This window comes from Podarcis erhardii (assembly GCF_964252035.2).
Source record: "Podarcis erhardii genome assembly, chromosome: 18".
Taxonomy (NCBI): Eukaryota; Metazoa; Chordata; class Lepidosauria; order Squamata; family Lacertidae; genus Podarcis; species Podarcis erhardii.
Window position 1 is genome coordinate 9,134,220 of NC_138516.1, and position 512,852 is coordinate 9,647,071.

Consider the following 512,852-nt stretch of genomic DNA (forward strand, 5'->3'; position numbering starts at 1 on the left):
CTGTCCGCAGATACTTCTGGGTCACGTGGCCAGCGTGACGAAGCTGCTCTGGCGAGCCACCACCAGCGCAGCACACGGAAACGCCATTTACCTTCCCGCTATAAAGCGGTTCCTATTTATCTACTTGCACTTAGGGGTGCTTTCGAACTGCTAGGTGGGCAGGAGCTGGGACCGAAAGACGGGAGCTCACCCCGTCATTGCGGGGATTCGAACTGCCGACCATACGATCGGCAAGTCCTAGGCACTGAGGTTTTACTCACAGAGCCACCCGCGTCCCATAGAGGGTGCGGGTTACTCCCATAGAGACTCCTTAAGTAAAGGTAAAGGGACCCCTGACCATTAGGTCCAGCTGTGACCGATTCTGGGGTTGCAGCGCTCATCTCGCTTTACTGGCCGAGGGAGCCGGCGTACAGCTTCCGGGTCATGTGGCCAGCAGGACTAAGCCGCTTCTGGAAAACCAGAGCAGCGCACGGAAACGCCGTTTACCTTCCCACCAAAGCAGGACCTATATATCTACTTGCACTTTGATGTGCTTTCGAACTGCTAGGTTGGCAGGAGCACGGACCGAGCAATGGGAGCTCACCCCATCATTCTGGGGATTCAAACCGCCGACCTTCTGATCAGCAAGCCCTAGGCTCTGTGGTTTAACCCACAGCACCACCCGCGTCCCAGACTCCTTACACTGCGTTTAGAACCAGAATTGCTTTTGCGTAGAAACTGTTTCTCAGGCAGCTAGTCCTGGCCTTTATAACCCTGGACCTTCTTCCAGAAGGCAGAAGCTGAAAGAAATCATTTCCGGGGTGCGTACTATCCTGCGCTATCTCTGCCGCTTTCTTCTGGCACCTGGAAGCGTAGATTTGATCCAAGGTGGGAAGAGTGCACCCAATTATTCTCTCTGCAGTCTTTACAACCCTGGATAGCATTGTTTTTTCCCCCCTGGCCGTGCAGCTCCCAAACCACACACACAGACCATAAGTTAATACACTCTCCACAGTACAATGGTAAAATGCCATCAACAGGTCCTTTGAGAGATTGTTTTTTTGGAGGATTCTCAGAAAATATAACCTCTGCTGTGCTCTCTTCATCGGGTCTTTGCTGTTTTCTCCCCAGATTAGGTCATCTCTCAACTCCATTCCCAGAAATCAAAACACCTGTGTTTATTCCTGAGAGTTGCAGGCATGCGTGAACGCTGTTTTTTAATTGTCTGAACCAGGGATAGGGGAACCTGTGGCCCACCAAGACGGTCCAATTTGGGAGATGTTTCACCCCCCCCCCCCAAATTCAGCCACTCGCTGATTTGAGGGCAAAGTTATATTCTGCATTCGCTGTGGAAATGGAAGGGACTTTCTGTGTGGGTGCTTGCAGCTGTTTGAGGGCGCAGCCTTGGTATTTGGGATACTCACTTAGCAAACTCAGCTAGTTTTAAAAAGAGAAAGAAAATACGCTTTCTTACAGGTTTCACCATGACATGAAGGCAAAAGATCCAGATTAGCAGTACACACAAACGCCAGTTCTGTGAAACCGGTTTACCACTAGGGAAATCAAACATCAAATCAATCGAATCTGCAACTTGTATATCGGAAACGCTCTAGGAACTCGATTTTTGAAACTTGTCCGCTAGATCTCACATTAACTGAATAATTCCCCTTGTCTCTGACTTTTTCATGAACAGATCATGCCTTCATCCTTCCTTGCTCTTTAAATATTGCAAGTGTGTTTTGCCAGAATTAAGAGTGTTTTAGGATAGGCACCCCCAACCTTGGCCCTCCAAATGTTTTGTGACTACAACTCCCATCATCCCTAGCTAACAGGACCAGTGGTCAGAGATGATAGGAGTTGTAGTCCCAAAACATCTGGAGGCCGAGGTTGGGCTGCCTGTTTTAGGAGGTTCGGAGGGCCTTCAGAATCCTGCTTTTATTACTCCTAAATGTACCTCCTAATGTCTTTATAATCCTGTGCCTTCAAGCTTTGCAGGGAGAATAAGGAGAAGATATTCATAGGAGTTTGCATTTAGGTGGGTCCCAATTTTGCTTGCAGGAAGAAATTTGGTTTATTGGGGGGTTAAGCCATACTGGGGAAGGAAAGGCCGATTGGGAGGTGGCCAAAGTCTTGGAGCCTCAGCTTCAGGATCTGTCCTTCCAGTGAGCACTCAGGGCTGATTTCCTTCAGAATGGAGAGGTTTGATCTTCTTGCAGTCCATGGGACTCTCAAGAGTCTCCTCCAGCACCACAATTCAAAAGCATCCATTCTTCGGCGATCAGCCTTCTTGATGGTCCAGCTCTCACTTCCATACATCACTACTGGGGAAACCAGAGCTTGAACTATACGGACCTTTGTTGGCAAGGTGATGTCTCTGCTTTTTAAGATGTTGTCATTGTGGGGGACACGCACAATCCTTTAATTTCTCTCTCCACTCTTCCCTCCCCCACAAAAATATTTTTTTCCAGGATGCTGTCCTCAGCGTGTGCTACCGGGGCTGCCGGCTGTTTTCCATCTGTCATTTTGTGGACGCCACGGCTGAGCTGAACGCAACGAGAGTCGAGTGCGAATCGGGTGAGCCCGCGCCCCTCCTCTTTACAAACAACACCCCCCCCCCGCCCCCTGTCCAAACCTCGCTCGGTTACATTATCCAGAACTTTCCACTTAAACGGCTGTCATCTTCTTGCAGTCCATGGGACTCTCAAGACTCTCCTCCAGCACCAGAATTCAAAAGCATCCATTCTTCGGCGATCAGCCTTCTTGATGGTCCAGCTCTCACTTCCACACATCACTCCTGGGAAAACCAGAGCTTGAACTAGCTTGAGAGTCCCATGGACTGCAAGAAGATCCAACCTCTCCATTCTGAAGGAAATCAGCCCTGAGTCCTCACTGGAAGGACAGATCCTGAAGCTGAGGCTCCAAGACTTTGGCCACCTCCTGAGAAGAGAAGACTCCCTGGAAAAGACCCTGATGTTGGGAAAGATGGAGGGCACAAGGAGAAGGGGAGGACAGAGGACAAGATGGTGGGACAGTGTTCTTGAAGAGGCCAAGATGAGTTGGACCAAACTGGGGGAGGCAGTGGAAGACAGGAGTGCCTGGCATGCTCTGGTCCAGGGGGTCACCAAGAGGCGGACACGACGAAACAACTAAACAACAACAACATAAACGTAATCGCCTCCCTGCGCACTGAAACCCCAACTCCTGCCTTCCTCCTCCAGCATGGGTAGCTCAGTCGGCAGAGCCTGGGACTCTGAATCTCAGGGTTTCGGGTTTGAGTCCCACATGGCGTGGGAAAAAAAAAATCCTGCATTGCAGGGGGTCAGGATGGATGACCCTTGGGGGTCTCATCCTCTACACCTCGACGGAGGACGAGATGGTGGGACAGTGTTCTTGAAGCTACAAACATGAGTTAGACCAAACTGGGGGAGGCAGTGGAAGACAGGAGGGCCTGGCGTGCTCTGGTCCAGGGGGGCACCAAGAGGCGGACACCACTAAACAACAACAATTGTTTTGGGCTGAAGTCTTGGCCCTGCTGGCCGCGTGAAGCTTCTTCTTCCTTCCCAAACGAATCCCGGAAGTCCGTCCCCGCGTGCGAGTCTACAAGAAAAGTCTATGTTCTTCTCTTCCCTCCCCCTCTCTCTCTCCCTAGGCGCCCGCAAGCGGATGGCCATCTCGTGACCGGCCGCGGTGGCCGACGGGAGTTGCAGTCCGGCCTCCCGCGACGGCCTATGAGGGGAGCCTCCTCGAGGACTACGAGTCCCAGGGGCCACCGCGCGGAAGCGGAGGGCGGGGAAAAGAGCGAAGGGCGGTGTTGGGCGACCGGCCGCGGTGGCCGACGGGAGTTGCAGTCCCGCCTACCGCGACGGCCTATGAGGGGAGCCTCCTCGCGGACTACGACTCCCAGAGGCCACCGCGGGGAACCTGAGAAAAGAGCGAAGGGCGGTGTTGGGCGACCGGCCGCGGTGGCCGACGGGAGTTGCAGTCCGGCCTCCCTTGACGCCCTATGAGGGGAGCCTCTTCGCGGACTACGACTCCCAGAGGCCACCGCGTGGCACCGGAGGGCCGGTTTGGGGGGGAAGAAAAGAGCGACGGGCGGCGTTGGCGGCGGCGGCTGATGGTGGCGGAGGCGGCGGCGGAGGTAACGGACCCGGAGCCGCGGCTCCCGCTTCCCAAAACGCCCTCAGGCCCGGCGAGGCCGCTGATTGGCTGGCTGGGGGGCGGGGGCGGGGCTTGCACCAGGAGCCCGGGCAAAGGGCGCGTGTTGCACGACGGCGCGTGTGCAAGGCCATTGCTGGGCCGGTACTGCAATTCCTCTTCGCAGCAATCATTGCATTTGCTTCAGTTGGTTTTGCAAAGTGGTGCATTGAGTTTGCTGTGCAACAGTTGGTTTTGGGTATATACTGTAAATAATATTGTTGTTGTCATTATTATTACTCTTGTTGTTGTCATTTTCATTGTTACCGTTCTTAGTTGGTTTGGTAGCGGTGCATTTGCTATGCAACAGTTGGTTTTGCTATGTTTTTATAATATGTTTTAACAAATATTTATTATCCTTATCATTGTAACTGTTATTATATTAGTACACGGCCCTGAGAGAAGCTCCTAGAATAGTGCATTTAGATTGGTTAGATTTGACTTGCAGCAATAATTGCATTTGCTTCAGTTGCTTTTGCAAAGTGGTGCATTGAGTTTGCGGTGCAACAGTTGTTTTGGGTCTGTAAATAATATTTATTATGGTTGTTGTCATTATTATTCCTATTGTTGTTGTCATTTTCATTGTTACCGTTCTTAGTTGGTTTGGTATCAGTGCATTTGCTATGCAACAGTCGGTTTTTATGCTTTTATAATATAATATGTATATATGGGGGGGCGGTATGCTTCCTCAAGGACCCTCCAGAGAGTCAAAAGGGGAAAGGAATAAACACGCACAAACAAAATATAAACTGTAGAATGCACGGGGGGAGAGGTTTTTGCCTCGTTCATTTTGCAGGTGGAAGGCTTGAATCGAGAATCCTGGGAACTGTAGTTTGAAGGTGCTGGGACTTGTAGCTCTGGGAGGTCAGCACCCTTGAGCTACAGTTCCCACGGGGAGCCACGACGTTTGGAGTGGTATAAAGAGTCCTTGTCTTATCGGAACGGTAGTTTTCCGAGGGCACAGACCTCCCAGAGCTACAGTTCCTTCCCTGCACCCTTGAACTACAGTTCCCACGGTAGTTCACGGGAGCTGAATCCTGGTAATTGTCGCTTGTAAAGGAAGCTGTGAGTCCTGGCACCCTTAAGCTGCAGTTCTGTTTATAAGAGTCATTTAAACTGCAATTAATCCAGAAGGCAGCAGCTAGACTGGGGACTGGGAGTGGCCGCCGGGACCACATAACACCGGTCCTGAGAGATCTGCATTGGCTCCCAGTACGTTTCCGAGCACAATTCAAAGTGTTGGTGCTGACCTTGAAAGCCCTAAATGGTCCAGTATACCTGAAGGAGCGTCTCCACCCCCGTTGTCCAGCCCGGACACCGGGGTCCATCTCCAAGGGCCTTCTGGCGGTTCCCTCCCTGCGAGAAGTGAGGTTACAGGGAACCAGGCAGAGGGCCTTCTCGGTGGTGGCGCCCTCCCTGTGGAATGCCCTCCCGTCAGATGTCAAGGAAATAAGCAGCTATCTTCTTTTTAAAAGACATCTGAAGGCAGCCCGGTTTAGGGAAGTTTTTAATATTTAATGCTGTATTGTTTTTGACACTTGATTGGAAGCCCCCCCCAGAGTGGCTGGGGAAACTCAGCCAGAAGGGCGGGGTATAAATAATAAAGTATTATATTATTATTATTATTATTATTATTATTATTATTATTATTAAGACACACGGCATGGGGTGGACCAATTTAAGAAGTCGGCCTAGCCTGCCTAAATCAATTTAAAATATAGCAAAAATAAAGTAGTCCTTTTAAAACAGATTTAACTGAAACGGCATTCCCTGATCATGCCGTTTTCTGGGAACGTGACCTTGGCTTTCGCAACCTCAGCAAGGGATGTTTTTCATTCATCTGAGATGGCAGGAAACTAGGATATCTCGCATAGACATTTCCTTTCCCTTTTTAAGCAGAAAAACAGTTGGTATGGGAAGACTATGCTTGGCAGCTAAATCGGCGAGTGGTTTACGCAGGGGTACAGGCCAGCGTCAGTGCGGGGCTGCCTTGGGATCATTGTGGACCCCCAGAAGTCTCCAGGTCTACCCTTCTTTTAAATCAGAACCAGTGAAGGCGGTGAAGGTCCTGTGTGAGTGTCTGGAGGCAGTTGGAGGATGGATGGCAGCCAACAGATTGAGGTTGAATCCTGACAAGACAGAAGTCCTGTTTTGAGGGGACAGGGGGCCGGCGGGTGTGGAGGTCTCCCTGGTCCTGAATGGGGTCACTGTGCCCCCGAAGGACCAGGGGCGCAGCCTGGGGGTCATTTTGGACTCACAGCTGTCCATGGAGGTGCAGGTCAGCTCTGTGTCGAGGGCAGCTCCCTCTGGTCCACAGGATGAGACCCTCCCTGCCCACAGACTGTCTGGCCAGAGTGGTGCATGCTCTGGTTATCTCCCGCTTGGACTACTGCAATGCGCTCTCCGTGGGGCTGCCTTTGAAGGTGACCAAGAAACTACAACTAATCCAGAATGCGGCAGCCAGACTGGGGACTGGGAGCGGCTGCCGAGACCACATAACACTGGTTCTGAAAGACCTACATTGGCTCCCAGGACGTTTCTGAGCACAATTCAAAGTGTTGGTGCTGACCTTTAAGGCCCTAAACGGCCTCGGTCCAGTATCCCTGAAGGAGCGTCTTTACCCCCATCGTTCTGCCCGGACACTGAGGTCCAGCGCCGAGGGCCTTCTGGCGGTTCCCTCACTGCGAGAAGCGACTTTACAGGGAACCAGGCAGAGGGCCTTCTCGGTGGTGGCACCCGCCCTGTGGAACGCCCTCCCATCAGATGTCAAAGAGAACAACAACTACTAGACTTTTAGAAGACATCTGAAGGCAGCCCTGTTTAGGGAAGCTTTTAATGTTTGATGTATTACAGTATTTTAATATTTTGTTGGAAGCTGCCCAGAGTGGCTGGGGAAGCCCAGCCAGATGGATGGGGTATAAAAAAATAATAATATTAATATTAATATTAATAATAATAATAATAATAATAATAATAATAATAAAATAATAATAATTATCTGAAATGTCCAGCCCACCGAATTCGTAGTGCAATAGCTGTGCAGCTGTCTTAAAGCAGCCTTCTCCTGTGTAGGGATCCCCAGAAGTTGGGGGTTGGCAAATTTGAGATACACTCCCTTACCGCATGGAAAAGATAGGGGGATCAATTGGTTTGGGAGAGCCATTCATTCCTAAGAGAAGGAAATACGACTTTGTAGATGAGAAACCTGTGTTGTCGTCATTCGTCCGTCCCTCCCATTGGAGGAATGCCTCTGTTTGAAATAATAGAATATTCTCTGTGGTTTGGGGTTTTTATGCTAGGATTCAGCCCTCCCACCCTCTAGCAGAGCTGCTCCTGTTTGCTTGGCAAAAAAATTAAAAATTAAAAAATGGCTGCTTCTGAGCAGAGATGGAGACATACACAAGCCTCTTTGTATTATTCTCCCTGGGTGCTTTTTGGAAAAAGGCGCTCAGGACAAAGGGGTCTTCTGTCTGCCCGGATGAAAGGAGGAGGCTGTGGCTGGCTTCCGCGGAGTGTGGCCGCGTTAACCCGCTGCGTATCGGAGCTTAAAGGAAAAGGGACCCCTGACCATTAGGTCCAGTCGTACAGCTTCCGGGTCATGCGGCCAGCAGGACTAAGCCGCTTCTGGCGAGCCAGAGCAGCGCACGGAAATGCCGTTTCCCTTCCCGCCGGAGCGGTACCTGTTTATCTCCTTGCACTGGTGTGCTTTTGAACTGCTAGGTTGGCAGGAGCAGGGACTGAGCAACGGGAGCTCACCCCGTTGCGGGGATTCGAACTGCTGACCTTCTGATCGGCAAGTCCTAGGCTCTGTGGTTTAACCCACAGCGCCACCCGTGTCCCATGTATCGGAGTTTACGGGTGGGCAAATTGGGGGGGGGACCCCAAGTGCTGCTGCCGCACCAATTTCTGTTCACATCCTGAAGCAAAGTTCTTAACCTGAAGCACTATTTCTGGGTTAGCGGAGTCTGTAACCTGAAGCGCAGGCAACCTCAAGCGTATGTAACCTGAGGTACCACTGTATTCGGTTCGGGGGTCAATGAAACACTGCTTTGCTGTTTTGCTTCTTTGCCGAGTTAACTTACTTTCCGTTTAGGGGGGCGTCCTCTGCCCCAAAGAAACGAGAAATGTTCTGCTGAGGCTCAGAATTGTTGTCTTTTCTCTCGTAGGGTCGACTCTGACTTGAAAACCGCCCCGTTGGAAACACCCGAAAAACAAAATGGCAGGTAACGAGATTCATGGGAACGGTTTTGAGCCTTCCGCCCTACCGGTCTGAAAAACAGTGTTTGATTTCAGGGGGTTGGAGTATATTATTCTTGCAACTCTGTGATTTTCAGGCCACTTCTGACACCCGTTGCGCTCCTGTGTGTTTTGAGAATTGTGCAAAAAGGCCTGCTGTTCACTGGGCTGAAATGTACACGTCTCCTACAGAATACAGTGGTGCCTTGGTTCTCAAACTTGATCCGTTAACGGACGTCCGTTCCAAAACCAAAGCGTTCCAAAACCAAGACGGGCTTTCCCATAGAAGGCCATGCAAAACGGATTGATCCGTCCCAGACTTTTAAAAACAACCCCTAAAACAGCCATTTAACATGAATTTTACCATCTAACGAGACCATTGATCCATAAAATGAAAGCAATCATCAATGTACTGTACTGTAAAATAAATAAGGCAGGATTGTAGATGATAAAAATAAAAATTATTATTATTTTCTTCCCTGCACTGATGATAGTCGTTGTTTAGATGGGAGGCTTTTATCCATTTCTGCACTCACATAATCAATCAATCAGTAGCTGAACTGGGTTCCACACAGTTGCAGAAACAAATTAACGAAAAAAAGCCTCAGAAACAAAAACGCAAAATAAATAGCAAAAACAAAACAGCCAAACTTAATCCGTTCCGGAAGTCTGTTCGACTTCCTAAACGTTTGACAACCGAGGCGCAAAAAAAGGCTGGCTGCAAGTTCAATTGGAAAAATGGAAAAACTCGCAGCGGAAGCCGTTCAGAAATGGAAGCAATTGCTCCGGGTTTTGGGTGTTTGAAAACCAAAACGTTGGGCTCCTGAAACGCTTGAGAAACCGGGGTACCTCTATACATAGTTTGTAATGGACAGCAGCAGTTTTCTGATGTCTCTCTGCTCTGGGTGAGTTGGCAAGTGCCAGAGTCCGGCTGCTAGCACTTAACGGGAATCACTAGCGAGGGCATGGATTTATAATAGTTGCCACTGGAGCTTACTGATATCTCTGACAGATGATAAGATAATAGGTAAAGGGACCCCTGACCATTAGGTCCAGTCGTGGCCGACTCTGGGGTTGCGGCGCTCATGTCGCTTTACTGGCCGAGGGAGCCGGCGTACAGCTTCCGGGTCATGTGGCCAGCAGGACTAAGCCGCTCCTGGCGAACCAGAGCAGCGCACGGAAACGCCGTTTACCTTCCCTCCGGAGCGGTACCTGTTTATCTACTTGCACTGGTGTGCTTTCGAACTGCTAGGTTGGCAGGAGCAGGGACCGAGCAACGGGAGCTCACCCCGTCATTGCGGGGATTCGAACCGCCGACCTTCTGATCGGCAAGTCCTAGGCTCTGTGGTTTAACCCACAGCGGCACCCACGTCCCTGTGAGGCTATAGACTCTCATTAATAATGCCTCTCATTTGGGGGGGGGGGCTGGGGCTGGAAGAGAGCTCAGCTTTTCCTTTCCTGCAGCTTCCTGCAACCTCACGGCGGAGGTTGTTAGTCTGATAAAATAGACTGGAAAGAGAAGCTGCTGAATTGCAACTTATTACCAAACTTAAAACCATGGAGAGACCTGGTCTGAACAAAGACCTTGGATTCTTATCTCATTATACATGACAAAGCCATTTTTCACCTTCTCACCCCTTGCTTTTTCCTGTAAGACCTATTGCAGTCGTCAAGAGTCGTCAACAGGCTCATCACAGCCATCTGCCAATCACCCATTCCCACCACCCTCCTGAGTAATACCCCTCCCCACCTTCCCACTATATAGAAGGGTCTGTTGACTTCTGTTTCAGTGTATCTGAAGAAGTGTGCATGCACACGGAAGCTCATACCTAGAACTAACTTAGTTGGTCTTTCAGGTGCTACTGGAAGGAATTTTTTGTTTAGCGCATAGAACGCTTTGAGAAGAGCTCTAATAAAGCATTGAAAGCTAGAATGGGGAGGCGCATAAGCTGGTGCCAAGAAATAAATTGGGAGCGTAAATCTTGCCTTCAGTTAGGGATTAGCCAGATTCACCATGTCTCCTCCATCTTGACTGGAACCGGTTCCGTAATGGAAAGCTTTTCCTATTTGTTGTGTTTTGGGGCATTTTTGAGCTGCTGGCTTAACCTTCCGGCGGCGAAAGCGCTGTTTCGCAAACCCCAAAACCTCTTTCCCCCACTTTGGTTTTTCTCGTTCTTTTCCCAGAGAAAGTCAACAACTTCCCTCCCCTTCCCAAATTCATCCCGCTGAAACCGTGCTTCTACCAGAACTTTGCCGACGAGATTCCCATTGATCATCAGACGCTGGTGAGACGGATCTATCACTTATGGATCTGTAAGTTTCACACCCGGGGGGGGCGGGAAATGACATTCAGGGTGGATAAAAATCAATGATTATTTTTTTTTAAGTAAATAAAAAAAATGGGATTTTTAAAGAATTTAAATCGGGGTTTTTAAAATGAAATGCTATTGAAGGGAAAATATTTCTAAAGGTAGTTTTCGATTAAAGTTACATGGCTTTTGTCTTCTGGGTTTCTGGGGGTTTTCCTGTTAATAATAATTTATAATAATAATAATTTATTATTTATACCCCGCCCATCTGGCTGAGTTTTCCCAGCCGCTCTGGGTGGCTTCTAATCAAGTGTTAAAAACAATACAGCATCAAATATTAAAAACTTCCCTAAACAGGGCAGCCTTAAGATGTCTTTTAAAGAGAAGATAGCTGCTTATTTCCTTCACATCTGAAGGGGAGGGGCGCCACCACCAAGAAGGCCGTCTGTTGTTATTCTGTCTCTCGCAGCTGCAATAAACCTGCCGTTAAAATTAGGGACTGGTCATTTCTTCGTCAGAGGGCAAACGGGCAAATTTAGCAGGGGATCAAATACTTTCCCGCCCCCCTCACTGTATTTTAAAAAAATGCGAAGTCAGAGAGAAAATCAGGAAACTCATTAGTCGAGGTTGACAGAAGCCCTAGGCTGTGATAGCCAAAGGTTTGTTATGTTGTATAAGATGGGGTGTTATGTTTGGAAAACATGTGCAAAAACCTATAAAAATTATAGATATACAGTGGTACCTCGGGTTAAGTACTTAATTCGTTCCGGAGGTCCGTTCTTAACCTGAAACTGTTCTTAACCTGAAGCACCACTTGAGCTCATGGGGCCTCCCGCTGCTGCCACTGCACGATTTCTGTTCTCATCCTGAAGCAAAGTTCTTAACCTGAAGCACTATTTCTGGGTTAGCGGAGTCTGTAACCTGAAGCGTATGTAACCCGAGCTACCACCGTATATAAAATAGAAAAAGGAATTTGCAGCTGTGTCCCGTAAGGGGATCGAACCCGCAACCGTGGCGTTAAATCAGCACCACGCCCTACCCAACTGAGCTATCCAAACCCGTTTCTGTTGCCTTAAGACATTTCTTTTCTTTCCATTTTTCTCTCTCTCTCCCATCTTCCACAGTCTATTGCATCACCTTGGGTGTCAATCTTATCGCCTGCCTGGCCTGGTGGATCGCCGGCGGTTCCGGGGCCAACTTCGGCTTGGCGCTCCTCTGGCTCCTCGCTTTCAGCCCCTGTGGTTACGTCTGCTGGTTCCGGCCGGTCTACAAAGCCTTTCGGTAAACGGCCTGCCCACCTGCATTTATCCCCCCCAAAAAATCTCCAGGACTGATGTTGCTAAGAGCCCTGTGGACGGGCTCCTTTTCCTTGTTTTTTTTAAAAAACCTCTCTGCAAGGAGAAATCTAGTCCATCAAGAAACTGGCACCCCAAGTGCTACCTTTCTCCTTGCGGTGTTCAGAAGCGGCATCTTGCCTTATGAAACCACAATAAAACACCGAACTTTAAATAATAATATTTATGATTCTTTTATATTATTTATACCCCGCCCATCCGGCTAGGATGTAGCCCTTCTGAACTGCCGGAGAGAACGTTTACCGTATTTTTCGCTCTATACGACGCACCAGACCACAAGACGCACCTAGTTTTTGGAGGAGGAAAACGAGAAAAAAAATATTCTGAATCTCAGCAGCCAGAACAGCAAGCGGGATCACTGCGCAGCAAAAGCAGCAATCCCTCTTGCTGTTCTGGCTTCTGGGATAGCTGCGCAGCCTGCATTCGCTCCATAAGACGCACACACATTTCCCCTTACTTTTTAGGAAGGAAAAAGTGAGTCTTATAGAGCAAAAAATACGGTAATTTTTAAATTTCTGTCTATTTGCATTTCTATTGCATTTCAAAATTCTTACATATTTTTTTGGGGGGGGGACGTAGGACTTCCCTTCCTCTCTTTCCTCTTATTTTCCCCTTCCCAAACCTTTCTCTTCTCTCCTGATTTCTTAATTCTAACTTAAAACACCGCTGAACTAAACTCGCAGCCTAATAAACCGATTATTAGCTGGCTTCCGTTCTTATTTTTTGTTATATCCAACAAATTGTGAAGTCACAATAAAACATCAAGTTTTTAACAACAACAACAGCAGCAGCAAATTTTTATTATTTATACCCCACCCAACAACAACAAATTTTATTTTTTATACCCCACCCATCTGGCTGGGCTTCCCCCGCCACTCTGGGCTGGGGACTATTAAAACAGACTATTAAAAATACTATAAAACCTCCCACATTAAAAACTTCTCTAAACAGGGCTGCCTTCAGATGTCTTCTAAAAGTCCAATCGTTATCTCCTTGACATCTGGCGGGAAGGCGTTCCACAGGACGGGTGCCACCACCGAGAAGGCCCTCTCTCTCTCTCTGCAGTGTTTTCATCCGTTTGAGGACTCCTGGCCTCCGCTGAATCCTCTCTCTTTCCCATTTCCTCCCACAGGTCAGACAGCTCTTTTAACTTCATGGCTTTCTTCTTTGTCTTCGGAGCCCAGTTCGTCCTGACCGTCATTCAAGCCGTCGGCATCGGCGGCTGGGGAGCGTGGTAAGTTTATTCGTTTCTGAAAAGATTGAGGCTACGCAGCCATACTTTGGAAGTCGGGCGGGCGAGTTCCCGGATATTTTGGCGCCCAGACGTCACAAACCCGGAAGTTTGCGAACCATTTTTGGGAGCCGAACGTCCGGTGCGGCTTCCGATTGGCTGCTGGAGCTTCCTGCAACCAATCGGAAGCCCCGCGGGATGTTTCGGTTCCAAAGAACGTTCACAAACTGGAACACTTACTTCCGGTTTGCGCTGTTCGGGAGCCAAAATGTCCGAGTACAGTGGTGCCTCGCAAGACGAAATTAATCCGTCCCGCGAGTCTCTTCGTCTAGCGGTTTTTTCGTCTTGCGAAGCAAGCCCATTGACGGCTTAGCGGATTAGCGCTATTAGCGTCTTAGCGGATAAGCAGATAAGCGGCTTAGCGCCTTAGAAAAAGGGGGGGGGAGGAAAAAAACCCCGCAGGAACTCGCAATACATTTTCGTCTTGCGAAGCAAGCCCATAGGGAAATTTGTTTTGCGAAGCACCTCCAAAACGGAAAACCCTTTTGACTAGCGGGTTTTCCGTCTTGCGAGGCATTCGTCTTGCGGGACACCACTGTACCAAGGCGTTCGGAATCCAAGGTACTCAAATCTTCAGAACCCAACTCCTGTGTGCTCTGGTTCTCACAAGATCTCCCAGGGCCGCACGAATCCCTGCGAGATCTCTCACAGGAGCACCCCAGACCCGTCGAGAGAAAGAGGGCCTCGATTCCCCAAGAAAGGTCCTCTCTTCGCGTCACGTGGAAATTGTGGGATTCCGGCTGGCCGGACTTGGACAGTGCCCAGTTGAAAATCAATGTGTTTGCAAGTGGACATTTCCTGATCGATCTTCATATGTGCGGTGGAAACATAATAATAGTAATAATAATAATAATAATAATAATAATAATATATTTATACCCCACCCATCTGGCTGAGATTCCCCAGGCACTCTGGGCAGATCCCAATCAAGTGTTAAAAACAATACAGCATTAAAGATTAAAAACTTTCCTAAACAGGGCTGCCTTCAGGTGTCTTTTACAAATAAGATAGCTGCTTATTTCCTTGACATCTGAGGGGAGGGCATTCCACAGGGCAGGCGCCACCACCGAGAAGGCCCTCTGCCTGGTTCCCTGTAGCCTCACTTCTCGCAGGGAGGGAACCGCCAGAAGGCCCTTGGGAGATGACCCAGGTGTCCGGGCTGAACGATGGGGGTGGAGACGCTCCTTCAGGTCTACTGGGCCATTTAGGGCTTTCAAGGTCAGCACCAACACTTTGAATTGTGCTCGGAAACATACTGGGAGCCAATGCAGATCTCTCAGGACCGGTGTTATGTGGTCCCGGCGGCCCCTCCCAGTCCCAGTCTGGCTGCCACATTCTGGAACATCTTAAGGAGCTGTCCTTCTGGGTTAGGCGAGAGAGTCCCATAGATCAGCTCACTCTCTGTGTCGTCGTCTTAACACATCACAAATAATACTCCCTCCAAGACGAGAAAGAATATCTCACGGCTTACGATGGGCCTCTAGCCTGGAGCAAGCCTTGTTGAGCCTGACAGGGGCTGTAGGACAGACAGACGGACGCCCAAGCAGGTTTGGGCAAGGATAGGATTTGCGCCACTTAGTGATTTGCAAATGGCACCAGTTTGATGTCCTAAGACTCCCGCTCTTCTTGCTGAAAATTAGAGCCAGGAAGCTTTTATGAGAAGGTCTGCCCCGTTTTTCGCATCATTTTCGGGAGCCTCCGCTCATGCAAATGGTTGTGAGAGGAGGAGAAAGAAGCCTTTGATTACTATTATTTTATTTTTTTGTTATGTGCCCAAGAATGGCGTTGCCCGTTCTCGATCTCTGCCATTCCTTTGAGGCCGCAGCGGTGAGGGAGAACTTAAGATACGTTGTGGGGGAAGTGCGAAAAACGGAGGAAGTCCCCGCAGGCGGAAAACCAGAATCTCTCTCTGTGCTCAATTTCTGCATGCAGGGATTTGTTTCGGGGCAACCAGGGGAAACACTGAATTGTTGACTCCAGCGGCAAAAGAGGGTGCTTTTCTTGGAGATCTCGATCGGTTGAGGGCTTTGGAACGTTTTGGGGCTTTGTGTGATTTTTTTGATGCTTCCCTGTTACTCAATCCCATCCCAAACGCCAACCTTCCTGAGCTAGACCCCACCTTTGGCCTTGCCCCAGGGAACTGCTGAAAAGCAGAGCCAGGAAGCTTTTATGAGAAAGTCTGTGCCAGAATGCAAGCTTCCCCATTCAGCAATGACCGGGTGCCATTTTCTTCTCTTCCAGCGGTTGGCTTGCGGCCGTGACGTTCTTTGGCACGAGCGTCGGCGCTGCCGTGATCATGCTTATCCCGGCGATCATGTTCACGTTTTCGGCACTGGTCATGCTGGTCTGCCTTCTGCGGGTAAGCGGGGTTTCGTTTAAATTTCTATTACGGAAACGGTCGTTTTTCTCCTTCCAATAAAGCACAGCAGAAAAGTTTCCCAAATGTAAACAGTTAACTTGTTAAACCTCACAATCATTTCATTACGTATTTCTGGTAAAGGGACCCCTGACCGTTAGGTCCAGTCGTGGCCGACTCTGGGGTTGCGGCGCTCATCTCGCTTTACTGGCCGAGGGAGCCGGCGTACAGCTTCCGGGTCATGTGGCCAGCAGGACTAAGCCGCTTCTGGCGAACCAGAGCAGCGCACGGAAACACCGTTTACCTTCCCGCTGGAGCGGTACCTATTTATCTACTTGCACTTGGACGTGCTTTCGAACTGCTAGGTTGGCAGGAGCAGGGACCGAGCAACGGGAGCTCACCCCGTCATTGCGGGGATTCGAACCGCCGACCTTCTGATCGGCAAGCCCTTGGCTCCGTGGTTTAACCCACAGTGCCACCCGCGTCCCACGTATTTCTAGTAATACCACCAAATCAGCAATTTTTTATAGAGTTGTGAAAACTGCTCTGAAAGTATATCATTCCAAAAATGAAACCTTCACCTGGTTGTAAATGTGAAGATTTATACCAGCAAGGACGAGTCTTTCTGTAAAAATATATATGATTTAATTCAAGTCTTACCGACTAGAGTCTGACTGCGGTTGGGGCATGCTTAAAAGGGTGTGTGTGCCAGAGCTGTCAACTTTCCCCTTTTCTTGTGAGGAATCCTATTCGGAATAAGGGTAAAGGTAAAGAGACCCCTGACCATTAGGTCCAATGGTGGCAGACTCTGGGGTTGTGGCACTCATCTCGCTTTACTGGCTGAGGGAGCCAGCGTACAGCTTCCGGGTCATGTGGCCAGCAGGACTAAGCCGCTTCTGGCGAACCAGAGCAGCGCACGGAAACGCCGTTTACCTTCCCGCCGGAGTGGTACCTATTTATCTACTTGCACTTTGACGTGCTTTTGAACTGCTAGGTTGGCAGGAGCAGGGACCGAGAAACAGGAGCTCACCCCGTCATTGCAGGGATTTGAACCGCCGACCTTCTGATCGGCAAGCCCTAGGCTCTGTGGTTTAACCCACAGCACCACTATTTCCCTTAAAAAAGGGAAAACGTTGACAGCTATGGTGTGTGCTTGCGCGTGCCCTATTTTTAACTGGTAGCGGGGAATATTCCATAGTTCTCGGCACTTCCCGGAAGCGCTATCCGCGGGGTTTTGAGTGCGAGGTGCTCCCGTTTTGACCCGCCTTTTAAACTCCCCTCCCTCTCCGAAACCAGGTCCACCGGCTTTACCGCGGCGGCGGCGGAAGCTTCCAGAAAGCTCAGGACGAGTGGCAGACGGGGTCGTGGCGGGACCCCCCGAGCCGGGAAGCTCAGTTCAGCAACTTCTCTGGGAACAGTCTCCCTGAGTACCCGACCGTCCCCAACTACCCTCCCGGAGGCAGGTGGCCGTGAGTTCGAAACCAGCTTCCGTCAGACTTGCGCCCGGATGGTTTGTTTTTTCGGATCGCTGTGCAAATTTTTATTTTTGCAGATTTTTTAAAAATTCTGGGTGGAAGACTAACACGCTTGACGTTCATCTTCTTTTCCCTGGTTTTTTCCCCCTGTCTCTCTCCCTTTTTGGTTCAAATCATCTGAATGTTCTCCTTGCAATTTTGGCGACCGCAGAAGAACTTGGAGGAGTTTGCTGGTTTGCAACTGCAGGAAGCGTGGCTGTTGCCAACGTCTGACTAGTTTCCCTTGAGGGATGTGAGCTGCCATTTCTATTCCTCTATTCTCCCTGTGTCCATTCTCACTTTTTTGCCAATGGATGAATGACACAGGCCCAGGGGAAAAAAAGTCACATCCTTAAACCTTCCTAAAATCTGCCTTCGTGGTCATGCAAATAGTTGTGAGAGGAGGAGAAAGAAGCCTTTGATGATTATTGTTTTATTTTTTTGTTACGTGCCCAAGAACGGCGTTGCCCGTTCTCGATCTCTGCCATTCCTTTGAGGCCGCAGCGGTGAGCGAGAACTCCAGATACGTTGTGGGGGAAGCGCGAAAAACGGAGGAAGTCCCCGCAGGCGGAAAACCAGAATCTCTCTCTGTGCTCAATTTCTGCATGCAGGGATTTGTTTCGGGGTGCCCGAGTTAAATGCTGAAATGTTGACTCCAGGGGGGAAAGAGGGTGCTTTAGTTTTGATTGGTTGAGGACTTCGCGGCTGTGTGTGTTTTTTCGATGCTTCCCTGCTACTCGTTCCCGTCCCAAACGCCAATTTACCTGAGCTAGACGAGGAAGACCTTGCGTTTGGCCTGGGAACCCCAAAACGATAGTGGGCTTCTCTCTTCGGTACTGGCGGATCGCATCCCAGCAGATTTCAACCCAGCAAAGCTTCGCCTTCCGAGTTTCAGCTTCAGAGCTGAATCGGGCCCATGGCCGCCAACTGTGACCCCCTAGACACCCACGCTATAAGCAGGTGAGCTGGGCCCGCCCCACAAATCCTGAACAGCACTTACTCTTCTTCCACCCAAATATCACAGCAGCCTTGATCCCCACAGGACTGGGTGATGGAGCCTATGGGGGGGGGGGCCTTCTCCTGCCTTTACTCCCTCTTGGAAACCCACCCGGCTTTTGGCTTCGACTCCCAGCATAACCCAGATAGAACTGGACCCCTCGGTCGAAAATTTCATTTTGGAACCAGCAAACGCTGTATGTCACCCCAGAATTTTGCTTTCCTTTATTCCCCCGTCCGCACTGTCCATTAAAAACGCCATGGGACCGCTTCAAACCTCCATGCCTTTCCCCCTCCACCCCCGCCAAAGAATCCCGGGAGTTATAGTTTGCGGAGGGCGCCGGGGGTTGATTGCAGGCGCCTTGCGTTCTCTTTGTGGAGCTACAGTTTGCCAGTTAGCGCCTCTTGGAGGTGGGTTTTGGGAACGGTAGTTGGGTGCGGGGGGGTACAGGAACCCCCGAACAATTCCCGGCGCCCTTCGCGAACTATAACTCCCAGGATTACTTTCGGGGAAGCCACGAACTGTTTATGAATTGGCATTGTCGTGCTTTAAGTGTGCGGTGCACGCATGCTGTTTTTATTTTTTGCAAACAGTTGCATTGTGTTGTTGTTTTTTTTTGGGGGGGGGCTCATCTTCACCTCCCCAGGCCTTGCCAGAATCAAAACGCGCCCGTTCGTTTCCTTGTCTTGCCTTAGCTATTCTGCACCCCCCCCTTGAGGAGCGGAATTAGGATGCATTAACCAGGAACTTTCCTGGGGGGTACGTGGGTTTCTCAAAACACCCAGAGCGATTGGGGGGGGGTGTGGCTGGGTGGAAACTACGAATGTGAAAACTATTTTTACGGGATGGAGCAGGAACTGCGGCAGGGCTAAAAAGCAGGGTGGTCTTTTAGGCCCCCTAAACATTCAAAGCGGTATCGTGGCCCCTTTAAGCAGTCCTGGCTTCTCCTAAAAACTCCCGGGAACTGTAGTTTTCCCAGGGGCGCCCAGCGTGCTCAGGAGACCCCGATTCCCTCCAGTCCCCAGCGAGTTCCCTAGGCAAGATAATTAAACCGCCCAGCGAGTGGACTAGGGCTTGCCTAACAACACCCTGGGGAGAACTATAATTCCCAAGATGCCTTGGTTTCGGGGGGGGGGGACTGTTTAGAGCAGTTTGAGACTGCCTTAAAGTTCCAGTGCAGACTTTAGCGTTGGGGTCAGTGGTCTTTTAACGACATGTGCCTTACCGGATTGCAAAAAAATTCCCTTCGTAACTTGATTTTGCTCTTATTTTCCTTGCTACGGGGTGTGTGGTTTTGTTTACACCTGAGGAGGGGGGCGTTCCTCCCCTTCTTACTCGAAAGGACCAACCGCGAAATCTTGCACCGGGCAACCCGAAAATCGCGGGGGTCCGAAAACCTCCTTACGGGGTGGCGACCCTCAACTCAAGAGTCCGCAAACCCAGCCTGTTTTGCACTGGGGGCAAGGAACCTGGCTGCCCCCCTCCCCACCCCAGATAAGGATGGGATCCATTTTTGACCGTGGGGCCAGGGCGGCAGTCGTCGCCCCCCCAACATCGCCTCTCTCCTAAATAGAGACGTTCCTACATATCTTGCCAACAGAGCCATTCCTCTCGCATACTACAAAATGCTTTTGGGGGATGTGGAGAGCCCCCCAGATTCAGACCCCTTAAGGTGTGTCGTCCGTCCGTCCCCCTACCTGCATTCCAAGCCCGGCCACACTTTCCTCAAATCAGCCTTTCTCAACATCCCCAGGTGTTGAACTACAACTCCCATCACCCCTAGCTAGCAAGGCCAGCGCTCAGGGACGATGGGAGTTGTAGTCCAACAACATCTGGGGTCCCACAGCTTGAGAACCGCTCGGACGTCACCTGCAATACCCTAAAGCTGGCACCCCCAACCTGCGGCCCTCCAGATGTTTTGGGCAACATCAGAACCGCTGCCTTAAATCAACACCTGCAATTATTACGATTATTTTGCAGCTCCACTCCTCCAAAAAATGCCAAAGGCCGGCCGTTTCGAACCCCCCTGGCAGGAACAGTACTATGTTGCTTTCTCCTGAACCCCTTTCTCATATAGGGTGTTATTGGGGGGGGGTCGAAAGAGCATCCGGGTATTTATAAGACGCCTGTGGAATTGGCGGGGCCCCACCTCCCTGAGTTGGCAGCAAAGTGTCTGGATCGTGGCCCTTCGGAGCCCCCCCAGTCAGGGAGGGGGGAGCGATTTGCAAATAGGGGTGCTGAGCGACCTATGAGCTGTAAGCAGCGGGTTCGAATCCTGCTTGGTTGCAGAATTATGTTTTTAAAAACCCCACATCGCTTTCCCATCTCACGGCTCCAGTGTAAAGCCAAGTTTCTGGACTCCCCTGTTTCATTTTGGGGGAGATGTGTCCCCCCATTTATACGAAACAAACCTAGCAAACTCCTTAGAAGGAGAGACTTGGATTTTTTTTGGGGGGGGGGGTCCGCGTTCCGCACACCAAGGGTGTTGTGGTTGTGTGTGTGGTTTCTTACGTTAACAAGCCAAGGCGGCAAACGTTCGCCAAATACTTCCTAGAAATCTAGGAGGAAGACCTACAAAACTGGCCTGTGTTTTCTTCGTTCCTGCACCCTTTTCTCTTGACCCCAGGGAATCCTGGGAATTGTAGTCTATTTGATGCCATGCCCCCCACGTTCAAGATCTCTGTCTCTCCCCCAAAACGAAAAAAAAAAAACCCTTGCTTTTTCCTAGCATCGCAGATCCACCTTCGGAGCCACATGCGATCTGTTTTTCTTAAATCTCAAAAACTGGATCTCCACGCAGAGTGTACAGTCTTAATATAACCTACCGATAACTCTCTTTTTGTTGTTGTTTAATAAACAGGAAAATATGTTTGTAACACCATGTTTACACAAGGGAACTAACCGATGCCTTTCTTTGGAGGGGCGGGTAAGTGAGGGTGGGTTTTCAACTCTGCCAACTCTATCCGTCACGTTGATTTTTTATTTTGCATCGCGGAATGATCTCGTGGGACGATTTTTGGTGACTTTAAAAATAAAAACGGAATTAAAAGTTTGCCTACTGGAAAGGAAGAGCCTCTGTGTGTTTTGTGCGATGATTAAATGGACGGGAAATTCAGGGAGGGTCCTGCAGCAGGATCAGGCCCAAGGGGGCTCATCTGGTTCAGCATCCTCACAATGGGCAACGAAGATGACCGTACGCTTCCCGCAGACTGTCTGGCCAGAGTGGTGCATGCTCTGGTTATCTCCTGCTTGGACTACTGCCATGCGCTCTACGTGGGGCTACCTTTGAAGGTGACCCGGAAACTACAACTAATCCAGAATGCGGCAGCCAGACTGGGGACTGGGAGCGGCCGCCGAGACCACATAACACCAGTCCTGAAAGACCTACACTGGCTCCCAGGATGTTTCTGAGCACAATTCAAAGTGTTGATGCTGACCTTGAAAGGTAGCCCCACGGAGAGCACATGACAGTAGTCCAAGCGGGAGATAACCAATTCTGAGCACAATTGAAAATGTTCGGGCTGACCTTTAAAGCCCTAAACGGCCTCGGTCCTGTATCCCTGAAGGAGCGTCTCCACCCCCATCGTTCTGCCCGGACACTGAGGTTCAGCTCCGAGGGCCTTCTGGCGGTTCCCTCCCTGCGAGAAGTGAGGTTACAGGGAACCAGCCGGAGGGCCTTTTCGGTGGTGGCGCCCGCCCTGTGGAACGCCCTCATGTCAGATGTCAAAGAGAACAACAACTATCTGACTTTTAGAAGACATCTGAAGGCGGCCCTGTTTAGGGAAGCTTTTCATGTTTGATGCATTACTGTATTTTAATATTTTGTTGGAAGCCCAGAGTTGGGGAAGCCCAGCCAGATGGGTGGGGTATAAATAATAAATTATTATTATTATTACCAGAGCATGCACCACTCTGGAGAGACAGTCTGCGGGCAGCGAGGGTCTCATCCTGCATCCCAGATGGAGCTGCCCTGGACACAGAATTGACCTACACCTCCATGGACAGCTGTGAGTCCAAAATAACTCCCAGGCTGTGCACCTGTTCCTTTGGGGGCACAGTGACCCCAGCCCTCCTTGAGCATCTTGGTTGCCCTCCTCTACACGTTCCAGCTTGCAGATATCCTTCTTAAATTGTGGTGCCCAGAACTGGACACAGTATTCCAGGCGTGGTCTGACCCAGGCCGAGAATCAATTGGGACTATGACTTCCCTAGAATAGGGTTACCAGACGTTCCTGGGGACAGTCCCCGGATTTGCAAATCTGTCCCTGGACAAATTCCATCCCCGGAATGTCCCCAGATTTGCAAATCTGTCCCCGGGAAACATGGGAGCCTCAGCAGCCCGGAGCCAGCCTGGTAGCGCAGTTGGCTATGGCTGGCTTCAGGAGCTGCTCACTGCCATGACGCCCGTCATTTTTCCTCGCCGGAAGTCCCCATGCGATGTGTCTTGTGCGATCTCCTGCCCCCTTCTCCCTTTGTTTTGACTGATCGGGAGAGTCGCGGGTGGGCAGCCGTTGCCGAGTTTTTTGTTTCACAGGGTGCGAAAGAAGGGCTTTGCACCTTTATACAATATGCATGTGTGCTTGGGCCCAGCGTCTTTTGCCTCGCCGTTCCCACTACTGACTCCCTGTTGCTACTCAGCTTCAGAAAAAGGAAAAAAAGTCCCCGGATTCATTGAAAAAAATCTGGTAACCATAGCCTAGGATGTTGTTGTTGTTTAGTCGTGTCCGCCTCTTCGTGACCCCCTGGACCAGAGCACGCCAGGCCCTCCTGTCTTCCACTGCCTCCCGCAGTTGGGTCAAACTTCAAGAACACTGTCCCACCAACTTGTCCTCCGTCCTCCCCTTCTCCTTGCGCCCTCCATCTTTCCCAACATCAGGGTCTTTTCCAGGGAGTCTTCTCTTCTCATGAGGTGGCCAAAGTCTTGGAGCCTCAGCTTCAGGATCTGTCCTTCCAGTGATCACTCAGGGCTGATTTCCTTAAGGATGGAGAGGTTGGATCTTCTTGCAGTCCATGGGACTCTCAAGAGTCTCCTCCAGCACCAGAATTCAAAAGCATCCATTCTTCGGCGATCAGCCTTCTTTATGGTCCAGCTCTCACTTCCATACATCACTACTGGGAAAACCAGAGCTTGAACTATACAAACTATATGGACCTTTGTTGGCAAGGTGATGTCTCTGCTTTTTAAGACGCTGTCCAGGTTTGTCATTGCTTTCCTCCCAAGAAGCAGGCATCTTTTAATTTCGTGGCTGCTGTCACCATCTGCAGTGATCATGGAGCCCAAGAAAGTCAAATCTCTCATAGCCTAGAATAGTGGGAGGGAAAGATCAACATTTTGATCTGCAGAACATTTAAGTCTTCTGCCCTGCTCTCGTTTCCAAAAACACCCCTATCCTAGAATGCTGCGTTCCTAATCACCGACACATTTTTCTAACACGGCTCCACGCAGGCCTTCCGAAGCTCTGCTGCAAAACTTCTCTTTCCAGGCCACAGAGAGATAAAACTTTTTATCTCTCTCTTTCCAGGCCCGGAGAGCAAAAAAGGAGCGTTGTCCTGGGCTGACCTGCTGAGATTCAGCTGGACACAGCTGGCCCAAAAGATCTCGTTTCCTCCATGCCTCCCTGGCTGCCAGCAGCTGCTGCCTGCATTTTGCAGCAGGGTGGCAGACGAAAACAGCGGCTTTCTCCAACCGAAGTGAGAAACTTCCTTTCCGTTCGCCGCGCCATGAGAGAAGCCGTCTCCTTGCCACCAAACGTTCCCCCCCCAATACACACACACACACAAAGAGGCCAGAGAGACAGCTGTGAACTCTACGAAGCGATGTTTTCCCCGACCCTGTGCTTGGGGGCTCTGGCTTTCCCCATCAGTTGTCAGGAGGAAAGCAAGCAGAATTTGTGCGCCTATTTGCAGACCGGCAGCTTTAAAAAACCAGGGAGCCTGCTTCGTTCTTCCAAAGCATCTTTATTCATACGCAAACATATGCAGGTTTGAAACGGGTGCGTCGGTCCGGTAGAATTTGTGCAATTCGACAACCAAGGTTATTTTCTTTGGGCCAGCAGCTTTGTATTTGCAAGACTGCGCCCTACCCCGAAGATAAAGGGGAACCTTTAGAAATTCAGATGTTTCTGGGGTACCGTCCTCCGTCGTCGGGTTGTTCTAGCTAGGAGTGATTGGAGCTGAAGACCCAACAGAAATCCTGTTGTTCCCTATACTCTATACTGTTGTTCCCTATACCCCATCCTCTCTCCCCAAAAATACCCCACAGCTTTGGGCTGGTGGGTTGTTTCTAACAAACAAAAACTGCACTTCCCCTTTCGGATTAGAAAGGAGCTGGGGCAGGCCAGCCAGGCTGGCAGGGTAACAGATAACTAAATTATTATCCTTATTATTACGTGTCCCAACTTCTTTCGTTGGACCCCAACCTGATTTTTGTTATCATTATCAAACAGGGGGAAAACAACTTAAGAACAAACCATTCCTCTTGCAACACTTCCAGGACAGATGAAAAGGTTTATTAAGAGATATATAAGATTAAGATAGACAGGTGCGGGGGCTTAGCTCAGATCCACTGGGGTCTTGCTATTTTTCGATGCCCCAAAAATGGACGGCGGTGAGCGGAGGAGACTGGGAGGTTTGGGGGAAAACAGCTTTATTCAGTTGAGAAGATTGTACAAATGGCAGCTCAGCTTTTTTTTACACACAGGGTGACCCGTTGCAGAAGCTCGAATGGAAACTGATAGCAAAACGACCCAAAATTATATATCCGCCCCCTGGCTGACTGCCTTCCACACCTGATATTTTGGGACGTGTTTTTTTAAAGAGTCTCATCGCTTCAGAAGTTACGGACGGCAAGGGCCACCTGACGAGGGCGGGAGAAAGAGACCGAAGGAGGCAGGAAATAAGTTAAACCTCTGTACAAGAGAAACAAGCATTAGGTGAAATGTACAAGCGATCAAAGCTGGCGTGTGGCCCCCCCCCTTAAGTGCCAGGGGGTCACGAGTTGCGTGCCGGGAGGGGCGTAGGAGATGGGGACCCCCCCCCGGCGGACATCAGTGCAAAACGGAACAAAAACCGGGCACCACCAAAAACGACACAGGTTCCAAATGGTATGAAGGGGACGTTCGCACACAGGCTTTGTTGGGAGATGTCGGGACCTGAACTCGGGACCTCCTGGACTATGAGTCGCTGAGAGGTTCTGGTCCTCTCTTGTTCCGAACTCGAGCAGGGACGCTGCCTTAATACTGAGCCGAATCGCCTCCCGAGTTCGGCATCGTCTACGCTGCCTCGCAGCGAGTTCCAGGCAGGGATGTGTGTGCTAGCCCCCCATGTCAGAGACACATCGATTCGAACCCAGGACCGAAGCAGGCCAAACTCTGCCTACTCCCCAGAGAACAGCGAGTTGATTTCAAATCTACGCGGTGGTTTTCGAAAACCACGACCACCTGCCCCTTCCCAACCCGCAAGACGTCACTGCTAAAAAATAGGGGGCCCTGCCTTCGCCTCTGCCAGTAAGGTACCGAGTTCAAGAAACCTGGGCGAGACAGCAGGTGATGTCGGAAAGGGTGGTGTTGCGGTGAAGGGCTTGATGGAAAACAGAAGGAAATCTAGGGTGTTGGAGGGGGTACAAGGGGAGGTTGGTGGTGGAGGGGTTCAAGGTGGAATATGGGGCAGGGGGCGTTCTTAGAGGGCGGTCTTGTCTAAATCCACTTTGACGGGCAGGAGCGCTGCTTCCTCGTTCTCCGCCGGGCAGATGGCGACGGCGATTACGGGCCGGAGGGAATATGGAAGGGAACTATCCAAGTCTTCCAGGTTTTCTTTGTCCCCGTTGATGCTCAGGGGCTGAGGGGAAAGAGGAGAGAAAGAAGATTTGCCCGTTTGTTTTCCTTCAAAATAACATTTTGCTAACGCCACGGGGAGTTCGACTCGGAGCAAAACCAACTTCACCTTGAGGGCCGGTTCTTAACCATGATTATTTCGTTTTAGTTATCGTATTTTATAAAATGCACACACCGCTGGGTCGTTGAAAAAGTACCGTTGCAGCGGTCCCTTGGTTCTCAAACGCCTCGGGACTCAAACAACTTGGAACCCAAACACTACAAACCCGGAAGGAAGTGTTCCGGTTTGCGAACCTTTTTCAGAAGCCGAACGTGCTCTGTTTTGAGTGTTACGCTTCCGATTTGAGTGTTGCTCTGAGGTCTGTCTGTTTTTGCTATTTATTTTGGGTTTTTGTTTTTGTGGCTCTTTTTGTTTTGTTTTTGTGACCGTGTGGAACCCAGTTCAGCTACTGATGACTGGAGTGTGTGACTGCAGTACATTGTTTATTGCTTTCATTTTTATGGATCAATGGTCTCATTAGATACCAAAATTCATGTTCAATTGCTGTTTTAGGGGTCTAGGTAAAGGTAAAGGGACCCCTGACCATTAGGACCAGTTGTGGCCGACTCTGGGGTTGCGGCGCTCATCTCGCTTTACTGGCCGAGGGAGCCGGCATACAGCTTCCGGGTCATGTGGCCAGCAGGACTAATCCGCTTCTGGCGAACCAGAGCAGCGCACGGAAACGCCGTTTACCTTCCCGCCGGAGCGGTACCTATTGATCTACTTGCACTTTGACGTCCTTCTGAACTGCCAGGTTGGCAGGAGCAGGGACCGAGCAACGGGAGCTCACCCCGTCATCGCGGGGATTCGAACCGCCGACCTTCCGATCGGCAAGCCCAAGAGGCTCCGTGGTTTAGACCACAGTGCCACCTGCGTCCTAAAGTCTGGAACGGATCAATCCATTTTGCATGACTTTCTATGGGAAAGCGAGCCTTGGTTTTGGAACGCTTTGGTTTTGGAACGGAGTTCCAGAACGGATTAAGTTTGAGAACCAAGGGACCACTGTGTGTGTGTGTGTGTATATAATATTGCAAATGGGAGAAGAGAAAAGGCTCGCTGCCATCTCCCCCTTTGCCCCCAACCATAGCTGTCAACGTTTCCCTTTTTTAAAGGGAAATTCCCTTATTCCGCATAGGATTCCTCGCAAGAAAAGGGGAAAGTTGACAGCTACAATGATTATTATTATTGTCTTAGTGTTCAATTTGCCAAATTGATTGTTCAGAGACCCTACTGGGAGCTGTACGCTGGAGACACATGTTCAGAGCTGGGAGGGGGGACCCCGCAAGGGCCATCTAGCAGCTAAAGCATCCCGGCCTTTCTTTTAAAACCTGCGCCGCCTTCCGGCTCTGACTTTCAGAAACCTCTCCAAGGGGCTCAAGGCAGCTTCTCCCCCAAAAAATTCGTTCACTCCCCTCAACAACAACAACCCTGTGAGGTAGGTTAGTCTGAGAGGCTGTGAGATCACCCGGTGAGCTTTGTGGCGGAGATTCGAACCTGGGTTGCGTGGGCGTTAGTCTAATACTATAATAACCTCCTCCCTAAAAAACCTTGAGCTGAACCCCCCAAAAACAGGGGTAGATCACTGGCAGTTTTTAATTCTGAAACTAGATCGCAGTCTCTTGAAGAGTTCGCCAGCCCTGGTGTATCGCCTTATTCTGCCTAGAGGGCCGGACTGGACGAAGTGAAGGGCCGCAGGGGCCGACCAAAGCTGATGACCTTTTTTTAGGATTGAAGTTGTCGAGGGGCTGTCAGCTTTATGGCGGAGTGGGAGGGATTCAAATCCAGGTCTCGCGGGCGTTAGTTTGATACTACAGTAACCATTGGGCAACATTGCCTAATAATAATGATTATGATGATAATGATCATTTATTATATATACCCCGCCCATCTGGCTGGGTTTCCCCAGCCACTCTGGGTGGCTTCCAACTGAATATTAAAAACAATGCAGAGTCAGACATTAAAAACTTCCCTAAAGCGGGCTGCCTTCACATCTTATTGCCTTGACATCTGCTGGGAGGGCGTTCCCCAGGGCGGGCGCCACTACCGAGAAGGCCCTCTGCCTGGTTTCCTGTAACCTCGCTTCTCGCAATGAGGGAACTGGCAGAAGGCCCTCGGAGCTGGACCCCGGTGTCCGGGCTGAACGATGGGGGTGGAGACGCTCCTTCAGGTCTACTGGGCCATTTAGGGCTTTAAAGGTCAGCACCAACACTTTGAATTGTGCTCGGAAACATACTGGGAGCCAATGCAAATCTCTCAGGACTGGTGTTATGTGGTCTCGGCGGCCGCTCCCAGTCCCCAGTCTGGCTGCCGCATTCTGGATTAATTGCAGTTTCCGGGTCACCTTCAAAGGCAGCCCCATGTAGAGCGCATTGCAGTAGTCCAAGCGGGAGATAACCAGAGCATGCACCACTCTGGCCAGACAGTCCACAGGCAGGGAGGGTCTCATCCTGTGTACCAGATGGAGCTGCCCTGGACACAGAATTGACCTGTGCCTCCATGGACAGCTGTGAGTGCCTAGGGAAGAATCTGGATGCAATGTGGGGCTGTGCCCCCAAGACTTACCTGTGACTTGATGTGCTGATCGGGAGCGGTCACCAAGCTCGCGCAACTGAGCCACAGCATCACCATGATGGAGAGGAAGAGACAAGCGGCCAAGATCCATCGCGGCAGCCCCGAACGTCTGTAACACCCAGAGGCCCCCCGCCAGAGAGAGACGACGAGATTATGGCCGGCCATGGAGGGGGCGGACGCTTCGAACTGGCTGGTGGGGGGAGAGGGAAACGGGGAGGGGGGCCGGCGGCGGCGGGGGGAAAGGGTGGGGGGAAAGGACCGTCAACAACGTGGAAGAGGGGAACAGGTGAGTCTGGCCAGGTGAGCATCCATTCCGTGGGAGCTCCGCCCCTCTGCCCCGCCCACTTTCCCAGCTGGCCCCGCCTCCTCGCCTCTGGCCCCGCCCCTCAAAGGTTTGCTTACAATACAATTTCCAATGAAATACGGAAAAAGAACCCTTTTTGTGTAGGCAACAACAGCGGCTAGGATTTTAAAAGCTGGAAATTGGGAAGGCGATAGAATTCCCACAAAGAAGAAAAAAAATGATTGGCAAGCAAATATTTAGAACTTGCGAAAACGACTGGGAGAATAAGGGAAATCAAACCAGAAGGTTAGTAAAGATTGGATAATATTCAAAGAATATCTTAAAAAGTATTGCGGCCGTGCAATGCTCCTGACAGATTTAGAAGTGTAAGGAAATTATAAAAATGAAAATTTCTTTTGACAAGTAGCGGGAAAGAATAATAATAATGAAGTGCGTATAGGATAAAGGTAAAGGTAAAGGGACCCCTGACCATTAGGTCCAGTCGTGGCCGACTATGGGGTTGCGGGGCTCATCTCGCTTTACTGGCCGAGGGAGCCGGCATACAGCTTCTGGGTCACGTGGCCAGCAGGACTAAGCCGCTTCTGGCGAACCAGAGCAGCGCACGGAAACGCCGCTTACCTTCCCGCCAGAGTGGTACCTATTTATCTACTTGCACTCTGATGTGCTTTTGAACTGCTAGGTTGGCAAGAGCAGGGACCGAGCAACGGGAGCTCACCCCGTCATTGCGGGGATTCGAACCGCCGACCTTCTGATCAGCAAGTCCTAGGCTCTGGGGTTTAACCCACAGCGCCACCCACATCCCTAAAGGTCGTGGCCGACTCTGGGGTTGCGGCACTCATCTTGCTTGGCCGAGGGAGCCGGCGTACAGCTTCCGGGTCATGTGGCCAGCAGGACTAAGCCGCTTCTGGCGAACCAGAGCAGCGCACGGAAACGCCGTTTACCTTCCCGCCGGAGCGGTACCTATTTATGTACTTGCACTTTGACGTGCTTTCGAACTGCTAGGCTGGCAGGAGCTGGTAGGGTGCAAAAAGCGCAATGAGGCGAGTCGGGAATTAAAGTATGTGTAGATTATGTTGTTAGTTAGTGCCTATGGTTTGTTTATGTTGTTTGCTGGTGGTGATAAAGTGGGGGGGGCAAAGATGGGAAGGTTTTCCCCCCACACACCTCCTTTTCGCCCAACCGCTTTGCAGAACTTCAGGCGCCAGCCACAGACCTTGCCTCCATGAGGAGTAGGAACTTGACTTTCCAAACAAAAAATCAAATACGAAAATATTTCGTGGATATTGGCGTCCTTTCCCCCCCACGTATCCTGGACCCATGACAGCCTCTGTCTGCACATTTATCCTCAATCCCACTCCCCACCCTATTCCCTTCCCTGTACCCCAAATATCGCCTCCCCACCCCATTTCTTTACTTGGACATGCAGCCCAGGAAGTCATGTTCTGGGGGCGCCTGGGTCTCTGTCGGGGGCGACGATTTCGCTCTGGCTTTCGGCTCCTCCACGGGGGGTTTCTCCCGAAGGCCTGAAGGGGTGAGGAAAGCGTGCGGGGAGGGGAATAGGGGGCAGAAAAGGAGACCCATAAGTGGAGGGCGCCGGGAAAATAATGCAAACCACCGACGCCAACTCAGAAAGTTTGCAATAAACCCAGGAGCGGTTTTGCAGTGTCCCCGAATTCCCCCGGCGTCCTGGGTTTTGCAAGGATGTTAAAAATCGTTTCCAAGCAGGCGTGCCGTCATCCGAAGGCTCCAGCTGATGGAAATTGCCATGCGATAAATCACTGCGACCCCTAAACTGCAGAGCCCCTTCTCCACAGAGATGCATCGAGCATCCTTCTGACACATGACATGCGTCTTTTCAGCACGTGCCATATTTCTGTGATCGTGAGTTGTTTAAAACTGCTTTCCGTCTTGCCTTTTAAGCGTTGCATCCCGCCCTGGGACCTTGGGCTTGAAGGGCAGGCGATTAAATAATAACAAATAAATACGTTTTTCTTTATACCCCGCCCTTCCCGGTTCAAAAAACCGGGCTCAGGGCAGCCAACAACAAATTTAAAACACTTAATGCAACAAAAACCAGCATGAAATACGATATAAAACGTGACTAAGAATAAATCCAGAATTCAAAAATCAATTCGGGGGGGGGGGGGGGAATCCATCCAATAGACATTAGATGATCACCAGGGCTAGCTGGCTAAATTAGTCCTACCAGCGAGGAGACCAGGGGAGAGTTAGCTGTGGGATCCCAGGGCGGGAAATCTTCATAAAAAGAGGAGGGGAGGGAAGGATCAGGCTAAGTTCAAATTGAAAGCCAGGCGGAATAGCTCTGTCTTACAGGCCCTGCGGAAGGAGGTTAAATCCTGCAGGGCTCTGGTCTCGTGGGACAGAGCATTGCACCAGGTCGGAGCCATCACTGAGAAGGCCCTGGCTTCCTTAGGGCCTGGGACCTCTAAACTATGATTATCCATGGACCTTAAGGTCCTCTGTGGGGCAGACCAGGAGAGGCTATTAATAATACTAGCAAAATCAATATTCTCTTTTACCTGTGTGGGGCTTCAAAGTGTTGGAGGTCGATGGAGCCCATGCCTTCTCCAAAACCTCCGATTTAGGCGCCTGGACCTCTGGAACCGGATACTCGATCTCTGGTTGAGACTGAGGACAAAAAGAAGGACAGTCTTTAGAATTGCAGAATTGGCCGGGGCCCCTAGAGGCATCTGGATACATATGAAACCTTCGAAATGCACAGGGATCGCTTCTGCAGAGCGTGTTTTCCGTACATTGCTGTTTGCCTCCTAAGACTGGGAATACGCAGGAGAAATGATTTTTGTTTTTATATATATATATACATTTATACTTTTCCCAGCCGTGATGTATGGAAGTGAGAGCTGGACCATAAAGAAGGCTGATTGCCAAAGAATGGATGCTCTTGAATTCTGGTGCTGGAGGAGACTCTTGAGAGTCCCATGGGCTGCAAGAAGATCAAACCTCTCCATTCTGAAGGAAATCAGCCCTGAGTGCTCACTGGAAGGACAGATCCTGAAGCTGAGGCTCCAAGACTTTGGCCACCTCATGAGAAGAGAAGACTCCCTGGAAAAGACCCTGATGTTGGAGAAGATGGGGGGCACAAGGAGAAGGGGACGACAGTGGACAAGATGGTGGGACAGTGTTCTCGAAGCTACCGGCATGAGTTTGACCAAACTGCGGGAGGCAGTGGAAGACAGGAGTGCCTGGCGTGCTCTGGTCCAGGGGGTCACGAAGAGGCGGATACGACTAAACGACTCAACAACAACAACAACAACAACAAATAAATTTTTACTAGTTTCTTAAACGTATTTCCAACAATCATATAGCTTCTTATCTTATACAATATTTTAGACTTCCGTCAACACCTCTTATGATTTCCCATTCTTTATCGCTTATTCTGAATTTCTCAATTTCTCTGTTGCTCTTAATTATCATTAACTAATAATTCTCCTCATAGTCTTTCTTGCAATGTTTCAAATAGCCCCCCTTACAGAACTTCTTGCAGTCCTACTAGCGTAATCTGTTCATTACAATCGCTTTTCAAATAGTTCGTCTATTTACTCCAGGAGAAATGATTTTATGAGGAGATACGGAAGGTGTCTGTAGAATTAGTACTGTTAAAACGGAAAAGGGGTCAAGCCATCGCAAGAGGTGTTGAAATTTCGGGGGAATGGATAGTTACAACGGAATGGTCTTGTGGGTGCCATTTCAATTCTTATTTATGCATGATTATCACTTTGTGATAATCTTGGGAGAAGAGCAATGACAAACCTAGACAGCATCTTAAAAAGCAGAGACACCAGCTTGCCGACAAAGGTCCGTATAGTTAAAGCTCTGGTTTCCCCAGTAGTGATGTATGGAAGTGAGAGCTGGACCATAAAGAAGGTCGATCGCCGAAGAATGGATGCTTTTGAATTCTGGTGCTGGAGGAGACTCTTGAGAGTCCCATGGACTGCAAGAAGATCAAACCTCTCCATTCTGAAGGAAATCAGCCCTGAGTGCTCACTGGAAGGACAGATCCTGAAGCTGAGGCTCCAAGACTTTGGCCACCTCATGAGAAGAGAAGACTCCCTGGAAAAGACCCTGATGTTGGTAAAGATGGAGGGCGCAAGGAGAAGGGGACGACGGAGGACGAGATGGTGGGACAGTGTTCTCAAATATGAATTTAACCAAACTGCAGGAGGCAGTGGAAGACAGGAGTGCCTGGCATGCTCTGGTCCAGGGGGTCACGAAGAGGCGGGCATGACTAAACGACTCAACAACAACAGCATCACTTTGTGAAAAATAATAATAATAAAGAACCCGTCCTCTGTTTTGCTCAAGTCTCTCCCCCCCGACCGCTCCCTGGTTTTCCCACCCGCCCCCCAACCCTGCCAGCAACACCCACCTGAAAAACGACAACTTTCCCGTCGTCAGCCTGAAGGTAGAAGGTCCACGTGGAGGAAATGAAACTCTGCGCCGAGCTGACAATATCATTGCAGAAGCTGGAGACCAGGTCGAAGACGGAGAACGAGGCGGGCTTTGGGTCCAGGACCTGTGTGAAGATAGGCATGAGCCAATCTGAAAACTCCCCAAACCCTGAAAGGTAGGTTTCTTACAGGTGCGCAATGGAGATGATGCCTTGCCCAGACCGAGTATATGGGGAAATAAGATTGATTCATTCGTTCAGTTATAGGTGTTAAGACCATCAGTGTCCTCACCGCGAAAGAACCAGCCAGGTTGCAAGAACTGCAACTAAGTGAGAGGGTCCTTATGGGTGGGACTGTCCTCAACCCCCTCACCTATCTGCAAGGTTAATAATAATAATAATAATAATAATAATAATAGTAATAATTTTATTTATACCCCGCCCACCTGGCTGGGTTTCCCCAGCCACTCTGGACAGCTCCCAGCAGACTATTAAAAGCACAACAGAACATCAAACACTAAAAGCTTCCCTAAACAGGGCTGTCTCCAGATGTCTTCTAAAAGTCAGATAGTTGTTTATTTCCTTGACATCTGACGGGAGGGCGTTCCACAGGGCGGGCGCCACCACCGAGAAGGCCCTCTGCCTGGTTTCCTGCAACCTCACTTCTCGCAGGGAGGGAACCGCCAGAAGGCCCTCGGAGCTGGACCTCCGTGTCCGGGCTGGACGATGGGGGTGGAGACGCTCCTTCAGGTATACTTGGGCCGTTTAGGGCTTGAAAAGTCAGCACCAACACTTTGAATTGTGCTCGGAAACGTCCTGTGAGCCAATGAAGGTCTTTCAGGACCGGTGTTATGTGGTCTCGGCGGCCGCTCCCAGTCCCCAGTCTAGCTGCCGCATTCTGGATTAGTTGTAGTTTCCGGGTCACCTTCGAAGGTAGTCCCACGTAGAGCGCATTGCAGTAGTCCAAGCGGGAGATAACCAGAGCATGCACCACTCTGGCCAGACAGTCTGTGGGCAGGGAGGGTCTCATCCTGCGTACCAGATGGAGCTGCCCTGGACACAGAATTGACCTGCGCCTCTATGGACAGCGATGAGTCCAAAATGACCCCCAGGCTGAGCACCTGGTCCTTTGGGGGCACAGTCACCCCATTCAGGACCAGGGAGTCCCCCACACTTGCCCGCCCCCTCTCCCCCGATAACAGTACTTTTCTCTTGCCAGGATTCAGAAAGGCAATCCCTGCAGCCCAAGTTGTGATCCAAAAGCCTGCGCCGACACACATTTGCAGTCGCACATTCTGCCCGCAGAAACAGGTGGCAGGATGAGTTATTTGGGCACAGGACGTTTTCTGCCCACGGCTTGGCTTTGGAGGAAATGTCTGGAGGCGCCAGCCTCCTAAGCTGTTTTTAAGCCTAAAGAATGGCTCTCTAATCCCCCAACACACATAGATTTCCCCCCTGACACTTTGATCGGTCTCACAAAACTGGCAAAAGCAGCGACGCCATCCCTCTAGGCTGAGATTTTGACACCAAACCCACACATTTGCCAGTTTAGTAGTAATCGGGACGCCGTGTTTTCGAAGAGAGAGGTTTGGGATTCCAGCACCCCTTTTAGGCTTGTTTGCGGTTTAATTTATTTATCTGATTTAAGTTTATTTATGCTTTTCAAATTTATACATTTCACCGATTTTGAAATCATTTCAACATTTCGAAACTTGACTTCCTTCCCCCCTCTTTCTGCCGTTCCTTATTTTTAACATCTTCTGCGTGTCCCAATTAACTTAATTTGCTCATTTATTCATCTGCTTTAAATATATACTCTTATAAAACTGCAATAGCAGTTCTTATCTGTTTACAATTTATCTGCAAATTATGCAGGGTCTCTGCACATTCGTTGTTAGAAAAAGGCTTAGGACAGGGCTTAGGTTTGATGAGGCCCTCAGCTACTGAAGGTAATGGGGCCCTTTATATGTCCAGCCGTCCTTTGTCAACAACAAATTGTCGCTGTTTTTTGTGTTGAATATATGCCATATGGCAATTTATGGACCTAATAGGTATCTCAAGCCATTTGCACATGTTCTCATGCAACCAGTCCATGCAGAATGTAGGCACCCTATATATAAAGGTAAAGGGACCCCTGACCATTAGGTCCAGTCGTGGCCGACTCTGGGGTTGCAGTGCTCATCTCGCTCCACTGGCCGAGGGAGCCGGCGTACAGCTTCCAGGTCATGCGGCCAGCAGGACTAAGCCGCTTCTGGTGAACCAGAGCAGCGCACAGTTTACCTTCCCGCTGGAGCGGTACCTATTTATCTACTTGCACTTTGAGGTGCCTTCAAAGTGCTAGGTTGGCAGGAGCAGGGACCGAGCAACGGGAGCTCACCCCGTCATTGCGGGGATTCAAACCGCCAACCTTCTGATTGGCAAGTTCTAGGCTCTGTGGTTTAACCCACAGCGCCACCTGCGTCACCCTATATATAGAAAGGAGCAAACCAGGGATATCTTAGGGAGCAGGTGGGGCCCATGACTTACATCTGTGATGGCCAAACGTGGCCCTCCAGCTGTTTTGGGACTACAACTCCCATCATCCCTAGCTAACAGGACCAGTGGTCAGGGGTGATGGGAATTATAGTCCCCAAACACCACTGACTTACACCATAGGAGCCTACACAACTCAAAACACTGTTGCTGTATGTAGGTTTTATTTTGTTTTTTATCTTATATTTTGGAAATGCACATCCAGTTTTTCCCCCTTTAATTTTTTTGGGGCCCCCAAGAGAGTGGGGCCCTAAGCAACAGCTTGTTTAGTTTATACGTAAATCCAGCGCTGGTTTAGGAGAAAAATTACCTTCTCTCCCCGGCTGTCTGTCTCCGGCAGCTGAGTCCTGCATCCCGTCACACAGCCGAACTGTTCATCGCCGCCAGCGTAAGCTTCCATACAGGCTAAATTTTTGAGGTGGGTGGGGAGGAAGAGATTGGGGGGAAAGAGAGGTTACCCGCCGCGTCTCTGCGTGAGTCTGCGCTCTTTCCGATGGGGCGAGGCATACTGTCGCATCTCTGCACTTGGCCGCGAGTTTGGGGGGAATCTCCCAGCAGGAACAACCTGCCTCCAAAAGGAGGGTACACCTCGACTCCCTGAACGAGTCCCTGCTCTGGTTTTGCTACCTCCCAACCGAAAGACTTTACTGCCTTCAAAAAGACAGAGTCTATTGCAGAGTTAATCACACCCTACGAGGGGAGGGATTCCCCCCCTTTTTTCGTGCCTGTCCCCACCTGCAATTTTCCATTATCCTTCCCCTCCGCTCGGCTGTCTGTGGGAATCGGTTGCAGAATATAGGCAGTGGGGAGATGACAGCCGTTTAAGTAGAAAGGAAGTTCTGGATAATGTAACCGAGCGAGGTTTGGACGGGGGGCGGGGGGGTGTTGTTTGTAAAGAGGAGGGGCGCGGGCTCACCCGATTCGCACTCGACTCTCGTTGCGTTCAGATCGGCTGTGGCGTCCACAAAATGACAGATGGAAAACAGCCGGCAGCCCCGGTAGCAGGCGCTGAGGACGGCATCCTGGAAAAAAATATTTTTGTGGGGGAGCGAAGAGTGGAGAGAGAAATTAAAGGATTGTGCATGTCCAGCACAATGACAACATCTTAAAAAGCAGAGACATCACCTTGCCAACAAAGGTCCGTATAGTTCAAGCTCTGGTTTTCCCAGGAGTGATGTATGGAAGTGAGAGCTGGACCATCAAGAAGGCTGATCGCCGAAGAATGGATGCTTTTGAATTCTGGTGCTGGAGGAGACTCTTGAGAGTCCCATGGACTGCAGGAAGATCAAACCTCTCCATTCTGAAGGAAATCAGCCCTGAGTGCTCACTGGAAGGACAGATCCTGAAGCTGAGGCTCCAAGACTTTGGCCACCTCAGGAGAAGAGAAGACTCCCTGGAAAAGACCCTGATGTTGGGAAAGATGGAGGGCACAAGGAGAAAGGGACGACGGAGGACGAGATGGTGGGACAGTGTTCTCGAAGCTACCAGCATGAGTTTGACTAAACTGCGGGAGGCAGTGGAAGACAGGAGGGCCTGGCGTGCTCTGGTCCAGGGGGTCACGAAGAGGCGGACACCACTAAACGACTCAACAACAACAACAACAATGTCCCGCCGCTGTCACAGAATCATAGTTCCCTCCCGGTCCCATTTCCTTCGATTTCACCCTATACAAAGCCCGGTCCCGACGTTCGGTCTCTTGGTCACGTCTAGGCGTGACCAAAGGACAGGAGCCAGAGGTTTAGGGCTATGCAGGCGGAGAGCAGGAAAACGAAAAAGGTAGTTTTGAGCGGGGAGATGTTCGTTCGGCCCCCGCCAACCGGAGCCTAGAATACGGGGAAAGCCTGACAATATATGTGTCTACCTGCAAGGGGCGTTGTACGGGTGCGTGGCTGAGATATATTTTTAAAATATCAAATGAAATATTTTCAAGGCCCCTGTCTCTCTTGTATATATGTTTGCTGCTAAGGGCAATAAAAACCATTCGTTGAAAAATGGGTGGCGATGAACTGTTTTGGAAGGAACTGTTCTTAATCGCCTGGTCGGAAACGTTTTCAGCCGATGTTTAAAAGTTGGAAAACGCCGCAGAAAATCTAGTGTCCCGGTCAGGTAATCTGTTCTGCCTGGGTCAGAACCAACTTGGGAGTCCTGTGTTCTGGGAAGCACAATTTAAGAAGGGTATCGACAAGGATATTCTTGGGGTGACCAAGATGGTCAAAGAGTCTGGAAACCGAACCTGATGAGGAACGGTTGAAGGAGCGGGGTATGTTTAACCTGGAGAAGAGGAGATAGGAGAGCCTTATTCCAAATATCTGAAGGGCTGTCACAGGGGAGAGGGAGCAAACTCGTTTTCTCCTGAGCACGACTCAAGAGTTTTATATGAGTTTTATTTATTTATTAATGTTCTTATGTTACATCGGTAAACATTATCATATTGCATCACAAGGCTTATTATAATATAATTTTCAGCATGTATACAAAGTTTATAGACCTAAAGAAAAGAAGCAAGGACAAAACACTATTCCAAAATCATATATGTACCAACACTTTGGACTTCCTGTCTATCCCGTTGTATATTCCTTTTTTTATTGTAGATTTCGTTACATTTTATCTATCTATATCTATCTATCTATCTATCATCTATCTATCTATCATCATCATCTATCTATAATCTATCATCTATCTATCTATCTATCATCTATCTATCTATCTATCTATCTATCTATCTATCTATCCATCTATCATCTATTATCTATCTATCTAAGGGTCTGGTGTCTTCTGTTTCAGGCTATCTGAAGAAGTGTCCATGCACACAAAAGCTTAGTTAGTCTCTAAGGTGCAACTGGACAATTTATTTAATTTATTTCAATAGGGACAGATTTAAGGTAAAGGTAAAGGGACCCTGACCATTAGGTCCAGTCATGACCGACTCTGGGGTTGCGGCGCTCATCTCGCTTTATTGGCCGAGGGAGCTGGCGTACAGCTTCCGGGTCATGCGGCCAGCAGGACTAAGCCGCTTCTGGCGAACCAGAGCAGCGCACGGAAACGCCATATCCCTTCCCGCCGGAGTGGGACCTATTTATCTACTTGCACTTTGATGTGCTTTCGAACTGCTGGGTTGGCAGGAGCAGGGACAGAGCAACGGGAGCTCATGCTGTCATTGCGGGGATTCGAACCGCCGACCTTCTGATCAGCAAGTCCTAGGCTCTGTGGTTTAACTCACAGCGCCAAATGCTTGCATATAAATAACATAAGTAAATAAAAATATATATATTTTATATCCATGCACATCGCTTAATGCAGGCAACCCTGAGATACAAAAACTCAGGTACCCCTCCTGGTTAATGTCTCGCTTGTCAAATTGCTCTTACCTAATGTTCAACCCAGGGACGGGGGTGGCGCTGTGGGTTAAACCACAGAGCCTAGGACTTGCCAATCAGAAGAACGGTGGTTCGAATCCCCGCAATGACAGCATGAGCTCCCGTTGCTCGGTCCCTGCTCCTGCCCACCTAGCAGTTCGAAAGCACGTCAAAGTGCAAGTAGATAAATAGGTACCGCTCCAGCGGGAAGGTAAACAGCGTTTCCGTGCGCTGCTCTGGTTCGCCAGAAGCGGCTTAGTCCTGCTGGCCACATGACCCGGAAGCTGTACGCCGGCTCCCTCGGCCAGTAAAGCGAGATGAGCGCCGCAACCCCAGAGTCGGCCACGACTGGACCAAATGGTCAGGGGTCCCTTTACTTTTACCTTAATGTTCAACCCAAATCTACCCTCCCTTGTTAACCTAAGCGTACTGTCCATCTCTGCACTAACTTTGAGGTTTTGGGGGGGGGGGTGTTTGCAAACTGCCCTGAGGTTTTTCCCGTTTGCCTTCCTTTTTACAATCCAGCGGTGCAAAGATTTTACGAAACAGATAAATAGATGCCTTTCGACAGCAGGTTGGGAAACCGGCCGAAGTCTTCTTTAATGAATAGAAAATTCAGTTTGAAAACAGAAAAATGAAATAAAAGCAAGCCTAAAGAGGACATTTTTAAAATTAATCTGACGGGGAGAGAGAGAGAAATATTGTTGTTATTTTTAATTCGCCTTCTTGTGGGATCAGAGGGAGGGTTTAAAAAGTCTTCGCTGCATCACCTTTGCGATCGTCCCAGGAACATTTGACTGACAGGAAGAGCATGAGAGCAGCCTCTTTGACCCAATTCTGCAACACAATTCACGCCCCTCCGTTGGCTCCGGATCAGCACCAAGGGGAGAGGGGGGCGGCTGCACAGAACCTCCATGGCCAGGAACAGTCTATCGGGAAATTGCCAGCAGCAGGGGCACACACACACACACACACACACACACCAATCCTCCACACTGACCTCCAAACCAGAGGCCGTATTTAAATGGGCCAAGAAATTTTAAATGCCTTAAAGAATTTAAGGATTTTAAAATAATCATAGCATAGCTTTCATCATCGGCCTGTTTATTTTAATCGCGTCCCCTTCTCTCAGTGCATCCCCTACTCCTTTTGAAGCACTGCACAAAATTAATTGTGTATGTCGCAAACACGGCTTATGCCCCTCTCCAAATAAAAATGGAATGCAGAAGAACAAAAGATGTTTTGGGAGATGAAATCCCCTGCACAGTTCGGGTTGTCTGCAGCTAAATGCTACGCAGCGCGGACCCATTAACGGAACGGCACACAAGTCGTCTCCTTTTGTTCCAGTGGGTCTACTCTGAGTATTTGAGCCCCCAAAGGCAGAGGCCGAGAGCCCCACAAAAATTGGAAACAAGTATAGGTTGCGTGTCTGCGAAAGAGAGATGGGCGGATTTTAGCTTGGGGGGGGGGCTATAGACAAAAATAAAAATCAGAGCGAGGCTTCTTTATCCAAAGCGGTTTTCTGCCGAAGGACGAGCGGGAGGGGGCAGTGATGGATTGGTACCTGCAGAAAGCAGATCCCACATGCAGAAAAAATAAATAAATTAAAGGACCTTGCACCTAAATAAAGCAATACACCAGATATGCCCCCCCAAATCAAAACGGATCATTTTAAAATGGCATATTTCATTTTTATTTAAAAATTATTCCCCCTCCTGTTTTTTTTCTTCCCTTAAACCTTTTCCGTCTCTCTTTCCTTCCAGCCTGGAAAAGATGGATGCTTGTATTCTTCCCAGTTTCGGGGGCCACGAGGAGTGGGGGGGGGAGAGAGAGACAGGCATCAAAGGCTATTTATCTGCGTTATTTTTGATTCTCCTCGGATATTTCTCTGTGCGTTTTAACCGAAAACAAGACCCTGGAAGAAAAGGCCACCTTGGAAAGAGCAGAAACCCTAGAGGCTAAAAGACCAAATTTATTCCTGCTTTTAAATACAATAATCGCTTTTAACTGAGCACGAATCTTGGGTTGCTTCGAGGAGCAAATCTACCCCTGCTTTTCAATGCGATCGCTTTTAATGGCGCACGAATTTCGGGTGCTCAAAGGGGCAAAATCTACGCCTGCTTTTAAATAGAATCGCTTTTAATCGCGCGCACATCTCGGGTGCTGAAGGAGCAGATCTTTTTGCTGCTTTTAAATACAATATTCACTTTTAGCCGTGCACGGATCTTGCGCGTTTGAGGCGTGCGCGTCCGGCGGTGCCATTTCTCTGAATGGCTTGCCTGCAACGCCATCCCCGACTCCGAGTAGACCCATTGGAACCACGGGGCGAGCTTGAACCTGGGTTTTTCCTCTCTCCCTCGCTCTCCCTTTGGGGGCAAGGGGTCTACTCGGAGTAGGAGCCTGCGCCGCGCGCCCCTGGGTGGGTTACCTTGGCGCCGGGGGTCTGGAGACGGAGGCTGGGCGCGCAGCGCGCTTGGCAAGCGGAGATATCGCCCAGCTGAGCCGAGAAAGGGTCGCCGTCTCCCGGCGGAGAAGACGACGAAGGAGGCGGCGGAGGAGAAGAAGAAGGGGATGATGATGATGATGAAGGAGGAGGAGAAGAAGAAGCGCCGCCGAGGGCAGCCAGCCCGGCCCGCGGGAGCAGCAGGAAAAGGAGCAGCGCTGCGCCTTCGGCCATCCTGCGCGCCTGCGATGGAGAAGAAGATGGAGAGGCCCGAGGAAGAAGAAGAGGACCAGGAGGAGGAGGAGGAGGAGGAAGGCTGCCGAGGGAGCCCGGAGCGCGCGCAGGAGGAGGAGAAGAGTCGGGGGCGCGCCGGGCGAGCAGCGGAGCAGCCTGGGAGAGAGGAGGGGGGAAGGAGGGAAGAGGTGCCGGGGCGCAAGGGAGGGAGTGGGGAATAGGTGCCGGGGCTCAGGGAAAGGAGGAAGAAATAGGTGCTGGGGCTTGAGGAAAGAGGATATAGGTGCCGGGGCTCAAGGGAGGGAGGGAGGAGGAAATAGGTGCCGGGGCCCAGGGAAAGGAGGAAGAAATAGGTGCTGGGGCTTGAGGAAAGAGGATATAGGTGCCGGGGCTCAAGGGAGGGAGGGAGGAGGAAATAGGTGCTGGGGCACAAGGGAGGGAGGAGGAAATAGGTGCCAGGGCTCAAGGGAGGGAGAAGTAGGTGCCGGGGCTGAAAGGAATGCGGGAGGGAAGAGGAAATAGGTGCTGGAGGTCAAGGGAGGAAGGAAGGAGGGAGTGAGCGAGGAGGAAATAGGTGCCGGGGCTTGAGGAAAGAGGAAATAGGTGCTGGGGCTCAAGGGAGGGAGGAGGAGGGAGGAGGAAATAGGTGCTGGGGCTTGGGGAAAGAGGAAATAGGTGCTGGGGCTCAAGGGAGGGAGGAAGAAATAGGTGCTGGGGCTTGGGGAAAGAGGAAATAGGTGCTGGGGCTCAAGGGAGGGAGGGAGGAGGAAATAGGTGCCGGGGCTCAAGGGAGGGAGGAGGAGGGAGGAGGAAATAGGTGCTGGGGCTTGGGGAAAGAGGAAATAGGTGCCGGGGCTCGAGGGAGGAAGGGAGGAGGAAATAGGTGCTGGGGTTCAAGGGAGGGAGGAGGAGGGAGGTGCCAGGGCTCAAGGGAGGGAGGAGGAAATAGGTGCCAGGGCTTGAGGAAAGAGGAAATAAGTGCCGGGGCTCGAGGGAGGGAGAAGTAGATGTAGGAGACACTCCACACAGCCCCCCCCCCAATATACAACGGGGCAGGTTCCCCTCTCTTCCTCCAGAAGTCCAACACCATCTCCTTTGTCTTACTAATATTTAGGTGCAAGTTATTCTCTAATGCATTCGGGACGCAGGTGGCGCTGTGGGTTAAACCACAGAGCCTAGGACTTGCTGTTCAGAAGGTCAGCAGTTCAAATCCCCTCAACAGGGTGAGCTCCCATTGCTCGGTCCCTGCTCCTGCCCACCTAGCAGTTCGAAAGCACGTCCAAGTGCAAGTAGATAAATAGGTACCGCTCCAGCGGGAAGGTAAACAGCGTTTCCATGCGCTGCTCTGGTTCGCCAGAAGCGGCTTAATCCTGCTGGCCACATGACCCGGAAGCTGGACGCCGGCTCCCTCGGCCAGTAAAGCGAGATGAGCGCCGCAACCCCAGAGTCGGCCACGACTGGACCTAAGGGTCAGGGGTCCCTTTACCTATTCTCTAATGCAGGAATATGTGGCTGTGCCATACGGGAATCGAACCTGCAATCTTGGCGCAGTCGGCACCAAGCTCTAACCAATGGAGCTGTTTGGAAATAAACAAGAACGCAAAAACATTGGCTCAGAGGCAGAGCTTCTGCCTCGCAGAAGGGGTTTTCTTTGTTCTCTGGTTTAATATAGGAATACATGTGGATTTTAACGATTCATTAGACGCCACCTCTGATGTTTTATGGCCAACCCAAGATGGGGATGCAAGGAAAGGTGCCAAACATGCCTCAGGGCGTCGCAACATATGCATCTAAAATTCTAAATCCATCCTTTGCATATTGGGGATGCGTGGTGGAGAATTTTGTGGCACCGAGAGAGGAAAGTAATTTTTAAGCTTCTAGGTTCTGCATGCATGCGTTAACCTCAAGCATCGGTTTAAAAGTCTGTCTTAGGATGGGACATTAACCCCCATTTTCTGCCCCACACAAGAGGGAGAATACCTTCCTCTTTTTAAGAAATCACATTTCTATTTTTTTTTTTTTAAATAAATAAATGCAAGAGACAAGGCATGCCAGTTTTGCAGAGGGCCTTCTCGGTGGTGGCACCCTCCCTGTGGAACGCCCTCCCACCAGATGTCAAAGAAAACAAGAACTACCAGACTTTTAGAAGGCATCTGAAGGCAGCCCTGTTTAGGGAAGCTTTTAATGTTGGATGTTCTGTTGTGCTTTTAATATTCTGTTGGGAGTTGTCCAGAGCGGCTGGGGAAGCCCAGCCAGATGGGCAGGGTATAAATAAATAAAATTATTATTATTATTATTATTATTATTATTATTAACCTTGCAGATAGGTGAGGGGATGGAGGAAAGGCCCACCCATTAGGACTCTCTCACTTAGTTGCAGCTCTTGCAACCCGGCTGGTTCTTTCCGGGTGCTGATGACGAGCCTTGTCCGTATTCCTAAAGTCTTTGGGGCATTTGGCCTGAGCCAGCCTCCAGACTCTTCCGATGGTCTTAACCCCTCTAAGTGAACGAATGAATCGATCTTTATTTGCATCAGCCATAGCAATAAAACAACAATACGATATACAAAGAATAAAAATAAAAAGTCGATTATATACAATACATGTTAGGGTTTTGATTCAGTAGTCAAACAATGGATCTTATTCTGATTGCTCATCTAAAAACCTTGCCACCTTTGCTGTCACCTGCTCATCTTGATCTGCCCGGAGAGAGGACACTGGGGCAGTGGCTAGGCAACCCGGGAAAGGACAATAAAAGAGGGGTGATAATCTCATTCCTCAAGTCTTTATAAAGAGGGCAAGCCAGAAGGGCATGTGCCACCGATTCGGGACTGCCGTCTCCACAGGGACATAAGCGTTTTTTGTGGGGAATCTGTTGGAATTGTCCCTCAAATCCAGCCGAGGGCAAGACATTCAATCTTGTGAGAGTAAAAGCATGTCTATATTTTAGAATTGCTAGGTTATGCAGAAAAGCAATGACAAACCTAGGCAGCATCTTAAAAAGCAGAGACATCACCTTGCCAACAAAGGTCCGTATAGTTCAAGCTATGGTTTTCCCAGTAGTGATGTATGGAAGTGAGAGCTGGACCATCAAGAAGGCCGATCGCCGAAGAATGGATGCTTTTGAATTGTGGTGCTGGAGGAGACTCTTCAGAGTCCCATGGACTGCAAGAAGATCCAACCTCTCCATTCGGAAGGAAATCAGCCCTGAGTGCTCACTGGAAGGACAGATCCTGAAGCTGAGGCTCCAATACTTTGGCCATCTCATGAGAAGAGAAGACTCCCTGGAAAAGACCCTGATGTTGGGAAAGATGGAGGGCGCAAGGAGAAAGGGACGACGGAGGACGAGATGGTGGGACAGTGTTCTCGAAGGGACCAGCATGAGTTTGACCAAACTGCGGGAGGCAGTGGAAGACAGGAGTGCCTGGCGTGTTCTGGTCCAGGGGTTCACAAAGAGGCGGACACGACTAAACAACTAAACATCAACAACAGGTTATGCAGATAGGGTGCTGGAGAGTCTATGATTTCTATGATTTGAAAGCGTCGAAACGGGAAGGTGGAAAATAGTTGTACCACAGGCAAAATTTCTTTATTGTGGCCAAGTCGTTCTGACGCTCGGTACCATTTTGGCGCTGACAAATGAGACGGTCTGCTTTACTAGAGTACAAAGTGATGTCATGCAGATGGCAGGTGCCCCGTCGCTTCAACACCCCGGGCAATGATGTCACCGTGCCCGGCTCCCCCATTTTTCACCAGGCCCGTGGTGACAGCTCGGCCGCCCTCATCCGTCTTCCGAGGTGGCGAAAGGCCCGTCCGGGAACGCTATGGCATCATGGCCAAGGAATGTGGCTCGGATCCTGTTCCCCGATCGCGAACATCTGTTTGGCTGGCCAACGGTCCGTGCGAGACGAGGGCAGAAAGCAGCGGGCGCCTTGGCATCAAGCTCCGAATTCTCAGCGGGTGCCCAGCTTGCCAAAACACCAACCGGTGGGGGTCCAGGCTGGCCTCCCATACTTTTTTGACCACCCTGTTGTTGGGGGGGGGAGCTTCTCCCCCTACCCCACCCCACTGCCTCCATTCCTGGGTCCATCACTCGCTTCCCAAGGAAAGAGGGAGCCGTTAATTTGTAATCACGATCAAAGACGTTTTTCAATCGCCTCGTATTTCCCCTCTAGAGCATCTGAGCACTCTTAGATGTGCCATTGGCGTGTAGGGAATCTGTGCCTTGCGTTTCTAGGGTGTATGGGGAAATTATTTATTGAATTTATACAGAGCTTTCCCCCCCCCCCAGGGGTACACATACCCCAAAACATTTTGCGAATCTTTGTCCTTTTGTCCGTTTACTGTCTTTATTTCCCCCGATTCGAACTACAGTGGTACCTCGGGTTAAGTACTTACTTCGTTCTGGAGGTCCGTTCTTCGCCTGAAACTGTTCTTAACCTGAAGAACCGCTTTAGCTAATGGGGCCTCCCGCTGCTGCCGCGCCGCCGGAGCACGATTTCTGTTCTCATCCTGAAGCAAAGTTCTTAACCTGAGGTATTATTTCTGGGTCAGCGGAGTCTGTAACCTGAAGCGTCTGTAACCCGAGGTACCACTGTATAAAACGGTGATTTTCTTGAGTCAAAATGAGACTACAGTGGTACCTCTGGTTACGAATGGGATCCATTCCAGAGCCCCGTTCGCATCCAGAAGCGAACGCAACCCACGTCCACGATTCACCGCTTCTGCGCATGTGCATGACACCATTTTGACCATCTGCGCATGTGCGAGCGGTGAAACCCAGAAGGAACGCACTCCTTTACTTCCGGGTCACTGCAGCGCTCAACCTGAAAATACTTATCCCGAAGCTACTTCAACCCGAGGTATGACTGTGGCCCTAAACATTTTTTTTTTAAAAAAAGCACTGAATTTATATATTTGTTTGGTGTTACCTCTTAACCCATTTGTTAGCTGAGCCATTTCAACATAGTCTAATAATTTATTTTGCCATTCTGTTAACCTTGGTATCGTTTCCCCTTTCCAATTGGATGCTATCGATAGATGGGGAGCCGCTGTTGCATATAAAAAGATTTCTCTTATATTTTTCGGAATGTCTCTACCTAAGATTCCTAACAGAAAGGCTTCTGGTTTCTTTAAAAATCAGGCACCAATTCTTGATACCTACTGAGACGCAGGGAACTCGGACATGTGTCAAGTAGGATAATTTTATTCCCCAAAAAAGCTCAACAACTTTGTGCGAAAAGTTCAACAACTTATCCGGATTTTTGTGAATATGGCAACCCCTAGTTGGGCTACAAGAAGATCAAACGTATCCATTCTTAATGAAATCAGCCCTGAGTGCTCACTGGAAGGACAGATCGTGAAGCTGAGGCTCCAAGACTTTGGCCACCTCAGGAGAAGAGAAGACTCCCTGGAAAAGACCCTGATGCTGGGAAAGATGGAGGGCACAAGGGGACAACAGAGGATGAGATGGTGGGACAGTGTTCTCAAAGCTACAAACATGAGTTTGACCCAACTGTGGGAGGCAGTGGAAGACAGGAGGGCCTGGCGTGCTCTGGTCCAGGGGGTCACCAAGAGGCGGACACGACTAAACGACTAAACAATAACAACAAGTTGGGCTATTTATCTAGTACTCTGCTGGAAAGGAGGGGACATTCAGTGGCGTAGCGTGGGGGGTGTAGGGGGGCCGGCCGCACCGGGCGCAACATCTGGGGGTTAGGGTTAGGGGGCACAAATCCACGGGTTAGGGGGCGCAAATTACTTGCCTTACCCCGGGTGCTGACAACCCACGCTACGCCACTGGGGACATTTTGAAAAACGTAACTTGATAAAATCAGAGCTCGACTCTGTCCCCCGCAAACCCGAAATTTGGCATGTTCCCGCTCTTCTGATCCATCCTAGCTTATGGAACTTTTGAAGACGCCCCCCCTGCCCCTTTTAACAGGGCACCCCCTGTCTCAGAAAAATCGTTAACCTTAATTGAGCACCTTAACTGAACCGGGTGTGCTGACAGCAGCTGGACACGCCATACGGGGAGAGGAAGTCAGGAGGGGGGAAATGTGATTTAGGAGCCCGGCCTGTGATGTCAAAGTTGTTCCACGTTTTCATAAGTTTAATAATAATAATAATAATAATAATAATGGCTTTCTGCGTGAGCCATCGCTTATGTATTTTGCGTTTTTATATTGTCGTCATATTCGGCTGGGCTGGATGAATCCCAAGCCAGAATTAAGATCGCCGGAAGAAATATCAACAACCTCAGATATGCAGATGACACAACCTTGATGGCAGAAAGTGAAGAGGAATTAAAGAACCTTTTAATGAGGGTGAAAGAAGAGAGCGCAAAATATGGTCTGAAGCTCAACATCAAAAAAACAAAGATCATGGCCACTGGTCCCATCACCTCCTGGCAAATAGAAGGGGGAAAATGGAGGCAGTGAGAGATTTTACTTTCTTGGGCTCCATGATCAATGCAGATGGTGACAGCAGTCATGAAATTAAAAGACGCCTGCTTCTTGGGAGAAAAACAATGACAAACCCAGACAGCATCTTAAAAAGTAGAGACATCACCTTGCCAACAAAGGTCCGTATAGTTCAAGCTATGGTTTTCCCAGTAGTGATGTATGGAAGTGAGAGCTGGACCATAAAGAAAGCTGATCGCCGAAGAATTGATGCTTTTGAATTATGGTGCTGGAGGAGACTCTTGAGAGTCCCATGGACTGCAAGAAGATCCAACCTCTCCATTCGGAAGGAAATCAGCCCTGAGTGCTCACTGGAAGGACAGATCCTGAAGCTGAGGCTCCAAGACTTTGGCCACCTCAGGAGAAGAGAAGACTCCCTGGAAAAGACCCTGATGTTGGGAAAGATGGAGGGCACAAGGAGAAGGGGATGACGGAGGACGAGATGGTGGGACAGTGTTCTCAAAGCCACAAACATGAGTCTGACCAAACTGCGGGAGGCAGTGGAGGACAGGAGGGCCTGGCGTGCTCTGGTCCAGGGGGTCACGAAGAGGCAGACACAACTAAATGACTAAACAACAACATTATTCGGTGAATTGAGACCTAGCAGGTTTGGGGTGGTATACGATTTTAATAAATCATCATCATCATTGATCTTGGGAGTTAAAAAATTATTGGTTAGGCTTGCCCAAGATTCAGACAGAGCTGTGACAGGTAGGCTCTTTAATTCTCAAGGTTGTGGGTTTGAGAAAATGATTTCTGCATTGCAAGGGGTTGCAGAGTAGATTATCTTTAATGGTTCCTTCCAAACTCAACAGTTCTCTCCCATCTCCTCCGAGTGTCCTGTTTTTCCAGGGACAGTCCCGGAATTACAGAAGCCGGTTTCTCTTCTGCCATCGAATGGTGGATGAGTTTCACGAAATAAGTCAGAGCCGCACCTGATATTCAGTACCGGATTTACATATAAGCAAAACAAGCTATAGCTTAGGGCCCCACTCTCTTGGGGGCATCCAAAAAAATTTAAAGGGGAAAAAACTGGATGTACATTTCCAAAATATAAGATGAAAAACAAATAAAATAAAACCGACATACAACAACCATGTTTTGTGTTGTGTAGGCTCCTAGGATGTAAGTCATGGGCCCCGCCTGCTCCCTAAAATATCCCTGGTTTGCTCCTTTCTATATATAGGGTGCCTACATTCTTCATGGACTGGTTGCACGGCAACATGCGCAAATGGCTTGAGATACCTATGAGGTCCATAAATGACCATATAGGACATATTCAACACACAAATAACAGCGACAATTTTTTGTTGTCAAAGAGCAGCTGGGCATATAAAGGGTCCCATTACCTTCAGTAGTTTAGGGCCTCATCAAACCTAAATCTGATGCAAGTACAGTGGTACCTCGAGTTAAGTACTTAATTCGTTCCGGAGGTCCGTTCTTAACCTGAAACTGTTCTTAACCTGAAGCGCCACTTTAGCTAATGGGGCCTCCTGCTGCCGCCGTGCCGCTGGAGCCCGATTTCTGTTCTTATCCTGAAGCAAAGTTCTTAACCTGAAGCACAGTTTCTGGGTTAGCGGAGTGTGCAACCTGGAGCGTATGTAACCCGAGGTACCACTGTATCGGTAATATCCATGGCAACACGACGACCAAGCACAACAATGCAATATCCATATAAACTCTTTATATAATCTATACGGAACACTGAACAATATGAAATATATGAAATACGCCCTCTCTGCAAAACCAAACAAACAGAAATCTTACGAATCTCTGAAAGTCACAAAACGTGCACTCTTGATGGATTCTCTTGAAAACATAGAACCAAATAAACAAGAGATTGTTCAATGTTCCGTATAGATTAGTTTATATGGATATTGCATTGTTGTGCTTGGTTGTCGTGTTGCCTTGGATATTACCGATAATGGTTTGCAACACAGGGGTTTAATTGTTTGGGATATTTGCTGCAAGGCGCTCCCTATTGGGAACTGTAGCGCCATGATAGGAAAACTACAGTTCCCAAGGTTCTTTGGGGGAAGATCTGCAAAGTTCTGCAGCCCCCCCCCCGCAAGACACAGATGCACCCTTGACCCCAGAAGGTGTGTGATTTATGACTCCGGTTCCGCAACACATGTGAACGGGAGAACAAGACCATCTCTCTTCCCACCTGCGCCAATTGGCCGACCATGCCCAGGAGAAAGGCCTCTGGTTTTTACAAGAAAGTATATTTAAATACCTTTTTCATTTCATTATAGATCATCTCCCAGAAAGCCTTAATCCTCGGGCACGTCCACCAAAGGTGAAAGAATGTACCTTCATTTTCTTTACATTTCCAACATTTATTATCGGGCAAATGATATATTTTTGCAAGCTTGACTGGTGTCATGTACCACCTGTATATCATTTTCATAATATTCTCCCTTAAGGCATTGCATGCCGTAAATTTCATACCTGTGGTCCATAACTGTTCCCAGTCAGCAAACATAATATTGTGTCCAACATCTTGTGCCCATTTTATCATAGCAGATTTCACCATTTCATCCTGAGTATTCCATTTCAACAGCAAGTTATACATTCTTGATAGTGTCTTAGTATTGGAATCTAACAATTCTGTTTCTAATTTTGATTTTTCCACCTGGATAGATTGTTCAGTGTTCCGTATAGATTATATAAAGAGTTTATATGGATATTGCATTGTTGTGCTTGGTCGTCGTGTGTTGCCTTGGATATTACCGATAATGGTTTGCAACACAGGGGTTTAATTGTTTGGGATATTTGCTGCAAGGCGCTCCCTATTGGGAACTGTAGCGCCATGACAGGAAAACTACAGTTCCCAAGGTTCTTTGGGGGAAGCGGCACACACTTTCCCAATGTGCTTCAGATGTCTGGTGTGAGCCTCGTTTTTCACCGGGATCTGCAAAGTTCTGCAGCAGCCCCCCCCCCCCGCAAGACACAGATGCACCCTTGACCCCAGAAGGTGTGTGATTTATGACTCCGGTTCCGCAACACATGTGAACAGGAGAACAAGACCATCTCTCTTCCCACCTGCGCCAGCCCGCCTCCCCCCCCCCCCGTGCAGCGTCCGACCCCCTCCAAACCAGCTTTCCCTTTCATCTCCACCCCAACCCCCGCTGCGGATACCACCCTTTCTCCACCAAACCTCATTAACGTAATTTATTGCCTTGCGCAAACCCCTCTTCCCCCGCGGCTTAATGGGGAACACATGGGAGGGGTTAAGAAAATTGGAGCTGGCACAATGGCCCGAGGAGAAGGAAGGGGGCGCGATGTGGTTTTGCAATTCTCGTGGGTTCCAGTTCTGAATAAGTCTTCTTTTTTGGGGGGGGGGCACAGCTGCACTTTTGCAAAGTTCGCTCCATAATAATAATAATAATAATAATAATAATAATAATAATAATTTATTATTTGTACCCCGCCCATCTGGCTGGGTCTCCCCAACCACTCTGTGCGGCTTCCACAAAGACAAAAAATACACTAAGATGTCACACATTAAAAACTTCCCTGAACAGGGCTGCCTTAAGATGTCTTCCGAATGTCAGGTAGTTGTTTATATCTTTGACATCTGATGGGAGCACGTTCCACAGGGCGGGTGCCACCACTGAGAAGGCCCTGTGCCTGGTTCCCTGTAGCTTTGCTTCTCGCAGGGAGGGAACCGCCAGAAGGCCCTTGGCGCTGGACCTCAGTGTCCGGGCTGGACGCTGGGGGTGGAGACGCTCTTTCATGGATACTGGGTATATTGGATGAATTTTTGCATCCAATTCTGCTCTGTTTCGGACACGAAATGCGAAGCGTTAAGTCGTGCGACAAAGTGCGGCTACATGAGGCCCAAGGTGACCCCGTCGTATGTCCGGCGTCCTGTTCTCGCAGTGGCCGACCTGGAAAGCCCGCAAGCGTTGTCCTGAGTGCGAGAGGCGCTCTGCGGCTTCCAGCAATTGGTACTTAGGAGCGTTGCTGCCACAGACTGCCTCCTGGCTAGCCGCAGATTCACTTAGGAAGAACCAGACGCACAAATATAAGATGGCGGACACCTGGCTTACTAGCCATGACATGAGAAAAGGATCTAGGGGTCTTGTGGTGGACCAAAAGGAGAATATGAGCCCGCAGTGTGATGCAGCAGCAAAAAAGGCGAATGCTATTATAGCTGCATCCATGAAAGGGTTTGTTAGGCGATATAGGCCTTTGGTTTGCCAGATTTTTACCTGGAGGTTTTGTGCTGCGTGATGGAATAGTGGGAATTAGTGGGGATGGGGTTGGGGACAGTTTGTCTATTTCTGTTTCCCGTGCTTTCAGCATGTTCCGTGTGTATCTGGCGAGTGTTGTGGGAATTTTCCTTAAGTTTGGAAGTGATGGGTATGCTGTGGTGCAGGTATTTTCAATTGTGACGCTCTCCAAATGTACCCACTGTTTTTTCCCGTCTTCCAGTATATATGGGATTAAAGGTAAAAGGTAAAGGGACCCCTGACCATTAGGTCCAGTCGTGGCTGACTCTGGGGTTGCGGTGCTCATCTCGCTTTACTGGCCGTGGGAGCTGGCGTACAGCTTCCAGGTTATGTGGCCAGCAGGACTAAGCCGCTTCTGGCGAACCAGAGCAGCGCACGGAAACGCCGTTTACCTTCCTGCCAGAGCGGGACCTATTTATCTACTTGCACTTTGACGTGCTTTTGAACTGCTAGGTGGGCAGGAGCATGGACCGAGCATCGGCAAGCCCAAGGCTCTGTGGTTTAACCCACAGCGCCACCCCCTATATATGGGATTACGTGACGTATTTGGTTGGCACTCTAATATGCTTCTATGTTGGGGATTCCCCATCCTCCCTCTGAGGAGGGGAGGGGTGGATATTTGGGGCCTATTCCTGGTTTTTTGTGTGAGAAGATAAATAAGTGTAGTTTTTTCTGCCATTTTCGGAGTTGGGTTGGGGAGATCCAGATTGGAATAGGCAGGTTAGTTTTGGGAGGGTGACCATTTTGATCATGGGCTTGCATCCACAGAAGTCCTCTGTCCAGTTCTGGGCACCACAATTTAAGAAGGAGGTTGACAAGTTGGAAGGTGGGCAGAGGAGGGCGAGTGAGATGGTCAAGGGTCTGGAAACCGAGCCTGATGAGGAACGGTCGAAGGAGCTGGGTACGTTTAGCCTGGGAAAGAGGAGACTGAGAGAACAGCCATCTTCCAATATATCAAGGGCCGTCCTATGGAAGCTCGTTTTCTCCTGCTCTGGAAGGCAGGATTCGAACCCGTAGCTTCAAGCGATGAGAAAGGAAATTCCGAAATTCAGGAAGGACTTTCTGGCAGTAAGTGCTGTCTGACCGTGGGATAGGAAGGCAGCAGATGGGGTATAAATATCTCCTCCTCCTTCTTCTTCCTCCTCTATATTTTCATCCTCTAGTGCCACCAGAGAAACCGACGAACATCTCCTGCTGGTTCAAAAATCTAAAGGACTTCACCTGCAGGTGGACCCCTGGGACAGAGGGAGAGAGACTTACCTGCACAACAATTATACCCTGAAGTGACATAGGCTATGAGATTAACCCCACTCAATGGACCAGAATGTGGTCTAAACCCCCCTTTAAATCCATATCAACGAAAAGAAAAGAACTCACACTGAAACTCACCTACAGGTGGTACCTAACACCAAGGAAACTAGCGCTAATACACCCAGGAACCTCACCAAAATGCTGGAGAGGGTGCACCTCCACAGGCACATACCTCCACATGTGGTGGGAGTGTCCCAAAATCCAACTATTCTGGACAACAGCCATACAAGAAATATGTAAAATAACAAAGCAAGTATTAGACTTCACCCCAGAATTGGCCCTACTAAACATCTTCCAAGACAACAATGCCCATTTACTCCACAAAGAACTCATAACCCACCTACTTTCAGCAGCCAGAAACACCATAACCAGACACTGGAGAGACCTGTCAGGAGTAAGCATGGACCAATGGTACCAAATAGTATGGGAAACAGCCCTACTAGAAAAATTAACTAACAAACTGAAACTGACACGGGGACAAACAGAAGAAGACACCTTCACCCCGGTATGGCTCCCCTTTATCACATACACAGCCCAACAGGACAATGACAATAATCCACCAACAGCATACAAATCAATATGGCTAACTTGATCCAAAACACCCACCCACCTCACTCACACACGAAAACAAAGATCACCACAGCCAATCACAAACAAACAATCACATCCTAGGCCAACCCCAACCTCTCTCACCACCAAAGGAACACAAGTGAACAACACAAGCACGCTGACACCAAACTACATACATTAAGCATAATAGAAACACCGCTACCCGACCCCCATCCATCTCCCCTCCTTCCACCCTCCTTTCTTCTTCTTCTTCTTTTTTTTTTTCTTCTCCCCCTAATGCCTCAACAAATGAAATGGATTTGTAAAAATGTTATACGGGGAAAAAAAAATACACGAGGCATTACACTTACACTGTAAAACAAGAAAACCCTTAATAAAATATATTTTAAAAAAAAAAAAAATTATACCCTGAAGTACGAATTGAGGTAAGGCCCTGGGACAAAGAGGGGGCAGATGCTTGATGTTTTATTCTGTTTTTAGTGTTCTGTTGGGAGCCGCCCAGAGCGGCTGGGGAAACCCAGCCAGATGGGCGGGGTATAAATATTATTATTATTATTATTATTATTATTATTATTATTATTATTATTATTATTGATTTTGATGATTAAAGAGCACAACTCTGTCCATTTTCCACCCGGACTTAAAAAGCAGGGCGGTTTTAGATGCTTGCAGGTCAGTTGGCAACCTTTAACGCCGCCCTGGCCATTTGTGTGTTTGGGACGATCGGTGAAGATGAGAGGAATTGGGATTTATGCGCCCTGGCAGCAAAACCGCTCTGTGCACCTGCTCACAATATGCACAGCTCACAGGACTGGGCTGCCAGCCTCCTCAACTCCAAAACTAGTAAATCTGCCCGGGTTTTAATAAGAAAAACCTTCCCGTCTCTTTGCAAGAGGCTAATATTTACGGTCTGTTCGCCTCGCGGCCTCCCCTCTTTCTCCAGGCAAGATGGCTGGGTTTTGCGGCTTTCTTTTCCAGAAATTAAATATTATTATCTTATTCTCACGAATAGGGCAGGGTTCAATTTTGGGTAGCGCCAGGGGAGACCTGACTCGAAGCCATTTATTCCAGAACCTTGAGGACCAGAATCTTAGTTTATTTTTAAAGGACGAACCTTTGCTGGAGCATCTGCAGAGGAAGATCTCGAGGTACGAAGACTCGCCATCTGAATGCCCCAAAAGCAGCTGCCAGCCAATACTGAATTGCGATTCCTGCATTGGGGGGGGGGTTGGGATGGATGACCGCCCCCCCCCGGTGTCCCAACTCTATGATTTCCAGGTAGGGCTAGGAATGTCCCCTGCCTGAAACCATAGAGACCCACTGCTGCTGCCAGCCAGGGAAGGAAGTATTGAGCCAGGCTGGCAGAAATTTTGCAGCGAAGTGAGATGATGTTTGCTGTTTGAACAAGCATCCGTTCTTGATAACTTTGAGTTGAGGTTAGGCAACGTTTTGTCAATAAAAAGGTTGCCCCACACCTTTCGGCGGCGCAGCGCTGTCAATTTCCTTATTACTACAAGTTTGGGGGGTTTTTTTGTTAGTCTGTGTTTGTGTGTGTAAGAGAGAGAGGCCGGTTTTATTACCTAAGAGCATTAAAAACCCGTTTTAATTGCACAACGGGGATTTGGCCAGGATGTGAACTGGCAATTGTGTCCCGAAAGGCTCCTTTGGGGACGGAGAGACGCTCCGAGGAGGAAAGACGGCAGGCGTTTGGGACTTCCCCGTTGAAAGGGAAGGCGAATGAGAAGTTTGTGGAAATTATGCAAAACCCTGGAGGAAAACAGAGAGAGGAAAGTTTCCCCTCCCAGTCTCATTACGATAGAAGGCATGGAAATCTGAGGCAGCTGAACGCTGGGAGACTCAAGATGAAAAGCCTGTCTCATATTTCCATGGAACTTCCAGAGCCACAGGCAGTCTATCTTGATTCCTCCGTTCTCTCTGGGCATCTAGTTATCTCCCGCTTGGACTACTGCCACGCGCTCTCCGTGGGGCTCCCCTTGAAGGTAACTCGGAAACTGCAATTAATCCAGAATGCGGCAGCTAGACTGGTGACTGGGGGCAGCCGCCAAGACCACATAACACCGGTCCTGAAAGACCTACATTGGCTCCCAGTATGTTTCCAAGCACAATCCAAAGTGTTGGTGCTGACCTCTATGGCCCTAAATGGCCCAGTATCCCTGAAGGAGCATCTCCACCCATATCGTCCAGCCCGGACACCTGGGTCCATCTCCCGAGGGCCTTCTGGTGGGTCCCTCCCTGCCAGAAGCGAGGTTACAGGAAACCAGGCAGAGGGCCTTCTCGGTGGTGGCACCCGCCCTGTGGAACACACTCTCACCAGATGTCAAGGCAATAAACAACTGAAGGCAGCCCTGTTTAGGGAAGTTTTTAGTGTCTGACACTGTGTGGTTTTTAATATTTGGTTGGAAGCCGCCCAGAGTGGCTGGGGAAACCAAGCCAGATGGGTGGGGTATAAATAAATTAATAATAATAATAATAATAATAATAATAATAATTAGAACAGGATGTCCTGCTAGGTGGGCCACAGGCCCTGATCCAGCAAGGCTCTTCGACACAGAAGGTAAAAAGGGGGATTCAGAAGAAAAAGAAGGAGGTCAGTTTCTGTACAGCCCCCAAACCAAACCCTGTTCTTCCACTCTGGCCCCTGTCCAGACTCACCTGCTTGCCAAATGCAAAATCTAGTTCGTCTGGAAGGGATGAAGAGACAGACCGCTCGGGCTTGCAGGGAAACGCAAACACAACAGCTCCTTTGGAGGGATAAAGCAATTTTCCACATCGCCCCCGCACTGTGCGCTAGCAAACAAAACAAAAACCTCTCCCGTCTCTCTCTTTCTCTATGCCAAGCGCCACTTCCTTGAAGGCCTCCTGTCAAGACCCGGGAAGACCAGTTTTATTTTATTTCGCTCCGTCATCGCTTATCTTCTCTCCCAAAATAAGTATGACCACAATAGGGACACTCCTGGTTTTACAAAAGCCGTCCCGGTTTCTGACTTGATTTCGGAACGTCCCGCTTTTCCTTAGGATGTCCCTATTTTCATGGGAGAAACGTTGGAGGGGACGGAATAGGACGTCCCTATTTTTAGGGGAGAAACGTTGGAGGGGATGGAATAGGACGTCCCTATTTCAGGGGAGAAACGTTGGAGGGGATGGAATAGGACGTCCCTATTTTCATGGGAGAAACGTTGGAGGGGACGGAATAGGACGTCCCTATTTTCAGGGGAGAAACGTTGGAGGGGATGGAATAGGACGTCCCTATTTCAGGGGAGAAACGTTGGAGGGGATGGAATAGGATGTCCCTATTTTCATGGGAGAAACGTTGGAGGGGATGGAATAGGACGTCCCTGTTTTCAGGGGAGAAACGTTGGAGGGGATGGAATAGGACGTCCCTATTTTCAGGGGAGAAACATTGGAGGGGATGGAATAGGACGTCCCTATTTTCAGGGGAGAAACATTGGAGGGGATGGAATAGGACGTCCCTATTTTCATGGGAGAAACGTTGGAGGGGATGGAATAGGACGTCCCTCTTTTCAGGGGAGAAACGTTGGAGGGGATGGAATAGGACGTCCTTATTTTCCTCCTGTTTCTCCACTGTTTCTCGGTTTGTTGGAATTATTTCATATTTCATAAGATGCTGAGCCTTTGCCTCGGACTGGCGTATGTCTTACTACGGACCTGTTTGGATGCATCAGTCAATGTCTGTTTCGAAGGACGTTCTGTAGGTAAAGTTTTGAATAATATCTAATGGGTCCGGACGATGGAGCCGGTTTTTATGCATCCCTTGCAATATTAATAACCGCGAGAGACACAGCATAAAAGGAATGTGGTTTGGGAGGGAAGAGGAAACAAGAAAGCTCAGGCACTTCAGAGATAGACTGCTTCTGAACTTGGAGGCTGCATTTAGCATCCTGGCCGACGGAGATGAAGAGAGAGACTCCTTGAATTTTGTCTCACCTGTGGCGGATCTGTGCCCACCAGGCCCCACCCACCCCAAAGCCCCACCCCTAAGTGCCTAGCTCCACCCCTTGACCCTTCCAGGCACTGCCCCTTTCACTCCCCTTGCATTGTGGGGGGAAATGGGGTTTTCCGCTGCGTTCCAAAAAGAGAAAAGTTCTTTTTCATCCCCTGTTTGGAGAGAAAGGAGTTAAAAGGGGGAAAGGAGGTTAATAAATGAGCTATTAATCTGGCAGTGGTAGTGAGCAAAGATTTCAAGTGGGAAACACGCTAAGTCTGCAGGATTCTTCGCATTTCTGCCTCTTTTATTTGCCCCAGAAGTCCTTTAAGAAAAGGAAAGATGTAGCAAACATCTTGGCTGAGTTGTCACGCCACAAAGTCAGATGTTTCTTTCTAATAGCCAAGAGTTTTGCGAGGGCCACGATTCCTGGCACACGCTTACCCAGGAGCGGGGTGTCTCATTGAACAGAGCGGGTCTTACTCCCGAGTAAACATCGCAACCGTCAAATGAGAAATGCATGTTTGCGCTCTGTGGAGCAAAGCGCCGCACACATTTCCCACCCCATCCCGGAGAACCAGTTTGATAAGGGCGCTGGGAGTTGTAGCGCGGCAACTACAACTCCCAGAGTTCGTGGGTGTGGGGGCTTTCGATGTATGTTGTGCACGCAGCCAGGGCACAATTGGGGCAGACCCACACTACACAAAAATACACCCCCACGGAGAATTCTGGGAACTGTAGTTTAAGGGTGCAGAGGGAACTTCAGTTCCAGGAACTTTTTGAGGGGGAAGTCATGTGCATTGCATAGGCTTTAAATGTACAGTGATTTTATTCAGAGAGTTGGATGGGGACCTGTGAGTAATCTAGTCCAGCCCCCTTTGCCCCAGCCACAGCAGACTCGTGGCCCCCAGAAGGCTTCACACAAAGGAAAATGGCCCTTGCGTTTTAACACCCCCCCCTTCCCATAGTAAGAAGCCAATTAAACCTTGGGCAGTGATGGACTCTCCTCTGAAGAAGGTATTTCAACAGTTGGCCTACCTGTCAGGGATGTTGTGCACCCCACAAACAGGGTGTGTGTGTGGACCAAATGACCTAGGCGGTCTCTTCCAACTCCACAACGTGTCGAGCGGTGCCTGTGGAACTCCCCGCCACAAGATGCCCACCCGGGGCTCGCTCGCACGCTCCGCCACTGAGCTACGGCCAGCTCCCTGAAAGAGACGAAGCAAGTTTCTAGTCCTCACAGTTCTGTACAAACGGCCTGCGCCATCACGAACCTGGAAAGCTGACATATATATACCATAATAATAATAATATTATAAAAATTTATTGTTTATACCCCACCCTTCTGGCTGGGTTTCCCCAGCCGCTTCCAGCAAAATATTAAAATACAATAATGCCTCAAATATTGGACTGGACTGTGGGGGCGGGGGGGAGTTCGATGGGGCAAATCTTAATACTTGGTGCACTAAAATGTGGCCTATTGCTGCGCTGGAGGGGGGGAAACCAACAAGTAATAAGTTGAGAGTCAGTAGAGGGCCAGAAAGGATTATTTCATATTCCTCAGGGTCCCTTCCAGCTCCTAAATTCTGTGATTCTACTTGCTTGGCCTGACTTTAAAAGGGCTTGTGCAGAGTTTCTCCAGCCTTGGGCCTAGAAAGCAGTTTTGCCTTCGCCCTGGAAAAAATCCGCTCTTTTGCGATAAATCGGAACCAACAGCCGTCCGCAGAAAACCTGGCTGCTGTTTACTCCGATCCAGTGCTGAACCGCAGCCCTTTATTTTGTTTGCCAGCAAGGAGGAACATGGACCCCTCTTGGCTGATATATTGACTCTGAATCCTAGAATCATAGCTATGGGTGGGACACCCAGGGGTTCTGTAGTCCAACCCCTGCAATGCAGGAATCTTTTTTGCCCCACGTGGGACTCGAATCCACAGCCCTAAGATCAAGAGCTTCGTGCTCTTCCCGACTGAGCTATCCTGCTGCCCCACACATGACACAAGAGTGTCCACGTTGTGTATCACCTTCCCTTGTTTAACCGTTGCGTTATAAATCGTTCCAGTCGCTACTTTACACGCCTACCTGTGGTTTATTTATTTTTGGTTCGGCTTCTGTTTGACGGCGATCCTCAGTTGCGTACGGACTGTGCAAATTGTCACGAGAGATCCTTGTAATAATAATAATAATAATAATAATAATAATAATAATAATAATAATAATAAATTTTATTTATACCCTGCCCTCCCCAGCCAAGACCGGGCTCAGGGCGGCTAACACCCAAATATAAAAAAACAATTGATTAAAATACAGCTTTTAAAAAAACAAGATTAAAATACAACATTAAAACATTAAAATGCAGCCTCATTTCAGTGGAACTCAATCAAAAACTTTTGGGGGGATAAAAACGTCAGGTCTTCACCAAGGCTAACTTGTATATGATTTTTTTTAAAAGAAATAACCAGAAGCAAAAGTTCTAGTCCTCATGGGAACAGCGGAGTTTCTGTCTCCTCCTAGATGCTGGAGATTCGAACTCAGGACCTCTGGCAAGCAAACCTGGGGGGGTGGACAGAGAATGCCAATCCCAGCGACCCCGAATAAAAATTCTTAATTAAATCTCAGTTACGCTAACCAAAACCTGGGGAAGAGGTGGAGTCTTCCGTGCCCCAAAAGGGGATTTCTTTAATTTTTATTTTAGAAGCAGGGTGGTGGTGGTTCCTCTTTTGAGGCCTGGCTAAAGAGAGTAACTCCATTGGGAGGTTTTCCTCCTCGTCCGAGATTTCTCCCGCTTGGTGTGGGATGGGTGATTCATCCGGCGAAAGGTCGAGAGAAGAGAAAATAGCCACTAAAACACATTCCCGGCAGCTGGGTGACTCAGTGGGTGTGTGATGCACAAAACCGGCCCCCCAGGATAAACCGTGCACAAGCGGTTTTTGCAAAAAAGGGGGGGAGACTGTCATTGCCTGACCTTACAAACAATTGTCTGCCCGCCTCGCACCAAATTTTACTCCCTTTTCTTCCTGGAAATTTGCTCATTGTGGTTCAAGCCATTTTTCTCGCATTGTGTTCCTTGAAGACTGCAAATCCAGCTTTCTGGCCTGGCTGTGTTTCCTCAGCAAAGGGGTGTGTGTATGCAGAACTCTGCTTGTGCTCAGAGGCACCCCGGAAAGTGAAGCTGGGGAAGGGTTGTCGCTCAGACTTTTGGCCTGTGGAGGATTCCAGGTTTAAGGGGACGAGAGAGACAGAGACCCTGGTCTGGAAGTTTGAGACAGGTGGACCGATGATCTTATTCGGTGCAAGGCAAGATTTCTAGTTAATTCAGTCCTTCATTCAGAATCATGAGGACTTTTGTTGTTGTTTAGTCGTTTAGTCGTGTCCGCCTCTTCGTGACCCCCTGGACCAGAGCACGCCAGGCACTCCTGTCTTCCACTGCCTCCCGCAGTTTGGTCAGGCTCATGCTGGTAGCTTCGAGAACACTGTCCCACCATCTCATCCTCTGTCGTCCCCTTCTCCTTGTGCCCTCCATCTTTCCCAACATCAGGGTCTTTTCCAGGGAGTCTTCTCTTCTCATGACGTGGGCAAAGTCTTGGAGCCTCAGCTTCAGGATCTGTCCTTCCAGTGAGCACTCAGGGCTGATTTCCTTCCGAATGGAGAGGTTTGATCTTCTTGCTGTCCATGGGACTCTCAAGAGTCTCCTCCAGCACCAGAATTCAAAAGCATCCATTCTTCAGTTATCAGCCTTCTTGATGGTCCAGCTCTCACTTCCATACATCACCGCTGGGAAAACCATAGCTTTAACTATATGAACTTTCGTTGGCAAGGTGATGGCTCAGCTTTTTAAGATGCTGTCTAGGTTTGTCATCGCTCTTCTCCCAAGAAGCAGGCGTCTTTTAATTCCGTGACTGCTGTCACCATCCGCAGTGATCCACAGGGTGGGCGCTACCACCAAGAAGGCCCTCTGCCTGGTTCCCTGTAACTTGGCTTCTCGCAGGGAGGGAACAGCCAGAAGGTCCTCGGAGCTGGACCTCAGTGTCCAGGCAGAACGATGGGGGTGGAGACGCTCCTTCAGGTATACTGGGCCGTTTAAGCTTTCAAGGTCAGCACCAACACTTTGAATTGTGCTCGGAAACGTCCTGGGAGCCAATGTAGGTTTTTCAGGACCGGTGTTATGTGGTCTCGGCGGCCGCTCCCAGTCACCAGTCCGGCTGCTGCATGTTCTCACAGTGGCCAACTGGTTGCCACAACGGGGAAACTAAAAGCAGAATTTGAAACAAGAGCAACTCTCCCCGCCTGCAGTTTCTAGCAACTGAGATCTGGAAGCAGAGTAAAGGTAAAGGTAAAGGGACCCCTGACCGTTAGGTCCAGTCGTGGCCGACTCTGGGGTTGCGGCGCTCATCTCGCTTTACTGGCCGAGGGAGCCGGCGTACAGCCTCTGGGTCATGTGGCCAGCAGGACTAAGCCGCTTCTGGCGAACCAGAGCAGCGCACGGAAACGCCGTTTACCTTCCCGCCGGAGCGGTACCTATTTATCTACTTGCACTTGGACGTGCTTTCAAACTGCTAGGTTGGCAGGAGCAGGGACCGAGCAACGGGAGCTCACCCCGTCATCGTGGGGATTCGAACCGCCGACCTTCTGATCGACAAGTCTTAGGCTCTGTGGTTTAACCCACAGCGCCACCCGCGTCCCTGGAAGCAGAGTAGCTTTCTTTAAAAGAAAACAAAAAACCACCGTTCGAAAATATATATGGAATTTGCCCTTAGCTCATCAGCGCCATCTAGTGTCACATTTGTATAATACATTTACAACACACTTAAAACGTTATATAGGAAATTCCTTGCAGTCCAGTTAAGTTCCTTGGCCCAAACAGGGGGCGTTTACCAGGCCTCATAGCAATGTGGAGTTTGAAGGGACCCCGTGGTTCATCTAGCCCAACCCCCGGCAATGCAGGAATCATAGGACTTGAACCCACGACCCTAAGTGTCTCATGCTCTACCGACTCAATGACAGATCTCTGTGTGTGATTCTAAAAGCCAACTTTATCTGCATATTATTATTATTTTTGCAGGTGCTCACCGATGGACAGGTTTCCTGAGGTTAGCAACTGATATGTGGAGGCAGAAAGGTTTTCAGGGAAGGAGGGAAACCGAAGCAATTTGCAAGCTTTTAACTTACTCAGAACTCTGCGTCCAGCCCTGTGTTACTCAAAAGCTGACAAAGTTGAATCGGCCCCAATTATAGATAGATGGGTAAAGAGAGAGAGATGGAGAAAGAGAAGCCCCCCCATTCCAGGAACCTCTGGGGTGGGGGTAGATTTCAAGTTCCACACAGAATTGTCCTGAATGTCCTGAATGGGGGGGGGACCCCACCCATTTCACCCTGAGAAACTCTTTTTCTTTACCTTTCCATTTTGGGGGTGCTGTTGACAGACAGGTCCCTCAGCTTAGTTATATGGAAGCAGAATCAGGGGTTTGGGTGAGGGGTTTGGCGGAAAAGAGGAAGGAAGCCAAACCACTTTGCAAGCTTTTAATGTCACACAGAACTCTTCAGCAACGCCTGCGGCGGAGCCCTGCGCAACCCTAAAGCCTGCACAGCTGAGTCAGAAAAAAAAGAAAAATCAAGTTTAGACATACCCCCAAAAAACACACGCGCGCGCACGTTTTCGCCCTGCGCTGGAAAGCTTATTCGAACTGCATTGGCACGCGAATAAACCCAGGCGTCCGGTTCCTCTGTCTTGCTGAGGTCAGAGAGGGTTTCAGGGGGTTGCAAGACTGGACTGCGCCCCCCCGACCCGTCCCGTATTACTCACCTCAGCCATTGCGCGGAGAACACAACGGGGGTGTTTGCGCATGAGAGAGAGAGAGAGAGAAAGACCATTTTTCCCTTCCGAGATTTCTTCCCCAGCTCCCAAGAAAGAAATAATTTTCCTTACAAAAGAAAGCAGTCGTCAATAGATGAGCCAAAAGGATTGGGGCGGGGCGGGGGGAGTTGAGTAGGTATTTATTGCCCTGAGTCAGAAATGATCCTTTCAGCTTGCTGATTAAGCAACAGACGGGATTAAAAAAAAAAAGGTGGTTTTTTTGCGGGAGGAGAGAAATGGAAAGGGGTTTTGGGTGGGGAGATTTTGAGAAAGAGACGCCCCTCTTGCAAAAGGATGGGACGCGTCGCCAGGAGGGTCTCTCGCCTTGCAGGTCCATTTCAGAAAAGGACTTGCTAATTTCAACTTCATTGACTCTCACCGCCACCCAAAAAAAAAATATAAAAAGGCCAGAGGGGCGGGGATGGGCGGGGTGTAAAAAGCGCATTAAGGAACTTGTCAAGTTGAACTGTTCAGACTTGCTTAGGAAATCTCTTGTTTGTCTCTCCATAATTTTCTCCTTTTTTTTTTTTTTTTTTGGAGGAACGGAGGAGAAAAAAGGCTTTGGGGGCAGAAAAATAAACCCCTTATCAATCTAGCTGCGCTTTTTTGTCAAAGAAGCAACTCTCAGGGAAGAATAAGAGAAGGGACTGGTTCTCTTCCTCCCCATTTTTATTTTATATATATGTTCTGCATCATGAACAAAGTATTTGTTCTGTGCCTGTGGATTCTCCTCCGCGTGGATTCCCTGATGTGTGAGTACAGCCCTCCGGAATCTCTCCTGCGTAATTTCTAATCTATCTATCTGTTCGTTTATTTTATTTCTGGTGGGCAGATGGGCGCCTGGCGCAGCCGGAATTGCAATAGATTGGGGAATTAAGACTTGGGCGCCCGCAGGCGACGGTGATGGGCGCGTTTGTTTTCCTTTTCTTTGCGGAGCGGGGGCACAGGAAACCGTGGCGATTTAAATACTTTTTAAAAAGCAGTCTCTTCCACTTAAGAAACAAATAGATGCCCAAAGGTCTTCTTTGGGAATGTGTGTCCTTATTTTTATTTCAGAGGGACACTGCGTTGTCCAGCTTGGGAAGGAGAAAAAAAGGCTAATAACAGCCCTTATAATACCTGTTTTTAACAAGAAAATTGATTATTATTTTTAGTTGTGGGGGGCTGGAGGGATGAATCTTAGCCGTGCCAGACAAAAAGTCCTATAAATAAGGGATTGGAAGGGAAAGCGCCACCGGGAGTTTCGAAGCGCAGTGATTTTCTCTCTGCGTGTGAACAAAACACACACCCAGAGAGAGCGCAATTTTTGAAGATCGTCTCCCTCTCTCTCCTTTAAAACGCCTCTAGGGATTAATTCTTTCCCCACCCCGGCTCCGAATCTCCCTCCCTCTCTCCTTCCTCCTCCTGCTCCTTCTTCACTCCCTCTCTCAAAAGTTATAAACCACCTTTCAGGGTAACTGCGCGTGGCAAACTTAGGCGTGCGTTTTTGAAGTTGGGTGGGCATTGATTTAGGAAAAGAGGGGGGGGGGTGTTGCAATGTGGGGAGGGGGGGGGTCCGCCAAATCCAGGACCACCTTCCCCATCTCTTCCGCAAGCCCCCTCAGTGCTTGAATCTGATCTTTACCTCCAAAGACTTCATATCTCCGCTGTTCCAGCAAGAGTTTGCTGTCTGGCTTGGTTTATTTTTTTTTTATTTATTTACTAGCTTGGAATCCTTCCCCCCCCCCCACGCTCCCCCCCTTCCCCCCAAAAATGCATTAAAAAATAAATAAATCTAAGCATGCCAGTGGTTGGAAAAACCGGTAGGGAGGGGGGCATATTGAAAGACACCCCTCCCTCTCCTTTGCGTCTTTGTCCTAGTTAGGAAATTCACTTGCGTTAAGAGGAAAAGAAAGTGAGGTGTTCCTTAATTTAGCTGTGCAGGCTGTGGGTGGCCAAGGTAGTCCAGGGGGGTTGTGTGTGTTGGTTTTTGTGTGTGTGTGTGTGTGTGTGTGTGTGTGTATACACACACAAAATTGTTTTATTTATTATTTTTAATCCTTGGGAGAGGAGGTGGAGGGAGAAAGGATAGCACCAAAAATTGTGTGTGTCTGTGTAAAAGTCAGACAGCAAAGGGAGCTGAGTTGGATATCCTGTTAAGCCTCCCCCCTTTTTAAATCAGGTGAATAAAATTGTCTGTTTTTCACACACCCACGGCCAGAAAGTGTCAGGATAGAGACCCCCAAACCTCAGAATCAAACCTGTTACATGTTCCGAACAAAGACCTCAGTCCTCATGTATTGGAGGTAGATTTCTCCCTGGTTTTTTGGGGTTGGGGCATAGAGTATCTAAAAACCTGAAACCCAACCTCGCCTCGTTACAACCCAGAAATATTGAATATTCTTCTTTTTTCCTTAAACCTGCTGTTTTTAAGCAATCGCCTTTCACTTTGCAATTCATTTTTCCTCTCCCCCTTTTCGGTAAGAATCAAACTCCTTCGTGCAACCTTCCTATATATAGTTTCTGCCAGTCATAAAACCCCTGCAAAAGGCACGTCCCAATACCTGTTTTTTATTCCTGTATAAGCGTGTGTAAAAAAATCCATATAATAGTACCCCCCCCCCAAAAAAACACAATATTTTTTCGGGGAGGGGAGCAGGATCTTGGAACGGAAGGTGGAAAATTGGCACCCACTTTTGCAGCCGAATCAAAATGGTTAATCAGTCCTACCGATGGAGGACTGCAGTCCATCAGAAGAGAACAATTCCCTCTCCAAAACCCAGAACTTCCCAAAGCGATAATGACTAATGCACATTAAATCCTGGGCCAGTCTTACCCTGCCATTTACCGTACACCCTCCAGAAGCCTTAGAGCATAAGAGTAAAAATCTACGCACCCGCCAAAGAATTCAAAACCCCAGAGAATCCCACAGGACTTATCTCTTGCTTGCTGTATCTCTCATATAACCCCCAGACAGATCTCTAGGGGCAGCAAACGGCTGCTTCGCTCTTGATTTATTGTTTCTTACCTGAAACACTTTTATTTTCAGTGTTGTTTTCTTACAGAGAGACCTTTCGTCAAACCTCACAGATCCCTGGGGCCAAACTTTGTAGCAAAAAATGTCCTGTTTAAAAATATATATTCCGCCCCTAATAAGAATAAGAATAAGAATAATAATAGCAATTCACACACCTCACCTTTCTGTAGGGCAATTCCCCACAGAGAGAGGGCAATTCTTTGCTTCCAGAATAATAATATAATTTTCCTGTAATGCTAGAGGATCAGTCTTCTTACTGCATAGCAGAGGATCCACTGGATCCCCTAGGTTCAAAATAGTGGAGAATCTCCGTCTGCTCTTTGCTGTCCATGAAACATATATATTTATTGTTTGTTTGTTTGTTTGTTTGTTTGTTTGTTGGGGGGGTCATTGGCGTACGTACGCAATGATTTACTGTAGTATATATATCTATTTTTCCCTAAGAGAAGGCCAGGTCTCTGCCTCACATTGAGTGGAGTTTATGATCGCGGGAAACAATAGAGGAAAATGGAAGTTTGAGAATGAAAACAAAGAATGCCTGTGTAAACCTTGCAAGGTTGGAAATGGCGAGATATCCCCAAAACAAGGGCAAATCTGTCCCATATCCTCACACACACAAAAACCACCCTGCTCCTTTGTCTTAAGAACAACGAGAAATCTTGATCAAAGTAAATTCTCTACATATTCTTCCTTCTCTTTAATCCCAATAATTAATGTTAGAAAGTCGTGAGGGTGGCCTTCTCTCATCCTCCAACTGTGGCCTGTTGCCAAATCACTCAGGTCTTTGCCAGAAATCTCTCCAAACAGGGGAGGAAATTTGCTTTAAAAGCCTTAAAAGCTTTATTTTAATTCTTTCTCCCACTGTTTTTTTTTTTTAAAAAAGGCCTTAGTTGCCTGGATGGCCGTATTAAGTTTCTGCAAGGACTTTTCCCGGCTGTCGAAATTTGGCGTTTCGGTCCTCCGAATTTTCTCCAGGAGAAAGGAGAAAGTGGATTTTCCACACACACACACACCAGACCCTCGAGGGTTGTAAACGCAAAATTTAGCTTTCGTTCTTGGAACGGATCTCGTCCGTCCCGCTCCGAAAAGACAGGAGGTGATTCTCTTTGGTGGTTCAGGGAAACACAAAAATGCTCAGGAAGTTTATATTTCCTCTTCATGGTGAGAGATTTGTCCAAGGAGGTGGTGGGGTTTTACCGCCACCACCCCAGGAAAAAAAGTGTGCGATGGGCCAGCTCAGGCCAATAAAAACTCCTTGTCGCTGGTGGGACAGTCGCAATACAAATACACGCAGCTGAGAAGCTTGTTTGGGGGAAAAACACAGTTTCTGCACAAGTACAAAGCGAGAATCTGGAGTGAAACCGAACGCTGTGACAGTGCCGGCTCAGAGCTACACCTGTGTCCGTCCGCAGCTGAGCCCCACTCTGGGGGATTTTGGCAAAAGGCTCCCTTCCTTGACCCCCACTGGGTGGTTGGGGGGAGGACACCTGCTTGGCATGTAGAAGGCCTGAGGTTCGATCTCTGGCGTCTTGAGGTTGGGCTGGGAAAGGCCTCCGTTCGAAAGCATTTATTCCCTTGAGGACGGGAGACTTGGTTCCTTTTAAATGAAGGGCAAGAGGGAGGACAGTTGCTTGGCATGCGGAAGGCTCGTGGTTCAATCCCTGGCGACTTCAGGTAGGGCTGGGAAAGGCCTCCGTTCGAAAGCGTTTATTCCCTTGAGGACGGGAGACTCTGTTCCTTTAAAATGAAGGGCAAGAGGGAGGACACCTGCTTGGCATGCAGAAGGCTCTGGGTTCAGTCTCCGGGTCTTTTTTGCACGATGGAAGAGCATCACTCTGCCTGCACCCCTGGACAGATGCTACCAGCCAGTGCAGGCAATACTGAGCTGCAGGTCCGTCTTGGTACTGTATTTGTTGTTGTTTAGTCGTTTAGTCCTGTCCGCCTCTTCGTGACCCCCTGGACCAGAGCACGCCAGGCCCTCCTGTCTTCCACTACCTCCCACACTTTGGTCAAACTCATGTTGGCCTCTTCGAGAACACTGTCCCACCATCTCGTCCTCTGTCGTCCCTTTCTCCTTGCGCCCTCCATCTTTCCCAACATCAGGGTCTTTTCCAGGGAGTCTTCTCTTCTCATGAGGTGGCCAAAGTCTTGGCGCCTCAGCTTCAGAATCTGTTCTTCCATTGAGCACTCAGGGCTGATTTCCTTCCGAATGGAGAGGTTGGATCTTCTTGCAGTCCGTGGGACTCTCAAGAGTCTCCTCCAGCACCACAATTCAAAAGCATCAATTCTTCGGTGATCGGCCTTCTTGATGGTCCAGCTCTCACTTCCATACATCACTACTGGGAAAACCAGAGCTTGAACTATACAGAACTTTGTTGGCAAGGTGATGTCTCTGCTTTTTAAGATGCTGTCTAGGTATGTTCCTGTTTATCCAGAACCACCAGGACTAGAAACCTTATTTTTAAGGCCTTGAAGCAGGTGGAGGAAGGCCTCTTTTGCCGTTTCAATCCCTGTCGTCTCCAGATTCTTAGCTGAAAGAGCTGGAAAAGACAGGACCTTTTCTGTGGTGGCTCCCCATTTGTGGAATGTATCCAGGATGTCTTTTGTGGGGGCTTTTATTGTAATTTTAGTTGGTGAGATCTGTGGATGAAGAGCGGTATACAGATAATAATAGTAATAATAGTAATAATAACAACAACCCCTATGAAAAATCAATAATTTATGGCTTCCAGAAAGCTGAAATAACAACAAATTAAGAAACAGATTAAAACTTGCATCAAATTTAATCAATCGATCCATCAATCAGTAATAATAATAATAACCCCTATGGAAAATCAATAATTTATATCTTCTGGAAAGGAAACTAGGAAACAGATTTAAAAGTGCATCAAGTATAATAATAATAATAATAATAATAATAATAATAATAATGTCTTTTCTCCAGGCCAGGACAATAAAATTACCACAAAGAAAAAGTAAGACGGTTGATATAACAAGAGGCTAGCAAACAATGGAAATGTTTCAAGTGGGGCTGCGTCAAAAACAGCACAGAGATGAAGCCTGTTACCATGAGGCAGGAAGTTCCAGAGGTTAATTTGGGTCTCCGCTCCCAAATTGCAAAATGCAGAACGTCTCTCTCTCCCCGAGGCTATAATCTCGATGTCTTCGGCCGGCCTTCCACCTCCTGACTTCAATTAGCGAGACGTCCAAACGAGCTTCTGTTGGGATTAGGTTTCTGCGACGCTGCCGTTTTGCCAGGCGGGAAATGGAGACGTCTAACGTTCGGGAGGGGAAAAAAAACCCCCAATAGTGACCCCTTGCCCCCTTAAAACCCACATTCTAGGAATTGACTGCCAAACACCTGGAAATCCTCTGACTTAACCGAAATCATGAAGGCCGGATTAACTCGGCGGCCAAACCTGTGTCGAGTCGGGTATGGCAGACCTTGTCAGGCTGTCGTGCGATCCCTGGGGTCAGATGCGCGGAACTGCAATTTGAGAGCGGAGACCTTTCTCGTGTTTCTCGAGAGCCAAGTCTCGGAAGGAGACCTTATTCCTTTTTTTTTTTTACGGAATCATAAATCGTAGCATTGGAAGGGACCCCGAGGGTCCTCCAGTCTGACCCCACGGCAAGGCATGAATCTTTCGCCCAACGGGGGTCTCAGTGTCGTATTTACAAGTTACAGTGGTACCATGAGTTACATACGCTTCAGGTTACATACGCTTCAGGTTACAGACTCTGCTAACCCAGAAATAGTGCTTCAGCTTAAGAACTTTGGCTCTGGAATGGATCCCGTTCGTAACCAGAGGTACCACTGTAGTCTCATTTTGACTCAAGAAAACCACCGTTTTATACAGTGGTACCTCGGGTTACAGACACTTCAGGTTACAGACTCCGCTAACCCAGAAATAATACCTCAGGTTAAGAACTTTGCTTCAGGATGAGAACAGAAATCGTGCTCTGGCGGCATGGCAAGCAGCAGGAGGCCCCATTAGCTAAAGTGGTGCTTCAGGCTAAGAACAGTTTCAGATTAAGAACGGACCTCCGGAACGAATTAAGTACTTAACCCAAGGTACCATTGTATAGCTTAGGGCCCCACTCTCTTGGGCACCCCAAAAAAAAATTTAAAGGGGAAAAAAAACCCTGGATGTACATTTCCAAAATATAGGATAAAAAAACAAAATGAAATAAAACCTACATACAGCAACAGTGTTTTGTGTTGTGTCGGCTCCTCTTAGGTGCAAATGGCTTTAGATACCTATCAGGTCAGGCATAGGCAAACTCAGCCCTCCAGATGTTTTGGGACTACAAATCCTATCATCCCTGACCACTGGTCCTGTTAGCTAGGGATGATGGGAGTTGTAGTCCCAAAACATCTGGAGGGGGGAGTTTGCCTATGCCTGTATGAGGTCCATCAATTACCATATATCATATATTCAACACAACAAACAGCAGCAATTTGTTGTTGACAAAGGACAGCTGGACATATTCCTTTAATTTGGGCGGGGGTTAGGGTTAAAAGGGTAAAGGGACCCCTGACCATTAGGCCCAGTCGTGGCCGACTCTGGGGTTGCGGTGCTCATCTCGCTTTATTGGCCGAGGGAGCCGGCGTACAGCTTCCAGGTCATGTGGCCAGCAGGACTAAGCTGCTTCTGGCAAACATGGGGGGTGTCTTATACACGGAAAAATATGGTGAAGTAAAGGGACCCCTGACCATTAGGTCCAGTTGTGAACAACTCTGGGGTTGCAGCGCTCATCTCGCTTTACTGGCCGAGGGAGCCGGCGTCCAGCTTCCGGGTCATGTGGCCAGTATGACTAAGCCGCTTCTGGCCAACCAGAGCAGCGCACGGAAACGCCGTTTACCTTCCCGCCGGAGCGGTACCTATTTACCTACTTGCACTTTGACGTGCTTTCGAACTGCTAGGTTGGCAGGAGCAGGGACCGAGCAATCGGAGCTCACCCCGTCGTCGCGGGGATTCGAACCGCCGACCTTCTGATCTGCAAGTCCTAGGCTCTGTGGTTTAACCCACAGCGGTTAGGGTTAGTCAAATCAGCTGAACTGGGTTCCGCCCAGTCACAAAAACAAACGAACCGAAAAAGCCTCCGAAATAAAAACACAAAATGAATAGCAAAACCCAAAGGGCCAAATACAGTGGTACCTTGGTTCTCCAACTTAAACCGTTCCGGAAGTCCATTTGACTTCTGAAATGTTCGGAAACTGAGGCACGGCTTCTGATTGGCGCAGGCGCCCCGGAAACAATAGCCGACAACCGCATCGGATGTTTGGCTTCTGAAAAACGTTCGAAAACCAGAACACTCACTTCCGGGTTTTCGGCGTTTGGTAACCAAGGTGTTTGAGAACCAAGGCGTTTGAGGACCAAGGCATTTGAGGACCAAGGTACCACTGTACTTTGCAGGGTGTGCATGCGATTTTAAATCAATAAGTTTGCCAGATCAGTACTTGAAATGCACTCTTAAAAAATGCAAGCAGTCCGTTCATTCTCTTGGCTAGCACAATAAAATTACTTGGATTGGACTGGCAAAACGGCTGCAATCTGTCTTCCTTCCTTCCACCCGCCAAGCTCATAGATAATAAAATAAGAATATTTTCCCCGAAACATGTATTTGCTGGTTCAGAATCCGGCTGCTTCCCCCCTTTTAAAGGACTAGTCCGGCGCAATAAAAGCCGAAATAATAAAAGGGATGTCCGTCATGTTTTATAGAACTATAAATGTCCCGGGATTAGCCGACGTTTCCCTTCAAATAAACGCAGGGTTAAATATATGTGGCGAGGAAAGCTTTTGGAACTTGGGAGATTTTATAGATGCGTATAGTTTTAAGCCCATCAGTGTTCTAAAAGACTGGTTTTGGGGGATGTTATTTTTGCCTGTAAGCCGCCTTGAATCCCATCAGGAAAATAGTGAGGAATAATAATAATAATAATAATAATAATAATAATAATAATAATATTCTCTGCTGTTGCTTCTGGTGCAGCTTCCGAGAAATTTTATGTTTGAAAAATGACATTAACTCTCCTCGTTTCCTGTTCTTAATGCTTGCAATTTTTTAACGTTGCGAATTCTCGGTCCCTCAATCCAGCCCAGTTATACTCAGAGTTAGGGTTGCCGTATTTCAGGAAGTTAAAATCCAGACACAAAAGTTATTGACCTTTTTTTTTTTTTGGCAGGGGTGGTGGTGGTCAAAGTTCTTGAGTCCGTCCCCCCCAAAAAAAATACACCCAGTTTTTGAGCAATTTTAAATGGCTGGTGGAAATTTCGCACGGATGTGACTTTCGGTTGCTGAATCCCGGGAAATTCTGGACGTATGGCTTGAGATTGTGGATTGCAGGGGCCAGAACAGGGGCAGCCACACTAATAATAATAATAATAATAATAATAATAATAATAATAATAATATAGCCTGCCTTTTGTCCAGGTCAGGGCTCAATCTGCGGCTTGCAGATAAAATACAAAAACACAGATAAAACAGAAAAAGCTGCTTTATCCTTGTTGGGAACGTGGGCAGGGCCTTATTGGTGGTGGCCCCTCCCAGGCAACTTTGGAACTCCCTGCTTAGGGAAGCGAAGCTGGCTCCTTCCTTGCTGTCCTTTTGCTGGCCAATGAAGACTTTCTTCTTCCAACCTACTGCTTTTAAGGAAATAAAAACGCGGCGATGTTTTTACTGCCGCCGTTATCTGCATTTTCAATACATATTTTTTTGCGATATTGCTCGGATTCCGTTATCGTTTGATTACTTGCCAACGGCGATCTCGCATACATTTTTAGCTTTTCGTGTTTTATCTGTGCCATGTTGCTTTGTGCAAGCGGCCTTTGGCTGCTGGGTCTGGGGGGAAAGGCGGAATAGGAATAATAATAATAATAATAATAATAATAATAATAATAATAATACAAGGAGGGATAGAGGAGGGAAAGTTTGCAGTTTCAATCGCTGCAATTCTGGTCTCCTCCAGCTGTTTTAAAAAAGTACCAATAATAAAAGAGAGAGAGAGAGAGAGAGAGATGGAGGTGCCGTAAAAGCCAGCCATTCGAAAAAAAGAAAAAGCAAATAAATGTCTCTGACACCTTGGAAATCTGGTTTCACTTCCCGGCATAACTTAACACCTGATCAGTAGGAGAAAATAAATAAAAATAGAAGGAGAAAGTGATAAAATCCGTCACAGGTATAGTGGGACTGAAACTCCCCATAATCTCTCCAGCACAGCTCCAAGATTTTCCTCTCCCAGTGTGAAAATTTCACACCTTTCCCTTTTAAAACACATGTTTTTGGGGGGTTCTTGCATCTGGGGGGAAGGAAGGAAGGAGGACTATGGGAGGAAAACAGCAAGCGTCCTCCGGATCACTGGGTTTTTTTTTGGTTTTCGCTAGCATTTAGAACGACGGGTGGAAAATTTGGGGTCCACCATCTCCGCTGCCCTTGAAATCCCTCCGGAAAACAGATCCTGGAAAGATTTTGGCCTGCGTCGCAGATTTGTGTAGACTCCTCCGCTGTTTTCCTGCCCCATCCCTCCCCTTCTTCGTCGGGGACGGACGGACCTCACATCCCTTGGTAATTGCTGTGTTTTAGGGACGTCCTGTACTCTGTTCTTGTTGTTTATTCGTTTAGTCGTGTCCGCCTCTTTGTGACCCCCTGGACCAGAGCACGCCAGGCACTCCTGTCTTCCACTGCCTCCCGCAGTTTGGTCAAACTCATGCTGGTAGCTTCGAGAACACTGTCCCACCATCTCGTCCTCTGTCGTCCCCTTCTCCTTGCGCCCTCCATCTTTCCCAGCATCAGGGTCTTTTCCAGGGAGTCTTCTCTTCTCATGAGGTGGCCAAAGTCTTGGAGCCTCAGCTTCAGGATCTGTCCTTCCAGTGAGCACTCAGGGCTGATTTCCTTCCGAATGGAGAGGTTGGATCTTCTTGCAGTCCATGGGACTCTCAAGAGTCTCCTCCAGCACCAGAATTCAAAAGCATCCATTCTTCGGCGATCAGCCTTCTTTATGGTCCAGCTCTCACTTCCATACATCACTACTGGGAAAACCAGAGCTTGAACTATACAGACCTTTGTTGGCAAGGGGATGTCTCTCCTGAAGGAGCGTCTCCATCCCCATTGTCCAGCCCGGACACCAGGGTCCATCTCCCAGGGGCCTTCTGGCGGTTCCCTCCCTGCAGGAAGTGAGGTTGCAGGGAACCAGGCAGAGGGCCATCTCGGTGGTGGCGCCCTCTCTGTGGAACGCCCTCCCGTCAGATGTCAAGGAAATAAACAACTATCTGACTTTTAGAAGACATCTGAAGGCAGCCCTGTTTAGGGAAGTTTTTAATGTTTGGTGTTTTGTTGTTGTTTAGTCATTTAGTTGTGTCTGCCTCTTCGTGACCCCCCTGGACCAGAGCAGGCCAGGCCCTCCTGTCTTCCACTGCCTCCCACAGTTTGGTCAAACTCATGCTGGTAGCTTCCAGAACACTGTCCCACCATCTCGTCCTCCGTCGTCCCCTTCTCCTTGTGCCCTCCATCTTTCCCAACATCAGGGTCTTTTCCAGGGAGTCTTCTCTTCTCCTGAGGTGGCCAAAGTCTTGGAGCCTCAGCTTCAGGATCTGTCCTTCCAGTGATCACTCAGGGCTGATTTCCTTCAGGATGGAGAAGTTGGATCTTCTTGCAGTCCATGGGACTCTCAAGAGTCTCCTCCAGCACCAGAATTCAAAAGCATCCATTCTTCGGCGATCAGCCTTCTTTATGGTCCAGCTCTCACTTCCACACATTCTGTTGGGAGCCGCCCAGAGTGGCTGGGGAAACCAGCCTACATAATAGACAATGACGATTACTACTATTACTACATAGAATCATAGAATCCTAGAGTTGGAAGAGACCACAAGGGCCATCGAGTCCAACCCCCTGCCAAGCAGGAAACACCATCAGAGCACTCCTGACATATGGTTGTCAAGCCTCTGCTTAAAGACCTCCAAAGAAGGAGACTCCACCACACTCCTTGGCAGCAAATTCCACTGTCGAACAGCTCTTACTGTCAGGAAGTTCTTCCTAATGTTTAGGTGGAATCTTCTTTCTTGATTATTATAATTATAAAATTGCTTCTTGATTATTAAAATTATTTCTTTATTACTATCATTATTATTATAAAATTGCAGAGTTAGGCGTGACCCCAGGGTCATCTAGCCCAGTCCCCAATAATAATGATTATTCTCTCAAAGATGTCCCACAAGGCAACAGAGGTTTAGGACCAGAGTTTTCCTTTTCTTGGGTGATCTCCCTTCCCACCTGCCCCTCACTTGTAGAAACCACCTTTTTGACCATTGGACCTACTCTTGCTCTCATCCTCTCTGTCCGCCATAGCCTGTCTTCGCAAGCCCCAACTCACGGGTAGGCAAACTAAGGCCCGGGGGTTGGATCCGGCCCAATCGCCTTCTCAATCCGGCCCGCGGACGGTCCAGGAATCAGCGTTTTTATATGTTTAGAATGTGCCCTTTTATTTAAAATGCATCTCTGGGTTATTTGTGGGGCATAGGAATTCATTCATTTATTTTTTTCCCCAAAATATATTCCGGCCCCGCACAAGGTCTGAGGGACAGTGGACCGGCCCCCTGCTGAAAAAGTTTGCAGACCCCTGCCCTAACTCACTGAGGATTTGAGACCCATCGGCTTGCCTTCACCTGGTTTAGCCAGCCAGTTGAAGCCGTTTCCCGGGATCGTGGCCGCCATCTCATGCCGGCAGCTTCTAGAAACCACAGGTCAGATCTGAGTGCAGGATGAGGGGCCAAAATTGACCCCAGAAGGAGCACAGTGTGCCCCCACCAGAGGGTATTAGCCTCCCCTAACACCCCGGCTAGGCTTGCCATATTTTAAATAATAAAGAGGACACAATGGCCAAGTTTTAACACGGGATTGCTATGATGACTCTTGTTTTACCCATGAAAAAGAGGACATATCGGGCTGGGGGGGAACTGGCAACCCCATAAGGACTAGAATCTTGCTTTGTTTTTAAGGAAACAATAGCCACTCTGTATGGGCAGAGCTTTTGCTCCATATGCGAAAAGCCCTGGCTTCAGAACCCGCCGTCCCCAGACAGGGATGGCTAGAGGCTCCCTGCCTGAAACCTTCGTGGGTCTGCTGCCAGCCTGTGCGGACAATACTAAACTGGATGGGACAATCGGAACAACTAAGGAGGAGGCTTTCCCCCTCTTCTGCTACGGACACTAAGCAGAATTCGTCTTGGCTCTCTGCAGACGGAACCAATTACCTCAATGTTTGGTTGCCCTTTCGCTGAGTGGGTCCAGATGTTGCGGGCTGTATTCCCACCAAAGGATCAATTAGCCTTGCAAAGGATCAGGGCATGGGGGGGTTGGGGGGGAGTGGAATCGGCGCTTTCCCTCCAGATGTTGTCGGACTCCGAGCGGCGGTGGAAGCTGGCATCCCGCAAGATCGAAAGAAACCTCAGTATGTTTACATCCTGGCGTTTCCTCCAAAGGAGCTCGAGGTGGGCTGTGATATGCTCTTCCCCCCCTTTAAACCCCCCCCCAACAATGCTGCGAGGTATGTTGGGCTGAGAGGCAGTGACCGGCCACTGAAGCCACCCACGTGATCTAGATTCGAACTCGTGTCTCTCCCAGGTCCTAGTCTGAGACGGCAACACCTTTCGCCCTCCAGATGTTGATGGCTACAACTTGCACCCCACACTTGCCGGGTCATAGCCTAGGAACATCGCGAGGGCCACAGGTTCCCCACTTTTAATCTGGGGGGGCATCTTCAGTTGAAGATGCAGAGGGTTGGACTGGATGACCCTGGGTGTCCCTTCTGAATCTACAATTCGATGATACCACGATCTCATTTTTGAGCATCTAAGTATTAAGATTGCCAGAAGAAATATCAACAACCTCAGATATGCAGATGACACAACTTTGAGGGCAGAAAGTGAGGAGGAATTGAAGAACCTCTTAATGAGGGTGAAAGAGGTGAGCGCAAAATATGGTCTGAAGCTCAAAATCAAAAGTACAAAGATCATGGCCACTGGGCCCATCACCTCCTGGCAAATAGAAGGGGAAGAAATAGAGGCAGTGAGAGATTTTACTTTCTTGGGCTCCATGATCACTGCAGATGGTGACAGCAGCCACGGAATTAAAAGGCGCCTGCTTCTTGGGAGAAAAGCAATGACAAACCTAGACAGCATCTTAAATAGTAGAGACGTCACCTTGCCAACAAAGGTCCGCATAGTTAAAGCTCTGGTTTTCCCAGTAGTGATGTATGGAAGTGAGAGCTGGACCATCAAGAAGGCTGATTGCTGAAGAATGGATGCTTTTGAATTCTGGTGCTGGAGGAGACTCTGGAGAGTCCCATGGACTGCAAGAAGATGAAAACTCTCCATTCGGAAGGAAATCAGCCCTGAGTGCTCCCTGGAAGGACAGATCCTGAAGCTGAGGCTCCAATCCTTTGGTCACCTCAGGAGAAGAGAAGACTCCCTGGAAAAGACCCTGATGTTGGGAAAGCCCGTTTAAAGAAGGCTTGGAAATGTTGATTGAATATATGGTTGAAAATTGTGTTCATTGAGCATTAAGATAAACTCAGCAGCGTAAATAAGTCTTGATGGATTACTGAATGGTTTCGTTCATGTAAAATATGCGGCGATGGATGATATGCAGATGAAGAAGGGAAGCCATTGATTTAAGGTTGTTTAAATAAATATTTTGAAATGTAAATTATAAAACCATATATATATATATAAAGAAGAAAAGGCACACTAGCCTGGGAACTTCCTCTCTGCCCAGAACATTGGAGGCTATACACCACACCCCCTCTACAGTATTTATAGGAACTCAAACACTGAGATCCTGCTCTGTTCCAGTAACAAGAAGCCGAAAGCACCAGCCTGAAGATGACGAGTGAGACCTCGTCGAAACGTCGCCTAGACACCCCAACTTTTACACGGGAAGACACCCGAGGACACCAAAACCTGCATATATATATATATATATATATATGTAATGAAATGATTTTAGAATGTTGTATTATTTTATTGTTAGCCGCCCTGAGCCCGGCTTTGGCTGGGTAGGGCAGGATATAAATAAAATTTATTATTATTATTATTATTACTGCTAATATTTGTTTATTTATTCTTATTAATCCAAACCGTACATTTAAAGCACATTTAAAGTGCATATAATAAACGTAATAAAAGAGGAGGAGTATTAATTCATTTATTCGGTAGAGCACGAGACTCTTCATCTCAGGGGTCGTGGGTTCAAATCCCAGGTTGGGTAAAAGATTCCTGCATTTCTGGGGGGTTTGGCTGGATGACCCCCAGGGTCTCTTTTAGCTCCAGAATAACTCACCCTTCGCCAGCAGGTCCCAAGGTGGGTTGTAATACAGGTGAAACTCGATAAAGTAGAATATCGTGGAAAATTTCATATGTTTCAGGAATTCAACTTGAAGGGTAAAACTAATATATGAGATCGACTCGTGACATGCAAAGCGCGATGTGCTTCTACTTCTCAGAGGTCCAATCTTGCTCGATTTGCAATCCTTGTTTTGCTGATTTCCTTGAATATTCTAATTTTCTGAGATGGGTAATTTGGGGTTTTCACCAGCTGCACGCCATGATCATGGCAATGATAACAAATCAAGGCTTGACAAATCTCGCTTTGCACGTCACGAGTCGATCTCATCTATTAGTTTCACCTTTCCAGTTGAATTCCTGATATCAAGAAACTTTCCCACGGTATTCTAATTTTTTGAGTTTCACCTGTATTTTAAAATTTCAATACCAGCAGTTTTGGGTTTTTTTAATTGTTTACAGCCAATGGCCATGGCAAGAGCCATATAAGTACATATAAGAGCATATAAGTACAAATCGCCAAGCTACAGAAGGGGAGGCTTTGCATACACCAGACCAAGACAAATTTACAATGTCCAGAATTTCAAAAAACATCCCTTCTGGTCAGCATAATTCTGGAGTTTGGCACTTGTATTCCCCACAAAGGTTGCCCCGATCTTCCTTGCACCTAGTGCAAATATAACCTCTGCGTTTGTCGACATCTGCCAGAGCGGCAGATGTTAAAAAAACATCTGGTTGACCTTCCGAAATCCAGAATTAAAGAACAAATTGCAGTCGCAGGAATAGGGCGTCTCCTGAGCTTTCGGTCAAGAGATCTTGTCTTTGTAAACCGCTCCGAGGTTCTCGTTTCGTTCTGGCAATCCGGCGAGGAACAAATCTCATGAAAGAGATACGTACGGTAGAATAGCGATGGAAACAATCTGCAAAGCGAGGGAGGCCCCGTACGTCCGAGAACGTCCTGGGATATGGCTCGGGAGCCGAGCAATAATAATAATTTATTATTTATACCCTGCCCATCTGGCTGGATTTCCCCAGCCACCTTGGGCGGCTCCCAGCAGAATATTAAAAACACGATAAAAGATCAAACATTAAACGCTTCCCTAAACAGGGCTGCCTTCAGATGTCTTCTAAAAGTCAGCTAGTTGTTTATTTCCTTGACATTGGATGGGAGGGTGTTCCACAGGGCGGGCGCCACCACCGAGAAGGCCCTCTGCCTGGTTCCCTGTAACCTCACTTCTCGCAGGGAGGGAACCGCCAGAAGGCCCTTAGGAGAGGGACCCAGGTGTCCGGGCTGGACGATGGGGGTGGAGATGCTCCTTCAGGTCTACTGGGCCGTTTAGGGCTTTCAAGGTCAACACCAATACTTTGAATTGTGCTCAGAAACGTCCTGGGAGCCAATGCAGGTCTTTGAAGACTGGTGTTATGTGGTCTTGGCAGCCGCTCCCAGTCCCCAGTCTGGCTGCTGCGTTCTGGATTAGTTGCAGTTTCCGTGTCACCTTCAAAGGTAGCCCCACGTAGAGCGCATGGCAGGAGTCCAAGCGGGAGATGATCAGAGCATGCACCACTCTGGCCAGACAATCTGTGGGCAGGGAGGGTCTCATCCTGCACACCAGATGGAGCTGCCCTGGACACAGAATTGACCTGCGCCTCCATGGACAGCTGTGAGTCCAAAATGACCCCCAGGCTGCGCACCTGGTCCTGATCTTCCTTGCCCATTATTCTTTCTCTCTCTCTTCGCTCCTCTCCCTTGCAGACCCGGCCGTCATCCTCCCCCAAGACCCAACTCTCCGCATCGGCTCCTCGCTCACGGCCAACTGTTCTGTTGCCGCCGACTCGAGTCTGCGAGCCGAAGACCTTTACTGGACTCTGAATGGCCGGCGCCTCCCGTCGCAGACGTACAAGGTCCTCAGCGCCAACACACTGGGCGTCACGATCTCTAACCTGAACGGATCGCAGCAGCAGTCGGGGGACAACCTCGTCTGCCACAGCAAGGAAGGCGGAGGCATTTTGGCCGGATCCTGTCTCTACGTAGGATGTACGTCTGGGGAAAAAAATCTCCCCCCCCCGGCAACAAAATTTTGTAGTATAGCCAGCCAGCCGGCCCTGCCCATTTCCAGGCAACTCCATTCCGTTCCACCGTCCGGTAGGATCTTCAATGGCCGAGTCTGTGACCCTCTGCTTGCAAATGTGTGTGGGGGGGTGGGGGACCCCTAACATTTCCTTGTGTTTCTGCAAAATTTGGGGCGCCCTAGTCTTCCTTTTGCATCAGCCAGACAAAGGTCTCTCTGTTTGACCCTTGCCGCTCTCCGTAGGCCCCACCCCTCACCAAATTTGCACCACGCTTTGCGTGAGCGTGTAACTCTGACCACGTTGGAGAAGTGTGAGAGAGGAGGAGCTTGTAGAAAGTAGCCTGTTGCGTCAAGGTAAGATTCGCACCCGGCGCCCTGCCTTCTTTCGCCTCTGGCCCCCAGCACTACTCTGCCCAGAATGGAATGTGGACCTCAGGTTGTTAAACATCCCCCCCCAACAGCCGTGTATTGTTGGCAGTGGCGTAGCATGGGGGGTGCAGGGGGGGCCGGCCGCACCGGGCGCAACATCTGGGTGGGGCATGCTCGCCGCCTCCGGAGTCGCCGAAGAGCCTCGGGCGCAGGCTGTAGCAGAGCCCCATGTCTCGCGGAACCGACGAGCTGTGCGCGCGTCCGGGCTGAAGGCGTCCGGCAGGCAGCGGCTCTCAGTGCTCGCCGCAGTCCCCGCGCGCCAGGCAGCCCCTCCTCACAGCCCGCTGCAGCTGCTGGGCCATGTTGCATTTTCCTCGCCTCTCTGCCCTCCTCCTCCTCCGGGCAAGCGGCGTCATTTGGGCGGCAGCGCCAGTGGCAACTCGCCTCAGATCACCTGACATGGACCCCCCGCCGCCGCCGTGGCTACCTTACCGTAAATACCCCAGCCCAGGCAGCAGCAAGAAGAAGCTGGCAGCGGTGGCAGGTTAGGGGTTAGGGGCGCAAATTACTTGCCTTGCCCCGGGTGCTGACAACCCACGCTACGCCGCTGATTGTTGGCGAAACAATGCCTCCGATATCAACAGATGCTCTCCTCTCAGTCTCCTCTTTTGCAGGCTAAACATACCCAGCTCCTTCAAGCGTTCCTCATCAGGCTTGGTTTCCAGACCCTTGACCATCTCTGTCTCCCTCCTCTGCCCACCTTCCAGCTTGTCAACATCCGCCTTAAATTGTGGCGCCCAGAACTGGACACAGTATTCCAGGCGTGATCTGAACCAAGCAGAATAAATTGGGACTATGATTTCCCTTGATCCGGACACTAGACTTCTGTGGATGCAGCTTAGAATAGCATTCGCCTTTTTTGCTGCTGCATCACTTCAGTGTACCTGAAGGAGCGTCTCCACCCCCATCGTTCTGCCCGGACGCTGAGGTCCAGCGCCGAGGGCCTTCTGGCGGTTCCCTCATTGCGAGAAGCAAAGCTACAGGGAACCAGGCAGAGGGCCTTCTCGGTAGTGGCGCCCGCCCTGTGTCAAAGCGATAAATAACTCCCTGACATTCAGAAGACATCTTAAGGCAGCCCTGTTCAGGGAAGTTTTTAATCGGTGATATTTTAGTGTATTTTTGGTTTCTATGGAAGCCGCCTTGCTCGGCATAGTTCATAGCTTCTCTGAGAGATTTTGCTTTCTTGGGCTCCATGATTACTGCAGATGGTGACAGCAGCCACGAAATTGAAAGACGCCTGCTTCTTGGGAGGAAAGCAATGACAAACCTAGACAGCATCTTAAAAAGTAGAGACATCACCTTGCCAACAAAGGTCCGTATAATTTAAGCTCTGGTTTTCTCAGTAGTGATGCAAGGAAGTGAGAGCTGGACCATAAAGAAGGCAGATCGCCGAAGAATGGATGCTTTTGAATTCTGGTGCTGGAGGAGACTCTTGAGAGTCCCATGGACTGCAAGAAGAACAAACCGATCCATTCTTAAGGAAATCAGCCCTGAGTGCTCACTGGAAGGACAGATCCTGAAGCTGAGGCTCCAAGACTTTGGCCACCTCATGAGAAGAGAAGACTCCCTGGAAAAGACCCTGATGTTGGGAAAGATGGAGGGCACAAGGAGAAGGGGAGGACAGAGGACAAGATGGTTGGATAGTGTCTTCGAAGCTACAAACATGAGTCTGACCGAACTGCGGGAGGCAGTGGAAGACAGGAGGGCCTGGTGTGCTCTGGTCCAGGCGGTCTCGAAGAGTCGGACACGACTAAACGACTAAACAACAACAACAATGGAAGCCGCCCAGAGTGGCTAGGGAAACCCAGCCAGATGGGCGGGGTACAAATAAATTATTATTATTATTATTATTACTGTGAGCTCACGTTCAGCTCGTGGTCCACTAAGACCCCCATATCCTTTCCCCATGTACTGCTAGTAAGCCAGATGTCCGTGCCCTCCATCTTTATATCTGTGCATTTGGTTGTTCGTGCCTAACCGCAGAACCTGACGTTTGTCCCTGCTGAAATTCATTTAGTTCTCCAGTCTCCATTTTGAATCCCAATTCCGCCTTCTGCCGCATTTGGAGGAAACAACCACCTCCAGATCCAACCTCTCCCATTGCCAGACCCATCAGCCCCCTTTTCCCACGCTAACATGCCCTGGCCATTTCTTCCCAGGCCTTTGGGTAATAAAAACGCTTTCTGGTCTCCGGAGTTTCGTAGCAAGGCCTGCCATCGTTAGCCAACAAGGGCTCTTTCCCCGGGAAAAAGCTATTTTGGCGGGGCGCTGCCAAATTGCAGTTGTCCAAATCAATATTCGTAAGATTTTTATCGCGAGCTATTTTTATTATCCTCCTCTCGGAAAGATGGGAACCTCCAGCTGGGAAAAGGGAAAGATTTTGCTCCAACACCCACCCTGCCGCAGCGACGCACAAACACCCCGGTCCAAATTGTTGCTACCCAGAGGACAAGCTTTAAACATTGCCCTGTGCCAAGCAAGAGAAGAGTTTCTGTCCCCCCCCCAAAAAAAGGGGTTTTCTTTTTCATTAGCTGAGCATGTTTGTTTCCTTGTTAACATCACATTCTGATGACTTGTATCTCCCTGGTGCTGAATGGGGTGACTGTTCCCCCGAAGGACCAGGTGTGCAGCCTGAGGGTCATTTTGGACTCACAGCTGTCCATGGAGGTGCAGGACAATTCTGTGTCCAGGGCAGCTCCATCTGGGACGCAGGATGAGACCCTACCTGCCCACAGCCTGTCTGGCAAGAGTGGTGCATGCTCTGGTTATCTCCCGCTTGGACTACTGCAATGCGCTCTATGTGGAGCTACCTTTGAAGGTGACTCGGAAACTGCAACTAATCCAGAACATGGCAGCTAGATTGGGGACTGGGAGTGGCTGCCGAGACCACATAACACCAGTCCTGAAAGACCTACATTGGCTCACAGGACGTTTCCGAGCACAATTCAAAGTGTTGGTGCTGACCTTGAAAGCCCTAAATGGCCCAGTATCCCTGAAGGAGCGTCTCCACCCCCATCGTCCGGCCTGAACACCTGGGTCCATCTCCTGAAGTCCTTCTGGCGGTTCCCTCCCTGTGAGAAGTGAGGTTACAGGGAACCAGGCACAGGGCCTTCTCAGTAGTGGCACCTGCCCTGTGGAAAGCCCTCCCGTCAGATGCCAAGGAAATAAACAACTACCTGACTTTTAGAAGACATCTGAAGGCAGCCCTGTTTAGGGAAGTGTTTGATGTTTTATCGTGATTTTAACATTCTATTGGGAGCCATCCAGAGTAGCTGGGGAAACCCAGCCAGATGGGCGGGGTATAAATACATAATCATCATCATCATTCTATATTTTCATCTTCTAGTGCCGCCAGAGAAACCGACGAACATCTCCTGCTGGTCCAAAAATCTAAAGGACCTCACCTGCAGGTGGACCCCTGGGACAGAGGGAGAAACCTTCCTGCATACCAATTACACCCTAAAGTACAAATTGAGGTAAGGTCCTGGGACAAGGAGGGGGCTTAGCGTCTCCTCCCCCATCGTTCTGCCCGGACACTGAGGTCCAGCTCCGAGGGCCTTCTGGCGGTTCCCTCCCTGCGAGAAGCAAAGCTACAGGGAACCAGGCGTAGGGCCTTCTCGCTGGTGGCGCCCGCCCTGTGGAACGCCCTCCCACCAGATGTCAAGGAAATAAACAGCTATCTGACTTTTAGAAGACATCTGAAGGCAGCCCTGGTGCTGATCTTGAGAGCCCTAAATGGCCGTGTATCCCTGAAGGAGCGTCTCCACCCCCATCATCCAGCCTGGATACTGAGGTCCACCTCTGAGGGCCTTCTGGCGGTTCCCTCACTGCAAGAAGCCAAGCTACAGGGAACCAGGCAGAGGGCCTTCTCAGTGGTGGCACCCGCCCTGTGGAACGCCCTCCCACCAGATGTCAAAGCGATAAACAACTACCTGACATTCGGAAGACATCTTAAGGCAGCCCTGTTCAGGGAAGTTTTTAATATGTGACATTTTAGTGTATTTTTCATCTTTGTTGGAAGCCGCCCAGAGTGGCTGGGGAAACCCAGCCAGATGGGCGGGGTACAAATAATAAATTATTATTATTATTATTATTATTATTATTATTATTATTATTAGCCTGGCAGAGGATTGGAAGGTCTCTTTAAGCCCGACAGGGTGTAGATGCCTCCCAGGTGAGACAAAATCCAAGCATTAGTTAGATCAGTCGCGTCGCTCTATCCATGTCTATTGGCCAGGATGCCAAATGCAGCCTCCAGGTTCAGATAGCAGTCTATCTCTGAATTGCCTGAGCTTTCCTATTTCCTCTTCCCTCCCAAACCGTGTTCTTTTCATGCTGTGTCCATTGCAGGTATTAATATTTTGCAGCTTGAAGCGACTGGATGCATATAAAAATGGACTTGATGCTAAATGCAGCCTCCGGGATCAGAGGCAGTCTATTTCTGAAGTGCCCGAGCTTATTTCCTCTTTTTAATGTTGTAAAGGTAAAGGGACCCCTGACCATTAGGTCCAGTCGTGGCCAACTCTGGGGTTGCGGCGCTCATCTCGCTTTACTGGCCGAGGGAGCCGGCGTACAGCTTCCGGGTCATGTGGCCAGCATGACCAAGCCGCTCCTGGCGAACCAGATCAGCGCACGGAAACGCCATTTACCTTCCCGCCGGAGCGGTACCTATTGATCTACTTGCGCTTTGACATGCTTTCGAACTGCTAGGTTGGCAGGAGCAGGGACCGAGCAACGGGAGCTCACCCCGTCATTGCGGGGATTCGAACCGCTGACCTTCTGATCGGCAAGTCCTAGGCTCTGTGGTTTAACCCACAGCGCCACCCGCGCCACATTTAATGTTGTTGTTGTACTTGGCTGCTATTTCCGTATCACATCCCATGACGACAGTATCCTGGCGCTTGCATTCTAGGTGGTACGGGCGAGACAACGTCTGCCGGGAATATCACACGGCCGGGCCCTACACCTGCCACATCCCAAAGGATTTGGCCCTCTTCACGCCCTACGAGATTTGGGTCGTAGCCACCAACCGGCTGGGGGAATCTACGTCCGACGTGGTCATGCTGGACATCGTGGATGTAGGTAAGGAAGTCCTATGAGCTCTTTCATCCAGAGATGGTGTTTCTGTTGTTGGTTATGGGCTGTTCGTCCCCAGAAAACCGTCTTAGTGAGTTTCTGCACGTAAAAAATGTGTGATTTCCCCTATCAGGAACAGGCAGCTCTGTATACAGTGGTTCCCCGGGTTACACACGCTTCAAGTTACATACGCTTCAGGTTACAGACTCCGCTAACCCAGAAATAGTGCTTCAGCTTAAGTACTTTCCTTCAGGATGAGAACAGAAATTGTGCTCTGGCGGTGCGGCGGCAGCAGGAGGCCCCATTAGCTAAAGTGGTGCTTCAGGTTAAGAACTGTTTCAGGTTAAGAACGGACCTCCGGAACGAAATAAGTACCGTATTTTTCGCTCTATAAGATGCACCAGACCACAAGACGCACCTAGTTTTTGGAGGAGGAAAACAAGGAAAAAAATATTCTGAATCTCAGAAGCCAGAACAGCAAGAGGGATCGCTGCACAGCGAAAGCAGCGATCCCTCTTGCTGTTCTGGCTTCTGGGATAGCTGCGCAGCCTGCATTCGCTCCATAAGACGCACACACATTTCCCCTTACTTTTTAGGAGGGGAAAAGTGAGTGTTATAGAGCGATATATATATATATATATATATATATATATATATATATATATATAGCTAGTGGAGGTGAATCAGAGCAGATCTTTTCTTTCTTTTTTAAAGTTTTTTTTTAAAGGTAAGATAAAACATTTTTGCAGAAATATGCAAGTTCTGTTGCTGGCGATCAGAAATCTCTTGCAAGTCCTCCGCTGGTTCAAATTTCATAACCGGGATATCAGGTTATGGGGGGGGGGGTTGGAGACAGCAGGCGGTTGAAGGGGACCCCTGGAGGAAATCTAGTCCAAACCTCTGCAATGCTGGATCACAGCTGGAGAGTCCCTGAACTGTCTGTCCGAAAATCTCCAAGGAACGAAAGTTCCACCGCTTTCTACAATCGTCAAACAAGCTCTTACGGTCAGAAATTTCCTTCTAAAATTCAGGCCGAATCTCCTTTCATGACATTTAAACCCCTCAATTCTGGTCCTACATCTGAAGAAGTATCGGGAAGTTTTTTTTTATGTTTGGACTTTATTTTATTTTTTAATATTTTGCTGGAAGCTGCCCGGTGCCAGTGGGGAAACCCGGCCAGATGGGGGCTGGGTATAAAGAATTAAAAATAATTAAAATAATTAGAACAACAACAACCGTCTGGAGCGGCTGGAGACAAGCTTTCAGATATCTGAAGATGACTCCCATACAGTGGTGCCTCGCAAGACAAAAAAAATCTGTTCCGCGAGTCTCTTCGTCAACGTTTTTTTTCGTCTTGCGAAGCACCCCTATTAGCGGCTTAGCGGATTAGCGCTATTAGCGGCTATTAGCAGCTAAGCGGCTATTAGCGGCTTAGAAAAAGGCAGGGGAAGCAAAAAAACTCGCAAGACTCGCAAGACGTTTTCGTCTTGCGAAGCAAGCCCATAGGGAAATTCGTCTTGCGAAGCGCCTCAAAATACGCAAAACCCTTTCGTCTAGCAGGTTTTTCGTCTTGCGAGGCATTCGTCTTGCGGGCACCACTGTATTGTGTCTCAGCCTCCACCTTCTCCATGTGGAAATCATACGCCGATAATCCCGGCTAAACGCCGCCGGAGGCAAAATGTTATTTCAACGCCTGGCTTTCCCGTCGATTCCCGAGCCCGTAAAACTCACTTTTGCCGCTTTCCGCGGTGTGGTGATGTCACCACTAGGCACCTGTGACATCACGCAGAGGGGAGGCGATGACCTCATTAGCAGAGCCAGGAAACGCAGGGGGGGAGAAACTGGGATTGTCTCGGGCATCCCGGAGAGGCGAAAACAGGAAATATATTGTATGTGAGCGGAATTGGTCTCTTAATTTAATTAGGAGCTCTCTCTCCTGCATCTCGCTCTCCCTTTCTGGCTCCTTCCAGACATCTGCTTCTCCTTAACCCTTTCCCTTTGTGCCTGGACCCCCGCCGAGGTCAAATCCTGCACGTGCGATCGCCGTGCCCCATAGGCGGGGGAGATGTGTAGGTCCCAAGTCTGCGAGAAGCAAGGTTAACTCCCTTAAAAGGCAAAAAGAAGCCTGTTCTGGAGATATCTCGGTTTCATCTGCAACAATTATACGATACGATATCTTTATTGTCATTGCCCATACAGAACAACGAAAGTGAAAAGAACAAACGAAATCGAACTATTATTTTTTTGGGGGGGGAGAATTTGCATTCTTTAGAAAATAAAGGAAATATTTACACGGTGGAACGGAACCATCTGAGCACTTTTTGTGCAATGGAAACTTAACAGTAACTCAGCGAGAGGAACGGTTCGGTCCAAGAATACAGCGGTCCCTTGGTTCTCAAACTTAATCCGTTCCGGAAGTCCGTTCCCAAACCAAAGCGTTCCAAAACCAAGACCCATAGAAAGTAATGCAGAACGGGTTAATCCGTTCCAGACTTTTAAAAACAACCCCTAAAACAGCAATTTAACGTGATTTTTTTGAAATGTACATTCAGGTTTTTTTCCCTTTAAATTTTTCTGGGGGCCCCCAAGAGAGTGGGCCCCTAATCTATAGCTTGTTTAGCTTATACATAAATCTGGGACTGCCTGTTGCTCTCCCCCCACAGTCACGACCGACCCGCCCTCGGATGTCCACGTCAACCGCGTCGGCGACCTTGAGGACCAGCTAAGTGTCCGCTGGAGTGCCCCTCCGGCCCTGAAGGACTTCCTCTTCCAAGCCAAGTACCAGATTCAGTACCGTGTAGAGGACAGCACCGAGTGGAAGGTGAGGGTCTCACCCACCGGCGGGGGCCTGGCGCTCGTGGAAACTCCTTGGGGGGGCGATGGGAGGGGCATTCGAATGGGGGGGGCAGAGCCAGAGGCAGTGATGTGCAGAGAGAAGAGCCAATGGCGGGCATTGCCAGCTAAACCCAAAATGTTTGGGGGCAAAAGCACACTCTCCAAGCGCCCCAAATTTCCAGGGACATCCCTGATTTAGAGAAGCTGCCCTGGTTTCTGATTTTATCCCGGAACGTCCCGCTTTTCCTTAGGAAGTCCAGTTTCAGGGGAGAAACGTTGGAGGGGATGGAATAGGACGTCCCTATTTTCAGGGGAGAAACGTTGGAGGGGATGGAATAGGACGTCCCTATTTTCAGGGGAGAAATTTTGAAGGGGGTGGAATAGGACGTCCCTATTTTCAGGGGAGAAACTTTGAAGGGGATGGAATAGGATGTCCCTATTTTCAGGGGAGAAACGTTGGAGGGGATGGAATAGGACGTCCCTATTTTCAGGGGACAAATGTTGGAGGGGATGGAATAGGACGTCCCTATTTTCAGGGGACAAATGTTGGAGGGGGTGGAATAGGACGTCCCTATTTTCAGGGGAGAAATGTTGGAGGGGATGGAATAGGACGTCCCTTTTTTTCAGGGGAGAAGCGTTGGAGGGGATGGAATAGGACGTCCCTATTTTCAAGGGAGAAATGTTGGAGGGGATGGAATAGGACGTCCCTATTTTCAGGGGACAAATGTTGGAGGGGGTGGAATAGGACGTCCCTATTTTCAAGGGAGAAATGTTGGAGGGGATGGAATAGGACGCCCCTATTTTCAGAGGAGAAACGTTGGAGGGGCTGGGCATGCCTGCTTCACCTACACCTCAACCCCCGACATTTCCAGGTAAATCTGGCCATGTCTCCGTCCTGGGAAAAAGGCCCCCTTTCCCACGCCTCTTTCTCCCCCGCCGCAGGTGGTCGACAACGTGGGCAACCAAACCTCGTGCCGGCTCGCGGGTCTGAGGCCCGGCACGGTCTACTTTGTCCAGGTGCGCTGCAACCCCTTTGGCATCTATGGTTCCAAGAAGGCCGGTATCTGGAGCGAATGGAGCAACCCTACGGCCGCCTCGACCCCTCGCAACGGTGCGTGGCCCCCGTCCCTCGCCCCGGAGGCCCCGGAGATTTGGGGCTCGCAGCTGCATCCGCGATCCCCTCGCTCGGGGGTCCCTCCCCAGCCGCGGCCGCCTCTTCCCCCCTCCCCAGAAACCCGAGCAGGCGTCCGGAGAACCGGACCTGTGCCAAACTCAGGCTTTAGGGATGGGGAGAACTCGTCTCTGGAGAAATCCCAGCCTCCTCGTATGCCCAGCACCTGGATATTTTGTCCTGGGGCCAGACTGGAGGTCTTGTTCTTATTTCCCAGCTCGGAAGTCATCCCCAAAAGCTCACACCCTTCACTGGCCAGACTTTCGCAAATGATGTCATTCTCCTTTTCCTGGTTACTGGATGGGACACCTGATTTTCGCTTCAAGGCAGGGAAAGCGAAAGGTCCAGGAAAGGGCAGTCAAAATGATCAAGGGGGAAGGAGCAGTTTCCCCTACAAGGAAAAGTGTCTGGCTTTTTCTGTTCAGAGTAGCCGTTCCCAGACTTTCTAAGGGCCTCATCACACCTAAATCCGGCCCCGGACATGGGTCTCGAACCCATAAACCCTGACATTTGGAGTATCACGTTCTCCCGACTTGAGCTATGCCTGCAAGTTCCTTCCTGACTTCCTCACCTATCTCCCCTCCCTCTCCTTTTTAAAATACATTTTTTTTGTTTTTTTAACGTATCATTTCCAACAATCATATAACGTAACTTCTTGTCTTATACAATATTTTAGACTTCCGTCAACGCCTCTGATGATTTTTCGTTCTTCATCACTTACCGTATTTTTTGCTCTATAAGACTCACTTTTTCCCTCCTAAAAAGTAAGGGGAAATATGTGTGCATCTTATGGAGCGAATGCAGGCTGCGCAGCTATCCCAGAAGCCAGAACAGCAAGAGGGATTGCTGCTTTCGCTGCGCAGCGATCCCTCTTGCTGTTCTGGCTTCTGAGATTCAGAATATTCTTTTTTTCTTGTTTTCCTCCTCCAAAAACTAGGTGCGTCTTGTGGTCTGGTGCGTCTTATAGAACGAAAAATACGGTGTTCTGCATTTCTTAATTTCTCTATTACTCTTGATTATCATTAACTAACAGTTTTTCTGAGTCTTTCTTGCAATATTTCAAATAGTCCTCCTTACAAAACTTCTAGCGTGATCCGTTCATTACCATTACTTTTCAAACAGTTCATATATTTACTCCAGTCTTCTAAGAATCTCTGGTCCTGCAGATTTTGAATCCTTCCTGTTAATTTATCAATCAATCAATCAATCAATCAATCAATCAATCAATCAATCTTTATTACGGTCCAGAGACCCAGCAAATCGTTACAAAGCAACGCACAATTCAGACAAGCCCACCTCCAGGTTAAACAAACATTTTGTTCAAAAGATAGGGATCATTGGTTCTTGCAACCACCGATAAAAACTTTGCCACTGCTAATGTTCTAGCGTTTGTCCGGTCTTCCAATAGGAACCTGACATAGTGAGCCTCTGATTTTCCCGGGAAATGTATCAGCAAGGGTAGTATCAGTTCAGCCCTGCCTTGCTCATATTTTGCACAGTGCAGCAAAATATGTTTTATGGAATCGATGTCTTGAGCACACGAGCAAAGTCTGTCCTGGTTGGGAACTCCTCTCAACAATGCAGAAGGAAAGATGTTTAGTCTGGCTTTGGTGAATAACCTTCGATAATTTGGTAAAGGTAAAGGGACCCCTGAGCATTAGGTCCAGTTGTGGCCGACTCTGGGGTTGCGGCGCTCATTTCGCTTTACTGGCCAAGGGAGCCGGCGTACAGCTTCCGGGTCATGTGGCCAGCAGGACTAAGCCGCTTCTGGCGAACCAGAGCAGCGCACGGAAACACCATTTACCTTCCCGACGGAGCAGTACTTATTTATCTACTTGCGCTGGTGTGCTTTCGAACTGCTAGGTGGGCAGGAGCAGGGACTGAGCAATGGGAGCTCACCCCGTCATTGCAGGGATTCAAACCGCCGACCTTCTGATCGGCAAGTCCTGGGCTCAGTGGTTTAACCCACAGCGCCACCCGCATCCCGATAATTTGGTACTGTCAGGGTTTTAATGTAAGGTGTTAACTTAAAGACATGCCCATATTGTACTCCTACTGCCAGTGGACTACAGACTGTGTGTGATCGAGAGTGCAAGTCACTGTGTGCCTTATCCCATAATCTTTGCTTTAAACGGCTAAGGGAGCTGGGCATGTTTAGCCTGGAGAAGAGGAGGCTAAGGGGTGATATGATAGCCATGTTCAAATCTATAAAAGGATGTCACATAGAGGAGGGAGAAAGGTTGTTTTCTGCTGCTCCAGAGAAGCAGACACGGAGCAATGGATCCAAACTACAAGGAAGAAGATTCCACCTAAACATTAGGAAGAACTTCCTGACAGTAAGAGCTGTTCGACAGTGGAATTTGCTGCCAAGGAGTGTGGTGGAGTCTCCTTCTTTGGAGGTCTTTAAGCAGAGGCTTGACAACCATATGTCAGGAGTGCTCTGATGGTGTTTCCTGCTTGGCAGGGGGTTGGACTCAATGGCCCTTGTGGTCTCTTCCAACTCTATGATTCTATGATTTTATGATTCTATGTCTTTAAGGCGCCTTCATAACCCAGGTAATAAAGTTAATTTATCTAATTCTCTCCCCTCCCTCTCCCAACCTTCTCAGGACGGGCGCCGGGGGTCTGCGAGCCCAAAAGCGGGGAGCACAACAACACTTTGCGCCGGGAGCTGAAGCAGTTTTTCGGCTGGATGCGCAAACACGGAAGCTGCGCTAGCCTGAGTATCAAAATGTACGATCAGTGGCGGGTCTCGCTCCAGAAGTCGCACAAAACACGGAACCAGGTAGGTAAGGAAAACAACCCCCCATCCGTCCATCTCCCCTGTCACCCCCTGAGTTGTCCTTGCAGCAAGGAGAAAGGATCCGTGCGGCGAATTTGGCGCTGTTAAAAAGAAACGAAAGCGGCCGATCGCCTATGGCGAGTCGGCTCGTGCTGATGGCGAACAAGCAAAGAGGAAGACAAAACTCCTCGATGACCTGCCTTTTGCAAGTAGGAATAAAGAGGGCATGACGGAGACCAGGAAGAATGAAGATATAATGTTTTGGGCTAGGGACAAAGGTGAGAGCTGTTTCCTAGTTCTGCTGGATCTCTCAGCGGCGTTTGATACCATCGACCATAACATCCTTCTGGACCGTCTTGAGGGGCTGGGAGCTGGGGGCACTGTCATACAGTGGTTCTGCTCCTTCCTCCTGGGCCGTGTTCAGAGAGTGGTGGTGGGGGATGAGTGTTCAGACCCCTGGGCTCTCACTTGTGGGGTGCCTCAGGGTTCTGTCCTCTCCCCCATGCAGCCGCTGGGAGAGATCATCAGGAGGTTTGGGCTGGGTGTTCATCAGTATGCGGATGATACCCAGCTCTACCTCTCTTTTAAATCAGAACCAGTGAAGGCGGTGAAGGTCCTGTGTGAGTGTCTGGAGGCGGTTGGAGGGTGGATGGCGGCTAACAGATTGAGGTTGAATCCTGACAAGACAGAAGGACTGTTTTTGGGGGACAGGAGGCAGGCAGGTGTGGAGGACTCCCTGGTCCTGAATGGGGTAACTGTGCCCCTGAAGGACCAGGTGCGCAGCCTGGGAGTCATTTTGGACTCACAGCTGTCCATGGAGGCACAGGTCAAATCTGTGTCCAGGGCAGCTCCATCTGGTATGTAGGCTGAGACCCTATCTGCCTGCGGACTGCCTCGTCAGAGTGGTGCATGCTCTGGTTATCTCCCGCTTGGACTACTGCAATGCGCTCTACGTGGGGCTACCTTTGAAGGTGACTCGGAAACTGCAACTAATCCAGAATGCGGCAGCTAGACTGGTGACTGGGGGCGGCCGCCGAGACCATATAACGCTGGTCTTGAAAGACCTACATTGGCTCTCAGTACATTTCTGAGCACAATTCAAAGTGTTGGTGCTAACCTTGAAAGCCCTAAACGGCCCAGTATACCTGAAGGAGCGTCTCCACCCCCATTGTTCTGCCCGGACACTGAGGTCCAGCGCTGAGGGCCTTCTGGCGGTTCCCTCATTGCGAGAAGCAAAGCTACAGGGAACCAGGCAGAGGGCCTTCTCGGTGGTGGTGCCGGCCCTGTGGAACGCCCTTCCAGCAGATGTCAAAGAGATAAACAACTACCTGACATTCAGAAGACATCTTAAGGCAGCCTTGTTCAGGGAAGTTTTTAACGTGTGATATTTTACTGTATTTTTGGTTTCTATGGAAGCCGCCCAGAGTGGCTGGGGAGGCCCAGCCAGATGGGCGGGGTATAAATAATAAATAATAAATAATAAATAATAAATAATAAATAATAAATAATAAATAATAAATAATAAATAATAAATAATAAATAATAAATAATAAATAATAAATAATAAATAATAAATAATAAATAATAAATAATAAATAAGTTGTTGTTGTTGTTGTTGTTGTTGTTATTATTATTATTTGTAAGGGCAAAAAGAAACAATACGGGCAAACTAAATAAACAGAAATAGAAAATGAACGTCACAAGCAGGAACAATAAAGGATATAGAACTTTGCTTGCAGGAATACAAATTATTAAATGTGTTAATATGAATGGAAGTTAAAAAGATTGTAGCTGTTGTATAAGGGATTATGATGAAAGCTGAAATGTAATTGCATTTCAGTAAGACTATGGATGCGGATGGCGCTGTGGGTTAAACCACAGAGCCTAGGACTTGCTGATCAGAAGGTCGGCCGTTCGAATCCCCGCAATGACGGGGTGAGCTCCCATTGCTCGGTCCCTGCTCCTGCCAACCTAGCAGTTCGAAAGCACGTCAAAGTGCAAGTAGATCAATAGGTACCACTCTGGTGGGAAGGTAAACGGCATTTCCATGCGCTGCTCTGGTTCGCCAGAAGCGGCTTAGTCCTGCTGGCCACATGACCCGGAAGCTGTACGTCGGCTCCCTCGGCCAGTAAAGCGAGATGAGCGCTGCAACCCCAGAGTCGGTCACGACTGGACCTAATGGTCAGGGGTCCCTTTCCTTTTACCTTATGGAAGCAGAATTAAATGAAATTATCTTCCCTTGAAATCTGGCACGCAGAGGGCCATCTAAAATGTGTAATTGGCTTTTTAATTGATTGATACTTGAATTGGAATGGTAATTTGGTATTGATACATTGTGGCATGTATTGGATTTTTTGTAACTGAAAATTAATAAAAAAAATCATTTAAAAAATTAATACTGATAATACTAATGTTATTATTATTAAGTTGCTCCATCCACTCTGGGCAGCTTCCAGGAAATTACAAAAACAAAGTAAGACATCAAACATGAAAATCTGGCTTCAGATTCCTTCTAAAAGTCAGATAGTTGTTTCTCTCCTTTATCATGTTTTTAAATGTTGGAATCCTCCTTGAATCCTCCCATCTTAAGACATAATAACGTCGGCGGTCACACCCCTGGGATGGCTCCATCGATAGAGCACGAGACAATTAACCCCTGGGTCGTGGGTTCAAGTCCCGCTGCAGGGGGTTGGACTAAATGACCCTCACCTCCCAACGCTGAAATTCTACGGTTCTGCAATGTTGATGCAGCTCACCAAGGAACGAGGTTGGCAGAGGCGAACCTTGCAGTAACCTGACGTTTCACGCTCTCTCTCTCTCTTTCCTTCTTTTTTTTTTTTTTAAAAAAAAAATTTATTAAGGGTTTAAAGATTACAAAAAGAAAGGAAAAAAATTAAAGAAATCAACATAATAAAATACAAAAACAGAAACAAAAACACTACATAAAACATTGAATTAACAAAACAAAACAAAAACAATTAAAAACACTTCCAATATTTTCAATCTTAACTTTCATTCACTTGTTTCATTGACTTCCTCACGCCTCCCTTTTTTGTATTCCACTTCAATTAACTGTTTCAGCAATTCCTTTCCATCTTCATCTAATTTCTGTCCTGTAAATTTAATCTTAACATATTCTAACCTTGTTTTTCCCCTTTAATACATTAACAGTCTATCTGTACCTAGTTCCTTATAACATTCCTGCCAAAGCCATATAACTTCATTCCACCATTTTTTCTATAGCTCATTAATTTTACAATATTCCTGTAGATAATCTTTAAATTTTTTCCAATCTTCTTCCACCGACTCTTCTCCCTGGTCTCAGATTCTGCCAGTCATTTCCGCCAATCCCATATAGTCCATCAACTTCATCTGCCATTCTTCCCGGGTGGGTAAATCTTGTGTCTTCTCTCTCTTTCCTTCTCAGGTCCTCTCCGGCGATAAGTCCTAGCAGCGTCGGAAAAGGGCCCAAGACGAATAAAGGCAGGTGGGGCGGCTGGTTCTCCTGGGTGGCAAGCCGAGGAATCGGGCAGCGTCTCCAGAAGGGGGCGTGGAAGAACCGCGTGGAGCCGCGTCGCACCCGAACCCGCCACCAACCGGCAAACCACCCCTAGGCTCCTTTTCGAAGATCTGGAAAAAGGGAGAGTCGCAAATGTCCCCAGCTTTCCCCCTATATATATATATGCTGCTGGGAGGTTTTAGGTACCACTGAAATTTGGGGACTGGTATGGCAAAGGAGCCCTTTCTCCGAGTTGGGAGGCGGGGATAAAAGCCAACCCAGAAAAAAAGGGGCCCCTTGGATTTCGTTTTATTCTGCAAACTTCTTCTCCAAATAAATGTTACGACGTGTGTGTTGTGTGTTTGTCTCTCAGCCGAGTTTCCAAGTTGTTTCGGTGTGTCTTATGGTCTTCTTTTCCCAAACCCCATAATCTACGCAGGCTCCGTCGGAGCCCAAAGCACCCCTTCCTTACCGAGGGGGTTTTACCAAGACCACAGGAATCTGGGCATAAGAAATCGTCTAGCTAGTGAGACCAGGAATGTCTCTAAACTATAGAGCCCAGGCTCCGGATGAGGCCAAAGCGCAGGTCCAGAGAGAGGGGGCACCATATGGGTCACTTGGCCCAGACCTCTGATTCCAAAGTGGGGCTCGGTCAGCATATTCACAATCGCAGGGGAGTGCAAAGGGCAGATTCCGTGTTATTTGTCAGCATAACTTTTGTGGAAACCATTTACCGTATTTTTCACTCTATAAGACGCGCTTTCCCCCTCCTATAACGGGGAAATGTGTGTGCATCTTATGGAGCGAATGCAGGCTGTGCCGCTTTCGCTGAAGCCAGGAGAGCAAGAGGGATCGGTGCGCACGAAGGATCGGTGCCCGAAGCCTCCTGAGCGCAGCAGGAGTGCTCCCCTCTCTCCCCTGTGCAGCTTGCCCTCCCTGCACAGCGCCCCTTCAGCGATGCGGGAGGAGAAATGGACCCCTGACTTCGTGACTCCTTGCTTCTTGATCCTCGGACCCCTGACTTCGTGACTCCTTGTTTCTTGACCCTCGGATCCCTGACTTCATGACTCCTTGCTTCTTAACCCTCGGATCCCTGACTTCGTGACTCCTTGTTTCTTGATCCTCGGACCCCTGACTTCCTGACTCCTTGTTTCTTGATCCTCGGACCCCTGACTTCGTGACTCCTTGCTTCTTGATCCTCGGACCCCTGACTTCGTGACTCCTTGCTTCTTGACCCTCAGACCCCTGACTTCGTGACTCCTTGCTTCTTGATCCTCGGACCCCTGACTTCGTGACTCCTTGCTCCTTGACCCTCGGACCCCTGACTTCGTGACTCCTTGCTTCCTGACTCTCGGACTCTTGGCTTCCTGACTCCTGGCTTCTGGACTCCCGTTCCTGCTCCCACCCCACCATCTTGCCCCCGCTCCTGACGTCCCCTGCCAGGACTTTGATAGCCCATGAACCGGACCGTGCCAGTACCCTCTCCGTGAGGCTGTGCGGCCCAGAATCTCCCAGACCTGGCTTGCGCCCCGGGGATGTCACTTCCGTGCCGCTAACACAGCCGTTTTGGCTTCACCCCCGGAAGCACACTCCATTGCCTCTCGAGACGCAAATAAACCTCTAACAACGGGGGCAAGCAAATGGCCGGCAAATTTCGTCCTCCCACCTCGTCCGTCCGCCCACGCCCTACCCAACCATCGCACAACCCGACGGAACGGATTTGGGTTTGGAGAAAAAGGAGTCCCACAGACACTCAAGTAAACAAGAAGCTGGCTTTTATTGACTCCAAATGAACGATGAAAATGTTCCCACCCCCCTGCCCCACATCTCCAGCTCCAGCCAACCCCCCCAGTCTAGGGAGAAGTCTTTATTGGGCTCATTCGGCGTGGGTCTGGAGCCTTTCGTGCCGGGCGGAGGGCCAAAGCACGTCCGGACGAGCCCCTCGCGTCGGGGCCTGCGTGCGAGGCAGGTCAGAACCCAGACCGGGTAAGGAAGTGGGCAGGGGGGCTGGGGGGAGAGAGAGTGATCCGAACGTTGCTGGCTTGCAGGGGGTGTTCCTCTCCCCCCCTCCGCCGAAAAACCTCCTTCCTCCTCCTCCTGTGGGACGTCCCGTCAAGAGCTTTCTTCAGAATCGTACTTGAAATCTTGGAGAATTTCGCTGATTGCCTCGATGGTTTGAATTAGCCTGTTTCGGGCGGATGGAAACGATAAATAAAGGAGCATATGGAGGCGATTAGGCACACTCTTGGCTCGGGCCGCCCGGCCCTGCCTGCCTCCCTCCCCGGCCCTCGCTGCTTGTTTATGAAATGCAGCGATCCAATGGCCCGTGGGAAGCCAAAAATCCCGAGAGCCAAAGCAGAGCAATTGGGGGGGGGGGACCTCTCCAAAGACCCCTCTTCTGCAAAAATAAACAGGGTTTTTTTTTCCGGGTGCTGAATCTGCACACCAACCCGCACCCCGAAAAAACTATCCTGTAAAGGGAGAGCGGTTCTGCCCCTCCACCCAAGGCATTGTGGGAGATTGCGACCAAGGGGGATTGTGGGAGATTGCAACCAAGGGGGATTGTGGGAGATTGCAACCAGGGGGGATTGTGGGAGATTGCGACCAAGGGGGATTGTGGGAGATTGCGACCAGGGGGGATTGTGGGAGATTGCAACCAGGGGGGATTGTGGGAGATTGTGACCAAGGGGGATTGTGGGAGGTTGCAAGCAAGGGGGGTTGTGGGAGGTTGCAAGCAAGGGGATTGTGGGAGATTGCAACCAGGGGGGATTGTGGGAGAGGGGGGATTGTGGGAGATTGCAACCGAGAGGGATTGTGGGAGACTGTAAGGGGGATTGTGGGAGATTGCAACCAGGGGGGATTGTGGGAGACTGCAACCAGGGGGGATTGTGGGAGACTGCAAGCAAGGGGGATTGTGGGAGACTGCAAGCAAGGGGGATTGTGGGATTCTGCAGCCAGGAGGGATTGTGGGAGATCAGGTCCCGTCGGGCCAAAAAGAGCACCCCGAGGTGTGGAAATGTTCCCCTTTTCTCAGAGAGATTTGTTGCGGCAGAAAAGACACAGGCACTATATTAGAGCAGGGAGGCGTGAGTTTATCGGGTAGGATACTATTTTGCAGTGAATTGTATTATTGGAAGGGACCCCGAGGGTTATCCAGCCCACCCCTCTGCAATGTGGGAACCTTTTGCCCAGCATGGGACTCGAACCCACGACCTTTGAAATTAAACAGCCTTACGCTCTACCGACTGAGCTGTCCACATAAACAGATTTAAGCCTGCTTTTTCTCAAGGTTACGTTTTTGTGAGAAATGAACTGGGATTGCCAACGGACTGAAGTTGGGCGGGTGGAAATTAAATCTAATCGTTTCCCCAGAGTGACTTGGGCAGGAAAGGGAGCCAGTTTGTTGTCTGAGCCATTTTAAAAAAATAAATGGCAATTTTAGGTGAGTTTCATGCAGGTTAGGGTCAAATCTGAAACTAGCGAGAACAAGCCCACCCATCTTCCGACAAATCAACACAGATTTCTGAACTTCTGTCGGAGATCTATTTGACAAAATATACAGGATCTGGGCCAAAAAACACAACAACCTGCTCTTCCCTCCACAGATATGGCAGTGGGCCCACGGGGAGGGGGGGGAGTTTAACCCCCCCCAGACAACGACTCTCTCCCAACTGCGTCCCCCTTTTACTTTCTCCCCAAAATGTTAATTTCTACTTTTGTAGCACGAAATTAAAAGACACCTGCTTCTTGGGAGAAAAGCAATGACAAACCTAGACAGCATCTTAAAAAGCAGAGACATCACCTTGCCAGGTCCGTATAGTTCAAGTTCTGGTTTTCCCAGTAGTGATGTATGGAAGTGAGAGCTGGACCATAAAGAAGGCTGATCGCCGAAGAATGGATGCTTTTGAATTCTGGTGCTGGAGGAGACTCTTGAGAGTCCCATGGACAGCAAGAAGAGCAAACCTCTCCATTCTGAAGGAAATCAGCCCTGAGTGCTCACTGGAAGGACAGGTCCTGAAGCTGAGGCTCCAAGACTTTGGCCACCTCATGAGAAGAGAAGACTCCCTGGAAAAGACCCTGATGCTGGGAAAGATGGAGGGCGCAAGGAGAAGGGGACGACAGAGGACAAGATGGTGGGACAGTGTTCTCGAAGGTGCCAACATAAGTTTGACCAAACTGCGGGAGGCAGTGGAAGACAGGAGGGCCTGGCGTGCTCTGGTCCAGGGGGTCACGAAGAGGCGGACACGACTAAACGACTCAACAACAACAAGCCTGAAACCAACAGGACTCCCCTCTTAAAACAAGGACCGAGAGGCGTCTCTGCATGCAGACACTTTGAGAGTTACGGCCGAGTTTTGGGAAATAAAAATAAACGCATTTGATTTTTTCTGGTTGGAGAGCCTTTATGCAATCCGGGGGGAGGGGGGGTTGTTTAAAAGCAAAAGCGTCACACCCCTCTTTCCGATTTGCAACCACAGGGGTCCCCCTCACTTACCTCTGCTTGAGTTCCCGGACCTCTTGCGGATGGGCTTCTACGCCGGGGTGGTCCTGAGCGTTCTGTTTGGCGAGTTGCAGCTGCGCCGTCTGGGAAGGGGGGGAGAAACGAGGTGGTGAGACCCTCTTGGAGGAGATGAAAGGGGGCGCAGAAATCACCAGCCCCCCCTCTCCCCAGTTTGCTGGGACAACAGTTTGCAAGAGGGGCAGTGCTGTGCAGTGGTTAGAGATCCGGACCCGAAAGGCAGGAGGAGACCTCGGTTTGAATCGAACCTCCGGCTGGTCACTAACCAACCTTGTAGGTCTGTTTTGAGGATTACCGTATTTTTCGCTCTATAAGACGCACCAGACCACAAGACGCACCTAGTTTTTGGAGGAGGAAAACAAGAAAAAAAATATTCTGCATCTCAGAAGCCAGAACAGCAAGAGGGATCTCTGCGCAGTGAAAGCAGCAATCCCTCTTGCTGTTCTGGCTTCTGGGATAGCTGCGCAGCCTGCATTCGCTCCCTAAGACGCACACACATTTCCCCTTACTTTTTAGGAAGGAAAAAGTGAGTCTTATAGAGCAAAAAATACGGTAAATGGAAGGCAGAGAGGGAAAGAGGGAATTAGCCCCTGAGAGCAAAGGCAGACTATAAATGCAATAATATTGATTTATAAATAATATTTTTTAAAAAATGTTTCATTATAGAACGAAATAAGCCAGTATTTCAGGATTTACCTTACAAAATGTTTTTGCTAAAGCTTTCTTTCCCCCCCTTTTATATTTTTATTAGTTTTGTTAACATATCATTTCCAACAACCACATACGTAACTTATACGCTATTTTAGACTTCCGTCAACACCTCTGACGATTTCCCGTCTTTTATCACTTTCTCTCCCTCCCCCCGTTTTTGCTATCAATAATATTCATTCGTTCGTTTGAAGAGAGATCAGGTCGGTTCACAAAGGCGAAAACGACGGCAAGCGGTTTAAGCGAAAACATCGAAACGATAAACGAGGCTTTTCTTGCGCAAGGGGCATTCTGACTTTTAGCGAGCTGGGTAGCTCAGCCGGTTACAGCGTGGTAAGAATTAAAGACTTGTAGAGCTGGAAAGGGACCTCCAGAGTCATCTAGTCGGACCCCCTGCAATGAAGGAAACCTTAGCCGAAGCATCTGTTGCAGATGGGAGACCATGCCAGGGTGGCGGGTTCGAATCCCGTAAGGATTCAGGCTGCATATTGAGCTAGGCCACTTCCAACACAAGCCCCTCAAAAAACCCCAACGCTCTCACCTGATATTCCAGACACCACCGATCCCGATTACAAGATCGAAACACGATCGAAACACTCTTCCGGCACAAAACCGGAAGGGGGATCAGTTTTGCACCTGTAAAATGGGCGCAAAGTTGAGGCCTGCCACCGTGCGCCCCTTCTCTCTCTCACCAGCTCGAGCTTCTCCTTCTCCTTCTCCTGGAGGCGCCCCAGGTGCTGGGCGAGGTCAGGCCGCCCACGGGGTCCCTCCAGCTGCTCCTTGATCTGTAGGATCTCCCGTGAGATCCCGCTGAAGGCCTGGGTGATCTCGTGCACCAGCTGACGGTAGCGGGCAAAGTCGTAGTCGGGGCCGCTTCGGAGATACGCCCGGTGGCCCCTGGCGGGAAAGAGGGGAGAGAAAAAGGCTCAGAGAAGCAGCGGTGTACCCATTGCCTGGACTTGAAGACTGAGGTCTGGGCCGGAACTCAGAAGTGGGGTTTCTGCTCTGAATGCAGAACATCCCGGCTTTGTGCCACCCGGGGACAGAATCGCAGAATTGGAACGGACCCCAATGGCCTCTTTTAAATCAGAACCAGTGAAGGTCCTGTGTGAGTGTCTGGAGGCGGTTGGAGGATGGATGGCGGCTAACAGATCGAGGTTGAATCCTGACAAGACAGAAGGACTGTTTTGGGGGGACAGGAGGCGGGCAGGTGTGGGGGACTCCCTGGTCCTGAATGGGGTCACTGTGCCCCCGAAGGACCAGGAGCACAGCCTGGGGGTCATTCTGGACTCACAGATGTCCATGGAGGTACAGGTCAATTCTGCGTCCAGGGCAGCTCCATCTGGTGCGCAGGATGAGACCCTCCTTGCCCGCAGACTGTCTGGCCAGAGTGGTGGATGCTTTGGTTATCTCCCGCTTGGAATACTGCCATGCGCTCTACGTGGGGCTGCCTTTGAAGATGACCCGGAAACTACAACTAATCCAGAATGCGGCAGCTAGACTAGTGACTGGGAGCAGCCGCCGAGACCACATAACACCAGTCCTGAAAGACCTACATTGGCTCCCAGGACGTTTCTGAGCACAATTCAAAGTGTTGGTGCTGACCTTGAAAGCCCTAAATGGCCCAGTATACCTGAAGGAGCATCTCCACCCCCATCATCCAGCCTAGACACCTGGGTCCATCTCTCGAGGGCCTTCTGGCGGTTCCCTCACTGCGAGAAGCCAAGTTACAGGGAACCAGGCAGAGGACCTTCTCGGTGGTGGCGCCCTCCCTGTGGAATGCCCTCCCGCCAGATGTCAAGGAAATAAGCAACTATCTGACTTTTAGAAGACATCTGAAGGCAGCCCCGTACAGGGATTTAAACAAAAACAAAAACCTTGCATTGCAGAGGGTTGGCCTAGATGCCTTTGGGGCTATCTCCGAAATCTTAAAGGTAAAGATAAGGTAAAGGGACCCCTGACCATTAGGTCCAGTCGTGGCCGACTCTGGGGTTGTGGTGCTCATCTCGCTTTACTGGCCGAGGGAGCCGGCGTCCAGCTTCCGGGTCATGCGGCCAGCAGGACTAAGCCGCTCCTGGCTAACCAGAGCAGCGCACGGAAACGCTGTTTACCTTCCCACCAGAGCGGTCCCTATTTATCTACTTGCACTTTGACGTGCTTTCGAACTGCTAGGTGGGCAGGAGCCGGGACCGAGCAATGGGATCTCACCCCGGCATTGCGGGGATTCAAACCGCCGACCTTCTGATCAGCAAGTCCTAGGCTCTGTGGTTTAACCCACAGCGCCACCCGCGTCCCTCTCTAAATCTTACGATTCTACAAAAAGCCCCCATCCCTTTTGGCGTGACCTCGCTGGGCTGGGTTTGCAAGGGACATGGGTGAATTAGGAACCGTCCCGCACACACCAGCCTGCCTGGCAAGGGGGGGCATCACCCTTGCCAATTGGGTTGGTGGGAGGGGGGCGGTTGGGAAGCCAGGCCCGCTCGGTCGGAGTCGTGGGGGGTTGCCGGAGGGTCTCGGTTCTTGATTCCCCAGAAGTCAATTACCGCCCCCCTGCCCAGAGACCCCGCTCCAAAGCGCCTTCTCTCTGCAAATCAAAGACAGGTGTCTAGGGAGGGAGGTTTTTCCACCACCCGTTCGGCTCATCTGGTGTTCATCAGGGGCACCCGAGCCAAAAAAAGCCCTGGGTGCGGCAGGAAAAGCAGGGAGGGAACCCCCCCACCTCTTCTGGGCCTCCTTCCCCCATTGGACAGAGAGGCACAGAATTTGGGGGCAGCACAGAAAAGAATGGGGATGGGGTCCTTGGGGGGGGTCTCGAAACCACCTTTCTGGGGTCCTGTTGACCGGCTGACGATGGGTAGCCGGGATCCTGGTGTTTTTGAGTCCTTTCCTCTGTTTGTCGTTGTTTATTTGAAAACAAACCAGCCAAACGAAACGAAGCAATAATAGTAAACAGCCGCTGAGAGCAGGAAGAATAAGATCGCGGGATAATAACGGTAGAAGGCGGCGCAAAACGCGCCCCATAGTGGAACGCGCATATATGTACCCAATGTGTCGGCGTGAGCGCTGCACAAGGAGCTCATATTTAGAAGTTGGACTACAACGCCCATCGTCCACTGCTGTTGGCCGAGCTGGCAGTGGACGATGGGCTTTGTAGTCCCGTAACTTCGGGTCCAGGCCAGGCAGCCTCAGAGGCCTCAATCGGGCACCTCAACGGGAAGCCCGCGAGCGGGACACGAAAGCCGCTCTTCCTCTGGCTAGGTACCCACACCCAAATAAACAAAACCCCAACCGGTCAGCGATACTCACTCTTCGAAGAGGTGGTAGGCCTCGACCCGTTCGCTCTGAAGGGCATAGAAGCGGTGGACGAGGGTCCGGACGTCCGCTTCCAACTGCAAATGGGGGGAGGGGAGGGAATTAAGCTTGGGAGATGTGTTTCGATGGAGCGAGGGGCCGAAGCTTTTCGTACCGTGGCAGGATTCGAACACAAGAGTGGCCCTCCTCTCCTCTCCTGCGATTCAGAAGCATTGCTGCCTCTGTACACGGTCGCCGACCGACTTTTCTTCCTTCAGGTCTAAAGGGACCCCTGACCGTTAGGTCCAGTCACGGACAGCTCTGGGGTTGCAGCGCTCATCTCGCTTTACTGGCCGAGGGAGCCGCCGTACAGCTTCCGGGTCATGTGGCCAGCAGGACTAAGCCGCTTCTGGCGAACCAGAGCAGCGCACGGAAACGCCGTTTACCTTCCCGCTGGAGCGGTGCCTATTTATCTACTTGCACTTTGACGTGCTTTCGAACTGCTAGGTGGGCAGGAGCAGGGACCGAGAAACGGGAGCTCACGCCGTCATTGCAGGGATGCTCTGTGGTTTAACCCTAGGCTCTGTGGTTTAACCCTGATGCTCTGTGGTTTAACCTAGGCTCTGTGGTTTAACCCACAGCGCCACCCGCGTCCCTTTCCTCCAGGTCTTCTCAGCGTTAAAAAACTCAGGTAATATCCGCGAATTGCCAAACGGCACCTTGAACCTGGTTTGTGGCTGCTCCCCGACATTATCATTTCCATTTCATTTCTTTATTGCTTTCAATTTCAAAGGCAAAATACAGTGTTACCTCGGGTTACGGACGCTACAGGTTGCAGACTCCGCTAACCCAGAAATAGTGCTTCAGGTTAAGAACTTTGCTTCAGGATGAGAACAGAAATTGTGCTCCAGTGGCGCGGCGGCAGCGGGAGGCCCCATTAGCTTAAGTGGTGCTTCAGGTTAAGAACAGTTTCAGGTTAAGAACGGACCTCCGGAATGAATTAAGTTCTTAACCCGAGGTACCACTGTCTTTCCTTTCTGAGGGGTTAGAATATTTTTATGTACCGGGTTCCGTTTGTGGGTCTCTGGATGGCGATAAAGAACTGATTGATTGATTGATTGATTGATTGATTGATGGCTAATATTTCAGATCCTTCTCTAAGGGACGTTTTGCTCCCCCTGTACAGTGGTACCTTGGGTAACCTGAAACTGTTCTTAACCTGAAGCACCACTTTAGCTAATGGGGCCTCCCGTTGCCCCCACACAATTTCTGTTCTCATCCTGAAGCAAAGTTCTTAACCCGAGGTACTATTTCTGGGTTAGCAGAGTCTGAAGCGTCTGTAACCCGAGGTACCACTGTATTTACTGATTCCCAAAATACCATTACAAATTAGCCTCTTGCATACGTATCTGAAATACGTACAGAAACTCACAGAGAGAGGCGTCGGGACTAATTTATATCAGGTCTAATTTGAGACGAACAAACAGAACAAAGAGCTTTTCACTTTTCTGAGCTTTCGTATTCGCACGACGTCTGCAGAGAATGTAGCAGAACAGCCAGCCGCTCTCAAATATCTACCCATATTCTGCAAACAAATAAAGAAACCATTTCTACAATGAAACACTTAAATGTTATTCTTTTATTGTCTTTACATCTTCCTGCCACGCTTTGGCCATGCTCTCCTTGCCAAAATCGGCTCTTGCCGGCGGCTAGACTTTGGCTCTGTATATTCTTTGGTACATTAAAAGTCTCTCTCTCTCTATTTTATTAAAAGAGTCTCGGCCGCAGAAAACAAAGCGATGGAAGGAAATAAGAGGAGAAGAAATAATCATTTTTAAAAGTCTCTCTGTTTTGCGTGAGTGCAAAACAAGGAAGCCACGGCGGCGGCGGCCTGCGTTCCGCTTCGAGAAATATAAATATATATTACGTGCAAACCGTGGGCTGGAAGAGGTTGGGGATATGGGTTACAAAGCCCCCACCCTGAGCTGGCAAGTCCACAAACCTAAAACTTCTGCCCCCAATTCCCCAAAAACCTGAGCTTTGGAACAAACGGTGTCCGGTTTGGCTGCCGTGCCAAATCCGGCTTTCGATCGCACTCCATAAGGAAGTTTCTGCTGGGCTGTTCTGAAGCCTGCCTGGCCTGGGCCAAAGGAAGACGCCGGCGGCACAGAATTGGGGGGCTGGGAGGGACCCCTGAGGGTTATCCAAACCAACCCCCTTGCGATGGAGGCAGGAATCGCAGGCGAAACCCGCAGCTGTGTTTCTTCTCCTTCTCCTATGGTGAGGAGAATGGTCTTCCATGATGGTCTTAATCAGGGGTTAGCAAACCTTTTCAGCAGGGGGCCGATCCACTGTCCCTCAGACCTTGTGGGGGGCCGGACTATAATAATAATAATATTAATTTATTTATACCCCGCCCATCTGGCTGGGCTTCCCCAGCCACTCTGGGCGGCTTCCAAAAAAAAATTAAAATACTGTAATACGTCAAACATTAAAAGCTTCCCTAAACAGGGCTGCCTTCAGATGTCTTCTAAAAGTCTGGTAGTTGTTTATCGCTTTGACATCTGGTGGGAGGGCATTCCGCAGGGCGGGCGCCACCACCAAGAAGGCCCTCTGCCTGGTTCCCTGTAACTTGGCTTCTCACAGGGAGGGAACCGCCAAAAGGCCCTTGGAGATGGACCCAGGTGTCCGGGCAGAACGATGGGGGTGGAGACGCTCCTTCAGATATACTGGGCCGTTTAGGGCTTTCAAGGTCAGCACCAACACTTTGAATTGTGCTCAGAAACGTCCTGGGAGCCAATGTAGGTCTTTCAAGACCAGTGTTATATGGTGTCCACTCCCAGTCCCCAGTCTGGCTGCCGTATTCTGGATTAGTTGCAGTTTCCGGGTCACCTTCAAAGGTAGCCCCACGTAGAGCGCATTGCAGTAGTCCAAGCAGGAGATAACCAGAGCATGCACCATTCTGGTGAGACAGTCCGCAGGCAGGGAGGGTTTCATCCTGCATACCAGATGGAGCTGCCTTGGACACAGAACTGACCTGTGCCTCTATGGACAGCTGTGAGTCCAAAATGACTCCCAGGCTGCACACTTGGTCCTTCGGGGGCACAGTTACTCCATTCAGGACCAGGGAGTCCTCCACACCTGCCCGCCTCCTGTCCCCCCAAAACAGTCCTTCTGTCTTGTCAGGATTCAACCTCAATCCGTTAGCCGCCATCCATCCTCCAACCGCCTCCAGACGCTATTTTTTGGAAAGCAAAAAAATGAACAAATTCCTTTGCCCCACAAATAACCCAGAGATGCATTTTAAATAAAAGCGCACATTCTATTTGTGTAAAAACACGCTGATTCCCGGACCGTCCGCGGGCCAAATTGTGAAGGCGATTGGGCCGGATCCGGCCCCCGGGCCTTAGTTTGCCTACGCATGGTCTTCATGGTGGTTTCTAGGTGGAAGTTGATCCCGGAGGGGATCTGCAAGCGTGCCTTCCTCTTAGATCGTTTCCCCCTTTTGTCCCGAGTTCGGGCACCTCCAAAGTCCACGACACCTTTGGGTAGGGGCTAATCTCCCATTGTACAGTGGTCCCTTGGTTCTCAAACTTAATCCGTTGTGGAAATTGCGTCCCGAAACCAAAGCGTTCCAAAACCGAGGCGCGCTGCTTTCCCATAGAAAGCAACGCAAGACAGATTAATCCGTTCCAGACTTTTAAAAACAACCCCTAAAACAGCAATTGAACACGGATTTTACTGCCTGACGACACCATCGGTCCATAAAATGAAAGCAATAAACAATGTACTGCAGTCACACAATCAATCCATCAGTAGCTGGACCGGGTTCCGCACAGTCACAAAAACAAAAGAGAGAGAGACGCTAAAACGGAAAATAAATAGCAAAAACAGACAGACCTCAGCGTAACGCTCAAAACCAAAGTGTGGCACTCAAAACGGAGCACGTTCGGCTTCCGAAAAATGTTCACAAACCGGAACACTTATTTCTAGGTTTGCAGTGTTTGGGTTCCAAGTTGTTTGAGTACCAAGGCATTTGAGATGGGATGGGAAGGTGGACAATTCTCTTTCCTCTGAGGTTTCAAAGCAGAGGTTGGGTGGTCCTCTGTTTAGCCGAGATTTCTGCCTTGCAAGCGGGTTGGGATGGATGAACCCCGGGGCCCCTTTCCAACTTAAAAAAAAAATTATTAGAAATTTCAAGACACTAATTTTAACAATAATACACCATCCAACTTTACGATCCTTAGAAGAACAAGTCCTTTGCGTCGTGCCTGGCTGCTGGCTCGCTGGTTCGTGGAGCTGGACTGCGCCACGAGGATCGTCTCGTTGAATATTAATTAAAAAATATAAATAAATAAGAGATATGCCCCATATACACAGACCCGCCGGCTTCCTGGTCTCTCTCCTGTTTCTCCAGCAAACTCCCGGCCTCGCGGCAGACGGCATCAATTCAGAGACACCTCTAGGACGCAGTCTTGGCATGCACAGAAAATATTTCCCCCATCTCCTATTGCAAACAAGGTTGTGGGTGGGTTGCAGGAGAAACTGACAGCCTGCGCCAAACCCCCCAGGCCCAACAACAGCAGCTGGGGGGGGGGTTCCGTTCCCCCACCCAATTAAAATCGACAGTTTCCATGCGTTTTCCAGGCTACGGGGCTCCAAAACGCCTTCGTGGCAAGCCGCCCAAACCGCCCCAGCTTTGGCGGAAACATCTATCCCGCCGAAAAACATCCACCCTGGGGAGGCAGTTGGGGTCTGTGTGTGTCCCATCTCAGACAAGCTAATGTTTCCCCCCCCTTCCCTGCCCCGCTGGCTGATTGGAGCTGGCGGGTGCTGGGTTCGAGTCTCGCCTCCCAACACCGACCCTTTAGTGCGGGCGAGAAGGAACAGCCAGCCAGGCTGTGTTTGCCCTCAGTCTGGAATATGGGTTTAAATGATGCCGGCCGGCCTTACAGGGCTGTCGTGAACGTTGCGGCCGTGTATTAATAATAATAATAATAATTTTAATTTTTATATCCTGCCCATCTGGCTGAAATGCAGCCATTCTCAACCGCCAAGGAGAACTTATTATTATTATTATTATTATTTGTTTATTTGCATTTCTTTCTTCTTTTTTTCTTCCAGAAAGCAAATACTTTATTCTATAAAAGAACACTGCTAATTATTAAGTTTCAAAATCCTTACATATTCAGGAAAAAAGGATAATGTTAAGACTTCCCCTCCTTTCCTTTTATTTTCCCCTCCCTTTCTCTTCTCACATCCTCATTTCTTCTTTCTGACTTAAATACTGCCGCCACATGATCACAGTCTGCTAAACTGATTATCTGTCTATGATTTTTCACGTGTTCTATAAATATTTCCCAGGCCTCCTCAAACCTTTTATCATCCCGGTTCGCTGGAGAAATTTTGCATGCATTGTGGGGAAGGTGGCGGGATTATTGGCTAAGTTTCCGATCTTATTTTTATTTTATCTTTTTTTGCGATTCTGAGATAGGGTAATCTGACACTGTTGCAGGCCACACGAGGGCGGTAGACAGATTTTATTATTATTATTAATTATTATTATTAAAATTTGTCTACCGCCCTTCATCTGCGGATCTCAGGGCGCTTCACAACATAAAAACGCAATATAAAAGCACAACATACCTGAATAAAAAACCCATAACAAACCAATAACGCCCCCCCCCAAAGACATTTAATAGGGGTATAACATGTTAATTAACCAAGATAATAAACGAAAAACGATGACAACAACAACTGTGTGAGGGCAAATTATTAACATTCACGCCAGCCGCTCCCTCGGGGTTAAGCCACGCTGGCATTCATCTCCCGTGGGTATAAAATCTGCCGCTGGCTGTGGTTTAGGGGAGTGAAGCTCTACTCAAGAGTAGACCTGCTGGGATTAAAGGGCCCAGGTTCCCATTCAGCGGACCTGCAACCTAAAGATCTTTTTTCTTCGTCTGCAGATCTCCAACCTAGACGCTTTCATATTGCGGCAGAACCTGCCTGGATCAGGGGGAAATGTCCAGAAGGAACGATCCACGGGCGTTAAGACCTTCTCCTACGTTCTCAACTTGAAGCGACTATTAAGCCGAGGTAGACCGTGCCTTCACTGCAGATGGTGAGAGCAGACACGGAATTAAAAGATGCCTGCTTCTTGGGAGAAAAGCGATGACAAACCTGGACGGCATCTTAAAAAGCAGAGACATCACCTTGTCAACAAAGGTCCGTATAGTCAAAGCTCTGGTTTGCCCAGTAGTGATGTGTGGAAGTGAGAGCTGGACCATCAAGAAGGCTGATGGCCGAAGAATGGATGCTTTTGAATTCTGGTGCTGGAGGAGACTCTTGAGAGTCCCATGGACTGCAAGAAGATCCAACCTCTCCATTCGGAAGGAAATCAGCCCTGAGTGCTCACTGGAAGGACAGATCCTGAAGCTGAGGCTCCAAGACTTTGGCCACCTCATGAGAAGAGAAGACTCCCTGGAAAAGACCCTGATGCTGGGAAAGATGGAGGGCGCAAGGAGAAGGGGACGACAGAGGACGAGATGGTGGGACAGTGTTCTCGAAGGTGCCAGCATGAGTTTGACCAAACTGCGGGAGGCTGTGGAAGACAGGAGGGCCTGGCGTGCTCTGGTCCATGGGGGTCACGAAGAGGCGGACAGGCGGACACCACTAAACAACTCAACCACAAAAAAACACCAAACATTAAAAGTTTCCCTAAACAGGGCTGCCTTCAGATGTCTTCTAAAAGTCAGATAGTGGTTTATTTCCTTGACATCTGACGTGAGGGCGTTCCACAGGGTGGGCGCCGCCACCGAAAAGGCCCTTGCCTGGTTCCCTGTAACCTCGCTTCTCGCAGGGAGGGAACCGCCAGAAGGCCCTTGGGAGATGGATGGACCCAGGTGTTCGGGCCGGATAGTGGGGGTGGAGACGTTCCTTCAAGGATACTGAGCCGTTTGGGGCTTTCAAGGTCAGCACCAACACTTCGAATTTTGCTCGGAAACGTCCTGGGAGCCAATGTAGGTCTTTCAAGACTGGTGTTATATGGTTTCGGCAGCCCTGATGTTGGGAATGATGGAGGGCACAAGGAGAAGGGGACGACAGAGGTTGAGATGATTGGACAGTGTTCTTGAAGCTACCAGCATGAGTTTGACCAAACTGCGGGAGGCAGTGGGAGACAGGAGGGCCTGGCCTGCTCTGGTCCAGGGGGTCACGAAGAGGCGGACACGACTAAACAACTAAACAACAACAACAGACTGCGCCCCTGCATGGAGGCTCCATTCCAGCTACGACTCCCTGACGACCATCGACCTTGCTGGCTGGGGTTTCATGGGTCGGGAGACATAGATATCGCCCCCCCCCACCCCAGAGTCTGTCATCTGCGGGAAGGCTAATTCTCCTCCGATCAATTAGCCTAATCCGATAACATCGGAACTGCTCCCTGAGAGCCCAGAAGTCAAGTTTCCAGTCCTCATTGTTCCGAATTAAAAGACCCGGTTTTCAATAGGAAGAAACAGCTTTGGAGCGAGTCAGAGGCGCACCAGGCTACTGGGGGTCGAATCTGGGACCTGGAATAGACTTATAGAATTGTGGAATCGTACAATTGGAAGGGACCCCCGACGGTCATCTAATCCACCCCCTGCAATGCAGAAACCTCCGACTTCAAATAAAAATGAACCGAGGTTCCGGTCCTCATGGTTTCGAGCTCTACCGCCCTGAAACACTCTGCTTAAGTCGGCTCAAGCAAGAGATCTGGCCTACATGTCAGTACGGCATTCGAATCTTAGATCTCACCAGATGTCAAAGAGAAAAATAACTACCAACTTTTAGAAGACATCTGAAGGCAGCCCTGTTTAGGGAACTTTTTAATGTTTAATAGGTTCTTGTATTTTAATGTTTTGTCGGAAGCCGCCCAGAGTGGCTGGGGAAGCCCAGCCAGATGGGCGGGGTATAAATAATAAAGGTAAAGGTAAAGGGACCCCTGATCATTAGGTCCAGTCGTGGCCGACTCTGGGGCTGCAGCACTCATCTCGCTTTATTGGCCGAGGGAGCCGGCGTCCAGGACTAAGCCGCTTCTGGCGAACCAGAGCAGTGCACGGAAACGCCGTTTACCTTCCCGCCGGAGTGGTACCTACTTATCTACTTGCACTTTGACGTGCTTTCGAACTGCTAGGTGGGCAGGAGCAGGGACCGAGCAACGGGAGCTCACCCCGTCATTGCGGGGATTCGAACCGCCGACCTTCTGATCGGCATGTCCTAGGCTCAGTGGTTTAGCTCCACCCGTGTCCCTAGGTATAAATAATAAATTATTATTATTATTTGAACATTAATGGTTCCCTATGTCCCTTCCCCGGTGCGCTGCCGGGGGCCGAACCCCTTCCTTGCTCCCCACCTCCAATTCCCGCAGAAAAGCTGGGCCCCAAAAAAGAAAAAAAGAAGAAAAAAGCTTGTCTGAAAGCTCTGCTGCTGCCGGTCCGTGCTGGGAATAATAGCTTAGATGGGAAAGGAATGAACAGAACGAGGAAGTTTATAAAGTGCGCGCGCGCGCCCTCCGGTGGCCGCTGCTGGTATCGCCACTTTTAATTCCAAATTTCCTTTTACTGTATTTGGGGTTGTTGTTTTTTTTTGCAGGGTTTGCAGCAAAAGCCTCTTAAATTTTGGACTCTGCTCCCCCCCCCGGCAATTGCTGCCCATTGCAATTTTGCAGCGCCCTTGGCCCTCCCATGCAAATGCAGAGGGAAGCCCCCAGCCTCATTTAAAGGGGATCCTTAGCTCTCACCATTGCAGCAATTCAGGTTCTTCCCAGGCTGTCCTGCACCAGCACCGTAGAGGCACGAAAATTATAGAGATGACCCTTCCCTCCACCTAGGCATGGCATTTCCTGGATCACTATAAAAAGCCTCCCCCCAAAAAATAATAATAATTGTGCCCCTCCCACACTCAGAGACCAATGCATTCATTCATTCCTCTCCTTGATTTAATGCTCGGTTTTTAATCTGATCCCAATTCATCTTTACTTCTCCAACCAAGTGCTCTTGAAAGTGACGGTGGGGGAAAATTCAGGCTCCTCTACATTTCTTACATCTATGTTCAACACCTCTATGGTCAACCCGGCACTTCCTGCTGCAGCCACGTGCTTGTGGCACAAGGCCCTCTGCTGCCCTCTGCAGGTCTGGCAGGGTCACTGCAACCCAAGATTTAGCCCATACAAGTGGTACCTCGGGTTACATACGCTTCAGGTTACATACGCTTCAGGTTACAGATTCCGCTAATCCAGAAATAGTACCTCGGGTTAAGAACTTTGTTTCAGGATGAGAACAGAAATCGGGCTCCAGCAGCAGCAGGAGGCCCCATTAGCTAAAGTGGTGCTGCAGGTTAAGAACAGTTTCAGGTTAAGAACGTACCTCTGGAATGAATTAAGTACTTAACCGGAGGTACCACTGTATAAGAAGGATGAATCCCAAACTGGAATTAAGATTGCCGGAAGAAATATCAACAACCTCAGATATGCAGATGACACAACCTTGATGGCAGAAAGTGAGGAGGAATTAAAGGACCTTTTAATCAGGGTGAAAGAGGAGAGCGCAAAATATGGTCTGAAGCTCAACATCAAAAAAACAAAGATCCTGGCCACTGGTCCCATCACCTCCTGGCAAATAGAAGGGGAAGAAATGGAGGCAGTGAGAGATTTTACTTTCTTGGGCTCCATGATCACTGCAGATGGGGACAGCAGCCACGAAATTAAAAGACGCCTGCTTCTTGAGAGAAAAGCAATGAAAAAACCAGACAGCGTCTCAAAAAGCAGAGAAATCACCTTGCCAACAAAGGTCCGTATAGTTCAAGCTCTGGTTTTCCCAGCTGTGATGTATGGAAGGGAGAGCTGGACCATAAAGAAGGCTGATCGCTGAAGAATGGATGCTTTTGAATTCTGGTGCTGGAGGAGACTCTTGAGAGTCCCATGGACTGCAAGAAGATCCAACCTCTCCATTCGGAAGGAAATCAGCCCTGAGTGCTCACTGGAAGGACAGATCCTGAAGCTGAGGCTCCAAGACTTTGGCCACCTCATGAGAAGAGAAGACTCCCTGGAAAAGACCCTGATGTTGGGGAAGATGGAGGGCACAAGGAGAAGGAGACGACAGAGGACGAGATGGTGGGACAGTGTTCTCGAAGAGACCAGCATGAGTTTGACCAAACTGGGGGAGGCAGTGGAAGACAGGAGGGCCTGGCGTGCTCTGGTCCAGGGGGTCACGAAGAGGCGGACACGACTAAACGACTCAACAACAACAACATGAAAGGAGAAAACAAAGGAAAAGGGAGGCTACAGTGTCTCGGTTGGGACAGAATTGCTGAAATGCAAACTAGCCCTAAGCACAGGCCGCTAGCCTTTCTCAACCTGTGGGTCCCCAGATGTTGTTGGACTACAACTCCCATCCCCCCTAGCTAGCAAGGCCAGAGCTCAGGGATGATGGGAGTTGTAGTCCAACAACATCTGGGGACCCACAGGTTGAGAACTGCTCAGACGACCCCTGCAATACCCTATAAAGCGGGCACCCCCAACCTGCGGCCCTCCAGATGTTTTGGACTACAATTCCCATCATCCCTGACCACTGGTCCTGTTAGCTAGGGATCATGGGAGTTGTAGTCCCAAAACATCTGGAGGGCCACAGGTTGGGGATGCCTTAGGGCTGTGCTTTATGAGCAGCAACAATGATACACTGTATTGGGATCAATGCAGATTGCAAAACTAATGCTTCCTTATTTATACCAACAAAAAAACAAAATTTGCACGATAGTTACTGTGACAATTTTGGAACTGCCTGCCCCTTGACATCAAGGCATGAAGACAATGCTTTATTTATTTTAAAAAATAACACACATATTTTGTTTCTAAAATATAACTTTTGACAATTATATTGACTGATTGCTTTTAGAGATTTACATCCCATGCTTACAAAAACACATCTAACCATCGACAATTAAAATCGATGTACTCTACTCTAAAATAAAGGACCTGAGGTGTACTCTACTCTAAAATAAAGGACCTGAGGTGGACACCACTAAACGACTAAACAACAACAAAGTGCTCTCAGCACCACCGCTAACAAACTACAGCTCCCAGAATCCTTTGGGGGAAACAGGCAAAGGTACCATATGGCTTTTAAGTGTTATGGTGTGAGTTCAGCTGTCATGCAATCGTCATCCACTGGATGTCAGGATTTCCAAACAAAAATCTCCAAATAGCCAAAAACAAACCCGCACACCTTTCCTATTAAAAAAAATACATCAACTGGGAAAATGCAGTTTATCAGCTGGTATTATTGGTATAACCTGTCGGGATTGTAGACAAGATAATTGTAGAATTGTAAGGGACCTCATGGGTCATCTAGACCAACCCCCGATATGAGGGAATCAAGAAGGGTCAGAAGTGAGAGAATGGACCCAATATTTGTCAGAAAGGACCCGATATTTGTCCTGTAGGCGCTGAGGGTTGCTACCCATTAAAGCAGAGACATCACCTTGCCAACAAAGGTCCGTATAGTTCAAGCTATGGTTTTCCCAGTAGTGATGTATGGAAGTGAGAGCTGGACCATCAAGAAGGCTGATCACCGAAGAATGGATGCTTTTGAATTCTGGTGCTGGAGGAGACGCTTGAGAGTCCCATGGACTGCAAGAAGATCAAACCTCTCCATTGGGAAGGAAATCAGCCCTGAAGGACAGATCCTGAAGCTGAGGCTCCAAGACTTTGGCCACCTCAGGAGAAGAGAAGACTCCCTGGAAAAGACGCTGATGTTGGGAAAGATGGAGGGCACAAGGAGAAGGGGACGACAGAGGACGAGATGGTGGGACTGTGTTCTCGAAGGTGCCAACATGAGTTTGACCAAACTGCGGGAGGCAGTGGAAGACAGGAGGGCCTGGCACGCTCTGGTCCAGGGGGTCACGAAGAGGCGGACAGAACTAAACAACTAAACAACTAAACAACAACAACATCCATTAAAGCATGGGTAGGCAACCTAAGGCCCGGGTGCCAGATCCGGCCCAATCACCTTCTAAATCTGGCCCACAGACGGTCCGGGAATCAGCATGTTTTACATGAGTAGAATTGTGTCCTTTTATTTAAAATGCATCTCTGGGTTATTTGTGGGGCGTACGAATCCATTCACTATTTCCCCCCCAAAATATTGTCCGGCCCACAACAAGGTCTGAGGGACAATGGACCGGCCCTCTGCTGAAAAAGTTTGGTAAAGGATTAAAGGACCTTTTTTCTAATCATCGCCATTTGCTTAATGAACCTTGGGTGCATTTTAGGTTGCGCACCAAGTAAGTCCCGCTGAACTTAGCAAGACTTCCGTTCCAAGCAAACCTGCCCAGGGTTAAGGTGGTTTTTAAGTGTTTAAAAAGTAAATACCTGGGTTCGGATTCCAGAGGTGTGTGGTATCATAATAACAATAACAATAATAAACATTGGCTCCAGGGGTACCCAAACTTTTTCCAGATTTGATGAAGTCAACATGCACGGTGGCCGACCAAAGCTGTTGAGCTTTTTCAGGAATTAAAGTTGTTGAGTTTTTTTTACGATTTTACCCCAAAGTTGTTGATCTTTTATAGGATTGAAGTTGCTGAGCTTTTTTGGGGATTTTACCTCAGGGACGCGGGTGGCACTGTGGGTTAAACCACAGAGCCTAGGACTTGCTGATCAGAAGGTCGGCGGTTCGAATCCCCGCGATGGACGGGGTGAGCTCCTGTTGCTCGGTCCCTGCTCCTGCCAACCTAGCAGTTCGAAAGCACGTCCAAGTGCAAGTAGATCAATAGGTACCGCTCCGGCGGGAAGGTAAACGGCGTTTCCATGCGCTGCTCTGGTTCACCAGAAGCGGTTTAGTCCTGCTGGCCACATGACCCGGAAGCTGTACGCCGGATCCCTCGGCCAGTAAAGCGAGATGAGCGCCGCAACTCCAGAGTCGGCCACGACTGGACCTAATGGTCAGGGGTCCCTTTAACTTTACCTTACCTCAGGAGATAAACAACTGCCGCAGGGACCGCATTAAACTGACCGGCGGGCCGGATTAGACCCCCAAAACGGACTTTGGACATGCCTTGACCCATGACATTCACTACAGGGCTCTCAAAGCAGCTGTCTTATTACAAAAGAACTTCAGAAATAGACTGGAAAAGAGAAGTTGCTGAATGAGAAACTTATCCCTAAACTGAAAACTGTGGAGAGACCTGAGTAGGTCCTCTGAGTAGATATATTGGATTCTTGATTGTGAAAAATGGGAAAAGTGGTATTATACCAACAGAAATAGAGTGGCTTGCCAAATTATTGGAGTATTACAATATATCCAAAACAATGGGAGAAATTGGAAGGATCTCAAAAGAGAAGCTAGACCGGGATTGGAAGGTCTTTAAAGGATACTTGCAAAACCATATTGAAAAATCAGAACTCCTATTAGAATAAACAAGATCCGTTTTAAATACTGGAATACTAAATAAGATGGATAACAATGCGTAATAGAAAAAGGAGCATGAAATTAGGTTAAAGGTGTGAGAAAGAAAGTAATAGAAGTGGAAAGAAATTGCAATTAGAATCATAGAATCATAGAGTTGGAAGAGACCCCAAGGGCCATCGAGTCCAACCCCCTGCCAAGCAGGAAACACCATCAGAGCACTCCTGACATATGGTTGTCAAGCCTCTGCTTAAAGACCTCCAAAGAAGGAGACTCCACCACACTCCTGGGCAGCAAATTCCACTGCCGAACAGCTCTTACTGTCAGGAAGTTCTTCCTAATGTTTAGGTGGAATCTTCTTTCTTGTAGTTTGGATCCATTGCTCCGTGTCCGCTTCTCTGGAGCAGCAGAAAACAACCTTTCTCCCTCCTCTATGTGACATCCTTTTATATATTTGAACATGGCTATCATATCACCCCTTAACCTCCTCTTCTCCAGGCTAAACATGCCCAGCTCCCTTAGCCGTTCCTCATAAGGCATCGTTTCCAGGCCTTTGACCATTTTGGTTGCCCTCCTCTGGACACGTTCCAGTTTGTCAGTGTCCTTCTTGAACTGTGGTGCCCAGAACTGGACACAGTACTCCAGGTGAGGTCTGACCAGAGCAGAATACAGTGGCACTATTACTTCCCTTGATCTAGATGCTATACTCCTCTTGATGCAGCCCAGAATTGCATTGGCTTTTTTAGCTGCCGCGTCACACTGTTGGCTCATGTCAAGTTTGCGGTCAACCAAGACTCCTAGATCCTTTTCACATGTACTGCTCTCATTTTTTTTGCCCAAGTGCAATACTTTACATTTCTCCCTGTTAAAATTCATCTTGTTTGTTTTGGCCCAGTTCTCTAATCTGTCAAGGTCGTTTTGAAGTGTGATCCTGTCCTCTGGGGTGTTAGCCACCCCTCCCAGTTTGGTGTCATCTGCAAATTTGATCAGGATGCCCTTGAGTCCATCATCCAAGTCGTTGATAAAGATGTTGAATAAGACGGGGCCCAAGACAGAACCCTGTGGCCCCCCACTAGTCACTCTTCCAATTGAGTAGATTGGAAGTCTAACACAAAGGTGGGGTGAGGGGGGTGATGGGAAAAGGAATTATCTGTGGGATTGAGTGTAGGTATGTTTGAACATTTTAAAGGATTGTATGAAATGTATATTTGTATATTTGCAATATGTGTGCATTAATGCTGAATTATTTTAACAATAAAAACTTTTCAAAAAAATAAATAAAATAAAACTGTGGAGGGACCTGGTCTGAGTAGAGATATTGGATTCTTGTCTTGTTACACACACCTGCCTAGATTAATCAAAAGGGCCTTTCAAAATCTATAGTACTTTGCAATGGAGTTTTGCAGAGCTTTGGGCGGTTGTTATCTTTTTTTTTTACTGCGAAAGAAGAAAGAAAGAAACTGGTATTTCTTGTTTACTTAATGATTTTTTATATATATCCCTTCATTCCCTTTCCTGTGCCAACTTCCCTTCCTGTCGGTAGGATTTCTATAAGCCCTGAAGGACTCTCTCTTGGCACAGCATGAGTTTGGCACCAGTTGTTAAATGTCTGATGATAAGATCTGGGTTCAAATCTCGAATCTGCCATGAAACCACGTGTGGTGTGTGCAACGTACAATTTTTCCAGGCCAGGCATACCTCACAGGGTTGCTGTGAGGATAAAGTAAGCGGACAGGTTGCATGTAATGAGCGCCTTGGAAAATAATAATAATAATAATAATTTATTTTTTTTTTATTATTTATACCCCGCTTCCCCAGCCACTCTGGGTGGCTTCCAACAAAAGATTAAAATACAGTAAAGCATCTGACATTAAAAGCTTCCCTAAACAGGGCTGTCTTCAGATGTCTTCTAAAAGTCTGGTAGTTATTTTTCTCTTTGACATCTGGTGGGAGGGTGTTCCACAGGGCGGGCGCCACCACCAAGAAGGCCCTCTGCCTGGTTCCCTGTAACTTGGCTTCTCGCAGTGAGGGAACTGCCAGAAGGCCCTCGGAGCTGGACCTCAATGTCCGGGCTGGATGATTGGGCTGGAGATGCTCCTTCAGGGATACAGGGCCATTTAGGGCTTTCAAGGTCAGCACCAACACTTTGAATTGTGCTCGGAAACATCCTGGGAGCCAGTGTAGGTCTTTCAGGACCGGTGTTATATGGTCACGGACGACTCTGGGGTTGCGGCGCTCATCTGGCTTTCCTGGCCGAGGGAGCTGGCGTACAGCTTCCGGGTCATGTGGCCAGCAGGACTAAGCCGCTTCTGGCGAACCAGAGCAGCGCACGGAAACGCCGTTTACCTTACCGCCAGAGCGGTACCTATTGATCTACTTGCACTTTGACGTGCTTTCGAACTGCTAGGTTGGCAGGAGTTTTACCCTTTATACAAGATAAAAACACTATTATTATTATTATTATTATTATTATTAATTTCTTATTTATACCCCGCCCATCCAGCTGGGTTTCCCCCTCTATTAACTCTAATAGAGCATTAGAATTATGATCTGAAAGAGGGAAGATAAGTTGCAGCTAAGGATGGAAAAGAAAAAATAAATTCTAGGAAATGGGATGGGAAGCTGATAATACAAAAGGGGGAAAACTTACGTATTGGATTTTGATGTGGGATTTGTGGAACAACAACAACAACACAAAATACTTAATAAAAACAAGAGCCGAAACAAACCATTCCCTCCCCCTAACTAGGAATTCTCCAGGAAATCAAAGGACACAACTAATTCAGATCCATTCATTCCAATAGGTTTACTCTGAGTAAGATTTCCCTGCCTTGTCACTACAACTCCTTGCATTATAAAGTTTGGGTAATTTTTTTTAAAAAAGACATATTTTTTCTGAAATCCGGGGGGGGGGATTTTTTTGTTTTGTTTTAAAGAACCCAAATAATAATCTTTGTTTCCTTTGATCTTTTCCAGCCTATCCTATTCCTTTCCTTTGCAAAATTCACTTTTCCTCCCGTCTATTTTCACGATATAAAAACAAACGTAACTACTTAATCCAGTTCCAATTATGGGGTTGGTTGGTTAGTTAGGTATTAATGGAAATTTTGAAGATGCGGGAGGGGGCGGAAGTTGGGTGGAAAAAAAGGGATGCGGTTCCTTTAAATGAAGAGAGAGAGAGAGAGAGAGAGAGAGAGAGAGAGAGAGAGAGAGAGAGAGAGAGAGAGAGAGAGGCAGGCGGAACTGACTTTGCCAGGACTTCTAGGGAGTGTCTACAAAGAACCAAAAATGTCACATTTTTTCGTGGTCTCCCCCCACCACACTTTTATTTTGCACAAGGGAGAGAAAGGGGAACAGTTGGCAGTCTCAGAGAGCCAGATAATATGGGGCATCTATGGCTGTTTTTGGACTCCAATTTTTTTTTTTGGGGGGGGGCGGCAGTGTTGTCTAGTGGTTAGAGCACTGGACTGGGACTGAAGCTTTCGAATCCTTGCCCCTCCGCTGCTCCCTGCTCAGCCCTAAAACTCACCCACGGGGAAATTAAAACGACCACGTAGGCCGTCTGGAGGAAACATGGGACCATTGTCCTAATAATAATAATAATAATACTTTTTATTTATACCCCGCCCTCCCCAACCAAGGCCGGGCTCAGGGCGGCTAACAAGCAATAATAAAAACAAGTTGAATGAATACAACTATGGATGAATAATCACCCCTAACCATTGGCCCTGCTGGCTGCAAGCAGAGCAGGGACCCCAAAGTCACCCGCTGAGCTTCATAGCCCAGCGGGGGATTTGAACCGAGGTCCCAGTCTGGCAGTCTAACCACCAGGCCGCACTGCCTCTCCACCTTCCTGCTTAAAGCTGCCCTTAATTTGGGATCTATGTGAGCCTGGCTTTGCAATGCCGCTAGCCTCACCGCACATTTAAGGCGCCCTCAACCAACCTGGGAACTGTAGTTTAAGGGTGCTGGGAGCTGCTTCAGGGTGCTGAGGACTGTGGTTAAGGGTTCTGGAAACCAGAGCATGTCAAGAGAGCTGGGAACTGTAGATTGTTAAGGGCGCCGGGAACTGCAGTTCCGTCTGGGCTCTGGGAACTGTAGCTTAAGCGTTCCGAGAACTGTTGTTTGTTAAGGGCGCCGGGAACTGCAGTTCCATCAGGGCTCTGGGAATTGTAGCTTAAGCGTTCCGAGAACTGCTGTTTGTTAAGGGCGCCGGGAACTGCAGTTCCGTCAGGGCTCTGGGAACTGTAGCTTAAGCGTTCCGAGAACTGCTGTTTGTTAAGGGCGCCGGGAACTGCAGTTCCGTCAGGGCTCTGGGAACTGTAGCTTAAGTGTTCCGAGAACTGCTGTTTGTTAAGGGCGCCGGGAACTGCAGTTCCGTCAGGGCTCTGGGAACTGTAGCTTAAGCGTTCCGAGAACTGCTGTTTGTTAAGGGCGCCGGGAACTGCAGTTCTGTCAGGGCTCTGGGAATTGTAGTTTAAGTGCTCCAAAAACGGCAGTTTGTTAAGGGCGCCGGGAACTGCAGTTCTGTAAGGGCTCTGGGAACTGTAGTTTAAGAGCTCCAAAAACCGCAGTTTGTTAAGGGCGCCGGGAACTGTAGTTTCTCCAGGGCTCTGGAAGCCGCAGCGTGCCAAGGGAGCTGGGAAGTGTCGTTTGCTAAGGGTGTTGGGACCTTTAGCTCCCGGCCTGCGCGCGTTTGCTCTTTTTAAGCGCATTCCCGCCGCCCAAAAGCAGCTTCTCCGTGAGGACTAGAATCTTGTGCGCTGGAAATCAAATTGCAAAAACCCTTTTCTCTTGCGCACGCGCTCCTTCCGCGAGGAGCGGAATTGCGCGACGTCCCCTTGCGCCCCGAGACCCAACCCCTCTCCGGTGTCCGGGGCCCTGATTCAGAGGTTAGGAATTTGCATCTGATTGCTATTTTGTCATCCTATGATTTGTCTCTCCTGGGCTGCTGAGCACGCCTTAGGCACCCAGCGACCCAGAGGAGGAGGAGGAGGTGGTGGCAAAAGGAGCCAGCCAGCCGCCGCCGCCGCAGCCGCCATGGCCTCCTCGCTTGTAAAAGGAAACTTGCAGATGAGAGCCCGATAAAAGAGGCTGGCTGCGCTGAAATAAAACAAGAGAGGCGCAGCTTGCGCGGGCGCGCAGGGCAAGGGCAAACGGCGACGGATCAATAAGGACCGGACTCTTGGAAAGGTGGTTTTTTCCCTTCCCTTTTCTTGGATCACCTGCTTGGGCGGAGGGCGTGCGTAATTTTATTATTTTCGCCTTTGGAAGGAAAAGAGCGGGGGGGGGGGGAAATGAAGCTGCTCCAGCCGCCGCCTTTGCAGGGTAAGACACCCTATTTTCTTTTGCAACTTGCTAAATAAGAATTTGCGAATTGGGGTGTGTGTGTGTTTTCCTCTCCCCCTCCCAGCCCCCTCCTCCGCCTCCAAAGCTGGGGTTGTAGGGTGCCGTGCGTAAATACGCGCGGGCGCGTGTTTGGCGAAGTCGTGCCAACATTTATCTATTTATATTTTTTTCAAAAAAGCGATACTTTCTCGCAATGGGTTAGGATGTTTATTTACCCAAGTTAAAATGTTTCTTAGCTTGTTGGCTAATAACTTCCTAAACGAAGCCCCAAAATGTGCGCGTGGCTCTCTGGATAGATACATTTTTGCCAAGCTTAAGTTGCAAGCGCGCAGTGATCGCGGAGCTGAATCCTACACAAGAGTAGACCCGCCGAAGTTAGGCTTCTTACTAAAGTGGGGCTGCGCTCCAGGAGGTTCTGAGAAACGGGAGGCGAGCGTGCATTAAAAGATCGGCCAAGATCATGCGATATTTTCATTAATACTGTATTGGTTTGTATATATCTATATATTTTTTAAAAATTGAAAGTGTAGGTTTGCTTGGAAGGGACTTTGAGTGTGGGAGCTCTAAGGGAGTTACGCCCCCAAAATATTGTTCCTTAAGACTGTCCCTGTGGCTGGCTTTTTGGTTTTGTTTTTTAAGAAAAGCACATTTCACATCAAATTTATCTGATGTGATTAAGCTGGGGGAAGGGAGGCGACACACACACACTCCTAAACCTCTCCTGTCCACCCCACCCCCTTCTGGGCACAATTATTTTAGACAGCCCACCCCCTGTTTCCTTTCCTATGCAGAGTTTAGGCCCAATATGCTGCTATTACTATTATTAGCTTTGCAATGGCCATGGGGGATAATTTGCAGAAAATGTGCGGCTGACTATCTGTGTTTTTTAAAAGATCTATTTGCAAAAGGTTTTCATACGTGCAAATTATATATATATAATATGTACAGGTCTGTAACCTTCCTCTGTTAATGTTTTTTTTTTTAATAGTGGTCTCTCTCTCTCTCTCCACACACAAGCTATTTTAAACTCTTGGGTGAGGGGGAAATTAAATGTACATACTGGATTATTCTAAAGGCCTTCTTAGCTGATTCACACCCCCCTCTCTTTATTTTTAAAACAACAACACAAACCACCACAACCTTCTCAGCTTTAACCAACTCTTTATTTTCAAAACGGATCAGCCGCTCCCTCTCTTTTCTTCTCTGAAATGATCTTTATCTCCTAGAATATCCTAGAGTTGAAAAGTTTCCTCAAAGGACACCCAGCCCAAACTTGCGGAGGTTAGCACCGTGTGGGCACCCTCGTTTTTTTAAATAACAGAGAAGCGGGCAGATCCCAAAAGCAGTGGTTTTTTTTTTTTTTAATATGTAAAAAGTTGGGGCATTCTCCTGCGTGAGTCTCTGTTCTCAGGGGGGGCGACGACTCCTTGGAAGGAGGCGAGGAGCAGCTATGTCTTGAGCTGGGGGGGTCTGCTTGCCCTCAGGGCCAGAAGCCCATGTCCTTTGGCTCTGTGAATCATTCAGAGGGACGACAGGGAGCCTCCCCTTTGCGTTTGATTATCCTCACCTATTTCTTGGGGGTGAGGAGGTCCTTTGGCTCTGTGAATCACGCAGAGAGACAGCAGGGAACCTCTTCTTCCCGTTTAATTATACTTACCTATTTCTTGGGGGTGAGGAGGTCCTTTGGCTCTGTGAATCACGCAGAGAGACAGCAGGGAACCTCTCGTTCCCGTTTGATTATCACCTATTTCTTGGGTTGGGAAGTTTTTGGAGTTAAAAGTGTTTCAGCCAAGGAGTCAACTGGCCGTTGTTGTTGTGTGTGTGTGTGTGTGTGTTGGAGAGACTTAAACAATGATTCTGGCCCCTCTAAATGGGTTTCATACACCAACCGTGCAGGATAAAGCTATTAATGGTGACTTCTGTTCTCGCTCCTGTCCGGCGCAATAAATGCCTCTGAATGTCAGCTGCTAGGAATCGGTCACGGGGTTTTCACCATTTGAGAGCAAAATGCTGGAATTGGTGGTCCAACAGCTACACCATGGGTAGGCAGATTAAGGACCGGATCCGGCCCAATCGCCTTCTAAATCCGGCCCGCGGACGGTCCAGGAACCAGCGTGTTTTTACATGAGTAGAATGTTCCCTTTTATTTCAAATGCACCTCTGGGTTATTTGCGGGGCCTGCCTGGTGTTTTTACGTGAGTAGAATGTGTGCTTTTATTTCAAACATGCCTCTGGGTTATTTGTGGGGCATAGGAATTTGTTCACCTCCCCCAAATCTAGTCTGGCCCCCCATAAGGTCTGAGGGACAGTGGACCGGCCCGCTGCTGAAAAAGTTTGCTGACCCTTGAGCTAGACTCTTCCAATGTCCTTCTGAGGCAGGAAACTTTGAGATAATCCGGGGGTGCTGTGTGGCTCGCCACAGCATAGAATAAACAGAGTCCCCTGTTGCCATCTAGCAGATATCTCTGTGACCATGGGGAGTGCAGTCTCTTATGTACATATTAAAGGTAAAGGGACCCCTGATCATTAGGTCCAGTCGCGGCCGACTCTGGGGTTGTGGCGCTCATCTCGCTTTATTGGCCGAGGGAGCCGGCGTACAGCTTCTGGGTCATGTGGCCAGCAGGACTAAGCCGCTTCTGGCGAACCAGAGCAGTGCACGGAAATGCCGTTTACCTTCCCACCGGAGTGGTACCTATTTATCTATTTGCACTTTGTCGTGCTTTCGAACTGCTAGGTTGGCAGGAGCAGGGACCGAGCAATGGGAACTCACCCTGTCATTGCGGGGATTCGAACCGCTGACCTTCTGATCCTAGGCTCTGTGGTTTAACCCACAGCGCCACCCGCATCCCATCTACATATTAAGACAGATGAAATGCACATTTCAAAAAGTGGCGAATGGGATGTTTTTTCCAGGCTTCCCCCAACCCCAATTTTCCACTTCGTATTTCTCCATAGGGGCGACTCTTGAGTTGCTTGCTTTGCTGGCGAAGTTTAAAGGTGACCCTCAGACTAGTTGCAGAGCCCCACCTCTCCGGTCCTGGGTTTATTGGTCACGCAAAGGTGTGACGGAATGTCGAAACTGCCCCTCGGTGTGTGTTCTTTTCTTTATTTCCCCCACGGGGGAATCTCTGTTAGGCAATGATTTACAACGTTATTAGAGGTCCGGAGAAATATATTAAAAAGTCATCCGCAAGGTCGCGCAACACCCCCCCCCCCCAGCTCTGCAAATTCTCACATCGTCGCCCGTCTAATCCAACAATTGGACAGATGGACGTTTGCAGAGAAAAGACCTTGAAGTGTTGGCTAGAGACATTTGCATGTGGACCTGAGAATGGAAGCAAACTCCCTTCTCTGGGCCCGTTTCTTAAACCGGCTCGTGGCCGAAGCTAAAATTAAACAAACCGCTTGAGGGGACTTTCTGTGCGCCATTCGGCTCTCGAATGGTACACTTCCGTCCAAGCCAGGAAGTAAAATTTTCCTCCCTGGGTGCAATCGTCTCCTCTCAACTGACTCTTAAAGCTGAGCTTGTCCCTCAAGTCGGTGCAGAATTGGCAAGGGAGACCTGCCATTTTGACAGTGAAAATCGTTCCTCTGTCTGGAGAATGCACTCTGCGCATGGAAGCACATGGCTGCCTGTTTTATCTTAGGCAGGGAAACCAAAAGGCTTGTTTACAAAGCTATTGTACGGCCAACCTTACTGTATGCTTGTGAAACGCGGACCACTTATAAACGCCATCTCCAACTCCTTGAAAGATTCCATCAACGGTGTCTCCGAAAAATATATTACACGTCACTTGGGAAGACAGGCGAACTAATGCCAGTGTACTGGAAGAAGCAAAGATCACCAGTGTTAAAGCGATGATTCTTCAACATCAACTTCGTTGGACTGGTCATCTTGTGCGGATGTCTGATGATCGTCTTCCAAAGAAACTACTCTATTCCAAACTTAAAAATGGAAAGCGTAATGCTGGTGGTCAACAGAAGAGGTTTAAAGACTCTCTCAAGGCAAATCTAAAATCTAAAAAAACACCGACAACTGGGAAACACTGGCCTGCGAGCGCTCCAGTTGGAGAACAGCCTTTACCAAAGGTGTCATGGGCTTTGAAGACGCTCAAACTCAGGACGCAAGGGAGAAATGTGCTAAGAGGAAGGCACTGGAAGGACAGATCCTGAAGCTGAGGCTCCAAGACTTTGGCCACCTCAGGAGAAGAGAAGACCCTGGTGCTGGGAAAGATGGAGGGCACAAGGAGAAGGGGACGACGGAGGACGAGATGGGGGGACAGCGTTCTCAAAGCTGCAAACATGAGTCTGACCAAACTGCGGGAGGCGGTGGAAGACAGGAGTGCCTGGCGTGCTCTGGTCCAGGGGGTCACGAAGAGGCAGACACCACTAAACGACTAAACAACAACAACAACGGGATTTGCTCGGAAGATCTCATAAGCGATTTGTTTCGGAATCGGGCAGATGGGGAGAATCCTTGTGCCCGTTGAACCGATTTTTATTTAGCTTTAGTTGAAAGCTGGGAGAGAGATGGACTCTTGCAGACCACACTCTTCCCAGATGTCTTATAACTTTTCTCGCACCGTAGGGGCTTAACATCTGGACTCTGCTGGAAAAGCGGAAACGCCTGTAGGGTTTTTTTCTTTTTTTGAAAGCTAGCAAGGGGCTTCTGTGAGTTCCCCTTTGTCTGTTGGCTCTGCCTCCTACAAGATCATTTAAGAATTAATGTCTTTAGCACGCGGGGTGGTTTAGGAGAGAGATTTTCCTACTGAGCCAGCTCAGCCATTCTTTACATTCTCTCCTTCCCTTCCTCCTTCCTCTTTCTGAACTCAGCAGCTGGGGGGGGGGTTCCAGGTAGAGAGGATTCGAGGGGACCTATGGGCTGCAAAATCTGCAGATTTTCTGCAGCTGATCTCTTGCTCTTTTGGGGAGAAGACTCCAGAGGACATTGCAGTCTTCCGTGTGTGGGGGGGGTGGTCTTTTTTAATTTCTAAACCTGGGAACGAGCAGCCTCTTGGTTTCCTGGAGCCTGGGAGGGAAAATCACTCTGCACATGCTTCAGTGAACAACAGTGGTACCTCAGGTTACAGACGCTTCAGGTTACAGACTCCGCTAACCCAGAAATATTACCTGAACTTTGCTTCAGGATGAGAACAGAAATCGTGCTCTGGTGCCGCCGCGGCAGCAGGAGGTCCCATTAGCTAAAGTGGTGCTTCAGGTTAAGAACAGACCTCCGGAACAAATTAAGTACTTAAACCAAGGTACCATTGTATAGCTTAGGGCCCCACTCTCTTGGGCCCCCCCCCAAAAAAAAAATTAAAGGGGGGAAAAAACCCCCTGGATGTACATTTCCAAAATATAGGATAAAAAAACCAAATGAAATAAAACCTACATACAGCAACAGTGTTTTGTGTTGTGTCGGCTCCTCTTAGGTGCAAATGGCTTTAGATACCTATCAGGTCAGGCATAGGCAAACTCAGCCCTCCAGATGTTTTGGGACTACAACTCCTATCATCCCTGACCACTGGTCCTGTTAGCTAGGGATGATGGGAGTTGTAGTCCCAAAACATCTGGAGGGGGGAGTTTGCCTATGCCTGTATGAGGTCCATCAATGACCATATAGCATATATTCGACACAAAAAACAGCAGCAATTTGTTGTTGACAAAGGACAGCTGGACATATTCCTTTAATTTGGGCGGGGGTTAGGGTTAAAAGGGTAAAGGGACCCCTGACCATTAGGCCCAGTCGTGGCCGACTCTGGGGTTGCGGCGCTCATCTCGCTTTATTGGCCAAGGGAGCCGGCGTACAGCTTCCGGGTCATGTGGCCAGCAGGACTAAGCTGCTTCTGGCAAACATGGAGGGCGTCTTATACACGGAAAAATATGGTGAAGTAAAGGGACCCCTGACCATTAGGTCCAGTTGTGAACAACTCTGGGGTTGCAGCGCTCATCTCGCTTTATTGGCCAAGGGAGCCGGCATACAGCTTCCGGGTCATGTGGCCAGCAGGACGAAGCTGCTTCTGGCAAACATGGAGGGCTGTAGTTAATTACATAATTGGCTGGTTTCTAGGGCCGAGATGATGTAATCGAAGCAAAAGGCAGGGGTTATGCAGTAGTTCATTATTACTACATTGGTACCCCGGGTTAAGAACTTAATTCGTTCCGGAGGTCCGTTCTTAACCTGAAACTTTTCTTAAACTGAGGTACTACTTTAGCTAATGGGGCCTCCTGCTGCCGCCATGTGATTTCTGTTCTCAGCCTGAAGCAAAGTTCTTAACCCGAGGTACTATTTATGGGTTAGCAGAGTCTGTAACCTGAAGCGTCTGTAACCTGAAGCATCTGTAACCTGAGGTAAAGGTAAAGGGACCCCTGACCATTAGGTCCAGTCGTGGCTGACTCTGGGGTTGCGGCGCTCATCTCGCTTTACTGGCCGAGGGAGCCGGCGTACAGCTTCCGGGTCATGTGGCCAGCAGGACTAAGCCGCTTCTGGCGAACCAGAGCAGCACACGGAAACGCCGTTTACCTTCCTGCCGGAGCGGTATCTATTGATCTACTTGCACTTTGACATGCTTTCGAACTGCTAGGTTGGCAGGAGCAGGGACCGAGCAACGGGAGCTCACCCCGTCATTGCGGGGATTCGAACCGCCGACCTTCTGATCGGCAAGCCCTAGGTTCTGTGGTTTAACGCACAGCGCCACCCGTGTCCCGAGGTACCACTGTATTATCATCATCATCATCATTTACTATTTTTGGCACCCGTCCGTCTCAAGAGAAAATGGTGTTCGCCTCCGGGGGTGAAGCCAAGACGGCTGTGTGAGCAGCCCGAAAGTGATATCCCTGAAGCGCAAGCCTGGGCCGTGTGTCTGGGGGTCTTGGCCTTCCCAGACGACAACCCCCCTCCTCTCGGCCTCAAATATTTTATTTGCAAGCTGGCCCTGTTCGCAACTGCCGCAATTCTGCCTTGGGTTGGGTGGGATTGCCAGTAGCTGATATTTGGGAAGGTAGACTGCCTCTGATACTGGAAGTTTAGCCACTGGGAAGCGAGTCTTCCTGATCGCAGTTCCCAGCTGCTGGGTATTTTTCCAGAGGCGCCGATAACCTTCCCTGATACGAGTTAAGAAGGGCGGAAAGCTCGAAGCGCCTTCGCGAGGCTCCGTCAATGAAAGCTGTTGGCCGCGGTCAATGGAGAGGCGGGGCTGCTTCCGATTGGCTGCAGCGCCCTCTGACATCAGAAAGGTTCGTGGTCGCCTTCCGTGGCAGTTGTGCGAGAGAGGAGGAGGTGTGTGGCCATGTTTCTTGCGCGCGGGATCAAAACTGGTTCGTATCCATAGCCGATTTGCTTGGCAGAGTCTGCCCAATGCTTTTATCTGTTCTGAAAATTTACAGGCTGCATCTATATATCTCTATGTCTATGTATCTATATATCTATATATCTATATATATATATGGACCCCTGACCATTAGGTCCAGTCGTGGCACACTCTGGGGTTGCGGCGCTCATCTCGCTTTACTGGCCGAGGGAGCCGGCGTACAGCTTCCGGGTCATGTGGCCAGCAGGACTAAGCCGCTTCTGACGAACCAGAGCAGCGCACGGAAACGCCGTTTACCTTCCTGCCGGAGCGATACCTATTTATCTACTTACACTTTGATGTGCTTTCAAACTGCTAGGTTGACAGGAGCTGGGACCGAGCAACGGGAGCTCACCCCGTCATTGCGGGGATTCGAACCGCCGACCTTCTGATCGGCAAGTCCTAGGCTCTGTGGTTTAACCCACAGCGCCACCCGTGTCTATATATATATATAAACAGGTATCCTATGATGTGATACCCGTCGAAATGAAATGACCTTGGCTAATGGAGGTGCCCATTAAATTCAATGGGCCGTCCTCTGAGTAACTCTCTTATTATAGAGTGTGCCATAAGATGTGCTTTGTCAATGTGCTCAGAAATCGAGCGAGACGGGGCCGTCGTGTGTCTGGGAACGCTCAACCCTAGCTGAAAATAGGTATTTTTTCCCCAGGCCTGAGTGTCTTGCCTTCAGATTTGCAATTTGGGTTTTTAATCCTTTAAGAGCCCAGCTATCGATGGCCAGTGAGTGGCCACTGAGAAACAGATTCTTCCTTCCCCTTTTCATTTGCCGAATGCCCTTGTAAAACCCTGTGGCGGTCAGTTCCTGAATCTGTTTCACGAAGAGAGCGGCTGTCCTGGCGACATATTTTTTATCTCTCTGTGCCTCTAAGGACTCTCTTCCTCGTGTGAAAAGACCGTTTTGTTTTTGTTTTTGGCGGAAAGCCGGGTAAGGGGAGATCATGACATTCCTGTCAGCTTACAGATTTAAAAATAAGGGACCAGCAGCCTTGAAAATAAGGGATCAGCAGCCAAAATAAGGGATTTTCCAAGGGGCACAGGTATGTTTGACTTCTGAGCCCCTCCGAGCCAAAGGCAGAAAGCCCAGCCAGCAGCCAAACGAAGCCTCAAGCGGTGGTTCCCACAGCGCAGCAACCCGGCAAAGGGGACGCAGCAAGGAAAACCACCGTCCCCTCTCCGCTGGGAAGCGCTGAGCAAAGGCAAGTCCCCAGGCAAGGCGGCCGATTTGATCGGCACAAGGCATGCAAGCTCCACCCCCCAGTCGTTCTCAGACTCCTTATTGGGTGAGCAACGCAGCCAAGCAACACAGTTGGAGCCTCCCTCCTCCCTGGCCGGCAGGGAGGGAGGGAGGGAGAGAAGCTGCTTCCTTTTAAACCCGGGAAATTTAAGAGACATCATCAGTAAGGGACAGCAGCGGGACACGGCGCTGGGATAAGGGACTTTCCCGCCAAATAAGGGACAGTTGACAGCTATGGTCATGACCGAGGTGCCTGAAATGAACGGTGAATATATAAAGGCATTTTTTCTCCCTCTCTCCTAATCCCGGGATTCGGAGACGAAGCCGAGTGGTGGAAGGTCCAGGACAGGCAAAAAGAAGAGTGCGTCTTTCGAACTCGCCTCCGCGGGAGGCAGCGACTGGCCACCAACTTTGAAAGAGGGTCAGACGTATTCCTGGAGAGGAGAAAGGGCCATTGATAGCTACGCTCTGTCTCCGTTGCTGGAAACCTGAAGGGAGAAGGGTCTTGGGTTTGAATCCTGATTGCCGGTTTCCCATAATGGGCACTTTGATGGCAGGATCCTGGACTAAATTTGCCACTAGCCCCATCTTTGTTTTTTATGGGGCATGAAAATGGCAAGCAGTTGTTCTTGCTCATCGCGTCTGCATTTTTATCCCTGTACATTGTTATTGTTATTGTTATTATTATTATTCCTCCTCCTCCTTTTTCCCTGGCAGGGACCCAAGGCGGCTTGCAGATAAAATACCAGCAGCTGAAAACCTTTTTGGGGCGAACCATTTATTGAAGAAACAGTTGAACGTCAATAGAAATAAAGCAGTGGTACCTCGGTTTTCGAACGTTAATCCTTTCCAGAAGACCGTTCGACTTCCGAAACCTTCGAAAGCTGACGCATGCGTTTTCGGAAGCATTTACGTTGGGAAAACTCTGTGTGGCAGGTTTGGTTTCTGAAAAGCATTTGAAAACCAAAGCAGTTATTTCTGGGTTTTCGGCGTTTGGAAGCCGAAGCGTTCAGCTTCTGAGACGTTCGAAAACCGAGGTACCACAGTGGACGCTCGGGTTGCGAACATGATCCGTGCGGGATGCACGTTTGCAACCCGGAGCGGCACGTTTGCGCACACGCGGGTTGCGATTTAGCGTTTCTGCGCATGCGCGACCGCCGAAACCCGGAAGCAACCCGTTCTGGTACTCCTGGGTTTTGGCGGTCCGCAACCCGAAAAAACGAAGTGTCTGTAACTCGAGGTATGACTGTACCTATATAAAGGTAAAGGGACCCCTGACCATTAGGTCCAGTTATGGCTGACTCTGGGGTTGCGGCGCTCATCTCGCTTTACTGGCCGAGGGAGCCGGCGTACAGCTTCCGGGTCATGTGGCCAGCAGGACTTAGCCGCTTCTGGCGAACCAGAGCAGCGCACGGAAATGCCGTTTACCTTTACCAGAGCGGTACCTATTTATCTACTTGCACTGGTGTGCTTTTGAACTGCTAGGTTGGCAGGAGCAGGGACCAAGCAAGGGGAGCTCACCCCGTCATTGCGGGGATTCGAACCGCCGACCTTCTGATCGGCAAGTCCTAGGCTCTGTGGTTTAACCCACAGTGCCACCCGCGTCCCTTGTACCTATATAAGATATCTTTAAAAACACACACCCCCAAAACAAAAACATGAAAACATACATTGTCTTTCTTCTTCCTGGTGAGGAACATCATCTCAAAAAAAATGAGGTTTCAGGAGACTGTCCTTGAGACTGCCCTCTTTCCAAAGAGGAAACCGTCCAGGATATTTGAAAATATGGCCCCTTGGCTCGGTCGCCTATGGCGAGAAGCAACAGGTTTCCAGGAGCAGAATTATGTGTCTGTCTTTGGTTTGCCAGCTGCCCTCTGGGATAGATATTAGGAGAGAGTGCAGGTTAAAAAAAGCATTCCTTGAGATCCGGCGACTTGAATCTGGACTCACCAGCTGGACCAGTTGCTTAATGGCTGTCGACTCTTGAAACCTGTTTTACGCAGAAGCTGAGAAGCGACTGGCGTTTTATGACTGGCGTGGCTCCAGTTGTGACCACATGGAGATTTCGGGTTGCCGTTTTGGCGACCTGTCTGCCTTCTCCAGCTTCCCTAAGCAGCTCAGCCAGAAGAGATTATTCACTGCATTTTATATCCTGTGTGAGGGCCTGGAGGCGGTTGGAGGATGGATGGCGGCTAACAGATTGAGGCTGAATCCTGACAAGACAGAAGGACTGTTTTGGGGGGACAGGGGCGGGCAGGTGTGGAGGTCTCCCTGGTCCTGAATGGGGTGACTGTGCCCCCGAAGGACCAGGTGCGCAGCCTGGGAGTCATTTTGGACTCACAGCTGTCCATGGAGGCGCAGGTCCGTTCAGTGTCCAGGGCAGCTCCATCTGGTACGCAGGATGAGACCCTCCCTGCCTGTAGACTGTCTTGCCAGAGTGGTGCATGCTCTGGTTATCTCTCGCTTGAACTACTGCCATGCGCTCTATGTGGGGCTACCTTTGAAGGTGACCCGGAAACTACAATTAATCCAGAATGCGGCAGCTGGACTGGGGACTGGGAGCGGCTGCCAAGACCACATAACAGCGGTCCTGAAAGACCTACATTGGCTCCCGGGACATTTCTGAGCTCAGTTCAAAGTGTTGGTCCTGATCTTGAAAGCCCAAACGGCCTCGGTCCTGTATACCTGAAGGAGCGTCTCCACCCCCATCGTCCAGCCCGGACACTGGGGTCCATCTCCCGAGGGCCTTCTGGCAGTTCCCTCCCTGCGAGAAGCGACTTTACAGGGAACCAGGCAGAGGGCCTTCTTGGTGGTGGCGCCTGCCCTGTGGAACGCCCTCCCACCAGATGTCAAAGAGAAAAACAACTACCAGACTTTTAAAAAACATCTGAAGGCAGCCCTGTTTGGGGAAGCTTTTAATGTTTATTGTATTTTAATATTCTGTTGGAAGTCGCCCAGAATGGGTGGGGAAACTCAGCCAGATGGGCGGGGTATAAATAATAAATTATTAGTATTATTATTATTATATTTTCCCAACTTTTTCTGCGAGGAGCCCACGGTTCGCCCCACTTCCTTACTTAATCCCTACAACGGCCTGGCAAGGTAGGCCAAGCGAGCTTCAGGACTGAGCAGTATTCAAACCCTGATCTCCCAGGTCCTGGTCCGACATTCGAACAACCACTACACCCCCTTGTTTCCTAGAGTCCTTCTGCTATGGGGCAAGCTCTATAAATTGAGTAAGCGAATAAATATGGGGAACGCCCTTAGAGAAGGGTCTGAAATATTTCCCTTGAATTTGTTTCCTTCCGGATTGTTTTCATTGGGTGTTTTAATGCGTTGTAAAGCACTTTGAGATCCACCCACCCCTTGAATTATAAGGCTGTATAGAAATAATAATAATAATAATAATAATAATAATAATAATAATTTATTTATAGCCCACCCATCTGGCTGGGTTTCCCCAGCCACTCTGGGCGGCTCCCAACAGAAAATTAAAAACACAATAAAACACCAAACATTAAAAGCTTCCCTAAAAGCCTTCAGATGTCTTCTAAAAGGTCTTTATCTCCTTGACATCTGATGGGCGCCACCACCGAGAAGGCCATTTGGCAATTAGCTTTTATATCTATCATCTATCTATCTATCTATCTATCTAAGGGACACGGGTGGCAATGTGGGTTAAACCACAGAGCCTAGGACTTGCCGATCAGGTCGTAGGTTCGAATCCCTGCGATGATGGGGTGAGCTCCCGTTGCTCGGTCCCTGCTCCTGCCCACCTAGCAGTTTGAAAGCACCTCAAAGTGCAAGTAGATAAATAGGTACCGCTCCGGCGGGAAGCTAAACGGCGATTCCGTGCGCTGCTCTGGTTCGCCAGAAGCGGCTTAGTCCTGCTGGCCACATGACCCGGAAGCTGTACGCCGGATCCCTCGGCCAGTAAAGCGAGATGAGCGCCACAACCCCAGAGTCAGCCACGACTGGACCTAATGGTCAGGGGTCCCTTTACCTTTACTCTATCTATCTATCTATCTATCTATCTATCTATCTATCTATCTCAGCCTCTAGCACGGGTTGAAAGGTCAGATTCTGCTAACTTCAAACGACGACTGGAGTCTCCCTGTCGTTCCTTCCTGCCCAAGCCAAACCTCCCCTTCCTTCCCTTTTGTTAAAAACGAAAAGAAAAAATTATCCCTCCCCTCTCTCTTTCCTTCCTCTTTTTGTGTGAATATGTCGAGGTCTGTTCTGGGTGCGTTCGTTCCCTAACCTAGCGATGCGGCCGGAAATCAAGTTTCTAGTCCCTGTCGCTTGGGGAGGGGGAAACAAAGTCAGTTTTCTAGTCCTCATTGTGCTAACGTGCCTATTTTATTCTCTCTCTCTCCCTACCTCCCCTGTTCTTCCAGGCAGCGTTTTCCCTGACGCCTAGATGACGCAGAAGAGGCCCCGGCCTCGAAGCACGCCTCTCGAACCCAACACCCCCTTCGGGAAAGCCCCCAGGAGCACCGCAGGACCGCCCCGTCGGCGCGGTTCGGGGCGGCTGGGAAGCGGAGGGACCCCGCGGCGAGGGATGGCGGCTGGCCTCTGAAGCCTGTGCCCTGCGAGGAACCGTTTGGCACCCAAACCCCTTTCCCACAGCCGCGAGGACTGCTGGGGCAGAAGGGCCCCTCGACGGCGTTCCCCACGGCGTTGCCTCCGCCCGGACGCTGCCCTCCGGCGCCCCCGTTGCAGGGCGAGGGCTCCTCGGTGGCGGCCCCCGCCAGGCCCACCGCCGGCCGGGCCATGAAGCTTCAGGCGGTGATGGAGAACCTGCAGAGGCAACAGAGAGCCCGGCTGCAGCAGGAAATGGAGTCGCGCCAGCCTCCGCCGGCCGATCCGCCGGGCGCGCTTCCGGTTCCTGCCACGGCCTTCTCCCGCGGCCGTAGCCAGGAGCCCGCCGCCACCGAGGAGGCAGGGGAACCGGAGAGCGCCCGGATCCAGCGGGCACAGATGGCGGCGCTGGCGGCCATGCGGGAGGCGGCTGCCGGCCTGAGCCAGTCGTCGAGCCCTGGCCCATCGGAGGCCAGCCGCGGCTCGGCGGAGGAGGAAGAAGAGGAGGAGGAAGACGAGGATGATGACGGAGGGGTGTTCCCGCGGGAAGCGGTCTCCGAGGACGAGGAGATGTGAGTATTGGCCTTTATCCCGGAGCGATGTGCCAGATTTACGTACAGTGGTACCTCTGGTTACGTACTAACAGAGGCAATACAGACATAGCAGCAGTTAAAAATATATATTAAAATAAAATATAGCCTAAAATTGTCATTTAAAACCTAAATCATTTTGGTAGTACAGTGGTACCTCAGGTTAAGTACTTAATTCGTTCCGGAGGTCCGTTCTTAACCTGAAACTGTTCTTAACCTGAAGCTCCACTTTAGCTAATGGGGCCTCCTGCTGCCGCAGCACGATTTCTGTTCTCATCCTGAAGCAAAGTTCTTAACCCAAGGTACTATTTCTGGGTTAGCGGAGTCTGTAACCTGAAGTGTATGTAACCTGAAGCGTCTGTAACCCGAGGTACCACTGTATAAGCTAAACAAGCTGTAGCTTAGAGCCCCTCTCTCTCAGGGTCCCCAGAAAAATTTAAAGGGGGGAAAAACTGGATGTACATTTCCAAAATATAAGATAGAAAACAAATGAAATAAGACCTACATCCAGGAACAGTGTTTTGTGTTGTGTAGGCTCCTAGGATGTAAGTCATGGGCCCCGCCTACTAGCCTGCTCCCCAAAATATCACTGGTTAGATACCGTATTTTTCGCTCTATAAGACGCACCAGACCACAAGACGCACCTAGTTTTTGGAGGAGGAAAAGAGGGGAAAAAATACAGTAGTGCCTCGCAAGACGAAATTAATCCGTTCCGTGAGGCTCTTCGTATAGCGGTTTTTTTGTCTTGCGAAGCAAGCCCATTGACAGCTTAGCGGATTAGCGCTATTAGCGGTTTAGCGGCTTTTAGCGGATCAGCTGATAAGCGGCTTAGGGCTTAGGAAAAGGGGGGGGGAAGGGGAAAAACCTCGCAGGAATTCGCAAGACATTTTCGTCTTGCGAAGCAAGCCCATAGGGAAATTCGTTTTGCGAAGCGCCTCCAAAACGGAAAACCCTTTCGTCTAGCGGGTTTTCCGTCTTGCGAGGCGTTCATCTTGCGGGGCACCACTGTATTCTGAATCTCAGAAGCCAGAACAGCAAGAGGGATCGCTGTGCAGCGAAAGCAGCAATCCCTCTTGCTGTTCTGGCTTCTGGGATAGCTGCGCAGCCTGCATTCGCTCCACATTTCCCCTTACTTTTTAGGAGGGGAAAAGTGAGTCTTATAGAGCAAAAAATACAGTGCCTATTAGGTCCATCAAACGTGCTCCGTTTTGAGTGTTACGCTGAGGTCTGTCTGTTTTTGCTATTTTGCGTTTTTGTTTTTGCGGCTCTTTTTGTGTGTGTGACTGTGTGGAACCCAGTCCAGCTCCTGATTGCTTTTGTGACTGTAGTACATCGTATATTGCTTTCATTTTATGGATTGACGGTCTCGTTAGATAGCAAAATTCACATCAAATTGCTGTTTTGGGGGTTGTTTTTAAGCGTCTGGGACGGATCGATCTCTTTTGCATTGCTTTCTATGGGAAAGCAGCGTGCCTCGGTTTTGGAACGCTTTGGTTTTGGAACGGACCTCCGGAACGGATTAAAGTTTGGGAACCAAGGTACCGAGACCGCTGTACCTTTGCGCTCTCCAAAGATCCCGGTGGCAACTCTGGTTAGGGCTGGCTCCACAAGAGGCAGCGTCCTATGAAGCCAGCCGAAAACAATGAGGACTACAGCCTTAGTTGATGCTTTGATAACGGGCGGCATATTCAACGGTTGAGCACCAGCTTTCTCGAGCAGGAGGCCTCGGGTTCAGTCCCCAACGGTTGGGCCGGGAACTCTTTCCCGGCGGCCTCCAACCCTGGAGAGCCTCTGCCAGCCAGAGTGGGCGTGATGGGTGGGACCCATGATTTGGTTTAGAATGGGGCACTTCTGAGCCCCACTGAATACGTGTAATAAACCGTCCTGGCCGCAGAGAATCTCCCCTCTCGCTGCAATAAAAAGAAATTGCAAAACTGTTATTACAGCAGTTCTCCACCTGTGGGTCCCCAGATGTTGTCGGACTACAACTCCCATCATCCCTGAGCTCTGGCCTTGCTAGCTAGGGGGGGATGGGAGTTGTAGTCCGACAACATCTGGGGATGTTGAGAAAGGCTGCCTTAAGCTCAGCTTACACCAGGCTTCCTCAACCAGATGTTTTGGGCCTACAACTCCCATGATCCCTTGCCAGCAGGACCAGCGGTCAGGGATGATGGGAGTTGTAGTCTTGAAACATCTGGAGGACCTACGGCTTATGCAGACTCCATGGAATAGCTTCCCCTCTGTCCTCTTAGCTCAGTGGTTCCCCAGATGTTGTCGGACTACAACTCCCACCATCCCTGAGCTCTGGCCTTGCTAGCTAGGGGTGATGAGAGTTGTAGTCCGACAACATCTGGGGACCCACAGCTTGAGAAAGGACGCCTTAAAAGGTGGATGACCTGCTGTTTGCTTCTGGGGGAGAAAGATAGGAGTTGGAGGGAACAAAATAAGCTTGTATTTCTCCTGATTTTTATTTTTATTAATTTATTAAGTGTTTCTCTAATGGAGAGAAGAAGAAAAGTTTAAAAAAAGACTCAGATTGGGTAATTTAATAAGGCGGCTTGCAAGGTTTCTCGTTCCCCAGCTTGGGAAAATAGCAAAGAGTTCGGATCCTTGGTAAATAACTTGAAAAATCAGTTTCCCCAACTGGCCTCCTGTTTCTCTGCCGCTTCCTTGCCCCACCTTGATCTGCTTGGGGTCAGGAGACAATAAAAACAGGGAGGAGAGACCAGTTTGGCAGGTTCTGGCCCCCCCTCACTGCCACCCCCTTAAATGCCTGGAGAGCTTTCGATTAAAAAATTTCCAGCTGTTTAGAAAGCGGCTGAGTCTTCCGAAGTTTGGAGAGATTTCCCCTCCCCTCGAAAAAATCCAAGCAACAACTAAGTGATCATTATTATTATTATTATTATTATTATTATTATTATTATTATAGCTGTCAACGTTTCCCTTTTTTAAAGGGAAATTCCCTTAGATGTATTAGAATGTATTTCATTTATTTGTGGGGCATAGGAATTCGTCCATTATTTTATTTCCCCCCAAAATTATAGTCTGGCCCCCCCACAAGGTCTGAGGGACAGGGGAGCGGCCCCCGGCTGAAAAAGGTTTCCTGACCCCTGGTCTACACAGACCGGCAACAGCTCTCCCGGCCGCTAAAAAAAAAGACCTTTCGCCTTTACAAGTTTCTAGTCCTCAGGGTTGCAATTAAGTCGATTTTAAGCGCAGGACGCAGCCTGCGACCTTCTGAAGAAACCCAGCCTCATGTGCGGGGTATAAATAATAAAATGATTATTATTATTAGGCGTTTCAAGCTATGGAAGGTTCTTACCAAACTTTTCGAAGAGACTGTGCTAGAGATTGAGATAGATAGATAGATAGATAGATAGATAGATAGATAGATAGATAGATAGATAGATATAAAAGCTAATGGCCAAATGGCCTTCTCGGTGGTGGTGCCCATCAGATGTCAAGGAGGTAAAGACCTTTTAGAAGACATCTGAAGGCAGCCCTGTTTAGGGAAGCTTTTAACGTTGAATAAGTTATTGTATTTTAGTGTTTTGTTGGAAGCCGCCCAGAGTGGCTGGGGAAGCCCAGCCACATGTGTGGGGTATAAATAATATATTATTATTATTATTATTATTATTATTATTATTATTATTATTATTACTATTATTACTGCTGAAAAGCACTCTGCACAGGCCCAGGGGCTCTGCAAAACCTGCGTTTTCCTAGGGCTGCTTTCTCCGACTCGCACCCCCAGATTGTCGGCGGGCTGCGATGGGTAGGGTGTAAATAAATTATTATTATTATTATTATTGAGACCATTCAGCAGAGCTAGGCATTCCTTCGCCCCCCTGACCTCTTTCTCTTTCCGGACCCCCACCCCCAGGAAAGCCAAATGGGCCGACGAGGAATTCGACGAAGACCTTGGCGAGGAGGAAGAGGACGATTACGACGAAGACGAGGAGATGGCGGAGGAGGAAGGGGTCCCCCTGTCCGGGGAGGCTGCCCGCTCGAGCCCGGGCCCCCCGCTTCTCCGCAAGCAGCAGCCCACCTTGCCCTACAGAGGGGAGACGTCTAGGCTGGCTGGGGGTCCCGAGAGACTTTCGGCCTCGCTACCCCACCTGTCTCAGGTGCAGACCCAACCCCTGGACCACGGCGACTGGACCTACGAGGAGCAGTTCAAGCAGGTAAGTTTCCGCGGGAAATTCTCTTTTTTTCCCTCCCAGGTTTCGGCGGGCGAGCCTGCAGGCCTCGGCCGGGGAGGGTGGGATACTGCCAAACTCTACCTCTCTTTCAAATCGGAACCAGTGAAGGTCCTGTGTGAGTGCCTGGAGGCGGTTGGAGGATGGATGGCGGCTAATGGATTGAGGTTGAATCCTGACAAGACAGAAGGGCTGTTTTGGGGGGACAGGGGGCAGGCAGGTGTGGGGGACTCCCTGGTCCTGAATGGGGTGACTGTGCCCCCGAAGGACCAGGTGCGCAGCCTGGGGGTCATTCTGGACTCACAGCTGTCCATGGAGGCGCAGGTCAGTTCTGTGTCCAGGGCGGCTCCATCTGGTACGCAGGATGAGACCCTCTCTGCCCGCAGACTGTCTGGCCAGAGTGGTGCATGCTCTGGTTATCTCCCGCTTGGACTACTGCCATGCGCTCTCCATGGGGCTACCTTTGAAGGTGACCCGGAAACCGCAACTAATCCAGAATGCAGCAGCTAGACTGGGGACTGGGAATGGCTGCCGAGACCATATAACACCAGTCCTGAAAGACCTACATTGGTTCCCAGGACATTTCCGAGCACAATTCAAAGTGTTGGTCCTGATCTTGAAAGCCCAAACGGCCTTGGTCCAGTATACCTGAAGGAGCGTCTCCACCCCGGACACCTGGGTCCATCTCCGAGGGCCTTCTGGCGGTTCCCTCCCTGCGAGAAGCCAAGTTGCAGGGAACCAGGCAGGGGGCCTTCTCGGTGGTGGCGCCCGCCCTGTGGAACGCCCTCCCATCAGATGTCAAAGAGAAGAACAACTATCAGACTTTTAGAAGACATCTGAAGGCAGCCCTGTTTAGGGAGGCTTTTGATGTTATTGTATTTTAGTGTTTTGTTGGAAGCCGCCCAGAGTGGCTGGGGAAACCCAGCCAGATGGGCGGGGTATAAATAATAAGTAATAAGTAATTAAGTAATAAGTAATAAGTAATAAATACATTATTATTATTATTATTATTATTATTATTATTATTATTATTATTACTGCTGGAAAGCACTCTGCACAGGCCCAGGGGCTCTGCAAAACCTGCGTTTTCCTAGAGCTGCTTTCTCCGACTCGCACCCCCAGATTGTCGGCGGGCTGCGATGGGAACTACTGGCTGGCTGGGAGAGATGGGATTTGCAACCCGGTTTTTATAAAGGTTTGGGGCTTGAAGGGAGATTGTCGAAATCTGAAAAGGCTTCTTTGGCCTCTCATCCCCTTTGTGTAGCTTTTGCTAAGGCTGTCTGTGTGTGTGTGTTGACGACAAAGATAAGCCGAATTTTTCCATTTGAAATTCAGCCGTGTCAAAGTCCGCGAGAGTGGCGGGGGGGGGGGGGAATCTTGCTAGTCTGGAAATATTTATCCCCTGGCAAAATGGACCGGCGTCAGCCAGACTTTCCTGGGTGCCGCAATAAAAAACAACAACGCCACGGTTGTTTGGAACAAGCTCGTCCAGGTTTTGCCTCGACCCGCAACTTTGCTTTATGTGTGCTGAAGTTTAAATAGACGGCGTTCTCGCGTTTCCTTAAAGGTCCCCTTTCCTAATTTCAGCCAGCAAACATACAGCATAAATATAGCAAAAATATAGGGATTGGCTTTCGCATTTTATTTTATTAAGAAAGCGTTTTGGGTCGCTTTGAATGGCAGCGTCTGGAGAAAAAAAGAGTTCTCTGCGGCCCAATAGCTGCTCTGGGGAAGCCAATTGTGTGATCCGAAAGCCTGCCGCGCCAATGAAGAGCTTTGTGCGATCCGAAAGCTTGCTAAACATGAAAACAGGGTATTTTCCCCAGGATTCCCGAACGCACACAAGGTATTAAGAACATAAGAAAAGCCAGCCATTATAAGAGGCTGCTTTTCTTAACGTTCTTGATACGACGCATGTGTTTTCTGGCGTCCTGGGGTGTGTGTGGAAATAGCCCACATTTTCATGTTTAGCAAGCTTTCGGATCACACAGAGCTCTTCTTCAGCGCGGCAGGCTTTCGGATCGCACTGGGCGCTGCTTCTTCATTGGGTCGCAGCTAGCTCTCTCCTTCCCTGCGGGTTTGAATTTCGAACCCGTCGAGGTCCGTGGCCAATCGGCGCCTCCTGCGAAGAGCAAACTTTGCAGCTTAACTGCACGCTGCGCGGAGAAGTTAGCATTTTGACAAACGTTCACCCGTGTAGCTGGAATTGCGGCCTGCAAGACATCCGGTTATCTGCGTGAATCTCTTCTTTCTTTCTTTCTTTCTTTCTTTCTTTCTTTCTTTCTTTCTTTCTTTCTCTCTCTCTCCCTCTCTTTCTGTCTCTTTCTTTCCTTCCTTCCTTCCTTCCTTCCTTCCTTCCTTCCTTCCTTCCTTTCTTTCTTTCTTTCTTTCTCTCTCTCTCTCTCTCTCTCTTTCTCTCTCTTTTTTTCTCTCTCTCTCTTTCCTTTCTCTCCCCTTTCTCTCTCTCTCTCTTTCTTTCTTTCTTTCTTTCTTTCCTTCTTTCTTTTGTTTTGTTTTTTTGCCGGCAGTTATTGCAAGAGATGTCTGCTTGCAACAAACTGATCAGAAACACACACAGAGAGAGAGAGGAAGAGAAAGCAGTAATTTAGCAGCCCCGACCTCCCCCACCCCAAAATCTACTCGTTTTTTCCCTTTTGTGTGTGTGTGTGGAGAAAGAAACCCTTCCTTTCTTTCCGGCAGGCTCCCTCTCTCCTTGTTTGATCAGTCCGGTCTGGGTATTGAATCAGAAAAGCTGTAGAGTTAAGAGAAGGAAATCACTCTCTTTGCAAGAGTCTTCTCCCTAGAGGACCAGATTCCTTTGATGTCTGAGTTGTAAATACATTGGGAATTTGGGGGGAAAGAAAAATCAGTAGGAAACCAAACAGCAGCAGATGGAATCCAGATGGGAAGAGAGAGAGAGAGAGAGAGAGGTGTCTATTATTATTATTATTATTATTATTATTATTATTATTATTATTATTTATACCCTCGCCCTTGCCAGCCAAGGCTGGGCTCAGGGCGGCTAACAAGAAATAATAGAAACAAGTTGAATGAATACAACTTAAAAACAAAAATAAAATACAACAATTAAAATATTGAAACATTAAAATGCAGCCTCATCACAGGAGGAGAAAGGAAAAAGGAAAAAAATTACATTAAATAATTATGATTAATTGTTAACAAAGCGGCAGGAGTAATTTGAAAACAAGCGCTTCATCATTTCAGGAGAAAATTGCCTGCTTCTGTATACCCTCCTGGTTCCATACATTGGATTTTGTTTTTAAAGATGTCATTCTCAGATCAGGGCTGGTTTGAGGACCTTGGAGGTGGGAGAGGTTTCCTGTCGCCTCTCTCGGCGAGTCTCTGCTGTGCAAGGAGGCAAGCTTTTCCCCTGCTAATGGCAGGCAGGTTTTTACCCTGTATTTCCCGGGGAGGGTGCTGATTAGCTTCCGGTGCGGAGAGGCTGCCTGCTGTGTCGCTGGATGAGTCCCCGGCAGCCTCACGCTAAGCCGGAGCATCAGACCACGAGCCTCAGTAAGGTCCAGCAGTGGCCATTTAGGGTCTCTGGCTGCCCCCAGTCAAGCCTTGGAGGGCAGTGGGCGATTCGAGCCACACCCCCCCTTGGGAGAGTCTGCCTACTACATCTCTGTATGACTTAGTCAAGCTGGAGATTGTTGTTTAGTCTTTTAGTCCTGTCCGCCTCTTCGTGACCCCCTGGACCAGAGCACGCCAGGCCCTCCTGTCTTCCACTGCCTCTCACAGTTTGGTCAAACTCATGCTGGTCCCTTCGAGAACACTGTCCCACCATCTCGTCCTCTGTCATCCCCTTCTCCTTGTGCCCTCCATCTTTCCCAACATCAGGGTCTTTTCCAGGGACTCTTCTCTTCTCATGAGGTGGCCAAAGTCTTGGAGCCTCAGCTTCAGGATCTGTCCTTCCAGTGAGCACTCAGGGCTGATTTCCTTCCGAATGGAGAGGTTTGATCTTCTTGCAGTCCATGGGACTCTCAAGAGTCTCCTCCAGCACCAGAATTCAAAAGCATCCATTCTTCGGCGATCAGCCTTCTTTATGGTCCAGCTACCCCAGAGCTAGGGACGCGGGTGGCGCTGTGGGTTAAACCACAGAGCCTAGGGCTTGCCGAACAGAAGGTTGGCGGTTCGAATCCCCACAATGATGGGGTGAGCTCCCGTTGCTCGGTCCCTGCTCCTGCCAACCTAGCAGTTCAAAAGCACGTCAAAGTGCAAGTAGATGAATAGATACCACTCTGGCGGGAAGGTAAACGGCGTTTCCGTGTGCTGCTCTGGTTCGCCAGAAGCGGCTTAGTCCTGCTGGCCACATGACCCGGAAGCTGTACGTCGGCTCCCTCGGCCAGTAAAGCGAGATGAGCGCCGCAACCCCAGAGTCGGTCACAACTGGACCTAATGGTCAGGGGTCCCTTTACCTTTACCCCAGAGCTAAACTTGGCGGATGTCGACCCTTTATTTTCTCTTCCCTTTCGGCTTGGAATCTTTGGGGCGGTTCTGTTTGGCTCTTGTCAGGCTCCTAAGTTGCTGCCTCCAGGAATGCAGACTTTGGAGGGAAAGAGAGAGAGAGATAGCGGGTAGCATGGCCGGGTGTGTCCCAGATAAGTGGTCGCAAGCCCAGGGTGGGGCGGACTCAGTTGGGGAAGCTGGGCCACACGCCCTGGATTTTCGGCTGCGGGTTCCGCAGGTCGGAGCGGTCCCGAATTCGAAAGTCTTGGCCGTGTGTTGTTGTTTCCCCCCGTGCCGATGACGCAGTGCTGGTTAAAGGCAGGGGGAGCGTCCCTCTACCCAAATGTTCTGGGACTCTCAGCTATCTATGGGCTACTTCTTATTTTAAATTGCATTTGAACCTGTATTTTAAATTGGTTTTTTATTTCTATTATGATTTTACTGTAATTTTACTCCCGCAAAACACCCCTGGATCGGATTTTGAGGTTCCCCAGGCACTGTGAGCACAATTTTGAGCTTCTCTTCATCTCCTTAGGAGCTAGAGGTTTGCTTCTTATCAACTAAACATTAATGGACTACACATCATCTAACGCAGGGGTCAGCAAGCTTTTTCAGCAGGGGGCCGGTCCACTGTCCCTCAGACCTTGTGGGGGGCCGGACTATATTTTTTTTTTGGGGGGGGGGAAATGAACGAATTCCTATGCCCCACAATTAACCCAGAGATGCATTTTAAATAAAAGCACACATTCTACTTGTGTAAAAACATCAGGCATGCCCCACAAATAACCCAGAGATTCATTTGAAATAAAAGGACACATTCTACTCGTGTAAAAACATGCTGATTCCCGGATCATCCGCAGGCTGGATTGAGGAGGAGATTGGGCCGGATCCGGCCCCCAGGCCTCAGTTTGCCTACCCTCAGTTTGCTTATACAGTGGTACCTCGGGTTAAGTACTTAATTCATTCCGGAGGTCCGTTCTGAATCTGAAACTGTTCTTAACCTGAAGCACCACTTTAGCTAATGGGGCCTCCTGCTGCTGCGCGATTTCTGTTCTCATCCTGAAGCAAAGTTCTTAACCTGAAGCACTATTTCTGGGTTAGCTGTATGTAACCTGAAGCGTATGTAACCCCGAGGTACCACTGTATCTCTGAGTTTCTAACCCTGGTCAAGACACTCTCGCTCTCTACGCACGCCGGGTTGCGGCAACCGCCGTCTCAGCCTTTGCCCCTCCTCGGAGCCGCGCTTTGGGGTTAAGAAGTCACCCGGCTGCGCCGCTGCCAAGGTCCTCCTTCGCGGGACGGCCCCGGAGGTGGCGGCAGTAGCGCTTTGGCAAGCCCTGGCTCGCTGCCGCCTCCAAGCCCCGTTCTGTTTACATTCCTGCGTTCCTCCTCCCCCTCCTCTCCCCCGGCGTCTTGCTGCCAAGCCTGCGGCCGACCAGCTGAGCTTGGAGAGTGTTCAGAGCCGAGTCGTCTTCTTCTTGGAGCAGGGCCAAGCGGGACTCCCAGCCAAGCTCTTGAACGCTGGCCGGGATCCAGAGGCGAGCGCTCGCTGCTCTGGAAAGGCAATCCCCGAAGCCGGCTTTTCCCTTTCGCAAACGCAAAAGTCTCATTGCTCAGACGGGTGTTGTTGTTGAGTCGTTTAGTCGTGTCTGACTCTTGCTGACCCCCTGGACCAGAACACGGCAGGCACTCCTGTCTTCCACTGCCTCCCGCAGTTTGGTCAAACTCATGTTGGCCGCTTCAAGAACACTGCCCACCATCTCGTCCTCTGTCATCCCCTTCTCCTTGTGCCCTCCGTCTTTCCTAACATCAGGGACACTGAAACCATATAACACCGGTCTTGAAAGACCTACATTGGCTCCCAGGATGTTTCCGAGCACAATTCAAAGTGTTGGTGCTGAGCTTGAAAGCCCCAAACGGCCCAGTAAACCTGAAGGAGCATCTCCACCCCCATCATCCGGGTCCATCTCTTGAGGGCCTTCTGGCAGTTCCCACCCTGCGAGAAGCAAGATTACAGGGAACCAGGCAGAGGGCCTTCTCGGTGGTGGCACCTGCCCTGTGGAATGCCCTCCCGTCAGATGTCAAGGAAATAAACAACTATCTGACTTTTAGAAGACATCTCAAAGCAGCCCTGTTTAGGGAAGTTTTTAATGTTTGGTGTTTTGTTGTTTAGTCGTTTAGTCGTGTCCGCCTCTTCGTGACCCCCTGGACCAGAGCACGCCAGGCCCTCCTGTCTTCCACTGCCTCCTGCAGTTTGGTCAAACTCAAGCTGGTAGCTTCGAGAACACTGTCCCACCATCTCATCCTCCGTCATCCCCTTCTCCTTGTGCCCTCCATCTTTCCCAACATTAGGGTCTTTTCCAGGGACTCTTCTCTTCTCCTGAGGTGGCCAAAGTCTTGGAGCCTCAGCTTCAGAATCTGTCCTTCCAGTGAGCACTCAGGGCTGATTTCCTTCCGAATGGAGAGGTTGGATCTTCTTGCAGTCCATGGGACTCTCAAGAGTCTCCTTCAGCACCAGAATTCATAAGCATCCATTCTTTGGCGATCAGCCTTCTTGATGGTCCAGCTCTCACTTCCCTCAGATGGAGGAGGATTGCACAGTTGCAAGGGACCCCCACAGGTCATCGTAAAATATGCCGGGATCTTTGATATTCAGAATGATCCGTAGAAAGAGAAGAAGGGATGTCGTTGATATTTTAAGGATGTTTAAACGAGTGCAGTGGTACCTCGGTTGTCGAATGTAATCTGTTCGACTTCCGAAACATTTGGCAGTTACTATTGAGAAAATGGAAAAACATGCTCGGCTTCCAAGCCACATTCAAAAATGGAAGCAATTACCATATTTTTTGCTCTCTAAGACTCACTTTTCCCCTCCTGAAAAGTAAGGGGAAATGTGTGTGCGTCTTAGGGAGCGAATGCAGGCTGCGCAGCTATCCCAGAAGCCAGAACAGCAAGAGGGATCGCTGCTTTGACTGCGCAGCGATCCCTCTTGCTGTTCTGGCTTCTGAGATTCAGATTATTTTTTTTCTTGTTTTCCCCCTCCAAAAACTAGGTCCGTCTTGTGGTCTGGTGCGTTTTATAGAGCGAAAAATACAGTACTTCTGGGTTTTTGGCGTTCGGCTTTTGAAACATTCAGCTCCACTGAATGAGGTTCCACTGTCTTTCACGTTGTAAAACAGAAAATTTAATAATAATTGTGTGTCAGTTAGAATTGCAGTTTGCTGGGTGCAGCAGTAGAGGAAAGCGCAACGGGCAGGGTGGAGGAAAGAAAGCGTCGCTGCAAGGTGCCTCTTCTGTGACCCAACAAGACAGGGCTGGGATCGTTTTCAGTATCTGGCCCCCGCCAGGGCGATAGCTTCCTAGGGAGGCCCCCCCCAGAGCAAACCTTGCGTAATTCAGACGTTGCGTACCGGAACTCTTTGTTGTTCAAAGCGTGTTTGTGTGTGTGTGTTTTGTAGAAAACTGACCGATTTACTGGAAGATCTTCTGTTGCGGCTGTTGACTTCTGAGCAGAACTTCCTATTTTCTCTCTCTTATTTCCTCCCCATATTCTAACTCCTGCCTTGCAAACTGAGGGTTCCCACAGCACTGTTTTTCCCCTGCCACCACTTTTGGGTGAAGACATCGGCTTCCTTGAGTGGCCCTGCATCATTTTGCAAAAACCCGGCTGCGTGGAAGGGGGCCCTGTCCCTTCCTGGCCGTTCGCGCCTGCAGCAAGCAAATCGGTCATGTTGTTGTTGTTAAGTCGTTTAGTGGTGTCCGCCTCTTCGTGACCCCTTGGACCAGAGCACGCCAGGGACTCCTGTCTTCCACTGCCTCCCGCAGAATAGAATATAGAAGAGAAGAGAATGTAGAATATAGAATAGAATATAGAATACAGAATACAATAGAATATAGAATACAGTGGATGCTCGGGTTGCAAACATGATCCATGTGGGAAGCACGTTCTTAAGCTGCAGCGCTGGTCATGATTCGATGCGCAAAGCGCCGAAGCCCAGAAGTAACCCATTCCAGTACTTCCAGGTTTTGGCGGGTCCGCAACCCGAAAAAACACAACCTGACATGCCTGTAACCTGAGGTATGACTGTATAGTATAGAATCTAGAATCTAGAATCTAGATTATAGAATATAGAATATAGAATATAGAATATAATACAGTGATACCTCGGGTTACAGACGCTTCATGTTACAGACTCCGCTAACCCAGAAATAGTACCTCGGGTTAAGAACTTTGCCTCAGGATGAGAACAGAAATCACGCGGCAGCAGCGGGAGGCCCCATTAGCTAAAGTGGTGCTTCAGGTTAAGAACAGTTTCAGATTCAGAACGGACCTCCAGAATGAATTAAGTTCTTAACCCGAGGTACCACTGTATAGAATATAGAGAACAGGATACAGTGGTACCTCAGGTTAAGTACTTAATTCGTTCCGGAGGTCTGTACTTAACCTGAAACTGTTCTTAACCTGAAGCACCACTTTAGCTAATGGGGCCTCCTGCTGCTGCCGCGCCGCCGGAGCACAATTTCTGTCCTCATCCTGAAGCAAAGTTCTTAACCTGAAGCACTATTTCTGGGTTAGCGGAGTCTGTAACGGGAAGCGTATGTAACCTGAAGCGTATGTAACCTGAGGTACCACTGTAGAGTATAGAATAGACAATAGAACAGAATATAGAATAGAATATAGCATGGAATACAATAGAATATAGAATAGAATACAATATAGAATGGAGAACAGAGAATATAAAATAGAGCAGAGAATAGAGAATACAATAGAATAGAGAATAGAGAATAGAATAGAATATACAATAGAATAGACGCGATTGATTTAGCTTAATTTAAGCAGGTCTGCTCTGAACAGGTCGCAGTTCAGCACACCCAAACGGACCTTTTCTTGCAGGTTTACAAAGGCCGTAATAACACTTGTGCACACAAACAAATTCCAAGCGTACCCACTCTCGCAAACGTGTGTGTGTGTGTGTGTGTGTGTGGACACAGACACACAAAACAACCCCATCACTTAAGTTCTGGGTTCTTCGGGGCACTTTGGGCGACCTGTGGCGAGGGGAGGGGGTGGCGTAAGGAAGGGAAGTTTATTGCAAGGGGGTCAGAGTAGAAGACCTTTGGCGTCATTTTTCCAGTTCTCTGATTCCGCGAATTAAAAAGCTGGTTTGCACGACGTCCCTGGTTTGCAGGTCAGACCCCGGGAGGTTTTGATTGGATTGCAAAATATATTACTCTCTCCCACTATCTCTCCCCCCCCCCCAAAAAAAACCCCATCCCCCTCGACACCGGACATTTTCTTCTCCCTTTCTTGGGTTGTGCAGACATTTTCTTCTCCCTTTCTTGGGTTGTGCAAATTTTGGCAAGGCACCGGGTTGGAGGGAGCAGGTGGGTGAATCTGACGCAGCGGTTCTGAGACTCTGTGCGACACACCCTCCTCCTGCTGTTGCAATTTCCTTCCTTTTCCCCACCGCCAAAGAAGAAAATGAAAAAAGAGAGAGAGGTAGAAGGTTGCCTTCAAAACATCCACCAGGCATCCAGGAAGTGAAATCCTTCCTTGTGGGTTTGCGCTAATTACAGGAGAAACTCGAAAAAGGAGAATATCGTGGAAAAGTTTTATTTCAGTGATTCAACTTAAAAGGCGAAACGAATATACGAGATGGACACATGACATGCAAAGAGAGATATGTCAAGCCTTTGTTGTTGTTGCTTAGTCGTTTAGTCGTGTCCGCCTCTTTGTGACCCCCTGGACCAGAGCACATCAGGCCCTCCTGTCTTCCACTGCCTCCCACAGTTTGCTCAAACTCATCTTGGCCTCTTTGAGAACACTGTCCCACCATCTCGTCCTCTGTCGTCCCCTTCTCCTTGTGCCCTCCGTCTTTCCCAACATCAGGGTCTTTTCCGGGGAGTCTTCCCTTCTCATGAGGTGGCCAAAGTCTTGGAGCCTCAGCTTCAGGATCTGTCCTTCCAGTGAGCACTCAGGGCTGATTTCCTTCCGAATGGAGAAGTTTGATTTCTTGCAGTCCATGGGACTCTCAAGAGTCTCCTCCAGCACCAGAATTCAAAAGCATCCATTCTTCGGCGATCAGCCTTCTTGATGGTCCAGCTCTCACTTCCATACATCACTGCTGGGAAAACCAGAGCTTTTACTATATGGACCTAATGTCAAGCCTTTATTTGTTATCATTGTGATGATCATGGCGTACAGCTGATGAAAACCCCAAATGATCATCACAGTTATAACAAATAAAGGCTTGACGTATCTCTCTTTGCATGTCGTGAGTCTTATCTCATACAGTGGTACCTCGCAAGACGAATGCCTCATAAGACGAAAAACTCGCAAGACGAAAGAGTTTTTCGTTTTTTGAGTTGCTTCGCAAGACAAATTTCCCTATGGGCTTGCTTCGCAAGACGAAAACGTCTTGCAAGTTTGTTTCCTTTTTCTTAAAACCGTTAATACCCAGGGTGCATTCAGGGGGTGCAGTTGCGACTTGACTTCGAGGAGCAACTCATAGCACGCGGTGTGGTAACCTTTTTTGAGGTTTTTGAAGACTTTGGTGATTTTTGAAGCATTTCCAAAATCCGTGCTTCGCAAGACGAAAAATTCGCAAGACGAAGAAACTCACAGAATGAATTAATTTCGTCCTGCGAGGTACCACTGTATATTAGTTTCACCTTTTAAGGTGAATTATGGAAATAAATGAACTTTCCCGCAATATTCTAATTTTTCGAGTTTCTCCTGTAGATGTACGGAGGGGAAGAGGCGTTTTTCTTAAGGAGGGGCGGGGAGACTCGAACTCATGGCCCGGGTACCGAACGCCGGGAGATTTCAGGACAGGACGGGTAAAAGGGAAGGTTGGACTATGGAACTGGCTTCCGCAGGAGGCAAGAGCGGCCACCAATTTGGATGGCTTTGAAAAAAGGGACAAATTCATAGAATCGTAGCGTTGGGACCCAAGGGTCATCTAGTCTGACCCGCTCCCCGCAGTCCAGGAATCTCAACTGAAGCATCCAGGATAGATGGCCGCCCGACCTCTCTGCTTAAAAACCTCCAGGAAGGAGCGTCCGCCGCCTCCTGAGGAGGACCATTCCCAGCTCTCGCTGTCAGATGTTGAGTCGGATTCTCCTTCCTCGCCGCTTGAAGCCACGGGTTCGAGTCCTGCCCTCCGGAGCAGGAGAAAACGAGCTTGCTCCCTCTTCCCTGTGGCAGCCCTTCAGATATTTGGAAGACGGCTCTCCTATCTCCTCTTCTCCAGGCTAAACATACCCAGCTCCTTCGACCGTTCCTCATCAGGCTCGGTTCCCAGGCCCTGGCTGCCCTCCTTCCCACCTTGCCGGCACCCTCCTTAAAACGGGGTGCCCTGAACCCACAGGACTCCAGGCAAGGGTTGTGACCAAAGTGGGGCAGAACCCTCTTGATAACGCCTCCTCTTCGGGCAGGGATACTGGGGGAACTGGGGCCCTACCAGATCTCCCAGTAGCCCCAGCCCACCAGCTTGCGGACAGCGGCAAAGGACAATGGGAACAGTAGTTTTTCAACTTCCGGCGAGCCACAGCTCCCTATATCCCCGTATTCCAGAGGCAATCCAAACCGGAACGGGTCTCTGTTGTGCCTTTGCAGAACCTCTCCTAATTTTCCCGCCAGCTGCAGACCGTTTTGATGTCTTGATCCCTTTTCATCTCATCCCGGTTCCTGACCTCCCTCTTGTTTGCGTCCTAGTTTTTATTTTCCGAGCCGACAACAGTTCCTGTTCTTCCTTTCTCCTCCGCCCACCTGGCCTCCTCGCCTTTCTAGTTTTTGTCTATTTTATGGGAGCGTCTAGACTCTTTATGGCCTCCCCGGGAACAACAAACCTTTGCTGACAGTGACCTCTTTAAAAAACAACAACACCAAAATATTTTATTTTCCCTCTTAATGGCAGGGCAATTTAAGCCACGCCACAACTGAGCTCCTTTGGGCAATAAAAGCATTTTCCTCGCCCGCCCGAGTTTTGGGATTGATTCCCAGGGAAGTTGTGAAGGACCGGGTGAAATACGGTGTTCTGTTTAGGCTTGAAAGGTTGCGTCACTCTGTCTCGCGGTGACCAGTGTGCTCTGTAACTTTCTCTGGGTGTTTCTATGTTTTGTTTGACGCAGGCGTTTTTCTCCTGCCCAAACTGGTGCCGAGGTCTCTTACGTTTAGCAAACACAGCCCATTTCACAGATAGGGAGACTGAGTCTCGCCGCGCAGGAACAAAATCCATAGCTGGGTTTCCACCAATCCAAGCCCCGGTGAGCTGTGCAAGAGATCATCTGCATGCTTATTTCAGTCATTCAACTTAGAAGGTGAAACTAATAGATGAGATAGACTCATGACATGCAAAGAGAGATACAGTGGTACCTCGGGTTACATACGCTTCAGGTTACACACTCTACTAAGCCAGAAATAGTGCATCAGGTTAAGAACTTTGCTTCAGGATGAGAACAGAAATCGTGCTCCGCCGGCGCGGCAGCAGCAGGAGGCCCCATTAGCCAAAGTGGTGCTTCAGGTTAAGAACAGTTTCAGGTTGAGAACGGACCTCCGGAATGAATTAAGTACTTAACCTGAGGTACGGCTGTATGTCGATCCTTTATTTCTTATCATTGTTATGATCATTTGGGGTTTTCATCCGCTGTACACCATGACCATCACAATGATAACAAATAAAAGATTGACATATCTCTCTCTTAATGTCATGAGTCGATATCTCATCTATTAGTTTTGCCTTTGAAGTTGAATTACTGAAATAAATGAACTTCTCCACGATATTCTAATTTTTTGAGCTTCACCTGTATATATATATAAATGTAGATAAAGGTGAAGGGACCCCTGACCATTAGGTCCAGTCTTGTCAAACTCTGGGGTTGCGGCACTCATCTCACTTTATTGGCCGAGGGAGCCGGCGTACAGCTTCCGGGTCATGTGGCCAGCAGGACGAAGCCGCTTCTGGCGAACCAGAGCAGCGCACGGAAACGCCGTTTACCTTCCCGCCAGAGTGGTACCTATTTATCTACTTGCACTTTGACGTGCTTTTGAACTGCTAGGTTGGCAGGAGCAGGGACCGAGAAACGGGAGCTCAGCCCGTCATTGCGGGGATTCGAACCGCTGACCTTCGGATCGGCAAGCCCTAGGCTATGTGGTTTAACAGCGCCACCCCATAAATGTAGATATTCTGGGTGTATTCCCTCCTCTTTTGCAAGCGTGTCCAGGGATTGGCGTGGGGGTTGAAGAGGAAGAAAGAAAGGAACCCGGTGGATTTCGACGGATGCGAGCTGCGCGAGAGATGGATTGCGTCCCTCCCATAATGACCGGGTCAATTTACTTTCTTCTAAAATATTGATTAGGGCTTTCTCTGCATTAGCCGGCTGGGCAGATAATCTGCCCCTGGCAGCCAGCAGCTGTTAGGAAATGGACTCTTAGACGTGTGAGATGTGCTTTCCGTCCAATTTTTGCAAGCGGACGCGCCCCTCGTGAAAGATGCCTTAACAATGCGGAATCGGGCCATTTATTATTATTTTTTTGAGGGTCTTTTTAAAATTAAAAATTATTAGGAATAATAATTAAGATAAAATAGTTATAAATAATAATATAATAAAATAAAAATTAAAAAATATTAGGAATAATGATTCAGATAAAATAATTATAAATGATAGTGAAATAAAATAAAAATAAAAAATTATTAGGAATAATAATTAAGATAAAATAGTTATAAATAATAATATAATAAAATAAAAAAAAAATTATTAGGAATAATGATTCAGATAAAATAATTATAAATGATAGTGAAATAAAATAAAAATAAAAAATTATTAGGAATAATAATAAAGATAAAATAGTTATAAATAATAATATAATAAAATAAAAATAAAAAAATATTAGGAATAATGATTCAGATAAAATAATTATAAATGATAGTGAAATAAAATAAAAATAAAAAATTATTAGGAATAATAATTAAGATAAAATAGTTATAAATAATAATATAATAAAATAAAAATAAAAAAATATTAGGAATAATGATTCAGATAAAATAATTATAAATAATAGTAAAATAAAATAAAAATAAAAAATTATTAGGAATAATAATTAAGATAAAATAGTTATAAATAATAATATAATAAAATAAAAATAAAAAATTATTAGGAATAATGATTCAGATAAAATAATTATAAATAATAATATAATAAAATAAAAATAAAAAATTATTAGGAATAATGATTCAGATAAAATAATTATAAATAATAGTGAAATAAAATAAAAATAAAAAATTATTAGGAATAATAATTAAGATAAAATAGTTATAAATAATAATATAATAAAATAAAAAAAATATTAGAAATTTCAGCATAGCATTTTTAACAAAGATACATCATCCGTATTGTTTCCCTCCCACACTTTTCCCCAGCCCTCCCCTAAACAGATACCCACCCCCTGGCTTCCCTCGGCTCCTATCTCTGGTTTCTCAACGTATATTTTTATCTGCGTGTTATAAAATGGTGAAGATCCTCGGTTTAGCTGTCGGTCCGTCAGTTTTATTGCACGTAGCCAAAGGCTGCCGGAATGTACACAGAACCATTCAACGGTTAAAAGGAAATCTCATGGATTGATGCAAAAAACTTAAAATGATTATGTTACCAAGACATTACCTACTCTAGAATGTCTTTAGAATGTTGTATTATTTTATTGTTGTTAGCCGCCCTGAGCTTGGCTTCGGCTGGGGAGGGCAGGATATACCGTCTTTTTTGCTCTATAAGACTCACTTTTCCCCTCCTAAAAAGTAAGGGGAAATGGGTGTGCGTCTTATGGAGTGAATGCAGGCTGCACAGCTATCCCAGAAGCCAGAACAGCAAGAGGGATCGCTGCTTTCGCTGCTTCTGAGATTCAGAATATTTTTTTTCTTGTTTTCCTCCTCCAAAAACTAGTCCGGTGTGTCTTATAGAGCAAAAAATATGGTAAATAAAGTATTATTATTATTATTATTATTATTATTATTATTATTATCTAAACAGAGCTATAAAAGGACTGGCTAACACCAGTAAAATTTTAATAAAAACATAATAGGGGGAAAAGAAAAAAACCAATTTAAAATAGGGGTTAAAATACAATTGAAAATGCAGCCTCATTTTAGTAGTAGCCCATTGATCGTAGGCTCTGAAACAGCCCCCGAGGGGCAGTCTGTACATGTTCAGTGACATTTCAGTGACGGCCACGGGGTCTTTTTTCCCCGAAGTTCCCATGGGGGATAGCTGGGGGCCGCGGTTTTGCCGTGGCCGGTCTGACCGGGAAACCGGCCGGGCTACAGTTGCCGGAGCTCCGAGTTCGAACAATCCCCCAAGTTGCTTAGATCAGTTATCTCCCTTCCTCTCTCTCTTTCTTTTTTTAATAAAAATATTTCTTATTAATTTTAACATATAAATTATAAAATGCACCACAAAACTTATCACTTGTACAATCTTTTTAGACTTCCATCAGCACCTCTGATGATCCACCGCTTTCACCACTTCTTAACTTTATATTTCCTTTACATCTCTTAACAAATAATCCTCCCCCTTGTCCATTTTTGCAATACTTCCAATAACACTCCTCACAAAACTTCTTGCAACCCTACAAACGTCGTCTGTTCTTCACAATTACTTTTCAAATAGTCCGTAAATTTACTCCAGTCTTCCGTGAATTTCTGGTCCTGCCGGTTTCGAATCCTTCCTGTTAGTTTATCTAGTTCTGCATAGTCCATTAACTTCATCCTCCATTCTTCAATCGTCAGTAACTCTTCTTGCTTCCTTTTTTCTCTCTCTTTCTTTCTTTCGCCTCGTCTCCCTCACAGGGTGGTCGCGAGGCTCAAACGCACGGCCGGCCCCCGAAGCTTAACAAACCAAGACAGGCATGTGTGTCCTGTGAACTTATTTGCAGTTTAATCCTGTTCCGGCGCGGGTTTCAATCCCCATGCATAAAAACAACTGCGTATTCCTGCCTAGACAGGGGCGGGCTGGTGTGGAGGACTCCCTGGTCCTGAATGGGGTGACCGTGCCCCCGAAGGACCAGGTGGGGGTCATTCTGGACTCACAGCTGTCCATGGAGGCGCAGGTCAGTTCTGTGTCCAGGGCAGCTCCATCTGGTACGCAGGATGAGACCCTCCCTGCCCGCAGACTGTCTGGCCAGAAGTGGTGCATGCTCTGGTTATCTCCCGCTTGGACTCCTGCCATGCGCTCTATGTGGGGCTACCTTTGAAGGTGACCCGGAAACTACAACTAATCCAGAATGCGGCAGCTAGACTGGGGACTGGGAGCGGCCGCCGAGACCACATAACACCGGTCTTGAAAGACCTACATTGGCTCCCAGTATGTTTCTGAGCACAGTTCAAAGTGTTGGTGTTGACCTTTAAAGCCCAAAATGGCCTCGGTACAGTATCCCTGAAGGAGCGTCTCCTCCCCCATCGTTCTGCCCGGACACCGAGGTCCGGCTCCGAGGGCCTTCTGGCGGTTCCCTCCCTGCGAGAAGCCAAGTTACAGGGAACCAGGCAGAGGGCCTTCTCGGTGGTGGCGCCCGCTCTGTGGAACACCCTCCCACCAGATGTCAAAGATATAAACAACTACCTGACATTCGGAAGACATCTGAAGGCAGCCCTGTTCAGGGAAGTTTTTAATGTATGACATCTTAGTGTATTTTTGGTCTTTGCAGAAGCCGCCCAGAGTGGCTGGGGAAACCCAGCCAGATGGGCGGGGTACAAATAATAAATTATTATTATTACTAGAAGAGGGTTGGAATGGATGATCTTCGGAGGGGCCCTTCCAACTTCCGATTCTGCCGTTCTTCCTGGCTTGACATGTTTGGGGCTCGTTTTATTTTTATTTTTTAATCGTGCGGGCCTCTGGGATTCCTCCTCCTTCCGGAAGCTGCCTGTTGTGGGGGGTTTTTTTTGTCCCTCTGGAGGGGGAGACTGAGATCAGGAGAGGAATCTGCAAGGATTTCCAGCCTCGTGTGACATTTCGGCAGCTGTGCACACCTGCTGTCATGTATACGGTCCGGCTTACGTTACCCCTTCAGCGTCGAGCGAGGGTCAGTTGAAGAGGAGGCGAACGAGGCCAGACCCACAACTCTCTCTGGTCCCCCCCCCGCAAAAACGAATAATAATAATTTATTATTTATACCCCGCCCATCTGGCCAGGCCTCCCCGGCCACTCTGGGCGTCTCCCAACAGAATACAGTGGTACCTCGGGTTACATACGCTTCAGGTTACAAATGCTTCAGGTTACAGACTCCGCTAACCCAGAAATAGTGCTTCAGGTTAAAAACTCTGGGCGGCTTCCAAAAAAATTAAATTAAATTAAAACACTGCAATACATCAAACATTAAAAGCTTCCCTAAACAGGGCTGCCTTCAGGTGTCTTCTAAAAGTCTGGTAGTTGTTGTTCTATTTGACATCTGGTGGGAGGGCGTTCCACAGGACGGGCGCCACCACCGAGAAGGCCCTCTGCCTGGTTCCCTGTAACTTGGCTTCTCGCAGTGAGGGAACCACCAGAAGGCCCTCGGAGCTGGACCTCAGTGTCCGGGCAGAACCATGGGGGTGGAGACGCTCCTTCAGGGATTCTGGGCCGTTTAGGGCTTTCAAGGTCAGCAAAAAGACTTTGAATTGTGCTCGGAAATGTACTGGGAGCCAATGTAGATCTTTCAAGACCGGTGTTATGTGGCCTCGGCAGCCACTCCCAGTCACCAGTCTAGCTGCCACATTCTGGATTAGTTGCAGTTTCCGGGTCACCTTCAAAGGTAGCCCCATGTAGAGCGCATGGCAGTAGTCCAAGCGGGAGATAACCAGAGCATGCACCACTCTGGCAAGACAGTCTACGGGCAGATAGGGTCTCATCCTGCGTACCAGATGGAGCTGCCCTGGACACAGAACTAACCTGCGCCTCCATGGACAGCTGTGAGTCCAAAATGACTCCCAGGCTGCGCACCTGGTCCTTCGGGGGCACAGTGACCCCATTCAGGACCAGGGAGACCTCCACACCTGCCCGTCTCCTGTCCCCCAAAAACAGTACTTCTGTCTTGTCAGGATTCAACCTCAGTCTGTTAGCTACCATCCATCCTCCAACCGCCTCCAGACACTCACAAGGTACACTGCCTTGGCAGGTGTAGGTTCCACTTCGGGTTTCTGCGGACCACGCAGCCTAGCTTTTCACTTCCGACAGCTGGGGAGAGGGTTCTTTTTAGAGGAGGGGGAAGCTGGAGTTGGTGGGAGAGTCTCCAGGCACTCACATATATATTTAACGAATTCCTTCGACATTCCTCACATTTCTGGGAAGGCTGAAGCCGTCCGGCCGTTCCCCTTTACAGCCGAGCGAGATATCCATTTCTCTCGAACTCGGGATTGCGGGGAGCTGATTGCAGTTCTTGGCTCACCGCTCAAGAATGTAGGTGCGATTGTAATTGAATTTTATTATTACGGTCAGAGACCAGTTCTGGCTCGCTTGCAATATCAGGAAAAGCAAAAAACACACCAGGAATACATGGAATTGCAATTGGGTATAACAGAGGCAATACAGACATAGAGGCAGTTAAAAATATATATTAAAATAAAATATAGCCTAAAATTGTCGTTTAAAACCTAAATCATTTTGGTAGTACAGTGGTACCTCAGGTTAAGTACTTAATTCGTCCCGGAGGTCCGTTCTTAACCTGAAACTGTTTTTAACCTGAAGCACCACTTTAGCTAATGGGGCCTCCCGCTGCCGCCGGAGCACGATTTTTGTTCTCATTCTGAAGCAGAGTTCTTAACCCAAGGTAACATTTCTGGGTTAGCGGAGTCTGTAACCTGAAACGTATGCAACCTGAAGTGCATGTAACCAGAGGTACCACTGTATTATTATTATTATTATTATTATTATTATTAGCCCTGAGAAGGCTTACACAACCTTACACAAGCCAGGGAAAAGCATATTCCAAACAACAGAAGGAGAATCAGAGAGCATCTTCTCTGTGGCCAAATTATTATTAAGGGGATCAATTGCGGAAGCGGGAGAGAACCGCCAGCCCTCTTTGAGCCGCTTGGAGAAAAAAAGCTTTACCTTTACTTTGTGGGGACACGGGTGGCGCTGTGGGTTAAACCACAGAGCCTAGGGCTTGCTGATCAGAAGGTCGGTGGTTCGAATCCCCGCAATGATGGGGTGAGCTCCCATTGCTCGGTCCCTGCTCCTGCCCACCTAGCAGTTCGAAAGCACGTCAAAGTGCAAGTAGATAAATAGGTACCACTCCGGCAGGAAGGTAAACGGCGTTTCCGTGCGCTGCTCTGGTTCGCCAGAAGCGGCTTAGTCCTGCTGGCCACACGACCCGGAAGCTGTACGCCGGCTCCCTCGGCCAGTAAAGCGAGAAGAGCACCGCAACCCCAGAGTCGGTCATGACTGGACCTAATGGTCAGGGGTCCCTTTACCTTTACTTTACTTATCTCTGGATATTGCTCTGGATATACCGTATTTTTCGCTCTATAACACGCACCTGACCATAACACGCACATAGTTTTTAGAGGAGGAAAACAAGAAAAAAATATTCTAAATGAAACAGTGGATATATGATTTTTGTGGTTCATGCTGTGGTCACAGACATGTGATCTGACGGTGAGTTTGGGGTAGCCCAATGCAAAAATCCTGAGGATCCATGTGGATCCATGCTTTGTAACCACGTTTTTGCGCCATTGCGACCCCATGAAACAGTGGGTGCGTGTGTGTTTTGGTGCAGGCTGTAGCCATGGATATGCTATGTGATCTGATGGTGAATTTGGGGTGACCTAGTGCAAAAATCCTGAGGATCCATGTGGATCCGTGCTTTGTAACCATGTTTTAAGTGGGGAGGGAAGGAAAAGAACTCAAGGGACAAGGAGCTCGCGTGGGGGGTGTGGAGAAGGATGCTGCTGATAATGCAGGAGAGGCTCCTCTCCAGCTTTGCTCCTTTAGAACAAGCAGGCTCTGCGTCTCTCCCTCCTCCCCGGCAAGGAAACCATGATAGTAACCACTCTGAGACAAATCAAGAAAAATTGCGACCAACACTCTCCCCCAACAAGCGCAGTGAGGTCAAAACACACACACACGCAGAGAGGGAACTGGCCCTAAAGTCGCAGGGCGCTGGGGGAGTGAACGGGAAGCAAGAGAAGGAGAAGGAGCCCTCACACACACAGAGACACACAGAGTGTCAATTCTAAAGTCGGAGGGACAGCGCAGGGAGAGTGACGGGAAGCAGGAGGAGGAGAAGGAGCCCTCTCTCTCTCACACACACACACAGAGTGTCAATTCTAAAGTCGGAGGGAGAGTGCAGGGGCGCAGGGAGAGCGAAGGGGAAGCAGGAGGAGGAGAACTATAGCTCAAGCACACACACACACAGCCCCTACAGTGGCTAATCCAAAATCGGACAGCAAAAAACTGCAGGCAGGGACAGAGAGTACGGTTTTTTTTAAAAGCAGCCAACCCCGCTCTGCTTCTCTTCCTCCTCCCGGCTAGGCTGGCTGAAAAGCTTCGCTGCTACTTAGCAGCTCTGTGGGGAGGAGAGAGGAACATAGAGGACGGGTTTTTTTAAAGCAGCCAAGCCCGCTCTGCTTCTCTCCCTCCTCCCGGCTCGGCTCGCTGACAGGAGCCGCTTACACCCGCTTTGCTGTTTCAAAGCAAGCCACGGACTGCTCACAACTGCAGCAGATTCCCCCGCCATCTGTAGGCATTCGCTCCATAACACGCACAGACATTTCCCCTTACTTTCTAGGAGGAAAAATCTGCGTGTTATGGAGCGAAATTTACGGTAGTCCCTGAGCTGGCGGGGTGGGGAATGGATGGGTACCGGCGTCCCCACGACATCATTCCGCTCCCTTCAGAGGGGATGCCTCTTCAAAATGGAGATATTCTCCCCCTTCTCACATGCAGGACGGCTGCCATAACGGAGACAGTTTTTCAAACAGTCTCCTAGGGCCAGCCCCACACCACCGCCCCCATTGTAGTAGTCAAGCCCCTCTGGGTTGCAAACGGCCCCATTCACAGAAAGGAAACCTTCTCGGCTTCCCCTTTTAGAAGTCCCGTCCCCTCTCCCCTTGAAAGGAAGAGAAGCAGAATCTCTTTGCATGTACGAAACGCAGCCTGGCCGTGTGGTTTTATTTTTAATGACTGGTGCAGCCCCAGCACACCTGCTTGTTTCTGTGACGACTCATTTAACGGGTTCGCCTGGCCTGCAAGTAGTTGCTTTCGGTTCCTCAATTTCTGTTATCTTCTTTTTGCCACCCCTCCCTCCCCATCCGCCGTGTCCTCAAGTCCGGTGGTTGTAGCGTTTTGCTGCAGGCACCATCGAGCCTCTTTCTCAAAAGCGATGTTGTTGTTGTTGTTTCTCTGCTTCTCTCCCGAGCCGGGCAAGCATGAAACCCGGGAAAATTAAGGGACATCATCAATAAGGGACAGCAGCGGGACACAGCGTTGGGATAAGGGAGTTTCCCGCCAAATAAGGGACGGTTGACAGCTATGCTCTTTGGCCGCCGTTTGAATGTGTTCCTGCGCCGTAGCTGCATGTAGCCAACTCGGGCAGGGGGAATAAATAGAAGCGAGACCCCGGGGGCTTGGAAACTCCGCGCGGGGCATCTCGGCTTCTGACTGACATGACACGTACAGGTTTCAGGGAGGACCGGCCAGGAGGTCAGCAACTGGTGCCAGAGAGAGACATTCCTGTTGACAGCTGCCTATTAATAGCTAGGAGCAGGGGCACCCAGTTTCCGCCCGCCGGGGAGCCCAGCGAGGCGAGAGGCAGCTTGCCAAGGGGGAGAGGCGCGTTGCCGTCACATGCCGGAGGTCGTCGCGATTCAGTCAGCGGGGAGCCAGAAGCTCCCTGCGTCGGACGGGTTCACATATTGTCTCCTCCTGCGCGTGTGTTCAGCATGGTTGTGTTGTGCGCAATTTCACTTACCGTATTTTTTGCTCTATAAGACTCACTTTTCCCCTCCTAAAAAGTAAGGGGAAATGTGTGTGCGTCTTATGGAGCGAATGCAGGCTGCGCAGCTATCCCAGAAGCCAGAACAGCAAGAGGGATTGCTGCTTTCGCTGCCCAGCGATCCCTCTTGCTGTTCTGGCTTCCGTGATTCAGAATATTTTTTCTCTTGTTTTCCTCCTCCAAAAACTAGGTGCGTCTTGTGGTCTGGTGCGTCTTATAGAGCGAAAAATACGGTACATGCTTTCAACAGTTGTAGGCGGGCTGGTTGAGACTGGCACGGTTTAAAAGCGAGCGAGGCGGAGACTTTAAACCTTTTGATGTTTTATTGCATTATTATTATTATTATTATTATTATTATTATTAATAATAATAATAATTTTATTAATATTCTGTTGGGAGCTGCTCAGAGCAGCTGGGGAAAGCCAGCCAGATGGGCAGGGGATAGATAGTAAATTACAGTGGACACTCGGGTTGCAAACGTGATCCATGCGGGAGGCACGTCTGCAACCTGCAGCAGCACGACCGCCGAAACCCAGAAATAACCTGGTACTTCCAGGTTTCGGCGGTCTGAAGCGTCTGTAACCCAAGTTTCAATGTACAGTGGTACCTCGGGTTACATACACTTCAGGTTACAGACTCCGCTAACCCTGAAATAGTGCTTCAGGTTAAGAACTTTGCTTAAGTACTTAATTCGTTCCGGAGGTGCGTTCTTAATCTGAAACTGTTCTTAACCTGAAGCACCACTTTAGCTAATGGGGCCTCCTGCTGCTGCCTCGCCGCCGGAGCACAATTTCTGTTCTCATCCTGAAGCAAACTTCTTAACCTGAAGCACTGTTTCTGGGTTAACGGAGTCTGTAACCCGAAGCGTATGTAACCTGAAGCGTATGTAACCCAAGGTACCACTGTATAGATTCCCTCTGGGGGATCTAGTGGTCAACGGTGAGGACAGGATCCTGCGTCAGGTGGCTCCCAGTTGGGCCTGATCCAGCCGCAGGGCTGTTCTTAGGTTCAAAGCATGGGAAATTGAGCAACAGCTTGCTAATTCGCCCGTGCTTTTGACTGCTCCTCTACATGGCACACCTCTCTGTCGCCCGCAGCGGGACGACATGGGGCTCTGGACGTTGTGTGCTTTTTTGCAGAGTTGCTGACCCTGCAGTTTTCTCTGCTCGCGGAGCCTCTCATTAGCTACAGGGCTGGGCTTGGTTTGGTTTTCGAAAACAAAAGTCTCCAGCCGTCCCCGGGTCCCCAACTCCCTTTTGCCTCGAGCTGGGCGCCTCTGCTTTTAAAGAACACATCTTCCTGCCTAGCCACCAAGGCTGAAACAAACCTGACAAGTCTCTTTCCTGGGAACCTCGGGAAATTAGCAATTCGCCGGCTCCCCTGCATTCCCACAGAGACCAGTCTTTGGGGTTGAGGGTGCTTTTCTGACCGTGCCCTGAGTTTTCCGAGCGGGTAATTCATTTTCCTTGCTTGCTCTAAAGGTAAAGGGACCACTGACCGTTAGGTCCAGTCGCGGCCGACTCTGGGGTTGCAACGCTCATCTCGCTTTATTGGCCGAGGGAGCTGGCGTACAGCTTCCGGGTCATGTGGCCAGCATGACTAAGCCGCTTCTGGCGAACCAGAGCAGCGCACGGAAACGCCGTTTACTTTCCCGCTGGAGCGGGACCTATTTATCTACTTGCACTTTGACGTGCTTTCGAACTGCTAGGTTGGCAGGAGCAGGGACCGAGCAACGGGAGCTCACCCCGTCATTGCGGGGATTCGAACCGCCGACCTTCTGATCGGCAAGCCCTTGGCTCTGTGGTTTCACCCACAGCGCCACCCGTGTCCCTGTTTGTGTTTCTATATTGCAAACCACCCTGTGGGCAAGCCAGAAGGGCATGTGCCACTGATTCGGGTCTGCCATCTCCACAGAGACAGAAGCGTTTTTCGTATGGAATCTGTTCGAATCATCCCTCAAGAACAGCCGAGGGCAAGACATTCAATCTTGCGAGAGTAAAAGCGCGTCTATATTTTAGAATTGCTAGGTGATGCAGAGAGGGTGCCAGAGAGTCAAAGTGGGAAGGTGGAAAACAGTCATGCCATGGGCAAAATGTCCTTATTGTGGCCAAGTTGTCTGACGCTCAATATCATTTAAAGATAAAGGTAAAGGGACCCCTGACCATTAGGTCCAGTCGTGGCCGACTCTGGGGTTGCAGCACTCATCTCGCTTTACTGGCCGAGGGAGCCGGCGTACAGCTTCCGGGTCATATGGCCAGCAGGACTAAGCCGCTTCTGGCGAACCAGAGCAGCGCACGGAAACGCCGTTTCCCTTCCCGCCAGAGCGGTACCTATTGATCTACTTGCACTTTGATGTGCTTTCAAACTGCTAGGTGGGCAGGAGCAGGGACTGAGCAACGGGAGCTCACCCCGTCACGGGGATTCGAACCACGACCTTCTGATCGGCAAGTCCTAGGCTCTGGGGTTTAACCCACAGCGCCACCCGCATCTTGCTTGCTTTAGGGGTGGTGAAATCTTGGTTTCTGGCGGCGATGTGGGTTCCCCCCCCCCCGGAAGAATAAAAGAAATTGAATTGGGAAATGTTCCTGCACAAAAGAGGCACTGGAATTTTTTCCCAGGTGCCCTCTTGGAAGAGAGATGGGGGAAACATTTTGCGGGTGCCGAGGGCCACGCTGCCCTTCTGGGGGCCAGGTGGGCAGGGTCAGAGGTGAAAGTGGGTGGTGCGGTGGGTGTGAATTTTACATTTTTTGTACTGCCAGGCTAGTTTCTAAACCCCCAACCAGCCCCTCTCTACCTTACGCCCAGGTAAGCGAGAGGTGGGATCAAGAGGAGAGTTTTCCATCTGGGCCCAAACACTCCAATCAGAACCGGGGAGGGGCGTGGCTTCGGGGAGTGGGTGTGGTCTTGGAGAGACTCCGGGGGGGCCAGTTGGAAAGGACTTTTGTTGTTGTTGTTGTTTAGTCGTTTAGTGGTGTCCGCCTCTTCGTGACCCCCTGGACCAGAGCACGCCAGGCCCTCCTGTCTTCCACTGCCTCCCGCAGTTTGGTCAAACTCATGTTGGCCTCTTCGAGAACACTGTCCCACCATCTCGTCCTCCATCATCCCCTTCTCCTTGCGCCCTCCATCTTTCCCAACATCAGGGTCTTTTCCAGGGAGTCTTCTCTTCTCCTGAGGTGGCCAAAGTCTTGGAGCCTCAGCTTCAGGATCTGTCCTTCCAGTGAGCACTCAGGGCTGATTTCCTTCAGAATGGAGAGGTTGGATCTTCTTGCAGTCCATGGGACTCTCAAGAGTCTCCTCCAGCACCAGAATTCAAAAGCATCCATTCTTCGGCAATCAGCCTTCTTGATGGTCCAGCTCTCACTTCCATACATCACTTCTGGGAAAACCAGAGCTTGAACTATACGGACCTTTGTTGGCAAGGTGATGTCTCTAGAGGGCCACATTCCGGATTCCTTCCACTGTCCTAACTTAGCGTTTTTATTTTCCTTCTCTTTAGTCATCAAAACCAACTCCTTTGAAACTCCAGGTCTCTTGCCCAACAATTGCCTAATAATCGTCGTTACCGACGAAACTTGCGAAATGGATTCTTCCATCCCCCTCCGGCGGAGGAATAAAGTTTTGGGGAAATTTTCTGGGACCTCGTGCTCCATCCTACATCCCTGCATTTCCTGGATAGGGTCTTAAATTTGCAGGGGAATAAATTAATTTATCCAGAGGTGATTTTTTGGGGAGGGGTGTGTGTCACGAAGAGGGGTTGCTGGTGTTTTAACGTATTTTTAATCTTTTGTTGGAAGCTGCCCAGAGTGGCTGGGAAAACCCAGCCAGATGAGCGCGGTAGAAATAATATATTCTTGTTATTGTTATTGTTACCAAAGGGGACTAGAGCTGAACGGCGGTTAGGATCTCTCAAGAAGTTAATTAATTGGGGGCTAATTAATGGAAGGAGAACATGTTTGGTCCCCATGTCTGGCCTTCTCTGACGTTTAAAAGTCTCTCCTTGCTTCTTCGTATAGAAAATGGCACATTGGCAATTTGTGTCTCTGAGGCTGTGCCCCTCAAATCCCCTTTTGAGTACCTTCTAAAAGACTTGATTATCAAAAAGACATTTAAAACTTCCAATGTAAGTCAAATTGAATATTCAGGCTAGGTAGAAATAACCGCTGGAGCACTTACAATCCATATTTTCTGGGGCGGTCCCCCAAATGCAGTTCTTTGCCATTTTGAAATAATGTCAGAAATGTTAGGAATACACATTCCAATCAAACCCCCAACATTTCTCTATAGATAAGTAAAAGGCGTTTCTGTCGTCTCCCGGGACAGAAGGCTGTCAACAGCAACTTATCATGCGCAGCAATTAAGCAGCTGGTAATCAGTTTGATTAGGTGGGACGCGGGTGGCGCTGGGGGTTAAACCACAGAGCCTAGGACTTGCCGATCAGAAGGTTGGCGGTTCAAATCCCCGCGATGACGGGGTGAGCTCCCGTTGCTCGGTCCTTGCTCCTGCCCACCTAGCAGTTCGAAAGCACACCAGCGCAAGTAGATAAATAGGTACCGCTCCGGTGGGAAGATAAATGGCATTTCCGTGCGCTGCTCTGGTTCGCCAGAAGCGGCTTAGTTCTGCTGGCCACATGACCCGGAAGCTGTACGCTGGCTCCCTCGGCCAGTAAAGCGAGATGAGCGCTGCAACCCCAGAGTTTGACAAGACTGGACCTAATGGTCAGGGGTCCCTTTACCTAATCAGTTTGATTATTGCAGCTGAAATAATAGTTGCAAATAATATTTTTGGGAAGCGGGGAGGAGCTCTCACCCTCCCACACACTTTTGAATGGGTCAAAAAGATGTGGACTATAATCAGATAATCACCAATATTCTTCATTTGGACTTTGCTATTTTAACTGTGCGCAAGTAAATGCACTTATTCCGTGTGCCTGTTTCGTAGTTTTGATTTCCACGTTTCGATTTTCACCTGTGGGCACTAGCGGTCCTCTCTGGGTTTATTGAACGAAATTAAAAAATCTTTACCAAAAAGAAAGAAAGATGTGGACCGTGATGAAATTGATCATCAGTAGGAGAATCCAAGCAACTTGAGCTGAGTTTATGGAGAAATGGCTATTTTTCCTGGTTTTTTGGAATTGCAGCGTCAATGATAACCTGCAGCCAAAAATTTAATTGGGAACTTGGTTGTAAACGTATTGCTTTGCTGCAGACCTGATTGCGAACCTTGAAAATACCAAAAGCGATAGCATAAATGTCATGGTTTAGTCTTTTACTAATGAAACTGTGAATTAAAGATTGAAATAAGAAAACCCGCGGAAGGGAAGGAGGGAAGTCAACGGCTCTATAGAGCATAAAGTAAGATAGATGTTAAAAGACTTGATATTTTTGTTTGTTGGTGTTGGTGTATCTAAAATGAAAACTTAATAAAAAGCATATTCCAAAAAAAAAAAAGCAACAACGTTTGGAGTGCCGTAAAAGTTTGTTTGTGTCTGAAATAAAATACACTCTTCTTTATTAATTGAGGAAAACTAACAAATAAAAAAAATTACCAAAAGCGAAAACTAGATTTCTGGGTCTCCTATTCAACTCAGTATAAATAACATTTTTTCCTCTTTGTTTGTTCTTTGTTCTTTTTGTTTCATTTTCTTCCTCGGTATATAAAATTTGTATATAATTTTTGAATACTGTATTTTCTGGCGTATAAGACTACTTTTTAACCCAGGAAAATCTTCTCAAAAGTCGGGGGTTGTCTTATACGCCGGCTACAGCAGCAGCAGCTCTGGCAGCAACTCCCCACCAAAGGATAAAACGGCCGCAAATTAAATCAGAGGACACCAAGCTCTCTAGATGAAGCAGAAATACGCTTGAAAATTGGCCCCAGAAGCCCCCGGCCACTGGGAAGTGGAACGGATTTCTGAGCCAGACTGGAAACTGGTTTTTTTAATTTTTATTTGGTGTGCGTTGGAAGAGGGGTAGTCTTATACGGCGAGTGCCGTATTTCTCGCCCTATAGGGCGCAGCGGCACATAGGGCGCACTTCTTTTTGGGGGGGGGAATAAAGAAAAAAAAAATTTTTCCCCCCTGAGCCCCAAAGAGCAAAGAAGCCATGACAGCGAGCGACATGGATCCGGGATCCAGGGCTGGGAGCGAAGGCAAGGTTGCGCAACCTCGCCATCGCTCCTGGAGCTTGCGGGGCTGGGGGCGGGGGAATCCTGAGCTTTCCCCGACCCCAGCCCCCAGAACAGGCTGCTATCCACAAGCCTTGGGAGCCCAGTGGGAACTCCCGCCGGGCTCTCCAGGCTTGCAGATATCTGCCCAAAGCCTGGGGCGTGCCCCGCTGTGCTCCCCAGGTTTCGGGCTGCAGGCTGCTGTCCGCAAGCCTTGGGAGCCCGGCGGGAACTCCCGCCGGGCTCCCAAGGCTTATGGATAGCTTCCTGAAGCCTGGAGAGCGAGAGGGGTTGGTGCGCACCGACCCCTCTCGCTCTCCAGGCTTCAGCGAAAGCCTGCATTCGCCCCATAGGACGCACACACATTTCCCCTTCGTTTTTGGAGGGGGAAAAGTGCGTCCTATAGGGCGAAAAATACGGTATATCCCAAACACTATATTTTAACTCGCGGGACGCGGGTGGCGCTGTGGGTAAAAGCCTCAGTGCCTAGGATTTGCCGATTGAAAGGTCGGCGGTTCGAATCCCCGCGGCGGGGTGCGCTCCCGTTGCTCAGTCCCAGCGCCTGCCAACCTAGCAGTTCGAAAGCACCTCCGGGTGCAAGTAGATAAATAGGGACCGCTTACCAGCGGGAAGGTAAACGGCGTTTCCGTGTGCTGCGCTGGCTCGCCAGATGCAGCTTGTCACACTGGCCACGTGACCTGGAAGTGTCTGCGGACAGCGCTGGCTCCTGGCCTCTTAAGCGAGATGGGCGCGCAACCCCAGAGTCGGACAGGACTGGCCCGTACGGGCAGGGGTACCTTTACCTTTACTATATTTTAACTGGAAAGGTTGGGGGGGCGTCTTATACGCCCAGTCATCTTATACGCCGGAAAATTTGGTAATTGGGAACTTGGTTTGTAAACGTATTGCTTTGTTGCAGACTTGATTGCGAACCTTAAAAATACCAAAAGCGAAAACGGGATTTCTGGGTCTCGGGGCTGGGAGTTAGGGTGGCGTTTTCGCGTCTCCCCGTTGGAAACGGTCTCCGAATAACGTGTCTCCTTCGTCTTATGTCGCCTGCAGCTTTACGAACTCGACGGAGACCCTAAAAGGAAGGAATTTCTGGACGACCTTTTCAGCTTCATGCAGAAGCGAGGTGAGAAGGCAACCCACCCCTTTCTCCCTGTCTGTCTGTCTGTCCGGCAAATCTTTTGCAACGGATGAATTTGCAAAGCCAGCTTTGGGTAATCTTCCTCTGTGCTTGCTAAGGTCACACACATACACACAAGCGCGGGGCGTGCCGATTTGCAGAAAAATACTTCTGTTGCTTCATTCCCTCCTTCTCCGACGAAAAAAGGCAATTAAAAAAATTTCCTTTATAGATTTTTTCCAGTTTTACATTTACACCCTTATATATTATTTTACATAGACCAGGCATCAGCAAACATTTTCAGCAGGGGGCTGGTCCACTGTCCCTCAGACCTTGTGGAGGGCCGGACTATATTCTGAAGGAAAAATTATATAGAATGAATTCCTGTGCCCCACAAATAACCCAGAGATGCATCCGAAATAAAAGGACACATTCCACTCGTGTAAAAACACCAGGCAGGCCCCACAAATAACCCAGAGATGCATTTGAAATAAAAGGGCATATTCTACTCATGTAAAAACACGCTGATTCCCGGACTGTCCGCAGGCCAGATTTAGAAGGCGATTGGGCTGGATCCGGCCCCCGGGCCCTAGTTTACCTACTCATGACATAGACCCTGGAACTAGGTCTATGTAAAATAGGCAATTTCCTAACTAAGAGGTGGAAGTGCACAAAAAGCTTAGAGATTATTATTATTATTATTATTATTATTATTATTAATTCAACTTATACACTGCCCTATACCCAGAGGACTCAGGGCGGTTCACAACAAGACCACAACATATAAAATCAAACCAAAAGCAGTAACCCAAGCCACATTCTAAAAGGGCATAGGGTGTAAATCGGAACGACCAAAGGCCTGGTTAAAAAGGAACGTTTTTGCCCGGCGCCCAAAGGTGTGTAATGAATGACGTTAATTAAAGAGCAAGCAGGTTGGGTCCGTGATACAGAGACAGTATCCTTCAGGAGTTCTTAAAATTAATTAATAAGGCGAATCATTTATCTCGCCCCTGTCCACACCAAGTAAAAAAGCAAAACCTGCGATGTTTTCAAAGATTGCTTGGGGAAAGAATGAAAAGAATTGCTTTGCCGCAGTCGCAGGGGTTGGGGAAAGAGATGGTTAGTGACGTCACGGGTTTGGGCCAATACGCTGAGATTCCTTCTGCTACGTTGCTTAACGTGGCTTTTACTGGGCAATAAAAACCCGTGCTGGCTGGCAGCTGAAGGGAGTGTCGAGAAAAGCGGTGGGAAGAGAGATTTACCTTAAGTCAAGGAATCCGATTGTGGGGAGGGGTGTGGCGGTTGTGGGGGGGGGGGGGAGAGAGAAGCAGATGCTCTTGTCCCAGGAGCTTTGCACGACCGGAATGTACATCTAGGAAACGATTACGGGGTGTGTGCAATGGGCGAGGACGGGCGTAAAGGAAATTGCAAGATGCTTTTGTGGGTTTAAGGGACGCGGGTGGCGTTGTGGGTTAAACCACAGAGCCCAGGGCTTGCTGATCAGAAGGTCGGCGGTTCGGATCCCCGCGACGGGGTGTGCTACCGTTGCTCGGTCCCTGCTCCTGCCAACCTAGCAGTTCGAAAGCACGTCAAAGTGCAAGTAGATCAATAGGTACCGCTCTGGCGGGAAGGTAAACGGCGTTTTCGTGTGCTGCTCTGGTTCGCCAGAAGCGGCTTAGTCCTGCTGGCCACATGACCCGGAAGCTGTACGCCGGCTCCCTCGGCCAATAAAGCAAGATGAGCGCCGCAACCCCAGAGTCGTCCGCAACTGGACCTAATGGTCAGGGATGTTGTGTCCGCCTCTTCGTCACCCCTGGACCAGAGCATGCCAGGCCCTCCTGTCTTCCACTGCCTCCCGCAGTTGGGTCAAACTCATGCTGGTAGCTTCGAGAACACTGTCCCACCATCTCGTCCTCTGTCGTCCCCTTCTCCTTGTGCCCTCCATCTATCAGGGTCTTTTCCAGGGAGTCTTCTCTTCTCCTGAGGTGGCCAAAGTCTTGGAGCCTCAGCTTCAGGATCTGTCCTTCCAGTGAGCACTCAGGGCTGATTTCCTTCAGAATGGAGAGGTTTGATCTTCTTGCAGTCCATGGGACTCTCAAGAGTCTCCTCCAGCACCACAATTCAAAAGCATCCATTCTTCGGCGATCAGCCTTCTTTATGGTCCAGTTCTCACTTCCATACATCACTACTGGGAAAACAATAGCTTGAACTATATGGACCTTTGTTGGCAAGGTGATGTCTCTGCTTTTTAAGATGCTGTCATTGCTTTCCTCCCCAGAAGCAGGCGTCTTTTAATTTTGTGGTTGCCGTCACCATCTGCAGTGATCATGGAACCCAAGAAAGTAAAATCTCTCACTGCCTCCATTTCACAGGCTGTAAATAAACCACCCATTTTACAGGTGGGATAGTTAAGGCTGCAAAAAGACCTCTCCTCCTTCCCACCCCCCAAGACCCCCCCCCCAGCATCCTCCCTTAAAGTCTCTCTCTCCTGGGATCCAAGTCATGGGCCGGCCGCCCCATCCTCTGGCCGGACACGGTTTAATCCCGGAAAATGGCCCGTTCCTTCCTGCAATAAAACGGTCGAAGGACAGCACCATCACACAAACATCTTCTGGCTGATGGGCGGCTGCCGTCGGCTCTTGTTTTCTCCTCCCGATTGTTCCTTTCGGCTTTAAGGAAGCAATAAATCAATTAGAGGGGGAAGCGGGGTTTGTTTTGCCCCCCTTTTGAAAGCCGCTCCTTTTGTGTGCCAAAATGGTCTTTTTTTATTTGTTCATGGGCCAGGATTCAGTTTTCCCAAGAACCTCGGGTTTTCGCTGCTTGTTCAAGGTTCTAGACCTCATGATGGCATTGTCATCATCATCATCATTATTGCTATTATTATTCTTGTTAGGGGTGCCCTGCCTTTTTCCTTCCAAGGAGGTCAGAGCTGGTGGCAATGATTCTCTGCCTCCCCCACCTCCACCCCGTTTTGTCCTGACAACAAACCTGTGAGGTAGGTTAGAGAGATGGAGAGATACTGTTCCCCGAAATCACCCGATGAGATTCGTGGCTTGAATCGTCGCGGGATGTAAACATTTTGAGGCGAATGCAAAACGTTGGACCTGCAGAGAGTTAAAAGCGTCTTTTCTTTCTTTCTTTCTTTCTTTCTTTCTTTCTTTCTTTCTTTCTTTCTTTCTCCCTCCCCCTCCTCTCCCTCTCTCTTTCTCTTTCTTTCTTTCTTTCTTTCTTTCTTTCTCTTTCTGTCTTTCTGTCTGTCGTTCTTTATCTCTCTCCTTCTCTCTCTCTCTCTCTCTCTCTCTTTCTTTCTCTCTTTCTCTCTTTCTTTATCTCTCCTTCTTTCTCTCTCTCTCTCTCTCTCTCTCTTTCTCCCCCCCCTCTTTCTTCCTCTCTTTCTGTCTTTCTCTCCCTTCCTTATTTCGGCCCGAGCAGATGCGGAAAGGGCGTGATTTGAATGCACCAGACCTTTCGGTGGGGGGGGGGGGGGAAACAGCCTGATGCAAATTGGAGGCCCTGTGGCTTGTCTTTGGTCAAAGGTGTTGGGGGAACGGGAACAGAGTCTTGTTTGCTTTCTGAAACCTGCCAGGGTGTTTGTTTCAGAGTAGGCAGGCGTGCAATTATAGCACATCCGACGAAGAGAGGCAGCGCGGTATAACGGTTAGAGCGCTGGTCCTGGGAGAGACCAGGGAATCAAATCCTAACCCCCCTTAAAAAACATTCTGCTCATGATAATAATAGCAGAAAGCGGTGAAATAATGTGGTGGGTTCTGTCAAGCACTGAACGTTGAATGAAAAACTTCACGCAACTTTCAAAATAACCCAGATCTACGCTATAAACCACCTTGGGTTCCTAACAGGGGAGAAAGGTGGAATACAACAACAACTAATAATAATAATAATAATAATAATTTGTTACTTATATGCCACCCATCTGCTCTCTGAAGATTCCAACAAGTTAAAACACCCAACACAATAAAACATAAAACTTTAAGATCTTTCCTGTGTTTCAGGGTCATCGTGGAGATTAAATTTGGAGCCAGGGCAACAGCAGGGGAAAGTAACAAGCCCTGAAACACAAAGCACTCCATCTGAGAGATGATGATGATGATGATGATGATAATAATAGCAGCAATAATTTTATTATTTATACCCCGCCCAACTGGCTGGGTTTCCCAGCCACTCTGAGCGGCTTACAGCGTATATAAATAAAGCATCAGACATTAAAACAGGGCTGCCTTCAGGTGTCTTCTAAAAGTTCTTTATCTCCTTGAGACCTGATGGGCGCCACCACCGAGAAGGCCCTGTGCCTGCTTCCCTGTAACCTCGCTTCTCACAGGGAGGGAACCACCAGAAGGCCCTCGGAAGTGGACCCCGGTGTCCGGGCTGGATAATGGGGGTGTAGAGGCTCTTTCCAGGGTCATTTGCCCATGGACCAGCACAGGAAAATACATCTACCCCAAAATGCAGTGAGTGGCAGTCTACATTAATCGCTGCAAGGCTTCCCTTTTACTACAAGAAAGAAGATTCCACCTAAACATTAGGAAGAACTTCCTGGCAGTAAGAGCTGTTTGACAGTGGAATTTGCTGCCCAGGAGTGTGGTGGAGTCTCCTTCTTTGGAGGTCTTTAAGCAGAGGCTTGACAACCATATGTCAGGAGTGCTCTGATGGTGTTTCCTGCTTGGCAGGGGGTTGGACTCGATGGCCCTTGTGGTCTCTTCCAACTCTAGGATTCTATGATTCCCTAATCCTTATAATTGTATAATTATATCAGGAGGGGAACCTGCCCTTCTGATTTTGCCACTGCACGCCTGGTTCTGCCAGCGGAGACTGTGCCCCGCGGCTCATAAACTCAAGGGGCGAGTCGAGGGAATCGCCGGTTCAAATCCCGCCTCGTAACCCGAACTTGCTGGTCTGGTCTGTCATAGCAGCAGCAGTTGTAAGGAAAATAAAAATGAAAGGAACTTTTAAAGGCTTTGATGGAATCATTTCACAACAAGCTTCCAGGTGTGCAGCCTGGAAGTCATTTTGGACTCACAGCTGTCCATGGAGGCACAGGTCAATTCTGTGTCCAGGGCAGCTCCATCTGGTACACAGGATGAGACCCTCCCTGCCCATGGACTGCCTGGCCAGAGTGGTGCATGCTCTGGTTATCTCCCGCTTGGACTACTGCCATGCGCTCTACGTGGGGCTGCCTTTGAAGGTGACCCAGAAACTGCAACTAATCCAGAATGCGGCAGCCAGACTGGTGACTGGGAGTGGCCGCCGGGACCACATAACACCGGTCCTGAGAGATCTGCATTGGCTCCCAGGACGTTTCCGGGCACAATTCAAAGTGTTGGTGCTGACATTGAAAGCCCTAAATGGCCCAGTATCCCTGAAGGAGCATCTCCACCCCCATCGTCCAGCCTGGACACTGAGGTCCAGCTCCGAGGGCCTTCTGGCGGTTCCCTCCCTGTGAGAAGCCAAGTTACAGGGAACCAGGCAGAGGGCCTTCTCGGTGGTGGCACCCGCCCTGTGGAACGCCCTCCCTTCAGATGTCAAGGAAATAAGCAGCTATCCTATCTTTAAAAGACATCTGAAGGCAGCCCTGTTCAGGGAAGTTTTTAATATTTAATGCTGTCCTGTTTTTTTAACACTTGATTGGGAGCTGCCCAGAGTGGCTGGGGAAACTCAGCCAGGTGGGCGGGGTATAAATAATAAATTATTATAATATTATTATTATTGGTCATGGATATTTTGAGCTGAGATTCCTCCATGGGCTAGGATGAGCCCTGGAGGTCGCTTCCGATTCTGTGACTCCATGCCGAATTTGGTTGCCGCAGTCTTTTGGAAAGCACAGAGACTTTTGTCGCCGCCACGGTCAACTTCAGCCGACGAGTGAGGCTGCGATTCGGCCCGCGCCCATCTGCTGTTTTTGTTTCTTTCTCTTCCCCTCTTCATCTGCAGGGACACCGGTCAACCGTATCCCCATCATGGCCAAGCAGGTCCTCGATCTGTACATGCTCTATGTCCTGGTGACCGAGAAGGGCGGTTTGGTGGAGGTGATCAACAAGAAACTCTGGCGGGAGATCACCAAGGGGCTGAACCTGCCCACATCCATCACAAGCGCGGCCTTCACCTTGCGCACTCAGTAAGTCTTGCCCCGCAACCCAGAACGGCCCCCGGGATGTTCCCAGGGGCCGGAGCTACCGCTTTAGGAAAGGGGCGTAGCTGCCGGTTCATAGTGGTGGTTTTCGCCCCGTGTGAAATTGTCATAATCTCAAATCCTGTGTTGTTTTCTCTGTTGCGAAGCTGCAGAGTGAGTGGTACCCAGAGTCCAGTTTTAAGAATTAAAGCTGCTTTTCGTTGGTCTGAAATTATTATTTGAGCTGCCCGGGGCATATATAGAATAATAATAATAATAATTTATTGATATCCCGCCCTCCCCAGCCGAAGCCGGGCTCAGAGCGGCTAACATCAAATGTATAACACATTAACATAAAATCAGACAATCAGTTAAAATAGAAGACCAGTTCTTTTGACAATACAGTGGTACCTTGGGTTATATACGCTTCAGGTTACACACGCTTCAGGTTACAGACTCCGCTAACCCAGAAATAGTACCTCGAGTTAAGAACTTTGCTTCAGGTTGAGAACAGAAATCGCGCGGCAGCAGCAGGAGGCCCCATTAGCTAAAGTGGTGCTTCAGGTTAAGAACAGTTTCAGGTTAAGAACGGACCTGCGGAACGAATTAAGTTCTTAACCCAAGGTACCACTGTATATCAAACCACTACAGTGGTACCTCGGCTTAAGAACAGTCCGGTTTAAGAACGATTCGGTTTACGAACTCCGCAAAACCGGAAATAGTGTCCCGGTTTGAGAACTTTATCTCGGTCTACGAACGGACTCTGAATAGTGGAAGGGCACTGGCAGCAGGAGGCCTCATTAGGGAAAGCGCGCCTTGGTTTAAGAACGGTTTTGGTTTAAGAACGGACTTCCGTTCTTAAGGTACTGCTGTAGAAGACTGGTTCTTTTGACAGTATATCAAACCGGTACAGTGGTACCTTGGTTCTCAAACTTAATCCGTTCTGGAAGTCCGTTCTGAAACCAAAGCGTTCCAAAACCAAGACACACACACTTTCCCATAGAAAGGAATGCAGAATGGATTGATCCATTCCAGACTTTTAAAAACAACCCCTAAAACAGCAATTGAACATGGATTTTACTATCTGACGAGACCGTTGATCCAGTAAACAATGTACTGCACTCATACAATCAGTAGCTGAACTGAGTTCCAAACAGTCGCAAAACCAAAACCAAAAAGAGCCACAAAAACGCAAAATAAATAGCAAAAACAGACAGACCTCAGCGTAACACTCAAAATGGAGCACGTTCAGCTTCCGAAAAATGTTCACAAACCGGAACACTTCCTTCCGGGTTTGCAGTGTTTGGGTTCCAAGTTGTTGTGAGTACCAAGGCGTTTGAGAACCAAGGTACCCCTGTATATCTCTATAGGATAGAGACATTATCTATAAACCTGGTGCCAAACGGCTCCTTTAAACCAGGATCGCGGCTGCCGAAATGGAAAGCCTCCGTGCCCTTTTGGGGCCGGAGAAAACGGAGATGGGAGGGCTGTCTTCAGAAATAAATAAATCTCAAGGGCTGTCCTGTGCAAGACGGAGGAGATTCTTTTCTCCCGTATGGAGGGCAGGACTCGAACCCGACTCCATGTTTGGCCGTGGGGTGGGAGGCGGTTTTCATCCTTTTTTGGGGGGTTCGTAATTCTTTAGGAAGGCTTACCGTATTTTTTGCTCTGTAAGACTCACTTTTCCCCTCCTAAAAAGTAAGGGGAAATGTGTGTGCGTCTTATGGAGCGAATGCAGGCTGCGCAGCTATCCCAGAAGCCAGAACAGCAAGAGGGATTGCTGCTTTCGCTGCGCAGCGATCCCTCTTGCTGTTCTGGCTTCTGAGATTCAGAATAATTTTTTCTTGTTTTCCTCCTCCAAAAACTAGGTGCGTCTTGTGGTCTGGTGCGTCTTATAGAGCGGAAAATACGGTAGTTTCCAGTGGATCAAGGGTGCTTTGGGAAGAAATTTACGTATAATTCTATATGGAGACGCACCCTTGAATTTTTTGCTCATTCTGACCCCATCCTTTCTCCCCTTCCTCCTCTCTCTCTTTTTCTCTTTCTCTCCCCTTCTTCCTTCTCTCCCATTCGCTTCCCCCACCTATTACATCCACCATAATCAAGGCTAAAGTTAATTAGTCTGGAATTCAGAGGACCAGGTGGTGGAAAAAGGATTTGTGGGTGGTGAGGGAGGGGGGACGGGGGGGGAGGTGAGTGGGTGGAGAGCTGTTAACTCCTTCGTAGCTGTAAACCCGACTTCCTTTCTCTTAAAAAAAAGAAGCAGCGTGTTGCCTGTCCTTAATTGCTGCCAGAAAATTCGAAAAAGCATCCAATCTTCTCCTGTGAAAAGAGGGACGTCCTATTCCATCCCCTCCAACGTTTCTCCCCTGAAAATAGTGACGTCCTATTCCATCCCCTCCAACGTTTCTCCCCTGAAAAGAGGGACGTCCTATTCCATCCCCTCCAATGTTTCTCCCCTGAAAATAGGGACGTCCTATTCCATCCCCTCCAACGTTTCTCCTGTGAAAATAGGGACGTCCTATTCCATCCCCTCCAATGTTTCTCCCGTGAAAATAGGGACGTCCTATTCCATCCCCTCCAACGTTTCTCCCCTGAAAATAGCGACGTCCTATTCCATCCCCTCCAATGTTTCTCCCCCGAAAATAGGGACGTCCTATTCCATCCCCTCCAACGTTTCTCCTGTGAAAATAGGGACGTCCTATTCCATCCCCTCCAACGTTTCTCCCCTGAAAATAGGGACGTCCTATTCCATCCCCTCCAACGTTTCTCCCCTGAAAATAGGGACGTCCTATTCCATCCCCTCCAACATTTCTCCCCTGAAAATAGGGACATCCTATTCCATCCCCTCCAACGTTTCTCCCGTCAAAATAGGGACGTCCTATTCCATCCCCTCCAACGTTTCTCCCCTGAAAATAGGGACATCCTATTCCATCCCCTCCAACGTTTCTCCCGTGAAAATAGGGACGTCCTATTCCATCCCCTCCAATGTTTCTCCCATGAAAATAGGGATGTCCTATTCTGTCCCCTCCAACGTTTCTCCCCTGAAAATAGGGACGTCCTATTCCACCCCCTCCAACGTTTCTCCCGTGAAAATAGGGACGTCCTATTCCATCCCCTCCAATGTTTCTCCCCTGAAAATAGGGACGTCCTATTCCATCCCCTCCAATGTTTCTCCCCTGAAAATAGGGACGTCCTATTCCATCCCCTCCAACGTTTCTCCCCTGAAAATAGGAACGTCCTATTCCACCCCCTCCAACGTTTCTCCCCTGAAAATAGGGACGTCCTATTCCACCCCCTCCAACGTTTCTCCCCTGAAAATAGGGACGTCCTATTCCATCCCCTCCAACGTTTCTCCCCTGAAAATAGGGACGTCCTATTCCATCCCCTCCAACGTTTCTCCCCTGAAAATAGGGACGTCCTATTCCATCCCCTCCAACGTTTCTCCCCTGAAAATAGGGACGTCCTATTCCATCCCCTCCAACATTCCTCCCCTGAAAATAGGGACGTCCTATTCCATCCCCTCCAACGTTTCTCCCCTGAAAATAGGGACGTCCTATTCCATCCCCTCCAATGTTTCTCCCCTGAAAATAGGGACGTCCTATTCCATCCCCTCCAATGTTTCTCCCCTGAAAATAGGGACGTCCTATTCCATCCCCTCCAACGTTTCTCCCCTGAAAATAGGGACGTCCTATTCCACCCCCTCCAACATTTCTCCCCTGAAAATAGGGACGTCCTATTCCATCCCCTCCAACGTTTCTCCCCTGGAAATAGGGACGTCCTATTCCATCCCCTCCAACGTTTCTCCCGTGAAAATAGGGACGTCCTATTCCATCCCCTCCAACGTTTCTCCCGTGAAAATAGGGACGTCCTATTCCATTGGGCCAACTCTGTGCATCTTGGCAGCGTGCGTTGAATTGAACAAAGTGCAAATGGTTGATTTTTGTGTGTGTGTGTCTTTTTCCCTGGAAAAGGTACATGAAGTACTTGTACCCGTACGAGTGTGAGAAGAGAGGTCTGAGCAACCCCAATGAACTGCAAGCCGCCATCGACAGCAACCGCCGTGAGGGTCGCCGTCAAGGGTTCAGCGGCTCGATCTTCACGTACTCGCCCAGTGGCACCCATGGCATGCTCTCCTCCCCCAAGCTCCAAGTGCCAACGCTGGGGTTGCCCTCAACTACCAACGGCAGCTCCTTGGCCTCCGTCCCGAAAATCAAAAAAGGTACGGCAGCCGATTGCCTCGCTCGTTGGGTTCCGCACATGTTTTGTGCCCCTCTCTTCAACCTAAAAGGTCTCCCGGGTTGGCTTAAAGGTAAAGGTAAAGGGACCCCTGTCCATTAGGTCCAGTCGTGGCCGATACTGAGGTTGCGGCGCTCATCTCGCTTTACTGGCCAAGGGAGCCGGCGTCCAGCTTCTGGGTCATGTGGCCAGCAGGACGAAGCTGCTTCTGGCAAACCAGAGCAGCGCACGGAAACGCTGTTTACCTTCCCGCCAGAGTGGTATCTATTTATCTACTTGCACTTTAACGTGCTTTCGAACTGCTAGGTTGGCAGGAGCAGGGACCGAGCAAAGGGAGCTCACCCCGTCATTGCGGGGATTCGAACCGCCGACCTTCTGATTGGCAAGCCCTAGGCTCTGTGGTTTAACCCACAGCGCCACCCGTGTCCCTTCGGGTTGGCTTACGCCCCACCAAATAAATAAAAAAACACACGCAGGCCCTGCCCATTGGCTTAGCAGCTTGAAAAAGGGAAAGGAAAGGACACGACACACAAGGAAAGAGGGACCAGGAGGGCAGAGGAGGAGGGGAAAAAGCAAGCCCAGGCGTTTAAATATTGCTGGGTGGCATTTCAGATTTCGGTCAAGGCTGCCTGGAAATACTGGGCTTGTGAGGGTGGTGGGACAGAGAATAAGGGCCTCTGCTAAAGATCTCTGAGCCGGATATTATATAGGTAAAAAATGTGTTCCAAAAAAGGAAAGCTTCATCTGGTTGTGAATATTAAGATGAGACCAGCAAGAATGAGTCTTTTTGTAAAAGAAACAAAACAAATCAAGCCTTGCTGACTAGTGATTGAAATCGTGATGGAAATCAATTTGATTTAAGTCGTGATTGAAATCGATTTGATTCAAATCAAATCCGCCCTGGCTATAAATTTCCCTGTATGAACAATCTGGCCATTATAAAGAAACACTGTCCTTGGTATGCCTCCCCCCCCCCTTCTCAGTTTGGTTCCCTGGCACCATATTTGTATAAATTACCGTATTTTTTGCTCTATAAGACTGACTTTTCCCCTCCTAAAAAGTAAGGGGAAATGTGTGTGCGTCTTATGGGGCGAATGCAGGCTGCGCAGCTATCCCAGAAGCCAGAACAGCAAGAGGGATTGCTGCTTTCACTGCGCAGCGATCCCTCTTGCTGTTCTGGCTTCTGAGATTCAGAATAATTTTTTTTCTTGGTTTCCTTCTCCAAAAACTAGGTGCGTCTTGTGGTCTGGTGCGTCTTATAGAGCAAAAAATACTGTAACTATCCCAAAATATAGACATGCTTTCACACTGGTCAGACTGGATGTGATGCCCTCTGCCGTACTGGAGGGCAGATACCAAAATATTCCAACTGAGAAATGACTCTGCCCCTGTGGAGGTGGCAATCTGGAAACAGTGGCTCAACTCTGGGCTGCATCAATAGGAGTATAGCATCTAGATCAAGGAAAGTAATAGTGCCACTGTATTCTGCTCTGGTCAGACCTCACCTGGAGTACTGTATCCAGTTCTGGGCACCACAGTTCAAGAAGGACACGGACAAACTGGAACGTGTCCAGAGGAGGGCAACCAAAATGGTCAAAGGCCTGGAAACGATGCCTTATGAGGAACGGCTAAGGGAGCTGGGCATGTTTAGCCTGGAGAAGAGGAGGTTAAGGGGTGATATGATAGCCATGTTCAAATATATAAAAGGATGTCACATAGAGGAGGGAGAAAGGTTGTTTTCTGCTGCTCCAGAGAAGCGGACACGGAGCAATGGATCCAAACTACAAGAAAGAAGATTCCACCAAAACATTAGGAAGAACTTCCTGACAGTAAGAGCTGTTTGACAGTGGAATTTGCTGCCAAGGAGTGTGGTGGAGTCTCCTTCTTTGGAGGTCTTTAAGCAGAGGCTTGACAACCATATGTCAGGAGTGCTCTGATGGTGTTTCCTGCTTGGCAGGGGGTTGGACTCGATGGCCCTTGTGGTCTCTTCCAAGTCTATGATTCTATGATTCTATGATTCTCCTGTCCTGTCCCCTTTATAAAGATCTGAGGAACGAGATCATCACCCTTACATCCCAGGCCGCCCATCTGCGGCCACATTGTTCTGTCTTTTATCAGATCAAAATGACCAGACAACAGCAAAGGTGGCTAGGTTTATCGAGGGTGCAATGAGATTAAGGGCCGGTATCTGAACGATGGAGGGACGCGGGTGGCGCTGTGGGTTAAACCACAGAGCCTAGGCTTGTCGATCAGAAGGTCGGTGGTTCGAATCCCTGCAATGACGGGGTGAGCTCCCGTTGCTCGGTCCCTGCTCCTGCCCACCTAGCAATTCGAAAGCACACCAGCGCAAGTAGATAAATAGGTACCGCTCCGGCGGGAAGGTAAACGGCGTTTCCGTGCGCTGCTCTGGTTTGCCAGAAGCGGCTTGGTCCTGCTGGCCACATGACCCGGAAGCTGTACGCCGGCTCCCTCAGCCAAAAAATTGAGATGAGCGCTGCAACCCCAGAGTTGGCCATGACTGGACCTAATGGCCAGGGGTCCCTTTACCTTTACTATCTGAACGAAAGTCTTGGTCATTTTATTGCCCTTTTTGCTGTCTTTTTATTTGTATGTACAGTGGTACCCCGGGTTACATACGCTTCAGGTTACAGACTCCGCTAACCCAGAAATAGTGCTTCAGGTTAAGAACTTTGCTTCAGGATGAGAACAGAAATCGTTCTCTGGCGGCACGGCAGCAGCAGGAGGCCCCATTAGCTAAAGTGGTGCTTCAGGTTAAGAACAGTTTCAGGTTAAGAACGGACCTCCAGAATTAATTAAGTACTTAACCTGAGGTACCACTGTATTGCTTGTTTTATGTTGCTATGGCCGTTGGCTAAGGCGAATAAAGTTTATCTATCTCAAAAAACAAAACAAATCTCCCTGTCTCCCTCTCTCCATCCCTCCTGTTTGCACCTCTTTGCGCTAAAGGAGCTTTCCTTTTTGTTGTTGTTCTTGCAACCCCTGCAGAGGAGGAGACAGCCGTCCCCATCGGTGTGCCCGGCCGCCTGCCCGTGTCGCTGGCAGGCCACCCGGCCATCACGGCCCAAGCCGTCCAAGCGGCAGCGGCCCAGGCCGCGGCAGTGGCCCAGGCCGCTGCGTTGGAGCAGCTGCGGGAGAAGCTGGAGTCCGGGGAGCCGCCGGAGAAGAAGATTGCTCTCGTGACGGACGAGCAGCAACGCTTGATGCAGAGGGCACTCCAGCAGAATCTCTTGGCCATGACCGCTCAGCTCCCCATGAGTATCCGCATTAACAGCCAAGGGACTCGCTCGCCAGGTATCCTTGATCTCTTGCCTCTGTGTCCAGGGCAGCTGTTTACCAGCTCCATCTGGTACACAGGCTGAGACCCTATCTGCCCGCAGACTGTCTCGCCAGAGTGGTGCATGCTCTGGTTATCTCCCGCTTGGACTACTGCCATGCGCTCTACGTGGGGCTACCTTTGAAGGTGACTCGGAAACTACAACTAATCCAGAATGCGGCAGCTAGACTGGTGACTGGGAGCAGCCGCCGAGACCATATAACACCGGTCTTGAAAGACCTACATTGGCTCCCAGTACGTTTCCGAGCACAATTCACAGGGTTGGTGCTGACCTTGAAAGCCCTAAACAGCCCAGTAGACCTGAAGGAGCGTCTCCACCCCCATCGTTCAGCCTGGACGCTGAGGTCCAGCGCCGAGGGCCTTCTGGCGGTTCCCTCCCTGCAAGAAGCCAAGTTACAGGGAACCAGGCAGAGGGCCTTCTCGGTGGTGGCGCCTGCCCAGTGGAACGCCCTCCCGCCAGATGTCAAAGAGGAAAATAACTACCAAACTTTTAGAAGACATCTGAAGGCAGTCCTGTTTAGGGAAGCTTTTAATGTTTGATGTATTACAGTATTTTAATATTTTTTTGGTAGCCGCCCAGAGTGGCTGGGGAAGCTCAGCCAGATGGGGGGGGGGTATAAATATATGATGATGATTATCATTATATAATGATCTGTGTGTGGACATTAGGCACCTGTAAAGGTAAAGGGACCCCTGACCATTAGGTCCAGCCGGGGCCGACTCTGGGGTTGTGGCGCTCATCTCGCTTTACAGGCCAAGGGAGCCGGCATACAGCTTCTGGGTCATGTGGCCAGCAGGACTAAGCCGCTTCTGGCGAACCAGAGCAGTGCACGGAAACGCCGTTTACCTTCCCGCCGGAGCGGTACCTATTGATCTACTTGCACTTTGACGTGCTTTTGAACTGCTAGGTTGGCAGGAGCTGGGACCGAGCAACGGGAGCTCATCCCGTCATTGCGGGGATTCGAACTGCCGACCTTCTGATCAGCAAGTCATTGGCTCTGTGGTTTAACCCACAGCGCCACCCTTAGCTACCTGTACAGGTGTGGAAATTTGCATGTCTTCCCCTGCCCACTTTTGCCCCTGGCCCCGCCCCCCGGAAAGGGAAACGGCTGCCTGACCGCCTCTGTCTTACCCTCTTCCTTTTTTGCCTTCCAGAAAACCGCCAAGACTCCGCCGTGAATTTGGCCACCAACGGAACAAACAGCATCAACATGTCTGTTGAGCTCAACGGCATTGTTTATACAGGTAAACCCTTGTTGAAGTAACCTCGGAAAGGAGGTTTCGGCCAGCCTCATGAACCCAGTCTTTTCTTTTTAAAATCATTTTTATTGATTTTTCCAATGAAAAACATCCCATTCATATACACAATCGTAATGCTACTCCAATTAAAATAAAAAAAAACTAAAATAAAAAAGACCAAATTACAGCCCAGTCTTAAGTTTGCTAAGGTCGCAAGCTCCGAAGGTTACAAGATTACATTACCTACACCTGTAAGATGAAAGTTGAGGACGGGTTTTTGCATTTTAAATAAAAAATGTTTGCAAAAAGAAAATACCTGAAACAGGTGCAAACGTCCCAGAAAGACAAAGAATCAAAATATTTAAACTGTAAAGTGTATTATTATTATTATTATTATTATTATTATTATTATTATTATTTGCAGCCTCAAAGTACAAAAATGCAGCTCTGCTGCAAAGGGATTGTAAAGTTCGTAAGTCACGCAAATGTTCCCTTTGCAAATTATAAAGCTATAAATATAAAAATGGAAGCGTTCTGCACCTGTGAGTTGCATCGCTATTGAGAATCAAAGCTGAATGTAGTCTTAATTGAGCCACAATTTGCATGTACTAGGGACACCATGTGCCTCAATGTTTGTATAAGAAATAAAATTCCCTTTTTTTTATGGTAACTCAAGCTCTGCCCTTTTCCGGGAGGGCAGTTTGCCAACTCTCTGAAGCCAAAGATTAAAGAAGGTCTTCCAGGACTTGGCAGTGCGGTCCCGGGCCCCTGTTAAGAGAATAAAAATAAGCTCTTAAGTTTTCAAATTCATAAGGAGGTTCAAGAGCGCCTGGTGGAAAAATGGCACCATAGTTTGCTTATACAGTGGTACCTTGGGTTAAGTATTTAATTCGTTCTCGAGGTCCGTTCTTAGCCTGAAACTGTTCTTAACCTGAAGCACCACTTTAGCTAATGGGGCCTCCGGCTGCCGCCACGCGATTTCTGTTCTCATCCTGAAGCAAAGTTTTTAACCTGAGGTACTATTTTTGTGTTAGCGGAGTCTGTAACCTGAAGCGTATGTAACCCGAGGTACCACTGTAGTTGCCAAGGAAATCTCAGCAAACGCCTTGCTCCAAAATTTATGTGCCTTTGAGCAGCTCCACCACAAAGGCTGATAGGTGCCATCTAAGGGTTGAAAATGTGTTTGCAGGCGCGGCAAATGAGCCGTTCCCCTCTCCTGCTTTGGCACCTGTGGCAATGAGTGGAAACCCCATTGCAGAACCCATATTTCTCACTGCATAATAAAATTGCAAGGGACGTTGGTGGCGCTGTGGGTTAAACCACAGAGCCTAGGACTTGCCGATCAGAAGGTCGGCGGTTCGAATCCCCGCAATGACGGGGTGAGCTCCCGTTGCTCGGTCCCTGCTCCTGCCAACCTAGCAGTTCGAAAGCACATCAGTGCAAGTAGATAAATAGGTACCGCTCCGGCGGGAAGGGAAACGGCGTTTCCGTGCGCTGCTCTGGTTTGCCAGAAGCGGCTTAGTCCTGCTGGCCACATGACCCGGAAGCTGTATGCCGGCTCCCTCGGCCAGTAAAGCAAGATGAGCGCCGCAATCCCAGAGTCGGCCACGACTGGACCTAACGGGCAGGGGTCCCTTTACCTTTATCCTAGCTCCTCTCAAAGCGATTGCTGAAAGGCGGCAGCCCTGGCTTTTGTAGGGTCTCTTAATAATAATAATAATTTATACCCCGCCCATCTGGCTGGGTTTCCCCAGCCACTCTGGGCGGCTTCCAGCAGAATATTAAAATACAATAATCTATTAAACATTAAAAGCTTCCCTAAACAGGGCTGCCTTCAGATGTCTTCTAAAAGTCTGGTAGTTGTTATTCTCTTTGACATCTGGTGGGAGGGCGTTCCACAGGGCGGGCGCCACCACCGAGAAGGCCCTCTGCCTGGTTCCTTGTAACCTCGCTTCTCACAGGGAGGCCCTCGGAGCTGGACCTCAGTGTCCGGGCTGGACGATGGGGGTGGAGACGCTCCTTCAGGTATACTGGGCCATTTAGGGCTTTCAAGCTCAGCCCCATCACTTTGAATTGTGCTCGGAAACGTCTAAGGCAACCAGGATTAAGGGACCTGTTGGGTGTTTAGGTTGGGGAGAAGGAACGGGTCCAGGGTTCCGGTGGCCCACCAAGTGTCTTCTTCTTCCATCCTCCAGGTGTGCTGTTCGCCCAAACTCCAGGGCCGTCGTCCTCCCTCAGCAAAGGAAACTCCAACAGTGGCCGTGGCGTCTCGCAGGGTGGGCAGGCCGCCAGCACCCCGCAGACTGCTTTCCCCGCCGCGCCGACATCTACCTCAACCAATTCCTCGTCGCCTTAAGGAAACCCTCCCCGCTTCTCCTCTTCTTCGTCCTGCCAAAGCCGATAGCCCCCGTCTCGGCGACGCACGGTCAACGAGAAAAGATCCCCGGTTTGGACCCTTATCCGCCTGTCTGGACGGGGACGGGGATGTTTTCCGGAGAGAGGGGAGAGATCGACCCGCACATGCCTTGTTTGTTTCTGGGGGGCAAGGGGGGGGGTCTGGAAGGTGCCATCTTCTGTCCCCCAAATCCCCCCCCCAAAAATAAAGGAACCTCTTTGCCATTGCTGCAGGGAGATGTTTTGGTTCTGCCCCAACCGGGAATGGTGGAAGGTATCCCAACCAATCTCAGCTTCACACCAAAATAACCAAATCTTTTTTGGGGGGAAACTGCTGGGGGAGCCACTGGGTCCTAATCTCTCCCTCCTCTTTCTCTCCCCTCTTCCACCAAATATTTTCCCCAATGCCCAGCATTAAAGATATCAAATAGAAGAACCAAAAAACGAAAACAAAGAAAGCTTTTTCAGCCTGGATTTTGGAGGGCAGGGGGTGGCGCGTCGAGTGCCGGTGATTTCTGAGCCAGATGGAAAACACTGTGTGGTTTTAGCTCTTTTGTTTTTTTTGACGTAATGCATTGTAGACACAGAACTCCTTACCTCATGCGAACTCACACTTTTGCACTGTGTGTTGTTATTTTTATTTTTATTTTTATTTTGTCTGGGGCGGTGGCGGGGAGACACCTCTCGTCAGGCGGTCTCAGGGTGCAGGGTGGTCTCAGAACGAAATCCTTTTTTTAAACCCCACCCCAGACAGCATTTACAAAAGGGGGCCGGGGGGGAAATGGCGGTGGGAAAGACTTTAGCTATTGCTTTTTTGTTTTGTTTCCTTTTTTACAAAAAACAACAACAACATATATAAGGAAAATTCAGGGGTGTGTGTGTAAATAGAAACTTCTTTTGTTTTTGGAATACGATTCTCAACAGACAACCAAAAAAAAAAAAAAAAAAAGCGAAAGCAGATCTATAGAGGAAATTCTGTAAGTTTTTTATTTTGGCGGTTATCCTCTTAATGCGTGTTGCTTCTGGTGTGTTTTCCGATGACGATACGGCTGCACTTTTCCTCCCCAAATCTTTTCGTGTAACACTGGCAGGGGCTTTTTTTGCGGGGGTGGGTGTCTCGGGGAAAATTGTCTTTGACGAACGAGCTCAGGTGGATTTTTTTCTACATATTGGGGTGGGTCGGAGGGGCGCGGCGCAAGCTTTGGGATTTCACGGGATGATATTTTTGTACGGGGATTTCTTTGCATGGAAATTGGAGACTCAGATGGGGTAGCCTTCCTGCGTCTTAGCGCTTTGTTCCCCTGACCCTCAAACATTTCTCCTTTGCGATGGCACGACGACAACAACAACAAACCCGCTGGGCTGTTTCTCCTCGCCTCCAGCCCCCAAATAATTTAAAAACCACAGCTTTAACCTCTCCAAAGTCTGCGGGGCTTGACGTTTCCCCAACGCCCAGGAAAACTGGGGACCTCAGAATTCACCATTTCCAGGAACGAAACCTTTTTTTTTTAACATCGCATCCTCTGTGTGCATTTAAATCACGTGGCTTCCCTGCAAATAATCCCGGGAAACGTAGTTTGCAGAGGGTGCTGGGGTCCTCAGACGTCCGACTGGCTTTTGCCAGGACGAAACCCTTTTTTTAACTTTGCTTCCAGACGTCGCATCTTCCGTGCGCATTTGAAGCTCGGGGCTTCCTTGCAAATAATCCTGAGAACCGTAGTTTGCAGAGGGCGGGCAGTTCTTTCACATTTACCGCAACGGTGCGTTGCTGAGGAGAAGCGTGGCGAGCTGGAGGTTTTGGCGAAGTTTTGAGGGCGCAACTGGCGGAGAGGATAAAATTTGGGGTTGTGTTTTTTTCCCCTCCTGCTCCCTCCAAACTCACTTGTGGTTTCCTTTGAATATAGGGACCGGGTAAGGGGGCGCGTCCTTGACTTTTGGCAGGAATCGGAGAGGTTGTGGGTCTCGCTTCTTGCAGAACCAGGCGGGGGGAAGCCCACCATTTCGGATGCAGATGAAGAGGGGGTCCAAATATTTGCGGCTAGCCGCTAGAGAACCCCTTCGACTTAACAACGACAATTTGTTGTGTTGGCATATCTACCTCATCGTACCCCCTTCTCCTCCTTTCCAGTTCCCCCCCGGGGTGGGCAAATTGGAGAGCATTCTTGAATCAGAATATTCCCCCCCCACACACACCACCAATGTCTTCTCTTTGCCGGGCCCCCTCCCCGGAAATATTTTTAGAAATTCAGCTTTCCTTTAACGAAGCGAAGCAAAACGCTCAAAGTAAACAACTACTACTAACATGGGCTCTCCAAACATCCCTCCATCACCCCCTTGTCGTCTCATGTGCTGGTTTTAATTTCTTAACTGGGGATTGGGGGGCTGAGAGAAGACCCCACTGGGACACCCTCAGCAAAACAGATTTTTGTGCCCCTAAAGGAGACCCCATTTTGATCCAGTACTGTTTTGTTTCGGCCCGCACCGTTAACCGGACGGTAGCTTTCTGGAACAAACAAACGGCTTCTCCCTCCCTCTCTCTCTCTTTATATTTTTAAAAATGATTTTTAGAATTTGTCGCTTTCTGGGATCAAATAGCGACATCCCCCCCCCTCTCTCTTTCTCGGGGTTCATAATAAGGCTGTAGAACCCAGACTTTTGCTTCGGAACGTTTTTAAATTTTCTGTTCAAGGCTCTAGGAATTTTTACAGGGTGCATCTCCTCGCTTCTATTTCCACCAAACCCACAAATATATATATTCCATTGGGTGTCGACCTGGCACCCTCCGGACGTTGGGTGCCGTGCCCTCTGGGAGTTGTAGCGCAACACATCCGGACGGCTCTAGATTGCCGGTGAACCCTGTAGACATTGAGCGCCCTTGTCCCCTGCGCTGCGATACCCCTTGAAACCGTTGTGGCTTCTGGGAGCTGTAGTTTTGTGCCGGGTGCTGAGCGTTGTGAGCGCCCCGTTCCCCCTTGCCAGAGCTACAGTTCCCGGAGCTCCCCGGGGAAAGAGGGGTTGGTTGCTATGCCGTTCTTCGATGTTATAGCTCCGCGAAGGGAATTTGCAGGGTCTCCCGGCGCCCATAACAAAACTACAGCTCTCTTTGGGGAAAACCACGACAGTTTCCAGCGGCATTGTAGCGTTTTAACGTGGTTTGACTCTTCCGGAGCCTATTTTGAGGCCTGCGGTCAAAGAAGTCTCCCCTGCCCTATATTTAGACGCTGGCTGAGGAACGGAAAAAGGGATATCTCTTCTCCACGAACCCCCAAACATGCTGCCACCCAGAAAAACAAAAATCCATTTTCTGTCCACATCGTTCCCACTTTCGGGACGTGGCCAAAGTTTTGGAGAGCCCAACCTACAATACCTTAAGGTGGTTTTCATGGTTTTTTTTAGGCTGCGTTATTAAATTCAAAGCACACTGTAGTTTGCCCAAGGCGCTGGGAATTGTAGCGCTGCGAGCGTTTTTTTTATTTAATTATCAATTCTGCTTTTTTTTAAAAAAAAAAAAACAAACAATTGCGCTTGCCAATTTCTGGAATGGGAATTCCAGCAAGAGGGGCGTTGATAGCCTTTAAATTCGGCATCCGGGTCCTTTTATTATTATTATTATTATTAAATAATAATCATAAAGCTCTCTCAGATCCCGGCGGGAATAGGTCTTTGCTTCCCCAATCCTCTTTTTTCAAAACAACCGCTCAGCAAACAGAGATGCAGATGTCTGTAAATCAGATTTTATACCATTGCCAGTCGAGTCTCCATATAGTGCATTTACGGACTTTGCAAGTGAGCCCCGGACTTGGGGCGGTCTGGGCGTGTTGGATCCTGCTTACCTCCTCCTCTGAGTAGACCCATTGAAGCGTACGGGCCCAAATTGGCTGATATCAATGGGGAGAGACAAGGCAGCGACACCCCCCCATCACCAAAGCAAGGTTGCATTTGGGGGCTGCGTTAAGACGGTTCTCAGAATCCAGCCCCCAAGCTACCCAGCCCGGAAATATATAGAAATATCTCCTGCAAGATCCCACCGCTGACACCAATTCTCTTGTATCGCAAACAGGTTTCCCCCCTACCTTTCCCCTTTTTATTTTTTGGAAAGCTTACTAATCGAACCGTACGGGTACCGCGGATCACAAAAGTGTCTGCTTTGAATTGCGGGTTAAATGGCCTCGCACGGACCCAGGGGGTCCGTCGGCCGTGGGGCAGGTATGGATCTAGGGAGAGGAGAGGGGGCCGAACTGTTCCTCCAACATCTGCCTAGTATTTTTGTTTTCTAACTCCGTTTTCAGGTGCGTTGACCCACCTCAAACCAATCTCTCTCCCCACGACGACTTTCCTGCCTTCCCCACCCATGAAAATTATTATTATTATTTTAATCTACCCATTGGGCAAAGCTGCCTTCTTTCCTTTCGGGTCCTCGAGCTGCCGCGTCAAATCCTAGGCTTGAAACCCTCCCTTTCTGCCTGGAGATGCAGAGATGGGTCAAAAATCGGTTTACGAACCGATACGCGAAGCTGGCTGTTTCGATGGAACCCGGTTAAACCACACCTGTCTGTCTTCAAACTTGGAAAGTATAGGAAATACCTCTTGTTATTAAGGCAGTATATGCACCATCCCTTTAAACACCCCTTAAAATCCTGGGAATTCTAGTATGAGGGTCTTTGGAACTATAGCTTCCAAACTACAGTTCCCGGAATTCCTTTATTTTTCTGGAGCTGCTTTGAAGGGATGTTGCGTACATTGCTTTGAACTATGATTTGAAGTCGGTTGGGTGAATCGCTGCTTGTCCCCCCCCCCAAAAGAGGGTCTTGGGTTCGAGGTGAAACACAGAACTTAGGTGTTTTTGCAGTCTGGGTATGGAAGTAAAGGGCCGTGAGCCGATATAATCACCTGAATTTTAAATGGCTTTGTGCGCCGTGGGGTGTGCACAGGACCAGTCTGATAATAATAATTTTGTTATTTATACCCTGCCCAAATGACTGCCTCGCACACTCGCTCTGTCCTCATGTCGACAGCTCCGCGGCTGCGAAACGGCCGGAGTCGTCGGAACTCGAACCCAGAACCTCCGCCCGCCTTTCCCTAAAGAAGAGACCCTTCCTCTCTTACGTGCAACCCACTTTCCTTGTGGGAAGGAGTTCTTGTTGCCGGGCGTGTGTGTGTTGTGTGCGTTGGTGTGAAATTTCCCCCGCCCTAGACATATTTTTTAAAAAAAGAGAGAGAGAGGGAGGAGGTTTTAGGTGGGCGAGAAAGAAATTCTATATCCAAATTTATATAAATATATATAAAAGTGTGTATGTTTGTGGCTTGTTGTTTTTAAAGTGTGCATGTGTGTGTGCCTCTCAAGGAACGTGGCGTAATTCCTTCACTCTCAGGCCAGAAATTTTGCTTTTTAAGGGTTCGATGGCGACTCAGGGGCAACGTGGAATATGCTATCTGGATCTTGATTGTATTCTGGAGGGGCTGCGAGGGTCGGGGTGGCGGGTGGGATACGGGTTTGGGTTGGGTGTACAGGAAACAAACCAAAATAAAATAAAATTTGCTTGCGGTGATGGGTGGCTGGAGGTGTGCCGGATTCGAATTCCGACCCAGGGCTTTCTGCGTTCCCAAGGACGGGGTGACGCTTGGAGGGGGGGCGAACCCTTTATTTTATTTTATTTTTGGAAGACCAGGGCAGACCCTGCTATCAAGAGGAACATTTTCCGGGTTCTCGATTTCTGAGCGGATTTTTGACAAAAGAGACTCCGTTTGAGGCAAAATTCGCGGGAGCGATATTGCAGAGGTTGGGTTTGCGGACCCCCCAAAAAACCTTTAAAAATAGCTGCAGGATTTCGGGGTTTTGTTGTTTTTCAATTACGCCTTTCCCCCAAAAGCAAGGATTTCCCGAGCAGCCCCCAACTCGCAATCCCATTTTACGTCTAATTCGCTTGCGAAAAGCGAAAACGGGAAGACTTTAGCTGGTAGTAAAAGGATTTGTGTTACATTTTGTACAAACACTGTGTTGTTTTTTTGCGGGGTGGGTTCTGATTTTTTTTGGGGGGGGTTGCAAACTCAGAACCCCTTTTTCCTTTCTCTCTCTCTCTCTGCATATCAAGTTTTAAATAAGACGTAATTTCAGGGTGTGTTTTTTCTCCCCACTTCTGGGGTTGTGTTTGTTTGTTTTTCTTCTTCAAAGGAAATAATCAAATTTGAACGAGCAGCAAAGATATGCAATCTGTACAGCGTAGGTAGATTTTTGACTCAGGAAAGAAAATAAAAATCGAAAAATAAACCACGTTCTACCTCTGAAAAACAGCAGCGGGCTGCCTTTCGTCATGGCGGGGTATTCATTTTTTGGGGGGGGGGTTAAGGCAGCCTCTGCGTTTTGCGCTTTTTATTTTTTGTTTTGTTTTTTTCGTTTGTTTGTTCCGTGTGTTGTTGATTTCCTTAAGAAAGAATATCACGTTTTCGCAAAACATTCAGGTATTATTAACCTTTGTGACTTAAGAGAGAAATAAAATAATAAAAAAACACTGAAAAAGTTTACATTTTATAACATTATTATTACAGATTGTATTTAAACTTCAGAAATATTTAAAACGATTGTAACCTTGTAAAGTTGGAGAAATATTAAAAAAGGAAAAAGAGGAGGAAAGGAGATTCATCTGAAGGTGGTCTTGTCATCTGTGTGTGTGTGTGTTTTGTGTGTCTGGTTTTTTGGAAACCTATGAAGTTCCCTGATCCCGTTCACAGCGGTACCTTGGTTCCCAAACTTAATCCGTTCCGGGAGTCCGTTCCAAAACCAAAGCGTTCCAAAACCAAGGTGTGCTTTTCCCATGGAAAGTATTGCAAAACGGATTAATCCGTTCCAGGCTTTTAAAAACACAACCCCTAAAACAGCAACTGAACATGGATTTTTACTGCCTGACGACACCATCGGTCCATAAAATGGAAGCAATAAACAATGTACTGCAGTCGCACAATCGATCCATCAGTAGCTGGACTGGGTTTCACGCAGCCACAAAAACAAACCGAAAAAGAGCTGCGAAAACGAAAATGCAAAATAAATAGCAAAAGCAGACAGACCTCATCATAACACTCAAAACGGAAGCGTGGCACTCAAAACGGAAGCATAAAACTCAAAACGGAGCACGTTCGGCTTTCGAATAAAGTTCGCAAACCGGAACACACACTTCCGGGTTTGCAGTGTTTGGGTTCCAAGTTGTTTGAGTACCAAGGCGTTTGAGAACCAAGGCACCCCTTTATATGCATTTAAAGTAGTATCATACGACTTTGAACAGCCCCAACGCATCTGGGAATTGTAGTTGGATCAGGGTGCTGAGAGTTGATGGGAGAGCCTAGTTCTCCGGGAAGAGGGTTGTTAATTTGCTTTGGGAGTTGTAGCTCTGGGAAGGGAGTAGGGGGTCTTCACAACACCGCCCAGCACCCTGTAAAGGTAAAGGGACCCCTGACCATTAGGTCCAGTCGTGACCGACTCTGGGGTTGCGGCGCTCATCTCGCTTTATTGGCCGAGGGAGCCGGCGTACAGCTTCCGGGTCATGTGGCCAGCAGGACAAAGCCGCTTCTGGCGAACCAGAGCAGCGCACGGAAACGCCGTTTACCTTCCCGCTGGAGTGGTACCTATTTATCTACTTGCGCTGGTGTGCTTTTGAACTGCTAGGTTGGCAGGAGCAGGGACCGAGCAACAGGAGCTCACCCCGTCATTGCGGGGATTCGAACCGCCGACCTTCTGATCGGCAAGTCCTAGGCTCTGTGGTTTAACCCACAGCGCCACCCACGTCCTGCGCCACTGGCACCCTGAGCAAACTATAGTTCCCAGGGTGCTTCCCCCAGCCCTGATCTCCAGAAGAGGCACGCCATGCTCCAAAGAGGGGGTGCCTCTATCATTCCTCAACTTTTCACACAGCAAAGGTAAAGGACCCCCAGACCAGGGGTAGGCCCAATCGCCTTCTCAATCCGGCCCCTGGACGATCCGGGAATCAGCGTATTTTTACATGAGTAGAATGTGTCCTTTTATTTAATATGCATCTCTGGGTTATTTGTGGGGCATAGGAATTTGTTCGTTTTCTTTCTCCAAAATAACAGGCATACCTCTTCTTGTAAACGCTTCACATTGCGTCTTTTCGGGTTAAGAACGCGGCAACATGCGCAGAAGCGTTTTGCATGGTTCACACATGCGCAGAAGCATTCCGCGTGGTTCGCGCATACGTAGAACCGCTCTATTGCGCTTTGCACATGCGCAGAAGTGTCGCTCTGGTGACGGACTTTCCAGGGTGCGAACGGCACCCCGGAACAGATCATGGCCACAACCAGAGGTAGCACTGTAAAGTCCGGCCCCCCACATGGTCTGAGGGACCGTGGACCGGCCCATGGCTGAAAAAGCTTGCTGACCCCTGCCTTGGACAGTTCAGTCCAGTCAAAGGCAATTATGGGGTTGCGGCACTCATCTCGCTTTCAGGCCGAGGGAGCCGGCGTTTGTCCGCAGGCAGCTTCCCGGGTCATGTGGCCAGCAGGACTGAACCGCTTCTGGCGCATGACTGAAACCAGAGCGCATGGAAACACTGTTTACCTTCCCGCCAGAGTGGTACCTATTTATCTACTTGCACTTTGACGTGCTTTCGAACTGCTAGGTTGGCAGGAGCAGGGACCGAGCAACGGGAGCTCAGCCCGTCATTGCGGGGATTCGAACCGCCAACCTTCTGATTGGCAAGCCCAAGAGGCTCTGTGGTTTAGACCACAGCGCCACCCACTCCCCTAAGGAAAAGGTAAAGGACCCCTGGACGGTTAAGTCCAGTCAAAAGAGACTATGGGGTTGCGGCGCTCATCTCGCTTTCAACCTGCGATGTACCAAGGCGGGCCATTGGCTTAAGGGGCGTCGGTAGGGGATTTAGATAAAATGCCACTGGTGGGGCTTTTTGTCTTCCAAAGGCCGTCAGCCGGGACTGCGCCATGGAGCCTCCATAGATAGGAGCAGTCTTGCTGCAAACTAGCAGCGGTGGGCATTCGTGTACAGGGAGGGGGGGTGCATTTGAACTGAAGCGTTTTGGGACCATTAGACTGGCCACTAGATGGACTTTGGGTCTGAGTCTGTGAAGTGAGAGAGAGAGAGAGAGAGAGAGAGAGAGAGATATAGATGGATAGATATAGATAGGTAGGTAGGTAGGTAGATAGATAGATAGATAGATAGATATAGATAGGTAGATAGATAGATAGATAGATAGATAGATAGATAGATAGATATAGATGGATAGATATAGATAGGTAGATGGATAGATAGATAGATAGATAGTTAGATAGATAGATGGCAAGGTAAGTCTGTCTTCATGAGAACATACAAAAAAAGCCCGAAGCGTTTCTGTTACATTATGTACGTAAAAAGATAAAGGTAAAGGACCCCTGGACAGTTAAGTCCAGTCAAAGGGGACTCTGGGGTTGCGGCGCTCATCTCGCTTTCAGGCCGAGGGAGCCGGCGTTTGCCCGCAGACAGCTTTCGGGTCATGTGGCCAGCAGGACTGAACCGCTTCTGGCGCATGACGGAAACCAGAGCGTATGGAAACGCCGTTTACCTTCCCGCCGGAGTGGTACCTATTTATCTACTTGCACTTTGACATGCTTTTGACCTGCTAGGTGGGCAGGAGCAGGGACCGAGCAACGGGAGCTCACCCCGTCATTGCGGGGATTCAAACCGCCAACCTTCTGATCGGCAAGCCCAAGAGGCTCTGTGGACAAAGGACCCCTGGATGGTTAAGTCCAGTCAAAGGCGACTATGGGGTTGCGGCGCTCATCTCGCTTTCAGGCCAAGGGAGCCGGCGTTTGTCCGCAGACAGCTTTCCGGGTCATGTGGCCAGCAGGACTAAACCGCTTCTGGCGCAACGGGACACCGTGACGGAAACCAGAGCGCACGGAAATGCCATTTACTTTCCTGCTGCAGTGGTACCTATTTATCTACTTGGACTGGCGTGCTTGCTTTCTTTTTCTTTTTTGAATTTGATTTTAATTCTTTGCTGATTAAAAATGTACATATCTATACAAACACGATCTCCTATCTTTATATATGAAGAAAAAAGGAAATTATGTAGGGAATAGAAAATTTGTAAAGGAACGGAAAAGCGGAAAAGAAAAAAATAAAGATACGCAATAAAAACATTCAAAAGAGGAAAAGAAAAGAACATTATTTACACAATGAGAGGCAGTATTTCAATAATAATAATTGAAAATTTGGACACACATTTTAGTCCTTTTATTTTATTTCTTTTATTTTTAGTCCTTTTATTTCTATTTTATTTTATTTCTTTTATTTTACTTTTAGTTTAGTCCTTTTATTTCTTCCATTTGTTGACCTGTTATATATATATATATCTTATTTTGAAGGGGGGAGGAATGACGTTTCTGAGGTTTTTTCAAGAAAATCCGCCCCAAATCTACACTTCCGTCACGGGGTTGCCACCCGTCCGGATATCCCCGGGCGCCGTCCGGGAAGTTCCGGACGCGCAGGCCCATCTGCGCATGACTATGGGCAACCCTCGCTTCGAGAGGAGTCCATCCATTCCCCTCACACACACACACAGGAAATCCCGCCTCCGAGACCGGAAGCGGCCCGCTCTAGAACAACGCGCTGAGCGTTGACGGAGGAGGAATTGCTTCGCGCGCTTTGCCGCTCGATGCTTTCTGGCCCCTGCCGGCCGCCGTCGTCGTCCTGGCCCCGACGCGGTGACGTCGCCCACGCGTCGTGGGCGGGGCTTGGCCTCCCGTCAGGGAGGAGGGGACAAGATGGCGGAGGCTTCGCCGCAGCCGGGACGCTACTTCTGCCACTGCTGCTCGGCCGAGATCGCCCCGCGCTTGCCGGTGAGTCCCGGGGGGCCCTTGGCGGGCCGGGCCCCTTCCGCTCCCGGGCCGGAGGAGCCGCCAACCCCGCAACGCCCGGCGGGAGGGGGGAGGCCGGTAGACTGCGCTGCCGGGGGGAGGCTCCACTACGCGAGGAGGGCGCCTGGGCCTGCTGGGGGGGGGAGGCGGGGGGGTTCTCCCCAGGCCCCCCCCCCAGTTAAGAGGAGGGGAGGGGTAGACTGCTCTTTGCCCTGGAGGCTCCACTCCTCCCCTTATATAAGTCTTTGGGGGGCATGTTTGCAGTGGATGGGGGGAGGCGGGGGGGGTTCTCCCCAAGCCCCCCCCAATTAAGAAGAGGGGAGGGGTAGACTGCCCCTTCCCCTGGAGGCTCCACTCCTCCCCTTATATAAGTCTTTGGGGGGCATGTTTGCAGTGGAGGGGGGGAGGCGGGGGGGGTTCTCCCCAAGCCCCCCCCAATTAAGAAGAGGGGAGGGGTAGACTGCCCCTTCCCCTGGAGGCTCCACTCCTCCCCTTATATAAGTCTTTGGGGGGCATGTTTGCAGTGGAGGGGGGGGAGGCGGGGGGGGGTTCTCCCCAAGCCCCCCCCCAATTAAGAAGAGGGGAGGGGTAGACTGCCCCTTCCCCTGGAGGCTCCACTCCTCCCCTTATATAGGTCTTTGGGGGGCATGTTTGCAGTGGAGGGGGGGGAGGCGGGGGGGGTTCTCCCCAAGCCCCCCCCCCCCAATTAAGAAGAGGGGAGGGGTAGACTGCCCCTTCCCCTGGAGGCTCCACTCCTCCCCTTATATAAGTCTTTGGGGGGCATGTTTGCAGTGGAGGGGGGGGAGGCGGGGGGGGGTTCTCCCCAAGCCCCCCCCCAATTAAGAAGAGGGGAGGGGTAGACTGCCCCTTCCCCTGGAGGCTCCACTCCTCCCCTTATATAAGTCTTTGGGGGGCATGTTTGCAGTGGAGGGGGGGGAGGCGGGGGGGGGTTCTCCCCAAGCCCCCCCCCAATTAAGAAGAGGGGAGGGGTAGACTGCCCCTTCCCCTGGAGGCTCCACTCCTCCCCTTATATAGGTCTTTGGGGGGCATGTTTGCAGTGGAGGGGGGGGAGGCGGGGGGGGTTCTCCCCAAGCCCCCCCCCCCAATTAAGAAGAGGGGAGGGGTAGACTGCCCCTTCCCCTGGAGGCTCCACTCCTCCCCTTATATAAGTCTTTGGGGGGCATGTTTGCAGTGGGGGGGGAGGCGGGGGGGGTTCTCCCCAAGCCCCCCCCAATTAAGAAGAGGGGAGGGGTAGACTGCCCCTTCCCCTGGAGGCTCCACTCCTCCCCTTATATAGGTCTTTGGGGGGCATGTTTGCAGTGGAGGGGGGGGAGGCGGGGGGGGTTCTCCCCAAGCCCCCCCCCCAATTAAGAAGAGGGGAGGGGTAGACTGCCCCTTCCCCTGGAGGCTCCACTCCTCCCCTTATATAGGTCTTTGGGGGGCATGTTTGCAGTGGAGGGGGGGGAGGCGGGGGGGTTTCTCCCCAAGCCCCCCCCCAATTAAGAAGAGGGGAGGGGTAGACTGCCCCTTCCCCTGGAGGCTCCACTCCTCCCCTTATATAAGTCTTTGGGGGGCATGTTTGCAGTGGGGGGGAGGCGGGGGGGGTTCTCCCCAAGCCCCCCCCAATTAAGAAGAGGGGAGGGGTAGACTGCCCCTTCCCCTGGAGGCTCCACTCCTCCCCTTATATAAGTCTTTGGGGGGCATGTTTGCAGTGGAGGGGGGGGAGGCGGGGGGGGTTCTCCCCAAGCCCCCCCCCAATTAAGAAGAGGGGAGGGGTAGACTGCCCCTTCCCCTGGAGGCTCCACTCCTCCCCTTATATAGGTCTTTGGGGGGCATGTTTGCAGTGGAGGGGGGGGAGGCGGGGGGGGGGTTCTCCCCAAGCCCCCCCCCAATTAAGAAGAGGGGAGGGGCAGACTGCCCCTTCCCCTGGAGGCTCCACTCCTCCCCTTATATAGGTCTTTGGGGGGCATGTTTGCAGTGGAGGGGGGGGAGGCGGGGGGGGTTCTCCCCAAGCCCCCCCCCAATTAAGAAGAGGGGAGGGGTAGACTGCCCCTTCCCCTGGAGGCTCCACTCCTCCCCTTATATAGGTCTTTGGGGGGCATGTTTGCAGTGGGGGGGAGGCGGGGGGGGTTCTCCCCAAGCCCCCCCCCAATTAAGAAGAGGGGAGGGGTAGACTGCCCCTTCCCCTGGAAGCTCCACTCCTCCCCTTATATAAGTCTTTGGGGGGCATGTTTGCAGTGGAGGGGGGGGAGGCGGGGGGGGGGTTCTCCCCCCGCCCCCCCCAATTAAGAAGAGGGGAGGGGTAGACTGCTCTTTGCCCTGGAGGCTCCACTGCGGGGCGTTGCTTCGTCCCATTTATAGAAGTCTACCCCTCCCCTCTTCTTAATTGGGGGGGGGCTTGGGGAGAAACCCCCCCCGCCTCCCCCCCCACTGCAAACATGCCCCCCAAAGACTTATATAAGGGGAGGAGTGGAGCCTCCAGGGGAAGGGGCAGTCTACCCCTCCCCTCTTCTTAATGGGGGGGGGCTTGGGGAGAACCCCCCCGCCTCCCCCCCCACTGCAAACATGCCCCCCAAAGACTTATATAAGGGGAGGAGTGGAGCCTCCAGGGGAAGGGGCAGTCTACCCCTCCCCTCTTCTTAATTGGGGGGCATTGAGGAGAAAACCCCCCCGCCTCCCCCCCAAAGGACTTATATAAATGGGACGAAGCAACGCCCAGCAGCGGAGCCCCCTCCCTTCTTCTTAATGGGGGGGGGCTTGGGGAGAAATATAAGTCCTTTGGGGGGGTTCTCCCCAAGCCCCCCCCATTAAGAAGAGGGGAGGGATAGACTTATATAAATGGGACGAAGCAACGCCCAGCAGCGGAGCCTCCAGGTGGGAGAGCAGTCTACCCCTCCCCTCTTTACAAGGCTTTATTGTGGGGGGGGCTTGGGGTTTCTTCTTAATGGGGGGGCTTGGGGAGGAAACCCCCCAAAGGACTTCTATAAATGGGACGAAGCAACGCCCCGCAGCGGAGCCTCCAGGTGGGAGAGCAGTCTACCCCTCCCCTCTTCTTAATGGGGGGGGGCTTGGGGAGAAATATAAGTCCTTTGGGGGGGTTCTCCCCAAGCCCCCCCCATTAAGAAGAGGGGAGGGATAGACTGCTCTCCCACCTGGAGGCTCCGCTGCGGGGCGTTGCTTCGTCCCATTTATATAAGTCCTTGGGGGGGGGAGGCGGAGGGGGGCTTTTTCTCCCCAAGCCCCCCCCAATTAAGAAGAAACCCCAAGCCCCCCCCCACAATAAAGCCTTGTAAAGAGGGGAGGGGTAGACTGCCCCTTCCCCTGGAGGCTCCACTGCTGGGCGTTGCTTCCTTCTCTCCTTATCTAAGTCCTTTTCTGGGGGGGGGTGTTCTCCCCCAAGCCCCCCCCAATAAAACCTTGTGAAGAGGAGGGGAGGGATAGACTGCTCTCCCACCTGGAGGCTCCACTGCGGGGCGTTGCTTCGTCCCATTTATATAAGTCCTTTGGGGGGGGCATGTTTGCAGTGGAGGGTTTTCCCCATCCAGGTAGGTAGGTGCCTTGTCATTTTTGTTATTGGGGGGAGGATAGTGTGGGCTCCCCTCCTTTCCCCCCCTCTTCCAGGTGCCATTACAAGGCTGGTTCTCTGGGGGGGGTGTTATTTGGGGGGACATGTTTGCAGTGGAGGCTTTTGCCCATCAAGGTAAACATGGGTTGGGTGGGGAGGTGTTGCCCCCCTCTTCTCTCCCTCTTTTTTTTGGGGGGGGGTAGACTGCTCTCCCACCTGGAGGCTCCACTACGGGAGAAGGGCGCCCGGGCCTTCTTGGGGGGGGAGGGGGATGAGAGGGGGGGTTTCTCCTCCGAGGCCCCCCCTAATTAAGAGGAGGGGCCTGCGCTTTGCCCTGGAGGCTCCATTGCTGGGCGTTGCTTCCTTCTCCCCTTATATAAGTCCTTTTGGGGGGGTGTTTTTGGGGGGGCATGTTTGCAGCGGAGGCTTTTGCCCGTCAAGGTAAAGATGGGTTGAGTGGGGAGGTGTTGCCCTCCCCCCTTGTCTCCTCTTTTTTTGGGGGGGGGTAGACTGCTCTTTGCCCTGGAGGCTCCACGGCTGGATGTTGCTTCCTCCCATTTATATAAGTCCTTTCTTGCAGGGGGTGTTTTGGGCCTATTTGCAACTGAGGGTTTTGTCCCCTTGCTTTGGTAAACGGGGGGGGGGGGGCGCTCCTCTAAAAGTGGTGGAGTTGTGTCCGTCGTTGGGGGCGCCCATCCGAGTTGCTAGCCAAGGGGGGGGTCTCCCTCCCGTCTCCTCCAAACGCAAGCCTTGCCGCTGTATGTGGGTTGGCTGGGTTGGGGGTGTTGAACCCCCACCTCTCTTCTCCCCTCTCCCCCCCCCCCCAGTTTGTCAAGCGAGGGTAGACTTCTCTTTCCCAAGGAGGTTCCACTTAATAAGGGCATTGATTATACACCAGTCCTGTTTGGCCTACTGTTTTTAAGTTGTATTTCAATCAATTGCTTTATATCTGGTGTTAGCCGCCCTGAGCCCAGTCTTGGCTGGGGAGGGCGGGGTATAAATACAATTTATTATTATTTATTGTTACGAGCAACGCCTGAAAGGAACAGCTTCCCCTCGTCGCCTGCCAGCAGCCAGGGATAGACTATGCTGGAACACAGAGGTTCCATTCTGCATTTACAGATGGAATCAACTCAGTCAGCATGACTTCGGTCTTTCTCAAGGCCTGCTTTCTCTTTCGCTATCTCTTTCTCGGCCTTGCCCGCCCATGTGGCTTTCCTCAACTGCTGGCTGAATCGGAGAATCGTGGACGTTTTATTATTTTCTCCCTCCCCCCAAAAACCCCTGGCAGTTGTGCATGGAGCTGGGTCCGTGCCGAAATATATTTATTTTCACAGAATTAGAACGGGAGCTCTGGAAAGGTTCCAGCCAGTTGTCCTGTCCCAAGCCCCTTGGAGCACGTTTTATTTATTTTGAAAAAAGTGCAGGCGGTTTGATCGAACGGTACCCAAAGTGACCAATGTCGAACCTGGGGAACTCCTCGCCTATGAGGAAAGGCTTTTTGGGTGGGGGCTGAGTTCAGGGAAAATGCGACTGAGAGTGTGCAAAACAATGCGCTGTAGAGAAAAGTACCGTATTTTTCGCTCTATAAGACGCACCAGACCACAAGACGCACCTCGTTTTTGGAGGAGGAAAACAAGAAAAAAAAAATATTCTGAATCCCAGAAGCCAGAACAGCAAGAGGGATCGCTGCGCAGTGAAAGCAGCAATCCCTCTTGCTGTCCTGGCTTCTGGGATAGCTGCACAGCCTGCATTTGCTCCATAAGACGAAAACACATTTCCCATTTTTAGGAGGGAAAAAGTGAGTATAAATACAGTATACCGTATATTTTACCCGCCTTCCTCATAACGCTGGAATTCATGTAAGTCCACGGAAGCTGAATGTCAGGAGATTTTTGGGACGGCTAAAAGGGAAGTTCTCCTCCAGGCATCAGTGAGTTGAACTCCTCGAGAAGTGCGGAGGGTGGCAACACAAAAACGGGGCCTTCTCTGCAGTGCCTCCCTGTTTGTGGGAACGCTCTCCCCAGGGAAGTTTACCTGGTGCCTTCATTATACACCTTTAGGCGCCAGGCAAAAATGTTCCTTTTTAACCAGGCTTTTGGTTGAACTGATTTACATCCTATGCCCTTTTAAAATGTGGGTTTTTTTGCAGGAGTGGGGCTGTTGGGTTGTTGCTTTTACTTTTATTGTGTGTTTTGTGGTTTTTATACCTTGATTTTATTCAGTGAACCGCCCTGAGACCCCTGTGTATAGGGCGGTAAAGGTAAAGAGACCCCTAACCATTAGGTCCAGCCGTGGCCGACTCTGGGGTTGCGGCGCTCATCTCGCTTTACTGGCCGAGGGAGCCGGCGTACAGCTTCCGGGTCATGTGGCCAGCAGGACTAAGCCGCTTCTGGCGAACCAGAGCAGCGCACGGAAACACCGTTTACCTTCCCGCCGGAGCGGTACCTACTTATCTACTTGCACTTTGAGGTGCTTTAGAACTGCTAGGTTGGCAGGAGCAGGGACCGAGCAGCGGGAGCTCACACTGTGACGGGGATTCAAATCGCCGACCTGATCGGCAAGTCCTAAGCTCTGTGGTTTAACCCACAGCGCCACCCGCCTCCTGTATAGGGCGGTATATAATAACAAAAACCTATGGAACTCACTGCCACAGGACCGATCCATGGAGGAGGAGGAGGCTGGCAATGGGTACCAGCGATGATGGCTGTGTTCTCCTTCTGAATACCACTTGTGGGGTGTTTTGCAATTTTGCTCAGGCCCTGCTCAGGGGGCTTCCCATTGGGGACACCTGGCTGGCCCCTGCGGGGACAGGACGCTGGGCCCGATCCAGCTCACAGGCCTTTCCCGAGTTTCACGCGTCCAGGATGATGGGAAACTTAGTCCTCAACTAGAGCTGCCGTGTTTGCAAAAAAAGTGAAAATCCGGACGCAAAAACGGCCGAGCTTTCTTTTGGTGCCGAAGCTGTTGAGCTCGTTTTGCAAAATCTCGAAGCTTATTGAGCTGGGCATTTCCTGGGTGTTTTGACTGGTTTTCTAAAATTCCACCCGGACGCTTTTTCTGCTGAACGGATCCCAAATACGTCCAGGGATTTCTGGACGTGTGGCAGCCGGCGTCAGAAATTTGACTGGCGTGTTTTGCGTCCGGCGCTGGTCCACTTGTGGCCGTGTGAAGATCTCTGGGCGCCAGGTTTTTGTGACGGACATTTCCCTCTGACCGACCCCCCTCCAGATTTCTTAAGCCATTAAGCAGAAGAGCTTCTTTAAAATAATAATAATAATCTGTCATCGTTCTCTCCCTTGCAGCACTCAATTACGTGCTGGAGATAATAGTCTTGTTTAGATTTTGTTTTCCATAAAGGGCATAATTTAACTGTGCTGAGAGTACATGTTTCGCCGGCTGTTTCGCCTTAGTCTGGTTGGGCAATGAGGGATTGTCTGGAAGGTGTGGGAAAAGCAATTGAGTTGCAGGAGGGAGAACAGGCCTGTTAGCATAAAGCCCCCTTCCTCTCCCCGGGGCTTAGGCTGTGTATAAGTAGCTGCTCGCCTTTGGGTGAGTACAGAACGCTTGCAGGCGACTAGCCAAGGTAGATCTGTGCACCCCGGCACCGCATATGTTTAATACAGCCCTGTACACAGTCAAAGGAGGGACTCGGGTGGCGCTGTGGGTTAAACCACAGAGCCAAGGACTTGCCAATACGAAGGTTGACGGTTCGAATCCCCGCAATGACGGGGTGAGCTCCCGTTGCTTGGTCCCTGCTCCTGCCAACCTAGCAGTTCAAATGCACGTCAAAGTGCAAGTAGATAAATAGGTACCACTCCGGCGGGAAGGTAAACGGTCTTTCCGTGCGCTGCTCTGGTTCGCCAGAAGCGGCTTAGTCCTGCTGGTCACATGACCCGGAAGCTGTATGCCGGCTCCCGCGGCCAGTAAAGCGAGATGAGCGCCGCAATCCCGGAGTCGGCCACGGCTGGACCTAATGGACAGGGGTACCTCTATCTTTACCTTTATAAAGCGAAATACAAAACTCTTGGGCTTGCCGATCGGAAGGTCAGCGGTTCGAATCCCCCCAATGGGGTGAGCTCCCATTGCTCGTGCAAGTAGATAAATAGGTATCACTCCGGCGTGAAGGTAAACGGCGTTTCCGTGCGCTGCTCTGGTTCAGAAGCGGATTAGTCCTGCTGGCCACATGACCCGGAAGCTGTACACCGGCTCCCTCGGCCAGTAAAGCGAGATGAGCGCCGCAACCCCAGAGTCGGCCACGACTGGACCTAATGGTCAGGGGTCCCTTTACCTTATACAGTCAAACCTCGGCTGTCGAACGTAATCCTATTCGGCTTCCGAAACATTCGACAACCGAGGCATGGCTTCTGGTTTTTCACAGGGGCTTCCTGCACTCAGCAGAAGCAGAAAAAGTACAGCACAAAATGAAAGCGAAAATAACAGAGAGCCCCAGGCAGACCTAGCCTGCCTCCGGAGCAAACGGCTTTGAAGAATAAAGATATTGGGAAAACAACTTCTGCCTTCGAGTAGACCTGAGAACCTTTTAAACACAAGGATGTAGCAGAATGGCTGCTTGCGTACTTTGTCAAACTTCATTCCCAGACCAAAAGGTTGGGAGATAAATGCCATAAAGGAACTATTCTTCTTACCTGCTAAATAGAGACATCGGGTGGCAACTTGGCACCCGAACATCTTCCATGTGGTCACAGTTGGACCTGAGCCAGTATATTAGGGGGTGACTGGGCTGCGGAGTGGGCCTCAGGCGGTTCTTTGGGGAATGAGGAGGCCTTGCGCGAAATGCCGACGATTCGCCGTATATAGCCTAGTTTGAAATTCCGAAGTCGACACCGCCATGTCGATTTTGAACCGGTTTCGGGACGATTCGCCGATACATCGCCCAGCCCTCCACCCCCATCGTCCAGCCCGGACACAGGGGTCCAGCTCCGAAGGCCTTCTGGCAGTTCCCTTCCTGCAAGAAGCGAAGTTACAGGGAACCAGGCGGACGGCCTTCTCGGTGGTGGCACCCTCCGTTCAGATGTCGAGGAAATAAACAACTACCTGACTTTTAGAAGATATCTGAAGGCAGCCCTGTTTAGGGAAGCTTTTAATGTTTGGAGTTTTATTGAATTTTTAATATTTTGTTGGAAGCCGCCCAGAGTAGCTGGGGAAACCCAGCCAGATGGGCAGGGTATAAATAATAAATTATTATTATTAGTAGTAGTAGTAGTAGTAGTAGTAGTAGTAGTATTAGTATTACTGCTGTAAGCATTTGCAAGGAAGCTCCTTGGAAAAGGAAGAAGGTGCTCACCCCTTTAAAGGGACAAGCCTTGGTCACGGCAAACATCAGTTCTTAAATGCGGGTTACATCTTGCAAGTGCCCCATCTTTCTCTGGGTGCAAGAGAGTCCCAATTGCGTGCATTTATTGTTGTTGTTGTTTCACAAACTAATTTGCACTGTTTTTCCCCCCTGCAGGACTACATCTGCCCGCGGTGCGAATCTGGCTTTATCGAAGAGTTGCCGGAAGAACCTAGGTAAAACCCAACTCTCTGATTCGGGACAAAAATGGGATTTTGCAGTTTTGGGTCCGGGGCAGGGTCCCCTTTTCGGGCTTTGGGGGCCGCATTCTGGCAGCGGGCAGCAGTCAGACCCCCAGATGGCCACAGCTTGCGGGCGAAAGCCGGCCTGGAGGGACAAGGAAGAGGAACGACGAGTCCTTAATTAATTCCCCCACTGTTGTCAAGCATAGACCAATTGCGGATTGAAGGGCACAGGCTCTCTGCAAGTTTCTAGTCCACAGTAAGGAATCGGCAGCAGAGAGAGAGAGAGAACCAGACTTGTTCAGAGTTTCTCCTGCCTTAGATGTGTTTTTTTTAAGCAAGTGTCAACGCTGCTTTCTTGCATGCTTGCCTTCAGCTCGCTCTTCTATCTCGAAATCTTTTCAGGAACGTCGAAAATGGATCCAACTCTTCGGCGTCGACCAGCGAGCAGAGCAGGCACCCGTTCGAGGTGAGGCGCCGAGCGTGGCAGGTCGATTCTGCACCGTCGTGTTTTTGCCAGAATTTGGAAGCTGGGACGGAAAGGGTGGAGTTGGGCTGCTGGCGAAATCGCTGCTCGCCTTTGGACGAGTCGGGGGTTGTTTCCAGGCGACTAGCTTTGCCCGGCAGATATTACCTTTGGCTGGAAGTGGAGGCCTCTGTCTGATCTTTTTTGTGGACCGCCCTGAGACCTCCAGATATAGGGCTGTAAAGGTAAAGGGACCCCTGACCATTAGGTCCAGTCATGACCGACTCTGGGGTTGCGGCGCTCATCTCGCTTTACTGGCCGAGGGAGCCGGCGTACAGCTTCCGGGTCATGTGGCCAGCATGACTAAGCCGCTTCTGGCGAACCAGAGCAGCGCACGGAAACGCCGTTTATCTTCCCGCCGGAGTGGTACCTATTCATCTACTTGCACTTTGACGTGCTTTCGAACTGTTAGGTGGGCAGGAGCAGGGACCGAGCAACGGGAGCTCACCCCGTCGTCGCGGGGATTCGAACCGCTGATCTTCTGATCGGCAAGTCCTAGGCACTGGTTTAACCCACAGCGCCACCCGTGTCCCTTATAGGGCTGTATATACCGTATTTTTCGCTCTATAAGAAGCACCAGACCACCAGACGTACCTAGTTTTTGGAGGAGGAAAACAAGAAAAAAAATATTCTGAATCTCAGAAGCCAGAACAGCAAGGGGGATCGCTGCGCAGCGAAAGCAGCAATCCCTCTTGCTGTTCTGGCTTCTGGGATAGCTGCGCAGCCTGCATTTGTTCCATAAGACGCACACACATTTCCCCTTACTTTTTAGGAGGGAAAAAGTGAGTCTTATAGAGCAAAAAATACAGTAAATTCAATAAATGAATGAATGAGGGCAGCATACCTTTCTGGGGCGGGGCCAGAGGCAGGAGTAGGCGGGGCTAGAACCTCGCACCCGTACACAAGGCGTCTTCCCAACGCCCCTGACCCTCTCCCCTTCCGCTCCAGAACGCCGACCAGCACTTATTCACCCTGCCCCAGGGCTACGGGCAGTTCGCCTTTGGCATCATCGACGACACCTTTGAGTTCCCGGCCTTCGGGTCCAACGCTCAGCCCGAGGACAACCGGGACGCGGAGAACCGGCGCGAGAGGGAACACCAGTCCCGGCACAGATACGGCACCAGGCAGCCCCGGGCGCGCTTCACGGCGCGGAGGGCCACCGGCAGGCACGAGGGCGTCCCCACGCTGGAAGGGTGAGAGGACGCGACTCCGGCATAGCTGTCAAGCGTCCCTTATTTGGCGGGACAGTCCCTTATCCCAGCGCTGTGTCCCGCTGCTGTCCCTTATTGATGATGTCCCTTAAATTTCCCGGGTTTCAAAGGAAGAAGCTCCTCTCCCTCCCTCCCTGCCGGCCAGGGAGGAGGGAGGCTCCAACTGTGTTGGCTGGCTGCCCGGCCCGCCCCCCTCCGGCCTCCTCTCACCAGTCTCGGCCCCCGGGAGCCCCTTCCTGCTGGGACTGGCGGGAGCCTCGGGCCCTTCCACCACCATCCTCCTCGAGGCCACCGAACTGTGCGCCTCTGTCTGCCGCCGCTCCCACTAGGCCATACTGTAGCTGCACCGCCGAAGGACTCTGATGAGATGGGCAGCCTGGCGCGGCTGATGAATTGCTGAGGAGCCTTGAGAGGAGAGCGGGGGCAACCATAGAGAAAGCAGTTCAGAGAGAGGAGGGGGAGGAGGCGCGGGCAGATGTTCCAAGGGCTACAAGGGATGGACCGCAAGCGCTTCTCCCATAGATTTGTAGTGGTAGACTAGCATAGATGGTCTGATCTGTGGGTTTACTTCGGGCGCTATTCCCCCCCCTTCCTCCCGCCCCGCCTGATGGAACTGAGAGCTGCAGATGGAGCACAAGAGAAAAGATACAGAACTGCAGCAGCATCTTCGTTTTGCGCGAAAACCGCTGGAGGGCCGAGTCTGGGGGTGCCTGCTATAGAGGCACAATGGTCAGGATCGGTGCTGGATCGGAGTCCCAAAGCGTTGAGGAGCGGTGTTCACGAGTTTTCCTCTTTCTCCCGGCAGTTGGCTCATTTTTCCTTTTCTCCACCTCCCTCCTCTTTGTGCAGAATCATTCAGCAACTGGTCAACGGCATCATCGCCCCCACCACGATACCGAACCTTGGAGTGGGGCCTTGGTGAGTTCACGACGCCCCCACCCCGTCCTTTTCCCCAGAGGCCTTCTGGTCCCAGCTGCAATCTTAACCCTTCCTCTCTGCTTCTCCCCCCCCACCCCAAACCCCATTTATCGTTACGTTCCTGAAGGGGAGTCCTGCATTCGAATCCGATGGACTATGCCTGGGGAGCCAACGGCTTGGACGCCATTATTACCCAGGTAAAACCTCTCCACCCTTCCGGGGGGAACCTGCCTTTGTTCGTCGGTTTCGAAATCTGCGTCGCTTCCGTCTTTTGCGGAGAGGCTGCCCGCATTTCCAAAAATAAAATAAAAATTACTGAGGTCTCTCCTTCTCTCAGTCTCTGCAGCTCGGGAGACGTCGGTGGGTTACTAGACCCAGGGGCCGCCTCAGCCTCCTCTGACCCAACCGGTAGTGGAGCAGCTGTAAGCGATGGCCCAGCTGGAGGCAGCAAGGTCATCCCTGCATCTGGAGCCAGGGCAGGATCAGGCCCCTGACTCGGCCCAGCTGGTGTTTGTTGCAGGGGAACCTGTGCAGACTGGGACTCTTCAGGATGGTTCAGATGATGCCTGAGGCAAAGAATACGGTGCGGACTGAGTCCCTCTGGTTCTGAATCCGAGCCCCAGTCCATCACACTATCTACCATATTTTTTGCTCTATAAGACTCATTTTTCCCTCCTAAAAAGGGGAAATGTGTGTGCGTCTTATGGAACAAATGCAGGCTGCGCAGCTATCCCAGAAGCCAGAACAGCAAGAGGGACTGCTGGTTTCGCTGCGCAGAGATCCCTCTTGCTGTTCTGGCTTCTGAGATTCTGAATATTTTTTTTCTTGTTTTCCTCCTCCAAAAACTAGCTGCGTCTCGTGGTCTGGTGCGTCTTATAGAGCGAAAAATACAGTAGCTAGCCCACCAAAAAGCCCAGGTTAAATAAAGCCTTCATGTACAGAAGCATGCTGTCATTGAATCTCAGCTTCTCAGGTCTGAAAGTGGGGAAAGGTTGATAGCCATAGACCGCAATAATTCAAGGACCGCCTCTGTCCATATGAACCAACCCGGACCCCTAGATCAGATGGCTGGGAATTCGCCTGCTCTGAATGGGGTCACACTTCCCCTGGAGTAGCAGGTTCGTAGCTTGGGGGTTCTCCTGGATCCCTTGCTGTCGCTCGAGGCTCAGGTGGTCTCAGTGGCCCGGAGTGCCTTCCATCATCTTCGGCTGGTGGCCCAGCTACGCCCCTATAATAAATAATAATAATAATTTTTTATTTATATCCCGCCCTCCCCAGCCGAAGCCGGGCTCAGGGCGGCTAACAACAATAAAATAATACAACATTCTAAAATCATTTCATTATAAAACTAATTCAAATCAAATTGGTGGCAACCATTGGGCTAGAGTTCTGTGAAGATTGCCAAAGGAGGGAGTCAGGCTGCGCCCTGGCCAAAGGCCTGGTGGAACAGCTCTGTCTTGCAGGCCCTGCGGAAAGATGTCAAGTCCCACAGTGCCCTAGTCTCTTGTGGCAGAGCGTTCCACCAGATTGGAGCCACGGCCGAAAAGGCCCTAGCTCTGGTTGAGGCCAGCCTAACCTCTCTGTGGCCTGGGACCGCCAAGATGTTTTTGTTTGAAGATTGTAAGTTCCTCTGTGGGACATACCAGGAGAGCCGGTCCCGTAGGTATCTGGACAGGGATGGCCTAACTACTGTTGTCTGTGCTCTGATAACCTCAAGGTTAGATTACTGCAGTGTGTTCTACGTAGGGCTGCCTCTGGAGACGGTTCAGAAACTTCAGCCGGTGCAGACAGGTCGCTCACCGGATGGCAAGATGGTTTGAGCATATTGCACCAATCCTGGTCCGAATGCACTGGCTACTGTTCAGTTTCCAGGCCCAATTCAAAGTGCTGGTTTTGACCTATAAAGCCTTAAGCGGCTCAGGACCACAATACCTCAAGGACTGCCTCTTTCCATTTGAACCAACCCGGACCCTGAGATCATTTTCTGTAGCCCTCCTTTGTTTGCCGCCTCCTCGAGAGGTCCGGAGGGCGGGAACACCAGAACAGGGCCTTCTCTACAGTGGCTCCCCGTCTGTGGAACGCTCTCCCCAGGGAGTCTCACCCGGCGCCTTCATTAGACACCACTAGGTCTTCAGCTAATTGACACCCTATATCCTTTTAAATGTGTTTCTGGGAGTGGGAAATGATTGCTTTGTTTCTGTTCTGATTTTTATTACGTATTTTGTGGTTTTTTTTATATTGTAGGTTTGGTATTCCCTGTTTTGGGAAGCTTTTAATGTTTGGACTACTGTATTTTAATGTTTTGTTGGAAGGCGCCCAGAGTGGCTGGGGAAACCCAGCCAGGTGGGCGGAGTATAAATAAATTATTATAATTATTATTTATTAGAGATTAGAGTCTGAGGGTGTTTTTGGTTGTTGCGCCCGGTGGAACGCCCTCCAACCAGATGTCAAGGAGATAAACAACGATCTGAGATTTAGAAGACATCTGAAGGCAGCCCTGTTTAGGGAAGCTTTTAACGTTAGATGTTTTATCGTATTTTTAATATTCTGTCGGGAGCCACCCGGGGGGGGGGGGCAGCCAGATGGGCAGAGTACAAGTAATAAATTATTATTGTTATTATCTGGGATCCCCACCGCTTCGCAACAAGGCGAGGACTCGAAGCATCTCGGGGCTTTTGCCTCACTCTCTCCTCCGGACGCGGGTGGCGCTGTGGGTAAAATCTCAGCGCCTAGGGCTTGCCGATCGCATGGTTGGCGGTTCGAATCCCCGCGGCGGGGTGAGCTCCCGCCTTTCGGTCCCAGCTCCTGCCCACCTAGCAGTTCGAAAGCACCCCTAAGTGCAAGTAGATAAATAGGTACCGCTTTCTAGTGGGATGGTAAACGGCGTTTCTGTGTGCTGCGCTGGTGCTGGCTCGCCAGAGCAGCTTCGTCACGCTGGCCACGTGACCCGGAAGTGTCTCCGGACAGCGCTGGCCCCCGGCCTATTAAGTGAGATGGGCGCACAACCCTAGAGTCGGACATGACTGGCCCGTACGGGCAGGGGTACCTTTACCTTTACCTTTTTAAGACGCACCAGACCACAAGACACACCTAGTGTTTGGAGGAGGAAAACAAGGAAAAAAATATTCTGAATCTCAGAAGCCAGAACAGCAAGAGGGATCGCTGCGCAGTGAAAGCAGCGATCCCTCTTGCTGTTCTGGCTTCTGGGATAGCTGCGCAGCCTGCATTCGCTCCATAAGACGCACACACATTTCCCCTTACTTTTTAGGAGGGGAAAAGTGAGTCTTATAGAGCAAATAATACGGTATTTCCCATATATTCAATAAACGTTTTAAGGATGTTAAAATGAACGTTTCAAGTTGTAAAACAGAACATTTTCTGTTTTACAACTTGAAACATCCCTAAAATGTTTATTGAATATATGTGTAATAACTGTGTACACCTGAAAATGTTGGCAGCACTGAGGGGTACCTTTACCTTTACCTCCCGCATCCCTGTTCTCTTTCAGCTTCTGAATCAGTTCGAGAACACGGGGCCTCCTCCGGCGGACAAGGAGAAAATTCAAGCGCTCCCCACAATCCACATCACAGAGGAACACGTAGGTGAGTCTCTTTTTTCTTCCCCATTTCTTTTCTCCTCTCACTCCCCCCCCCCCAAATTATACCGTATTTTTCATTCCATAAGATGCACTTTTTCCCCCTCCTAAAAGGTAAGGGGAAATGTCTGTGCGTCTTAGGGAGCGAATGTGTGGTCAATCGCTGGCTCCCTTGCCCAGGCCCCCATTGCTGAATGTTCTGCAGACGGAGGCTGTTTGTCTCAGTGACATGTGACTGGCTGATTAGATTATCTGTCTGGGAAGAAGCTGCAGAACTGTGAGCTTAACCCCATAAAAACAGGATTTTTTCCCCTTTGCAATGTAAGCTCAACAACTTTGACCTGATCCTCAAAAAAGCTGTGAGCTGTGAGCTGATCCCCCCAAAACCGGGGCCTTCCCCCTTTCCTGCTCTGAAAACTAGGTGCGTCTTATGAAGCGAAAAATATGGTGACATCTCATGACATCGCTTGTTTTTATGCTTGATTTTGCTGATTTCTCTCTCTTGCCCTTTGAGATAGATAGATAGATAGATAGATAGATAGATAGATGATAGATTTGGCATTTGTAACGTCAGGCAGGGTCAACGTGGGGGCATCCTTCGGGGTGGGGTGGAAAGGGGCATAGCAGAGTTAGTTTCTGCACAAAAACAGACTCGCACCCCCCTTTCTAAAACCTCCGTCCAGACGAGCTGGTGGCACGGTCAGAGGCCAAGGACCAGGGGTTGAAACGTTGGTTGTGCAAAGAGCGCGATCAGTGCTGGATTTAAGGTAAAGGGACCCCTGACCATGAGGTCCAGTTGTGACCGACTCTGGGGTTGCAGCGCTCATCTCGCTTTACTGGCCGAGGGAGCCGGCATACAGCTTCCGGGTCATGTGGCCAGCAGGACTAAGCCGCTTCTGGTGAACCAGAGCAGCGCACGGAAACGCCGTTTCCCTTCCCGCCGGAGCGGTACCTATTTATCTACTTGCACTTTGAGGTGCTTTCAAACTGCTAGGTGGGCAGGAGCAGGGACCGAGCAACGGGAGATCACCCCGTCATTGCGGGGATTTGAACCGCCGACCTTCTGATCGGCAAGCCCTAGGCTCTGTGGTTTAACCCACAGCGCCACCCGTGTCCCTGTACCGTATATAACTCTAGTTAAATTCAAGTAAATTCATGGTGGGGGCCAGAGAGTGTTTCACTTGACTGTTGTGGAAGTTCTGGGGGAACGGGGCTGTATATATTTTCTAAGGATCCCCAAACTCCTGGCCCACGTGGAAGGAAAAGTGTGCCCACAACCGCACAAAACCTCGTTGCTTCTTGCCCCAGGTTTTCCCCCTCCCCTTTATTTATTTATTTGTTTGTTTATTTATTGCAACGCGGGCCAGTAAATCAAGCCAAGGTTCCTTGTTCTGCAATCGCAGGTTCCGGATTGGAGTGCCCCGTCTGTAAAGAAGATTATGAAGCTGGCGAAAGCGTGCGACAGCTGCCCTGTAATCACTTGTTCCACGATGGCTGCATAGTTCCCTGGCTGGAACAGGTGAGTCGCAAAGAGAGAGAATTTCAATACAGTGGTCCCTTGGTTCTCAAACTTAATCCGTTCCGGAAGTCCGTTCCAAAACCAAGGCGCCCTGCTTTCCCATAGAAAGTCATGCGAAACGGATGGACTTTCAAAAACAACCCCTAAAACAGCAATTTTACATGGGTTTTACTATCTAACGAGACCATTGGTCCATAAAACGAAAGCGAGAATCAATGCACTGTACAGTGGTACCTCGGGTTAAGTACTTAATTCGTTCCGGAGGTGCGTTCTTAACCTGAAACTGTTCTTAACCTGAAGCACCACTTTAGTTAATGGGGCCTCCTGCTGCTGCCGCGCTGCCGGAGCACGATTTCTCTTCTCATCCTGAAGCAAAGTTCTTAACCCGAGGTACTATTTCTGGGTTAGCGGAGTCTGTAATCTGAAGCGTATGTAACCTGAAGCATATGTAACCCGAGGTACCACTGTACTATAAAATAAATACCTGCACTTTACCTGCACTGATGATGGTCGTTGTTTGGGTTAGGGTGAGGGGCTTTTATCCCTTTCCGCAGTCTCACAACCAATCAATCAATCAATCCATCAGTAACTGGGTTCCGCACAGTCACAAAAGCAAACAAACCGAAAAAGCCTCAGAAACAAAAATGCAAAATAAACAGCAAAAACAAAAGCGCCAAACTTAATCAATTCCAGAAGTCCATTTGATTTCCCAAATGGTCGGAAATCAAGGCACAGATTCTGATTGGCGCTGGGGCCTCAGAAACAATAGCCGACAGCTGCGTCGGGAGCCAGTGTAGGTCTTTCAGGACCAGTGTTACCGTATTTTTTTGCTCTATAAGACTCACTTTTCCCCTCCTAAAAAGTAAGGGGAAATGTGTGTGCGTCCTATGGAGCGAATGCAGGCTGCGCAGCTATCCCAGAAGCCAGAACAGCAAGAGGGATTGCTGCTTTCACTGCACAGCGATCCCTCTTGTTGTTCTGGCTTCTGAGATTCAGAATATTTTGTTTCTTGTTTACCTCCTCCAAAAACTAGGTGTGTCTTGTGGTCTGGTGCGTCTTATAGAGCGAAAAATATGGTATATGGTCTCGGCAGCCGCTCCCAGTCACCAGTCTAGTTGCCGCATTCTGGATTAGCTGTAGTTTCCGGGTCACCTTCTGAGGTAGCCCCACGTAGAGCGCATTGCAGTAGTCCAAGCGGGAGATAACCAGAGCATTCACCACTCTGGCCATACAGTCCACGGGCAGGGAGGGTCTCATTCTGCGTCCCAGATGGAGCTGCCCAGGACGCAGAATTGACCTGCGCCTCCATGGACAGCTGTGAGTCCAAAATGACCCCCAGGCTGCGCACCTGGTCCTTCGGGGGCACAGTGACCCCATTCAGGACCAGGGAGTCCCCCACACCTGCCCGCCCCCTGTCCCCCCAAAACAGTACTTCTGTCTTGTCAGGATTCAACCTCAATCCATTAGCCGCCATCCATCCTCCAACCGCAAAACCACAAACCTGTTGGGAGTTTTTCCAGAGTGCCAACGGACATTTAGAGAGAGGTGATATGACTGATCTTTTGGAAAGCTCTTGACGGCCTCGGTCCTGTATCCCTGAAGGAGCGTCTCCACCCCCATCGTCCAGGCCGGACACTGAATTCCAGCTCTGAGGGCCTTCTGGCAGTTCCCTCATTGTGAGAAGTGAGGTTACAGGGAACCAGACAGAGGGCCTTCTCGGTGGTGGCGCCCGCCCTGTGGAACACCCTCCCATCAGATGTCACGGAAATAAGCAGCTATCTTATTTTTAAAAGACATCTGAAGGCAGCCCTGTTTAGGGAAGTTTTTAATATTTGATGCTGTATTGTTTTTTATCACTCGATTGGAAGCCGTCCAGAGTGGCTGGGGAAACTCAGCCAGATGGGTGGGGTAAAAAAAAGACCTCTGACCATTAGGTCCAGTCGTGACCGACTCTGGGGTTGCGGCACTCATCTTGCTTTACTGGCCGAGGGAGCCGACGTACAGCTTCCGGGTCATGTGGCCAGCAGGACTAAGCCGCTTCTGGCGAACCAGAGCAGCACACGGAAACGCTGTTTACCTTCCCGCTGGAGCGGTACCTATCTATCTACTTGCACTTTGATGCGCTTTTGAACTGCTAGGTTGGCAGGAGCAGGGACCGAGCAACGGGAGCTCACCCCGTGGCGGGGATTCGAACCGCCGACCTTCTGATCGGCAAGTCCTAGGCTCTGTGGTTTAACCCTTTGGGAAGGGTATAAATAATAAATTATTATTATTAAAGTCAAGTGCCAGTGTCAGAAATTTCTCCCTTTTCGCGTTTCGTTCCAGCACGACACCTGCCCCGTCTGCCGGAAGAGCCTCAGCGGTCAGAACACAGCCACCAACCCCCCGGGACTCTCGGCGATGAACTTCGCCTCTTCGTCTTCCTCCTCCTCCTCCTCCTCCTCTAGCTCGCCGAGTAACGAGAACGCGGCGAACAACTCGTGAGAGCGGAACGGCAGGGCGGGAGGTTTGGGGGGGCAGGTCGAAAAACAAAACACACCTTTTCGAACGCAAGCAAAAAACGAAACAAAAACGTTGCTGCTCTCGCGCCCCTTTTGTCGCCTCGCCCCCTTCCTCCCCACCTGGCGAAACGGGGGGACGGGCGGGTTTCTGTGGAGGGGTGGGGATGGGAGAGGAAACCCCCCTAGTCCTGGAACAGAGCAAAGGGGGCGGGGTGTGGGGCAAGGGAACCCCCCCACCGACACATTTCCCCCGTGAACAGCGATGACACCGATGTCCTCTTCTTCGCACACAACACACAAACTCACCCTTGTCTCTTCGCCCCCGCAAGGGTGTTTCGGGCGCTCTCGCGTTTTGTTTTCTCCAGGGTGGGTGCGGGGGTACGAGGGAAGCCCACCCTTTTTAGAAAAACGCGGACTCTTTGAGGAAAAACCCAGCAAAGGAACGTGGAAGCACTGAAGTGAGACTTTTTGGGGTTTTCTCTCTCTTTTTTTTTTTTTTTGAGCGGAAATCGTTTCTGTTAGTAGCTTGGTTGTTTTTTTTAAAAGCATTTCGACCATCTTTTTTGGGGGGGGGTCTCTTTTCAGTTCCTTAAGCCTTTTGACGTTCCCTCTTCCCTCCCGTCCCAACCTAATGGATTTTTCTACTTCCTAGCTGGGAGAAGGAAAACCAGCCAAGGAAGGGAATTTTTTTTGGGGGGGGGACAGGCTCGTTAGTTTCCTCTCCTGTTTTAACATCACCCTTTCCCTCCCCCCCTTTTTTTTCTTTTTTGGGCAGTCCGGCGTTGAGAAAGGGGTTTTTATAATGTTAAATTATTACTGCTGTTGAAATAAACGGACATTTCAGCTCGGATCCTGTACACGCATGTTTGGGTTCGTCCTGCATCTTCGAGTTATAAACGCCTGATTTGACACAGTGGCCTAATTTTATCGCCTCCTTGGGAGAAACCCTCAGTCGGTGGAGGGTGAGAGTCTGAATTTCAGGGCCGTGGGTCCGAGCCCCACGTTGGCGAAAGATTCCTGCGTTGCATGGCATTTATAGTCCCTTCCAACACTATGATCTAGGAACTTGTCCTGGAATGGAAAATCAGGCCTCAGATCTACGTCGGGGGTGGCCAACTTGACATCTTCTTGTCATCCATGTTGGCTAGCAACAATAGGAGTTGAAAGTCCTTTTACATCTGCAGGGATGTCCCGGTTCTTAGAAGAAGCAATTCTTCTCTTCCGGAGGGAATGTCTCTGGTTCTCTTAGGTTTTCTGTTTAAATTGCTCCTTCACAGGGACTAGAAGCTTGAACATCTTCGGTTAGGGCTGCGAGAGATTCACGGTCCGTGTAGAAAATACTTTATTTAAAAAATAATAATAATCGGTGCTTTCACCCCCAAAATACGTTTAGGGGTGGTCTCATTTTAACTCAAGAAAATCACCATTTTGTAGTTCAGATCAGCCCTTCACGGGGACTAGAAACTTGATCTGCTGGATCAGAGGTCAGTGGCCCATGTGGTCCAGCCTTTTGCCCTCGCAGTGGCCAAATTCCCCCATAGATAGAGCCTAGGAATCCAAATAGACTGTCTCTGGGGGTTCCCCAAGCTCAGGAGTCTTGGCGTATTGGCCCAAACCTGTGACGTCACCAACCATCTGTTTCCCCGCCAAATGTAATTTTTTAATTTGCTGTGTACCTTGTAGACAATGCAGCGGTACCTTGGTTCTCAAACTTAATCCGTTCCAAAACCAAAGCATTCCAAAACCAAGGCGTGCCTCCCGATAGAAAGTAACGCAGAACGGATCAATCCGTTCCAGGCTTTTAAAACAACCCCTAAAACAGCAGTTTAACATGAATATTACTATCTCACAAGACCATCGATCCATAAAATGAAAGCAATAATCAATGTGCTGTTCTACAAAATAAATAAGACAGTACAGTGGTATCTCGGTTTAAGAACAGTCCGGTTTAAGAACAATTTGGTTTGCAAACTCCGCAAAACCGGAAATAGTGTCCCGGTTTGAGAACTTTACCTCGGTCTACGAACGGAAGACGAACGGTGGAAGGGCACCAGCGGCGGGAGGCCTCATTAGGGAAAGCGCGCCTTGGTTTAAGAACGGTTTTGGTTTAAGAACAGACTTCCGAAACGGATTCAGTTCGTAAACCGAGGTACCACTGTATTGTAGATAAAAAAAATTAAAACATTTTTTATCTTACCTGCAGTGATGATAGTCATTGTTTGAATGGTTTTTTTTTTATCCATGTCCGCAGTCACACAATCAATCAATCAGTAGCTGAACTGGGTTCCACACAGCCACAAAAACAAATTAACTGAAAAAGCCTCAAAAAGGAAAGCGCAAAATAAATAGCAAAAACTCGCCAAACTGGCATGGGACGTGGGAGGCGCTGTGGGTTGAACCACAGAGCCTAGGACTTGCCGAACGGATGGTCAGCCGTTTGAATCCCCACGATGACGGGGTGAGCTCCCGTTGCTCAGTCCCTGATCCTGCCAACCTAGCAGTTCGAAAGCACATCAAAGTGCAAGTAGATAAATAGGTCCCGCTCTGGAGGGAAGTAAACGGCATTTTCGTGCGCTGCTCTGGTTCGCCAGAAGCGGCTTAGTCCTGCTGGCCACATGACCCGGAAGCTGTACGCCGGCTCCCTCGGCCAATAAAGCGAGATGAGCGCCGCAACCCCAGAGTCGGTCACGACTGGACCTAACAGTCGGGTCCCTTTACCTTTTCCTATATAGTTGCATACAGGGTTGCTTGAGCTGATATTCTGTATTTCTCTGTATTCCTTTGTGTTGTGTTTTGCTTATTTGGTTGGGGAGTCTAGTGACAGGAGAGATTGTCTCTCCCAAACTGACGCATTCACCCATTTCTTGCAAGCGACAGTCTCTCTCGTGGCACTGATATTGGGGGGGGGATATCTGTGAGCCCCTCCACAGGTTCCTAAACTCTCAGCTGTCCCATCAACCCTATGGTAGGGTTGTGTCAAAATCGGGACACAAAAGCTTTTGTGGGGGAGGGAATCCCCAAAAAAGTTAGAGCTTTTTGGGGAGAATTCGCCCCCCCCCCAATGCAAAAATTGATACCCAAACACACGCTTCCTGGTTCTGTTAGCAGAAACCCCAGACGCTGTGCCGATTATTCCAAATTCCGCCCCCCGGGTCCTATTATTGCTGTTTGAATCCTGAGAAATTCCGGACGTATGGCAGCCCTCCCCTGTGGGAGATAGAGCCAGGTTTTTTCCCTCCTGCTCCGGAGGGGAAGACCCGAACCAACAGAAACCGATATGTCACGATGTCTGAAATAAGGGCAGAGCTATGTAAAGGAAGGGACACAGGTGGCGCTGTGGGTTAAACCACAGAGCCTAGGACTTGCCGATCAGAAGGTCGGCGGTTTGAATCCCCGCAATGACGGGGTGAGCTCCCGTTGCTCGGTCCCTGCTCCTGCCAACCTAGCCGTTCAAAAGCACGTCAAAGTGCAAGTAGATCAATAGGTACCGCTCCGGCGGGAAGGCAAACGGCATTTCCGTGTGCTGCTCTGGTTGGCCAGAAGCGGCTTAGTCCTGCTGGCCACATGACCCGGAAGCTGTACGCTGGCTCCCTCGGCCAATAAAGCGAGATGAGCTCCGCAACCCCAGAGTCGGCCACGACTGGACCTAATGGTCAGGGGTCCCTTTACCTTTACCTATGTAAAGGAATCAGCTGGCTTCACGGTTTTCCCTGCATTGTGATTTTTGCCAGTGCTCCTCTTGCGATTCGCTGCCCCATGCAAGAGGCTGGGTGGGGGGAGTTGAGCCGGCAACAGGGGCTGCAGGAATCGGGAGAAGGATTGACTGGCTTCAAAGGTTCCCCCCCAATACATTGTGATTTTTGCACAGCGCACAAAAACACATCAGGTTTTGCGATACAGTCAAACCTCAGTTGTTCCGTTCCAGAAGCCCGTTCGGTTGGATGACCGAAGCGCGGCTTCCGATCGGTTGCAAGTTTCTTGCTCTCAATCAGAAGCCTCGCTGGACGTTCGGCTTCCGAAAAACGTTTGAAAACTGAAGCATTTAACGTATTTTTTGCTCTATAAGACGCACCAGACCGCAAGACGCACCTAGTTTTTGGAGGAGGAAAACAAGAAAAAAAAATATTCTGCATCTCAGAAGCCAGAACAACAAGAGGTATCGCTGCGCAGCGAAAGCAGCGATCCCTCTTGCAGTTCTGGCTTCTGGGATAGCTGCGCAGCCTGCATTCGCTCCATAAGACGCACACACATTTCCACTTACTTTTTAGAAGGGAAAAAGTGAGTCTTATTGAGCAAAAAATACGGTACTTCCGGGTTTTTGGCGTCCGGGAGCCAAAACGTTCCGAAACAGAGGCATTCAGGAGCCGGCGTTCGACTATATATTGCCAGCTTGAAAAGTATGAAACCGATATCACAATACAATGGTGCCTTGCAAGACGAAATTAATCCGTTCCGTGAGGCTCTTCGTATAGCGTTTTTTTCATCTTCCGAAGCAAGCCCATTGACAGCTTAGCGGATTAGCGCTATTAGCGGTTTAGCGGCTTTTAGCGGATCAGCTGATAAGCGGCTTAGCGGCTTAGGAAAAGGGGGGAACCCGCAGGAACTCACAAGACATTTCGTCCTGCGAAGCAAGCCCATAGGGAAATTCGTTTTGCGAAGCGCCTCCAAAATGGAAAACCCTTTCGTCTAGCGGGTTTTCCGTCTTGCGAGGCGTTCGTCTTGCGGGGCACCACTATACGGAATTCGGACCATATAATGGAAGGTTTTTAAACAGAGGTTGGGTGATCCCGCGATAGTCCCTTAGGCCCTCCATCCAAAGTCTTGCAGCACCTTTCCCCAAAACATTCTGGTGGACCTGCAAGGACTTGGTCCTGGCTGAGCTTCCGAAAACGGCGCCAAAGGCGATGCCAACAAACCTCCTGGGATTTTTCATTCCGGCGTCGAACGCCGGCATGTCTTTATTTTTTGTACAAAAGTAATAAATAACCCCCCTCCCACCCGAACGTTGTTGTTGTTTTTAAATACTCGATATAAGAAGGCGTTTGATAAGCAATACGAGTCCGTGGTTTGTTGCAACCTCTCCGTCAGGAGACCAACATGGGCAGAAAGTGTGCTGAGAGGTGCTGTCTCCGGGTCTTTGGCCCCTTTCGCGGAACGCCCTTGGCGTTGAGGGACAGGAACATGGGGCGCCCCTCATGGTGCCAGAGCAAGGAAGCATAAGTGTTATAGCCGTTCTCCTCGATCCGCTCCACGAAGTTGCAGCTGGGGGTGTACGCTTTCTGCAGAGAGAAAAGGAGGCGGAGGTTGGTTTCGGCGAAACAGCCACAACTCGGACATTAAGACACCTGCCTTTGCAAGCAGGGCCAATTTAGGTTTGATGAGGCCCTCAGCTCCTGAAGGTAATGGGGCCCTTTATATGTCCAGCTGTCCTTTGTCAACAACAAATCGCTGCTCTTTTTTTGTGTTGAATATATGCTATGTGTTGAATATATGCTATGGACCCGGGTGGCACAGTGGGTTAAACCACAGAACCTAGGACTTGCCGATCAGAAGGTCGGCGGTTTGAATCCCTGCAATGACGGGGTGAGCTCCCGTTGCTCGGTCCCTGCTCCTGCCAACCTAGCAGTTCGAAAGCACGTCAAAATGTAAGTACAGTGGTGCCCCGCAAGACGAACGCCTCGCAAGACGGAAAACTCGCTAGACGAAAGGGTTTTCCATTTTTTGAGGTGCTTCGCAAGACGAATTTCCCTATGGGCTTGCTTTGCAAGACGAAAATGTCTTGCGTGTTCTTGCGAGTTTTTCCCTCCCCCCCCTTTTCTAAGCCGCTAATAGCCGCTAAGCCGCTAATAGCACTAATCCGCTAAGCCACTAATGGCCGTGCTTCGCAAGACGAAAAAAACCGCTAGACGAAGAGACTCGCGGAATGGATTATTTTCGTCTTGCGAGGCACCACTGTAGATAAATTGGTACTCCTCCGGCGGGAAGGTAAACGGCGTTTCCGTGCGCTGCTCTGGTTCGCCAGAGCAAGAGAGTGGGGCCCTAAGCTAGAGCTTGTTTGAAGTTAAAGGGACCCCTGACCGTTAGGTCCAGTCGTGACTGACTCGGGTTGCGGCGCTCATCTCGCTTTATTGGCCGAGGGAGCCGGCGTCCAGCTTCCGGGTCATGTGGCCAGTAGGACTAAGCCGCTTCTTGCGAACCAGAGCAGCGCACGGAAATGCCGTTTACCTTCCCACCGGAGTGGTACCTATTTATCTACTTGCACTTTGACGTGCTTTCGAACTGCTGGGTTGGCAGGAGCAGGGACCGAGCAACGGGAGCTCACCCCATCATTGCGGGGAATCGAACCGCCGACCTTCCGATCGGCAAGTCCTAGGCTCTGTGGTTTAACGCACAGCGCCACCTGCGTCCCAGAGCTTGTTTAGTTTATACCTAAATCCGTCACTGCTTTCATGCAGAAGAGACCCCCCCCTTTTAATCCCTGACATCTGGGCTTTCCCCCAAACAGCTGCAGCTTGCACAATGCTGAGGCAGACGCCTCCTTGTCGTTTAGCAGTTCCTACGAAACCGGCTTTGAAATGGATCCATGAGGACTAGGGTCTTGCTTCCAGTTTGGGTTATGTGCCCAAATTCTCAGGGAAGGGCTGTGAGTCGTCAACGGCCGAGCATGCAAAACCTTTCCGGGTTCAGCCTCTGCCCCAGAGCCTACCAGTCTTTGGGGGAACTTTTTGGCACAGCGGGACAGGTCTCCTATCTCTTTCTAATCTTTCTAATCACAACCATGACAGGTGAGCAAGGCCAATCAGCTATCAAATCATCTGACATCAAGGGACTCCCTGGTCCTGAATGGGGTCACTGTGCCCCTGAAGGACCAGGTGCGCAGCCTGGGGGTCATTTTGGACTCACAGCTGTCCATGGAGGCGCAGGTCAATTCTGTGTCCAGGGCGGCTCCATCTGGTACGCAGGATGAGACCCTCCCTGCCTGCAGACTGTCTGGCCAGAGTGGTGCATGCTCTGGTTATCTCCCGCTTGGACTACTGCAATGTGCTCTCCGTGGGGCTGCCTTTGAAGGTGACCCAGAAACCACAACTAATCCAGAATGTGACAGCCAGACTGGGGACTGGGAGCGGCCGCCGGGACCACATAACACCGGTCCTGAGAGATCTGCATTGGCTCCCAGGACGTTTCCGAGTACAATTCAAAGTGTTGGTGCTGACCTTCAAAGCCCTAAACGGCCCAGTAGACCTGAAGGAGCATCTCCACCCCCATCATCCAGCCCAGACACTAAGGTCCAGCTCCGAGGGCCTTCTGGCAGTTCCCTCATTGCGAGAAGTGAGGTTACAGGGATATAGATGGTACATCACTCCCGTTAAACTAGCAAAAATGTATAAGATATGTAATAAATGTTGGAAATGTAAGGAAAGGGAAGGGTCGTTTTATCATATGTGGTGGGAGTGTAAGAAAGTAAAAGGCTTCTGGGAAATGATATATAATGAGTTGAAAAAGATGTTCAAATATACGTTTGTGAAGAAACCAGAAGCCTTTTTGTTAGGAATTACAGGAAGAGAAATCAATAGAAGTGATTATAAACTTTTTCAATATGCAGTGACTGCGGCAAGAATTTTAATGGCTCAAAAATGGAAACAAGAAGAATTACCAACATTGGAAGAATGGAGACGGAAACTGATGGACTTTGCTGAATTAGATAAACTGACAGGAAAAATTAGATACCAAAAAGATCACAAGTTCACACAGGACTGGAGAAAGTTTACGATTTATCTGGAAAATATTTGTGATGAACAGACAACGCTAGTTGGATTTAAAGAGGCTTTGTGAGGAGAAAGGGTATTGTAAGTGGGAAAAGAGCTGTAAAGATTTATTAACTGGCAATACAATTATAAAGGAAATGTGAACCAAATTTAAAATTATGAGGATTGTGGAGGAAGCTGGAGGAAGTCTAAAAGAATTTTGTATTATATTGGATATGATGTGTTATTTAAATTTGTAAAAGAAAAACTTTCTTAAAAAATTAATAATAAAAAAAAGAGAAGTGAGGTTACAGGGAACCAGGTGGAGGGCCTTCTCGGTGGTGGCACCCGCCCTGTGGAACGCCCTCCCTTCAGATGTCAAGGAAATAAGCAGTTATCCTATCTTTAAAAGACATCTGAAGGCAGCCCTGTTTAGGGAAGTTTTTAATATTTAATATTTAATATTTAATGCTGTATTGTTTTTAACGTGATTGGGAGCCGCCCAGAGTGGCTGGGGAGACTCAGCCAGATGGGCGGGATATAAATGATAAATTATTATTATTATTATTATTAATAATAATAATAATAATAATAATACATGGCTTCCCCCGGTTGACCCATTGCGGATGGGGGCAGGACTCTGCAGAGCTAAATCTCGCCCCATCGCGTCAACTGGTGTCACCCGCCCATCAGGGTGACAGCAGCTGATTGACAGCAGGGCGCTGTTTTGCAGGAGACGCTGCCTTGCGTATTTACCGTGCCGTAGAGCTTCCCCTTTCTGTTCATCGCTAAGTAGAACCTGCTGTGGACTGACCGGATGGCCACGATCCCCGCACGCACAGATCGGATCTCCACGATATCTGGAAGAGACGGGGAAAAGCCCTTAATTTATTTCCATTTCTTAAAAATTGCACTTAAATCCCTTCTCCTTGTCTACGACAATCCAGTGAGGTATGCCAGGGACCTTTCTCATTTTCCCTTTCCAGAAGAGCCCCAGAGTGAAGAGACCGAAGGAAACATCTGTTTCGTTTTCTCTCCGTTCCTAACTTTTCTTCTCTTCGAACCGCAACGATTTGTGGCTTTATTTTTAAAATATCCTTCGGCGTTTTGGTTTGAATTCATCCCAATAAAAACACATATTTTTTGTTTGCAGTTATACCTAATGGTCATATTCTGGCAAGCAGTTTAACCCAACACAGTGCAAAAAAAAAAAATTGGTATGGTATATTCATGATTAGGACGCGGGTGGTGCTGTGGGTTAAACCACAGAGCCTAGGACTTGCCAATCAGAAGGTCGAGGGTTTGAATCCCCGCGACAGGGTAAGCTGTTGCTCGGTCCCTGCTCCTGCCAACCTAACAGTGCAACCAAAGTGCATGTAGATAAATAGGTACCGCTCCAGTGGGAAGGTAAACCGCGTTTCCGTGCGCTGCTCTGGTTCGCCAGAAGTGGCTCAGTCCTGCTGGCCACATGACCCGGAAGCTGTACGCCGGCTCCCTCGGCCAGTAAAGCGAGAAGAGCTCCGCAACCCCAGAGTCGGTCATGACTGGACCTAATGGTCAGGGGTCCCTTTACCTTTACAGTGGTACCTCGCAAGACGAATGCCTCGTAAGACGAAAAACTCGCAAGACGAAAGAGTTTTTTGTTTTTTGAGTTGTTTTGCAAGATGAATTTCCCTAGGGGCTTGCTTCGCAAGACGAAAACGTCTTGCAAGTTTGTTTCCTTTTTCTTAAAACCGTTAATACCCAGGGAATCCGTGCTTCGCAAGATGAAAAAACTCGCAGAACGAATTAATTTCGTCTTGCGAGGTACCACTGTACCTTACTCTGAGGACAGCTTTAGGAGGATGTTATCATTGCTGCAAAGTTGTTGTTGTCAATGATGATGCATTGTTGCAAAGTTGTCATTAACGGCTGTGGCAGTGCTGTCCTTTCTCAAAGCATCGTCATCTTGTAGGCAACCGACAAAAAAGCGAGACTTATTAACCCCCTAAAAATGCACGCAGATTCTTGCAGGTGAACACTAGTGAGGGATGCCTCGGAGAGGCAGCGTGGTGTAGTGGTTAGACAGTTGGGAAAGGACCTGGGTTCAAATTCCCACTTTCCTGGGTGACCATGGGCCAACCGCGGTCTCTCTCAGCCTGAACTACCTCGAAGGGTTGTTTGGGAGATAAAATGGGGGGGGGGGGAGGGACCAGCTATGTTGCCTTGAGCTCCGTACGGGAAAAGGTGGGAAATAAATGCAATTAAAAAACAAAACTCCCCTGCTTTGCGTTTATTTCTCGTGGCAGAGAAGCAGAGTTTGACGCCTCCGGTTGTGATTAGGGCTGGGCGATAATCAGGTTTTCAGATTTGTGATCTATCCCCGGCTGAACGCGGCGATATACCGATATATCGCGACATCTGGAATAAGGAGTGAGCTTCGTAGATGCGTTGGCTGGCTTCACGGTTTTCATGAATCTTTCGCGCACACGTATAACAATTTGCAATATATTGGCAGGTCAGAAATGATGGAACCAATAGCACAACAGGGACCTCAAACCGGTTGCGGACAATATATTGATCGTTAGCCCTGGTTGCGATTGCAGGCGAAGGGGCCAGGATCTTACAGAAAAACTGGGGTTTAATCACAACAACTCAGGCCCTTTGGGAACTGAGAGCTTTGACCTACAACTTGGAGCTTACCGTATTTTTTGCTCTATAAGACTCACTTTTTCCCTCCTGAAATGTAAGGGGAAATGTGTGTGCGTCTTATGGAGCGAATGCAGGCTGCGCAGCTATCCCAGACGCCAGAACAGCAAGAGGGATTGCTGCTTTCGCTGCGCAGCGATCCCTCTTGCTGTTCTGGCTTCTGAGATTCAGAATATTTTTTTTTCTTGTTTTCCTCCTCCAAAAACTAGGTGCGTCTTGTGGTCTGGTGCGTCTTATAGAGCGAAAAGTATGGTAAGTCTGTCCCCCAACACAGTTTTGGATTCTGTGCTCTCTCTGAAGCATGAAAAAACTCAGTTGCTGTGATGAGAGGACCTCTGAGGTCATACAGACTGCAATTTTTTAAAAAACAAACAAACTCTGAATAATCAGTCACACATCTCTGCACAACCGCCAGGACTTCTGCAACTTCCTTATCCGTAAAAACCGACACTAAACTGATTTGGCAACTGGAAGTTTCGCCCGTTCAGAGTGCATTTGCTAACGGTGTCGACTCGGAATTGAACCCCAACGGAGCTTACTCCATTGATTTAGGATGCTAGCTTTGCTTCACCAGTGAGGAACATCAGACTCAACTAGCCCTGTTCTCAAAGCAGGAAACTTGTTAGGATTCGAACACAAGATCAGTCTCCTTTGGTTTCGGCAGCCACGATTCAGAAGCATCACTGAAATTAGGATTCTGCTCTCCTAAAGCTGGTGTTGGGAACGTCTAGTGCACCGGGCGCTGCTAAACTACAACTCCCAGGGAGGAGGAGAGGCAGGCAAAATCCAAAGTTTCCCTCAAACGTCCCTGACTCTTTCCTCCCAAGGCTTGAATTGTTGGGGCCGCTAGTGCACCTTTCTGCTTTAATGAGGACTAAAAGCCTGCTTCCCCTTCATGGATCCCTGCCTTGCCGTGGCGAAGGGGCTTGAATAAATCAGAGAAGCTATGAACTATGCCGAGCAGGGCACCCAAGATGAACAGGTCATAGTGGAGAGTTTTGACCAAACGTGATCCACCTGGAGGAGGAACCGGCAAGCGGAGAGATTTTACTTTCTTGGGCTCCATGATCACTTCAGATGGTGACAGCAGCCACGAAATTAAAAGAGGCCTGATTCTTCGGAGAAAAGCAATGACAGCATCTTAAAAAGCAGAGACATCACCTTGCTGACAAAGTTCTGTATAGTTCGAGCTCTGGTTTTCCCAGTAGTGATGTATGGAAGTGAGAGCTGGACCATTAAGAAGGCTGATTGCCGAAGAATGGATGCTTTTGAATTCTGGTGCTGGAGGAGACTCTTGAGAGTCCCATGGACTGCAAGAAGATGAAAACTCTCCATTCGGAAGGAAATCAGCCCTGAGTGCTCACTGGAAGGACAGATCCTGAAGCTGAGGCTCCAAGACTTTGGCCACCTCCTGAGAAGAGAAGACTCCCTGGAAAAGACCCTGATGTTGGGAAAGATGGAGGGCGCAAGGAGAAGGGGATGACAGAGGACGAGATGGTGGGACAGTGTTCTCGAAGCTATGAACATGAGTTTGACCAAACTGCGGGAGGCAGTGGAAGACAGGAGGGCCTGGTGTGCTCTGGTCCAGGGGGTCACAAAGAGGCGGACACGACAAAACGACTCAACAACAACAACAACAGAAGCTTAAAACATTGAATGCAAGGGAGACTTACTGTCTGGACACTCGACCCGCCGCGTGCCGTCGACGTTGCCGTCCCCACCGATGCGCAGGAAGTAGTGGGTGGACGAGTAGAGTCGCCTCTGTCGCGCGTCGCCCTGGAGGTGGGGGTAGCTGCGGGCGGGCCTGCCCCCCCTCGGCCACCAATACCTGCCGTGCGGCTGCAAAGCCGTGTCTCCGTGCCCCAGGGCGGAGTTGGCAAGCCAGACCAGCAGCAAAAAACACCAGGCGGCGTGGGCAGTCAGTGGGTCCTGGTGACCCATGCCAGAAAATTTTGCCCAGCTCTCGGGCAATGGCAACCATGGGGCTTCAGAAGGCTGCCCGGCAAGGATTCGGCGGCGAGGTCCGAGGTCCCGTGGGTCACTGTTGGGCGCAGTCAACATCCTACGAACGGCGTCATGGCACTCGTAGCGGGTTGGACTAGATGATATTTGGAGATCCCTCCTTCCAACTCCGCAAATCTGTGATTCTACTGTTGTTTCACTGGTCCAGATCAGAGGATTCAGCAGCAGACCTGAAGCTGGCAGTGGTTTCCTTGAGGTCTAGCGCCTTGCCGCGCCTTCCAGAATCCCCAACTCGGAAGCTTGCTGCTCCTCTTTCGATTTATTCTCGCTTTGCCAAAGCTCCCGGGAGAATCTAGCTTTGACAGGAGAGAGAGGTGTGTGCCAGCCTCGCATGAACCCAAACAGCTCTCTCATTGACAAGAATTCCAGCCGTACATTCCCTCCTTCTGACCAGGAAGCCCGGCATTGGCTGGGCCTGCCCCCCGACAGCCAATCGCCGAACCTTCAAGGCGGAGCTAAGGTGTGGCTGTGAATGGAATTTTATTCCCCATTCATAAATCTGTTTTGGAGTTGGCCAGATGTTCTGTGCCTTTGGCACCGGACGGCGCTTTGCAAATCCCATCCTGTTTTGGTTCAGCAAGGCTGACACACACATGCAAAATGAATAGGCAAAGGTTTATGTTAAGAACACATGCACACACATATACCCATATTTTTCGCTCTATAAGACGCACCCGACCACAAGGCGCACCTAATTTTTGGAGGAGGAAAACAAGAAAAAAAATATTCTGCATCTCAGAAGCCAGAACAGCAAGAGGGATCGCTGTGCAGTGAAAGCAGCGATCCCTCTTGCTGTTCTGGCTTCTGGGATAGCTGCGCAGCCTGCATTCCCTCCGTAAGACGCACACACATTTCCCCTTACTTTTTAGGAGGGAAAAAGTGAGTCTTATTGAGCAAAAAATACGGTACATATATATGCAGTTGCGATCGAAACAATTCAAAACCCATTTCAAATCGGGTTCATGATCAAAAGGTACAGACTATCAGCTGTTTGCATGTTTGTATTTTAAAACGTAGATTTTTCCTTGCTTCCCGGACTTCGGGATGGAAGTTCAAAAGCTCTAATATGCTCCCATTGATCTAATCCCCGCAAAAGCTGCGAGTTACCTGCATTGGATCAAATTTCAGGGGAATGAAAGACTGCTTGTTTCTAACAACAGGACATCAGTGGCCTTGCGCTAGTCCTGCAGAAGATGAGATAGATCAGGGGTTGGCAAGGCTTAGTCCATCAGCTTAAAGGTAAAGGGACCCCTGACCATTAGGTCCAGTTGTGGCCGACTCTGGGGTTGCGGCGCTCATCTCACTTTACTGGCCGAGGGAGCCGGCATACAGCTTCCGGGTCATGTGGCCAGCATGACTGAGCCTCTTCTGGCGAACCAGAGCAGTGCACGGGAACGCCGTTTACCTTCACGCTGGAGCCGTACCTATTTATCTACTTGCACTGGTGTGCTTTCGAACTGCTAGGTTGGCGGGAGCAGGGACCGAGCAACGGGAGCTCACCGCGTCATTGCGGGGATTCGAACCACCGACCATCCGATTGGCATATCCTAGGCTCAGTGGTTTAACCCATAGCGCCACCCGCGTCCCTTAGTGCCAGATTCACCTATAAGCTAAACAAGCTATAGCTTAGGGTCCCGCTCTCTTGGGGCCCCAAAAAAACTTTAAAGGAAAAAACCTGGATGTACATTTCCAAAATATAAGATAACAAAACAAAACCTACATACAGCAACAGTGTTTTGTGTTGTGTAGGTTCCTAAGATGTAAGTCATGGGCCCTGCCTGCTCGCCTGCTCCCTAAAATATCACTGGTTTGCTCCTTTCTATATATAGGGTGCCTACATTCTGCATGACTGGTTGCACGGCAACATGGGCAAATGGCTTGAGATACCTGTTAGCTTAAAAAGCAGAGACATCTCCTTGCCAACAAAGGTCTGTATAGTTAAAGCTCTTGTTTTCCCAGTAGTGATGTATGGAAGTGAGAGCTGGTCCATCAAGAAGGCTGATCGCCGAAGAATGGATGCTTTTGAATTCTGGTGCTGGAGGAGACTCTTGAGAGTCCCATGGACTGCAAGAAGATCCAACCTCTCCATTCTGAAGGAAATCAGCCCTGAGTGCTCACTGGAAGGACAGATCGTGAAGCTGAGGCTCCAGGACTTTGGCCACCTCAGGAGAAGAGAAGACTCCCTGGAAAAGACCCTGATGTTGGGAAAGATGGAGGGCGCAAGGAGAAGGGGACGACAGAGGACGAGATGGTGGGACAGTGTTCTCGAAGCTATGAACATGAGTTTGACCAAACTGCGGGAGGCAGTGGAAGACAGGAGGGCCTGGCGTGCTCTGGTCCAGGGGGTCACAAAGAGTCAGACACCACTAAACGACTAAACAACAGCAACACCTATTAGGTCCATCAATGGCCATATAGCATGTATTCAACACAAAAAAACAGCGACAATTTGTTGTTGACAAAGGACAGCTGGACATAGAAAGAGCCCCATTACATTCAGGAGCTGAGGGCCTCATCAAACCTAAGCCCTGGGTGTGATGTTGCCAACGCCATGCAAATTAGGATACAGCCCTGTAGGGTTAGACCATCTTGCAGAAGGATGGCTAGCGACACACGTTCCACTGACAGTTTTTGCTGCTCCTCCAAGCTCGGCAATGACCCAAATTCTCTTTCCCAAAAACCCCGGCCTGCGGGGAATGCGGCTGTTCCAGTCTCCTGCGTCATTTGAGGCCACGCCGAACCCGTTTGCTCTCAAAACGGTGAGAAAGCACCGCCCTGGGAGGAAATAGTTGCCCTGCTTTCTTTTGCAAACATTTCTGGGAGGTGGAAACCTGGGGACAGATACAGTGGTACCTCGGGTTAAGTCCTTAATTCGTTCCAGAGGTCCGTTCTTAACCTGAAACTGTTCTTAACCTGATGCACCACTTTAGCTAACGGGGCTGCGCCGCCGGAGCCCGATTTCTGTTCTTATCCTGAAGCAAAGTTCTTAACCTGAAGCACTATTTCTGGGTTAGCGGAGTCTGTAACCTGAAGTGTATGTAACCCGAGGTACCACTGTATAGGCAATGGTGCTGCAGGAATCTCACATAAATGTTGTTGTTTAGTCGTGTCCGTGTCTTCATGACCCCCTGGACCAGAGCACGTCAGGCCCTCCTGTCTTCCACTGCCTCCCGCAGTTTGGTCAGACTCATGTTCATAGCTTCGAGAACACTGTCCCACCATCTCGTCCTCCGTCGTCCCCTTCTCCTTGTGCCCTCCATCTTTCCCAACATCAGGGTCTTTTCCACGGAGTCTTCTCTTCTCATGAGGTGGCCAAAGTCTTGGAGCCTCAGCTTCAGGATCTGTCCTTCCAGTGAGCACTCAGGGCTGACTTCCTTCAGAATGGAGAGGTTGGATCTTCTTGCAGTCCATGGGACTCTCCAGAGTCTCCTCCAGCACCAGAATTCAAAAGCATCCATTCTTCGGCGATCAGCCTTCTTGATGGTCCAGCTCTCACTTCCATACATCACTACTGGGAAAACCAGAGCTTGAACTATATGGATATACTTAAGATGGCCCTTGTTGTGGACCCTGGGATGCTGAGAAGGGTGGTCAGGGGTCCCGTGGGCAACACTGGCCTCTGTCCCTCTTTCCTTTGCTCCCTCCTCAGATGCCTTCTTGCATCTCTGCCTCCCAAAGTCTTGCACAGCTGTTTGTTGCAGCAGCCCTGGCTACAAGCTCCGCAGTCGAATTGTGCCTCTGGGGCCGGGCAGGGGCTGCTTCCTAAGCCCCTGTGGGGCAATGTGAAGAGGCACCCCTCTTTGGGGCAGCTCAGAGACCAGCTGAGGGTTGGACTACAGAACCCCTGGGTGTCCCTCCCATAGCTATGATTCTAGGATTCAGAGTCAATATATCAGCCAAGAGGGGTCCATGTTCCTCCTTGTTGGCAAACAAAATAAAGGGCTGCAGTTCAGCACTGGATCGGAGTAAACAGCAGCCAGGTTTTCTGCGGACCAGCGGCTAGCGTGGGTTGTCAGCACCCGGGGCAAGGCAAGTAATTTGCGCCCCTAACCCCTAACCTGCCGCCGCTGCCAGCTTCTTCTTGCTGCTGCCTGGGCTGGGGTATTTACGGTAAGGTAGCCACGGCGGCGGCGGCGGGTCCGTGTCAGGTGATCTGAGGCGAGTTGCCGCTGGCGCTGCCGCCCAAACGACGCCGCTTGCCCGGAGGAGGATTAGGGCAGAGAGGCGAGGAAAATGCAACATGGCTCAGAAGCTGCAGCAGCAGCCGCCGCGGGGCTGTGAGGAGGGGCTGCCTGGCGCGCGGGGAGCTGCTGCCTGCCGGACGCCTTCAGCCCAGACGCGCGCACAGCTCGTCGGTTCCGCGAGACATGGGGCTCTGCTACAGCCTGCGCCCGAGGCTCTTTGGCGGAGGCGGCGAGTGCCCCCCCAGATATTGCGCCCGGTGCGGCCGGCCCCCCCTGCACCCCCACGCTATACCACTGGTCAGGAGGACCCCAAAGAAGAGCTGCTCAAGGGACCTGTGGACCCGAAAAAGTTGGAAACCTCTGTTCCATGGGGCCCGGGGGCTGGATCCATCCCAATCGCCTTCTCAACCCGGCCCGCGGATGGTCCGCGAATCGACCTGTTTTTACATGAGTAGAATGTGTCCTTTCATTTAAAATGCACCTCTGGGTTATTTGTGGGGCATAGGAATTCGTTCATTTTTCCCCTTTCAAAATATAGTCCGGCCCCCCACAAGGTCTGAGGGACAGTGGACCGGCCCCCTGCTGAAAAGGTTTGCTCTGTTCTATGGGATTCATAGCATCCTAGAAGCATCTTCTCCTTGTGTTTTGACTCCTGCTTACCTGGGAAGATTTGCCATCACAACAACCAGACGGGTGGCATTTCTTTAAAATGACAAGGTACTTGGCACAAGCGTGGAAAGGGTTATCTCATCGCCTGTTTTGGGCTTCCTTGTGGTGTTTTGCCCGTGTGGAATGGTGTCATCGTCGTCTCTGACCTGTTTTGTTGGTTCCCCACAAACAGGTGATGCAGCTGTGCTTTGGTTTCGCAACAGCTAGGCTTGACGTCCAATTCCATCATTGTCATAATTTTATTCTTTGCACTCCATGCATCCGACTAGGTTGCCCCAGACACTCCGGGTGGCTTCCAACGTATAAATAATAATAAAATGTTTAAATTTAAAAACACTTCTCTATACAAGGCTGCTTTCAGAAGTCTCCTAAAGGTCTGCTTTCAGAAGTCTCCTCGGGGGTCAGGTAACTCCGTCCCCTCCAACGTTTCTCCCCTGAAAATAGAGACGTCCCATTCCATCCCCTCCAACGTTTCTCCCCTGAAAATAGGGACGTCCTATTCCATCCCCTCCAATGTTTCTCCCCTGAAAATAGGGACGTCCTATTCCATCCCCTCCAATGTTTCTCTCCTGAAAATAGGGACGTCCTATTCCATCCCCTCCAACGTTTCTCTCCTGAAAATAGGGACGTCCTATTCCATCCCCTCCAACGTTTCTCCCGTGAAAATAGGGACGTCCTATTCCATCCCCTCCAACGTTTCTCCTGTGAAAATAGGGACGTCCTATTCCATCCCCTCCAACGTTTCTCCCCTGAAAATAGGGACGTCCTATTCCATCCCCTCCAACGTTTCTCCCCTGAAAATAGGGGCGTCCTATTCCATCCCCTCCAACATTTCTCTGTATATGCTGCATATATCATTTTATCTTACTTATAATAATTTTTATTTTATATATAAAATAAAAAATTCACACCCACCCACACCCTTCTCACAAAAAAGGCCTTTCCTCACCCAGAGAATGTTCTCGCATTTCATTTTCCCTTTTTCTGCACCCTCTTTTAAAAAAACAAAAAAATAAAACCATTACAGGTACTTGGACTACAGACATCGCGCATGCCTGCATTTTTAAATTCCTGATTCATTTCCTGACATCATTCCTAACCGTTCCTGGGAGGGAGAGGAGCTAGCCTAAATACATAACTTGGCCAAGTCAAGTCTGCTGAGTCTGCAAATGTCCGGCCAAACAAACAGGAAAACTCTCTTTACTTCCGCCACAAATCTGCATAATATTTGCAAGACCGGCTCCAATTTCTCCCGCAAAATCTCTTTTTTGCACGCAGAAGGCAGGTTTGATCGCCAGGGGAATATCCAGGTAGGGCTGGCAGACAGAGAGACCCCCCCTGCCTGAAACCTTAGAGGGCAACTGCCAGCCAGTGCATGCATAATCTGGCTCTGTATCCGACACTGCTGCTTGAGACCAGCCCTTTATTCAGAAACCAATGAGGACTGGGGTCTTATTTACTGATATTTATATTTACAGTCAAGGGACACAGGTGGCGCTGTGGGTTAAACCACAGAGCCTAGGAGGTCGGCAGCGAATCCCCGTGACGGAGTGAGCTCCCGTTGCTCGGTCCCTGCTCCTGCCAACCTAGCAGTTCGAAAGCACACCAGTGCAAGTAGATAAATAGGTACCGCTCCAGCGGGAAGGTAAACGGCGTTTCCGTGCGCTGCTCTGGTTCGCCAGAAGCGGCTTAGTCCTGCTGGCCACATGACCCGGAGGCTGTACAAATTCTATTGTATTCTATATTAAAGAAAAGGGGGGAAAAAACCACACGATTCTACCCACCACTCGGGAATCCTGGGAACCGTAGTTCTGCCCAGGGTGCCGGGAATTGTAGTTGGGGTAAGCTAAAATTTCTGGAATTCTTTTGGGACGAGTCATGCGCTTTCAGATTGTTTGCAGCACTGCGTTTGGATTGCAAAGGAGATGCCTGAGTCAAGAGGGCAGGATCTTGCCCCGTTAAATCAGCCGACGAGCCGGTTTTTGCCGTCGTCATTTTAAGCTCTTTAACATAATTGTCTGTATTATTTTTGGATTTTCATTTCCCCATGAGCTCACGCTTGTTTACCTCCCCCCCCCTCTCTGCGCATCATGCAAATGGATATTTACGATGTCTGGGTGTTAGTCATACTCAGAGTAAGCCCATTGAAATGAATGGTCATGACTAAGGCACATTTATTCATTTTATTTTTTAAGTTTCTATTTATACTCATCATTCGTTTGGCAATCATTTTCACGTTGCAAAGTGTGACTTCCTCCCCCCCCCCTTTCCGCGGATCCTTAAATTTATTTTTAAAAATGCCTTCTGCATATGCAAATTCGCTTAATCTGCTGATTTAATAATATTATTCATAATAAATTTTATTTATATCCCGCCCTCCCCAGCTGAAGCTGGGCTCAGTGCGGCTAACAACAATAAAATAGTGCAACATTCTAGAAACATTTCATTATAAAAATTAATTAAAATCAAATCAAATCAAATTAATTATCCACTTTAAATATATACTCTTACGAAGCTACAGGTTGTTACAGTCACCCTGCCAATGTTTTTCTCCGTTTGCAATTTATCTGTAAATATTCAATAAACCATTTCCATTCTTTTATAAAAAGTTTATCGGGATTTCTTAATTCTTCCGGTAAGTTTCACACATTTCTGCATATTACATAAGTTGTTTTTTTTTTTAATCCATTCTTCCTTTCTTTCTTTCCATTTTGGGGCGAGTAACCTTCTTGCCGCTGAAGTCGCAAACATAAATAAATTTCTATACAATTCAGGTAGTTCTGTCCCTATAATTCCCGAAAGAAAAGCGAAGCTGACGGACAGACTTCGGGAAAAGGACAATAGGGATTTTGGAAAAGAAGGGGAACCTTTTATATTATATCTGCAGAAGGAAAGAATATTGACCTGATGGCGGGGTTTAAATAGACATTCACAACTTGATGGATAGGGAACAAATAATGTAATATAAGGAAAAAATACGCTATTTGTAGAAAATGGCAGAATATATTAATGGGGTTAATAAATCAGAAATGGAAGTTCAGGGAAGTCCAAAATCGGGGAGGGAGAGATGTTGTGTAAGTTGTGTTAGAAGTATATTTGAAATGGGAGAAAAGAAAATTAATAAAAAATAAAAATGTTGGAGGGAACACCTTCCGGAGAGCAGAGAATGCCTCTTCTTTTGTCTGCAATGGGGAACCTGCATGCAACTAGATATTATTGGAAGAATGCCTCTAATCAGAAGAGGCTTTTCCTCCTGAGAAAAAAGGGAGCTGTAGGGTTTTTTTTTCCTTGGGAGTTGTAGTTTTTTCTGTACTTGGGAGTTGTAGCTCTTTCTTGGGAGTTGTAGCTCAGCAGAATCTGCACATCTGCCAATTCCATCTCCCTGCAGCTAATATATTGCATAAATTATTATTATTATTATTATTATTAATTAAAAAAAATAAAATTCTTGCATTTTTTAAATGACAGGGAAGGCAGGAATTAAACATTACAGCCAAATCTTCCAGAAAGAAAAGAAAAAAATGCCAAAAAGTAAAAATATAAAATGAAAACAAAAACAAAAATGCTAATATATTGGGGGGTTTTGTGCATTTAAGCCATATATAGGGTTAACAAAAGCTCAACAACTTTTGTCTCCCTAGCACTACTCTTCATTTTTCCCCCCCCCTGCGTAGTATCTCTATGGTCCCATCGTTGCTATAGCGACAACAGGGCAACCGGAAGCGTTGGCGCCTGCGCAGTATGGCGCCGGAGAAACCCATGGTAGCTTTAAAAAAAAAAAAATCGCGCGTGCGCAGAACTGCCATTGCGGGCGCTCGGCGAGGAGCGGCAGAAGTCTACGCGCATGCGTGGAGCCTTCTCCGTCATAGAACGGCGCCCGGGCGACGCGCTGTGCGCATGCGTAGTTTTGTCGGGGGGCGTTTAAAACCCTACTGCGCCTGCGCAGTGTTCTTCGAAGCTTCGCCGGGCGCCATGGACGACGAGGAGGAGACGTACCGCTTGTGGAAGATCCGGAAAACCATCATGCAGGTCTGGGAGCGGCGGGCAGGGAGAAGGGGAGGAGGGAGCGGGGGTGGGAAGAGCCCGGGAACGGGGGGGGGAGAAGGGGGGTCCCCTTCCATCGCGCATGCGCAGTACTTCGGGGGCCTTCCTGGCAGGGCCGTTGTGCGAAGACAGTCCTGGAGGGGAATTAAGGGTCATACTGTAGGAATGAAAATCACGACAGACGAGCAGTGGGTGTCATGAGAGGCGTCTGCCGGGAAAAGTCCCGGGAACTCTCTTTTATTGAATATTACAAACATTGCCACAGGTGTGCTTGTGGCTGATTGGTTGATACAAACACAAAGAAACTTAATGCTGATTGGTTAACATACATACAAGGCGGGAATTACATGTGAGGGGTGGGAATTACATGTGAACATTAATCACCGGTAGATTAAAGGCTGGGAAACGAGGTTGGGACTAGACAGGCATGAAACCTCCTAATTAATAATAACTAAAGATTAACATAGCTATAGATGTGGTCAGCTATGCATGGAGTACAAGTCATCATGAACTTAAGGTGAACTGAACGATGAGAGAATGTCTTGGTGTTTGGAACAGGTTCGTACAGTGTGTGCAGAAACAGAGAAAAGATTATAAGCGAGAGTTCCCAGAATGCAAGAGAAAACAAGCAATGCTTCCCATAAGGCCACAGTTATGTGTAGAAAGAGAACGATGCAATGCTTCCCTATAATGCAACAGTTATGTGCAGAGGGAAAACATATGTGCAGAAGGAAAACTTCCCTTTATCTCCCCCTTTCTTTTCTTTTTTGCGAGGCGTACTGGGTAAGGCAAAAATATTTCGGGATTAGTGGTGTGCCAGCAAATGCCCAAAATAAGTTCGCCAGGGAGGATGGGACAGAAGATACTACGAGATACGTGGTTTGCCAGCGCATGCTCGAAATAAATCTGCCCATTTCTCCCCTTTGGTTTACTGTTGGTGTTGCCATTTCGCAAAATAAGCAGCAAGGATTTTATTGGGTGGCTGAGGGGGAGAGAGAAGCCGAGAGAAAAGACTTATGAGGCCAGGAATGCATTGGAGGAAGCAGCAAAACAAAATTAATATACATATAATAACAATGGCATATTGAAAAAGACTACGAAGCCAAGTAAAATTTGGCAGCCATGCAGTAAGCCACTGGGTGAAAGAATCCCAGAGACCGGAGAATTCAACATCTTGTTTAATGTGGTGTGTAAGATTTTGTAAATGGGAGATTTGTTTTTGGATGGCCTTAGAATTGTCAGTGATATTAAAGCAGCACATGTTTTCCACTTGTTCGCATCCGTAATGATGGAGCATCAACAGATAATCGACAGCAGCGCGATCCTGCAGGAGGCCATGCCGGAGTTCACTCTGCTCCTTATTCAAAAGATGAAGGGCTTGTGAAGTAAAATTCAAAGCTTTTGCTGCGGAGCAAGCTAAAGAGTTAATATTTCTGCTATTCCGGACAGCCAATCCAGGGACTCCTAAGAGAGAGACAGCTAAAGAAATATATTCAGATCTGCTAGGGAGAGAGACGGAATCATCGCAATCGTTATTCAATTCTATAGCACGTCGATATCGAGATCGGGATAAATGATGCTTTTTGGGTAAAATGATGGACAAACGGCTTAAGCAGCAGGGTGTACCGTGGCTAATGTTTGCTGGAATATAATTAAACGTATAGCCAGGACACGACCAGAACCAGCCTTCAGGTAGCTCTGTGTATTTATATACATAGGAAATATTTACATAATTAGAGCAATTAAAATTATCCTTACCCATCTCCACACAGTTGGTTTTTGTGCAATTGACCATACGGGCACAAGTAACATTAAAAGAAGCCACGTATGGGGTCAACAGATCAATGGCTAGAGATGGGCGGCGCCGCACTTGGTTACCCCAGTTATGGTAACCGGAATAACCGAGGGAGCGGAGAGAATCATTTTGGGGTAGGGATGAATAAAACCAGGTGTCACTTTGTATATCAAAGGGATCGTGACAAACAGGGATAAGGCAAGAACCAAGGATTTCGCCGATGGATACTTGCTGGGTGAGGCAGAAAGAAGAAACATTAAGGGTTTTTGCAAAAGATTCCCACACATTTATTGGTGTGGAATCACCGCCGTTAGGAGCGGAGGCTGAGAGGGGCAAAAACAAAACACTAAAAATGAGCACTATCATGGAATTTATGTTAAGACAGGAGATGAGACACAAAAGCAAGTTATTAGGGGTCGCTTCAAGCTGCTGTTCCTTTCTAAGCTGTTCAGCTTGAAATGAAAGTGATTTTATTTGGCCCCACGTCACTGGTCCATTACGGTTTCCCCGCTTGCGAGTCCTGGGGGGAGCGGGCGTCGCATCCTGGGTGATCTGCAGCTGACCGTCGAACTGCGGTATTGGATTCTGCAGAGCCTGTTGCCAAGCCATGATGGAGGCGGACGCAGCGTGCGGGAACCCAGCGAGCACCCTGTGGAGTAGAAACTGCAGCATAACCCTTTCCCCACGTAATCAATTTCACTGGTTCACTCCATACATTGGAGGGTAATATTTTATAGCGGACCAGTGGGGCTGGGAGTATCTCTGTCTGCTGAAAATGTTTCTGGAGGCGAGTGTAAGATTGATGATCCTGTATGGAAATATTCAAATGGTTGAGAGTAAAGAGAACACTGGCCAACCAGGCTTCTTTTTCAGAAAGCGAGGCTGGGATTCCGGCCTTCTTTTCCTGCCGGATTAAAGCAGTTTTTAAAGTGCGGTTAGCACGTTCAACAATGGCTTGGCCTTGAGAATTATAAGGGATGCCAAATAAATGGTGAATATTCCAAGTCTCACAAAACTGAGCAAAGCTTTTTGCACAATATGCTGGGGCATTGTCAGTTTTTAAAGAATGGGGCTTGCCCATGACCGACATAGTACGAACAAGGTGATTGCAAACATGCTTAACTTGCTCACCCCTTTGAGGGGTGGCCCAAATATAACCTGAGAAGGTATCAATGCAGACATGTATAAACTTCCAAGGTGAAAAGGGGGCAAAGTGAGTTACATCCATTTGCCACAACTGGTTGGCTTCCAGCCCACGGGGATTGACACCAGGGCTAGGGTGGCCAATCTGATTAGAGCACTGAGGACATTGTTGGATAATTGCACGAGCCGCTTCCAACGGAATTTGGAATTGGCGGCTTAGAGCTTTCGCATTTTGATGGTGGAAAGCGTGACTTTCAATGGGGGAGACAGGCAAAACCCTGAGCAAAGAGTCTGCTTTTGCATTGCCGTCATTGAGGAAACCTGGGAAAGGTTGGTGGGAGCGAATGTGCACCACAAAAAGTGGATGGGAGCGATTGGAAATAAGCAATTGTAAAGACAAAAAAAGGCTCAATAAATTGTCATCCAATGAAGGACTTACATAACTGCCTTGTAGGCGGGTTATGACATTTGCGACATAAAGACTGTCCACAATCAAATTAAATGGCTGTTTGGAGAAATGGTGCAAGGCCTTGACAGCGGCTGCCAACTCAGAACGCTGGGCAGACTTTTGTGGAAGAGTGTAAAGGCTTTGCCATTCCCCATTCTGTTGCCACGCGACTACTCCCCTGGAGGGGGCTCCGTCAGTGAAGACAGTAGGGGCATCCAAAGGGACAGGAGACAATATGGAAGAAAAAGATAGGGAAATTTGTTTGCTCATTTGCAGGCGAGGGTCGGCTGGGATATGGCAACCCACTTGGCCGACAAACTCAGCTAAAGCACACTGCAAATCCATACTATTGGAGAGAGCAGTTTCCCATTGTTCCAGGGGCATGGGCACAATTATTTGGTTGCAATCAACGCCAAAGAGGCTTTTGCAGCGACGGCGTCCCTTGCTGATGAGCTGAGCAAGGAGATCCACTAAAGGAGTTACCGTATTCTTTGGTGTATGATGTAAATACAGCCATTCGATTATATGAACTTTTGATGGGCCTAACTGAATAATGGCTGCAAAGGGTTGGACAGAGTCTGTCATTATGACCACATCGGGCAAAACATTAAGGATTGCACGATCAACCCAGTGGAGACGCATAAGTTCCTTTAACTGGGCAACAGTCTGCTGTTGAGAAGAGGTCAAGATAATTTTAGCACCAGGAGAATGGTGGCCTTTTAAGGCTGAAAAAAGTGGCCGTAAAACTTCAAGAGGGATTTTAAAATAGGGTCTTATCCAATTGATGTTGCCCAGCAATTGCTGCAGCTGGACATATTTCATTGTTTTTGGGATATGTAATTCGGGGACTATAGGAATGGAATAGCTAGCTATCATTTTGTGCCCCAAATAATGAAAGGGAGAGGATTCCTGGACTTTCTCTGGGGCGATATTCAAACCGTAAAGTGACAGACAAGTTATCAATTCCTGTTTCCATTGGGGGGGGAGGCTTGGCCCGCTGATGAGCAGGTCATCGGTATAATGATAAATAAGGAGATGTGGATACCGAAGGCGAAAGGGCTGGAGGGCTTGATTCACATAATATTGGCACATGGTAGGGGAATTCAACATTCCTTGCGGCAAAACCTTCCATTGGAATCTTTCTGTTGGCTGGCTATTATTTAAGACAGGAACAGTGAAGGCAAAAAATTTACGATCCTTCTCCTGTAGGGGAATGGAGAAGAAGCAATCTTGCAAATCTATTATAGCCAATTGATAGGAATGTGGAATCGCATTTGGATTAGGCAGACCACACTGCAAAGGCCCCATGGGTTCAAGGATCTGGTTTATTTTCCGGAGGTCTTGGAGAAATCTCCACTTTCCGCTTTTCTTTCGTATGACAAAGACAGGGGTATTAAAGGGGCTTACAGAAGGCTCTATGTGGTCAGCCAATAATTGTTGATTCACCAGATTCTTTAAAGCAATGAGTTTCTCGCCCGTGATGGGCCATTGTTCCACCCATATCGGACTGGTAGATTTCCAGGTAAGGGGAAGCGCAAGCTTACTCATTAAATTGAATGGAAGCTTGTAATTGTTGCAATAAATCTCTTCCCCACAGATTGAGGTGGATTTTTAGCACACAGGGCTGAATAAATGCAATGGTATCAGAGCTATCAGGCAGAGAAACAGAAACTTCCCTTTAGTCATACTGTGGGTTTTTTACTCTGCGCATGCTCAGAGACCCCGTGCGCCTCCCTGCTCATCAAGGGGGCTATGCTCAATGGGCATAGAATCAGAGTTAGAATCCTAGAATCCTAGAGTTGGAAGAGACCACAAGGGCCACAGAGTCCAACCCCCTGCCAAGCAGGAAACACCATCAGAGCACTCCTGACATATGGTGGTCAAGCCTCTGCTTCAAGACCTCCAAAGAAGGAGACTCCACCACACTCCTGGGCAGCAAACTCCACTGTCAAACAGCTCTTACTGTCAGGAAGTTCTTCCTAATGTTTAGGTGGAATCTTCTTTCTTGTAGTTTGGATCCATTGCTCCGTGTCCGCTTCTCTGGAGCAGCAGAAAACAACCTTTCTCCCTCCTCTATGTGACATCCTTTTATATATTTGAACATGGCTATCATATCTCCCCTTAACCTCCTCTTCTCCAGGCTAAACATGCCCAGCTCCCTTAGCCGTTCCTCATAAGGCATCTGTCAGGGGTTCAGGAGCAGAGACACAGGAGAAGGAGCAAATGGAGAGTGAGGAGGAGGAATCCGAGGGGGGTGTGGGCAGTGACAGTGGTCAGAGAGATTCCACGAGTCTCTCCAGCAAATCGGAAGATTCACAGAGAGGAGCGCCGATGGCCAGGGCAAGGGGGGTGCCAAGGGGGAAACCCCAGAAGGAAGGGGCCAGCGGGGACTCCCTGAGCAGCAGTTGGAAATCAGGACCAGCGTCCCCACCAGAGCGTAGTGGGGGGGGGAGGAGTCCCAGGCATCGGGACCAGTCTTCCCACCACCAGAGGGAGGAGATGAGTCAGGATTGGCCACGCCTCCATCGGAGAGCGGGGAAATGGTCAAGAGGAAAGTCACCGGCTGGGCGCGCGCGCCAAGTTCAAATGTACAGGCGAGCGGCACAGCAAGTAGCCCGGATAGGGAGCCAGGTCCTAAAGCCCGCCGGAAGGAAGGGCAAGACTCAGGGGGGTCAGCGTCAGAAGAGTCCAGGAGGGAGGAAACCCCAGGGGGCAGAAGGACCCAGAGGAGGAAGGAACAGCGCAGGAGGTGGAGCCGGGCTAGGATCTTAAACTGGTGCGGAAGGGGCAGTGACTCAGAGGGGACTTCGCCGATCTAGAGTCTAGACGTAGGGTTGCACGCTCTGGCTTTAAAATGGAAATTATACTTCAATAAAGACTTTTGTACATAATATCAGCCTGGCGTTGGTCCTCTGTGAGCTGGGACCTAGAGGCAGCCCTGACAGTATCGTTTCCAGGCCTTTGACCATTTTGATTGCCCTCCTCTGGACACGTTCCAGTTTGTCAGTGTCCTTCTTGAACTGTGGTGCCCAGAACTGGACACAGTACTCCAGGTGAGGTCTGACCAGAGCAGAATACAGCGGCACTTTTACTTCCCTTGAGTTGGGAGGGACCCCACGTTTCATCTAGTCCAGCCCCTTGCGACGCAGGAATCTTTTGCCCAGCGTGGGGCTCGAACCCTGAGATGAAGAGGTATAGCGCTCTACCTGCTTGAGCTACGTTCAAAAGAGAGTAGACTAGGGCCAAGAATATGTAAAGGTAAAGGGTACCCCTGCCCGTGCGGGCCAGTCTTGCCAGACTCTGGGGTTGGTGCGCTCATCTCACTCAAGAGGCCGGGGGCCAGCGCTGTCCGGAGACACTTCCGGGTCACGTGGCCAGCGTGACAAAGCTGCATCTGGCGAGCCAGCGCAGCACACGGAAACGCCGTTTACCTTCCCGCCGGAGCGGTACCTATTTATCTACTTGCACTTTGACGCCACCCGCGTCCCTATTTACTTACCGGTAATTGGAAACTACAAGAAGTACCAACAGTGGAGTTACAGATAGGTAGCCGTGTTGGTCTGCCATGGTCAAAAAAAAATAAAAAAAAAAAAAAAATAAATTCCTTCCAGTAGCACCTTAAAGACCAACTGAGTTAGTTCTAGGTATGTGCATGCACACGAAAGCTCATACCTAGAACTAACTCAGTTGGTCTTTAAGGTGCTACTGGAAGGAATTTTTTTATTTTGTTTTTTTATTTTGTTTTTACCAACAGTGGAGGAAAGGCAGATGAAGATGATGGATTTTTGGGAGCTAGCCGACCTGACCGGAAGAGTCCGTGACCAGAGGGAGGAGGAGCACAAAGAGAAGAAATTCAAAGATTATGTAGCTAAATATGTTAAGATAACACAAATAGAATTACTTGCGAGTACCAACTAGGGCCTGTTGCCTTTGTCCATGGAGTTTTCTTGGCAGGGATACTGGAGTGGCTTGCCGGGTTCCTACTCCCGGTGGAACCATAAAGAAGGCTGATCGCCTTGGTCAAAACTCTCCACTATGACAAAGTTAAACTGCGGAACTCCCTGCCACAGGGGGAAGCAGACTTGGGTAGCGTGATGGCAGAAAGCGAGGAGGAATTGAAGAGCCTTTTAATGAGGGTGAAAGAGGAGAGCGCAAAATATGGTCTGAAGCTCAACATCAAAAAACCGAAGATCATGGCCACTGGGCCCATCACCTCCTGGCAAATAGAAGGGGAAGAAATGGAGGCAGTGACAGATTTGACTTTCTTGGGGTCCATGATCACTGCAGATGGTGACAGCAGTCAGGAAATTAAAAGACGCCTGCTTCTTGGGAGAAAACCAATGACAAACCTGGACAGCATCTTAAAAAGCAGAGACATCACCTTACCAACAAAGGTCCGTATAGTTAAAGCCATGGTTTTCCCAGTAGTGATGTATGGAAGTGAGAGCTGGACCATCAAGAAGGCTGATCGCCAAAGAATGGATGCTTTTGAATTCTGGTGCTGGAGGAGACTCTTGAGAGTCCCATGGACTGCAAGAAGATCAAACCTCTCCATTCGGAAGGAAATCAGCCCTGAGTGCTCACTGGAAGGACAGATCCTGAAGCTGAGGCTCCAAGACTTTGGCCACCTCTTGAGAAGAGAAGACTCCCTGGAAAAGACCCTGATGTTGGGAAAGATGGAGGACGCAAGGAGAAGGGGACGGCAGAGGACGAGATGGTGGGACAGTGTTCTCGAAGCTACCAGCATGAGTTTGACCAAACTGCGGGAGGCAGAGGAAGACAGGAGGGCCTGGCGTGTTCTGGTCCAGGGGGTCATGAAGAATCGGACACAACTAACCGACTAAACAACAACATTACCTGTCCATCTTGGGTGGCCCTGCACAGCATAGCTCATAGCTTCTCTGAGTTATTCAAGCCCCTTCGCCGTGGCAAGGCAGAGATCCATGAAGGGGTATGACAAACCTAGACAGCATCTTAAGAAGCAGAGACAGGTTATCTTTGGATAAAGAAACTGCCGTTTAGATTTTGGGAGCTAGCGGCTCTTTGGGGTTTTTTCCTCCCACCTCCCCCTACTCCACAGCCTCCCCAAGGAACCCCCTCTTCTCCTCATCCCTCTTTCCTCTTCTGCTGTGTCTTCCCTACCCTCTCAGTGCCCTGTCTCTTGGGCTTCCTGGAGGAACCTCTGAAGAGATTTATTGCTCTGATAAATCTTGGTGTCCAGCCCGCTTCGGCTGCGCCGCTACCAGGCCAGGCCTTCGGACTTCAAAGGCCACATTCCAAAGGCTCTGAGCAACAGCAGAGTTCAGCAGCAGCGGTGAGAGAAGGCTGTAAGTTCCAGTGCTTACTTCAGTGTGCTTAAATAAAGTCCACTCAGGAGCTTAGCAGCTAAAAGCAGATTTTATTTACAGCAGACTATCCATTATCTATCACACGAAAGTTGGCGAACGGCCAACTTTATTGGTTAATAGCCAATATTAACTATTGGTTACTAACCAATAGTTAATAGAACCACCCTCTGTGAGATTGAGATGCTGGGCCCTTCTTTTGACCCGGTTTCTGCAGGCCTTTCTTTATACAGTGGTGCCTCGCAAGACGAAATTAATCCGTTCCGCGAGTCTCTTCGTCTAGCGGTTTTTTCGTCTTGCGAAGCAAGCCCATAGACGGCTTAGCGGATTAGCGCTATTAGCGGCTTTTAGCAGCTTATCAGCTTAGCGGATAAGCAGATAAGCGGCTTAGCGGACTAGAAAAAAGGGGGGGGAGGAAAAAAACCCCGCAGGAACTCGCAAGACATTTTCGTCTTGCGAAGCAAGCCCATAGGAAATTTGTTTTGCGAAGCGCCTCCAAAACGGAAAACCCTTTCGTCTACCGGTTTTTCCATCTTGCGAGGCATTCGTCTTGCGGGGCACCACTGTATCCCACGCTGGTTCTCAAGATGCCCTCTGAATAAATGGACCTCTCTCTCTCCCCTCTTGTTCTTCCTTACTTCCAAATCGCTCCAGCTGTGTCACGATCGAGGTTACCTGGTTACCCAGGATGAGTTGGACCAGACCCTGGAGGAGTTCAAAGCCCAGTTTGGCGACAAGCCCAGCGAAGGACGACCCCGGCGGACAGACCTCACTGTGTTGGTGGCCCACAACGACGACCCCACCGATCAGATGTTCGTTTTCTTCCCAGGTGAGGCGATGGCATTCAGCAAAAGGTTTGACCCCCTTTCGACTGCGGGTTTGATTGTGTCCTCTTCTTCCTAGCCTTGGCTAGCTTTCTCTTTTTTTCTTTCAACAGGATCTGCTTTAGTTTTTATTTTTGGAGCTTGTTATTTTGACAAAGTAATAATCCGGACACTGAGATCCAGCACCGAGGGCCTTCTGGCGGTTCCCTCATTGCGAGAAGTGAGGTTACAGGGAATCAGGCAGAGGGCCTTCTCGGTGGTGGCGCCTGCCCTGTGGAATGCCCTCCCTTCAGATGTGAAGGAAATAAGCAGCTATCTTATTTTTAAAAGACGTCTGAAGGCAGCCCTGTTTAGGGAAGTTTTTAATATTTAATGCTGTATTGGTACCCGAGGTAAAACTGTATAGCATTGTCATTGAAATTCTACTCAATATTAATCCGGAGTAGATTCCAATGTAGTTAGCAGAGTAACAACTTAAACAGCAATTCTCCAATAACTGCAATGCTTTTTTTGGTTTTTGGGGGTCAAGGTTTCTGACAGGTTCTTGCAGTCGTTGAGTTACCTATACGATGATTCCAACTTTTCATTTTGGGGTGACCTTCTCCCCCCACAACTGAGAACGAGTCCCCTTTTCAGCAAAGTCTCATCCCTTAATGATACAGTGGTACCTCGGGTTACATACGCTTCAGGTTACACACTCCGCTAACCAAGAAATTGTGCTTCAGGATAAGAACTTTGCTTCAGGATAAGAACAGAAATTGTGCTCTGGCAGTGCAGCGGGAGCGGGAGGCCCCATTAGCTAAAGTGCTGCTTCAGGTAAAGGACAGTTTCAGGTTAAGTATGGACCTCTGGAACGAATTAAGTACTTAACCCGAGGTACCACTGTACATGCAACTTCTCAGATGCTGCTTTGCCATCACACTGAGGTCTGGAAGCTTGTCTTATTTTATTAAGAAACAAGTGTCGGCTCTAGAGATGGTGGTGGGGACAAATTATCGTATTTTTCGCTCTATAAGATGCACCAGACCACAAGACACACCTAATTTTTGGAGGAGGAAAACAAGAAAAAAAATATTCTGAATCTCAGAAGCCAGAACAGCAAGAGGGATCGCTGCGCAGTGAAAGCAGCAATCCCTCTTGCTGTTCTGGCTTCTGGGATAGCCGCGCAGCCTGCATTCGCTCCATAAGACGCACACACATTTCCCCTTACTTTTCAGGAGGGAAAAAGTGAGTCTTATAGAGCAAAAAATACAGTATTTTCTCATGCCAACCGTGCCGTTCTCTTCCCTTTCAGAGGAGCCAAAGGTTGGGATTAAGACCATCAAGATGTACTGCCAACGGATGCAGGAGGAAAACATCACCCGGGCTCTCATTGTGGTTCAGCAGGGCATGACCCCATCAGCAAAACAGGTAGCCAAGTTTGGGTGGGTGGTGTCCAACCTAGAAGGCATAGTTGGCGCTAGTTTGCGCACAAGACGTTCGGTGGGCAGCGAACCTTCACAGGCGAAGAAATACCGTACAGTGGTGCCCCGCAAGATGAATGCCTCGCAAGACGGAAAACCAGCTAGACGAAAGGGTTTTCCGTTTTGGAGGCGCTTCGCAAAACGAATTTCCCTATGGGCTTGCTTTGCAAGACAAAATGTCTTGCGAGTTCCTGCGGGTTTTCCCCCCCTTCCCCCCCCTTTTCCTAAGCCGCTTATCAGCTGATCTGCTAAAAGCCGCTAAACCGCTAATAGCACTAATCTGCTAAGCTGTCAGTGGGCTTGCATCGCAAGACGAAAAAACCTCTATACGAAGAGCCTCACGGAACGGATTAATTTCATCTTGCGAGGCACCACTGTACTTTTCTGTGTATAAGACGAGGGGGGGGGGGTTTACTCCAAAAGAATGCTAAAAATCAGGGGTCGTTTTTGTGTTTTTTTAAATGAATTTTATTAGTATTTTCCACACAAGAACAACACGATAGATATCAAAAGATAACAATACACAATGCATGAAAATCAACATTCGAAAACTAAAAAAGACAACAAAAACAAACAAACAAGTCCGTATCTTACAAGTTAATATTATAAACACTAAAACAACAACAACAAAACATTGACTTCCACCAATCCCACAGCACCTCCTTTATCTCTCATTCTGTCTTCCTGTTTTCTTTATCCTCTCTATCCTAACATCTAGATATAAATCCTTCTTTCATATCCTTTCACTTTGCAAGGTTCCAGACTCAGCCAAATTTCTGCCCTCGAATCTTGACTTTTGAGGTATTCATTTAGGCACTCCCATTCTTTTTTTACTTCACTTTTTGGTTTTTGTCTTATTATATCTGTCAATTTGGCTAATTCTAAGTATTCTGAGAGCTTACATAGCCACTCTCCCCTTGTGGGTATCGGGGCTCGACTTACACACAGATAGTGCAAAGGGTGGACAGGCGATTTGTTTCAGCCACGAGCAGTCGCTCGTCACCGGTGCTCGGGTGTGTGATTGGTGGCTGCAGCAAGGGCTGCTTAGGATTGGCCGTTGCTGCCACAATTGGGCGGGCAATCGCTGGCTGCTGTTGGCGAGCTGACGGGTGCTTGTTTGCTTTGGCGACCCGTGCGAATCTCAGCGTTTGCGAGTCGGGGGAGTGGTTTTCGGCATCCCCCTTCCCCCAGGAAAAGTTCGACAACTCTGGGCCATCTTCCCCCATTTTCCTAAATTGTAGACCCCCAAAATAGGGGGCGTCTTATACACGGGGGCGTGTTGTACACGGAAAAATCTGGTACCTTGGTGCCGGTTATTCTTCCCCTTTGTGCCGATGTTATTTGGTTCAGGGGTTGCTAGCCTAGTGCCTAAGGGACGCAGGTGGCCGATCAGAAGGTCGGCGGTTCGAATCCCCGCGACGGGGTGAGCTCCCATTGTTCGGTCCCAGTTAACCGATTCACGGTCTCTGGAAAGCATTCCTCCGCCCTCCCCAAGCTCAATGAGGGCTGAGAAAGTGGCAGAACATAAAGTACAGAGCAGGGGTAGGCAACAAGTGGCCTGCGGGGATTGTTTAACCGCTCCACAAGCCGCCCCCAAACCAAGCCGTCGGCTCGGTGAGTCCCCATGCACTGCGCTAAACCACCACAGCGCGGGGACTCACTTCCGTGTCACAGATGCTGGAAATCGTGGGCACACAATCCAACCCACAAAGGGAACTCTGCTGGAGTGAACCGGCCCAGGTAAACTTTGCTGACCCCTGATAAAGAGGTTACAAGACGTAGGAGTGACATGGGTGACTAGGGGCGTAAGGGGGCAGAATTCCAAATTGGGAGCACCGCCATTCCTAGGAAATGGGTTCTTTGTTCTCTCGCTGTGATCATTGAAGTTTCTAACTTGTAAGAAGGCTCATTTTCCTTTGTTCTGCTGATCTGCTGCCGGGTGGGAGCCAATTCCCTGAAGCCTGACATTAGCTGATGCCCCTTCTCCTCCCGCTCTTTTTCAGTCTCTCGTAGACATGGCTCCCAAGTACATCCTTGAGCAGTTTCTTCAACAAGAGCTCCTGATCAACATCACTGAACACGAGGTGAGGCGTCTCCTCCGTGTGATTTAATGCTGTGTAAATGCTGCTTTGGCAACAGAAAGCTTCCAAGATGAGAAGGAAACCAAACGGATGCTCTGGGTTGTTCTAAAACGGTGGTTCTGAGAGTGGGTGTTGGAAATTGGGGGGGGGAGAGAGGTGCTAAGTGAGGCTCCTTACGGGATCCTTGCCACGGGATCACATTCATCCAGTGCTTTACCAACTGCACTGGCTCCCGGTGGAGTACAGGGTTAGGGTTAAGGTGCTGGTTTTGACCTTTAAACCCCATGCGGCCTAGGACCCTCGTACCTACGGGACCACCTCTCCTTGTATGCCCCGCGGAGGACCTTAAGGTCCACAAATGACAACACTTTGGAGGTCCCAAGTCGCAAGGTGGTTAGGTTGGTCTCAACCAGGGCCAGGGCCTTTTCAGTACTGGCCCCGACTTGGTGGAACACTCTGTCACAAAAGACTAGGGCCCTGCAGGACTTGACATCTTTCTGCACGGCTGTTCCGCCTGCCCTTTGGTTTGGACTCAGTCTGACCCTTCTGTTTCCCTCCCCTTATGGTCTTGATCTATCGGCTACTTTAAAACGAGGCTGCATTTTAAATTGCATTTTAACCTGTATTTTAAATTGGTTTTTCTTTTCTTTTCTTAAGGCAGCCCTATTCAGGGAAGTTTTTAATCTGTGATATTTTAGTGTATTTTTGGTTTTCATGGAAGCCGCCCAGAGTGGCTGGGGAAACCCAGCCAGATGGGCGGGGTACAAATATTTAAAAATAATAATAAAAATTCCTTCTCCCCCCCTTTTTTTTCTCCTATTATGTTTTTACTGTGATTTTATTGGTGTTAGCCACCCTGAGCCCGGGGAGGGCGGGGTATAAATAAAATTTATTATTATTAATAGAGGCAAAGAGGTCTCTTAGGCCTCACGCTTTGGAAAGAATCTTGGAGTTGGAAGGGACCCCGAGGGTCATCTAGTCCAACCCGCTGCAATGCAGGAATCTCAGCTAAAACATCCATGGCAGATGGCCGTCCAACCGCTGCTTAAAAACCTCCAAGGGAGGAGAGACCGCCACCTTCCACCCCACGGTCGAACAGCTCGGACCGTTGGGAAGTTCTCCCTGATGTAGAGTCCGAATCTCCTTCCTTGTAACTTGAAGCCATGTGTTCGAGTCCTGCACCTCCAGAGCAGGAAAAAACAAGCTTGTTTCCTCTTCCATGTGGCAACCTTTGAGATATTGGAAGATGGCTGTCGTATCTCCTCTCAGTCTCCTCTTTTCTAGCTAAAGGTCCACCCGTTTTGTTGAATTCATCACACAAAATGGTTCCGGTTGGATTTGGAAAAAAAGTGCAATTAATCGTTACCGTTTTGAATCTTACTGTGTTATCTTCCTTAGTGGGTTGTGCAAACAGTTATCCTGACATGCGTGATTTAGCAGAGTAACTTAGAAATGTCACCCCAACTGGGAAAAAAATGTATGCATGCCAGATAAGTCCACTGTGGAACGTATTGTTTCCCTGTAGGACACAAAAATGGCCTCCATTCTTACCCAAGTTGTTTCTCTGCCTAATGGGCTGAAAGAGCTTTCTGTGCACCAAAAGTGACTAGCTGTGTCCCCATCCTGTTTTTTGTCTGCGTCCTGACCTACCTGAAGGAGCGTCTCCACCCCCATTGTTCTGCCTGGACACTGAGGTCCAGCTCCGAGGGCCTCCTGGCGCTTCCCTCCCTGCGAGAAGCCAAGTTACAGGGAACTAGGCAGAGGGCCTTCTCGGTGGTGGCGCCTGCCCTGTGGAACATCCTCCCACCAGATGTCAAAGAGAAAAACAACTACCAGACTTTTAGAAGACTTCTGAAGGCAGCCCTGTTTAGGGAAGCTTTTAATGCTTAATAGGTTATTGTATTTTAGGTTCTGTTGGAAGCCACCCGGAGTGGCTGGGTATAAATAATAAATTATTCTTATTCTTATTCTACCTTTCTTTCTTTCCGCCTCTGCAGCTGGTTCCTGAACATGTTGTCATGACCAAAGAGGAGGTGACTGAGTTACTGGCCCGATAGTATCCTTCTTTTCATTCTGCTGCCCTATCCTCATAGGTCTCAAAAGTCATGTTAAGTAAAGGTAAGGGGACCCGTGACCATTAGGTCCAGTCGTGGCCGACTCTGGGGTTGCGGCACTCATCTCGCTTTATTGGCCGAGGGTGCCGGCGTACAGCTTCCGGGTCATGTGGCCAGCAGAACTAAGCCGCTTCTGGTGAACCAGAGCAGCGCACGGAAACGCCGTTTACCTTCCCGCCACAGTGGTACCTATTGATCTACTTGCGCTGGCGTACTTTTGAACTGCTAGGTTGGCAGGAGCAGGGACCGAGCAACGGGAGCTCACCCTGTCATTGCGGGGATTCGAACCGCCGACCTTCTGATCGTCAAGTCCTAGGCTCTGTGGTTTAACCCACATCGCCACCCGCGCCCCAAAAGTCATGTTACAAAAACACAAAATACATAAGGAAGGTAATTAACGCTGACACTAACCCCTGTACCACGCAGCTTCTGTGTTGATTTCTCCATCCCCTTTTGCCCTCCGAATGTGGCCCTCAGAAGGGAGCGTGGCCCTCGGGCCAAAAGGCGTGGGGTCCCCCCCCACCGCCCTTGTCTGACGCTAGTTGTCACGAGCCAGGACATGAATGAGTTCAGCTTCTCCCCGAATTGAACCTGGGTTGTTACACTTGCCTTCTTTCTTCCCGGGGAGGTGAAACAGATGGATTGCTTTCCCTTAACTGCTTCCCCCCAGTAAGCTCCGAGAGAACCAGCTCCCAAGGATACAGGCCGGGGACCCGGTGGCTCGCTACTTTGGAATCAAGCGAGGCCAGGTAAGGACTTGCGGACAGGACACCGTTGGACCACACGTGAATCGGAAGGGGACGGGAACCAGCTCATGGGCTCTCTGTTGCTCTACAGCAACTCCCAAGAGGCTGCGATCTACTCACAGAGTTAAAAACTGGGGTTCAGGTCAAAGTTGTTGACCTTTTTTTAAAAAAAGGCAAGGGGACCCCTGACCATTAGGTCCAGTCGTGGCCGACTCTGGGGTTGCGGCGCTCATTTCGCTTTATTGGCCAAGGGAGCCGACGTACAGCTTCCGGGTCATGTGGCCAGCAGGACTAAGCCGCTTCTGGCGAACCAGAGCAGCGCACGGAAACGCGGTTTACCTTCCCGCCAGAGTGGTGCCTATTTATCTACTTGCACTTTGAAGTGCTTTCGAACTGCTAGGTTGGCAGGAGCAGGGACCGAGCAACGGGAGCTCAGCCCGTCATTGCGGGGATTCGAACCGCCGGCCTTCTGATCGGCAAGTCCTAGGCTCTGTGGTTTAACCCACAGCGCCACCCGCGTCCCATGACCTTTTTTTAGGGAGGAGGAAAAGCCCCGTTTTTACCTGTTTGACATGCTTGTTTTACAGTCATGGGAAAGAGAACATTACAATTTAAATTTAAAGGGCTTAGTCTCGTGTTTTTTTAACTACTGAAATTAGCTGCCATCACCACTGCCAACAGATTCCAATATATTACGCATGTATTGTGTGAAAAAGGCAACTGGCTCTCTTCCTGCCTTCTCCCAAATCAGTTCCTGATTTTGAAACCAGCACCTGCCCTTCCCAAATCAGTACCTGATTTTGAGAACTGTCTTCTTCCAGGTGGTGAAGATCATCCGTCCCAGCGAGACGGCCGGACGGTATATCACCTACCGGCTGGTGCAGTAGCCGGCAAACCTACTTTGCAAGGTGCTCTTATCTCCTTACCTTAAGAGGAAATGCGGGCAGCCTCTTTTTAGAGAGAGCTACTTTGATGAGAAACGCTTCTTTGACAGATTTTGAACAGCATACCTAACAAGATGCCAACACTTCTCCTGTACCGCCTCGTGGTTCCGTCAATTTTCCGTCCGCCACGCAGCGTGTGGACGGCAAAGCTGCCTTCCCAGTGACCGCAAGGATTGGAATTTGGGGCGTACGTGTTTGTGTCTCTCCTCAGAGGGAAATCCCAGGTCGGTGGGAGTCTTCTTGGACAGATGATCGCTGCTTCGAACCACCCAAGCTTCTAGATCTCATGGTCTGAAGTGGAACCGGTTGCTAACTTCACAATAAGCACCCTGCTGATAATTCCACCCCCAGCTGAACTGGGCCCGGGGATATTTTGCTTACACTGATGGGGTGGCCTGGAAGCGGTTTTGGGCTATGTGTTTTGGATGTAGAAGCCTGGATGGAGGATCTATGTGGAGGCCTCTCTGCCTTTAGAATGTGCTTACAGTAAACCGTTTGTGAGAAAAAGGGTTTTCTGGACTCCTGAGAACGTCCCTCTTCCCTTCTCTGTTTTGCTGACCACAGCTGGGGGAAATCCACCTCTCTCAAAAGGAGCCTCGACTGTCTTAATAAGGTTATCATTTCAATAAAGCGTTAGAACTAAGAATGTTAATTAGGATTATTGTTGAGCGCTTGGAAAGTGCCTAACATTTTGTAGGAAAAAAAAGAAAAGGGAAACCATGGAAGGAACGATGCCCCCAGTTGTGTAATACAGTGGTGCCCCGCTAGACGAATGCCTCGCAAGACGGAAAACCCGCTAGACGAAAGGGTTTTCCGTTTTGGAGGTGCTTCGCAAAACGAATTTCCTATGGGCTTGCTTTGCAAGACGAAAATGTCTTGCGAGTTCCTGCAACTCGCAAGGTTTTTTTTTTCCTTTCCACCCCCTTTTTCTAAGCCGCGTATCTGCTTATCTGCTAAGCCGCTAAAAGCCGCTAATAGCGCTAATCCGCTAAGCCGTCAATGGGCTTGCTTCGCAAGACGAAAAAACCGCTAGACGAACAGACTCGCGGAACGGATTAATTTCGTCTTGCGAGGCACCACTGTAATAATAATTGATTATACCCCACCCATCTGGCTGGGTTTCCCCAGCCACTCTGGACAGCTTCCAACAGGATATTAAAAGCACGATAAAAGATCAAGCATTGAAGACTTCCCTAAACAGGGCTGCCTTCAGATGTCTTCTGAAAGTCAGATCGTTGTTTATTTCCTTGACGTCTGACGGGAGGGCGTTCCACGGGGCGGGTGCCACCACCGAATAGGCCCTCTCCCTGTAACCTCGCTTCTCGCAGGGAGGGAACCGCCAGAAGGCCCTCAGGAGGAGGACCCCGGTGTCCGGGCCGGACGATGGGGGTGGAGACGCTCCTTCAGGGATACTGGGCCATTTAGGGCTTTCAAGGTCAGCCCCAAGACTTTGAATTTAACAACACTTTGTTATTAACCAGTGAGGTATTACAGGTAGAGTGGTGCCTCGCAAGACGAAATTAATCCGTTCCGTGAGGCTCTTCGTATAGCGGTTTTTTCGTCTTGCGAAGCAAGCCCATTGACAGCTTAGCGGATTAGCGCTATTAGCGGTTTAGCGGCTTTTAGCGATCCGCTGTTAAGCAGCTTATCAGCGGATCAGCTGATAAGCGGCTTAGGAAAAGGGGGGGAAAGGGGAAAAAAACCGCAGGAACTCGCAAGACATTTTCATCTTGCGAAGCAAGCCCATAGGGAAATTCGTTTTGCGAAGCGCCTCCAAAACGGAAAACCCTTTCGTCTAGCGGGTTTTCCGTCTTGCGAGGCGTTTGTTTTGCGGGGCACCACTGTATTTTGGAGACTTCTTGCCTAAGCTATTTCCAGGGTGGTTGTTAATTGTTACGGGGGGGGGGGGGGGGGGAGGAAATTGACACAACTCCAGTGGATGGTGTACGCTTACTTTATTTTCATACCTAGCGAAAGCATCAGTCCAGGATTGCGAGTGCAGCAGTTTAAAAAGCAAACCAGCAGGCTGCCAAACAGGCAGGCTCTCAAACACAGGGAGGGGTACCTTATGTACAAATAATTAAGAAGCCAAGGTTATTAAGACCTGAACCTCCACACTCTTTCCCCTCATCCACCCTTGACATATGAAACAAAACTCTCACACACGGTACCGTTCCTGCCTTCTCCGGAAGCTGAGATTTCTTTTGCCTCTGTTCCCAGTAAAGGTAAAGGGACCCCTGACCGTTAGGTGCAGTCGTGGCCGAGTCGGGGGTTGCGGCGCTCATCTTGCTTTACTGGCCGAGGGAGCCTGCGTACAGCTTCCGGGTCATGTGGCCAGCAGGACTAAGCCGCTTCTGGCGAAGCAGAGCAGTGCATGGAAACACCGTTTATCTTCCCGCCGGAAGATACCTATTTATCTACTTGCACTTTGACGTGCTTTCGAACTGCTAGGTTGGCAGGAGCAGGGACCGAGCAACGGGAACTCACCCCGTCATTGTGGGGATTCGAAACGCCGACCTTCTGATCGGCAAGCCCTAGGCTCTGGGGTTTAACCCACAGTGCCACCCTTTGCTGGGAACCGCCATCCCATTAAAGCACGACGGAGTCTCGAAAGAGGCGCCTCAGTTCTTCGAAAGCCCTTGCCACTAGGCCGCGCCGCCGTGCTCAGCTTCTGCCAGGACACAGCGAGAACGGGGCGATGGATTAGGTGGGACTCTTGGGCCAGATCCAAATCAAAGCTCTCCTTAATGATGCTGAAAATGGTTTTTGCATAGGATTTGGCAAGTTAGTTGGCCTCACGGAAGAAAAAGCTTTCTTTTTGCTGTCTTACATTTCCCTCAAGACTGTTGGTATTACCGGGAAGCGGAGCGGGCCCCCCCTGACACCCACACCTTTTGCCCTGGGTCCCAGATCTGCCCCCTTTTTAAAGCAATATAATAATTATTATTTATATGCCACCATCTGACTGGGTTGCTCCAGCCACTCTGGACAGCTCCTGACAAAATGCTAAAAACAAGTATATATATATATATAAAACACTTCTACAGGGTGACTGGGTTTGTATAGGGCTGGGCATATATATCCATATATCGTCCAAAGCGGTTTGAAGTCCGTATCGTGGTGCTACTTTCGTAATTTTCGACCTGGCAAGACATCGTGGATCGTGATGTTTGTGTACGCAAAAAATCACAATTGGGGAAACCGTGAAGCTGGCCGATGCCTCGACATAGCTCCATCTTTATTTCAGACGTGGTAGATCAGTAGATAAACGCAGTGTTTGGCCAGTGTGTTGAAAACTAGGTTTTGCCCAGCCCTAGTGAGAGCCTCAGTCACTCCCCTCTCGTGTTTTGTTCAGAGGTAAATATTATCTTGGGTACCTAGGAATGGAGAAATTGGAAGCTGCCTAATGCCAGGAATTTGTCCTGAATCGATTTAAAGCTGTATTATGCTGAGACTTGACCACCGGTCCATTTGGCTCAATACTGGCCACACCAGCTAGCGACGATTCTCCAAGGTTTCGGAGAAAGGGAGTCTCTCCCAGTCTAAACTGGGAGATACCGGAGATCGCAGCCGCCTGAACGCCAAACATGCTCTAAAGCACAGAGCCACGGCCTTTTCCCAGCAACGCATCTACTGCTAGAGTCGGGAAAAGCCTCTTAAAATCTGAACTAAGTGATCGGCGCACCCATCTTCTGTTCATGAAAGGATGCAGGTTACTCTAGCTTGAAATCCTGAGCTGGGATCCTCTCATCCAACAAACCTGTCTCTCTGGGGGAATAAGCCTCGTATAAGAAAGACTTTTGCTTAATTCTTTTTCTGGCTTAATGAGCTAGGCGTATTTTTTGGAGCAGGGTGCGAAAAGCAAATGGCAATCATCACCAGCAGGCTGCAATCCGGCGCTTGTCTGTTCTGTAGCAAGTCCGCGACGGCGCTTGCTCCCCGGAAAGTGTGGATCACAACCTTTTGAGTACCTCGTGATCCAGCAAGCCTCCCCCGCGGTCAGTTTGTACCCTGACTTTTTTTTAAAACAACACAATGACATAGCTGAAGGGGCTGGCATTTAAAAACCCAACCCTATCCGTAGCAAAATAAACAAAGAGTTCTGCTTTGCTAAAGTGAAGGCCCTTCAAATCAGTACTTTGAAAGGGGCTGCTTTTCCGGGTAGTTTCTGGCAGAGAACCGAGAACCTCTGCGAACAAGGACAGGACGGTGCAAATATAATATCGTGACGGGGTTGTATCTAGGTCTGTTCTTTTTAACACGCCGCTCGTGCAAAAGAGGTTGGGAGTCACACGAAAACCTTAATTTTGGCACGCTCCGGTTTCGCGGCCTGTTCCAAAACGGGCGAAAGGATAACCAGGTTTGCATTGAAAAGGCGGGTTAGGGCACCAAGAACTGCAGGAAATGGCTTTTGTTTGTTGGCGGCTCCTATGCATATGGACCGTTCTTTCATTCCTGTTTTCGAGGCTGGGGAAACTACTCTAACGCCTTGTAGCCGAACGGCGGTTGCGGAAACGCCACGTTGTTCGACTGGTTGGTGTTGCAAGCCTCCGGCGGCCTTCCCACCTGCCCTTCCACACTCTCCCCATCGCCCTCTCTCCCGAAAACCGCATCTTCGCCCACTTCCTCCCGGGTCGGGCAGCGCTGCAACGGAGAGACATCTTCGGAGTCCGACTGACCGGCGCTGTAAGTGCGGCTCAGCGTCCCTTCCTCGCTGGCTTCGTCCGCAGACGGGGTCTCCTCGTCGCCGCTGGTCTCGCTGCCTCGCCGCGGGGGCCCCTCGATGCCCGCCTCTGCGGAGTCTTCGGGTTCAGAGTCTGAATCGATGAAACGAGAGCTGTCTTCTGTGTTGGGATAAAATGCAACTCATTACTGCCTCCTTTTCTCTACTCCCTTGTGCTTCTGCCAAGGAGATCTGTGTGGGTTCCCCATTTTATCCTCAATATGCTAGGTGGAACAGCAACAACAACAACAACAATAAAGATGATGATGATGATAATACAGTGATACCTCGGGTTACAGACACTTCAGGTTACATACACTTCAGGTTACAGACTCCACTAACCCAGAAATAGTACCTCGGGTTAAGAACTTTGCTTCAGGATGAGAACAGAAATCGTGCTCCAGCGGCACGGCGGCAGCAGGAGGCCCCATTAGCTAAAGTGGTACCTCAGGTTAAGAACAGTTTCAGGTTTAGAACAGACCTCCGGAACGAATTAAGTACTTAACCCGAGGTACCACTGTATATTATGTATACCCTGCCGATCTGGCTAGGAGGGTTCCCCAGCCACTGGGCAGCTCCCAATAGAATATTAAAAACGCCATAAAACATCAAGCATTAAAGACTTCCCTGAACAGGGCTGCCTTCAGATGTCTTCTAAAAGTCAGATAGTTGTTTATTTCCTTGACAGCTGATGGTGATGCACAGGCGGGCGCCACCACCGAGAAGGCCCTCTGCCTGGTTCCCTGTAACTTCACAACTAACAGGGAGGGAACCGCCAGAAGGCCCTCAGAGCTGGACCTCAGTGTCTGGGCTGGACGATGGGGGTGGAGATGCTCCTTCAGGTGTACTGGGCAGTTTAGGGCTTTCAAGGTCAGCACCAGCACTTTGAATTGTGCTCGGAAACGTACTGGGAGCCAATGCAGGTCTTTCAAGATAGGTGTTATGTGGTCTCGGCTGCCACTCCCAGTCCCCAGTCTGGCGGCCGCATTCTGGATTAGTTGTAGTTTCCAGGTCACCTTCAAAAGCAGCCCCATGGAGAGCGCATGGCAGTAGTCCAAGCGGGAGATAACCAGAGCATGCGCCACTCTGGCGAGACAGTCCGCGGGCAGGGAGGGTCTCATCCTGCGTACCAGATGGAGCTGCCCTGGACACAGAATTGACCTGCGCTTCCATGGACGGCTGTGAGCCCAAAATGACCCCCAGGCTGCGCACCTGGTCCTTCGGGGGCACAGTGACCCCATTCAGGACCAGGGAGTCCCCCACATCCGCCTGCCTCCTGTCCCCCCAAAACGGTCGTCAGGATTCAACCTCAATCTGTTAGCCGCCATCCCTCCTCCAACCGTCTCCAGACACTCACACAGGACCTTCACTGGTTCTGATTTAAAAGAGAGGTAGAGCTGGGTATCATCCGCATACTGGTGAACACCCAGCCCAAACCCCCTGATGATCTCTCCCAGCGGCTGCATGTAGATGTTAAAAAGCATGGGGGAGAGGACAGAACCCTGAGGCACCCCACAAGTGAGAGCCCAGGGGTCCGAAAACTCATCCCCCAACACCACTTTCTGGACATGCAACCCATTACAGTGGTACCTCGGGTTAAGTACTTAATTCGTTCCGGAGGTCTGTTCTTAACCTGAAACTGTTCTTAACCTGAAGCACCACTTTAGCTAATGGGGCCTCCTGCCGCCACCGCGCGATTTCTGTTTTCATCCCGAAGCAGAGTTCTTAACCCGGGCTACTATTTCTGGGTTAGCGGAGTCTGTAACCTGAAGCGTATGTAACCCGAGGTACCACTGTACTGCCTTCCTTTTTTTTATTCCCTTGTCCTTCTGCCAAGGAGATCTGTATTCGTGGCTCACCGTTCCCATCTCATCCTCAAACTAACCCTGCGAGGCGAGCCGGCTGAGAGAGAGAGACTGCGAGTGTTTGCCTGCGTTGACAATTATGGGACGGCCTTGGTTTCAAACAGCTTTCCACATTGTGTTTTAATGTCCACGACCCGCCTGGGACCTTAAGGTGAAGCTGGGAGAGTATAACAAATTGTAGAAAGAAAAATATAGTTTTATCAAGCAGCGTCCAACCTTCGGACAGGTGTTTTCCGCCTCACCTCTGTACAGGTCCTCGTGAAAAGCAGCCTCTGTCTGCTCAGCGGACGCCGTGAGGTACAGTTCTGTGTTGTCCGACGGCTGGCATGCGTCTTCCTGCACGTAGAATGCAAGACATTGCTGAGGTATTTTATTTATTTTTTAAAATAATGATTTTTATTTGATTAAAAAAAAATAAACATACAACAATATCAGTTGCAAACCCATATACAGTGGTGCCCCGCACGACGAATGCCTCGCAAGACGAAAAACCCGCTAGACGAAAGGGTTTTCCGTTTTTCGAGGCGCTTCGCAAGACGAATTTCCCTATGGGCTTGCTTCGCAAAACGAACACGTCTTGCGATTTTTTTTCGCTCCCCCCCCCTTTTTCTAAGCCGCTAATAGCCGCTTAGCCGCTAAGCCGCTAATAGCACTAATCCGCTAAGCCGCTAATAGGGTTGCTTCGCAAGACGAAAAAAACCGCAAGACGAAGAGACTCGCAGAACGGATCCTTTTCGTCTTGCGAGGCACCACTGTAATGATTTTTATTTGATTAAAAAAAATAAACATACAACAATATCAGTTGCAAACCCATTATAAAGAAATTGTTCTGAATCTCAAAACTTCAACCCCCTCATCCCCTCCATGGATCCTAATATCAGCATTTACGACTGCATATCAATCCGTTATCCATAGTATTCGTTACCAAGTTTTGTTAACTTTTATCTACATTTCCAGCAGATATTTGTGCTTGTTATATGCATTTTTGCTAACTTACCAGGAGTCAAATAGCACCTGCGCATCATTTCCACATCATTTTATTTCAGCACACAATGTGCCCTAAATTTCAAATCTGTTCCCCATAACCTCTCCCAATCTGCCACCTGTATATTATGCCCCAAATCCTTTGCCTGGTGTGTCGTTACAGATGTGACCTGTTCATCTTTTGTATGCCTTTCCAAGAGCAAATAACACATTTTCGACAGCGATTTATTATTGTTTTTTAACAGGTCTTTTTGAAATCTTGATATCTCATAAGTAAAACCTTCCTTTTTATCTGCCTTAAAAATATCATTTAGTTGGTAATACAGTGGTACCTTGGTTCTCGGACAGACTGAATTGTACAATAGCAAGAAGCTCACACGAGCCTGAAACCTGTCATCTGCTGCATGTAAAAACATCTGTGCATGTAAAAGGGGGAATGTAACTCTGCTACATAGGGATGCGTGTGGCACTGTGGGTGAAAGCCTCAGCGCCTAGGGCTTGCCGATCGAAAGGTCGGCAGTTCGAATCCCCGCGGCGGGGTGCGCTCCCGTCGCTCGGTCCCAGCGCCTGCCAACCTAGCAGTTCGAAAGCACCCCCGGGCACAAGTAGATAAATAGGGACCGCTTACTGGTGGGAAGGTAAACGGCGTTTCCGTGTGCTGCGCTGGCTCGCCAGATGCAGCTTTGTCACGCTGGCCACGTGACCCGGAATCGTCTCCGGACAGCGCTGGCCCCTGGCCTCTTGAGTGAGATGGGCGCACCAACCCCAAAGTCTGTCAAGACTGGCCCGTACGGGCAGGGGTACCTTTACCTTTACCTTTAACTCTGCTACATAAAGGAAATTGCTAGCATAAGTTAAAGTAAAATTTAAGGGACCCGGGACCATAAGGTCCAGTTGTGACCGACTCTGGGGTTGTGGCGTTCATCTCGCTTTATTGGCCGAGGGAGCCGGCGTCCAGCTTCCGGGTCATGTGGCCAGCAGGACTAAGCCGCTTCTGGCGAACCAGAGCAGCGCACGGAAACGCCGTTTACCTTCCCGCCGGAGCGGGACCTATTTATCTACTTGCGCTTTGACGTGCTTTTGAACTGCTAGGTTGGCAGGAGCAGGGACCGAGCAACGGGAGCTCACCCCGTCATTGTGGGGATTTGAACCGCTGACCTTCTGATCGGCAAGTCCTAGGCTCAGTGGTTTAACCCACAGTGCCATCTGCGTTAAGTTAGGAAGGATATTAAACAATATATCCTCTCCTGCCACCCTGAAGATTCCCAAAAATCCAGCAGTCCCCCCCTCTGCAACAGCAACCTCTCCGAAAATTTCCCCCCTTACCTGGTTCTCGGCCGCGTCGCCATCTTCCTGAAGCGCGTCTTCAGGGCTTTCTGGCAAAGCGCCGCCGGTTTCGAAGATGGCAGGGTAGAAGGTTACGAGGGCCTCGACGATGCGGGCTTGATGCGGGTAGTCGACCAGCGAGGAGAGGGAAACGGTGGCCTCCGTGGGTCTCGGGCGCATCAATGTGGGGCCAAAGACAATCCCCAAGTTGCCAGGGGTCATCTTGTTTTCTTGTTCGACTTCGACGATCCTGGGGCGAGAATCGGGCAGGACGGCACAGTTCACAAGGGAACCCTGGTCTGTTTTGCAACACCGAGGGAGCAGGGTCTTCTCATTCTAAACACAGCAGTACCTTGGTTCTCAAAGGCCTTGGTACTCAAACAACTTGGAACCCAAAGCCAGAAGGAAGTGTTCCAGTTTGGGAACTGTTTTTGGAAGCTGAATGTGATCCGTTTTGAGTGTTTACGCTTCTGTTTCGAGCGTTACACCGAGGTCTCTCTGTTTTTGCCATTTATTTTTGAGTGTTTGCGGCTCTTTGTTTTTGTGACTATGTGGAACCCAGTTCAGCTACCGGCTGACTGATTGTGTGGCTGCGGAAATGGATAAAAGCCCCCCATCCAAACAATGACTATCATCAGTGCAGGTAAGAAAAAAAGGTAATTTTAATCCTTATCGTCTACAATACTGGCTTATTTATTTTACAGTACACTACATTGATTGTTGGGATGCGGGTGGCGCTGTGGGTTAAACCCCAGAGTCTAGGACTTGCCGATGAGAAGGTCGGCAGTTCGAATCGGGGTGAGCTCCCGTTGCTCGGTCCCTGCTCCTGCCAACCTAGCAGTTTGAAAGCACATCAAGTGCAAGTAGATAAATTGGCACCACTCCGGCGGGAAGGTAAACGGCGTTTCCGTGTGCTGCTCTGGTTTGCCAGAAGCGGCTTAGTCCTGCTGGCCACATGACCCGGAAGCTGTACGCCGGCTCCCTCGGTAAAGCGAGATGAGCGCCGCAACCCCAGAGTCGGTCACGACTGGACCTAATGGTCAGGGGTCCCTTTACCTTTACATTGATTGTTGCTTTCATTTTATGATTCAATGGTCTCGTTAGATAGTAAAAATCATGCTGTTTTAGGGGTTGTTTGTAAAAGCCTGGAACGGATTAACCCGTTTTGCATGACTTCCTATGGGAAAGCACGCCTCTGTTTTGGAACGCTTTGGTTTTGGAATGGAATTTCCGGGACGGATTACGTTTGAGAACCAAGGTACCACTGTATTGCCTACAAGGCACACAGTGAATTTAAAAATTACATTTGGCGGGGAAAGAGCTGGTTGGTGACGTCACAGGTTTGGGCCAATACGCCAAGACTCCTGAGCTTGTGGAACCTCCAGAACGGAACGGATTAAGTTTGAGAACCAAGGTACCACTGTACCGGCTGTTGTAGAAGGAAGGGAGGGGAAATCTCACCACTCCCCTTTTATTGGAGGCAGGGTCTCCTACCAGCAGTCGTCTCCCCCTCTCCCACTTACCTCCTCAAATGCAGAACGATGTATTTTAGGGTAGACAAGTTCTCCGACGGAAGCTCCTTCAGAAGGTCCCTCAGCTTTGTCACCAGCGCCACGACCACCTTCTCGGTCTCGGGTCCCCTGTCCACCAGCTCAGCGATACTCTTCCCGGGCCTGCCCTCCGCTCCTCCCTGAAGGCTCTCCTTGGCCAACCCCATAAGGCTGTTGTACATGCGAAATGGCATGATGGGTTCCGGGAGCTGGAGCCAATGATATAATGTCCTTGATGAGCTCAGTATCCCCAAAGGAGCGTCTCCACCCCCATCGTCCATCCCGGACACCTGGGTCCATCTCCCGAGGGCCTTCTGGCGGTTCCCTCCCTGCGAGAAGTGAGGTTAGAGGGAACCAGGCACCGCCCCGGGGAGACTCACCTGCCGCAGGTAGAGCTTCAGCACGTTGCTGATGTCGTGAGGATAGGCCTGGGAGAGCTCGACCAACTCTTTCCCGTTCTCGAACGCCTGGCACAACTTCTCCACGCGGGTCTTCACGCCATTGACGCGGTAGATGCCCTAGAGCGGCGATGGCAAACCGTTTAGAGACCCAAGTGCCCAAATTTGCAACCCAAAACCCAGCAATCGATTGCAAAGCGCCAACAACAGGGCAATTTAATAGGGGATAATAATGATTGTCTGCATGACTGGAAGAGTCCGCAACCAGAAGGAGGAGGAGTACCAGGAGGAATGGATGAAATTCAAAGACTATTTAGTTAAATACTCTGAGATAGTTTCATTGGAAAAGCTTGCAGATTCCAGACAGGCTTAGGATTTAATTGTGTGATTTTTAGAGAATAATATGTTTAAAGTCAAAACGAAAAGAAAATAAGAGGTTAAGGGATTAAGTGAATTTTATGAGAAAATAGGTTTTGGAAAACTGTTAACAATGATACACAGCCAGGGGGATTTGAGGAAGTCCCTTAAAAATGTTACTAAGATTGGATCAAGTACAGTTAAGATGTATGTCTGTTTGTTTGTTTAAAATTTTGGAAAACTAGTAATTTTTTTATTACTATAAATAAATACATAACGATTGTCTGCATGCGCACATAACAAATAAATGTAAATCAATCAATAAACCCAGCCAGATGGGCGGGGAATAAAGAATACATTATTATTATTATTATTATTATTATTATTATTATTATTATTGGAGCAGGAACCGACAAGCCACTCCAGTATCCCTGCCAATAAAACTCCATGGACAAAGAGACAGGAAGGCCTGGCGTGCTCTGGTCCAGGGGGTCACGAAGAGTCGGACACGACTAAACGACTCAACAACAACAACAACATTATTATTATTATTATTATTATTATTATTATTATTATTATTATTACAGTGGCGTAGCGTGGGGGTGCAGTGGGGCCGGCCGCACCGGGCGCAACATCTGGGGGGGGCGTGCTCACCGCCTCCGGAGTCGCCAAAGAGCCTCGGGCGCAGGCTGTAGCAGAGCCCCATGTCTCGTGGAACCGACAAGCTGTGCGCGCGTCCAGGCTGAAGGCGTCCGTCAGGCAGCGGCTCTCAGCGCTCGCCGCGGTCCCCGCGCATCAGGGCCACAGAGAGCGCGCCAGGCAGCCCCTCCTCACAGCCCCGCCGCTGCCGGGCCATGTTGCATTTTCCTCGCCTCTCTGCCCTCCTCCTCCTCCGGGCAAGCGGCGTCGTTTGGGCGGCAGCGCCAGCGGCAACTCGCCTCAGATCACCTGACACGGACCCCCCGCCGCCGCCGTGGCTACCTTACCGTAAATACCCCAGCCCAGGCAGCAGCAAGAAGAAGCTGGCAGCGGCGTCAGGTTAGGGGTTAGGGGTGCAAATTACTTGCCTTGCCCCGGGTGCTGACAACCCACGCTACGTCGCTGTCTTATTATTATTATTATGCCCGCCTCCTCCAGCCCTGCAAAGCTGGGCGTGTCGCCCTCCTTTAAAAAGATCAGCAACTCTGGGAGGGGGGCGCCGCCAGAGGGATCTTTGCACCACAGTGCTGGCTATGCTGAAGACAGCCCTGATCACAACCAGGATAAAATCTGAATCCTTGGGTTTTGGTCTATCCACCCTGCTCACCTTGGTCTTCATCGCCCGTCTCTCGATCTCGCAGATGCACTTCTTAACGATGAAGGGGACGCCGTCGGAACTGAGGCGGCTCTGCTGGGCAAAGTCCCTCCCGAACAGCTGTAGTTTCCCCTGCAGCTTCTTGTGCCCGCATTGAATGGCCAGAGTCTCCAGGCACTTCTTGTGGCAGGCGAGGTAGCACTGCGGGCGACGGAGGCAGGGGAAAAACCAGCGGCGTGAGAGGAGGGTGCACCCAGTTCTAGAAAGCGCCACCAGGTGGCGCTGCTTGCCCTGCCCCCCCCAGCTGCTTTTAGACAACTTAAAGGACGCGGGTAGCGCTGTGGGTTAAACCACAGAGCCTAGGGCTTGCCGATCGGAAGGTCGGCAGTTCGAATCCCCGCAATGATGGGGTGAGCTCCCATCACTCGGTCCCTGCTCCTGCCAACCTAGCAGTTTGAAGGCACACCAGTGCAAGTAGATAAATAGGTACTGCTCCGGCGGGAAGGTAAACGGTGTTTCCGTGCGCTGCTCTGGTTGGCCAGAAGCGGCTTAGTCATGCTGGCCACATGACCCGGAAGCTGTACGCCGGCTCCCTCGGCCAGTAAAGCGAGATGAGCACTGCAACCCCAGAGTCGGCCACGACTGGACCTAATGGTCAGGGGTCCCTTTACCTTTACCTTAGGCAACTTAAGGCCTGGGAGCTGGATCCGGCCCAATCGCCTTCTCAATCCGGCCCGCAGACGATCCGGGAATCAGTGTGTTTTTACATGAGTAGAATGTGCCCTTTTGTTTAAAATGCATCTCTGGGTTACTTGTGGGGCATAGGAATTCGTTCATTATTTTTTCAAAATATAGTCCGGCCCCCCACAAGCTCTGAGGGACGGTGGACCGGCCCACGGCTGAAAAAGGTTGCTGACCCCTGTTTTAGATGCATGAGCAAGGTGACATTTTCATCTCTTGCTCCACTTTCTGCGAGCGGCTCTCGGGGGGGGGGCATGTGGTCCTCGGAGTCGGGACCCCCCCCACTCAAAATGGAATCGTAGAATCGTAGAGTTGGAAGGAGGGTTTTCCCCAAAGGTCATCCAGCCCAACCCCCTTCAATTTGGGAATTTGCACGCTTCCTACCTCCTCGCACTCGGCTCCCTGGAAATAAACGTAGCTGTTGCACTCCCTGCATTTCGAAGGGGTCCGTAGCTTCCTCAGATGATGGGTCTGCGCAGCTTTGGATAAGCCCATGTGGCGGAAAGGGCCGGTGGGCGTCGAGATCTCTGGAGTCATGTCGTCGATACCTGGGAATCGGGGAAGGGAAAGGGCCGGTGTGACGGCCTGGGATTCGGACTCGGAGGCTGAACCGGAGGAATCCCATCCTGCACAGGAATCCCCGCCTCCAGAACCAGCTGAGCCGGGGCTGGGGCCTGAGCCTGAAGGGTCCTCACCTGTGCTGGGTCCTCAGGTGAGTCTGCTCTGGCTCCGGAGGTGATGGAGGACCCATTGCCTGCAGGTGCTCCACTCTCAGCCCCGTCAGAGGAAGCTGAGGTTGCCTCTGGTTCCGGGAACCCTCCAGCCTCTCCTGAGCTGCAGAGGCTCAGGGCAGAGAGGTGGAGGGAACTAAGTTCCCGCAGGAGGAGGGCTCGCCTCCAGGCCAGGAGAGGCGAGTCGCCTGTGGACCGGGGCCGCCCTATGCCTCGGGGCAGATAAAAGCCGGCCAGCCCCAGTCCCAAGTTGCGGGAGCAACATTGTTGGTAGCCTGTTCCTGCCTCCACCCTGTCCTGCTCTCCTGCCAGAGCTCCTGACCTCACCCGACTCCCTGCCTTGGACCCAGCAACAGCTTTGACGGACAGCCTCCATACCGCACCCTCAGTCTTGGACTGGACTTGGACCTCACCGCACGGTTAACCCTTGGGACCAGCACAGCTGGTTTAGCTGCCCCAAAAGTTCTGCTTTCAAGGTGCAAACGAGAGCAATTCGAGCTTCTGGAATGTAAATACAGTGGTACCTTGGTTCGCAAACGCCTTGGTTCCCAAACGCCAAAAACCCGGAAGTAAGTGTTCCAGTTTTCTAACGTTTTTCAGAAGCTGAATGTCCGATGTGGCTATTGTTTCCGGTGCGCCTTCGCCAATTAGAAGCCGTGCCTTGGTTTCCGAACATTTCAGAACTTAAACGGACCTCTAAAATGGATTGTTTGGCACTTTTGTTTTTTTGTTTTTTGTTTTGCTATTCATTTTGCGTTTTCGTTTTTGAGGCTTTTCCGGTTCGTTTGTTGTATTGTGTATATTCTGCCCCTAGAGGTCGCTAGTGTGACACTGTATCGCAATGCGTATGTTCTGCCACCAGGTGTCGCTGTGGCAGTGGGACCCCCAAATACAAAGGCTGTCTTGTACAGTGGTACCTTGGTACTCAAACGAATTTGCTCCCGAACAAATCGACTCCCAAACGCCGCAAACCCGGAAGGGAGTGTTTCGGTTTGTGAAAATTTTTCAGAAGCTGAATGTGCGATTGAGTGCAGGAAGCTCCTGCAGCCAATCGGAAACGGCGCCTTGGTTTTCAAACCGTTTCGGGAGTCTTCTGATGTCTTCTAAAAGTCAGATAGTTGCTTATTTCCTTGACATCTGATGGGAGGGCGTTCCATAGGGCGGGTGCCACCACCGAGAAGGCCCTCTGCCTGGTTCCCTACAACTTGGCTTCTCGCAGTGAGGGAACCGCCAGAAGGCCCTCGGGAGATGGACCCCGGTGTACCGGCCGAACGATGTGGGTGGAGGCGCTCCTTCAGGTATACTGGACCGAGGCCGTTTAGGGCTTTAAAGGTCAACACTGACACTTTAAATTGTGCTTGGAAAGGTCCTGGGAGCCAAAGTAGGTATTTCAAGACCGGTGGTATATGGTCTCAGCGGCCGCTCCCAGTCCCCAGTCTGGCTGCCGCATTCTGGATTAGTTGTAGTTTCTGGGTCACCTTCAAAGGCAGCCCCACAGAGAGCGCATGGCAGTAGTCCAAGCGGGAGATAACCAGAGCATGCACCACTCTGGCCAGACAGTCTGCGGGCAGAGAGGGTCTCTTCCTGCATACCAGATGGAGCCGCCCTGGACACAGATTTGACCTGTGCCTCCATGGACAGCTGTGAGTCCAGAATGACTCCCAGGCTGCGCACCTGGTCCTTCGGGGGCACAGTGACCCCATTCAGGACCAGGGAATCCTCCACACCCGCCCGCCTCCTGTCCCCCCAAAACAGTACTTCTGTCTTGTCAGGAGTCAACCTCAATCCATTACCTCAATCCAATGTTCTGCCGCTAGGTGTTGCTGTGGCAGTAACACCCCAAATACGAAGGCTGTGTTGTATTGTGTACATTCTGCCCCTAGGGGTCGCTAACGTGACACTGTATTGTAATGCATGCGTTCCGCCGCTAGGTGTCGCTGTTGCAGTGGGACCCAAGTACAAAGGCTCTGTTGTATTGTACATATTCTACCACTAGCACACAATCCCTAACCCCTGCAATCCCTCATTCCATGCTGCTGCGTCTCTCGTCCTCAGGACCACCGGGCTTCTTCTTCGCCCCCTTCCACGCCGGACCCCCCACCCCACCCCTCGGCCAACAACGGGCTGCACTTCCGCCCCCCCGCTCTCGGCCCGGGACATACTTTGCTCAAACGAAGGCGAATTCCCGTCCGACTCGTCTCCAGGAGACGTCCCATTGCTCGGAACCGCCTGGGACTTCTGGGGGAACGCACCTAGAAGGAAACCCAATGTCAGGAGGGGAGATTTTGCATGGTGCGCGCACTCGCACCCGGCTCTCTTTATGTCCCACCCGGGCGCAAGGAAGGGGCGGGGTCTGGGGAGAAGGGCTATGGCCTACGGATGTTCCCCAAGAGCCAGGGAGGTGGATGGTTCAAGCCCACCCAACTCGTGGGCCAGGGTTCCCGCATTGCCAGGGGGTTGGGATAGATGACCCCACGGGGTCCCGGCCAAGTCTTTGTGACGCTACCTGAGCTCGCGGTGGGACCGGATTCGAGGCTGCCCTTTGTCTCCGCAATAGCCGTCGGCCACGATTTGTGCAGCTGGTGGCCCCGCCCACCTGAGGAGCCAATTACAGGGCAAGGTTTCGTTACTGGGTCGTTTTGAGTTTGGGCGCGGCGAAATTCCCTGCCTTTGCAACACTGTCCCTTTCAGGAATTGGAAAGTTGGTGTGCATTATATATATATCATATCATGTGTATATGCCGTATTTGTTGCTCTATAAGACTCACTTTTTCCCTCCTAAAAAGTAAGGGGAAATGTGTGTGCGTCTTATGGAGTGAATGCAGGCTGCGCAGCTATCCCAGAAGCCAGAACAGCAAGAGGGATTGCTGCTTTCGCTGCGCAGCGATCCCTCTTGCTGTTCTGGCTTCTGAGATTCAGAATATTTTTTTCTTTGTTTTCCTCCTCCAAAAACTAGGCGTGTCTTGTGGTCTGGTGCCTCTTATAGAGCAAAAAATACGGTATTTTATTCCTTTGGTTACTCGGAAATGCCTCAGGATTCCTTGTTTGCCATTTGCTCCCTGCTGGTGTTACAAAAGACCGTAGGCTGCCTGCAGCCATGGAAGCTCTGCTAAGCGGTTTTTTGCACAAGTTGCCATCTTGCCGAATTTGTCCTGACTGCAAAAATTGAGGGGTGTGTGCAGCTTTTATCGAGGGCTGTGAGTGCAAAAGAAGACTCACCTCGTCGCTCGGGGTTGGCCGGCCGGCTCTGCGCCCCCTCGCCCTCCGAAGCTGCTGCCTCTTTGCCAGACGCTTCAGATCCGCTCGCTGCCGCTGGCAAATCGCCGGTGGTGAAACTGCTTTTTCTCGCCCGGGACAGAGGAGACCTGTGGGGGGACCGGAGACCCTCAGAAAGCTTGGATAAGGTAAAGGTAAAGGGACCCCTGACTGTTAGGTCCAGTTGTGGCCGACTCTGGGGTTGCGGCACTCATCTCGCTTTACTGGCCGAGGGAGCCGGCGTACAGCTTCCGGGTCATGTGGCCAGCAGGACTAAGCCGCTTCTGGTGAACCAGAGCAGTGCACGGAAATGCCGTTTACTTTCCCACCGGATCGGTACCTATTTATCTACTTGCACTTTGAGGTGCTTTCGAACTGCTAGGTTGGCAGGAGCAGGGACCGAGCAACGGGAGCTCACCCCGTCATTGCGGGGATTCGAACCGCCGACCTTCTGATCGGCAAGCCCTAGGCTCTGTGGTTTAACCCACAGCGCCAGCTGCGTCCCAGCAGGAAGCTTGGAAGAGTCCGTCAAACCCGACCCGTTGCCAAAAGTGGCAGGGCTCCCCACTTGGGGAGAAATTCTAGCCCAGTAGCATCTACAACTGATGGGCAGAGGCTTCCCAGGGCCTTCCTAGAATCACAGAATTGCAGAATTGGATGGGACCCCAAGAGTCATCTAATCCAACCCCGTACAAGTCAGGAATCTTTTGCCCAATGTGGGACTCGAACCCACAACCCTGAGATGAATGGCGTGCTCTGCGGATGGAGCTATTCCTGTACAATGTGGCCGGGGCTTCAGTTTATGGCTGCTCCCATGACCTTAGCTTCTCGGCTTGCAAGACAAACAGGAGATTTGTGTCTATCCAAAGAGCCTGACGACAAAGATTTAAACTGTCCATGGAGGCGCAGGTCAGTTCTGTGTCCAGGGCAGCTCCGTCTGGTATGCAGGATGAGACCCTCCCTGCCTGTTGACTGTCTGGCCAGAGTGGTGCATGCTCTTGTTATCTCCTGCTTGGACTCATGCCATGCGCTCTCCGTGGGGCTGCCTTTGAAGGTGACCCGGAAACTACAACTAATCCAGAATGCGGCAGCCAGACTGGGGACTGGGAGCGGCTGCCGAGACCACATAACACCGGTCCTGAAAGACCTACATTGGCTCCCAGGACGTTTCCGAGCACAATTCAAAGTGTTGGTGCTGACCTTGAAAGCCCTAAATGGCCCAGTATCCCTGAAGGAGCGTCTCCACCCCCATCATCCAGACCTGACACTTGAGGTCCAGTGCCAAGGGCCTTCTGGCGGTTCCCTCACTGCGAGAAGCCAAGTTACAGGGAACCAGGCAGAGGGCCTTCTTGGTGGTAGCGCCCACCCTGTGGATCATTGCAGATGGTGACAGCAGTCACGGAATTAAAAGACGCCTGCTTTAAGATGCTGTCTAGGTTTGTCATTGCTTTCCTCCCAAGAAGCAGGCGTCTTTTAATTTTGTGGCTGCTGTCACCATCTGCTGTGATCATGGAGCCCAAGAAAGGAAAATCTCTCACTGCTTCCATTTCTTCCCCTTCTATTTGCCAGGAGGTGACTGGGGTTAGATTCCCCCATATAGTTTTTTCGTGAGTGGCTGCCTAAGGAAGCATATCTCTACCCCCACTGTCCAGCCTGGACACTGAGGTCAAGCTCCGAGGGCCTTCTGGCAGTTCCCTCCCTGCGAGAAGCGAGGTTACAGGGAACCAGGCGGAGGGCCTTCTCGGTGGTGGCAACCACCTTGTGGAACGTCCTCCCACCAGATGTCAAGGAAATAAACAACTATCTGACTTTTAGAAGACATCTGAAGGCAGCCCTGTTTAGGGATGTTTTTAATGTTTGATGTTTTACTATGTTTTTAATATTCTTTCTGGAGCAGCGCAGAGCGGCTGGGAAACCCAGACAGATGGGTCATGTGTAAGCAATTAATAATAATAATAATAATAATAATAATAATAATAATAAAATACTGCAGCTGCAAAGCTTAGCAGTGCAAGTCAGGTTCCCTGTTGTTGCAGAACACTCGCTCAGTACTTTAAAATCAGAGTTGTAGAGTTGGAAAGGGAACCTCAGGGGTCATCCAGTCTGACCCCCTGCAAGGCTAGATTTTTTTTTTGCGCAAAATGGGGCTCGAACCCCCAACCCTGAGATCAAGAGCCCCGTGTTCCATCTACCGAGCTATCCGACCTTCCCAGGAACGCCATAAGGGATTGAACCCGTTGCCTTCTACACGCAGAGCAGTTGTTCTGCCTCTGACCTTCCCTGAGCACTTTCCCTCGGGAACTGGTAGGGTCAGGATTCGAACCCAGGATCACCCACCAGCTGTTGTTGGAGACGTAGGGCTCGAAGTCGTACTGGGTCTCGGGCTCGTCTCCCCGCTGCAGCTGCTTGACGTGTGAGGCGTACTGCTGGCCGGGGTCGTAGAGTTTGCTGCTCTCGCACAGCGTCTGGAAGTAGACGGGCAGAGGGGCTGTCTGCATGTGCATGGATTGGAAGAAGGAGATGGTGGCCTGGAGATTACGGGCGGAAAAAGCAGGGACACACGTTAGAGGAAAGGCAGCAGGAGGTCTGATCATAGCTGTCAACTTACAGATTAGAAAATAAGGGACCAGCAGCCTCGAAAATAAGGGGTCAGCAGCCAAAATAAGGGATTTTCAGAGTGCTGGTATGTTCGACTTCTGAGCCCCTCCGAGCCAAAGGCAGAAAGCCCAGCCAGCAGCCAAACGAAGCCTCAAGCGGTGGTTCCCACAGCGCAGCAACCCGGCAAAGGGGACACAGCAAGGAAAACCACCGTCACCTCTCCGCTGGGAAGCGCTGAGCAAAGGCGAGTCCCCAGGCAAGGCGGCCGATTGGATCAGCACAAGGCATGCAAGCTCCACCCCCCAGGCGTTCTTAGACTCCTTATTGGGTGAGCAACGCAGCCAAGCAACACAGTTGGAGCCTCCCTCCTCCCTGGCCGGCAGGGAGGGAGGGAGAGGAGCTGCTTCTTTGAAACCCGGGAAATTTACGGGACATCATCAATAAGGGACAGCAGCGGGACACGGTGCTGGGATAAGGGACTTTCCCGCCAAATAAGGGACGCTTGACAGCTATCGGTCTGATCCATCGCAGTGGTGTAGCAAGGGAAGGGGGTGCCCGCGGGGACGGAGAACCATTGGGGCACCGAATTTCGACACCCGGCGCCATGCCGACACAGCTGTGTGCTTCTGTTGAGAACGAACCAGGAAGGGACCTCTCCAGAATGACTCTGGTCGCAATGGGCATGCGTACTCCGTCTGTCCCCCTCCCCTCCCCTCCCCAAGGCCCCGGGCACTGGCAACCCACGATACGCCTCTGATCTGAGCCGCCGCAGAATCGTTGGAAATGTAGAGCTGCAAGTCGTCGGCTTTGCATAATTCAGGTTCCAGCAAGAAGACAAATCAAATTTACCTTTCATCACCGTCCCCACCATTAGTATTATACAGTGGTACCTCGCAAGACGAATGCCTCGTAAGACGAAAAACTCGCAAAACGAAAGAGTTTTTCGTTTTTTGAGTTGCTTCGCAAGACAGATTTCCCTATGGGCTTGCTTCGCAAGACGAAAATGTCTTGCAAGTTTGTTTCCTTTGTCTTGCAAGTTTGTTTCCTTTTTCTTAAAACCGTGCATTCACTTCGAGGAGCAACTCATAGCACGCGATGTGGTAGCCTTTTTTGAGGTTTTTGAAGACCTTGGTGATTTCTGAAGCTTTTCCAAAGTCCGTGCTTCGCAAGACAAAAAAATCGCAAGACGAAAAAACTCGCGGAACGAATTAATTTCGTCTTGCAAGGCACCACTGTATATAATATACCCAACTGTGTCCCCAACTCCATACTTCTGTTAGAAGCTGGTGAATGCCCAATTTCAACTAAAGCGTGGTGGGCTGCCCTAAAACATTGGCTCAGGATTTCAGGGTTTGATCTAGGCAAGGGTTTGTACCAACACTTGACCAGCAAATGGCAGAAAACCATGGCTAAAAAAGTCACCTCTATTGGTCTGTCACCCCCCCCAACTGTATTACCTGGGTTATGAAGGTGCCCAAAAGACGTTAAAGCAAAAATTATGGGATAATACACACAGTGACTTGCGATCTCAATCACAAGCAGTCTGTAGTCCGCTGGCAGTAGGGGTGCAATATGGGCCTGTCTTTAAGTTAACACCTTACATTAAAAACCTGACAGTACCAAACTATCGAAGGCTTTTCACCAAAGCCAGACTAAACGTCTTTCCTTCTGCAGTGTTGAGAGGAGTTCCCTGCCAGGACAGACTTTGCTCGTGTGCTCAAGACATCGATTCCGTAAAACATATTTTGCTGCACTGTGCAAAATACGAGCAAGCCAGGGCTGAACTGATATTACCCTTGCTGGTACCTTTCCCGGGAAAATCAGAGGCTCGCTATGTCAGGTTCCTATTGGAAGACCGGACAAACGCTAGAACATTAGCAGTGGCAAAGTTTTTATCGGTGGTTGCAAGAACCAACGATCCCTATTATTCTGAACAAAATGCTTGTTTAACCTGGAGGAGGCCAAGGCTCACACTGCGACCAAAGTTGGGCACGGATGTGTCTCTGTTGTGGTTTAAACAAAAAGCAAGTTGCTAGTCCTCTTGGTGGCAAAAAGATGTTTAGAAGCCGACCGCCGAGCGCTTGAGAGACCCACCGATTTGATGATCTGGTCGCTCTGCTTGACCACCTCGTGGAGCTGACGCAAGGCGGTCACTTTTGTGTCCTCCAACTCCTGCTTCTGCGTGTTGGCGTCGGCAATGCACGTCCGGTAAGTCGCCATCGCCTCGTCGGCCTGGAGCGGGCAAGGAGAGTTAGCGTTGCCAAGAGAGGCAGGGGGTGGGCAGCTAGGACAGAAGCCCCCTGTTATTTCAGCTCAAAAAAAAGGGGGTGACCCTAACGATTTAAGCTTCTGGTGCAAGTCCTCAACGAGGAAAGGATACAATGGTACCTTGGTTTTAAAACAATGCCTTGGTTTTCAAACAACGCCTTGGTTCTCAAACAACACCTTGGTTCTCAAACAATGCCTTGGTTCTCAATCTCCGAAAACCCGGAAGTGTTCTGGTTTTTGAAGGAGTTTTGGAATGTCTGACGCGGTTGTCGGCTATTTTTTCTTGGGCGCCTGCGCCAACCAGAAGCCGTGCCTTGGTTTCCGAACATTTCAGAAGTCAAATGGACTTTTGGAATGGATTACGTTTGGTGCTTGTTTTTGCTCTTTATTTTGCGTTTTTGAGACTTTTTTGGTTCATTTGTTTTTGTGACGGTGTGGAACCCAGTCCAGCTACTGATTGATAGATTGTGTGACTGGGGAAATGGATAAAAGCCCCCCATCGAAACAATGACCATCATCAGTGCAGGCAAGAATTTTTTAAAACATTTTTTTAATCATCTACAATACTGCCTTATCTACTTTATAGTACAGTACATTGTTGATTGATTTCATTTTATGGATCAGTGGTCTTGGTAGCTAGTAAAATCCATGTTCAATTGCTGTTTTAGGGGTTGTTTTTAAAAGTCTGGAATGGATTAATCCATTTTGTGTGATTTTCCATGGGAAAACGTGCCTTGGTTTTGGAACGCTTTGGTTTTGGAACGGATTAAGTTTCAGAACCAAGGTGCCACTGTATAATGTTTCAAGTTGAGAACAGAAGGGCCCACCGTCCAATGGAATATGCAGAAATGGCGAAACTTACCAGAACAACAAGAAATCACGCTAACAAACTGTTTATAAAAGAACGGAAATGGCTTATCAAATATTTACAGGAAAATTGGATAAAAACATTATCAGGATTATCGTAATAACCTGCAGTTTTCATGAGAGCATATATTTGCAGCAGAAACGAATTTGGATATTAAAAATTTTAAGGAACCGCAGAAAGAGCAGGGAAGAAAGTCAGGTTTTGAAATGACAAATAGATTGTAAAACTAATGAAATGCATAGACTTGAAAAGTATAAATGAAAACTTTCCTTTAAAATCTGTGTCCAGGGCAGCTGTTTACCAGCTCCATCTGGTACACAGGATGAGACCCTCCCTGCCCGCTGACTATCTTGCCAGAGTGGCGCATGCTCTGGTTATCTCCCGCTTGGACTACTGCAATGCGCTCTACGTGGGGCTACCTTTGAAGGTGACCCGGAAACTACAACTAATCCAGAATGCGGCAGCCAGACTGGGGACTGGGAGCGGCCGCTGAGACCTCATAACACAGGTCCCGAAAGACCTACATTGGCTCCCAGTACGTTTCAGAGCACAATTCACAGGGTTGGTGCTGACCTTGAAAGCCCTAAACGGCCCAGAATCCCTGAAGGAGCGTCTCCACCCCCCATCGTCCAGCCCGGACACCGGGGTCCATCTCCCGAGGGCCTTCTGGCGGTTCCCTCCCTGCGAGAAGTGAGGTTACAGGGAACCAGGCAGAGGGCCTTTACAGTGGTGGCACCCGCCCTGTGGAACACCCTCCCATCAGATGTCAAGGAAATAAGCAACTATCTGACTTTTAGAAGACATCTGAAGGCAGCCCTGTTCAGGGAAGCTTTTAATGTTTGATGCATTACTGTATTTTAATATTTTTTGGGAAGCCGCCCAGAGTGGCTGGGGAAGCCCAGCCAGATGGGCGGGGGATAAATAATAAAATTATTATTATAAAAGAAAAAAGGAACGCAGGTTCCCGTCTTTGTGGTTCTGAAGGACGGCAAATTGGACCTTTGCCCGTCAGTTTTTCCTGCACAGATTCGGGACCCTCATTTCAAGGGTCCATTTCCCCCCCCCCTTCCCCACTTTCTGACCCACCTTGTTCCTGGCTTCTTCCTCTAGTCGCCTCTTCTTGTCGAGGGCTTTAGTGGCCGCAGTGCTGCCGCCCGTGCTGGACCCCAGCTGCTCCTCTTCCGCTTTCACCATCACATGCTTGGCCTTTTCGGACTCTTCCGAGCGCTGCATGTACATCTGGCGGGCTTTTCTGAGGTTGCTCTCAGCCTCTTGCTGTTGGGGGGGGGGCCACACAAGTTAAGACCCTGCCTTGCTTCCCAAAAACATGCCATCCCAAACAAATCTCGTTTCATTTTCTTTTCTTTTTTTTTAAAAAAATAATTTTTATTATGTTTCCTACAAATATCACAGCAAAAGAAAAACAGAGGGGGGGGAACAAAAGAAAAAAGACACGATCACAAATATAAACAAAAAATAAAATAAAAAACAAGGTACCTAAATACCTGAACAACTTTATCACCTAAACAACACAAATTAATCAGTTATTTCGACTTCTAACCTCGTAAACATATTTTGGGCTTCCTCTGAGCCCTCCCATCTGAATTTCCTTGTAATTAAAATGTAGCAGATTTCTGGTATCATTTTTTAAAAACACAGTATTCCAATCAAAAGAAAATTTCTTAACTTTCCTTTAGGTTCTAAATCTTTTTTATTTAATTAACTCTTAATTTAATCCTAGGCCTATTCTGGTACTTTCAAGTAATTTCTAAGTTTTGATATCACAGTATTTATTCATACAGTCCTTAAATTTCTTCCACTCTTTTTGGTATTCCTCTTCTTTATGGTCGCGGATTCTTCCAGTAAGGTCAGCCAGCTCTATATATTCCATCATTTTAAAATCTCATTTCATTTTCAGTAAAAATTAGGAGATCGGTGGATCAGGGGAACGCAACGGACATAGTATGTCTTGATTTCAGTAAGGCTTGCGGCAAAATCCCCCACAATATTTCTGAAGGAGCGTCTCCACCCCCATCGTCCAGCCCGGACACCTGGGTCCATCTCCCGAGGGCCTTCTGGCGGTTCCATCACTGCGAGAAGCCAAGTTACAGGGAAGCAGGCAGGGGGCCTTCTCGGTGGTGGCGCCCTCCCTGTGGAACGCCCTCCCGTCAGATGTCAAGGAAATAAACAACTATCTGACTTTTAGAAGACATCTGGAGGCAGCCCTGTTTAGGGACGCTTTTAATGTTTGATGTTTTATCGTGTTTTTAATATTCTATCGGGAGCTGCCCAGAGTGGCTGGGGAAACCCAGCCAGATGGGAGGGGTATAAATAAATTATTATTAATAATCTTATTATTAAGAAGTTGGTAAAATGTTGGTTGAACGAGGAAACTGCCAGGTAATTTGCATCAGGTTAACTGACTGCTCACTAATGGTTTCTCACCATTATGGGGAAAAGTGGTAACGTTGTTCAATGCCACTCAGATTTGAATTTATTTTCTTCAATTCTGTCTGCAGCATCTTGAATTGATGCATACTTTTGTTTCGGGCCATCCTACCTACGCAGCCCGTTTCAAAGCACCTGGGTTCACCCAAAGAAGGGGGGTTGCGATCTTAAGAGGACACAGCATTAAAGGAAAGTGGATCAGGGAGGGAGGAGGAAAAATCAAAACTCGGACACCATGCATTTGGAGTTGGAAGGTCTATGGGCAACCCCCTGCAATGTGGGAATTGCAGCTAAATGCCCCCCAAGCCCCAGATCCTCACCAGTTTTCGCTGAGCCCGGTGCCATTGCTCCTTGACCTCTTTCCGACGCTTTTCGTGCTCAAGGCGCCTGGTTGCCAAAGGCTGAGGAGGAAAAATAACAGGGAGGGATGAGTCCTTTGGCTGTAACTGGGCGACTTCTGGTTTTCAACACTGCAGTACAGTGGTACCTTGGTTCTCAAATGCCTTGGTACCCAAATGACTTGGTTCCCAAACACTGAAAACCCAGACGTTCTGGTTTTTGAACATTTTCCGGAAGCCAAACGTGCAATGCGGCTGTCGGCTATTGTTTTTGTGGTGCCTGCATCCATCGGAAGCCGCGCCTTGGTTTCTGAACATTTTGGAAGTCAAACGGACTTCCGGAACGGATTACGTTTGGCGCTTTTGTTTTTGCTATTTATTTTGCGTTTTTGAGGCTTTTTCGGTTCATTTGTTTTTGTGACTGTGTTCAGCTAGTCACAAACCCAGTTCAGTTACTGATTGATTGATGGATTGATTGATTGATAGATTAAAGGTAAAGGGACCCCTGACCATTAGGTCCAGTCGTGGCCGACTCTGGGGTTGCGGCGCTCATCTCGCTTTACTGGCCGAGGGAGCTGGCGTACAGCTTCCGGGTCATGTGGCCAGCAGGACTAAGCCGCTTCTGGCGAACCAGAGCAGCGCACGGAAACGCCGTTTACCTTCCCGCTAGAGTGGTACCTATTTATCTACTTGCACTTTGACGTGCTTTCGAACTGCTAGGTTGGCAGGAGCAGGGACCGAGCAACGGGAGCTCACCCCGTGGTGGGGATTCGAACTGCCGACCTTCTGATCAGCAAGTCCTAGGCTCTGTGATAAATTAGCTGATAGGTAAATCCATCGCTGCCGCCACATCTGAAAGAACAGGGAACATGCTCTTTCCACCAGCTCCCCTCTTACCTGCAGGAATGTTTCTGACCGCAAGGTGATAGCCGCTTGCTGCGAGTTGACCCCGAATTCGGCGTCTTGCTCCAGCGCCAGGGAGTAGATGGAGAAAAAGGGCATAAAAGGCTGGGAAGCAGGAAAAACGTGGGGTCAGTTTGTACAAGGAGCGAAAAAGACTGGACCAGAAGGCAGACAAAACATCTCTCATCTCTCCTTTTTTCCAGGCTAAACATGCCCAACTTTCCCCCAAGCCGTTGACAAAATAAATGAAAGTATTATGTATTCAGTGGTCTCTGTTGGCCTGAGTTCGAGTCTGGACGAAGGATTCTGAGCTCCTGATTCGGTACATGACGTCCAATCACAGGACATGGCAGGATTTGGGCCTCTGCCATTGGCCCTTGAAATCCCGAGTTGTGATTGGCAGATTGGGAGTTTAGATAGCCAATCGCGTTGGGAGTGAGAGTGGCCCCGGCTTCCAGAAAGGTATATAACCAGTTGCTACACTTCAGTTGATTTCCAAAGACGGCTACATTTTGCGCCAGTTCGAGGAAGGAAAGTTGGGTAAATTTACAGCCAGGATTATTCCAACTGGAGCAGCAGTCCGTGGGTATTTTGGAGCAAATTCAGAACGTGGAATTATCGCTTGCAACAAGTCTGCTTCCCCAGCCCCCACACCCAAAAGAAAAAGTTGAGCTTTGGAGGAAAGGTGAGATGACAGGTATAAAAAATAAATTCAGAAAGGGCTACACTCTAACTGCATTATGGGATGATAGTCTTACCTCCTGACTGATGGTCTGTTTGCAGGAATTTACCATCTTCTGAAGACCCTTGGCAAACTCCATTTCTGGGCAGAGAGAGGGAAAAGAGAGTGTATTTTTTTAAAAAATAAAAGAATATATTTTTTTAAAAACCAACCTTTCTTGCAAACTCTAGATTTCCCTTTCCTGCGTTATTGTTTCAGACTAGGACCTGGGAGTCTAATATTCTTTTTTAATAACTTTCAGAAAAGGATGGCAGATTCAGTTGATGGATTGTGCCAAATTGGCAAATAATGACCAGGAGAATCAGAAATTAGGAAGGTCAAAATAAGGAATGGGGGAAATTTATAATTTATCTTAAAAGAAAACAACACCCATTGCAAACAGTTAAGACTGTTAGCAGGACTGGAATAAAACTTGTAGGTTAATGGTGAATTTTGGGCACAATGGAGATGTAAAAGATTTGGGCCGGATTTCGGTTTGATGAGGCCCTCAGCTCCTGAAGGTCATGGGGCCCTTTCTATGTCCAGCTGTCCTTTGTCAACAAATTGTCACTGTTTTTATGTGTTGAATATATGCCATATGGCAATTTATGGTCCTAATAGGTATATCAAGCCATTTGCCCATGTGGCCATGCAACCAGTCCATGCAGAATGTAGGCACCCTATATATAGAAAGGAGCAAACTAGTGATATTTTAGGGAGCAGGCGGGGCCCATGACTGACATCCGTGATGGCCAAACTTGGCCCTCCAGCTGTTTTGGGACCACAACTCCCATCATCCCTAGCTAACAGGACCCAGTGGTCAGGGGTGATGGGAATTGTAGTCCCAAAACAGCTGGAAGGCAGAGTTTGGCCACCACTGACTTACACCCTAGGAGCCTACACAACACAAAACACTGTTGCTGGATGTAGGTTTTATTTTATTGGTTTTTTTATCTTATATTTTGGAAATGTGCATTCAGGTTTTTTTCTTCCTTTAATTTTTTTGAGGCCCCCCAAGAGAGCGGGGCCCTAAGCTAGAGCTTGTTTAGCTTATACAGTGGTACCTCGGGTTATATACACTTCAGGTTACATACGCTTCAGGTTACAGACTCCGCTAACCCAGAAATAGTACCTTGGGTTAGGAACTTTGCTTCAGAATGAGAACAGAAATCGCACGGCGGCAGCAGGAGGCCCCATTAGCTAAAGTGGTGCTTCAGGTTAAGAACGGACCTCCGGAACGAATTAAGTAGTTAACCCAAGGTACCACTCTAGTAGGGACGCGGGTGGTGCTGTGGTCTAAACCACAGAGCCTAGGACTTGCTGATCAGAAGGTCGGCAGTTTGAATCCCCATGATGACGGGGTGAGCTCCTGTTGCTCGGTCCCTGCTCCTGCCAACCTAGCAGTTCGAAAGCACGTCAAAGTGCAAGTAGATAAATAGGTACCACTCCGGCGGGAAGGTAAACGGCGTTTCCGTGCGCTGCTCTGGTTCGCCAGAAGCGGCTTAGTCCTGCTGGCTGCATGACCCAGAAGCTGTACGCCGGCTCCCTCGGCCAATAAAGCGAGATGAGCGCCGCAGCCCCAGAGTCGGCCACGACTGGACCTAATGGTCAGAGGTCCCTTTACCTTACCACTGTAGTAAATATCCAGCACTGTCCACAACAGAGTGGACGAAATCGCTGCCGCTTCCCTCCCTGCCTCCCTCGCCCTGCTCACCTAGGGCGGTCCTTTTCTCCAGGTAATACATGAGGTCCTTCATATACTTGGAGACGTTCTTGGCGTAATGTAGAGCCGCCTCGACTCCTCCCTCGCACCTTTGCAGGAGGACGTCCACCTCTTCGGCCGACAGACGGACTGGGGAGGGAAAGGGAAGAGAGGCACGAGACATAAGAAGGGGCTACCTGCAGGATCTAGGCCACGAGCCTCTCTATATTCTCTTTTTTGTAATTATTTTATTAGATTTTCCACAATTATAACAAAAACCGCAAAGCAGAATGGCACACACAAACAGAAAAAAAGAAAAATACATCAATGAACGGAAAAAGGAACAATAAACAGATAAACAATGACAACAAACTTAATTCTTCACAAATCCAACCTTTTAAACATCTTAGTTGACTTCCTCTAGTCCCTTTCTTCTGAGTTTCCTTGTACAGTGGTACCTCGGGTTAAGTACTTAATTCGTTCCGGAGGTCTGTTCTTAACCTGAAACTGTTCTTAACCTGAAGCACCACTTTAGCTAATGGGGCCTCCTGCTGCCGCCGTGCGATTTCTGTTCTCATTCTGAAGCAAAGTTCCTAACCCAAGATACTATTTCTGGATTAGTCAAATAGTCCTTAAATTTCCTCCAATCCTCATGAAACTCCTTTCCGGTCGCGGATTCTTCCAGTCAGGTCGTCTAGCTCCGAAAAATCCATCTATATTCTCGCAGGAGCCCCTAAGAACCCAAGAATCCAGATAGACTGGCTTGGGAGCTGGAGGTTCCACGAGAACACGCAAAAGATCCTGTCTGCTTCCAGCAACCTGCTGCCTCCAACTACGGCTTTATCTGGCCCCCGAAGGACCAGGTGTGCAGCCTGGGGGTCATTTTGGACTCACAGCTGTCCATGGAGGCGCAGGTCAGTTTTGTGTCCAGGGCAGCTCCATCTGGGACGCAGGATGAGACCCTCCCTGCCCGCAGACTGTCTGGCCAGAGTGGTGCATGCTCTGGTTATCTCCCACTTGGACTACTGCCATGCGCTCTCCGTGGGGCTACCTTTGAAGGTGACCCGGAAACTGCAACTAATCCAGAATGCGGCAGCCAGACTAGGGACTGGGAGTGGCCACTGGGACCACATAACACCGGTCCTGAGAGATCTGCATTGGCTCCCAGGACGTTTCCGAACACAATTCAAAGTGTTGGTGCTTAAAGCCCTAAACGGCCCCGTATCCCTGAAGGAGCGTCTCCACCCCCATTGTCCAGCCCGGACACCTGGGTCCATCTCCCGAGGGCCTTCTGGCAGTTCCCTCCCTGCGAGAAGCCAAGTTACAGGGAACCAGGCAGAGGGCCTTCTCGGTGGTGGCGCCTGCCCTGTGGAACGCCCTCCCACCAGATGTCAAAGAGAACAACAACTACCAGACTTTTAGAAGACATCTGAAGGTAGCCCTGTTATGGGAAATTTTTAATATTTTATCTTTTATCGTGTTTTTGATATTCTGTTGGGAATCGCCCAGAGTGGCTGGGAAAACCCGGCCAGATGGGCAGGGTATGTGTATATGTGTGTGTAGTTATTATTGTTATTATCCCAGTAGTGATGTATGGAAGTGAGAGCTGGACCATCAAGAAGGCTGATCACCGAAGAATGGATGCTTTTGAATCCTGGTGCTGGAGGAGACTCTTGAGAGTCCCATGGACGGCAAGAAGATCCAACCTCTCCATTCGGAAGGAAATCAGCCCTGAGTGCTCACTGGAAGGACAGATCCTGAAGCTGAGGCTCCAAGACTTTGGCCACCTCAGGAGAAGAGAAGGCTCCCTGGAAAAGACCCTGATGCTGGGAAAGATGGAGGGCACAAGGAGAAGGGGACGACGGAGGACGAGATGGTGGGACAGTGTTCTCGAAGCTACCAGCATGAGTTTGACCAAACTGCGGGAGGCAGTGGAAGACAGGAGGGCCTGGCGTGCTCTGGTCCAGGGGGTCACGAAGAGGCAGACACGACTAAACGACTAAGCAACAACAACAATTGTTATTATTGTTGTTATTGTCTCAATATACTGTTTAGATTAGGAGGACCTGCTTCCGAGCTTCCCAGAAGGAGATCTTGTTTCTGGTTTCCCCAGGGTAAATTCCTTAAGTAAATAATTTTAGCATGGCAGGGCTATGCTCCGGAACCCCAGCATGCTATCACTCACAAAAGGAGCCTGACGTTTGATTATCTATGGCCCTATCAAGGTCCCATTCATGAGGGGTTGGATCAATGTGCAAACATTAGTGAAACCCGTGCGCATTAGTGAAAGCCACGAGGGAGACTCGCACTTACTTGAGGTGAAACCTTCCATGCCGTCTGAGATCCCTTCGCCACCTTGGCCAGGAATTCCCCCGTAGAGATTTTCCATCGACTAGGGGCGAGAAAACGTCGTTAGTCAAACAAGCGAGGAATTTCCAACCACGCAAAAGTCAGAGATGCACACGCACGCGCATATCTGAACATCCTCAATCTGGGTGTTACAGACATCCTTGGTTCTCAAACGCCTTGGCACCCAAACAACTTGGAACCCAAACTCTGCAAACTCGGAAGGAAGTGTTCTGGTTTGCGAACCTTTTTCGGAAGCCGAATGTGCTCCGTTTTGAGTGTTGCGCTTCCGATTTGAGCGTTACGCTGAGGTCTGTCTGTTTTGGCTATTTATTTTGCATTTCTGTTTTTGTGGCTTTTTCCTTTCATTTTTGTGACTCTGTGGGACCCAGTTCAGCTACTGATGGATTGATTGTGTGACTGCAGTACATTGCTTATCGATTTCGTTTTACGGATCAGTGGTGGCGTTAAATAGCAAAATCCATGTCATATTGCTGTTTCAGGGCTTGTTTTTAAAATTCTCACGCGTTATCAAACTTAATCCGTTCCGGAAGCCCGTTCCAAAAACAAAGCGTCCCAAAACCAAGGTGTGCTTTCCCATAGAAAGGAATGCAAAATGGATTAATCCGTTCCAGACTTTTAAAAGGTAAAAAAAGTAAAGGACCCCTGGACGGTTAAGTCCAGTCAGAGATGGCTATGGGGTTGCAGCGCTCATCTCGCTTTCAGGCCGAGGGAGACGGCGTTTGTCCACAGACAGTTTCCGGGTCACGTGGCCAGCAGGACTAAACCGCTTCTGGTGCATGATGGAAACCAGAGCGCGCGGAAACGCTGTTTACCTTCCTGCCAGAGTGGTACCTATTTATCTACTTGCACTGGCATACTTTCGAACTGCTAGGTTGGCAGGAGCTGGGACCGAGCAACGGGAGCTCACCCTGTCGTGGGGATTTGAACCACCGACCTTCCGATTGGCAAGCCCAAGAGGCTCAGTGGTTTAGACCACAGCGCCACCCACATCCCTTTACCAAGACAAGTATCATAAAGGGGAGTGAGATGGGGAGTCCTTAATTTATGCAGGCATGATTTTTGCATGGGTGGCGCTGTGGTCTAAACCACTGAGCCTAGGGCTTGCCGATCAGAAGGTTGGCGGTTCGAATCCCCGTGACGGGGTGAGCTCCCGTTGCTCGGTCCCTGCTCCTGCCAACCTAGCAGTTCAAAAGCGCGTCCAAGTGCAAGTAGATAAATAGGTACTGCTCTGGCGGGAAGGTAAACGGCGTTTCTGTGTGCTGCTCTGGTTCGCCAGAAGCGGCTTAGTCCTGCTGGCCACATGACCCGGAAGCTGTACGCCGGCTCCCTCGGCCAGTAAAGCGAGATGAGCGCCGCAACCCCAGAGTCGGCCACGACTGGACCTAATGGTCAGGGGTCCCTTTACCTTATGTTTGCTTTGCTGTTCTTGTGGTTCGGTTTCAAACCAATTCTTTGTATTCTGCGCACTGTGACCAATTGTGACGGCTTTTAGCTTTCAGATATAAAGATTTCAGTCATTCGTTCATTAGCCGGGACGCCCTCACCTGGCTGTGGTCGCTAGGAGGGATGGAGAGAAGGGTGCTGCTATCTACTTCCCCCATGAGGAGTTCGGAGACCCTGGTTGGGGGGAGAAAAAGCACATTCATAAAGCAAAACGAGGGAGGAAACAAGCACATTAATTTTGCAATTTGCTCCAAATCGCTGTGGTTCATTCGCCTCCATTCATTACCAAACGGACCAGAGTGGAATCTAGATGCATGTAAAAAAAATGCCGTGAAGATGCTTTTTTTTTGGAAAAAATATATTGAATTTGCCCTTAGCTCACCATTGCCACCTAGTGTCTCATTTGTGCAGTGCGCTGAAAATGCACATTAATTTTGCAACTGTATAGCTGAGTCCCTTGTTCCCAAAATCATGTTGTTCCTCCTCATTCACAAACCCCAAATTCTCCAGGTAACATCACCTTGAGTTACCTTGAGTTTTTCCCTCCTGAAAAGTAAGGGGAAATGTGTGTGCGTCTTATGGAGCGAATGCAGGCTGCGCAGCTATCCCAGAAGCCAGAACAGCAAGAGGGATTGCTGCTTTCACCGTGCAGCGATCCCTCTTGCTGTTCTGGCTTCTGAGATTCAGAATATTTTTTTTCTTGTTTTCCTCCTCCAAAAACTAGGTGCGTCTTGTGGTCTGGTGTGTCTTATAGAGTGAAAAATACGGTAATTTAACATCTCTCCCCCCCCCCCCCAAAATCAATATCGTACCCAGGGACCCAAATCGCCTTCTGATTCCATCCCACAAAAGTCACTAAATACCCAGGAAAATGTTTAGGGTCTCCATCATCTCTGGCCAAACCCTGGGTATCACCGGTTTTTTAAAAGCTGTTGTAACCACAAGCCCAGCTGCCTCCAACCCCAATTTTTCCTCCCCTGACTGGGGGTTGAGCTGGATGTCCTCTAAAGGGCCCCCTCTGATTCTACAACCCGGAAACATGTGCCTTTAGGGAAAGCACACATAAAGGTTCTCCGCTTACGTGCCGCTGAAGGAAACGGCGATCATCTCCAGGGCCTTTTCAAATTCTCGTTTGTCAGCTTCGATGTTGGATTCGTAATGGAAACCTAGGGATTATATTTTTAAAAAATTAATATCTTCATTGAAAGTATTGCAATGATAAAGGAATAAAGTGATACACAGGGGGGGAAGGGAAATGGGGGGGATATGAGAAAACAAATATGCATATATAAAAAAGAAATCAAAAAATTGCAATGTAATATGCTCCCATGCATTCTTACGAAAATTGATCTAGTGATGTTACCCTAAGGTAAAGGTAAAGGGACCCCTGACCATTAGGTCCAGTCGCGGCCGACTCTGGGGTTGCGGCGCTCATCTCGCTTTACTGGCCGAGGGAGCCGGCGTACAGCTTCCGGGTCATGTGGCCAGCAGGACTAAGCCGCTTCTGGCGAACCAGAGCAGCGCACGGAAACGCCATTTACCTTCCCGCCGGAGTGGTACCTATTTATCTACTTGCACTTTGACGTGCTTTCAAACTGCTAGGTGGGCAGGAGCAGGGACCGAGCAACGGGAGCTCACCCCGTCACGGGGATTCGAACCGCCAACCTTCTGATTGGCAGGCCCTAGGCTCTGTGGTTTAACCCACAGCGCCACCCGCGTCCCACAATATGCAGTGCTTCATTTTTCTTTTAAAAAATGTTTAGGGGTACTCTCATTTAGACTCCAGAAAACCACCATTTTATAGTTAAAAATTGGGAAAAATAAATACAGTAAATGGAAAAAAAATTATAGTGGTACCTCAGGCTACATACGCTTCAGGTTACAGATGCTTCAGGTTACAGACTCCGCTAACCCAGAAGTAGTGCTTCAGTTTAAGAACTTTGCTTCAGGATGAAAACAGAAATCATGCTCCGGCGGCGCAGGAGGCCCCATTAGCTAAAGTGGTGCTTCAGGTTAAGAACAGTTTCAGGTTAAGTACGGACCTCCGGAATGAATTAAGTCCTTAACCCGAGGTACCACTGTACAAAGATTTACAAAATGTTTAGGGGTATGTGTACCCCTGTGTCTCACCCCCAGAAAAAAAAGCACTGTCCTAGTGCATATATCACATTTGGATTAAATTTACGGAGGTGCCGTTGTTTTAGAAAACAAAGGAGAGTTTTGGGGAAGTGCGAAATGTCAGCTGTGAGTCATTTTGCAAAGCATGAGTCTGACCTTTGACTTTGGAGATGAGGTTCCCCGCCGCGGTCAGCGTCTCCAGCGTGTTCAGCAGAGGGTATTTGGCGACCACCTGCCGCAGGATCCGCAAGGCGTCCCCCAGGCTCTCGTGGGCCAGCGCCCGCCGGGACTCCAGCCCGTCTGCAAAAGCGAGAGAAGACCTGCCGGTTACGGCCCGTCGGTGCAATCGTAGCATGCGCTGCACCTGTTGGATTTCTGTCTGCCGTCCCGCTGATGCAGCAGCCTGCCTTGTGGGACTCGGCAGGAAGGAGAAAACCAGAACAGACCCCCAAACAGCTTCCGGCCCATCAGTGCAATCGTAGCACGCGCTGCACCTGCTGAATTTCTGCCTGACGTCCCGCTGATGCGGCAGCCCACCTTGCGGGACTCGGCAAGAAGGAGAAAACCAGAACGGACCCCCAAACAGCTTCCGGCCCGTCAGTGCAATTGTAGCACGCGCTGCACCTGCTGAATTTCTGCCTGATGTCCCGCTGATGCGGCAGCAGGGACTCAGCAGGAAGGAGAGAACCAGAACGGACCCCCAAACAGCTCACCTGGCTAGAGCATGGAGCTGATAACGGCAAGGTTGCAGGTTCGATACCCATCTAAGGCAGCTGCGTTTCGGGGTTGGACTAGATGACCGTTCGGTCCCTTCCCAACTCTATAGTTCCAATATTTGTTTCTGCCTCTCACCTGCCTCTTGGGCTCCTTGCCTTCCTCCCCACAAGTCCCAGAACCCACAATTTCGTTATCATTTGCCCCTCGGGGCAGGAGAGATGCGCAGTTTTCGAACGGGGTCAGAAATCCAGCCGCTGCTTCAGGAGGCAGCGGTGGTGTAGTGGTTAGAGCTATGGAGATTAGGATCCCCGCTCCGCCGTGAAGCTCACTGGGTGATCGTGGGGAGGCGAGACCCCCTATTCCCCCAGAGCGCTATATTACCCAGAGCGGTTTATCAATCAATCTGTCTTGCCAACCCCCCCTCTGGGAACTGTAGTTTTCTGTGTTGAGGAGAAATAGGGCTTTCCTTTTCAACTTGCAGCACAGCTTAAACTACATTTCACAAGATTCTTTTTACAGGGTGCCAAGATGGCAAACTACAGCTCCCATAACTCTTTCGGGCAGGGCATATGCCCCAAACTACAGCTCCCATAATTATTTGGGGGCAGAGCATGTCCCCACCCCATACTACGGTTCCCACAATTCTTTGGGGCAGAGCGAACTACAGCTCCCATAATTCTTTGGGGCAGAGCAAGGGCCCAAAACTACAGCTCCCACAATTTTGGGGGGCAGAGCATGCGCTCCAAACTACAGCTCCCACCATTCTTTGGGGCAGAGCATGTCCCCACCCCATACTACAGTTCCCACAATTTTTTGGGGGGGGAGCATGCACCCCAAACTACAGTTCCCACAATTCTTTGTGGCAGAGCAAACTAAAACTCCCATAATTCTTTGGGTCAGAGTGTGCACCCCAAACTTCAGCTCCCATAATTCTTTGGGGCAGAGAATGTCCTCACCCCATACTACAGCTTCCACAATTCTTTGGGGAGGAGCGGGCGCCCCAAACTACAGCTCCCACAATTCTTTGGGGCAGAGCATGCGCCCCAAACTACAGCTCCCACAATTCTTTGGGGCAGAGCATGCACCCCAAACTACAGCTCCCACAATACTTTGGAGAGGAGCATAGCCCTGTTCTTCTCCCCCAAACCCGGTAAGTTGGCAACCTCTCTCTGTCCAAGGTCTTCTCTGGAATGTTTCCCTTCCTGTTTACATCCAGGAAGGGAAGTTGGAAAGAAGGAAGTGACCATCTCTTGCGGCATTGGAGATACCCGCTTGACCGCTTGACCGCTGACCCCCATCCCTAAACCTTCACCCGCCCAGATCGTATCTTCCGCCTCCATCGTTTCTGTGCATTTTCACCGCTGGGGAAGGAAGAAGCGATCGTCGGGTTTTCGCTCCTAATTTCTCCAGTTCTTGAACTCGGGTTCTGCACGTTTTGCACCCGTTTGCAATAAAAACAAAACAAAATAAAAACTAAACTAAACTAAACACTAAACTAAACTGAAAACTAAACTCAACTAAAAACTAAACTAAACTAAACTAAACACTAAACTAAAAACTAAACTAAACTAAACTAAACACTAAACTAAAAACTAAACTAAATTGAAAACTAAACTGAAAACTAAACTAAACTAAACTAAAAACTAAACTAAACTAAACTAAACTAAAACTAAAACTAAAACTAAAACTAAAACTAAACTAAACCCTTACGGCAACTCAGCAGAATATTAGTGCAATTTCCCATCTTGTACGCAGCTTTGACTAACGTGCTTTTTTTCCAGGTGGCGGCAATTTCCCCCAGTAATATGTTTTATTTAGCATTTATATTTCCACCTTTTCCTTTCCACCTTTTCCTTTCCCCTGCACGGTTCACCCCCTCCTCAACGACCCCTCCTGCAACAACCCTTCGAGGTAGATTAGGAGGAGAGGCAATCGACTGGCTCCCCCCATTGTGGCTTGGTCGGGACTCGAACCCAGATCTCCCAAGCGCGCGACCCTCACAACAACCCTGGGAGGTCAGTTCGGCCGAGAGAGGCGGCGGCTGCCCCGTCCCCAAAGCCACCGGGGGTGAATTTCGTGGCTGGTTCGGGATTCGAACCCGGACCCCGCGGGCACGGTGGCACGCGACTGCAAGCCCGAGCCAGAGGCCATTTGTGGGGAGGGCGATGGGAACCAAGGCACACCCGCAAAGGGTTTATCAGGAAGCTGCCAGCTGCCGCGGGCTCGGCGTAAACAGGAAAGGCGGGCGGATGAAAATAGAGGCAGGAAGCGGCAAATATTGCATCCCTCTTGCCACCGTCTGATGTGGCAACCGCCTCTCTCTCTGTCCCCAGAGGTCGTCCCCAGCTGGCGGTTGCAAAACCAGGCGGACGCGCCGTTCCTTTTCCCCAAAACTGCCAGTTCAGGGCTGCCGGGTCCCATCTGGCTCAATAGTGCCAACACGGACTGGCAGCCGCTCCCCAAAGGCCGCAGGGTTTGGGCTGGGTGTCCATGAGTATGCAGATGACACCCAGCTCTACCTCTCTTTCAAATCAGAACCAGTGAAGGTCCTGTGTGAGTGTCTGGAGGCGGTTGGAGGATGGATGGCGGCTAACGGATTGAGGTTGAATCCTGACAAGACAGAAGGGGTGTTTTGGGGGGACAGGGTGTGGGCGGGTGTGGGGGACTCCCTGGTCCTGAATGGGGTCACTGTTTCCCTCGAAGGACCAGGTGCACAGCCTGGGAGTCATTCTGGACTCACAGCTGTCCATGGAGGCGCAGGTCAGTTCTGTGTCCAGGGCAGCTCCATCTGGTACGCAGGATGAGACCCTCCCTGCCCGCAGACTGTCTGGCCAGAGTGGTGCATGCTCTGTTTATCTCCCGCTTGGACTACTGCAATGCGCTCTACATGGGACTACCTTTGAAGGTGACCCGGAAACTGCAACTAATCCAGAATGCGGCAGCCAGACTGGGGACTGGGAGCGGCCGCTGAGACAACGTAACACCGGTCTTGAAAGACCTCCATTGGCTCCCAGGACGTTTCCGAGCACAATTCAAAGTGTTGGTGCTGACCTTGAAAGCCCTAAACGGCCCAGTAGACCTGAAGAAGCGTCTTTACCCCCATCGTTCAGCCCGGACACCGGGGTCCATCTCCCGAGGGCCTTCTGGCAGTTCCCTCCCTGCGAGAAGCCAAGTTGCAGGGAACCAGGCACAGGGCCTTCTCGGTGGTGGCACCCGCCCTGTGGAACGCCCTCCCATCAGATGTCAAAGAGAGCAGTAACTACCAAACTTTTAGAAGACATCTGAAGGCAGCCCTGTTTAGGAAACCTTTTAATGTTTAACAGGTTATTGTATTTTAGTGTTTTGTTGGAAAAAGGTTATTGTATTTTAGTGTTTTGTTGGAAGCCGCCCAGAGTTACTATTTTTATTATTATATTTTTATTTAGTGTCCCACTGCAACTAGCGGCAGAACAGATGCATTGCAATATAGTGTCAAGCTAGCGACCTCTAGGGGCAGAATATGCACAATATAACACAGCCTTATAAATAAATAATAAATTATTATTACTATTAACGCAAAACAAACGGCAATTTGTGGCTGGGGGTAGAAAGGGCCCCAGGACCTTCAAGAGCTGAGGGCCGCATCGAAGCTCAATCCGGCCCCTGACCACTTACCCTCCCGGAGAACCACGTCCCGCAGCTTCTCCAGGGGTTCGGCCAGTCGGGTCACGTCTGCCAGTAGTTGGGAGATTTCTTCCGGCTCCATCAGGCTGCCCTCGCCGCCATCGCAGGGGCTGTAGGCCTTGGAGGCCTTGCCCAGGCCCCGGGGGACGGCGGGCGAAAGGGGGAATCCGGCGGCGCTGGCGTGGCGGCTGAGGCTGGTGGGGCGCTTGAGGGTGCCGGCCGGTGTGGGCGCGGAGAGGTCCGCCAGGCTGGAGGAGGTCGAGGAGTCCAGGCCATCGCGGCGCGGCAACTCCTGGGAAGAAGGAAAAGGCAGTCGGGTCACTCAGGGCAGGACTCGAACTCAGAGCCTTTGGTGCCACCGACTTCAGAACTCATTGGAAGAACCAATAGGCACTCAGATCACTCAGGGCAGGATTAGAACTCAGAATGTTTGGCCCCACCAACTTCAGATCACCTTGGTAGAACTAATAGGTACGCAGGTCAGGATTAGAACTCGGAGCCTTTGGCCCCACCGACTTCAGAAGTCATTGGAAGAAGCAAAAGGTACTCAGGTCACTCAGGGCGGGACTAGAACTCAGAACCTTTGTACCCACCAACTGCAGAACTCATTGGAAGAAGCAATAGGCACTCAGGGCGGGACTTGAACTCAGAACCTTTGGCCCCACTAACTTCAGAACGCCTTGGAAGAACCAATAGGCACTCAGGGCGGGACTAGAACTCAGAACCTTTGTACCCGCCAACTGCAGAACTCATTGGAAGAAGCAATAGGCACTCAGGGCGGGACTTGAACTCAGAACCTTTGGCCCCACTAACTTCAGAACGCCTTGGAAGAACCAATAGGCACTCAGGGCAGGAGTAGAACTCAGATCCTTTGGCCCCACCAACTGCAGAACTCATTGGAAGAAGCAAAAGGCACTCAGGGCAGGAGTAGAACTCAGATCCTTTGGCGCCACCAACTGCAGAACTCATTGGAAGAACCAATAGGCACTCAGGACGGGACTTGAACTCAGAACCTGTGGCCCCACCAACTTCAGAACACCTTGGAAGAACCAATAGGCACTCGGTTCACTCTTTGCTTTGACTTTGGGGGAAATTTCAATTTTAAGAAATAAGAATAGGTGTTTGTGGGAGGGGGAGTCTTGATTCGTTTGTTTTGGGAAAGTGTCACTTTTGTGCAATTTCCAAATTTAATAAGAAGAGGCATTTGTGCGAGGGGGGTTATTCGTTTGTTTTCTTTGACTTTTGGGAAAATTTCAAATTTAAGTAAAAATACTAAGTGTTTGCGGGAGGGGGGTTCTTGATTGGTTTTGACTTTTGGATAAGTTTGACTTTTGAAATTTAAGAAAAAAGAATGGGTGTTATGTTAAGTGCAATGAATTAATTGTGATTCGGGAATTTGTCGAATCCTCTTTTTGAACACCCGAAGGTTCACACGGGCGGAAAAAGGTCCAGCCCTTTGCCGCAGAAAAATCCACATTCTGCAAATTATTCCACGGAGGCGAGCAGTTGGGTCTCGTGGTATCTTAGGAACCACGATTGCTCAACAGCGATGACTTTAGCTTTGACGTCAATCTTGCCGGCGCTTGAGAAACCATAGCCGTATGACCTCTGGCCAAAAATTATATATTTTTTAAAAAAGATGTTTTGGGACTACAACTCCCATCATCCCTAGCTAGGGATGATGGGAATTGTAGTCCCAAAACACCTTTATTTATTAATATATAATTTTTATTAGTTTTTTTAACATATCATTTTCAACAGCAATTAAACATACTTTTACATCTTATTCAAGTTTTTGACTTCCATCAATCCTGTCTGAAAATTTTCCAATCTAATCTCTCAGTAAGCATTTCTAATCTTCCCTATTAATTTCCAAACTCATAACCAATATCTCTATCTTTTCCTACTTTGTAACACTTTGTATATTTCTCCTTGAAAAAGTTCTTGTAGTCCTACTAGCGTAATTTGTTGATTACAGTTGCTCTTCAGATAATTCATATACTTCTTCCAATCTTCTGTAAATCTCTGGTCCCGCAGGTTTCGAATCCTTCCTGTCATTTTGCCCAATTCTGCAAAACATCTGGAGGGCCGAATTTGCCTATGCCTGCTTTAGGCCATGGGTAGGCAAACTGAGACCCGGGGGCCGGATCCGGCCCAATCGCCTTCTCAATCCAGCCCGCGGACGGTCCGGGAATCAGTGTGTTTTTACATGAGTAGAATGTGTCCTTTTATTTCAAATGCATCTCTGGGTTATTTGTGGGGCATAGGAATTCGTTCACTTTTTCCCTTTCAAAATATAGTCCGGCCCCCCACAAGGTCTGAGGGACAGTCGACCGGCCCCCTGCTGGAAAAGTTTGCTGACCCCTGGCCTTAGGCCGTATTCTAGCTGCTGGCTGTATTGGATATTATGAAATTATAGATTTGTAGACTTGGAAAATATCTCTAAGAGACATTCCCCAGAGTGGCTGGGGAAACTCAGCCAGATGGGAGCGGTATAAATAAATTATTATTATTATTATTATTATTATTATTATTATTATTATTATTTAGTCCAACCGCCTCTGACAAAGGAATCTCAGGTAGAGCATCGCTGATAGGTGCCCATTCAACCTCTGCTATAATAATAATAATAATAATAATAATAATAATAATTTATTATGTATACCCCGCCCATCTGGCTGGGTTTCCCCAGCCACTCTGGGCGGCTTCCAACAAAACACTAAAATACAATAGTCTATTAAACATTAAAAGCTTCCCTAAACAGGGCTGCCTTTGGATGTCTTCTAAAAGTCTGGTAGTTGCTTATTTCCTTGACATCTGATGGGAGGGTGTTCCAGAGGGTGGGCGCCACCACTGAGAAGGCCCTCTGCCTGGTTCCTTGTAACCTCACTTCTAGCAGGGGGGGAACCGCCAGAAGGCCCTCGGAGCTGGACCCTGGTGTCCGGGCTGGACAATGGGGGTGGAGATGCTCCTTCAGGGATACTGGGCCATTTAGGGCTTTCAAGGTCAGCACCAACACTTTGAATTGTGCTCGGAAACGTCCTGGGAGCCAATGTAGGTCTTTCAAGACTGGTGTTATATGGTCCCGGCGGCCGCTCCCAGTCCCCAGTCTGGCTGCCGCATTGTGGATTAGTTGCAGTTCCCGGGTCACCTTCAAAGGTAGCACCATGGAGAGCGCATGGCAGTAGTCCAAGCAGGAGATAACCAGAGCATGCACCACTCTGGCCAGACAGTCTGCGGGCAAGGAGGGTCTCATCCTGTGTACCAGATGGAGCTGCCCTGGACACAGAACTGACCTGCGCCTCCATGGACAGCTGTGAGTCCAAAGTGACTGTAAGTCCCATATGGTCCCGGCAGCCGCTCCCAGTCACCAGTCCAGCTGCCGCATTCTGGATTAGTTACAGTTTCCGGGTCGCCTTCCAAGGCAGCCCCACGGAGAGCGCATGGCAGTAGTCCAAGCCTCTGAGAGTCCACCTTCCGTCCCACAGTCGAACAGCTCTTCCCGTCAGAAAGTTATTCCTGACGTTGAGTCGGAACCTCCTTTCTCGTGGCTTGAAGCCACGGGTTCGAGTCCTGCCCCCGATTGTGACAACTTGATTCCGGCTCAATGTGGGGAAGAACTTTCTGGTGTCATTCGACCATGGGACTGTCTCCTTGGTGGCTTTTAAGCAGAGTTCGGATGGCCATTTTTCCAGGATCCTTGAGCCGAGATTCCTGCATTGCAAAGCAGGCAGACCCCTTTCCGACGCGACAAGAGCCACCTCAGAAAAGGCATTTATCTCTTACATCTGGGGGGGTCTGGGAACCTCCTTTGGCCGAAGGACCGCTTCTGCTTCCAGAAAACCTCTGCTGGGGTTAGCAGCCAATATAGGTGGGAAAAAACATCCTTATTTCCTCACACAAAATCTCTCATTCCTCCTTGCAGCCAGCTGAAAACATTCAAGGAAGGTACAAAGCAATGGGGTGTGGCCTAAAAAAGAAGGGGCGTGGCCTGGGAAGGGGCGTGGCCACCAGACAGAGACACCTGGAATCCTGTGATGTACACAGGTAGGGAATATTATCGTTGTTTTACTAATACAGCTTCCACTTTTAGCTCCTGCTCTTAATTCCAAGGGTGCAATGACTGAGAGCAGGGAGACCACCTCTTCCTTTGCGTAACTTCACGTGTGTTTCCACATGGATCTGTGATATATATATATACACACACACACACACACACACAGTGGTGCCCCGCAAGACGAACGCCTCGCAAGATGGAAAACCCGCTAGACGAAAGGGTTTTCCGTTTTGGAGGCGCTTCGCAAAACGAATTTCCCTATGGGCTTGCTTTGCAAGATGAAAATGTCTTGCGAGTTCCTGCGGGGTTTTTTCCCTTTCCCACCCCCCTTTTCCTAAGCCCTAAGCCGCTTATCAGCTGATCCGCTAAAAGCCGCTAAACCGCTAATAGCGCTAATCCGCTAAGCTGTCAATGGGGTTGCTTCGCAAGATGAAAAAACCGCTAGACGAAGAGCCTCACGGAACGGATTAATTTCGTCTTGCGAGGCACCACTGTATATATATATATATATATATATGTAATTTTACAATATACGATATCTTTATTGTCATTGTCCCATACAGAACAATGAAACTGAAAATCTACATAAACCCCTAAAAACTCTGAAACCCCATTTTAAAATACAATATACTATAGACATTCCTTATGATGTGTTTGGAACCAGAATTGCCTTTGCGTAGAAACTGTTTCTCAGGCGGCTAGTCCTGGCCTTTATAACCCTGGACCTTCTTCCAGAAGGCAGAAGCTGAAAGAGATCATTTCCGGCATGCGTACTATCCTACACTATCTCTGCTGCTTTCTTATGGCACCTGGAAGCATAGATTTGATCCAAGGTGGGAAGAGTGTGCCCAGTTATTCTCCCCGCAGTCTTTACAACCCTGGATAGCATTGTTTTCCCCCCTGGCCGTGCAGCTCCCAAACCACACACACAGACCATAAGTTAATACACTCTCCACAGTACAATGGTAAAATGCCATCAACAGGTCCTTTGAGAGATTGTTTCTCCGGAGGATTCTCAGAAAATATAACCTCTGCTGTGCTCTCTTCATCAGGTATTTGCTGTTGAAGAGAGCACAACAAAGGTTATATTTTTTTAATCAAATTTAATCAAAAAAATGATTGAAAATATATATAAACATACAACAAACAACAATTTAGACTCCAAATATCCAGATTGCTCTGAATCTCCCGGCTTCCCCTCATCCCTTCCATGGGGCCTAATGATAATATTTACAACAACATTTCAATATTTATCCAGTTTTCCCTCTTCTGAGTTATCCACACTTTCCGTTACTTTACAAGTGTGGTTAAAATCATGCCAGTGTTTGAAGCTGCTTGCAGTGGTCTCATAAATAAATCACAAACTTTTCCCATTCTCTTTTTAAAAGTTATGGTCTTTGTGATTTCCGAGCTACCCAGTTATCTTTGCCATTGGGATATCATTTTTTAAAAACCAAAATCCGTACAAAAACTTGCCTTCGGATTTGCATCGCGTTGCAGAAAACAATGGCATTTTTTTTTAATCTATTGGGTGAATCTCCGCACCTAAAATACACTTCTTGAAACCACAACACTCCATTAGGAAGGAAAAAATACCTTTGTTTTTGATCCGAAAATTGTGTTGCAAAATTTGGAGAAGTGTGACAATTCGAAGGTTAGTTACCATATTTTTTGCTCTATAAGACTCACTTTTTCCCTCCTGAAAAGTAAGGGGAAATGTGTGTGCGTCTTAGGGAGCGAATGCAGGCTGCGCAGCTATCCCAGAAGCCAGAACAGAAAGAGGGATTGCTGCTTTCACTGCGCAGAGATCCCTCTTGCTGTTCTGGCTACTGAGATTCAGAATATATTTTTTTTCTTGTTTTCCTCCTCCAAAAACTAGGTGCGTCTTGTGGTCTGATGCGTCTTATAGAGCAAAAAATACAGCACTTTATAGTCCACATCTTGCGGCGATTTCTTATTTTAAGAAAACTGGAGCTTGAGCTTGCCCTCCTCCCGCACTGCTTTCCTCACGTGACGTGTCTTTTCGATCTCCCGGGAACGGTTTCACCGTCCCTTTCCACCCACCCTGTCTATAAATGGACCGAAAGGCGATTTAAGCAAAGGAAATTTGGACCAGAACAGGAGGAACATTGACCCCCAAAATGCAGGATTTCCCCCCACTTGAACCCACAGCCCCTCGCTGCCCTTCCAAAAGCCCAGTGGGAGTTTGCCGAAAATATCTTCAGCCAAACGCTTCCTAATGGTGTGTTGTAGTTTCCAGAAGTGTATTTTAGGTATGGAGATGCACCTATTAGATTAAAAAACACACCTTCCAATGTGCTTTCTGCGACGCAATGCAAATCCGAAGGCAGATTTTTGCACGGATTTTCGTTTATAAAAAATGATATCCCAACGGCAAAGCTAACTGGGAAATCACAAAGACCATAACTTTTTTAAAAACAATGGGAAAAGTTTGCGATTTATTTATGCGACCACTGCAAGCAGGTTCAAACATTGGCCGGATTTTAACCACACTTGTAAAGTAATGGAAAGCGTGGCTAATTTAGAAGGGGAAAAACCGGATAAACATTGAAATGTCATTGTAAGTATTATCATTAGGCCCGTGGAAGAGGGGAAGCCAAGAGATTCAGAGTCTAAATCATTGTTGTATGTTTGTATATATTTTTAATCAATTTTTTAAAATTACCAAAACATATGTATGGAAGTGAGAGCTGGACCATCAAGAAGGCTGATCGCCGAAGAATTGATGCTTTTGAATTCTGGTGCTGGAGGAGACTCTTGAGAGTCCCATGGACTGCAAGAAGATCCAACCTCTCCATTCGGAAGGAAATCAGCCCTGAGTGCTCACTGGAAGGACAGATCCTGAAGCTGGTACTTTGGCCACCTCCTGAGAAGAGAAGACTCCCTGGGAAAGACCCTGATGTTGGGAAAGATGGAGGGCACAAGGAGAAGGGGATGACGGAGGATGAGATGGTGGGACAGTGTTCTCCAAGCTACCAACATGAGTTTGACCCAACTGCGGGAGGCAGTGGAAGACAGGAGTGCCTGGTGTGCTCTGGTCCAGGGGGTCACGAAGAGGCGGACACCACTAAACGACTAAACAACAACAACAACAAAACATATACAGCCCCTCGCTGCCCTTCCGAAAACCCGGCGGGAGTTTGTTAAAAGTACCTTCAGCCAAACGCTGGCTCGGTTGGAGACGGTCTCCAAGACGTGGCCCCCGGCTTTCGAGACTTTCCTCCGCAGTCCGGCCGAATAGGGGCTGTAGCTGCTTTTGCCCCGGTTTCCGTGCATGGCCACGATCCAGCAGCCCCCCCCCAAAACCACGAACCCCACTAGGCAGAGAGGGCGTGGATTATTTCAAGGCCTAGGGCGCCCCTCCAGCACCCAGGCGGATTTTGAGAGCCGCCACACCCATGCTTGCTTCTGGAAACTGTGCGGGTTTTAGTTTTTTTTTCGGGGTGGTTTTCCTTTTTTCGAAAAAATCTACGACGCACCCAGCACCCACTGGGCGCTGCTTCTTAGAAGGGGTGGGCGGAGGGAAAAAAGCCACAAACTTGAGCAAAGAGGAAGGCGGTTCGGACGGCTTCCTCTTTCTGCAGCCCTGAATTGTGCAAAACTGAACATCAATATAAAAGCGAGTTTTGGGGAGGGGCGTCAGACCCAAATGACACCGTCGTATTTCACTTTATTCTTTATAGTTTATAGAGAAGGAAGGGTTTTTTTTTAAAAAAAAAAAATTCCTCCCCCCTTCTTTTATTTCCTTTTTTTTTTTTTGCTTCTCTCTCTCTCTCTCTCTGCAATTATCTGGATTTGATGCTTTTGTCTCGTGGCAAAAAAACTTTAACAAATTCTTATTTTTTTAAAAAAATAAATAGAGAGATAGGAGGAAAATGACAGGCAGGGCTGGTTGTCAGTAAGGGGGCCTCGATTCGGCCTCTACAGCCCTCTACAAAACATGAGAGAGCACCCCCCCCCCATTATGCAGAATTGGAAGGGCTCTGGCGCCCTCTACTGTTGACCTCCCTGCTATTATTATTATTATTATTATTATTATTATTATTATTATTATTATTCTGAATACCCTGCCCATCTGGCTGGGTTTCCCCAGCCACTCTGGGCGGCTTCCAACAAAAGATTAAAAATACATTAAAACATCGGCCCTCCCAACTTCCACCCCCCTCCCTGGCCGTTATTTCGCACCCAGCTCCAGCCGCCGGGTGTTATTTTGAATCCAGGTCCGCTGCTGGGTTCTTGCATCGAAAACACCCACACGGCCAAGTGGATCTTGCAGGCTTGACGTCTTGCTGGGCCCACCGACAGGAAGCGAAACCTCGCTTAGAGTGCTTGCCGCAAAAACGAAAAGCAAATAAAACGCCCCCAATATTGGCACTGCCGGATCTGTCCTAAAAGGTGGGGTGCGGGAAATAAAATGACCGCCGACTCCAGCTCCCTGTAGCCATCGATAGCCCTCTATCCTTCGTGAATTTGCCCTCTTTTAAAACCTAGACAGCGTCTTAAAAAGCAGAGACATCACCTTGCCGACGAAGGTCTGTATAGTTCAAGCTCTGGTTTTCCCAGTAGTGATGTATGGAAGTGAGAGCTGGACCATCAAGAAGGCTGATCGCCGAAGAATGGATGCTTTTGAATTCTGGTGCTGGAGGAGACTCTTGAGAGTCCCATGGACTGCAAGAAGATCCAACCTCATCCATTCTGAAGGAAATCAGCCCTGAGTGCTCACTGGAAGGACAGATCCTGAAGCTGAGGCTCCAAGACTTTGGCCACCTCATGAGCAGAGAAGACTCCTTGGAAAAGACCCTGATGTTGGGAAAGATGGAGGGCACAAGGAGAAGGGGACGACGGAGGACGAGATGGTGGGACAGTGTTCTCGAAGCTACCATCATGAGTTTGACCAAACTGTGGGAGGCAGTAGAAGACAGGAGGGCCTGGCGTGCTCTGGTCCAGGGGGTCACGAAGAGGCGGACACGACTAAACGACTAATCAAAAACAACAAAGCCAGTTTGGTGGTTGCTGCCGCTTCCTGTTGCAGTGAGTTCCGCCGGTTAACGAAGAATGCCTTTCTTTTATCCACCCCAGAAACTCGACCACGGCTTTTAGTGCTATTGGTGAGGGAGGAAAACATTCCTCTCCCCTGTTTTCTAGGGTTATTTTAATAGGTCTCCTGACATTTTCAGGGTTTAACGCAGGCTTCCTCCACCTCAGCCCTCCAGATGTTTTGAGACTACAATTCCCATCATCCCTGACCACTCGTCCTGCTGGCTAGGGATAATGGAAGTTGTAGGTCCAAAAATATCTGGAGGGCCGAGGTTGAAGAAACCTGGTTTAATGTTTTGCTGTTTTTATAGATGCTGGAAGGCGCTAGCTGGGGCAACTCAGGGTACAAATAAATTATTGCTATTTTATTATTATCATTATTTCAAGGTTTTCAAGGTTTAATGTTTTGCCATGTTTTTATATATGCCGGAAGCCGCCCAGAGTGTCTGGGACAACCAAGGGTACAAATAAATTACTAATATTATTATTATTGTTATTATTATTGTTGTTGTTATTCTTATTATTTCAAAGTTTTCAAGGTTTAATGGTTTGCTATGTTTTTATACATGCGGGAAACTGCTCAGAGTGACAACCAAGGATACAAATAAATTATATTATTATTATTATTATTATTATTATTATTATTATTATTATTATTATTATTATTATTATTATTATTATTTACCTTTTCTCTAAGCTAAGAAGCCCCCCCCCCCCAAAGCTGCAAAAGTTTCTCTGCAGAGGACTTGCTCCATCCCCAGAAACTTCTGAGCCGCCCTGAACCCTTCCCCCCAAATCCACGATGCCCTTTTTTCGGGGCGAGTCGGAGCCAATGAACGGCAGCTGCGAGCCGTTGGAGGCGCAGCCGAGTGACCTCTTGTGAAAACACTGCCCGGGGTGCCCACCCACCCCCCGTTTCGCAATTCCCCGCGGACGCAACCCCGTTACTCACCAGAGAGGACGGAGGCACAGGACTTCCTCCCCGGCCCTTCTTCGAAATCGACGGCGTCTTGATCAGCTCCCGCTTCTTCCTCGAAAACATGGTGCCCTCTGAACCCCAAACCCGTCCCGGACGATTCGGCACCCCGGGGTGCCTTCACCGGCTAGGGGTTGCCATCCCCGCCATCCAACGGACCACAGCTCCCCCCAAAAATGGCGTTTCCGGGTGCCAAATGAGCTCAGGATTTCACGCGGCTGCCTGCGGCTCAGAGCACACGCTTGCAAACTTACTTCCTGGCTCGGTTTGTCTGACACACACACCCTTCAAATCTACACAGGAAAAGCTCAGTGTGTGTGAGAGAGTGTGGTTACGAGCAGAGGGGAAGGTGTACTTTTGTCTTTCTTCTTTCTGCCCCCTTTTTTGGCCGATTCCTCTCCCTCCCTAACCCCGGTTTGGGGCCGCAAACCTGCGGGAGAGAGAGATGCGAGCCGTCCAAAGGCAAGCCTGTATTTTGCCTTTAAAAAAAATGTTTTATTGTGTTTTTATATATGTGTTGGAACGGACGCGGGTGGCGCTGTGGGTTAAACCCCAGAGCCTAGGACTTGCCGATCAGAAGGTCGGTGGTTCGAATCCCCGCAATGACGGGGTGAGCTCCCGTTGCTCGGTCCCTGCTCCTGCCAACCTAGCAGTTCGAAAGCACGTCAAAGGGCAAGTAGATAAATAGGTACCGCTCCAGCGGGAAGGTAAACGGCGTTTCTGTGTGCTGCTCTGGTTCGCCAGAAGCGGCTTAGTCCTGCTGGCCACATGACCTGGAAGCTGTACGCCGGCTCCCTTGGCCAGTAAAGCGAGATGAGCGCAGCAACCCCAGAGTCGGCCACGACTGGACCTAATGGTCAGGGGTCCCTTTACCTTACGGCATCCGTGTTTTCCAATATGAGACGGTAATTGTGCCTTCGAATGGCGCCCTTCCCTGAATTTTGCAACGTGCTTTTCCAACCCAGTAATGCGGGATCTGTCTGTTAGCTGTGCATTAAAATGCACTTGTCAGTAGGAACGATGCATGAAATTTGGAGAAAACCACGTGCTAAAAAAAGAAGCACAGGAGAATGTGCAGAACTTTGAATTTGGAGGGGGAGCGAATTTTGCTGCAGATTTGAAGGGATATTTAATCAGACCTTTCCCAGGTTCCAGGCTGGGGGGAATTCTGCTATGTTGGTGCCCCCTACTGGAGGCAATCGTCATCAAGCTATAAAAAAAGGGACAGACAATCATTTTCTATCTCGCTTAAACGCCACAGTGGCTTTCTAGCAGTTTTGCAAGTGTAAAACCAACTTCAAAAGCATCAGTTTGCAGGCTTTTTGTGATTTATTACGTGCTTTAGTTTGAGGTTTCCCTTGTTGGTCTTTTTGCAATACTACTGTTGTTGTTGAGTCGTTTAGTCGTGTCCGCCTCTTCGGGACCCCCTGGACCAGAGCACGCCAGGCACTCCTGTCTTCCACTGCCTCCTGCCGTTTGGTCAAACTCATGCTGGTCGCTTCGAGAACACTGTCCCACCATCTCGTCCTCCGTCATCCCCTTCTCCTTGTGCCCTCCATCTTTCCCAAAATCAGGGTCTTTTCCAGGGAGTCTTCTCTTCTCCTGAGGTGGCCAAAGTCTTGGAGCCTCAGCTTCAGGATCTGTCCTTCCAGTGAGCACTCAGGGCTGATTTCCTTCAGAATGGAGAGGTTGGATCTTCTTGCAGTCCATGGGACTCTCAAGACTCCCTGGAAAAGACCCTGATGTTGGGAAAGATGGAGGGCCCAAGGAGAAGGGGACGACAGAGGACGAGATGGTGGGACAGTGTTTTCGAAGCTACCAGCATGCGTTTGACCAAACTGCGGGAGGCAGTGGAAGACAGGAGGGCCTGGCGTGCTCTGGTCCAGGGGGTCACGAAGAGTCGGACATGACTAAACGACTAAACAACAACAATACCCCCCCCCACACACATGGAGTTTTCTTGGCAGGGATACTGGAGTGGCTTGCCAGTTCCTGCACCAGGTGGATCACGTTTAGTCAAAACTCTCCACTATGACCTGTCCATCTTGGGTGGCCCTGCACGGCGTAGCTCATAGCTTCTCTGAGTTAATCAAGCCCCTTCGCCATGGCAAGGCAGGGATCCATGAAGGATAATATGGTCTGAACATCAAAAAAACGAAGATCATGGCCGCTGGTCCCATCACCTCCTGGCAAACAGAAGGGGAAGAAATGGAAGCAGTGAGAGATTTTACTTTCTTGGGTTCCATGAGAGCCAGTGTGGTGTAGTGATTAAGAGTGGTGGACTTGTAATCTGGTGAACCGGGTTCGATTCCCCGCTCCTCCACATGCAGCTGCTGGGTGACCTTGGGCCGGTCACACTTCTCCGAAGTCTCTCAGCCCCACTCACCTCACAGAGTGTTTGTTGTGGGGAAGGAAGGGAAAGGAGAATGTGAGCCGCTTTGAGACTCCTTCGGGTAGTGATAAAGCGGGATATCAAATCCAAACTCTTCTGCTTTGGCCTTGAGTGACTACTCCTCATGATGTCACCGGCTTGGCATCCAAAACAGGGAAATCACAGGGCGAGTGAGGAGAACCTCGCAGGGGTGGATTTTTTTTGTTTTCCCCTCCCCGGATGGCGCAGAATCTTTTCTCTGGGGTGAGACGGAATTATAGCACACACAAAAAAAACACTCTCCTGAAAAGTATGCTTGTGTAAGGAGATCGGCTCTCCCAGGGTGGCGACAGAGGAACCTTTGGTGAACAACAACAAAAGCTATTCCAAAAATCCCAAGCCTCTCCCCAGTCAGAGACACGCCTCCTAAGAGATCAAGTTTTAAGGACACAATTCCAAGGAAACCAGATAAGAGGGAGGGAGGCCCAGAACCTTCCCGCCCAGAACCTGAAACCATCTCAGCCAAATTGTGCATGATTTTAAAGTGGTGCAGGAGGTTTTTGAGCTGGTTAAAGGGGTGCAGGTGGTCTCCCCCCCCCCCCGGTTGTTTTAAATAAGGTCTTTATGCCATTCAAAGTCTGGCCCTTCTCTAAATGCCCCCTCCATTCTGTAGGCTTTCTAAATACAGTGGTTTCCCAGGTTACATACGCTTCAGGTTACATACGCTTCAGGTTACAGACTCCGCTAACCCAGAAATATTGCTTCGGGTTAAGAACTTTGCTTCAGGATGAGAACAGAAATTGTACTCCGGCGGTGCAGCGGCAGCAGGAGGCCCCACTAGCCAAAGTGTTGCTTCAGGTTAAGAACAGTTTCAGGTTAAGTACGGACCTCCGGAACGAATTAAGTACTTAACCCGAGGTACCACTGTAATAATAATTATTCCTCTTCTTAATAACAATTACAGTGGTATACCTTGGTTTACTGGGACGCGGGTGGCGCTGTGGGTTAAACCACAGAGCCTAGGACTTGCCTATCAGAAGGTCGGTGGTTCGAATCCCTGCGGCGACGGGGTGAGCTCCCATTGCTCGGTCCCTGCTCCTGCCAACCTAGCAGTTTGAAAGCACGTCAAAGTGCAAGTAGATAAATAGGTACCGCTCCGGCGGGAAGGTAAGCGGCGTTTCCATGCGCTGTTCTGGTTCGCCAGAAGTGGCTTAGTCCTGCTGGCCACGTGACCCGGAAGCTGTACGCCAGCTCCCTCGGCCAGTAAAGTGAGATGTGCGCCGCAACCACAGAGTTGGCCATGACTGGACCTAACGGTCAGGGGTCCCTTTACCCTTTACCTTACCTTGGTTTACAACCATCATCCGTTCCGGAGGTCTGTTTGTAAACCAAAACAGGTTGTAATCCAAAGCGCACTTTCGCCAATGGGGCCTCAAAAAAAACCAAATTCTTTGTAATAAAAAAAGGGTTGTAATTCAAAAAAAGGTTGCAAACCACGACCCGCACTTCAGGGTTTGAGTCTGCAAACCATGGTACCACTGTATTAATATTTATATGCCGCCATCTGACTGGATTTCCCGGAGAGCTGCGTTTTAGACCTCTGTGTGTGTATGTGTGTGTGTGTATGCATATGTGTGTGTGTATTCTGACCTTGGGACGCGGGTGGCGCTGTGGGTAAAACCTCAGCGCCTAGGACTTGCCGATCGGAAGGTCGGCGGTTCGAATCCCCGCAACGACGGGGTGAGCTCCCGTCGTTCGGTCCCAGCGCCTGCCAACCTAGCAGTTCGAAAGCACATCAAAGTGCAAGTAGATAAATAGGTACCGCTCTGGCGGGAAGGTAAATGGCGTTTCCGTGTGCTGTGCTGGCTCGCCAGATGCAGCTTGTCACGCTGGCCACGTGACCTGGAAGTGTCTGCGGACAGCGCTGGCTCCCGGCCTATAGAATGAGATGAGCGCACAACCCTAGAGTCTGTCAAGACTGGCCCGTACGGGCAGGGGTACCTTTACCTTTTTATTCTGACCTTGTCAGATGAATAATTGTCAAATGAATAATTATTATTATTCATTTATATTATATTATATCATTATAACATTAGATTATATCATTTGTATTATATCATTTATATTATTATTATTCATTTATATCTCACCTTTTCTTCAAAGATATAAAGGTAACATACCACTAGTACTACTACTACTAATTTATTATTTACACCCCACCCATCTGGTTGGGTTTCCCCAGCTACTCTTGGCGGCTCCCAACAGAATATTAATAATAATAAAGCGATCAAGCATTAAAAACTTCCCTAAACAGGGCTGCCTTCAGATGTCTTCTAAAAGTCAGATTGTTGTTTATTTCCTTGACATCTGACAGGAGGGCGTTCCACAGGGCGGGCGCCACCACCGAGAAGGCCCTCTGCCAGGTTCCCTGTAACCTCACTTCTCGCAGGGAGGGAACCGCCAGAAGGCCCTCGGAGATGGACCCAGGTGTCCGGGCAGAACGATGGGGGAGGAGACGCTCCTTCAGGGATACTGGGCCGTTTAGGGATTCCAAGGTCAGCACCAACCCATCAGTGCGCCCAGTGGCCACGTAGCCAACCCACAAACCTCACCGATTGGCCGGGCTGCTTGAGCTGAGCTTCGCCACTTGAATGGCTGCCTTACCTCCCAATCTATTTCAAGGCTTAACAGGGCAAAGTAATAATCATAATTATAGTAGTGTCCTCACACCATAAACCACGGCAAAAACCCATTAGGGTGTGAACTTTAACCTAAACAGCATGACCAAAAGCTTCCCCAGTTGAATGTTTACCTGTCAAGGCCACAGAAGGCCACCAGGAGCCCATTACAAGGCTTCAGGTGGAGGGTGACACTTTCCCCTAAGCAACTTAAGTTTCACCTTCACCAGTTGAACGCCTGCCTGTCCCCAAAACTAGAGGACCCGCAAACCCTGCTAGGAGCCCATTGTAAGGCTCAGGGAAGAGGGGACTTTATCACAGTCGCTAGAATCCTGCAGGATTCAAAGTCGTTTTAAGTTTCAGCTTCACCAGTGGAATGCCTGCCTGCGCCCAAAACTATTTCAAAGGCGCAGGGAGAGAGGAAGTGGGGAGCAATGCCCGCAAAACTGGACGCGCCTGCATTTCAGGGGGTTGGAATAGATGACCCGCAGGGTCCCTTCCAGCTCCACGATTTCTATGACCTTTGCGGGGAATTTGCGCTTTTTCTCGGTTTTCCTTTTCGCTTTCTTTTCCTCTCGAAGGAGACCCACACACAGGAAACTGCCATCCTGCAGGAATTCGGCACTTTCTGCCCTTATAAGGCTATTTCAACTGGCGGCCAATCAGCGCGCGGGAGGCGGCGCTGGGCTGGCCCCCAAAAACTTGGCCGAGGGCGGGCGGAGGCGCGCGGAGCGGGTTCCCTTGCTTTTGGAGCGTGTGGCGAGCGCGCTTGCCCCGCCAGACAGCGCCCTGCCCTGGTACAGGATGAGCAACAACCAGTTCAACAAGGGACCCAGCTACGGGTTGTCGGCCGAAGTCAAGAACCGGGTAAGGGGTCCCGACGCGCGCCCCCTCGCCAAATGCGTAAATGCGCCCTGGGCGCACGGAGGGGCCGCTTTGGAGAGGCGCCGTCGCCGCGAGCGCTCCGGGTTTATTCGACCGACGGATTTCATTTATTGAAGGCAGTCTAGAAGCCACTTCCCGTCCCCCCCACAAGGATCTCAATGTGGGTCTTTGCCTCCCACCCCCCCAGCGCCGATTCAATCCCCACAACAACCTCGCGAGGTAGGCCGCTTTGGAGAGGTGGCGCCGCGAGCGCATCGGGTTTATTCGGCCGACGGGTTGCCTTTATTGAACGCAGTCTAAAGTCCACTCCCCCCCCCACATACCCATCAGGGACGCAAGGTGGCATATATGGGTCTCTCTCTCCACCCCACCCCCGCTCCCCCAGCGCCGATTCAATCCCCACAACAACCTCGCGAGGTAGGACGCTTTGGAGAGGTGGCGCCGCGAGCGCATCGGGTTCATTCGACCGACGGGTTGCCTTTACTGAACGCAGGCTAGAGACCTCTTCCCGCCCCCCCACAAGGGTCTCAAGGTGGGTCTTTGCTTCCCCCCTACCCCCCAGCGCCGATTCAATCCCCACAACAACCTCGCGAGGTAGGCCGCTTTAGAGAGGCGGCGCCGCGAGCGCATCGGGTTTATTCCGCCGACGGGTTGCCTTTATTGAACGCAGTCTACCGCTCCCCCCACAAACATACGCATCTGGGACTCAAGGTGGCGTATGTGGGTCTCTCTCTCCAGCCCCCCCCCCCGCTCCGCCAGCGGTGATTCAATCCCAATAACAACCTCGCGAGGTAGGCCGCTTTGGAGAGGCGGCGGTGCGAGCGCATCGGGTTTATTCCACGGCCGATTTGCGTTTATTGAAGGCAGTCTAGAGCCGCCGCGCCCCCCACCCCGTCTCAAGGTGGCATATGTAGGTCTCTGCCCCGCCCCCCCGCCCCCGCAGCGCTGATTCAATCTCTACCACAACCTTGCGAGGTAGGCGGCTTTGGAGAGGTGGCACCGGGAGCGCTCCGGATTTATTCGATCCACGAATTGCATTCATTTAACGCAGTCCAGAGCCCATTCCCCCACCCCGACACCCACAAGGGACTCAAGGTGGCGTATGTGGGTCCTCTCCCCCCCCTGAAGCACTGATTCAATCCCACACCAACCCTGGGAGCTAGGCAGCTCTGAAAAAGCGGCTTTCTCTATGAGCGCTCTGGATTTATTTTATTTATTTATTACACACACACACAGAGAGAATCTATGTTAGGAGGGCAGGCTTTATGTTGTGGGGGGAGGCAGAACCTCAGTTAAATCTTTTTATTGAGGGGGGGCAGCTATTCCCATGTGCACAGACATATCCACATTTTTCTTCCAAAGGGACTTTAGGCGACGTTTTGTTGTTGTTTAGTTGTTTAGTTGTGTCCGCCTCTTCGTGACCCCCTGGACCAGAGCACGCCAGGCCCTCCTGTCTTCCCCTGCCTCCCGCAGTTTGGTCAAACTCATGCTGGTCTCTTCGAGAACACTGTCCCACCATCTCGTCCTCTGTCGTCCCCTTCTCCTTGTGCCCTCCATCTTTCCCAACATCAGGGTCTTTTCCAGGGAGTCTTCTTTTCTCATGAGGTGGCCAAAGTCTTGGAGCCTCCGCTTCAGGATCTGTCCTTCCAGTGAGCACTCAGGGCTGATTTCCTTCAGAATGGAGAGGTTGGATCTTCTTGCAGTCCATGGGACTCTCAAGAGTCTCCTCCAGCAGCTGAATTCAAAAGCATCCATTCTTCGGCGATCAGCCTTCTTCATGGTCCAGCTCTCACTTCCATACATCACTACTGGGAAAACCAGAGCTTTAACTATACGGACCTTTGTTGGCATTTGATTTCTGTACTGCTTGATATATTTGAAAACATCTCTAAGCATTGTACAAAAAACCCCCAAGGCAACAGCAGACAGTTTAACAAAGTTACAGGTAGGCCGCTGTGTTGGTCTGCCATAGTCGAAACAAAATTAAAAAATTCCTTCCAGTAGCACCTTAGAGACCAGCTAAGTTTGTTATCGCTCATCCCAATAACAAGCTTAAACAAAATGTGTCAAAAATACAGAGCTACTGATAAAAAGGTTGCATTAATACAAAGTTGCTAATACATAGCAGTTCCAGTTCCTTTTGACATACCTTCCTTCTCAGCCTCTGTGGTTTTTCGCAAATCCAAATCTTTAAAACTCTTGCGGCAACCCAAACGGATCGCTCCGAAATTTTTTATTTATTTTTTAACGCAGTTATTCGAAAGCATCTCTGAACTGCTTTGATATTTGCAAAGCAGTACCTGGGATGCAAAAAATAGATCATTTTTTTTAAAAAAAAACCACACAGCAACAAATAAACCAGCTGTGGTCTAAACCACTTAGCCTCTTGGGCTTGCAGGTCGGCGGTTCGAATCCCCGCAATGACGGGGTGAGCTCCCGTTGCTCAGTCCCTGCTCCTGCCAACCTAGCAGTTCGAAAGCACATCAAAGTGCAAGTAGATAAATAGGTACCACTGTGGATGGAAGGTAAACGGCATTTCTGTGTGCTGCTCTGGTTTCCATCACAGAGTCCCATTGTGCCAGAAGCGGTTTATTCCTGCTGGCCACATGAGCCAGAAAGATGTCTGTGGACAAACGCCGTCTCCCTCGGCCTGAAAGCGAGATGAGCGCCGCAACCCCAGAGTCGCCGTTCACTGGACTTAACCGTCCAGGGGTCCTTTACCTTCTTACCTTCGCTCCATCAGTTTGTCTCATCCTCTTTTCAGAGCTGTCCAAGTTGGTGGCTGGTAGTTGTTCCTTGTTGGGTTTATTTCTGACTTGACGCGTTGTCTACCTCTTTGCTGGAACCTTCTGTCCTGTGCTCAAAATCCCCCAGGCGTGTTTTGCTACTGATACAACTGCGTGGTGTTTTCTGGGCTCTGGGTTGGCGACTGAAGTTTCCCATCGAGCCACCTGACTCGCTGCAGTCCTCACTGTTGTTACATGACCATTAGGTCCAGTCGTGGCCGACTCTGGGGTTGCGGCGCTCATCTCGCTTTATTGGCCGAGGGAGCTGGCGTACAGCTTCCGGGTCGTGTGGCCAGCAGGACTAAGCCGCTTCTGGCGAGCCAGAGCAGTGCATGGAAATGCCGTTTACCTTCCCGCCGGAGTGGTACCTATTGATCTACTTGCACTTGGACGTGCTTTCGAACTGCTAGGTTGGCAGGAGCAGGGACCGAGCAACGGGAGCTCACCCCGTCATTGCGGGGATTCGAACTCGCATACTGGGACTAAGTGAATTGTTCTCAGAGCAAGCTACAGTCGAGCTGAGATCACAGAATCGTAGAATCTCTGGAAAGGGGGTCTGAGGGTCATCCAGCCCAACCCCAGGGTGAATAGGCATTCGAGGTGCCAATTTCGGTGCCTGGCTTATATATCTGCATTTATGACACTGCTCTGACCCCTTTTAACTCTGATATCTTGCAAATCCTAGAGCTGCGCTCGGTTCCCCGGTTTGCTCCCGCCCACTCCCAGTTGCTTCAGTTTGGTGTTGTTCTGGCTGCGTCCCAGAAAAACTGCCTGGGAACCTCTTTTGTTTTCGTTCTGGAGTCTCGTCAGAGCCATCCGATCGTGCCGAGACTTGGAGAAGTCTGGAAGGAATTCCCGTTTTTCCACCCGTGCGAATCCACCATAGGGCAGCAAGTGTGTGGTGATTTAATCCCTGAGTTCTGGGTGCAAATCGCAGTTCGCCCTGTTAACCAAAAAAGCTTGAGAGAAAGCTGGTTAATGCGGCAGCAAAGTCACACTTTTAAAATTTATTTGTGTGAAAAGTTATGCAGACTACCTAACTCCTCGGCCCAAGGAGGCCTCCAAAATCACCTTTATTTTTTGAGAAGACGAGGCATAAAAGGAAAATGGACGAGGAGGGCGGAGGAAGTAAACAAACTCAGATTTGAGTCTTCAGTGAAGTAAGCTGCTCTAAGGAGCAGTTGGGGTGGAGGAATAGAAGGAGATAAAATGTCAGACGTTGTGGATCTCTCACCTAGCACTATGTAAAGGTAAAGGGACCCCTGACCATTAGGTCCAGTCGTGGCCGACTCTGTGGTTGCGGCGCTCATCTCGCTTTATTGGCCAAGGGAGCCAGCGTCCAGTTTCCGGGTCGTGTGGCCAGCAGGACTAAGCAGCTTTTGGTGAACCAGAGCAGCGCATGGAAACGCCGTTTACCTTCCCGCCGGAGCGGTACCTATTGATCTACTTGCACTTTGACGTGCTTTCGAACTGCTAGGGTGGCAGGAGCAGGGACTGAGCAACGGGAGCTCACCCCGTCATTGCGGGGATTCGAACTGCCGACCTTCTGATCAGCAAGTCCTAGGCTCTGTGGTTTAACCCACAGCGCCACCTGCACCTGTCCAAAATTATGAATAGATCTAGTTCTTGCTGACAGGTTGCAGTTTATTTACGACATCTTTTTCAGCGGGATTTTAGCAGCTGTCTGGATGGAGACTGGCCTTGGAGGGCATGGCCTGTTGCGAAAGTATTTTTTTTTAAATCAAGGACAAGACCAAATCTGGAAAGAGGCAATCTATTGAAAAGGCTGGAGGGGAGTTTCCACGCTCAGGCAATTTTGGTCTTTCTTCTCCCAAACTGTGGTTTTGTGCGTGTAAGCAAATCTGAATCATTGCCATCCAAGTGTATCTCGTTCCACTTCCTCATGAGTCGCTGATCTAGCAGCGCGGAGACATAGGAATGGCGATAGACAGGGGCTGGTGACTTGTGTCTGACACAGGCATTCGCCCTGGTGTCTTGGCCAGAAAACTTAATAAAAATTATATTGAAAAAAGAAAACGTCAAATCTTCACCAAGGCCAACTATCCTGACTGCTCCTACACAGGCCAGAAAAAAGCCAGGGAAGTCCCCAAAAAGGAATTCTAGTACAGAAGGAAAAAGAATCATAGAATCATAGAGTTGGAAGAGACCACAAGGGCCATCGAGTCCAACCCCCTGCCAAGCAGGAAACACCATCAGAGCACTTCTGACATATGGTTGTCAAGCCTCTGCTTAAAGACCTCCAAAGAAGGAGACTCCACCACACTCCTGGGCAGCAAATTCCACTGTCGAACAGCTCTTACTGTCAGGAAGTTCTTCCTAATGTTTAGGTGGAATCTTCTTTCTTGTAGTTTGGAGCCATTGCTCCGTGTCCGCTTCTCTGGAGCAGCAGAAAACAACCTTTCTCCCTCCTCTATGTGACATCCTTTTATATATTTGAACATGGCTATCATATCACCCCTTAACCTCCTCTTCTCCAGGCTAAACATGCCCAGCTCCCTTAGCCGTTCCTCATAAGGCATCGTTTCCAGGCCTTTGACCATTTTGGCTGCCCTCCTCTGGACACGTTCCAGTTTGTCCGTGTCCTTCTTGAACTGTGGTGCCCAGAACTGGACACAGTACTCCAGGTGAGGTCTGACCAGAGCAGAATACAGTGGCACTATTACTTCCCTTGATCTAGATGCTATACTCCTATTGATGCAGCCCAGAATTGCATTGGCTTTTTTAGCTGCCGCGTCACACTGTTGGCTCATGTCAAGAAAAGTAAGGGAACGCAGGACCTTGAGTTTAAGAGTCTCTGCCAACTCAGCTAAACCCCCACGAAAACAAAGGTGCCAAGTGAAAAAATGATAATAATAATAATAATAATAATAATAATAATAATAATTTATTATTTGTACCCCGCCCATCTGGCTGGGTCTCCCCAGCCACTCTGGGCAGCTTCCACAAAGACCAAAAATACACTAATGTCATACATTAAAAACTTCTGTGAACAGGGCTGCCTTAAGATGTCCTCTGAATGTCAGGTAGTTGTTTATCTTTTTGACATCTGATGGGAGGCCATTCCACAGGGCGCCACCACCGAGAAGGCCCTCTGCCTGGTCCCCTGTAGCTTTGCTTCTTGCAGTGAGGGAAGCGCCAGAAGGCCCTCGGAGCTGGACCTCAGTCTCCAGGCAGAACAGTGGGGGTGGAGACGCTCCTTCAGGGATCCTGGGCCGTTTAGGGCTTTAAAGGTCAGCACCAACACTTTGAATTGTGCTCGGAAACGTACTGGGAGCCAATGTAGGTCTTTCTAGACCAGCGTTATATGGTCTCAGCGGCCGCTCCCAGTCCCCAGTCTAGCTGCCACGTTCTGGATTAGTTGCAGTTTCCGGGTCACCTTCGAAGGGAGCCCCACATAGAGCGCATGGCAGTAGTCCAAGCAGGAGATAACTCTTGGAGAAGCTCTTGGCTTTGACACAGACTTTAGTTGCGTGCCCTTTGGCAAATCTCTCCAGTTCCTTAGCCGATGCCCGTCTTACCCGAGCCGCCCAGGTCCTCAGGGAACACTTAGGGGTCTGTTAGGCGGCGCCATCAAGCACGTGAAGCGTTGCCCCTGCTGCTTGCTAACCGGGTTGGCTTGCAACGAAAGGGCACCCTGTTCCTGGCCCATCAGCACATTTTGAAAGGAGACTCTCGCCGCCCGATGGCTCAGCGCTTCTCCTCCTTGGCAGCCGTGTTCCGCACCCAAGCCAGAGGGGGAACAGACAACAGTGCAGGCAGGGCTCGCCAAAGCTGCCGTGAGGCAGCCAGAGTCTCCCATTCTTGATCCGAGAAAAAGACAGATTGTTCCCCTCAGATGTGCGCTCTCATTGTTTCACAGGGGGTTGGAATAGATGACTCTCTTTTTTAAAAAAATAACTTTTTAATTCAAAATTAGAACAAAACATCCCGTATTTTCCGCCCTATAAGATGCACCAGACCACAAGACGCACCTAGTTTTTGGAGGAGGAAAACAAGAAAAAGAATATTCTGAATCTCAGAAGCCAGAACAGCAAGAGGGATCGCTGCGCAGTGAAAGCAGCAATCCCTCTTGCTGTTCTGGCTTCTGGGATAGCTGCGCAGCCTGCATTCGCTCCATAAGACGCACACACATTTCCCCTTACTTTTTAGGAGGGAAAAGGTGAGAATTATAGAGCAAAAAATACGGTATTATCCAGAAACATATCACCCCCCCCCATTTTTCCTCCCTCTCCCCACAGAACCCACCCACACCTGCCCCCCCGACTTCCCTCAGTTCCAGTCTTTGATTTCTCCAAAAAGGCTGTTTTCTGCATGTTACACAGTGGTATAGATCCTCAAACTATTTAGCTGATTATTATCAACAAATAGTTTGTGAATGTTTATTCAAAGCCAGCCAAGGAGTCCAGTTCGCTATGTTGCGTCTTCAAATACTTTGTAAAGGGTTCCCATTCATCTTTTAAGTCACAGTTATCCTTGTCCCATAGCTTGTATGTCAGTTTTGCCAGTTCTGCATAGTCCATCAATTTTTCTTGCCATGATTCTTTAGTTGGGTCTGGAATCAGTCTGGAATAGATGACTCTAAATGCCATGATTTTATGATTGATGGGCGCTGCCTTCCGTGTTTGAAACTCAGGTACAGTGGTGTCTCGCAAGACGAAATTAATCCGTTCCGTGAGGCTCTTCGTATAGCGGTTTTTTTGTCTTCCGAAGCAAGCCCATTGACAGCTTAGCATATTAGCGCTATTAGCGGTTTAGCGGCTTTTAGCGGATCAGCTGATAAGCGGCTTAGCGGCTTAGGAAAAGGGGGGGGGAGGGGAAAAAACCCGCAGGAACTCGCAAGACATTTTGTCTTGCGAAGCAAGCCCATAGGGAAATTCGTTTTGTGAAGCGCCTCCAAAACGGAAAACCCTTTCGTCTAGCGGGTTTTCCATCTTGCGAGGCGTTCGTCTTGCGGGGCACCATTGTATACAGTTTCTCGGTCGTTGATGGACATTAGCTAGGAGTGATGGGAGTTGTAGTCCTAAAACATCTGGAGGGCCGAGTTTGGGGATGCCTGTTCCAGATGTTTTAGCCTACAACTCCCATGATCCCTAGCTAACAGGACCAGTGGTCAGGGATGATGGGAATTGTAGTCCCAAAACATCTGGAGGGCTAAAGGTTGAGCATGCCTGGTATGAGCTCACTGCCAAATAAACCATTATTTACATCCTAGGAGCCTACACAACACAAAACACTGTCGCTGCATGTCGGTTTTATTGTATTTGGTTTTTTTATCTTATATTTTGGAAATGTACATCCAGTTTTCCCCCCTGTAAATTTCTTTGCGGCTGCCAAGAGAGCAGGGCCCTAAGTTACAGCTTGTTTAAAGGTAAAGGGACCCCTGACCATTAGCTCCAGTCGTGGCCGACTCTGGGGTTGCGGCGCTCATCTCGCTTTACTGGCCGAGGGAGCCAGTGTACAGCTTCCGGGTCATGTGGCCAGCAGGACTAAGCCGCTTCTGGCAAAGCAGAGTAGCGCACGGAAACGCCGTTTACCTTCCCGCCAGGGAGATACCTATTTATCTACTTGCACATGCTTTCGAACTGCTAGGTTGGCAGGAGCAGGGACCGAGCAACGGGAGCTCACCCCGTCATTGCGGGGATTCGAACCGCCAACCTTCTGATCGGCAAGTCCTAGGCTCTGGGGTTTAACCCACAGCGCCACCCGCATCCCACATCTTGTTTAGCTTATGCGTAAATCTGGCGCTGCCCTAACCTCTTCTTCTGAGCGTCTCCGCAGACACCCTGAAAGTTGGCACAGGTGCCAGATCTGTTTGGAAGATGCGCCAGCTTATATAACAAGACAGTTTCTGTCTCGCGCCAGGGCTGCAGGGATATGGACCCCTGTGGCTGGATCGGGCGTGTTTTTGTTCATAGCGGAGGCTCTTATTTTTTGCCCGAATAGCAAAGGTTCAAATTTTATTGAGGCCGAGAAGAGGACCCAGAAAGGAACATGGAAGCATGTGACTTATTTGCCAAGAAGACATGGCCACACACCTCTCCTTGTTTTTTGCTCATTCAGCAGGAAGTTGAGACATGCAGCCAGCTTGTGGCATCAAGCTTGCCCTGTTCGTCCAGGTTATTATGGGATTTCTTCATTCTCTTCGGGGTTTTTTTCTTTTCTTTCTTCTTTTGTAACTGTCAAGCACATTGGGGCAGGAAAGGCTTGCGATGACGCAAGCGCCCAAACTCATAATTGTCCAGGGGAAGGGCTGGAGTTTGGTGCTATAGAGCGTGCAGGTTCTGAATTCAAATCTCAAGGTATCCCCCCAAGTCTGCAACCCTGGAGAGCTGCTGTTGCTGGCCAGTATAGCCAGAGGTTCTCAGTCTTTCCCAGTCGACAGCTCCCTTGACTTAACTTCCTTTTCTTCTACAGCTCCCCTGTGAGAAAATGGGCAAAAACTGAAGTTGCTTTGTCGCTGAACTGTTTTGCCCTTTCGTTTTCTTTTCCCAGGATTATAATTTAAGTAGCAGAACTTTGAAAAGGGTATTAAATACAGTGGTACCTCGGGTTACATACGCTTCAGGTTACAGACTCCGCTAACCCAGAAAGAGTGCTTCAGGTTAAGAACTTTGCTTCAGGATGAGAACAGAAATCGTGCTCCAGTGGCACAGCAGCAGCAGGAGGCCCCATTAGCTAAAGTGGTGCTTCAGGTTAAGAACGGACCTCCGGAACGAATTAAGTACTTAACCTGGGGTACCACTGTAGATAGATAGATAGATAGATAGATAGATAGATAGATAGATAGATGATAGATAGATAGATGATAGATAGATAGATAGATAGATAGATAGATAGATAGATAGATAGAAAGAAAGAATGGTTCATTGCCCTGCTAAATGTTGCTTTTGTAAGTTGGGGGAAATGGAAGCAAGTTTAAATAATAATACAGTCAAACCTCGTTTTGCGGACGGGATCTGTTCTGGAGGCCTGTCCGCAAACCGAAAATGGACGCATGTCCCAAAACATCTGGAGAACCAAGATGGAGAAAAAGGTGCGGAATAAATGCAAGGAATAAGCTCTTTCTGGTTCCCTGCTTAAGAAAGATGGAGGGGCCAGACAGATGGAAACGCCTGTTGCCAACCTGGTGCCCAGAGATCTCCACGTGGTTGCAATTGGACCCGCGCCAGTTAAAAAATTCAAGGCATGACCGGAATGTTCACTGAAATCGGACAGCGAAAAATATTTGTTGTTGTTGTTGAGTCGTTTATTCGTGTCCGCCTCTTTGTGACCCCCTGGACCAGAGCACGCCAGGCACTCCTGTCTTCCACTGCTTCCCGCAGTTTGGTCAGACTCATGCTGGTAGCTTCGAGAACACTGTCCCACCATCTCGTCCTCCGTCGTCCCCTTCTCCTTGTGCCCTCCATCTTTCCCAACATCAGGGTCTTTTCCAGGGAGTCTTCTCTTCTCCTGAGGTGGCCAAAGTACTGGAGCCTCAGCTTCAGGATCTGTCCTTCCAGTGAGCACTCAGGGCTGATTTCCTTCCGAATGGAGAGGTTGGATCTTCTTGCAGTCCATGGGATCTCAAGAGTCCCTCCAGCACCAGAATTCAAAAGCATCCATTCTTCGGCGATCAGCCGCCTTTATGGTCCCACTCTCACTTCCATACATCACTACTGGGAAAACCATGGCTTGAACTATACGGACCTTTGTTGCCCCCTCTGATACAATGCACCATTGACAACATTTGCAGAACTGTTGGAAACTTCTTCAGAAGTCCTCTTTCCGTGCTGGTTCCAGTTCCCTCGTCACAGCGGCTTGGATGTGTGAAATGTTGGGTCCGATGGTCATCTTCGATGGTTTGCCGCCCTTTGTGGAAACGCTTAAACCGTTCGTACGCTGCCTTTCGAATTACAGCTTCACCTCCATTGTTGCTTAGTTGTTTAGTCGTGTCCGCCTCTTCGTGACCCCCTGGACCAGACCACGCCAGGCCCTCCTGTCTTCCACTGCCTCCCACAGTTTGAACAAAACAAATTCCTTCCAGTATCTGTAACTCCCACAGTTTGGTCAAACTCATGCTGGTAGCTTCGAGAACACTGTCCCACCATCTCGTCCTCTGTCGTCCCCTTCTCCTTGCGCCCTCCATCTTCCCCAACATCAGGGTCTTTTCCAGGGAGTCTTCTCTTCTCCTGAGGTGGCCAAAGTCTTGGAGCCTCAGCTTCAGGATCTGTCCTTCCAGTGAGCACTCAGGGCTGATTTCCTTCCGAATGGATCGGTTTGATCTTCTTGCAGTCCATGGGACTCTCAAGAGTCTCCTCCAGCACCAGAATTCAAAAGCATCCATTCTTCGGCGATTAGCCTTCTTGATGGTCCAGCTCTCACTTCCATACATCACTAGTGGGAAAACCAGACCTTGAACTATACGGACCTTTGTTGGCAAGGTGGTGTCTCTACTTTTTAAGATGCTGTCTAGGTTTGTCATTGCTTTTCACCTCCGTACATAATTGTAATTTCGTGGGTTTCCGATGCCGGTTGCATGTTCAGATATTTCTCGCTGTCTGATTTCTGTGACCATTCACCAAGCTTTCCGGTCATACCTTGTACGTGACTGATTTCTAACACTATTGGCCGGCACTTAGGGAGTGCAGTTTGTGTAATTTTGAACCTGTTTTTCTCCTCTTTCCCCCCCCAGCTTGCACTGAAATACGACCCTCAGAAGGAAGCAGAATTAAGGACATGGATAGAAAGCGTCACCGGAAGAGACATCGGCCCCGATTTTCAGAAGGGGCTGAAAGACGGCGTTGTACTTTGCGAGTGAGTAGGCACGTGTGTTTTATACGTGGTATATATTTTTTAAAATTTCATTTTATAACGGACCCGGGTGAGCCAAGGGACATGGGTGGCACTGTGGGTTAAACCACAGAGCCTAGGGCTTGCCCATCAGAAGGTTGGCAGTTTGAATCCCCGCGACGGGGTGAGCTCCCGTTGCTCGGTCCCTGCTCCTGCCAACCTAGCAGTTCAAAAGCACACCAGTGCAAGTAGATAAATAGGTACCACTCCGGCGGGAAGGTAAACGGCGTTTCCGTGCGCTGCTCTGGTTCGCCAGAAGCGGCTTAGTCCTGCTGGCCACATGACCCGGAAGCTGTATGCCGGCTCCCTCGGCCAATAAAGCAAGATGAGCGCCGCAACCCCAGAGTCGGCCACGACTGGACCTAGTGGTCAGGGGTCCCTTTACTTGTACCTAAGATTCTCTTCCATGAACATGGTCAACATGGGTAGGTAACCGTGTTGGTCTGCCGTAGTCGAAACAAAATAAAAAAATTCCTTCCAGTAGCACCTTAGAAACCAACTAAGTTTGTTATTGGTATGAGCTTTCGTGTGCATGCACACTTCTTCAGATACGGTCTTAACCGTGAGTCCGTAAGTGACTGTGGAGGCCAATTCTGGATCCCCACGTCCTTCCACAGTGGGGACATTGGTTCCCGGACGGGAGCTGATCCCGGTGAGGGTTTGCCAAGCATGCCTTCCTCTTAGCACGTTTCTCCCTTTCGTCCTGAGTTCGAGTGTCTTCAACACCCACGACACCTTTGGCAAAGGCTGTTCTCCAACTGGAGCGCTCGCAGGCCAGTGTTTCCCAGTTGTCGGTGTTTATACTACATTTTTAAAGATTTGCCTTGTCCTTAAACCTCTTTTGTTGACCACCAGCCTTACGCTTTCCATTTTTAAGTTCAGAATAGAGGAGTTGCTTTGGAAGATCAGGGGTCTGAACAACATGACCAGTCCAATGATGTTGATGTTGGAGAATCATCGCTTCAACACACAAGCTAACTCGCTGGCATATTTGTAACGATGGGCAAAATGGTCGAAAAACCGTTCTTTAGTTAATTAGGGAAAGTCCTGCTGCTGCCCAACATGGCGTCGAAACCTTACATCCGTGTCTGTTCATGTTTTCCCTCCCCAGGCTAATAAACAAACTTCAGCCGGGTTCGATAAGGAAAATTAATCGCTCAGGCCTCAATTGGCACCAGGTATGTTCGATACGAATTTGATACGATTAAGGGATTTTATTCTTTTTTAGGGAGGTGGCTTCAGGAATGCCTTTAAGGCTGACCTGTGTTCTGGGGGCAGGAGAAGCATACAGTGGTCCTTTGGTTCTCAAACTGAATCTGTTCCAAAACCAAAGCGTTCCAAAACCAAGGAGCGCTGCTTTCCCATAGAAAGTAAGGCAAAACAGATTAATCCATTCCAGGCTTTTAAAAACAACCCCGCAAACAGCAATTTAACATGAATTTTACTATCTAATATGACCATTGATCCATAAAATGCATAAATCAATGTAAGGTAAAGGTAAAGGGACCCCTGACCATTCGGTCCAGTCGTGGCCGACTCTGGGGTTGCAGAAGATTTGAACCACCGACCTTCTGATCGGTAAGCCCTAGGCTCTGTGGTTTAACCCTCAGCGCCACCCGCGTCCCATAAATCAATGTACTGTACTATAAAATAATTAAGACAGTATTGTAGATGACAAAAGTAAAAACTATTTCCGCCCCCTACCCACACTGATGATAGTCATTGTTTGAATGGGTTTTTTTTTTATCCATGTCCGCAGTCACACAATCAATCAATCAATCAGTAGCTGAACTGGGTTCCACACAGTCACAAAAGCAAATGAACTGAAAAAGCCACAAAAACGCAAAATAAAGAGCAAACACCAAAGTGCCAAACTTAATCTGTTCCGGAAGTCTGTTTGACTTCCGAAATGTTCGGAAACCGAGGCGCGGCTTCTGATTGGCTCAGGCACCCCGGAAACAATAGCCGACAGCTGCGTCGGGCGTTCGGCTTCTGAAAAACGTTCGAAAACCGGAACACTCACTTCCGTGTTTTTGGCGTTTGGGAAACAAGGCATTTGGTAACCAAGGCATTTGAGAACCAAGGCATTTGGTAACCAAGGCATTTGAGAACCAAGGTGCTTGAGAACCAAGGCATTTAGTAACCAAGGCATTTGAGAACCAAGGCATTTGGTAACCAGTGCATTTGGTAACCAAGGCATTTGAGAACCAAGGCGCTTGAGAACCAAGGCATTTGGTAACCAAGGCATTTGGTAACCAAGGCATTTGAGAACCAAGGCATTTAGTAACAATGCATTTGAGAACCAAGGCATTTGAGAACCAAGGCGCTTGAGAAGCAAGGTACCACTGTTTTTACAATCTGCCAACCTCCACCTTGGTACTTATATCGGGGGTGAGCTCTGCCCCTTCTGGAAACGGACCGATAATTCCCAACGCGAACCCCAGATGATTTAGAAGGAATCCCCTAATTTTGTGAGAAGGGGCTTTTAGGGGTCGCCAGCCTTGACCCGGCTGCCCTTTCCTTCGGCAGCTTGAGAACCTCTCCAACTTCATCAAAGCCATGATGAGCTACGGCCTGAAGCCCGTTGACATCTTCGAAGCCAACGACCTGTTTGAGAACGGGAACATGACGCAGGTCCAGGTGTCGCTGTTGGCGCTGGCGGGCATGGTGAGTCAAGCTTGCGCAACCGGGCGCCTTCTTGGGGCTGAACGACAGTGCCCAGTGCCCCATGGCCTCTGTGGCGTGGCTGATTGGCTGGGCTGCGCCAGGGTGGTGGCTGATTGGTTGCATCACACAATGGGGTGGTTGATTGGTTAGGCTGTGCCAGGGTGGTAGTGGCTGATTGGTTGTGCCGCACCACAGTGTGCTGATTGGTTGTGTTGCACCATCGGGTGGCTGATTGGCTGGGCTGCGCCAGGGTGGTAGTGGCTGATTGGCTGGGCTGCGCCAGGGTGGTGGTGGCTGATGGCTGGGCTCTGCCATGGTAGTAGTGGCTGATTGGCTGGGCTGCGCCAGGGTGGTGGTGGCTGATTGGCTGGGCTGCGCCAGGGTGGTGGTGGCTGATGGCTGGGCTCTGCCATGGTAGTAGTGGCTGATTGGCTGGGCTGCGCCAGGGTGGTGGTGGCTGATTGGCTGGGCTGCGCCAGGGTGGTGGTGGCTGATGGCTGGGCTCTGCCATGGTAGTAGTGGCTGATTGGCTGGGCTGCGCCAGGGTGGTAGTGGCTGATTGGCTGGGCTGCGCCAGGGTGGTGGTGGCTGATGGCTGGGCTCTGCCATGGTAGTAGTGGCTGATTGGCTGGGCTGCGCCAGGGTGGTGGCGGCTGATGGCTGGGCTCTGCCATGGTAGTAGTGGCTGATTGGCTGGGCTGCGCCAGGGTGGTGGTGGCTGATTGGCCGCACCACATTGTTGGGTGGCTAATTGACTGGACTTTGCCAGGGTGGTGCTGGCTGATTGCTTGCATCACACAATGGGATTGTTGATTGGTTGGGCTGTGCCAGGGTGGGGGTGGCTGATTGGTTGTGCCACACTAGGGTGGCTGATTGACTGGGCTGTGCCATGGTGGTAGTGGCTGATTGGCTGTGCTGCACCACGGTGTGACTGATTGGCTGGGCTGTGCCTGGGGATTGTGGACTGGGGATTTGGGGAGTCCAGACTGTCTGCAGGGCGGGCATTGCCTTGCCCCCGTGCCCAAATAATCAAAATAGCCTCTTGAAAGATTACAAGGCAGCAGAAAAGAAGAGGCGGCTTGTTGGTTCTCCTAGCTGCCAAACGCTTTGCTCAGAAGGGGCAGGTCTGAGCCTTGGCCGTTCTGTCTTCCTGGAGGCCATTTCAAACGGGCCTTGTTGGTGCAACCACCGATGAGGCCCTGCTGCTCCCTTCATTGTAGCGAAGTTTTTTGGAAGATAAGTTTCTGAAGCAGAGTTGTCCCCAGATTCTCCCGAGCCGCAGTCTCTGAGAAAAGCCAGTCCTTTAAAAAAGAAAAAAAAAGATATCTAGATAGTATTATTATAGTAGTATTATCCTCATACAAATATGATCTGTAGGAAGAGTTCCTCCCTCTGTTTGCAGAATCTATTCCCATTGGGCCATGAGGACTAGAGACTTGTGGAGACACAATCTGCAGATATTCTAAGCCACTTGTGAAGTTTGCTTTAAGGTCCTTCTTCTTCTCCCGCTCCCAGGCCAAGACGAAGGGGATTGACAGCGGAGTCGACATTGGTGTGAAATATTCCGAGAAGCAGGAGCGGTGCTTTGACGATGCCAAGCTGAAAGCCGGGCAGTGTGTCATCGGTTTGCAGGTGGGTGATGTTGTTGCCGCCAGAGCCCAGCAAAGCTCTCAGGTGCTCTCTTGACAGGAGCATGCCAGCAATAAATCACACTGACCGAGTCTTTACAGTGGTACCTTGGGTTAAGTACAGTGGTGCCTCACAAGACGAAATTAATCCGTTCCGTGAGGCTCTTCGTATAGCGGTTTTTTCGTCTTGTGAAGCAAGCCCATTGACAGCTTAGCGGATTAGCGCTATTAGCGGTTTAGCGGCTTTTAGCGGATCAGCTGATAAGCGGCTTAGGGCTTAGGAAAAGGGGGGGGGGAAACCCCGCAGGAACTCGCAAGACATTTTCGTCTTGCGAAGCAAGCCCATAGGGAAATTCGTTTAGCGAAGCACCTCCAAAACGGAAAACCCTTTCGTCTAGCGGGTTTTCCGTCTTGCGAGGCGTTCGTCTTGCAGGGCACCACTGTACTTAATTCGTTCTGGAGGTCCTTTCTTAACCTGAAACTGTTCTTAACCTGAAGCACCACTTTAGCTAATGGGGCCTCCTGCTGCCGCCGTACGATTTCTGTTCTCATCCTGAAGCAAAGTTCTTAACCCGAGGTACTATTTCTGGGTTAGCGGAGTCTGTAACCTGAAGCGTATGTAACCCGAGGTACCACTGTATTAGCAAGAACATGGATTTGCGCAAACTTGGTGGACTGTCAGGCCTAATGAGCACAGCAGCTCGTCCCCGGGAAGTCTGGCCTCATGGATAATAATAAAGGTAAAGGGACCCCTGACCATTAGGTCCAGTCGTGACTGACTCTGGGGTTGTGGCGCTCATCTCGCTTTCTTGGCTGAGCGAGCCGGCGTACAGCTTCCAGGTCATGTGGCCAGCAGGACTAAGCCGCTTCTGGCAAACCAGAGCAGCGCACGGAAACGCCATTTACCTTCCCGCCGGAGCGGTACCTATTCATCTACTTGCACTTTGACGTGCTTTTGAACTGCTAGGTGGACAGGAGCAGGGACTCTGAAGAGTCTCCTCCATAGCTTTGACTATACGGACCTTTGTCGGCAAGGTGATGTCTCTGCTTTTAGCCGTAGTAACTCCCAAACCTCTATGGTTTCAGATGGGCACCAACAAATGCGCCAGCCAGTCTGGGATGACGGCCTACGGAACCCGGAGACACCTCTACGACCCCAAAAACCAGATCCTACCTCCGATGGACCATTCCACCATCAGCCTCCAAATGGGAACAAACAAATGTGCAAGTCAGGTAAGGACAGTTGCCGCAGAATTGTGCCAATTCCATGTCGGTAAGAACTCTGATCTTTGGAACTCCTTGCCAATTGATACCAGGCGGGTGATTTTTGCTGTATTATTTGCTAAAAAAATACAGTGGTGCCTTGCAAGACGAAAAGAATCCGTTCCGCGATTCTCTTCGTCTAGCGGTTTTTTTGTCTTGCGAAGCAAGCCCATTGACAGCGGATCAGCGCTATTAGCGGTCTAGCGGCTTTTAGCGATCAGCTGATAAGCGGCTTATCAGCGGAAGAGCTGATAAGCGGCTTAGCGGCTTAGGAAAAGGGGGGGGGAGCAAAAAAAACCTGCGGGAACTCGCAAGACTTTTTCGTCTTGCTAAGCAAGCCCATAGGGAAATTCGTTTAGCGAAGCGCCTCCAAAACGGAAAACCCTTTCGTCTAGCGGGTTTTCTGTCTTGCGAGGCGTTCGTCTTGCGGGGCACCACTGTAATAATTCTTGTCCAGTCAAGACTACCTGGGTGTTTAGAAAGTGGTGGATGCGGGTTTTATTTTTTTGCCAGTTAGTTTTTTTTTATTGCTTTTCCAAATATTTTAACCAATTGACATCAGATTGAATACACATTTAAAAGTTGACTTCCACTGCTTTGATGGTTCACCATCCAGCCCTTATTTGCTGCTTGATATTACATAGATTTCCAAATTATATTTTTAAAAACATAACGTACAGTGGTTCCTTGGTTTTCAAGTGTATTGGAAGCCGAACCTTTCTGTTTTTGAACCCTGAAAAACTGGAAGTAATTGTTTCCGTGTTCCAACGCGTGACAGCCTAACTGTGCAGGAACCTGTCTATAAAATTGCTCTAAACCAATTAACTGTTTAAGCTCATCGAAGGTTCTAACTTTTCTTCCTTCCACCCATCTGTCCAGAGCTTTATTCGGTTCCCCAGTTGGGCATAAATCTCTGCCGGTTTTCTTTTAATATCATGGATTCCCTTTCAGCTCCGTTCTGCGGTCAGACCAGAGCACCCTTTCGCTCTCTCTTTAAATGTGAAGGAACTGGAGGTTTCATCCTCTCTGAGATCTGAGCATATTTCTCTCAAAATTCCACATATCTGTGGGCAAAAGTACAGCACCCAGTTTTCCTCAGAAATGTTTAAATTTTTAGAAGTCCGTTCATAACTAAGTAGGAATGTCTGCACATCATCACCTTTTATATACTTCGGAAACCTCTTTTTTATTATTTTTTTAATATAATTTTAATTCATTTTTCCATATTTCATTACATTTCCATATCAAAAATCAAAAATTCCATAACTTAAAGCATTGCTTAAACACTCTTAATGGTGTTGTGCATACGAGCTCAAATTCTTCCTCTTTTCTTTTTAATACTTCCCTCCCCGATCAGGTGGGGGTGACTCAGAATAATCCACTTGGCCCACAAAGGTGAAACAAACGTAGTCCATTCTCAGGTGTTCTACATTAAAGGTAAAGGGACCCCTGACCATTAGGTCCAGTTGTGACCGACTCTGGGGTTGCAGCGCTCATCTCGCTTAATTGGCCGAGGGAGCCGGCGTACAGCTTCCGGGTCATGTGGCCAGCAGGACTAAGCCGCTTCTGGCGAACCAGAGCAGCGCACGGAAACGCCGTTTACCTTCCTGCCGGAGTGGTACCTATTTATCTACTTGCACTTTGACGTGCTTTCGAACTGCTAGGTTGGCAGGAGCAGGGACCGAGCAACGGGAGCTCACCCCGTCACGGGGATTCGAACCGCCGACCTTCTGATCGGCAAGTCCTAGGCTCTGTGGTTTAGATCACAGCGCCACCCGCATCCTGCGTCTACATGTAAACATTAGTCCAGATTCACAAAAAAGAACTATAATCCATTTCAGTATTCAGACCTCCTCCTGATTCCGCTTTCACCTACCCTAACTCTTAACGGTGTTGTGCATACGAGCTCAAATTCTTCCTCCTTTCTTTTTTAATATTTCCCTCCCCAATCAGGTGGGGATGACGGCTCCGGGAACGAGGCGGCACATCTACGATTCGAAGCTGGGGACGGACAAATGCGACGACAGCTCCATGTCTCTGCAGATGGGCTACAACCAGGGGGCCAACCAGAGCGGGCAGGTTTTCGGCTTGGGGCGGCAAATCTACGACCCCAAATACTGCCCCCAGGGGAACGCCGGCGAGGCGGCCAACGCGGCACACAACGACGGGAATTCGGCGGAATATTACTACTATCAGGAAGGAGAGGAGCAATGAGCCTGGGGGATTGGGGGGGTGGTCCCCCTCCGATTTTCCCCCTCCTCCCCTTGTACAGTTCCTGCCTCTTAATTGCCACAGATACTGCAATCTTTACATATTTGCAACTTTAAAATGAATGAGAACCTTTTCTCCGCGTAGCAGAGATGAAAACAGGCTCCCTCAACCTCGGCCCTCCAGATGTTTTGGGACTACAACTCCCATCATCCCTATCTAACAGGACCAGTGGTCAGGGATGTTGGGAATTGTAGTCTCAAAACAGCTGGAGGGCCGAGGTTGAGGAAGTTTGGAATAAAACAAAGGTCTTCCATTCGTTTGTTATTTTTTGAAGAAAGGGAGTCTATTTGGGCCAGATCTAAGGCTGTGCTTACACCACCAACCCGTGAGATTAAATCGAGATTCTGGATTTAACACGCCAGGGTGCAGAGATGTCCAAGCGGCCGGCCACGATCGAGAGGCAGATCCCAGGGAGATCTGGGTCGATCGCGGGATTGTGACCTATCGCAGTATGGAAAATGCTGTGGAATTAAGGTCTCTGTCCCCCAATCCCACCACTCTGTCGCTACGGTGCGTCCGGCGGGCGGTCGTTTGGCGTCTGCTGCTGACGACTGGCAATACAGTGGACGCTCGGGTTGTGAACGTGATCCGTGCGGAAAGCACGTTCGGAACCCGCGTCTGCGCACGTACGGGTTGCGATTCGGCGCTTCTGCCCATGCGCAAAGCGTGATTTTGTGCCTGTGCACGGCTGCCGAAACCTGGAAGTAACCCGTTCTGGTACTTCCGGGTTTCGGCGGTCCGCAACCCGAAAAAACCTGAAGCGTCTGTAACACGAGGTATTACTGTAGTTTCCTTTAGCGCTGGATGGATGCATAGCTGTCAACCGTCCCTTATTTGGCGGGGAACTCCCTTATCCCAGCACCGTGCCTGCTGCTGCTGTCCCTTTCTGATGATGGCGCTTAAATTTCCCGGGTTTCATGCTCGCCCGGCTCGGGAGGGAAGCAGCAGCTCGGGGTCCTCTGCCCTGCGAGAGAGTGCGCGTGCGCGCGCACTGGCACCGTCGTCCTGGCACAAGGAGTTCCATTGGCCCTTCCCCGCCCGAGAAAGAGGGGGGCAAGGGAGAGAGACTCTTGCCCACGCCGTCCGCGAGTCCGGAGGCGGCAGCGGCGGCGGCTGAAGAGGCGGCCTGAGGGAGGAGAAAGAGTAAGGGATGGGGAGGGACGCAGAAGGGCAGCGCTTCAGCGGCCGCGGCAGCACCGTAACCGTCCCATGCCAGATTGACAGCATCTGTCAATCCTACCAATGTATGTAACTCTTTACAACGGCAAAATCCCTTATTTCGGCTGCTGGTCCCTTATTTTCAAGGCTGCTGGTCCCTTATTTTCAAATCTGTAAGTTGACAGCTATGGATGGACGGTGGGTGTACAGTGGTACCTCGGGTTACATACGCTTCAGGTTACAGACTCTGCTAACCCAGAAATAGTGCTTCAGGTTAAGAACTTTGCTTCAGGACGAGAACAGAAATCGTGCTCCGGCGGCAGCAGGAGGCCCCATTAGCTAAAGTGGTGCTTCAGGTTAAGAACAGTTTCAGGTTAAGAACGGACCTCCGGAACAAATTAAGTACTTAAACCAAGGTTCCACTGTATACTTAAAGGGACAAGCTTTTTTTATACTGGGAGTAGATCGCAGACTCATGAGAATGAGACGCTCCTGCAACAGGGGTTGTTGCCATCCGACATTAGCCATTTGCTGAGTCGACCCGTTGAAACCCTGGCCGATTGATTTTCCAGTGGGTTTACTCGGAGCGAAATGCACTCCGATGGCATTAACAACAACAACAATAATTTATTATTTATACCTCGCCCATCTGGCTGGGCTTCCCCAGCCACTCTGGGCGGCTTCCAACAAAATATTAAAATGCAGTAATGCAGCAAATGTTAAAAGCTTCCCTAAACAGGGCTGCCTTCAGATGTCTTCTAAAAGTCTGGTAGTTGCTTATTTCCTTGACATCTGATGGGAGGGCGTTCCACAGGGTGGGCGCCACCACCGAGAAGGCCCTCTGCCTGGTTCCCTACAACCTCGCTTCTCGCAGTGAGGGAACCGCCAGAAGGCCCTCGGGAGATGGACCCTGGTGTCCGGGCTGGACGATGAGGGTGGAGACGCTCCTTCAGGTATACAGTGGTGCCTCGCAAGACGAAAATAATCCGTTCCGCAAGTCTCTTTGTCTTGCGGTTTTTTCGTCTTGTGAAGCAAGCCTATTAGCGGCTTAGCGGATCAGCTGATAAGCGGCTTAGCGGATCAGCTGATAAGTGGCTTAGCAGCTTAGAAAAAGGGGGGGAAAGGAAAAAAACCCCGCAGGAACTCGCAAGACATTTTCGTCTTGCGAAGCAAGCCCATAGGGAAATTCGTTTTGCGAAGCACCTCCAAAATGGAAAACCCTTTCGTCTAGCGGGTTTTCCGTCTTGCGAGGCGTTCGTCTTGCGGGGCACCACTGTACTGGGCCGTTTAGGGCTTTCAAGGTCAGCACCAACCCTTTGAATTGTGCCTGGAAATGTACTGTTACAGATGCTTTAGCTGAGATTTCTGCATTTCACGGGGTTGGACTAGATGAACGCTGGGGGTCCCCTTCCAACTTGACAATTCCACGAGGCTCCCGAGAGCCAGAGATAAATTGGGCTGGGCAGACAAAATAAACCTGATGTCGTGCAATCACTTTCCTGAACTGGCGAGGAATCCTGCATTGTCCGCAGACCACAATGTTCACAACCATATGGTCTAGAAAACTCTGAAATCCTGGGTTGTTGTTTTTTCTGTAGCAAAAAAACAGACCAGCCTTCTGTGGTCACATGGAACGGTGGTGTACACATATAGCCTTTAGAACTGCCCCCACTTTAAAAAATAATCATAATTATTCTGCAAGGTCAATTTGATTTTGTTTCCTTGCTGGAACCTGAATTATGCAAAATTGACAGCCGTTCGCACGCATTTTATTGGTGTTTTTTCAGAACGGAGGCCCTTTGTTTTATTTTGGGTGCAAGGGATATTAACGTCGATGCAGGCATGTGTATAAGCAAGGGGCGAACCGGGAAAAGGAAGATTATCTGGAGGGAAGGGGTCAGAAACTCCACCGGCTTCAAGGACAATACCTATTTTCTAAATACGTCCGTCATGGGGACTAGAAACTTAGATTATTATTTTTTTAAACTACGAAGCAGAGTCCTGTGGAATCTGTGGCAGATTGCACACCGAAACTTGGCTTGTGGAAAGTAAAAAATACATTTTTTAATCTACAGCACTTAACGCGGTTCAGCTCACCCTTGTGCCTTTGATTTTGAAGTCAGGTTGAAAACTTTGCTTGTTGCTAGACCTTGACGTTCCGTCAAACCTGCAGCCCTGCAAATTTCTTGATTTGCATGTCGACGGCGATACTTATCGAAAGCTCGTTTGCAAGCTCAAATTGTCGCAAGAAGGGCGAGATCTGGATTTAATATTTTTAGGAAGATCTTAGCTGCCGTCCCTGTCTTTGGGGATTTTTTATTGCGCCGGGATCGCTATCGCTGTAGCCTATTTGCGTAGTGCTTGGGGCAGCAGAGGTCTTATATTTTGGGATAACGGTTGCCTAACCCAATGAGGTCTAGCTACTTGAAAAGGCTTTCAAAGATTGCAACTTCTCTTTCTCTCCCCCCCCTTCTCCTCAGAGGCCTTCGGCGCCCATTTCTTGCTGCTACATAACTATTTTTAAGGGACCAAGAATTCTTCCTTTCCTAAATAAAACCAAAGCTCCTCTTTTTTAGAAGAAAGAAATTGAAAATAAGTTTGTAAGCCTTTATATAATGCTTAAAGGATCTATTTTTGTTGTTGCGACGCTGAGGGACCAGTATGTTGTTGTTTTAAAAATAATGTCCGCACATCTTAAATCTTTTATAAGCATTCCATCAAATAGCCTTAATTTCTCTGTAGGGAATCTTATGATGATACGAGTCACTAAATTGTCTGTTTGCTAATGGATGTGGAAAAAGTCCGGAAAGACTCTAGAAAGACCACAGTCGAGGAACCCGTTAGATTTCCCAAACTTTCTCAAATTTGGGTCTCCAGTTCTCGTTGGACTACAACTCCCATCACCCCAAGCTTAGCCAGACCTGTGGTCATGGACGATGGGAATTGTAGTCTTAAAAGTTTGGGGAAAGTAGAAAGCTATAGTCCACTAAGATGTTTCTTACTAGCTCATACTCTTGAGTAGACCTATATGTGAACGTCTCGTCGATTTCTGTGGGTCTGCTCTCAGTAGAGCTCTGGGGGGGATAGTTGCAGACTTCGGAGCTACACAGATCTCTAGAGGACTTACTCCAAATACTTAATATCTGCAGAATCTGATCTGTGTCTCTTTAGAGACAAAGGCTGTTTCTGATTCCAGAAGTGAGGGGGAACACTAGCCGCCTATGAACAACTCATATCGCCCGTCCACAATCTCCTGCAATCAGTGCTTTTTTCCTTTAAATAATAATAATAATAATTATTATTATTATTTTTCTTTAAAAAGCATTTACTCAAGAAAATCACCATTTTACCGTTCAAATCGGGGGGAAACAAACACAGTAAATGGACAAAAGTACAAAGATTCACAAAAATGTTTAGGGGCATGCGTACTCCTGTTTAACCCCCCAGGAAAGAAAAGCACTGATTTCAGCAGTAGTAATAAAACCAGCAATACAAATCAGAAATATCTAACCCAGCGCAGATCAGCTGGGATGGAAATATTAAAAATAAGTTTGTGAGGCTTATTGGGGTCTTTTCCAGCTCTGCCATTCTGCGTACCCCCAGGAAAAAAGCACAGCCTGCAATTCTTATTTTGTCGCAGAAGTCTCTTGGCTTGCGCTCCCTGCAATAACAGGGGCGCTAGTCCTCAGGAATATGTTTTTAGCAAAGATGTTGGGGGTTCTTTTTGCTATAAAACACCCCTTATTCCAAGCATGGGGAATTTTATGCCCTGGGCTCCCCACTTTCAACATTTGCCACATCGGCTGCTGGGAATTCTAGTTCACGGCGCCAGGTTTCCGCTGTATTTAAATTTGGGGTTGCCTTTCCAGATGGTTTGTGCACTTCCAGATTCTCCCTTCCCTGCTTTTTAAACCTTGAGGCCAATGCCATTCTTGTATGTTTTTTAATTTTTAAAAAAGGCTTCTTAACCACCCCCCCAAAAAAAATTGTGGCTCTTTCTTCATTGCTAAATGTCCTCCTTTTTTTAAAACGGAAACTGGACAGTCTTCCCCCATAACGGTACGGATAACAGCCGCCGCAAACTTTATTTTCCTTGGTGGAGAGCGTTTTATCCTGTGAAACGGAAGAGGGACGTAACTGGGACAAATAAATAAATAAATGTGAAACTGCAATATTTGAATATCAGCAATAAAATGCTTTAAAAGCAGAACAAACCTTGGTGTGCGTGTTTTTTTCCCCCAGTTGTGTGTGTCTGCACAAAAGGGTGATGACATTGTGTGATTTGATTATATTAGGGCTGGGTGATGCCTGGTTTTTCATTTTGCAATACACCATCCGCTAAACATCTTGACACACGGATAGATCAGAAGAGTCTTTACAGTGGCACCTTGGTTCTCAAACTTAATCCGTTCCGGAAATTCTGTTCCAAAACCAAAGCGTTCCAAAACCAAGGAGCGCTTTCCCCTAGAAAGTAAGGCAAAACGGATTAATCCATTCCAGACTTTTAAAAACAACCTCTAAAACAGCAATTTAACATGGATTTTACTATCTAACCAGACAATGGATCCATAAAATGAAAGAAATAAACAATCCACTGTGCTATAAAATAAATAAGACAGTATTGTAGATGATAAAAATTAAAATTATGTATATGCACACTGTGTGTTTTTATATATATATAATACAAACATAGTGTGTGTGTGTATACCCTATGTGTTTTATACACACACACACACACATATATATAATACACAGAGTATATGTGTGTGTATACACAAAAACACTGGGTATTTATATATATAAATATATTTGTTGTTGAGTCGTTTAGTGGTGTCCTCCTCTTCGTGACCCCCTGGACCAGAGCACGCCAGGCCCTCCTGTCTTCCACTGCCTCCCGCAGTTTAGTCAGACTCATGCTGGTAGCTTCGAGAAGACTGTCCCACCATCTCGTCCTCCGTCGTCCCCTTCTCCTTGCGCTCTCCATCTTTCCCAGCATCAGGGTCTTTTCCAGGGAGTCTTCTCTTCTCATGAGGTGGCCAAAGTCTTGGAGCCTCAGCTTCAGGATCTGTCCTTCCAGTGAGCACTCAGGGCTGATTTCCTTCTGAATGGAGAGGTTGGATCTTCTTGCAGTCCATGGGACTCTCAAGAGTCTCCTCCAGCACCAGAATTCAAAAGCATCCATTCTTCGGTGACCAGCCTTCTTGATGGTCCAGCTCTCACTTCCATACATCTTTGTTGGCAAGGTGAAGTCTCTGCTTTTTAAGATGCTGTCTGGGTTTGTCATTGCTTTATAAAAATACATAAAAATATAAAAATATAAATATAAACTGAGATCAGTACTTGCAGTCACCTATGTATGACAGCTTATATTTAAATATAAATATAAAAATATAAAAATAAACTGAGATCAATAATTGCAATCACCTATGTATGACAGCTGTGTCCTTTATACAGTTTTTTTTTTATGTGCTGCAAGCCGGCCCAGAGTGGCTGGGGAAACCCAGCCCGATGGGCGGGGTATAAATCATAAAATCACCATTATCGAAATAAGACTGCTGCGTCACCTTTAAGGATGCCGAGGCTGACGTCACGCGCCCTCCAGTAACCCCTCCGCCCACCGGCGTTCCAAATCCGAACGCCAGCCGGCGAGGGGGCGTGGCTCTGCTTACACAACTCCCTTTGATCCTCCGCCGCTGTTGCGAACAATGCGGGGGAGAGGCGGGTAGGGGGTCTCCCCTTAAAGGGGCCGCGCCGCGAAAAAAAGGGAGCCGGCAGGTAAGAAATCAATCAATCAATCAATCAATCAATCAATCAATCAATCAATCAGTTGAAACCCCCTTGAAGGGAGCTGGGTTTAGGGAGAGGGGGCAGGGAACGGATGCCTTAGGAAACATTTTTCCTTCCTATTATTATTATTATTATTATCAAAAAGGAGCCGGGCAGGTAACAAATCAATCAATCAATCAATCAATCAATCAGTCAATCAATCAGTTGAAACCCCCTTGAAGGGAGCTGTGTTTAGGGAGGGGGGGCGGGGAACGGATGCCTTAGGAAACATTTTTCCTTCCTATTATTATTATTATTATTATTATTATCAAAAAGGAGCCGGGCAGGTAACAAATCAATCAATCAATCAATCAATCAATCAGTTGAAACCCCCTTGAAGGGAGCTGGGTTTAGGGAGAGGGGGCAGGGAACGGATGCCTTAGGAAACATTTTTCCTTCCTATTATTATTATTATTATTATTATTATTATTATCAAAAAGGAGCCGGGCAGGTAACAAATCAATCAATCAATCAATCAATCAATCAATCAGTTGAAACCCCCTTGAAGGGAGCTGTGTTTAGGGAGGGGGGGGCGGGGAACGGATGCCTTAGGAAACATTTTTCCTTCCTATTATTATTATCTGAATTTTTATACCTGGGGTTCTCAGGGCGGTGCGTAGAATAAAATCAAGAGCAAGATATAAAACCTTTTTTAAGTCCCCCCCCTTCAAACACCTCAAAGGGACCCAACTTTCAGGTCACTCTTTTAAAATATAAATTACAGTATATTTCATTCCCTCCCCCTTCTTTTTTCCTTTTCCTTTCTCCACCTGTGATGAGGCTGCATTTTAATATTTTGATGTTTCAATATTTTAATTGTTGTATTTTAATCCTGTTTTTAAGTTGTATTCATCCAACTTGTTTTTATTATTGCTTGTTAGTCGCCCTGAGCCCAACCGTGGCTGGGGAGGGCAGGGTATAAATATTGTTTTATTAAATTTGCGGTATTTTCACTCCCTCCACACCCCTGTCTGTTTTTGCTATGTATTTGGTGTTTTTGTTTCTGCAGCACTTTTTGTTTTTGCTTTCGTGATGGATTGATTTTGTGACTTCACTGCATCCTTTACTGCTTTCCTTTTATGGATCAATGGTCTGGTCAGATAGCTTAGTCCTGCTGGCCAGTAAAGCGAGATGAGCGCCGCAACCCCAGAGTTGACCTTTACCTATGTGGAAGCGTACAGCTTCTGGGTCATGTGGCCAGCATGACTAAGCCGCTTCTGGCGAACCAGAGCAGCGCCCGGAAATGCCGTTTCCCTTCCCGCCGGCGCAGTACCTATTGATCTACTTGCACTTTGACGTGCTTTCGAACTGTTAGGTTGGCAGGAGCAGGGACCGAGCAACGGGAGCTCACCCCGTCATTGCGGGGATTTGAACTGCCGACCTTCTGATCGGCAAGCCCCAGGCTCTGTGGTTTAACCCACAGCGCCACCCGCGTCCCAATAAAGCGAGATGAGCGCCGCAACCCCAGAGTCGGTCATGTCTGGACCTAATGGTCAGGGGTCCCTTTACCTGACGTGGAAGCGAGGCCTGGGAACAGAGGGAGAGCTTTTGGATCGCAAGGTCTCTGAGCCTAAACAAAGTTCAGCTGTGCTGGCCTCCTGTCAATCAGGAGATATATTCTCCCCATGCAGCCATTGGTAAATTCGTAATTAACCTAAAGAGATGATTGGTTCCTAGCCAGTTCTCCAGGTGGGTTTGCAAGGATAAAGGACTTGTGAATTCAGATGCAAATTGCAGAACGTCTTGCCCTGGTGTTTTTGACCAGTGAAAGGATTGTTGACTGCTAGCTGTGTTTTGAACTGTTGTTGCTGCGTGAGTATAATTTTAGCTACTGTAGTTACATTTTACAATGTTTTTTATTTTCTGTTTGTAACCTTCAAAGAAACGTGCAACTTTGTGAGTGGCTTGTTTAATCAACTTGGAAAAGGACATTTTGTGTTTTGTACTGTGATAGGAGTTTTGAGGTCTTAGATGTAGGTATGATGTATCTGGGGGTGGTCTTGATCTAAAGGTAAAGGGACCCCTGACCATTAGGTCCAGTCGCGGACGACTCTGGGGTTGCGGCGCTCATCTCGCTTTATTGGCCGAGGGAGCCGGCGTACAGCTTCCGGGTCATGTGGCCAGCAGGATTAAGCCGCTTCTGGCGAACCAGAGCAGCGCACGGAAACACCGTTTACCTTCCTGCCGGAGAGGTACTATTTATCTACTTGCACTTTTATGTGCTTTCGAACTGCTAGCTTGGCAGGAGCAGGGACTGAGCAACGGGAGCTCACCCCGTCACGGGGATTCGAACCGCCGACCTTCTGATCGGCAAGTCCTAGGCTCTGGGGTTTAACCCACAGCACCACGCACATCCCACTACCTTGGCCAATAAAGCGAGATGAGCACCGCAACCCCAGAGATGGTCACGACTGGACCTATACGGCCTAGGACCCTCGTACCTACGGGACCGCCTCTCCTGGTATGCCCCACAGAGGAACTTACGGTCTTCAAATAAAAACATCTTGGAGGTCCCAGGCCACAGAGAAGTTAGGCTGGCCTCAACTAAAGCCAGGGCTTTTTCGGCTGTGGCTCCAACCTGGTGGGACGCTCTGTCCCAAGAGACCAGGGCCCTGCGGGACTTGACATCTTTCCGCAGGGCCTGCAAGACAGAGCTGTTCCGCCAGGCCCCTGAGCCCAGCTTCGGCTGGGGAGGGCGGGATATAAATAAAATTTATTATTATTATTGTTATTATTAATGGTCAGGGGTCCCTTTACCTGACGTGGAAGCGAGGCCTGGGAACAGAGGGAGAGCCTTTGGACCTCAAGGTCTCTGAGCCTAAACAAAGTTCAGCTGTGCTGGCCTCCTGTCAATCCGGAAATATATTCTCCCCATGCAGCCATTGGTAAATTCATAATTAACCTAAAGAGATGATTGGTCCCTAGCCAGTTCTCCAGGTGGGTTTGCAAGGATAAAGGACTTGTGAATTCAGATGCAAATTGCAGAACGTCTTGCCCTGGTGTTTTTGACCAGTGAAAGGATTCTTGACTGCTAGCTGTGTTTTGAACTGTTGTTGCTGCGTGAGTATAATTTTAGCTACTGTAGTTACATTTTACAATGTTTTTTATTTTCTGTTTGTAACCTTCAAAGAAACGTGCAACTTTGTGAGTGGCTTGTTTAATCAACTTGGAAAAGGACATTTTGTGTTTTGTACTGTGATAGGAGTTTTGAGGTCTTAGATGTAGGTATGATGTATCTGGGGGTGGTCTTGATCTAAAGGTAAAGGGACCCCTGACCATTAGGTCCAGTCGCGGACGACTCTGGGGTTGCGGCGCTCATCTCGCTTTATTGGCCGAGGGAGCCGGCGTCCAGCTTCCGGGTCATGTGGCCAGCAGGACTAAGCCGCTTCTGGCGAACCAGAGCAGCGCACGGAAACGCCGTTTACCTTCCCGCCGGAGAGGTACCTATTTATCTACTTGCACTTTGACGTGCTTTCGAACTGCTAGGTTGGCAGGAGCTGGGACTGAGCAATGGGAGCTCACCCCGTGGTGGGGATTCGAACCGCCGACCTTCTGATCGGCAAGTCCTAGGCTCTGTGGTTCAGAATATTTTTTTTCTTGTTTTCCTCCTCCAAAAACTAGGTGCGTCTTGTGGTCTGGTGCATCTTATAGAGCAAAAAATACGGTATATTGGGAAGCTGTTCCTCTGGACACTTCTTTAACATAGATGCGGCATTTCAGATACCCGGGTTTCAAAACAGCCCAGATCATTAAGGTTTCTTGGAATTCCTGGTCTGAGGCTGATGGTGGAATTATTTATGGCTTCCCAGCAAATGTTTCTGAAGCCATGCATTAAGTGTGCATTAACCGTCTTTTAAAAACCATCTTCAAAGCTCCAAGTCGCAAGAAGCCATAGCACATAGGATTGTAAAGGGCCGAGTCCCCCAAAAACCTCCCTTAAAAGTTCCTGGTTATAAATGTTATTGTTATTACTACCTTGGGTCTCAAACTTAATCCGTTACAGAAATCCGTTCCAAAACCAAGGTGCGCTGCTTTCCTATAGAAAGCAATGCAGAATGGATTAATCCATTCCAGACTTTTAAAAACAACCCCTAAAACAGCAATTGAACATAGATTTTACTATCTAACCAGACCATCGATCCATAAAACCAAAGCGATAATCAATGTACTGCAGTCACGCAATCGATCCATCAGTAGCTGAACTGGGTTCCGCACAGCTGCAAAAACAAAACGAAAAAGAGCCGCGAAAACACAAATGCAAAATAAATAACAAAAACAGACAGACCTCAGGGTAACACTCAAAACGAAGCACGTTCAGCTTCCGAAAAAAGTTCACAAACCGGAACACTTACTTCCAGGTTTGCAGCGTTTAGGTTCCAAGTTGTTTGAGTACCAAGGCGTTTGAGAACCAAGGTACCACTGTATTATAAAATCCAGTTTATAACTACGTTATATACCAGGGGTCAGCAAACTTTTTCAGCAGGGGGCCGGTCCAATGTCCCTCAGACCTTGTTGGGGGCCGGACTATATTTTTTGGGGAAAATATGAACGGATTCCTATGCCCCACAAATAACCCAGAGATGCATTTTAAAGAAAAGGACACATTCTACTCATGTAAAAACACGCTGATTCCCGGACCGTCTGCGGGCCGGACTGAGAAGGCGATTGGGCTGGATTCGGTTGCCTACCCGTGTTATATACCTTAATTCTGCTAGGGTTTTCACTTGTTTGCCGTTGTTTTCCAAATAAGGGGCGCGTCTATGGAACCTCTGGCCACTGGCTGCCCTGCGAGTTGGGGCGATTGGGGACACCCAGCCCCGTCAGGCTCTGAATTCTCGAGAGCGCAACCTCCAGGCCCCGAGATGTGGGGCACTTCCCTCTGCGAAATCTCCCCCTGCCGGAGGAGATCAGCCTTTTGTAAGGAGATTAGCCCAGGGAGAAGAAATTCAACCTTTGTCTCCAGCTCCTTCCAAAACCCTTTATCCATGCGGGCAAGAGGGATCGCCCGATTAGGGTTGCGGGGGCACAAAAGGGGCACTGCTTCCTCGCTCCGTGGGCGAGAGGGTCTCTCCTTGCTCCCTGCTAGGAAGAGGGTTTTAAAAATTAAATCAAATTTCCAATTAAAAAGGGGGAGGCTGTTGTGCTTCTGTGAGATGCAGGTAGTTAACTGGTCCCCACTGGGGCCGGTGGACTGGGAGCCCAGTTGGTAGGCGTTGCCGGCGAGAGGCGGAACCAACTCGTTGTGGTTCACCTCATCCTCCCTCTCGAATTCTGCAAGGTCGAAGGAGCTGGCAGGCAGAGAGAGAGAGGCACACATGCTACTTGTAGGGAGGTGAGGTCTGTGGGACAGATTCGGTCAGTATAAATACCCCCCCCCCCCTCGGGCTGAAAGTTGCAGAAACGTCAAGCACCACCAAACATTTCCGTGCCAACTTAATAAGGTAAGCACACAGTTGTTCTTTTGCAGCAACGGGGGAAAGAGAGTGTTGCTCACTGGGTAGAGCAACTGCTTTGCACGCAGGACGTCCCAGGTTGGGTCCCTGTGTATTCCTGCCTTGGTCTTCTCTTCTCATGAGGTGGCCAGAGTCTTGGAGCCTCAGCTTCAGGATCCGTCCTTCCAGTGAGCACTCAGGGCTGATTTCCTTCCGAATGGAGAGGTTGGATCTTCTTGCAGTCCATGGGACTCTCAAGAGTCTCCTCCAGCACCAGAATTCAGAAGCATCCATTCTTCGGCCATCAGCCTTCTTGATGGTCCAGCTTTCACTTCCATACATCACTGCTGGGAAAACCAGAGCTTGAACTATACAGACCTTTGTCGGCAAGGTGAAGTCTCTGCTTTTTAAGATGCCGTCTAGGTTTGTCATTGCTTTTCTCCCAAGGAGCAGGCGTCTCTTAATTTAATGGCTGCTGTCACCATCTGCCGTGATCATGGAGCCCAAGAAAGTAAAATCTCTCACTGCCTCCATTTCTTCCCCTTCTATTTGCCAGGAGGTGATGGGACCAGTGGCCATGATCTTCGTTTTTTTGATGTTGAGCTTCAGACCATATTTTGCGCTCTCCTCTTTCACCCTCATTAAAAGGTTCTTTAATTCCTCCTCACTTTCTGCCATCAAGGTTGTGTCATCTGCATATCTGAGGTTGTTGATATTTCTTCCGGCAATCTTAATTCCAGCTAGGGATTCATCCAGCCCAGCCTTTCGCATGATGAATTCTGCATATAAGTTAAATAAGCAGGGAGACAATATACAGCCTTGTCGTACTCCTTTCCCAATTTGGAACCAATCAGTTGTTCCATATCCAGTTCTAACTGTAGCTTCTTGTCCCACATAGAGGTTTCTCAGGAGACAGATTAGGTGATCAGGCACTCCCATTTCTTTAAGAACTTGCCGTAGTTTGCTGTGGTCAACACAGTCAAAGGCTTTTGCATAGGCTTTTTTGCACAGTTTATTCTAGGAAATGAATAATCTGGCTGCCAAAAGAAAGGCAAAAATCTGAGCCCGTCCGTTCCTAGGGACTAGAAACTTAGATAGGAGCCTGGTCAAGTGTGATGGCTGGTGTTGGCAGCCGGGGTGTGTGTGCAAAGTTTGCTGGGGATGGTAAGGGCTAAATCCTCTTAACTTTGCCCGGCAGATCTGTTTCCCTGGCGACAGTGGTTTAATTGATATTTTGCCTGGGAGGATAATCACCTGGCAAGCTTGCTTGCTGCTTAAGGGGCCCAGATAAATTTCTCTCTGCGGAGCTGGGGGGGACGGACGGACGAAATGATTTGTGGCTCCCAAGGGTGCTTGTTGACAAGGCCCCTGTGCTCAGCTTTTCCCCACCCTCGAGAGAGACGCATAATTGGCGCACAATTGCCATGATGCCATAACCGCCTCCGGCGTTGTGGGCGCACAAGTGTTTTTCGGCGTGATACAACATCTCTTTGCAAGGTTTTGCTGTTCGTCGAGAGTGGACCCTTCGTTTTTCCCTCCCCGCTTTCTGAAATAAATTTATCTACAGTGGCGCCTTGGTTCTCAAACTTAATCCCTTCCGGAAATTCTGTTCCAAAACCAAAGTGTTCCAAAACCAAGGCACGCTGCTTTCCCCGTAGAGAGTCACGCAAAACGGATTAATCCGTTCCGGGGTTTTAAAAACAACCCCTAAAAAAGCAACTTAACGTGGATTTTGCTATCTAACAAGACCATTGGTCCGTAAAATAAAAGCAATAATCAATGTGCTGCAGTCGCACAATTGATCCGTCAGTAGCTGGACTGGGTTCTGCACGGTCACGAGAACAAAACGAAAAAGAGCCGCAAAAACAAACGCAAAATAAATAGCAAAAACAGACAGACCTCAGTGTAACACCCAGATCTTAAGGCCTGCTAGCCTGCTCCCTTAAATATTACTGCTTTGCTCCTTTCTATATATAGGGTGCCTACATTCTACTCTGAGAGCAGTACATGTGAAAAGGATCTAGGAGTCTTGGTTGACCACAAACTTGACATGAGCCAACAGTGTGACGCGGCAGCTAAAAAAGCCAATGCAATTCTGGGCTGCATCAAGAGGAGTATAGCATCTAGATCGAGGGAAGTAATAGTGCCACTGTATTCTGCTCTGGTCAGACTTCACCTGGAGTACTGTGTCCAGTTCTGGGCACCACAGTTCAAGAAGGACACTGACAAACTGGAACGTGTCCAGAGGAGGGCAACCAAAATGGTCAAAGGCCTGGAAACGATGCCTTATGAGGAACGGCTAAGGGAGCTGGGCATGTTTAGCCCGGAGAAGAGGAGGTTAAGGGGTGATATGATAGCCATGTTCAAATATATAAAAGGATGTCACATAGAGGAGGGAGAAAGGTTGTTTTCTGCTGCTCCAGAGAAGCGGACACGGAGCAATGGATCCAAACTACAAGAAAGAAGATTCCACCTAAACATTAGGAAGAACTTCCTGACAGTAAGAGCTGTTTGACAGTGGAATTTGCTGCCAAGGAGTGTGGTGGAGTCTCCTTCTTTGGAGGTCTTTAAGCAGAGGCTTGACAACCATATGTCAGGAGTGCTCTGATGGTGTTTCCTGCTTGGCAGGGGGTTGGACTCGATGGCCCTTGTGGTCTCTTCCAACTCTAGGATTCTATGATACTCTTTATAATTATTAGTAGTTTGCATCATATATTTACACCTCTTATTATTTCATATTATAGCAAGTTTCAAGAGACTGATGAGTCTTTGCAAATTGTGTTTCTGAAGGAGCGTTTGTCATTGCTAAATGCGTTTGCGTTATTCAGTTTGTTATGGATAAAAAAATCATTTTAAGTTACAGATAATCATTTTAAGTTAGAGCTTAATAATTATTTCACTATTAATATGCTTCTTAATTGTATTTCACTATTAATATGCTTCTTCTTAATTGCATTTCACTGTTGATATACTTCTTGATCGTATTTCAGGTCAACAATGACTTTGATAAAATGCATCTTTTGTGATGTGCAAATGGCTTTAGATGCCTATTAGGTCCATCAGTGACCATATAGCATAAATTCAACACAAAACGACAACAACAATTTGTTGTTGGCAAAGGACAGCTGGACATAGAAAGGGCCCCATTGCCTTCAGTAGCCGAGGGCCGCATCAAACCTAAATCCGGCCCTGGTTGGGGGAATCGCATTGCGGAATTGTTGAATTGGAAAGTACCACAAAGGTTGGCTATAAATTGTAATATTTATTGTCGTCGTTGTTCGTTAAGGGCACGCTGATTTCTTTTTCCAGGTCTCCTGCGTTAAGATCGCCCCAATGTGCCGTCCGCGATAGAGCATGTTTGGGGACCACAGACCTCCCGGTGCATGATGGGGTTTGGCATCCAACTCGCGTTGTTACTCTGGAAGAATTTCACCTATCGGCGCAGGCAGACGGTGAGTCGTAGCACCGCGGCAAGAGGAATTTGGGTTGCCTGCATTTTGAGTTCCATTTTAATACAGTGGTGCCCCGCAAGACGAACGCCTCGCAAGACGAACGCCTCGCAAGACGAACGCCTCGCAAGACGAACGCCTCGCAAGACGGAAAACCCGCTACACGAAAGGGTTTTCTGTTTTGGAGGCGCTTCGCAAAACGAATTTCCCTATGGGCTTGCTTCGCAAGACGAAAATGTCTTGCGAGTTCCTGCGGGTTTCCCCCCCTTTCCCCCCCTTTTCCTAAGCCGCTTATCAGCTGATCCGCTGATAAGCCGCTTAACAGCTGATCCGCTAAAAGCCGCTAAACCGCTAATAGCGCTAATCCGCTAAGCTGTCAATGGGCTTGCTTCGCAAGACGAAAAAACCGCTATACGAAGAGCCTCACGGAACGGATTAATTTCGTCTTGCGAGGCACCACTGTATTTTGCTGGAAGCCGCCCAGCGTGGCTGGCAAAACCCAGCCAGATGGGCGGGGTATAAATAATAAATTATTATTATTAGTTTGCTAAGACGGATGCATTTGGGGATTCTCCCTTCTCAGAGCACCCTGGGAAACATAGTTTAAGGCCTCAGGGCACCATAGCTCTGCGGCGATTATGTTTTACGGTCCCCAGAATTTTCCCCAGAAGCTTTGATTCTATGCACAGCATGGAGGTGACTAGAGAAAATAATATTCGCATCATCATTTCCCCCGAGGCATCCTGGGAACTGTAGTTTAAGGCCGCAGGGTGCCACAGCCTTGCGACGATTATGTTTTACAGTCCCTGGGATTTTCCGCGGGAAGTTTGCGATTTTATGCACGGCACGGAGGCAACTAGAGAAGAAAGTCATGTTCACACCATAACGTCCCCCGAGAGAACCTGGGAACTGTAGTTTAAGGCCGCTGGGCGCCATAGCCATAGCTCTGCGACGATTATGTTTTACAGTCCCCGGGATTTTCTGCGGGGAGCTTGCAATTTCTGTGCACTGCATGGAGGTGACGGGGGGGGGGAAGAATCGTGTTTGCTTCCCCCACGGCATCTTGGGAACTGTAGTTTAAGGGTGCAGGGAGTCATAGCAGTTCTCAGGATTCTCTTGGGGTGAGCGGGGGGGAAAGCTCTGTTCTTTCCATGTGTCCGACTAGAGAAAAATGTGTAGGTCACGTTTGCAACATGAAGCCCATGGGAATTGTAGTTCAAGGGTCCAGGGAATTGTAGCAGCTTCCTATTTAAATTACCCAAACGGTTGACCCTGCTATAGCTTGCTTCTTTGATTAAAAACTTGGTTAATTATTTCCCCCCGTTACTTATTATTCCTTTTCAATGCTTTTTAACATACACAATCCGAACACTTTTATTTTTGTCGACTTTTCACTCTGTTTCCCACGACTTTCTCATTTCTCTCCTTCTGCAATTTATCTATCTATCCAATCATAACCACAATATTATAATCTAAGCGCCTCTGTTGCTCATAGCTCAAATCTTGCTTGTGAGTTCACCATACCATGATATTTCCTTAAATAGTCCAGAAAGGGCATCCGTCCTTCCGTAAAACGCTCACCACTGGAGTCTCTTAATTTCGCTGTCAAATTTCGCTGTTGGCGTTCCTGCTCTTGTGCTTGCAGTTGAAAAGGCCGTGGCACAAAAGAAAAAAGGATCGCGGGGGGATGAGGAAAAAAATGGATGTGATTTTTTTTTTTTTTTTTTTTTTGCAAAAATAAGATCCTGATTCCTGCCCTTTTTGTCTCCCCAGTTGCAACTGGTCATCGAGGTCCTCTGGCCCCTGTTCTTGTTTTTCATCCTCATCTCCGTGAGACAATCCCATCCGCCTTTCGAGCAACATGAATGTAAGTGTGAAAGGGGTGAAAATAGCTCCTTCTTTGCAACTGGTGGTCTTTCCTTATGGGAAATGGATGACTCGGTGCTGGCAGAAAGGATCCTTTTTGCTTTCTGAATGACGGGGATGATGGGAATTGTGGTCTCCGGCGTTGAAAAAGGCTACGGCACAAAAGGAAAAAGGGATGTGGGTGGATGAGGAAGAAAGATCAAGCTCAGGGACCAGCTGGGAGGGTGAAATATTCTGAGAAGGGGGGGAAAACCCTTATTTTAATAAATGAGTACAGATATTTGTCACTTAAGAGAAGTGTCGAAGCCACAAAGAGACAGAGGGAAGTCAACTCATATAAGCAGGGATTCAAACTAGTTTTCCGGAACAGAAAGAAAGCGACTGTAAGGAAAGAAAGAAAAGGATTGCAAATGTACCGTAATTTCTTTCTGAGAACCCGGCATTTAGAATATTTAAATTACCCTTTGTACCCTTTGTACGACTTCGTGTACCTGACTAATTCTTTTTTGTTTCTTATTATTTCCCCCCTTTCTTTTTATATTTTTACCTTTTTTGTATTTCCCCTTTTTCTTTCTGAACATTTGGACCTCAGGTTTAATTCATGCTTTTTAAAAAATGCGATAAAGCACAGGCAAACTCCGGCCCTCCACATGTTTTGGGACTACAACTCCCATCATCCCTAGCTAACGGGACCAGTGGTCAGGGATGATGGGACTTGTAGTCCCGAAACACCTAGAGGGCCGGAGTTTATACATATAAAATTTTCTGAGGAGGAGAGGAGCCCAGAGTTGGCGCTAACAGAGAGGTTATGATGGAAGCATAGAATTGTTGCGAAGGGACACCCAGAGACATCTAGTCCACCCCCTGCAATGTAGGGAAAGATGGCTCTGAGGCTCGGGTTCGAGACTCGCTCGGTTTCTGCGTCTCTTTCCACGCAGGTCACTTTCCCAACAAGGCTCTGCCATCCGCCGGGACTTTGCCTTGGCTGCAGGGCATCGTTTGCAACATCAACAATCCCTGCTTCCGGAACCTGACGGCCGGCGAGACTCCCGGCTTGGTGGATAACTTCAACCGTTCCATGTGAGTTTGTGACAGGGTGGATTTAAAAATTGATTACTTTTTAAACGAAAAATGGAAAAAAAAACCCTGAATTTTTAAATATTTAAATAGGATTTTTTTTCATTTAAATTGGATTTTTTTTTCATTTAAATAGGATTTTTTCCCATTTAAATAGGATTTTTTTTCCATTTCAATCGTATTTTTAAAATAAAATGCTTTTGGAGGGGGAAAAAAATCTTTCGAAAGGTTTTCTATTTATAGTCCAAAGGCTATTCATAAGGAAATAAAGGTTTGTTTTAAGTTTTTCATGTGTTCCAAAACTCAGTCTAAGTTGTTTTTCCCCGTTGTTTAACCACATCAGTTAACAGACATGGATAGATATACCACAATGTATTGTTTTAGTTAAATCAATTGTTTAAATTGTTACAAAGGAAACGATTGTTTTTCTCCTTCCGGTAAAGCGCGGCGGAAAAGTTGTCCCGATATAAACAGCCAACTTATTAAGCCTCACGATAATTCCACAATTACCTGTCTAATAGGGTAATCAAATCAGTAATTTTGGATATAACTGTAAAAAAATACTCTGGAAATTTATTATTCCAAAAAGGAATCTGGTTGTAAATATTAAGATGATACCAGCGAAAATGAGTCTTTCTGTAAAAAAAGAAAGAAAGATTTAAATCAAGTCTTGCGTACTAGTGATTTCAATCAAATCCACCCTGGTTTATGGTACCTGTAAGAGTTGTAAGGTTGGAAGAAGGGACCTCCAAAGGTTCTCTAGTCTAACCACCTGCAATTTTCAGCATGTGTTTTTAATCTCCGTTTTACTTGCATTATCATGTAACGGATTGAGGTTGAATCCTGACAAGACAGAAGTGCTGTTTTTGCGGGGACAGGGGGCGGGCAGGTGTGGGGGATTCCCTGGTCCTGAATGGGGTGGCTGTGCCCCCGAAGGACCAGGTGCGCAGCCTGTGAGTCATTTTGGACTCACAGCTGTCCATGGAGGCGCAGGTCAGCTCTGTGTCCAGGGCAGCTCCACCTGGTACGCAGGATGAGACCCTCCCTGCCCGCAGACTGTCTGGCCAGAGTGGTGCATGCTCTGGTTATCTCCCGCTTGGACTACTGCCATGCGCTCTACATGGGGCTGCCTTTGAAGGTGACCTGGAAACTGCAACTAATCCAGAACGCGGCAGCCAGACTGGGGACTGGGAGCGGCCGCCGAGACCACATAACACCGGTCCTGAAATACCTATATTGGCTCCCAGGACGTTTCTGAGCACAATTCAAAGTGTTGGTGCTGAGCTTGAAAGCCCTAAACGGCCTCGGTCCAGTATACCTGATGGAGCGTCTCCACCCCCATCGTCCAGCCCAGACACTGAGGTCCAGCTCTGAGGGTCTTCTGGCGGTCCCCTTCCTGTGAGAAGCCAAGTTACGGGGATCCAGGCAGAGGGCCTTCTCGGTGGTGGCGCCCGCCCTGTGGAACGCCCTCCCACCACATGTCAAGGAAATAAACAACTATCTGACTTTTAGAAGACATCTGAAGGCAGCCCTGTTTAGGGAAGCTTTTAATGTTTAACAGCTTATTGTGTTTTAGTGTTTTGTTGGAAGTCGCCCAGAGTGGCTGGGGAAACCCAGCCAGATGGGTGGGGTATAAAGAATAAATTATTGTTATATTGTTATATCAAACGAAAGGAAGGAAACCTTCACCGGAATAAAAATAAAGCCTTCTTCCTCCTCCTCCCTCGCCTCCCCAAACAGTATTTCTCGCCTCTTTGCCGATGTCCAGAAAGTCGTCCATCGAATGAACAACCCAGAAGCGCAAAGCGGTTTTTCCCGGCTCCTGTCCGCCTTACGTCAGATAAGCGGAAATGTTAGCTCGCAGACGGGTAAGGGCTTGTGAGAGCTTGCGATGATTTTGGATGGATAGATAGCCAATTTTTCGCTCTATAAGATGCACCAGACCACGAGACGCACCTAGTTTTTGGAGGAGGAAAACAAGAAAAAAAATATTCTGAATCCCAGAAGCCAGAACAGCAAGAGGGATCGCTGTGCAGTGAAAGCTGTTCTGGCTTCTGGGATAGCTGCGCAGCCTGCATTCGCTCCATAAGACGCACACACATTTCCCCTTACTTTTTAGGAGGGTAAAAGTGAGTCTTATAGAGCAAAAAATACGGTAGATAGTGTGATGGACTAGGGCTCGGATTCAGAACCAGAGGGGACTCAGTCCGCACCGTATTCTTTGCCTCAGGCATCATCTGAACCATCCTGAAGAGTCCCAGTCTGCACAGGTTCCCCTGCAACAAACCCCAGCTGGGCTGAGTCAGGGGCCTGATCCTGCCCTGGCTCCTGATGCGGGGATGACCTCGTTGCCTCCAGCTGGGCCATCGCTTACAGCTGCTCCACTACCGGTTTGGTCAGGGGAGGCTGAGGCGGCCCCTGGGTCTAGTAACCCACCGACGTCTCCCGAGCTGCAGAGACTCAGGTCTGAGAGAAGGAGGGACCTGAGTACTCGCAGGATGAGTGCTTGCCTTTGGGTGAAACAGGGAGGTGAGTCGCCGGGGGATCAGGACCGGCCGTTACCCAGATAAATTTAAAAAGCTGTCGGACCCTGCCCCAGGTTGCGGGAGCAACATTGCTGTTTGCTAGAACCTGCCTGAGACCCTGTGCCTGTCCTTGCCTGGTTTCCTGCCTTGACCCTGTCGGACTGACTCTGGATTCTGGACCGGGCCTGGATCGCATTTCATGGGTTGCCCCCAGGCCCAGCACAGATAGATAGATGGATCATCTATCGATCAGTTTTAAAAAGCAAGGAAGTCGTCGTCCCCAAAACCAGGTTGCAATATGGGGAAACGGCAACGGCATACGAGGTGAGAGGGATGGGCAGGGCAGAGGAAAAAGGCAAGCTCGGCGCCACCGATTCTTAAGGAGTGATTTGGCGTGCTCTCCAGCAAATGAAAAAAGGCTCCCGTTTAAAGTTTAAAAAGCAAGGCTTGTCCCTGCCTGCACGACATGCGAGGTGAAAGGGACTAGGAGGGCAGAAGAAAAACGCAAGCTGGGGCACCGATTATTAAGGAGTGATTTCCAGCAAACTAAAAAAAGCCCCCGTTTAAAGTTTAAAGCAGGCGTGTCCAACAGGTAGATTGTGATCTACTGGTAGATCGCAGAGTGTTCCTGGTAGATCCTGGTTGACCTCTGGCCCCTCAGCAATCTCCTTACAAAAAAGCACAAAAACCAAAACCAAACCCCAATTTTGACTTCCGAAAAAAAGCACAACTTTGGGTAGATCACTGCCAGTTTTTTAATGCTGTGAGTAGATCGCAATCTATTGAGAGTTGATGTCCCTGGGTTAAGGCAAGACTTGCCCATGCCTTCACGGCACGCAAGGTGAGAGGGACCAGGAGGGCAGAGGAAAAACGCAAGTTCTTCAATAGTACGACCGGGTCCGGTTTCAAGATTTCCCTGCGCAGCTCTTTACACCTGTCTTCCTGGTTTCAGCTGCTTCCTGTTTCGGTTTTGTCAGCGTTCAGGCACCCCGTTTCTCTGGAACTAATCCGAACTCGCTCCCCTTTTACCAGATTTGCAGGTGAGGGCGTACCTGAAAGAAAACGAGACCTTTTCCGGTTTCCTCCGGACCGATGCCTCCCTGCCACCCGCCGCCGTGGAGGAACTGCTCGGGTCCAGACTTGACCCGCGGGTGGTAAGTAAAAGAAAAAGAGAGAAACATGAGCCCGCCTCCTTTTTGAGGACTAGCGCCTTGATGCGTTTAACCTGGGCTTGAAAGTGGGGGGAGTCTCAGATTCCAACTATAGGGGAATGGCTGTGGAAAGGTCTCGGAAATGGGCCAATGAAATCGAGGAACTGGTAAGACTTTATAACAAACAATTTGTGTTTCTGTTTTTAAAATTACTGGGGTGCGGATTTTGGAAACGATAGGCCTGAAAGTCATGTATTTACGCAAAGGCGTGAGTTGTGTGCATGCCTTGAAGCTGAAACAAATAACATTATTATTATTATTTATTTAAAAGAAGAGAAGCATCCTTCAGGAGGACTGGAAACTTGAGGCCGACAAAACATTGGGATGCGGATTTTGGAACCGTTGCGGGGGTTATTGGGTGGTTGTTTTTATTTTTATTTAATTATGTATTCTGTGGTTTTATATTTTGATTTTATTCTGTGAACCGCACTGAGACCTCCGGGTATAGAGCAGTATGTAAATTCATTTTTTTTAAAAAAGTCGTTTATTTACGTAAGGCGCGATTTATACCCATGCCTTGAAGCTTAAACAAACACCAATACTATTACCATTTTTTTAAAAGAAGAGCAGCCTTCTTCAGGAGGACTGGAAACTTGAGGCCTGCAAAACAATAGGATGCAGAATTTGGAAATGTTAGACCTCTGGGTATTGGACGATATATAAATTCAATAAATAAAGTAATAATAGGAAGTCGCATAACAATGAAAGTTAAATTGTGTTTTACAAGTAACATGTGCTTATATTTTTTGTTTCCTTTTAGTATTGTAATGTGTTTTTCTTGTGTGTGTTTTTATGCAATTTGTGTGCATACTTTGAAGCTTAAACACCAATATTATTTATTTATTTATTTATTTATTTATTTTAAGAAAATAAGAGCAGCCTCCTTCTGGAGGACTAGAAACTTGAGGCTGACAAAACAGCCAGAGGAAGGAGGAGGCGGGAACAACGTGGGTGGCAGCTTTTGGCCGTGAAAGCGGCAGAAGTCGGCCGTTCACATCGCCGATTCCCCTCTCTCCTCTTCCAGTTCTCCCTCGCTGGGACGCCTTTGAAGCAGATAGTTTGCAACGCTTCTGTGCTCTCCAAATTTTTGGTTTCCGAAGACGCAGAGGCGGCCGAGGGGCTTCGGGAAAACCTTTGCGCTTTGCCGGAAGGCACCCTCCAAGCCCTGGAACGCCGCTTCCTCTCCCAAGTGGACTGGGCCAAAATTATCGCGGTAGGTGAGCAGTGGTATACAATTGTATAGTGGTACACAAATGAAAAATAATAATACAGTGGTACCTTGGTTCTCAAACTTAATCCGTTCCGGAAATTCCGTTCCGAAACCAAAGCGTTCCAAAACCAAGGCGCGCTTTCCCATAGAAAGCAATGCAAAACGGGTTAATCCGTCCCAGGCTTTTAAAAGCAACCCCTAAAACAGCAGTTTAACATGAATTTTACTATCTAACGAGACCACTGATCCATGAAATGAAAGCAATCATCCGTGTACTGTACTATAAAATAAATAAGACGGTATTGGAGATGATAAAAATTAAAATTATTATTATTATTTTGTTACTTGCACTGATGATAGTTCACGGTTTGGATGGGGGGGCTTTTATCCATTTCCGCCGTCACACAACCAGTCAATCAGTAGCTGAACCGGGTTCCGCACAGTCACAAAAACAAATGAAAAAGCCTCAAAAACGCAAAATAAATGGCAAAAACAAAACCACCAAACTTAATCCATTCCGGAAGTCCGTTTGTCTCCTGATAGGTTCAGAAACCAAAGCGTGGCTTCTGATTGGCGCAGGCGCCCCAGAAACAATAGCCGACAGCCGCGTTGGACATTCGGCGTCCGAAAAACGTTCGAAAACCGGAACACATAATTCTGGGATTTCGGCATTTGGGAACCAAGGCGTTTGAGAACCAAGGTAGCACTGTAATGATTTTGGTTACCATTAGGAGGAATCTGTGTGGCGGGGCAGGGAGGGGGAGCGAGAGAGATTTGACGAAGCTCACTTTAAAACGTGGATCTACCACGTCTGCCCTTTCGGAAACTTCCGAAACGACGGGAGATGGTTGCGAGCGAAGGACGCCTGCCCCCAAACAAGGAATAAACCCGTCTTCTTCCCAACAGGAGCGCATGAGTGCTGCGTCGGCCGAGGTGGCAAACACGGTGGATTCCCTCCGTACCCTTCTTCAAGGGACCTCATCTTTAGCCAAGGAGGTAATTCGTGGCATGGAGATGAGCTTGTCCCTTTATATATACATTGGTACCTCTGGTTAAGAACGTAATTCGTTCCGGAGGTCCGTTCTTAACCTGAAACTGTTCTTAACCTGAAGCACCACTTTAGCTAATGACGCCACCGGCTGTTGCCGCATGATTTCTGTTCTCATCCTGAAGCAAAGTTCTTAACCTGAAGCACTATTTCTGGGTTAGCGGAGTCTAATAAGCTGTAGCCTTATTAGATTTTAGCGATGGTAGGGTGAGCGTTGCTCCCAGAACAGGGAGGAAGGAGTCAAATGACACCAAGGTTGATTCAGAGAAAGTGTTTATTCTGCTCTCCGGATAGCAGAAGGCACTTGCGTGGTCAGTTCACAGCAAGTCCAAAGAAATGAGAAATTTCATGCAGTATATATATCCTCCAGGCACCCTCTCCCCCCTTCCCCAGGAATCCAGCCACGTCAGCTTATACACGTAAGTTGACATCCATGACCACAAACAGATATTCCTGTTCCGGTACTCTTGACCATAAAAGGAACAGGTTGTTCCTGTTCCTATACTCTTATCTTGGGGCAGGAGGTCACCAACTCTAAGAGCGCTCCTGGCACCGTTCCCGGGTCTCTTGTCAGACCTGACAAGGTCTGTGCGTCTTTTGTGGTCAGGATGTAAGCTAAGACCCAGACGTGCCATCCCTGCTCCACTGGAACAGCCAAGGCCCATCCATTGCCGTCATGGACTGATAAAGGAGAGGCCTTTGAGGACTTGTTTATACAGCCGTCTTTCTGTTTATACATTGACTCAAAAGCTCAAGTTAATGCATTTTAGAAATGTTCCCTTGGAGGAGGAAAAATGTGGATTTTGGGTCCCGTTTCAGACTGACTGCACAGAAACCCATTCCTTCCCCCTTCTGAGTGTCTGTAACCCGAGGTACCACTGTATATATATAATTTTTATTTACAGTGGTGCCTCGCAAGACGAAATTAATTCGTTCGGCGAGTTGCTTCGTCTTGCGATTTTTTTCATCTTGTGAAGCACGGATCCTGTGCTGAATTTCTTCCTCAGTCGCTCAGGCTCCACGCTCGCTTTCAACCGGCCACCATGACCATCAAGTTGCGCTTGGGCTTCTTCGTGGGCAAAAAGTCCACTGCGCTGCTGGTGCTGGCTATCCTGTACGGGCAGGATTTGGAAGGGAAAGGCGACGAGGCGGCGCTGGTGCCCACAAACGAGGCTCCCGCCAGCGCTGACCTATCCGCGCGACTGCCCGGTGCCTGGGATGTAAGAAAAAGGAAACAAACTCGCAAGGCGTTTTCGTCTTGCGAAGCAAGCCCATAGGGAAAATCGTCTTGCGAAGCAACTCAAAAATCGAAAAACCCTTTCGTCTTGCGGGTTTTTCGTCTTACGAGGCATTCGTCTTGCGAGGTACCACTGTATTTTCCCATTATACATTATACATTCACATCGTTATTAACCACTTCACCTCCCTGCGACCCAGATCTCCGCCGCGACCAGCTTTGTGGAGTTCCGCGAGGCTCTCCGGATTCTCTCTGGCCAGGACCCGGTGTCTTCCGCCCGGCAAACCTTCGAAGTCTTCTCCCGCCTGGTCTGCGGCCACCCCGAAGGAGGAGGCCTCAAGGTGCCCTCCTTGAACTGGTACGAGGACAACGACGTCAAGTCCTTCCTCGGTCGCAACGAATCGGAGCAAAAGATCACTTTGGACAACGGCACGAGTGAGTGACACACACTTGTCTTTTTATTTGATTTTTTTTTGGGGGGGAGTTTCTTTTGTTAAAATAATTCAGCATTAGTACACACATATTGCGAATATACAAGCATACAAACATACATCTCATACAATCCTTAAAAATGTTCAAACATACCTACTCTCAATCCCACAGATAATTCCTTTTCCCATCACCACCCCTCACCCCACCTTTGTGTTAGACTTCCAATCTACTCAATTGCAATTTCTTTCCACTTCTGTTACTTTCTTTCACACACCTTTCACCTAATTTCATGCTTCTTTTTCTATTACACATTGTTATCCGTCTTATTTAGTATTCCAGTATTTAAAACGGAACTTGTTTATTCTAATAGGAGTTCTGATTTTTCAATATGGTTTTTCAAGTATCCTTTAAACACCTTCCAGTCCCTGTATATCTTCCCTTTTGAGATCCTTCCAATTTCTCCCATTGTTTCGGATATATTGTAATACTCCAATAATTTGGCACGCCACTCTATTTTTGTCGGTGTAATACCGCTTTTCCAATTTTTCGCAATCAGTAGCCTTGCGGCTACTGTTACGTGAAAATATAATGTCTTGTCTTCTTCCTTTAGACTTCCTGGTACTATTCCCAATAGAAAACCTTCTGGTGTTTTCCTAAATGAATATCTGAACATTTTTTTCATTTCGTTATATATTGTTTCCCAAAATTGTTTGATGTTTAAACAGTTCCACCATATATGTATCATAGTACCTTTTCCAGTGTTTTATTTGATTTTTAATTCATGGCAAGAATTGTGGTGGGGAGGCGGATTTTTGCTGAATTGCCAAGTTGAAAGGGAACCCCAGAGTCATCTAGTCTGACCCCCACAATGAAGAAGTCTCGGCTGAAGCGAATGCAAAGAGAATGAAGGTTCCTTTTATCATATTTGGTGGTCTTGTAATAAGGTCAAAGCTCACTGGGAGATGATAGATAATGAATTGGAAAGGATGTTCAAAATAACCTTTGTAAACAAAAACCCAGAAGTTTTTCTTTTGGGAATTATAGGGACAGAACTACCTAAATTGTATAGAAATTGATATGTTTGCTACGACAGCACCAAGAATGTTACTCGCCCGAAAATGGAAAGAAGCTTATGGCAAATTCAATATATTTTTCAAAACGCTTCTTTAAAAAAAGCGTTTTTGCAGCGTTTTTAAAAATATGTGTTTAGATTCCACCCCAGTCCTCCATTTTGTAGAATTGAAGAGTTGCAAGGAACCAAATTTTTTTAAGGAACCGCAGCAAGAGGGGGAAGGAAGTCAAACTTGGAAATGTAAAAATGATTGTAAAATTAATGAAATGTATCAACTCAGTGCTTTTTTTCTCCTTCGTGTAATGCACTTAAAGTCTTGCATTTGCAGCCGTTTGGCTGAGTCCTGAGAATTCGGATCGTTGGGATTCAGTCCCTACAAATGACGGCGTTAGTTGCTCAGATTTGGGAAATATGTGAAGGTTCCCGGTTGCCTTTCCCTTGACGGTTACAGATTGCTTTTTTCGCAGGTCCCTACTGCAAAGATTTGATCCGGACGTTGGAGAGCAACCCATTCTCTCGCATCTTGTGGAGGGGGATCAAGCCCCTTTTCGTCGGGAAGATCTTGTACGCCCCTCCAACGCCAGCCACGCAGAAGGTCATGGCGGAGGTAAGATGATACCCAACTCTCATCTCTCTTTCAAATTGGAACCAGTGAAGGTGGTGAAGGTCCTGTGTGAGTGTCTGGAGGCGGTTGGAGGATGGATGGGGGCTAACAGATTGAGGTTGAATCCTGACAAGACAGAAGTACTGTTTTGGGGGGACAGGGGGTGGGCGGGTGTGGGGGACTCCCTGGTCCTGAATGGGGTAACTGTTCCCCCGAAGGACCAGGTGCGTAGCCTGGGGGTCATTTTGGACTCACATCTGTCCATGGAGGCGCAGGTCAGTTCTATGTGCAGGGCAGCTCCATCTGGGACGCAGGATGAGACCCTCCCTGCCCGCAGACTGTCTTGCCAGAGTGGTGCATGTTCTGGTTATCTCCCGCTTGGACTACTGACATGCGCTCTACGTGGGGCTACCTTTGAAGGTGACCTGGAAACTACAACTAATCCAGAATGTGGCAGCTAGACTGGTGACTGGGAGCGGCCGCCGGGACCATATAACACCGGTCCTGAAAGACCTACATTGGCTCCCAGTACGTTTCTGAGCACAATTCAAAGTGTTGGTGCTGACCTTGAAAGCCCTAAAAGGCCCAGTATCCCTGAAGGAGCGTCTCCACCCCCATCATTCAGCCCGGACACCTGGGTCCAGCTCTGAGGGCCTTCTGGCGGTTCCCTCATTGCGAGAAGTGAGGTTACAGGGAACCAGGCAGAGGGCCTTCTCAGTGGTGGCGCCCTCCCATCAGGTGTCAAGGAAATAAACAACCATTTGACTTTTAGAAGACATCTGAAGGCAGCTCTGTTTAGGGAAGTTTTTAATGACTGATGTTTTAATGTATTTTTTTGGAAGCTGCCCAGAGTGGCTGGGAAAACCCAGCCAGATGGGTGGGGCATAAATAATTCATCATCATCATGATCATCATCATTATTATTAATTATTAGGATATCAGGTTACCTTTGAGTGGAGAGATCTGTCTCTCTAGAGTTCCCATCTGCTGGGAACGGGATTTTGGGGAAACTTTCCCCTTTCCAGAGGCGCAAATACCCCCCCCCCACCGTCGCACCCCTGTGACCCCAAAGCTACATTCGCAACCGTACATTAAAAGCAGTACGGCGTCACTTTTATTGGGGGGGGGATCTCCAAAAGTTGCTGAGTTTTTAACGGGGAGGTCGCCCCCTGTGTGTTCGCCATCTGGGTACAAGAAGCCCCCCAATTTTTGACTTTCAACCAAAACAAAGTCCAGTCGGAGGCACCATAATCTAATTATATGAAAGTAAAAAGACTTCTTCTTTAAAAGTTGAGAATCAACACCTATCAGAGGGACCAGTAAGCAGCTCCCCAGTCTTCCCAGTTTACAGGAGAGCCCAGCTATGGAAGTCAAGGGCTTTTGGGGAGGCTGCAGTAGGCAGACTATCAGAGAGAAAAATCTCCAGAATGCAGGGGAAAACATGCATTATAAAAGTCGCAGAGCAGTCTCTCAGTCTAGCTTACCTCGCAGGGCTGTTGTGAAAATAACATTTTGGGGGGTGTTAGCCGTTCTAATTCAATGGAACCTGTTTTCCAGGTGAACCGGACTTTTCAGAACTTGGCCGTCTTGCGCGAAGTGAGGGGGGCGTGGGAAGATCTGGGACCTCAACTCTACACGTTCATGAACTCGAGTCCAGAAGTGAGAGCTGTTCAGGTTCGTCTCTTGAACTTGCAAGCGGGGATGGAGAAGGGGTCTGTGCCGGGAGGAGGTATTTATCAATTAAAATATTTACAGTGGTACCTCGGAGTTCCCTACCAGGACAGACTTTGCTCGTGTGCTCAAGACATCAATTCCATAAAACATATTTTGTTGCACTGTGCAAAATACGAGCAAGCCAGGGCTGAACTGATACTACCCTTGCTGGTACCTTTCCCGGGAAAATCAGAGGCTCACTATGTCAGGTTCCTATTGGAAGACTGGACAAACACTAGAACATTAGCAGTGGCAAAGTTTTAATTGTTGGTTGCAAGAACCAATAATCCCTATATTCTGAACAAAATGCTTGTTTAAACTGGAGGTAGGCTGCATGAATTGTGTATTGCTTGGTAATGATTTGTTGGGTCTCTGGACCGTAATAAAGATTGATTGATTGATAATTCGTTCTGGAGGCCCATTCTTAACCTGAAACTGTTCTTAACCTGGGGCCTCCCGTTGCCACCGCCACATGATTTCTGTTTGGCGCAGGAAGCACATGCTGAATTTCCAGTGGCAGTCAGTTCCACAGGCCTGGGCTGATGACACTAAAAAGGCTCCGTTTCCTCATTGCCGTCGAATGAGCCTTGCCAGCTTTGGTTATGACCAGCTATACTCCCTGCCGGTCAGCTGGGATATAAGGGTTTGGGCAAGAAACAGGATTTACCCGTTCTAAATGGGATTTTGACGGATTGGCTCGAGCTTTCGCTTTCAGCTCTGCGATTCTGTGTCTGGAGAGGCATTGTCTCGGGCTCAAACCTGCCCCCGGGAAATCCCCTTCGCCATCTCTCCCCACGATCGGTAAAAAGGTAAAGGACCCCTGGACAGTTAACTCCAGTCAAAGGCGACTCTGGGGTTGTGGCGCTCATCTCGCTTTCAGGCCGAGGGAGCCGGTGTTTGTCCGCAGACAGCTTCCTGGGTCGTGTGGCCAGCAGGATTAAACTGCTTCTGGCGCATGACGGAAACCAGAGCGCACGGAAACGCTGTTTACCTCCCCACCGCAGTGGTACCTATTTATCTACTTGCGCCGGCATGCTTTCGAACTGCTAGGTTGGCAGGAGCAGGGACCAAGGAACGGGAGCTCACCCCGTCATTGCGGGGATTCGAACCGCCGACCTTCAGATCGGCAAGCCCAAGAGGCTCAGTGGTTTAGACCACAGCGCCACCTGCGTCCCTTTCCCTCACGATGGATGCCTTTGTTTAGGGAAGCTTTTAACGTTTAATAGATTATTGTATTTTAATACTCTGTTGGAAGCCGCCCAGAGTGGCTGGGGAAACCCAGCCAGATGGGCGAGGTATAAATAATAAATTATTATTATTATTATTATTATTATTATTATTATTCCTTGCAGGACCTGCTGGAGAACCCTGGCGTGGTCCAGCTCCTGGAACAGCAGATGGAAGGAATGTTTTGGAACGTGTCGGCCTTGAGAGAGTTCTTGTCGCCGGAGACGGCCGGCCAAGCCTATACTTGGCGCCAGGCCTACGGCGAAGTGGACGCAGCAATTGGCACCTTGTCCCAGTTTATCGAGGTACGTTGTCCCTCGCAGGAGCGGCTGCCTGCCCACCGAACTCAGCACTGCGCGCCCGGACTGGCAGCAGCCCTGCAGGGTTTCGGGCAGGGGGTTCTTACCCGGAGGGATCGGGCTCGGGATTAACTACCGTATTTTCCGCTCTATAAGACGCACCAGACCACAAGACGCACCTAGTTTTTGGAGGAGGAAAACAAGAAAAAAAATATTCTGAATCTCAGAAGCCAGGACAGCAAGAGGGATCGCTGCGCAGCGAAAGCATTAATCCCTCTTGCTGTTCTGGCTTCTGTGATAGCTGCGCAGCCTGCATTCGCTCCATAAGAGGCACACACATTTCCCCATACTTTTTAGCAGGGAAAAAGTAAGTCTTATAGAGCAAAGAATACGGTAAATACAAACGTGAAGGTGTCAGGAATCGAACCTGCAACCTTCTGCCTAAGGAGCAACTGCCCTCCTCTCGCAAGACGATGGGACTGTTTCTTTCCTAGTGCATTTCCCTGAACAAAATCGAGGCGGTGGACTCAGAGGACCAGCTGGTTCTGCGGGCCATGAGGCTACTAGAGGACCGCCAGTTTTGGGCCGGGGTGGTGTTCCTGCCGCCGGACAACCAGAGCGATTTCGGCGAGGTCCTCCCTCCGCACGTCCGCTTCAAAATCCGAATGGACATCGACGACGTCACCCGCACCAACAAGATCAAGGACAGGTGAGCCGCCGCCGTTCTGCCCAGTTTGAGAAAGATTCGTAGATGGACTACAGTGGTGCCTCACAAGACGAAATTAATCCGTTCCGTGAGGCTCTTCGTATAGCGGTTTTTTCGTCTTGCGAAGCAAGCCCATTGACAGCTTAGCGGATTAGCGCTATTAGCGGTTTAGCGGCTTTTAGCGGATCAGCTGATAAGCGGCTTAGGGCTTAGGAAAAGGGGGAGAAAAGGAAAAGGGGAAAAAACCCGCAGGAACTCGCAAGACATTTTCGTCTTGCGAAGCAAGCCCATAGGGAAATTCGTTTTGCGAAGCGCCTCCAAAACGGAAAACCCTTTCGTCTAGCGGGTTTTCCGTCTTGCGAGGCGTTCGTCTTGCGGGGCACCACTGTATATGGAACTGGCGGAAATGACTGGCTGAATCCGAGACCAGGGAGAAGTGGAATACAAAAAGGGAGGTGTGAGGAGGTCGCTGAAACAAGTGAACGAAAGTTATGATATCGAAATTAATGGATGTGTTTTTAATTGTCTTTGTTTTGTTTGGTTGATTAAATGTTTTAGGGTTTGGGGTCTGTGGTGTTTTTGTTATTGTATTGTATTGTATTGTCTTGTTTAATTCTTTTTCTTTTCTTTTGTAATCTTTAAACTGCTATTTATTTATTTTTTAAAAAGCCCCACAATGAACTTCATATGGACATCAGCAAGAACTGAACTCCAGTTATTGCTGATTTGAATATGAAGGCCAATACCAAGGTCAGGCGCAGAAAGGGGGGAAAAAAGAGAGAAAGATTCGTAGAAAGGGACCAACGGGTCGTCTAGTTCAACCCCACCTTCTGGGTGTAAATATCGCGCGCGTGCTTTCCTTCCTCTTGTTTAGAAGGGAACAAAGGATCCCGCCCCTTAGGGTTGCATCCTGAAAAGGCACGGCACGAAAGGAAAGCAGATTGCGGGGGGAGGAGGAAAGAAGGAAACCTCAGACGGGCATGCTTTTGAAGTGCATGGCATTATAAGCTGTGGGTTAATGAAGGAAGCCACGATTCTGGGGTTTAGCTAGTGAAACAGCTAATAAAATGGAGTAAAGAAACATCGGGAAATGGTAAGTCAAGAATAGGGTTGCCATATTTCTTAAAGTGAAAATCCGGACACAAAAGTTATGGAGTTTTTCTTGGCAAAGCTGTTGAGCTTTCTTTTCCTTTTTTTTGGCCAAAGTTGAGCTACTCTTTTTTTTCTTTTCTGCAAAATTATCCCCCCCCCGAAGTTGTTGAGCTATTAAGGAAATTCACACAAAAAAATCAGCGCTTCCAACATTGTTTGCCAAATGTTTTCCGAGACATTTTTACCAATTTCAGGAAATTCCGCCCGGACGCTATTTCCGACGGACTAAGCCCTAGTCAATAAGAAAGTTTAGGGTTTGCAGTTTGTTTAATTGGATAATGTTCTGGAATATTTTTGGAGATTTAATAGAAACGATTGTGGTTTTTTGGGGGGGAGAGAATCTTTTGAAGAGCAGCTAAGAAATGGAATAAAAGGTTCTCCTGACCACAAAACAAACAAAAATGGATTGTGCACTCAGGATTGCTCAAAGGGACTCTCAACCCCTTTCCCTCTTCCTGCAAACGTTGACCAGGTTTTGGGACCCGGGGCCGGCGGCTGACCCCTTTGGCGACCTGCGATACGTCTGGGGCGGCTTTGCCTACGTGCAAGACCTCGTGGAGCAGGCCGTGGTTCGGGTCCAAGGCGAGGAGCTGTCTCCGCAGGGCCGCGTGGGGATCTACATTCAACAGATGCCTTATCCCTGCTACGTCGACGACATGTAAGTCAGAAATGTGCAAAAGAAGCGTTCCAAAGCACCAAAACACGCTTTTTCCACACAAAAGATGGTAAACGTATACCCTCAGTCCTGGAAGTGTTCCAGACTAGACCCCTAGCACACTTATTATATGGGGCACAGATCTGGACAGGCGCTAACCTTGGAGCTACGGAAGCTGTCCAGTCAAAGTTCTTCAGGCAAATTTTCTCTGTCCCGCCCTGTGCCCCAAACGCATCATTGCGCCTAGAGGCTAATCTTCCCTCGGTAGAATGAGGGACCTGGCGTAGGACACTCAACTCTTGGTTTCGCCTAAACTCAAATCCCCCCGGTCTAATATCCCTAGGACTGCAAGATCCCAAAAGCGCCTGGACTAAAATGGTCTATCGGAAACTTCACTCTTGTGGTTTGTCACCACAACAGCTACTCACTTTGGGTTTTAGTAAAGCAGTCTAATTTGTCAGCACCTAAATGATATCAAGTGGGACGTGGGTGGCGGGTGGGTTAAACCACAGAGCCAAGGGCTTGCCGATCAGAAGGTTGGCGGTTCGAATCCCTGCAATGACGGCGTGAGCTCCCGTCGCTCGGTCCCTGCTCCTGCCAACCTAGCAGTTCAAAAGCACATCAAGTGCAAGTAGATAAATAGGTACCATTCCGGCGGGAAGGTAAACAGCGTTTCCATGCGCTGCTCTGGTTCGCCAGAAGCGGCTTAGTCCTGCTGGCCACATGACCTGGAAGCTGTACACTGGCTCCCTCGGCCAGTAAAGCGAGATGAGCGCTGCAACCCCAGAGTCGGCCACGACTGGACCTAATGGTCAGGGGTCCCTTTACCTTTAAATGATCTCAAGCGTCAGAACAGCTTGGCCACAATAAGGAAATTTTGCCCATGGTATGACTATTTTCCACCTTCCCATTCTGACTCTCCGGCACCCTCTCTGCATAATGCAGGAATTCCAAAATATAGACGCGCTTTGACTCTCACAAGGGACTCGAGGGACGATTCCAACAGATCCCACACGAAAAACGTCCCTGTGGAGACGGCAGTCCCGAATCGGTGGCACATGCCCTTCTGGCTCGCCCTCTTTGTAAAGACTTGAGGAATGAGATTATCACCCCTCTTTTATCGTCCATCCCGGGTCGCCCAGCCACTGCCCCAGTGTCCTCTCTCCGGGCAGATCAAGATGAGCAGGTGACAGCAAAGGTGGCAAGGTTTTTCGCTGGGGCAATCAGAATAAGGTCCACTATTTGACTATTGATTCCAAACCCCAAAATGTATTTTATACAATTGACTTTTTATTTCTATTATTTGTATATCCTGTTGTTCTTTTATTGCTACGGCTGATGGCCGACGCAAATAAATTCATGTAAGCTGCAGCCAGGTCCCAGTGAGTTCCCGGGACGTCCGCTGCAAAAACATTCATTCATTCAGCCTTTAGATAATAAGATCATTAAACGGCTCAGGACTGCTTCTGTCGCTCCACCGATTCACGCGGATTCCCCTCCTCACCTGCTTTTTGCCAGATTCCTGCGCGTCCTCAACCGCTCCCTGCCGCTGTTCATGACATTGGCGTGGATCTACTCGGTCGCGATGATCATCAAGGGGGTGGTCCACGAGAAAGAAGCCCGTTTGAAGGAGACGATGAAGATCATGGGGCTCAGCAATGGTACCCTCTGGTTCAGCTGGTTCCTGAGCAGTTTCATTCCTTTCCTGGCCAGCGCTGCTTTGCTGGTCCTCATCCTCAAGGTGAGCTTCCATCTGTGGGAATGTTCAGGGATGCAGGAGAGGATATACAGTGGTGCCTCGCAAGGCGAAATTCGTCCGTTCCGCGAGCCTCTTCGTCTTGCGGTTTTTTCGTCTCGCAAACCCACGGCTATTAGCGGCTTAGCGGCTATTAACGACTTAGCGGCTTGAAGAAAAAGGAAACAAACTCGCAAGAACTCGCAAGACGTTTTGTCTTGCGAAGCAAGCCCATAGGGAAATTCGTCTTGCGGAACGACTCAAAAAACGGAAAACGCTTTCGTCTTGCGAGGCATTCGTCTTGCGAGGCACCACTGTATCATCTGATTATATCCTTATCCAACTTGTGTTAACAAGTTCCCCAATTTCAGCAGAGTAATACATTCCCCTTTAATTTTAAGTTTGCAACGGCAACGTTCGCTCAGGCTCACTAAAGCCTCTATAATAACTATTCTGGTAATTTCCCCTTATTCCCTCATAAAACAGAAGAGACGACACAGTCTTTTACAAAAGTATAAAAAGAGTTTACTCACATTCTGTTCACAATCAGACCCCAGAAGGCAGACTTGAGCTTAATGAAGTAACATACATTTGGAGTCTATTTTATAGGAAGATAGTCCCTTTGTCCTCTCTTGGCTGGGAGCCAAGAAGGCATCTTTCGCTCAGTAGATGTTGTGTCTTTGATGCATGTAGTGAAAGAGAGAGAGATGGCTGCCCTGCCCTGTGCTTTTGTCATTACCTGCACAGGTGAGGCCACACCCACCTCTGGTCACATGTAGAGGAAGTCTGTCCCAGCCCAGAAGGAAACCTGGTGGCTGGACAAACATCCCTCCCCATGTCTAAACATGTACACTCTAGGAATGTTGTACTTGACTGCTTTTGTGTTTCACATCCCACACTTCCCCCCACCCTGGCTCTTTGCCGCTCATCCACCAGGGCATGCGCAGAGTGCCCCATTCGGGTTACAACTTTTCGACTTCAAACAACAACAACGTTCCGGTCAGAATTTGCAACAAGTGTTTTCCCCCTATTTCCCCTAACATAATGTCGCAATGTATGGTTGCGTGAGTTTTGTTTAAAGCAAAAGGTCCGGAGGACTGTCATTTAAACAAAACTTGATATGTTCCCTAGTTCATCTTTGCTTTCTTAATTTTGCAAAAAAAACCCCAATCTTTCCCTTTAACTGACTAAACTTTGTTCTTTATAACACCTGTATTAAAGCTGCTAGGGACGTGGGTGGCGCTGTGGGTTAAACCACAGAGCCTACGACTTGCCGATCAGAAGGTCGGCGGTTCAAATCCCCGCAATGACGGGGTGAGCTCCCGTCGCTCGGTCCCTGCTCCTGCCAACCTAGCAGTTCGAAAGCACGTCAAAGTGCAAGTAGATAAATAGGTACCACTCCAGCGGGAAGGTAACCGGCGTTTCCGTGTGCTGCTCTGGTTTCGCCAGAAGCGGCTTAGTCCTGCTGGCTACATGACCCGGAAGCTGTACGCCGGGTCCCTCGGCCACGAAAGCGAGATGAGCGCCGCAACCCCAGAGTCGGCCACGACTGGACCTAATGGTCAGGGGGCCCTTTACCTGATGCTGCTGCATGGAACTGTACTAAAAGCTGGTGGTCTTTTTAAATTAATAAAAATTGTGCTCTAATGAAAAAAAAACAACAACAATGGAAAGCGATTTCCTGTATCGTAAAGTGAGGAGCTTTTGCTACTGAAACGACTGCAGGGTGATTTCTGGGCGCCGGGTTTTCGGCTGAGGTTTCCCATCGAGCCAGCTGAATCGCTGTAATCCTCCTCGTCGTTAAATGGATTGTTTTATTTCCTGGAGTTGAGAGGGGCCCCCAGGGGTCATCCAGCCCAACCCCGCTGCCATTTAGGAATCCCAGCTAAATCATCAGCATTCTAGCAAACGTTAGCCATTTTTGACAGGTTTTCCTTTCTCTTTCCCCCTTTGTTCCAGGTGGGGGACATCCTTCCCTACAGCGACCCCGCCGTGGTCTTCCTCTTCCTGGCCACTTTTGCCGTAGCGACCATTTCCCAATGTTTCCTCATCAGCACCTTGTTCTCCAGAGCCAACCTGGCCTCGGCTTGCGGCGGAATCATCTACTTTTCGTTTTACCTGCCCTACGTCCTCTGTGTGGCTTGGCGAGAGCGGATCACCTTCCCGTTGCGGATCTTTGTGGTGAGAGCATCTCTTCCCCGTCCACTCCACTCCCTCCAAAAAACCCCTCACTTTCCTTCGTTCCAAAACCACCCCTGTTGTTGTTTAGTCGTGTCCGCCTCTTCGTGACCCCCTGGACCAGAGCAGGCCAGGCCCTCCTGTCTTCCACTGCCTCCCGCAATTTGGTCAAACTCATGCTGGTAGCTTCGAGAACACTGTCCCACCATCTCGTCCTCTGTCGTCCCCTTCTCCTTGCGCCCTCCATCTTTCCCAACATCAGGGTCTTTTCCAGGGAGTCTTCTCTTCTCCTGAGGTGGCCAAAGTCTTGGAGCCTCAGCTTCAGGATCTGTCCTTCCAGTGAGCACTCAGGGCTGATTTCCTTCCGAATGGAGAGGTTGGATCTTCTTGCAGTCCATGGGACTCTCAAGAGTCTCCTCCAGCACCAGAATTCAAAAGCATCCATTCTCCGGCGATCAGCCTTCTTGATGGTCCAGCTCTCCCTTCCATACATCACTCCTGGGAAAACCATAGCTTAAACTATACGGACCTTTGTTGGCAAGGTGATATCTCTGCTTTTTAAGATGCCCTCTTGTTGTTTAAATGATGTGGCATCTCTCTGTTTTTTAAAATTTCATTATCCTAAACAACGTTGGAGACAACCATATGTTCTAGCCCTGCTTTGCCGACATCCTAAAACCCAGCGTTAGACCCACCCCCTGGAAATTAACAGACATGTGTTAGTCAAATTACTGTATTTTAATATTTTGCTGGAATTGCCCATGGTGGCTGGGTAAACCCAGCCAGATGGGCAGGGTATAAAAAATAAATTACTACAGTGGTACCTCGGGTTAAGTACTTAATTCGTTCCAAAGGTCTGTACTTAACCTGAAACTTTTCTTAACCTGAAGCACCACTTTAGCTAATGGGGCCTCCTGCTGCCGCCGGAGCCCAATTTCTGTTCTCATCCTGAAGCAAAGTTCTTAACCTGAAGCACTATTTCTGGGTTAGTGGAGTCTGTAACCTGAAGCGTATGTAACCTGAAGCATATGTAACCCAAGGTACCACTGTATTGTTATTATTGTTATTATTATGGTCATTCATTCCAGTGGATCAGCGTAATTCACACTGGGTACCAGTCCAGCTTTGTAAGCATCCTCTCCCCGCCCCATCTCTCCCTCTCTACAGAGCCTCTTGTCCCCCGTCGCCTTTGGTTTTGGCTGCGAATATTTCTCCCTCTACGAGGAGCAGGGCTTGGGCATCCAGTGGTACAACTTGAACTCGAGCCCTGTGGAAGGCGACCGGTATACCTTTGCCACGTCGGGCGGGCTGCTTCTCCTGGATGCCGTCCTCTACGGACTGGCCACCTGGTACATCGAAGGTGTATTCCCAGGTAAGCAGTGCGCCTCCGTTCTCGCAAGGCAGCAAGAATTTCGACGCAGTCAGAGCTATACAGTGGTGCCCCGCAAGACGAACGCCTCGCAAGACGGAAAACCCGCTAGACGAAAGGGTTTTCCGTTTTGGAGGCGCTTCGCAAAACGAATTTCCCTATGGGCTTGCTTCGCAAGACGAAAATGTCTTACCAGTTCCTGGTATTTTTCCTCCCCCCCTTTTTCTAAGCCGCTAAGCTGCTTATCAGCTGATTCGCTAAGCCGCTTATCAGCTGATTCGCTAAGCCGCTTATCAGCTGATCCGCTAAGCCGCTTATCAGCTGATTCGCTAAGCCGCTTATCAGCTGATCCGCAAACCGCAAATCAGCTGATCCGCTAAGTCGATTAGCGGATTAGCGCTATTAGTGTCTTATCTGCTAATGGGCTTGCTTCGCAAGATGAAGAGACTCGCGGAACGGATTCTTTTCGTCTTGCGAGGCACCACTGTATCTGCGACCTCCGTGGTGTAGTTTTTGCAGGCTGATCACGTAGGGTTGCCATTTCTCCTCTTTCCCCAGGACACGTCCTCCTTTTCAGGATTAAAATTTCTGTACAAATATGAAAAGTATAAAGTGTAGCCTTTTTAGACTTTAGCGATGGTAGGGTGAGCATTGCTCCCAGAACAGGGAGGAAGGAGTCAAATGACACCGAGGTTGATTCAGAGAAGGAGTTTATTCTGCTCTCCGGATAGCGTGGTAGGCTCACAGCAAGTCCAAAGAAATGAGAAAATTCATGCAGTATATACAGTGGTGCCCCGCAAGACGAATGCCTCGCAAGACGAAAGATTTTTCTGTCTTTTGAGGTGCTTCGCAAGACGAATTTCCCTATGGGCTTGCTTCGCAAGACGAAAACGTCTTGCGAGTCTTGTGAGTTTTTCCCTCCCCCCCCCTTTTTCTAAGCCGCTAAGCCGCTAATAGCCGCTAAGCCGCTAATAGGGGTGCTTCACAAGACGAAGAGACTCGCGGAACGAATTAATTTCGTCTCGCGAGGCACCACTGTATATCCTCCAGGAACCCTCTCCCCCCTTCCCCAGGAATCCAGCCACGTCAATTTATACACGCAGGTTGACATCACAGATGTTCCTGCTCCGGTACTTTTAACCATAAAAGGGTGTTCCTCTTCCTGTACTCTTGACAATATAAGGGTATTCCTGTTCTGGCACTCTTATCTTGGGGTAAGAAGGTCACCAAATCTCCTGGCGCTGTTCCCGGACTAGGTCTGTGGGTCAGAGTGTGGTCAGGATGTAAGATAAGACCCAGACGTGCCATCCCTGCTCCACTGGAACAGTCAAGGCCATAGGTTGCCGTCACAGACTGATAAAGGAGAGCGCTTTGTTTATACAGCTGGGTTCCTGTTATGCATTTGCTCAACAGCTCAAGTTAATGCATTTTAGAAATGCTCCCTTGGAGAACGAAAAATTCAAACTGACTGCACAGAAACCCATTCCTTCAAAAGAAAGAAAAACAGAAAGTTAAACACATTGCTACTAGCAATGGATCACGGCTTCTAAAGCCTACATATAGGAGGGGTATTTAGAAGGAGAGGCGATCTGTAGTTAAAAGCAGAAGTCGTGTCCTCGTTTTTTCGCTCTTCAAAATACGGCAGCCCTGATTTTTGCCGCCGCCCCAGTTTACTGTTCCTGCTTGTGTTCCAGGCCAATATGGGATCCCCAAGCCGTGGAATTTTCCATTCCAGAAGAGTTACTGGTTCGGAGAGGCCTTGGCTGATGGCTCCCCACACCCCATCCCTACAAATTCTCTCAACTCGGCTGAAGGTAAGGCCTGCAGGGCCTTTTTTGTCGTGGCCCCTTTGCCTATTTTCTCCTTTTGAGGGCAGCCTCTCCCCCCCAGCCTGTGTGGCAACCGTATCTCTCGATGCTTTATTGGAGCTGAGAAAACAACGGAACAAAACTTGAAAGCCCTTTTAGCCTCTTGTCTTCGTGGTCTCGTGGGCTATCTGGCCCCTTTAATCGCAAAAACGCTGTGTCCTTTGAGACCAGTATCTATACTCTTAACATGCCACCCCAAACTTTCTTTTCCTGATTTATTGGGATTTATCAAGTGCTGTGGGTTAAACCCCAGGCCTAGGGCTTGCCGATCAGGTGGTCGGCGGTTCGAATCCCCGTGACGGGGTGAGCTCCCGTTGCTCAGTCCCTGCTCCTGCCAACCTAGCAGTTCGAAAGCACGTCCAAGTGCAAGTAGATAAATAGGTACCGCTCTGGTGGGAAGGTAAACGGCGTTTCCATGCACTGCTCTGGTTCGCCTGAAGCGGCTTAGTCCTGCTGGCCACAGGACCCGGAAGCTGTACGCCGGCTCCCTCGGCCAGTAAAGCGAGATGAGCGCCGCAACCCCAGAGTTGGCCACAACTGGACCTAATAGTCAGGGGTCCCTTTACCTTTACCTTTATAAAGCGAAATACAACTCTTGGACTTGCCGATCGGAAGGTCGGCGGTTCAAATCCCCCCAACAGGGTGAGCTCCCGTTGCTCGTGCAAGTAGATAAATAGGTACCACTGTGGCTGGAAGGTAAATGGCATTTCTATGCGCTCTGGTTTCCATCATGTGCCAGAAGCGGTTCAGTCCTGCTGGCCACATTACCCGGGAAGCTGTCTGCAGACAAATGCCAGCTCACTCACCCAGAAAGCGAGATGAGTGCCGCAACCCCATAGTAGTCTTTGACTGGACTTAACTGTCCAGGGGTTCTTTTCCTTTACCTCAGGGAAGCAGGTGGCGTTGTGGTCTAAACCACCAAGCCTCTTGGGCTTGCCGATCAGAAGTTCAGCGGTTCGAATCCCCGCGACGGGCTGAGCTCCCGTTGCTCTGTCCTAGCTCCTGCCAACCTAGTAGTTCGAAAGCACACCGGCGCAAGTAGATAAATAGGTACCCCTGTGGCAGGAAGATAGACAGTGTTTCTGTGCGCTCTGGTTTCCGCCATGCGCCAGAAGTGGTTCGGTCCTGCCGGCCACATGACCCGGGAAGCTGTCTGCAGACAAACGCCGGCTCCCTCGGCCTGAAAGCGAGATGAGCGCCACAACCCCAGAGTCGCCTTTGACTGGACTTAGCTGTCCAGGGGTCCTTTAGCTGTGCTTTGAGGATGCGTCTGGTGAATGGAAAGGAACAGAACAAATGCGCACAGCTTTCTGACCCGGCAGTTCGTTTCCCCACAGTGATCATAGAGGACCCTCCTGCTCACCTAAAGGTGGGGGTCTCGATCCGTAACCTGGTGAAGATCTATCGCAGCGGCGGGAAGATTGCCGTCAACGGACTGAGCCTCGACTTCTACGAGGGCCAAATCACATCCTTCCTGGGCCACAATGGGGCAGGGAAGACGACCACGATGTAAGTTGAGCTGGGAATATGTTGACCCAGAGGTTAGTTTTTGTGTATTTTCCAATGTTAAAAGGGACACGGGTGGCGCTGTGGGTTAAACCACAGAGCCTAGGACTTGCGGATCAGAAGGTCAGCGGTTACGAATCCCCGCAATGACGGAGTGAGCTCCCGTTGCTCAGTCCCAGCTCCTGCCCACCTAGCAGTTCGAAAGCACGTCAAAGTGCAAGTAGATAAATAGGTCCCGCTCCGGTGGGAAGGTAAACGGCATTTCCGTGCACTGCTATGGTTCGCGGCTTATTTTATTTAAAATGCATCTCTTGTGGGGCCTGCCTGGTGTTTTTACACGAGTAGAATGTGTGCTTTTATTTAAAATGCATCTCTGGGTTATTTGTGGGGCATAGGAATTTGTTCATATATATCTTTTTTCAAAATATAGTCCGGCTCCCCACAAGGTCTGAGGGACAGACCTGCTGAAAAAGTTTGCTGACCTCTTAAGGACGACTTGTTGCACGACAGCTGGGAGCTAAGTTTGGGTGCCGAATCGCTCATTTCTCCCTGCCTCTTTGCGACACCCTAGGTCCATCCTGACCGGCTTGTTGCCCCCCAGTTCCGGGACGGCGTATGTGATGGGGAGGGACATCTGCTCTGACATGGACATCATCCGGAGAACGATGGGCGTCTGTCCACAACACAACGTCCTCTTCGACATGTAACTTGCTTATTTTCTTGTCTGTTTGCCTCTTCGGTTTCAGGTGACGTGGGATGGTTTGCAGCGTGGAAACACAAAAGCGAACTCTCCCAGCGACCCCCAATTTAAAAGGATAGGGTGTTAATCTGCCTGGTTAGAGAAAAAACATTTACACCTGGTGCCTAAAATTATTATTATTATTTTAATTATTATTTTTTCGTGTTTAAGAAAGTACTTTGAAGCAGCTTGTTGGATATAAAAATGGATATTATTAAAAGATAATGAGGTCCTGATGTTAGAGGGTTGGGACAAAATATACGGCTGGCATGGTTACTTATTTTACGGCAAAAAAGAACAACACAAAAGATTTACAAATCACTTAGTAAGAAAGGCCCTTTTTGATGTGCCGGGAGAGGGAGAGCATCCCACAAATGGAGCCATCACAGAAAAGGCCCTGTCCTCATGTTTTCACCCTCTGGACCTTGCGCAGAGGAAGCTTATGAAGAAGGGTCTCAGATGATGATGATAATGATGATGATGATGATTTATTTATACCCCACCCATCTGGCTCGGTTTCCCCAGCCACTCTGGGTGGCTTCCAACAGAACACTTAAAGCACAATAACCTATTAAACATTAAAAGCTTCCCTAAACAGGGCTGCCTTCAGATGTCTTCTAAAAGTTTGGTAGTTATTTTTCTCTTTGACATCTGGTGGGAGGGCATTCCACAGGGCGGGTGCCACCACCAAGAAGGCCCTCTGCCTGGTTCCCTGTAACTTGGCTTCTCGCAGGGAGGGAACCGCCAGAAGGCCCTCAGAGCTGGACCTCAGTGTCCGGGTAGAACGATGGGGTTGGAGACGCTCCTTCAGGTATACTGGACCTGATCTTAGGGCCCAGGTTGGTTCCTACGGAGAGGTCTTGAGGTCCTGAGCCATTTAAAGCTTTATCGGTCCAAACCAGCACTTGGGATTGTGCTCGGAAACTGATTCATAGCTAGTGCAGGATCGGTGCAATAGGCTCAAGTTGTCTTGCCATCCCGTGAGCAACCTGGCCGCCGATTTCTGCACCAGCTGGTGTTTCAAAATTGTCTTTGACAAAAAATACAATACAATAACCTATTAAACATTAAAAGCTTCCCTAAACAGGGCTGCCTTTAGATGTCTTCTAAAAGTTTGGTAGTTATTTTTCTCTTTGACAAATAATAATTTATTATTCAGAGGAGGCCCTACGTAGAACGCGTTGCAATAATCCAACACAATGCCGTTTATCCTGGCAAATAGACAGCATACAGAGAACCTGAAAGACATTTCTCTCATAAGCCCTTATGTGCAGATCTCTTTTCAAGAGCTGTGGTTTGATCTGATGGCGTTTTCGTCGCAAAGTATTAAGCATCCTTGTGGTCTTGACGTCTTCTCTCTCTCTCTCTCTCTCTCTCTCTCTCTCTCTCTCTACCACAACCTTCCCAAAAAACTCGCCGCCCCCTCCAGCCTGACCGTGGAAGAGCATATCTGGTTTTACGGCCGCCTCAAAGGCCTCTCCGGAGAGCAAGTCCGGGAGGAGATGGAACAGATTATTCAGGATGTGGGTCTGCCCCACAAGAGGCGAGATCAGACCAAGAACCTGTCAGGTGAGTTTTGGGGTCATAAGGATATGGGGGAGAAGGAGGGGGGTCCTAAGGCAAGAGGAATGAACAGGGTCCATCCCCTCCAACGTTTCTCCCCTGAAAATAGGGACGTCCTATTCCATCTCCTCCAACGTTTCTCCTGTGAAAATAGGGATGTCCTATTCCATCCCCTCCAATGTTTCTCCCGTGAAAATAGGGACGTCCTATTCCATCCCCTCCAAAGTTTCTCCCGTGAAAATAGGGACGTCCTATTCCATCCCCTCCAACGTTTCTCCCCTAAAATAGGGACGTCCTATTCCATCCCCTCCAACGTTTCTCCTGTGAAAATAGGGACGTCCTATTCCATCCCCTCCAATGTTTCTCCCATGAAAATAGGGACGTCCTATTCCATCCCCTCCAATGTTTCTCCCGTGAAAATAAAAGGTAAAGGTAAAGGTACCCCTGCCCGTACGGGCCAGTCTTGACAGACTCTGGGGTTGGTGCGCCCATCTCACTCAAGAGGCCGGGGGCCAGCGCTGTCCGGAGACACTTCCGGGTCACGTGGCCAGCATGACAAAGCTGCATCTGGCGAGCCAGCGCAGCACACGGAAACGCCGTTTACCTTCCCGCCAGTAAGCGGTCCCTATTTATCTACTTGCACCCAGGGGTGCTTTCGAACTGCTAGGTTGGCAGGCACTGGGACCGAGCAACAGGAGCGCATCCCGCCGCGGGGATTCGAACCAACGACCTTTCGATCGGCAGGCCCTAGGCGCTGAGGCTTTTACCCGCAGCGCCAAATAGGGACGTCCTATTCCACCCCCTCCAACATTTTATCTTTCCAGGAGGCATGCAACGCAAACTGTCTGTGGCCATCGCTTTCGTGGGGGGGTCAAAGGTGGTGATTTTGGACGAGCCGACGGCTGGCGTCGACCCCTATTCTCGCCGTGGCATCTGGGACCTCTTGCTGAAATACCGTACAGGTCTGAGTTGTGGGGTTTTTATTTGGAGGGTGGGGGGGCGGTTTTCTATGTGCATTTCGACACACAGGATCAAGCCCCCTCCCCGATTAATTTTACGCAGGTATTCTTAAGAATCTGCCCTGGAAGAACTTTTATTTCTGTTCTGAGAGTCTGTAGAGCCTTGGGGGAAGCCACTCTTAAAATCACAGAATTAAAGAATGGTGGTGATGGAGGGACCCCCAGCGGTCATCCAGTCCTACCCCCTGGAATGCAGGAATGTCAACTGAAGCATCCGTGACAGATGGCCTTCAAATCTCTGCTTAAAAATCTCCCAGGAAGGAGAGTCCATGGCCTCCGGAGGGAGACCGTTCGACTGTCCAAACAGCTCTTCCTGATGTTTACAATAAAGGATGAACCGAAAAGATTATTGTAGCAAAAACTAATTAAAAGCCCCGGCAATCTATTGAAAACACACCAGCATTCAATAAATCTGTATATTTATATTGTTTACAGCCAATGGCCATCACAAAACAATATAAGCAATGAAACATACAACATACAACTACAGAAGGAAAATTATGAAAGCAGAAGAAAGTATGAGATGATCAGACCCCACCCCCCCGAACTCAGAACATGGGAAGATACTGCCAGTTTTTAAAAATAATTTGGCATAATATTTGGACTGTTTGATTATTGAATAATATGTATACAGTGGTACCTCGGGTTAAGTACTTAATTCGTTCCGGAGGTCCGTACTTAACCTGAAACTGTTCTTAACTGAAGCACCACTTTAGCTAATGGGGCTTCTGTGCGATTTCTGTTCTCATCCTGAAGCAAAGTTCTTCGCCTGAAGCAGTATTTCTGGGTTAGCGGAGTCTGTAACCTGAAGCGTATGTAACCTGAAGCATATGTAACCCGAGGTACCACTGTAACTTGGAATGTTTAATATGGTTTGATTGGAAAAATTAATACATAGTACAGTGGACGCTCGGGTTGCAAACGTGATCCGTGCTGGAGGCACGTTTGCAACCCGCACAGTTTGCAACCTGCAGTGCCGTGTCGGAGCACACGCGGGTTGAGATTCGGTGCTTCTGCGCATAGCGCCGAAACCTGGAAGTAACCCATTCTGGTACCTTTGGGTGCGCAACCCGAAATCGCGCAACCCAAACCGTCTGTAACCCAAGGTATAGGTAAAGGTAAAGGGACCCCTGACCATTAGGTCCAGTCGTGGCCGACTCTGGGGTTGCGGCGCTCATCTCGCTCTACTGGCCGAGGGAGCCGGCGTACAGCTTCCGGGTCATGTGGCCAGCAGGACTAAGCCGCTTCTGGTGAACCAGAGCAGCGCACGGAAACGCCATTTACCTTCCCGCCAGAGTGGTACCTATTGATCTACTTGCACTTTGACGTGCTTTCAAACTGCTAGGTTGGCAGGAGCAGGAACCGAGCAACGGGCGCTCACCCCGTGGTGAGGATTCGAACTGCCGACCTTCTGATCGGCAAGTCCTAGGCTCTGTGGTTTAACCCACAGCGCCACCCGTGTCCCTAACCCAAGGTATCACTGTATTTAAAAAGAAAAGGAGGAAAGGTGCCTTTTTGCGAATCCGACCGCATCCCCCCTCTTTCCCCGCCGACTCCAGGCCGGACGGTCATCCTGTCGACACATTACATGGACGAAGCCGACCTGCTGGGTGACCGGGTGGCCATCATCTCCCAGGGACACCTCTGCTGCTGCGGGTCCTCGCTCTTCCTCAAGACCAAGCTGGGCACGGGATACTACCTGACGCTGGTGAAGAGGGAGGCGGGCCGGGGGCGCCACTCGGCGGGCGTCAACGGGGTGGCGGCCCCCGCCGTCAAAAAGGTAAACTTCAGCAAAGCAAAACAAAACAGGAGGTTGGTTTTCTCTGAAAGGAGAGCTTTCAGTTTATTGGGGATATGTGGGGTGATTGAGGAGGGGGGTCACTCGTGGGGGGGGACGCACGCCACGCGCCTTAATTGGGCTTTCTTTTCTTTTTCTTTGTTTGAAATACAATTTATTAATTTTATAATGACAACAAAATATTATTATTATTATTATTATTATTATTATTATTATTTATACCCCGCCCATCGGGCTGGGTTTCCCCAGCCACTCTGGGCGGCTTCCAACAAAATATAAAAATACAATAGTCTGTTAAACATTAAAAGCGTCCCTAAACAGGGCTGCCTTCAGATGTCTTCTAAATATTCTAAATATTTTAATATTCTGTTGGAAGCCGCCCAGAGTGGCTGGGGAAACCCAGCCAGATGGGCGGGGTATAAATAATAATTTATTATATTATTATAACCATCGCAAAAAATAATAATTCAAATAATAAATCTTAACTCAATTGACTTCCTTCCACTCCCCCTCTTGGCTCCGTTTTTCTTTAATCGTTCAAGCCCATCCATAAAGCCCCTTATATTCTTACCAATCCAAATTTAAAACCTTTTTATCCCTCTTAATACAAGGGACTTTTAAAAGTTCTACGGGGGTCAAAGTCAAAGTCACCAAAGGCTGTTCCTTTCGACTCCTCCTTTCCAGGCGGACAGCGACTCGGAAAGAAGTTGTGACACCGGTCTGGGCAGTGAGCAGAACAGCGAGGGCACAGGTGCGAATCCTACCAAAGTGCCGTATTCGAATCCTGCCAAAGCGCCGTATGCCGGCGACGGGCGTGATGGGAAATAGGCCGCGATCAGGGGGAAATGACTGCTGCAAAACCTTTCCGCGTTGTGTGTTTTTCCTTTTTTGTGTGCAGACGTGCCCCAGCTGACGGCCGTGATCCAAAATTTGGTCCCTGGGTCTCGACTGGTGGAGGACATCTGCCAGGAAGTCCTTTACGTCCTCCCGTACAGCGGGGCGAAAGACGGCACCTTCGTGGAGCTGTTCCGGGAGTTGGATGCCCGCCTGGCGGAACTGGGGATCTCGGGGTACGGGATTTCGGACACCAGCCTGGAAGAGGTTCGTAAACGAGAAAAAGGAAAACAGAACAATCAGAACGGCAGGCTAGTAATATAAAAAGGTAAAGGGACGCCTTGACCATTAGGTCCAGTCGTGGCCGACTCTGGGGTTGCGGCGCTCATCTCGCTTAATTGGCCGAGGGAGCCAGCGTCAGCTTCCGGGTCATGTGGCCAGCAGGACTAAGCCGCTTCTGGTGAACCAGAGCAGCGCACGGAAACGCCGTTTACCTTCCCGTCAGAGTGGTACCTATTTATCTACTTACACTGGTGTGCTTTCGAACTGCTAGGTTGGCAGGAGCAGGGACCGAGCAACGGGAGCTCACCCCGTCATTGCGGGGATTCGAAGCGCCGATCTTCTGATCAGCAAGCCCTAGGCTCAGTGGTTTAACCCACAGCGCCACCTGCATCCCGCTAATAATATAATATAATTTAATAATAATATAATAAACAGAACGACAGGCTAATAATATAATTACAGTACAGTGGAACGTCGGGTTGCTGGCGTAATCCGTGACGGAGGCACATCCGCAACCCACGGCGCTGCGATTTGGCGCTTCTGCGCATTCGTGAACGGAAAAACCCGGAGGTTGGAGAGGGGGGAATGGAGGTGGGACCCTCTGTTTTAAAGCGCAACTTTGCTTTTTCTTCCAGATCTTCTTGAAAGTGGCAGAAGAAACCAATGTTGATGTCGCAGGTAAGGTGAAGGCCAGCTGTCTTGTCTGCATGTCAGTGGAACAACAACAACCACACACAAAAAAAGCACAAAACCGAATTTTCAGTTTTGGGAATATTCGGTTTTTCCAGTTTTTCCCCAACTGGGTTATATTTTCTTTTTCCCCCGGGCAGGAGACATGGAGGCGGCCCCTGCCGACCTCAGGACATCCACACCAGCCTCTGGTTACACCCTGCGGACGCTGAGCGAGGATTCGGAAGTGGCGGACGCCGAGCCCGGTAAGTGCCAGAAGGTTCCGGAAAAAGTGCGTGCCGGAAGGTTCCGGAAAAAGTTGGTTCCGTGTTGCCCTCGGCTTGGGCACCAGAGGATATCTGCCATGGTTCAGGTCTGCACCGTGCCGGGATCACTGCCCTCCGGTCAGGGTGGAAACTTGTCCGCAGTGCCAATGTATTTGTGTTTCCGGAAGTGGTGTGCCGCTAGGGCTTGGCCAACCGTATTTGTGTCCAGAGCTCGTCCTACTCTCGAGTAGGACCCTGGCAGAGACATATGCCCGACTGGCATGTTCTCTCCTTCCTGGTCGATCGTTCGGGAGCTTCGAAACCACTGGTTCCACTCCTTCCTCCTGGGCCATGTTCAGAAACTGGTGTTGGGGGATGTGTTTTCGGACCCCTGGGCTCTCGCTTGTGGGGTGCCTCAGGGTTCTGTCCTCTCCCCCATGCTTTTCAGCATCTACATGCAGCTGCTGGGAGAGATCATCAGGGGGTTTGGGCTGGGTGTTCACCAATATGCGGATGATACCCAGCTCTACCTCATCTTTAAATCAGAACCAGTGAAGGTCCTGTGTGAGGGCCTGGAGGCGGCTGGAGGATGGATGGCGGCCAACAGATTGAGGCTGAATCCTGACAAGACAGAAGGACTGTTTTGGGGGGACAGGGGGCAGGCAGGTGTGGGGGACTCCCTGGTCCTGAATGGGGGCACTGTGCCCCTGAAGGGCCAGGTGCGCAGCCTGGGGGTCATTTTGGACTCACAGCTGTCCATGGAGGCGCAGGTCAATTCTGCGTCCAGGGCAGCTCCATCTGGTACGCAGGATGAGACCCTCCCTGCCCGCAGACTGTCTGGCCAGAGTGGTGCATGCTCTGGTTATCTCCCGCTTGGACTACTGCCATGCGCTCTACATGGGGCTACCTTTGAAGGAGACCCGGAAACTGCAACTAATCCAGAATGCAGCAGCCAGACTGGGGACTGGGAGTGGCCGCCGAGCCCACATAACACTGGTCCTGAAAGACCTACACTGGCTCCCAGTACGTTTCCGAGCACAATTCAGAGTGTTGGGGTTGACCTTGAAAGCCCTCAACGGCCCAGTATACCTGAAGGAGCGTCTCCACCCCCATCGTCCAGCTCGGACACTGGGGTCCCTCTCCTGAGGGCCTTCTGACAGTTCCCTCCCTGCGAGAAGCCAAGTTACAGGGAATCAGGCACAGGGCCTTCTCAGTGGTGGCACCTGCCCTGTGGAACGCCCTCCCGCCAGATGTCAAAGAGAAAAATAACTACCAAACTTTTTGAAGACATCTGAAGGCAGCCCTGTTTAGGGAAGCTTTTAATGTTTAATGGGTTATTGTATTTTAGTGTTTTGTTGGAAGTCGCCCAGAGTGGCTGGGGAAACCTGGCCAGATGGGCAGGGTATAAATAATAAATTATTATTATTATTATTATTATTATTCCCCAACATCGCAGCGACCAATGCCAACCGACATCAGCACACTTAGGGATCCGTAGAGTCTGTGCAGTTCGCGTGACAGACCTCAGCATTTTGGCTAATCTACTTTATTTACATATAAACAGACGCGGAGCACTGCAACATGGCTCCCTCTCTCTCTAGCATCAGACAGCAAAGAGTAAAAAAGAACGTAGGACAATACTCCCACTTCACGGAACATAAACATCCTGTCTCCGTCACTTCCCACTCTGTGGAGTCAAAACATACGCCGTCATGGGATAGACAAAAATCCCATGACTGCAATCACGGAGCAGGAATTGTAACAATTTTCTTTCCAACAGTGGGCACAGTTTGCTTTTTGAGAGTCGCAAAAGGGCCAGCCTAGAGGGGGAGTGGTGTCACACAAAATGGCTGCCATAGAGCAGGTGTGGCATCTTGCAAAATGGCTGCAGTGGAGGGGGAGTGGCGTCACACAAAATGGCACCATAGAACGAGTGTGGAATCACACAAAATGGCTGCCATGGAAGGGGGATGGCATCACGCAAAATGGTGCCATAGAGCAGGTGTGGCGTCACGCAAGATGGCTGCCACTGAGGTAACCTGGCATTGCACCAAATGGCCGCCATGGAGGGGGAGTGGCGTCACACAAAATGGTTGCCATTGAGGTAACCTGGCATCACACAAAATGGCTGCTACTGAGGTAGCCTGGCATTGCACCAAATGGCTGCCATAGAACAGGTGTGGTGTCATGCAAGATGGCTGTCATGGAGGGGGAGTGGCGTCACACAAAATGGTTGCCATAGAGCAGGTGTGGCTTCACGCAACATAGCTGCCTTGGAAGGGGAATGACATCACACAAAATGGCTGCCATAGAGCAGGTGTGGCTTCACGCAACATAGCTGCCATGGAGGTAACCTGGCGTCACACAAAATGGCTGCCATGGAGGTCACCTGGCATTGCACCAAATGGCTGCCACAGAGCAGGTGTGGAATCACACCAAATGGCTGCCATGGAAGGGGGATGGCATTACACAAAATGGCTGCCATGGAGCAGGTGTGGCTTCATGCAGAATAGCTGCCATTGAGGTAGCCTAGCATTGCACCTAATGGCTGCCATAGAGCTGGTGCGGAATCACACAACATGGCTGTAATGGAGGGGGAGTGGCGTCACACAAAATGGCGCCGTAGGACACTTGTGGCGTCATGCATGATGGCTACCACTGGGGTAACCTGGCATCACACAAAATGGCTGCCACTGAGGTAGCCTGGCATTGCACCAAATGGCTGCCCTAGAGCAGGTGTGGAATCACACAAAATGGCTGCCATGAAAGGGGGGTGGCATTACACCAAATGGCTGCCATACAGCAGGCATGGCGTCACGCAAAATGGCTGCCATGGAGGTCACCTGGCATCACACAAAATGGCGCCATAGAGCAGGTGTGGTGTCACACAAAATGGCTGCCATGGAGGTCACCTGGCATTGCACCAAATGGCTGCCACAGAGCAGGTGTGGAATCACACAATATGGCGCCATAGAGCAGGCGTGGTGTCACACAAGATGGCTGTCATGGAAGGGGAATGGCACCACACAAAATGGCACAGGTGTGGCGTAGATTGGGGAGTTGAAATGAGAATGGCTTTTCTATTTTCCCCTTGCTTCTCAACGTACAGGAAGTCCAGGGTGCGAATCCTGGAGGGAGGGCTTGAGATGCATCTAATTTCTTCCTTCTCTTCTTTTTCTCTCTCTCCCTTTCTCTCCTTCCTTCCTTTACGCTTAAGTCAAAGGACTCAAGAAAGGTAAAAAAGAAGCTTTGGGGCAGGATTATTATTACAGTATTAATAATATTATTAATCCCGTCCTTCGCCCCAAGGTCCTGGGTTCAGGTTACAGCAGTCAGAACGCCGTGTTAAAAACAGTTTAAAATTATTTCCATTTGCAACAATAAGGTGCATTCTTCAATGGTTGCGATGCATCTATTATTTGCTTATCGATTAATCGCAGTTGCAATCAAAATTATTCCACTACCCCCATTGCAAATTGGGCGATATTCGGCCGAAAATGCAAGTTATCAAACGGCTGAAAAGTCTGCAAAATTTTGATAACAAATCTGATTTGCAATGAGGGGGTTTGAGTAATCTTGATTGCAACCGAGAACGTTTTTCCAGTGGAATCTTTTGAAATTTGGAATGTTGGAAATGTATATGAGCTGATGGTGCTTTTATTAATGTACGGTGGCTTTACAAAAAAAAAAAAAAAAAAAAGCTCAATGGAAAATAATAAACAACCAACTAATTAAGAAGTTTTAAATGACAATAGGGGAAAACCAGGAGCCTCTTTTTGCTAGGTCTGACTGGGCTAGAGTTGCCGAAAATAAAATTGTGCATGCATGCAAAAACTGCAGCAAGGAAGAGAAAACAGAACTGCAAGAAAGAACAGGCTTGGAAATCAGTAATAAGGTTAAATACCTGGGGGTTTGGATTTCAACTAAAACCATAAATCTGTATGAAGACAATTACATTAAAACATGGAAAGATATATAAAAAAATATGGAAAATTGGACCAGGCTCCATCTCTCCCTTTGGGGAAGAATCTCGCTGGTAAAAATGAACATCTTGCCCAAAATGGTTTTCTTGTTTCAAACAATACCAATTTTAGGAGGAATGAAATGTTTCAAGGAATGGGAAAAGGAAATAACTAGATTTGTCTGGAACGGAAATAAACCCAGAATTGAGCATCGGGTGTTGAGAGATAAAAGGGAGAGAGGAGGATTTGAGCTCCCAGATTTCGAATTATATTATGAGGCTGCAGGATTGGTATGGCTAAAGGAATGGATTACATTAAAATACACCAATGTTTTAGATCTTGAGGGCCATGATAACCGGTACGGATGGCACTCTTATTTAATATACAGGAATATATACAAGGGGTTTTTGAGCCATGTGATAAGGAAATAACTGATTTGCAATGGGTTGTGTGTGTGTTGAATAGTTTTGATCACAGCTGTAAATAAAGAAAGTTGCATTATCTTAGACAGTGGGTTTATTCGGATTCATGGCTTCCCTCTCTCCTTTTTTTCTGGCAGCGGAAGAAGCCAAGGAGACAGACCTCTTGAGGGGCATGGGGGTCCAGGCCTCCCGCCAGCTGACGGGCTGGGCGCTAGTGCGCCAACAACTCCGCGCCCTCTTCACCAAGCGCCTTCTGTACGCCCGCAGGAGCACCAGGGGATTTCTTGCGCAAGTATAACGCCCGACTCCTCTTCGTCTGGGTTTGGAAGGGGATGGAGGGTGGGCCAGGGAGGGAGGGTGGGGGGGGCTGGGGGTCTCTCTCGGGGGTTGGCTGCAGAATCATAGAGTTGGAACGGGGAACCCTGAAAGTCATCCACCCCAACCCCCTTGCACAGGCTAAAGCATCCCGGACAGAGGGCCCGTCGGCGCTTCCGTGCGACCGAGCTGTAATGGCTCTCCTCCCCGTGATGGGAGGGCGTTCCACAGGGAGGGCGCCACCACCGAGAAGGCCCTCTGCCTGGTTCCCTGTAACCTCACTTCTCGCAGGGAGGGAACCGCCAGAAGGCCCTTGGGAGATGGACCCAGGTGTCCGGGCTGGACGATGGGGGTGGAGATGCTCTTTCAGGGATACTGGGCCATTTAGGGATTTAAAGGTCAGCACCAACACTTTGAATTGTGCTCGGAAACGTACTGGGAGCCAATGTAGGTCCTTATATTCTACGATTTGCCTGCGACTGATCTGCCCACTCCCTCCTTTTGCAGATTGTGCTTCCGGCGGTCTTCGTCTGCATCGCCCTCCTCTTCAGCCTCATCGTACCCCCTTTCGGCAAGTACCCCCCTCTGCGCCTCGAACCCTGGATGTACGGACCTCAATATACCTTCGTCAGGTGAGTCTCAGAACCAGGGCCGGATTTAGGTTTGGTGAGGCCCTAAGCTCCTGAAGGTAACAGGGCCCTCTATATGTCCAGCTGTCCTTTGTCCACAACAAATGGTCGCTGTTTTTTTGTGTTGAATATATGCTATATGGTCATTGATGGACCTCGTAGGCATCTAAAGCCATTTGCACATCGCAAAATAGGTATTTTATCAAAGTACAGTGGTACCTCGGGTTAAGTACTTCGTTCCAGAGGTCTGTTCTTAACCTGAAACTGTTCTTAACCTGAAGCACCACTTTAGCTAATGGGGCCTCCTGCTGCCGCCAGAACACGATTTCTGTTCTCATCCTGAAGCAAAGTTCTTAACCCAAGGTAATATTTCTGGGTTAGCGGAGTCTGTAACCTGAAGCGTATGTAACTCGAGGTACCGCTGTAATTGTTGAGCTGAAATACAATTAAGTATATTAATTAAGATGTAGTATATTAAAAGTGAAATGCAATTAAGAAGAAGTATATTAATAGTGAAATACAATTAAGAAGTATATTAATAGTGAAATACAATTAAGAAACATATTAATAGTGAGATAATTATTAAGCTCTAACTTAAAATGGGACACGGGTGGCATTGTGGTCTAAACCACAAAGCCTAGGGCTTGCCGATCAGAAGGTCGGCGGTTCGAATCCCCGCAATGACGGGGTGAGCTCCCGTTGCTCGGTCCCTGCTCCTGCCCACCTAGCAGTTCAAAAGCACGTCAAAGTGCAAGTAGATAAATAGGTACCGCTCCAGCGGGAAGGTAAACGGCGTTTCCGTGTGCTGCTCTGGTTTGCCAGAAGCGGCTTAGTCCTGCTGGCCACATGACCCGGAAGCTGGACGCCGGCTCCCTCGGCCAGTAAAGCGAGATGAGCGCCGCAACCCCAGAGTCGGCCACGACTGGACCTAATGGTCAGGGGTCCCTTTACCTTTATCTTTACCTATATTAATAGTGAAATACAATTAAGAAATAGTATATTAAAACTGAAATACAATTAAGAAACATATTAATAGTGAGATAATTATTAAGCTCTAACTTAAAACGATTTTTTTATCCATAACAAAATAATGCAGACTCCTTGGCATTGGCCAATAACAAAAGCTCCTTTAGAAACACAATTTCCAAAGACTCATCATCTAACCCAAAGACTTGAGGGATGATTCCAACAGGTCCCACACGGAAAACGTCCCTGTGGAGACGGCAGTCCCGAATCGGTGGCGCATGCCCTTCTGGCTTGCCCTCTTGATAAAGACTCGAGAAATGAGATTATCACCTCTCTTTTATCGTCCATCCCGGGTCGCCCAGCCACTGCCCCAGTGTCCTCTCTCCTGGCAGATCAAGACGAGCAGGTGACAGCAAAGGTGGCACGCTTTTTCGCCGGGACAATTAGAATAAGCTCCACCATTTGACCATTGATTCGAAACCCCAAAATGTATTTTATATAATTGACTTTTTAGTTCTATTCTTTGTATATCGTATTGTTGTTTTATTGCGTTGGCCGACGGCTGACGCAAACAAAGATTCATTCATTCTTCTCCCCGCCGCTCAGTGACGATTCGATGGGCGATCTTGTCTCCTCCCGGCTCCTCGAATCTCTCCTCCGTGAACCTGGCTTTGGGACCAAGTGTGTGAGGGATCTTACGGATCTGTGAGTACCTCGCAGAGCAGCCTTTAAACCAGGCATAGATTTAATCTGTTTCCTGGATGCTGAACCTCCATAACCACCTTGGCCTGTGGGTTTGTTTTTTATAATAATGTTTATTGGTTTTTCTCAATATTTTCCATCATAACAACAATCTTACTTTAATACGTTTCCCTCGATGATAGTAAGAGGAAGATATTTCGCTCTCCCAGAATCAGAGCGTCTCTGCAAATGCAGTAAACAGGAACCTGAGACTTCGGAGCACATTTTCTTTTCTTGTGATTTTGGCATTTACGCCAGAAGACAATTATTAGAGGCCTTACAACTCAATAGGCTGAATTCTATACTACCAACTGCTCTCGGACAGGAATGATCAAATTAATAGTGGCTGAATTTTTGAGTGCTGTCCATGTAGAAAGACTGGGCCATTATAAAGAGATTTTAGCGGTTCTTAATTGATCGGTGATGTGGTAGTGTTGTAATAATGTAATATTTATGCAAATTGATTTTCTCGGGAGTTAAAGATCTGACCTTGTTATGTTGAGCTCGTATTTTGTACAATTCGCATACAGTGTCTGTTTGATAATGCGTGGTTTGCTATGCCTAATAAAGGATATTTATTTATTAAACCTGGGACGCGGGTGGCGCTGTGGGTTAAACCACTGAGCCTAGGACTTGCCGATCAGAAGGTCGGCGGTTCGAATCCCTGCAATGACGGGGTGAGCTCCCGTTGCTTGGTCCCAGCTCCTGCCAACCTAGCAGTTCGAAAGCACGTCAAAGTACAAGTAGATAAATAGGTACTGCTCCGGCGGGAAGGTAAACGGTGTTTCCGTGCACTGCTCTGGTTCGCCAGAAGCAGCTTAGTCCTGCTGGCCACATGACCCAGAAGCTGTACGCCGGCTCCCTTGGCCAGTAAAGTGAGATGAGCGCCGCAACCCCAGAGTCGGCCATGACTGGACCTAATGGTCAGGGGTCCCTTTACCTTAATTTATTAAACCAGGCACAGGCAAACTCGGCCCGCAAGATGTTTTGGGACTACAATTCCCATCATCCCTGACCACTGGTCCTGTTAGTAGGGATGATTTGAGGGGGTCCCCAAAGTTGATGGGCATTGCCATTCAAATAGTGTGTGTGTGTGTGCTCTGCCATGTGATTATGTGGGGTGCGGCTTACCTGACCCCCACCTCAATATTTTATTCAAATGGGGCCACTAACCTGGGGCCACATCCCCCCATAACCTGCTGCTTGCCTTGAGGGCTCCAGGAAGGCTCCTTGCCCGTCGGTACCCCCACACGAACGAGGCTTCGTGACCCCGGAAGTGTCGCCGGTGCTGGCTTCGTTTTTTGAGAACGGCAACTGGACTTCGGCCAACCCATCCCCGGACTGTGTGTGCAGCTCCCGGAAGTCCCGGAAGATGCTTCCGGATTGCCCCGAAACGGCCGGGGGGCTGCCCCCTCCTCAGGTAAAGCTTGACACCCCTCATCCCACTTTAATGAAAAGCCAGCGTTAAGTTGTTGTTTAGTCGTTTAGTCGTGTCTGCCTCTTCATGACCCCCTGGACCAGAGCACGCCAGGCCCTCCTGTCTTCCACTGCCTCCCGCAGTTTGGTCAAACTCATGCTGGCACCTTCGAGAACACTGTCCCACCATCTCGTCCTCCGTCGTCCCCTTCTCCTTGCGCCCTCCATCTTTCCCAGCATCAGGGTCTTTTCCAGGGTTGAGTATAATTGGTTTAATTCACACTGAAATGGGAAATGAAATATGAGACACTGCAGCTGTCTCCCAGCTGCATCTGGTACGCAGGATGAGACCCTCCCTGCCCATGGACTGTCTGGCCAGAGTGGTGTATGCTCTGGTTATCTCCCGCTTGGACTACTGCCATGCGCTCTCCGTGGGGCTGCCTTTGAAGGTGACCCGGAAACCACAACTAATCCAGAATGCGGCAGCTAGACTGGGGACTGGGAGTGGCCGCCGAGACAATATAACACCGGTCCTGAAAGACCTACATTGGCTCCCAGTCTGTTTCCGGGCACAATTCAAAGTGTTGGTGCTGACCTTGAAAGACCTAAATGGCCCTGTGTCCCTGAAGGAGCGTCTCCACCTCCATCGTTCAGCCCAGACACTGAGGTCCAGCTCCGGGGGCCTTCTGGCGGTTCCCTCCGTGCGAGAAGTGAGGTTACAGGGAACCAGGCAGAGGGCCTTCTCGGTGGTGGCGCCCGCCCTGTGGAACGCCCTCCCATTAGATGTCAAGGAAATAAACAAATATCTGACTTTTAGAAAACATCTGAAGGCAGCCCTGTTTAGGGAAGTTTTTAATGTGTGGTGTTTTATTCTGTTTTTCATCTGTTGTGAGCCGGCCAGAGTGGCTTGGAAAACCCAGCCAGATGGGCGGGGTATAAATAATAAATTATTATTCTTATTTATAACTGGTTTTCTGAGGGACTCTGAGCTCTAAGTTGAGCTGATAATTCCCCATTGTTTTCTGTTACTATACATGTGAGTGTTTAACTTTAGATCACATGAGAGGTATTGAATTGCAAATCCGCCCTCTTGGAAAGGGTGGCGGTTGGAGGTATTTGCTCCTGGGCTCTGTGAGATGTAAATCAAACTCTCCAGGTGTAAACAGCCTCAGACTCACTTTTTATGTCAGCTGCAATAGGCTGCAGCGATGCAGGTTTGGTGACCTGTCCGAACTCCCCGTTCCAGATGCCGAGAAACACGGGTGACATTCTCCAGAACCTCACCGGGAGGAACATCTCCGATTACCTAGTGAAGACCTACCCAAAAGTCATCCGCCAAGGGTACGTGGGTGATACATCTCTCTCTCACACACAAACTCATCAAAATTGCTTCAGGATCTGCGGCATGCAAACTGGGCCACAGCGTGTTTGAGCCAATAATCCGTGGTTCAGTTTGAAAACTCTGTTGGCTCGTGTTAAGCTCGCCACAAACTCTCTTTCTTCTTTTTTTTAATATCTTTTTATTCAAAATTAAAACAAAACATATCATCCTTATTTTCCCCCCATTTTTCCTCCCTCCCCCCACAGAATTATTTTTGTCCCGTAGCTTGTGTGTCAGTTTTGCCAGTTCTGCATAATCCATCAATTTTTCTTGCCATGATTCTTTAGTTGGGGTTTCTTCAGTCTTCCATCCTTGTGCTATTAAAATGCTTGCGGCCGTTGTCACATACATGAAGATGTTTTTCAGCTTTTTTGGCAGATCTTTCCCTACAATCTCTAATAAAAATGCTTCAGGTTTTTTAACAAATGTTAAATGGAACATTTTCTTCAATGAGTTGTATATCATTTCCCAAATTTTTTAAATTACCTTACAATCCCACCACATGTGATAAAATGTCCCCTCCTTCTTCCTTCTCCACAAACTCGCTTTTGATCTTGTTTCCTTCTTCTTTTAGGTTGCGAACCAAAAAATGGGTCAACGAACAACGGTAAGCGGCGTTCATTCATTCGAACCTTTCCTGGCTTGGAAACTGGAAGTTTACAGGGCGTCTCGAAAGATGCCCCCCTGGGGTTGAGCGAAAACCGTGGTCGTCTTGATGTTATATGAGCCTAGGGTCTCGATCACACGCAGTCTGTAGTCTGCTGGCAGTAGGGGTACAATATGGGCATGTCTTTAAGTTAACACCTTACATTAAAAACCTGACAGTACCAAACTATCGAAGGCTTTTCACCAAAGCCAGACTAAACGTCTTTCCTTCTGCAGTGTTGAGAGGAGTTCCCTGCCAGGACAGACTTGGCTCGTGTGCTCAAGACATCGACTCCATAAAACATATTTTGCTGCACTGTGCAAAATATGAGCAAGCCAGGGCTGAACTGATATTACCCTTGCTGATACATTTCCCGGGAAAATCAGAGGCTCACTATGTCAGGTTCCTATTGGAAGACCGGACAAACGCTAGAACATTAGCAGTGGCAAAGTTTTTATCGGTGGTTGCAAGAACCAATGATCCCTATCTTTTGAACAAAATGCTTGTTTAACCTGGAGGTGGGCTGTATGAATTGTGTATTGCTTGGTAACGATTTGTTGGGTCTCTGGACCATAATAAAGATTGTTGTTCTTGTATGAGCCTAGGAGCCAGTGGCCATCTCAGCCCAGATATCTCATCTCCTGGGGGGGGGGTACCCCACTGCCCTCTCCCCACAAGGCTAACACCGGTCCTCCCTCTGCCCTCGCAAGGTACGGCGGATTCTCTTTGGGCGCCCGCAGTTTCCAGGCCCTGCCGACGCCGCTGGAGGTGGCCGCCGTCGCAAGAGAGATCCGCGACCGGCTTGTCGTCGCTGAGGTGAGGCTCGGCCAGTGGTTGGAAAGCAAGGACGGCCTGCTGGTGTGATCCTAAATCTCTTTTTTTATATACAGTGGTGCCCCGCAAGACGAATGCCTCGCAAGACAAAAACCCCGCTAGATGAAAGGGTTTTCCGTTTTTCGAGGCGCTTCGCAAGACGAATTTCCCTATGGGCTTGCTTCGCAAGACGAAAACGTCTTGCGAGTCTTTTTGCTTCCCTCCCCCTTTTTCTAAGCCGCTAATAGCCGCTTAGCCGCTAAGCTGCTAATAGCTGCTAAGCTGCTAATAGCGCTGATCCGCTAAGCCGCTAATAGGGTTGCTTCGCAAGACGAAAAAACCGCAAGACGAAGAGACTCGCGGAGCGAATTATTTTCGTTTTGCGAGGCACCACTGTACAGTCACATCTCGGGTTAGACGCTTCAGGTTGTGCGTTTTCAGGTTACGCACCAGTACCGGAACGGGTTTCGGCGCTCGTGCATGCGCAGAGATACTAAATGCGCTTTGCGCATGCATAGAATCACACCTTGCCCGTGCGCAGACATGGCGCTGCGTGTTGCTAGCATGCCTCCCACATGGATCACGTTCGCAACCCAAGCGTCCACTGTATACAATTTATTAACTTTATGATAACAAAACAAAAACAAAAACCAAAGCCCCATTACAATCAAATAATTAAACCATAAATCTTAATTGACTTCCCTCCACCACTCCTCCTGGCTCCATTATTTTATACTTAATCGCGCATGTCCACATAGTCTTACTTTCTCAACAGTCCAGTTTTAAATCTTATTCATCTTGTTACAATAATAATAATAACAATTTATTATATATACCCTGCTCATCTGGCTGGGTTTCCTCAGCCACTCTGGGCGGCTTCCAACAGAATATTAAAATACAATAGTCTATTAAACATTAAGCAAAAGTTGCAAGTGACTTTTAGAAGTTCAGCTCATATAGAAAGCTATACACAAAGCTTGCATGGTATGTGTTAAACATGTCTCCTTTTATATATATATAAAAAATGAATGTCCTTTTTCTTTCTTGGATTTCAAATGATCTAATATGTCCTGCATAGTTCAGCATTTTGTTTTGCCAATTTTCTTCGTCAATGGCTTCTTCCTTCTTTCTTGTTTGATGTTTAGGAGCTGATTTGGGGGTCATGTATTGAACGAATGAATAGCGAAAGTTGTTACAGTGATCTATTTACGGCCCTGCCTTTTTTCCCCTCCTGTCACAGGGGGGTCCTCTGGACAGACTTCTGAATAACCTCAGTGGCTTCGTTGAGGGGCTGAGAACGCGTCAGAATGTGAAGGTGTGCTTCTGCATATTTTATTCTTCATCTTCTTTGGCGATCCCTCGTAGCCGAGTAAGATTGTCTCCCATGAACATGGTCTTAAAAGTGAGTCTGTAAGTGACTGTGGAGGCCAATTCTGGATCCCCACATCCTTCCACAGTGGGGACATAGGTTTCCACGCAGGAGTTGATCATGGCGAGGGTTTGTCAAGCGTGCCTTCCTCTTAGGACATTTCTCCCTTGCGTCCTGAGTTCGAGTGTCTTCAAAGCCCATGGCACCTTTGGTCAAGGCTGTTCTCCAACTGGAGCGCTCGCAGGCCAGTGTTTCCCAGTTGTCGGTGTTTATACTACATTTTAGATTTGCCTTGAGAGAGTCTTTAAAGCTTTTTTGTTGACCACCAGCGTTACGCTTTTGGTTCTTAAGTTTGAAATAGAGGAGTTGCTTTGGAAGACGATAATCGGGCATCTCAACAACATGGCCAGTCCAATGATGTTGATGTTGGAGAAACACGGTGTTAAACACTAACAAATAATAATAATGTGGTATTCTGCATGTTGGGGCGTGGGTGGCGCTGTGGGTTAAACCACAAAGCCTAGGACTTGCCGATCAGAAGGTCAGCGGTTCGAATCCCCGCAATGACGGGGTGAGCTCCCGTTGCTCGGTCCCTGCTCCTGCCAACCTAGCAGTTCGAAAGCACACCAGTGCAAGTAGATAAATAGGTACTGCTCTAACGGTCAGGGGTCCCTTTATCTTTACCTTATCCTGCCCACAGGTGTGGTTCAACAACAAGGGTTGGCACGCCATGGTGTCTTTCGTCAACGTGGCGAACAACGGACTCCTGCGGGCGAGCCTGCCAGCCGGGGCTGACCCCTCGCGTTACGGCATCACAGCCATCAACCACCCGCTCAACTTGACCAAAGAGCAGCTCTCGGAGGCGGCCCTGTGAGTAGATGGTGCAGAAGCGTTGGGGTGGTCTCTGGGCACCGTGATTGGCCTCACTGCTGTGACATCACAGAAGCTCGGCGGGTGCTCCCATTGCTCTCGGAGTTGGGGGACAGGATCCCGTTCGTGGAAACCGGGAATTGGGGTGGTTTTTGTCTCTGAATTCTGGAACCTTTTTCCTGGGTATTCAAAGAACTGCTATGAATTCGAGCAGGGCTTGAAAGATGAGCAACGGAGTGAATTATTAAATCAAATAGATTAAAACGATGGATTTATCGAATAGCATTGGCGAAAAATACACAGCATTCAAAGTTAAATAGGGAAATCGCGAACGGGTTGGACGGATAAAGTAACTTACTGTCTGTGTTAAAATTTGTTTTTTGTGTGCGTGAAAAATAAATAAGATTACCATATTTTTCGCTCTATAAGACGCACCAGACCATAAGACGCACCTAGTTTTTGGACGAGGAAAACAAGAAACAAAATATTCTGAATCTCAGGAGCCAGAACAGCAAGAGGGATCGCTGCGCAGTGAAAGCAGCAATCCCTCTTGCTGTTCTGGCTTCTGGGATAGCTGCGCAGCCTGCATTCGCTCCATAAGACGCACACACATTTCCCCTTACTTTTTAGGAGGGAAAAAGTGAGTCTTATAGAGCAAAAAATATGAGCTCACTTGGTCCCTGTTTCCTTCTCTCCCTCCTTCATCACGGAGGGTCAGACTAGATGGGATGAGGTCCCTCTTCCCCAACTCTACTGTTTTCCTCCGATTTTCCTTACTGACAGGATGGCCACGTCGGTGGACGTGCTGGTCTCCATCTGTGTGATGTTCGCCATGTCCTTTGTCCCGGCCAGCTTCGTCCTCTTCCTCATCGAGGAGCGCGTCAGCAAAGCCAAACACCTCCAGATTGTTAGTGGGATGAAGCCTGGGGTCTACTGGCTGGGAAACTTTGCCTGGGATATGGTAAGAAAGAGAGAGAAGCAGGGGTTGCCATACATCGTTGAAAACCAGGACATGTCCTCTTTCGTTTAGGGAAGCTTTTAATGTTTAATAGGGATGCGGGTGGCGCTGTGGGTTAAACCACAGAGCCTAGGACTTGCCGATCAGAAGGTCGGCGGTTTGAATCCCCGCAATGACGGGGTGAGCTCCCGTTGCTTGGTCCCTGCTCCTGCCAACCTAGCAGTTTGAAAGCACCTCAAAGTGCAAGTACATCAATAGGTACCACTCTGGCGGGAAGGTAAACGGCATTTCCGTGCGCTGCTCTGGTTCGCCAGAAGCGGCTTAGTCCTGCTGGCCACATGACCCGGAAGCTGTACGCCGGCTCCCTCGGCCAGTAAAGCGAGATGAGCGCCGCAACCCCAGAGTCGGCCACGACTGGACCTAATGGTCAGCGGTCCCTTTACCTTTAATGTTTAATAGACTATTGTATTTTAATATTTTGTTGGAAGCCGCCCAGAGTGGCTGGGGAAGCCCAGCCAGGTGAGGTGTGATTGTAATAAATTATTTTTTATTTATTTATTTTTTATTTTGGAGGGCCAACAGGCCCATTGGGGAGGATTTTTACATTTTAAAGGAAACCTCTGGTTTAAAAATAAAATAAAATTGGGGGTGGGCACACACGTGATCAGGGGGGCCCCGGAAGTGGATGCACCACAGCGGAGCGATGCCAACGCTGCGAACTTGCCAGGGCTGGATTTAGGTTTGATGAGGCCCTAAGCCAGGCATAAGCAAACTCCGGCCCTCCAGATCTTTGGGACTACAATTCCCATCATCCCTGACCACTGGTCCTGTTAGCTAGGGATGATGGGAATTGTAGTCCCAAACTCCAGCCCTCCAGATGTTTGGGACTATAATTCCCATCATCCTTGACCACTGGTCCTGTTAGCTAGGGATGATGGGAACTGTAGTCTCAAAACATCTGGAAGACTGGAGTTTCCCTATGCCTGCCCTCAGCTCCTGAAGGTCATAGGGCCCTTTATATGTCCAGCTGTCCTTTGTCCACAACAAATGGTCGCTGTTTTTTGTGTTGCAGCCAGTCAAGCCCTGCTCAGAGTAGACCCGCTGAAACCAATGTCCCCAAGCCAGCTGGGTCTGCTGTTAGATTGGAAACCAATTCAGAGTTCCAAAATCCAGGGGGAGATATTCAGAATCCACGGCTTCCCTTGTCAACATCTTGCCAAACTCACCTTTGTGTCTTCTCATTCTTCTTCCAGTGCAACTACCTCGTTCCGGCGCTCCTGGTGGTGCTGATTTTCCTCTGTTTCCAGCAAAAATCATACGTCTCCTTGGCCAATCTGCCGGCTCTGATCCTCCTCCTCCTCCTCTACGGGTAAGGCAACGAATACGCAGAACAAAACACACTTGGATTTGAGTTTTTCAAGATTTGGCAGTACGGTTCTCTGGCCATGTTTGTTCACGTCCGTCTGTCTCGGGAGGTAAAGGTAAAGGGACCCCTGACCATTAGGTCCAGTCGTGGCCAACTCTGGGGTTGCGGCCCTCATCTCGCTTTATTGGCCGAGGGAGCCGGCGTCCAGCTTCCGGGTCATGTGGCCAGCAGGACTAAGCCGCTTCTGGCGAACCAGAGCAGCGCACGGAAATGCCGTTTACCTTCCCGCCGGAGTGGTACCTATTTATCTACTTGTACTTTTGACATGCTTTTGAACTGCTAGGTTGGCAGGAGCAGGGACCGAGCAACGGGAGCTCACCCGTTATTGTGGGGATTCGAACCGCCAACCTTCTGATCGGCAAATGCTAGGCTCTGTGGTTTAACCCACAGCGCCACCCACGTCCCGTCTCGGGAGATACTGACAGCCAAGATTGTAGAGCTTTTTTGAGGGGAATAGGGTAAATATGCCCCCCCAAATCTTTTCCAGCAGCTGGGGATTTCTCTGTGAGTTATTCACAACGAAAGAGACTCTGTATTTTGGGGGGAGGTAAATTCAAACATTTTTTTCAACTCACTATAAATCGTTTCCCAATATTCTTTCACCTTTCTGCATGTCCACCACATGTGAAAAAAGTTCCTCCCATTTCTTTACATTTCCAACGCAAATCTGATTCCGCTTTCGGCATCTTAGCCAACCTACTCAGGAGTTAAATATCCATGAATCATTATCAAATAGTTCTCTTTCAGAGAACAAGAAATTTCAAATCACTTTTCCAATGTTTCTCCCAGAGGTTGAGGTCTTATGTTGTGTTCTATATCTATTGCCGGGTGTTCCACTGATACTTTAAGAATATCTGAATTATTTTCCACTAATGGTTTCATTGTTTGTACCCCGGGTTTCCCTGGCTGCTCTGGGTGGCTGCTGCTTGCTATTCAAATCCTACTTGCATGTAAATCTGATCCGACGAAGACAGTGGCCCCTTGGTTCTCAAACTTAATCCATTCCGGAAGTCCGTTCCAAAACCAAAGCGTTCCAAAATCAAGGCGCGCTTTCCCACCAAAAGCAATGCAAAATGAATTAATCCGTTGCAGACTTTTAAAAACGACCTCCAAAACAGCAATTGAACATGAATTTTGCTATCCAACGAGAACACTGATCCATAAAATGAAAACAATAAACCGTGTACACAATTCCGTTTTGAGTGTATCGCTGAGGTCTGTCTGTTTTTGCTATTTATTTTGCGTTTTGGTTTTTGCGACTCTTTTGTTTCTGTGGCTGTGCAGAACCCAGTTCAGCTACTGATGGACTGATTGTGTGACTACAGTACACGGTTTATTTTGTGACACAATCAATCCACCAGTAGCTGGACTGGGTTCCACACAGTCGTGAAAACAAAACGGAAAAGAGCCGCAAAAACCAAAACGCAAAATAAATAGCAAATACAGACAGACCTCAGCGTAACGCTCAAAACGGAAGGGTGGCACTCAAAACGGAGCGCGTTCGGATTCTGAAAAAGGTTCGCAAACCAGAACACTTAAATTCCGGGTTTGCAGTGTTTGGGTTCCAAGTTGTTTGAGTCCCAAGGCATTTGAGAACCAAGGCACTGCTGTAAAACCAAATGAATGCCCTTGCAAATTGATCTCTTGGAGAAAAAGACCCAATTATCCAACTGGGAAATCCCAGCGGGACAAAACGCCTTGAGATTGTGGATTGCAGGGGCCAGAACAGGGGCAGCCACACCACTAATAACAATAATAATAATAATAATAATAATAATAATAATAATAATAATATATCCTGCCTTTTCGCCAGATCAGGGTTCAATCTGCAGCTTGCAGATAAAATACAAAAACACGGATAAAACAGAAAAAGCTGCTTTATCCTTGTTGGGAACGTGGGCAGGGCCTTATCGGTTGTGGCAATTCTACATGAATTTTACTATCTAACGAGACCGTTGGTCCATAAAACGAAAGCAATAAACAATGTACTGCAGTCATGTACTGCAGTCACACACTCCAGTCATCAGTAGCTGAACTGGGTTCCACACTGTCACAAAAACAAAAAGAGCCGCTAAAACAAAAACGCAAAATAAATAGCAAAAACAGACCTCAGCATAACACTCAAATCAGAAGCGTAACACTCAAAACGGAGCTCGTTCGGATTCCGAAAAAGGTTCGCAAACCGGAACACCTACTTCCAGGTTTGTAGTGTTTGGGTTCTAAGTTGTTTGAGTGTTGTTGTTTAGTCGTTTAGTGGTGTCCGCCTCTTTGTGACCCCCTGGACCAGAGCACGCCAGGCCCTCCTGTCTTCCCCTGCCTCCCGCAGTTTGGTCAGACTCATGCTGGTCTCTTCGAGAACACTGTCCCACCATCTCGTCCTCTGTCGTCCCCTTCTCCTTGTGCCCTCCATCTTTCCCAACATCAGGGTCTTTTCCAGGGAGTCTTCTCTTCTCAGGAGATGGCAAAAGTCTTGGAGCCTCAGCTTCAGGATCTGTCCTTCCAGGGAGCACTCAGGGCTGATTTCCTTCAGAATGGATGCATTTGAGTACCAAGGCGTTTGAGAACCAAGGCACCGCTGTATTTAGGATAAGTATTCAATGGTTCTTTTTCATTTCCTCCTCTCTATTTGCCTGCCCCAGCTGGTCCATCACCCCCCTGATGTACCCAGCCTCGTTCCTCTTCAGTGTCCCAAGCACTGCCTATGTGGTCCTGACATCTGTCAATCTCTTCATTGGCATCAACGGAAGCGTGGCCACCTTCGTTCTCGAACTTTTCACCGACAAGGTAGGCTACGGGGACGACTGGGTCCCTGCGCGGTGAAGGTCCTGTGTGAGTGTCTGGAGGCGGTTGGAGGATGCATGGTGGCTAACAGATTGAGGTTGAATCCTGACAAGACAGAAGGACTGTTTTTGGGGGACAGGGGCAGGCCGGTGTGGGGGATTCCCTGGTCCTGAATGGGGTCACTGTTCCCCCGAAGGACCAGGAGTGCAGCCTGGGGGTCATTTTGGACTCACAGCTGTCCATGGAGGCGCAGGTCAGTTCTGTGTCCAGGGCAGCTCCATCTGGTAAGCAGGATGAGACCCTATCTGCCCGCAGACTGTCTGGCTAGAGTGGTGCATGCTCTGGTTATCTCCCGCTTGGACTACTACCATGCGCTCTCCGTGGGGCTACCTTTGAAGGTAACTGGAAACTGCAACTAATCCAGAATGCGGCAGCCAGACTGGGGACTGGGAGTGGAGACCACATGACACCAGTCCTGAAAGACCTACATTGGCTCCCTGTACGTTTCCGAGCACAATTCAAAGTGTTGGTGCTGACCTTGCTAGCCCTAAACGGCCTCGGTCCAGTATACCTGAAGGAACGTCATTTATTTATGTAAGGCGCAGTTTGTGTGCATGCCTTGAAGTTTAAACAAACACCAATACTATTATTATTTTTTAAAAAGAAGAGCAGTCTCCTTCAGGAGGACTGGAAACTTGAGGCCTGCAAAACAATGGGATGCAGAATTTGGAAATTGTTAGACCTCCGGGTATTGGGCGATATATAAATTCAATAAATAAAGTAATAATAATAGTAATAATAATAGTAATAATGATAATAATAATGTCGAAATTGGTTGTTATGTTGTACTGGGAACTCCTGTGAAGGAGAAGCCTGGTTATCCATGGGAAATTTTTAAAAAAGTAAATAAATATGTGTGCATGTGTTTGCTCCCCTCTCCTGAGCAGAAGTTGAATGATATCAACGTCATCCTTAAAAAAGTCTTCCTCATCTTCCCGCACTTCTGCCTCGGCCGCGGGCTGATCGATATGGTGAAGAACCAGGCGATGGCGGACGCCTTTGAGCGCTTCGGTGAGTGGCGTTTGGCGGCTCCCAAACAAAGCGAGGCAGCGGTTGCGCCTCGGGGTCCCTTCCACCGTACAATTCTTTAATTCTATTATTCCACGATCAGAAAGCATTTCCCTTTCAATCGCTTCCCTCGCCGCCGACCTGCAAGCTGGGCACTAGCAAAAACGGGTTGGATGGCGGATAACAGATTGAGGTTGAATCCTGACAAGACAGAAGTACTGTTTTGGGGGGACAGGGGGCGGGCGGGTGTGGGGGACTCCCTGGTCCTGAATGGGGTGACTGTGCCCCCGAAGGACCAGGTGCGCAGCCTGGGAGTCATTCTGGACTCACAGCTGTCCATGGAGGCGCAGGTTAGTTCTGTGTCCAGGGCGGCTCCATCTGGTACGCAGGATGAGACCCTATCTGCCCGCAGACTGTCTGGCCAGAGTGGTGCATGCTCTGGTTATCTCCCGCTTGGACTACTGCAATGCGCTCTCTGTGGGGCTACCTTTGAAGGTGACCCGGAAACTGCAACTAATCCAGAATGCGGCAGCTGGACTGGTGACTGGGAGCAGCTACCGAGACCACATAACACCGGTCCTGAAAGACCTACACTGGCTCCCAGTACGTTTCCAAGCACAATTCAAAGTGTTGGTGCTGACCTTGAAAGCCCTAAACGGCCCAGTATCCCTGAAGGAGCGTCTCCACCCCCATCGTTCTGCCCGGACACCGGGGTCCATCTCCCGAGGGCCTTCTGGCAGTTCCCTCCCTGCGAGAAGTGAGGTTACAGGGAACCAGGCTGAGGGCCTTCTCGGTGGTGGCGCCCGCCCTGTGGAACGCCCAACCTTCAGATGTCAAGGAAATAAACAACCTGACTTTCAGAAGACATCTGAAGGCAGCCCTGTTTAGGGAAGTTTCTAATGTTTGTCATTTTATCTTGTTTTTAATATTCTGTTGGGAGCCGCCCAGAGTGGCTGGGGAAACTGTATAAGTAATAGATAGATAATTTATTACGGTCAAAGACCAACTCGCATAACGCAGTAAAAACAGTGTTCATAAAGATGAAATATACCATCAGAGCAGATTGCAGCAATAGCTCGTGAGTTAAAATTGAGATACATACACCTGTACAACGGAGATTTGGGCTACCATAAAAATTGACCCTGAGGCACCCCAAAGGGCGACTTCACCATTTCCCTAGCAAGCTATTTTATTCTAGATGATGATCTGTGCCTACAAATCTGGGCGCAGAATCTGGCTGCCAGCCAGGTATAAGTTAATAATAATAATAATAATAATAATAATAATAATAATAATAATAATTTGTTTTTATGAATCTGCTGCACAGACAGGCAGCTATCCCTCTACAACTGGAGAAAACCCAACACCGATTAAGCCTGCCTCTCCATTTTTCTCTCGCCAGCAGAGGCTGCTCTCTGTTCATGTTTACATCTCTTCCCTTGTGTAGGTGACCGAAAATTCATTTCTCCTCTAAGCTGGGACTTAGCAGGGAAGAACATCTTCGCCATGGCTGTGGAAGGAGCCGTTTTCTTTGCCTTCACTCTCCTGGTGCAGTACAAATTCTTCTTCTCTTTCCGGTGAGGGGGCTGTGTGTCTCAGTGGTTAGAGCCAACGGCCTCGCATGCAGAAAGGCAGGGCTTCGAGGTCAGCGTGGCCTTTGGTGCACTAAACCATCTCCGGGTTAAAGGAAGCTTTGCATGCTCCCGTTACGGCAATCCTTTTTTGACATCAATGAGGACTAGAATCTTAACTTTATTTTTAGGTTTGGGGGGCAGCCGCTGTTTGAAAATGCATCCTGCTTGAACCAGCTCTTTGTGCAGAATCATGGGGACTAGAATCCAGATTTTTTAAGGAGAATGGCTGCCGCTCGGTGGCAGAGCCATCACGCGGGAAAGTCTTGAGTCCATTCCTGGCCGTCTCCATCCTGAAGATCGCTGGTTTCCGCAGAGTGCGGAGCCCTTAATCTCAGGGTTCTGGGTTCGAGCCCTGCGTCGGGCAATAGTTTCCCGCGTTGGAAGCAGGGTGGATTTGATTTAAATCAAATTGATTTAAACCGCGCCCAGCCTCCGCCTCTTCCCTGGCGCCCCTGCTCCCCACGCCACTTGCCTCTATGGGCAAGATGCCCCTGCCCATCAGGCGACACTTTTTGGAGAAGGGTAAAAGGAGGACTGGGACGCGGGTGGCGCTGTGGGTTAAACCACAGAGCCTAGGGCTTGCCGATCAGAAGGTCGGCGGTTCGAATCCCCACAATGACGGGGTGAGCTCCCGTTGCTCGGTCCCTGCTCCTGCCAACCTAGCAGTTCGAAAGCACGTCAAAGTGCAAGTAGATAAATAGGTCCCACTCCGGCGGGAAGGTAAACAGCGTTTCCGTGCGCTGCTCTGGTTCGCCAGAAGCGGCTTAGTCCTGCTGGCCACATGACCTGGAAGCTATACGCTGGCTCCCTCGGCCAATAAAGCGAGATGAGTGCCGCAACCCCAGAGTCGGCCACGACTGGACCTAACGGTCAGGGGTCCCTTTACCTTTTAAAAGGATCACTGGTGGGGCCGGCCGGCCACAGCAGAGCCGATGGAGGGGTCTTTACATTGCCTTCCCCCTGGAGGAAGATTGGAAGAAGTTTAAAGTATATCTTAAGGACTGTTATAAAATTGAGGAGTGCTAAAATGTCAAGGGGAAGGAAGATGCAGAATTACAGCTTAAATTGTTTGATGATTTAAGGTGAAATCGAGAAAGATAATAAGTCTTAATTTAATTGGTAAAAAGGGTTGCTGAAAAATTGTAAAACAAGGTTGCAAAAAGGGGGAGGTATGGGGAAGTCCGAGAAAGGAGGGTTATGAAAATGAGGTTAAGAAATGATACTTTGTGTGTTTGTTTGTTTTTGTTGATGTCTGTATGTTGTTGTTGTTTTATTTTAAAATTGGAAAATTAATAAAAATTATTATTAAAAAAAAAAAAATACATTGCCTTCCCCCTCCAGGCCCTCCCTGGTCAAGGAGTCCCCGCTGGGGGAAGAGGATGAGGATGTTGCCAAGGAACGGAAGAGGGTCACCAGTGGGGTACCGGCCGCGGACATCCTCGTACTGCAGCAGCTGACGAAGGTGTGGGGGGGGCAGGGGGGCAAGCAGGGAGGGGCAAACGCACAGCACGTTTTGACGGGTGATCGATTTGTTTAAGGCATTCATGTCCCGCTAGGGAAGAGTCCTGCCAGTTCCTCCTCTTCTCGTTTCCCCCCAGCTTTAAATTGGGCTCCCCGCATTTTGCAGCCATTTGCAATTGACTGCTAGTACCGTCGTCCCTAGGGACCCGGGTGGCGCTGCGGGTTAAACCACAGAGCCTAGGACTTGCCGATCAGAAGGTCGGCAGTTCGAATCCCCGCGATGACGGGGTGAGCTCCCGCTGCTCGGTCCCTGCTCCTGGCAACCTAGCAGTTTGAAAGCACATCAAAGTGCAAGTAGATAAATAGGCAGGAAGGTAAACGGCGTTTCCGTGCGCTGCTCTGGTTTGCCAGAAGCGGCTTAGTCCTGCTGGCCACATGACCCGGAAGCTGTACGCCGGCTTCCTCGGCCAATAAAGCGAGATGAGTGCCGTAACCCCAGAGTCGGCCACGACTGGACCTAATGGTCAGGGGATCCCTTTACCTTTACCTATATAATTATTTGCTTTCATTATTATTATTATTATTTAAAGCATTCGTGTATTGCTAGGGAAAGGAAGTGTCTTCCAATTCCCCTTCTTCTCCTTTTCTTGATTTTTTCCAACTTCCCCGCATTTTGCAGCAATTTGCAATCGATTGCTAGTATTATTATTATTTGCAATTTGTTATTGTTGTTATTATTATTTTAGGCATTCGTGTGTTACTTATTTATGGAATTGATTTCGTGCCCTTCATCCGAGGATCACAATATTAAACACAAAAAAACCTCCCTTCTGCAGTTTAAAAGGCCATGGATTGTTTAATTAGCCCAAGGCGTGGGAGGAAAGGAATGTTTAAATTTAAAAGAGAATTATATTAAAATGTAGGCACTGGATGTGGGGGGCCAAAGCTTTTTCCTTAAGTTACAGTCATTCCCTGAAGGCCTGTCAGAATATAAAGCAGTATTCTGTCGCTGGCAGGAGAACAACAAGGAGGCAGCTTCTCTGGAGAGGGGAACCCTAAAGTTTGGGAGCCACCACCAAGAAGGCCGTGTCTGGAGGGTGGGACAGGAAGATGCCCCTTTGCCATGCGCAGGAAGTGTGTCAATCTGGCAGGACTCCCTAGTGGGTGGGGAGAGGAATTCACATGTGACCGCCAGCCCGCAAATCTTTCCCCAGATCTACCGGAGGACCAAGAAGCCAGCGGTGGATCGCCTGTGCGTGGGTATCGCTCCGGGGGAAGTAAGTGACCTTGCAGGGGAAGGAATCGGGCGTTCTTGAGGAGAGGCATACTTAGGGGAATGGAATTTAATTCTGAATTATATTCCGGAAACGTGGGAGATATCAAGGGGTCAAAATATGGATGTGCCGTGCTATATTAGAAGCAAAAAAAAACTTGTTTTGATGAATTGGGAGAGCTGGAAAAAGATTCTGTTGAGCACATGGATTGATGATATAGATGGATTAGCTACAGCTGAACAAATTGCATGTCGACGCAGAACAAGAATAGATAAATATGAAGAAATCCGGGGATGGAATTTGTCCGGGGACAGATTTGCAAATCCGGGGACTGTCTCCTGGAATCGGGGACGTCTGGTAACCCTAACGTACCTCGCTGCGAACCTGTAGTCTCTTGACTTTTTGCCAAATTGGAAAGGGGAGTTACCGCATTTTTCGCTCTACAAGACGCACCAGACCACAAGATGCACCTAGTTTTTGGAGGAGGGAAACAAGAAGAAAAATATTCTGAATCTCAGAAGCCAGAACAGCAAGAGGGATCGCTGCGCAGCGAAAGCATTAATCCCTCTTGCTGTTCTGGCTTCTGGGATAGCTGCGCAGCCTGCATTCGCTCCATAAGACGCACACACATTTCCCCTTACTTTTTAGGAGGGGAAAAGTGAGTCTTATAGAGCAAAAAATACGGTAATTTCTGCACCGGGTGCAGGAAGGGATGTGAGAGGACAATTGATTATTTGAAACTGTATTTAAGCTGATCAAATGTTTTGTCAGCTGCTGCTGAGGCCTTGTGAGAAGGACTGATGGCTTGTAATGTTCGACCGCTATGTTTTTAAAAAAATAAAACTAAGCAAAGATATTGTGGGCGGCCTTTTAGTTCTGCACCCCCAGTGGCTGTGCACACTCTGTGTTGGCGCAAAAGTCCAACCCAAACCTTTCCCGCAGTGTTTCGGTCTCTTGGGAGTCAACGGCGCCGGGAAAACGTCGACTTTCAAAATGCTAACAGGAGACTCCGAGGTGACGTCCGGAAGGGCCTTTCTGAAAGGATACAGGTCAGTGCCGATTGGGGAAAAAAACGCATAAATCTAAATCAAGTAAGTGTTGGAAATCTAAAGAGAAAGAAAGTTCTGTTTATCATACCTGGTGGTCTTGTAGTAAGGTTAAAGCTTTACTGGGAAATGATATATGAAAAGGATGTTCAAAATAACATTTGTAAAAGAAACAAACAAACCCAGAAGTTTTTCTTTTGGGGAATTATAGGGACAGAACTACCTAAATTGATTAGAAACTTATTCATGTATGCAACTACAGCGACGAGAATGCCAGTCACCCGAAAATGGAAAGAAGCGAAAGTCTCAGCAAAGGAAGAACGGATACAAAAACTTAGGCGATATGCGCGAAACTTACCGGAAGAATGAGAAACTGAGATAAACTTTTTTAAAAATAAAAGGATGGAAATGGTTTCTTGAGTATTTACAGATGAATTGCAAACAGAAAAGAACATTGTCAGGGTTATTGTGAGAGCAGTTTCGTGAGACCTGCAGTTTGGTATAAGACGCACCAGACCACAAGACGCACCTAGTTTTTGGAGGAGGAAAACAAGGAAAAAAATATTCTGAATCTCAGAAGCCAGAACAACAAGAGGGGTCGCTGCGCAGTGAAAGCAGCGATCCCTATTGCTGTTCTGGCTTCTGGGATAGCTGCACAGCCTGCATTCGCTCCATAAGACGCACACACATTTCCCCTTACTTTTTAGGAGGGAAAAAGTGAGTCTTATAGAGCAAAAAATATGGTTCAGAATTTTCTCCCCCTTGTTTTCTTCCTCCAAAAACTAGGTGTGTCTTGTGGTCTGGTGCATCTTATAGAGCGAAAAATACGGTATATATCTAAAGAAGATGAGCAAATCAGGTTTAATTTGGATATTCTGGAATTATTGGAAATAATTGTAAGGAGTTGCAGAAAGAGAGGGGGAAGGAAGTTGAGTTTGGAAATGTTGAAGTGATTGTAAAATTAGTGAAATGTATAAACTTGGAAAGTATAAATGAAAATTTAAGAAAGGGGGGAGATCTGCATTAACCTGCCACGATCTTTGCTTCTTGCTTCAAAGCCGCCTCTTTCTCCAATTCCCACTTTCCTAACCCTCACCCCACCTACAGCGTGATCACTGACTTGCAAGCCGTCCACCAGAACATGGGCTATTGCCCCCAATTTGACGCCATCAACGACCTGCTAACCGGACGCGAACATCTTGTCTTCTACTCTCGCCTGCGCGGGGTCCCGGAGACTGAAATTCCTGGGGTGAGAGTTGCAAGAAAGGGCCAGATTTCTGGTGCCCTGGCAGCACGGTAGCTGAAAAAGCACTCTGCGCGTGCTCAGACGGTGCCTTGGTTATTTTTTACAGTCGTACCTTGGATCTCGAATGCCTTGGCTCCCGAACAAATCTGCTCCCGAACGATGCAAACCCAAAGTGTCTGTATGATAACGTGTGGTTTGCTATGCCTAATAAAGGATAACTATATTTACCAAGGGACGCGGGTGGCGCTGTGGGTTAAACCACTGAGCCTCTTGGGCTTGCCGATCAGAATGTCGGCGGTTCGAATCCCCGTGACGGGGTTAGCACCCGTTGCTCGGTCCCTGCTCCTACCAACCTAGCAGTTCAAAGCACGCCAGCGCAAGTAGATAAATAGGTACCGCTCCGGCGGGAAGGGAAACGGCGTTTCCGTGCACTGCTCTGGTTCGCCAGAAGTGGCTTAGTCCTGCTGGCCACATGACCTGGAAGCTGTACGCCGGCTCCCTCGGCCAATAAAGCGAGATGAGCGCCGCAACCCCAGAGTCGGCCACGACTGGACCTAATGGTCAGGGGTCCCTTTACGTTATATTTACCAAACCCAGAAGTGAGCGTTCCAGTTTCCGAATGGTTTTTGGAAGCCGAACGTCCAACGGGGCTTCCGGTTGGCTGCAGGCGCTTCCAATTGGAAGCTGTGCTTTGGATTCTGAACGTTTGGGAAGTCGAACAGACTTCCGGAACGGATTCCATTTGACTTCCAAGGTACGTCTGTATTATTACAGTGGTACCTCGGGTTAAGTACTTAATTCCTTCCGAAGGTCTGTTCTTAAGCACCACTTTAGCTAATGGGGCCTCCTGCTGCCGCCGTGCCGCCAGAGCACGATTTCTGTTCTCATCCTGAAGCAAAGCTCTTAACCTGAAGCACGATTTCTGGGTTAGCGGAGTCTGTAACCTGAAGCATATGTAACCCGAGGTTCCACTGTATTATGATGGGGGCAAATCTAGGCTCTGCCAGCTCTGCCTGTCGTTCGCTCTGGCGCCCCCTGCTGCTGGGCTCCCCACCTCTTGCCCAACCGGTATCTCTCTCCCTGCCAGGTGGTCCAATGGGGACTGTCGACGCTTGGTCTGATGTCCTACGCGGACAGGCTCGCTGGACGCTACAGCGGAGGCAACAAACGGAAGCTCTCCACGGCCATCGCGCTCATCGGAGCACCGCCGGTCATTTTCCTGGTCAGTGATGAGGAGCGGCGCCGCCTTTTGTGTCGCTGGCCGTTTTTCGAGCCGGAAGGGGGGGGGTGTTAGCGGGGCGGGCAAGAACTTGGCGGGGCTTGAAATTTTGTTTGTTTGCGGGTTCCAGGACGAGCCGACGACGGGGATGGACCCGAGGGCTAAACGCTTTCTTTGGAACTGCATTCTTGGCGTGATAAGGGACGGCCGGTCGGTGGTCCTCACGTCCCACAGGTAAACTATTAGTAGTAGTAGTAGTGGTAGTAGTAATAATAATAATAATAATAATTTATTGATTATACCCCGCCCATCTGGCTGGGCTTCCCCAGCCACTCTGGGCAGCTTCCAAAACAACATTAAAATACTGTAATACATCAAACATTAAAAGCTTCCCTAAACAGGGCTGCCTTCAGATGTCTTCTAAAAGTAAGATAGTTGCTTATTTCCTTGACATCTGACGGGAGGGCGTTCCACAGGGCAGGCGCCACCACCGAGAAGGCCCTCTGCCTGGTTTCCTGCAACCTCGCTTCTCGCAGGGAGGAAACCGCCAGAAGGCCATCGGGAGATGGACCCAGGTGTCCGGGAAGAACGATGGGGGTGGAGACGCTCCTTCAGGTCTACTGGGCCGTTTAGGGCTTTCAAGGTCAGCACCAACACTTTGAATTGTGCTCGGAAACGTACTGGGAGTCAATGCAGATCTCTCAGGACCGGTGTTATATGGTCTTGGCGGCCGTTCCCAGTCCCCAGTCTGGCTGCCGCATTCAGGATTAGTTGCAGTTTCCGGGTCACCTTCAAAGGCAGCCCCACGTAGAACGCATGGCAGGAGTCCAAGCGGGAGATAACCAGAGCATGCACCACTCTGGCCAGACAGTCTGCGGGCAAGGAGGGTCTCATCCTGCATCCCAGATGGAGCCGCCCTGGACACAGAACTGACCTGCACCTCCATGGACAGCTGTGAGTCCAGAATGACTCCCAGGCTGCGCCCCTGGTCCTTCGGGGGCACAGTGACCCCATTCAGGACCAGGGAATCCCCCACACCTACCCGCCCCCTGTCCCCCAAAAACAGTCCTTCTGTCTTGTCAGGATTCAACCTCAATCTGTTAGCCGCCATCCATCCTCCAACCGCCAAAGGCGAAATCTCTCTCTCTCGCCTTCCTGTTATTTTTGGTAATGAATTATTATTATTATTATTATTATTATTATTATTATTAGCCAGGCAGATCTGCAAAAGGCCCCATACTCCCTCCCAGCAACTGGGGTGAATATCCAGGCAGAAATTCCACAGGTGCAGATTCCCCTACACCTTCTTAAAGAATCGGGGTGAGGCTGAAAGGAGCTAACTGCCTTTTCTTCGCGTTCTCTCTCACCTCTGCTAGCATGGAGGAGTGCGAGGCTCTGTGCACCAGAATGGCGATCATGGTGAACGGCCGTTTCCGATGTCTGGGGAGCGTGCAACACCTGAAGAACAAGTAAGCCTCTGGCGGCGATGGCGAAGGGTGTGTTGTATTGATAATGTGCCGTTTGGGGGTGGGATTTCAGTCCTAAAGGCCACACCCCTCGCACAGAACACCCCCCCATTTCTCCAGACCACGCCCCTCGCATAAGCCACACCCCTCTCTTTAGGCCACACCCCTCGCATAAACCACACCCCTGCTCTCCATTCCACACCCCTCACATAAAACACACCTCCTCTCTGCAGGCCACAACCCTGGCATAAGCCACACCCTCTAGGCCACACCCCTCACATAAGCCACACCCCTCTCTTTAGGCCATACCCCTCGCATAAACCACACCCCTGCTCTCCATTCCACACCCCTCACATAAAACACACCTCCTCTCTGCAGGCCACACCCCTGGCATAAGCCACACCCTCTCTCTAGGCCACACCCCTCACATAAGCCACACCCCTCTCTCTAGGCCACACCCCCTCTCTCTAGGCCACACCCTGCTTGTCAGACATAGAGAATTGGGCAGTAGAGGGGAAACAGCATAAATGTAGACGCTTGTGGGATTTGATCAGAAATTATTGTCAATGAATCAAACCCAGTCAGCACATCCCCATTCATCATGGACACAATGGCTTGATGCATATTCCTCATAGCAATCCGATCTGATCTTATGGAGGTCTCCCTGGTCCTGAATGGGGTCACTGTGCCCCCGAAGGACCAGATGCGCAGCCTGGGGGTCATTCTGGACTCACAGCTGTCCATGGAGGCACAGGTCAATTCTGCGTCCAGGGCGGCTCCATCTGGGACGCAGGATGAGACCCTCCCTGCCCACAGACTGTCTGGCCAGAGTGGTGCATGCTCTGGTCATCTCCCGCTTGGACTACTGCCATGCGCTCTACGTGGGGCTGCCTTTGAAGGTGACCCGGAAACTGCAACTAATCCAGAATGCGGCAGCTGGACTGGCGACTGGGAACGGCCGCTGAGACCATATAACTGTTGGGATACTGCCAGGGAGACATAGGCCATCACTGCCTCCACGCCGACTCCGGACTCCGGACGTCCATCGACCTCCCGTAGAAACGCAGTATCAGCAATTAGCGACATGAGCTCCAGAAAATAGCTTTCCACATTCCAGAACTGATGCACGCTCTATCAGCAGATAATGCACAGCGAAAGTTGCAGTCTAGGAGAGCATTATTTAGAAAGTTTATTCAGCGTTGGTCAGAACAAAGAAAAACATGACTGCCTGCTAGCGTGTTCAGCGCAGAGAGAGAGAGAGAGAGACAACAGCTCTATCAAAAACATAAACATCCTGTGAACAGGAAATACGCAGGCTGTGACACACAAAAGCCTGCTCCCTTTTAAGGTGGAACGGAAATATCCTAACAATAACACCAGTCCTGAAAGACCTACATTGGCTCACAGGACATTTCTGAGCACAATTCAAAGTGTTGGTGCTGACCTTGAAAGCCCTAAACGGCCCAGTAGACCTGAAGGAGCGTCTCCACCCCCCATCGTCCAGCCCGGACACCTGGGTCCATCTCCTGAGGGCCTCCTGGCGGTTCCCTCCCTGCGAGAAGCCAAGTTACAGGGAACCAGGCAGAGGGCCTTCTCGCTGGTGGCGCCCGCCCTGTGGAACGCCCTCCCACCAGATGTCAAAGAGAAAAACAACTACCAAACTCTTAGAAGACATCTGAAGGCAGCCCTGTTCAGGGCAGCTTTATAATGTTTAATAGGTTATCGTGTTTTCGTGTTTTGTTGGATGCCGCCCAGAGTGGCTGGGGAAACCCAGCCAGATGGGTGGGGTATACATAATAAATTATTATTATTATCAGTACAGTTCCGCCCCGGTTTCTCTTCCTAGGTTCGGAGACGGTTACACCATCGTCCTCCGGGTCTCCAGCGCCGACTTGGGCCCTGTGGAGAAATTCATCCGGGATTCTTTCCCCGGAATCATCTTGAAGGAAAAGCATCATTGCACACTCCAGTACCAGCTGCCTTCTCACAGTTGCTCCCTGGCCAACATCTTCGGCATCTTCTCTGCTCACCGGACCACCTACCACATCGAAGATTACTCCGTCTCTCAAACGACCCTCGACCAGGTGAGGCCGGCGGCGTGAGTGGGGACCCCCTAAAGGTAAAGGTAAAGGGACCCCTGACCATTAGGTCCAGTTGTGGCCGACTCTGGGGTTGCGGCGCTCATCTCGCTTTATTGGCCAAGGGAGCCGGCGTACAGCTTCCGGGTCATGTGGCCAGCAGGACTAAGCCGCTTCTGGCGAACCAGAGCAGCGCACGGAAACGCCGTTTACCTTCCCGCCGGAGTGGTACCTATTGGTCTACTTGCACTTTGACGTGCTTTCAAACTGCTAGGTTGGCAGGAGCAGGGACCGAGCAACGGCAGCTCACCCCGTCATTGCGGGGATTCAAACCGCGACCTTCTGATCGGCAAGCCCTAGGCTCTGTGGTTTAACCCACAGCGCCAACCGCGTCCCTTGGTGACCCTCTCCCCTCCCCCCAAAACCCTTTCCAAACAAAGCTTGTGCCTGTCTTGTTTCCCTTCTCGCTTCTGGGAATCCGCCCAGTTTCGTTCCGATTTCTGCAGTCATAAGGACTATTAACTTAACTTTTAGATGTTGAGCCCTTGAAGGTAACTTGGAAACTTCGGCCGGTCCTAAACGGAGCGGTTTTGAAAAGAATAACACTTTTAAAAAATGTAATGGAGGATGGATGGTGGCTGACAGATTGAGGTTGAATCCTGACAAGACAGAAGGACTGTTTTTGGGGGACAGGGGGCAGGCAGGTGTGGGGGATTCCCTGGTCCTGAATGGGGTGACTGTGCCCCCGAAGTACCAGGTGCGCAGCCTGGGGGTCATTCTGGACTCACAGCTGTCCATGGAGGTGCAGGTCAAATCTGTGTCCAGGGCAGCTCCACCTGGTACACAGGATGAGACCCTCCCTGCCCGCAGACTGTCTGGCCAGAGTGATACATGCTCTGGTTATCTCCCGCTTGGACTACTGCAACGTGCTCTACGTGGGGCTACCTTGGAAGGTGACCCGGAAACTGCAATTAATCCAGAATGCGGCTGCCAGACTGGTGACTGGGAGCGGCCGCCAAGACCACATAACACCAGTCCTGAAAGACCTACATTGGCTCCCAGCACAATTCAAAGTGTTGGTGCTGACCTTGAAAGCCCTAAATGGCCCAGTATACCTGAAGGAGCATCTCCACCCCCATCGTCCAGCCCGGACACCTGGGTTCATCTCCCGAGGGCCTTCTGGCGTTTCCCTCATTGCAAGAAGTGAGGTTACAAGGAACCAGGCAGAGGGCCTTCTCGGTGGTGGCACCAGCCCTGTGGAACGCCCTCCCTTCAGATGTGAAGGAAATAAGTATCTATCTTACCTTTAACAGATATCTGAAGGCAGTCCTGTTTAGGGAAGTTTTTAACATTTAACACTGTGTTGTTTTTAACACTTGATTGGGAGCTGCCCAGAGTGGCTAGGGAAGCTCAGCCAGATGGGCAGGGTATAAATAATAAATTATTATTATTATTATTATTATTATTATTATTTCCTCTTTTGCCTTTCTCTCACCACCCCGTTCCCTTTCTCCGCAAGGTGTTCGTTCACTTCGCCAAAGACCAAAGCGACGACGATTGCTGCCCCGTGGACCACCCCACGGCCCCCAGCCGCTGGAGAAGAATCCTTGGTTTCCTGGAGGACAAGAACGTAGAAGAAACCCGGGTCTGAGAGACACGATCTGGAATCAAACCTTGTTTTGAGGGTGGGCATTGGGGGGTCTCCACGCCCCTGGACTTGACCCCACATGAGCGAAACTCCCATTCCCTGCGTCTCAGAGGCGCTGCCTTCTCAAAGGAGCGAATGTAAGGACGGGGTGTCTCGGGGGCTTAACAGCCAGCGCCCCCCATCCTTCGATCCCTCCGGTAAGGGGGTCTGGAAAGCAGAGAAGAGGGTTCTCTGTAGGTCTGGAGCCGTGGGGGACGGGAAATGAATATGGAGATCCGAAACTACCTCGTTTGCCCTTCCCGAACCAATACACGAACTTGAAATGGGGGTGTTTTTCCGGGATTCGCCTTCTGCTGAATTTTCCCCATGTGCAAAAATTGTGTATTTGCGTACACACACGCGTGAAGTATGTATTAGGTGGGAATCATGTGCGGAAAATTGAGCACGGCTGTGTAAACGACGCATTGCATCCCGGAAGGTCTCGTTTACAAGACGGGACTGGTTTGTCCGCTCCTCATTTCCTCTGGCCCCCCCAACCAGGCGAGTGGGGGGCGGATTTATTTATGCAACTTTTAAAAGCTTTGTGCAAGCTGGTTTTAAATTGCTGGGCTAGGCAGGAGCGGTGTTAGAGAAGCCAACAATTTAAAAGTTTTTTTTGGGGGGGGGGTTCCAGCTAGACAAAGGGGCAGAAGGTGTTTAGAGAACACGGGCGTATGGCTGCTGTGCATCGATAAAATAACTTATTCTCGCTTTTGCCGCTAGCCCATCCTGTGCAGAGTCTGCGCCCCCCCACTTTGCTTTGCAGTTGTTGATATTTTGCGGGTGAATTTCCTTCTGCACCAGTTGAATGCGTCAAACGCACTGGGATCTGGGGCGTCTTTGCAATTGCTCTGCGATTCCCCCCCACTGCCGATTGGGGGCGCTAATGTCATAGGGGGGCTGTTCTCTGGGGTGAGCCCTACAGCTTGCATTTGGGACCCCCCTTCTCTCGGCGACCTCTGATTTCTTTCTGGGGTGCCCCCTTTTAAAAGACGGATTTTCGCTCCTGAGCTACGCAGCCGAACTCGTTTCGTGTGGGAAGATTTTAAATCGGAAAGCCTGAGACTTCGCTGCCCCCAAATCTCCAAACCCCCAGGGCATTCGACATGAGGACCCCCAGAAATTGCAGGGACCGCTGGTCAGGAAAGATGTGGGTTTGGAGATGATCACAATCTCAAAAGCCACAACTTCCCTCATTTTGATGCAGAAGGAAGCTCCACATAGCGCTGACTGGCCGGTGCCCGGGACGCTACCCACCTCCTTCGTTTTTCACACTTTAAAAAAAAGTCCTTTCTTTTTCTTCTTTTTCTAAAAAAGTTAGAGGCTCACACGACCTGTGAATGTACACTCTGCACTTTGAAGGCGGGGGTGTTAAGAGGGGGGGGAGTTTTCGAGGCAGCTGGCGTGGAAAGCAGGGAAGGAACTGGAGGTCAGTGGTTGTGGGCAACGGCCCCCTAGATATCGGAGGGACTGCCGCCCCCCAGCATCCAAGACGGCCGATAGTCGGGGGCGATGGGGAGCCAGAGTCCAGCAATATTTGAAGGGCCACAGGTTTTCCTCGAATCTGCATTCCTGTAGGAGATGGAATCACGGAATTGTAAAGTTGCTATGGATAAATTCCTCTCTTTAGAATTGGCATTGACTCAAGGTCTAGGCTTCCTGTATCCCTCCAGCTGTCGCTGCCTCTATTTATTTTATTTTATTGATTACATAAAATGTAGCACAGCCTATGCAAAAAATATATAATAAATGCCTCAATTTGCAAGCGGCAGCAAGGAACGCTTCATCTCCCATCAGGGATGGCAGTGTCTATGTCCCTGGACTCCAGCTTCCCGTCCGTCCCAGTATTCAGTACAGCCACAGGTGATGGGTTATGTAGTCCAGCAACCGCGGGTGATGGGTTATATAGTCCAGCAACCGCGGATGAAGGTCAACGGCGTTTCCGTGCGCTGCTCTGGTTCGCCAGAAGCGGCTTAGTCCTGCTGGCCACATGACCCGGAAGCTGAACGCCGGCTCCCTCGGCCAGTAAAGCGAGATGAGCGCCGCAACCCCAGAGTCGGCCACGACTGGACCTCATGGTCAGGGGTCCCTTTACCTTTATGCATAATTTTGGGGAATGAGTGGTCGCTGCAATTTTCCAGGGGGGAAAAAAACGCCTTTGGGATTCAAAGCACATGGCAGTGCCCACTTCTTACATTCTGGGGGTTGTGTGGAAGTGGTTAGCTCACGTGTCAGGATTCGAACTCAGCCCCTGGTGTATCCCCGAGCTACTTTGCTTTCCTTTCTGCAGACGGGGGCCTCTCATCCCCATCGCATCTTCTGCCTTCAGCTCCTTATGCTTATATGCTGGACACAAACAAATATATATATATTTACTGAATAAAAATGCTATGTTCTGTTAAGAACGCCTCTTGCCACCTCTGTGCGTCTGTCCGTAGAATCATAGAGTCGGAGGGGCAGAGTGTCGGGATGGTCTCATTAGCACCCCTGCTGGTTGGTGGAGGAATGAATGAATGAATCTTTATTTGCGTCAGCCACAGCAATAAAACAATACGATATACGATCATACCTCGGGTTACAGACGCTTAAGGTTGCTTTTTTGGGGTTACGGATGCGCCGAAAAAATTCCATATTCAGATACATCACCTGATCTGAAAGCATCTTTATCATTACCCGAAAGCTTTCTATACGCTGCTTAATAGCAAAATAATTTTAAGATCTGTTTACGGAGATGGATGGATCAGCCCCTCGCGGGCCCCCGCAGACAATTGCGTTGGGGGCTAATAATAATAATAATAATTTATTATGTATACCCTGCCCATCTGGCTGGGTTTCCCCAGCCACTCTGGGCGGCTTCCAACAAAACACTAAAATACAATAACCTGTTAAACATTATAAAGCTTCCCTAAGCAGGGCTGCCTTCAGATGTCTTCTAAAAGTCAGATAGTTGTTTATTTCCTTGACATCTGACGGAGGGCGTTCCACAGGGTGGGCGCCACCACCGAGAAGCCCCTCTGCCTGGTTCCCTGTAACCTCACTTCTCGCAGGGAGGGAACCGCCAGAAGGCGCTCAGAGCTGGACCCCGGTGTCCGGGCTGGACGATGGGGGTGGAGACACTCCTTCGGGTATACTGGGCCATTTAGGGCTTTCAAGGTCAGCACCAACACTTCTAATTGTGCTCAGAAACGTCCCGGGAGCCAATGTAGGTCTTTCAGGACAGGTGTTATGTGGTCTCGGCAGCCACTCCCAGTCCCCAGTCTGGATTAGTTTCCGGGTCACTTCAAAGGTAGCCCCATGTAGAGCGCATGGCAGTAGTCCAAATGGGAGATAACCAGAGCATGCACCACTCTGGCCACACAGTCTGCGGGCAGGGAGGGCCTCATCCTGCGGACCAGATGGAGCTGCCCTGGACTCAGAATTAACCTGCGCCTCCATGGGCAGCTGTGAGTCCAAAATGACTCCCAGGCTGCGCACCTGGTCTTTCGGGGGCACAGTCACCCCATTCAGGACCAGGGAGTCCCCCACACCTGCCCGCCCCCTGTCCCCCCAAAACAGTCCTTCTGTCTTGTCAGGATTCATCCTCAATCTGTTAGCCGCCATCCATCCTCCGACCGCCTCCAGACACTCACACAGGGTTAACCACCAGCCTTCTCTCTCTCTCCCCCCCCCCTCGTTTTTCCATTGGGGGAATTTTTCTTTTATTCCTCCAGGAAGAAACAGCCAATCGATTGCCGCCGTGCCCACGCTAGTGCCTCTTCCCATTCTGCTATCTTTTATAAACCGCAAGGAGAAAAAAAGAGAAAAGGGGGGGGGGTGTTTAAAAAAAAAACAAGGAAAGGGTGTCGCTGTTTTTTTTCCTTCCTGGGGTTGCAAAGGGGGGGCAGGAAGGAGAGAAAATTCTCTTTCCACCCAGACGATGGAGAAGACCATTTGTAACTCGTCCCACAGCAAAGAGGAGATCCAGCCCCTCCGGTATTTAAGGTAAGTTGGCCGCCTTGCGGGAAAAAGACCCCTGCCTTTCTCACCACCCCCCTCCTGGCAAAGCTCTTTGCGCACCTGTCTGGAGGCTGCACCTGTTGAGATTCTACCTGCGACGGAAGCCAGGCGACATTAAGGGGCTGGCCTCAGTAGTTGTGGGCTGGGGAATGGGTTTGTGGGCCAAAGCAATTAGGGGCATGTTTTCTCGAATATGGGGGGGGGCAGGGTCTGTGATGGAGCCAGGGGTACCTCAATGCCAACGGACCCAGAGGGTGGGAAGATGATGAGGGCGACATGGCCAAACATGACCCAGTGGGGAGCTCGACTTGGGGACCGTCTTTTGGGCAGGTTGGGTACTTGTGTGTGGTTGTCCGACGACTAGAGGGCACCACCTTGGGGAAGGCCGACTTAAGGACTGGGTAGCTCTGCTCCGGTAACGGCAAGGTCGTGGGTTCGATTCCCATATTTTTCTGGGGGGACGCATACCCCCAAACATTTTGTGGATCATAAATTGAGGGATGTGGGTTAAACCACAGAGCCTAGCGCTTGCCGATCGGAAGGTTGGCGGTTCAAATCCCCGCGACGACGGGGTGAGCTCCCATTGCTCAGTCCCTGCTCCTGCCAACCTAGCAGTTCGAAAGCACGTCAAAAGCGCAAGTAGATAAATAGGTACCGCTCTGGCGGGAAGGTAACAACATTTCCGTGCGCTGCTCTGGTTCGCCAGAAGCGGCTTAGTCCTGCTGGCCACATGACCCGGAAGCTGTACGCCGGCTCCCTCGGCCAGTAAAGCGAGATGAGCGCCGCAACCCCAGAGTCGGCCGCGACTGGACCTAATGGTCAGGGGTCCCTTTACCTTTTTATTTCAATATGAGTAGGAAAACGAGAGTATACCCCTAAACATATTGTTTTTAAATGGGGGAAAAAGCACTGCCCCGTATGGGACATTTTGCATTGCGCCAGGGGGTCAGACTAGATGAGCGCTGGGTCCCTCTACCGTTCTGCGAATCTGGGGCTGTGAATGAACCCCGTACAGGCGATCCGTGCAGAGCCTCCGCCGCCCAGAAAACGATCCTTTCGTAGTCCCAACCCAGAACTGTAGGTGGTTAAACTGCGGAACTACCCACCACTGGATGGCTTTAGGTGAGAATTAGGTGAATTCACGAGCGACATGGCTGCTGAGGCAGTGATGCTTCTGAATCTCAGTCGCTGGGGGGCTCCCAAAGCGGGGGGAGCCGCTCTTGTGATCTGTTTCTCCTTGGGGGGGGGTGCTTGGTCAGATGGGCCTGATCCTGAAGCCTCTCCTTACACTTTTCCCATGCACAGTCCCATAAACTGGATTTTTGCTTCGCCGTCGCCCTGACCTTCCTTTTTAAAAAACCAATTTCCATTTAAAATTTGACTTTCGTGAATGGCAAAAGAATATGCACTGTTTCGCCCCCTCTATTTTCAGATTATACTTTTCCCCCGCAGACAATATGGTATCCAGGGGTCGGAGGAGGAGGAAATTAGAGAGGGGGTGATTATTATTATTTATTGAATTCATATCCTGCCCCTGTACCTGCAGGTCTCAGGCCGGCTCACAGAATAAAACCAGAATATAAAACCACAAAATGTATAACCAAAATTAAAACAACCCCCCCCAAACCCCCCCCCCCACATCTTGAAAGAGTAATGAACATTATTTGCGGGGGGAGCGTTTTCAAAACATGGTATACCTGTGAGGTTTTTACATCTGTGTTCTTTGAGTTAGTCCTCTTTCTACCATATTTTTCCGTGTTCAACAAACCCCCCTGTATAAGATGCACCCTATATTTTTTGGGGGGGGGCACTCAAAATTAAGAAAACGGAGGGAGAGATTGCCCACAACAGTTGAGCTTTTAATGCACGATCCGTGTATAAGACACGGCCTCTCCAAATTTCTAACACGATTTTTTAATCATAATAATAAACCCCTAGTCTTATGCCTGGAAAATTACAGTATATGCATTTGTTCGTTTATATAGGCAGCGAAGATCGGGGGCCACCGATCTACGTGGTTGCAACACCGAAAAGGATATTTTCCTCTCTTTGCAAACGCGGGTTTTGCAAAGAGCGACTCGCTCGCCTCTGATCTCCATGGCAACCATAAAACAAGCTTTGCTCTCGAGTGTGATGTGGGTGTTGGGAGCAGAGAGAGATATATATTTTCCTTTCCAACGATGCTATTAAATTTGTCTCCTCCTCTGGGTTGTGGGGTGCACTAGAGAAAACAAGTGTGCATTTCTGCCGCTTGTTAAATCTCATTTTCGTCTTGCACGTTTTTTGGGTTTGCACTTCCACTCTTAAGGAAACATCGCCAGTGCTGGATTCAGAAGAGTCAAAGAAGCGTTTCATTTATATATATATATTTCCCCAATTTTGATATATATTTTTTGATATATTATTTCCTTGACATCTGACGGGAGGGCGTTCCACAGGGCGGGTGCCACCACCAAAAAAGCCCTCTGCCTGGTTTCCTGCAACCTTGCTTCTCGCAGGGAGGAAGCCAGAAGGCCCTTGGGAGATGGACCCAGGTGTCCGGGATGAATGATGGGGGCGGAGACGCTCCTTCAGGTCTACTGGGCCGTTTAGGGCTTTCAAGGTCAGCCCTAAAAAGTTGAAAGCAGATGATGGAGAAATTGGGGTCTCATAGAAGACCCTCTGGTTTGGATATCAGAAAAGTTGAAAAGCAATTGATGGGGAAATTGGGGTCTCATAGAAGACCCTCTGGTTTGGGTACCAGAAAAGTTGAAAAGCAAATTATGGGTAAATTGGGGTCTCATAGAAGACCCTCTGGATTGGGTACCAGAAAAAGTTGAAACGCAGGTGATGGGGGAAATGGGGTCTCATAGATGACCCTCTGGTTTGGGTACCAGAAAAGATGAAAAGCAGGCGATGGGGAAATTGGGGTCTCATAGATGACCCTCTGGTTTGGGTACCAGAAAAGTTGAAACGCAGGTGATGGAGAAATTGGGGTCTCATAGAATACCCTCTGGTTTGGGTACCAGAAAAGTTGAACAGCAGGTGATGGGGAAATTGGGGTCTCAAATAAGACCGTCTGGTTTGGGTACCAGAAAAAGCTGAAAAGCTAATGATGGGGGAATTGGGGTCTCATAGAAAACCCTCTCGTTTGGGTACCACAAAAAGATGAAAAGCAGATGATGGGGAAATGGGAGGCTGAAATAAGACCCTCTGGTTTCAGGTACCAGATGATGGGAAATGGAGCTTCGAGCGATGGACTGGGATGAGCAGGGAGAGGATAAGGGAGCAAACTCTTCCCGGAATTGCTGTGCCGCTGCCCCCCTTAACTCGCCCCCCACCGTCCACCCCCCCCAGCTCTGCCCAGCCATTGTAGCATTGTGGGAAGATTCTCTGTCCAAAGGACTCTTATTTAGCGGTTGCCGTGGCGACAGGACCAAACGCTGCGGGAAGCTGAAAAGCTTCAATTTCTTTTTTTTTTTTATTTGGGGGGGGGGTCTCAATCCAACGAGATGGAGAGACCGGCTGCTTTCCAGCGCAGCATGAAAAGGGGGCTTATATTGGACAGTGCAAAACTGTGCATTGCGGGGGGTGGGCCGGATGGCCTTTGGGGGCCCCCTTGTTGTTTAGTCATTTAGTCGTGTCCGCCTCTTCGTGTCCCCCTGGACCAGAGCACGCCAGGCCCTCCTGTCTTCCACTGCCTCCCGCAGTTTGGTCAAAGTCTTGGAGCCTCAGCTTCAGGATCTGTCCTTCCAGTGAGCACTCAGGGCTGATTTCCTTCCGAATGGAGAAGTTTGATTTCTTGCAGTCCATGGGACTCTCAAGAGTCTCCTCCAGCACCAGAATTCAAAAGCATCCATTCTTCGGCGATCAGCCTTCTTTATGGTCCAGCTCTCACTTCCACACATCACTACTGGGGAAACCAGAGCTTGAACTATACAGACCTTTGTTGGCAAGGTGATGTCTCTGCTTTTTAAGATGCTGTCTAGGTTTGTCATCGCTTTCCTCCCAAGAAGCAGGCGTCTTTTAATTTTGTGGCTGCTGTCACCATCTGCAGTGATCATGGAGCCCAAGAAAGTAAAATCTCTCACTGCCTCCATTTCTTCCCCTTCTATTTGCCAGGAAGTGATGGGACCAGTGGCCATGATCTTCGTTCTTTTGATGTTGAGCTTCAGACCATATTTTGCGCTTTCCTCTTTCACCCTCATTAAAAGGTTTTTTAATTCCTCCTCACTTTCTGCCATCAAGGTTGTGTCATCTGCATATCTGAGTTTCGTGATATTTCTTCCGGCGATCTTAATTCCGGCTAGGGATTCATCCAACCCAGCCTTTCGCACTGGGGGCCCCACCCCACAATTCAAAAATTGGGGGGAGTCCCTGTTTGAAACCCTGGAAAAGCTCTTGCCAGTCAGTGCAAACGGCGCTGAGATGGACAGACCGGCTTAAGGCAGCTTCCGATTCGAACCGGATTCTTGAGGACTAGTATCTTGTGTTGCCTTTAGGGGAAAAGCCCATAGCTCAGCAGAGAAGTGCTTGCTTGGCATGAGGAAGGTCCTGGGTTTCAAATCCTAGCAGCAGGGCAGGGGGCTGCCCTTCGCCCTTCGCCATGTCCATGGAGGTGCAGGTCAGTTCTGTGTCCAGGGCAGCTCCACCTGGTACACAGGATGAGACCCTCCCTGCCCGCGGACTGTCTTGCCAGAGTGGTGCATGCTCTGGTTATCTCCCGCTTGGACTACTGTCATGCGCTCTACATGGGGCTACCTTGGAAGGTGACCCAGAAACTGCAACTAATCCAGAATGCGGCAGCCAGACTGGGGACTGGGAGCGGCCGCCGAGACCACATAACACCGGTCTTGAAAGACCTACATTGGCTCCCAGGACGTTTCCGAGCACAATTCAAAGTGTTGGTGCTGACCTTGAAACCCCTAAACGGCCTCGGTCCTGTAAACCTGAAGGAGCGTCTCCACCCCCATCATTCTGCCCGGACACTGAGGTCCAGCTCTGAGGGCCTTCTGGCGGTTCCCTCCCTGCGAGAAGCCAAGTTGCAGGGAACCAGGCAGAGGGCCTTCTTGGTGGTGGCGCCCGCCCTGTGGAACGCCCTCCCATCAGTTGTCAAAGTGAACAACAACTACCAGACTTTTAGAAGACATCTGAAGGCAGCCCTGTTTAGGGAAGCTTTTAATGTTTAATGTATTACAGTATTTTAATATTTTTTGGGAAGCCACCCAGAGTGGCTGGGGAAGCCCAGCCAGATGGACGGGGTATAAATAATAAATTATTATTATTATTATTATTATTATTATTATTATTATTATTATTATTATTCGCTGAGCCTGAAACCCCAGAGACCAGCTGCCGGTCAAAGTAAACGATATGAGGCCAGATGGATGCATTGGTCTGAGCACAGCTTCCCAGCAAACCTCCCTTCTGCCTGGGTTTGTTGCTTCTGCAGCAAGCCTTCTGCTTCGGCTCATTTAACGACGGGCGCGAGGGCGTTTTTGCTTAACGATTCCCCCCCTCCCGCCGCAGCTTTGATTAGCAATAATAATTCAACAGCTGAAAACACGAATCCGTCCGTTCCGCTTTTCCAAGCCTTGTGAGTCGTCAAAACTAAAACTCGTGGCTAAACGCCAGAAGATTCAGCACGCGGTTAGCCTGCGGAACTCCCCGCCACAACCCAGATGGGCTTTGAAAGAGGACTGGGCAAATTCGTGGAGGGCTTTCAAAGGCTGCTAGCCACAAAGTTATGCTCCCCTTGCTTCAATCCGGATTCCGGATTTCAGGCCCCTGTGAGAACAGGATACTGGACTAATAATAATAATAAATTTTTATTCATACCCCGGCCTTCCCGGTTCACAAACCAGGCTCAGGGCGGCTAACAACAAATTTAAAACACTTAATTGCAAAAGCAGCATAAAATACAGTATAAAAACATGAATAACAATAAAATTCAAAATCAGTTTAGGGGAAATAAGCATTAGGTATTCGCCAGGGCTAGCTGGCTGAATTGGTCCTACTTGGGCCAGCGAGGAGGGCAGGGGAGAATTAGCTGTGGGGTCTCAGAGCGGGTGATCTTCATAGAGGGGAGGGAAGAGAAGGGAAATAAAAGATCAGGCTGAATTCAAATTGAAAGCCAGGCGGAATAGCTCTGTCTTACAGGCCCTGTGGAAGGAGGTTAAATCCTGCAGGGCCCTGGTCTCATGGGACAGAGCATTCCACCAGGTCGGAGCCATCACTGAAAAGGCCCTGGCCCTGGTGGAGGATAGTCTGACTTCCTTAGGACCCGGGACCTCTAAACTATGATTATTCACGGACCTTAAGGTCCTCTGTGGGGCAGACCAGGAGAGGCGGTCCTGTAAATACGAGGGCCCTGAGATTGATGGAGCACATGTTTATAAGGTCCTCACCCGCTCTCGTTGTGGCAGGGAGTTCCGCAGGTTCCTGCATCATTTGCCCTGAAGCTTCAAATTCCGGCATGATCCCACTGCCGTCAAACCCACCCCCCAAAATCTCGTGCCAGAGCATGTCTAGCTTGGAACCCAGCAAACTCGACAAGGCAAACCTTGTCTCGATTCCTGTAACATACACATTCCTGTCTGCTCCAGTGCCGTATTTACGTATAAGCTAAACAAGCTATAGCTTAGGGCCCCGCTCTCTTGGGGGCCCCCCAAAATATTTAAAGGGGGAGAAAAACATGGGTGTACATTTCCAAAATATAAGAGAAAAAACAAATGAAATAAAACCTACATACAGCGTTTTGTGTTGTGTAGGGTCCTAGGATGTCAGTCATGGGCCCCGCCTGCTAGCCTGCTCCCTAAAATATCACCGGTTTGCTCCTTTCTGTATATAGGGTGCCTACATTCTGCATGGACTGGTTGCATGGCCACACTTGCAAATGGCTTGAGATACCTAATAGGTCTGTAAATTGTTGTTGTTTATTCGTTTAGTCGTGTCTGCCTCTTCGTGACCCCCTGGACCAGAGCACGCCAGGCCCTCCTGTCTTCCACTGCCTGCCCCAGTTTGGTCAAACTCATGCTGGCAGCTTCGAGAACACTGTCCCACCATCTCGTCCTCTGTCATCCCCTTCTCCTTGCGCCCTCCATCTTTCCCAACATCAGGGTCTTTTCCAGGGAGTCTTCTCTTCTCCTGAGGTGGCCAAAGTCTTGGAGCCTCAGCTTCAGGATCTGTCCTTCCAGTGAGCACTCAGGGCTGATTTCCTTCAGAATGGAGAGGTTTGATCTTCTTGCAGTCCATGGGACTCTCAAGAGTCTCCTCCAGCACCACAATTCAAAAGCATCCATTCTTCAGATTTCCATTCGGAAGGAAATCAGCCCTGAGTGCTCACTGGAAGGACAGATCCTGAAGCTGAGGCTCCAATACCTTGGCCACCTCATGAGAAGAGAAGACTCCCTGGGAAAGACCCTGATGTTGGGGAAGATGGAGGGCACAAGGAGAAGGGAACGACGGAGGACGAGATGGTGGGACAGTGTTCTCGAAGCTGCTAATATGAGTCTGACCAAACTGCGGGAGGCAGTGGAAGACAGGAGTGTCTGGTGTGCTCTGGTCCAGGGGGTCATGAAGAGTCGGACACGACTAAATGACCAAAAACAAAAACAATCAAACCTTTTCTTGTGTCTTGCAGCAGAGCAGAAGCCTTGGCGATCAATAAAGAACTCCTGGAGGAGTTTAGGTTCGGACAGCAGCAACTGATTGAGATCTGGGGTCATGCATGTGCCATGGCAGTCACCAAGGTAAGTACAAGGTTACCAGCTGGGATGGAAACAGCTGAAAGAGGAGGAACGGAAACTTTCTGGTCTGGAGGGCACAAGGTTGGCAACCCTTGTGGTCTCAGAGCTCTCCTTTAAATCAGAACCGGTGAAGGTACTATGTGAGTGCCTGGAGGCGGTTGGAGGATGGATGGCGGCTAACAGATTGAGGCTGAATCCTGACAAGATAGAAGTACTGTTTTTGGGAAACAGGGGGCAGGCAGGTGTGGGGGATTCCCTGGTCCTGAATGGGGTAACTGTGCCCCTGAAGGACCAGGTGCGCAGCCTGGGAGTCATTTTGGACTCACAGCTGTCCATGGAGGCGCAGGTCAATTCTGTGTCCAGGGCAGCTCCATCTAGGACGCAGGATGAGACCCTCCCTGCCCGCAGACTGTTTGGCCAGAGTGGTGCATGCTCTGGTTGTCTCCCGCTTGGACTACTGCAATGCGCTGTCCGTGGTGCTACCTTTGAAGGTGACCCGGAAACTACAACTAATCCAGAATGCGGCAGCTAGACTGGGGACTGGGAGAGGCCGCCAAGACCACATAACACCAGTCCTGAAAGACCTACATTGGCTCCCAGTACGTTTCCGAGCACAATTCAAAGTGTTGGTGCTGACCTTTAAAGCCCTAAACGGCCTCGGCCCAGTATCCCTGAAGGAGCATCTCCACCCCCATCGTCCAGCCCAGATGCTGAGATCCAGCTTCGAGGGCCTTCTGGTGGTTCCCTCATTGCAAGACGTAAGGTTACAGGGAATCAGACAGAGGGCCTTCTCGGTGGTGGCACCCGCCCTGTGGAACTCCCTCCCTTCAGATGTGAAGGAAATAAACAACTATCTGGCTTTTAGAAGGCATCTGAAGGCAGCCCTGTTCAGGGAAGCTTTTAACATTTAACGCTGTATTGTTTTTAATACTTGATTGGGAGCTGCCCAGAGTGGCTGGGGAAACTCAGCCAGATGGGCGGGGTATAAAGAATTAATTTTTATATATATTATTATGTTTCCGAGCGCCCTGTTGTTCTTCGGTTCAGCACTTTGGGTACCACCAAAGTTGCCTCTTCTTGATGTTGCCCAGAGAATCTCTGCATCATTCATTTTTGTTGGTTTTGGATGCTGAGCGGCCGCATCTGGCTTTTTAATCGCTTGCAGCCTCTCCTGACCCTCCGCCGCTGAGGAAATGCCGTGCGCTTTTCGGAGTCTGGCCCTGGCCGCGGTGAGGGGGGAATGGGGACCTTTCCCTCTCCCCCCACCACAGCGGGAATTGCGTTGCTATTTGGGCAATTTTTAAAATATTTCCCCCCTCCCCAATAATATTTATTATTTTCCATACATAAACATAACAGAAGAAAAAGTTAATAATAAAGGGAAAAGAATGAAACGGCAAAAAGAAAAAAAGAATATTAAGCACAAAATACAACAAATCACCACATAAACTAAAACTTAATTAGTTCATTAAAATCCATCTTCATAAACATATTATTTGACTTCCTCAAATCTCTTCCATCTGAGTTTCTTAGTAATTACATGTAGCAGCTTCCAAGATCGTTATTTCATAAAACCGTATCGCAGCCGTAATCATATTTCCTAACTTTTCTTATAGTACATTTGCTTATTTATCATTTAACCCTAGGCCTAATTGATTCTTTCAAGTGATTACATATCTTTAATATTGCAATTTTTAAAATTTCATTTTCCCCGTTCCGGATTTTTGCCTCTGGTTTGGAATCGGCTGGGAGGGCGTTCCACAGGGCAGGCGCCACCACCAAGAAGGCCCTCTGCTTGGTTCCCTGTAACCTCACTTCTCACAGGGAGGGAACTGCCAGAAGGCCCTCGGGAGATGGACCCAGGTGTCCGGGCTGGACGATGGAGGTGGTAGTTATTTTTCTCTATATTGATAGTTATTTTTCTCTATTTTTTTGGTAGTTATTTTTCTCTTTGACATCTGATGGGAGGGCGATCCACAGGGCGGGCGCCACCACCGAGAAGGCCCCACACCCACACCCCATCGCCCTGCAACCTAATTTTCCCGGACGTCTCGTTCCAGGTTTTCCCTCGGAGGTCTCTACCGAGGAAGCAGCCGACATTGCTGGTGGTCTGCGGCTGTGAGCAGAACGGAGCGGTCGGCCTGGCGTGCGCCCGTCACCTGCGTGTCTTTGTAGGTACCTGCCGCCCCGTCCCCCCTCCCAGAGTTTGGCTTTGTTTCCAACTTGCACCTTCTCTCCTCCTTGTTCGAATCCATTTCTGCCCCCACCCCCTTTTTAAAAGAGGGTTGGACAAATTCATAGAGGTATTGATGGCTACCTCCCGCAAGGGATATGATGTCTGGAGGGAACGTTGCTTGGGAATTCCATCTCAGCATGTCTGAAAACAAACACACACACACACAGTGTGATGTTTTCCCCAGCACTAGTGAAAGGTTCAAAATGAGGTCTCTCTCCAGTGGTGATATTTTACAATTTAGCTTAGAATCATAGAATCATAAAATCATAGAATCATAGAGTTGGAAGAGACCACAAGGGCCATCGAGTCCAACCCCCTGCCAAGCAGGAAACACCATCAGAGCACCCCTGACATATGGTTGTCAAGCCTCTCCTTAAAGACCTCCAAAGAAGGAGACTCCACCACACTCCTTGGCAGCAAATTCCACTGTTGAACAGCTCTTACTGTCAGGAAGTTCTTCCTAATGTTTAGGTGGAATCTTCTTTCTTGTAGTTTGGATCCATTGCTCCGTGTCCGCTTCTCTGGAGCAGCAGAAAACAACCTTTCTCCCTCCTCTATGTGACATCCTTTTATATATTTGAACCTGGCTATCATATCACCCCTTAACCTCCTCTTCTCCAGGCTAAACATGCCCAGCTCCCTTAGCCGTTCCTCATAAGGCATCGTTTATTTTGCAGCTTGTTTGCAAAGCTATTGCACTACCAACCTTACTGTATGCTTGTGAAACGTGGATGACTCATAAACGCCATCTCCAACTCCTCAAAAGATTCCATCAACGGTGTCTCCGAAAAATATTACACATCACTTGGGAAGACAGGCGAACTAATATCAGTGTTCTGGAAGAAGCAAAGATCAGCAGTGTCAAAGCGATGATTCTTCAACATCAACTTCGTTGGACTGGTTATGATGTGCAGATTCCTGATTGTAGTCTTCCAAAGCAACTACAGTGGTACCTCGGGTTACATATGCTTCAGGTTACAGACGCTTCAGGTTACAGACTCTGCTAACCCAGAAATAGCACCTCGGGTTAAGAACTTTGCTTCAGGATAAGAACAGAAATCGGGCTCTGGCGGCACAGCAGCAGCAGGAGGTCCCATTAGCTAAAGTGGTGCTTCAGGTTGAGAACAGTTTCAGGTTAAGAACGGACCTCCGGAACAAATTAAGTTCTTAACCCGAGGTACCACTGTACTCGATTCCGAACTTAGAAATGGAAAGCATAATGCTGACGGTAAACAAAAGAGGTTTAAAGACTCTCACAAGGCACATTTTAAAAAATGTAGTATAGGTAAGGGTAAAGGGACCCCTGACCATCAGGTCCAGTCGTGGCCGACTCTGGGGTTGTGGCGCTCATCTCGCTTTACTGGCCGAGGGAGCCGGCGTACAGCTTCCGGGTGATGTGGCCAGCAGGACTAAGCAGCTTCTGGCGAACCAGAGCAGCACACGTAAACGCCATTTACCTTCCCGCTGGAGCGGTACCTATTTATCTACTTGCACTTTGACGTGCTTTCGAACTGCTAGGTTGGCAGGAGCAGGGACCGAGCAATGGGAGCTCACCCCGTCATTGTGGGGATTCGAACCGCCAACCTTCTGATCGGCAAGCCCTAGGCTCTGTGGTTTAACCCACTGATTTCATCTCACTCTATAGGCCGAGCGAGCTGGTGTTTGTCCGCATACAGCTTCTGGGTCATGTGGCCAGCATGACTAAGCCGCTTGTGGCAAACCAGAGCAGCGCACGGAAACGCCGTTTACCTTCCCGCTGGAGTGGTACCTATTTATCTACTTGCATTTTGACATGCTTTCGAACTGCTAGGTTGGCAGGAAAATGTAGTATGAACACCGACAATTGGGGAACACTGGCCTGCAAGTTCTCCAGTTGGAGAACAGCCTTTACCAAAGGTGTCCTGGGCTTTGAAGACACTCAAACTCAGGACCAAAGGGAGAAACGTGCTAAGAGGAAGGAACGCTTGGCAAACCCTCACCGGGATCAACTCCTGCCTGGAAACCTATGTCTCCACTGTGGAAGGACGTGTGCATCCAGAATTGGCCTCCCCAGTCACTTACAGACTCCCTGTTAAAACCGTGTTTATGGAAGACAATTTTACTTGGCTACGAGGGACTGCCAAAGAAGAAGAAGAAGAAATTTTGGGGTGAGGTTGAAGGAGAGAGAGTGCTCTGTGTTAGGACTAAAAATATTGGCACCGTTGGCCGGGGGTTTTCTGCACTTTGCAAATTGCAAAGAGAGCTCAGAGAGAGATGCATGGTTCTGCTTTTAATGCAAACTGCGCTTTAGCTTTTGAAAACCACAAAGCAATGGTTTGGCAAGCTTTTAATACACCGTATTTGCAGCGTACAAAGCACCCTGGAGTCTCTTTCTCGCCCTGAATTCGTCTCGCTAAGAAATAGCTCCCAGTTGCCCGGGGGAACAAGGAGGAGAAGGGGAAACAGGGCTTCGAGTCCCCCTTCCTTTTCTGAAATTTATTTCTCAGGGATGAAGTGCTTTCCCTCCCCTTCTTGTGCCAGCCACCCTGCTTCTGAAATTTATTTCTTAACTTTCATTCAGAGTTTAAAACCCTGTCCGTTATCAGTTAGCTATCCAGTTCCCCAATTCAGAAAGGCTGGTGTGTAGAGCAGTGAGGGAAATGTCGCTTCAGCAAGGCTTCTACTTGAATAATAATAATAATAATATTTTATTTATACATCGTCCAACATTTTGGAGGTCCCAAGTCGCAAGGTGGTTAGATTAGTCTCAACTAGGGCCAGGGCCTTTTCAGTACTGGCCCCGATCTGGTGGAACGCTCTGTCACAAGAGACCAGGGCCTTGCAGGATGTGACATCTTTCCGGAGGGCCTGCAAGACAGGGTTGTTCTGCCTGGCCTTTGGTTTGGACTCAGTCTGTTTCCCTACCCTTACGGTCTTGATCTATGGGCTACTTTTAAAACGAGGCTGCATTTTAAATTGCATTTTAGCCTGTATTTTAAATTGGTCCCCCCCCCCATTATGTTTTTACTGTAATTTTACTGGTGTTAGCCTCCCTGAGCCGGGGAGGGCAGGGTAATAATAATAATAATAATAATAATAATAATAATAATAATAATAATCCCTTCCTCTTTTGTCTCCCCCTCATGTTTCTCCTTGCAGGAATACGAGCCCACCATTTTCTACCCGAAGAGGTCTTCGAATCCTCTCTTCCGGGATTTCACCACCCAGTGCGAAAAGATGGACATACCATTTCTTTCCTATCTGCCAGCGGAGGTGAGCAAAGTCTTTCTGGTCCCTCACTTGCAAGGGAGCATTTTGGTGCAGCAACAACAACAACAACAACAACAACAACAACAATTTATTTATACCCTGCCCATCTGGCTGGGTTTCCCCAGCCACTCTGGGTGGCTTCCAACAAAACACTAAAATACAATAACCTATTAAACATTAAAAGCTTCCCTAAACAGGGCTGCCTTCAGATGTCTTCTAAAAGTCTGGTAGTTATTTTTCTCTTGCTCTCTTCATCAAGCCCTCTTGATGGCAGATGCTAACAGATGATTGTACAGCGGTGCCTTGGTTCTCAAACTTAATCCGTTCCAGAAATTCCATTCCAAAACCAAAGCGTTCCAAAACCAAGGCGCGCTGCTTTCCCATGTAAAGCAATGCAAAACGGATTAAACCGTTCCAGGCTTTTAAAAACACAACCCCTAAAACAGCAATCAAACATGGATTTTACTATCTAACGAGACCGTCGATCCATAAAACGAAAGCAATAAACAATGTACTGCAGTCACGCAATCGATCCGTCTGTAGCTGGACTGGGTTCCGCGCAGTCACGAAAACAAAACGAAAAAGAGCCGCAAAAACAAAAACACAAAATAAATAGCGAAAACAGACAGACCTCAGCGTAAGACTCAAAACGGAAGTGTGGCGCTCAAAAATCGGAAGCGTAACACTCAAAACGGAGCACTTTCAGCTTCCAAAAAAAGTTCGCAAACCAGAACACTTACTTCTGGGTTTGCAGTGTTTGAGTTCGAGTTGTTTGAGTACCAAGGCGTTTGAAAACTAAGGTACCACCGTATTTCAGTTTGCTGTTCTCTCAGGAAGTGTGAATGAGGTAAAAAAGGTAAAGGGACCCCGACCATTAGGTCCAGTCGTGGCCGACTCTGGGGTTGCGGCGCTCATCTCGCTTTACTGGCCGAGGGAGCCGGCGTACAGCTTCCGGGTCATGTGGCCAGCAGGACTAAGCCGCTTCTGGCGAACCAGAGCAGCACACGGAAACGCCGTTTACCTTCCCGCCGGAGCGGTACCTATTGATCTACTTGCACTTTGACATGCTTTTGAACTGCTAGGTTGGCAGGAGCAGGGACCGAGCAACGGGAGCTCACCCCGTCATTGCGGGGATTCGAACCGCCGACCTTGTGATCGGCAAGTCCTAGGCTCTGTGGTTTAACCCACAGCGCCACCTGCGTCCCTTGAATATGGTAGATCGGCCTTTAAATATGAATTGAATCGAATTCCACACTTTCCCCACCATCCTCAAGGCCCTCACTTTAGATATTGGGGGATTGGCACCAGAGGGTTGTGGCCTCGCAAATTACATCCTGTTTTGTGTTTTAAAAGAGACGTCAATCTCCAAGCGTCTTTTAATCACATTTTCCTGACGTCCTGAAAAGAAATTACAGAGGAAGGTTTTGAGCATGTGTGTGGCTTTCTGGTCATATCCCAGTTACTCGCTGGTTCCTGGGACGGGCTCCCTAACCTCACAGCGTCATAGACCCTCGCCCTCATTATTTCGAAAATCTTTGGCCTTGCAATTTTTGCTAAATCGCAGCAGAAGCCGGATCCGTTTGCTATAATCTTGCGGTGTTTGTGCTCAGAGAGAAGCCAGCTGCGAGTTGAGTTAAAACAAAATGGCAAGAGTTCTTCTGGAGAGCTAAAATTAGGGATCATACCAAATGTTACTGCTTGAAACCGCAGGGAGCGTGCCAGAAATACGCTGGAAGTTTGCTTGCAGACATTTTTTTGGTGTCAAAGACATTTGCAAAAATAATAGACAGGGAGCAACGTTGATGATCATCTGTGCCATGTTTTTCATGCTCATTTCATGCCGATTCGTGGCCAGTTGGGTCTCGTTTCTCCCTAATGTGCAGTGACGGCACATTGCGATGTTGCGGGTCAGATCTGGCCTTTGGAGAGCATCCCTGAGGACCAAGTGAAGCTGATTTTATGTTATGTGCTGAGCTTGGATCCTAGAGAATGCCTGAATGTCTGACGTAGATTTTCAGTTTCGTTGTTCTGTATGGGACAATCACAATAAAGATTATCGTATCTTAATGCACATCTAAGGGACGCAGGTGGCGCTGTGGGTTAAACCCCAGAGCCTAGGACTTGCCGATCAGAAGGTCGGCGGTTCAAATCCCCGGAACAAGGTGAGCTCCCGTTGCTCGGTCCCTGCTCCTGCCAACCTAGCAGTTCGAAAGCACGTCAAAGCGCAAGTAGATAAATAGGTACCGCTCCGGCGGGAAGGTAAACGGTGTTTCCGTGTGCTGCTCTGGTTCGCCAGAAGCGGCTTAGTCCTTCTGGTCACATGACCCGGAAGCTGTACGCCGGCTCCCTCGGCCAATAAAGCGAGATGAGCACTGCAACCCCAGAGTCAGCCGCAACTGGACCTGATGGTTAGGGGTCCCTTTACCTTTAATGCATATCTAATTCCTCCAATTTCTGTTCAAGCTAGGAGAACAAATCCCATTAACTGTGGATGTTAGTGCTGGGGAAACTATCCCCTGTTATTTATCTCAATTTATTTATTACATTTCATAGACTCGTAGCAGGGCTGGATTTAGGATGGATGAGGCCCTAAGCTACTGAAGGGAATGGGGCCCTTTCTATGTCCAGCTGTCCTTTGTCAACAACAAATTGTTGCTCTTCTTTTGTGTTGAATATATGCTAGATTGTCATTTATGGACCTAATAGGTATCTCAAGCCATTTGCCCATGTTGCCCTGCAACCACTCCATGCAGAATGTAGGCACCCTATATATAAGATAAAGTGACCCCTGGCCATGGGGCCCTGAGCTATAGCTTGTTAAGCTTATACATAAATCCGGCACTGCTAACTAGGGATCATGGGAGTTGTAGGCTAAAAACATCTGGACTGCCGAGGTTGAGGAAGCCTGGTGCAAGCTGAGCTTAAGACAGCCTTTCTCAACCTGTGGGTCCCCAGATATTGTTGGACTATAACTCCCATCCCCCCTAGCTAGCAAGGCCAGAGCTCAGGGACGATAGGAGTTGTAGTCCAACAACATCTGGGGACCCACAGGTTGAGAACCGCTGGCTTAAGGCCAAGCTAGGTCCAGGACCTTGGACAGGGGCTGCAGAATTAGTTCAGCACCACGGACAGCAGTCCTGAAGCGGAGACAGGAGATTAACATTGTCTCAGCAAGGTATTGGGCGCAGCTCTGTAGTTGGAGGCAGAGACTGTGAGATGACCTGAAGGGCAACCCAGTCAGTTGGGTGGGGTACAAATAAAATAATAATAGTAATACAGTGGTACCTTGGTTCTTAAACGCCTTGGTTCTCAAACTCTGAAAACCTGGAAGTGTGTGTTCCGGTTCTCAAATGTTTTTTGGAAGCCGACAATCCGACACGGCTGTCGGCTATTGTTTCCGGGGCGCCTGCACCAATCAGAAGCCATGCACTGGTTTTTGAACGTTTTGGAAGTCAAAGGATTAAATTTGGCGCTTTTGCTATTTATTTTGCGTTTTTGTTTTTGAGGCTTTTTCAGTTCATTTGTTTTTGTGACTGTGTGGAACCCAGTTCAGCTACTGATTGATTGATAGTGTGACTGTGGAAATGGATAAAAGCCCTCCATCCAAACAATGACTCTAATCAGTGCAGGTAAGAAAAAAAGGTAATTTTAATTTTTATCATCTACAATACTGTCGTATTTATTTTATAATACAGTGCATTGATTATTGCTTTCATTTTATCAATGGTCTGGTTAGATCATGAAATTCATGTTAAACTGCTGTTTTAAAGGTTTTTTTAAAAAGTCTGGAACGGATTAATCTGTTTCGCATTGCTTTCCATGGGAAAGCGCGCCTTGGTTTTGGAACGGACTTCTGGGACGGATTAAGTTTGAGAACCAAGGTACAGTCATACCTCTTCTTGTGAACACTTCATGTTGCGTTTTTTTGGGGTTAAGAACGCGGCAAACATGGAAGGGTTTACCTCTGGGTTTCGCTGCACATACGCAGAAGCGTTCTGCACGGTTCGCACATGCGCAGAAGCGCTGCTCTGGTTACAGACTTTCTGGGGTGCGAACGGCACCCCAGAACGGATCGTGTCCGCAACCAGAGGTACCACTGTACCACTGTAATAGTAATACAGTGGTGCCTCGCAAGACGAAAAGAATCCGTTCCGCGAGTCTCTTCGTCTAGCGGTTTTTTCGTCTTGCGAAGCAAGACCATTGACGGATTAGCAGATTAGCGCTATTAGCGGTTTAGCGGCTTTTAGCGGCTTTTAGTGGTTTAGCGGCTTAGCGGATAAGCGGATAAGCGGCTTAGCAGCTTAGAAAAAGGGGGGGAGGGGAAAAACCCCGCAGGAACTCGGAAGACATTTTCGTCTTGCGAAGCAAGCCCATAGGAAATTCGTTTTGCAAAGCACCTCCAAAACGGAAAACTCTTTCGTCTAGCGAGTTTTCCGTCTTGCGAGGCGTTCGTCTTGCGGGGCACCACTGTAATAAGAAGGGCTGCGTTAAGATTCTTTTTGCACCGTGTTTTAAATGCACCTCGGTTGGTAGACAACAACTTGTTTGTGTAGCTGTAAGACTTGGGGAACCTACAACTGCGGGGTTGCGATGTGACTCCCCTCTCTCATCCTCTCCCCTGGGGGCAGACTCAGCTGATCAGCGACGCTTACAACCTCGTGATCGACGCCTTGCTGGGAGTGGAGGCCATGCCGGGCGAGTTGCCAGAGCCATTCGGTACCATCCTGGCCACCCTCAAGCAAATCCGGATCCCTCTCATCAGCTTGGATGTCCCCTCTGGTATGCTTCCCCTGTTGAACAGCAGCCTGCTGGGTCATGTGTGTCCCCGGTGAATTCCCTGTTGAATTCCTTCCTCCTCCAGACTGGATTATTGTAACTCGCTCTACGTGGGGCTGCCCTTGAGACTGACCCAGAAACTCCAGCGGGTGCAGAATGCCGCGGCGAGACTCCTTATGGGGTCTTCGCTGCGAGATCACATTCATCCAGTGCTATACCAGCTGCACTGGCTCCCGGTGGAGTACAGGATCAGGTTCAAGGTGCTGGTTTTAACCTTTAAAGCCCTATACAGCCTAGGACCCTCGTACCAACGGGACCGCCTCTCCTGGTATGTCCCACGGAGGAACTTACGATCTTCAAACAAAAACATCTTGGAGGTCCTGAGCCACAGGGAGGTTAGGCTGGCCTCAACCAGAGCCAGGGCTTTTTCGGCTGTGGCCCCGATCTGGTGGAACGCTCTGTCACAAGAGATTAGGGCCCTGCGGGACTTGACATCTTTCCGCGTGGCCTGCAAGACAGAGCTGTTCCACCAGGCCTTTGGCCAGGGCACAGCCTGACTCCCTCCTTTGGCAATCTTCACAGAACTCTAGCCTAATGGTTGCCATCAATTTGATTTGAATTAATTTTATAATGAATGGTTTTAGAATGTTGTACTATTTTATTGTTGTTAGCCGCCCTGAACCCGGCTTCGGCTGGGGAGGGCGGGATATAAATTATTATTATTATAATATTATTATTATTATAAATAAAAGGACACATTCTACTCATGTAAAAACACGCTGATTCCCGGACCGTCCGCGGGACGGATTGAGAAGGCGATTGGGCCGGATCCGGGCCCCGGGCCTTAGTTCACCTACCCATGCCCTATGGGCTTAGCCTGACCCCTTGCCTCTTGCGGTGGTCCGAGGAATTACGCCCCCCCCTTCCGCCACCCTGCCCAGTTTCACCCCAGTGACCTGGCAGAAACTGCAGCCGTCTCCAGAAGCTCTTGGAAGCCCCGTCCGGCCATAAAGGGGGAGGCGTCAGCTTCTGCAAACCGAGACATGAAGTCATAACCCAAATAGTCCTCTCTTTTTTTTTCTGTGTCTGGCTGGACAGCGGCGACCGGGTCTCTGCTTTCGCCATCAGAAAGAGCAAATGAGGAGAGGTGGATCTGAGAAATCTCTCCCTCCGTTCCATCCTTCCTTTTTCAGCGGCTTTGCACCGTGACGGAGCAGAAAGGTTTTTGGGAAATGGCATTTCCATCCTGCCTTTTCTTCTCCATCGGCTCAAAGAGGCTGGTTCTCTCCCGCTTCCTCCATTAATCCCCGTAATAATAATTCAGCCACAGAGAAGATGCTCTCTGATTCCACTGCTGTCGTTTGGAATATGCTTTTCCCTGGGTTGTGTGAGATTGTGTAAGCCTTCTCAGGGCTAATAATAGGGACGCAGGTGGTGCTGTGGGTTAAACCACAGAGCCTAGGGCTTGCTGATCAGAAGGTCGGCGGTTTGAATCCCCGCAATGACGGGGTGAGCTCCCATTGCTCGGTCCCTGCTCCTGCCCACCTAGCAGTTCAAAAGCACCTCAAAGTGCAAGTAGATAAATAGGCACCACTCCGGCGGGAAGGTAAACGGCATTTCCGTGCGCTGCTCTGGTTCGCCAGAAGCGGCTTAGTCCTGCTGGCCACATGACACGGAAGCTGTACGCCGGCTCCCTCGGCTCCCTCGGTCACGACTGGACCTAATGGTCAGAGGTCCCTTTACCTTTACCTCGGGTTACATACACTTCAGGTTACAGAGTCCGCTAACCCAGAAATATTGCTTCAGGTTAAGAACTTTGCTTCAGGATGAGAACAGAAATTGTGCTCCGGCGTTGCAGCAGCAGCAGGAGGCTCCATTTACCTAAAGTGGTGCTTCAGGTTAAGAACAGTTTCAGGTTAAGTACGGACCTCCAGAACGAATTAAGTTCTTAACCCGAGGTACCACTGTAATATTAATTTATTACTTATACTCCACCCATCTGGCCAGGCCTCCGCAGCCACTACAACACTATATAAATAGGTAAAGGGACCCCTGACCATTAGGTCCAGTCGTGGCCGACTCTGGGGTTGCGGCGCTCATCTCGCTTTACTGGCCGAGGGAGCCGGCGTACAGCTTCCGGGTCATGTGGCCAGCAGGACTAAGCCACTTCTGGCGAACCAGAGCAGCGCACGGAAACACCGTTTACCTTCCCGCTGGAGCGGTACCTATTTATCTACTTGCACTTGGACGTGCTTTCAAACTGCTAGGTTGACAGGAGCAGGGACCGAGCAACGGGAGCTCACCCCGTCATTGCAGGGATTCGAACCGCCGACCTTCTGATCGGCAAGTCCTAGGTGTTAAGTTGTGGGTGAACATATCAGACGACACAGCGATTCTTCAAACATTATTCACAGGCCAGAACAGAACTGAACTGAAGGGTTCAGCCAGCCTGCTTATATAGAGCTCCACTAGAACGCAATAGTAACCATTTTCGGTAACTATCCAATCACTGAACGTCACTTCCGATCCCTTATTTGCGTACGTGGACCTGAGTGAAAACTATCTACAGTATCCCCCTGCTGGCACAGGGTGAGAACTTCGGTACATAACCCTAGGCTCTGTGGTTTAACCCACAGAATATTAAAAACACGATAAAACGTCAAACATTAAAAACTTCCCTAAACAGGGCTGCCTTCAGATGTCTTCTAAAAGTCAGGTAGTTGTTTATTTCCTTGACACCTGATGGGAGGGCGTGACACAGGGTGGGTGCCACCACCGAGAAGGCCCTCTGCCTGCTTCCCTGTAACCTCACTTCTCGCAATGAGGGAACCGCCAGGAGGCCCTCGGCGCTGGATCTCAGCGTCCGGGCTGGACGATGGGGTGGAGACGCTCCTTCAGGGATACTGGACCAAGGCCATTTGAATTTTTTTAATAAACATTCCCATATTCAATATCCTCAGCTCAATAGAACCTCCATGCCCAAGAGCAGTCTACCCCCTAACGCCACAAACAGAGAACAGGGGAGGTAGAGAGATAAGGGGTGACCTCTGTGGGCTTTAGATGTTTCAATCCAGGAAGACGCTTCTGACTCTCTTTGCCCTCTCTCTTCCCTGTCCCCCACAAAACCCCCTTTCTTTTCAGGCTGGGATGTGGAGACAGGCACCTCTGACGGCATCAGTCCCGACGTCCTCGTCTCCCTGGCTGCCCCCAAGCAGTGTGCCACCCGCTTTGTGGGCAAGCACCACCTCGTGGCCGGCCGCTTCCTCCCTTACGACGTGCAGAAAAAGTTCGAACTGAATTTTCCCGAGTATCCCGGCACAGACGACGTGGTTTCTCTTTAAGGAGAAGCCTTGGAGTTCCTTTCCCGCGTTGCGCCCCCTCAAAAAGAGCCCCATTTGCTTCTCCCAAACAGCGAGAGGTTGGGCGAAGAACCCGAGGACGGATTCTGCGCCTAGACTTCTGCAAATGTACAAACTGTAGCTTGTGGGGCAGGCGAGACGTGGGGGCTATAGGGTGGCGTTTGAGCCTAATCTGAGAGGCCACCGATTCTGCCTCCTCCCGATCTGAAAAGAAGTATTCCCAGCTACATGCAAGGAGTTGAGAGATGCCTCTTTAGGTCAGGGATGGGGAATAATAATAATAATACGGAGGTACCTTGGTTCTCAAACTTAATCCGTTCTGGATATTCCGTTCCAAATCCAAAGCGTTCCAAAACCAAGGCACGCTGCTTTCCCATAGAAAGTAATACAGAATGGATTAATCCGTTCCGGACTCTCTCTCTCTCTCTCTCTCTCTCTCTCTCTCTATATATATATCACAATAGTGAAGTCACAAGTCACAGTCACAACAACAAAAAAGCCTCACAAACAAAAACCTCTCCCCCAAAATAAATAGCAAAACAAAAGCTTAGCTTCAAATATCACCTCACAACACTGCAGTCAGAAATGGGAGACTTCCGCCGGAACTGTAAGGCACAAATTTAGCAGCGCAACACTAAAAACAGAAGCTCGGGACTCTAAACGGAGCACCTTCAGCTTCCGAAACAAAGTTCGGAAACAGGGACGCTCCCTTCTGGGTTTTCAGCGTTCGGGTTCCAAGTCGTTCGAGAACTTAGCTGTTCGAAAACAGTGGTGCCAAAGTTCTTGAACTTAATCCGTTCCGGGAGTCCGTCCGACTCCCGAAACTGTTCGGAAACCAAGGCAAGCAGCTTCCGATGGGCTGCACACGAGCAGAAGCAGAGTCGGACGTTTGGCTCCCGAAAAACGCCCGCAAACCGGAACGCTCACGTCCGGGTTTGCGGCGTCTGGGAGCCGATTTGTTCGACAACATTTGAGAACCACGGTACCACTTTATCTGCAACTCTGAATATGATTGGGTGAGCTGCCTCTAGCTAGAAGGCGAATTTCCTCCTGGAAGTGCGGAAATGCCTCTTCCAAAAATTGGCTGCAACTTCCACCGGCCCCCAAAACCAGCACAACCAATGGGCAGGGACGATGGGAGTTGTAGTTTTGTATCCCGAGCGACACAGATGCTCTCGACCCCTAATCGAAGAAGCAGTATTCGCTTCTGTGCGCAAAAGAATGCCTCTTCCCGGGTCAGCGATACGTAACAAAATACCGTATTTTTTGCTCTATAAGACTCACTTTTCACCTCCTAAAAAGTAAGGGGAAATGTGTGTGCGTCTTATGGAGCGAATGCAGGCTGCGCAGCTATCACAGAAGCCAGAACAGCAAGAGGGATTGCTGCTTTCACTGCGCAGCGAACCTTCTTGCTGTTCTGGCTTCTGAGATTCAGAATATTTTTTTCCTTGTTTTCCTCCTCCAAAAACTAGGTGCGTCTTGTGGTCTGGTGCGTCTTATAGAGCGAAAAATACGGTAGATCCCCTGTGTTGCAAGCACAGGCAAACTTAAACAATAACAGGCAACCTGTGGCTAATTGTGTTCCGACAACACATACATAACCTGTATTATTTCACAGTTCTTGAATAGAGAACATATGGTGGAGATGCAACTAATAAAATAAATCAATACCGTGTGAACAAAATTAGGGAAAGTAGTCAATTCAATATCACCGAGGCAAACAAGCCTTTCAATAATCCCGCTCCTGCAATCATGCGATAACAGAAGATCAAAGCGTAGTAATTCTTAAGCAGAGAATATGTAATAGAATAGGGGCGCGGGTGGCGCTGTGGGTTAAACCACAGAGCCTTGGGCTTGCCGATCAGAAGGTCGGCGGTTTGAATCCCCTCAATGATGGGGTGAGCTCCCATTGCTCGGTCCCTACTCCTGCCAACCTAGCAGTTCAAAAGCACATCAAAGTGCAAGTAGATATATAGGTACCACTCCAGCGGGAAGGTAAACGGCATTTCCATGCACTGCAAAGGGACCCCTGTCCATTAGGTCCAGTCGTGGCTGACTCTGGGGTTGCGGTGCTCATCTCGCTTTATTAACCGAGGGAGCCGGCACACAGCTTCCGGGTCATGTGGCCAGCAGGACTAAGCCGCTTCTGGCGAACCAGAGCAGCGCACGGAAACGCCGTTTACCTTCCCACCAGAGTGGTGCCTATTTATCTACTTGCACTTTGACGTGCTTTCAAACTGCTAGGTTGGCAGGAGCAGGGACCGAGTGATGGGAGCTCACCCGTCATTGCAGGGATTCGAACCACCGACCTTCTGATCAGCAAGTCCTAGGCTCTGTGGTTTAACCCACAGCGCCACCCGCGTCCCTATATATATGTTAGTACAGTAGAACATTATTAGCCACGTAATGCCTGTTATTGTTTAAGTCCTCCCGGGTCAGGGCCTCGATTTAAAATAAATATTCCCTCTTCAGAGCGGGAGCCACCTCTTTGCCGATCAGGGATGGCAGAACCCCTGGCCCTCCAGACGTCGTTGGGAGTTGTAGTTTAGCCGCACCCGGTGGGCGCCGCTTGGCTATCTCTGCCTTAGCTGAAGTCTTTCTTCTTTTTAGCTCCGCTTAATATGTTGTATGACCTTAGAAAAAAGCCACTTGGGACTGGAGGGGGATCTCGACCTGCCCAGATCCCCTTCGGGGCACCGCCGGTAATGTAAATTATGATTCGTGCGCAAAATGCTTTTTAAAACATTAAAAAAGAAATGCCAACCGATGTTTTGTACTAGGCCCAAAGCGGACTTTTGTGCTGTGTCTGTTTTCATTTTTATTAGTCCTTTCCAAATATTTTCCCTCCGCCACAACTAGAAATTCTTTTTCTCCCCTGCATTACTAGATTGGACTACAGTTCGATGGCCCAAAGAACGACGTGTGTGTTTTTGTGTCCGTAAAAGATTTTTTTACTTTTTGAATGTTGTCTTGATTTCGACAACTGATTTAGGGTATTTTTGCACTGCTGAATCCGGAAATGGCATCTGTTTCTCTCCATCAGGTCAGGTTTACTGTAAACTGAATGGTGGGCGTTGATAAAGGTAAGTACACGTAAATTGCATGTTGCTTCACCATTTTTCAAACTTCAGGGCTTGAACTTCCATTTCTTGGAATTCCAGGAATGCTCAGCGGCAGGGAGGTCTCTCTTCAGAGTCCAACAGTAGTCAGCCATCATGACTGCGTCTCAGCAACCCTGATACCTGGTCTCCATCTCTTTCATGTCCTGATGGAATCTCTCCCCCTGCTCGTCACTCATTGAACCCAGTGTAATGGTTCTAGGGGTTGCTTGTGCGTAAGTCATCGCCACACCTGGCTGAGTTACCTGGGTGAACCCTATTCTGTCCGGACAGCCACTCACCCGTGGCTGTCTCAGTCGCTGGCAGAATCCGTCAGTGGGTGTTTCTTGAACTTCTTCCAGCAAAGAAGTTCTTTGACGCCTAGTCTCCTCCTACTCTCCCTGCGCGTAAGCCTTCTGCGCAGGGAGGGTGTGGGCAGCGGAGGACCCGTGCTCTCCCCGCTGGTCCCTGGCGAGGAGTCATGGAGCCACCTCGCCGATTCCCCCATCTGCCCCCCTTCTCCACTGGTGCTACGCTGATTTCCCTCCCCAAAAGATGGGCTGCTTCTCTCCCTCCTGGGACGCTCTCCGTAATCCCTCTGGAGCCCTCCCTCTCCCTCTGGCTCCGATGGCAGTTCCCTGACACCCAGGTTCTCAGGAAACCGGTCCATATGTGAAAATAGGTAGTGCATCTTGACGCTCATGTTGCAGCCCAGGTTTCTGAAAGCAGTCAGCATGTTGTTGAGAAGTTCTGCGTAGTTTCTGGCCTTATTGTTGCCCAGAAAATTCTTCACTACCAGAACAAATGCCTTCCACGCTTCCAGTTCCACTTTGTTCATTGAGTTTCCGAACTCTGGATCTCTGATGAGCTGACACATCTGAGGACCGTCAACAATGCCAGATTTCAACTTCTCCATGGTCAATCCTGGAAAAGCCTGGCACAAGTAAGTGAAGCAATCACCATCCTTAGTTTTGATCCCCCAACTTTATGCTTTGCCGCACCAATTTATGGAAGAATTCGAGGTTTTATGAATTCAAACTGATCCCTTTTTGACATAATCACCCAGAACTATCGGACCTGAATACTGAATCATTAAAATAAGCATTTCCAATCAAAACAGTTATTTGACATGGCATTTTACCCCCACCAACTTCTTTTAAAATGCTCCACACAAGCGTACATGTGAACAAAAACGTAAAAAAAGGACATGTGGCCATAGCTCAAAAACTTGACCTGATTGAGCAAAACCAATGTGATTTTTGGATTCAGCGCATCTGATTCGTCCTAAATCAACTGAAAAAATGCAGACAACAAATTTGTTGTTGACCAGTGAATCGGTTCGTGATTTGGGGGGGGGGTACTTTTATAGGCTGTTTAAGTTTTGATTCTCTAACTGCCCCCCCAAAGATGAAGCTTTGGGTAAGAAATAATAAAATAATAATGGGCTGTATTCAATTCAGTTCTAGCTCAGAGTAGTCCCACTGAAATGAGTCAGTCAACGGGTCTCTGACGGGGCAGGGAAACGATTCGCAAAGGTTTGCTTTTGCAATTTTGCAAGGCTGTTCTCCAGCCGCATTTAATGCGTACGGAGGCGAGGGGAAACTGCGTGTCAAAACGTCAGGGGCAAATAACATAAGGAGGCATGATATCAGGGCAAGTTGCTTTGCCAGGAATGTGTGCATCGCATGCCCAAATGTGCCGTTTTAGGAGGAAATCACAAGTCGTGTGCCCTGCCTGCTCGCCTGCTCCCTAAAATATCACTGGTTTGATCCTTTCTATATTGTTGTTGTTTAGTCATTTAGTCATGCACTCCTGTCTTCCACTGCCTCCCCCAGTTTGGTCAAACTCATGCTGGTCACTTCAAGAACACTATCCAACCATCTTGTCCTATGTCCTCCCCTTCTCCTTGCGCCCTCCATCTTTCCCAACATCAGGGTCTTTTCCAGGGAGTCTTCTCTTCTCCTGAGGTGGCCAAAGTCTTGGAGCCTCAGCTTCAGGATCTGTCCTTCCAGTGAGCACTCAGGGCTGATTTCCTTCCGAATGGAGAGGTTTGATCTTCTTGCAGTCCATGGGACTCTCCAGAGTCTCCTCCAGCACCAGAATTCAAAAGCATCCATTCTTCGGTGATCAGCCTTCTTGATGGTCCAGCTCTCACTTCCATACATCACTACTGGGAAAACCATGGCTTTAACTATATGTACCTTTGTTGGCAAGGTGATGTCTCTGCTTTTTAAGATGCTTTTCTATATATAGGGTGCCTAGATTCTGCATGGACCAGTTGCACGGCAACATGGGCAAATAGCTTCAGGTCCATCAGTTGCCATGTAGCTTTTAGTAAAGCTAAAGGGATCCCTGACCATTAGGTCCAGTCGCGGACGACTCTGGGGTTGCGGCGCTCATCTCGCTTTACTGGCCGAGGGAGCTGGTATACAGCTTCCGGGTCATGTGGCCAGCATGACTAAGCCGCTGGCCGGGTCATGTGGCCAGCATGACTAATTCCGAACTTAACAATGGAAAGCATAATGCTGACGGTAAACGAAAGAGGTTTAAAGACTCTCTCAAGGCACATTTTTTAAAATGTAGTATAGGTAAGGGTAAAGGGACCCCTGACCATCAGGTCCAGTCGTTACCGACTCTGGGGTTGCGGCGCTCATCTCGCTTTACTGGCCGAGGGAGCCGGCGTACAGCTTCCGGGTCATGTGGCCAGCATGACGAAGCTGCTTCTGGTGAACCAGAGCAGCGCACGGAAACGCCGTTTACCTTCCCGCCGGAGCGGTACCTATTGATGTCCTTGCACTTTGAGGTGCTTTCAAACTGCTAGGTTGACAGGAGCAGGGACCGAGCAACGGGAGCTCACCCCGTCATTGCGGGGATTCGAACCGCTGACCTTCTGATCGGCAAGCCCTAGGCTCTGTGGTTTAACCCATAGCGCCACCCGTGTCCCAATGTAGCTTTTATTCAACACCAAAAACAACAATTTGTTGTGGACAAAGGACAGCTGGACATATAAAGGACCCCATGACCTTCAGTAGCTGAGGGCCTCATCAAACCGAAATCTGGCCCTGGCCTGGGGTGGATGGTTTTGGGCAGGTTCGGGATTTGACTCAGGCCGGCTTCTGCCCGCCACAGCTAAACAAAACACCAGACAACCGTCCCCTTTGTGGTTCAAAAATGGTTTGTGTTGACCTAATCCCCTTTCCTGCTGAATCTGTGAATAAATTCGGCCGCCGGCGGATGACCGGGGCAGCGGAAAGGGGGCAATTTGGCGGCTGCGGAGCTTGTGGATGTTTCTGTGTCGCAGAATGTAGGTAAGAAAAACGCTCCGGGGTTCCTCTGCAATTTTCCGGAAATTGCCCTCGTGCCTGCAAACAAACACACACACAAAAACGTCAAGCTTTTTTAGCTTTCTATTTCGTTGGGCGGAGGGAGACGAATACCTTCTGTTTGTTTTTCAAGTGCAATCTTTATCGGTTTAAAGTCAACATATATACACACACAAAGAAAACTTAGGTGAAGAAACAGAGAGAGGGGATGGGGAAGGGAAAACCGAATGAAAGAAAAACAGCACATCTCTTGCAAACAAAAAGAAAACAGCACATCACGAATACACAAAAATATCATAGCCATCAACTTCTGAGTTCCTGGATACAGGTTTTTTGTTTCCTAAATTGCTTGCCGCTGTTTTTCAGCGGGAGACAAATGTCTCAGGTGGCGGGTGCTTGTAGGGCAGAGTCCCTGGTCAGGACCACAGTTCCCAGAATTCCCTGGGAAAGAGGGGCTGGCTGTTAAACCAAGCTGGGGATTGGGGGATAACTTAAAACTACAGTTCCCAGGAATCTCTAGGGGAAACTGTGACTGTTTAAGGCATGGGTAGGCAAACTAAAAGGGACGCTGTGGGTCAAACCACAGAGCCTAGGACTTGCCGATCGGAAGGTCGGCGGTTCGAATCCCCGCAATGATGGGGTGAGCTCCCGTTGATCGGTCCCTGCTCCTGCCAACCTAGCAGTTCGAAAGCATGTCAAAGTGCAAGTAGATCAATAGGTACCGTTCCGGCGGGAAGGTAAACGGCGTTTCCGTGCGCTGCTCTGGTTTGCCAGAAGCGGCTTAGTCCTGCTGGCCACATGACCCGGAAGCTGTACGCCGGCTCCCTTGGCCAGTAAAGCGAGATGAGCGCTGCAACCCCAAAGTCGGCCACGACTGGACCTAATGGTCAGGGGTCCCTTTACCTGGTTTAGCTGCCCTCACCTGGTTTAGTCGGCCATTCGAAGCCGTTCCCAGGTGTTGCCGCTGTCTCATGCTGACGGCTTCTAGGAGCCACAGGTGAGAGCTGAGTGCAGGTTGGGGGCCAAAGGTGGAGAAATTGACCCCAGAAGGAGCACGGCATGCCCCTGCCAGAGGTACTGCCCCTCCCCTAACACCCTATATAAATGTGTGGGGCTGCCTTTGAAGGTGACCCGGAAACTACAACTAATCCAGAATGCGGCAGCTAGACTGGTGACTGGGAGCAGCTGCTGAGACCATATGGGACTCAGTCATTTTGGACTCACAGCTGTCCATGGAGGCGCAGGTCAGTTCTGTGTCCAGGGCAGCTCCATCTGGTACGCAGGATGAGACCCTCCCTGCCTGCGGACTGTCTGGCCAGAATGGTGTATGCTCTGGTTATCTCTCGCTTGGACTACTGCCATGCGCTCTATGTGGGGCTCCCTTGGAAGGTGACCCAGAAACTGCAACTAATCCAGAATGTGGCAGCTAGACTGGTGACTGGGGGCGGCCGCCGGGACCACATAACACCGGTCTTGAAAGACCTACATTGGCTCCCAGTATGTTTCCGAGCACAATTCAAAGTGTTGGTGCTGACCTTGAAAGCCCTAAACGGCCTCAGTCCAGTATCCCTGAAGGAGCGTCTCCACCCCCATCGTCCAGCCCGGACACCTGGGTCCATCTCCCAAGGGCCTTCTGGTGGTTCCCTCCCTGTGAGAAGCAAGGTTACAGGGAACCAGGCAGAGGCCTTCTCGGTGGTGGCGCCCTCCCATCAGGTGTCAAGGAAATAAACAACTACCTGACTTTTAGAAGACATCTGAAGGCAGCCCTGTTTAGGGACGCTTTTAACGTTTGACGTTTTATCGTGCTTTTAATATTTTGTTGGGAGCCGCCCAGAGCGGCCGGGAAAACCCGGCCGGATTGGCGGGGTATAAATAATAAATCATTATAATATTATTGTGATAATAATCACACTGCCTTTCCAACGAGGCCCCTTTGCAGATTTCTTAGGAAGGCGTTTCATGGCTGGCTGCAAAGAATCGTAATAAAAACTCAGCCCGTGTTAAAAACAGTGGTCTGTAATAAACAGCGACGAACCGCTGGCTTCAAAAGAACACATCTATAATGAAACCTCTGGAACGAGGACCACATGAGCTCATTTCTGGTTTTACTGCCTCTTCTCATTCTTCCCGAACCCCGTCCAATTTTAGCAGCCTAAACCAGCAAAGGCTACTGTGGAAGGCTTCCCAAAACCAACAACAATAAAATAAAATATTTATATATTTTTTTGAAAGAAAGAAAGCTCTGCTGATAATCTTCCAGCTCTGCCCGACTCGACCAGATTCCCCCGTTTCTCTTATTTCCCTCGGTCAAGACTTCGCTGTCCAAAAAGGCCTCTGAGCCAACAGGAGAGAGAGAAACGGGCTCCTATAAAGACTTGCTTTTTCCAACGCAGCTCCAGTTTCAAAGCGACCTGAGAGGAAGGACAACACTGGATCTCTGAGTCTCCTGTGTGTCCCAACCTGGGAGGAGGAGGGGGAAAAAGAAACCAAGCGTGCGAGGAATTCGAACCCGAGGCCAGAGAGATGGAGGGCCGGAAGGTGGAGGTTTTCCTCTGCTTGGTGCTTTTCGGCTGCGTGGCGGCTCAAGGTAAACGCCTTTTCTTTCCCTTCCAGTTTCCAGCCGTCGAATCGCAGGGCCACCCTGGAGGACATCAAGCCTGACCCCATTTCGGAGCAGGAATGAGGTGGCAGAAAATAGGGGCAGAGGCGAAACGTGTCAGGTTCTCAGACCCGCAAAGACGAAAAGTCCCTCCAAATCTGCCCCACTTTGAATTCCAGGATGATTCCTATAATTGGATGGTTTGACAAATGGGGAAGAGATTTATTCAAATTTATATGGCAGGGTAAGAGGTCCCATATTAAATATGAGTTGACTGCCGACCTTCTGATCGGCAAGTCCTAGGCTCTGAGGTTTAACCCACAGCGCCCACCTGCGTCCCCTATATAAATATAAATATATACATTTATATAAATATAAATACAAGTTACTTACTGATAAAAGAGAAAGGGGCGTATTTAGTCTCCCGGATCCAAAATTATATTATGAGGCACCCCCCAAAAAATAGAAATGCGATCTGGGAAATTCCCTCTTTTATTTTATTTTGGGGGGGGTGCGGGCAGGGGGAAGAGTATATTTTTTGTGAAAACGGCTGTACATTTGAGTTACAGCCCATTCAATCCAACCTGTTAAAATCCACAGGCTGTGTCTGTTCTTTCCGATGGGTCTACTCTGAGTAGGGCTACCATTCGATTCAGCTCCTTATAATGGGGGGAAATTCCTTGTGGAATTTTTCCCCCCCGTTGTGCAAAATTGCTTGCAGAAATTGTGTGTGTCTTTTGGGGGGGGGGGGTAGTGTGCAAATTTTGTGCGATTCAAGAGGGTGAAAGTTACACCTTTGTGAAGAGACGGAGCAAACTGAATCTTAAGACCTGACAAGGGGGATGATTAATAATAATAATAATAATAATAATAATCTGCTCCTGACAGAATATTAAAAGCATGATAGAATATCAAACGTTAAAAACTTCCTTAAACAAATCCAGAAAAGATTGGATTTGAAGCAGACTTTGGGGAGGAAAATTTCCATACAAAGGGGGGCAGATAATTTTCGAGCCCCCACTCCGAACTCCAACAGCTACAAGGCACAGCTACACACAAAAATTCACCCAAAAAGGGACCAAAATACTAAGGGAAATGTGTGAATGTTGCGTCTGAGCTGTGAAATCATGGTCTCTCCCTGAAATTCACGGAAGTGAAGACTTTTTCTTTTTCTTTTAGAACCCTCCTTATTTCTGCGGTCGTAAGATGTGCTGAACTTTTTACACCCTACGCCCTTTTAAAATGTGTATTTTGTGGGGGGGGAGCTATTGGGTTGTTGTTGTTTAATTCTTATTATGTATTTTTTTGGGGGGGGGTTATATCTTGATTTTGTTCTGTGAACCTCCCTGAGGACCGCCCCCCAGGTATAGGACAGTATATAAATTTAATAAGTAATAATCTATATATATCTCTCTCTGTGTGTGTCTCTTTCTATCTATCTCTCTATCTCTATCTATCTATCATCTATCTCTATCTCTATCTATCATCTATCTCTATCTATCTATCTACATCCATCATCTATCTTTATCTATATCTATCAATCATCTATCTATCTATCTATCTATCTATCTATCTATCTATCTATCTATCTATCTATCTATCTATCATCATCTATATCTCTATCATCTATCTATCTATCTATCTATCTATCTATCTATCTATCTATCATGTATCTATATCTATCATCCCTCTCTCTCCCTCCCTCCCTCCCTCCCTCCCTCCCTCCCTCCCTCTCTCTCTCTCTCTCTCTCTCATCTCTCTCTCTCTATCTATCATCTCTCTCTCTCTCTCTCTCTCTCTCTATCTATCTATCTATCTTTCATCTATGTAATTACACACACACACACACACACACACACATTGTGTTTAATTGCTGTATAACCAGCCCCGGGACCTCAGGGCAAAGGGCAGGGAATTATCACAGAACTTCATCATACCATCTTTGAGTTTTGTCGCATGCAGGATTCAAACCTGCCACCTTGGCATTAACCGTGCCTTAACCCAGTGTTTCTCGGCCTTTTCCCGGCCCTGGCCCCCTTTCTGACCTCGTTTCCTCCCCCCCCCCCCGTCCTACCAGCAGAAAGGTAGCTATTTTGCTTGTAAATAGAAACTTTACTGATAATTTTTTATAGTTATATAATTTCGCCTGTGGCCCCCGTGGAATATCTGGGTGTCTGTGGGGGCCATATGGCTGAGAAACATTGCTCTAACCAACTCAGACTAGACCCAAATGCTAAAAGAGGCCCAAAATGTCATTTATTCTAACCTCCTGCATAATAATAATAATAATAATAATAATAATAATAATAATAATATATGAATAAACTGAGGAGGAAGGGGAGTTCTCTGCCTCCCCATAATACTGGGGTCACCTGATGAAATCCTTGGGCAATAACTTCCTCGCAGGCTGTTGGAAGGACTTTGTGGATCGGCAGAACTCCTTGCCACTGGAAGTGGCGATGAGAGCCTTCAACCCAGCCGGCTCTTCTTAAAAAAGGGTTTAAATCATAGAATAGTTGGAAGGGAGCATGAGGGTCATTTAGTCCAACCCCCCTGCAATGCAGGGATCTATTGCCCAAAGTGGGGCTAACTCAAACCCACGACCCTTAGATTAAGAGTCTCACGCCCTCTACTTTGCAGGGAGGGGAAATGGGTCCGTTTGTGTGTTTGCTCCCGGCACAAATCTCAATCACGCAGACAGCTTTGCCTTCAAAGTTTAAATCGGCATTTCCGTTCCGATATCGGCGCAATTTCCTTCTGATCTGAGTCTGGCCAATGCCCAGTGCTGGAAATATTCTGAATTATTCCTTCCGTCTCCTCTGGGAATATAGAAGAGGATAAGAATCTTGATTTGCATCAGCCACTAGCCATAGCAATAAAAACATACTGAAGATAGAGGTAAAAAACTATAGAAAACACATTTTTGGGGGAGGAGCGTGTTTTGCATCTATAACCAAATAATAGATCTTATTCTAATCGCCCCTGCTAAAAACCTTGCAGTTTTTGCTGTCGCCTGATCATGTTGATCTGCTAAAAGGAAAGACTCCGTGCAGGATATATATTCCACCTCTTTTCTCCTTTTTTTTTTAGCTTTCCAAAAACATGCAGTCGAAAACATCCTGGGGCGAAACAGAAAAAATGGGAGGAATTTAATATATACTACTGTTCTTTACTGCCATCCCAGACCATCCCAGCCTGTCCTGATTTTATAGGGACAGTCCCAGATTTATAGAAGCCATCCGGTTTCTGATTTGATCCCAGTCAGATGGGTGGGGTAATAATAATAATAATAATAATAATAATAATAATAATAATAATTACACACATACAGCTTCAATGGATGTCCACAAATTCAGATGTTAGGCGGGAGGAAGAAAACATTTTCTCTGACCGTTAATAATAATAATAATTATTCCCCACATACAGCTTCAACAGATGTCCACTAAATCAGATGTTAGGCGGGAGGAAGAAAAAATTTTCACTGACCGTTAATAATAATAATAATGATAATTTATACCCCACCCATCTGGCTGGGTCTCCCCAGCCACTCTGGGCAGCTTACAGCACATACGAAAATTCAGCAAAACGTCTGGGTTTTCAGCGTTTGAGAACCAAGGTGTTTGAGAACCAAGGCGTTTCAGAACCAAGGCATTTCAGAACCAAGGCGTTTCAAAACCAAGGTATCACTGTACTCTTAAACGGGAATGACGAAAACATACATCATCGTGGGCACAAGCCTTGCAGTTCCACAGGTCTCTTTGAATGGGCTGTTGCACATTTCCCAACAGATCCACCGGCGAAGAACGAATCGCGCCCAGCCAAGGATCAGAAGAAGAGAGAGAGCGCCCGTTCGAGTTTTGACGCGGGAATGGTTGGTAGGTCATTTTGTCCTGGAAATACTGATTTATCTACGAGGGTTGTGGGGGGGGGGGAAGGCCGGAGAAGATTTTGCAAGAAACAAACAGACTGTTCTGTCTCGCTGTTGCACCTAATTCCTCCTTAAAGGGGTAAAGGGACCCCTGACCATTAGGTCCAGTCGTGGCCGACTCTGGGGTTGAGGCGCTCATCTCGCTTTACGGGCCGAGGGAGCAGGCGTACAGCTTCCGGGTCATGTGGCCAGCAGGACTAAGCCGCTTCTGGCGAAACAGAGCAGCGCACGGAAACGCCGTTTCCCTTCCCACCAGAGCGGCACCTATTTATCTACTTGCACTTTGATGTGCTTTCGAACTGCTAGGTTGGCAGGAACAGGGACCGAGCAACGGGAGCTCACCCCGTCCATCGCGGGGATTCGAACCGCTGACCTTCTGATCGGCAAGTCCTAGGCTCTGTGGTTTAACCCACAGCGCCACCCATATCCTTAAATTTGGTTTAATCTGATGCATTTTCCAGCTCACTTCCCACTGCTACAGTTGCCCCAGGATGCCCGTTCCACCTTTCTCAGAGCCTAGACATTGGAACTACCTGCCTCTTGACGACAGGAGGGTGACTTCGTCGTCTCCTTTTTTGGTGCCTGCTAAAACCATTGCGGTTTAGACAAGCCTACCCAGATACTTGGGACGTGGGTGGCGCTGTGGGTTAAACTACACAGCCTTGTTGTTGTTTAGTCGTTTAGTCATGTCCGACTCTTCGTGACCCCCTGGACCAGAGCACGCCAGGCCCTCCTGTCTTCCACTGCCTCCTGCAGTTTGGTCAAACTCATGCTGGTAGCTTCGAGAACACTGTCCCACCATCTCGTCCTCCGTCATCCCCTTCTCCTTGTGCCCTCCATCTTTCCCAACATCAGGGTCTTTTCCAAGGAGTCTTCTCTTCTCATGAGGTGGCCAAAGTCTTGGAGCCTCAGCTTCAGGATCTGTCCTTCCAGTGAGCACTCAGGGCTGATTTCCTTCCGAATGGAGAGGTTTGATCTTCTTGCAGTCCATGGGACTCTCAAGAGTCTCCTCCAGCACCAGAATTCAAAAGCATCCATTCTTCAGCAATCAGCCTTCTTTGTGGTCCAGCTCTCACTTCCTTACATCACTACTGGGAAAACCATAGCTTGAACTATACGGACCTTTGTTGGCAAGGTGATGTCTCTGCTTTTTGAGACGCTGTCTAGGTTTGTCATTGCTTTCCTCCCAAGAAGCAGGCGTCTTTTAATTTCGTGGCTGCTGTCACCATCTGCAGTTTTCATGGAGCCCAGGAAAGTCAAATCTCTCACTGCCTCCATTTCTTCCCCTTCTATTTGCCAGGAGGTGATGGGACCAGTGGCCATGATCTTCGTTTTTTTGATGTTGAGCTTCAGACCGTATTTTGCGCTCTCCTCTTTCACCCTCATTAAAAGGTTCTTTAATTCCTCCTCACCACTGTACATAAATCCAGCACCGGGGGGGGGGGGTGTGAGATGGAGGAGGCCCCCACAGCTCAGAAGTAGGGGCACCGGCCTCTTCTAAACCCCAGCTCTCCTTTGCAGGTGAGTGGACCTCGTGGTTCAACGTGGACCACCCGGGAGGCGAAGGCGATTTTGAGACCCTGGAAGCCATCCGCTTCTATTACCCGGATCGCGTCTGCGCCCAGCCCACCGCCATCCAGGCCCGGACCACCGAATGGGAGCTGCCGGAAGAAGTTTCGGAGGTGGTTCACTCCAGCCCCCAAGAAGGCTTCCGGTGCCACAACCAGGAGCAGCCCGGGGGCAAGACCTGTTCCAACTACCACGTCCGGTTCCTCTGCCCCCCAGGTGAGAGCGCTAAGGTGGCCGGCCCTTGCAGGCAGGACCACTCACCTGTCAATCACAGTGACATCCTGGCGACAGAAGGAATGTGTCATGCTTAATGGCATCACGAGGCTCCTCTGGACACCAGACCAGGTCTTGTTCTCCCGCCTTTCACTGAGCCCTGGAGACGGAGCTTAATTGGGAGAGGGAGGAGGGAAGGGCAGACAGCATCCCCTCCAACGTTTCTCCCCTGAAAATAGGGACATCCTATTCCATCCCCTCCAACATTTCTCCCCTGAAAATCAGGACTTCCTATTCCATCCCCTCCAAAGTTTCTCTTGTAAAAATAGGGACATCCTATTCCATCCCCTCCAATGTTTCTCCCTTGAAAATAGGGACTTCTTAATCCATCCCCTCCAACTTTTCTCCCCTCAAAATAGGGACGTCCTATTCCTTCCCCCCAACATTTCTCCCCTCAAAATAGGGACGTCCCAAGGAAAAGTGCGGTCAAAATTCCGGGATCGCATCAGAAACTGGGACGGCTTCTGTAAATCCTGTAAAACAAGGATGCTCAGAGAGTGCGAGACATCTCCAGAGAATGCATGTCGTAATTTGCACCTGGATCCCGCAGGGCTGACGCTTGCAGACTTCTTTCTCAGTTTCTTCATAATAAAAAATAAAAATTAAACATACTACCTGGGGAATCAAACCCTCCAACTTGAGACTTCAGGAAGGTTTTTTTTTTTTTTGCCTGGAGATTGTTCCTACAGCCGGATAGAGAGACCTGGGCTGAATTTGGGATCCCTAACTCCATTTTTTAAAAAAGCAATTGCGTTTTAAAGATGTTTTCCCCATGCTAAATATCCTTTCTGCCTTCTTCTCTCCCCTTCCTGGCTTCACATCGCTTCGAAAGATCCCACGGACTGGTTGGGGTGGTCAGCGTGGTCTTCCTGGAGCTCCTGTTCAAGGACGGCTTGCGGCACGAACGGCGTCCAGTCCAGGCACCGGACTTGCTTGAACAGCTCTCCTCCGGCCCTGGGGAGGCTGACCAAGTGCCCGGGGAAATCTGCCGAACGTCGGGCGTGCAGCAATGAACCTTGCCGAGGTAACGAGTGCGAATCCTGGGGTTGGGTGCCGCTGGGCTGGGCCGCGTTTGTTGTGGGCGTTCTGCCCCCAAAGCAGCTAGGCTCCTGCCCCAAGCTTCATTCTCTTAACTCCTTGCCTTTGGTCCTTGCCTATCTACCACACCCTCCAACATTTCTCCAATGAAAATAGGGGCATCCTATACCCTCCAACGTTTCTCCCCTGAAAATAGAGACGTCCTATTCCATCCCCTCCACCGTTTCTCCCCTGAAAATAGGGACGACCTATTCCATCCCCTCCAACATTTCTCCCCTGAAAATAGGGACGTCCTATTCCATCCCCTCCAACGTTTCTCCCCTGAAAATAGGGACGTCCTCTTCCATCCCCTCCAATGTTTCTCCCCTGAGAATAGGGACGTCCTATTCCATCCCCTCCAACGTTTCTCCCCTGAAAATAGGGACGTCCTATTCCATCCCCTCCAACGTTTCTCCCCTGAAAATAGGGACGTCCTCTTCCATCCCCTCCAATGTTTCTCCCCTGAGAATAGGGACGTCCTATTCCATCCCCTCCAACGTTTCTCCCCTGAAAATAGGGACGTCCTATTCCATCCCCTCCAACGTTTCTCCCCTGAAAATAGGGACGTCCTAATCCATCCCCTCCAACGTTTCTCCCCTGAAAATAGGGACGTCCTATTCCATCCCCTCCAACGTTTCTCCCCTGAAAATAGGGACGTCCTATTCCATCCCCTCCGACGTTTCTCCCCTGAAAATAGGGACGTCCTATTCCATCCCCTCCAACGTTTCTCCCCTGAAAATAGGGACGTCCTCTTCCATCCCCTCCAATGTTTCTCCCCTGAGAATAGGGACGTCCTATTCCATCCCCTCCAACGTTTCTCCCCTGAAAATAGGGACGTCCTCTTCCATCCCCTCCAATGTTTCTCCCCTGAGAATAGGGACGTCCTATTCCATCCCCTCCAACGTTTCTCCCCTGAAAATAGGGACGTCCTCTTCCATCCCCTCCAACGTTTCTCCCCTGAAAATAGGGACGTCCTAATCCATCCCCTCCAACGTTTCTCCCCTGAAAATAGGGACGTCTTATTCCATCCCCTCCAACGTTTCTCCCCCGAAAATAGGGACGTCCTATTCCATCCCCTCCAATGTTTCTCCCCTGAGAATAGGGACGTCCTCTTCCATCCCCTCCAATGTTTCTCCCCTGAGAATAGGGACGTCCTCTTCCATCCCCTCCAATGTTTCTCCCCTGAGAATAGGGACGTCCTCTTCCATCCCCTCCAATGTTTCTCCCCTGAGAATAGGGACGTCCTATTCCATCCCCTCCAACGTTTCTCCCCTGAAAATAGGGACGTCCTCTTCCATCCCCTCCAATGTTTCTCCCCTGAGAATAGGGACGTCCTATTCCATCCCCTCCAACGTTTCTCCCCTGAAAATAGGGACGTCCTCTTCCATCCCCTCCAACGTTTCTCCCCTGAAAATAGGGACGTCCTAATCCATCCCCTCCAACGTTTCTCCCCTGAAAATAGGGACGTCCTATTCCATCCCCTCCAATGTTTCTCCCCTGAGAATAGGGACGTCCTCTTCCATCCCCTCCAATGTTTCTCCCCTGAGAATAGGGACGTCCTATTCCATCCCCTCCAACGTTTCTCCCCTGAAAATAGGGACGTCCTCTTCCATCCCCTCCAATGTTTCTCCCCTGAGAATAGGGACGTCCTATTCCATCCCCTCCAACGTTTCTCCCGTGAAAATAGGGACGTCCTATTCCATCCCCTCCAACGTTTCTCCCCTGAAAATAGGGACGTCCTATTCCATCCCCTCCAACGTTTCTCCCCTGAAAATAGGGACGTCCTCTTCCATCCCCTCCAATGTTTCTCCCCTGAGAATAGGGACGTCCTATTCCATCCCCTCCAACGTTTCTCCCCTGAAAATAGGGACGTCCCATTCCATCCCCTCCATCGTTTCTCCCCTGAAAATAGGGACGTCCTATTCCATCCCCTCCAACGTTTCTCCCCTGAAAATAGGGACGTCCTATTCCATCCCCTCCAACGTTTCTCCCCTGAAAATAGGGACGTCCTATTCCATCCCTTCCAACGTTTCTCCTGTGGCAATAGGGACATCCTAAGGAAAATTGGGACCAAGCCGGGACAGCTTCTGTCAATCCGGGAAAATAGGGACACTCAGATGTTCTGCACCACCTCCTTTTGGAATTTGCAAAAGTCCAAGGAACAGGGGAGGCAATTGTTTGGGAAACGGAGACATAGGTTTGTCTGTCCCCCTCTTCCCAATGGGGTCAGCCCCTCACCAAAGAAAAATTTCAGGAATGCTGTAGTTGGTCTCCAAAAGGGCCTGTTGTTGTTTTTTATAGACAAGAGTTGTTTTTTTAATGAACCTCACTCCCGCCAACGCGAGATGCCAAGTACTTTCTGAGTCGTGCTTTGAACATTCTTGCTGAGACGGGAGAGTCATCCGATCTCCTTTTCCTCCTTGTTTTGCCTGGAAAAAGGAGGGCAGCCTCTACAAATACTCTTTTTCTCTTGGTTTCTGGCTGAGGGCTGGCAAGCCCTCTGCAATTCTTCCCTCTCAAGCTCCTCCAAAACGGCAGCCGAATGTTTTCCCCTGAGGTTTCGTGATGGAAATAGCAGAGGCGCGAGACGGGTCCGTGCCATGCGCTCTGGTGTGAGAGCAGGAATTTAAAAGCTTGAAGGGGGTCCTCCATCCTGGGGGGGTCATCCAGTCTGACCCACTGCAATATCAGCTAAATAATCTGCAGCAAAACCAGCTGATGTCTCGGGCGACTGGCGGGGACCTGGACCAAAGGTTTGGGCCTGATTCTGACTGCAGGCCAGAGATTTGCCGCCCTCTTCTCTGCACACATGATACTTCCCCTGCCCCTGGTGGGGTAGTTTGGCCAGTGCCGGATTTACATATAAGCTAAACAAGCTCTAAGGGACGCGGTTGGCACTGTGGGTTAAACCACTGAGCCTAGGACTTGCCGATCAGAAGGTCGGCGGTTTGAATCCCCACGACAGGGTGAGCTCCCGTTGCTCGGTCCCTGCTCCTGCCCACCTAGCAGTTCAAAAGCACGTCAAAGTGCAAGAAGATAAATAGGTACCGCTCCGGTGGGAAGGTAAATGGCGTTTCCATGTGCTGCTCTGGTTCGCCAGAAGTGGCTTAGTCCTGCTGGCCACATGACCCGGAAGCTGTACGCCGGCTCCCTCGGCCAATACAACAAGATGAGCACTGCAACCCCAGAGTCGGCCACAACTGGACCTAACGGTCAGGGGTCCCTTTACCTTTAAACAAGCTCTAGCTTAGGGTCCTGCTCTCTTGGGGGCCCCCAAAAAAATTAAAGGGAAAAAAGCTGGATGTACACTTCCAAAATATAAGACAAATAACCAAATAAAATAAAACCTGCATACAGCAACAGTGTTTTGTGTTGTGTAGGCTCCCAGGATGTAACTCATGGGCCCTGCCTACTCCCTAAAATTTCACTGGTTTGCTCCTTTCTATATATAGTGTTTTGTGTTGTGTAGGCCCCTAGGGTGTAAGTCAGTGGTGGCCAAACTTCGCCCTCCAGCTGTTTTGGGACTACAATTCCCATCACCCCTGACCACTGCTCCTGTTAGCTAGGGATGATGGGAGTTGTAGTCCCAAAACAGCTGGAGGGCCAAGTTTGGCCATCACGGATGTCAGTCACGGGCCCCGCCTGCTCCCTAAAATATCACTAGTTTGCTCCTTTCTATATATAGGGTGCCTACATTCTGCATGGACTGGTTGCATGGCCACATGGGCAAATGGCGTGAGATACCTCTTAGGTCCATCAATTACCATATAGCATATATTCAACACGAAAAACAGCAACCATTTGTTGTTGGCAAAGGACAGCTGGACATGGAAAGGACCCCATTACCTTCAGGAGCTGAGGGCCTCATCAAACCGAAATCCGGCCCTGGGTTAGGCTGATGCTGAAACCACTGCACCACGCTGCCTCTCATCGCTTGTTGCTGGCAGATTCAGTCCCGTAACCTCCAGCACAATCATTTTTCCATTGGATGTTGTCAACGCGGCTGTCCTTTCATCCGTTATATCCGCTATCGCGTCATCGCTTTGTTATGTTATTAGGAAATTGCATTGCAGCGTTTGGTTTTCAAAGGCGTTCCTTTTTCCCCGTAACTCCTTTTCCGAATTTATAACACATCCACTCCAAATTAAAACTAATTTAATACAATTCCCCCCCCCAAAGAAAAACTTGGCTTCCCACTCAAGATATTTCCATCGTTTCCCCTTACACAAGCTGCTTATTTTACAAATTTATCTTGGATTAATACCCTTTTCTTCTTCTTTTAGTAAATTCCTCATCGCTCAGCTCCTCCTGCATACAGATAAAATTATATCAAACAAAAACAAGTGGCCTTATAGCAATTTAATTATTTCACTCTTCTTTTTGAGTTGCGTGTAAATACGTTTTCTTATCCCTGATAGTCTTTCCCCTCTGCCCACAAAAAGCTCCCAATACAAAGCGTTCCTGTTTCCTTTGCTGTAAATCACTTTGAGACTGATTTTTGTGTGTAGGAAATTAACACCCAAAGACCAGTCATCATATTCACACAAACACCCCCCCCCATCATCATCATATCACAGCATCCACTCATGTCAATGAGTCTCCTCTGAGTAGGACGAACGTCAGCTGCAATCCCGGGTCAGCAACTCCCGAGGAGGCGTATATCGGATCGAGGCCAATCAGACGTGTGAAATCCCCTTTTTGTTGTTGTTGTTGAGTCGTTTAGTGGTGTCCGCCTCTTCGTGGCCCCCTGGACCAGAGCACGCCAGGCCCTCCTGTCTTCCACTGCCTCCCACAGTTTGGTCAGACTCATGCTGGCAGCTTCGAGAACACTGTCCCACCATCTCGTCCTCTGTCGTCCCCTTCTCCTTGCGCCTTCCATCTTTCCCAGCATCAGGGTCTTTTCCAGGGAGTCTTCTCTTCTCCTGAGGTGGCCAAAGTCTTGGAGCCTCAGCTTCAGGATCTGTCCTTCCAGTGAGCACTCAGGGCTGATTTCCTTCCGAATGGAGAGGTTTGATCTTCTTGCAGTCCATGGGACTCTCAAGAGTCTCCTTCAGCACCAGAATTCAAAAGCATCCATTCTTTGGCGATCAGCCTTCTTGATGGTCCAGCTCTCACCTCCATACATCACTACTGGGAAAACCAGAGCTTGAACTATACAGACCTTTGTTGGCAAGGTGATGTCTCTGCTTTTTGAGACACTGTCTAGGTTTGTCATTGCTTTTCTCCCAAGAAGCAGGCATCTTTTAATTTCGTGGCTGCTGTCAACATCTGCAGTGATCATGGAGCCCAAGAAAGTAAAATCTCTCACTGCCTCCATTTCTCCATTTCCCCTTCTGTTCAGCGGTGTAGCGTGGGTTGTCAGCACCCGGGGCAAGGCAAGTAATTTGCGCCCCCTAACCTGGGGCAAGGCAAGTAATTTGCGCCCCTAACCCCTAACCTGCCGCCGCTGCCAGCTTCTTCTTGCTGCTGCCTGGGCTGGGGTATTTACGGTAAGGTAGCCACGGCGGCGGCGGGTCCGTGTCAGGTGATCTGAGGCGAGTTGCCACTGCCGCCCAAACGACGCCGCTTGCCCGGAGGAGGAGGGCAGAGAGGCGAGGAAAATGCAACATGGCCTGGCAGCGGCAGCGGTGGGGCTGTGAGGAGGGGCTGCCTGGCGTGCCCTCCGCGGCCCTGATGCACAGGGACCGCAGCAAGTGCTGAGAGCCGCTGCCTGCCGGACGCCTTCAGCCCGGACGCACACACAGCTCGTCGGTTCCGCGAGACATGGGGCTCTGCTACAGCCTGCGCCCGAGGCTCTTCGGGGACTTCGGAGGCGGCGAGCGCGCCCCCCCCAGATGTTGCGCCCGGTGTGGCCGGCCCCCCTGCACCCCCCATGCTACGCCACTGCTTCTGTTTGCCAGGAGGTGATGGGCCCAGTGGCCGTGATCTTCGTTTCTTTGATGTTGAGCTTCAGACCATTTTTTGCGCTCTCCTCTTTCACTCTCAATAAAATCCCCTTTAGCGTGCCTCTTTTTTTGCACGGAAGCGGGTTCTAATCCTGCGTCTTCCGCCCCCACAGAGCCCCATTGGAGCAGCTGGGGGGCCTGGAGCCCCTGCTCAAAAACCTGCGGCGGCGGAGGGAAGAGGGTCCGTCGGCGGAGCTGCCCGAAGTCCAAACTCGTCCGCTGCCCCGGCCGTCCCTCGGAGGTGCAGAAATGTTCGCTGTCACCCTGTCCAGGTACCAAACCTCTCTCTTTGCTCCCCTGGCAAAGTTTCTCTGCACCTGCCCAGGTATCCCCATCCTAGCACCTGCCCTTATCCTCCCCCTCTGCTTTTCCCTCCCTCCCTCCCTCCCTTCCACCCACCCATCACCCCCTCCATTTCTTCTACCATCACTTACCTGCCTACCTAATGACATTACATACACCATCACTTCCTTCAGATCTTTGGTGACTGGCCTCCTGCCATCCACCGTCACTTCTTCTGCCATTACTTGCCTCCTTCCGTCCATCACTTGTTTACTTACTTTTGCCATCACTTGCCTCCTTCCATTACTTATTTTATTTCTCTTTCTTTCTTCTGCCATCACCTCCTCCTTCCTTCCTTCCTTCCTTCCTTCCTTCCCTCCTTCCTTCCTTCCTTCCTTCTGCCATCACTTGCCTCCTTCCATCACTTATTTTCTTTCTCTTTCTTTCTTTCTTCTGCCATCACTTGCCTCCTTCCATCCATCGCTTATTTACTTACTTTTGCCATCACTTGCCACCTTCCATTACTTATCCTTCCTTCCTTCCTTCCTTCCTTCCTTCCTTCCTTCCTTCCCTCCTTCCTTTTGCCATTGCTTGCCTCCTTCCATCACTTATTTTCTTTCTCTTTCTTTCTTTCTTCCTTCCTTCCTTCTGCCATCACTTGCCTCCTTCCATCACTTATTTTCTTTCTCTTTCTTTCTTTCTTTCTTTCTTCTGCCATCACTTGCCTCCTTCCATCCATCGCTTATTTACTTACTTTTGCCATCACTTGCCTCCTTCCATTACTTATTTCCTTCCTTCCTTCCTTCCTTCCTTCCTTCCTTGCGCCATCACCGGCCTCCTTCCTTCCATCCATCGCTTACTTACTTACTTTTGCCATCACTTACCTCCTTCCATTACTTATTTTATTTCTCTTTCTTTCTTCTGCCATCACCTCCTCCTTCCTTCCTTCCTTCCTTCCTTCCACCATCACTTACTTACTTCCCTCTGACTCACCACTCACTCACTCACTCACTCACTTATTTCTATCATTCCTCTGTTCCTTTAATTCGCTGTCCCTCCCTCTTCCCCTTCCTTCCTTCCTTCCTCTACTCACGAGTGCACACTCACACCAGTAAACATCACAGCGCAGTTCTCTATCCAAGCAACATGCACCAAAATGCAGACGCCGGAGGGAAGGGTATACAGGAAAAAATATATATATTCATAGAAACATCGCACAGAAGTGCACCATAGAAGGAACAGCTGCTTTGCAAAAAAAAAAAAAAAAAGTATATAATAAGTAAAACTGCATGCAAAAGATGTGTATTATCAGGCAAAATTTGCACTAAAACACTAAGGGATTTTCATGTGGACTTTTCTATTTTTTAAAAAAAATCCAAGCAGATATGGAAATGTGAAATTAAGATGGAGAGGCAAATCTTCCCATTCTCAGTTTTCCCATCCGTCAGGCCCCTCACATGTACCCTTCGCTCCCTGCAAAGGGGAATTCTTTAGTTGGGATTTCCCTCCTTGCAGGGGGTTGGAATAATAATAATAATAATAATAATAATAATAATAATAATATTTATACCCCGCCCATCTGGCTGGGCTTCCCCAGCCACTCTGGGCGACTTCCAAAAAAATATTAAAATACTGTAATACATCAAGCATTAAAAGCTTCCCTAAACAGGGCTGCCTTCAGATGTCTTCTAAAAGTCACATAGTTGCTTATTTCCTTCACATCTGATGGGAGGGCGTTCCACAGGGAGGGCGCCACCACCGAGAAGGCCCTCTGCCTGGTTCCCTGTAACTTGGCTTCTCGCAGTGAGGGAACCACCAGAAGGTCCTCGGAGCTGGACCTCAGTGTCCGGGCAGAACGATGGGGGTGGAGATGCTCCTTCAGGGATACTGGACTGAGGCCGTTTAGGGCTTTCAAGGTCAGCACCAACACTTTGAATTGTGCCTGGAAACGTACAGGGAGCCAATGTAGGTCTTTCAGGACTGGTGTTATGTGGTCTCGGCGGGCACTCCCAGTCACCAGTCTAGCTGCCGCGTTCTGGATTAGTTGTAGTTTCTGGGTCACCTTCAAAGGTAGCCCCACGTAGAGCGCATTGCAGTAGCCCAAGCAGGAGATAACCAGAGCATGCACCACTCTGGCCAGACAGTCTGCAGGGAGGGTCTCATCCTGCGTACCAGATGGAGCTGCCCTGGACACAGAACTGACCTGTGCCTCCATGGACAGCTGTGAGTCCAAAATGGCTCCCAGGCTGCTCACCTGGTCCTTCAGGGGCCCAGTTGCCCCATTCAGGACCAGAGAGTCCCCCACACCTGCCTGCCTCCTGTCCCCCAAAAACAGTACTTCTGTCTTGTCAGGATTCAACCTCAATCTGTTAGCCGTCATCCATCCTCCAACCGTCTCCAGACCTTCACTGGTTCTGATTTAAAAGAGAGGTAGAGCTGGGTATCATCCGCATACTGGTGAACACCCAGCCCAAACCCCCTGATGATCTCTCCCAGAGGCTGCATGTAGATGTTGAAAAGCATAGGGGAGAGGACAAAACCCTGAGGCACCCCACAAGTGGTCCCTCCTAACTCTACAATTGTGTGGCTCTGTGTTTCCAGCTTGCCAGCTCAGCTGTGATGTGGGCATCCCCAGCAAGGACTGTACCAGCTGCACCTGCCCCAATCACACCGTCCTGGGCACCGTACGGAGTGCAAAGGCCATGGCCCTCGCCGGCGCCCAGATCTTTCTCCAGGACCGGCCCCTGGCCCTGCTGGCCAAGAGCAACCGGCGCGGCCAGTTCACCGTCCGAGGTATCTGCGCAGGGAGCGGGGCCAACGTCAGCGCAAAGCTCGAGAGGTTTGCCCAAGGCACTGCCCCGACGATCGCCAACAGCTCTCGGACATCTGTGGTGGACATAGTGCTCCATCGACTAGGTAACAGGGCGGACTCCGATTCTTTAGCCGCATTGAGATAATAATCATCATCATCATTCTCTATTACGGTCCAGAGACCCAACAAATCGTTGCAAAGCAATGCACAATTCATACAGCCTACCACCAGGTTAAACAAGCATTTTGTTCAAAAGACAGGGATCATTGGTTCTTGCAACCACCGATAAAAACCTCGCCACTGCTAATGTTCTCACGTTTGTCCGGTCTTCCAATAGGAACCTGACATCGTCTCCCAACAGAATACTAAAAACACGATAAAACACCAAACATTAAAAGCTTCCCTAAAGAGGGCTGCCTTCAGATGTCTTCCAAAAGTCCGACAGTTGTTTATTTCCTTGACATCTGACGGGAGGGCGTTCCACAGGGCGGGCGCCACCACCGAGAAGGCCCTCTGCCTGGTTCCCTGTAGCTTTGCTTCTCGCAGGGAGGGAACCGCCAGAAGGCCCTCGGCGCTGGACCTCAGTGTCTGGGCTGGACGATGGGGGTGGAGACGCTCCTTTGGGTCTACTGGTCCATTTAGGGCTTTGAAGGTCAGCACCAACTCTTTGAATTGTGCTCGGAAACGTCCTGGGAGCCAATGTAGGTCTTTCAGGACTGGTGTTATATGGTCTCGGCGGCCGCTCCCAGTCCCCAGTCTGGCTGCCGCATTCTGGATTAGTTGCAGTTTCCGGGTCACCTTCAAAGGAGCACCTTTTTTAAAAAAACAGGTCATTTATGTATTTATTTATCCTGATTTTATACTACTACTCTCTCTCCCCCCCCCCCCCGTCCATTCCCGGCAGAAAAACCTTACATGGTTTCCCATCCAGAAGAGAAAGTGAGGACAGTTGGACAAAGCGTACGGTTTTGCTGCAAAGCCCAGGGTGTTCCGGAGCCAATGAAGTATTACTGGTGAGTGGCTGGGATCGGGGCCCGTTGTTGTGGAAGGAGGAGGAAGAGGGGCTCCTTTCCAAAACACACTCTCTCTCTTTCTCATATCAAACAATTTATACGCCGCTTAGCTGCAATAGCCTCTGCGCTGCTTAGAAAGATTGTTGTTGTTGTTTAGTCGTTTAGTCGTGTCTGCCTCTTTGTGACCCCCTGGACCAGAGCACGCCAGGAACTCCTGTCTTCCACTGCCTCCCGCAGTTTGGTCAGACTCATGCTGGTCGCTTCGAGAACACTGTCCCACCATCTCGTCCTCCGTCGTCCCCTTCTCCCTGTGCCCTCCATCTTTCCCAACATCAGGGTCTTTTCCAGGGAGTCTTCCCTGAGGTGGCCAAAGTCTTGGAGCCTCAGCTTCAGGATCTGTCCTTCCAGTGAGCACCCAGGGCTGATTTCATTGCACAAAAAGAGATGAATCCAGTCAAAACGATCAAATCAAGCATCAATTAAAATTCTTGCTGGAATAATAAAAAAAAGGTCTTCAGGCAGAAGTTCAACAGGGAGAGGGGGCCTGTTCTGATTGGGCGGCTCTAGTGAATGATAATATAATAATAATTTATTATTTATACCATGCCCATCTGGCTGGGTTTCCCCAGCCACTCCAGGATGCTGCTGCAGAAATAGTAATGCCCAGACTATGAGATTAGACCCCAAAATATTAACCAAAGGCTGCTGGTGAGGTACGAAATTCAAGTTACCTCTATAAACCGGAAGAAGTGGGATTGTTTAAACTTCCCCTCCACCCCATTTTCACCCTTATTACATCTGTCCTCAATGCATCTGTCTTCGTTGCATCTGTCTTCGTTGCATCTGTCTTCACTCATCGGGGCCATAGCTGTCAAGCGTCCCTTATTTGGTGGGAAAGTCCCTTATCCCAGCGCCATGTCCCGCTGCTGTCCCTTATTGATGATGTCCCTTCAATTTCCCGGGTTTCAAAGGAAGCAGCTCCTCTCCCTCCCTCCCTCCCTGCCGGCCAGGGAGGAGGGAGGCTCCAACTGTGTTGCTTGCCTGTGTTGCTCACCCAATCAGGAGTCTGAGAACGACTGGGGGGTGGAGCTTGCATGCCTTGTGCCGATCAAATCAGCCGCGTTGCCTGGGGACTCGCCTTTGCTCAGCGCTTCCCAGCGGAGAGGTGACGGTGGTTTTCCTTGCTGCGTCCCCTTTGCCGGGTTGCTGCGCTGTGGGAACCACCACTTGAGGCTTCGTTTGGCTGCTGGCTGGGCTTTCTGCCTTTGGCTCGGAGGGGCTCAGAAGTCGAACATACCAGCACTCTGAAAATCCCTTATTTTGGCTGCTGACCCCTTATTTTCGAGGCTGCTGGCCCCTTCTTTTCAAATCTGTAAGTTGCCAGCTATGATCGGGGAGCATCAGAAAGCTTCCAAGCTCACAAGAGCCGACAGCCAGCCAGAGGGAAAGGAGCTTACTGTCAGTTTGCAGCCCTGATCGCTCAGTCGGCCTCTGACCTCCCCCTTCCCCATTTCCTCTCTTCCTCCAGGTATCACAACGGGACCCTCCTGGACCGCAAGGTGCACAGATATGACAGCAGCTTAGTGCTGAGGGGCCTGCGGCCAAATCAGGCTGGCTCATACCACTGCAAAGCCAGCAATGACCTCGGCTCCGTCAAGTCCTCCGTGGCCCAGTTGGCTGTGATAGGTGAGCTCAGGTTCCTGCTCCGAGGCAAAACTCGGGCTGGGTGAGATTCAGGCTTGATTCTTTGGAACCCGAACGTCCGACGGAGATCCTGATTGGCTGCAGGAGCTTCCTGCAGCCAATCAGAAGCCACGCTTTGGTTTCCGAACGTTTTGGAAGTCGGACGGCCTTCTGCAACGGATTAAATTCGATTTCCGAGGTATCACTGTATATCGGTATATCACAATGTTTAGGTAAAGGTAAAGGGACCCCTGACCATTAGGTCCAGTCATGGCCGACTCTGGGGTTGCGGTGCTCATCTCGCTTTACTGGCCGAGGGAGCCGGCGTACAGCTTCCGGGTCATGTGGCCAGCAGGACTAAGCCGCTTCTGGTGAACCAGAGCAGCGCACGGAAATGCCGTTTACCTTCCCGCCGGAGCGGTACCTATTTATCTACTTGCACTTTGACGTGCTTTCGAACTGCTAGGTTGGCAGGAGCAGGGATTGAGCAACGGGAGCTCACCCCGTTGTGGGGATTCGAACCGCCAGCCTTCTGATTGGCAAGCCCTAGGCTCTGTGGTTTAACCCACAGCACCACCCGCGTCCCTCGCGATGTTTAGCTGGTGATATATCACAAGCTTGGAAACCAGGTATCGCCTAGCCCTGTTCTTGAGCCACAAACCAGCTCTACCAGCTGCTAACAGATCTCTTGTTTGTTGAATAATTGGCGTAGCTAATTGGTTTACGACCCCAATTAGCCCCAGCTTACAACGATCTCCAGTCCGGCACGTTTCCCTCTAGCTGCGCCGATCCTTCGTTCCGCCACGAAATGCAGAGTAAACACAGCAGACCTGTCGCTTCCCGGTGATTTAGATGATGCAAACACACCCAGGCATTAGTGTGTTTATTTAACAGTGTTTATTCAAGCAGTAAAACAAAAACATCACTTCTCAGATTCTCCCTGGGCTGCTAGCGTTCATGGCTGCCGTCTCCTTCAGAGACAAACAGGCAGTGAGGAACAACTCCTCCCTCCTTCTGAGTCACGCGTCAGGAATGGACAGACGTCATCCAGAACTCCTTAACCCTATGAGTTCTGAAACCACTAACATTGTTTTGGTCCTCTCCTATCGTTTCAGACCCAGGCGTCCCAGCCTGCACTGCCGAGCCAGAAGAATACCTCATCAAACTCCCCGACGAGTGTTTCCAAGAGGAGACGGGCTCCCAGTTCTACAACGTCGGCCAGTGCCCCAATGCCCGCTGTGCTGGCAGCCTTGCCGACGGACTGCAGTGCCGGGATGCCACACAGCACTGCTGCGGCACGCGCCGCATGGAAGTGCGGGAGATTCGCTGCATCGGGTATGTCCTCCCCATCAAGGTGGTTGCGGAGTGCGGCTGCAGCTCGTGCACCCAGCCCAAGGTACTGGTCCGTGGCAAGGCTTCGGCGGCGGACGATGGCGAACCTCTGCGCTTCGGTGAGATCTACCTGGGTGCCGAGAAGATTGGCTTCACTGGTTACAAGGGCACCTTCACCATCGAGGTTCCACCGGACACGGAGAGGCTGGTGGTGAAGTTTGTGGACCGGACGCAGAAATTTGTCGAGGCCGTCAAGGTCTTCCCATTTGACCAGCGTGGTGGAGCCGTCTACCAGGACGTCAAGCTGTTAAGGAGGAAGGAGCCGGTTGACTTGCAAGCCTTGGAGACCAACGTCATCCAGCTTGGAGAAGTAGCTGGAGAGGACCCTATCGGGGAGATTGTCATCCCCTCGGGATCTTTCTTCAGGCCCGACGGGCTACCGTACAACGGGACTGTACGGGCCAGCGTCACCTTCGTGGATCCACGGGACTTTGCCACCGTGAACGCCGCCTCCAGCGACTTGAATTTCATCAACGCCGACGGTGACCTCTCCCCTCTCCGGACTTACGGCATGTTTTCCATGGACTTCTGGGAAGAGGGCAGCAACCAGGGATTAGAGGCCAGGAGCGTGGAGGTCAAGATGGACGCCGAGCTCATCAAGATGCCGGGGCACATCCAGAAAATGAAGCTCTGGTCCCTCAACCCCGTGACAGGCCTGTGGGAAGAGGAGGCCTCCTTTAAGCGGGCCGCGGCAGGGCGCCGCAAACGCGAGGAGAGGGCCTTCCTGATTGGCAACCTGGAAATTCGTGAGAGGCGGCTGTTCAACCTGGACGTACCAGAGAATCGCCGCTGCTTCGTCAAGGTCCGAGCCTACATCAACGAAAAGCTCAACCCCAATGAACAACTGGAAGGAGTGGTGGTCACTCTAGTGAACCTTGAGCCCCGGCCTGGCTTTCCGTCCAACCCTCAGGCCTGGGGCCGCTTTGACAGCGTGGTGACAGGTCGCAACGGTGCGTGCCTTCCTGCCTTCTGTGACGGCCAGCAGGCCGATGCCTACACTGCCTACGTCACTGCCACGATGGGCGGGGAGGAGCTGGAGGCCGTGGCTTCCAGCCCGAAGCTCGACCCTCGCGCCGTGGGTGTTTCTCAGCCGTACCTCAACAAGCTGGGCTACCGGCGATCCGACCATGAGGACCCAGCCCTCAAGAAGACGGCCTTCAAGATCAATCTCGCCAAGCCCAACCAGAACAACATCGACGAGACCAACGGTCCCATCTACCCTTACCGGAGCCTGAGGGATTGCGACCAGGCGCCCGTCACAGCCAACCACTTCCGCTTCTACCGGGTGGAAGTGGACAAGTATGAGTACAACGTGGTGCCGTTTAAGGAGAGCGATTTGACGTCGTGGACCGGAGATTACCTCTCCTGGTGGCCCAACCCTCAAGAGTTCCGGGCTTGCTACATCAAGGTGAAGATCAACGGGCCTCAACAATACATGGTCCGGTCTCGAAACGTGGGGGGCAGTCACCCCAGGATTCGGGGGCAACTTTACGGCCTGCGGGACTCTCAGAGCGTCCGGGACCTCGAGACGTATAACACATCAGCTGCTTGTGTCGAGTTCAAGTGCAGCGGAATGCTGTTTGACCAGGGACTTGTCGACAGGACTTTGGTGTCCGTCATCCCACAGGGGAGCTGCCGTCGTACGGCGGTCAACAGCTACCTGAGGGAGTACCTCGGCCGCCATCCACCTGTCGTGGAAAACAACGATACCTCGGCCTTCGCCATGCTGGCTCCTGTGGACCCTCTGGGGCACAACTACGGCATCTACACCGTGACCGACCAGAACCCGCGCCTGGCCAAGGAAATTGCCATCGGCCGCTGCTTTGACGGCACCTCGGATGGGTTCTCGCGGGAGATGAGATCTGACCGGGGTACGGCGGTCACCTTCTACTGCCAGGAACGGCCGGTGGGGCGTAAGAGCTTCTTCCAGCGTCTGCTTGAAGCCCCCGCCCAGACGCTGACTGAGATCCGGCGTGAAATGGGGGAAAACGAACAGCTGCGAGGAGCTTCTCAGGTGGTGGCGTACCCGGCAGGGTTTCGGACCATGTTTGCGGCGCAGGCCCGTCGGACCCCCAGCCGCAGGAGGAGGGTGGGTGCTTCACAGACCGGACAGTGAGCAAGGAAGAGAACTGATGGGCCGTCTTCACATGAAACTGGCCCGTTCCTCATCTCTCTCAAGCTGAGTGAGGAGGTGTATCCATGAGGAAAGCTTTGTCCTGCCTCCCTCCAGATTGATGCCTCAAAACCAAGAAAGATAAACACAATCTCCTGGCCTCACGCCTGCCGTTAATCCCCAGTGTCAATTCCTTAACCCACACCCTGCCTGTGGTCTTCCCCAAGAGTGTAGTGGTAAATTGTGAAGGGCAAGGGGCTCATTTTGATTGCCCCCCATATCCCTGGTCCCAAGGTGAGTGCCATAGTCGTGGCTACTCCCCAGGAATAGCCACACCCCCAAGGAGCGCCTCTAATTGCACACGCGAGGATAGCCACGCCCACAAGGAAAGCCACGCCCCATGGATAGAAAGCCACACCCCCCCACAGAGGGTCCCAAAATATAGGCAGCAGGTTCAGTTCATTACAGTGGTACCTCGGGTTAAGTACTTAATTCGTTCCGGAGGTCTGTTCTTAACTTGAAACTGTTCTTTTTTTCTTTTTTTTTATAAAATATTTATTAGGGTTTTTTATAAAAGAAATACAAAGATAATAAACAGCATTGCTTTGTTTTAACAAAATTTCATAACTTCTTTGGACTTCCTCACGTCTCCCGCTCCCACTTACATCGTTAATAAATTTTTTCAAGCAAATTATCATCTTATTTGCAAATTTATAACCACTCAATTCAATATAGTGTAACAATTCTCCGACAAATTTTTGTTTCTCTTAATCTCATTTATCGTCAATTTCCGATCCAATTTAGTGATGGCCAATTGTTTATAACCAAGCATCCTTATTAACATTCGTCTAAATCACAATATTTTTGTAGATAAATCTTAAATTTCTTCTTAAATTTCTTTAAAACTTGAAACTGTTCTTAACCTGAAGCAGCACTTTAGCTAATGGGGCCTCCTGCTGCCGCAGCGCCGCCGGAGCACGATTTCTGTTCTCATCCTGAAGCAAAGTTCTTAACCCGAGGTACTATTTCTGGGTTAGCGGAGTCTGTGACCCGAAGCGTATGTAACCTGAAGCGTATGTAACCTGAGGTACCACTGTATTCACACAGTGTACATAGAGCACGATACATGGTTGATTCAGATTGGCATAACCGCCACCCAATTCATTGTTTCCTTCGACTAAATCGCCCCAGGCCTAATGGCGTTGGCTTTAGCCAGCTGAATACATGCCACATTGGAAAGAATCACCCCTACATAAACCGAATGAAGCGGGAACCCCGTCAAAGAAAAGGGCAGACATACCTAGCCTCTCCTCAGTTGCTTTCCTCCTCCTCCGACTTCCCTCGATGTTAACATGTCGCAAACAAACTTGAAAGCCTTGTCGTCGCCTCATTCGCTTGCAGCGGAAGAGCAATGTTGTGCTTTGGGGACATCAGATTTGGCCACCGGCGAGAGCAAGACACCGGACGAGATGGGTTTGATCCAGCGCTCTTCTGATGTTCTTAGGCTGACCGGTAATTTAAAACTCGGAAACCCCTGGGGAGATCAATATAGTCTTGCGGCCCCCCCCCAACCCCTGTTGGTTTGACACAGAATCGTAGAATTGTATTGCTGGGAAGGGACCCTCGAGTCCAAATCCACTACAATTCAGGAATGGAAGTTGAGGCCAGCTCCTTCATGAGGACTAGATAATTGCTTGAAGTCGAGTCATGGAACAGAATCCTGCTCCTGCCCACCTGGTCCCTGCTCCTGCCCACCTAGCAGTTCAAAAGCACGTCAAAGTGCAAGTAGATAAATAGGTACCACTCCGGCGGGAAGGTAAATGGCGTTTCCGTGCGCTGCTCTGGTTTGCCAGAAGCGGCTTAGTCCTGCTGGCCACATGACCTGGAAGCTGTACGCCGGCTCCCTCGGCCAGTAAAGCAAGATGAGGGCCGCAACCCCAGAGTCGGCCACGACTGGACCTAATGGTCAGGGGTCCCTTTACCTTTACCTTTATACATATAAATATCTAATAATTTAAAAAAAGGGGGTTCCTTTTGGAGTCCTGTTTCCGTGCCGCCAGAGGTCGTGCTTCTCTTCAAATGATGATTCCCTGATTCCCAACCCTCTGGGAACTGGGATCCCAGCAATATTTAAAAATGAATGTCTCTTCTAGATACAGGGGTACCTTGGTTTTCGGACGCCGGCGAACGTTTCGGAACCCGGACACCAAAAACCTTCCGTTTTCGGACGCGCCTCGGAAGTCGGAACGGCGCGTTTTTCCATTTTCTCACTTGATTTTTCGGAACTCGAATGGTCTTCCGGAACGGATGACGTTCGAGAACCGAGGCAATCGCTGTATAGGCATTCCTCTTTTCCTGTGAGTGGTCAGAGGTGAGGGCCTACGGACCAAAATTGCCCCAGCAAAAGCCCCCGTTTGACCGTCTCCCCTCTCACCCGACGCCATCTGAGAGCTCTCTTGAGCTTCACACATCCAAGGGCAAAACGCACAGAGTGAGGCAGTCATTCACAAACTGCTCCACCTGTGGATCGTTGGATATCCTTATTTTTTTAAAAAATAACTTTTATTAGAGTATTAAAAAAAGAATACAGAGCTTATTACCGAATATATCCCCCCCCCCAACAACAACAACAACATTAAATATTTTATCGAAAGGAGAAGAGGAGAGAAAGAGTAAGGAAGATAAAAGGAATTACCGTATTTTTTGCTCTATAAGACTCACTTTTCCCCTCCTAAAAAGTAAGGGGAAATGTGTGTGCGTCTTACGGAGCGAATGCAGGCTGCGCAGCTATCCCAGAAGCCAGAACAGCAAGAGGGATCGCTGCTTTCACTGTGCAGCGATCCCTCTTGCTGTTCTGGCTTCTGAGATGCAGAATATTTTTTTTCTTGTTTTCCTCCTCCAAAAACTAGGTGCGTCTTGTGCATCTTATAGAGCGAAAAATACGGTAAGTTAAAGAGTAAATATATTTTAATTTAAGGTTATCTGTACAGCGGCACCTCTGGTTGCGAAGGGGATCCATTCCGGAGGCCCGTTCGCAACATGAGCAGAACGCAACCCGTGTGTGTGCGTGCCGCGATTCGCCACTTCTGCACATTCGCGTGACGTCGTTTTGCGCGTCTGCACATGCGCAAGCGGCAAAACCCGTAAGGAACCCTTTCCATTACTTCCGCGTCACCGCAGGACGTATCCTGAAAGAACGTAACATAATCGTTGTGTGTTGCAGGAAGGATGGGAGAAGTAGAGGTGTCAGGGCTGTTGACCTGATATCCGCCAGACTCCCCTTCAGTTCTTATGAGAAGCTATTCCCATTATGAGTGTTCACCCCACGAGACGCCCCTCTTTCACCATGGGTCACATAAACAGCAACTTTATATATATATGTAAAGGAGATGCGTTATTTATTGCCAAAATATATGACTGTGTTTTCACCAGCGCTGTGGCCTTGCGTCTCATTTCACTTCCGCACAGCCCACCAGGGCCAAATTTAGGTTTGATGAGGCCCTCAGCTCCTGAAGGTAATGGGGCCCTTTATATGTCCAGCTGTCCTTTGTCAACAACAAATGGCCGCTGTTTTTGGTGTTGACTATATGCTATATGGTAACTTATGGACATAATAGGTATCTAAAGACATTTAGGGACATGTGGTCTAAACCACGGAGCCTCTTGGGCTTGCTGATCGGAAGGTCGGCGGTTCGAATCCCCGCAATGACGGGGTGAGCTCCCGTTGCTCGATCCCTGCTCCTGCCAACCTAGCAGTTTGAAAGCACGTCAAAAGTGCAAGTAGATAAATAGGTACCGCTCCGGCGGGAAGGTAAACGGCGTTTCCGTGCGCTGCTCTGGTTCGCCAGAAGCGGCTTATTCCTGCAGGTCACATGACCCGGAAGCTGTATGCCGGCTCCCTCGGCCAGCAGCCTAGCAGTTCGAAAGCACGCCGGCGCAAGTAGATAAATAGGTACCGCTCCAGCGGGAAGGTAAACGGCGTTTCCATGCGTTCTGGTTTCCATCACGGCATCCCATTGCACCAGAAGCAGTTTAGTCCTGCTGGCCACACGACCTGGAAAGCTGTCTGTGGACAAACGCCGGCTCCCTCGGCCCAAAAGCGAGATCAGCGCCACAACCCCATAGTCGCCTTTGACTGGACTTAACCGTCCAGGGGTCCTTTACTTTACTTACTAAATCTAGATCCCGGTCAGGATTTGCCAAGCATGCCTCCCTCTTAGCACATTTCTCCCTTGCATCCTGAGTTCGAGTGTCTTCAAAGCCCACAACACCTTTGGTCAAGGCTGTTCTCCATCTGGAGCGCTCGCAGGCCAGTGTTCCTCAACTGTTGGTGTTTATACTACATTTTTTTAGCATCTCCCCCATGTCTCAGGGGTCTGGGAGAGAAAGATACTTTAGAGCGAGTCCACCCGCATCCAGATGTTTCAGGTATGCGCGTTGGCCCAGGGCTCCCATTCCCTCCTACGCCGGGTCTTTATGTACAGAGATTTGTGTTCTCAGCAAAAACGAGACATTAAAGTATACGAGCGGCAAGGCCTTGCCAAAGGGAAGGGGTGGAAATTATTGATGTCCGCCTGTCTCCCGGCCAAGGGACCACAACTCTCCTGAGTTTCGCAAGACGCAACAGAGCGGCTGAAACGTTATATACGACGGGTGAAGGGATGGAGCCTTTTTTGCAAAGCCCAGCACGTCTCCGGCGAGCCAGGATCCGTTCCCAAACATTCTTGGAACGCAAGACGGCAACATCAAACGCTCCGGGAGAAGCAGACCTGCTTTTCAAAATGTCCAGTTGGCGAGTTTGCCGGAGAGGCAATCGGAGGATGGGGAAAACATTCGCGCCCCGGCTTTAAGGACACGGCTCAGAGGGGTCCTCGTTCAGGAAGGCCGTAGCTTAGCAGGGAAACGGCTGAATGTCCGTGGTTCGATCCTGAACGCCATTTCCAGGTAGGGATGGGAATATTCGGCTGACTGAAACCCTCCAGCAGTCAGAGTAGACGACACTCTGAACTAGACAAACCAATATTCGTAGAAAGCAGCTTGCTATTTCAATCACCTCTCTATTCACACCCATGAGGACTAAAAACTTGCTTTTGTTTTCGGAAGAAAGGAGTATCGCTTTTCCTGCCGGAAGTTCCAGGTCCAGTCGTCTTGTTGTGATTATAAAAAGGAGACATTTGTGTGCGGACGTCCAATGAGGGAGCGATAGACCAAAAAGTAGCAGATCGAGAAGCAAATACTCAAATATTTGGCTGCAAAAAGCAGTGTAGACAGTACGCAAATAAACACAAGAGGGACAATGCAGATATAAATAAAAATTCAAACGTTCTGCGTTCACCAAACATGGAGCCGCTACTGGCAGCCCAGAAGCCAGACCTAGAATCCCCAAGGCTTTTCTTTTTTGCCCTTCAGTAATACAGTGGTAGGGACGCGGGTGGCGCTGTGGGTTAAACCACAGAGCCTAGGGCTTGCCGATCAGAAGGTCGGCGGTTCGAATCCCAGCAATGACGGGGTGAGCTCCCGTTGCTCAGTCCCTGCTCCTGCCAACCTAGCACTTTGAAAGCACACCAGTGCAAGTAGATAAATAGGTACCGCTCCGGCGGGAAGGTAAACAGCGTTTCCGTGCGCTACTCTGGTTCGCCAGAGGCGGCTTGGTCATGCTGGCCACATGACCCGGAAGCTGTACGCCGGCTCCCTCGGCCAATAGAGTGAGATGAGCGCCGTCACGACTGGACCTAATGGTCAGGGGTTCCTTTACTTTTAATACAGTGGTACTTTGGTTCCCAAACAGCTTAGCTGTTGAACAAAACGGCTTCCGAATGCCGCAAACCCAGAAGTAACTGTTCCGGATTGCAAACGTTTTTCAGAAGCTGGATGTCCGACGCGGCTTCCGATTGAGCGCAGGCAGCTGATCGGAAGCCGCGCCTTGGTTTTCGAACAGTTTCGGGCGCCGAACGGACTCCCGGAAACTAAGTCCGAGAACCAAGGTGTGTGCAAAAACGCCCACATGATAGCGTGATGCTTGCGCAAACAGTGCTCAAGCGTGCGGAAGTAATATATCAAGGTATATTATACGACGGGGAAGGGCTTGCGGAAAATGTTCCTGTTGGGTAGGAACGCCTAGCAAAACGTGCGCAGAAGGAGGGGGAGAAATTTGCAACAAACCGCTGGCAAACCTTCGTGGGGACGTTTTGTCTCTGCGGCATGGCAGATTGAGGCGAAAAAGCGAGGGAGTGTATCACGAAACCGGGGAAACGAGGAACCCCAAAATGGACCGATTCTCTCGTTCTCGGTTCGGAGGGGGCAGGGGCTGAGATAGGCCTAGAGGCATCATTCCCCGTGGGGTAAAACTCTTTCCCGACGGCAAGGACAACCCAGGAATCTTCCCCGTTCCCGGAGACGTTTTCCGTAGCCAAGGCTGACTTAACGACGAAGGAACGTGCCGGAATGCCCTCGCTCATCTCGGAGTCTGGTCAGGTTTCACTAGCAGCCCGTGCCTCTGGGGCGGCCTCTCTTTGTTTCCTTGCCCTGCTTTGTGGCTCCAGGAGCGGCTGATGAGAAATGCAGGTTGGGCAGAGCGAAGAGGAGGGCAGGAGGTATCTGGGCCTTTTGGGGGGTGGCCCCAATTTCTCGCCGTGACCTCCAGGGATGAGCGTACACCCCAAATTAGGGGGCGCACTAAGACCAGCACCCTCAAATCCTGTTCCTTTCCGCTGTCTCCATCCACGCAGGGTAGGCCATGTCTGGCACTAGCGGTGAATGGGGGCCAACACAAACAAGGCCCCGGCTTTCTTCGCTTTTCCTTCCCTCCATATCCTCGAGCGCCACAGATAGAGCTGCTGGTGAGCCCAAGCTCTGTTAATTTGTGCCGGGGAATTGGCCCAGAAAATCCACGATAGGGAACGCAGGGACGTAGGAAATGGACCTTTGGTCTGGCAACACTGGCTGGCAGCCGCTCCCCGGGGTCTCAGCTTTGGGTGCCTTCCTGGTTCCGGCCCAGGGCATCTTATGTGCAAAGCCGATGTTCTGCCTTCGTGGAAGGAAGGAAGCTGCCTTCGTGCTGCGCCTGGGAACTCTGGGAATTGTAGCGCCACATGGGGTCAGGTTTCCGAACAACTCTCAGCACCCAGAACTAAAGTTCCCAGGATTTCTTTATGGAGGGAAGCCACGGCTGTGGCCCGGCCCTGCTTTCAACGCATAGTGGGCAATTTCAGGGTTAGCTGCCGATTTGGATTTTCGTAGAGTCGGAAGGGACCTTCAGCGGTCATCTATCCCAACCCGCTAGATGCAATTTCGAAACAACACGTTTCTGCGGAAGAATTGCACCACGTCTCACAGGATTATGCCTGAGAGATGGGAGCCTCGCGTTCCCGTCTTAATGTGGGTTTCGGGGTGTGTTCCCGTTAAAATAGCACCGCTGTAACTTCCTCCCTCGAATCACGCCAGCGGATTCCATTTCTGCCCGTCTGTCTGGCCAAAGCGTGTCAGCTGAGCTCTCCTCTGGACAAGCCATCAAATTCCACGAGACAAAGAGCTCCTTGAGGAGGAAACGAGCTGTGAAAAGCACAACCCAATCCTTCTCCCCTCGTGTCTAGGAAGAAGCAGCGAGAGAAAGGTTTTTTAACAGCTCACATCCTGGCTCCCCTCTGCCAGAACACGAAGGCCCTGTTCTGAGAGGCGTTTTTTGTTTCCTAAAATTCCCGGCTGGTTTCAGAAATTCCACAGGAGTTTTTTTTGAGGGGGTGTACATGAGAGAGGGGATGCGGGTGGCGCTGTGGGTTAAACCACAGAGCCTAGGACTTGCCGATCAGAAGTTCGGCGGTTCGAATCCCCGCAATGACGGGGTGAGCTCCCGTTGCTCGGTCCCTGCTCCTGCCCACCTAGCAGTTCAAAAGCACGTCAAAGTGCAAGAAGATAAATAGGTACCGTTCCAGCGGGAAGTTAACGTTTCCGTGCGCTGCTCTGGTTCGCCAGAAGTGGCTCAGTCCTGCTGGCCACATGACCCGGAAGCTGGACGCCGGCTCCCTCGGCCAATAAAGCGAGATGAGCACCACAACCCAAGAGTCGACCATGACTGGACCTAATGGTCAGGGGTCCCTTTACCTTTACCTGAGAGAGGGGACGCGGGTGGCGCTGTAGTTAAACCACAGAGCCTAGGGCTTGCCGATCAGAAGGTCGGTGGTTCGAATCCCCGCAATGATGGGGTGAGCTCCCGTTGCTCAGTCCCTGCTCCTGCCAATCTACCAGTTTGAAAACACGTCCAAGTGCAAGTATATAAATATGGTCATGTGGCCAGCAGGACTAAGCCGCTTCTGGCAAACCAGAGCAGCGCACGGAAACGCCGTTTACCTTCCCGCCGGAGCGGTACCTATTTATCTACTTGCACATTTATCTACTTGCAGGGACCGAGCAACGGGAGCTCACCCCGTCGCGGGGATTCGAACCGCCAACCTTCTGTTCGGCAAGTCCTAGGCTCTGTAGTTTAGGATAGCTATATTTTGAAGAGCAAAAAAAAGAAGAGGGCGCCAGAATGGCCGTTCTGATGCAATTTGTTTCCATTTTTACCCCGGGAAAAGAGGAGACATGGGAACGCTAGGAGGGCGGCGATTCATAGAATTGGAAGGGGCACCTAGAGCCATCTAGTCTAACCCCTTGCAAAGCAGGAATCTCAACTAAAGAACCCGTAACAGGCGGCCATCCACGGTCTGTGGCACGTAGGTAGCCCATGGTCCGATCCCTGTCGGCACCTCTGGCCTGGTCTGCAAAAAGGACCCCTTTTTGAAACCCTGCACAGCTGCTGCCAGCCTGTGTTGACAATACTGAACTAGGTGGAGCAATGGCTCCCACTCCGTGTAAGGAAGCTTCTGTAATAGGAATTTTATGGTCTTAGATATATGGTAATGTTCATAAGTGTACCAACCAAGCACATACATAGATCAGCACAGGAAGACCGACCTGGAACCATTTTGATTCCTAAACTGACCAAATTTTTTCTCTGCAAGGTCAAAATGGAAAAGCCTCCCCATTGTCTTTTCCTTCACAAATCCTGATTGTGTTTGAAGAGGGTGTGAGCCTGTGACCTGGCCCAGGAACTAAGTATTTATCACTGCAAAAGCCTGGCCAGGCTACCCAGGAAATCCAATCAAGTACAGTGGTACGTCGCAAGACGAATGCCTCGCAAGACGAAACACGCACAAGACGAAAGAGTTTTCCGTTTTTTGAGTCGTTCCGCAAGACGAATTTCCCTATGGGCTTGCTTTGCAAGACGAAACGTCTTGCGAATTCTTGCGAGTTTGTTTCCTTTTTCTTAAAGCCGCTAAGCCGCTAATAGCCGCTAAGCCACTAAGCCGCTAATAGCCGTGCTTCGCAAGACGAAAAAAACGCAAGACGAAGAGACTCGCAGAACGGATTAATTTCGTCTTGCGAGGCACCACTGTAACCTGCCAGACAGGAGATAAACAACAGGAGAAAAACAATATTCAAATTTCTGTTTTAGACCACCTTTTCTGTGATGTAGGTAAGATATATCTGAGGGGTGGTCTTAGGTTACACCCCTTCTGTGATGTATGTATGATGTTTCTGGGGGTGGTCTTGATCTACAGGGTGGCAATTTCAAAAGTATTTATAAGGTCTTGCACACCATTTTTCTGGGTCCCTCCTCCTTTCCTGCGTGTGAGGGGAGCACCCTGTTGCAACAGATCAATAAAGATCAAGCTTACTAGCTGCTTTGCTTCTCAATATTCTCTGCTTGGCCTCTGTTATTCTCTCCTACCAATAGGGAACCCATGTAAGGACTCTATATGGGCTCTTGGATACCCCATAAGGGAAAATTTTAGTTTACAACACTTCCTCAATTCTGCCGTTTCGGTTTGGGGTTCTCGGAACGCGTGGCTTCCAATAACAAACCGTTCCGTGCCCCCAAGATTTCCCGGCTCGGCGGATCGATGTCCTGAGTTCGAACCGAGCCGTGGAAGGGCCCGAGACACAAATTCCCACCTGCAGTTGGTTTTTAGATGTTATTTTTTCCCGAGGACGTGGAAGAAAATCAGACCGCCGGCTCCGTAACCCTCTCTGGGGGCAGATCGTTCCCAACCGCAAGTCTGGCACGGGGCAAATCCAGCAGCAAGTTGTTTTCAAGATCCCGCGGGCTCTTAAATCATCCCAATATTTGTATAATAAATATGAATAATGACACGGCTTGAGGAGCTTGCGGATGACAAGCCAAGCCTTTCGGACAGGGGCGTTTTGTTTTCAGAAGCGCTCCAGATGTCGAAGAACGGGGCTTGAAAGAAAATTGCTCAAATTCCATCTTCTTTTTTTAGGGCAGCAAAGCATATATTTTTTTCTAATTAATTGTAATAGTGACTTTTGCAGTTATGTCCAGTGCCAGATTTACGTAGAAGCTAAACAAGCTATAGCTTAGGGCCCCACTCTCATGGGGGCTCCCAAATAAATTAAAGGAAAAAAGTTCTAGTTACAGGTAGGTAGCTGTGTTGGTGTGCCATAGTCGACCAACTATGTGCATGCACACAAAAGCTCATACCACTAACAAACTTAGTTGGTTTCTAAGGTTCTGCTGGAAGGAGTTTTCCCAGTAAAGGTAAAGGTAAAGGGACCCCTGACCATTAGGTCTAGTCATGACCGACTCTGGGGTTGCGGCGCTCATCTCGCTTTCCTGGCCAAGGGAGCCGGCGTCCAGCTTCCGGGTCATGTGGCCAGCAGGACTAAGCCGCTTCTGGCGAACCAGAGCAGCACACAGAAACGCCATTTACCTTCCCGCTGGAGCGGTACCTATTTATCTACTTGCACTTGGACATGCTTTCGAACTGCTAGGTTGGCAGGAGCAGGGACCGAGCAACGGGAGCTCAGCCCGTCATTGCGGGGATTCGAACCGCTGACCTTCTGATCGGCAAGCCCAAGAGGCTCAGTGGTTTAGACCACAAGCGCCACCCACGACCCTCTGTGAGCCAGTACAGTGGTACCTCGGGTTACATACGCTTCAGGTTACAGACTTCGCTAACCTAGAAATAGTGCTTCAGGTTAAGAACTTTGCTTCAGGATGAGAACAGAAATTGTGCTTCAGCGGCGTGACAGCAGCAGGAGGCCCCATTAGCTAAAGTGGTGCTTCAGGTTAAGAACAGTTTCAGGTTAAGAACAGACCTGTGGAACGAATTAAGTACTTAACCCGAGGTACCACTGTACATAGGTACAGTCATACCTCAGGTTGAAGGAGCTTCAGGTTAAGCATTTTCGGATTGTGCTCCGCAGCGACCCGGAAGTAACGGAGCACATTACTTCTGAGTTCCGCTGCTCACACATGCGCAGACGCGGCGAATCGCAACCCGCGCATGCGCAGGCACAGGTTGCGTTCGCTTCAGGATTCGAACAGGGCTCTGGAACGGATCCCGTTCGCATCCAGAGGTAGCACTGTACATTTATCAGTGAATTCTGACATTTGGTATCGTGCAGCAGAGGCCCTTTGAATAGATAGGAAGAAACCGCGATCAAGTGTTTTGTGGGGACAAATCACAAAAGTCACAAAAGCGATTGCGCTGATTTTGGTAGTGGGCTGCATGTGCATGATATCTGGACCCTTTCCCAACCTGTACATCAATTTCTGCAACACCATTCCTGGCAAAAAAAAAACCCTGAAATTGTTACCGGAAAAATCCGAGGGCTCCCTTGGACAAAAACAAAGACACCAACCAGGATTACTTGGAGCAAAACAGCAGCCTGTAGGCTTAGCCTTTATTGAACTGTTGCAACAGGGTGCTCCCCTCACTTGCAGGAGAGAGGAAGGACCCAGAAAAATGGTGTGCAAGGTCTTATAAAGACTTTTGAAATTCCCACCCTGTAGATCAAGCCCACCCCCAGAAACATCATGCATACATCACAGAACGGAGGGGTTGAGGGAGGAGTTGTGGTGGCAACCTGAGTGTCCTGTCACCTGGCTGGTTCCCCCTTTCCCCCTCCCCATGAGTACTTTCCAGGTGACAGAGGGGGGAGTTTGCAGTTTCCTGCCCCCAGAGGGAAGAGCTGATTACTGTCCTTTGTTCCAGTCTGTGCTGAATCCACTCCCATATGCAAGTTCTTTGTGATCTTGATGGCCTTCTGTCTGGGACCATCAGGGTTGGCATAGCAACTGGGCAGGGCTCCTGTGGATGTGCTGGGATGCTCAAGGGATTACGGCTGCCCTGTATCAAACCTTCCCCATTTTGTAGTCCTTCCTTCATGGAGTAAAATAAAAGTGGAACAGTGCAAATCCGATGCATGGTTGATTTTCTATGAATTTATAACAGAAGCGTAGCCTATGTAGTGTGTGAGTGTGTGTGTGAAGTTTGTACAAACTGAATGATTGGGGGGTTTCCTGCTACAAAATGAAATAGCTATGATGGTTCCCCTCCATGTGTAGGCGCAGTCTACCTCTGAATGCTTCAAGAACCCTTCTCCCCCTCCCTTTGCCCCCATGAGTTTCCCTGGTGCGTCTGACCGGCTGCCGCCAGACACGGGAATACTGGATCCAATGGATCCTGGCAGGAGCCAGGATCTGAGGTTCTCAAGGTTTGGGGATCTCAGCCAAGCGGTATCGGTTTCGCCCCGGTGCAAGGGCCGCCTGGGTAACGCAGAACCCAGAAGATTCCTGCGGTTCTGCTTGGCTCTCCAAAAGCAACATCGGCAGCCCAGGAGAGGAGAGAACGTCAGCGGCAGAAATAGCAACCCAAACCACCTTTTGTCCGAGGGCTCGGAATTATGATTGCAAACTCAGAAGCTGCTGGCACGTTTTCATTTTCATGCCTGCCCAGTTTTGGGGAGGGAAGGAATCCAGGCAAAATACGCCAGAACGTGTGTTTTCCCAGACACAAGATCTACCCACCCGGGAAGAATGGCAGATGAAGGTGATGGAGTACATGGAACTGGCTGAGATGACTGGCAGAATCCGGGACCAAGGAGAAGAGTCGGTGGAAGAAGATTGGGAAAAAATTCAAAGTTTATCTTCAAAAATATTGCAAAATTAAGGATTGTTAGAAAGATGTTGGGAAAAGAAAATTATGTGGTTTTAGTAGAAATGACATAAAGGATTAAGTAAAAATGAGTTGGTGAAAGAGAGAATGTAAAATTATAGTGTATTAAGACAAATTATTAAGATAAAAATAAGGTTGGAAGGATTTGCTGAAGTAACAAATTGAATTAGAATACAAAAATGGGAGGTGTGAGGAGGTCAAGGAAATAAGTGAATGTAAGCAAGTGATGTACAGGTTTGACTTATTTTTTATCTTTTTTCTTCTGTTTTATGGTTTTTGATGATTTTTTATATATGTATTTTTTTTTGTTTTTTTCCTTGATTGTTATTATTTTCTTCTCTTTCTTTTTCTGTAATCTCTAAAATATTAATAAAAATTTATTTTAAAAAAAGAGAACGTGTGTTTTCTCAGCCCCCTTTCTGCAATTTGCACAGAACACTCCCCGATGGGAATTACGAGCGAGATTGAAAATCCTGCTAACGTTTTCATTTGCTTGCAGCTAAATAAATTTTCCCAATTCTTTTAAAAAGTTTTGTTATTATACTGTATATATGTGTGTGTTTAGATGTTTTTATATATGTGCCCCAGAATGGCTGGGGGAACCCAGTCTGATGGGTGAGCTACAAATATATTATTACTATTAATTATTAAATTGGGCGGGGTACAAATATATTTTTAATTAATTAATGATTATTGATTGATTATTATTATACAGTGCTGGCTTGAGGCAGGGAAGGGATCAGGGTCAAGCTATGCCCAGAAAACACCATTTATTCCAGGTTGCAGAGATCACTTAAGGAGACCCCTGCAAAAATGATGGCATTTTCGGAGAAAAGCCGACCTGACCGGAGGAGGAGTTCCAGGAAGAATGGAAGAAATTTAATGACAATTTAGCTAAATATGTTAAGTTAAATCAGTTGGGAAAACCTTGCAAATAATGGATAGGCTTAGGACTACGATATGTATTACATGATGGATTAATATGTTTAATACTGAAGTGGGAAGAAAGAAAGATGTCAAGAGATAAAAATTAATTTTATAAGAACATTGATTTGGAAAAGCGTTAAAATGATATATATTGAAATCCAACCCGGGGGACACGAGGATGTCACTGAACAATGTTAATTAGATCAAGGTTTATAAAAGCTATGATCTGTGTTTGTTTATCTATATGTGTGTATTTGTTTAAATTTTTGTGAAAAATCAATTTATTTATTTTTTTAAAGGACACCCCTGCAAGGTAGGCCAAGCTGCATGGAACAACGATGGGTGTGTCTACACTAGTGCCTGATCAATAATTAAATCTTTTTTCCCCCTCACCCTCGCAGCACGCGACCCCTAAGCAGCCCCCACAAGGAAACATCAGGTGGTGTGTGTTTTTTAAGGGTGGGGTGGGCGTGAATTGTTAGGTGGGCGGGAGATTCCCCTTCCCTGCTCAGGCGCCGCCCACGCCAGCCCCGAAGCGCGACGCCGCCGAAGAAGGACCCCAGTCCCTGCGCCCGCCCTCAAACAGGCCGGAAGCGCCCAGAGTCGCGGGGGCAGGCCTAGAGTGGCCATGGGCTCCAGGTCCCGGTCCAGGGAACGGCGCCGGAGGAGAAGCCGGTCCAGATCCGAGGAGCGGGAGAGGAGGAGGCAGAGGAGGAGGAGGAGAGAGCGGGGTGGAAGGTGAGCGGGGAAGCCCGGCGGGGCGCGGCCCTGGGGACCATAGAGTCTCCGGACCATAGAGTTCGCCCGGGGTAGAGCGGTGGTTGTTGTTCCTCCCCTATAGCTTTCTATAGGGGATTCTATAGGGTGTTAAGCGGGCTTAAAATGTGGGGAAGGGGCTTAAGCCCCCCCCCAAGCTGCTTCTCCTGCTAGGTTTCGGTGTGCCTTTGGCTCAAGGGGGCAAATAGTAAGGTGGCAAGAGTGCTCCTGAGCATGTCAAAAGTGCCCTGCAGCTGGTTCAGGCCAAAAGTGGGGGGGGGGCTGGCTGTCATAGTTCAGCATCCCAGCAGCTGCCCCCGAGGGGAATCCACAAGCAGGAACCGCCTGGTGTTGTTAATGTGTGGTGTACTATGCCTAATAAAGGATTTTGAATTGAATTGAAAAGTAAAGGAAGGATTGAACTCTGATTAATAAGAATACAGAGTTCAATAAGAATACAGAGTTCAACAAAGGTCTGTATAGTTCAAGCTCTGGTTTCCCCAGTAGTGATCTATGGAAGTGAGAGCTGGACCATCAAGAAGGCTGATCGCCAAAGAATGGATGCTTTTGAATTCTGGTGCTGGAGGAGACGCTTGAGAGTCCCATGGACTGCAAGAAGATCCAACCTCTCCATTCTTCAGGAAATCAGCCCTGAGTGCTCACTGGAAGGACAGATCCTGAAGCTGAGGCTCCAAGACTTTGGCCACCTCATGAGAAGAGAAGACTCCCTGGAAAAGTCCATGGGACTCTCAAGAGTCTCCTCCAGCACCAGAATTCAAAAGCATCCATTCTTCGGCCATCAGCCTTCTTTATGGTCCAGCTCTCACTTCCATACATCACTGCTGGGCAAACCAGAGCTTGAACTAGACGGACCTTTGTTGGCAAGGAGATGTCTCTGCTTTTTAAGATGCTGTCTAGGTTTGTCATTGCTGCAAAAACATAGGACCAGTGGAAAGTATATTCACAGAATCTTAGAGTTGCAATCTTGTGTCATCTAGTCCAACCCCCTTTTTCTTCTTCTTTGGCGATCCCTCGTAGCCAAGTAAGATTGTCTTCCATGAACACGGTTTTAACAATGAGTCCGTAAGTGACTGTGGAGGCCAATTCTGGACCCACACGTCCTTCCACAGTGGGGACAGAGGTTTCTGGGCAGGAGTTGATCCCGGTGAGGGTTTGCCAAGCGTCCCTTCCTCCTAGCACGTTTCTCCCTTGCGTCCTGAGTTCGATTGTCTTCAAAGCCCAGGACACCTTTGGTCAAGGCTGTTCTCCAACTGGAGCGCTTGCAGGCCAGTGTTTCCCAGTTGTCTGTGTTTATACTACATTTTTAAAGATTTGCCTTGAGAGAGTCTTTGAACTTCTTTTGTTGACCACCAGCATTACGCTTTCCGTTCTTAAGTCTGGAATAGAGGAGTTCACAAACTATTGTTATATATAATTATATATAATACCAGAACACTGACTTTTGGGTTTGCAGTGTTTGGGTTCCAAGTTGTTTGAGCATGAAGACCTTTTAGAACGAAGGTACCACTGAAAAAATGCACTGGGTATATGTAGAAACTAGAAGAGTTTGGATTTGATATCCCGCTTTATCACTACCCGAAGGAGTCTCAAAGCGGCTCACATTCTCCTTTCCCTTCCTCCCCCACAACAAACACTCTGTGAGGTGAGTGGGGCTGAGAGACGTCAGAGAAGTGTGACTGGCCCAAGGTCACCCAGCAGCTGCATGTGGAGGAGCAGAGACGCGAACCCAGTTCCCCAGATTGCGAGTCCACCGCTCTTAACCACTACACCACACTGGCTCTTGTAAAAATGTTAAAAGTTTTCTGCTCATTCCTCTGCCCCCTTTTGCTTCCAACCCTCGGGGGGGGGGCTACCTCTGGCCGGAGTTCTGCCCCTCTCTTTCACTCTCAAATCAAAATTTCTCTCTTTCCTTAGCTCGGAGGATGAGAGCCAGAAATGGCAGAAGAAGAAAGAGAAAAACGAGGACCGACACGCGAAGAGGCACAAGAAGCGGCGTTCTCGCGGCCGCTCCCCGAGCTCGGATTCCTCGCCGGAGAGGCGAGGGCGCAGCAGCGAGAGGAGGGGGAAGAGGACCCGGAAGCGCTCTGGGTCCCGATCCTCCGTGTCCTCAGTGACGTCGCCTTCGCCGTCCCGCTCGCAGAGCTCTCGGGGGGACCTGGGCGAGGAACTGAGCCTCCAGGAACGGTTGCAGCTGAAAGACGACAAGAAAAAACAGAAGGAGATGGTTAAGGCTCTGGAGACCCCGGAGGAGAAGAGGGCTCGGCGCCTGGCCAAGAAGGAAGCGAAGGAGCGCAAGAAGCGTGAGAAGATGGGCTGGGGGGAAGAGTACATGGGGTACACCAACACCGACAACCCCTTTGGGGATAACAACCTTCTGGGAGCCTTCATCTGGAGCAAGGTGAGTTTCGGACCGCTGTCGGCAGCCCGGGATGTTGGCACTGTAGCCAAGAGGTCAATGTGGAAGCGGTGGATTTGATTAGGGGTGATATGATAGCCATGTTCAAATATATAAAAGGATGTCACATAGAGGAGGGAGAAAGGTTGTTTTCTGCTGCTCCAGAGAAGCGGACACGGAGCAATGGCTCCAAACTACAAGAAAGAAGATTCCACCTAAACATTAGGAAGAACTTCCTGACAGTGAGAGCTGTTTGACAGTGGAATTTGCTGCCCAGGAGTGTGGTGGAGTCTCCTTCTTTGGAGGTCTTGAAGCAGAGGCTTGACAACCATATGTCAGGAGTGCTCTGATGGTGTTTCCTGCTTGGCAGGGGGTTGGACTCGATGGCCCTTGTGGTCTCTTCCAACTCTATGATTTACCGTATTTTTCGTTCTATAGGACGCACCCGACCATAGGACGCACCTTGTTTTAGAGGGGGAGAACAAGAAAAAAAAAATTCTCCCCCTCTCTGCCCAGCACCCCTTCAGTGAAGAGGCAGGAGGCGCTGCGCAGAGAGGGGGAGAATTTTTTTCCCCTTGTTCTCCCCCTATAAAACAAGGGGCCATTCAAGGTGCGTTCAGTCGCCTTCAGGCAGCTACCTTGGAAGCCTAGAGAGTGAGAGGGGTCGGTGCGCACTGACCCCTCTCTCTCTCCAGGCTTCAGGTTCCTTTCGACCTGCTCTTTGGGGCTGGTGGGGGGAAGCCCACCTCCAGCCTCAAAGAGCAGGTCGGGGAGCAGCCGAAAGGCGCGCAGCCTTTCCGCTGCTCTGCGAGCTTCTTGGGGCTGCCGGGGAAGCCCGGGTCCCCGTCCCCCCGCCAGCCCCGAAGAGCAACAAGTCAAAACAGCAAGCGGGGCTTCTTTAGCCCTGCGCAACCTCTCCCGGCTGGAGAGGTTGCGCCGGCTAAAGAGGCTTCTGCCATAGCCGCGTGCAACCTCTCCAGCTGGGAGAGGCTGAACGGGGCTATGGCTTCTTTAGCCCCACACAACCTCTCCGGCAATACCCCCACCTCCTGCAAAAACCCACAGGAGCCGCGCACCCTTTAAGGAGCGCACGGCTCCTGCGGGCTTTTCTACAAGGAGAGAGAAGGGACTGACTGGCCGCGTCAGTCCCTTCTCCCTCCTGAAGAAAAGCCCGCAAGAGCCGCTCGGAGCTTGTGTGCGGCGGCTTTTGGGAGCTTTTCCTGCCCGCTTCCCCCCTGCATTTGCTCCGTAGGACGCACACACATTTCCCCTTCATTTTTGGAGGGGGAAAAGTGTGTCCTATAGAGTGAAAAATACGGCAAATGGAATAGATTCAAATCACGATTTAAACCACTCGTCAGTAAGGCTTGGTTTACCGTATTTTTCGTTCCATAAGTCATACTTTTTCCTTCCTAAAAAGTAAGGGGAAATGTCTGTGTGTCTTACGGAGCGAATGCATGGTCCCTGGAGCCGAATTGCCCAGGGGCGAAAAGCAGATAGTGCAAAGGCGCAGAAACGTGGTTACAAAGCACGGATCCACATGGGTTCTCAGGATTTTTGCATTGGGCTCCCCCAAACTCACCGTCAAATCACATGTCTGTGGCCACAGCACGAACCACAAAAATCATACATCCACTGTTTCGTTCTGAATATTTTTTTTCTTGTTTTTCTCTAAAAACCTGTTGCGTCTTAAGGAGCGAAAAATACAGTAAATCTTATTTTTAAACAGAGACTCATTCTTGCTGGTACCATCTTAACATTCGCGACAAAGGTGAAGGTTTCGTTTTTTGGACGAATAAATTTTCAGAGTAGTTTTTGCAGTTCTGTCGAAAATGACTGATTTGGTTGCGCTGTTAAGAAATACATAAGGCGGATAATTATGAAATTGGTGTTGAAGTTTAATAAGTGGGCTGTTTATATTTGGACAACTTTTCTGCTGTGCTTTATTGGAAGGAGAAAAACAGCAATTTCCTTAACAACAATTTTAACAATTTATTTAACTAGAGCAATAACATTATAGCCGTCCTCGGTGACTGACTCAGTTCCTTCCACTCAAATTGGCTCTAATAATAATAATAATTTATTATATATACCCCGCCCATCTGGCTGGGCTTCCCCAGCCACACCGGGCGGCTTCCCACAAAATATTTAAATACTGCAATACATCAAACACTAAAAGCTTCCCTAAACAGGGCTGCCTTCAGGTGTCTTCTAAAAGTCTGGTAGTTGTTGTTCTCTTTGACATCTGGTGGGAGGGCGTTCCACAGGACGGGCGCCACCACCGAGAAGGCCCTCTGCCTGGTTCCCTGTAACTTGGCTTCTCGCAGGGAGGGAACCTCCAGAAGACCCTCGGTGCTGGACCTCAGTGTCCGGGCAGAACAATGGGGGTGGAAATGCTCCTTCAGATATACTGGACCAAGGCCGTTTAGGGCTTTAAAGGTACTGGGAGCCAATGTAGGTCTTTCAGGACCGGTGTTATATGGTCTTGGCGGCCGCTCCCAGTCACCAGTCTAGCTGCCACATTCTGGATTAGTTGCAGTTTCCGGGTCACCTTCAAAGGTAGCCCTATGTAGAGCGCATGGCAGTAGTCCAAGCGGGAGATAACCAGAGCATGCAACACTCTGGCCAGACAGTCCACAGGCAGGTAGGGTCTCATCCTGCGTCCCAGATGGAGCTGCCCTGGACACAGAATTGACCTGCGCCTCCATGGACAGCTGTGAGTCCAAAATGACCCCCAGGCTGCGCACCTGGTCCTTCAGGGGCACAGTGACCCCATTGAGGACCAGGGAGTCCTCCATCAGTACCAAGGAGTAAAAGGCTCTTCAGGGGCTAAAAACCTCCCCTTCTGTGCTGATTGGGCAGCTGCGAGTTCGAGTCCAGCAGTTTCTGGAGGGGTCCAGGTTTCTCGTTCCTGATCTAAGAAGAGGCATTCCTCTCGGGAAAGGAACGCCTCCTTTGAATGTTAAAACGTTTTTCTCTCTGCCTCGATTTTATTTATCATCTCAGGCTCTGGAGAAGAAGGGGATCGGCCACTTGGAGGAGAAGGAGTTAAAAGACCGGAACAAACGGATCCAGGAGGAAAACCGACTGGAGCTTCAGAAGGTAAGAGCCACAGTAGCAGTGAGGTGGGGGAGGGTTTCTCTGGGCATGCACAGAGTGTCTTTGCCTTAGGGATGAAGCCCCGGTGCCGCAAAAAGGAGAGGACCGCCAGGGTCTGGAAGATCTGAGCTGCAGGTTTGTTTGACCCTTGGGGAATTGACCGGTAATTCAGATTTTGATTGCCTGCTGAATCTGCTCCTCTCCTGTGAACTTGGATTTCCGGGTCATGTGGCCAGCATGACTAAGTCGCTTCTGGTGAACCAGAGCAGCGCACGGAAATGCCTTTTACCTTCCCGCCGGAGTGGGACCTATTTATCTGCTTGCACTTTGACGTTCTTTCGAACTGCTAGTTGTCAGGAGCTGGGACCGAGCAACGGGAGCTCATCCCGTCGCGGGGATTCGAACCGCTGACCTTCTGATCGGCAAGTCCTAGGCTCTGTGGTTTAACCCACAGCGCCACCCGCGTCCCCTCTCTCTGTGGTAGCTTATCTTAAAGTTTTGAGTGTCTACATGCTCACCGCATTTATAACTTTCAAATGTATTGCTGTACATTGTTTTAAATGTTTGCTTTCCTTCTGGGATTTTACCCCCAAGTGTGTTTTATCAGCTGGTCTCCGACTGTAATAAATCACCGTATTTTTTGCTCTATAAGGCTCACTTTTTCCCTCCTAAAAAGTAAGGGGAAATGTGTGTGCGTCTTATGGAGCGAATGCAGGCTGCGCAGCTATCCCAGAAGCCAGAACAGCAAGAGGGATTGCTGCTTTCACTGCGCAGCGATCCCTCTTGCTGTTCTGGCCTCTGGGATTCAGAATATTTTTTTTCTTGTTTTCCTCCTCCAAAAACTAGGTGCGTCTCATGGTCTGGTGCGTCTTATAGAGCGAAAACACGGTATCTATCTATTGCACACACACACATCATCTGAACACCCCTCGTTCTCGGGTCTCTCTTTGCAGGTGAAGCAGTTGCGCTTGGAGCGGGAGCGCGAGAAAGCCATGCGCGAGCAAGAGCTGGAGATGCTTCAGCGGGAAAAGGAGGCGGAACATTTCAAGACGTGGGAGGAGCAAGAAGACAACTTCCACCTGCAGCAGGCCAAACTGCGGTAAGAGAGGGGAGAGGGAAAGGGTGAGGGTTTCGGGGATGCCAGAGGCTGGGAGACTCCCAAGTCATCCTGTCTTCACCAGTGTGGTGTAGTGGTTAAGAGCGGTAGTCTCGTAATCTGGTGAACCCGGTTCGCTTCCTCGCTCTTCCACCTGCAGCTGCTGGGTGACCTTGGGCCAGTCACACTTCTCTGAAGTTTCTCAGCCCCACTCACCTCACACAGTGCTTGTTGTGGGGGAGGAAGGGAAAGGAGAATGTGAGCCGCTTTGAGACTCCTTCGGGTAGTGATAAAGCGGGATATCAAATACAAACTCTTCTTCTTCTTCTTCTTCTTCTTCTTCTTCTTCAAAGAAACAGAAAAGACGATTGTAGCTTTAAGAACTGTTTCTGCGAGTGGTTTTCAAGGCTGATTAGGTATAGAAGGTGATGTGTACAAATTGAGAAGTTGCATTTTGAATTTGCCTGCAAAAGAGAAGACCCACATGCTTTTAATAATAAAATAATCATAATCGTAATCATATTCATATTCATATTCATATTCATAATAATACAGTGGATGCTTGGGTTGCAAACGTGATCCGTGTGGGAGGGCCTCATCCTGCAGGGCTCTTTTTCTGAGCTCAGGCAATAATAATAATAATAATAATAATAATAATAATAATAATAATTTATTATTTATACCCCGCCCACTCTGGGTGGCTTCCAACAGAACACTAAACTACAATAACCTATTAAACATTAAAAGCTTCCCTAAACATTAAAAGGGACGCGGTGGCACTTTCGCAACCCCAGAGTCAGCTACGACTAGACCTAATGGTCAGGGGTCCCTTTTTACCTTTACCTTTACCTTTAAACATTAAAAGCTTTGTGTTTGTAAGGTTGTAAATAAAACTTTTGCTTGAGTATTCTACATCCTTCAGCCTGACCTCGTCTCCTTCGTGTTCTCCCCCCCCCCCGCCCCCCGCAGCTCCAAGATTCGCATCCGAGACGGGCGGGCCAAGCCCATCGACCTCCTGGCCAAATACATCAGCGCCGAAGACGACGACCTGGCAGTGGAGATGCACGAGCCGTACACTTTCCTGAACGGCCTCACCGTCTCGGACATGGAAGACCTGCTGGAAGACATTCAGGTAGGGCTGCGATCCCATGCAGCGTGGCGAATTTCGCATTCCCCACCCCGCCCTAAACGATATAAAACGGGAGTAATGTATTTGTGGGGGGCAGGTGTCAAGAAATTCATTTCCACCCCACCCCACCCCTGAGTCCAGAGCCTCAGCTGTTTCCCCCCTCTGTTTTCCAGGTTTACATGGAGCTGGAACAAGGGAAAAATGTGGATTTTTGGAGAGACATGACCATCATCACTGAGGAGGAAATCGCTAAGCTCCGCAAATTAGAGGCTTCTGGGAAAGGGCCAGGTAGGTGTGAATTGAAGCATCGGAGGGCCTGCCTTGCTTGTGGAACAAAAATGTGTGCTCTGGTTCGCCAGAAGCGGCTTAGTCCTGCTGGCCGCATGACTCGGAAGCTGTACACCGGCTCCCTCGGCCAGTAAAGCGAGATGAGCGCCGCAACCCCAGAGTCGGCCACGACTGGACCTAATGGTCAGGGGTACCTTTACCTTTATGGGAGTATATTGTATTTAAAAAAGGGGTATCAGAATTTTTAGGGAGCTAACCAGGTTGGGATAGCTGGGATAGCAGGCTTGTTGGGTTTTGAATGTCTTATGTAGATTTTTCAGTTTTGTTGTTCTGTGTGGGACAATGACAATAAAGAGTATTGTATTGAGAGAAAGAGCTTCCGTGTGAATGGACCCCACAGTTCATCAGATCGACTTGGGAGTTGGAACAACATCAGGCGAAATTCAGGATTCGCACCCAACTCCTCGGCCGGGGAGGCGGCGAGGTTCCTGGGCCCCCTCTCCTCTTCTGACGGCATCTTCCTCCCCTTCCACGTCCTGCAGGCGAGCGCCGCGAAGGGGTTAACGCTTCGGTCAGCTCCGACGTGCAGTCCGTCTTCAAAGGCAAGACCTACAACCAGTTGCAGGTCATCTACCAGGGCATTGAGGGCAAGATCCTGGCCGGAGGACCCAACCTGGACATTGGCTACTGGGAGAGTCTCCTGCAACAGCTAAAAGCCTATATGGCCCGGGCAAGGTGAGTGGATCACCCTGATCGGACCACCTTCCCACAGCGGCGGCCTAATTTCTGACCGTAACTTTTTAAAAATACTGTGGCCCCTTGGTTCTCAAACTCGATCCGTTCCGGAAGTCCGTTCCAAAGCCAAAGCGTTCCAAAACCAAGGTGCACTGCTTTCCCGTAGAAAGTAAGGCGAAACGGATTAATCCGTCCCAGACTTTTAAAAACAACCCCTAAAAATTGGGACACAGGTGGCGCTGTGGGTTAAACCACAGAGCCTAGGACTTGCTGATCAGAATCCCTGCAATGACGGCGTGAGCTCCCATTGCTCGGTCCCTGCTCCTGCCAACCTAGCAGTTCGAAAGCATGTCAAAGTGCAAGTAGATCAATAGGTACCACTCCGGCGGGAAGGCAAACAGCGTTTACGTGCGCTGCTCTGGTTCGCCAGAAGCGGCTTAGTCCTGCTGGCCACATGACCCGGAAGCTGTACGCCGGCTCCCTCGGCCAATAAAGCGAGATGAGCACTGCAACCCCCGAGTCGGCCACGACTGGACCTAACGGTCAGGGGACCCTTTACCTTTAATATCCTGTTGGAAGCCACCCAGAGTGGCTGGGGAGGCCCAGCTAGATGGGCGGGGTAGTAGTAATAATAATAATAATAATAATAATAATAATAATAATGGTCTGGGGTCCCTTTATCTTTGCTTTTAAGTTTGAAGACTTTCAGATAAAATATTCTGTTATTTTCTACGTTTCTCAGGGATAACAAGTGTGGGTAGATCAACGTGTTATCTTGAGCTTTTCATTGCGTTTTCTCCTTCTCTCCCAGGCTGCGGGAGCGCCACCAGGACGTCCTCCGCCAAAAACTCTACAAGCTGAAGCAGGAACAAGGAGTCGAGAGCGAGCCCCTCTTCCCCATCATTAAGAAGGAGTCTTCGCCCCCAGGAGGCTGCAGCAGCCGGTGAGCTGCTTTTGGGGGGCTCTCAGGACCAACGTAGGTCTTTCAGGACCAATGTTATGTGGTCTCAGCGGCCACTCCCAGTCCCCAGTCTGGCTGCCAAATTCTGGATTAATTGCAGTTTTTGGGTCAGCTTCAAAGGCAGCCCCACGTAGAGCGCATGGCAGTATTCCAAGCGGGAGATAACCAGAGCATGCACCACTCTGGCCAGACAGTCTGCGGGCAGAGAGGGTCTCATCCTGTGTACCAGATGGAGCTGCCCTGGACACAGAATTGACCTGCGCCTCCATGGACAGCTGTGAGTCCAAAATGACCCCCAGGCTGCCCGCCCATGTGGCTGGTTTTTCCAGCCACTCTGGGCGGCTCCCAACAGAATATTAAAACACAATAAAACATCAAACAGTTCCCTAATCAGGGCTGCCTCCAGATGTCTTCTAAAAGTCAGGTAGTTGTTTGTTTCCTTGACATCTGGTGCGAGGGCGTTCCACAGGGAGGGCGCCACCACCGAGAAGGCCCTCTGCCTGGTTCCCTGTAACCTCACTTCTTGCAGGGAGGGAACCAACAGAAGGCCCTCGGAGCTTGACCTCTGTGTCCTGGCTGGATGATGGGGGTGGAGACGCTCCTTCAGGTCTACTGGACCATTTAGGGCTTTCAAGGTCAGCACCAACCCTTTGAATTGTGCTTGGAAATGTCCTGGGAGCCAATGTAGGCCTTTTGGGACCAGTGTTATGTGGTCTCAGCGGCCGCTCCCTGTCACCAGTCTAGCTGCCGCATTCTGGATTAATTGCAGTTTCCGGGTCACCTTCAAAGGCAGCCCCACGTAGAGCGCATGGCAGTAGTCCAAGCGGGAGATAACCAGAGCATGCACCACTCTGGCCAGACAGTCTGTTTTTTTAAAAAAAAAATTTTTTATTCATTTTTCAAACACATAATAAAAACAAACAAAACACAAACAAAAACATACAAAACATTTAAACATATATGATTTCATAATCTTGTTTTCCTGTAACTTCTTTCAGTCGACTTCCCCATACCTCCCTTTCGCTGCATCCTTATTTTAAAAAGAATTTTTTAGCAACCCTTTAGTCAAATTACCCATTTAAATCACTTCATTACATTCCCATAAATTTGTTGATTACAGCTGTAATTCTCTGCTTCTTACCCCTTGACATCTTAACACTCATCAATTTTACAACAGTTTTTAAGATATATTTTAAATTTCTTCCAATCTTCTTCCACTGCCTCTTTCCCCTGGTCACGAATTCTGCCGGTCATCTCTGCCAGTCCCATGAAGTCAATCACCTTTGTCTGCCATTCTTCAAGAGTAGGTAGTTCTTGCATCTTCCAATACTTTGCCAGAAGAATTCTTGCTGCAGTAGTAGCATACATAAAGAAAGTCCTATCCTTCTTTGGCACCAATTGGCCAACCATGCCCAGGAGAAAAGCCTCTGGTTTCTTAGTAAATGTCCATTTAAGGACTTTCTTAATTTCATTATAGATCATTTCCCAGAATGCTTTCACCCTCGGGCAGGTCCACCATAGGTGGTAGAAGGTACCTTCATTCTCATTACATTTCCAGCATTTATTATTGGGCAAATGGTAAATTTTTGCAAGCTTGACTGGGGTCATGTACCACCTGTAGATCATTTTCATTATATTTTCTTTTAAGGCATTACATGCCGTGAACTTAACACCAGTGGTCCATAACTGTTCCCAGTCAAAACAAAACAAATTCCTTCCAGTAGCACCTTAAAGACCAACTAAGTCAGTTCTTGGTATGAGCTTTCGTGTGCATGCACACTTCTTCAGATACACTGAAACAGAAGTTTCCAGACCCTTCTATATAGTGAGAAGGTGGGGAGGGGTATGTTCCCAGTCAGCAAACATAATGTCATGACCGATATCCTGTGCCCATTTAATCATAGCTGATTTCACCGTTTCCTCTTGTGTATTCCATTTAAGCAGCAAATTATACATTCTTGACAGATTCTTAGTATTGGGTTCTAACAGTTCCGTTTCTAACTTTGACCTCTCCTCCTGAAATCCTATTTTCCTGTCCTCTTTAAATGTCTCATTTATCTGGTAGTAATGCAGCCAATCTCGAACTTTGGACTTTAGTTTTTCGTAACTCTGAAGCTTAACCCTTTCACCTTCATGTTCTAAGATTTCACAATATTTTGGCCATTTAGAATCCATATTAAGTTTTTTCACCCCCTTGGCTTCCATTGGTGACAACCACCTGGGAGTTTTAGTTTCCAGTAGGTCTTTGTATCTGCTCCAAACATTATATAGTGCTTTTCTAACAATATGATTTTTAAAACCTTTGTACACCACTGCCTTGTTGTACCATAAGTATGCATGCCAACCAAAACAATTATCATATCCTTCCAAATCTAAGATGTCTGTGTTCTCAAGAAGTAGCCAGTCTTTCAGCCAGCAGAAGGCTGCTGCTTCGTAGTATAATCTTAAGTCTGGCAGGGCAAATCCCCCTCTATCCTTTGCATCAGTTAAAATCTTAAACTTAATTCTGGGCTTTTTGCCCTGACTGGCCAGACAGTCTGCAGGCAGGGAGGGTCTTAGGTGGAGCTGATAGACAGCTCAGAGCAGAAGGGAGCCCGTGTGGTGTAGTTGTTAAGAGCGGTGGACTCGTAATCTGGTGAACCGGGTTCGATTCCCCGCTCCTCCACATGCAGCTGCTGGGTGACCTTGGGCCAGTCACACTTCTCTGAAGTCTCTCAGCCCCACTCACCTCACAGAGTGTTTGTTGTGGGGGAGGAAGGGAAAGGAGAATGTGAGCCGCTTTGAGACTCCTTCGGGTAGTGATAAAGCGGGATATCAAATCCAAAATCTTTTCTTCCCTTTCTGCAGGCTGGAGCCGGAGGACAGTGCTCAGGCGCAGCCCAGCACCTCTTCGGCTGAGCCCGGGGGCACCGAGCCCGAATCGGAGGCCAAGGCGGAGGGAGATGGCGAGGCGGTTCTGATCGAGGAAGACCTCATCCAACAGAGCTTGGATGACTACGACGCCGGCAAGTACAGCCCCCGCCTGCTGACGTCCCACGAGCTGCCCTTCGACGCCCACGTGGTGGAGGCCGACGAGGATTTCCAGCGGCTCCTGCTCTCCCGACAGCAGCTCCAGGTCACAGGTAGGAGGGGAAGGGGGCTGAGGTGGGCTCTGGGGCTTGGCTTGGCGCCACGGGGGGCAGCTGCCCTGCGGAGCTGGTTGTCTAGAAGCAGAAACCTCGGGACTCTCTTCCTGGCCTCAGGCCTCTTCTCAGGCCACGCCCACTTTCCTCAAGCCACGCCCTCTGGGCAGCCAGTGCCCTTTGCTCGAGGCCACACCCCTTTGTTTAAACCACACCCCTCTCATGGCCACACCTTTCCTTAAACCACAGCCCCTCCCTGCAGGCTGCACACCCTTTTTTCGAGGCCACACCCTTCTTTAAACCACACCCTTCTCCGCAAGCCACACCCCCTCCTTAGCCCACAGCCGCTCCCTGCAGGCCACACCCACCTTCCTTAAACCACACCCCCTCCCTGCAAGCCACACATTTGTTTCTCGAGGCCACACCCCTTTCTTTAAACCACACCCTTCTCTGCAAGCCACACCCCCTCCTTAGCCCACAGCCGCTCCCTGCAGGCCACACCCACTTCCTTAAACCACACCCCCTCTACGCGGGCCACATGCTCCTTTCTCGAGGCCACGCCCCTTTCCTTTAAGCCACACCCCTCCATCCACACCCCCTCTCCCAAGGCCACGCTCCCTTTCCTCAAACCACACCCTTTTCCTTAAGCCACTCCCTCCTCTCAGGCCCCCACCCCTGTCCTCCTCAACATCCATTGGCAGGGAGTTTCAAAGTCTAGCCGCTGCCACGCTAGACGCCCAAATCCTTGCGAAATCCAGACTCCAAGCCCGCCCGCCGCTGCCTTTCCTGCTTAACATCCATTGGCAGGGAGTTCCAAAGTGTAGTCACTGCCACGCTAGACGCCCGAATCCTCGCGGACCCAGACTCCAAGGCCGCCCGCTGCTGCCTTTCCTGCTTAACATCTATTGGCAGGGAGTTCCAAAGTCTAGCCGCTGCCACGCTAGACGCCCAAATCCTCGCAAAATCCAGACTCCAAGCCCGCCCGCCGCTGCCTTTCCTGCTTAACATCCATTGGCAGGGAGTTCCAAAGTCTAGCCGCTGCCACCCTAGATGCATGAATCATCACAAAATCCAGACTCCAAGACCGCCCGCCACTGCCTTTCCTGCTTAACATCCATTGGCAGGGAGTTCCAAAGTCTAGCCGCTGCCACGCTAGACGACCAAATTTTCGCAAACCTGCTGACCTCTCCCCTCTGTCCCTCCCCAGGCGACGCCAGCGAGAGCGCGGAGGACATCTTCTTCCGCCGCGCCAAAGAGGGCATGGGGGCGGACGAGGCCCAGTTCAGCGTGGAGATGCCACTCACGGGCAAGGCCTACCTGTGGGCCGACAAGTACCGTCCCCGCAAGCCCCGATTCTTCAACCGTGTTCACACCGGGTTCGAGTGGAACAAGTACAACCAGACGCACTATGACTTCGACAACCCACCGCCCAAAATCGTCCAGGGATACAAATTCAACATCTTCTACCCGGACCTCATCAACAAGCGCTCCACGCCGGAGTACTTCCTGGAGGCTTGTCCGGACAACAAGGACTTCGCCACCCTTCGCTTCCACGCCGGACCCCCTTACGAAGACATCGCCTTCAAGATCGTCAACCGGGAGTGGGAATACTCCCACCGCCACGGCTTCCGCTGCCAATTCGCCAACGGCATCTTCCAACTCTGGTTCCACTTCAAGCGCTACCGCTACCGGCGGTGAGGGCGGGGGGTCTTCCTCCGTGCCCCCCCCCGGCCAGCGGAAGGGGCTCATCCCCGCGCCGAAACCAGCTGCGTTGCCGCAAACCGCCGAGATGTCCAACTTCTGCGCTGATTGCTGGGCGGCAGGAACCCCCGTTTTTCTGTTACGGTTTTAGGGGCCGCCGACACCCCTCTAGATGTTGTGGGGTTCCGGCCCCCGGCAATTCCTGACCGACTGGATTCCAGAGCCCCCTATTTTCCTCCGTTTCTGCTCTTAAGGGGCGCTCCCGTCTCTCCGGAGGCGATAGCGAGGGATATGGGATTTCCCCGTCCTGAGAAGAGGCACCCAAGACGGGAATTCCTCTTCCGAACAGAGTCACCCTCCCATCATTCCGTAAGGAATTCTCCTTTTGGCAACAGCCCTGGAGAATATCTCAGAGATGCACGTGGTCTCTCATCTTTCCCCAAAATCGGCAGGTGTTCCCCATCCTCTTTGCAGACACAAACAATAACCCCTGACTCTTTCTCTCTCTGTGTAGAATTCCTACGACACCGAACGGATCCGTTTGCCAGGCATAGATTACGTATATTTGTTATTTTCTGAAGCAGGGCAGCGATGGCTTTGTGTACATTTACTTAGCGGTGCCAAATCACCCTTTCGTATAACCGTTCTCCCAGCGGCTCTCTCCGGAGAGCACTGTCCCGGCACAATAAAATTTTTTAGATGGTCCGAGCTGTCCTTTGCTGTCTTTTGCAAACTCTTGTCGATGGGAGTGTATCAATTTTGAGTGGGGCAAGAGGAGCAGATCTGCCGGGGAGAGTTGCTGGACTCCCAGTTCCCGTCAGAAGGTAAAGGTAAAGGGACCCCTGACCGTTAGGTCCAGTCGTGGTCGACTCTGGGGTTGCGGCGCTCATCTCGCTTTACTGGCCGAGGGAGCCGGCGTACAGCTTCCGGGTCATGTGGCCAGCAGGACTAAGCCCTTCTGGCGAACCAGAGCAGCGCACGGAAACGCCGTTTACCTTCTCGCCAGAGTGGTACCTATTTGTCTACTTGCGCTGGTGTGCTTTCGAACTGCTAGGTTGGCAGGAGCAGGGACCGAGCAACAGGAGCTCACCCCGTCATTGTGGGGATTCGAACCGCCGACCTTCTGATCGGCAAGCCCTAGGCTCTGTGGTTTAACCCACAGTGCAACCCGCGTCAGATGTTAAGGGCAGTCAAACAGAAGATGGGATTATTCCCCTTTCTTGCCTTCTGAATCCTCTGGTTTGGTTTCCAAGCCTCTGGAACAGTCGTGACTGGAGCTCAAACATGCATTTGCAGCTTGGGTGAAAAGATTTGGGGTGTGGTGAGGAAAATGACAGGGCACATTCTGAGGGCCTGGTAAAGGTAATGATTTTATTACAGTAGTACTTCAGTTTAAGTACTTAATTCGTTCCGGAGGTCTGTTCTTAACCTGAAACTGTTCTTAACCTGAAGCACCACTTTCGCTAATGGGGCCTCCTGCTGCTGCCTCACGATTTCTGTTCTCATCCTGAAGCAAAGTACTTAACCCGAGGTACTATTTCTGGGTTAGCAGAGTCTGTAACCTGAAGGGTCTGTAACCCGAGGCACCACTGAAATCATATTAAGATTAATTTATTATTTATACCCAGCCCAGCTGGCTGGGTTTCCCCAGCCACTCTGGGCGGCTCCCAACAGAATATTAAAAACACAATAAAAAAGATTTAAAATTTCCCTAAACAGGGCTGCCTTCAGATGCCTTCTAAAAGCCAGATATTTGTTTATTTCCTTGATATCTGATGGGAGGGTGTTCCACAGGGCGGGTGCCACCACCGAGAAGGCCCTCTGCCTGCTTCCCTGTAACTTCGCTTCTCGCAGGGAGGGAACCGCCAGAAGGCCCTCGGAGCTGGACCTCCGTGTCCAGGATGAACGATGGGGGTGGAGATTCTCCTTCAGGTCTACTGGGCCATTTAGGGCTTTCAAGATCAGCACCAACACTTTGAATTGTGCTCAGAAACGTCCTGGGAGCCAATGTAGGTCTTTCAGGACGGGTGTTATATGGTTTCCGTGGCCGCTCCCAGTCCACAGTCTAGCTGCCGCATTCTGGATTAGTTGTAGTTTCTGGGTCACCTTCAAAGGCAGCCCCACAGAGAGCACATGGCAGTAGTCCAAGCGGGAGATAACCAGAGCATGCACCACTCTGGCCAGACAGTCTGCGGGCAAGGAGGGTCTCATCCTGCGTACCAGATGGAGCTGCCCTGGGCACAGAACTGACCTGCGCCTCCATGGACAGCTGTGAGTCCAAAATGACTTCCAGGTAGAGAGGCACAGAGGGCTGTATTTGAGGGCCATCCTGGGGCCTGAGATTGCCCACCCGTGGTCAAGAAACGTGTTTTGCGGTTGACCTAACGGATGTCGAGGGTGTCGCAAGAACTCAATTCTGCGCCTCTTGTGGAATTACAGATGTCCTAAATGAACAAGAGATGACTTCATTGGCTCTTTTGCAATCTGTGATTATTATTATTATTTTGAACGGTGGGGGAGTGGAAGAGAACCGAACGCTGTAATGAGCAAGACATCAGATCCTCTTGATAAACAAATGCATAAGTCATAATTCCTTAATGGACTTACTGGAACCGCTCTCCAAATGTTAATTTGCAGTTGGGGGGGGGGGTTGATGCGTTTGAAACATTTTAAAGCTCTGATGAAGATGGGGCATGTTCCCAGCTCGTTCCCGTAAGCCTCATTGCATTTTCTCCGTGGGGTATTCCCCCCTCCCTCCTCAAAACAGCGTGATCTCCGGGGGGGAAGGACTGGGGAAGACATCCCCTTCTCCTTGGGCCCTCCATCTTTCCCAACATCAGGGTCTTTTCCAAGGAGTCTTCTCTTCTCATGAGGTGGCCAAAGTCTTGGAGCCTCAGCTTCAGGATCTGTCCTTCCAGTGAGCACTCAGGGCTGATTTCCTTCCGAACAGAGAAGTTTGATCTTCTTGCAGTCCATGGGACTCTCAAGAGTCTCCTCCAGCACCAGAATTCAAAAGCATCCATTCTTCGGCCATCAGCCTTCTTGATGGTCCAGCTCTCACTTCCATACATCACTACTGGGAAAACCAGAGCTTGAACTATACAGACCTTTGTTGGCAAGGTGATGTCTCTGCTTTTTAAGATGCTGTCTAGGTTTGTCATCGCTTTTCTCCCAAGAAGCAGGCGTCTTTCAATTTCGTGGCTGCTGTCACCATCTGCAGTGATCATGGAACCCAAGAAAGTAAAGTCTCTCACTGCCTCCATTTCTTCCCCTTCTATTTGCCAGGAGGTGATGGGCCCAGTGGCCATGATCTTTGTTTTTTTGATGTTGAGCTTCAGACCGTATTTTGCACTCTCCCCTTTCACCCTCATTAAAAGTTCCTTTAATTCCTCCTCACTTTCTGCCATCAAGGTTGTGTCATCTGCTTGTTTCCTGCTTGGCAGGGGGTTGGACTCGATGGCCCTTGTGGTCTCTTCCAACTCTAGGATTCTATGATTCTATGATCTGCACATCTGAGGTTGTTGATATAAAAAGGCAAAGGGACCCCTAACCATTAGGTCCAGTCGTGGCCGACTCTGAGGTTGCGGCGCTCATCTCGCTTTACTGGCCGAGGGAGCCGGCGTACAGCTTCCGGGTCATGTGGCCAGCAGGACTGGCGAACCAGAGCAGCGCACGGAAACACCGTTTGCCTTCCCACCAGAGTGGTACCTATTTAACTGCTTGGACTTTGACGTGCTTTCAAACTGCTAGGTTGGCAGGAGCAGGGACCGAGCAACGGAACCTCATCCTGTCGCAGGGATTCGAACCGCCGACCTTCTGATCGGCAAGTCCTAGGCTCTGTGGTTGATATAGTTTTCTTTTATTCTGTCGGCTTTCCTCCCGGTTCTGTGGCAAGGTGATGTCTCTGCTTTTTACCTTACTGGGCTGAGTACTTGCAGACATAAGCTGGGCCTGAAGGCCAATGATTCACCCTTAATCTTTACTTTCCTTGCAAACAGCTGCCTCTGCCACACATGCTGGATATTTCCTGCAAAGCGTCTCTGCGTTTTCACCCCTCTGCCAATGCCACCCCCCTCCAGAGCCTTGTTCCATTTAGCGATGGCCTCATTCCAGCTGCTTTTCCCCCTGCCCCATAGGGAGCAGATAAACTCTGGGGCCTGGTGCCAAGACCCCTACGAGATACGGCCCGAGGACGCCAGCAACCTCCCGCCGGGGATTCTTCTCGCGCCGAGAGGAGCCGTTTTGTCTTTCATAATGCCTTTTCCCCCAAGCCTGGATTCCCAGAAGTGTGGGGGGCAAGGCGGTGAAGGTGTTAATAGAGAAATCTGAGGGCTCCCTTGGACAAAAAACAAGGACACCAGCCAGGAATATCAGAGCAAAACAGCAGCCAGTCGGCTTGGTCTTTATTGAAGACCCTCAAGACCGGACTCCCACCTGCCACCAGGTGGAACAAGATGGAAGCCCCAAACAAAAGAGAACCCAAACTTTTATCAGCTGCTAATCCCCATGTTGTTGTTGTTGTTTAGTCATTTAGTGGTGTCCGCCTCTTCGTGACCCCCTGGACCAGAGCACGCCAGGCCCTCCTGTCTTCCACTGCCTCTTGCAGTTTGGTCAAACTCATGCTGGTCTCTTCGAGAACACTGTCCCACCATCTCGTCCTCTGTTGTCCCCTTCTCCTTGTGCCCTCCATCTTTCCCAACATCAGGGTCTTTTCCAGGGAGCCTTCTCTTCTCATGAGGTGGCCAAAGTCTTGGAGCCTCAGCTTCAGGATCTGTCCTTCCAGTGAGCACTCAGGGCTGATTTCCTTCCGAATGGAGAGGTTTGATCTTCTTGCAGTCCATGGGACTCTCAAGAGTCTCCTCCAGCACCAGAATTCAAAAGCATCCATTCTTCGGCCATCAGCCTTCTTGATGGTCCAGCTCTCACTTCCATACATCACTACTGGGAAAACCAGAGCTTGAACTATATAGACCTTTGTTGGCAAGGTGATATCTCTGCTTTTTAAGACACTGCCTAGGTTTGTCGTTGCTCTTCTCCCAATGAAAATAGGGACATCCTAAGGAAAAGCGGGACATTTCGGATACCAAAATAAATAGGTACCACTGCAACGGGAAGGTAAACAGCGTTTCCGTGCGCTCTGGTTTCCGTTATGCGCCAGAAGTGGTTCAGTCCTGCTGGCCACACGGCCCGGAAAGCTGGCAAGGTGATGTCTCTGCTTTTTAGGATGCTGTCTAGGTTTGTCATTGCTTTTCTCCCAAGAAGCAGGCGTCTCTTAATTTCGTGACTGCTGTCACCATCTGCAGTGATCATGACCCCCAAACTACATCACTCATACATCATGGTTACATCATGAAAGGGGAGGTCTGGTGGCCGTAATCTGAGCATCCTGGACCCTGCCCCAGGGTTCCCCTTGCCCTCCACCAAACACCCATCAAGTGTAACAAAAGAGATATTTACATTTCCTTGTTTCTCAGCCAAGTTCATCCCACCCTTTTGTCTTCATCTGGGTTTGTTATTTCTGGAATGGCTACCTGTTTGGCACTCAGGTATCAGGATGCCAGGAAGTATCCTTCAGGCAGAGGGGCTACTGAGGAGCTGAGCTCACAGGTCTATATGAATTTCTGAAGTTTCCCAGTGAGCCAGTACAGAGATACATTGATCAGTGAATTCTGACATTTGGTATCGTGCAGCAAAGGCCCTTTGAATAGATAGGAAGAAACTGTGATGAAATGTTTTGTGGGGACAAATCACAAAAGTCACACGCTCCCCAGAATCATCTGGAGGCACAAACCAGATGGGGAAGAATTTGCTCCCGTGTCTTGTCTCTGCAACGGTTTGTGCGTGAGTGAGCAGTCTTGATACAGTGGTCCCTTGGTTCTCAAACTTAATCCGTTCCGGAAAGTCCATTCCAAAACCAAAGCGTTCCAAAACCAAGGCGCGCTGCTTTCCCCTAGAAAGTCACGCAAAACGGATTAATCCATGCCAGGCTTTTAAGAACAACCCCTAAAACAGCAATTTATCCATGCCAGACTTTTAAAAGCAACCCTTAAGAGCAATTTAATGCGGATTTTACTCTCTGAGACCATTGATCCGTAAAATGAAAGCAATCATCAATGCGCTGTGCTATAAAATAAACAAGGCAGTATTGTAGATGATTAAAATTTAAATTATTATTATTTTCTTCCCTGCACTGATGATAGTCATTGTTTAGATGGGGGTCTTTTATCCGTTTCCGCAGTCGCACAGCCAATCAGTAGCTGAACTGGGTTCCACACAGTCGCAAAAAGAAATGAACCAAAAAATGAACCAAAAAAAATTGTGCTTTCTTCAGTGTATCTGAAGAAGTGTGCATGCACACGAAAGCTCATACCTAGAACTAACTTAGTTGGTCTTTAAGGTGCTACTGGAAGGAATATTTTTATTTTGTTTTTAATAATAATAATCATAATAATAATATCGCATTGCAAACTGATGTTCAGAACTTAGGATCAGGATGAGGAACTGAGATGGAAAAGTGGACTCATCCCTGAGATAGATCTGAAAATTAGCATATGCAAATGACGTGCATATTTGCATATTGCGATCTTGAGTCTTTTAAGACCTAGTAACCTTTACCTTTTAACTGGTGTGTGAGCAAATGGCTTTCAGACACTAAATCAGAGGTGTCCAAACTTTGAGGGCCAGATTTATTTTACAACAGAGTTACTGAGCATTTTCCGGATTTCCCCCCAAAGTTGTTGACCTTTTTCTTACAATTGAAGCTGTTCTTTTAGGATTTTTTTACCCCAGGAAACAAACGGCCGCAGGGACCAAATGAAACCGACCAGCGGGCCGGACTTTTAACATGCCTGCACTAAACCCTCCAAAAAAGGAAAGGAAAGTCCTTGCCTTCAGCCTTATTAAATCTAAAACAGACACGGCAGGAAAGGAAAGGGGATCTGGAGGGAGAAGGAAGGAAATTGGTCCGCTCAAGTTTGGGTTCTGAGCTGGACCATCTCTGCCTGTGAATTGTCAGCTTTTGTTTGCAGAGCATATATAGCTATGTGGTCAGACCGAAAAGCCGTGAAGGAGGGATCTGATTGCAGTTTTACAAGGTGGTTTCGCTTCTTCCATTTTTGACTCTGTTTAAAATCACCGGCAGCTGCCCAGGATCATGGAGAGTTCAACATCTTTATCAACGACATGTATGATGGACTCAAGGGCATCCTGATCAAATTTGCAGATGACACCAAACTGGGAGGGGTGGCTAACACCCCAGAGGACAGGATCACACTTCAAAACGACCTTGACAGATTAGAGAACTGGGCCAAAACAAACAAGATGAATTTTAACAGGGAGAAATGTAAAGTATTGCACTTGGGCAAAAAAAATGAGAGGCACAAATACAAGATGGGTGACACCTGGCTTGAGAGCAGTACATGTGAAAAGGATCTAGGAGTCTTGGTTGACCACAAACTTGACATGAGCCAACAGTGTGACGCGGCAGCTAAAAAAGCCAATGCAATTCTGGGCTGCATCAATAGGAGTATAGCATCTAGATCAAGGGAAGTAATAGTGCCACTGTATTCTGCTCTGGTCAGACCTCACCTGGAGTACTGTGTCCAGTTCTGGGCACCACAGTTCAAGAAGGACACTGACAAACTGGAACGTGTCCAGAGGAGGGCAACCAAAATGGTCAAAGGCCTGGAAACGATGCCTTATGAGGAACGGCTAAGGGAGCTGGGCACGTTTAGCCTGGAGAAGAGGAGGTTAAGGGGTGATATGATAGCCATGTTCAAATATATAAAAGGATGTCACATAGAGGAGGGAGAAAGGTTGTTTTCTGCTGCTCCAGAGAAGCGGACACGGAGCAATGGTTCCAAACTACAAGAAAGAAGATTCCACCTAAACATTAGGAAGAACTTCCTGACAGTAAGAGCTGTTTGACAGTGGAATTTGCTGCCCAGGAGTGTGGTGGAGTCTCCTTCTTTGGAGGTCTTTAAGCAGAGGCTTGACAACCATATGTCAGGAGTGCTCTGATGCTGTTTCCTGCTGTTTCCCCTGACCGTTAAGTCCAGTCGTGGCCGACTCTGGGGTTGCGGCGCTCATCTCACTTTACTGGCCGAGGGAGCCAGCGTCCAGCTTCCAGGTCATGTGGCCAGCAGGACGAAGCTGCTTCTGGCGAACCAGAGCAGCGCACGGAAATGCCGTTTACGCCGGAGTGGTGCCTATTTATCTACTTGCACTTTGAGGTGCTTTCGAACTGCTAGGTGGGCAGGAGCAGGGACCGAGCAACAGGAGCTCACCCCGTTGTCAAGGGGATTCGAACCGCCGACCTTCTGATCGGCAAGTCCTAGGCTCTGTGGTTTAACCCTCAGCGCCACCCGTGTCCCTTATATATATTAACCAGCCTCATTTTCCTGCTTTGTTTTCCTGCTACGATTCACTGAGCTGCATAGTTTTCTATCTCTGTTTTTCTTCGGCAGAACTGTCAAATCCGATGAAAGACACACAGCTGAGCCCCACAAAAGATGAAAGGGCTTTTGAAGAGTTATTATCCTCATGTCTGGCTCTACATGAGACAGCTTTTTATTTTCTATTAATCCCTGCATGTCAAGTTTCCAGACCTCATGGTAGCGAGAGAAAATGCTTAAAAGCATTTGTATATCAAGTTTCTAGACCTCATGGTTGTTTAAAGAAGAAGCAGCAGCCTTTTCCTAATCTGTGATTATTGCAGTTCCCTGTGTTCTTTGGGGGCAAACTCTTTGCTTTAAATGTGCTTAAAACATCTGAGCTTTTCTGCAGGACTTATAATGTTCGATTTTGCAGACTGACCGGCTTCCTGCAATTCCAGAATTCGAACTCACAGCTTCGCAGAGAATTGGCCTTGCCAACGGTGGTTTATTTGGGATGGCCAAACATGGGCAACGCAAGTTGTTTTTTTCTGCTTTCTGCCCTTGCAAGATGACCTGTTTATTGAGAATTAGTCATGATTTGTTTGCGAGAGGATTAGAGGACAGCCAAGGAGCAGCGAACTTTGTTTTGCAGGGAACTGAGATGATGTTTTGGTGCAGCAAGTGTGATCCGACACATTTCCTGTCCCTCCAAACACTAAAAATTATTTGATTCTATTTGGCGACGTTTCTGATCGTTTCGTTCCTTCGCTTTGCCCGGGGAAACAGCTCGCCCAGCCGACGATAATGAAAAGAAACATCAAAATGCCCATCAAAATGACCGCATAATTGGCAAAACCGTGTTTTCAGCTAAAAATTAATTGTCAATTAAGCGAGGCCTGTGGGCAGGGGAATTTTATAGAGGGGTGGGGAAGGAAACAATTTGCCAAATGATGGGAACCTCAGCGATATGCTTTTAGGCGTTTTCTCTTGCAGCCATGAGGTCTAGAAACTTGATATATGAATGCCTTTAGGCGTTTTCTCTTGCAGATATGAGGTCTAGAAACTTGATATATGAATACTTTTAGGCATTTTCTCTTGCAGCCATGAGGTATAGAAACTTGATATATGAATGCTTTTAGGCGTTTTCTCTTGCAACCATGAGGTATAGAAACTTGATATATGAATGCTTTTAGGCGTTTTCTCTTGCAACCATGAGGTCTGGAAACTTGATATACAAATGCTTTTAGGCGTTTTCTCTTGCAGCCATGAGGTCTAGAAACTTGATATTTAGGCATTTTCTCTTGCAACCATGAGGTCTAGAAACTTGATATACGAATGCTTTTAGGCATTTTCTCTTGCAGTCCTGAGGTCTAGAAATTTGATATTTAGGCATTTTCTCTTGCAACCATGAGGTCTAGAAACTTGATATACGAATGCTTTTAGGCATTTTCTTTTGCAGTCATGAGGTCTGGAAACTTGATAGATGAATGCTTTTAGGCATTTTCTCTTGCAACCATGAGGTCTAGAAACTTGATAGATGAATGCTTTTAGGCATTTTCTCTTGCAACCATGAGGTCTAGAAACTTGATATACGAATGCTTTTAGGCATTTTCTCTTGCAACCATGAGGTCTGGAAACTTGATATACGAATGCTTTTAGGCATTTTCTCTTGCAGTCATGAGGTCTGGAAACTTGATATATGAATGCTTTTAGGCATTTTCTCTTGCAACCATGAGGTCTATAAACTTGATATATGAATGCTTTTAGGCATTTTCTCTTGCAACCATGAGGTCTAGAAACTTGACATGCAGGGATTAATAGAATGAATTAATAGAAAATAGATTAATAGAAAATAAAAAGCTGTCATGAGGTCTAGAAACTTGATATCCCTCCCAAAGGCCTCTTCCCAAAAAGCCACCGGTCCAAAGAAGTTCTCCCGTTTTCCCTCCGGGGGAAAACTCCTCCTTTATCTCTCTCTCTGTGCAATCTTTTCCCTGAAAAGGGATGAGCCGCCCAGCCTCCTCTCTCTTGGTCCCTCCCTTTTCCCTACCCAGTTCTCAAAAAAAAAAAGCGATTTTTCTCAGATGCATCAGACAGACGAAGTGGGGCAAAGGGACCAGTCTCTTCGCTGCCTCCCAAGAATTGGTAACATGAAATTGAAAGATACAATAACGAACTGAAAGATACAATAAGTAATGAAATAAGATAATAAATAGCTGAAGACTTTGTACTATGAACATTGGGTTATAAATATATTGAAATGGGTAACATGACAAAATGAAAGATACAATAAGTGATGAAATAAGATAACAAAATGCTGAAACTGGTATTATAAATAATGCAGATTCGGGAAGATGTGGGGAAGTCCAAAAGATTCTGTAAAAGAAATATGATTTATGAAACTGTTGTATTTTATTCTTTGTTCTTTTTTATTTTGTAAAATTAATAAAAATATTTAAAAAAAAAAAAATAGAAACTTGATATATGAATGCTTTTAGGCATTTTCTCTTGCAGCCATGAGGTCTAGAAATTTGACATGCAGGGATTAATAGAATGAATTAATAGAAAATAGATTCATAGAAAATAAAAAGCTGTCATGAGGTCTAGAAACTTGATATATGAATGCTTTTAGGCATTTTCTCTTGCAGCCATGAGGTCTAGAAACTTGACATGCAGGGATTAATAGAATGAATTAATAGAAAATAGATTAATAGAAAATAAAAAGCTGTCATGAGGTCTAGAAACTTGATATCCCTCCCAAAGGCCTCTTCCCAAAAAGCCACCGGTCCAAAGAAGTTCTCCCGTTTTCCCTCCAGGGGGAAAACTCCTCCTTTATCTCTCTCTCTGTGCAATCTTTTCCCTGAAAAGGGATGAGCCGCCCAG

General features: G+C 49.3%; 15 protein-coding genes and 2 long non-coding RNA genes across 29 annotated transcripts in view; 12 read left to right on the forward strand and 5 right to left on the reverse strand.

Moving 5' to 3' along the window:
* The first annotated feature begins 4,048 nt into the window (after nucleotides 1–4,048).
* On the forward strand, nucleotides 4,049–17,270 carry SCAMP4 (secretory carrier membrane protein 4). Its single transcript, XM_081846459.1, has 7 exons — nucleotides 4,049–4,117; nucleotides 8,340–8,396; nucleotides 10,594–10,722; nucleotides 11,843–11,999; nucleotides 13,206–13,307; nucleotides 15,606–15,723; nucleotides 17,017–17,270. The coding sequence occupies exons 2-7, from the start codon at nucleotides 8,390–8,392 to the stop codon at nucleotides 17,191–17,193; spliced, it is 690 nt and encodes a 229-aa protein (XP_081702585.1). The 5' UTR covers nucleotides 4,049–4,117; nucleotides 8,340–8,389; the 3' UTR covers nucleotides 17,194–17,270.
* A 6,899-nt stretch (nucleotides 17,271–24,169) lies between these two features.
* On the reverse strand, nucleotides 24,170–64,339 carry TMEM59L (transmembrane protein 59 like). Of its 3 annotated transcripts, none has more exons than XM_081846350.1 (8): nucleotides 64,316–64,339; nucleotides 36,856–36,961; nucleotides 36,250–36,344; nucleotides 33,387–33,533; nucleotides 31,519–31,627; nucleotides 30,393–30,501; nucleotides 28,666–28,864; nucleotides 24,170–26,067 (listed from the first exon to the last, which is right to left on the reverse strand). In XM_081846350.1, the coding sequence occupies exons 1-8, from the start codon at nucleotides 64,322–64,324 to the stop codon at nucleotides 25,909–25,911; spliced, it is 933 nt and encodes a 310-aa protein (XP_081702476.1). In that variant the 5' UTR covers nucleotides 64,325–64,339; the 3' UTR covers nucleotides 24,170–25,908. The 3 variants fall into 3 exon arrangements, with proteins under 3 accessions (XP_081702476.1, XP_081702474.1, XP_081702475.1); XM_081846348.1 differs by lacking the exon at nucleotides 64,316–64,339 and adding an exon at nucleotides 41,724–42,067; XM_081846349.1 differs by lacking the exon at nucleotides 64,316–64,339 and adding an exon at nucleotides 41,724–42,066 and having other exon boundaries at nucleotides 28,666–28,783.
* On the forward strand, nucleotides 42,096–42,862 carry LOC309333094. 2 transcript variants are annotated; one of them, XR_014152373.1, is made up of 3 exons: nucleotides 42,096–42,193; nucleotides 42,227–42,494; nucleotides 42,648–42,862. It is a non-coding gene; the product is annotated as an uncharacterized lncRNA (long non-coding RNA). The 2 variants fall into 2 exon arrangements; XR_014152374.1 differs by lacking the exon at nucleotides 42,096–42,193 and having other exon boundaries at nucleotides 42,253–42,391; nucleotides 42,425–42,494.
* Nucleotides 64,340–64,636: 297 nt separating the features above from the next.
* On the forward strand, nucleotides 64,637–97,952 carry CRLF1 (cytokine receptor like factor 1). Of its 2 annotated transcripts, none has more exons than XM_081846346.1 (8): nucleotides 64,637–65,118; nucleotides 81,473–81,754; nucleotides 85,564–85,693; nucleotides 87,130–87,299; nucleotides 89,957–90,114; nucleotides 91,071–91,239; nucleotides 93,909–94,088; nucleotides 97,509–97,952. In XM_081846346.1, the coding sequence occupies exons 1-8, from the start codon at nucleotides 65,049–65,051 to the stop codon at nucleotides 97,523–97,525; spliced, it is 1,176 nt and encodes a 391-aa protein (XP_081702472.1). In that variant the 5' UTR covers nucleotides 64,637–65,048; the 3' UTR covers nucleotides 97,526–97,952. The 2 variants fall into 2 exon arrangements, with proteins under 2 accessions (XP_081702472.1, XP_081702471.1); XM_081846345.1 differs by having other exon boundaries at nucleotides 64,641–65,118; nucleotides 93,909–94,084.
* A 1,386-nt stretch (nucleotides 97,953–99,338) lies between these two features.
* Nucleotides 99,339–114,942, reverse strand: REX1BD (required for excision 1-B domain containing). Its single transcript, XM_081846494.1, has 5 exons — nucleotides 114,878–114,942; nucleotides 106,114–106,196; nucleotides 103,500–103,704; nucleotides 102,076–102,164; nucleotides 99,339–99,765 (listed from the first exon to the last, which is right to left on the reverse strand). The coding sequence occupies exons 1-5, from the start codon at nucleotides 114,878–114,880 to the stop codon at nucleotides 99,693–99,695; spliced, it is 453 nt and encodes a 150-aa protein (XP_081702620.1). The 5' UTR covers nucleotides 114,881–114,942; the 3' UTR covers nucleotides 99,339–99,692.
* A 9,529-nt stretch (nucleotides 114,943–124,471) lies between these two features.
* ARID3A (AT-rich interaction domain 3A) lies at nucleotides 124,472–190,381 on the forward strand. Of its 3 annotated transcripts, none has more exons than XM_081846219.1 (9): nucleotides 124,472–124,868; nucleotides 137,891–138,646; nucleotides 142,548–142,848; nucleotides 172,520–172,592; nucleotides 178,533–178,716; nucleotides 182,685–182,932; nucleotides 185,956–186,261; nucleotides 187,460–187,549; nucleotides 189,739–190,381. In XM_081846219.1, exons 2-9 carry the CDS (start codon nucleotides 138,267–138,269, stop codon nucleotides 189,897–189,899), a joined length of 1,743 nt encoding a protein of 580 aa, XP_081702345.1. In that variant the 5' UTR covers nucleotides 124,472–124,868; nucleotides 137,891–138,266; the 3' UTR covers nucleotides 189,900–190,381. The 3 variants fall into 3 exon arrangements, with proteins under 3 accessions (XP_081702345.1, XP_081702347.1, XP_081702346.1); XM_081846221.1 differs by having other exon boundaries at nucleotides 124,472–124,733; XM_081846220.1 differs by lacking the exon at nucleotides 124,472–124,868 and adding an exon at nucleotides 132,125–132,206.
* Nucleotides 190,382–200,644: 10,263 nt separating this feature from the next.
* On the forward strand, nucleotides 200,645–221,079 carry RNF126 (ring finger protein 126). The gene is made up of 9 exons (XM_081846385.1): nucleotides 200,645–200,779; nucleotides 209,836–209,894; nucleotides 210,306–210,369; nucleotides 211,375–211,619; nucleotides 212,487–212,555; nucleotides 212,683–212,752; nucleotides 216,064–216,157; nucleotides 217,554–217,669; nucleotides 219,995–221,079. Exons 1-9 carry the CDS (start codon nucleotides 200,705–200,707, stop codon nucleotides 220,151–220,153), a joined length of 951 nt encoding a protein of 316 aa, XP_081702511.1. The 5' UTR covers nucleotides 200,645–200,704; the 3' UTR covers nucleotides 220,154–221,079.
* LOC309333100 lies at nucleotides 220,873–357,279 on the reverse strand. The gene is made up of 2 exons (XR_014152379.1): nucleotides 357,119–357,279; nucleotides 220,873–221,868 (listed from the first exon to the last, which is right to left on the reverse strand). It is a non-coding gene; the product is annotated as an uncharacterized lncRNA (long non-coding RNA).
* FGF22 (fibroblast growth factor 22) lies at nucleotides 224,930–233,781 on the reverse strand. Its single transcript, XM_081846460.1, has 3 exons — nucleotides 232,277–233,781; nucleotides 228,672–228,775; nucleotides 224,930–225,449 (listed from the first exon to the last, which is right to left on the reverse strand). Exons 1-3 carry the CDS (start codon nucleotides 232,662–232,664, stop codon nucleotides 225,255–225,257), a joined length of 687 nt encoding a protein of 228 aa, XP_081702586.1. The 5' UTR covers nucleotides 232,665–233,781; the 3' UTR covers nucleotides 224,930–225,254.
* On the forward strand, nucleotides 241,364–338,668 carry POLR2E (RNA polymerase II, I and III subunit E). 2 transcript variants are annotated; one of them, XM_081846456.1, is made up of 10 exons: nucleotides 241,364–241,507; nucleotides 250,908–251,082; nucleotides 252,372–252,487; nucleotides 254,544–254,624; nucleotides 256,619–256,677; nucleotides 257,406–257,484; nucleotides 258,303–258,389; nucleotides 258,476–259,168; nucleotides 259,499–259,860; nucleotides 335,756–338,668. In XM_081846456.1, exons 1-7 carry the CDS (start codon nucleotides 241,376–241,378, stop codon nucleotides 258,366–258,368), a joined length of 708 nt encoding a protein of 235 aa, XP_081702582.1. In that variant the 5' UTR covers nucleotides 241,364–241,375; the 3' UTR covers nucleotides 258,369–258,389; nucleotides 258,476–259,168; nucleotides 259,499–259,860; nucleotides 335,756–338,668. The 2 variants fall into 2 exon arrangements, with proteins under 2 accessions (XP_081702582.1, XP_081702581.1); XM_081846455.1 differs by having other exon boundaries at nucleotides 258,303–259,168.
* Nucleotides 260,364–308,173, reverse strand: ARHGAP45 (Rho GTPase activating protein 45). Of its 3 annotated transcripts, none has more exons than XM_081846049.1 (23): nucleotides 307,874–308,173; nucleotides 297,798–298,098; nucleotides 293,583–293,726; nucleotides 292,390–292,474; nucleotides 291,410–291,482; nucleotides 289,809–289,887; nucleotides 287,508–287,645; nucleotides 285,831–285,895; nucleotides 285,067–285,177; nucleotides 284,152–284,232; nucleotides 282,470–282,658; nucleotides 280,342–280,479; nucleotides 277,987–278,177; nucleotides 275,614–275,759; nucleotides 274,901–274,990; nucleotides 274,557–274,646; nucleotides 272,048–272,211; nucleotides 270,935–271,123; nucleotides 269,254–269,391; nucleotides 268,847–269,082; nucleotides 267,324–267,573; nucleotides 265,256–265,349; nucleotides 260,364–263,269 (listed from the first exon to the last, which is right to left on the reverse strand). In XM_081846049.1, the coding sequence occupies exons 1-23, from the start codon at nucleotides 307,961–307,963 to the stop codon at nucleotides 262,902–262,904; spliced, it is 3,450 nt and encodes a 1,149-aa protein (XP_081702175.1). In that variant the 5' UTR covers nucleotides 307,964–308,173; the 3' UTR covers nucleotides 260,364–262,901. The 3 variants fall into 3 exon arrangements, with proteins under 3 accessions (XP_081702175.1, XP_081702174.1, XP_081702176.1); XM_081846048.1 differs by lacking the exon at nucleotides 307,874–308,173 and adding an exon at nucleotides 305,038–305,356; XM_081846050.1 differs by lacking the exons at nucleotides 274,557–274,646; nucleotides 274,901–274,990; nucleotides 307,874–308,173 and adding an exon at nucleotides 305,038–305,356.
* On the forward strand, nucleotides 313,657–333,563 carry CNN2 (calponin 2). Its single transcript, XM_081846392.1, has 7 exons — nucleotides 313,657–313,813; nucleotides 325,310–325,431; nucleotides 326,579–326,645; nucleotides 327,997–328,134; nucleotides 329,650–329,766; nucleotides 330,849–330,995; nucleotides 332,979–333,563. Exons 1-7 carry the CDS (start codon nucleotides 313,751–313,753, stop codon nucleotides 333,237–333,239), a joined length of 915 nt encoding a protein of 304 aa, XP_081702518.1. The 5' UTR covers nucleotides 313,657–313,750; the 3' UTR covers nucleotides 333,240–333,563.
* On the forward strand, nucleotides 340,111–415,918 carry ABCA7 (ATP binding cassette subfamily A member 7). Of its 3 annotated transcripts, none has more exons than XM_081845980.1 (50): nucleotides 340,111–340,229; nucleotides 349,022–349,164; nucleotides 350,935–351,028; nucleotides 351,966–352,107; nucleotides 353,845–353,972; nucleotides 355,662–355,783; nucleotides 356,865–357,053; nucleotides 357,957–358,046; nucleotides 359,536–359,770; nucleotides 361,307–361,446; nucleotides 363,001–363,117; nucleotides 364,509–364,688; nucleotides 365,177–365,391; nucleotides 367,013–367,198; nucleotides 368,714–368,936; nucleotides 370,890–371,111; nucleotides 372,276–372,480; nucleotides 374,172–374,291; nucleotides 375,683–375,854; nucleotides 376,423–376,554; nucleotides 378,020–378,159; nucleotides 378,978–379,115; nucleotides 380,732–380,952; nucleotides 381,655–381,721; nucleotides 381,869–382,071; nucleotides 382,722–382,764; nucleotides 382,917–383,021; nucleotides 387,543–387,697; nucleotides 388,228–388,352; nucleotides 389,922–390,020; nucleotides 391,278–391,476; nucleotides 392,719–392,813; nucleotides 393,428–393,460; nucleotides 394,210–394,315; nucleotides 395,553–395,627; nucleotides 396,382–396,551; nucleotides 397,335–397,512; nucleotides 398,763–398,878; nucleotides 401,575–401,719; nucleotides 402,664–402,787; nucleotides 404,232–404,361; nucleotides 405,760–405,880; nucleotides 407,094–407,156; nucleotides 408,096–408,202; nucleotides 409,307–409,448; nucleotides 410,533–410,667; nucleotides 410,795–410,898; nucleotides 412,041–412,133; nucleotides 413,977–414,214; nucleotides 415,728–415,918. In XM_081845980.1, exons 2-50 carry the CDS (start codon nucleotides 349,096–349,098, stop codon nucleotides 415,857–415,859), a joined length of 6,783 nt encoding a protein of 2,260 aa, XP_081702106.1. In that variant the 5' UTR covers nucleotides 340,111–340,229; nucleotides 349,022–349,095; the 3' UTR covers nucleotides 415,860–415,918. The 3 variants fall into 3 exon arrangements, with proteins under 3 accessions (XP_081702106.1, XP_081702105.1, XP_081702107.1); XM_081845979.1 differs by lacking the exon at nucleotides 340,111–340,229 and adding an exon at nucleotides 340,715–340,731; XM_081845981.1 differs by lacking the exon at nucleotides 340,111–340,229 and adding an exon at nucleotides 345,270–345,721.
* A 3,558-nt stretch (nucleotides 415,919–419,476) lies between these two features.
* On the forward strand, nucleotides 419,477–441,220 carry YJEFN3 (YjeF N-terminal domain containing 3; the record flags this gene model as incomplete). 2 transcript variants are annotated; one of them, XM_081846425.1, is made up of 6 exons in its annotated part: nucleotides 419,477–419,876; nucleotides 427,516–427,621; nucleotides 429,679–429,789; nucleotides 432,993–433,106; nucleotides 437,732–437,882; nucleotides 441,021–441,220. In XM_081846425.1, the coding sequence occupies exons 1-6, from the start codon at nucleotides 419,812–419,814 to the stop codon at nucleotides 441,218–441,220; spliced, it is 747 nt and encodes a 248-aa protein (XP_081702551.1). In that variant the 5' UTR covers nucleotides 419,477–419,811. The 2 variants fall into 2 exon arrangements, with proteins under 2 accessions (XP_081702551.1, XP_081702550.1); XM_081846424.1 differs by having other exon boundaries at nucleotides 419,490–419,876; nucleotides 427,513–427,621.
* An 8,423-nt stretch (nucleotides 441,221–449,643) lies between these two features.
* On the forward strand, nucleotides 449,644–472,870 carry CILP2 (cartilage intermediate layer protein 2). The gene is made up of 9 exons (XM_081846038.1): nucleotides 449,644–450,246; nucleotides 454,047–454,133; nucleotides 455,708–455,971; nucleotides 456,861–457,052; nucleotides 463,164–463,322; nucleotides 465,934–466,248; nucleotides 467,049–467,157; nucleotides 468,686–468,843; nucleotides 469,956–472,870. Exons 1-9 carry the CDS (start codon nucleotides 450,183–450,185, stop codon nucleotides 472,346–472,348), a joined length of 3,741 nt encoding a protein of 1,246 aa, XP_081702164.1. The 5' UTR covers nucleotides 449,644–450,182; the 3' UTR covers nucleotides 472,349–472,870.
* A 13,887-nt stretch (nucleotides 472,871–486,757) lies between these two features.
* CACTIN (cactin, spliceosome C complex subunit) lies at nucleotides 486,758–502,299 on the forward strand. The gene is made up of 10 exons (XM_081846133.1): nucleotides 486,758–487,029; nucleotides 488,983–489,466; nucleotides 492,470–492,565; nucleotides 493,516–493,661; nucleotides 494,628–494,790; nucleotides 494,961–495,075; nucleotides 495,618–495,810; nucleotides 496,622–496,753; nucleotides 499,619–499,893; nucleotides 501,101–502,299. Exons 1-10 carry the CDS (start codon nucleotides 486,920–486,922, stop codon nucleotides 501,589–501,591), a joined length of 2,205 nt encoding a protein of 734 aa, XP_081702259.1. The 5' UTR covers nucleotides 486,758–486,919; the 3' UTR covers nucleotides 501,592–502,299.
* Nucleotides 502,300–512,842: 10,543 nt separating this feature from the next.
* TBXA2R (thromboxane A2 receptor) overlaps nucleotides 512,843–512,852 on the forward strand; it is an 18,136-nt gene continuing 18,126 nt past the window's right edge. The window contains exon 1 of the mRNA XM_081846325.1: nucleotides 512,843–512,852. This exon is cut by the window's right edge and continues 161 nt beyond it. The gene's annotated coding sequence lies outside the window, so the exon portion shown is untranslated.

Bases quoted from the DNA above. Each gene is read 5' to 3' on its own strand.
- SCAMP4 (XM_081846459.1), top strand. The intron at 12,000-13,205 runs GTAAACGGCCTG...TTCCTCCCACAG, and splicing joins CCGGTCTACAAAGCCTTTCG to GTCAGACAGCTCTTTTAACT. The intron at 15,724-17,016 runs GTAAGCGGGGTT...CTCCGAAACCAG, and splicing joins TGCTGGTCTGCCTTCTGCGG to GTCCACCGGCTTTACCGCGG.
- TMEM59L (XM_081846348.1), bottom strand. From the start codon at position 41,972: ATGGCCGAAGGCGCAGCGCTGCTCCTTTTCCTGCTGCTCCCGCGGGCC. The intron at 31,628-33,386 runs GTGGGTGTTGCT...TTTTGTCCTCAG, and splicing joins GGAAAGTTGTCGTTTTTCAG to TCTCAACCAGAGATCGAGTA. The intron at 26,068-28,665 runs GTAAGTCTTGGG...CTTTCCCCTCAG, and splicing joins ATCAGCACATCAAGTCACAG to CCCCTGAGCATCAACGGGGA.
- CRLF1 (XM_081846345.1), top strand. From the start codon at position 65,049: ATGTTCTGCATCATGAACAAAGTATTTGTTCTGTGCCTGTGGATTCTC. The intron at 81,755-85,563 runs GTACGTCTGGGG...TTCATCTTCTAG, and splicing joins ATCCTGTCTCTACGTAGGAT to TGCCGCCAGAGAAACCGACG. The intron at 85,694-87,129 runs GTAAGGTCCTGG...CTTGCATTCTAG, and splicing joins ACCCTAAAGTACAAATTGAG to GTGGTACGGGCGAGACAACG.
- REX1BD (XM_081846494.1), bottom strand. The intron at 102,165-103,499 runs GTGAGAGAGAGA...CCCCCTTCCCAG, and splicing joins AGAAGGAGAAGCTCGAGCTG to ACGGCGCAGCTGCAACTCGC. The intron at 99,766-102,075 runs GTAAGTGAGGGG...CGCCCGAAACAG, and splicing joins GTCCGGGAACTCAAGCAGAG to GCTAATTCAAACCATCGAGG.
- ARID3A (XM_081846219.1), top strand. From the start codon at position 138,267: ATGAAGCTTCAGGCGGTGATGGAGAACCTGCAGAGGCAACAGAGAGCC. The intron at 172,593-178,532 runs GTGAGAAGGCAA...CTTCATCTGCAG, and splicing joins CAGCTTCATGCAGAAGCGAG to GGACACCGGTCAACCGTATC. The intron at 187,550-189,738 runs GTAAACCCTTGT...TCCATCCTCCAG, and splicing joins CAACGGCATTGTTTATACAG to GTGTGCTGTTCGCCCAAACT.
- RNF126 (XM_081846385.1), top strand. From the start codon at position 200,705: ATGGCGGAGGCTTCGCCGCAGCCGGGACGCTACTTCTGCCACTGCTGC. The intron at 210,370-211,374 runs GTGAGGCGCCGA...CTTCCGCTCCAG, and splicing joins AGAGCAGGCACCCGTTCGAG to AACGCCGACCAGCACTTATT. The intron at 211,620-212,486 runs GTGAGAGGACGC...CTCTTTGTGCAG, and splicing joins GGCGTCCCCACGCTGGAAGG to AATCATTCAGCAACTGGTCA.
- FGF22 (XM_081846460.1), bottom strand. From the start codon at position 232,664: ATGTTGACTGCGCCCAACAGTGACCCACGGGACCTCGGACCTCGCCGC. The intron at 228,776-232,276 runs GTAAGTCTCCCT...CGTCTCTTCCAG, and splicing joins GCGGGTCGAGTGTCCAGACA to ATATCGTGGAGATCCGATCT. The intron at 225,450-228,671 runs GTAAATACGCAA...TTCTCTCTGCAG, and splicing joins AGGGGAAGCTCTACGGCACG to AAAGCGTACACCCCCAGCTG.
- POLR2E (XM_081846455.1), top strand. From the start codon at position 241,376: ATGCGTAGTTTTGTCGGGGGGCGTTTAAAACCCTACTGCGCCTGCGCA. The intron at 241,508-250,907 runs GTCTGGGAGCGG...AAATCGCTCCAG, and splicing joins TCCGGAAAACCATCATGCAG to CTGTGTCACGATCGAGGTTA. The intron at 252,488-254,543 runs GTAGCCAAGTTT...GCTCTTTTTCAG, and splicing joins TGACCCCATCAGCAAAACAG to TCTCTCGTAGACATGGCTCC.
- ARHGAP45 (XM_081846048.1), bottom strand. From the start codon at position 305,160: ATGCACGGAAACCGGGGCAAAAGCAGCTACAGCCCCTATTCGGCCGGA. The intron at 285,896-287,507 runs GTGAGCAGGGCG...CTCTCTGCCCAG, and splicing joins GGAGAAAAGGACCGCCCTAG to AAATGGAGTTTGCCAAGGGT. The intron at 280,480-282,469 runs GTGGGTCAGAAA...TGCCCGCTCCAG, and splicing joins AGGAAGAAGCCAGGAACAAG to GCCGACGAGGCGATGGCGAC.
- CNN2 (XM_081846392.1), top strand. From the start codon at position 313,751: ATGAGCAACAACCAGTTCAACAAGGGACCCAGCTACGGGTTGTCGGCC. The intron at 326,646-327,996 runs GTATGTTCGATA...TTCCTTCGGCAG, and splicing joins CAGGCCTCAATTGGCACCAG to CTTGAGAACCTCTCCAACTT. The intron at 329,767-330,848 runs GTGGGTGATGTT...CTATGGTTTCAG, and splicing joins AGTGTGTCATCGGTTTGCAG to ATGGGCACCAACAAATGCGC.
- ABCA7 (XM_081845980.1), top strand. From the start codon at position 349,096: ATGATGGGGTTTGGCATCCAACTCGCGTTGTTACTCTGGAAGAATTTC. The intron at 393,461-394,209 runs GTAAGCGGCGTT...TGCCCTCGCAAG, and splicing joins AAATGGGTCAACGAACAACG to GTACGGCGGATTCTCTTTGG. The intron at 409,449-410,532 runs GTGAGAGTTGCA...TCTCCCTGCCAG, and splicing joins CGGAGACTGAAATTCCTGGG to GTGGTCCAATGGGGACTGTC.
- CILP2 (XM_081846038.1), top strand. From the start codon at position 450,183: ATGGAGGGCCGGAAGGTGGAGGTTTTCCTCTGCTTGGTGCTTTTCGGC. The intron at 454,134-455,707 runs GTAGGTCATTTT...TCTCCTTTGCAG, and splicing joins TTTTGACGCGGGAATGGTTG to GTGAGTGGACCTCGTGGTTC. The intron at 466,249-467,048 runs GTAACAGGGCGG...CATTCCCGGCAG, and splicing joins CATAGTGCTCCATCGACTAG to AAAAACCTTACATGGTTTCC.
- CACTIN (XM_081846133.1), top strand. From the start codon at position 486,920: ATGGGCTCCAGGTCCCGGTCCAGGGAACGGCGCCGGAGGAGAAGCCGG. The intron at 487,030-488,982 runs GTGAGCGGGGAA...CTCTTTCCTTAG, and splicing joins AGGAGAGAGCGGGGTGGAAG to CTCGGAGGATGAGAGCCAGA. The intron at 492,566-493,515 runs GTAAGAGCCACA...CTCTCTTTGCAG, and splicing joins ACCGACTGGAGCTTCAGAAG to GTGAAGCAGTTGCGCTTGGA.